This window comes from Cimex lectularius, unplaced genomic scaffold (genome assembly GCF_000648675.2).
Source record: "Cimex lectularius strain Harlan isolate CLEC.00 unplaced genomic scaffold, Clec_2.1 scaffold233, whole genome shotgun sequence".
Lineage (NCBI taxonomy): Eukaryota > Metazoa > Arthropoda > Insecta > Hemiptera > Cimicidae > Cimex > Cimex lectularius.
The window spans coordinates 49,318-626,033 of record NW_019392939.1 but is presented as its reverse complement, the minus strand read 5'-3'; the positions used below and the strand labels follow the sequence as shown (position 1 = coordinate 626,033).

The 576,716-nt window shown below is 34.7% G+C and overlaps 23 protein-coding genes, 1 long non-coding RNA gene and 1 other non-coding gene across 47 annotated transcripts; 14 read left to right on the top strand and 11 right to left on the bottom strand.

Moving 5' to 3' along the window:
- The first annotated feature begins 50,176 nt into the window (after nucleotides 1-50,176).
- On the top strand, nucleotides 50,177-50,249 carry Trnad-auc. The gene has a single exon. It is a non-coding gene; the product is annotated as a tRNA-Asp (tRNA).
- A 45,032-nt stretch (nucleotides 50,250-95,281) lies between these two features.
- Nucleotides 95,282-112,614, bottom strand: LOC106666000 (ATP-sensitive inward rectifier potassium channel 12-like). Of its 3 annotated transcripts, none has more exons than XM_014392875.2 (6): nucleotides 112,309-112,614; nucleotides 112,129-112,263; nucleotides 107,540-107,770; nucleotides 107,283-107,468; nucleotides 107,000-107,221; nucleotides 95,282-95,562 (listed from the first exon to the last, which is right to left on the bottom strand). In XM_014392875.2, exons 1-6 carry the CDS (start codon nucleotides 112,338-112,340, stop codon nucleotides 95,352-95,354), a joined length of 1,017 nt encoding a protein of 338 aa, XP_014248361.1. In that variant the 5' UTR covers nucleotides 112,341-112,614; the 3' UTR covers nucleotides 95,282-95,351. The 3 variants fall into 3 exon arrangements, with proteins under 3 accessions (XP_014248361.1, XP_014248353.1, XP_014248345.1); XM_014392867.2 differs by having other exon boundaries at nucleotides 112,006-112,248; nucleotides 112,309-112,612; XM_014392859.2 differs by having other exon boundaries at nucleotides 112,006-112,263; nucleotides 112,309-112,610.
- Nucleotides 112,615-123,809: 11,195 nt separating this feature from the next.
- On the bottom strand, nucleotides 123,810-133,841 carry LOC106663410 (ran GTPase-activating protein 1). The gene is made up of 10 exons (XM_014388233.2): nucleotides 133,542-133,841; nucleotides 129,834-130,024; nucleotides 129,591-129,770; nucleotides 129,392-129,526; nucleotides 129,073-129,336; nucleotides 128,832-129,013; nucleotides 128,511-128,769; nucleotides 126,808-126,885; nucleotides 126,534-126,743; nucleotides 123,810-126,432 (listed from the first exon to the last, which is right to left on the bottom strand). The coding sequence occupies exons 1-10, from the start codon at nucleotides 133,657-133,659 to the stop codon at nucleotides 126,286-126,288; spliced, it is 1,764 nt and encodes a 587-aa protein (XP_014243719.1). The 5' UTR covers nucleotides 133,660-133,841; the 3' UTR covers nucleotides 123,810-126,285.
- A 7,958-nt stretch (nucleotides 133,842-141,799) lies between these two features.
- LOC106663331 lies at nucleotides 141,800-145,992 on the top strand. Its single transcript, XM_014388136.2, has 5 exons — nucleotides 141,800-142,266; nucleotides 142,324-142,485; nucleotides 144,428-144,638; nucleotides 144,696-144,891; nucleotides 144,950-145,992. The coding sequence occupies exons 1-5, from the start codon at nucleotides 142,078-142,080 to the stop codon at nucleotides 145,125-145,127; spliced, it is 936 nt and encodes a 311-aa protein (XP_014243622.1). The 5' UTR covers nucleotides 141,800-142,077; the 3' UTR covers nucleotides 145,128-145,992.
- A 4,297-nt stretch (nucleotides 145,993-150,289) lies between these two features.
- On the top strand, nucleotides 150,290-154,287 carry LOC106665010 (1,4-alpha-glucan-branching enzyme). The gene is made up of 14 exons (XM_014391132.2): nucleotides 150,290-150,665; nucleotides 150,838-151,007; nucleotides 151,073-151,188; nucleotides 151,248-151,376; nucleotides 151,431-151,575; nucleotides 151,631-151,721; nucleotides 151,783-151,992; nucleotides 152,058-152,129; nucleotides 152,190-152,358; nucleotides 152,416-152,625; nucleotides 153,385-153,556; nucleotides 153,614-153,798; nucleotides 153,855-154,103; nucleotides 154,212-154,287. The coding sequence occupies exons 1-14, from the start codon at nucleotides 150,553-150,555 to the stop codon at nucleotides 154,254-154,256; spliced, it is 2,076 nt and encodes a 691-aa protein (XP_014246618.1). The 5' UTR covers nucleotides 150,290-150,552; the 3' UTR covers nucleotides 154,257-154,287.
- Nucleotides 154,288-157,835: 3,548 nt separating this feature from the next.
- On the top strand, nucleotides 157,836-194,846 carry LOC106663060 (catalase). 2 transcript variants are annotated; one of them, XM_024229426.1, is made up of 13 exons: nucleotides 157,836-157,987; nucleotides 163,941-164,112; nucleotides 170,793-170,934; nucleotides 173,204-173,354; nucleotides 173,416-173,595; nucleotides 173,699-173,890; nucleotides 173,946-174,098; nucleotides 174,175-174,410; nucleotides 174,473-174,605; nucleotides 174,666-174,763; nucleotides 192,968-193,028; nucleotides 193,407-193,589; nucleotides 193,706-194,846. In XM_024229426.1, exons 1-13 carry the CDS (start codon nucleotides 157,934-157,936, stop codon nucleotides 194,684-194,686), a joined length of 2,736 nt encoding a protein of 911 aa, XP_024085194.1. In that variant the 5' UTR covers nucleotides 157,836-157,933; the 3' UTR covers nucleotides 194,687-194,846. The 2 variants fall into 2 exon arrangements, with proteins under 2 accessions (XP_024085194.1, XP_014243087.1); XM_014387601.2 differs by lacking the exons at nucleotides 192,968-193,028; nucleotides 193,407-193,589; nucleotides 193,706-194,846 and adding an exon at nucleotides 175,154-175,385.
- Nucleotides 177,151-205,521, bottom strand: LOC106662403 (1-phosphatidylinositol 4,5-bisphosphate phosphodiesterase gamma-1). 3 transcript variants are annotated; one of them, XM_014386474.2, is made up of 24 exons: nucleotides 205,462-205,521; nucleotides 202,858-202,984; nucleotides 202,599-202,790; nucleotides 202,382-202,531; nucleotides 202,169-202,307; nucleotides 201,932-202,094; nucleotides 201,664-201,858; nucleotides 201,474-201,589; nucleotides 200,780-200,986; nucleotides 200,450-200,676; nucleotides 200,164-200,375; nucleotides 199,933-200,102; nucleotides 196,492-196,633; nucleotides 196,243-196,430; nucleotides 195,991-196,168; nucleotides 182,186-182,251; nucleotides 181,840-182,034; nucleotides 179,468-179,689; nucleotides 179,185-179,391; nucleotides 179,000-179,114; nucleotides 178,649-178,927; nucleotides 178,449-178,588; nucleotides 178,282-178,389; nucleotides 177,151-178,213 (listed from the first exon to the last, which is right to left on the bottom strand). In XM_014386474.2, exons 3-24 carry the CDS (start codon nucleotides 202,786-202,788, stop codon nucleotides 178,139-178,141), a joined length of 3,684 nt encoding a protein of 1,227 aa, XP_014241960.1. In that variant the 5' UTR covers nucleotides 202,789-202,790; nucleotides 202,858-202,984; nucleotides 205,462-205,521; the 3' UTR covers nucleotides 177,151-178,138. The 3 variants fall into 3 exon arrangements, with proteins under 3 accessions (XP_014241960.1, XP_014241965.1, XP_014241973.1); XM_014386479.2 differs by lacking the exon at nucleotides 205,462-205,521 and adding an exon at nucleotides 203,086-203,185; XM_014386487.2 differs by lacking the exons at nucleotides 181,840-182,034; nucleotides 182,186-182,251.
- On the top strand, nucleotides 197,095-198,018 carry LOC106662420 (proteasome assembly chaperone 2-like). Its single transcript, XM_014386498.2, has one exon. It carries the CDS (start codon nucleotides 197,205-197,207, stop codon nucleotides 197,940-197,942), a length of 738 nt encoding a protein of 245 aa, XP_014241984.1. The 5' UTR covers nucleotides 197,095-197,204; the 3' UTR covers nucleotides 197,943-198,018.
- Nucleotides 205,522-205,810: 289 nt separating the features above from the next.
- LOC106673781 (eukaryotic translation initiation factor 2 subunit 2) lies at nucleotides 205,811-210,637 on the top strand. Its single transcript, XM_014406043.2, has 7 exons — nucleotides 205,811-206,080; nucleotides 206,244-206,406; nucleotides 206,480-206,625; nucleotides 206,693-206,807; nucleotides 209,662-209,863; nucleotides 209,922-210,195; nucleotides 210,273-210,637. The coding sequence occupies exons 1-7, from the start codon at nucleotides 206,066-206,068 to the stop codon at nucleotides 210,315-210,317; spliced, it is 960 nt and encodes a 319-aa protein (XP_014261529.1). The 5' UTR covers nucleotides 205,811-206,065; the 3' UTR covers nucleotides 210,318-210,637.
- Nucleotides 210,638-210,804: 167 nt separating this feature from the next.
- On the bottom strand, nucleotides 210,805-307,049 carry LOC106673758 (uncharacterized aarF domain-containing protein kinase 5). 7 transcript variants are annotated; one of them, XM_024229427.1, is made up of 14 exons: nucleotides 306,883-307,049; nucleotides 301,149-301,186; nucleotides 275,626-275,695; nucleotides 246,895-247,033; nucleotides 217,991-218,228; nucleotides 217,546-217,771; nucleotides 217,335-217,469; nucleotides 215,601-215,759; nucleotides 215,340-215,471; nucleotides 215,109-215,274; nucleotides 214,887-215,054; nucleotides 212,355-212,592; nucleotides 211,487-211,657; nucleotides 210,805-210,962 (listed from the first exon to the last, which is right to left on the bottom strand). In XM_024229427.1, exons 5-14 carry the CDS (start codon nucleotides 218,221-218,223, stop codon nucleotides 210,866-210,868), a joined length of 1,725 nt encoding a protein of 574 aa, XP_024085195.1. In that variant the 5' UTR covers nucleotides 218,224-218,228; nucleotides 246,895-247,033; nucleotides 275,626-275,695; nucleotides 301,149-301,186; nucleotides 306,883-307,049; the 3' UTR covers nucleotides 210,805-210,865. The 7 variants fall into 7 exon arrangements, with proteins under 7 accessions (XP_024085195.1, XP_014261469.1, XP_014261479.1 ...); XM_014405983.2 differs by lacking the exon at nucleotides 246,895-247,033; XM_014405993.2 differs by lacking the exons at nucleotides 246,895-247,033; nucleotides 275,626-275,695; nucleotides 301,149-301,186; nucleotides 306,883-307,049 and adding exons at nucleotides 218,322-218,375; nucleotides 218,433-218,637.
- On the top strand, nucleotides 263,799-300,532 carry LOC106673788 (tumor protein p53-inducible nuclear protein 2). The gene is made up of 5 exons (XM_014406058.1): nucleotides 263,799-264,076; nucleotides 288,394-288,464; nucleotides 297,471-297,667; nucleotides 297,724-298,055; nucleotides 298,152-300,532. The coding sequence occupies exons 3-5, from the start codon at nucleotides 297,511-297,513 to the stop codon at nucleotides 298,302-298,304; spliced, it is 642 nt and encodes a 213-aa protein (XP_014261544.1). The 5' UTR covers nucleotides 263,799-264,076; nucleotides 288,394-288,464; nucleotides 297,471-297,510; the 3' UTR covers nucleotides 298,305-300,532.
- On the top strand, nucleotides 304,212-310,606 carry LOC106673794 (L-lactate dehydrogenase A chain). 2 transcript variants are annotated; one of them, XM_024229431.1, is made up of 9 exons: nucleotides 305,428-305,974; nucleotides 308,733-308,864; nucleotides 309,021-309,181; nucleotides 309,346-309,463; nucleotides 309,524-309,697; nucleotides 309,752-309,925; nucleotides 309,993-310,107; nucleotides 310,175-310,298; nucleotides 310,365-310,606. In XM_024229431.1, the coding sequence occupies exons 3-9, from the start codon at nucleotides 309,053-309,055 to the stop codon at nucleotides 310,527-310,529; spliced, it is 999 nt and encodes a 332-aa protein (XP_024085199.1). In that variant the 5' UTR covers nucleotides 305,428-305,974; nucleotides 308,733-308,864; nucleotides 309,021-309,052; the 3' UTR covers nucleotides 310,530-310,606. The 2 variants fall into 2 exon arrangements, with proteins under 2 accessions (XP_014261557.1, XP_024085199.1); XM_014406071.2 differs by lacking the exons at nucleotides 305,428-305,974; nucleotides 308,733-308,864 and adding an exon at nucleotides 304,212-304,456.
- Nucleotides 310,607-312,774: 2,168 nt separating this feature from the next.
- On the bottom strand, nucleotides 312,775-315,266 carry LOC106664489 (kinesin-like protein KIF3B). The gene has a single exon (XM_014390244.2). The coding sequence runs from the start codon at nucleotides 314,989-314,991 to the stop codon at nucleotides 312,796-312,798; it is 2,196 nt and encodes a 731-aa protein (XP_014245730.1). The 5' UTR covers nucleotides 314,992-315,266; the 3' UTR covers nucleotides 312,775-312,795.
- Nucleotides 315,267-317,446: 2,180 nt separating this feature from the next.
- Nucleotides 317,447-324,964, top strand: LOC106665963. Its single transcript, XM_014392797.2, has 9 exons — nucleotides 317,447-317,701; nucleotides 317,769-317,869; nucleotides 321,535-321,719; nucleotides 321,964-322,089; nucleotides 323,979-324,082; nucleotides 324,152-324,258; nucleotides 324,316-324,508; nucleotides 324,572-324,752; nucleotides 324,812-324,964. Exons 1-9 carry the CDS (start codon nucleotides 317,699-317,701, stop codon nucleotides 324,922-324,924), a joined length of 1,113 nt encoding a protein of 370 aa, XP_014248283.1. The 5' UTR covers nucleotides 317,447-317,698; the 3' UTR covers nucleotides 324,925-324,964.
- Nucleotides 324,965-328,219: 3,255 nt separating this feature from the next.
- LOC106662683 (putative mediator of RNA polymerase II transcription subunit 29) lies at nucleotides 328,220-350,796 on the bottom strand. 7 transcript variants are annotated; one of them, XM_024229421.1, is made up of 15 exons: nucleotides 350,707-350,729; nucleotides 339,774-339,851; nucleotides 334,525-334,686; nucleotides 334,274-334,458; nucleotides 334,160-334,210; nucleotides 333,986-334,033; nucleotides 333,855-333,926; nucleotides 333,537-333,623; nucleotides 331,874-331,931; nucleotides 331,709-331,757; nucleotides 331,585-331,647; nucleotides 328,987-329,052; nucleotides 328,794-328,924; nucleotides 328,406-328,525; nucleotides 328,220-328,346 (listed from the first exon to the last, which is right to left on the bottom strand). In XM_024229421.1, exons 2-15 carry the CDS (start codon nucleotides 339,846-339,848, stop codon nucleotides 328,263-328,265), a joined length of 1,251 nt encoding a protein of 416 aa, XP_024085189.1. In that variant the 5' UTR covers nucleotides 339,849-339,851; nucleotides 350,707-350,729; the 3' UTR covers nucleotides 328,220-328,262. The 7 variants fall into 7 exon arrangements, with proteins under 7 accessions (XP_024085189.1, XP_014242409.1, XP_014242416.1 ...); XM_014386923.2 differs by lacking the exon at nucleotides 350,707-350,729 and adding an exon at nucleotides 339,962-340,058; XM_014386930.2 differs by lacking the exon at nucleotides 350,707-350,729 and adding an exon at nucleotides 339,962-340,058 and having other exon boundaries at nucleotides 331,585-331,644.
- LOC106662678 (methyl farnesoate epoxidase-like) lies at nucleotides 331,452-354,424 on the top strand. Of its 3 annotated transcripts, none has more exons than XM_024229420.1 (8): nucleotides 331,452-331,469; nucleotides 346,951-347,202; nucleotides 352,556-352,707; nucleotides 352,776-353,030; nucleotides 353,090-353,370; nucleotides 353,427-353,544; nucleotides 353,601-353,742; nucleotides 353,801-354,424. In XM_024229420.1, the coding sequence occupies exons 2-8, from the start codon at nucleotides 347,049-347,051 to the stop codon at nucleotides 353,980-353,982; spliced, it is 1,284 nt and encodes a 427-aa protein (XP_024085188.1). In that variant the 5' UTR covers nucleotides 331,452-331,469; nucleotides 346,951-347,048; the 3' UTR covers nucleotides 353,983-354,424. The 3 variants fall into 3 exon arrangements, with proteins under 3 accessions (XP_024085188.1, XP_024085187.1, XP_014242400.1); XM_024229419.1 differs by lacking the exon at nucleotides 331,452-331,469 and adding an exon at nucleotides 346,352-346,479; XM_014386914.2 differs by lacking the exon at nucleotides 331,452-331,469 and adding an exon at nucleotides 346,559-346,852.
- Nucleotides 353,860-359,282, bottom strand: LOC106662677 (probable cytochrome P450 305a1). The gene is made up of 9 exons (XM_014386913.2): nucleotides 359,083-359,282; nucleotides 358,606-358,860; nucleotides 358,436-358,554; nucleotides 358,097-358,375; nucleotides 357,603-357,714; nucleotides 357,356-357,536; nucleotides 354,711-354,828; nucleotides 354,513-354,654; nucleotides 353,860-354,447 (listed from the first exon to the last, which is right to left on the bottom strand). Exons 1-9 carry the CDS (start codon nucleotides 359,174-359,176, stop codon nucleotides 354,269-354,271), a joined length of 1,479 nt encoding a protein of 492 aa, XP_014242399.1. The 5' UTR covers nucleotides 359,177-359,282; the 3' UTR covers nucleotides 353,860-354,268.
- A 120-nt stretch (nucleotides 359,283-359,402) lies between these two features.
- Nucleotides 359,403-384,090, bottom strand: LOC106662806 (small subunit processome component 20 homolog). Its single transcript, XM_014387164.2, has 35 exons — nucleotides 383,892-384,090; nucleotides 379,067-379,347; nucleotides 378,679-379,012; nucleotides 378,394-378,612; nucleotides 378,026-378,310; nucleotides 377,730-377,962; nucleotides 377,199-377,664; nucleotides 376,711-377,125; nucleotides 376,481-376,640; nucleotides 376,151-376,402; nucleotides 375,895-376,071; nucleotides 375,706-375,831; nucleotides 375,478-375,641; nucleotides 375,085-375,419; nucleotides 374,919-375,016; nucleotides 374,601-374,839; nucleotides 372,033-372,414; nucleotides 371,777-371,966; nucleotides 371,504-371,704; nucleotides 371,306-371,439; nucleotides 371,083-371,221; nucleotides 370,729-371,014; nucleotides 370,326-370,641; nucleotides 368,909-369,164; nucleotides 368,681-368,848; nucleotides 368,368-368,608; nucleotides 368,115-368,305; nucleotides 364,250-364,420; nucleotides 363,945-364,187; nucleotides 363,710-363,865; nucleotides 363,144-363,636; nucleotides 362,843-363,084; nucleotides 362,606-362,764; nucleotides 359,803-360,066; nucleotides 359,403-359,739 (listed from the first exon to the last, which is right to left on the bottom strand). Exons 1-35 carry the CDS (start codon nucleotides 383,940-383,942, stop codon nucleotides 359,593-359,595), a joined length of 8,214 nt encoding a protein of 2,737 aa, XP_014242650.1. The 5' UTR covers nucleotides 383,943-384,090; the 3' UTR covers nucleotides 359,403-359,592.
- A 261-nt stretch (nucleotides 384,091-384,351) lies between these two features.
- Nucleotides 384,352-390,410, top strand: LOC106664778 (endothelial differentiation-related factor 1 homolog). Its single transcript, XM_014390774.2, has 5 exons — nucleotides 384,352-384,764; nucleotides 387,088-387,139; nucleotides 387,376-387,536; nucleotides 387,612-387,705; nucleotides 389,958-390,410. Exons 1-5 carry the CDS (start codon nucleotides 384,696-384,698, stop codon nucleotides 390,029-390,031), a joined length of 450 nt encoding a protein of 149 aa, XP_014246260.1. The 5' UTR covers nucleotides 384,352-384,695; the 3' UTR covers nucleotides 390,032-390,410.
- A 2,861-nt stretch (nucleotides 390,411-393,271) lies between these two features.
- On the bottom strand, nucleotides 393,272-396,511 carry LOC106663079 (proteasome subunit beta type-1). The gene is made up of 4 exons (XM_014387678.1): nucleotides 396,381-396,511; nucleotides 396,115-396,304; nucleotides 393,606-393,842; nucleotides 393,272-393,527 (listed from the first exon to the last, which is right to left on the bottom strand). Exons 1-4 carry the CDS (start codon nucleotides 396,410-396,412, stop codon nucleotides 393,342-393,344), a joined length of 645 nt encoding a protein of 214 aa, XP_014243164.1. The 5' UTR covers nucleotides 396,413-396,511; the 3' UTR covers nucleotides 393,272-393,341.
- LOC106666033 (JNK-interacting protein 1) lies at nucleotides 396,480-402,751 on the top strand. Of its 2 annotated transcripts, none has more exons than XM_024229422.1 (8): nucleotides 396,480-396,552; nucleotides 398,972-399,121; nucleotides 399,645-399,766; nucleotides 399,837-400,040; nucleotides 400,097-400,273; nucleotides 400,329-400,600; nucleotides 400,670-400,848; nucleotides 400,909-402,751. In XM_024229422.1, the coding sequence occupies exons 1-8, from the start codon at nucleotides 396,545-396,547 to the stop codon at nucleotides 400,979-400,981; spliced, it is 1,185 nt and encodes a 394-aa protein (XP_024085190.1). In that variant the 5' UTR covers nucleotides 396,480-396,544; the 3' UTR covers nucleotides 400,982-402,751. The 2 variants fall into 2 exon arrangements, with proteins under 2 accessions (XP_024085190.1, XP_014248393.1); XM_014392907.2 differs by lacking the exon at nucleotides 396,480-396,552 and adding an exon at nucleotides 398,575-398,740.
- Nucleotides 402,752-407,259: 4,508 nt separating this feature from the next.
- Nucleotides 407,260-510,513, bottom strand: LOC112127883 (aryl hydrocarbon receptor nuclear translocator-like protein 1). 2 transcript variants are annotated; one of them, XM_024229424.1, is made up of 17 exons: nucleotides 510,259-510,513; nucleotides 488,171-488,261; nucleotides 450,122-450,288; nucleotides 448,437-448,507; nucleotides 439,606-439,695; nucleotides 431,894-432,002; nucleotides 425,830-426,006; nucleotides 413,587-413,740; nucleotides 413,418-413,524; nucleotides 410,227-410,377; nucleotides 410,028-410,136; nucleotides 409,759-409,971; nucleotides 409,526-409,689; nucleotides 408,881-409,152; nucleotides 408,790-408,818; nucleotides 408,531-408,713; nucleotides 407,260-408,180 (listed from the first exon to the last, which is right to left on the bottom strand). In XM_024229424.1, exons 2-17 carry the CDS (start codon nucleotides 488,254-488,256, stop codon nucleotides 408,067-408,069), a joined length of 2,196 nt encoding a protein of 731 aa, XP_024085192.1. In that variant the 5' UTR covers nucleotides 488,257-488,261; nucleotides 510,259-510,513; the 3' UTR covers nucleotides 407,260-408,066. The 2 variants fall into 2 exon arrangements, with proteins under 2 accessions (XP_024085192.1, XP_024085191.1); XM_024229423.1 differs by lacking the exons at nucleotides 488,171-488,261; nucleotides 510,259-510,513 and adding an exon at nucleotides 483,225-483,389.
- On the top strand, nucleotides 446,477-448,241 carry LOC112127884. Its single transcript, XM_024229425.1, has 3 exons — nucleotides 446,477-446,553; nucleotides 446,615-447,855; nucleotides 448,074-448,241. The coding sequence occupies exons 1-3, from the start codon at nucleotides 446,484-446,486 to the stop codon at nucleotides 448,086-448,088; spliced, it is 1,326 nt and encodes a 441-aa protein (XP_024085193.1). The 5' UTR covers nucleotides 446,477-446,483; the 3' UTR covers nucleotides 448,089-448,241.
- A 54-nt stretch (nucleotides 510,514-510,567) lies between the features above and the next one.
- On the top strand, nucleotides 510,568-565,392 carry LOC112127885. Its single transcript, XR_002910770.1, has 4 exons — nucleotides 510,568-510,611; nucleotides 562,246-562,297; nucleotides 562,413-563,420; nucleotides 563,492-565,392. It is a non-coding gene; the product is annotated as an uncharacterized LOC112127885 (long non-coding RNA).
- Nucleotides 523,010-528,455, bottom strand: LOC106665110 (protein SMG9). The gene is made up of 10 exons (XM_014391320.2): nucleotides 528,297-528,455; nucleotides 528,073-528,230; nucleotides 524,857-524,921; nucleotides 524,593-524,797; nucleotides 524,377-524,517; nucleotides 524,124-524,306; nucleotides 523,918-524,065; nucleotides 523,664-523,814; nucleotides 523,492-523,609; nucleotides 523,010-523,425 (listed from the first exon to the last, which is right to left on the bottom strand). The coding sequence occupies exons 1-10, from the start codon at nucleotides 528,348-528,350 to the stop codon at nucleotides 523,299-523,301; spliced, it is 1,350 nt and encodes a 449-aa protein (XP_014246806.1). The 5' UTR covers nucleotides 528,351-528,455; the 3' UTR covers nucleotides 523,010-523,298.
- Nucleotides 565,393-576,716: the final 11,324 nt, after the last annotated feature.

Here is a 576,716-nt window from a genome sequence, read left to right as displayed (position 1 = left end):
AATGATTTATTATTCTGATTCCTTTCACATAGGTTATTTTAAAATTCCAATTATCTCACGTAACGCTTTCGTATTCTGTACCGACGCGGAGGGTGTAACGGACATATTCTCAGGAGGAATCGTCTGTCTTCCGGCCAAATCTCTAAGAGTAAAATATGAACGAGAAAGAACAAGCGTTATAACATTAAAAAAAAACTTTACTCAAAAATAAACATATTTGTTAAGGAAGAATCGAATTTAATTATTTTTCTGTTATTTTAAACATTCAAATAATTATCAATCAAGAAAATAATTTCAACGACTAAATATTAGTCTAATCAGCTAGGATATCTATAAGTACTAAAATATAATAAAATTTAGGCAATTGTTTTTCAGATTCACCAATGGTATTTTCATAAAAAGTAAATTCATGGCGGTAATGGAAAACTTTCCAATTTGTTCTGTAGTTAAATTATTTCATTAGAATGCTGACACATTTTTTAATGGCTTGATGTGAGTACTGTAACAACAAATCATTTTTTATTTGTATTTAAGAAAATAGACAGTTTACGTGTCAGTATTGATCAGGTAAGGCTAGCAGGAAATCGGAGGGTTTATGCAGTACAGTTACTACCAAGGAGGAAAACGCATGCCCTAGTGTGGAAAAGGCACTAAATTTAGTTCAATTCTCCCCCAGATTAAATTACTGAACAATTTTCAGACCACGAAATGATTATTAACTTGCTTTAAATAATAGATAACTTAGAAAAATGACAAATATTTACTTTTTTGTAACAAAGAAACCAAAAATGTAAAGAAATTTCTTATACATAATTTGAAATTTCATTTGCTTGCCTTACAATTATTTGTATTAACTGTATTAACAATCCGCTTAATTATATAATTACCCAGGCGTTTTATTTCGTTAGGTTGAAGTGGCTAGGAGTAGCTACATTGGTAAATTTTCGTTGGTAGTACCTAGTTAAATGAGTAGGTTTCGATGATTAGGTGAGACTAAATTGGCTAATTTTTCTTGACAGGCGTTGTTAAATTAGTTTACTTTAATCATTGGCCGTAGCTAAATTGGTTCGTCTTGATTGATGGGCGTGGTTAAGTTAGTTGATTTTTCTCAATGGGCGTGGTTAAATCGGTCGATTTTGGCGTGGTTAAATTGGATCAGTTTGATCACTGGGTTTGGCTAAATTAACAGAGTTTGGGATCTGATCGTGTCAAAATTGGTTATTTGAATACAATAAGAACAAACAATCAATTTTAAAAAAAATTAATATAACAAAAAATTCGTAACAACCTCAAAGAAAATAACGTAAATGATGATTCCATTTATGTTTAATGGTCTATTTGACAATATTAATTATTTCAACAAATTTTTTTTTATAATGTAAGGTCTTGGTTTAGAACGTCTTAGCCGAAGTTCGTGGGTTCGAATCCCTTCGTGACACAAACTTTTTCATCTCAAAAAAAAAAAAAATACGATAGTTTTAAGTTTCGTTAGGATTTTCTTATTAACTAAGTTTCGTGTTTTAATTGTGTATAGAACTAAACTCACTATTAAGATTCAGTTGAAATAGAATCCTTTTAGGTTAAACGGCAAGAATTTAAATTCTATTTATTTATATTTTTTAGAAATCAACACTGTAAACTTAGTATAAAAAAATTACAAATTTATTGTGTCACGCCTGTCTTGTAGCAATCAAATTCGGTTTATTTTCACGTGCGCCTTGGGTTCATATTTTCTGCTCCTCGCCCTTGTTTATGGACCACTTTTGGTTTTGTAGTTTGTCTTCTTCGTGCGAGCGCGAACACTAAGGCGTAACGACCCCATCGGCGCGGCCTGTGAGGGACTTCGTGTTGCAGTCCGGCTAATTTGCGATGTATCCCAGTATTGATGCCTTCAGTACATTTTTTCAACAATCGGATCTTCCATCCGGAAGTCGTGTTATAAACTTTCCTGAATAGGGGGAATCTACATCTTTTGGTTTTTGGGGGTCAAAATCGATGTTAGTTGTGCTAGTGCAGCCTCCATTCCCTGTTACATGTCTTGTAAAATTGTTTTATTCTGCGTTACTATTTTTTCGTTCACGCGTTATTTAATTTCTTCGACTATATCTTCGACTTCTTCGTGTAGTAAAGGAAGGTCATTACAATCGTCGCATTTCCGTTTTTTACGTCTTCCTATTGGTCGTTTTACCCATTTTACCCTACTTTTTATGTCTGAGCATCCTAAATGGAATACGACGTGACAAAAGGAACATTCTGCCGCGTTCTGCCCTAACTGTGAGGTCTCCAGACAAGAACTGCACATTACCAGAAGAAGGATACAGCCAGCGCGAAGTCGCCAGGAGAAAGAGTGTAAATCCGTCTACAATTGGAAAGGTTCTTCGGCGCTTCAGATTAACAAGGCTTCAAACTAGAAGTCGAGGACAAGATCGACCTAGGTCTACGGACGAAAGAAACGATAGTTTCATCCATCAACAAGCTCTACAAAACCGAAGCATTACGGTAAATGAGATAATAAATCTGATAAAACAAGTCCGAAATGTTTCGATTTCCTTCAGCACTGTAAGTAGAAGCCCGGCTCTTGGCTCGTGTACCTCTTGTTACGAAAGCTCATAAAATGGCCAGGATTTAACTCGCATGGGAACGTGAAAATTGGACATTGGATGATTAAGAACAAGTTTTCTTTACAGTGAGGTGAAAGTTGGCCTCAAATCTTCAGATGTGCGTGCAATCTTATTGAGACGCTCAGGAGAAAAGTACGCCCCGTGGTGTAAGGTTCCTCAGGCATTCCACGGTGGGACATTAATTCTGTCCTGGCATTTCCTTGGACGTCAGCACCGAATTGGTTGTTGACCGAGGAAAATCTCTAACTTCACAGATAATGTTTACACTATTTGGTAACTGAATCCTGACGTGTATTATGGGCTTAATTTCCTGCCCAACCCCTTTCGATACGGCAACCCGAAACTTCAGTCTGCTCACATGATATTGCGTTAGCACATAAAGCTCAAGACCGTCAAACCGAATAACGTTCAAATTCTGTTTGACGTTTTTATAACAATAAATATGTCTTATGATTCTTCCTTCTTGAAGGTGGGATAATAGGTCTCTCAAAAAACCACAACCAGTTTTTATCCACAACGTTTCGGATTTATTTTAATCCTTCCTCAGGTGAGTTAACGCCTGTACACAGAACAATATTTTTTACATTTTTATATCAACATGGTCATCATTGTTTCTTCACTACTTACAATGGTTAAAAAATAAAATAAAATAAATATGTCTACAATTATATTTAGCCATGGATAAAAATATTAACATCAATAATTTTTATTTAATTAAAAAAACTTTTTATTAAATTAATTGAACAGAGTTTGTAACTAGGAAATTTTCTACTTGAGTTCTTTGGATCTGGAATTGGGGGTTTTAAAATAAAATTATCGCCTTCTAACGGCTTTGTTGTTGAACCAGATCACAATCCACTCGGTGGGATTGAAACAAAACTATCGAGAACAATTAGATCCGCCAATCATTAAAAAAAAAAAAAAATACAATCGGTGATTGCAAGAGAAAACCCGATGATCCATAAACAATACGCCCAAAAATGTATAGAACTGACAATAGATGAAAAACGAAAATGAAAACTGAACAATAGTTTTTTGTTAGATAACGCTTAAAAATAACAATAACTATATAAATAACTATATAATAAAAATAACAATATCACAGCTTTATATGATAAAAAGCAAACAACTAGGTTATCACTTCTAGCTTTTTGAATTTACCTCCCCAAACATTTTAAGCAAACATTTTAAGTTATATGGTTCTATATGTAGAGTGAAATTTATTTCCCAGGAAGGCTTTTCTTTGACTTTCTAACCCTTCGGAATTTTCCTGTGTATATTTAAATAATAATAATAAATTCACTAATTTCGTGGTCCGCTTGACCAATTAATACATTACAATTAATTAAGGTTTTTAGTTGAGATGAAAAAAAAGTTAATGGCACGAGAGGGATTCGAACCCACGATCTTCGGCCAGATACGCCGCTGCTCTACCACTTGAGCTATCGTGACCTCGCAAATGTCGTGTAATCGGATTGGATTCTCGACGACAAATGAAAAGTGGCAAAAAAGAGGGAAAATGGGATTGAGATAGGAAGTTGATATCCGAGTGGATCGAGGCTACGATAGCTCAAGTGGTAGAGCAGCGGCGTATCAAGCCGAAGATCGTGGGTTCGAATCCCGCTCGTGCCATTAACTTTTTTTCATCTCGACTAAAAACCTTAATTAATTGTAAATAATAATAAACAAGAAGTCATTTCTTGTGTTCTGGATTTGTGCCAAAATTCTAAATTCCTTGGACTCACGCTTTTCTCTAAAGGAATAACACATCAATACAAAGGTAGACAAATGAAACAAGTAAAGTGGTGTTTAATTATATACATACTACTTTTTAGATCCTGCTTTACAATGTTTTAGCGGAAATACGTCCCAGGCTTTTTTAATAATTCGATTTTATTTATCTTGTGTTTTGAAGCAATGTTTACTTAGTCATTTTTGTTTATATACTCTGAAAAGGGATTAGATTGAAAATAAATATTGAATTTTCACGTGGTGTTGTGTTAATGTAAAATAGAGTGAAAAATATATTTTTTTCTTTCCAAAAGGTAGATTGGGGATGAGGCCAGGAAGACAGAAACAACATTTATTTTCTTGTCGAGCTTTCGGCAGAATATATCGCCTTCATCAGGACTCTGTATTAACAAATTAACATAAGTAAATTTTCAAATATACAATTTTTAAAATTTTCCTTAATTACTAACTCGAAAAAATCGTTATACTATATGAACAGGTACATGGTGGATAACGGATAGTAATTAAGGAAAATTTTAAAAATTGTATATTTGAAAATTTACTTATGTGAATTTGTTAATACAGAGTCCTGATGAAGGCGATATATTCTGCTGAAAGCTCGACAAGAAAATAAATGTTGTTTCTGTCTTCCTGGCCTCATCCCCAATCTACCTTTTGGAAAGAAAAAAATATATTTAAACTGAGAAGGCTGATCAATCACCAAAGAGTGAAAAATGTCCATTATCATCGTTTAATGATTTTATTACCACAATGGGAAAACTCCTTAGGCTGAAAAATTGTGATATCTATGGTGATGATGCTTTAGGAGAAAGCGCGGTCCGTAAGTGGTTTGCTCCGTTGAGAAGCGGATATTTTGATTTTGAAGACAATCAATATGGTCGATTTTCAGCCGTTGATGATTACCAAATTCAACCTCTTGTCACAAATAACCTACCCTCAATAACACGGGACATCGTATAGACCCTATGTCAGAGTGATATTTGGGTTCCTCACTATTCCGTAATAAAACGAATAATTAATAAAAGAAAATAGAACAGTATGAAAATTAGGTCGTTTATAGCGCTGAAAGTCCTCCTGAATCTACCATCACCACATATCCTCATCCAGGGAGAAGCTAGAGCCACAAATCACAGCCTAATTCAGGGGCAGGTTACACTATCCTACTCGCATAAAAGTAATTGAATTCGGTAGGAACTTTAGTCCTCCATACAGGGGTCGGCGCTTGGACGACACGACATGGACGCGATGTGACAGCAACATCGGCGCGATTTATGCGTGTCTCCAGGTCCTAATCGCCGGTCTCCGAGCCTCGAGATACCAAGTCACTGTCGAAACGGTTCTCCGAGGATCTGGTGGGACTAGATTCCGCCAACGGCGAGGAGAGAATATTTGTCCTGGTGGCCTATGAAACCCCGGGCGCATTGGATCGAGTATCGGAACACAAGGCGTGGAAATACAGGTGTTGAGGTAATTGGTAATTGATAATAATTACGGCTTTCTTTCAAAGAGCGAGGGTGCATACTTGATCGGACTAAAATGATGATGGGGTGAAGTATTATGCTAGGCCTTCCACTGGAACCTTGAAGAAGCCTTCTCAAGAGACGACCAGCAGAGGTTCGAACAACAACCGGAGCCAACATTACCAGATGTATATCTTCGTGCTATGCAAGGTTGCTAAGAGCCAATCGAAATGGATGATATGGATATGTTTTTTTTCCCATCCACCTCCCCGCACCTAAGGGAGACACCATACCGGCGGACCACGGCCACTAAACCAATTCAAATGGGATGCAATTTAGGGGATCTTATTGTGCTTAACGTCTTCCTTCGACCTTGCCCTGAAAGGGAAGACCCAAGGAAGAAGGGAAATATTTTTCTTATTATTAATTTATCTAATCTAATAGGTCTCCCCCTTGCTGGTTAATCCTTTTGAATACACTTTCTAATAAATACAATATTTTAATAAATAAATAACAATTATGGGTACAAGGAGTAACCAGCCCGGAATTAAAAGTTCAGGGAAACGCTAAGATCCAACAAGTAACTTATCATAGGAAGAAAAAGAAGAAAAAAGAAAGAACGAAAAAACTAGTCAGGTACTTTATCCACTATAGCTCGGCTAACAGGCTTGAGGACCTCAAACGTCCTCTTTTCTTTAACCGGTTCGTTGAGGGTCGGTGGCCAAGTGTGGCGGAAGAGGAGCTTTAGTGGTTCCCTCACATTTTCAAGGCGGGGGCAGTTGAACAGTCTGTGTTGGACACTGTCATCAACTCCGCAGTCTGGACACAATGGACTGTTAGCTCTACGGAATCGCAGTAAGCGTTGAAATTTCCGTGACCTGTCATTATTTGTGTGATCCAGAAATCTGGTTGAAACCACTTTGCTCTTGCTCGGTCCTCAATACTGGGAAGAAACTCGTGGGTTAACCTTCCCTTGGTGCTTCTGTCCCATCTTTCCTGCCACAAGTTGTCTATCCAAACTGTAAGGATCTCCCGGATCTGCTTTCTAGGTGCAGTTCGTAGCCTTTCCCTATCTGACGCATCCAAATTTACCATTGTTATGTGTGATGGATAAGTTATTGTTATTGGGTCTACTGTATGAGGAGACGGAGGTCAAAAGAACGAAAATATTAGGTACATCGAGGTAATTCTTGTAAGAATCTTGTATATCCCACATGGGAGCGTTGTCTTGAACTACGCTAATTAATTTTTCGGTCTTCATGGTGACGTAAATGGGTCTAAGGGGGTTATTGTCTAAGAAATGGGTCAGGAGCTCGTATTTATGAAAATTAACCAAGAACTAAAAATTATATCAGCTTTGGGCAATGTACCACTTACTAAAGAACTACCTAATTGTTCCTAAAGTTCAGAACCGTTTGAAATTGCACGTTATTGTCAGATACTGAAGAGAAAATTAAGCTTGTTTGGGTTTTTAGGAATACAGGGCAGAGGGGTATCGAGGTATCTGACAAATTACCACAAACGTAGATTCATCAGATAATGAAGGAAGAAGTCTTCGGTTTAATGGAAATATATTTAAGCGCAGTGGTATGCAAAGTTGATCAAAGGGCTATCGCAAAAAGGGCAGAATTACTAATTCTAGGATGTGTAAGGAGTAGCACGACTCCTGGGAGAATAAAAGCCCAGGACTGAAAGATACTCACGGATGTCAGAGCTTTAGGAAAAGGCTAATGCTTAATTGATGAAGACTGGCCTTGTTGAGTATGAGGGTATAAATAGGCTGACGCTTTTTAACATTACCATAGCCTGTACAACAATGATCTGAGAGAAAAATCTTGAGGAAAGCTCGTCGACTCACGGTTTACAACTCAAAAAGCCAGATTACATTTAGATTGACCAGTCACTTATTTTTTAAATGTTTAAATATACAATGTTTTTGTCCTTATTTCAGAGAGTCTGGTACTGAGTTGGTTTTGAAGATGAATTTATATGTGAAAAAAAATTAAATGTATTTGTATTTATATTTATTTAGAAATCGTGAGATGCGGTCTGGTGTAATGTAGGATTCAGAAAAACATTTTCTTTATCGTGCCAACGTTTCGATCTTTATTGAGATCATCTTCAGGGNAAAGAAAATGTTTTTCTGAAACCTACATCACACCAGACCGCATCTCACGATTTCTAAATAAATATCGATTAACGGTCACTAATCACCACACATTTGTATTTATTTTCATTTTCCACTCGTCTGCCACCATTTATACTGAGTAAGTTTTGCAGTTTTCCATGAGGGAAGAAAGGATGAGAAGGTGTGATCACTTGACCGCCTTACCTCATCCTATTAGGTCGAAATATCTTTTGTAGCAGTGGGATTTTTGAATAAGGTTTGCAATATGCGGAGGATTAGACGCGTTCGAGCTTGAATCTATCGTGCCCATCTTTATCTAAAGCATGCGCTACCTCCTAGAATATTCCAGTACAGTAAACTTGAGAGTACAAAGTACTCTTGCAATACTGTGATATATTACGGATAAATTTTTTAATATAAAAATCGGCAGTACGGTCAGTTTGAAAGAAAACATAGTTCCTTTCGTTAAAATTTCGAGGAATATCTTTTCATTAGGACTTTGAAACTATTATTAATCAATTATTTAAGGTTTTTAGTTGAGATAAAAAAGTCAGGGTCACGATCGGGATTCGAACCCACGACCTTCGCCTAGATACGCAGCTGCTCTACCACTTGAGCTATCGTGACTTCGATCCACTCGGACACTAACTTCCCATCTCAACCGCATTTCTCGAATTTTCCATCCTTTTTGCCATTTTTCAAATGTTGTGTAATCTATTTGATTCTCCGCGACAAATGAAATTATAGATATACATATATAATTATATAAATGATATATTTTATATATAATTATATAATTGATATAAATTATATCGAGAAAAAGTAAATAAGTAAAGTAATTCCTGTCGAACAAGAGGTGTGTCGCGGACGAGAAGTCGAACCCCTTTAAAATATATTTTCATATAATAATCAATTTAAAAAACCATGATGATTTGCCAGGATTCGAACACAGAACAATAGGTGGCAAATAGGAGTCCAGGCACTCTGCGATTCCCTAACTGTAAATAAGTAATGCTAAATTATGTGGCTTATACTTGATTGTTTTTACTAAAAATTCTGCTGTGACTTTTCTAATCAACAAAGTATCTTAAGTATTAACCTATGTGGCTATTATTAAACGGCTTAAGATAAAGAAAATTGCTGATCTATCAAAAATCTCTCGTGACTTATAAGAAATGTGAATTATATGAAAATATTACTATGCACGATTTTTCTACATTTTTTGCTCTTTTACGTGCGCTCATTTCAGCGTTTTAATTTTCAACTTTATGTACTTATCTGATTATTTAATCAGGTCGATTCTTTTAACGGTATACCAGCCTAATAATATGATTTCAAAACCGACTTCTCGATATTAATATTGTTGATCCAATTTAGCGCGCTCACGGTTTCATTTCGGCACCAAAACTATTGATTTTATTTTATCAGACTGCTCTATGTTTGCCCAGCCATTGATCGTGAAATGACATTATTATCTAAAACAGAATTCCGTCTTTATAATATGTAATATTATAATTTATAATACTTCTTCTTATTGATTAACAAATGTTTTACCGGAACTAATAAACTTACTTGCGGACTATAATAATTTATAATTTACTAATCTATACAGAATATAAACTCTTTGTGCCCTGAAGATGATCTCAAATAAAGATTGAAACCTTGACACGATAAATAAAATGTTTTTCTAAAACCTACGTCACCAAATAATTACTAATTTACATTGATATGTGTAATATTTCAACTTTCTTTAATTAAACATTATAAAGTTTTACAAAATTGCTTTTAAACACAATACTCGAAAACCGCGTAAAACTGAGAATTATACATAAAACGAAACATAAGATGAAACGACAACGTTTCTGGTTGAGCTGAAAGAAAACTACATAATTTATTAACACATATCACAGTAATGCAATATCTATTATCAATATTAAAACAAATACATGATTCCGTATAAAATACAGACTAGTGTATTTTAACGGAACTCTATCTATATTCTTCTTCTTTTGGTCTCTTCTTTCACCTGTCTATATTTATTTTCCTTGCTTTTACTCACTTACTGGTTTTACTTCATTTTCTCTCTATCTTTTCACATCTCACTCTACTAATTACTCAATTTTAGTGTCACACTTTGTTCTCGTACACCCTTCTATGTCATCCTCTCTCTCTCTCTCTCTCTCTCTCTCTCTCTCTCTCTCTCTCTCTCTCTTTCTCTCTCTCCTTCTACTTCTCACTCACTATCATTCTCATTTCTCTCTTTTTTGTCTCTTTTCCTTTGAATCAATCAGCAATGCATTCATTCTTATCTTCTACAAAACATACACTCACTTTTTCTATATTTTTTTTTATCACTCTCACTCCCTACACCTCACCTCTCAAAAATTTCAGTGTTATGAGCGGGATTCGAACCCACGATCCTCGGCTAGATACGCCGCTACTCAACCACTTGAGTGACTTCGATCCACTCGGACACTAACTTCCCATCTCAAACCCACCTTTTGAATTTTCCCTCCTTTTTGCCATTTTTCAAGTGTCGTGTAAACTATTTGATTCTCGGCGACAAATGAAATGGCCACGGAGAGCTATAGTGAAGTATACTTCATTTTAAATCATTAAATTCACTAGTTTTCTTGGTCCGCTTAACCAATTAATATCTTTCAATTAATTAAGGTTTTTAGTTGAGATAAAAAAGTCAGTGCCACGAGCGGGATTCGAACCCACGACCTTCGGCTAGATACGCCGAAACTCTACCACTTGAGCTATCGTGACTTCGATCCACATGGACACTAACTTCTCATCTCAACCCCACCTTTTGAATTTTCCCTACTTTTTGACATTTTTCATATATAGTTCATTCTTTCATTCGATATATGAACACATTTACTTAATACAATATTTGTAATTGTAAATATCAAATAAATGTATACAAAAAATCTTTCAATTGTTTTAATATTGCTCTACACAAATCTCCCATTAACGCCAAGATTTAATGAAGTATACTTCATTTTGCTTATTACATTTTATTAGGTTTCCTGGTCCGCTTGACCAAATAAATTCTTTTCCATTAATTAAGGTTTTGTTTGGGATAAAAAAGTCAGTGTGACAAGCGGGATTCGAACGCACGAGTCACGATAGCTCAAGTGAAGATAGTGCAGCGGCGTATTTAGCCGAAGGTCGTGGGTTCGAAGGTGTTTTTCCTTTTTTTCTTAGGGGCTACTGTGGCCTAAGTCTCCGTTTTTCCACTGCGACTTAAAAGATCTATTGTGGATTAGACAAATCTTTATTTTCAAAATTCGAAAATGAACTGCGGTTAAGGCACTTTAGTAATTTCCGAAATTCCTCTTCTCTTATTAATTTAGGTACATATGAACCTGAACATGAAATATCTCGTTAAGACATCTGCGGTTTAAAGGATTGGTCGGACTTGGTTGCCCTACGGTATTTTCCCGGCCAGAAAGATTTAGAACAACAAATATTTGATTGTGTGCGGAATATTGAGGTCGAAAGCCAAACTGATGAACTGAGAGAAGGTTCTAGATTAATTTTTGCACCATTATCTTAATAAGAATATTTTCAGATAGTTTAGCCATTTGTCATAAAGTAGAAAATTGCTTTTTTAAGTAAGGTTTTGATTGAAATGAAAAAGTCAGTGTTACGAGCGGGATTCGAACTCACGACCTTTGGCTCGTTATTTAAAAGAAGTAATTTGGTCAATTGGCCACTAAATATAATGGTAGAAAATAGCTTCCATTCAGATCTAATTTACAAGGTTTCATCTACTTTCGAGTTTCTATATGGAAAAATTAATTGATATAAATATTCATAATTATTAATTTCATCTCACTTTATTTTACGCGAATTACATTATACATTACAATTATTACAAGAGCATTTCGGTGTAGAAAAGTCATTTGATGTTTTTATAAATATAACCGGGTATAATGAACCACCCCGTCCTGATACCCTCCATTATCCGAAACTTTTTAACTGTTACTGCAAATCGTTAAAGTCGGGGTGAAAGGAGAAATTAAAAAATATGAATTTTAGGCCGGTTTTTGTGCAACCTTTAGCCAAACTTTCTTTTTGAAATTAAGCAATTCTTTCTTTCTCACGTAGTTCCTTTATCTCTTTTTGTCCAAACTACACTAGCACATTATTCAAGCCTTATCTTTTTTTGTCTTTTAGTTTCAAAAATAACACGTCTGGATTTATTCAATTCACTGCTTTTAGCATAGATGTGATATTGTTGGTTTTAATACATAATATTTAAAAAAAAACAGAAGCCAACTAATTTTTTATAGTATCAGTAAATACTATTAACTGACAAAAAAAAATTTGTTGTCTTAAAAACCTTAAAACTTGTTTTGTTAGATAATAAACAGGTTCTTTTTTTTTGTCTCGTCTTCTATAAATTCAGTATTTTTTGTCTTTTAAATTCAAAAACCTAAGAAACCAAATCACCTTCCTAGCTCCTACCGACCCATCAGTCTTTTGCCCATTATTGGCAAAATTCTGGAAAAGCTCCTATTGAACCGCTTGACCAAGGAAATTCCTAAAAAAACGCAATTCCCCATCACCAATTCGGCTTTCGGAGTTGCCACTCAACTGTACAACAAGCAAATCGCATAATCGACGTTATTTCCACATCCCTTGAGCTAAAACAGTATTGTCCGGGTGTGTTCTTGGATATACACCAAGCCTTTGACCGAGTATGGCATTCTGGGCTGCTGTGGAAGCTCAAGAACATCCTACCAGCACCTATTACCTTATCCTAAAATCCTATCTTAACGATCGTTAATTCCAAGTATCCCACAAAAATTCATTGTCTCCTATCCATCCTATTCTTGCAGGTGTCCCACAGGGCAGCGTGCTCGCTCCTTTACTTTATTCAATTTATACCTCCGACCTACCTACGCAACCTAACACTATCACCTTCACCTTTGCTGACGATACCGCAATCCTTTCTCCTGATAAAGATCCTGTCACTGCTTCCCCTAATCTTCAAAATCACCTAAACACCCTAGAATGCTGGCTCCGTCGGAGGAGAATCAAGATCAACGAAACCAAATCAACGAACATAATATTTACTCTAAACAAGAAAACACTCCCACCAGTATACCTCAACATCGTTCCCATCCCAATTGCGAACCATGTACGATACCTCGGACTACCTCGACAAACGACTGACGTGGAACCCCCATACACGACTTAAGCGCACAGACTGTAATATACGATTTTTCATGCTTAAACGACTACTCGAAAGACGATCAAAACTCTCACTAATAAACAAAAGAAAACTTTACATTGCCCTCCTGGCCCCTATTTGGACATACGGTCTTGAACTTTACGGTACTGCTAAGCGTTCCAACCTCAATCGAATCCAATCCCTTCAATCTAAAATCCTCAGAACAATAGTACAAGCCCCTTTCTATGTATCCAATCACACCATCCATACCGACCTAAATGTCCCTTTTGTTACCGAGCTAGCCCAATCCCGCTACAAAACGTACCATTGCAAACTACTCCATCATCCGAACCCTTTCGTCCAAAACCTGTCATCCACCACATTACCTAATAATCCCAACAGAAGACTGAAGCGTCGGTGGCCCCGCGACAACCTTAACTATTGACATCGGTCTCCTACGATGGAGTACATCTCGCTCATCGTATTGATTAACTAACGGCTACCATCACTGGATGGTAATTGTTCAATCTTTCACGCTACCGTTAATAATTTTATATGTAAATACTATCCTTTTACTTGTTGCGTCGAAGAATGCAGTTGTAAAAAACAAATAAAAAGTTAAAAAAAAAAAATTCAAAAATAACACATCTGGATTTATTCAATTCACTGCTTTTAGCATGGATGTGATATTGTTTATCTTTAATACGTAATATTTAAAAGAAAATGGAAGCCAACTAATTTTTATAGTATCAGTAAATACTATTAATTGTACAGCGATGTCAGAATTGAATACTGTTTGATTATATATATATTTGATTAATGATTTGTCTACTGAGAAATTGGTAAAGTACAGAAATGCTTAAAATTCTTATAGACCAAAAAAGATTTGTTGTCTCAAAAGCCTTACAACTTCTTTGGTTATATAATAAACAGGTTAGGTGAAGGTGCATTTCTGTTAACCTTTAAAATTATTAATTGAAATTTGCTGTTTTGACGAAGGGGATTTATTTTTCAGACTACTCGAATGCTCGACGAAAGGGTCTGAGAATTTTCTTTTCAATTTAACTTACCTCTGATGAATTGAATCAATTGAGGGAGCTGTTGTATTTTGTGTTCAATAAATTTTCTGTTTTAAAAATGTCAGGTTTATTGTTTTTACGGTCTAACTCTATAAAAAGTAAGGGTAACGGTTTTTAGATAACGTGTCACGTCTTTATTAGATAAGTGGGTGTCATCCTAAATTCCTGATGGTAAAGTCTTGTGGGCCTACTCTTTCCGCAAGTCTTTTACATAATTGTACATAGTTCTGAACAATGTTTATACATTGATGGTGGTTTAGGAAATTCTATGAAGGAGAATCTTCTGTTTCGTTCTCATCGTTAATTTGAAGTATTAAGAAAAGGCTGGAAGAGCCTCGTAGTGTGATGAAACTAATATTGATTGTAATTTTCTTGATTTATTGTAGTTGTAATTTTTTAGCTTTCTGATACGCTTGCTTGTTCTTCAACAATAATGGATGCAATTTTTTAGGATTGCATTTGAGTTTTTTTTATTCCGAGTTGAAATTTTATCATCTCGCTTGATTTATTGGACATTTTTTATTTATTTATTTTTCGTTGGAAAGGAAGCGAGGTAGTAGATTTCGCTCGGGTGTGCCGATAACCTCATCCGACACCTAGTCGGGGTAAACTGATAAAGAAAAAAGGCTCACCTGGATCCTTTTGAATGATTTAAAATTCTATAAACACTCGTATTCAATCTTGGCGTCAATGGGAGATTCGTATAGAGCAATATTAAAACAATTAAAAGATTTTTTGTATACATTTATTTGATATTTACAATTACAAATATTGTATTAAGTAAATGTGTTCATATATCGAATGAAAGAATGAACTATATATGAAAAATGTCAAAAAGGAGGGAAAATTCAAAGGTGGGGTTGAGGTTAGTGTCCGAGTGGATCGAAGTCACGATAGCTCAAGTGGTAGAGCAGCGGCGTATCTTGCCGAAGGTCGTGGGTTCGAATCCCGCTAGTGATACTGACTTTTCTGTTTCAACCAATACTTTTCATAAATATTAATTAATTGATTAATGTACAAATTAAATCGCAGCCACGATTCCCCATATCCCAATTCCCTGGTCGGTCAGGTCAGTTCCACTACAATTCCAGATAATCTTCCCCTCTCTATTGTCGACTAAAAATGTTAAGCGCTGAAAAAAAAGTGCTGTTTATTTTATTAGACATTATTTAATTGTTCTTTTAGAGGCTCTCTACGGGATGATATCTTCTCGCAAGTTAATCAAGTTTAATTCACGAGTTTTCGTGTTCCGCTTGACCAATTAATATCTTTCAATAAATTAAGGTTTTTAGTTGAGATAAAAAAGTCAGTGTCGCGAGCGGGATTCGAACCCACGGCCTTCGGCTAGATAGCCGCTGCTCTACCACTTGAGCTGTCGCTTTTTATACTGTACTTTTAACAAATACAGTTCTCTATGTTGTGCTAATCCTGGTTATATATAAGTGCCTTCATGATGGTTTAGCTAATCGTTAGCCGTGTCGTGCACGAAATATATTACAGAGAAAAACTCTGTCCTGGTGACCTTTTCACTAAATTCACTAGTTTTCGTGGTCCCTTGACCAATTAATATATTTCAATTAATTAAGGTTTTTAGTTGAGATAAAAAAGTCAGTGTCACGAGCAGGATTCGAACCCACGACCTTCGGCTAGATACGCCGCTACTCTACCACTTGAGCTGTCGTGACTTCGATCCATTCGGCCACTACCTTCCCATCCCAACGCCACCTTTTGAATTTTCCCTCCTTTTTGCCATTTTTGAAATGTCGAATCATGGGTTCGAATCCCGCTCGTAACACTGACTTTTTTATCTCAACTAAAAACCTTAATTAATTGAAAAGAATTTAATTGGTCAAGCGGACACCGAAAACTAATGAATTTAATATGTGTTCACATATGTTGAATTTGTCATTTGTGTCAATTGCCCAGTGGCAACTCCTTCACGCTGAACCTTTTCAACCTTCACTCAATGAGACGTTCTCGGGGCCACTTTCGGTTCAATCATCCTGGAGGATTTTCGAGTAGGTTAGGAAGTACTAATAGCTTATTGCATGTTTCAGTGATTGATTTAGTAAAAAAAAGTGCAAACTTCTATCTCCCTCGCTTTCTTTTTTTTAAAACTTTTTTCTCTTTCTCACTACTATTTAATTCATTTTTTCTACCCTCCTTTCTTTCTCTTGCTCTCCCTTTCTATCAATCTATGTACCTTTATGTTTTTTTCTAACTCATTTTTTACACGTCCTATTTTTACGCTTTTCTTTCTTTTCTTTCACCTCTCAATCTTTGACCGCTATCAATTTTTCTCTCTCTATCTATTTGTCTATCTTTGCAACTATTTTTCTTTCCCTCTTTATGCTTATCTTTAAGTAAATGTATTTATTTTTCTTTTCATATTTCTTTTTCTTGCTTTCTCTCTCTCTGTCCCTTCTTCTCCTCTTCTTCTTTCATGTTAGTTGTCTATAACATACATTTACTTTTATCTCTCTTTATCTATCCATCTATCCCGTATTTTTCTCCCTCACTCTTTTTATTCTCTCTTTCTGTTCATCCATTTATTGTTTTCTTCTTAAATTTGTTTTATTGTTTTGAAGATTAAGATATAAAGTTCCTGAGCAAGTGTCTCCAAAAAATTATCTCACAAAAGTAGAAAAGTAATTCTGTGTGATAAACAAATGCAAGTGATACTAAAAACGAAAATCTTTATTACCAGGTAACCAGAAAAGTTTGTTCAGTTTTTAATTTTTTATTGTTTTAATAATGTTCACAGGACGATTGGGTCTAAGAAAATAAGAAAAGCTCTCTTGAACAGTTCACTGTAAATTATAAAATATTTTCTTCCTCTTGGCTTCAAAACACAAAAGTTGTGCGCGCATATCGCATGATTTTTTAGGCATCTTGTCAAAATTTACACTGCCTTGATTGCTTAAATAAGTACGCGCAATATTATAATTGAAGATGAACCGCGTCTAGTAGTCATTCTGCTTTGAAGAACGAAGAATTTAAAGTAGTTAGTGAACTTGATTCTTGTAAAATATGTTACCGTTCCAAGGAGTTCAACGTAAACGATGAAACCATTCGTTTTAGGTAACGCCGACTGGGGAAGACGTGGAAACTGAGCTAATGGGTTCCTCATAAATTGCCCCACGGTAACGAACTTCAGGCTCTTAACATTTGCCTTTCTTTGCTTTGAACGCACAAAGTACATGCTTTTGTATGTACATCACACGAAAAATGTCACCATTTAAATTATTTAATATGGGTGCACCTAGGATCGTTAATTAAGTTATGTTTTGAATACGTAATAAACACATTCGATACTATTACAATATGAAATCACTGCCAAAAGAAAATGTTTAGAAAATCTTTGAAAGAAACACTTTTAAGGGAGTTTCAACCGCAAACAGAATAAAGTAGGGACAAGCATTTTCGAGAGCAATTAGTACCAGGGAACTAATTAAAAACCCGAAAGGCCTTTACTGATTGGGAGGGCATGGCAAGTCGCCCCGATGCCCTGGTTTCTCGAACAATGCACCCTAATATAAAGCCGATATTTCCCCCATGGCAGAAACGACGTTCACCATTCAAATCCGAGTTAACGAGAATTCCTTCGGAATCAATGGATAATGATGAGCCATAAATTCCTACCTGAATTTCAGAGAAGCCAAACTATTTCTTTTATCGAGTAATGCCGCCAGATACTATTATCGTCCTGTAAATTCTCTCGGATTATCCCTTCTTTTATCAAAGCTTTTAAATATATTAATTAACTTACGAACGAATGATCTGATCAGTTTAAAAAAAAGTATTTATAAAGAAGGCAAAATGTTATAAGTGTAATCAAGATTGTTAAAAATATAATTGACCTTACTCTTGAATGTAAAATATATTGAAAATAAGCATAAAGGAAATCCTTGCGCGTATGTAAGGAAAAGGCTCAGGGTTATGTTCCTTTAACCCTTTATGCTTTTACAAACCCAGTAAGGGAAATTCATAGGAACGATAGAATTCGTTATATCAAAAAATGAGAACTCTTTGCACTCAAAACGTCAGTATTACGATTTCAAGTTCGTAAAAGACCTATACAAAGGACCTATTCATCCATAAACGTGTGTGATAATGAAAACAGAATTTTATGGGATACAAAACAATTGAGGGAATTGTGATTCGTTTGATCTCAAAAATTAAAAACGTCCTTGTTATTCAACGTACGAATTTTACAATGGCATTCTGCAATGTATAAACTGAGCACAATCGAGCCAAAAAAAATTTACAGACGTAAAAAAACTGCGTAAAATCGTTCAAATGTTGAATAACTAAATATTTAAACATGAGGAAAAAGATAAACATAATAAATCTAAAATCCTAGAATAAAGAAAAGAGAATTATTAGGTCATTTTTTTAAACTTGGATTAATATATCATATAAATCCATTAGAGTTCGGGGTCCGATTGACCAATTAACTTTTTTTCAATTAATTATTATTTATGAAAGGTATTGGTTGAGATAAAAAACTCAGTGTCACGAGCGGGATTCGAACCCACGACCTTCGGCTAGATACGCCGCTACTCGGCCACTTGAGCTATCTCAACCCCACCTTTTGAATTTTTCCTCCTTTTTTCCATTTTTCATGGAGATTGAAAGTTAGTGACCGAGAGGATCGAAGTCAAGATAGCTCAAGTGGTAGAGAAGCGACGTATCTAGCCGAAGGTCGTGGGTTCGAATCCCGCTCGTGACACTGACTTTTTTATCTCAATTAAAAACCTTTATCAAGTTGGTTTGTTTTGTCTTTACAGCTTTCTCACAAACACACTACAAACTAGAACAAATGTATATACGTTTAAATTTTGAAGTTCGTACGTTCAAAATATGACGCAAATAAAAGAAATTGCTGAGTGTAAAATCTTAGTAAGTTTGAGATCGAACCAATATTATTCATAAAGTAGATGAATAATTTACAAAAAAAAGATTATGAAATTCAAATTAACCTAATAAAAAATTGAAGCAATAGAAATTAATTAAAGGAAAATACAAATTAGCTTTATAATTGAAGATATCAGGCACTTTAAATTCAACAGGTCTAAGTGATTTTATTTTAAACGAAGAAGTTACACGAGGAGAAATTTAAGTGGAATACAATTAAAGAAAATATTTCTTGATCAATAAAAACATGATCAATGAAAAAATCGGAAAATACAGGAAATCACTTAAAAACAATTTTCTTATCGTTTTCGATATCGTGTCCTGATTAAATATTAATCTTTTCCCCTGTTCAACTTCAAAATTTCAAATACATTCAGACACATCCTTTTAAAGAATTTTTTACTCTGAAAATTATAGTGCAATCGGATTTAAATTGGTCAAAAAAGTACAAACTTATGGAAAAAGTTTGAACAAACGCATTTCGGTTGTTTTGTTTTTAAATCCAATAATAAGCTTCTTCACTATAGTAAACATCATTTCATGTTCGTACTGCCTGTCTTGCCTAAAGATGCAAAAGATTTGCTCTTTTTTACCCCTCTTCACGGGTGCTCAGAGCGATTGAGTGAGGGCAGAAAAATTGACAAGCATTTTCTATCTTTTTCCACAGTTCTTCAACTGAGTTGCTGGGTTATGATTTTTAGACACTGTTTTTTATTGGCTCCACAGGAAATAGTGAAATGGAGATAAATCGGGTGACCAAGGAGGCCAACAGAACAGGCCATGAGGTCATATCCACCTATCCCGGAAGTGACAAAAATTGTCGTACCTGTAAAGCATCCAATCAGGAAAACCATTCTTTTTCGTTGTTGACGAGGAACATCACCTAATAACGTTGGTAAAACGTCCATTAAAACATTGAGGAACTGAGCGATCATTTCAATTATATTCGTTTAATTTATGTCTACATCAAACGTTAATACTGTGAACCAATAGATGATGACAAGAGTACAAATTCTCGGATTTTCATCTCCTCACTTTCAAAAATTCCAAAGGTTCAGTATACCATAAAAGAAGAACTTGAATTCATCAGTCTATAAGATGCGTAAACGAACGTTTTCTTCAGCCTCTGAAATCGAAATTTGTGCAAGGAACGTTAGACGCCTGTCATAATCAGATGTCCCTGGACAAAATGAGAGCGATACAGCTTAAACTTGTTAAGCCCGGAGTACATTTCTAATTTTATTTTTCTTTTAAATTTAAAACCCTTCCAACATTTCGAAGAGGAATTCGGATTTTCGGGAGCATACAGTAAAATATAGAAATTACGCTGCCGGTTTCTCGGTGATGGAACTGCAACCGATCAGTACCTTCTCATATTGCGAGCAACAAGACTAAACGTTTTGTGGTTTACTCTGGGGCGATCAGGAAATTTCTGGGAGTACAACTCGCACAATACCACGACCATCAATAAACCAGTGGTACATATCAACTCGCTATTGATCGGGAAAATGTGTTCTTCGGTTCAATTTGAAAGGAATACTGAACGTAATGAATAGGTTCCATTGTAAAATTGATTTACTTCCAGGAATTAACATTTCCTCTCATAATGCGAGTTTGACAAACAGCGACAGAATGTAAACAATAAAGGCAATTAATGTTTACTTTGGTAAAGAAACAAATTATTGGAATTAAAACGAAACGAACGAAATGCGTTTTTTCAATTTTTTCCCCATAAATTTGTAATTTTTTGACAAATTTAAAATCCGATTGTACCTTTTTTTCAGAGTAAAAAATCCTTTAAAATGTGTCAGAATGTTGAATTTGAAATTTTTCAGTTGAACTGGGCCTGATATACTCCGTATTATTTTTCTCCAAAAAAGATAAAAATTTGAAACTAGAATAAAATTATTAAACATTTTTTATAGTGCCATTGATTCAAGAGAAATTCTGCCGGCCCATCTAAAAATGACACCCTGTACATGTCTTGGATATTTATCGAATGTTAATATGTAACTTATTGCTCACTTTATATCGAACACTTACATTGCCTTTACTTTCGAGTAACATTTCCTAATCTGGGTTTATGAATCAATTGTAGTTCCTTGTGTCAAGGATGGTATTTCATGCGTGGGTACCGTTCCCGATATACCGTTCCTCCATCGTCCTTTACACCTGTTATACAAGTAACCTAATTTAGGGTTGATGGGGTGCTTGATATTTCAGCAAGGACCTTTCGCACTACACATTGACGCTAGTACTCTCAACACAAACTAAGGTACAAAAGATTGATAAACGAAATCAATTTGATCTAGTGACAGGCCCAAGTGGCTAACTCGCAACTCTCGACTCAACCGAGGCTTCAGATTCGAAAAATAAAAAAAAAGATATTTTTTAGATTTTGATATTTCCTTAGTTTTTTAAAGGTTCCCTTAGTTTGAAAAATGGCAAAAAGGAGGGAAAATTCAAAAGGTGGGGTTGCAATGGGAAGTTGGTGACCGAGTGGAACGAGGTCACGATAGCTCAAGTGGTAGAGCAGCGGCGTATCTAGCCGAAGATAGGTTCGAATCCCGCTCGTGCCATTGACTTTTTTATCTCAACTAAAAAACCTTAATTAATTGTGATATACTAATTGGTCAAGAGGACCACGAAATTAGTGAATTTTGAAACACGAATAGGAACAAAGGACCCAGGGCTGCCGGGCTAAAGAACAATTCTCATATCTGGTGGCATTCCTATGATGATCATCATCAACATTTCACTACATGCCGAACAATACGCGGTCGTTGGCATATAAAGTTTTGTGAATCAACTTTGCACGGCCTATCGTTAAATATTTCTTATAAATCTCTTAAACAGTTTTGTCTGTATTTCAATTCGTTATATTAATGGTTTAATCTATGTGTAAGCGCGTCTCTTCTGTTTTGGGCCCAACCCTGTATTCGGAAAACCGAAAACAAGGTCCCAGAGGTTTTCTTATGATCAGACCTGACTACATTAATTTAATTTAATGATCAGGCACCTTTTTTTGATATAAAAATTCCAATATTCAATTCAAACCAAAATAAATACAAGACCAAAATATTAATTAAATTTAAATCTTTTATTACAATTTATTTTCAAAAAAGATTACAATTTGTTTTATTAATTATTATTTTTAATTTAAAGAATCTTTTATTCTATAATAAAACCTATTTCAGAATCTACAAACATTAATTTTAAAATCGACGTTAATTCTCGTTTTATAAAGAAAAGTTAAAGTAAAGGAAATTATTATTATTGTTATTATTATTAATTTTTGACCACCAATTAGAAAATACAATTAATATTTGAACATAACTTTTAAAATCAAATGTTATCTCTTTTAGTTTTCTTTATAAAAATATATTTTTTGTTACAACCTTTTTTTAAATTAAAATACAATTATTATTTCTAGTTTTTTGTCGTCAAAACATAAAATTTACTCACTTGAATTGTGTGCACACCAAATTTTCTTAATTATAAATAAACAGCTCTTAACCCATGGAGTACAGAAAAGGAATTGTTTTTTTTTTACTTAAAAAATCTCCCTTTCCTAGCCCCTACTCCTTTCACTGTCAGATTTGTGTGGAGGGGCCTGGCGGTACATTCAAATCGAAACGTGACATATGTATATAATTTAAAATTTTTCTTTGTAAATAGCAAATAAAGATTTATTGTTATTATTAATCTTAGGAGACCGCTTTGAAGTTAGGTCAACACTTCCGCAACACGCACAAGTCTTGCGGGTTTAGTATTCAGTGAGCCTCATTAAGACGTTAAACAGAATATATTTAAAATTACCAAGCAAAAGTTTTTCTTTTTTATGTTTAATTTATAAATAAGCTAATTTGGTGTCATGCAAATGCCCAATTGGTAATATTTTCTCGCATGATGGAAAAAGGTCTGTGTAGAATTCAGACCAATAGCGATCACGATGCCAAATTTTCCCCCATTAAACAAAGTCCGCTTAAGTCCTGAGAGTAGAATTAATCTTGAAAGCCTTAACTATGACTGATCAATATGTAAAATACCCCTAAGATTAAGCGCAAGCTGTCAAGAAGAAGCTGAAAATAGACAATTAAAATGCAGTCTTAAATGTCAAAATGGTCATTGTGTGATAATTTAATTTTTAATAATTACATTAATTACTAACATACATTATAAACAATAATTTTTGTTCTTTGTTTATTTTACAATAAGTATAGCTATATAAATTATTTGGGCCAGCAATTTAGAATGACAATGCTTTAAAATATTCAAAAACTAAATTCTAATATTACAATTAATTAAGGTTTTTTAGTTGAGTTCCCTCCTTTTTGCCATTTTTCACAACATCACATTTACATCAAATATCACAAAACATCAAAAGGTGGGGTTGAGATGGGAAGTTAGTGTCCGAGTGGATCGAGGTCACAATAAATCAAGTGGTAGAGCAGCGGTGTATCAAGCCGAAGATCGTGGGTTCGAATCCCGCTCGTGCCTTTGCTTTTTTTATCTCATCTAAAAAACCTTAATTAATTGTAATATATTAATTGGTCAAGCGGACCACGAAATTAGGGAATTAAATTCTAATATTAACTCTTGGCGATAGTGCCAGGCGTGGCGAGCATATTTGATTAAATTTTTGTAAACATTAAGCAGTAAGTCAATAACATGTGTCACATTCAATTTAGCAAAATTTAGATGCAGAAGCCGAATCTCCGATAGGATAATGCATTTTGCAATAAAATGCACTATGTCTTCTTTAACCTGGTCATTGCATAATGAACAAATTACATTTTCTCTAGCCCGAAAAGGTGCACCATTGAGATAAAGGAGGTCCCCTCTGATTTTGAATACCCACCTTAGCTCGACCAATGACAAACCTTTAGACCTGTCCTTAGATAGGTTAAACATATTAAAACCATCTTGGCAAAGTTCCTTGTAGAATAAAAAGCGCGAGGTTTTTTCACTTGTTCACGAAGTTCTTCACTGAAATTGACACTCAGTTTTGTTATANTATATATATATATAAAATGATCAATTTTTTTTTCTTTTGTACTTTTTTCTCTGTGTCGACCAAAAATTTAAGTCAAATGAAAATCGACCTCCGGCAGAGGAACCCTTCATGCCGTAATTTTACTTTACATTATATATTATGTAATGTTTATAACTTTTCTTTTTTGCAATAAATTATTATTATTATTGGTCATTGTCTGTGTAATGAAAAGTACAAAATTATTATTAGAAAAAAGGAAATCCTTTATTTACAGTCGTTCAAGTGTTTATCTTAGACTAATCTCAAAACCAAACACAATGTTTTATTAAAAAAAAAGCAAACATGAAAGTAGATCAAATATTTCACACACACATGGCTATTATAATATTGATTCAGTTTTTATTCTTTCACTTTGCTGATCGGTTGTGAGATTCAACTCGTTTTGTTTTCATTGTTTAACGAATTTGATCAATGTTTTTGCATTTTTGTTTAGTTTTAAATGGAAATGACAATTTCAAACACTTGCCCAAATACCATTCGTATTTCCATTTACCAATTACACTGTTGTAGATGGGGATGTAATGTATAATCCCAGGGTCCTTGTCAAAAGCTTTTGTTTCCCTTTCCTGAAATAACAATAGAGTTGTACAAACACTGAATCGAATATGGTTTTTTTCTAGTATATCTTTTTTATCCTGACTTCCATTCTGTCTTACGCATTAAATTTTTTGGGACAATATTTATTTATGTACAAGGAAATAACGATATTCTAAATATCGGCACTCTCAACACGACACGCAAGAATGGCACAATTACACAGAAGGCAAACACTTTGAGCCCTGAAGATGATCTCAATAAAGATCGAAACGTTGGCACGATAAAGAAAATGTTTTTCTGAAACGTACATCACACCAGACCGCATCTCACGATTTCTGAACAGATATTCTAAATAGTTTACTTTGTATGAAATTTCTGGTTGTTAAATTCACGGTTTGATTTTTTAAGAATTTTTCCAATACGTAAGGGGCTTTATTTCTTTCTATCTTACAGCTGTTCTGGAGTATAACAACATGTTAGTTTTTAAACAGAACTCATTGTTTTAAGTAACACTATACATCAACCATATACAAGAGAAAGGCTTCAGGAGAATATTGAAAAAGAAAATCTATTTTTTCTCTCATTTGTAGCTTGATGATGTTTTGAGCTGAAAACAAGGAGAAAAGTAACAAAGGACATTAATTTTGCTTGTTGGTTCAAAAATTGATACACTTTGTTACACAATTATGTTTATTTTTTTCAAAAATTATTAACGAACGCAGTATTGTTAACTGCTAGACTAGTTAGTTGGGATAATTCCAGGCGTATCTCGAAAAAATATTAGTTTTGTGGAATGAGAACTATTCAAGGAATTTAACACTCCTTCCTTTGAATTACGAATCGGCCCCAAATGGAGTAGGCGAATTGAGCTTAAAATAGTACACAAGGCGCAAGAATAGAAATGGACCTATTCACACTTGCAACCATCTTAAATTTCTTGACTGATAGCTTTTGATTTACGACACCCAATTTTCTTGCCCTGGACGTTAAAATAAATAGAACACATTTACTGGACATATTCATTCTGTTGTACTACTCATGGAAAGCAAATTTACCATCAATTATTATTATTATTAAAGAAAAACCTTCAAATGAAAAGTTGGTTGTGAAAAATCTATATCGTACTAAATCTAGGTCATGGCTCTTTTAAAATGCAACCCTTTTAAGTATAAGTGTGGAAATGATTCATAAAATCATAATGACCAAGAGAAAAGTATTCCCTCGGGGATTTTAAAGCATTACAGGAAATTCTATCTTGACCCTTTCACAAACAAAAAATTGTTCAAAAATATTAATAAATGCTGAATCTTTTAAACCCTTTAGACAGAAATAATTGACCCTTTTTAATCTGTAGTTAAGATGACTGAAAAATGAATATTTTTCTATGTTTAATTGCCAAGGGATAAATGTCACATTAAACTTAACCCTCCGACTTTTTCAAATAAGGCGACTCTTATGGATCTTAATTAATTATTGCAATTAAATGGATCCTTGGTAATTTATAATCAGCCGTATTTAAAAAAGGGTTGCCGTGATAAAGGATATTTCCAAGGGGGGAGGCACTTAATCCGATGTTTATTTTTAACAAGAAAATTGATCTCTGTGGCTTTCTTTTAATAATCTTGTGTTTAGTTGTTCCAAATTATGTCTTTAAAAAATTTAGGTTAATACTTTTTTTAAAAGACCCGAGTTGAGATGTGAAATGTAATAACTAAAATTCCACAGTTAATGGAATTCCTATTTAAGACAAGATAAAAACTTCTGTACGATTCTACCATAATTTTGTTTTCTTATTTCATTTCTGTATTATAATATCGTATCTCTTAATTGAAATATAATATTTCAATTTCATGAAAGGCTTTAGAATTACAGTATTTTATAGATTCAAACTGCTCTGAAGGATATCGAGTGCCAAAATGTGTGATCTTGAGGGCGATTAGTTTGGTAGAGTGAATTGGTATTTAAATCCGTCCCGAGGAATGTCGAGTACGCTGGGATGAGAGTGTGTTGTCTTGAGACTGAAAGTAATTTATGAGAGTTAATTGGGCCTTAAAACCCTTTCTAAGAATATCAAGTATTCGTGGTGAGAGTGTGATGTCTTGAGAGTAAAAGTATTTTATTAGCGTAAGTTGGGATTTAAATCCATCCCGAGGAATGTCGAGTAATCTGGTTTGGGAGTAAGGTGTCTTTAGACTTAAAGCAATTTATTAGCGTGAATTTGGGCTGGAGGGTAATGAACGTGCGGACGAGGCAGCAAAGGCCGGGACGTCCTACCGTCCAGACCGGACCATCGCGACCAGGCCCTCTGACGCCAAGCTAGCAGTAAAGACCATGATAAAGGAAAGATGGCAGGGTCAGTGGGTCGGGTCGTCCGAGAAGCTTTTGCGCATCAAGAGCACCCCGAGAACCTGAGCCGGAAACGAGGCATCATCCTTACGCGATTAAGAATAGGCCATACAAGATTGACACAAGGGCATCTGCTCTTGGGCCAAAGCGCGCGCAGGTGCCCCTTATGCAGAGAAAGGTTGCTCGATGTGTCCCACATACTGGAAACATGCCATGCCTTGGCTCCCTACAGGGAGCGTGTAGGCAAGCCATCCAATCTGAAGATGGTACTCGTGCACTGCAGCGAGTTTCAGGGTCCCCTGTTCCGCATTTTAGGGGAAATTGTTTTTTTTTATTGTATATAATATGTCTTATGTGTAGAAATGATAAATGATGGAGTGTGTGTGGTGTTCAATCCTTTTTAGAAAGATAGTTCCTACTCACAGTAAGTTGTTTTCCAACGATCCGGATTTCGAGCCTTTTAGCTCATCATCAGTTGAAAGACTTCCACAACCACGTCTCTCGACATGAATTGCGAAAGTGAACCCGCTGATACCTCCGCCAACACGACGTTCCAATTAGCAGCTGTTTTTTTTAATGGCGCTCAATTTGAACGTGCGAAACGCGGAAATTATAACACAAATAAATATTATACTAGTAAATACTTAATATTATTAAATTACTATAAAAGTAATAACAATTAAAATAATTAGTTTTTGGATGTTTGATATTATTTATGTACATATTTGAAATGGGAGGTAGATCAAAATCTGTTATATTATTAATGCATTTATCACCAAGTTCAATTTTACATTTTTTAATTTCAAATTTCTCAAACCAATCTAATTCTTTCCCTTTGTTGAAACTATGTAACACTCTTGTATTTAGATTTGAATTGAAATTATATTTTGTTATAATTTCCGCGTTTCTCACGTTCAAATTGAGCGCCATTAAAAAAATCAGCTGTTAACTGGAACGTCGCGTTGGCGGAGGTATCAGCGGGTTCACTTTGGTAATTCATGTCGAGAGACGTGGTTGTAGATGTCCTTCAACCTGATGATGACCTAAAAGGCTCGAAATCCGGATCGTTGCAAAACAACTTACTGTGAGTAGGAACTATCTTTTTAAAAAGGATTGTCTTATGTGTTGTGTGTCCATATGTTTTGTCTGAGAGCATGTATTTATTAGCGTGAATGGCGAGGGGTGAGGGGGAAATATAACATCATCATCGCCCCTCGAACGTCGAGTGCGAATGAGTGTGTGTGTTCTGGGTTGAAGGCGGAATATTTATAAAAGTACTCCACCGACCAAACGGAATGAGTGTACTGTATGGATGTATTTATGTGTATGAATGTATTTATTTGTATGAATGTAGTGTTTGAAAGTGTAAATAGAATACTGACACACTTGGGGGCTGAAATGAACAAGATGTAGGAAGCCCCAGTAAAAAAAGGCTTGAATTTCGCTTTAAACCCGCCTCAAAGAATATCAAGTACTCCGGGGTAGTGAATGATACCAAACATGCACGTGATAAAAAATACACTAAGTGAAAGAAAAACCACAAACACTATTTTCCGTTTTATGCGCAGTGGTCCACTATGGATCATTAGATGTTTGCCGATCCATAACTGATATATATCAAAAGTAATAAAGAATACTCCAGACGCTTAAATTTGTTTTAAAGCAAGATAATAATAAAATAAATTATTTTCAAGATTAAGGAGTCACAATATCGTCGAATTTATGTAAACAATGCAAAATTATGCCCTGAACCCATGTCGGTTTCTTAAATTATGTTTTGCAATTACTAAAGGTAGTCAACGTTTAATTAAGTCTTGCCTGAGCGGTTCATTTAATGAAATTGTAGTCCTGCCTTTACCGTTAAAGGGATGCCGGCCGTTGTTCCGGGAGAAAAAAAGAAACCAAATATAAAAGCATGCGGAAATGTTTGATATCTCAAATTTTTTCGTGTTTTAATAGAAAAACATCGATTTTTCAGCCCCAATTAAGGCGTATTCGCGTCGCCGGGCGATTTAATAATTCAAAAGCCTTTTAATTCACTAATATCTCGATTCGGATTGTAAAACAAATTGAAAGGACAAAGACGACCGTTAATTAAAGAATGCATTTTTAATGAGAAAATTATGAAATATAAACAAGGCGAATATAAATCAAATATTTTCATTAAATTATAATGAGGTGCGGACGTTTTAATTAGTATTCGCTATCCAGAATTGTCCCTGCACCGTTCTACAAACCACGTATTTAGGTAAAGTAAATTGCAAATATTTACTTACATTTTACATATGATGGATAAAAATATTAATATTTCAGTTCATTAAAATATTAATAGTTCAGTAAAACTTGCAAAAATAAATTTAAAAAAAGAAGCTCAATGGAACTAGTTAAATTTACTTTATTTAGGGAGAGAGAGAGAAAGAGAGAGAGAGAGAGAGAGAGTGAGAGAGGTGGGATAGGGGGAGAAGAGGTGAGAGGGAGAGAAATAGATAGATAGATATATTTAGAGAGAGAGTGTGTGAGGGAGAGAGAGAGAGAGAGGGAGAGGGAGTGAGAGAGAGAGAGAGTGAGAGAGAGAGAGAGAGAGAGAGAGAGAGAGGTGGGAGAGGGGAGAGAAGGGGTGAGAGGGAGAGAAATAGATAGATAGNGCGCGAAAGAGAGTGAGAAAGAGAGAGATAGAGGTGAGAGAGGAGTAGCGTGGGGGGAGAGAGGGAGAGAAATAGATAGATAGATAGAGATATTTAGAGAGAGAGGGAGAGAGAAGTGTGAGAGGGGGAGTGAGGGAGATAGAGGTAGAGAAATAGATAGATAGATAGAGATATTTAGAGAGAGAGAGAGAGGGAGAGAGAGAGAGAGGAGAGAGAGAGAGAGAGAGAAAGAAAGAGAGTGACTGGGCGGAGAGAGAGGAGGGAGTGATAGATAGAGAGGCAGCAGGCAGATGAAAACGAAATAGACACTTAAAAAGAGTAAAAAGGTAGTTAACGAGAAAAATAGAGAGATAGTGCGAGAAAGGGACAGAGAGCGAGAATGAAACAGAAAAAAAAGGGAAAGCGTCGAAATCATAGTGATAAAGGGACACAGCAGATTCGCATATAGAAAACGATTCAGACAAGAGAAAGAGGAGATATTTGTTGAAAAATTTACGGTAAAACAATGTTTAAATTGACGTTGTTTGTAGTTTTACGGCCCTGTATCGATTTTTAAAGTTAGTCGTTAAAAATACTTCAAATTTGACAAACTTTCCCAACGACGGATAAGTTTGGACTTTTCCATCGTCGAAAAAGTACTAACACAGAGAAATGAAATGTGACGGCTTGATGTGTGTCATTTAGACGACTTTTTTATCAAGTCAGATCACTATTGATCATTTGAAAATCGAGCCATCCTCATTGCTTGTTATAGTTAAATGTTTTGTGTTTTCATCACAGAACAAAGAATGTGGAGGTAATCTGTTCATAAATTTATAAAATTTTTCATGGGATATTTTAATTATTTAAAAAGAACAAGGGTCGAAAAATTTAGCAAAGGATTATTTTCCATATAAATATTTATCAAAAAATTATAATTGGGGAATATGGAGTTTCCTTGAGTGACAATTCAAATCTTTAGTCTTGAGAGTGAAAATAATTTATTAACGCAAGTTGGCGCTTTAAACCAATTTCAAAAGAAGCGAGTTTTGTTGGGTGAGAGTGAAAATATTTTAGCTTGAATGATTGCACATATATTTCAGCCTTGAATATAGTTGATAGTTAAAACCTGAGGTACATACGAGAGGGTATAATTTTCGTATATCGATTTATTATACATGTAAAAATTAAAGACAAATTTGACGCTCAATTAACTACAGTTTAAAAAACCTCAAAAGATTTTGATTTCAATGATAATTATATATACATTGGATATTAAGTTGTAATCCACATTAGAGTTAATAATAGATGAAAAAGTTTCATCTTTGCTAAATTCTTTAAAGATTGATTCAGTGAATGGAAATTAATTGATAAGAAGATTACCAGCAAATGATGAGAAAACCAAACAGCCTGAGTTTCTCTCATCCTTTTCAGCTTTTTTGAATAGCTTCTCTTCAGTCCTAATCCTCTAATCCTTTAGACACTCCCTTCAATCCCTTTCGCAGGTCCCTTAGGAAAAATATTCAATTATCAAAAACGGCGTAAAAAGGGGTGAAATAATTTCAACGCCACTTGGAATAAACTGTGGTCGGATTCTGCGGAGTTGCCCCCACCGCAGAAACCGCCCCGTGTCCGATGTGAGTCTGGTTTTAGTCGTTGACAAGAATCCAATAAGGGAACTAATTTCCCTTTTACAATGCCAATTGTGCAGAGTTGATTCGTGTTCGTTTCCATGCTTCCAAATTGATCCATCGACATTTAGAAAAATATAACATAAATATATAATATATTTGGAGTTTCAATCTTTATGGAGGTCATTAGACATGTGAAGAAAGAAGAATACTAATTGTTTGGTTCACCAAGCTTTCGGCAACTTATAGTGCCATCATCAGGTCCTATTTATTAAAAATTAAAAAATATAAAAATATAAAAATATATAAACAAAATAAATAATATACAATTAACAAAATAAAATAATGTGCATATTTTCCCAAGAGTGCAGAAAACGATTAACATGGTAAAACTATTGTAAAAATGTCTTAGGTTTAAGGTTATGTAATATCATTCAATTAATTAACGTTTTTCGTTGAGATAAAAAAAATCAGTGACACGAGTGGGATTCGAACCCATGACTTTCGGCTTGATACGCCTTGAAAATTAAAAAAAAGTGGGGTTAAGATGGGAAGTTAGTGCCCGAGTAGATCAAGGTCACGATATCTTAAGTGGTAGAGTAGCGGCGTATCAAGACAAAGGTCGTGGGTTCGAATCCCGCTCGTGACACTGACTTTTTTATCTCAACGACAAACCTTAATTAATTGAAACATATTAATTGGTCAAGTGGACCACGAAAAATAATGAATTTAAGTAATATAAAATATAATATAAATATGTAATTATATAATATAAATATATAATAATAAACAAATTATCGTTTACATATTTTGATAGCGTCGTACTCACTACATTTTAAACAACGGGTATCTCATAAAAGTGGAATAATCAAAGTAGAAATTATTATGAAAATGCCAATTTTGTTTGGTCAATCGAAGCGTATGATGGAGAGTTTCAGTACGTCCAGTGGCATTACAAGGATATTCATTTTCTCCAATATTATTTTCCTTTTTTAACGACTTAAAGGAATTCTTAGAAGTTAGTATAATCAAAAGATTTGAATATTAGATATTTGTCGAAATAGTGTACCTTGGTACAAATCTAATTAGTGGTAATTAGTGACCGTTAGTCAATGATTATTCAGAAATCCTGAGATGCGGTCTGGTGTGATGTAGGTTTCAGAAAAAACATTTTCTTTATCGTGCCAACGTTTCGATCTTTATTGAGATCATCTACAGGGCCAGGGATTTACAAACATTGTTTAAGTTTAACATGTATTTTTTAAACTTAAACAATGTTGGTAAATTATATTTATGTTTTAAAAAATTACAAAAGTATATTCTGTGTATAATAACTGCAGAACCATCTGTAATTTTTTGTAATATCTTTTTCTCAGGTTCTTTCTGTATATTTTGTCCCATATCTTTCTGCATACGAAACGATAATGCGGCATGAAATATTCCATCGTTTTTTCTTGTTGAAATTCAGAACGCATTTTTCTCGAAAGCTGTACATATTGGGTCGAATTGAGAATTTGATGGAATTGGCTCAGGAAACAGTTTCCAGTAGGATCTACGTCAATCCCAGTTCTCTGAGAAAATATACATAATATGATTATATTATTGCTTTTATGAATAATTTTTCACATCCTTTTAACAATCATGGCACACAATGTTTTATAAATGTGATGAAATATTCATTTTTTAAGTAGTTTTAAGCATTCAGAATACCAAATTACTTGGCATCAAAACTTTTACAAATTTGAAGTACTTCTCTTCTATTAAGTTTGATTTTTTTCGTTTTGTAAATACATGCCTTTAATTTCTCTAGGCCAATTATCACCAACGTAAACGTAAATTAACTTTTAATTCCTAAAAATTTTATTTTTTCGGTTATAATCGTTTAAGAAATAGTCATTAAAGTTTTGAAACTTCTATCAAATTAATGATAGTATTAAAAAAACAGACGTTTTAGTACACAAACATAAGAAAAAAAGATTCAAAAAATTAAAGTATATTTTCACGGTTGAAAAATTCCGGGTTTTCGATTTGGTTTAATACGATTTTTGTTCTTATGAAGTATTAAGGTATTAAAAATGGTCATTTATTTTCATCGCCCGTCATCAATTTGTCATCTTTTTATCATTAATCACAAACTTTCAAACGATTCATAAATATTAATCCGTCTGAAAAAAATGAATGCATTTTCTGGCTAACTCTAGCAACCCCTCATCAGCTATTTCTTTCAACATTTTCAACATCTTATGTTAAATTATGTACATTTGTGTTTGAATTAAAATTAATATTTTTACAAAATAAACAGTCTAACGATGTTTTGACATATACTTGGTTTTTTATACGTTTTATCTTTATTACCTATAAGTAATTTACACATCATTCCTGTCTTGCGTGGTTGACTTTTAAACATATTTTTTCTGTAACTATTTATTATCTTATATTTCGACNTTGACTGGCACTTTGTAGACATTACGTTTAATATAGTTTTTTAATGACTTTTCTCTTACGTCTAGTTTTATTTTCGTTATTTTAAAATTCTGTCCTTCCTTTACGCCGTCCTCTGAATTTATATTAAAACATAAAAATAAAATCGTAATGTCAGACGTTTTAAACTGAACCAACAAACAGTGAAAAAAAATTCAAGTATCATTACTTTTAATTAAAAGTGGCATAAACAAATAGAGCTTTTAAATTGATTGGCATAAAATGTTAAATATGGCTATATTTATTCATAAAATTAATTCAGGGTTTAGCAATAAATAATATGTATACTTTTTCGTTCCAAAAGACAAGTGGTTCCAATCTAGGTCGTGGTTGATTAAGCCCAATGGTGCACATAAAGAATTATTATTAATGACTCCGAAGGGTGGCAGGATTGGTTGTTTTTCCGTGGTGTTTTCATCTAATTTTTTCAGCTTTCAAAGAATCCCCTTGTGTTTTTAAAGCTTCTGAACTTTTGCTATTACGCTTGGGCCCGCAATTTTAATAAAACTTTTTTAAAACTATATATAAAATACAACTTTTTCTTAATTTACACTGACAGGGAAAAAATTCCACCCACTTGTAATATAACTTGATTTGTATATATTTCTATATAATAATGAAAGTTTCACGTTTTTTAACGTTTAATAATTGAGTCTTTGTCTAAAAAAATTTAAAAAAATGTAAATCGCTAAGGAAAAGGAAAAAAGAAAAAAGAAGACGGACTGATAAAATTAGTTTTAAGTCTTATTGCCTTAACTTTCTTTCGTATATTGCTTGGCATACTTTCTACCAGTCTGGAAGTGCCTTTTTGCTGGGGGTTAGCATATTCTTTACGAAGAGACCTTTCAAGATCGTGGAGTATATCAGGAAGTGATGGATGTGCTCTTATTCGTCTTTTGAGGTTATCCCATAAATGTTGGTTCGGGTTCAAGTTTGGAGAACGAGCTGGCCAGGCTAAGACCTGATGTTGTGCTGGTGAAGGTACGTTTGTACTATACGAGCCACATGTAGACGGGCTTCATCGTGCATTAGAATTGGATTGTCGCTGATTTAATCGAGGATGGGCAACGCCTGATGTTCCAAAATTTCATCCACAAAGAGACTCTGTGCCATTCACCATTGAAATTCCCGCCCACACCATCACTGAGCTACGTTGAAAAGCCGACACTCATCTGTAAAAAGTACAGAAGACCAATCGTCTAAGGACCAATGACTTGTTTTCGCTGTGCAAGTCTGTGTTCTGGTCATCTCTGGTCCTTTTGCGGGGCGAAAAGCCATCAGTCCATACGTATTTAATCTTCTTCGAGCTTTCAGAAATTTGGACACCTCAAACTTCCTGAGCTGATGAATCGCTTGAACAACAGTAAAGTCAGTGTCACGAACGGGATTCGAACCCACGACCTTCGGCTTGATACGCCGCTACTCAACCACTTGAGCTATCGTGACTTCCATCCACTCGGACACTAACTTCCCATCTCAACCCCACCTTTTTGAATTTTCCCTCCTTTTTGCCAATTTACAAATGTTGTGTAATTTGATTCTCGGCGACAAATGAAATGGCTACGGAGAGCTTTGGTGAAGTATACTTCATTTTAATTCATTAAATTCACTATTTTTTGTGGTCCGCTTGAGCAATTAATATCATTCAATTAATTAGGTTTTTCGTTGAGATAAAAAAGTCATTGTCACGAGCGGGATTCGAACCCACAACCGTCGGCTTGATAAGCCGCTACTCTACCTCTTGAGCTATCGTGCCTTCAGTGGTAGTCACGATAGCTCAAGTGGTAGAGTAGCGGCGTATTAAGCCGAAGGTCGTGGGTTCGAATCCCGCTCGCGACACTGACTTTTTTATCTCAACTAAAAACCTTAATTATTTGAATGATATTAATTGGTCAAACGGACCACGAAAAATAGTGAATCTGTGTTTTAGATTAAGGATTAAGTGTGTTTACCTCTAATTGATAGTCCCAATTTAAAACACAGTATAATCAAATATTTAATTGTAAAAACCATGAGACAAACAAAGGCCAAAATTTTCTTTTATCGAGAAAATTAAAAAAAAATTGGGTGCAATTTGTTGCCTGTCAGTGTATAAAAAATAGTTCAAAATAACACAACTTGATACATTTATTACAGGCTTTTGCTTGAAACTTAAATTGCCAGATTTTTATTCAAATCGAATCCACTTAATCAATCAACGTTTCAAACTAAATTTCTAAGTGTCTAATTGAATGAAAAAGTACTGAAATAAATTGTTATAAAATTATTTTGTTTTGAAAAGCACGACAGTTTATAAATCAGTTGTCACTTTTTATCTTCTATTTTATACCTTTTGAGTGAAATACAATTGAAGTAACCCTTGAAGAGGACGGGCGGTGACGGTAACAAAACGTCTGGAGAAGATTCACTATCACGAACCGGATGGGGCAATCAATCCTTCCAAACAACAGGCTGAATTCATGTCTGAAAGAAGGTCCTTTCGAAAATATTTATTCCTGTTCTTTTAAAAAAAAAAGATAGTTTCCTACAAAATATAAAAAGAAAGTGACACAAAGTAGGATTTTTAACATTTTTTGCTTATACCATGTATTAATTATAGATTAAATATTATAGCCTCTGGCAGCAATAATATTGATGCCGCTCGAGTTTGGATTAGATCAAAAGAAAAGTAGATGTAATCAAACCAGGAAACCTATAGCAAATATAATTAGTCCTGAACTACTAAACCTCAAAGCAACCGACTGTGCTTTATAATGATGGTCGACGAAGCTTATGAGGCCAAGTGGTGTTGTTGCAAATCGCAAACCTGTAAATAATAGTTTTACGCGGTAAAAATCAAGCTTTGTTTGTATTTTTANGGTTGAGATGGGAAGTTGGTGTCCGAGTGGATCGAAGTCACGATAGCTCAAGTGGTAGAGCAGCGGCGTATCAAGCCGAAGATCGTTGGTTCGAATCCCGCTCGTGCCATTGACTTTTTTATCTCAACTAAAAACTTTAATTAATTATAACATATTAATTGGTCAAGCGGACCACGAAATTAGTGAATTTAATACTTGATGATGTCAGAACAAATATAGATGAAAAAAGTCACCATTTTAGCTTAGTACTACACTGAAGACAATGAAATTTACCAAATACCTTGGTAGTAGCCTACAAAGAGTAAAAATATCAAATCGTCAATATTTGGATTGGAAATCCATCAACATAGGCATACAACATAGGGTCAACACTGTCAGCAATAATCTTTGGATTATACATTAATCAAATATATAATTCACAAAAATATTTCAAATATGGATTCTATGCTGATGATATGAATGTATAGATCAAATATCACCAACCTAATGAACCAAAAGATGAATTAAATTTAGGTCTGAATAATCTACAAACTTGGTGTACAGAACATGGTTTATGTTTAAATTTAAAAAAATGCAAATACCTGTTTTTAGAACACAAACAGCTACTAAATACTTTCAAACTATATCAAACTATCCGGTTAAAATAGGAAATTATACATTGCTTTATGAGACAAGTGCTGTTTGTCTAGGATTAAGAGTCGAATCCTTTTTTTTACCCTTTCCACCACCCCGTCGTACCTGAGGAAGACCGCATACCGTCGGACAAACGCTTTAGCTTAATCGAATTTGTATATCTAAGGGATTTCAAATAAAAGGGATAAAATTATCACCCAACGATCTTTCCTTCAGGCGAGACCGCTGGTCGGTTTGCGAAGGGACAATATTTTCATTTTGAAGCCTAAAACAAAAGGTCTTCCCTTGCTGGTTGCCCCTTGCACATTTACATTTTCTTGATATTATGTTCTATACATTTATATTATCTAAAATTTTCCTTCTAAGAAGAGCAAAACAGCCTGGAACCCTAAAACTAAACCTATGTTTAATTATGCAATAAATAAATAAATAACGCTTATAAAACTCTAACAATAACTATTCAGCAATCGAGAGATGCGGTCTGGTGTGATGTAGGTTTCAGAAAAACATTTTCTTTGTCGTGCCAACGTTTCTAGATTTATTGAGATCATCTTCAGGGCCTGGGATTTACAAACTTTGTTTACGTTTAACTACATTTAGGATGTGGAAAAGTGAATTTATACAATGCAAAATATTTTTTTTTTGTATTCAATCAAAGTATTTCTGAAGATGATGTCAATAAAGATCAAAACGTTGGCACGATAAAGAAAATGTTTTTCTGAAACCTGCATCACACCAGACCGCATCTCACGATTTCTGAATAATTATCGATTAACGGTCACTAATCACCACACATTTCTAACAATAACAGCAATATTTAGGACTTAGAAATCAGAATAAATAGGGACTTGTTCATTTAAGCGTAGTTGAGGCAAAGTCTTTTGGTGCTGCAAATGATTTGATATTACAGACTAGTTTATGGACATTAGGCGGCCATTCTGCTGAGGTGATGGACGTACAGCTGAAGAGTTTATGTTCGGCGTCTTCTTCGGTGCTGCAAACGGAACATAAAGGGCTTTCTCTTTTCGTATATTTATGAACATAGCTTCCGAAGTTTCCTTGCCCTGATAGCATTTGGGTGGTCTAGTAGTCGGGGTGTAGCTATTTTGCTTTTTGTCTCCTTTCAACTGAAAAAGTCTGTCCTGGGGAAAAATGTATGTCAGCCGACCTTTATTGCTGTTTGTCCATCTTTCTTGCTATGATGCCCTTGTCATTTTTCCCAAGTACTCTTTTGCCTCCTTTCCAGTTGTGCTTCGGAACTAGTCTATTTCTACCCGGCTTGCTGCTAAATCAATTGCCTCATTTTTCTTTTTTTGGTGGATGACCAACCTTTCTTTAAGGACTAGGTCTATTGGCGGTGCGTTGGCTATTATTTGTAAGGCGTGCGTTGAAATCGTCCTGTACCCTTTTGTGGTTCTTATAAGAGCTATTCGTTGGCTTTGCTTAGTAGGTAGTCATTTGGCCCATCCGGCTGAACCATAACTTGCTATTGGGAGGACGACACTTTTATAGATTGTGGAGAGCGCTTTTGTGCTAAGTCCATATTCCACTTTCGCTATTCCGTTCAGTCTATTATACACACTTCTTGTCGTTTCCCTTATTTTAATAGCGTGGAATACCGGGTTCAGGTTATCGCCTAATATTACTCCCAAGTACTTGACTTGATCGCTTGGCGTTACTCGTTTTCCCTCTATCCGGATGTATGGGGACACTTTTCAGGGGCTACCTATAGCTTTGCAAGGTCGAATCTAACTTAATTAACTTATTTAATACGCAAGTAAATTACATTATTAAAAAATATATATACTCTAGTATATAGATGCAACAAGTTGTTGAATTGTAAATTATTTAAAAAAAAAAAAAAAGATAGATCTGTCATTAATTATACCTCACATACTTTACAGCATTGTAGTTTTTACTGATTTATGAACTAAATTATGGATTAACAAAAAACATGAAGGTGTTTTAATGTGTGTATAAGATTCTTATTAAATTTAAAATATGATGATAATATATATGACAAATATAAACCATTAGGCATTCTTAAATTGAAAGGTGTATACATTTTAGCAATTGGTACCTTAATTTACCAAATATTAAGTATAAAACTCCACAATAATAATAATACATTTATTGGCAAAAAGTACAGTACTACAGTAAGACAAAACATAAACAGGGGAAAAAATTTATTTATTTTTACACAAAATTCACCAATTCTGACATTTTTATCGAAAATTCACAACTTCGGTTAGCCGTTCAGATTTTTCCTACATTATTTCATTCAGTAGGGTGTATCCATCAGAAAACAGTTCAAATTGAGAATTTTCGATAAAAATGTCAGAAATGGTGAATTTTGTATACCCCTTCACCTCCTAACTTCGAAAAATAGCCAAAAATGAAATTTTCGGCCGATCAGGCTGGTTTTAATCTCATTCGAAGCAGAAATTAATCCTCTACAGATGTTGTTTCGAGCTGTTTTACGGTCCGGCTAACGGTTTACTAACAATTTCACGAATAAGGTAAAAAAACGTGGTTTTTCATGGTTTTTTGCCTGTAGGTCGGAACTGAAGGGTTTGCGGACACAGGTTCATAGCTCCTTTTTTACTCAGCGTCCAATTTCATATAATATCTGGAAGTGTGGCTGAATCGATTGGGACCACCCTGTATACATCAATATGCGACATTCAAACCAGACATTAATTCCAAAACACAAAACAAAAACACTTGGCAACTCTTTTTTACTAAAAAGCATTAGGATTATAAACAATCCTAATTAACCATTAGAAAAAACAAATGTTTAAATTAAAATGTTAATTATGTTAAAAATGAAAAATTATTCGAAAAAAAATTAATTTGAAAATATGAATAATCATCTCCTTTGTCTATCAATCTACAACTACTATAAGTTTTATTTTATGTTGACATATAAATTTTACACTATATTTACAAAAATTTTTTAAGTTGTTATTTTTGTTTTTATTTTAAATAGATTACTTATTTTTCTCTCTACCAGATCTTGATGCATATACTTTCACTAATTCACTCGCTAAATAGTTATATAATTATATATTTTTCACTTTTTTAATATTTATATTTTCTTTTATGCATCTATTTCACGATTTTATGTTTATTCACATTTCCTTTTTATTTTCTGCAGTTATTGTAAGTGTCTACAATACAATATTAAGTTAGGTCAGATATATTGTAATTACACACTGCATGTTAGAGTAGTAAAACTGATTAACGTTACAAATATGTATGTTCCAAAGGTATTTTGTTTGTTTGTTGTGTATTTATTTATTTTTGTAAAACAGAACTCGTTGATTGTCAGAAAGTTCAATATGACCTAAATCTGGAGTAATATAAATAAAACGTTTCAATTCAATCCAAATCTCTCTCTCTCTCTCTCTCTCTCTCATAATAATAATGAATAAATATCAATAAGCAAGTTACTATAACTATAATAACTAGCCAATATATAACTAGCTGAATAAATATCAATCTGGGCGTAAAAGCAAACATATCATACTGAGAGCATTTGTTAACATACTTGATGATTATAATTAATTAAGGTTTTTAGTTGTGATAAAAAAAGTCAAAGGCCCGAGCGGGATTCGAACCCACGATCTTCGGCTTGATACGACGCTGCTCTCACACAAATTCACAAATTTGATTAGCCGTTCAGATTTTCCTACATTATTTCATTCAGTAGGGGGTACCCACCAGAAAACAGTTCAAGTTGAGAATTTTCGATAAAAATGTCAGAAATAGTGAATTTTGTGTACCCCTTCACCTCCTAACTTCGAAAAATCGCCAAAAATGAAATTTTCGGCCGATCAAGCTGGTTTTAATCTCTTTCGACGCAGAAATTAATCCTCTACAGATTTTGTTTCGAGCTGTTTTACGGTCCGGCTAACGGTTTACTAACAATTTCTGGAATAAGGTCCAAAAACGTGGTTTTTCATGGTCCTTTGCCTGTAGCTCGGAACTGAAGGGTTTGCGGACACAGGTTCATAGGTCCTTTTTTACTCAGCGTTCAATTTCTTATAATATCTGGAAGTGTGGCTAAATCGATTGGGACCACCCTGTATACATCAATATGCGACATTCAAACCAGACATTAATTCCAAAACACAAAACAAAAACACTTGGCAACTCTTTTTTACTAAAAAGCATTAGGATTATAAACAATCCTAATTAACCATTAGAAAAAACAAATGTTTAAATTAAAATGTTAATTATGTTAAAAATGAAAAATTATTCGAAAAAAAATTAATTTGAAAATATGAATAATCATCTCCTTTGTCTATCAATCTACAACTACTATAAGTTTTATTTTATGTTGACATATAAATTTTACACTATATTTACAAAAATTTTTTAAGTTGTTATTTTTGTTTTTATTTTAAATAGATTACTTATTTTTCTCTCTACCAGATCTTGATGCATATACTTTCACTAATTCACTCGCTAAATAGTTATATAATTATATATTTTTCACTTTTTTAATATTTATATTGTCTTTTATGTATCTATTTCACGATTTTATGTTTATTCACATTTCCTTTTTATTTTCTGCAGTTATTGTAAGTGTCTACAATACAATATTAAGTTAGGTCAGATATATTGTAATTACACACTGCATGTTAGAGTAGTAAAACTGATTAACGTTACAAATATGTATGTTCCAAAGGTATTTTGTTTGTTTGTTGTGTATTTATTTATTTTTGTAAAACAGAACTCGTTGATTGTCAGAAAGTTCAATATGACCTAAATCTGGAGTAATATAAATAAAACGTTTCAATTCAATCTAAATCTCTCTCTCTCTCTCTCTCTCTCTCTCTCTCTCTCTCTCTCTCTTTCTTTCTCTCTCTCCTTAAGATTTATAATGTATAAGACATGGTGGAATCAGGACAGTTGTTTTAGACTTTGTGAGAAGAAATAAAAAATAAACCACAGCAAAAAAAACACCATTTGTCTATTTTTTGAAATAAACAATACAGAATAAATTCCTTTTTTTTAAATTAAAAATACATAATACAAAATAAATACCTTTTCTATATTAAAAATGAATAATACCGATTAAAAGCTTTTTTTAAAAACTAAAAATAATAAACCAATACTTTTTCTTCAATTAAAATTAATGACCTTGAGCCGGCAATAATAAAGAAAATCAATTGACAGAAATAAAATAATGAAAATAAAAATGTTCTTGGGACAAGTGATTACCCTGCCAGTGTAGCTCGATGAAAGTCGAAGGTGAATAGCTGTCGAACTCAATCGAAGCCGGTTGCCAAGTCCGGTGTACCAGAAAGATTTCCTCTCCCAGAAAAAAGGCCGTTGCATCCAGAAATGTATATATATTTTGTCGTACCCGGGGAAAAAGGCGAGAGCGCAAAACCGCAAAGGAGAGAAGTAACTTGTCAGGACGCCACGCGTTCCTCGTCTGCCGGAGCCGCCGCGCATCAAGCGAATTCTGGTGCACTCGCGCTCCAATTTGAAAGTTGTTATAAATGATAAACGAATATGTATTATTCTCTTCCTCACTCACCATCTTCCACCCTATCAGTCTATCGATTTATCTAAATTTCTTTTCTTTTTAACAACTTGCTTCTTTTTCTGTCTGAATGTTCCCTGTTTCTCTCTCTCTCTCTCTCTCTCACTCTCTCTCTCCTCTTTCTCGCTATTTCACTTCCCCTCACTCATTCGACTCAAGTCTGTCTGTCACACTAGCTTACATGAATCATCTCGACTCTTTCTTTCTCTCAATCTTTATCCATGTGCGTATGTATCTTTCTTTGTTTCTATCCTTTCTTTCTCCCTCTATCCCATTTTGAATCCGTTTTTTCTTGTATTCTCACCTTTCTTTCTTATCTCGTTTTTTTATCAATCTATTTATCTATCTCATTTGATTTGTTCTTAAGTCCTGCTATGAACAAAATTGTACAATTTATAACAAATCCGTTTTAATAACTTTCCAGAGAAAAGTTCTCCTCCCGGCTAACCCTCAAAGTTATAACTGAGTTTCGGGTTTTGCACTTATTTTTCCACTTTGTGAAAATAGTTTGTGAACTCGCGATTCGAAACGATAAATGAGAACACACGTGGAAAATAACAACAAAAACACCGAAAAAGAATGACAACAAGGATATGACGCGTTTCCTTCTTCAAATTCTTCCACTCGGGTGATACACGGCTGAAATCAACGTCAAACATTTTATTCAGGGCGTTCACGCTTCGTCACACACGACCAACATTCCCTTTTCATCTGTGAGTGTCAATTTTCAAGAAAATAAGCACATCTGTCAAAAGCCATCATGCGTTATTTAACGAGCTGAAGATGCTTTATTGTTTATTTATACGTAGAAGTGTAAGTAGTCTTTTAAAATTTATAATATAACAATTTTGATTTGAGGAGAAATGTTTTCCAAACTTTCACAGATATTTGTATGGTATATTCTCACGCTATAGATTAAAATTCTATTTCTGATTGAGCTTAAGAGTTCTTATGGAGAGTTTTATTACTACTTACTACCTACCGTATTGAGAAGTAGTATTTTCTATGAAGATGTTAAAATTAAATTACTCAAAAAAAATAAAACATTTTAGTTTGTTCGTGGTCCGTTTGACCAATTAATATCTATCAATTAATTAAGGTTTTTATTTGAGATAAAAAGTCAGTGTCACGAGCGGGATTCGGAGGAATTGAAAAATGGCAAAAAGGAGGGAAAATTCAAAAGGTGGGGTTGAGATGGGAAGTTAGTGTCGAGTGGATCGAAGTCACGATAGTTCAAGTGACAGAGCAGCGGCGTATCAAGCCGAATGTCGCGGGTTCGAATCGCTCTTGTGATACTAACTTTTTTATTACACGACATTTGAAAAAATGTCAAAAAGGAGGGAAAATTCAAAAGGTGGGGTTGAGATGGGAAGATAGTGTCCGAGTGGATCGAATTCACGATAGCTCAAGTGGCAGAGTAGCGGCATATCAAGCCGAAGGTCGTGGATTCGAATCCCGCTTGTGACACTAACTTTTTTATTACACGGCATTTGAAAAAATGGCAAAAAGAANCTGACAATTTTAAACTTTCAGGCTTGTTATTTTCTCCCCTGAACCAGGAATACATAAATATAATCATGGTGTAGTTGAAATAATTTGCAACAGACCTCTCGCAACTGGCGGTATGAAGTAGTTTGGCATGCATTTAATTCCAGGTGAAAGTTACTTGGTGGTTGTCTTATAACAAAGAGCAGATTTCATCACTTCTCTATCTAGAGATTGCGAACTGATATAACTTTACTTCTAAACTCATGTTTACTTTTGAACTTTCTCAGTTTTTAAGCCAGCTCTTAACGGTTTGGTAGGACAATTTAAATATTCTCATTAAAATCGTCTCAATTTCGGATACGTTTATTTATTCTTGATTTATTGTTATTTGATCTCTATGTGACCTATGTAAGAAAATGCCCCTTGGGCAGAATTAAACAATTTATTTAAACAAATATTTTTAACCTAGAATTATTTTTGTTTGATTATTCAGAAAAAATAGAAATTTAAACTTTTTTCTTGATGATTTTCTCTGGGAAAACAACGTTAGAAAAAAAAAAGATAAATGGAGGAAAATCTCGTTGGATATTTTGTTCGGTTTGTCAAAGGTGATCTGTCATTGTCGTCAGATGACAATACCACACAGGGACACATTCTACAAAAAGAGCTTAAAATTTTTCTTGAATTTACTTTGAATGGTTGACCAACAATGAATAATAGATCATCGTGTGATAATTATTCTGCTAGTCAATACTTCTAAGTAAGTCAAGTCAACAAACCAATATTTCCATTAGAGAAGGAAATCCCCTTGTGCAAATATAATGTATGCTTCTTGATTTCTTGTCAAACTTCCCAAGAAATTTTAATGGTTTAGCTTGATCTTAGACTGTTGATTGAATTCAGCTGCAGACGTAAGTTGTTCTTTGTTGACGAGGTTTTCAATTACCGGATCTTTAGAATTGCGCAATAAAATCTCGTTTATTGCAATAAACATTTGGTGCATATTCGTCTTTATTTTACGCTCTGTTTTAACTTTATGAATAATAAACATTTTGGAGAATGGGTGAGGTTTATATTTTCCATTAAATTTATGCGTAGTGTATAATATGCCGAAACCACGCATGCGAGGATTATCTTCTCCACCGTTAAAAAGATTGCCGCCAGGTAAAACCAACTGTGTTGAATAAATTTATAATCCGGCTATGACAAAAACGTCTGAGTTACCATTTTATTTTAAGTTAAAATTACTAGTTTTCGTGGACCGCTTGACCAATTAATATATTTCAATTAATTAAGGTTTTTAGTTGAGATAAAAAAGTCAGTGTCACGAGCGAAAGTGTTCATCTAAGAAAAGTCAGTGTCATAGCTGTCCCTTCGGATATCAAGTTTCCATACAATCATAGGCTCATTAAGCATAGATTTATTCATCATTATGTNAAAAAGTTGTATTAAGAAAAGAAACTCTTGGTGTGTTCACCTAAGAAAAGTCAGTGTCATAGCCATCCCCTTGGATATCAAGTTTCCATATAATCCTAGGCATATAAAGCATATATTTATTCATCATCATATAGGATACAACTTGTCAGGCCGAACTAAAAAATTGTATTAGCAAAAGAAACTCTTGGTGTGTTCACCTAAGAAAAGTCAATGACACATTCATCCCCTTGGACATAAATAGATATTTATTGGAACGCAAAAATTGTGTGGTATTCTTTAGTAATATACTGTTAAAACTAAAATTTACCAAGTGATTTATTACATTTCATAATATACATACAATAAATTAATCCGATGAAATCTGGTTTTAATAAAAACTATATCATTTATAACGCAAGGCTTGATCCGCCCTTTAGCTGTGCTGAATTATATAAGAATTTAATCCAGAGTTTTGTACAATACCACTCGTGGATTATCAGACACAATTGGCTTTTCAAACACCAACATAAACAGACGTCTTATAAAAACCACCAGGATTATCCGGCCAAGATTATCCTTTATTTGTCAGAGGTTTGAGGGGGAAAAATATCATTCTACATAAAACGTAAAAAAAAGTTTGATTTCTGTCCTGAAATGATGAATTATGATTTATTTTTATTATACCATAATAAGGTATTTAAAACTAAATTTTTCTCGTTGCCGTCCAATTAAATTGCCATAAAAACGTAACCTTTCCTTTTGCTGTAAGTTCTTGTTCTTGGGATGTGTTTTACAGAAAATATACATAAAAGGCAAAAATCGTTAAAAGCGTAAGGCCAGTTGCAAGCCCTCCGAGGCAAAATACTTTTCTATACTTTCAAAAAATTATTAAAAGTACTTCTAAGGCTCAAAATCTCATGGGACGAGTTTCATTGTGTGCATAAAAGGTTGTAGTTGGTTGTAGTTTACTTTACAAAATCATTTTAAAGTTGGAAAATATTCGCAGCCTCCTTAAAAATTGTTAAAACCGATGTGACCGAGGGGTTAGGGCATTCGACTATAGTATTTGCCACGCTAGCGGTTCTGGGTTCAAAACCCGGTAGAGCCCTCGAATTTTTATTTTATATTAATTTGGAAAAGTATTGTCCGGGACACTTGAATGGTAGTTGGACGTTAAGCTCTCCTGTATAACAGTAATTACTGTTTTTCATCCTGGTAATAATAATAAAAATCTGAATTTGTTAATATTTTTGACTTCGAGATCATTTTTCTTTCTTTCACAGAGGGCTGTTGAACAAAATTGGGCATTGTTTAATTGAAAATAAAGGAAGGGAGAGAGAGACGGAAAAGGAAGGAGAATAATAAGATCCGCTCTACACCCTTTGACTGTTACAACTTCCATCTTCGTAATTATGATATGCAAATTGCGGGTTAACAACTCTGATAGTCGGACTGGATGAATTTCGACAAAAGAGGCGGAAGCCAATAAGGCATTGAGACCGTGGCAAGCCGGACTAGGCAATTATCCTGCTTCTTCTGACAGCTCTACCCACCTAATAACATTATCCCTTGAATTGAAAAGGACAATTTCAGAATACTGGATGAAGGGCTGAACGACGGTAATTATTTTGGACGTGTTAATAGGAATTTATAACTTAGCACAATGCGAACAATTATTTAAATAAATTTTAATGAAATGCATCGTACAGATCGTTTTCAAGATACCTAAACCGAATAGATTCCTTTACCATCAGCACAATGCGGACATCTGAGCTAATTAAAAAATAATACTTGTGAATATCCGGTTTGTTTAGCATTTTCCGGATGACAACTGATACGTGCAAGTAGACGTCACCGACACCAGAAAGTTCCGCTTGGCAGAGCGGTCAACCAACCAGGGTGAGATTCTGACACTGATGCATGCAAGGAAATGGCTGTTGGTAGCGCTAATGACAATCCCAACCCTGTCACAAACACTGCCATAATTTACATATATAAATCTCAAACACATCTATCGCCTGGCAATTCGAGGTATTAAGTGATGTGTGAGTTCAGCTCTAAAGGGAGAAAAGGATCCAGGAAGAGAGTGAAAACTATGTTTATTCGACATAAATGTATATGTCAAGAAAAACTCTTAAGAAATGTCAGAGCATTGCAGTATTAAAAAAACCTATCAGCTGAACATCTTTTCCCACCCAGGCGGAAAAACAATACCTTTGGGCTATTTGTTTAACTACTTTCAGCCAGCATGACCAATATTTAATATGTACGTAATTTCAATTAAGACAGATATCCGTTGAACCATTCTTTTCAAGTACCTCCAGAATCTATTTGGAAGATCTCCAACTATAATTAAACAATATCAATATTATTCTAATTTTTATTTAACACCACGCCATCCTACCCCGTTTTTCGTAAAATATGGTAGACACTATAGGACTATCTGGGGAAATAAAATCTATTATTAATCAGTTAATATTTATGAAAGGTATTGTTTGAGATAAAAATATTAATTAATGGAAAAATGTTAATTGGTCAAACGGACCACGAATTGTAATGGATTTAATAATTAAACTGAAGTATACCTTCACGAAAACTCTCAGTGGCCATTTCATTTGTCGCCGAGAATCAAATAGATTACCCGACATTTGAAAAAAATGGCAAAAAGAAGAGAAAATTCGAGAAGCTAGTTTGAGATGGGAAGTTTGTGTCCGAGCGGATCGAAGTCATGACAGCTCAAGTGGTAGAGTAGTGGCGTATTTAGCCGAAGGTCGTGGGTTCGAATCCGGCTCGTGACGCTGACTTTTTTATCTCAACTAAAAACCGTAATTAATTGAAAGATATTAATTGGTCAAGCGGCCAACGAAAACTAGTGCATTTAACCGCTTTTTATCTTTGAAATTACTACACCCACAAAAATTATTTAAAACTTATAAATATCTTTTCAGAACACGCTAGAATATTTATCAGAAGGAAAATCTTGAAAAGTCACTCATTTCTACTCTAATAACACATTGAACAAATGCGGCGAGTGAAACATTCAACCTTTTCCTTCACAATTTTCGGTTAACTTTGATCCACATTAAAGGAAAATTCGGGAGGTGAGGTTGAGATGGTGTCCGAGCGGATCGAAGTCACGATAGCTCAAGTGGTAGAGTAGCGGCGTATTTAAACGAAGGTCGTGGGTTCGAATCCAGCTCGTGCCGCTGACTTTTTTTATCTCAACCAATACCTTTCATAAATATTAATTAATTGAAAAATTGGTCAATCGGACCACGAACTGTAATGGATCTATTATTAATGTTAACGGTGGGACTACTTGTTCTTCCATAAAGACTATGCGTATACAATCATGTATGTATAACCCAAGAACTACATGAAAATTTAACCCACGGCTTATACAGTACCATTTTCGGATGATGGACGATTGGCTTTTCAAACACCACAATTAACAGCTGTTTTACTAAAACATAGATTACCCGGCCAATATTACCCGTGATTTGGTAGAGGTTCGAGCAACAACAAAAAGTGGAAAAATTAGGAAATACTGATGTAAATACAGCACGTCTCCCTACTTATAACCCGGACGTCGCGCCATTTTTTCCTTAAAGAAGTTTGATTTGTGACATGAACCGATGTATACATGGATTTCTACCTTAATAATCAACAGGTCAGTAGATTGTAAATTTCTAAATGAAAAAATTTAGCTCAAACCAAAATGAATCAATGTCGCCACATAACAATGACCATTTTGGCATTTGAGACGCAACAAACGGAAGAAAGAATAGGCGTTCTGCCTCTTTCTGCTTATACTCCTGATGCCACGCTGTTATTTTCCGGGCAGCCAAATTAAGGAAACTTTGTTCATTAAGATTTGTTGTCTCGATTAATAAGAAACAAATTTCAACAAAGGGGTAGCTACTGTTTTTCCGATGGGCAGCTGGTTTTCCCTCTTGCGAATTCAAAGCATATAGATTTATTAATTTTTGGCCAGAACCTAAAGTTGTGACGAAAAATTTACACCTTTTTTAAATAATATTAATAAAACGAATCGTAATTAATAAATTGAGCAAAGAATCGGTTCAATATGATGAAGAGTTCACTATTTTTCGTGGTCCGCTTGACCAATTAATATCATTCAAATAATTAAGCTTTTAAGTTGAGATAAAAAAGTCAGTGTCACAAGCGAGATTCGAACCCATGACCTTCGTCTCAAAACGCCGCTGTCTAACCGCTTGAGCTATCGAGACTCGCTCCCCTCGGGCACTAACTTCCCATCTCAACCGCACATTTTGAATTTTCCCTCCTTTTTGCCATTTTCAAATGTCGTGTAATCTATTTGATTCGACAGGAAAATTCAAAAGGTGCGGTAGATATGGGAAGTCACTGCCCGAGGGGATCGAAGTCACGATAGCTCAAGTGGTAGAGTAGCGGCGTATCAAGCCGAAGGTCGTGGGTTCGAATCCCACTCGTGACACTGCCTTTTTTATCTCAACTTAAAACCTTAATTAATTGAATGATGAAGAGTTTTAGAAAAATGTGTAAATAAAGGTAAAAAAACTTTTACGATGATACGAGTTTTCGGTCGAGCTCAGATTGTGACCTTTGTCGCCCAAATATCGCCGTAAAAACGTTACCGGCCTATGCAGTAAAAAGATGTTTTTAAAATTGTGAAAGTAATTTTTTACACAAAATATACATAAAACTGTCTCCAAACATCTTAAGGTTTGGCGAGTTGCGAGTTCACCACGTCTAAATTTAATAAAAATATTGGCATATAGGACTACTTCTCTAGCTCAGAACCTCATGGGACATTTTTATTCAGTGCATAAAATTTTGTAGTTGGCTGGAAAAATGCATTTTCAGGTTTATCCAACAGTTGAAGTTTCATGATGCTTAGGGGATAACCGCTATGAAAAATGTAAGATATATACTTGCCAGAATAATAGAATAAGAGTTGTCATATTTAGAATTATGATTGGTTAGGCGTCTAGAATCAAACTTTCCTTATTTTCACGTTCGTACAGGTCATAGACTTTAGTACTTGGTAAATATATTATCACAAGAAAAGAGATAAAAGCGAATGCTCTTTAATTTTTATAGAAAGTTTATCTCTGCTGGCAGCAAATGAGCTTTTTTCCCAGAAGGCTATAGGTTACTACACTTCAGCTAGATAATTAGTTTTCTAATTACACGGAGGAAGTAAAAAGTAGCCACTCCATGCTCACTTTTCGTTCCTAGACAATCTCACCGAGAGAGTTGCAATAATGCCTCAAGGGTTTTTATACGTTTGAAAACTTCATAAAATTGATGTCATGTCAAAAGCAAGGAGTGATCAACGCAAAATCATGAAATACTCATACTGAATGAACAATATGAGTTAACAATTCTTACTAATATAAATATCAATATAATAAAATAACGATGAGCTAGATTATCGACCTGCTGGAAACATGAAGTTTTTTTGGAGGATCTACGGAAGAGGTTACCGAAAGGAAGTTTTTCTCTATGTTCCGGTTTGGGTGAGAAAATTACCCTTATTTCCTTCCAGCATTTTGGTAAATGTCCCAATGCCAGACTACTCCTTAGGAGATCCCACACTGTTCTAGATAGACTATGTGTATCCTGTTGAAGGAGGGCAGGGAAAATTCCATCCACCCCGGCTCCCTTGTATTTCTTGAAGGAATGTGCTGCCCATTTGTAGGCCTCCCAAGAAATTACCTCATTAGCCTTATCCAAGTTTGGTGTTGGTAGTTCAACCTCGGCTGGAATAGTGGAAGAGTCTGACCTGGAGGAATGAATTCTAGCCATCGGGTTCAGGGTCTCTTTACAGGATGTGGTGTAACCCCATTATCTTCAAGTAATAAACCTAAAGGATCAATAAAATCCTTTTCCAGAAGTTTAAAAATACGAGAACTTTCCTTAATAGTTTCTGTTTCCAAACAATAGTTACTCCAGGCTTTACGCTTAGTTTTCTTTAACGATTTTTTATCATCTTTCTTCATGGAGAAATAATCCCTCCAGTACGGGTCAGAGTTCCACTGCAGGGCTTTTTTCTGTAGCGACATAGGTCATTGTAAATCAGCGCCGCACCAACCAGGTGCCCGACACCCGTCTTCGCCGATCCACCCCCAAAACTCTAACAACTTTAAATTTTCCTTTCCACCCCTGATGATGATGAGTTTTCTAGGAAGCAGGGGTTGTGCTGCGCTGCAGACTTCTGGCTTACTTTCCTAGTTCCCTAGTTCAGTGCAATTGACTCAATCCTTCTTCAAAAGTATTAGGTCATTGTTCAAAAATGTTAACTGGCCAATCGGACCTGTAATGGATTCTATTTAAAGCTTAATGCATAAGGTCAAAATTCCTAAACCGTTCACTATGTTCTAGATTTTTTCAAATCTCATCATTTTTACTAATAGGTTTGCCTATAATTCAAATCATCCATTTTTAGAACGAACAATCGTAAACCATAAACGATTAGGAAAAATCTGCCCATGGCTAGATGTGGGGACAGAAAGAGAGAAGGGAAAAAAATATATATAAAAACCTAATAATTTAATATAGATAAGTGCACATGTGATAAAATGATTACCATGGTGATGAAAATTCATTTAAAAATATTATTTGACATCGAAATATTGTGTCTACAATTGTACTCGTTGTAAATTGTATTTCACTAAACAATAAAAATATAAATATCGAGTGTATAAACAAATTATAACAATTATAGATATCTACAGGAATAAAAGAAATGTGGCAATTTTTGACTCTGTGTATTTTCTTTTTTTTCATCACATTTTCAAATCTATCGCACAGTCTGATCAAGCGAAAACAGAAATTGTTCAAATAGTGAACTAAAGCGTAAAATATACATTATTCTTGTCAGTTATTGTTCTCGGACGATGGCTTAGAACGAGAAAGGAGGGCGTAAATGCCACACATAACCGTACATCAACGTGGTCAGAAGTTATGAGTGATGAGTCGACGGTGCCTTATCGATTATGTTTTCTGGACTTTGCCTCCTCTCTATTGTCTCACCCAGTCCTCTTGTTGGCCATCCACAATAGTTGGAATCGTTAAAAAGGTTCGGAATGGAAGAAAATCGTCCTAACTGGAAAATGCACAGTATACAAAAGCTTATTCAAACGTTATTGTATGCCAATGGGAATTATTGGAGTGTTTTTCTTTTATCTTTTAGAAATACTAGACAAATATATTTAAAAAAGTTTATTCAAACTTTCATAGTATTAAATAAAAATCGTGCGTTGTACCGTTTTATTTTATAGCCACATTCGTTAATAACCCGTGAGAAATTATTCCGGATGGTTTCTCACTTCAAAGGTGTAAAAGATATTAAAAAGATCTGAAAGAAGGATGTTGATGCGTCTTAAATATACGATATACAGCTTTGACTTTGACAGACGAGCTTTTGCAACCTATGAGATTTCGGACGAACATTAAATCAAAAATTATTTGATATTTAAGATCAAGATCGAACATCAAAGGACGACAATAATAAAAACTTTTCACGATTTATATCGAGGGAATTTGTTTGACTCTTTACTTATCTTGAATCTTTACTTAAAACTTATTTATTATATTTGATTTTTAACAACTGTTTTACATAATAAATCTACTTTGGCTTACAATACATATAGATTCTAATAGGAAAAGCTTGTTTGCTTTTCAAAAATTTAAGAACTTCTTTTACCTAGTCAATCAAGAAAAATATATAACAAAACAATCCAAACAAACAGTAAAATGTTATAAAAATAAAACAGAATGTTAAAAGATTTCAAGGAAAGCATGTCACTGTAGCAAGATTGCGAATGGGGCTTGTTAGTATAACCTGTGACACGGGCCAGTCTCCAGAGTATCAGAAAAGAAGACGCATTGAAACATTAATTGGTTGTCGAATCTTCCGGCCTTTCAGACAAAGCTGGTCCTCTCGAGAGAAAATGTGAAATGGAGGCCAGTTTTTCCAGCTTGTTTCACAATTATTTTCCGCTTGATATAACATTATAAAACATACGTTGACACGTAATGGTTTTGATTGTAATAATTGAAAGGTTGATGGTTTTCTATTATACATTTGGATAAACTGTATAAACCATTCGTTTATGGCTATAAACTAAATTACACTCTTCTGGAACGTGGCATTTAAAAATTCAATTTTCAAAAATTTACTTGCAGAATTATCAAATTTTGTGTAGTATAAATCTGTTTACTTTTAGAAACGTAAAACGTAATTAATACCCCATAGAAGTTTGTTTACAAGGTAGTAACTTCTTTTCAAGCAGCTCTCTCTCACCCTCTCTCTCTCTCTCTCTCTCTCTCTCTCTCTCTCTCTCTCTCTCTCTCTCTCTCTCTCTCTCTCTCTCTCTCTCTCCATCACCATCTCCCTCCTTTCTACTCCTCNTATCTTTCTTTCTCTCTTTCTCGCTCTCTTTCTCTCCCTCTTTCTCTCTATCTTTCTTTCTCTCTTTCTCGCTCTCTTTCTCTCTCTCCCTCTCCCTCTCGCTAGCTCGCTCATTTGCTCGTTCCCTCCTTCGTTGGACTAAAACATTAGTTACTTACTTTACTTACTCAAAATGAAGGCTCATTTGTCATAACACAATTTAACCAAACGAATATTTTATTCTCTAAACACTAGCCACCTTTGAGGGGTGCTTCTCTCTTTCACTTTCCCTTTTTCTCTATCATTTCCTTTCCCCCCTTTCTTTCGCACAGTCTGGTAGGCTGCTTAGAATTACAAGAATCCGCAAATCCCGACGTGAAAAATACAACCCCCTCCCATCAATAATTCACGTTAACCGCTCCTCCAATCGGTGGAACTCCAATTCAATGGCTCATCGGAGTAATCGCTGTAATCCTCGAGAGAGGACCCTCACGGGCTGAACTTATCGATTCATTTAAAAGCGCGGGTTTCCTACTTTTATTAATATTGTCCCGTCCCACGTATTCCCAGAATAGAACGGAGACTAGGCGAAATTCGGCTCGCCGCGGATTGCCGAGGGGTGGGTTAAAGCCGGAGGTTAAGTACCCCTGTGCGTGACCATATAAGGGAAAATGCCTGGAATGTTTTTCATCATGCGAACGGCACCGCCTTGAAGTATCGGTAATTCGAATTGTGACAGAAATTCGTAGGTTATTACTATCTAAGAGCTGGCTCGTTTGACCATTCCGTGGAAAAATCACATTAGATTTGATGACTAGAGTAGAAAAGTTGGTTTATTGCGTTATTACATATAAAAAGCCACTCTGAGAGGTTGTTTTTTTTTTCTCTTTTACTTAGGCAAATCATGTATTTTTTCCTGTAAACCGAACATAAATATAATTTAAAGCACGAAAATTACCAACACCTACTTTCAAAGTTAATGCCCTAAACATTTTCAATGTTAAGTAAACATCTGAACTACACGTAAAATAAATATAATTTTTATCATGCTAATGAAATTTATTACACAGTTAATTAATATATCGAGATTTTGAAAGATGAAGTATGACAGTTAAGTTCCTATAAGCAACCGCTTGACCATAGTGTGAACTTATTCTTAAAAACAAATTCCAACTACACCGCTTATTAAAATATTTATATAATTGCTAATTCTTAATTTTTCATTCAGATGACGTCATGTGGATTATTTCGAAAGATGATAAACTGTGGGAAAGTCGTTTTGAGAAGCGGTGCCACTTTGCGTGAAAGAAACAGACGTTAAGTGATTCTTCAAACACACGCAACTGGATAAAACAATGCAAAAATATATTCCCACTATTTTATATGAAAAAATATATTTTTCAAATATTAATTACTTAAATCATGTCCTTGCAAATGTCATTTATGTTAGCTGAATTGTAATTAATTTTTTTGTAGATTTTTATAGTAGAAAAATTGAATAAAGGAATTTCAATGATTGGAAATAATCAACAATGGCATTTGTTTATAATTAGGCTGTTTTTAAAATGTATACCCTAGTAGTTTAAAATACAAATGGAAATACTTGGGCTGAAATCGTACTCCACTGAATATATTAAAAAAAAGTTGCCCTCAGTGTCGACCCGTTTTAAATGGGCGGAATGGAACTTCCAACTTTGATTTTACTCCAGACTTTAAACTTCTCTTTCTTGTATTAAATGAAGTTTTTATATTTGTTTCTGGTTAATTTTTAAAACTTTGGATATTTTTGTAAATTAATCATATCGCACTCTCTCTCTCTCTCTCTCTCTCTCTCTCTCTCTCTCTCTCTCTCTCTCTCTCTCTCTCTCNCGGGATTCGAACCCACGACTTTCGGCTCAATACGCCGCTGCTCTACCACTTGAGCTACCTTGACTTCGATCGCCCATGCCACAAACTTCTCATTTCGACTGCCCGATTTTATTCCTATCAGCTTCTATTAAATATATAAATACTCAATTAATTATACACAATTTTTTTTCTCGACATGAAAAATTTGTGTCACAGGCGGGATTCGAACCCACGACTTTCGGCCAATGAATAAAATCGGGTAGTCGAAATGAGAAGTTTGTGGCATGGGCGATGGAAGTCAAGGTAGCTCAAGTGGTAGAGCAGCGGCGCATTGAGTCGAAAGTCGTGAGTTCGAATCCCGCCTGTGACAAAAATTTTTCATTTCGAAAAAAAATTGTGTATAATTAATTGAATATTTATATATTACAATTAATTAAGGTTTTTAGTTGAGATAAAAAAATGGCAAAAAGGAGGGAAAATTCAAAAGGTGGGGTTGAGATGGGAAGTTAGTGTCCGAGTGGATCGAGGTCACGATAGCTCAAGTGGTAGAGCAGCGGCGTATCTAGCCGAAGATCGTGGGTTCGAATCCCGCTCGTGCCATTGACTTTTTTTTATCTCTACTAAAAAAAAACCTTAATTAATTGCAATATGTTAATTGATCAAGCGGACCACGAAATTAGTGAATTTAATGAAACTATGTACAAAGCGTTATTGCAACAATCAGTGCAAAAATCAAGGAGCTGAAATTTTTCAATGATTGTCCGTTATGCTGTACGCTGTACTTAGTTCTTAAGGTCTATTTAGCAATATGCATTCGGTCTATAGGGATCAGGAAGTAAAATTCACACAAACCTAATTCAAACAAAATTCGAAATCGCGTCTTAATAATCACACACTATGGTTGGAACGGTGTGATAATGAGGATGAGAAGGATACTAGAATGCGGGGAGTTGGTAGGCCTGAAGCCTGCAAAAAGATAGGTTTAGTTAAATTTCAGTTATGTCCAAATAAATTATACCAACCGGAAAATAATACTGCCGTTTAACTTGCAATTAGTATAAGTGTAATAGCTATTTCAAATATTTGCTTAAGCTAAGATGGTAAACATCAATTTTGTTATTTAATAATTTTTGAAGTCGTGAGGAGCGGTCAAGAATGAGGTAGAAAACACCTTTTTCATTTTTTTGCGTTTCGACGTTTCGACCTTAATATATTATATATATTATGCAGGGCGGGCGACCAAGACCCGAGGGGTTAAATGCCTGGGTAGACTCATCTCTAAAAGATCCGGGACTTGGTCGGCTCACGTGTCCTGCATAAATCTCTTGGACTTGTTCACGAACCCCAAGATTTTGGACCATTTAATCTCGATTTTGTGATGTCCGCTCCTTCAAAGATTTCAAATTTGGCCTAGCATACCTATCACACTCTGTGAAATAGTGCCTTGCTGTTTCTTCTTTTATTTCGCAAAAACGGCAAAAGGGATCTGGTAGAATACCCATTACGGAGAGGTGTCTTCTCAGTGGGCAATGGCCCGTCAGAATACCTATCAGCCTCCTAATTCCCTTCCTTAAGATAGAGAATAGCCATTTCGATTCTGCTGGTTTGATCACCTTAACGAACTCTTTCGATTGCCTGTGTCCAGGGGATAAATTCCACTCCCCCAGTTATTAATACTCTCTTTCGCTGTGCTCATAGAATGAGGTAATACCGGAGAAAAACAATAGCCATGGCTGTCTATGCGTCAGTCATCTTGTATGCATGCCCAATCTGGGCAAGTGCTGTAGCATCAGCCCAACGAAGAACGTTAGAAACAGCGCAGCGAAAAATATTACTAAAAATCACTAGAGCATACCGTACTGTTCCTATGGAAGCTCTCTGTGTAATTGCCGGAGTAATCCCAATTACATTAGAAGTTGAAAAACGGCGTAAAATCTATGAAGAAACGCAAGGAATAGAACCAGCGGAAAAGAAAGACATTATCAACAGAATTCATCTGGACACAATTATGCGATGGCTGAGACGATGGGATGAAACCGACAAAGGCCGTCGTACCTATCAGCTTATGCCTTCTATGTCGAGACAGACCATTATATGACCCAAATGTTCACGGGGCATGGTGATTTTGGGACGTATTTGTGTAAATTCGCCATGCGGAATACGGCGGAGTGCCCTCAGTGCTCTAACGGTTCTGAAGAAACACCAGACCACACTTTTTCGGAGTGCCCGGCTTATTCTGCTGCAAGAAGCAGATGGTTAAGGGAAACGTGCTCCATAGAGTGTGACGTCCGAGCCATATCCAGTGCGATAATGACAAAGGAAGGATTCGCGGCCACCAAACGCTTTGTGTATCAGGTGATGACAATAAAAGGATGGCCAACACCACCCAACAGTGACGAAGAAGTGTCAGTGTAAGTGTTAATCTAAGTATCAGTGAGTGATAAATTAGATTTAATTGTATACATAAACATATTGTAGTTTATTGTATATATAGTATTAGTATGTTCGAGGGGTGCCCACTCTCTTTCTCTCCTGGGCGGGGTTCAGTGTACGGGGAGATTGGGCACCCCTCATTAGCACGTAAGATATTTGTAAGGTGCGACCCTCACGTCATATCCCGACCAGGCACCTAACCGTGGTCCATCCTGGGAACGGCTGTAGCCGTGGCTAACTCCTGGTGACGTGAGGGTTGGGCCTTCAGGGGTATATGGCACGACCATCCTGTGTAAGTCCGGAAACGGACAAAGGAACAGGCAGCCTTTGAAGGTTGTGGCCCGACAAAGTATTAGAACCTTCTTTAGCCAGGCCATCCGCCTCTTCATTGCGATGGTGTCCTTTATATGCCGGTATCCAAATAAGGGTTTCTTTGTTCCCAAATCTGGAAAGGGATCCTATTGATAAGATCTACAGTTTCCTCCATCAGTCTTGAGGTTGACAAATCTTTTTGTAATGACCTAAGACTAGCCTGACTGTCAGAAAAAATTCTAACATCCTTTCCCTTTATTTTCCATATTTGTACAACACACATTAACGGCCCAGATTTCCGCCTGAAAAACGGAGGTGTTATTACCAAGAGAGGATTCCTAATTTAGGTATGTAAATTCCTGCACCACTCCCTCTTCGTTTGATGGGTGAACCATCTGTGTAGCAGTCTATGTTGCGATGGTCATCATCCAAACTGACGTTTCGACCTTACTCGGGTCATCTTTTTCTAAACCACCTCATTCTTGACCGCTCCTCACAATTTCAACAAATTATGAAACAACTGGTGACTAAGAAACACGCATCAATTTTGTTTTTAAATATCATAAAAATTGTTTGACTTTTTGAGAAATATTTTAATATTATTAAAGTATCTTTTGTCATTTTTCAATTTTGTTTTTGTTTGACTTCCATTATGAGTACAATTAAAGGAAAGTAATACTTGTCGTACCACTTAGAATAATTCCGTGGGCTATATCAGGATTTAAAGGATTAAAAGGATTAAAATTAAACAATAGGTACTGTATTTGCAGATATATTCAAAAATTCACTCACATGAGTTTTACCAATAATAACCTGATCTCAAAATAATCGGATTATAAAGCCGATCGTGTATATCCAAGTGTATATCTTGGAATAATAATTGAAAAATCCAGTGAGGGTAGACGGACCCGATAAAAAGATCAAGCTCATCTTGATCAAAAGTTGGTCGGTTCAACATATCGCATTCTGTCTAAGTTTATTTAGAAATCGTGAGATGCGGACTGGTGTGATGTAGGTTTGAGAAAAACATTTTCTTTTTCGTGCCAACGTTTCGATCTTTATTGAGATCATCTTCAGGGCTCAAAGTGTTTGTCTTCTGTGTAATTGTGTCATTCTTGCGTGTCGTGTCGAGAGTGCCCAACTTTGAGCCCTGAAGATGATCTCAATAAAGATCGAAACGTTGGCACGATAAAGAAAATGTTTTTCTGAAACCTACATCACACCAGACCGCATCTCACGATTTCTAAATAAATATCGATTAACGGTCACTAATCACGACACATTCTGTCTAAGTTTAGAATAATAAAACAAAAGAAGATAATCGATATCTAAGTTCCACGACGATCTCACCGTTTAAAAATTCCATTCTCTTTGTAAAATAAAAAAAATAGACGGACCACCCGGCCCAATGTCGCAATCCAGAGCTGAATAGAGAACATGGTCCGACAGGATCATCTACTTGCTGTAAATTGGCGGAATGCAAGTGTAAAGCTTTTTTTTTTTTTTTTTGACCAGTTGAAAAACATTTCCTGATCTGTATAGTACGTATATATTTCGAATACTTTTAATAAATATAAAAATTTAAGTTGTTTTTGGAGTGACACGTTGACGTGCCTTAAAGCTTTTTGGGCGATGATGTAAAAAATGACTTTTTGAAACTAAAGCACGTCACCGGTTGTAAAATTGGCGAAAAAAGTGACAGGCGTGCATCAGTTGTCAAAAAAAAAATTTTATATCAAAGGGCCATTTTCTCCCTTAGCAGAATCTATTCTTCGCTGAGGAATTAGTTTACACTGAACACTTTTGTACTCTTTTATCCGTTGAAGACAATAAAGATCAAATGTGTACATTTTATACCTGTATTTGGAGATATTGTTTGATCCCCGAGGTTATTGGATTTCCTGAAGATTGACGTCAATATGAATAATATATTAAAACAGTCGTCGACAGATACACGAGTTTAGAAAAAAGAGATACGGACTTTGTGACGTTGAAACATTTTTGTCGTAAACACACGGAAAGCTTTGTTGAGTTAATCTTTACACCTATTTTTACTTAATCTCTAATCAAATCTTTTAACAATTTTTCCAATTTTTAACAAGTTTTTTGTATTGCAGGAAAAGTTTAAGCGTTTTTAAATGATGAATTCAAAGGGGCCGTGTTAGACTAGTGGTTAGGTAGGGAGAATCGTGGACCCCAAGGAGGTGGGTTCAATTCCAACCGTCGCCCCTGGAATTTCTCTACCCCCAAAAAATTTCATTAAAATGGAAGCTTATGGAAAACATTAAAAAAAATTTAGAAATTGAATTCATTTGTTTCAGACATACATCGCCTGGAGATGGCGGTTCAAAACGCGTCTGACGGATTTATATTTTTTAAATAATAATAATTTATTTGTAGATGTTCACAATTATAAATGCATACTACAAATATGTCCGTTTATACTTTTTTCAGCGGGTCACAACACTGACAATTGGCCAGATGTTAACAAATACCTAGTTCTTGTGAATGGGAAATTGTGGAGAGGGCTTGGGCAGTAGGATTAGATTGGTGTGTAACGTTTGGCTAGATCGGATCAGTTCTTTGAAAAAAAAGAGGAAAACGTTAGCCGTGTAGGAAAGAAATTTGACAATTTGTCCGAATACTTTCGATTGAAAGGATTATATGACTGCTTGGTGGAACCCCACAGTTCTAGTCCTTATGTCCAATGTGGTATGCTGTACAGGATCAACTAGGCAGTATTCCTAGCTGTCCAAGTCTTCTGTTAAGTAGTCTCTTGAGTTTTGTATGGGGTTTCTATACCAGTCTGTCTAGAGAAATTCGGTTCTTGTTCTTGATGTTTACTGAAGAAGCCGATGCTGTATAGATGTTGGGAACTAGTGGAGAAGCCACAAGCAAGATCCTATACTAAGGAGCCACTGGCAAGGCTTACTAACAACCTGAAGCTGGGCAATGTGTTCTAAAAAATAGAGAAGCAAACAGATCTTCTAAGGTCGGGGTGAGGAAGTCCTTGTGGCCGCCTCCTTTATTACGTATATTTATGAATATTTTATGATTTTTTATAAAAGGGGACAAAAATAAAATAATATTTTTTTTTAACTTGAGTGTTCTCTATCTGCGTTAAACGGCATTAGAACGAGGTTTCTCTTTTTGCAATCGTCAAATCCAATTTTTATTAGTTATTCAGATATCGTGAGATGCGGTCGGGTGTGATGTAGGTTTCAGAAAAACATTTTCTCTATCGTGCCAACGTTTCGATCTTTTATTGAGATCATCTTCAGGGCCTGGGATTTACAAACAATGTTTACATTTAACAAATAGCTTTTTCTGAAACCTACATCACACCCGACCGCATCTCACGATATCTGAATAACTATCGATTAACGGTCACTAATCTCTACGAATTTTTATTCTTTTACAAAGTTGATATCAAAGACAGAATTTTTTTTAAGATCACAAACGTTGCGTGATGTGTATACAAGCAGGCGGTGTTTATTTCATTCATGCAAAGGGAAATTTGTAGCACAGCAGGGTTTAAACACCTCTAAATACAAACGCCTTGTAATTCAGCACGTTTAAGCTTGTTGAATGCGTTGTTAGTTAAACATTTATCTGGTTAACCAGGAAACAATCTTAAAAACAAATAATTAAGTATGACTCCGACTTAAATAAAATTATAAAGCTGGCTTTTAATTTATTTTCCATTTTGGTTGTCACACTTTTAAATTTTCATATTAATCCTCATTTTCTCTGTTTTCCTATAGCTTTTAAATTGTTATATCTTGAAACTGGCAGGTTCAAATTTATTTTTAGAAAAGCGTGTGCACACGTCCCAGTGTGGAAAAGCAACTACCATCGCCGAGGCGCCATGTTGTGACTATCTGGGTGAGTCGAATTATGAATAAGAATATTTTTGAAACCATCGTCAAAATCTGTTGTACTATGCTTTATTGCTATTGCTAGAAAGACAAACAGGAAACTTCCAAATTTTTTCGAGAAGTTCCTATGTGATTTATCCAAAATTTTCGAAAAACAATGTACAACTTTTGTAATTTGGTGTAAAACAATCGTGTATTTTTTTATAAAGTTTGATCATGGCCAGATCATAATTAATCTATAATAAAGTAGTCTTCAGTAAAATTTTAACAGGGAATAAAAATTTAGAAAATTAAAACTGAACATTTTAGGCGTGATTTATTATTTTTCCATATGGAAACAGTTTTTAAAAAACGTATTTAATCACTCAGAAATTCTTTGGATTTGCTCGGTAAATAATTAAATAAGGAAAATACCATCCAGGCTACCGCTTGAAAAAACATCAAAGCAGCCAAACCGGCCGCAATGTTCTACTACTCCAGGCTTATTAGCATTTTCGTTTTTATTTATTACTATTAATGATAACTATTTTTTTCATAATTAATTATATTGTAAATTCATCAGGTGATATTTCAAAAAAAAAAAAAACCTTAAGTCATTACGAACAGTTTCTGAAGCGTAAAAGCTAGCAGTTTTAAAATATTTACCAAAACACGAAATATCCAGACATTCGCGTATTGGATGGAGCTGAAGTGAAGTGGTTGTTGTCGGCGAGGTGAGCACGGGACGACTGAGGCTAACAAAAGGGTGTGTGCGCAAGTCCCCGCAATGCGCACCGTTCTTCAGCCTAGGTCTAATTTTATAAAATTCTCTTTTGGTCAAAGAATTGAACAGGGGGAGAAAAGGGGAAAAAATATCAGGGTAAGTGAAGGAAGGACACGAGGGTGCACCGTGTTGGGAAAAAAACAGAACTAATTAATTTTCGTTTAATGAACAATTGTACAATTGCATCCCAACGGGGTCATTTATATCAATTCAAAATCAAGACTTTTACCCTCTTGACATAAACCTTGATTTGCGTAATGATGTTTTCCCTTGACCTAAAAAAAAGCCACTTTTTACGACTGTTCCCTCTGCCGAATCTCGAAGAAAACTTCAGAATGTTTAATAATAAGCGCGTGTTTACTACTTGACTGTAATAAAACATGGCAAGGGTTTTTAAATAAAATTTCTCGTTTGCAAAACAACCGTTATCCGTTATCAAACTGTTTAGGTTATAAAACAAGAAGACACTTTTTTCTAAAATTGTATTGTTGTATTGTTGCATTCAATAATATGAAAATGAGACATTAATATTCAATAATATGAAAATGAGACATTAATATTCAATAATATGAAAATGATATAAAGGATGTCCTTTTAGTATGGCCTATGTACTATTGTAAAAAACACAAATTTTTTGAAAAAGAATACGCATACCTATCCATAGGGGGACTAGGAATGGGTAATCTAACTGAACCAAACTCTCAGAAGTATTACTACGTACTAAAAACAAATACTACTTACTATAGAGAAATAAGAAAAGAAAGCAATAAAAACCATAGCACGCAAAACGGCCACAGCACAAATACCATCAACAAAATAATAATTAACAACAATACTACAAAAACATACGGTAAATGGACTACATTCATATACATAGAAAAAGAAATGTACAAAGTAACGAATATATTTCAATTAATTAAGTTAGTTGAGATAAAAAAAGTCAGTGTCAAGAGCGGGATTCGAACTCACTATCTTCGGCAAGATACGCTGCTCCTGTACCACTTGAGCTATTGTGACCTCGATCCACTCGGACACTAACTTCCCATCTCAACCCCACCAATTTTCCCTCCTTTTTTGCCATTTTTCAAATGTCGTGTGATCTATTTGATAGATGATTAAAATGAAATATGCCTTCACTACAGCTCTCCGTGGCCATTTCATTTGTCGCCGAGAATCAAATAGATTACACGACATTTGAAGGAAATGGCAAAAAGGAGGGAAAATTCCAAATATGGGGTTGAGATGGGAAGTTAGTGTCCGAGTGAATCGAAATCACGATAGCTCAAGTGGTAGAGCAGCGCCGTATCTAGCCGAAGATCGTGGGTTCGAATCCCGCTCGTGACACTGACTTTTTTATCTCAACTAAAAACCTTAATTAATTGAAATATATTAATTTGTCAAGTGGACCACGAAAACTAGTGAATCTAACCAATATATTTATCAAATTAGCTATAAAAGTGTATCTAACGAATATATTTATCAAATTAGCTATAAAAGGACTAAAGGATACTAAGACAATCAGAAAACTGCAAAGACAAAACATTGAGAAAACACCATACCTGACAAAAATACGGATACAAACACATCGGATTGTCAGGAAGGAAAAAACAGATACAAATATAAGTAAATCATATATACATATATAATATAAATTGACTAGGGACAATTATAGAAAATCGAAAACTCCGACTCACCGCACAGAAACCATCACGTACCCTCAACAATATAGATCAAAATGAAACTACTTCAAAATGTTCAAAAAGGAGGTAAAACGAACGTACTTAGAAATATAAATTTACGCTAAAAAACACAACACTGTACTAATAAAAAAGAAAAAAGACGGGGTCGAACCTACTCCATTCTCTTTCGCAATAACGCACTTTTACTCTCCAGACGTCATGCACTCACCCCAGATTACTGGATATTCCTCAGGGCGGGGGTTAACATTATCTATCTTTCACGCTAATATATTAACATAAACATAACATAGACACAACACATACACTACACTATACACATTTTAAAAAATCTTTAGGCCTGAAGCCCCGGAAAAGCGATCTGTGCGTCAAGCACAGGTCCGACGATATATCAACATATTGCCTATAAAATAATAATACCTGACAAAAATACGGATACAAATGCATCGCACTGTCAGGAAGGAAAAAACAACCAACAACAAGATTGATTAGGGACAACTATGGAAAATCGAAAACTCCAACTCACCTCACAGAAACCATCACGTACCCTCAACAATATAGGCCAGAATCAAACTACTTCACAACGTGCAAAAAAGAGATAAAACAAACGTACTTAGAAATATAAATTAACGCTAAAAAACTCAACCATGTATTAACAAAAAAAGAAAAAGACCGACGATTAAAACGACAAACTGTAAGAATAAAAAAACCCAGACTTAATCGACCAAAAATAACACCGACCTTATTAAAAAGACTCGACTTTACAAAAATAACAAAGAAGAATAAAGAGGGTGGAATACCAATAGGCGTCTGAATAAGGCCAATATAGCAGAGCAAAATAATCGGTAAAGAACAAATTATAAATTCATTTCTATATTCCAATTCAAAACTTTTACCCCCGATTGAAGTGGGATGAATGAACTTAGAAGTAGTTAATTTATGCCAATTAAGCCCGTCAATAATTTGTTCTCCCGAGATTTATTTATATTGACGATTTGGAGGGGAAATCGTGGAAGGAAAATCCGTTCTTCTGAACTTCTTCCGATTACTAGCCTGATACCCTGATAACTATAATTGCCCCATATCAGGCAATCTCGGGTAGTTCTGGGTTCAAAAACCATGAATTATTTTCGATTCAATCTTTTATACGGTTTCCTGTACGGTGTATGATTTCCAAAAACGAAATTGGTACATTGCATGATGAAACTATTCTTATTTTTTAGTGAAATTCGAATATTTTTCTTCAAGGCTTACAAACTTTTCCTTCGTAATTTCACTTAAACGAACTTGATTTCGTTTTTCGTCAATCACCAAACTTCCTGTCATTTCACCTGTAAGTATTATAAATTATATATAATGTGTAAATGTAAGGGTTGATAAAGAGCGGAGGTAATCGCCGCCTCTCTGCGTTTTTCTACTTTTTTCAAACGTATTTTTCAACTGCTGCCATTTTAGAGTCGAAATCTGTTACGCTCTGCTTTGAAGTAAAACTAGGTCGATATTCTAAAATCCTCGCCTCTCATTCGTATCTCAGGTTGTAAACTGCAGAATACATACAAAACTACATCACACTATGCAAACATAGAAGTCTGGTTACGCCCATAATAACGAGGACAGCACAGAAAACTATCATTAGTATTATCAAAGAGAAACCTCCAACAGGAATAAAACAAAAAGGAAGAGATAGCAACAAAATAATGAAAGACAGCCGATACTCATGGCTCCAAGAGAGGACATGAACAGGATGTTTGAATTTAATCAAAACTCCCAAGTAAATCTAGGTACCAAAAAAGAATGGAAACGAGAGGGAAATACCTTCTTCAAGAATGGCACCAACCTTTGGTACACTAGGATAGGAACTAGGATCCAGAACACAGGGGCAGGAATATTCGGTCTTGGAACCAAATACTCAAAACCCATGGGAAAACACTCCAGTATCTTCCAAGCTGAGATTCACGCGATCGAGAGATGTACTCAACTCAACCTGAATAGAGGGTAGAAAATCAGTAACATAGCTATCATGTAAGATAGCCAAGCAGCTATCAAAGCACTAAGGTCAAATATCATTAGTTCAAGGATGGTGCTGAACTGCAAAACCAAATTAAACATATTAGGTACGCAGAACAAGGTCAGTCTGTGCCGGGTCGGTAGTAGAAGGCAACGAGAAAGCGGACAGCAAGGAGCTGCAACACCGCTGACAGGACCCGAACCCTTCTGTGGCATAGGAACCCACACTATTAATGACTATCTCAGACAGTAGGACAAAAAGAAAATAAAGGAACAATGGAATTCACTCATTGGACACAGGCATCCAAGAATCTCTTAACAAATTTCGGAAGAAAAGAAATTACAGGATGTGCCAAAGGAAGCAGGAATAAACTGTGAATCCTAATAGGAAGCTGCAAGCTAATTGGACACTAAAAGAACATTGGAATAATGCAAGACGGCACATGCAGATTCTGCAAAGAGGCAGAGGAGACATCAACACATCTACTAACAAACTGCGGTGCCACACTAGCCCGCAGGAGGAAGTGTTATGGGATGTACAATGTGACCGTAGAAGAGTTTGGATCCATTCTGCGATGGAGGATTCTATGTTTGTTTTTGTTATCCCAAGGATAGGTTCGGGGCCTATGTATGGTCTTGCAGATCCTCCTTTGGCCAGTTTGTCTGCTTCTTCGTTGCCCAGAATTCCCCTGTGCCCTGGCACTCAAAATATCATCAGGTTGTTGTGTTTTCCCAGGTTTTGGAGATTTTGGATACATTCATTGACTAGTTTTGATGTAATTCTTTTACATGCCAATGCTTTAATAGCTGCTTGGCTGTCTGATCTTATGAGGATTTTTTTGTCAGTGTAACCTCTTTTAAGATTTTCTAGGACACAAGCGTTGATGGCATGTATTTCCGCTTGAAAGACCCTAAGTATACTTCCCTAATGAGTTTGATTGCTCATGTCTTGGGCTTGTACAGAAAATGCCTGATCCGGTTCCTTCGTTTGTTTTGGAGCCATACGTATACCACATCATTGTATCTGGTGCTTTCTGTGTTCTTCCTCTCCTTTATAGTCTGATGAGACTTTATAGGAAGTTGTGAAGATTGTTTCCGGAATCATGTAGTCAGTCCCCATTTCTAATAATGGGTGTCTGATTTTATTGATTATGGTTGTATGCCCGAATTGTTTGGTTCCTTTCCAATTTAATTGTTTTTGGAGCCTAAATGAGCTTTTCCTAGCCTCTCCTTGTATGAATATTTCAAGTGGAGGTAGGTTTAGCAAGGTTTCTAATGCGTTTGTAGGGGTTGTTCTCATCGCCCCTGTGATACATAGGTTTGCTAATCTTTGTAAGCTGCCTAATGTTTGGGTAGCTACTTTTTGTTGAGCTTTGTTCCACCAGATTAGTGATCCGTAGGTTATTCTGGGTCTTATTACTGCCGTATATAGCCAATAGGCCATTTTCGGTTTTAGTCCCCAGGATTTGCCTAGGGTCCTTCTTGTGGTCATTAGCGATATTTTACTTTTTGCTACTGTATGTTGCAAGTGAGGATTCCAGGTTAGTTTCTTGTCAAAGATTATTCCTAGATATTTGACCTCATTTTTTAAAAGCAGCATTTCATTATAGAAGCGTAATCCTTGTATTTCTATATTTCTTTTCTTGGTGAAAGCAATTAAGGTTGTTTTTGAGGGGTTTACTTTAAGTCCCCGTTTTAAGCACCATTGTTTCACCAGGTTTAGTGCTCTTGGGGGATACAAGGGCTCTTAAAGTGCGCAGTATATTACACAATAGTTCATGTGTACATCGACTGCGGCTATTACATCTACATACACTTACCTTATTACTGGATATTCCTCAGAGCGCGGATTAACAATATCTAACGTTCACGCTAATAAATTAACATAAACATAACATAGACACAACGCATACACTATACACATTTTAAAAAATCTTTAGGTCTGAAGTCCCGGAAAAGCGATCTGTGCGTCAAGCACAGGTTCGACGATATATCAACGTATTGCCTATAAAATAATAATACCCAAAAATACGGATACAAATACATCGCGCTGTCAGGAAGGAAAAAACAGATACAAATATAAGTTATAAAAAAAAAAAACAGGAAAACCGGCGAACGAGATCAAATCATATAGACCAATATCGCTACTACCAACAGTGTCTAAACTCTTCAAAAAGTTATTATTAAAACGAATAAAACACATCNCCAGCACGAGAATGTGGAAGCAACTAAACTCTTACATTACCGAAACACGATCAGAAGATTAAAAAGAACAAAGCCATATGAACTTGTGTAGTTATAAGTGAATAGTGAATAGTGAAATGTAAATCTTATTGTACCAATGGGTTTATAAGAATGAAAACATTTATTTATTGTATAATATTATTGTAAAATTAATGGTTGGTCTAATAAGACCAGTTTTAATAAATAAATTTAATTTTAAAAAAATAATAATAAGTTTGATCAGGGACAATTATGGAAAATCGAAAACTCCGACTCACCTCACAGTACTTACGAGTACGACTCACTCATCAGGTACCCTCAACAATATAGGCCAAAATGAAACTACTTCACAATGTTCAAAAAGGAGGTAAAACGAACGTACTTAGAAATATAAATTAACGCTAAAAAAACTCAACAATGTACTAATAAAAAAGAGAAAAGACAGGTCGAACCAATCCATTCTCTTTCGCAATAACGCACTTTTACTGTCCAGACGTCATACACTCACCCCAGATTACTGGATATTCCTCAGGGCGGGGTTTAACAATATCTATCTTTCACGCTAATAAATTAACATAAACCTAACATAGGCACAACAGATATACTACACATATTTTAAAAAATCTTTAGACCTGAAGTCCCGGAAAAGCGATCTGTGCGTCAAGCACAGGTCCGACGATATATCAACATATTGCCTATAAACGTCAAGCGTTCTACAATTGAAAATTTGCTCGACCGTTATTTTATTCTTATACAGCGGCTATCTAGGCCCTTTTTGGGCCAGAACGTGCCCATGATTTCTTCTTGATATTATAAAATAAATTTAAATATAAAAAACATTATGGATCAAGCATAATTCGTTTTGCCTAATGTACTGGACTTTAGAAAACAACTGAAATGTACCAACAGATGCGACAGACGAATACTTCGGACCTTCTACACTGGATCAAGCATACATTAATCAAAAAAATATAGAAGCTAATTAACAGCTCAACAAAACTTAAGTTCTAAATTCCTTGACAATGTACATACGCTAAATTATATAGAACTGTTTAAATTTGAGAAAAATTGTAATCAATCATTCAAAATTTGTGGAATAACGGCAGGCTTCAGTAAAATTGTTTTTTTATCGACTTTACAAGAACCTCGTGACCCTTTGGGAATTGAGATATGTCGATAGGATTCACACGTCGGATTTATTTCCTCTACATTTTTTGCCGGTGAAAAGTTGTATAACGTTCAACTCGGAATGTAATACGATAAGGGTTGATTTATTCCATACGCTTTATTTTTATAAATGATGCCGCTTAAGAAAATTAACGGCTTGACCCTTTCAGCCGACTAATCACGAGCAGTGGTGGCGAAAGAGGGAGCCGAGCTGACGATGGGGTGAAACGAGAGGGTAGCCGTGGCCATTGAGTCTTCCTTGACATTTTCCTTAACTTTCAGAAGCACAGCGCGTTAGCTTTTAGAGATTAATGAGGGCAATCACTTAACAGAAGGAAGGAGGGTTAGTATAAATTGTATAAATAACAGAATTGTTGTAGACTGTGCTGTCTGTGGCTTTGCGAATCTTGATAAGGATGAGTGATGATGTGTAACAACCGTAGTTGGAAAAGTCTGAACGTCAAGAGATGTTAAATGTATTTATAAAGCAAACAAAGATCATTTTAACAACGATAAAATCCAGACTAGGCTTTTTACAGCCCCCTCTACAAATATTGGGATATCTAAAAATTAATAACACTTCTTAAGCATGGATTCCATTTTAATAAAGACTGTACCAACAATGAAGTCATTTCATTCTCCAAAGCACACTCTCACACAACGTACAATCATACAGACTGTGAATCATGCAAAAAATATACGAGGCGATTGATTACTCGTGCGATAAAGTTCGTCAGGTGCTTCCACATCTCAAATGCAACAAAAATTGTGTATGATCCATGGTCCGATTCTCAACCTTTTCGCGGATATTCAACATTTCTTTTTCAACTATCTGCGGTCTCTTAAACTATCCGTTTTTGAGGAAATTCAAAAATGGCGTTAAATTTCCTTTAAAAAACACCCTTCTAGAAATTTTAATTTAATTTTTGGTAAAAACTGAACCGCTAAATTTAAAATTTGTGAAAATAATAAATTATCAACCTACTACAGCTCAAATGCAACAAAGAAGTTCGTACGGTCATTTTATGCTTTTTTCAACTAAGTTTTCCGTCATAAATCTAATTGTAGCACTCCAACTATTCATTTTTGGGGATTCAAAAAAGCACTTTATTGGCAAATTTCGAGGGAGAGCTTGGGAAATTTCATTGTGTCATAGTGCTTTTTTATTGAGTTGAAGTTAGGAAATAAATTTTGCCCAGAAGAAAAAGTGAAAGACTTACGTGACTTTACAAGATTAACTTCACTCCCATTTTTCACACCGTCACCACTTTTTCCATTTAGCATAAAATTTCTGCATTTTGGTGTAATAAAAAAAAGCGCACACATGTAGCACTCGAACTTTCATTTTTAGGGAGATTCAAAAAAGAATTTTATTGATAAATTTCCTAATTTCTTTGTTTAATAAACTTTCTAGCGCTATACCCTTTTCTTTGAATGCATCAAACCAAAATGCAGAAATTTTACTTTAAATGGAAAAAGTGGTGACGGTGTGAAAAATGGTAGTGAGGTTAATCTAGTAACGTCACGTAAGTCTTCAACTTTTTCTTCTGGGTAAAATTTATTTCCTAAATTCACTAATTTCGTGGTCCGCTTGACTAATTTTCTTTCTTTTGAAAAATGGCAAAAAGGAGGGAAAATTCAAAAGGTGCGGTTGAGATGGGAAGTTGGTGTCCGAGTGGATCGAGGTCACGATATCTCAAGTGATAGAGCAGCGGCGTATCAAGCCGAAGATCGTGGGTTCGAATCCCGCTCGTGCCATTGACTATTTTATCTCAACTAAAAACCTTAATTAATTGTAATTTATTTCCTAACTTTAACTTAATAAAAAAAGCACTATGACACAATGAAATTTCCCAATAAAGTGCTTTTTTGAATCCCCCAAAAATGAATAGTTGGAGTGCTACGATTAGATTTATGACGAAAAACTTAGTAGAAAAAAGCATAAAATGACCATAGGACCTTTTTTGTTGCATTTGAGCGGTACGAGTAGTGAATTATTCTGCATACAATAAATAATTAATAGATACAATATATTTACAGATTAAATGAGCGGAAACGCACCCATCCACCTTAAAAATCAGAACAGAGGATTCAACAACTCACTCTAATCCCGAAGGACTGTTTTTATAACGGGTGCCATGCCTATTCGCTCTCTATAAGAAACTATTGAGTTGACAAGAAATTAATGACGTACTTTATGCATGTTATTAATTAGTTCTTTATTTACTGTGATTGATAGATTCATATGGAATGGGTTTAAGTAGCAGCAGTAATATTGCGCACTTAAAGAGCCATTTAGTACCAGTTCTCTATTTATTGTATACCAGCCCAATTTGAAGTTTTCAAATAACTGGTTGAATTAGAAAAAACTCTCTTTATTAATAGCTCAGGAGGATACGATAGGGTGTACCGGCAACTGTCTTGTCCAATTGGTTTAAAGGTAAATCGTGGAAATTAGTGGTCTGCACTTCATTTTGAAAACAACCGTCAATGCCAACTACATGTAATTAACTGTTATTGGAAACAATTAATTAAGGTTTTCAGTTGAGATAAAAAAGTCAGTGTCACGAGCGGGATTCGAACCCACGATCTTCGGCTTGATACGCCGCTGCTCTACCACTTGAGCTATCGTGACCTCGATCCACTCGGACACCAACCTCCCATCTCAACCACACCTTTTGAATTTTCCCTCATTTTTGCCTGAAAACCTTAATTAATTGTAAGATATGAATTGGTCAAGCGGACCACGAAACTAGTGAATTTAATAAGTTTAAAATGAAGTATATTTCACTAAAGCTCTCCGTGGCCATTTCATTTGTCGCCAAGAATCAAATTGATTACACGATATTTGAAAAATGGCAAAAAGGAGGGAAAATTCAAAAGGTGGGGTTGAGAAGGGAAGTTAGTGTCCGAGTGGACCGAGGTCACGATAGCTCAAGTGGGAGAGCAGCGGCGTATCAAGCCGAAGATCGTGGGTTCGAATCCCGCTCGTGCCATTGACTTTTTTATCTCAACTGAACAACTTAATTTATTGTAAGATATTAATTGGTCAAGCGGACCACGAAACTAGTGAATTTAATAATGTTATTGGAAAGTTTAATGCTCTCTGAAAGAAACACTGTCAAAATAATTCGAAATATTACATGATTTATATATAATGAATATCAATGGTTTCATTAAATTGATTACAAATAAATAACTTTTAATTTTTTGATAATGTATTCCAAAGTGGTAGTCGAATTCAAACCCAATCACCATATAAAACGTAGAAATCCTAATGCCCAATGTTTGCTATTGTGGAGAAAATGAAGACGGGAGGGTTTTAGGGATGGTTCAGCAATTAGAGGAAAAGGGAAGAGCCGATATCTTCGAAACATAAATTGAATACCGGCAACGCTTCCACTCTCGGCAGTAATCCCGCTTTCCAGATAGAATTACGGTCAATAAATATTAACTGTAGGCAAATTAATGACAGCCGGTCGAGAAATTCAATACAGAAATATTTAAAGGATCAGGCTTGATTATGTATTAATAACTAAATATTACTGTTATTAGGGGGTAGATAATTTTTATGCTGTAGCGTTTTTACTTTTCATTAGCGCAGCTAAATTATTGGGTGGTATGAAACCTAGGTTTTCCAGAATGGGAAAAGCGAGACTTTTGGGATACAAGGATAAGCAAGGATATGCTTTCTCCCTCATCAATTTCCTTAGAGGAGGCAGGTTGAGTTCTGCAGTTCTCAAAACCTAGGCAAGCCAAATTCTGCAAAAAACCTCCAAGCCATGGCCGAGGAACGTGTTAGAAATGTGGTGGAAGTAGTTAGCCCACTCTGTGTTGCCCATGTTCAGGAATTCCGACATATTGAATTCTTCATTCTTCCTAGTTATTATCCCTTCACTTCCAAACCCAAACATTGTCCATAGTCCATAGCCATATTCTGTTAATTCTAGATTCCTCTTCTATCGAAACTATACCTCCTAAAATTATTCAAGTATTATTTGACTGGGAATCATCCCGACAATTACTGGACCACAGCCTTAATTTAAGTACTTCAATAAAAACTGACGAATAACTAGACGAAGCAGTACAAATCCTAGAAAATATCGTACAGAAGTGTATATTAAAAGCATACTATTCAATATCCTCCTTCTGTAGTGCTCTAGTGCTTTGCTTGATGTGATTCAAGCCTTTGGTAGTGTCTGGCATCCTAGTGTGCTGTGGAAGCTCAGGAGGCTCCTTTTACCTACTTCCTCGTCTTCTGATCATACCTGACTATTCTTTTAGGTCCGCCAGGGAAAACCTCTGACTACTATCCTGTTATGTCTGAAGTCCTATACTTCATCCCATTCTGAATTCAACCGCTGATCAACCGTCTTAACACATTCATCTTTTTTTCAGATGTTACTGCTATGCCCCAATAAAGATCTCGTCTTCTAACATCCCTCCCTACAATAATGCCCCGACTATGCCTACATCGCCGCATATCCTTTTCCTGTAGTTAACCATGTCCGCTATCTTGGGATATATAATCGAAAAAAGAAGAACTTGGAATCCAGGCAAGAACATGGCAGGGATATGTGGATTAGCTTTAAAATTAACTTGGTTTATTTAATTTTCTAAATTTTTGTTTACCGTTGTTGCTGTAGTTCTTAAGTAAGTCTGGAAGTTGAAAGGCAAAATCGACTTTTTGACTGGAATATGAAGCATTAATTTATTTTTTCCAAGGACTTCGTTCATATTTTAAATTAGGCCCTTAAGCTGGTTCAGAAAATTTAATAATGAAACGAAAAAAGATGTCTTTTTCTTCCTACATATTTATATATTTTCGGTTTAATTTCTAAAATCATTTTTATTAATAATAAATACCGTTGTAGCTGTTTTTATTTAAACCTGTACTACGTTTTCCACCCAGAGGTTTAATTTTTAATAACATTCAGTCAAAGAAAAAAAATTATTTTGCCTATGCCAAAAAACCGAAACAGCTTATAATCTGCAGGCTGTTAAATTCATATTAAGGAAAATAGAAGGGATCAACTATGTGTGAAATAGTAGTTTTTAGGCGTCAACAGGTGGGGAGCAAAAACATTCCTTTCATGCAAATTGCCTCAAGATCTTCGGATAAAACCCGATGATAAATAATTTAGATGATAATTGTAATTATTTTTTCAAGTAATAAACTATTAGTTGTTAAATTTTTTACAAAACATTCACACATCTTAAACAAAATTAATAAAAAATACAAATTTTCTAACGGTTGTTCTAACATTAAATTTAGATAAAATGTAGAAAAGATTTATGAATTTATAAGTGGGAACACCAGGGTTCGGAGAAATACAAATGTCCCGGCGAATGCCGCCAAAAATGCCTATATTTTGCAATAAAAATGTGTGTTTAAAAACTTTAAAAGTTGATTAAATCGAATCCGAATTGAATTTTTTTAAATGTGTTTAGCCTACTTTACGGAAGCATTTTTTGATTTGTGTAACTTTTTTATATCTGATCTCACCTTTCTTATTATTTTTCTTTGGAGCATCAAGAATTTTTCTTTGGATTAGGGAATGATAAATGAGAGTTTGGATATTGAAATGTTTGGCTGAAGCCCGCACTTCCAGCTCGTAAGTCCATACAAGCTTATTTACAAAGTTGATTTTTGGCTTTTTTTTATGAGAGTTAAGTCAGAGCTTTTATCGAGAAGTCGTGAAAGAGCTTTGTATCGTGTCATAACTTTTTGACATTTTATTGGGGGGGGGTTCATATCTGAGCATTCGACGTCAAATGTTTTTCGATCTCCTGAGTACACACCTTGGCAGCAGTTGGGAATGGGATATTCATGAAGTAAACTGGAGGCATGATCTTTTTGCGTACAATGAAGAATTTTTCTGTTAAATTTTTTTCTTTTCTATTTACACCATGACTCTAGATTTGTGAGCTGTTGTCAAAGATTACAAGTAGAAACGAATGGATCAATCACTTATTCGTTGAGGATAGGATGAGATATCAGCTGTGTATATCTGGGACAGTGTGGGAGCCAGAACGTTACCCCGAAGGACACCAGTACGGATTCAATACGCGGAGATGAAATTGTCTTCAGTCCCTCGGAAAAGCTGGTCACTGAGGTAGCTGTGAAGTGTGAGATCAGGATAAGATGTCTGTGAAGATAAACATCAAGCCCGGGTGCCAAACTCGTTCAAAATCTTAACTTACATCAAGTAAATCCCCAAGACAGTACTGCCCCAACTCAATGGATGAAATCTACGAAACGATAATACTTTAGCCAGTTCGGTGGTAGGTGCGAAAACCAACTGGATGGAAATTTATTGGAGAATTAAGGATTGGAAGAAGTCTTTTCATAAATCTATAGATTTTTTTTTTACTTTAAAGACTTACACTTTTCACTTGACCCAAATTACGCATTTACTGCAAGAATGCACTTCCACATTTTTAATTTCAACCTAACCCTTTTTTAATTTCAAATGAAATCTTTTTAATTTAATCATTTTTAACTTTCCATTAACGCTTTTCCGCGCCAAATTAAAAAAAATTAAGAGATGGTATGAAATATAAGCATCTAAAGTAAAAATTCTGTATACTTGAGATTTTTTAATGAAATAAATGGGCTTTTTTTTAATGAAAATGAATTACAAAATAATATAATACAAAATAAAATTTATATGAAATAAAATATAAAAATAATGGATTATTTTATTTATTAATAATGTGATAAATGTATAAAAGTTTGGGTGCTACGAGCCCTCTGATATTAAGAAATAAATTCTCAAATATGCAAGAATTTGCTTTACATGCTTCTATTTCATACCAGCTTCTAAGATTTTTAATGTTTTAAAGAAAGGGTTAATTTGAAGTTAAAAAAATTAACTTTTAATTTGAAATTTATAAAGCTTAATTTGACTGGAAAAAGCTATAAAATAGCAGATAATTTTTATATAATATTTCGATGTAAAAGTTTTAAAGTTACAATAGTTACGGCCAAATTAATCATAAAACCATTTAAACCTATAAAAGTAAACTATTTGTATAGATAAAAAATTAAATAAATTATTTTGTATTTTTAACAGGAAAAACCGAAGTAGTATAAGTTATGTATCGGTTTTCTTTTCAATTAAATCGCCCTGGATGATCAGCAATTTGCTGAAATGCTTGCGACACGAAAGTTCAATCAAACAAGTTTGTAGTTTCACCACAAGCTGTTCACTTATGCTGCTTTTCCTGTAATTTGCATCTATCGTGACACATCCCAGGGGCCATATCAGGGCTAATTATAAAGATAATTAACTGAAAAAATTAATTTTAGTTCTAAATAGTGAAATGTCCCATGGGAAAAACATTTGCGAAACATCGAGAATAATCGAAATAAATGTGCGCACTACGTGATAATTAATGACAAAAATTATCATGCTTTAAATAATAATTACCATTTATTCCCGTTACTTTTGAAACTTTTTATTGATAAATTGCCGATGACGCGAAAATATATAATGATTAAAGTATTAAATCAACTGATGATTGTTCACAGTCGGACATTAATAAGCTGTATTCATGTTGTGAAAGAAATCTTTTTGAAAAAAACATTACTAAGTGTAAATCCATAATTTTTTACAAACAGTTATTCTGTATAGTTTATGATTATTAACGATGTGTCACTAGAAAGAACAAATACAATAAAAGAGGTAGAGTTATATTTTAACTCTAAATTGTCCTTTGATCAGCATATCAACTTTGTTAAAAGAAAATCGCTCGAGATGGTAGGACTTATGTTTAGAATTCCATGTGATTTTAATGATATGATTGTATTGAAAATGCTATATTGTGTTGTCTGGAGTCCTTTTTATAGCTCTCGAATTGATCAGATTGAATATTGTACAGAATAAATTTCTCCATTTTGTTTCTTATAAATTTAAGACATAGGGATGCTCATACCTACGGAACAATTCTAAGGGCACTGAGGTTGCATAGATTAGGCACTAGAAAACTGATATGTGACTTTAATTTTTTTTTTAGTGTAAGTTGTTAAAAAACAATAATAAATTCTTCCTACGCATTAAAATTGATCCATTTTGAAGTTCCTACTTTTCAAGGTCTAAGGAACTATTTCATGTAAAACGTGGTGATACAAATTATGTCATAAATCAGCCTGTGCTAAGAATATTAAGACATTCGAATGAATGTGAGAATATTGATTAGGTTAATACGTCTGTTCATAACCTGAGGAAAGATGTATTAAATTATATTCATTAATATTGAAATTTGTTCCATTTATAAAATAAATTTATGTTGTTATGTGTTTAGCCTATAGTATTCAACGTATATGCATAATATTATATTATTTATATAAATGTGTAGAGATTAGTGATCGTTAATTGATAGTTATTCAGATATCGTGAGATGCGGTCGGAATCTACATCACACCCGACCGCATCTCACGATATCTGAATAATTATTTATATAGTATTTCTTTAGTATATCTACCAGTGTATAGTATTTATCTGTATATAGCTTTTTTCAGTTAAATTGGTACTTTTTTCTTCCAATTTAATACTTTTTTCAACTAAATTAGTACCCTTTTCAAGTAAAGTAATAATTTTCCCAAGTAAATTAATACTTTTCCCGGGCAATTTAATAATAATGTGATGGGGTAAAGGGGGATATCAAACATAATCATACTGTCAAGAAACGAAATTTATTATTGAAAATAAGAAAATTAATATAATGAACATTTTATTTCAAAGGCAATGCAAGAGACATCCAGCAATCGCTGATGGTAATTTCAGTATCACATCGATGACAAAATTGGAGCAAACTGTAGAATTGATGGTAATGACACTGCAACTAATCACTTCTGCAATGTCGTGTTCTGCAGCTGTCCCACCTAAAACCCTCCTGGCTGATGCCTTTATTTTAGAAAAAGCATATTCAGCTGGGTTTAACATTGGAGAATATGGAGGCAAGTACTTGATGGTGTGAGAAAACGATTCTACAACATTGCGTTCTGTGAATGGCTGCATTATCCATTATCAGAATAGAGTTGTCCAGCTCCATTGCATGAAGTTTCTCGCAAAGATCCTGTAGGAAATCGCAAAATAAATTACTGTTACAGTTCGCACTACAGAATAATGTACTACCTGCTGATTATTTATAGCAAGAACGAGAGTCACGTTGCGACCACGAATTGTTGGTACGGTGACAACAGCTCTCGTGTTAACCCTTGAACGTGCACGTGTCCGCCACAAATGTAGATTAAATCCTGATTCATCTATAAAAATTAATTTGGCGCGATATTGGGGGACCCATATTTCAAAATCCACTGCAAACTGCCTTCGTTTTTGTACCGTTGACTCAGAATTCATGTGATCTATTTCAATGGAGCTTCAAAGTTATTTTTAATGACGTTAGCCCTCGGCGTATTGAAGAAATAGACAAATTTATGTTGCGTAATGCAAGCTGTTCTTTAATATCGTGTAATGATAGGCCCTCGTTTCCTTCCATAGCGGGTAGAACATCAGGGGTCAATTTGTGCAGCCGGGTCCATCTCTTTTTTTAATTACTAACGTACAGTTTTGAGACGTATAATTTCTGTATATTCTGTAGCCAGTTCGAGTTTTTAAATTTGGTTTTTGAGCTGCATCTTTGTCTGAATGATCCTCTTCAACTAATTTTATAAAAAGTTCTTCTTGATGCCTTGATGTAACTGCGTAGGTACCCCCGCTCGGTCTTGAACGTTGGACACCGGACGAAGATGAACCGCCTGCAGCACTAGGTGATGTTTCATCATTATGATCACTTATGTCACTCCAGTCACTTCCGTCACTCATTCTATATATAAAACTCACGCAATGCATACAATAAGACAAACAACTGAATATTTTAGGGGTAAAGAAACCAAGAACAGGGGAAGGAGAATTTCCTAGAAAGCCGTCTGGGAACGATAAGGTAGGATGGCGAACTCAATGAAATAAGTGAGACAAGTTCAAACGAAACCAGCTAATAAAGCAACACGCTATGCTCAACTTTTTTCGAATACCTTTTAAATAAGTATTAATTTGCTTGGGAAAAGTATTAACTTGCTTGAGAAAGGTACTAATTTGGTTGGGAAAAATATTAAATTGCTTGAGAAAAGTATTAAATCGCTTGGGAAAAGTACTAATTTGGTTGGAAAAAGTATTAAATTGGTAGAAAAAAGTACCAATTTGACTGAAAAAAGCTATATATACTACACTCTTTGTGGGCATTTGCTTGTTAAATAAATAAATAAAAATTGATATTAAAACAACTCAAAAAATATTAAAACTGAAAGTGGGACAACCACGATGCTTTATTTATTTTGCTGAAGTAGTTAAGTTCTTAGCTTTTAAACTTCCATTTTTTTACTAAAAAAAACGAGAATAGGTGGGCCAAAGCTGATGAGATAACTTTGATAAAAATAAGCAGAAAAAAAGGCTAAACTTCTAGAGCTTAAATAAACAATAAAGGATACGCCGGGAACAAAAACTGAAAGGACAACCATTCGAGAATGATTTCACAAAGAAAAACACTGTCCAGATTTAATCCGTTAATAAAACTATTAATAATTAAAACAAAATTTAATTATATTAATTCACGTATTTTTGTTTAAAGGGAAAATAAAGGCGGACGATATCTCAAAAAAGGAAATTGAATTTCCAGCTAATTACATAGGGTTGGCTGGTACTCCAGCACACGTAGAAAGTGAGTCACGTCCCGAAAGGAAAATATAAAAAATGGGGGTTGTAGGAAAAGAAGGGAGTAAGTGCTTCTTATTGAATGGGTGCTTATTGAGCTTTCGCCTTTTCATTCTTCCCCCGCCTTGGTTTCTACCTGCTAAACTAGCAGGGCCTGTTTCCAATGGGTAAAATACAAATACATGTTGATTAAGAATTTTTGTTAAAGGTTATACAATTTCACCAACCCCTTAAAGATGACCCGAATAAAGGTCGAAACGAATACAATTAAATGGAAAAGGTGTTTTTCCAATATCTTTTCTGACCGCTCCTCACTATTTCAACCACTTATTGAAATTAAATAAATGGTATACATTAACCCTTTTTATTATTATATATTAGCCACTTGGAGGAAAAAGATAAGAATAAAATTTAGTATAGAAAAAAATCTTCACTGTACGCAAAAAGATCCCACCTCCAGTTTACTTCAGAAATATCCCACTTCTAACTGTTGACAAGGTATGTCGATTTTAGAATAGAAATTATTAATTATTAATTTATTAATTAATAGAATTTAGAAGATCGGCAAACGTTTGACGTGGAATCATCACACGACTAAGACGTCAAAAGTTATGAACAGGGCTCTTTCCTGACTTTTTGATAAAAGCTTTGACTAAATTCTTACAAATAAAAGCAGGAATAAACTTGGTAAAGCGATTTGGACTTACGTGCTGGAAGTGTTGGCTCTGTCAAACATTTCAATATCCAAACATAATAAATGATAATATCATGTACGCCGGGTTCACAAAACCTTCCAACCACCGGAAATTCCTTCAAACCCTTCTCTCCGACTAAAGAGGTTATGGCCGAAGGATCTACTATCCTTTGTCAGTGACACTATCTTAATTAAATATATGTAGTATGTTTGAAGAGATGCCAATGGGTCATTTTTCCACTCTTTTTACATTGCTAGATTTATTGTTGTTTTTCACGAAGGATAGAAAAATAATAAGAAATAAATGAGATCAGATATAAATAAGTTACAAAAATCTAATCTCACACTTTACAGCTACCTCAGTGACCAGCTTTTCCGAGGCACTGAAGATAATTTCATCTCCGCGTAATGAATCCGTACTGGTGTCTCTCGGGGTAACGTTCTGGCTCCCACACTGTCCCAGATATACACAGCTGATATATCATCCTATCCTCAACGAATAAGTTATTGATCCATTAGTTTCTGCTTGAAATTTTTAACAACACTTCACCATCTAGAGTCTTGGTGTAAAAAGAAAAAAGTTTAACAAAGAAAAATTCTTCATTATACGCAAAAAGATCATGCCTCCAGTTTACTTCATGAACATCCCATTCACAAATCCTGGCAAGCTGGGTATTCCGGAGATCGACAAATGTTTGACGTCGAATCCTTACCCGAATAAAATTTCAAAAAGTTATGACACGATATAAAGCTCTTTCATGACTTGTCGATAAAAGCTCTGACTTAATTCTCACAAATAAAAGCCAAAAATAAACTTTGTAAATAAGCTTGTATGGACTTACGAGCTGGAAGTGCGGGCTTCAGTCAAACATTTCAATATCCAAACTATCATTTATCATTCCATAATCCAAAGAAAAATTCTTGCCCTATTTTATGGTGTACGACGAAACAACCCATATAGGCTTAAATACAAATTTTTCCAGGATGTCATCTGCTCCCATTACCGCCGGGTTCATAAAACCTTCCAACCACTGTAAATTCCCTCAAACCCTTCTCTCCGAATAAAGAAGCGATAGCCGAAGGATCTACTTTTTTTTGTTTTTTTGTGGATACCAGGGACTGGAGGAGTTCCCTCCTGAGCACTGCAGTTGAGCTGTACAGCTTATTGTACTTTATCCCTGGCTCCATATTTTGGGGGAGGGCTCGCAACACAAAGTGAACTTGAGCCCCCGTTGTACTCGTGTTCTTCCATCGAAGAAACTCATTTTTGAAGGGGGTTGGGACCAAATTCAGGGTCGCTGAGATCCGATCCTGCCCCTTCCATTGATGAGTGCCGTGTCAATTTCTTTCAATTGCGGCCACCGGTCCCTTAGGCGTCCGAAAAAGTCCAGAGGCGACAGTGGGGATCGAACCCACGACCGCGGGATCTACTAGCCGAGAGTCTAACGCCTTAACCACTCGGCTACCGCGGCCCCTTACAGTATCTTAATGATACATATGTAGTATCTTTGAAAAGATCCCAATGGATACTTTTTCCACTTTTTTTTAATTGCTAGATTTATTGTTGTTTTTCACGTAGGATAGAAAAATAACAAGAAAGGTGAGATCAGATATACAAAAGCTACAAAAATCAAAAGTTGCTTCCATTAAAGTAGGACAAAAACATTTTTGAAAAAAATACAAATCGGATTCGTTTTAATCACCCTTTAAAGTCTTTAAACACGAATTTTTATGGCAAAATATAGATTTTTTCGGCTACATTTGCCAGGACATTTGTATTTCTCCAAACCCTGGTGTTCCAATTTACACATCCAAAAATCTCTTCTAGAATTTTCATTCATTCATTCAAAAAGATCATGTGTCCAGTTTACTTCATGAATAACCCATTCTTAACCGACTATCCCGACTAAAATGTCATAACGTTATGACACGATACAGGGCTCTTTCATGACTTCTTGATAAAAGCTCTGACTAAATTCTCACAAATAAAAACCACAAATAAACTTTCTAAAGCGATTTGGACTTACGAGCTTCAAGTGTGGGCTTCAGTTAAACATTCCAACATCCAAACTGCCATTTGTCCTTCCACAATCCTAACCAAAAAGCTTTTTATGTGATTTTTATGTGTACGACGAAACAACCCATATGGCTTAAATACAAATTTTTCCAGGATGTAATCTGCTCCCGTTACCGCCGGGTTCATAAAACATTCCAACCACCGTAAATTCCTTCAAACCCTTCTCTCCGACCAAGGAGGCAATGGAGAAGGATCGGCTAGCCAGTGACAGTGACACTAGTGTTAATTAAATAGATGTTAATGAGTAGTTTTCCTCTCTTTTTTTAATTGATAGATTAATTGTTATTTTTAAAGTAGTATAGAAAAATAAAGAAAGGTTGTAGTGAATGAGATCAGATATAAAAAGTTACAAAAATGGTGCTTTCATCAAAATAGGCTAAAAACATTTTTAAAAATTTGGATTCAATTTAGGCACATTTTAAAGTCTTTAAACACGAATTTTTATGGCAATATATTTGTGGTCTACATTAGCCGGTTGATTTGTCTTTCCCAGATCCTTGATATTCCCACATAAAAATTCGCAAATCTTTTTTGCGTTTTATCTATATTTAACGTTAGATAGATAAATGTATACGTCGGAGTGGGTATTATACAGCGCCGTTTAAGAGCTATTGTATCCCCCATTGTATGCATAAAGCACACCGGAAAGTCCTAGTTCAACTTGATTAGTAGGTCCGGTTTCAGTGGTTGAATCTCTACGGTTACGTTGTATGTTCCTAAACACTCTGCTTCTTAAGAGAATCTACACGTGCCGTGTTGGGTTATGCCAATTTTATTTAAATGTCCATTTAGTTTGCAGTGTCCTGTTAAGTATCCTGTTCGGATTCACAGTTTTTTCCTTCTTTTTCCATCTTTAATACAATCTGTTACCTCTTTCCTTCCAAAGTTTTTTATGAGGTATTGTTATGGATTGTCCAATGACTGAATTACATTGTTCCTGCATTTTCTTCTTATTCTTCTGTCTAAGGTGAAAAAATATAACGTTATTTACTAGTTTTCGTGGTCCGCTTGACCAATTAATATCTTTCAATTAATTATGGTTTTTAGTTGAGATAAAAAAGTCAGTGTCACGAGCGGGATTCGAACCCACGATCTTCGGCTAGACACGCCGCTACTCTACCACTTGAGCTACTTCGATCCACTCGGACACTAACTTCCCATCTCAACCCCACCTTAAAAACCTTAATTAATTGAAAGATATTAATTGGTCAAGCGGACCACGACTGGTGAATTTAATAAGTTAAAATGAAGTATATCTTCACTAATACTCTCCGTGGTCATTTCAATTGTCGCTGAGAATCAAAAGATTACATTTGAAAAGTGGCAAAAAGGAGAGAAAATTCAAAAGGCCTATCTAGCCGAAGGTCTTTTTTTTTTTTTTTGGCCTTATGATCTTGCATATTAGCCATAGTACGAATTCTTGTGAGTTCAAATTGGGGGTTATCGGGAAAAAAGGAATCGAACCCACGACCGCGTCGTGAGAGTCTCTCATGCTAACCACTCTGCTACCGCGGTCCCCCAACTAAAAACCTTCATTAATTGAAAGTTATTACAATTGTTAAAACCTGGATTTTTTTATGAATTTTATGTCATTATAAGTGGGAAAAATAAGGATGAAACCAACAAAAACATTATATTTTGTCTCTCCAGGTCTAATTTATTTACGGAGGCCATACTTTTATCTCTTCATGTAGTTTAATTGTTCTAAGCCACAAAGTTTTCTATACCTCGGTCGAGTCATTTCAAAGCTATCATAATTTTTCGGATTTTTAAACAAATCGGGGACATCTGAGAGACAAAACATTTTTTTTTATGGAAAATTCGTTCTTTTAAGTTTTTTAGGATGCACAAAACCAACAGTTTGTTAGTAGGTATGTCAGTGTCTCCTCTGCTCTTTAAAAGAATCCAGAAAAAATAAAAAATTATTTTTTCCTAAAAAAAAAATTAATATTTTAACCAACTTTCCTATCCCGGTCGGTCAGTACGTAAAAAATTGTATTTGGCAGCAAGCCATAGTATAGGTGTCGTAGATATTGAAATACATAATTTATGACCTGTCACAAGAATATTGTATATGTATGGTGATTAGTGACCGTTAATCGATAATTATTCAGAAATCGTGAGATGCGGTCTGGTGTGATCTAGGTTTCAGAAAAACATTTTCTTTATCGTGCCAACGTTTCGATCTTTATTGAGATCATCTTCAGGGCTCAAAGTGTTTGTCTTCTGTGTAATTGTGCCATTCTTGCAAAAATTCCCAATTCCCTTAAAAAGCGGAACAGGGGAAACTGAACCTCGCTGCTGCGCAACCTTTTAAATCTGGCGGCATACCTACTCGCGCCATATAGGGGGCTAAGGCACGACACGCTTCGATTATATGGGACACATCGAGCAACCTTTCTCTGCATAAGCGACAACTGCGCGGGGATTGGCCAGCAAGTGCTCATGTATCAACCGCGTATGACCTATTCTTAATCTGGCAAGAACTAATCCTTCTTTACGGCTCAGATCCTCGAATGGCTATCTGCAGGTCGTGCTCTTAACACGAAGGAGCCTCTCGGATGACCCTGCCCACTGACACTGCCATTTATCCGTAATCATCTTTTTTACATCTCGTTTACTAAAATATTGTAAGTTCCATGTAATTTATACAGTATAGAAAGAAAATTTAAAAATTTTATATATGCATATTGATTTTATACGTTTGGATCGTCGTCCCTTACCCTGATGTCATTTGTGTCATTCTTGACAAATTTTCGTCGATGCATCCATTAATAAAAACGCATATCAGAAATAAAGTGAGCATTGAGAACAGCACTAAAACTAAATTGCATTCGATCAGAAAGATCTTTTGTCGACAATCCATTATTCCGATGCGTCCCGGGCAAAGGGGGACAAATTGTTACACATTTCAGTGCCATCAGCTTGGGTTAACAAATGGGCAACATTCTTTCCCTGGCTTCTCTTTTTTTAGTTGGCTATTGAACACCCAAACTACCCCATTTGTATATTTAAAAACGATTTTGTTGCACATTTAGGACATAAAAAAATATTGAAAAGGAAATAGTTAAACAAATTGTTATTGCTGTTGTCACTGGACGATGGAATGAAACTTAAAAAGTTTTTAAGTGAGGCTATTTTTTTAAGGGTGCTTAATAATGTCTATATTCATTAATTAGTATGCTTAACTTGAATAAAGAATTGTCCCCAACCACCTGAAGGAATGGAGTACTCTGGGGCAATATGAATGTAATTTATTAGCGTGATGGTGGGGCATATTCCCAACACCCCGAGGAATTTTGAGTACTATAGGGTAGTATGAACGAAGTCTAGAGTGCGAATGACATTTATCAGCGCGAATATAGGATTTATTACCACTTGTCCCGTGGAATATTTAATATTATGGGGTAGACGACATTTGAAAAATGGCAAAAAGGATGGAAAATTCAAAAGGTGCGGTTGAGATGGGAAGTTAGTGTCCGAGTGGATCGAAGTCACGATAGCTCAAGTGGCAGAGCAGTAGCGTATCTAGCCGAAGATCGTGGGTTCGAATGCCGCTCGTGACACTGACTTTTTTATCTCAACTAAAAACCTTAATTAATTGAAAAAATTATGGGGTAGATTGAATTTACCAGCCTATTATGTTATATCTTGTCTTTATGTATAAGTTTGTTTTTTGTGGTTGATCCACATCACAATCCACAATCTCCACCCTGCGGTACATAACGGCTAGCAGTAGGATATTTTAAAAAATCGATTAAAGGGCTCAGGTTTTGCCGCCAAAAGAAATGACAAGCTGCAGACGTCTCATCTTATTTTGTCTGCACATTCTTTCTGGTTAAAGCCCAGTGATAAACTATAAATTTGGTTATTTTCTTAGTTTTCGTTTATGAAAAAACGTGTGTAAGTTAAAAAAAACTAGTTTGGTTTAAACGTTTTGGTTTGATTGATCAAGCTTTGATAGCTAGCGTCGCAATTACTAAAGCTTGAAACCCGTACCACTTTGCAACTTCAGTTTTACCAGTTGTTCACTTTCAGTTTTACCAGGCAACTACAGTTTTTTATGTAAAAACATAAATTTGGTTATTTTTTTATTTTTCGTTTAAGAACAAACTCCTGTGAATTTTAAAAAAAACTAGGTTGGTTGTCTGACAGACTAAACCTGTCATTGATCAGGAAGAAAAAAAGTTCTTGACATTCAGAATAGTCCAACCACCCGTTGGTGTCGCGGTCGAGAGAGGCAGAAAAACTTGATTTTTTTTTTTTTCAAAATAATCTCAAATTATTATTCGGAAATCGTGAGATGCGGTCTGGTGTGACGTAGGTTTCAGAAAAACATTTTCCTTATCATGCCAACGTTTCCAAAAAAATATTTTTTGGAATTGTATAAATTCATTTTTTTCCATATATGTATTTGTTAAACCTAAACTATGTTTGTAAATCCCAGGCCCTGAAGATGATCTCAATAGAGATCGAAACGTTGGCGATAAAGAAAATGTTTTTCTGAAACCTACGTCACACAAGACCGCATCCCACGATTTCCGAATAATCATAGAATAACGGTCACTAATCACCACACATAATCTCAAATAAAAATCCAATATTCAACAGGATTCGAACCCAGAACCCGTACCGTGGCAAATACTTGAGTCGACGGTTTTGTCACTTTGTCACTTTGGTTTTACCAATCCTTAAGAAAGTTAAGAACTAAAAATACATCTTTTTAAGTAAACTACCTTTTTTTAGACAGAAGAAAACTGATTCCATGAGATTCTGATGTTTATAAATGCTAATAAGTTTTGAAAAGTTTAAAATTATTGGTTACATATGGCCTTGGTGCACCTTGAAACTGGCCAGCCTTTACGCTGCTTGAAGATTCTTCTCTTTTATGTACATTTTATGTTAAAAACTACCTTCCCAACTAGTAGAATGTCTCCCTAATGCAAGATGAATTGTTGTGTGACGGGATTAAATTGGACAGTCGCAAGAAAAATTAGAGAACGACCAGAAAATCGCTTCTGTTGAAAAGATCTATTTTTTTAACTTTTGTGCACGCTTTTCTTCTAAAATCTATCATATTAGAACGATTATTTCTTCATTTTGTAAAACAACAATAAGCAAACAATCTTAGTGAGCGATTTCTTAAAACAAAACACTTAAGACAGAAGAAATAAATTTTTAAATACAAAAACCTTCCCTTACTATATCCACAATGATACATCAATAAATTTATGGAAAAAATTAAAAAAAACTTTAATTGAACATGATTAATGTAATTTAATTTTAAAAGTTAATTTTTTTCCGGCTAGTGAACATAACTGATCGTAACGTGTAGGTATTGAACTGAATTTCGAGTTGTTATCGCCCAGCTTATCTTTTGCTGTAATTAATGGGAGTTAATCAAATATTTGGGCCGGAAATGAGGTTAGATTTGACACCATAATTAATCAGTCGAACAGCTAAATAATCCCACAGGTAAATGATGCATTTGCATAATAACAAAACGTTTTTTTCTTCGATAGATGTAATTTCTTAAATCAATGTTGTACTTTTTCTTAAATTTTATTATAAATAAATAAGTAAAAGTTATTAGTTTCTATGTTTGATTCCAGAAGCCTTTTAAAGTTTGTTTTGTTGTTTACAAAATTGGTTTGTTGTTTTCAAGACCAACATTGAAAACTTATAACAATAATTTTGATTTATTTATATTATTTATTTTCGAAGGGAAATCACCTTGGATCACTCGCCGGAACATCCGAGGCTCGAGAATTCCGTAATTCATCAAACCCGGATGGTCTTGTGAAAGGTGTGATGGAATGAAATGTTACCAGCCGTATCGACTGTCATCCCTACGAAGTGGAAGTTGTTCCAGCGCTGGAAGAAAGCTCGCAATTTATCAAACCAGTGAGAATTTCCCACTTTTTCTCACTCCGCCGTTTCTATTCCATTCTGTAGCGTTAAGGGAAAAATATGTCGTCAATTTGTTACATTTTCTTGTTTGATAAAAAAAACCATATTTCTAAATTACAAAATTAAGGAAATAGAAAAAAATATATATTAAGACTTGTTGTATATGAGGAAATTTCTATTTTAAAAAGGACAAGGGTTAGGATTAGGAGAAGTACAATATTTCGTCCCTAATTTACTTACCACCATTTATAGGTGTGTAATATAAACTATGAACTTTTGTTTGCAAAGATTGTATCTCATCAACAATAACGACCAATTAAAATATTATTTGATGTTTAGACTGTACAATGCCACTATGTTGTATAAATCTTCTTTTCCACCAAGTTTCGTCACTAAGTAAACATTGAAATTAAAATTTTCTGTACCGCCATTTATAGGTCTGTAAAGGAAAATCTATGAAAATTTTATTTGCAAAGGTTGTATCTCATCAACAATAACGACCAATTAAAATATTATTTGTTGTTTAGACTGTACAATGCCACAATGTTGTATAAATCTTCTTTTCCACCAAGTTTCGTCACTAAGTAAACATAGAAACTAAAATTTTCTATACCACCATTTATAGGTCTGTAAAGGAAAAACTATAACAAAGATATAACCTGTTTTGTTTCTTTTTTTTTAAAATAGAAAGGCCGAAAATTTGAGGAATGCTTTTTTTATTTTCCTCAAAAGTTTGAAGGAAGTTGTTTTAAGATTGTTTTTTAAAGTGCGAAACACCATTATCAACTTTTTTCTTGTTTTAAGAAATGTTAACTTTTTTCTACAACAAATCCATTTGAACGTCGAATCGTTTAATCCCGGACCATCAATTTGGATTCAGGCAATATCGAGTAGGCCAAAAAAAATTTGTTTTTAAGATATCAATTCTGACTAGTTGTTACATTTAGCTCTCTGACATACGATGTTTTATAGAAAAAAAATTTTAGGGTTGATAATCCGGGGCATGTTTTTTCTCCAATGTCAAATGTTCCACATAAAAGTTCATAACTCTGCTGATTTCTTCCAATGTTCACGGTATTATAATCGTTGGAAACTTAGAAATTTGATAGCCCTAATACGCATTTATTTACGGAAGGCGAAAGTTATTTCATTATGTCTAATTTGAAAGGTTAGAAATTTCTGTAAGGTTTCAAATGGATCGGTGGAATCGTTTCAAAGTTGTCACTATTTCGTGGACTTCGAAAAACTCAGAAGCATTTGGAAGGTCAACAATTTAAGAATTGTTTGTTTGGTTTCCCCCAAAATTTGTAATCGCGATTTTTGATCATTTTGACAAAGGGAGATAGTGACCGAGTAAATTTTTCCCCTAATTTTTTTTTTTTTTACGAGGGCTCGCAACAGCAGAGGTTATATCAACCCATGGGGTGCCGGTGTTTTTGAAAAAAATCCCATTTTATGTCGGGTTCGAATGTCGGCCGCTGGATTCGAACCCGGGACCTTTACCCTACGGTGATGAGCGCCGTGTCTACGCCTAAACCGTTGCGACAACCGACGCCGAAAATCTATGAACATTTTATTTGCAAAGGTTGTATCTGATCAACAATAACGACCAATTAAAATATTATTTGATGTTTATACTGTACAATGTCACTATTTTGTATAAATCTTCTTTTCCACCAAGTTTCATCCCTAAGTGAACATAGAAAACAAAACTTTTCTATACCACCATTTAAAGGTGTGTAAAAAAAATCTATGAACGTTTTATTTGAAAAGGTTGTATGTTATCAACAATAACGACCAATAAAAATATTATTTGATGTTTAGACTGTACAATGCCACTATGTTGTATAAATCTTCTTTTCCACCAAGTTTCGTCACTAAGTAAACATAGAAATTAAAATTTTCTATACCACCATTTATAGATCTGTAAAGGAAAAACTATGAACTTTTTATTTGAAAAGGTTGTAGCTCATCAACAATAACGACCAATTAAAATATTAATCGATTAGACTGTCTGTCCAATGCCACTATGTTGTATAAATCTTCTTTTCCACCCGAGTAAAGATCCAAATGTCTGGAAAATTTAAAATCCTCTCGTCCTAATGGATTAAAAAGAAAAGCGCACAGCTCGAGTCGATTTCGAAAGGGGTCTCTTACGTTATTGTTTACGAGATACGCCTTATCCAAGGGCGTTATTCATAGACAGTCGTTTCAAAAAGATAAGTTACAGACAGTTTGTTTTCCAAGGAGAAACTTGTGGTCGCCTTCCCGACGGAGCCGATCGATAAAAGCTCGACGGCTAGGCCTTTAGGAGCTCTTGGAGCCTTTCGGCTCAATCAGAAGATTTACCTTGAACCTCTGGCCCGCCCTCGGCCCTTATTTGTTACATCGATCCCAATATTTCTCATAGCCAGTCACACTTAAAGAGTCAAGAGTAAATGGACATTTCGTATTGTCTTTTATAAGAAGTAGGAGACTTCCAACAGCCATTTTTAACAGTCTCCTTGAAAATTCCGTACGCTTTCCAATATGTTAAAGTAATAGTTTAAAACAAATAGAAATACCATCGGTAAACCATTCTAATAATTATTATATCGATCGATTTTTGGTGTGTTTTTTTCACCTAGGATAAAAAAATAATAAGGGTTTCTAATTAAGTAGGCAAAAAAAGTTTTTTTTAAGAAAAAATATTTCGGATTCATTTTAAGCACCCTTTAAAGCCCTTAAATATGATTTTTTATAGTCTGCAAAAATATACATTTTTGAGCAGAACTGGAAGGCTTTTTTTTATCGTGTCCTTTGTTTCATTTAAAAATTCATTACCCCTCTGGATATTATCCACTTTTACATGATATTACAACTTGCTGCATATCTCCTCTTTGAACTTTTATCAACAATATTTGTTATGTATGCCATTAAAAGCGGTAAAAATAAAGGTAAAATTGACAAACACTCGTCAAACGTTTTAATTTATTTCACCGGTTTTAATGTATTTACGGAGGCCAGGTTTTTTTGCCATTATGTGTCATTTATTAGTTTCTAAAATACTGTAACGTTTTTTGTGGTTGGTTGAAATCCTAATAACCAATTACGACCGAAAGCTATAACCTGTTTTGTTTCTTTTTTTAAAAAATAGAAAGGCTGAAAATTTGAGGGAATGTTTTTTTCCTTTCCTCAAAAGTTTGTAAAAAGTTGTTTTAAGATTGTTTTTTAAAGTGCGAAACACCATTATCAACTTTTTTCTTGTTTTAAGAAATGTTAACTTTTTTCTACAACAAATCCCTTTGAACGTCGAATCGTTTAATCCCGGACCATCAATTTGGATTCAGGCAATATCGAGTAGGCCAAAAAAATTTGTTTTTAAGATATCAATTCGGATTAGTTGTTACATTTAGCTCTCCGACATACGATGTTTTATAGAAAAAAAATAGAATTTTTAGGCTGGATAATCCGGGGCATGGTTTTTCTCCAATGTCAAATGTTCCACATAAAAGTTCATAACTCTGCTGATTTCTTCTAATGTTCACAGTATTATAATCGTTGGAAACCTAGAAATTTGATAGGCCTAATACTAATTTATTTACGGAAAGGGAAAGTTATGTCATTATGTCTAATTGGAAAGAGAAGAAATTTCTGTAAGGTTGCAAATGGATCGGTGGAATCGTTCCAAAGTTGTCACTATTTTGTGGACTTCGAAAAACCACACCTTTTGAATTTTCCCTCCTTTTTGCCATTTTTCAAAAATGAATGAAAAATGAACGCTTGAAAAATGGCAAAAAGGAGCAAAAAGGAGGACAAATTCAAAAGGTGGGGTTGAGATGGGAAGTTAGTGTCCGAGTGGATCGAAGTCACGATAGCTCAAGTGGNTTAAACCTATTTCTGTCCTTTTTTTCTTCACGTGTTCTTTCAATCTCAGCTTGGCATCTAAGGTCATTCCCAGATATTTAGCTGTATTGCTGTATGGTATAGTAGTTCCATCGATTGTGAGCGACGGAACATGATCCACCTTTTTGTTTGTAAAGATTAGATGAACTGATTTATGTTGATTTAGCTTGATTTTCCATTTCTTTGCCCATTCGTTTATCTTATTACATGCATTTTGGAGGATTTTGGTTGAGTGGGTGATAGTCGGTCCTAGTGATATCACCGCTGTGTCATCTAAATAAATAAAAATATAAAAAAATAATAAAATAGAACCCTATTAACTACTCGTATTGGTATAGATTTGGCATTCTTTCATAAATTTTAACCGGAAATACATATATATACATCAAAACCAAAGTTTCTTGATACAAGCTCAAAGAAGACAAATTAACTTTTTTAACAGTCATATACATTGAATTTTTAATTGGAACACCGAACATTGCAGACACAAAAATGCTCCCCGCTAATCCAGCCCAAAATTTCGATTTTTTATTGATAGAACGATTCGTAATTAAAGGTTTTAAAGGGTTCTTAAAACGAATCCGAATTGTTTTTTATAGGACAGGTTGTCCAAAATGATTGGAAATTACCAAACTTCAGCTTTATCACCCCTCAGACTTAAAGGTGGAATCTCACAATCATATTTTTACCTTAAGTAGTACAGTATATATATTTTTTTAATTCTTCATCTGTTTTATGTATAAACTATTTATAGGAGTTTTCCTTTGTCAGCAACGTTTTATCCTTCATGAAAAATTTAAGGAATCTGGTTGAAAATGAAGAGATATCCAAAGAATTGGACTGAAGAGAAAGGTGTGTCAAACCTCAGAATCGAGATTGAACCAGTTCTATAACAAATAGAATATTAAGATCTTTGTGTATTTATTCAGACATCGTGAGATGCGGTCGGGTGTGATGTAGGTTTCAGAAAAACATTTTCTTCATCGTGCCAACGTTTCGACCTTTATTGAGATCATCTTCAGGGCCTGGGATTTACAAACAATGTTTACATTTAACAATTACATTTAGGATGTGAAAAAGTGAATCTATACAATACAAAATATATTTTATATTCAAACATATAAATTCACTTTTCCACATCCTAAATGTAAATTTTAAATGTAAACATTGTTTGTAAATCCCAGGCCCTGAAGATGATCTCAATAAAAGATCGAAACGTTGGCACGATAAAGAAAATGTTTTTCTGAAACCTACATCACACCCGACCGCATCTCACGATATCTGAATAACTATAGATTAACGGTAACTAATCTCTACACATCTTTGTGTATGTTTTATTTGGGGCATAGAAAAGACCTTTGATGATTATGATGAAAGGAAATTAGATTGTTTGTATTGTCCTAGAGTTCAAGTAGATTGTAGTAATTCAAGTCTGTAAGTCCAGATTGAATTATAGAAATGGTTTCGTCTGTAAGTTTATATATGTTATATAAAACAAAATATATAGGCAAAATGCTTTATTGTTAAGAGTCGATAGTAATACAAAATCTATATTTTCTGTAAATTTAGAAATTAAATGTCACTCGGGCACCAAAACCTGCATGTTTCATCGATCTCCTCTTTCGCTAGGCACTCCCCCGTGTCGGCTGTGTATAGATAGAGGCTCTCCGTCTCTAATTTTTTGGCCGGCATCGCCTCCAACTGACTCCCGCTGCAGGTCATCATGTCGACGCAGGTGGTCTTATCGAAGAGGGCGTAATCCACGTAGATACCCATTTCATTCCTGGAACGACAAAATTTATCTTTGTATTTGTTATAATTTTTCTTTTTCAAGTTTAACCGAGTAAATTTGAAACAAAGCCATTATTTCACGACGAGAAGCCAGCCTTTTTTAACCCGGGCTTCCTACGCGGGGCTAAACCTGTCAAAATGGTAATGCAGCCATTGAATATTTATAAGGAAGTAGTCCGATATCATTCTCACGAGCCATGACAAGCGCTTCCAACCTACCTCCATACGAAACCACTTAGGAAAGAATGCCATCACTTGGTCTGGAGGTAAATGTTATTACCCAAACCTGGTTTCGCACAGCTTCTTTTTTATCGCAAATTGGCCATATCATAATTTATCTGTTTCTAACCTGCCAAAAAAAGCAATCTACAGTATAAAATTTACATTCGAGAAAGATGATTCCATGATATCCTATCATAATTTCGTACACTTGGGTGACCCGTGAACGAGAGTTTGATCGAATGGGTTAAAAAAAGTAAGTTTTAAGTAATTTACATAATCTATTTAAAATAGAGTTTTCTTGTATTTGTTGTGCATATATTTCACAGTTATTATACATTATATATTAGTCGATTACATAAAACAAGATGGTAAGGATAAGATGGTAGTATGTAGAGTTAAGGTATATAATTAATTACAATTAATTAAGGTTTTTAGTTGAGATGAAAAAAAGTTAATGGCACGAGAGGGATTCGAACCCACGACCTTCGGCTAGATACGCCGCTGCTCTACCACCTGAGCTATCGTGACCTCGATCCGCTCGGACATCAACTCCCCACCTTGGTGTCACGGTCACGATAGCTCAGGTGGTAGAGCAGCGGCGTATCTAGCCGAAGGTCGTGGGTTCGAATCCCTCTCGTGCCATTAACTTTTTTTCATCTCAACTAAAAACCTTAATTAATTGTAATGACTCTATTTTAAATGGTCAAGCGGACCACGAAATTAGTGAATATATAATTAATATTATTTTTAAAAGCTTTTTACAGCATGGATGCTTATCCGTCTGCCGGAAGTTGGCTGTTCTTTTTCAGGCGAGTGAAAAATAAAAAATAAAATAAACTGTATAATAATGGTAATAATAGAAAACTATAAGTAACAACTAAATTATAAAAACTAGCTGATTTTAGATACAAGTTAAACCATTATGACTCGGTATTATAATCGTACCTATATTGCCAGACGTGCATATTGAGCTAGACCTTTCGACCTCTCCATATCCACGATATTTAACAGATCAAGCAGCTGAGACCTGGAAAGCGATTTATAGCCTAGATACAGGATACGGAGTTCAGACAGTATGGGACACTGGCCAACAAAATGAAAGATATCTTCCCTAACTCTTAGGTTACAGAGCGTGCACAAGAAATTTCCATCGTCTTCCATGGCACAGAATTGAGGAGCACTTGCTCGCATCTGAGTTTAAGAAGCGATCGAAGAGTCGGAAGTTTTATAGACCACTAGGTCATTTGAACATTTAGGTTATAGGTTTCCTTAGAGTGGTCTAGGGCCTTAAAGAGAAGATACCTGTTGGAGACCTGAGCCCGATGCTCACAACTCACACGATGTTGATCACGTAGTCTGCACAAAAGTTTCATGATATAATTGGGCCAACTCGAGAGTTTTCTAAACAAAAAGAAAAATCGCAGCCCTATTGAGAAGCTAAAGTATTCCATTGCCGATCCAAGAACCGTTAGATTTAATAACCTCGAGAGCAGTAATTTTGGAGATTCGGGCAACAGGGCCCTTAAGTACCCTTAAAACAAATGAAAAATGCATGGAAAGCGTAAAAAGGAAAATTTTATCCACTGCCGACTCCATATAAAGCATATAGTTTGGAGTAGAATTAGGCAGTGAGAAGATCTTCCTAATAAAAAAACGTTGCACTCTTTCTATCACTTCATAATCCTGGAACCCTCACACCTGGCCTGCATAATACAAAATAGAACGGCACACTGCATTAAATACCTTGTACTTAGATAAACCGGGATTAGATTATGGGCCAAAAAGTAACACCATGTTCTATTCAAAGCAACCTTCGCACTGAAGCTTTGGATTTTAGATGAGGGGTAAAAAGTTAGGACAACTCCAAGATATTTATATTGGTTAACCACATCTCACCCTGGAAAAACCTTGGCAGGCCTGCCTCCTCTTCTAAACACCATTATCTTTTATTTAGCCAGGTTGACAGTAAGATTCCATTGATCACAGTATGATTCCAGGAAACTAATATTTTTCTGCAACCCAGTAGTACTATCTGTTATCAAGACTACATCGTCAGCATACATTAAAATCTTAATAATTCACTAACACGGACTCCAAAATCCAAGCTAGACGGGAGATCATCCAAGAATAAGGAAAATAGTAAAGGGCTTAGGACACATCCTTGTCTCACACCATAAGATACCTCAAAAAATACGGAAATACCTCCTGACCCTCTGACCGCACTCTTAGTCTGTGAGAAAATTGCCTTCACGACCCTTATAAACTGACTAGATACTCCCAAATTACCGAGTTTCAGAAAGAGGGCTCTTCTATCAATCCAATCGAAAGCCGCCCTGAAATTGACAAAGAAACAGTAAAACTTCTTTAGTTTTGAAAATGACAAATTAACAAGATTATGAAGAATGAATAAATTGTCAGAAGTGGAGAAGCCCTTACGGAAGCCTACCTGAAATTCAGAGTTAAGGTATATAAAAACTTTCAAAAACGAAAACTGACGAGTTAGCCAAAAATATTTCTGAAAAACAATAATTATAATTCGTTTTAAATCTTTAAACCGTTTAAATACGAAATTTTACAGAAAAGAAAAAAATGAAAATATTTGAGTTAGATTAGCCACGTTTAATTTTTTTCTCCGGTTTCCGTGTTATCCACTTAAAATTCATAACACCTCTGCATTTTGCCCAAATCAATTTTATTAAACAGTTAAACATCAGGATTATTCTACATTCAGCTCATGTCAGAAACATTTAGTTATATGTCATAAATTAATTTATGAATGCCTAATTGAACCATAATCGAACCTTTAATAAATTTTCCATAGACAGAGAACTTAGATGTCTAAAATTTTATTTCCGGTTAAATTTTCCGTAATTATAGATTTCTCATAGCTTAAAAGCAATTGGAGTGTACTTTCCTGGATTGATGGAAACTCGTCTGATACACATAGCGAAAATAGGCGAACCGGAATATCGTTATTGATTGAAACTTCATCAAATTCTCAGTAGACATTAAAATCAAACGTCAACAATTTTATTGCCCGTTATTGTAGCCATCTCTTTGCTTAAAAACAAATGCAATGCATTTTTCCAAGAAAGAAAACCAATAGCGACACTGGGTGGAATATCGTTTAAAAAAGTAAAAGTTTAGACGTTTCATTTCAATGTCTATTGAAAATTTGATAATGTTTCGATCAATGTGCTATGAGTGTATCAGACGAGTTTCCTTCCATCCAGGAAATTACACTGCATTTGATTCAAGCAAAGAGACGTCTACAATAAAGACAAATTTAACCGGAAATGGAGTTTTTGCCCTTTGATTTTCCAGGCTATCGAGGAATTGACGATGGTTCGATCCCTAATAATATTCTGGTCCACCTGTTCTCTCTATATGTATCATATGAGTTGCTCTCAATCGAGGTAAATGCACTGTTTGTTCTTTAGCAAAGACATGTCTACACAAAAAATCAACCGGAAATGAAAGTTTTGCATTTGATTTTCCAGTCTAATTAGAATTTGATGTTTCGATCAACAATAATATTGACTGTGACAACTGTGACGAGTTTCCTCACATCCAGGTAAATAGATTGCATTTGTTTTTTTAGCAAAGTGATGTTTAAATTCAGGAAAGTTTAAGTAGAAGGAAAAGGTTTGATTTCAATTTCTTCTCTGAATCTGATGATGTTTCGATTAATAACAATATTCTGGTCCGTCTGTTCTGGCTACGTGTATCAAAGAGTTTTCTTCGTCCTGGAAAATGCACTACCGTTATTTTCAAGCAAAGAGATGCTTACAGTAACGTATAATTTAAACGTATGATTTCAATTTCTTTTGAAAATTCGCTGATGTTTCGATCAATAACAATATTGTTGTCCGCTTTTTCACCCTATGTGTATAAGACGTGTGTCCTTCCAACCGGGAAAATATTCATTTTAACATAATTGAAAATTCACTATTTTTCTGTTTTTAAGTTGAGATAAAAGTCACGAGATTACACGATATTTGAAAAATGGCAAAAAGGAGGGAAAATTCAAAAGGTGGGGTTGAGATGGGAAGTTAGTGCGAGGGGATCGAAGTCACGATAGCTCAAGTGGCAGAGTAGCGTATCAAGCCGAAGGTCGTGGGTTCGAATCCCGCTCGTGACACTGACTTTTTATCTCAACTTAAAAACCTTAAATAATTGAAAATTTTAATCAAAATAAAACTTGTGACGTACGGTTTATTATACTATTGGGAATTTGATTATTACTCAATCAGTAACGATATTCTGGACAGCTATTCCCGTTTTTTGGAGGTTTTTCCATTCCATCTATACTTTTAATAATCTCTGGTTATATTTCCAGATAGTGTAGTAAATTTTGAACAGACAATTAGACCAGACCTTCAGACATCCATGTGTATTCTATTAAATTTGTGAGGTGTTATTATGACGAAAACTGAGGAAAAAATGGTTTGATAGAAAATCTGTTAAGAATTTCAAATATTTAAGGTTTTTAGTTGAGATAAAAAAGTACGCCATTTCATTTGTCGCCGAGAATCAAATAGATTACACGACATTTGAAAAATGGCAAAAAGGAGGGAAAATTCAAAAGGTGAGGTTGAGATGGGAAGTTAGTGTCCTAGTGGATCGAGGTCACGATAGCTCAAGTGGTAGAGTAACGGAGTATCTAGCTGAAGGTCGAGGGTTCAAATCCCCCTTGTGACAATGACTTTTTTATCTCAACTAAAAACTTTATTTCAATCAGCTATTGCCCATAGTCATCACTAGGTGGCCTAATGACGATAATCAACAGGTTACCTGAAGAGCTTGAAGAACAGTAGTTTGGAAACATTAGAGAGAGAAACATATACATTTTTTAATCTATACAATCAACCATCAAATCTGATTTGTGCCAATAAACCACTTTTTGATATCACAATTTAATTTATTAAGGTTTTTAGATCAGATAAAAAAAGTCAGTCTCACGAGCGGGATTCGAACCCACGACCTTCGGCTAGATACGCCGCTACTCTACCACTTGAGGTATCGTGACCTCGATCCGCTCGGACACTAACTTCCCATCTCAACCCCATCTTTTGAATTTTCCCTCCTTTATTGCCATTTTTCAAAAACTGACTTTTTTATCTCAACTACAAACCTTAATTTAATCAATTGACATATATTAATTGGTCAAGCGGACCATGAAACTAGTGAATTTAATAAACTCCAATATTACTTGCATCCATTTGTAATTACAGTAGAAACTTTAATTTTTTACGTATTTTACCTAATAACCTGCAAAACATTACGAACTTTAATTATTGAACTCTTGACCTCTGACTAATTGTAATGAAATGGGGAGTGGCTGATGTCATGGGTTCGAATCCCGCTCGTGACACTGACTTTTTTCTCTCAACTAAAAACTTAATTATTTGAAAGATGTTAATTGTTCACGCGGAACACGAAACTAGTAAATTTAGTAAGTTTAAATAAAGTATACCTTCACTAAAGCTCTCCGTCGCCATTTCATTTGTCGCCGAGAATCAAATAAATTCCACGACATTTGAAAAATGGCAAAAAAGAAGGGAAAATTCAAAAGGTGGGGTTGAGATGGGAAGTTTGTGTCTGAGTGGATCAAGGTCACGATAGCTCAAGTGGTAGAGTAGCGGCGTATCTAGCTGATGGTCGTGGGTTCGAATACCCCTCGCGACACTGACTTTTTTTATCTCAACTTAAAACCTTAATTATTTGAAAAATGTTAATTCATCACGCGGACCACGAAACTAGTGAAACTATTAAGAATGCTTTAAAAATTCGATCGTTAACATCCTGGTCCACCTGTTTTCGCTGTTTTTTATTACCCTTAAACATCTTGATTTATTTAAACTATAGACATAATTTGTGGTGTTTAGTGACAGTTAGTTAATGATTATTGGAAATCGTGAGATGCGGTCTGGTGTGATGTAGGTTTCAGAAAAACATTTTCTTTATCGAGCCAACGTTTCGATCTTTATTGAGATCATCTTCAGGGCCTGGGATTTATAAACATTGTTTAAATTTTACAAATGTGAAAAAAAAAATAATTTATGCAATGCAATTCTTTTTCTTTTTCACATCCTACCTTCCTTCCGTGAAAAGCGTTGAAAAACTCGTTATTTGTAATGATTAAGGTTAAAATGATGAAAAATTGGATGAACTTAGACTGCGTGCCATGGCTGGTATAGATAATTAAAATACGAGGTTCTTAGTTCTCCAATTATACATACCACAGCTACTCCCACTCCCCGCGATATACAAAAATGTTTGAACTTCCCTTCCGTTCAAAGGATGTTTGAAACGTCGAAACCCGTTTTCAACGTTTTGAATACACCAACGTCAATTCAACTAAGGCGTCAGACAAGTTGGAAAAGTGTTCGCTTAATCCGCAGAGCCTAATTGGAAAATTACCCTGAAAAGATAGAGGAGGAAAAACACGCAAACTCGACTGTTGAATATATCATTAATTGTTCAATTTCATAAGTGTTTTAGAATTAATTTCAACCACAAAATAAAAAAGCCTTTGCGTCAAGATGGTATCTCTTTCCCTACTTCGGTCTGGATCAATGCACCTACTCTCTACTCTTAGGGTTAGATTGTTCACTTACAGAGGTCATAGATGTGTTTTTGACGCTTATTAAAAAAATCTAATCTGACTACAGATTTCATTTCAATTTCAATTTTTTCAATTAAAACGTCAAAATAAAGATAATTTTTATTTCAATTAATTAAGGTTTTTAGTTGAGATAAAAAAGTCAATGGCACGAGCGGGATTCGAACCAACGATCTTCGGCTAGATACGCCGCTACTCTACCACTTGAGCTATCGTGACTTCGATCCACTCAGACACCAACTTCCTATCTCAACCCGTAGACATTTCATTTGTCGCCGAGAATCCAATCCGATTACACATTTGAAAAATGGCAAAAAGGAGGGAAAATTCAAAAGGTGGGGTTGAGATGGAAAATTAGAGTTGTGAGACCTAAAGATTTTTCCTAGGTCAAAATTTGGGCGTTTGACTCCTGCCCCGCTCCATGTTTTATTTTAAATCCACATATATATATATAATAATTATACTTTATTGCAAAAAAGAAAAGTTATAAACATTACATAGTACATAATTTAAAGTAAAATTACGGCATGGAGGGTCCGTCTACCGGAGGTCGATTTTCATTTGACTTAAATTTTTGGTGGACACAGAGAAAAAAGTACAAAAGAAAAAAAATTGATCCTTAAATAAATGTTACAATTGATAATTTAATTTTTAATAATTACATTAATTACTAACATACATTGTAAACAATAATTTTTGTTCTTTTTTTATTTTACAATAATATAGATATATAAATTATTTGGGCCAGCAATTTAGAATGACAAGGCTTTAAAATATTCAAAAATTAAATTCTAATATTAACTCTTGGCGATAGTGTCAGGCGTGGCGAGCNTCAGCCCCCGTCGAAATCAGTCTCAATCCAAACCCACTCACTCTTAAAACCATTCTATCCTATTTACATGCCAATAGTCGCTCAGTTAAAGTTGTGGAATATTTGATATTCCTCCACCTTCCTTTACACCTATTATATAACTAACCTAATGGACGGTTGATACATTCTAGCAATACATTCAGTCTCAACACACACTAGGGTATATAAAAATATTAGCACGATATGCAATAATTCAAGAATCGGTACAAAGGATCCAGATACTCGCTGCCGCGCTCAAGAACAATTCTCATATCGGTTGGCATTCCTACGGGCTCTCTATAAGGAGCCAAAGAATTGCACTATTCAATTAGGTGAGACAACTTGATCAACCTTTCACATGTCGAACAAATACGCGGCCTTTGAAGTAAATAAAATTCCGTGTGCCAACTTCGCAAGTCCTATCCTTAAACATTTCCTGTAAACATTTTTGTCTGTATTGCATTTTTTATTTTGATAGTTTACTCTATTATACAATTTATAATTTTTTACGTAAATAGCAACGAAGCGCAAATATCTATAAAGTTTTATTTTTATTATTATTATTGTTATTAACCTTATGAGTTTGCCCTGACGTAAGGTCAACACTTCCGCAACACTCACAAGTCTTGCGGGCTTAGTATTCAGGGGTCTCGTTAAGATGTCCAAATATCACTTCACAAAAATAGAATATTTCTAAAATTATGAAGCAAAAGGTTTTTCTTTTTACGTTTAGTTTAGAAATAATTAATTTTGTTTCATGCAAATGCGCCAATAACCAAATACCCAATTGGTCATATTATCTGGGATGATGTAAAAAAAGTCTGTGTACAATTCAGACAAAAAACTATCATGGTGGAAGCCAAACAAACCTCCATTAAACTAAGTCCGCTTAAGTCCCGAGAATGGACTTAAGCCTTAACTATGACTGATCAATCTGTAAAATACAGTGTTTGGTTTGACTAAACTCAAGCTGCCAAGGAGAAGATCAAAATACACAATTAAAACGTAGTCTTAAATTTCAAAATTGTCATTTGTCTCTATAATGAAAAATACAAAATTAATATTAGAAAAGAGAAAACACATAATTTACTGTCGTTCTAGTGTTTATCTTGGACCAATCGAAAAAACAAACACAATTTTCCTTTGCAAGCAGTTCCCTTTCTATTAAAAAAAAAGGCAAACATGAAAGTAGATCAAATATTTTTATTTCCCACACACATAACTATTATAATATTAATATTTCAATTTTTATTCTTTAACTTTGCTGATCATTGATGAGATTCTACTCGTTTTGTTGTCATTGTCTATCAAATATGATCAATATTTTCCGATTTTATTAGTTTTAAATTAAAATTACCATTTCAAGCACATGCTTATATATCATTTGAATATCCATTAATCAAATATATTGTAGTAGATTTAGATGGGGATATATTATATGATGGATATATTCATCGATTAACCTTTACACCTACTATATAACTAATCTAATTGAAGCTCTGTAGGGAAATATTCAGCCCAATAGAAAACCTTCTCACACTATAAATTCACGCCAATAAATACATTCACTCGCAAAACACGCTAGGTACTTAACTATCATAGTTTTCAATAAAACAACCCTGTTGACTTCGAGAATCGGTATAGGTGACCGCAAATATTAGCTCCTACGCTCAAGCACAATTCTCATATCGGGTGACATTTAAACGCGCCCTCGGCAATTTTACCCTTGAATAAGATGGGACACATCGAACAACCTTTCTCTACATGCTGGACTACGCGGGCCCAAAAGTATGTGTCCGTGTGTCAACTTTGCATGGCCCTCTTTCATTAATTTTAGGGCTTTTATTCTTTCAAACATCTCTTTATTTGTATTTGAAAGGTCAAAATTTTCTTTTTAATTTCATTTTGTTAGGCAATGTTGTATTTCATTTTTTTTTTTTTTTGGATTTTACGATGGCTTACTTTTAGTCTGTCTTTATTTTATTTTGTCCTAAAAGTCTAGTCTATTTGTACTTTCGTGTGCTATCATGCATCAGTCGCAGCCCCAGTGTCATTTCTTAAATAGGACAAATGATGTTTTTATTCTTTGTGAAAGGTAGGACCACGGGCTCATAATCTGACACCTCCTTTGTACTAAACTGAGGGCAATTTGCATTTAAGATGAAACAATTTCATCATATCTGTCCGTTATTATAAAATATTACGTTGTACTTTATTATATAAAATTTGGTTACAACTGACCAGAAAAGTTTCAGAATTGGGCAAATAAACTTTACAAATTGATGCAATCAGCTAATACAGTTTAGTTTAGTTAGTCTTCACATACACAAAAAATAACATCCAAGAATATAAAACTTACAAAAAAACGTGTGGTGATTAGTGACCGTTAATCGATATTTATTTAGACATGAGATGCGGTCTGGGTGATGTAGGTTTCAGAAAAACATTTTCTTTATCGTGCCAACGTTTCGATCTCTATTGAGATCATCTTCAGGGCCTGGGATTTACAACCATTACCAACATATTTTTCCCCTCCACCGCCCCTTTCAACCCAAAAAAACCCAACCCCTAAAAAAAAAAGGCCTTTCCAGAACGAAAACCCTCCCCAACCCCTCAAAAACCAAACGAAAAAAAAAAAAAAAAACAAAAACCCAACGGCACTCTCGACACGACACGCAAGAAGACACAATTACAAAGAAGACAAACACTTTGAGTGAGTAGAAATTGATTGAATATATAAAAAAATATATTTTGCCTTTTATAAATTCACTTTTCCACAACCAAAATGTAATTGTTATATGTAAACAATGATTGTAAACCCCAGGCTCTGAAGATGATCTCAATAAAGATCGAAACGTTGGCACGATAAAGAAATGTTTTTCTGAAACCTACATCACACCAGACCGCATCACGATGTCTAAATAAATAAAAAATGACAAAGAAACTCTTACTCAACCAAAATTCATAGATTGAAATAATTAGAATAAAAGCTAAAACGTTTTCCTTTATTAAAACTTGATATCAATCGAAAAATTATTCTGATTGTTCCATGGCCTACTTTTGCAAATAATTGAATCAAAATTGGCTTCTTGTCAGCCTGTTCTCGCTTCTGCTCTGTAATCAGACGCTTTCATGTCAATGACTTGTATAATTGGCTGGCTGAGTCGAAGAAAACGCGAAATTACAGAAGAAGCCCTTGACGAATATCTTTGTAACAGATTTTTAATAAATATTCCTAATTTACAAAAATTTAATTGAGATGTAAAAAGATGTTAAAATAACAATGGAGATAGAAATGACTTTCATCGGTAGAAAACGATAGATTGAAGTGATAAGATTAAGTTAGAACGTCGCTGTGTACATAATTACAATGTACGTAATTACATCATCAATCTAAGTGCAAAACTGATCATTTGTAATGTTATGTCTTCCTGATAACCTCTTCTAGATATGACGATTTCTCTTTATGGTAGATCGTTATACTAAGTTCATCATGGTCCGGTTGGCAATGTGATGATATCTCCCATGAGATTATCATGTGGCAAATTAACCCGGGGTTATTTTGGATTTAGACGAGACCGGTTCGATATTCCCCTCGAAGGGATATGCGTGTTTCCACTAGCACACAATACATTCGGTGTCTGACGTGTGAGAGATAAGAACGAAAGCCTTATCGGCGAAAAGTAAACGAACGCTCGATTTTAAAAGAAAAAACGGTTAATAAGATCGTACCTGACGATTATGTTTTGAAATCTATGCCCCCATAGTATGTCGGGAGGGGTGTAGGAAGTCCTCACTTCTGTCGTCTGTCCGGTCGTCTCGACAGTGCAAACCAAAGAGACGACTATCTCAAATTGCGACCTTAACAATTCTCTGGCGTTGAGACGGTAAAACGGGCTCCTTTCGTCGATCTTGTGTACGACAGTCACCGGCCATAAGAGAAAAAAATCGCTTCTGAAAAATAACATTTAAAATTCCACTTTTGATCAACTTATATGTCGAGAAGATGACATACCCTCCGTCTTCCACTGAAATTTTCAACTTAGTCTGGTAATAAGGAAGAGCTTCGCCTTCTTTTGATATCCTGTGCTTCAAAATCCAAGCTCTGATCTTACAACCGACCAAGCAGGATTTCCTGACGTCGGCTACTCTAAACGTCAAACAGAATCGCCCGTCCCTAAGGCAAACTGTCGCTTTCTCGCTTAAAACAATCCTCATAAAATCGCCGTCGTACATTAAAACAAATGACTTTATAATGTTTTATTTTACTACCTGAAAAATATCGCTTGGGATCTGGCTTTGGGCCGGGCGAGTTTGGCGAACACCACCCCGACCATGACCGATTGCAGAAGCAATCCGAATATGCTCTGGACGCAAAGAAGGAATACAGCTTCTGGGCATTGAGGAGTTGGGGACCTCGTACCGTACCCCGTCGTGTACTGCGTCTCCAAAGAAAAAAGAAATGCCGATGTCATATCTTCCACTAATGTCACGCACGGCTCTCTGAAACCAAAAAAAAAATATCACGGATCAACAATTTACAAATTTTTAAATTATTCAGATATCGTGAGATGCAGTCTGGTGTGATGTAGGTTTCAGAAAAGCATTTTCTTTATCGTGCCAACGTTTCGATCTTTATTGAGGGCATCTTCAGGGCTCAAAGGCAGTTGGGCACTCTCAAAACGACACGCCAGAATGGCACAATTACACAGAAGACAAACACTTTGTAGTAAACATATATCATGTATTTTTTATTAATGATACTACATAAACATATAACGTTATGACAAAAAAATATTTCAAGCAATTTAAAAAAAGATTACACTTAATTATTCAGAAATCGTGAGATGCGGTCTGATTTGGTTTCAGAAAAACATTTTCTTTATCGTGCCAACGTTTCGATCTTTATTGAGAGCATCTTCAGGGCTCAAAGTGTTTGTCTTCTGTGTAATTGAGCCATTCTTGCGTGTCGTGTCGGGAGTGCCCGAGAGGGCACTTTAATTTAAACAATGTTTATAAATCCCAGGCCCTGAAGATGGTCTCAATAAAGGTCGAAACGTTGGCACGATAAAGAAAATATTTTTCTGAAACCTACATCACACCAGACTGCACTATATCTGAATAATTATCGATTAACGGTCACTAATCTCTACAAATTTTTAAATATTACCCTCAATCGCATTTTTTTCAGTTCCAAGTGATTCATATACCCTGTTATAGAACGACTACGGCGACTTTTTTATTCATGGAATCATTCAAACCGTATTGAATCACCATAACTGTGTTACATTTAAAGATTTTTCCTGAAAATCCCACTACGGCTTTAATTTAAATCGTCTGTATACCCCTAGATACATAACTGTTTCATATAAACTGATATCGACAGATCAGATTGATATAAATGGAAATAAAAATCGAATCAATTAAAATTTACTGCAAGTAGCAAATGCCAAATTGAATATACGATACAAAAGAAAATCGTCATTTAAGGCTTAAACTTTTATCTTCGCAGTTTCTGTTTGTTAGTAAATTCCAAATAATCTTCGTCTAAATATATTTGTCCACTTTTACTAGTTAATCCAGGTGTGTTTACACTGGCGACAATTGTAACAAACAAAGCTTGGTGTGAGGGAGATCGAACATTTAAAATACAACATCCTCAGAATATAACAATTTTAGAAAAAAAATTGTCTTCCATTTATGAAAATTGTTGAGTAGATTATCTGACAATGATCTCAGAAGACATTTAACATTTTGATCTCAGTATACATGGGGTATATTTATTTGTCAAGTGATAAGTAGTAAAAAATATAGAGGGGGAAAAAGGAATATATAAAGACCAAATAAGTCCCCAACCATCCTTAAGAACTCCATTGAAAGTGGTTTATTTTTTAATCCCTTTCTGTGTCATTTTGCTTTTTTGTTATATTTTGTTGAAAATAGATGGTTTATTTTCTGATGTAATTATATTGATTAAAAAATAAACATTGATCAAATTACAATCATTGTTGGTTGAGTTCTAAATAAATTTTCGTCCATTTATCCCTTCCATGGAAAAACGGGCTCATTGACGACCTTTCGGAAAGTTTTCCCTCAAAACATTCCCCCGACTAACCAGCCGAACCCACTTAAACATTCAACCCAATTTTGTGACTAAATGGCGAGCGATGGGAGTTGGAAAAGCTGGAAAAGCAACACAACCCCTTGTCCCAACAAACAGAGATATGAAGATTTGGAGAGAAGGTGGTTGGTTATTTTGGGAAGGAAAATGACGCTAATAGAAAGACAGACGGGCCAAGAGGCGCCTCACAAAGCTAATAAGTATTACGCAACATTTCCGATTTTGTTCCAGGTCATTTTACTACTCCGTTTTAAACTAATTTTTCATATTAATAAAATCTACATAAACAGGAAATTCGTTAAAATTCCCATTGTGTTTCGGGTTTTTTCCTCCATGGATTAAAGATAATCCGTTAATTACCGCTTGAATTGGATTGCAAGTTTGGCTATTGATTAGTATAATCTATGACGTCTTATCTATCGAGTTTGAATTATTAAGCAACATTAAACTTAATTACGAGGGTAACGGAAAATTTTTTTTTGAAATCAAATTAGAACCGGTTTGTAGGATAAATCAAAAAAATAATCCGTTTATAATTTGAAAACTCTAATCTAGAAAGAAAAATCTAGGAAAATAAAAACATTAACTTACGTGTTACTTATTTAAGTAAGTATTAAGTAAATACTTTTTAAAAGGATAGTTCCTACTCACAGTAAGTTGTTTTGCAACGATCCGGATTTCGAGCCTTTTAGCTCATCATCAGGTTGTAGAAGTCCTTCAACCTGATGATGAGCTAAAAGGCTCGAAATCCGGATCGTTGCAAAACAACTTACTGTGAGTAGGAACTATCCTTTTAAAAAGTATTGAACACCACACTCACTCCATCATTTATCATTTGTATTAAGTAAATGTTATAAAAATTCTTATTTTGTCTTAAAAAACTACATATATGTATAATACTGTTAAAAAAATTTATATAATAATATGTCCGTAACTTTGAAGAAAAATTATAAACGAGAAAACTATTGATAAAAAAAGCTATTTGTTATGCAAGAAATTAAAAAAAAAATAACAAATCTGTAGTAAAATAATTGTAAAGAAATAAAATTAAAATTCTCTCGTCACACTCTGACCCTATCTAGGAGTGAAAGCAGCCCGAGAACTTCGTTACAGACTATGCACTTGGTACAGCATTAAGTTAAATGAATTTTTTTTAAAAAACCATCACGTGCGTTCACACTCAGAAGACAATCCCTCCAGTGCACATAAACACCATCAAAGAATCCACTACTTGGGTTATACTGCTCAGCAGACTTACCCACCCATTAAACTTAAAGGGAAATTTCAAACGCCTACTTGTACCTAAAGCCGAGGTACGTTTATATAAACAAATTAACTACAAAGCACTAATCAGACCGATTTGAACGGAGTCGAGCTGTAAGGTTTAGTCAAACCTTCCAACTAAAGAATCCCAACCTTCTACATCATTAACCAAGTCATCCACAATGACCTAGACACGCCATTAGTAATCCTGATCCGAACACGATTCCTCTCTGCAATGTCCCACCCTAACAATCCCCCACGCCGACTAAGGAGACAGTCGCCTCGTGACCTACTGACATAACCCTAAACCAACCCTACAAATTTATTTAGAAATCGTGAGATGCGGTCTGGTGTGATGTAGGTTTCAGAAAAACATTTTCTTTACCTTCCCACGTTTCGATCTTTATTGAGATCATCTTCAGGGCCTGGGATTTACAAAAATTGTTTACATATAACAATTACATTTTGGTTGTGGAAAAGTGAATTTATAAAAGGCAAAATATATTTTTTTATATATTCAATCAATGTATTTCTACGTTGGCACGATAAAGAAAATGTTTTTCTGAAACCTACATCAGACCGCATCTCACGATTTCTGAATAATTAAGTTTAATCTTTTTTTTTCTTTTTTTTAAATTGCTTGAAATATTTTTTTTGTCATAATGTTATATGTTTATGTAGTATCATTAATAAAAAATACATGATATGTGTTTACTACAAAGTGTTTGTCTTCTGTGTAATTGTGTCATTCTTGCGTGTCGAGAGTGCCACTAATCACCACACATTTCAACCCTACAAAATTTTGAAAATTGGCTCCTTTTGTCCATCATCGTGACACAATAACGAGATTTTTTTTATTGTATAATAAAAAGTTTTCATCAGGGAACAGGGGAAAATTCAGAGATAAGGGCAACTGAAAAAAAAGAGCTAGTTTCTCCGCCGAGCTTTTCAGTCATTAATACTTTGAATGTATTAATAATAATTTATAAAAATTAACAAATGTGAACATTTATTTACATTATTCTGATCGGTGGTTTTAAATAAAGTGAAATTACGAGTTCAATTTACATGAGTGAAAGAGTTCAATCATGGTCTATTCTATGATATGCAGTATTGAAAATAAATTGTGTTTTCGTTTTTGTAAGCATGGAATTGATTGCTTCACTCGAATATTACATTTTTAACCAAAGAAAAATGGTAACCCTGATGGTAAAATATAACTGTGTATAAATGGTATACACAGATTTATAACGTTTTGAGCGTTGGTAATTTTTTATATATAGAATATTTAGGCATTAAACGTCAGTGTTTTAATAAATAGGTTTTATAATTAAAATATATAAAAGAAACTTACGGTTCTGAATTTTCATACGGAGACGTTTTGAGGTCACCGTGGGCGTAAGCTATAACCCACCAAAGCACTCCGAATATGAACCAAGTCGATATAAAACTCACGATGCAAATAAGTAAAATGTACCTCCATCTTAGATTGACTAGACTTGTGAAGAGATCTGTCGTATAATAGGTATATTTCCGTATCCTCCTTCTTTCTTTGATACCGCAAAATCCACTTTTGGTCACGGACCTTAGGTAGTTTCTAGAAAACTGAACGCTAATTAAACAATCATAGCTGAAGATTCCAAAGCCCAGAACTTACTTGGATTGGCCTTTGATCAGCAACGGTCCCATAGTAGCCGAAACCCCTTATCTAAGAGACTGGTACATGACAAACAATTATGAAAAATCCAACTGAGCCGAAAAGACCACAGGTTTCGAATTTCGAGTCGTCCTAGAAATGTTTGTTTAACTAGGGTCGTATAATGACGTTAGTCAAACATTTTCTATCTGTACAATGTAAATTTAGAGTTAAGTCGAGTGTCACGATAACGCTGCTTTTGCGGGCGATGTGAGATAATTTTAAATTGACACCATTTCTTCTTTTTTGTCCTCCTAAAACAGAATTAATTCGAACAAAACTCCTCGCCGACCGACCTACGCCGTTTTCCCGCTTGACACTTCTTTAAACATACCAGCACGTGGCCCTGGACTCAATTAACCAAAGGTTCAAAACAAAACCCTACATCGGCTCGGTCAATTAACATTATAGTGTAAATTCTATCGTAAATAAAGACCCACGAGAAACATGGACCTGGCCTGGACACGGTTGAACTGAATAAAGCTAAAAATTAATACCAATGTCGATACGGTTTTTTCAATTGCAAAAACAAATGAAATCACAACAATAACGATCTACTAATCAATTTAATTAAATGCACCAATTGTCTAAAAATAATAATAGTGCTCAAAATGTGTTCATTGATTCGTAAATTTAAATAGATGCACAAATATGCTCAGACACCCAAACACTGCTTTAAATTCCATCTTCTACTCAATGCTGATCTAGGAATGCCTAAGTACCTCCTTGGGAATTGTTATCAGGTAATTTTGATGTGGTTTCCAGCACATGTAAGTATGAAATACAATGAACTAGCTGACAAACCAGCAAAGTCAGAGGCAGCCCTCCCATAACCACAAATCTGCACACCCCGAAGCATGCTAAAAGAGAAAAAAATGGATGAAATAAGAAATGGTATGGTATGGTAAAAAGGATACCAGGAAGAGGGGTTTGCACGCCCCAGGCACTGCAGCCTTCTGTTTATTGTACCTTCCTAGTTAGTTCAGTGCAATCGACTTAATCCTTCTCCTTAGAAATATCAGATCATTGACTGTCGTTTCTGCAATTTGATTACCTATTTTTTTTCTGTACATTAAGTTAAACCTCCATTGAGCTGTTGCTTCGCATTCGAAGATGATAAGTGTGGCTGTTTCCTCCTCCTCATTACATAATCTGCAGATGGGATCATATACATCGCTGTATATACCCGTGTTGTGAGGATGTTTTCTCAGATACCAGTGACCGGTTAGTAGTCCCACCACTCCTCTGGGTTTTGCCCTCTTCAATTGCACCAATGCTTTTGCCGTCTTGGTGAGGGTTGTTTCACCATAAGTTTACTATGTCTAACACCGCTAGAGTTTGTTCACTACTTTTGTTTTGTTTGGATCCATTCTGCGATGGAGGATTCTATATTTGTTTTTGTTATCTCAAGAATAACAAGGGGCCTAGGGTCTTGCAAATCCTCCTCTGGCCAGTTTGTCTACTTCCTCGTTACCCAAAATTCCCCTGTGCCCTGGCACCCAAGATATCATCAGGTTGTTGTGTTTTCCCAGGTTTTGGAGATTTTGGATGCATTCACTGACTAGTTTTGATGTAATTCTTTTACATGCTAATGCTTTATTGCTGCTTGGCTGTCTATCTTATGAGGATTTTTTTGTCAGTGTAACCTCTTCTAAGATTTTCCAGGGCACAATCATTGATGGCATGTATTTCCGCTTGAAAGACCGAAGTATACTTCCCTAAGGAGTTTGATTGCTCATATTTTGGGCTTGTACAGAAAATGCCTGATCCGGCTCCTTCGTTTGTTTTGGAGCCATCTGTGTACCATAACATTGTATCTATGCTCTCCTGTGTTCTTCCTCTCCTTTATAGTCTGTTGAGACTTTATAGGAAGTTGTGAAGATTGTTTTCAGGACAAGATACTCTAAGGCGCAAGCATGTATTTCTGCTTGAAAGACCGAAGGGTACTTCCCTAATGAGTTTGATTGCTCATATCTTGGGGTTATACAGAATATACCGGGTCCAGTACGGGGCGAGTAGGTTTTGGAAACATTGTCAAAAGAAATGTTGATATTGGTATGGTATGGTATGGTGGAAAGGATACCAGGAAGCGGGGTTTGTATTCCCCAGGCACTGCAGCCTTCTGGCTTATTGTACCTTCCTAGTTCCTTAGTTCAGTCAATAGACTCAATCCTTCTTCTCAGAAGTATCAGATCATTGACTGTTGTTGCTGCAATTAGGGATGGTTAGGGATGGTTAGGGGATTATGGATTCCCTAAGTCTTTTCTGTACATTAGGTTAAATCTCCATTGAGCTGTTGCTTCGCATTCGAATATGATATAAGTGGCTGTTTCTTCCTCCTCATTACATAATCTGAAAATGGGATCATCGTTGTATATACCCATGTTGTGTAGATGTTTTCTCAGATGCCAGTGACCGGTTAGTAGTCCTACCACTCCTCTGAGTTTGGCCCTCTCCAATTGCACCAATGCTTTTGCCAGTCTTTGTGACGGTTGTTTCACCATAAGTTTACTATGTCTAGCACTGCTAGAGTCTATCCACTTCTCTTTTTGTTTTGTTTGGATCCATTCTGCGATGGAGGATTCTTTGTTTTTGTTATCCCTATATAAGTATAGGTTCAGGGCCTATGTATGGTCTTGCAGATCCTCCTCTGGCCAGACCGTCTGCTTTGTCGTTACCCAAAATTCCCCTGCGCCCTGGCACCCAAGATATCATCAGGTTGTTGTGTTTCCCCAGGTTTTGGAGATTTTGGATACATTCACTAAGATAACTAGACTAATAGGAAATACTTGGATGAATTCACCAGGTGCGAAACAATCAAAGAAATTTATCAAAATATCTCAGCTAGAAAGGCATCTACAGCAGAAAGCAGAAACATTGAAGCATATTAAATTCACTAGTTTTCGTGGTCCGCTTGACCAATTAATATTATTATATAATTGAAAGATATTAATTGGTCAAGCGACCACGAAAACTAGTGAATTTAATATGCTAAATAATAAATAAATGAAGTATATCTTCACTAAAGCTCTCCGTGACGATTTCATTTGTCGCCGAGAATTAAATAGATTACACGACATTTGAAAAATGGCAAAAAAGGAGGGAAAATTCAAAAGGTGGGGTTGAGATGGGAGGTTAGTGTCCGAGTGGATCGAAGTCACGAAAGCTCAAGTGGTAGAGTAGCGTATCAAGCCGAAGGTCATGGGTTCGAATCCCGCTCGTGACACTGACTTTTTTATCTCAACTGAAAATCTTAATTAATTGGAGCATATCTTATTTGACTACGAAGTGTTAGCCTGAATACGGAACAACCAATTTTGAAAGGCAACTCTAACACTTAGAAAAACAAGCAAGGGTCAATTCTACAATACATCTTTTAAGTCGCAATTGAAGAAAGGGAGAGTTAGAGACACTGTAAAATAGAGAGTCAGAGAAAGAGAAAGAAAAAAATCTCACAGATATAGGTAGATAGATTAGTAGGTATGTACTACGTTCCTAGGGGAAGGTTGGTAAGTTGATAAGTATGTATAGATAGGTAGGACAGTAAGGTAGATAGGCTGCTAAGTAGGTAAAAGAGAGGAACACAAAGTAGGGGAGGGAAAGCGAATATGAGAGAGAAAAGCAACAAGCTGACAGGAAGAAAGGCAGTCAGAAGTGAGTGGGCGTGTTAGAGAGACAGGCAGACAGAAAGAGAAAATAAATTGAGAGAAAGAAATTGAGAGAAAGAAAATGAATGAAAGGAGTTTTATATAGAGTCGCAGTTTGATTATATGATCACGGAAACATACTATGTAACACCCTTTAAAGTCTCAACACACTATAAAGAGAAGAAGAATTCAAGGAGCAAATCAGATACAATATGATAACAGGATGGCTCCAGAACAAATGAAGAAACAGGAACGGATCAACGCATATTCTGCTCAAGTTCAAAATATGAGCAATAAAACTGTACCACCGAAAATTTTAAAAGAGGTAATACTGACAAAAATGCATTCAAAATCTCCAAAATCTGGAAAAATGTAATATCTTGACGATATCATCGGTGCCAGAGTAATGAAAAAGCATGTCTGGCCGGAAGGCAAGACCAATTATTGGCCATAATAACCTATATTTGGGTTTACTTTTTTCCATTTCAAAATGAATCCACATAAAAAAACAAAAGGAGAATTAGACCAACTCTAGACCAATCAATTTATGACTAGTTCTCTAAACACCAAAACTGGCGAACACAGTGATACTGTTAGAGAGAGCAAAACTGTAGTGTTAGGGATATATACTGGTCGCTGGCATCTTAGAAAACACACATAATAAGTCGATGATGAACCCATTTGCAGGTTATGTAATGTGGAGGAGTGAAGCAACCGCTCAATGGACACATAACCTAGAATATCAAGAAAACCCGGGGAAAAGAATTGCAGCAATGACAGTCAACGATCTGACTTCTTAAGAGAAGAATCTATTCAATTGAACTGAACTAACAAGGAAAAGTACAATAAGCCAGAAGGCTGAAGAGGTTTGGAAATACAAAACCCTTCGTAGAATTCCATTATCATCATGGTTACGCCAAGTGGAAATTTTATTAAGCCACAGGCAAGCCAATTTAATCGCCTTTAAATTTCTCTAGTGATTTAGAAACCAACCTGTCTATTGGCACTTAACTATTATGGTGGCACTGCATGTTCATACCATGGATAGCACAGTCTTGTTTTAGAATTTGATTTACCTAGGTCAGCCTGTTCTTTCGATTCTTTTTGTAAGATGATGTAAGATCACTTACTTCTATTTCTTTAGTTTTTTTGTCTTTCCGAAGTGTCGTTACTGTACTTAAGATATCTAGACCACGGTAGCCGAGTGGAAGGGCGTCCTAATTGTATTTGTCATCCTGGCAGTTCTGGCTTCAAATACCAGCAGAGAGCCCATGGCTTTTTAATTGATAATAAATATAAGAAATGTATAAAAATATAAATTGTGGATACAACAGGTCTTAAAGTATAAAGTATAATACGCACCCCGTCTAGGATGAAAAACGTATTATAAAGTGGTTTGACCCTTCATACTCAACACCAGATGGTGGTTGGACAGCCTTCCTGATGCTTGATAGTTACTCACCTATCCTCGCTGAAAATGTTTTAAAGGTTGTGAAGCAAATAGAGAAGAGGTTATGGTGAGTGTACTACATAATTTGGATAATTTAATTTTGTCATTTTCTCTTAATGGCTCATACAGCCTGGATGTTATCGTACCCCCATTGCAGGAATTTTGCTCTTAATTCCTTGATCCAGGCATTGTCCTGTGGCAATGGAGTTCATTAGTGGCCGTTATACTTCGGGTAAATGAGCCGAAATGTAATTAGCCGCTTCGTTACACCGACAATTTGAAAATTCAACCGAACCCGGAGAAATCACTTTCTTATCTTACCAAAAGCCCAAGGTTGACGATCGGTGACGAAACCGTCCCCACAACAACGGACGGACGTTATCTTCAACGACCAACATTGCGTGATCCGACGTTAACCATTCTCCTCTACCTGCCCTGAAATAACTATGAAAGAGTCGCCTGATCTGATTAGTCAATTTTTTTTTTTTTTTTTATCAGGCTAAAAAACCTTTTAAAACAGCCTGCTAAGAAAAATCACAGAAAAGTACTGAAATAAGTAGCTTAGCCCATCATCTAACTTTTAATAAATCAGTTTTGAAAAAAATTAACTCTTCTAAAACTCAAATGCAATACAATGTCGAATGCTTAAAGTAAAATTAAAATCGGTATGGTCGCATAGTTTTCTAGAAACTTCTGGAGTTCCTCAAGGGTCGCACATAGGGCTTTTTAGAAATGATAAATGATGGAGTGAGTGTGGTGTTCAATCCTTTTTAAAAAGATAGTTCCTACAAATAAGTTTTTTGCAACGTCCGGATTTCGAGCCTTTTAGCTCATCATCAGGCTGAAGGACTTCTACAACCACGTCTCTCGACATGAATTGCCAAAGCCATTTTTAAAAACGATAGGGCTTTTTATGTTTAAAATCTATATAAACGATATCTCTGATTCTCTTCCATCCGTTATGACCTTACTTTTTGCAAATGATTTAAAAATGTGCCTAAAAATTCTGACTACTGGCAACATCAATACGCCTAAGTAAAATTTCAACTAATAATATTCTTTTAGACTCTGAAAAATCTTTCAATTAATCAAGGTTTTTAGTTGAGATAAAAAAGCCAGTGTCACGAGCGGGATTCGAACCCACGACCTTCGGCTAGATACGTTGCTACTCTACCACTTGAGCTATCGTGACTTCGACTAACTTTCAATCTCCATGAAAAATGGCAAAAAGGAGGGAAAATTCAAAAGGTGGGGTTGAGATGGGACTTAAAAGCCCTACGTAGCAAACCAGTGTGAGAAGGACCAGGGCAGTGAAGTTTTCCAGTTTGGTTCAAACTCAATTCGTACCTCTGGAAATGGGCGTAGCTTGAACATAGAAAAGTTCCATTATGTGTGGATCCAGTTTTCTCCTTATTCCTTACGCCCTAACCCTCCGTTCACAATTTCCAACCGTTTGTCTTCGATCATAAAATGTCATGGAAATCCTATATTTTCCATATTCCTAAAGCTAAATTTCCACCCTCCATTAGTTCCGTCGTGCGAGCTATTTCTGCTATTCTTACACAATGTCCATAGTCTACAGAGAATAGTCCAGAAGGTAGTTTAATACGTCGTAATAAGCCGCTACTCTACCACTTGATCTATCGTGACACTAGGACACTAACTTCCCACCTTTTGAATTTTCCCTCCTTTTTGCCATTTTTCAAGGTGTGAAGTTAGTGTCCGAGTGGATCGAAGTCACGACAGCTCAAGTGATATGGTAGCGGCTTATTGAGCCGAAGGTCGTTGGTTCGAATCCCGTTCGTGACACTGACTTTTTTCTCAACTAAAAACCTTTATTAATTGAAATATATAAATTACGTGGAAAAAGTATCTTGGGTGAGATCACAACGGAACGACAATTCTTTCGGTTTTTGCCGAGCTTTCGACGATTATATCGTCATCATCAAGGCCTGTTTATTATGGGAAAACAGCAGTAGAAATATTGTACAATTTAGATACGAAATTAAAAACAATTATATTATCTTACTCTAACTTATTCTATTATCTTTCTTTATTCGATACATACATATACATCGATTTAGAGTAAGATAATATAATTGTTTTTAATTTTGTTTCTAAATTGTACAATATTTCTTACTGCTGTGTTTTCTCATAATAAACAGGCCTTGATGATGACGACATGATCGTCGAAAGCTCGGCAAATACCAAAAGAATGGTCGTTCCGTTGTGATCTCACCCAAGAAATGTTTTCCATGTAATTTATATATTTCAATTAATGAAGGTTTTCAGTTGAGATAAAAAGTGTCACGAGGGGTATTCGAACCCACGACCATCAGCTAGATACGCCGCTACTCTACCACTTGAGCTATCTGACCTCGATCCACTAGGACACTAACTTCCCACCTCAACCCCAACTTTTTGAATTTTCCCTCCTTTTTGCCATTTTTCAAAGTGTGAAGTTAGTGTCCGAGTGGATCGAAGTCATGATAGCTCAAGTGGTAGAGTAGCGGCGTATTGAGCCGAAGGTCGTGGGTTCGAATCCCGCTCGGGACACTGGCTTTTTTATCTCAACTAAAAACCTTAATTAATTGAAAGATTTTTCAGAGTTCAAAAGAATATTATTAGTTGAAATTTTACTGAGGCATATTGAAGTTGTCAGTAGTCAGAATTTTTAGGCACATTTTTAAATCATTTGCAAAAAGTTAGGTTATAACGGACGTTCCGTTGTGACCTCAACTAAGATCCTTTTTCCACGTAGATTGGCAGCAGGTCGATCCATCATCTCATCTTTAAATAAATAAATTTGAAAATTTATATATTCATTAGTAGAAATTAATTGTATTTAATTCTTCTCCTAGCCCTACTGCAACAAGGGGCTTAGCATTATCATAAATTCACAGTCATGTAAATTCACTCGGGTCCGCTACTGCCTCTAGTAGATACACAGAATTTTTTTAGTGAATTTGTGCTTTTGGGACTGGCGGTGCCGGGAGACAATAAGCTTTTTATGCAAAATTACCCCGACCCCTGTAATTAAGGGTGAGAAATGACTATAAATGGCTGTGAGAAGAGGTCAAGTGCAATTCTATGTGGAACTAAATATGTATGATATATTAAACATTTCTCCGAGTTCCTGAGATGTTGTTTAGCCGTCAAATCGTCAAAAAAAACATCCATTACTCTTCCCAGACCAAAATTGGCCTTTTTACTAATATTTGCAGCAGGACTGAGTCGTGTGCATAAAATATCTCCTCTGAAATCCTTAAACTTACAGTTTTTAATGCGCTTTTTCTTTTGTTTCCTTTCTTTTCACTTTTTGTCGGTCCCTAGCATTTTTATTTTATTTTTATTATAAATTTAATTAAAATTTATTAGAAATTACTATGATTTTTACTGAAGGAAAATTTAATTAAGGGATTTTGAAAAATAACAAAATAAAAGGTTTTAATTCCATAATTTTGTTTATTAGGCTAATAATTTTTTTTAGACAATCAATACCGTGTATGAAAGACCTCTTGTTAGCTAAAACCTCTGTGCACCTGTTAGTCATACAGTTAATAAGATTGTCACTAATTTCATAAGGAATAAAAGAGATGTTGCAACGCTACACTCAGTTGTGGCGGTGATCGACAAGCCTTCTGTGCAACGCATCCTACATGTGCTCAATGGGAGGTCTGAAGACTATGGGGAAAGGGGCAGATGGGAAATTCCCAGGTTTTCTGATCACTGATGAACAACTATAGCTTCTAAGAGGTCGGACAGTGTCATCCCTGCCAATGGGATCCCAGGTTCGAGGGATGTATTCCACAATAATTTCTTGGATATAACGAACCGCGGTTGCCTTCAACAATATGGAGTCCAGTTGGTCCTCCAGTGTAAATCCCAGCCCAGAGTATTACACCGCCTCCTCCAAACTACGCTGAAGGTAGCACGAACTGGGACACGCATCCCTTGTTTAAGGTAAACTCTTCGGCACCTGCTATCACTATACAGACAGAAACGCGACTCATCAGGAAACATAACAGCATTCCAATTGGTGTTCTCTTCTAGGCGCTCGCTGCACTATATTCTGGGATGGTTAGGGTTCTTCCTTTACCGAAGGCAGGTTCCTCTGGGGGGAGGTTAGAAATTCCACTTTAAACGAAACCGCTGCCGGAGCGGATCCGGATGTTTCGACGCTGGCGAAGCCCTAACACTCTGGGAGGGACGCGCGGGACGGTTGAATACACAATGTTAACCCACCCCTTCGGACGGGGCAAGCGGTAGAAGTCAGCCCGTTTGATTAGGATCTGGTGGTTCTACACCGAACCACACTGGATTCACCCTACCTACTTTGAGCGGAGGTGAGTCACTCCTAAGTTGAGAAACTAAACGTGTGATAAGGCCTATGTGCCAGGTGCGCACGTTAAAGAACCTCATTGTCTAAAGACATTGCGACCCCCAATGGGAGACATACATGCACCATATTCTCCTTAGTTGCTGGTGGCGGATTGTTGCTGCAAGTCGTCTCATAGTGCAAATGATGTGAGGCCAACTGCCCTCAAACGATTGGTAATCGTTGATAAAGGCCTTGCCAAAACATCTTGTACTTCATTTAGGATCTGGTGGGCACTATGGAAAGGTTCCGTCTTGCAGCAATCACAATATTTCTTTCCTCCCTTAGTGTCATGATGCGCTGAGATCCACTACCAGGTTTTCTATTAGCACTCCCAGTCTCTCGGAACGGCCCTCGTACCACGGCACCCATTAGTTGACATTCCCGGTTCTGGGATAATCTCGCTCTCCATTCTGCAGCAAATCAGTGCAGAGCCAGTGCTTTTATAAGCAGGGGCACGGCCATATTGACTTCAGACTCGTCAGCACGACGAAGTCTCACTCATACCTCGAGACTCGTCAACCCGACCAGGTCGCACTCATACCTCGAGATTCGTCAACCCGACCAGGTCTCGATCATACCTCGAGACCTGTCAACCCGATCAGGTCTTACTCATACCTCGAAACTCGTCAACCCGACGAGGTCTCACTCATACCTCGAGACTACTCAACCAGACGAGGTCTCACTCATACCTCGGGACTCGTCAACCAGAAGAGGTCTCACTCATGCCTCGAGACCCGTCAACCCGACCAGGTTTCACTCATACCTCGAAACTCGTCAACCCGACGAGGTGTTACTCATATCTCGAGACTCGTCAGCCCGACCAGGTCGCACTCATACCTCGAGATTCGTCAACCCGACCAGGTCTTACTCATACCTCGGGACTCATCAACCAGACGAGGTCTCGCTCATACCTCGAGACTCGTCAACCTGACGAGGTCTCACTCATACCTCGAGACTTGTCAACCAGACGAGGTCTCACTCATACCTCGGGACTCGTCAACCAGACGAGGTCTCGCTCATACTCGGGACTCGTCAACCAGACGAGGTCTCGCTCACACCTCGGGACTCGTCAACCAGACGAGGTCTCGCTCATACTCGGGACTCGTCAACCAGACGAGGTCTCACTCATACCTCGAAACTCGTCAAGCTCTTATCAGTCACTAAAAGATAAACCGTGAAGTTGATCAATTTTAGAAACGGTTGCTGCCGTGTAAAAGAGTTGCATTTCTCCTTTAACATCGTTTCACTTGGGGAGACGTTAATCCTCGTTGGGACACGGACCGCGTACGTGTTAAAGAATAAAACGTCGAAAAAATAAATAAGGTATTTTGCTAAACTACCTCATTTTTGACCACTCCTCAAGACTTCAACAAATTTGTGTTTTTAGTTTGTATTTTCTATTTATTTTATCCAACACTAGAATATATCGGTTAATTGAATTGTTAATAGAATAAGAATAAATTATAAATATCCATTTTTGAGCAGTTTATTTATAGAAAATATCTCGTTTTTCGAAGCTGAGTATAAAATAGGAAAAAATACATGTGTTACATTTTGGATGTTTAATTGGCGAGGAAAAATTTGAAAATTGTTTGAAAATTCAGGTGTCGTTCTGGTGGCCGTGAGTGGAACTAGGGACTAGCTTTTGGCTCGCTCCGCATCTTTCAAACCAGGGAGGTTCTGAAGCTCGTACGCGGCCCGTATCCCAACGAGGATTAACGTCTCCCCAAGTGAAACGATGTTCAAGGAGAAATGCAACTCTTTTACACGGCAGCAACACCGTTCCTGAAATTGATCAACTTCACGGTTTATCTAGTCACATCCGTCTACCAGGTCTGTCATTACCTCGGATCGATCTTGTTCTACGGGATACGCTCCGTGGTCGAATTTTCGACAAACGCATTCTTCAGCCTTTTATTGGCGGTTCAGGTGCTCGTCGAAGACTTCGGCCATTTCCTCGCGGATCTCTACTACCTTTTGACTGATTTCTTAGACCTTTTGTCTTATTTAGCCGAGTGCTGTGTTTACTACACGACCCAGGTGCCGGCCCTGGTCACAGACGGTTGGGCTTTTCTAAGGAATGCTTTGATTGATGAGTCGTACGTCTACAGCACAATGCAGTCAGGCTTGGGCCAAGTAGGTAACCACGTACTCCTCGTGAAAGACGCCCTTCTTTTAATCGGCTACTGCGTCTGGAGCTTCTGCAACTTCATCGTCTCGATATTCCTCTACATCAACGAAGCACCCTACATCGCTGTAATATTCATTGCCAAATGGTTCGACGCTCTGTTTTACAAAGTTTACGAGCTGCCTTACGAGGCTCTCAGCGGCCTCGTCGTGCTCTCATCGGTGGTCTATTTTACATACAAGGCTAATCCGGACCTTCTCACAGATTGCAACCTCTTCTTCATAGCCGTCCTGAAAAAGACAAAATATTTCTGTATATTTTCAGTACTGCGCATCGCCCTGTTCATGCTAGTCACGATGGACAAGACGATGAGGTTCGTCAAGGACGTGTACCAGTATGGTAAGGCGTTCCTCGGTCTGACAGTCACCACTGTCATATTGAAGACTCCGACGAAAGCCGCTCTTAAAATAGAACTCGAAAGGGAAAAGGCCGAAAGGTTGTGCGTTGTGTGCTTAGACCGTAAAAGAAACACAATGCTACTCAATTGCAAACATTTGTGCATGTGTAGATCGTGCGCTTACATCATTGGGACTGAGACAGGCGAGTGCCCGATATGTCGTGCTGAAATTTCAGAGATCATCACAGTCTACACTTGAGAAGCTTGAGACTTAATAATATTAAACAAAAATACAATTTTTTTATTTTCTTTTATTATGTAATGAATTTGTACATTATTACACCATTCTTAGGATGTAGTCATTTTTCAATATCTGCATTATGTAAAATTTGCCTACTAAACACTTATAAACCTTTAATAAGATATATACATATCACAATATTTTTTTAGGTTTTAAAAAAAAAATCAAATGTACAACATTTCAACGCCATTTGGCAATAATTGGTTTATTTATTTAGCTTACAATACAAAAACAATTTTAATACAATTTAAAATATATTTTAAAAAACGGCAAATATAAAGCACAAAAGAAATACAGGGTGCTAAAATTTCAACAATTTCTTTAACCAGATGGACAAAAAAAAATTAAACATCCATAAGGGGAAAAAAAGAAGAGCAACAAAATTAATTAAACAAATATATTGTTTTAGTCTGTAAAAATGTAAGGATCGATCTCGTGACTTGTATAGAGTTTTAAGAACATACATATTTATATTAATGAGCGAAAAGTTTATTTTTAGTAGCTCCATGCAATGAAATGTTACCACACTTTTAACTGTATAAAATCTAAATGAATATTTTTTCAAAAATAACTATATGTATATGCAATTTTTATCTAATTAAAATTAATAGATTCTTTAAAGTGTTTCTTTTTTAACGCTTCACCTCTATAAATTTTTTTGGTGCAGTGACCACCAACTGAGGAACCTGAGAATATCTGCTGGGGCAAGTTTAATTTCTGCCCTCCCTTTATTTTTTGTCTAGTTTCTCCTGAGCCAAAAGTTTTGATCTAACTCCAATGTACGAGATACAAATTGGAGTTTAACTACTCCAAATGGCAAAATACTCATCAATGTACATTCTTTGAAAGGTTTTCTGACACTAGATTCAGTGGTTCAAATGTCTAATTTATAGCAACCATTCTCAAGTTATTTGGAAAAAAACCTATTTCCGGACAATGTTTTCAGAATAAATCCATCCGGTTTCTTCAACCAAGTACCAATTTATTTAACATTTAAATTTGTGGTATTATATTACAGTGCTACTGTCCAAAGCAGCTGCCATTTGTCCCATCCTTTTTTAAAAGATAGTTTTGCAACAACTGGTAAGTAGGAACTATCTTTTTAAAAAAGATTGAACACCGCACTCGCTCCATTCATCATTTCTATTTGAAAGTCCCTATCACTAACCCTACCTAACCTAAATTCTCCCTAACTCTAACCTAATTACTTGAAAATGACGAAGCAAAAAATGTATATATCCAGACAAAAAACTATTCTTGTGTCAAAACAATTGGCCTAACACAATAAATTTTACCCTATGTGCAGATTTCAAGTAACAAATATGATTTGTCCTGTAGGATGATTGATTAGTAAGGTAGATTTTTTATTTATTTTTTTAATTGCAAATATTTATTATACATTAAAAAACGTTTCAATTATCAATTTTTGTGGGGTTTGGATAGTGGCAAAGCATAAATTTTTATTTTACCGATATAAGCTTTTTTTAAAATTGTAAAATAGATCAGTGATGTTTACAATCGACTAATATACACACATCAGAGAAGTTAAACAATGTACAAATAGAATATATTGAGAATAAATTAAATTGATATTAAAACTAATATTTACAATCTTTTTTAATTGACAAAACAAATCATTTTGTTAATTCTTTCTGTTCAAATATGAAGTTTAATACATATTTCGTTGAAGCGTGGAAGAAATCTTTCCCCATGGCGCTTTTCAATAGTTTCAAACTAGAATCACAGTCGAAAAATTTCACCAGTGGCTTTTTGTCTTCAGTCTGAAACAATAACAAAGAAAATTTTAAGAAAAAAAAAAAGTTTATAGCAATAAATTAAAATTTGGACAATAAACATGAAAAATTAATATTCTAGTGCTCACCTTAATAATTCCAAAATAAGCTGGTAATAAGTTATTAATATTACTTATTTTGTTATATGCTTCGCCCAACAAGAATAATTCTTCATAAAATTTCATAGCATATTCTTCTATCGCTAGTTTCTTTTCTTCACTCGCAGATTTGTAATGGGTAGATATCAACATGATAATTCTTAACAAAGATTCTAACTGTTTATCACAATCAGCCTGGAACTATTGAAATTAAAATTAAAAATTTTTTAAGCATGTGATCTGAAGGGTACTGCATAATACAAACCCTAATTTTGTTGATTATTTCATCAAATTTATCAGGAGTAAGTATAGAATCCATCACTAACTCGTCTAAGTTCAACTCCTGGAACAGGATTACATAATTTTTTTTTAAATAGATTATAACTAAACTACCACAAATGAACACTTTATGGGCATTATTCTGGAAAAGTGCAATAGACCCTTCCTCATATACTGACGTCATTCTGAAACTCCCACTTTTTGGAGCTTAACCTTTAACGATCCCAGGTCAATTCTCTGTTTAGTTACTCGGTTCTAAAATTGTGGTAGCACTCTGATTCAGAGATAAATGCAGAAGAAAAAAATCCTTAGAGAAAATATCAAAAATGATCTTTCATGGTCAGAAGCAATACAGAGGCTGTCGTGGCAGTCTGCAATACGGGGCCATCACATAGAACGTTACACATTTGAAAAATACTAATTGCTTAATTTAATTACTTTTTAATTACTTGATGATACTGTTCTGTTTGATCGTTCATTTTAACAATGAAAAAACAAAATTTGTAATGCTAAAGAACAAAAACCGATCATGTGAAAAATCTGATTTTGTTTAAGGAGACCCGGAAAAAGGGTTGCGGGTAGTAATTTACCAGGTTGGAGGGAGGTGGAAGGTGTAAGTAATCTAAAAGCGACATTTTTTCAGTAACTTCTGAACTATTTTTGATGAAATTTGGTACACATTTCTCCATTATTACCCTCAAGTTCAACACGAGCTTTTTTGAAACTTTTCTAAGGAAAAAAATCTACAGCAAGAAAACTTTCAAACACATTTTTCTAATATTTAAGAATTTATTTTTCCAAATGAAATTGTTATTTTCTGAAAAGCTCACATAGAAGTGTTTAAAGACCTTTTATTTTACCACATAAAAATTTTGAAACACACATCTTAAACAGGTTGGCAGATTTTGTCCCTTTTGTATCAAAACCTTACTTTTCAGGGCAGCTGTGTTTCTGACGTAGTTCCCACAAAAGTGATGTTTTTTTCGATATTTCACATTTCCTATCTACTACAATAAACCTTTCTGAAACCTAATTGTTTTGGGTCTTTTCTTGGTATTTTCCCCATTTATTATGAAAATACACCATGGAAAGAGGTAGTGGCCGGTGTATATACAAATGGCGCTTGCTCCTGAAATAGGAATTCTTAATTCAAGAATTTTTTTAAATTAACTTATAGTGATCTAATTTTAAAAATTCTTGGACCACGTTATCGAGAAAAGTTTTTTAAGCCAATAACATTTTTTTGGCTAGATTGACCTGCAACACTTTGTCCGGGTCTCCTTAACCAGATCGCTGTCATTACAACAAAATGCCAGAAGCGATAAATCACATTCTGTCTGACACAGTTGATACAGCTAGATCGCCAGATCATAGCATGTAGCATCTCATATCTCTGTATCTCAGATCATATTCTGTCTGATGGGGTTGGTACAAAATAATATAATACAACTAGATCGCCAAATCTCTGTATCTCAGATCGCATTCTATCTTGTTGGATTTTAAACTTTTTTTTTTTTTTTTTTAAATCCTATCAACTCTAATAAGCGAACAATATCCTGAGTGGTATCTGCTTATGAGAAGTAAGAATATATTGTAGTATAGACAGGGTCGGTATTTGCTTTTATAACAATCAAACACATACACAAAAATTGTTTTAACTTGTTTCTTATATCTTATTTCATTTCTTACTTGCTGTTCGGTAAATAGCTTTCTTCTTAAAGGAGATGTGTAATCTTCTTTAACAGCGAAATTTTCTTCCTCGTAATTTTCATCGTAACTGCCATAATCTGCATTATAATTTTCATCTTCGCTTTCCTCTTCTTCTTCCTCTTCAGTTTCTTCGTAGTCTTCATCGCAATAATCAGCTTCATCGGTTTTACTATTATCTTCACCTTCGTCTTCATAATCGTTATCTTCATCTTCATCATCTTCATCTCCCGTATTGTCACTGTATTAAGATTATAATTTTTATCTTTTAAGAATGATGTAAAGCTTTTGGATGAACAATACCTTACGTCAACAACATCTTGTTTATTGTGTTTTCTAGCCTCTGCTTCGATCAACTTAACAACGTAATCTCCAATTTCGTTTTCGTTCAATTTGATAGACCTAATTTTAGGTTTTCCAATCAATGAATTGAAAATAGCCATTCCACCATCAGATTTTATTTCATTGCCAGATAGACAAACTTCCTGAAATCAAGTTTAATTTAGATATGGAATAATTTTAACTTTAACTTTCAGTAATTCACCTCGATTTGTTGATGATTGTTCTTAAAAGCAGCTGCTAATTTCAATGCACCGTCGTTTCTTAAAAGGCAGTCTCCAACATCTAAATGAACCAAGTTGGACAATTTAGACAGGAGTGAAGTAAGTGCTGGAATACATTTTCCCAGAGTATTGTCGTTCAAATTGAGATATCTTAGGTTCGGATTTGTGGATAGTGCTTCTAGCAATTCAGTCGCTGCATTTATACCGTTCTGAGGCATCTGTACTTCTTCAAGGGTTCCTATCACCTGAAAAAAAATCATAAATTATCTAGGAAGAAAAACGATTAATAATGCAAATTACCTTAAAAACGTTTGCTAAAGCTTTAGAACCTTCATTTTCTAATCGGTTCCGTCCAGCAATAAAGACTTTCAACGCTAGGGGTTTCCCGGCAGTAACACTTTTGTTGTAGCACTCCATTAAAGCTGAGGCAAGCATCTAAATAAGGAAACATCATTAATAGATGTAACGCACACAAAAATTGATAAGGTTAAAATTTCACCTTTCCACCTGTTGTCCCTAAACCCATGTTGTTCAACCTTAATTCCTTTAATGTAAAACAAGTAGGACTTGAAATTAGATGTTTAATGCCATCTACGCCAATTGGTCCAGAAGCATTATCAGAGAGTTCAAGGACTTCGAGTTCGGCTTTTGCTGTCATGAGCGCTTTGCTCAACGCATCCTTTAATTTTTTATAAAAACATTAAAATAGCCAACTTAGAAAAAAAATTAACGAGTATCTTACAAGGGCAACTGGGATTTCCTTTTTGCTCCTTCCAGTGAACATATCTCGCCATAACGCCTTTTTAATTTTACTGTGTTTTTTTAACTGTTCTGCCACGGCATTAGCACCCTCGATGCCAAGGGTGTTCCCTTCTAGATTAAGAAATTCCAGACAGTCCCCACAATTTTCCATAGCAGTGATGATTTCTTTCGCTGTTAAAAAAAGAATAATGAAAATCAAAGTAAGTCGGTGGTGTAGAATGACGAAAGTGGGTAAGATCATTGAAAATTATACATCAATTCTAACTTTTTTTAAGGCTAATCTGCGTTCTCAAGTGGATTAGTAAAACTTTTCAGAATTGCAATTTTAAAGTTTAAACCTTTGGTACAAGTAGCATTGTCAAAATAATTATTCAGAAATCGTGAGATGCGGTCTGGTTGGTTCTCACAATTTCTGAATAATTATCGATTAACGGTCACTAACCACCACACATTGTCAAAACGTTTCAAGGTTTTGCATTTAAAAGGAAGTGGTTTTGACTTATTCAATTATGCAGTCTGTCAGGCCTAAAGAGGCATATCCAGTTTTGCCCTGAGGGTGCAGAAAGGTTTAAAATGTCTTACTCATTGAAATACGAGAGGAATTGAATGATTGAAGGCTTAAGGTCATGAGGACTGAATCATTGAAATGTTACAAATCATTGAAAGCCAAAGCGTATATTAAATTTTGAAATACAGTTTGCTGTTGTTCAATATTCATTAGAAGTATTTTTCACTTCTTAAAACTCATCATGGTACAAAAATTGAAGGTCCCAGGACCCCGATCAGCATGGCAGAAAAATTAGGAATTTTATCTTCTATGAATACCAGGCCTGCAGGTTCAAGACGAATGTGAAATTAAAAGTATAATACAAAGAAACGGTGAGGCCATGGCCCACTGAGAATTTGGGGGAGTGAGATAAAACAAGATATAAATGTCCACTGCATGGGGATCTGGTAATAGTGAGACCTTCAAAAGAACACAACATACTAAATGTACCGAGAACAAGTGAGTTGGCTTTGGCCTGTCGGACGGGATTTCTATCTTTGAGCCAACCCGGACGAAAGATGGCGGACAAGGACGATTCGGAAAAGACGATCGTTGAAGATTTGGTCGTCACCAAGTATAAAATGGCAGGCGACATCGTCAACCGTGTATTGAAAAAGGTGATAGAGAAATGTGTTTCTGGAGCTTCAGTTTTACAAATTTGTGAATTTGGTGATAGCTTACTTACAGAAGAAACAAATAAGATTTTTAAGAAAGAAAAAGAACTCAGGAAAGGTAAAGGAATAGCATTTCCCACTTGTGTTTCTGTAAACAATTGCATTTGCCATTTCTCACCCCTATCGAGTGAACCAGACTTAATTTTAAAGGATGGTGATGTCGTCAAAGTAGACCTTGGCGCACATGTGGATGGCTTTATTGCTGTTGTTGCACATACTGTCGTTCTGGGAGCTACCTCGGAAAACAAAGTGACAGGCCGAAAGGCTGATGCAATGCTTGCAGCTCATTATGCAGCCGAAGTTGCACTTAGGTTGCTCAAACCAGGAAATCAGGAAATCAAACATACACCATAACTGATTCAGTACCGAGAACAACGCAAGGATAGGCAGACGAAGATGATGAGTAATAATAAAATCATACGTTAGGAGCAAGTGTTGGTGTGAATGTAGGCAGATCACTGTCAGAATATTGTGTACCTCGGTGTAACATAAGAGAATTTAGCATTAAAAGAGCAGGTCACAATGGCAGTATCCCAGGCAAATAAAGATTTTATATATTGGTATGGTATGATGAGGATACTAGAAAGCAGGGTTTGCGCTCCCCAGGCACAGCAGCCTTCTGGCTTATTGTACTTTGCTAGTTCCCTATCATCAGGTTGTCCCCAGGTTTTGGAAATTTTGGATGCATTCACTGACTAATTTTGATGTGATTTTTTTTACATGCTAATGCTTTAATAGCTGCTTGGCTAACAGATCTTATGAGAATTTTTCTGCCAGTGTAACCTCGTTTAAGATTTTCTAAGGCACATGCATTGATGGCATGTATTTCTGCTTTAAAGACTGAAGTGTACTTCCCTAATGAGTTTGATTGCTCGTCTTGGGCTTGTACAGAATATGCCCAATCCAGTTCATGAGCTTTTCATAGCCTCTCCTAGTTTGAATGTTGTAGGGACAAGTGCACTAGAAACTGCTAGATCTACCTCTACTGGAAACATTCAAAGAAGGAGAGGCTACGAAAAGCTCATAAACTGGACCGGGTATATTCTGTATAAGCCCAAGACATGAGCAATCAAACTCATTAGGGAAGTACCCTTCGGTCTTTCAAGCAGAAATACATGCTTGTACCTTAGAGTATCTTAACGGGTTGTTCTCATTCCCCTGTGAGGTTTGCTAACCTTTGTATGCTACGAAATGAGCAGCTACTTTTTGTTGAGCTTTGGTTTTTTAGTTTTAATCCCCAAGATTTGCCTAGGGTTCTTCTTGAGGCCATTAGCTTTTACTTTTTGCTGGAAGAAAAATATTCTTCCTTGTGAACTACCTCTCGCCACCGCTGCTTCTAATTTTTCATGGAACATGGAAGCCTGCACTTTTCTGCTTTTTACCATTGACGCTATCCATCTGCAGCAGGTTTCGTCAGTTCCTCGCTGTTTGAGAAACGTAACCATTGTTCCAGATTAGTTTATCAAAGATTATTCCTTGATAATTAACCTCATTTTTAGCATTTCATTATAGAAATGTAAGCTTTGTACTTCTATGTTTCTTTTCTCGGTGAAAGCAAATAGGGTTAGTTTTGAGGGGTTTGCTTTAAGTCCCCGTCGTGAACACCATTGTTCTATCATGTGCTCATGTGCTCTTTGGGTGAGCTCTTTTAATGTTGAACCGAATTTTCCTCTGTTTAGTAAGACAATGTCATCTACATAGTCTTGGGTATAGATTTTGTTTTCATTTAGTTTGTATATGAGGTCATCCACTACCACATTTCACAGCAGAGGCGAGAAAATTCTCCTGTACATGGAGGCCTGCACTTTTCTGCTTTTCAGCATTGATTCTATCCAATCGCAGCAGGTTTTGCGTTCCTCGCTGTTTGAATGATGTAACCATTGCATCAAAAGGAGTATTGTCTAATGCATCTTCAATGTCCAAGAATGTTCCTAATGCAATTTTTTGGTTGTTCAGTGAATCCTCTATTGGTGGTGCTGATTCACAGGATTTTCCTTTCTGAAATCTACATAAATCTTTGGTAGCCACCAAAATTACCATGAATCTGTAGATAGGAAGAGAAATTGTAAAAATGGAAAATAGTGCGTGTCAGAAACAAATAGACACCTTACACCCACACATGCAAGAAGATTTATGTTTAGTCAATAATAACCATCAATGCTAACCAGCAGGGGGTGATTGTTTTATCTCCTTAAGACTAGTCGTGGTGCAAAAAGGGCTGAATTTGATTTCTTTTGTAATAAACTGCCGTTATTCTGCATTAAAAAACAGAAAATAAAAACTTCGCAACAGGATGGAAAAAATATTGTAAGTTTTTTTGTTTTTAACAAAACAAGGGTCGTTAAGACACGTGTGTGTCAAACGTCGGAAGAGGGCGGAACGTCCACTTTTTCTGTTCTATATGATGATACCCATCCACCCCTCATCGTCATCAGTAAACAAATTAAAATTCTTGTTTTATACTAACCGTCATCTGCTGTGTTTATTTTCAGAGAGCGATTTGAAAAAGAGACTCCGCTCGGGGGAAGGTTAGTGCTGCCGAGGAGTTTTGTGATTTCGTCGATTCCTCCTTTATCGTTGGCCATCGCGGGTGTTTGATTTTGGACGAGATGCGTAAAATGCGTGACAAAATGCGATGATTAATTTAAATTGGTGTTAGCCGGTTGTACGCGAGTCGTCCCGAACGTCGGCTTCTCGTAACGTACTTGCGTCGAAATGGGTAACCGTTCAAACGTCAGGCCTCGGGCGGACTCCTCGCCCGCGCCGGATCGAAGGAAAGACCGTCAAATCGATCTTGATCAAAGTCAGCATTGCACATTTTCAAAAATGTACAATCGTATTAAATTCAACAATTTTCAATTTAATTTCCCCCCTCCACACAAAATTTTTTTTTTACTATTTCATAAAATATTACATTCAGCAAAGGATCAGTTGGTTAGCAATTTGGCACAATGGAAGGACAGTCCGCGCTCGCTATCCGTTTAAATTTTCAAATCCCTCCACTAGTTTATTTTTCAATTTGATTTTCAAAGGACTTTATATAAATCAACATAAAACAATAAATTTAAACATAAACATAATTAGAAACATAAATCTTTTACTCCACATCGGCAGATAGACGTTATTTTAGTAGATGGCTAACCTAAATGACATCTTAATACGATTTAAATAATAAATGAACAAACAAAAACTCATAAATAATTATAAAAAATAAATACAACCAAACTGGCGTAGGGGATACCTTCATGGCAAAACACAAAAAAAATTACTCCAATTAGTATACCATATTTGACAAGGCGTTAGAAAAGTCAATAAAAAAAATAAAATCTATCTGCCATGTGTGGTAAAAAATTTCTGTTTTTAATTATGCTTAAATTTATAATTTTATGATGATTTACATAAATAAAGTTCTTTGGATATCAAATTGAAAAATAAACTATTAAAGGGATTAGGAAATTCAAACGGATAACGACCGTCATGTCAAATTGCCAACCGACTGCTCATTTGCTGAATATAATATTTATGAAATATCAGTACAATTTTTTTTTTTTTTTTTTTGGGGGGGGGGGATTCAAAATGTTGAATTTAAGTCGGAATAGTTAGGAAACTCTTATTATTAGCATGGTTTTTGTATACGCTAAAGAGGCAAAAACCCTCGATTTCTTTTCCTTTTTTAATTTTTTTAGTAAATACTTGCAATCGTTATAATTTTTATTTTGTGTTGTTTACTGTTTATTTTTAAAGTAAAATATAACATATACCTAAATAAATTAAACTGAGTGAAACAATTTTAACAAAAATGTTGCTGTGGAAACAATAAAGAAAATGTGTAATATTTAGTGACAGTTAATTAATGATTTTTAGAGATCATGAGATGTGGTTTGGTGTGATGTAGGTTCAGAAAAGCATTTTCTTTATCATGCCAATGTTTCGATGTTTGTTGAGATCATTTTCAAAGCCTGGGACTTATAAATATTGTTTAAATTCACTAATTTTGTGGTCAGCTTGACCAATTAATATATTAAAAATAATTAAGGTTTTTAGTTGAGATAAAAAAGTCAATGGCACGAGCGGGATTTGAACCCACGATCTTCGGCTAGATATGCCGCTGCTCTACCATTTGAGCTATCGTGACCTCGGTCCTCGATCCACTCAGACACTAACTTCCCATCTCAACCCCACCTTTTGAATTTTCAATGAAATTTCATGAAAAATGGCAAAAAGGAGGGAAAAATTCAAAAGGTGGGGTTGAGATGGGAAGTTAGTGTCCGAGTGGATTGAGGTCACGATAGCTCAAGTGGTAGAGCAGCGGCGTATCAAGCCGAAGGTCATGGGTTCGAATCCCGCTCGTGCCATTGACTTTTTTATCTCAACTAAAAACCTTAATTAATTGAAATATTGTTTAAATTATACAAAGACAAGTAGATGTGAATATGAATTTATACAATGATGTACACAACATAGAAATTTTAGGTTTATTCAAAGTATTTGTACTCACTTAAAGTGTGTTTTCTGTGTAGATATGTCATTGTTGTGTCGTGTTGAGAGTTTAGTGAGATAGTAATGATTTTTGTTTGTAATAACACTCTCAATACGACACACAACACTGACACATCTACACAGAAAACACTTCAAGTGAGTATAAATACTTTGAATAAACCTAAAATTTCTATGTTGTGTACATCATTGTATAAATTCATATTCATATCTCTGTATTTGTATAATTTAAACAGTGTTTATAAATCCCAGGCCCTGGCGATGGTCTCAATAAAGATCAAAATGTTGGCACGATAAAATGTTTTTTTCTAAACCTACATCACACCAGATCGCCTCTCACGATCTGTAAATAATGAAGAAAATATTAAATTAAGTCCTCCTCTTGCGTCGATCACTTCTTGCATTCGATGCAGCCTCCATTTTGTGAGATTTTGAATATGCTGTGGAATATTTTCATACTCCTCCAAAACCGACATTCCTAATTCCTGCAAATTATCTGCCATTACTTGGCGACTTTTTACCCTCTTTGACAACTCGTCCCAAAGTTGTTCGTTTGGGTTTATGTCAGGATGAATGTCGGCCACTCCAAACATTGAATTGAAGCCCGTTCCAATACTCACCAATGATCCTAGCTGTGTGGGGCCTTGTCACACATAAAAATAAAACTGTCGTCAATTAGTGGCATATTAAGAACAATTTCCGATAACAAATCTTCAATGTAATGCTTTTGGAAACCCTCGATGAAGATCAAGTTTGTGCGATGTTTCAAAACCATATCACCACCACCTCCATAGCTTCTCCAGAGTGAAAATGTTGCAGGGATATATTGCCCCCCTTCTTCTCCAAACCATGTCTTGGCCGTCAGCTCAAACAAAACCTTGACTCAACTGAAAACAAGATCTTACTCAGACCATTTGATATGATTACTTGCAAAACTTAACCAAGCTGTTCTGTGCCTTGTCAAAAGTTCTGGACTAGTGACAGGCCTTGTCAACGTAATCCAGCTTCTGAATTTTTCCATCTTCCAACAATGCTACCATACTAGCTTAATCTATATCACTTAAAACCATCACAAAAAAATTTTGAAACTTACCACTGGAACATTAGAAAGAAACTTTAAAGAAAAACCGACAAAGAAGAGATTGACTATTCAAAAATTTATTTACAAAATCCAATCATAAACACAAATTCAAGAATTTATGATTTTGATTTACCCTAATAAGTCTTAAGTCTAACAAAATATTGTTGTAAGATAATCAATGGATAATTGTCTAAGAGATAATTAAAAATATTAAGGGTGGCCATTTTTTTTACCTCTCAGTATAGTCACAGGCCAATGTAAATTATGTTCAAGTATAACCTGAAGGACAGGGAAGTATGTATCACTTTTTAATGTTTAATCTTTAAACAAAAATAATAATAATAAAATAACAACAGACTAATGACCAAGAGTACGATCTGTCTTTTTTTCTCACTATTATACAATTATTATACACTACTAATATACAATTGTATTTGGGGGTTTTATGTGATAAAATTTTATTATTTATTATTTCTGTTTGTAAAGCAGTTTGATATCCAGGAACACAAAAATCATTGGACCATCGATAGAAAAGAATCTTTCCATTTTCAAATGGGAAATTCTTCAAAGATGGCAAAAAAAATCAAATAAGGAGAAGTTACAACCTGTACATAGAAGTGAAGGTTGTAAAGGTAATAAAGATATCAAGGCTAAGCTGGTCCTGTTGCAAAGACATAGGAGGGGAAAGTGACGGCAAAAATTGACTTAAAACTTGGCACGAGTAGAAAGGTTGGAAGGCTCAAGGTTGATGGTGTGAGCATTGATGCAAGATATCATAGACTCGCAATTGGAAGGCAGCTGGAAATGACAGGGACTTCTAGAATTCAATTTGAAGGCCTGGACCCGCAAAAGGGCAGGAAGGTAGATTTCACTTTTTAAAGTGTGTAAATAATGACTAATCGCAAATGGGATAAAACCCTATGTAAAAAAGGAAGAATCAAGTAGTGTGATGGGAGCCGCGGTAGTCGAGTGGTTATCGTGAGAGACTCTCAGCTCGTAGACCCTGCGGTCGTGGGTTCGATTCCCGCCGTCACCTCTGGCCTTTTTTACCCTCCCCCCCCTAAAAAAAAAAAAACAAATACACAATAACATTGTCATTGGCTAATATGAAAAAAAATAAAAAAATAGTGCGATGAAGTGAAATGACCCAATTGGGAAGGGAGCCAATAAAATAAAAGAAGTATTGTACTATGAACTATATTGTGTATGTAACTAAACGACAAGATCAATCTTTATCATAGATGTGGTTGACCATTCGATTCATTTCAACCGGCGATATGAAATACGATTCCATTAAAATGGCTTTTCTCTTGCCAAAGCTGTACACACTCTCTTTCCAAGGCATGAAACTGTATGCTTTGGTGGTGTCGCTGTTTGTGAAATACAAGTTGGTGTTCATCCAAGGGAGTAAGTGCTGATACACGGCTATGTATATACTCCTGTCCTTATTGGTGTATATCCTGTACGGGTACCTGTGAACGACGAAGCCCACCTGGCAAGCGATGGCCAACAAACCCGCGGAATAGCACAGGAATTCGGAAATACTGTTCATAAGGACCAATCCGTACATGTATATCGGGAATTCCTGGGGGCCCCAGAGTACGGAAGAGTACATCACGATAAACGGCAAGGAGACACCGGAAATAAGGGCGACCGTGTATGTCATTTTCACATACCAAAAGAGCGGAGCTCGGTAAATGATCGTGTAATCTTCAGGTATTTCATCAAACGTTTTGTACTTCTGTTCCATTCTTGTGTTGATTTTCCTTTCGTGAAAGTCATTTTTTTTAACTGTGAACACCGGCGATGACACAGGTCTTAGAAGAACTCTGGAAACTGGTTTTACAAATCCGCATAAACTTCGGCTATGGGGATTTTTGAAGCATAACTTCAAAACCACGCTTCTAAACATTTTTAGACTTAGTTAAATAACTGTTTATAAATAAATGATTTTCCATACATTCTACTATTGTTTAGGTTTCCCTGTTATCAGTAGTTCAGTACAGTACAGTTGGAATGGTTATCGCCATTGGCCTCATTCTGTCGGAATTAACACAAACCAAGAGGATAGACACAAAATTCAAGATTCGTCAAAAGTCCGCGGTTTGATCATGGTCCGTCTAGTCTCGCTTAATCTACTGCGTTACCATATTTCGCCAGTTTATTCCATTCAATTAAGCATCTTTGTTAATTCAACTTTGTACTTTCTGTGTTTTTTTTTTAGTGACCGGTTGTTTAATAATTTGTTGGATTCGTCAGGAGCGGTCAAGAAAAACACATTTTTTCATTTTTTTGCCGACGTTTCGAGCTTTATTCGAGTCATCTTTATGGCCTGTACGAATTACAAAACATATGTTGATTGGAAAAAATTCAACACAGATGTAAATATAAAGTTTGAACCAAACATACTCACGTGTGGTGTGTTTTGGTGTGTGAAATTGTTGTGAAACGTGAATTTGTATTCTGCTGTTTTTATATGAAATATAAAAATAAATTCTTTTACGTAAGGCCTTGGTTGAAATGAAAAAGTTGGTGTCACGAATGGGACTCGAACCCACGACCTTCGGCTGGAGGTGGGTTCGAATCCCGCTCGTGACACTAACTTTTTCATCTTAACCAAGACCTTACATAAAAATAATAATTAATTGAAAGGAGTAATTTGGTCGATTAGACCACTAAAACATAAATGAATTAATATAAAAATAAAATTTAATAGTTTATTTGAGTTTGCATGAATTTGTTCTGTAATTAATGCTGTGTGTGACTCTTTATGTGAATATGAAATACTTGGTTCAAAGCTTATATTGTATTTTTTCCAATCAACATATAATTTGAAATTCACCCAGACTCTGAAGATGACCGGAATAAAGTTCGAAACATCGGCAAAAAATAAAAAAAGTGTTTTTCTAAACTATCCCATTCTTGAACGCTCCTTACGAATCCAACCAATTTGTACCTTCTATATGTCATTTTCTACATATATATTGCTGCCATTATATGCAGAATATTAATATGGCTGGAAGGGAGCTTTACCCAAGAAACCTAAATCCGCCTTGTTAGTGACTACCGCCTTACTAGTATTCTTCCATCACTGTCTAAAGCTTTTGGGATTTTATTTAAACAAATATCCTTATTTATTGACTCCCATATCCCCTTTTCAATCTGGCTTCCGAAAATTTCATAGTTGTGAGACAGCCCTTCTCAAAATCTTAGATGATATTCGCCTAGGCATTGACGATAATAAGTGTACTTGTTCTACTTGATTTTTCCAATTCGATTATTTCGAAACCGATGCAGTTATTTTCGGTTTTTCTTCTATTGCTATCTCCTCCTATCTGTTTTACAGAACTCAGGGAGTTAAAGCTTCGATTCTTGAAGTCTGACGATGAAGAACGTATAGTTTGGTCGTTTCCGGTCATTTCGTTCTACTAGACCGTTTCGGCTTCTTCGGTGGTAGATTTGTGTGATTCATGTTTCCATTTTATAAGTGTGTCAAAGGTCAGTGTTATCTTTGTCGATGTATTTGAAAGTTTAAGTCTGTGTTTTTGTATTGTTCCGATATTTCCTTGTTATTGTTGGTTATTCTCTTTTTTGTCCCACACAAAATTGTAGATTTCTAAATTTTCAAGTATGTCAAGTCGGTTTCAAGTTTGTCCGAGTTTCAGGAAAATACAGAGACAAATAACTGCTCTAAAATGTTACTTAGTTAAATGCATAGTTAATAGGCTGACCGTCAACAAGATCGAAGAAAGATTCGCACAAAAATACTTGACGAAACGCTTCAAGTTTATTTAATAATTTCGGGTTAAGGATAATTTGAGCAAACTTAAACAACGAAAGTCCTACAATGTATTTGTAAATTATGCAATGTTTTGAAGAAAATATACATCAAATAACGCTTCAAGTCATAATGATTTTTCTTCAGCTTGATGTCTCGGATCCGCCTAGACACGCTCTCTGTCTGTCAGTTGCTTTCGAAAATTCGTAAACCAAAACTGCTTCGCCGCGTAAGGTCGATTCATATCTACCAGCACAGAGCATGTCCAGCACGTAGCGTGGCAGGCACGGCACGGAGACTAGTATTTATACTATGCGATAATCACAGCAACAGTCACATTCAAACCAACGAATAACCATGTTTCGAAATTTTTCGACTTCGACTGCTGCTGTAGCAATGTTATTAGAAGAAAAAGAGAATGAGGAATATGCAGAAGTGGAACCAAAGAAAAGGAGGTTTGCTGTTCATCCGTTGAACGTAAAACGAAAAAAGGAGGGAGAGTTCACGCACTTTTTAAGGAGTTTGAAGACGATGAAGGTTTACCGAGACTGGAATTGATTATAGGTAGGCAGCTAAGCTATTGGAATTGCACAAATCTTGTGTGTCGTCTATTGATACGAATCGTATTGAATCACACAGACAAAAAAACGTGGCGGCACAAGCAAAACCTTCACGGCGACAATGCTGCCCGGTGCTGATACGTGTCAGCACTGACACGCTCCGCTCACGTTCGCTAAATAAGAACGTACCTATATGTTTTGTATGTAATGATTTTTTTGTGTCTCCCACGCTACGTGCTGGACACGCTCTGTGCTGGTAGACATGAATCGACCTTAAACAATTTTTGTTTAACACCTGTAACAACAACCTTAATTTTGTCATTTTGGCATCATGTAGACAGATACTTTGTGCAATAGTTGTCGGTCGGTCATCACACTCTTTTTTCGATAACATAAGCTAAAGTTCACGCTAATAAATACATTTGCTCAAATTAAGGGGGTTGAGATGGGAAGTTAGTGGTCCGAGTGGATGGAGGTCACGATAGCTCAAGTGGTAGAGCAGCGGCGTATCTAGCCAGGATCGTGGGTTCGAATCCCGCTCGTGCCATTGACTTTTTTATCTCAACTAAAAACCTTAATTAATTGTTTTATTTATTTATTTTTTTTTTTTTTAATTTCAACTACGAGTTTAAATGAACCCTCGGGGTTATGAAAAAAGCTTATTTGTAAGTTTATCAGGGTTCCTAATGAGCGGTTTACCTTACAGTGATGAGCGTCGTGTCAATGCTTAAACCCTTGTGGACGCCCCCCGTGTCAGTCTAACTTTAAATCGAGATTCACTACGCTCCATCGATACGTGTTTATGAGAATTTAACATCGATCACCTCATGATGGTCCCTGTAGTATTTTTTACCAGTATTAGAAGGGTGGGTGGAAAGGGCGGTCGAGTGAGAAGGGTTGAAGGAGAGGTCGTGGACGACAGGCAGTAAGAATTGGCGGAAATGGACTTCTCCTGGCCCTCTTTCACCGAAGTTTGGAAGGACTCCAAGATGACGACCCAGGAGGTTCTGGCACTTCAGGCTCCAGCTAAATATCACCTCATACTCCGGAGATGTTGAAAAAAAATATCTGATTAATAACTGTAAAAATGGTCGTTAACGTATTGGACGAGTCGCATCTGGCGATAAGTGCGATTGTCACCGTGACGATGCAGGTGATCTTCTTTTGCATCGCTGCTTATTTCCAATTCGACAAACTTACTGATTTCGCCGGGGGCGTCAATTTTATAATAATAGCGTTGACAACTTTTTTCCTCGGGCAGCAGCAGTTTAGACCCGTAAGTTGTAATTTCGTATCGAGACGGATATAAGAAATAATATTGGTTTTTGTCTAGTCTTACGATAATAGACAATTGATGGTCACTGCCTTGGTATGCCTCTGGGGGGTGAGGCTCTCGGGCTACCTCCTCTACAGGATAATGCAAGTCGGGAGAGATGCTAGGTTCGAAAGCAGAAAAAGCAACGTTATAAGATTTGCAGTATTCTGGACATTCCAGGTAAACCCCATTCACCTTTTACAAAAATACTGTTTTATTAAAAAGTTATTGTTAATTATAATATTGTAATCATTTTTAAACGTTAGAAGGAAGAATGGATGCTAAACCATCATGACTCTTAAGTCGTGCAGGTTTAGCGTTCTTCTCCCTGATTAGTATTTCGGTGAAAATATTATAAAATAAATAATTACTGGGCTAGTGAAAAAGTAATGCAGATTTTGAAAAGTTAATCAAAACTATTTTTAATTTTTATAACATAAAGAAAATTTATTCGAAATATTTTACATCAAAATCTTTCCATGGACACATCTTTGTCAACTTGTTATAATAGCTTTTATTCTGCTGACAAAAATCTTTATTTTGACTCACAATAAAGTCTTGAAAGGCATTTTAGGCTTCACTGCATTCTATAAAAATGTTATCCTTCAAGAAGTGATCAAAATGGCTAAAAAAGTGGATGTCTGTAGGCAAGAGGTTGGTGAATATGGTGGGTGCGAGGTTTCATATCCTAAGTCCTTAAGTTTCTGCAGGGTTGACATTGCGACATGTGACCCGGTGTTATCACGAAGAACAATTGGCCCCTTACAGTTTACCAATACTGGACAAAGGAGTTGCATTTTCCCAGGCATTTTGTCAATTTCTTTCCAATATTTCTCTGCTGTTTCACCATAATTCAGGAAATTATGTGTGTTAGTCAATGAATTCGGAGATCGTGAGATGCTGTCTGATGTGACGTAGGTTTTAGGAAAACATTTTCTTTATCATGCCATCGTTTCAATCTTTATTGAGATAATCTTCAGGGCCTGGGATTTACAAACGTTGTTTAATTTAATGTAGGATGTGGAACAATATGAATTTATATCCAGTCAAAGTATTTGTACTCACTCAAAGTGTTTGTTTTCTGCGTAAATGTGTCATTCTTGTGTCTTGTGTTGAGAGTGCCAGTGACATATTGCTGTTTTATGTTTATATAAGTTGGATTTTGAAGGGGTGGAGAAGGAAATTATAGTGAATAACCCCAAACAATCACCGTTTTGGTTCCGGGAAGAGTTTTGGCACTTCATCCTTGTCCATATACTGACCTGTATCGTTCAGAATCCATTTCTCATCGCACATGATGATTTGATCGAGAAATGGATCGTTTGGGTCTTGCAACAGAAGAGACATGGAAATTTCAAAGTGTTGATTCCTTTGAGCTTCTGTTAGTTTGTGTGGTACCAACTTGTCAAGCTTCTTTACTTTACCAATTTTCTCCAGGTGGCAAACAACGGTTGAGTGGCCAACACCAAGCTCTTCCGCAATTCCCCATGTTGTCTTATGTGAATTTTCTTCAATCAACGTCGTCAACGTTCGTCATCCACAATGGAAGGCCTACCATGACCTTCCCTATCTTCAAAATGAAATCTCTGAAAGCATCGCTGCACTGTGCATTTGCTAATGCTTCTCTCCCTCTAAACTGTATTTATGTTATGCATAAATTGCTTTTTGTTGGATTTGTTGTTACTCTTTTTTCTTTTTATACATGGTTTTATTTTATAACCTGGAACCTTTACCTTACAATGATTGAGCACTAAGTCAACACCCCATTCACTTATTATCATAGTAATAACATTTAAACTTAGTTGATAAATAAAAAAAACATGGTTGTGGAAAAAGTTATGTAATTATTAGTTCAGCAAACATAATTAAAGTAATTCCTGGCATACAGAAGGGGTTAATAACGTCCTTGTCCATGTTGGGTGTTGTTGACAAGGGGTCAGAACCATTTTACAATACGCTTTTCTACTAAATATTAAAATTCCAAGGGCTATGCTGGGATTCGAATCCAGAGCTGCTAGTGTGGCAAATATCAGTTGGATAATCCCTCGGTTATTTTGGTCCCCTGAAACTACAATAATGTTGTCTAGTATAAACTTTATTCAAGCATAAAATTTAATTTCAGGCAGTTTGGGTGTTTGTTGTAAGTCTTCCAGTGATATTCATAAATGCACCTCATAATTCCATTTCGAGAGGGGCTCCAAGAACGATGGCCCCGTTGGACTCTGCAGGGACAATTATGTTTTTTGCCGGGTTACTCATTGAAACGTATGCCGACCTCCAAAAGTTTTCGTTTCACTCTGATCCTGCCAATAAAGGAAAATGGTGCAATGATGGTAAACAAAATATATCTTACTTTGTTCCTTGTTTTTAATCACTTTGTCACTTTTTAGGTTTATGGAGTCTATCGAGGCATCCGAATTATTTTGGAGAGATTGTCGTTTGGATTGGAATATTCGTAATATCGACTAACGTAATTGAAGGATTTGAATGGATATCTGTTGCTAGCCCTATATTCACAGCTTTTATTATTCTCTTTGTTTCTGGAATTCCTTTAGTAGAAAGAGCAGCTGACATGAAATACAGAAAGTAAATATAATAAATTGTCTGGACTAAAAAATAATCGACTAATGTTTTTCTATTGTAGCGACCCGCAATATAGGATATACAAAGCATCAACATCCCCTCTCATACCTCTTCCGTCAGCATTCTACAGTGAAGTACCTCGAGGTATGAAGTTTATACTTTGCTTTGAGTACCCAATGTATGATTCTCTGGACGAAAAGGAAAAGTTAGACCCCACAGGTGTATCCGCTGGTTCCTAGCAAAAACAAATCCCAAGCAGTGAAATCATTCGTCTTTCAACACCGTTGCTTTCTTGCACGAGTGTTTAGAACAAAAAAAAAATCACACTGCTTGGGCACATTTATTGCATTGCCACCCTTTAGTACTATAATCATTTTCACAATGATAGTGTTTTAAATATTAACTTTCAACAGCACTTACTAGCCCAGAGGTTTTTACCTAGTATGAATAGAAATTGTCTTAAAAAAAAAAATCATTCGTGCTAAATTTTGGGTGGTACTTGTTCACATTAGTCTAATGTCTAAAGTATAGTTCTGGAAATTACAGTAATTTCCAAGTGGCCTAAATAACTAATTTTTTTCATATAAATATCTAATTTTAGAATATTCTATTTATAGAAATAGCAGTAGACTCAAAATAATCAAATTAAAAACATATACAATTATGAGGTATTTAGAAAACTAGTATACTTACATCTTTTATTAAACCATGTTATTATACAAAATTTATATAATCTAACATGTCTTAAGTTTTTATAATGGACAACAAAAATCATTTTCTTATAGACTGAGATGGATATTTGAATTATTCTAATAAATGTTCTGTGTAACACGATCAGAATAAAAAATAAATAAATAAAACAAGAGTAATAAGTCATTATTATTCAGAAAAACTACCAAAGTAGATTAAAACAATGGCTGAAATCTAGTTGATAAATCACACAAGTCAAAACGAGGAAATATATTTTTGAGCCATTTTACTATTTTGGCTAAGTATTGACTTAACCAAGGAATAAATTTCAAAATTGTTTCATCCACTTCTTAAGTACAAAAAATTCAAGTATTTAAGTATAACAACCAGCTTTAATACTATGCCACGTCTAAATTCAAAACTGATGAAGAATAAAAACTTGTTTTTTATTTAGTTACACTTGGAGAAAAATAACCTTGCATAAGATCATCTTTTGTTTAAAATACACATGTACATATGAAATTGTGCATATTACATTATATGTGTGGTGAATAGTGACGTTAATCGATATTTATTTAGAAATCGTGAGATGCGGTCTGGTGTGACGTAGGTTTCAGAAAAACATTTTCTTTATCGTGCCAATGTTTCTATCTTTATTGAGATCATCTTCAGGGCTCAAAGTGTTTGTCTTTTGTGTAATTGTGCCATTCTTGCGTGTCGTGTTGAGAGTGTTGAGTCAATAAAGATCGAAACGTTGGCACGATAAAGAAAATGTTTTTCTGAAACCTACGTCACACCAGACCGCATCTCACGATTTCTAAATAAATTACATTATATTTTGTGCATATAAAAATAACAATAGTCGTATTGAGATTAGTTGAATTGATTGTACAGTTACAAGAAGGAAAGAAGCAAACCAGAAAATTATGGCAAATAAAACTATAAGTTCAACACCAATTTTGTTTACATTAAAAACCGAATGTTTTTAGTCAAGACGTATTTAAACAATGTTTTATACTTATTAAAATTTATGTCTAAATAATTTTTCCAGCAATAATTAATTACATATCTAGATTAATGTTAATATATCAAGGGAATTTTTGTGTTCGAAGTGAGAATATCAATCATTTAAAAGTTTTCAAAGTGAAATGCAAGACAGCTCAATAGCATTTCAATAAATACGTTTTCCAAAATCTTAACTATAGTTACGAAACATTTTTTTAACCTATTTAAAATCGTTTCTATGATACGAAAAGATATTACGAGGAGAAAATGGTTCCATTTGATCTCAGAATGTTAGCTGTAACAGTTTTCAAATTATTTTTACCGCTATTTTTTACAGCTTGTCCATGTAGCATATGACATAGTTATTTATAATAGAGTTCATATTTAAAAAAAAATTAAATGGTAATAAATACATAAAGAATTATTATTGTATAATATGATACATTATGGACAGTTTAAACCATAGAATGTGTCAATTTTATTACGTACGTATAATACACACACAAGCACATGCACAGTTGGGTAAAATCTAAATTATTTGTTAAATATGTATTTATTAATAGAGCTTGTAAAGCTATGATTTTAATTAGGACAAAATTTGTATTGTCCAAAAAATCATTTTTTTTATTTTCAAATTCCATACCTTGAAAAGAAAATTTATGAATGAAAAGGTATACAAAAAATGATTGTTCTTATTTTAAAAGACATTTTATGTCAATGAACGAAGTGCGAAGGAATCGTGTTATATTTTTGTAAACAGATTTTTAATTTTGTATAAAATTATTAACATTGTATTTTTAAAAAAATACTTTGTAAAACCCCTCATTTCATTAAAATGTCTTCCCCAATGGAGATAATTTTGAGTTCAACCGTAACTCATCGACAAGAGAAGGTTGTGCCAAAATAATTTGAATGATGAACGAAGAAGAATTATTATAAAAGTGATCATTACACTTAAACGTATCAAATTTTAGTTTATTTATGAGAAAAAATGTGTAGATGTTAAGTTTTTTTTAATACTTAAAGTTGCAAAATATTTATAAAAAATTAAATCTTAAACTATAAAACACTAGCCAATCAATGATAAGCATTTTGAGAAAAAAGCCATTTGGAGCGTGTATAAGGTACAATAAGCCAGAAGGCTGCAGTGCCTGGGGAATAAACGCCCCGCTTCCCAGCATCCCTTCCATGGAGCGTGTATAATGAATAATTTGTAGCAAAATTTTTTTTTGTCTAGTTAGGTTTGAAATACAAATGTTAAACAATTAAGACTTATAGAGTATAATATAAACAATCTTCCTTCCTCGTTCTAGCTCTAGATTTAACGTAAAAACAAGTGATTTGTGTGTTAACACTTCATTAAGAAAGTGTTGTAGATATGTTATTCTTATTAGAATAAATTAATTCAATCAGAGACCTGGTAAATTTCAAAACTTATATATAAGTTTTAATGGTGCTCATAAAGCTATAAATTAGCAATAAACCTTATATATTTAAATTGTAAAATTTTCTCCTGTGGTCTGCGGGGATTAAACTGCTATAGTATAGATGTAACCTGATCTGCCTGTGCTCGCTGATTTTGTTAATGGAACACATTTCGGCATTTCACAATCTTCAGTGTTAAGTTTGGGTAATTCTGTGGAATTAAGTTTTAGTTACTTAACACTGGAGATAGTGAAATGATGAAATGTGTCTGACTTATCTATTTAATTAATTTATTTTGTAATTTTAAAACACCATTAGAATAACATTGGCTGAACTATTTCATATTTTGTAGATTTCATCTTATATAAGAGAAAAATGCAAATTAGAATTTGTGTACTTAATAAAAATATTTATACAATTAAAATATACTAATATAAATAAACATCTAGATTATAAATAATAAATAGAATAAATACTTATGTCTAATTATTTCTTGTGCGTGTATTTATAATTTGTATAATTTTTTTCCTTCCGGCCAGCTAGCAGCTAGGGCTATTGCCAGCTCCTCGTGTTTTATTTATCTCGCTTTTTTTTTATTACCTCTATCTTTGATGTTTAACCCTTCCACATGTGATTAAAATGTTCTAGGTCAATTAAAATAAACATTCATATTATTCAATGATTATCTAACCTAAGTTTGGCGAATCTCAAGATCTCTTGATATACAGCTGAAACCCCATGCCTACAACTTCGTTAAAATTATGTACAACCTAAACCGACAGTATGAAGTCTAGCAATGCGATTTACCTTGACACTTCCATTCATTCATGCTAATAAATACATTCACACATAGTAAACATCATGTGTTCACTATCCTAAGACAACCTAATTAGTTCAACAGTGGGTACTCGATATTACGGTGTCCACACACACTGAACCACTTATGAAAATAAATACATTCACACAATCGGGTAGTCACCAGCGTTTTTGATGTCACACCTGTGAGCAGTATTTATTATGTAGTCACATGACTTACATCATATATATTTTGTACAGTGTATAGTACTATACAAATATATGTTTGTACAATGTAGTAATTATACGTATAAACATGCACATGCACATTTTTAAAAATGACCAGCAAAAAATTAGAAAATTTTTTTAATTTTGAAAAATCAAAATTTTACCTAAATCAATAGCAAATCGATAATATGCTCAGAGAAAAAAATTGAACACTTGTATTTTGTTGATTATTTCATACTATATTTTTGTCATGTTGTAATTACAACAAATTTATTTCAATGTAAACCAAATTGAACAAAATAATTTGTTTTAAAAAATATTTAATTATAACGAAAGAAAATTCACCAAAACACACAAAAAAAAAAATCATTTAGCTGTATAACAAATTGTTAGTTAAATTTTAATCTATGCGTATAAAATATAGTAATTATACATAGAAAATGCACTTGCATACTTTTAGAAATGACCAGTACATTCAAAATCTCAAAATGGTCTTGTATTTCAACTAAACCTCCAGCCCTGGGTTGTATAAAATTTGTTAATTTTGAACAAATGAAAGAATTGTTTTTCAATTTTAACCAAACCTACGGCAAATTGATAATACAAAAAAATTGGATAACGTTGGATAATCTTTAGTTGTTATTGTGTAAATAAAAATAGTCTATTCTTATATCATACATTTCATAGTTCATTATTGTATATTATGATTAATTTATGTATAATTACTGCTGTACTTATATTATCTTTTATTGATTTATGTTATTGACATGTAGTTAATTGAATGTAGTAAAAATTAAGGTATTATTCTTTAATTGTTAAATAGACAAGGCTAGTAGAACTTTGAAACTTCTAGGAGTTAAACAAAGGTTGTTTATCAGCCTTAATTACAGTTAATAGCTTTAGAATGTGTAATTAATTATTGCATTATTTACATAACTATTGTCTTTATAAACAGATAACTTTTTTACAATCTAATTCAGCAATAGATTTATTGTATTAATTAAAAAAAAATTGCACATAATTTTTAACGATGTTTATTTAAGGCACTGTGACATATGAATTGTTGATTCTAATAAAGTTTTTTTTAATATATTGTTTCTTTTATCTTTTAATGATTTAAACCTTAAAAAAACTCAATTTGCTCGATAACTGGTTAAATTCATACTTTCCCAAGTGCATCTGTAAAATTGTTGTAGATGTTGATAATTTTGGATAGATCACACCAAGTCACCAAGAGAGGGGAGTGACTGAGACTTAAGTCTTATCACATTGGAATGGTGATTCTCATCACAAAACAATATAAAATGAGCATAAATGGTATGCTAAGTAATAGCCGACTTCTTCGGCCGACCCCTTACACTGTATAGCAAGTTTAATGTAAGAAAGGTCAATAAGAGAAACACAGCCATGAATGCTTATCATAGCCTAAGAAGATAAGAGTTCTTTTTTTTTTATATTTTCAATACGATAGGAACGGGTATTTTTATAGGAAATATAAACCAGTTTGTCAAGAAATCCAACATGGGAGGAAGGCTTTCATCCGTAGATCCCATGGAAGTTCAAGTTCCTGAGCTTGAGAAGCTTTTGGAAAGGGATCCTTACTTAAAGTCTCACGAAAAGGAATTTAGAAAAAGGTCTGTTTTGAAATTTATATGTTGAAATTATTGTTTTTTTAATTTTTATTTTTTATTGTATATTTGAGTCGATGCGGTCCTCTGGGCTGAATTTTTTACCGAAAACCTGTTGCCTTGTTTGTTTCTGCCATCATTTGTTTTTGATTTAAGTGATTTAAATTTATGTTTTTAGATATGCTGTGATGGAAGATTGTGTGGAAAAAATTAAATCCGAGTGGGGAGGCCTAGAAGATTTTTGCCAAGCGTATAAAAAGTTCGGTATCCATGTCAATACTGACAATTCCGTCGATTGTATGGAGTGGGCGCCCGGTGCTTGTCAGTTGTACCTGTGTAGGCTTTTGAGTAAGGCAGGATTTTCAGTCGTTTCATTTTATATTCTTTGCATATTTTATATTAATATAATATAGATGACCGGGACAAAATGTTGCATCCATTTGAGAAAAAGGATTACGGGATTTGGACATTGCACTTAGACCCGAACAGCGATGGAAGTTGTAAAATACCTCATTTGAGTGAATTGAAGGTATTTTTCAAAATTCGTTGTCAGAGTGTGTTTGACTTTTTCTTTTGTTTTATTTTTAGATATGTGTCCAGACGAAAACTGGAAATTTAGAGAATAGATTAAGCCCTTGGGCAACGTATGTTGTAAAACCTCCTAAAGAGGAAGGTCTCACGTATAAACATCTATTTTGGAACCCTCCTGAAAATAAAGTATGCTTAATTACTTTTTGAAAACTTCCTATAATTAAAAAATTTATCCTTTAGAAATACAAATTTAAAAATACTCGGCCAAAGCCTTTGAGATCTCTTAAGATTTATGAGTGCCACGTCGGAATAGCTTCTCAGGAGGGTAGAGTGGGAACTTATAAAGAGTTTGCTGAGAATATTGTACCGCGCATTGTCAAATTAGGTAATTATTAACAATCAAATTGGAATATTTTCTGTTCAATTTTACAGTTTAATAGGGTACAATGCATTGCAAATCATGGCAATTATGGAACACGCTTATTACGGAAGCTTCGGTTATCAAGTTACAAGCTTTTTTGCCGCTTCAAGGTATCAAAAAGAGAAATATGTTACATCAGCATTTTAAAACTTTTATGAATTTACGTTCTAGTCGTTATGGAACTCCAGAAGAACTAAAAGAATTGATCGATGTGTGTCACAAAGAAGGTTTGTTTGTGTTATTGGATGTTGTCCATTCTCATGCTTCGAAAAATGCTTGGGATGGACTGAATCAGTTCGATGGCACTGAAGCTTGCTATTTCCATGACGGACAGCGCGGCATGCATCCATTTTGGGACAGCAGATTATTTGATTATTCACAGTAAGCGATTGGAAAATTTTTCCTGTAAAACCTTAAAAAATTACAATTTGATATAATTTTCACAGGCCTGAAGTTTTGCGTTTTCTTATATCAAATCTATGTTGGTATTACGAAGAGTATGGTTTTGACGGTTTTCGGTGAGTTTGGAACTTTATTAGAAAAACTATTTTTTCATTTTCTTTTTTTTTAATTAATAGTTTTGATGGTGTCACTTCAATGTTATACCATAATCATGGCATGCAAGGCTTCTCTGGTGACTACAACGAATATTTTGGCCTCAATGTTGATACAGATGCTTTAAACTATCTTATGGTAGCAAATAATATCTTGCATCTGCGATACCCTGATGTTATTACTGTAGCAGAAGTAAAACACATAAGATAATTTTTTTTGTTTTGTTTTTGTTAACACTTGTTTTCTTAGGATGTTTCTGGCATGCCAGCCCTGTGCAGACCAGTCAAAGAAGCTGGTGTAGGATTTGATTATAGACTCGGCATGGCGATTCCTGATAAATGGATCCAGCTGTTAAAGACGACGAAAGACGAAGACTGGAACATGGGAAATATCGTTCACACTTTGACCAACAGGAGGTGGATGGAAAAAACAATCGCTTACTGTGAATCTCATGATCAAGTAAGATTAAGATTAAGATTAGAGTAGGAGTCAGCATCTTTAAGGCCTGTGCTTCATGGCCAGTATTGGTCTATTGTACATCTCCATTTCTAGAGCTCTTTTTATCAAATCCCAAAGCTTTTTCAAGGACTCGTATCCTTCAGGCCTGGGCGTTTCCTCTCCCAGGAAAATCTCACCCTACATAAGCCTTCATAACAAAGGACATGCTCCCCTAACATATGCTCCTGGGGTCTGCAGTGTCCAGTTAGCAGACCAACTATTATTTTAGTCCTAACACATCCTAGATTTAGTAGTTCTACCGTTAGTTTTTGCAATGAACTTTTCTTTGAACTACACATATCTCTGTATGTGAACTGGGCTATATTCCCATTGATTTTGATTGGACTTTTTAATTCATTGTCTGATGGATCCTCGTTTTTAGTACTTTGGTATGTCACAAAAGGTTCAGGATCGATAAGTGTCTTTATCGAACTTTCCTTGGGCAATTTATCAGCCTCTTCATTCCTCCTCTGTACTGTGTGCCCTGGTACTTAGACAAGGATGATTTTGCTGTATTCCCTGATGTCAGACAGAGCCCTAATGCAATGACTGGACTTTACCGCACTAATTGTGCCTCCTGAATGTCTGAGTAGAAATGGCTAGTCTTCTATTAACAATACCTAGCTTCGTAATCCCTTGGCTTGTCAAAAATATTTTCTGTCATGAGTTGTTTAAATTAACAATTAATACCCAACTGTTTATTTTGTTATTGAATTTCAGGCACTAGTAGGCGACAAGACAATAGCATTTTGGCTGATGGATAAAGAAATGTATACAGGGATGTCGTTACTATATGGTAGTTCTATAATAATAGAAAGGGGAATTGCGCTTCATAAAGTTATTCGACTTCTTACTCATAGTCTTGGTGGAGAAGCTTATTTAAACTTCATCGGTACATTAAAATAAAAATTAATAAAATAAACACGTTATAAACTGCTATTGTTCATAGGTAATGAATTTGGGCATCCAGAGTGGCTCGATTTCCCAAGAGAAGGAAATAACGAATCATACCATTATGCACGGCGACAATGGAATCTCGTTGATGACTGCAGTTTGAGATACAAACAACTCAATGATTTTGACGCAGCTATGAACAATTTAGAATCCAAATACAATTGGCTATCGTCTGGCCCAGTAATTTAGCGACACTTATAAATTTAAAAAAGTCATTAATTTTTTTCCCCCACCAGGGCTATGTAACTTGGAAGCACGAAGATGATAAAATAATAGTCTTTGAAAGGGCAGGACTAGTGTTTGCTTTCAACCTGCATCCAACGAAAAGTTTTCCTGACTACAGGGTCGGCGTTAATGAGGAAGGCCATTATAAGATCGTATTGAGCAGTGATGATAAAGAATTTGGCGGGCATGAACGCCTTTTAAAAAATATTCTGTATATTACAGGATCACAAGAGTTCGCTGGAAGGAAACATTCTTTCCAGGTATTTTCTTTTTCTTTTTTACAATTTTTGTTTTATTTTATATTTATATTATTTATGTTAATTACATTGTAATAAAAATAACCTATAAACTACATATTTTTATTATAGATATACATTCCTTCAAGGGTGGCCATCGTATTCGCAAAATCCTGATCTATTTCAAAACAGTCAGAATTAAAAAAAATTTTTGCAATAAATGTAAGGTTTTTTAAAGATATGGTTATATAAGTAGAATATAAATAAAAAAATACAATGTTTTGTAATTAAAATGTTTATTTTTATGTCTGTAATAAAGCTGTTAATAAAATTATTGTTTAAATTTATTTCATAATAGATAAACAGGGGGCGTCGGTGGCCGCAAGGTTTAGTCTTTGACACGGCGCTCATCACTGTAAGGTAAAGGTCCCGGGTTCGAATCCAGCGGCCCTGCATTCGAACCCGACATACTTACAAATGGGCTTTTTTTCAAAAACACCGGCACCCCGAGGGTTTATATGACCTCTGCTGTTGCGAACCCTCGTAAAAAAAAAAAAAAAAAAAATAATAGATAAACTGACATACAAATATTATTATACTGTTATAACATATTGAAATATTCCTAGATTTTTAAACGAAATAGTTTGTTGTGCATAAATTAATACAAATTCATAATGTAATTTTTAAATTTAAGGGAGGGGACTGTGGTGGCCAAGTGGTTAGGGCGACTCGTATTTGCCACCCTAGTGGTTACGGGTTCAAATCCCAGCACAGTCCATGATTTTTTCAACGAATGGCTATGAATAGTTTGATAAAAATTGTAATGTGGTTTGACCCTTTGTCTGGGAGGGGTAACCGTTATGTATAGGTCTTTAAGCCCTCCTGAAGTCCTGAGTCCTGTTTGACAGGACTTTGTTTACTTAATTGTTTTTTAAATTATACATAAATGCGTTTTATGCATACAGTATTATCATTTTATAGGTTAAGGTTAAGATAAAAAATGGTCAACATATTTATGATAGATCTCCGGGCAGGATGATAGCTGTTCGGTGATTGAATGAAGAGTGACCAGGAGGGTTTTGTGGAATTTAGAGTATTTCCTTAGAGTTTTGCCATATGCACAGGGTATATTTAGGTCAATGGGTACGTAGAATGGTGCATTTAGTATTTTTGACTGGGAATTGAATGATGGAAAGTTTGTTCAAATTCAAAATTGTCTTAGCAGTTCTTGGATTTAAGTCAGGTATGGGGATCCCAGTTTAATCTCTTGTCTAGGTGCATCCCTACATGTCACACCTGGTTTGCAATAGGATGGATTTATTATTGAAGTAGATTGGAGGCGAGGTTTTTCCATGGAGGATGGTGATATTAATTTTTGCATTTCTTTACACGATTTCTTGATTAGGGAAAGATGTTGCTTCAGGAGGTAAGAAGAGTTTTAGGGTATGATGCCAGCTGTATATATCTAGTAAAGGAAAGGAGCTCGAAGGCTTGAGGAACTCAGCTTTTATGGGATTGTATGAGGAAAGGACATGAAAACATCGGTCAAGAGATAGCGTAGGATTAGACATATATAAGGTTAAGGTTAGGAGTTGGGCTTTTTACAACCTAACACACTACAATATTGGTCTATTGTGTAAGCTTCATTATTATCTAAAGCACTTTTATAAAGCCTTTTCTATCATATCTAAAGCTTTTTATCAGAGTAAGAATCAGCCTGTATAGGCCTTCACACCAACTTCTTTTTCTTCTTCCTGAAAATATTTGTACAGGTTGTTTCTGCTGCTTTTATTGCATATGCCTCAGGAGTATGTCGTGTCCAATTGGCAGTCCAACTATCATTCTAAGCCAAATACATCCTAGGTATAGTAGTTCTGCCGTTTTTGCAATGTTTCTTTTGGGAGCTTTTTGCCTGCCTCCTAGAATCCCATTTAACATGTTATGCTATTTCGTCTTCATCCTGGCAATACCTGTACAAGTTTTTTCTGATTCTCTGAGTTTAAGTATATTTTAAGTGTTAGAAGTATCGAACACTTTTTTAGTCACAATAATCTAGATCACGGTATGGTCTTGAGAAAACAATCAATCGTTATTGACAATCTGCATGCTTGCAGTAACAATTGAATTTGCTTTTTCATCAAGATCATACCATGATCCAGATTATTCGTTTATATATATGCCTCTGCAGTTTACAGGATCCAGTCCAAATATCATCCTAATCCTAACACATCCTAGCTTTAATAGTTCTGCTATTAGTTTTTGCAATTTGAGTTTGTTTGCATGTTTCTATCTTAGAATACATTTCCATTGAACAGAGGACTTATTCTTAATCCATTGAATGATGGATCTACTTCGGTATCCTACAAAAGAGTTTAGGGCTGATAGGTGCAAGGGCCATTGAAAGCCAAATATTAGAGTAGGAGTGGCCTCTTTATGACCCGCATACTGTGATCAGTATTAGTCTATTGTGCAGCTCTAGTGTTGTCTAAAGCTCCTCGTTAAGCTTGCTTTTTACCAGATCCCTAAGCTTTCTCAAGGACTCCCTTGTATATCCTTCAGGCCTGGGCTTTTCTTCTCCCAAGAGTAGGAATCTCATCCTAAATAAGCCTTCGCACCAACAAAGGACATGTTCCACTGTCTTCTTTCTGACAATACCTGCACAGGCTGTTTCCAAAAATCTACACATTATAACAGATAATTTTGGACCCCTTCACATGCCCTCAGCCCTGCTGGGAGAAAACTCGGTCTTGGGGTGTGAATAAAATTTTGATGTTCTTCTTGAGCTAAACTGCAGAATCTGACCTATATGCGATTTTTGATTAATTAACGTGGTTGGTCAATTGTTTTAAATTATGTTTCCTTTTTGCTTTTGAATTGTTCCTTGTAAGATTTCTTTATTGCTTTCTATTTGGTTTAATTGAGTTTGTAAGTGCCAAACCATCGTTAATTTTTTTTTTTTAAATAAACGACCAAGAGTACAAAGCTTTACATCTATTTTTTTATTTTGAACAATTAATTATGAACAGATGCTCCAGTTACAAAGTTGGTGATCTCTCATTTCAAAGAACGCAGTGTCCAGTTAGCATTCCAACTAATATTCCAGCCCTGACATGTCCTACGTTTAGTAGTTTACCCTTTCAGCAATGTCCTGGAATACAATCCCATTAAACCGAGGAACTTTTATTAATCAATTGTCTAATAAGTGGCAATTTGACCAGTCTTCATCAAACTTTCCTTGGTCAATTTATCGTTCCACTTGGTGTATGTCCTGTGTTTCCTGGTAACAAGGAAAATTTTTTTCCTGTCCCTAAATAATAGAACTGTGAATTTTTTTATATGACAAACAATAGAGTGAAATCCATCAGAAAAAGCATTTAATGACAAAGAAACTACTTTCAAAGAACATCACATTAAACAAGAAACTATATGTTCTTTCCTTCCATTAAAAAAGTATATATTTTATAAACTTTTTTCTATTGGTTTTTATATATTTTAGATACATTTATGTTCAAAGTTATGAAAAAGAAAACTATTTAAAGGGGACAACCAGGTTCATCCATAGAGCTCTACATTGTTCCACAGCTCGAAAAAAATAAAACAAAATACAAATTTATATATAAAATTAACATTTATTTAAGTAATAAAATAATAATTTAAAAAATTACATTCCCGCTGACCAGTGTTGTCATCTGTTGGCTCCGGTATCAAGCATCGGATCCCCTCGAGAAACCGGAGTGGGAGTATATTTAAACAGCTAGGAAGGCTATGCCTGTTGTCATTCTCCGGTTGTCGAGCCGAACTGTTCGTTGTCGTCGCCGTCGTTGTCATCCGCCCGTCTGTAACCAGTTGTCAAAATGTCGAGACTGCCATCCGCTCAACAGTTGACCGAACACAAAAACGCCACTAAAGTGAGTTTAAAGATTTTATCCAATTCATTGTTACAGATTTACGTATCACTTTATATGGTTTCTCCTGGTATTGTGTGCGCATGAAAGAGCCCGTGGTTTTTTTTCATATTTAAAGTCATGTGAAACAAGGCTCAAAAATTCTCACGTGGTTCAATTAGCACTGGGTTTCTTTTTTTAGCAGAAGACATCAAAAGTTAAATTTTTTATGCTAAAAATGTTTTTTGTTTATTCACACACACTCCCAAAATTCATTTTATAACTCACTCACTAATGCACTCATTTAATCACAGGGCACTCACACGCTCCTATTCATTCACTTCCACTTCCTAAATTGCGTATCATTTTTACATTAATCACGCACCAAAATTATTTCGCCAGAAGAAGTATCATAAAATCATAAATCTCAACACACACCATTTATTCATTCATGCTGAGGAGAGACGTTCAATCAATCGACCGACTCACACATGCATTAATTTACAAACGCTCTCTAACTCTCACAAGCATATCACATCACAAAATCACTAATTCACTCACATACCGCGTTCATCCACTCTTAATCATTACCTTACCTAATCAATCACTAGCTCATGATATACGATTTATTATTCACTAAACAATCAATTTTACCACTCACTAAGTTGCACAATCCATCATCACCTCAGTCTCAGACATACCATTTATTCGTTCATTCTGAAGAGAGGCACTTAATCAATCACTAACTCAATCAAACTACCTACATTCACGGAGCGCTATCTAGCCCAATCAATCAACTTACTTATTCACATGCACACGTATTAATTCACAAACGCACACTAACTTAACAAAAGAAAGTAACCATCTCGCTTACAAGCATACCGCATTCATTAACTCTCACTCACTAACTTACTGAATCATTCACTTCCACAAAATCACTTACTCAATCACTCAAAAACTCACTAACTTGCGCAATCCATCATCACCTCAAGACACACCATTTATTCGTTCATTCTGAGCAGATACAATTAAAGTCAATAACTCATTCACACCACATTCAATCACAATACACTATCTGGCTCAATCAATCAACTCACTCACATACCTATTAATTAACAAACGCTCACTAACTTAACAAAATAAATAACCATTTCAATTACAAGCTAACTGCATTAATTAATTAATTAATTTACTGAATCATTCACTAACTCTCACAAAATCGCTTACTCATTTACCCAAACACTCTCTAATTTGCACAGTCCATCACCAACTCAACACACACACCATGTATGGATTCATTCACTATCACTCAGCCAATCACTAGTCTCATTCACACTCACAGAGACACTTATTCATTCACAAACATCAATCACTAACTCTCATAAAATCATTACTCATTCACACAAACAATGTTTACGTAGTTAGTGATATACTAACTCAACACACACCACTTATTATTCGTTCATTCACTAACCACATTCATTCACTCACTAACTTCCTCAAATCTCAATCAATCACAGGATATCTATTTATTCACAAATGCTCACCAATGTACACAATCCATAAAATTTCACAGACTAATCATTATTTCTGAGGAGAGGTACTTAATCAATCTCCAACTCACTCACAGTCCTTGGCCAGTTGGGGCTGAGTCGGTCGTCTAAGAAATTTGAAACCATCTATTAAAAAGTTAATTATGTCAATTAGTAGACATATTTAAGATTGTTTTACCCTGTTGAAGGCCTTAAAATAGGTCGAAAACATTATAATAACAAAAATTGCTTTGTCATCCAGACCATACCAAGATCCAGATTATTCGTAATTCACATACTACATTCATGCACACCTATTCATTCCCAAATGTTCTCTCTCACACAATCACCTTCTCATTCACCCAAACACTCGATTTTATATTGAATTTAGTGATTTGAGATTATACAAAATTGCCCACGTCCAGAGCTAATTAATGTTCAATAATTGCCTATTTGGAACTGCATTCTTCTTATATTTCCAGTCAGTCTAAACAGTTTTGCTTTTAAAGATTATTTTTTTAAGTAAAGTTTTATGCTTAGGGGACAAATCAAGTTTCTGACTAGTTTCTACGTGACTGTAAATATGTCCAAAATTGTTTATGCATTTTTGAAAACGCCTTTCTTTTCAAATCTTATGAAGAAATTCATGGATTACTTGCATTCTTGTTTCGAACTTCTTATCTTATGTTCCTAACCCACAGAACGGTTCAAGGCATGCCATTTGACATCCTATTATTAATTTCCCTCTATTCCTAGCAAAAATAAGGCTGTACTAGGAATAGTATTTCCATTCTAGACAAAGAGGTCAGGAAAAACAATGTTAAAGTAAGATAGTTTCCATGGCACTAAAAAAATTTAAAAAAAATCGGAAACAAAAACAACTATTGAAATCATAAAACAATTAACAATAATCAGGTGCAAGAAAGTCTTTAAAAAACGCTTAACTGCACAATATAAATAATAAAAGGACCATGAAATATGTTTGATTTCAAAGGGATTTTTTTTCTTCAGACTTAAAGATGGGGCTTAAAGTTCATGGTTGAAACAGGTTTTGGATAATGCACAAGCCGCTAAGCGCAACAGTTCTTTCACCCGATCTCAACATTCTATTCAATAACCAAAATTCCCAGTGTTTCGTCGGTCATTTGAACAACGAATACTTTTTTGAGATTTGACCAACACCGCCTGACTTTTGCCCACTCCTCCGCCCATAAAGCAAGAAGGAAAATTGCCAAACTAAACAATCAACTTTTGCTGATGTACGAGTACGTTGAACCCAGATTAAAATAAGCCTTTCACACTCACAACTCTCACTATCTTTCTATCGGTTTGGATAACACAACGAAACATGCCAACACAAATTTTATACTCGCTCGCACGCAGTCACACACACGCAGGTCATCTTCAGTCATCAATTATTGACTCACTAATTACAATCGCAAAGTCACCATGTCGATCTGGCCTTCTCTCACACAGACATCAACCACACAGACACACCAAAATCATTTTCCTCAGCAGGAGAGTGAGGAAGAGACCATATCTTTCATTCTCTCAAACATTCAATAAATTACTCAATCCATCACCAATTCAACACACACCACATTCATACAATAAATTACACAATCCATCACCAATTCAACACACACCACATTCATACAAGGGTGAGATACTTAATCAATCACTAACTCATGCTCATACTGCATTCATTCAATCCCATACACTAACATGCTTAACCAATCTCTAGCTACACAGGCGCACATATGTTCGTATACAAACGCTCGCCTACTTACACTATCAACCACTAACATAACTCCCATTCATTCTGAAGAAAGAGTCAACAGGATCAATCAGTAACTCACTCACATATCATATTTATTCGCTCTAATAGCTCAATCATTCTAACTAATTCATGAATCCTCACCAACTTCAGAACTTACTTATTCATCCTAAGGAGATACCTAATCAATCACTAACTCGGTGACATTTCACATTCATTCGCTCTCACTCACTAACTACCTCAATCAATCATTCAAACGCACACGTATGCATTCATGAATCCTCACCAACTTCAGAACTTACTCATTCAACCTGAGGAGATACCTAATCAATCACTAACTCGGTCACATTTCCCATTCATTCGCTCTCACTCACTAACTACCTCAATCAATCATTCAAACGCACACGTATGCATTCATGAATCCTCACCAACTTCAAAACTTACTTATTCATCCTGAAGAGCTACCTAATCAATCACTAACTCGGTGACATTTCACATTCATTCGTTCTCACTCACTAACTAGCTCAATCAATCATTCAAACGCACACGTATGCATTCATGAACCCTCACTAACTTCAGAACTTACTCTTTCGTCATGAGGCGATACTTAATCAATCACTAACTCACATACCGCATTCATTCACAAACGTTCAGTAACTTACACAACAAAACAACTAATTCACTCACAAACCACATATTCGTTTTGTCACTCACTATCTCTCACATAATCACCTGCTCATTCACCCAAACACTCACTTTTATGCTACAGTTATTGATTTTGAATTTAACAAAATTGTCCATACCCAGATCCAATTCCTACCTCTTTAATGAGTTTAATAATTACCTACTTGGAACATTATTTCTTCCCGCATTTCCAGTCTCTCTCACTTTTATCCAACCAAAATTTATTTCAGTTAATTTGTTGAGATGATACAGTTAGTGTCACAAGCGGGATTCGAACTCACGACCTTCAGGCGCTGTTCAATTTAAATTTATTAATGAATTTCGTGCGAAGGCCAGCTACTTGCAAATTCACATTTGCGTTATTCTGTTACAAATCGGTCAGCGTGTTAATCAAGGATTTGTAAATGTAATAATATTTACTTAACGAAAATTGAGACGAAGTCTGATTAGTCCTATTGGTGGCTTAGGCGCCGCTAATAGCATCGCTACGATATCAACTGACATAAGAGCTGCGCTTTTGGCTGACATAAGAGCGGAATATTTTTCACCTACCTTCATAAAATACAAATGGGGGAAATGAAACACCTTGGCATCCTAAATTGTCTCGACATGCAGTTAACCATCCAGCCGGACTAGATCTGCTACCCCTACATCAGCCATATCTCGATGAGCAAACGATGGACTTACCTGGCGGTGATGCTTGCTCTGTTTGCCAATAAAGCAGTTGGAGGGAATATTTGTTTCTGATTGTCAAGACACCTCAATGACTTTGGTGCTAGAGCCCTTCGTGATCACATGTTGTGCATAGTCATTGTACAGTTGGAACTGTCAATAAGCCTTGTGGTATTAATATTTCAAGCAAGAGCGGACAGGACGACTGGGATAATCATATTTAATTCTCGGGCCACTATGCAGCCCAAAATATCAGTGATGATTTTGACGGCTTCTATTTTTACCTCACGTCTCCTCATGAACTTGTTAATGAAAATAACAAACTTGAAAAACGGGTTTTGTTTTCTAGGGAGGCACCATGTTGCCTTTCTCCTCGCCAATAAGATTTTACTGTATCGTATTCCTTTTAATTTTTTTCCTGACCTGATATGTTCTTGTTTATCTTGTGTACACATACAGATTTGGATGTAACCAGAATTAATATTTCATTATGACTTTTTTTCTTCTATTGTTAATATATACAGATGTATCTGACCATTTATCAATCAAACCTGTCAAGCTTGTATAAATATTACAAGCATCGATATTTGAACGTCAAAGAATTATTTTAATGTTGCTCACATATAAAAGTAAAAATCTCTCCTTTCACTCTTCACATTGAGAGGCTGGTTGCCCCGTTACCAGATCAAATTCCGACGGGATTTTATTCAAACGCCGTGTCAGCTTATTGAAAATCAAGCGGATAATCTTTTTAAGTGGTAAGAATTAAAAAAAAACGAAATGTTTAGATTCCAACTGTGGTGCTGAATTTGTGCTATGTCACTGTTGAAAATGGCCCAATGATACATCGTTTAATCAATCTAGTTATTTAGATATCTATACAAGATAAGGAAATAAACCTTATTTCTTGAAATTATTACGGCAATGCAAAACAAAATCCGCCGAGTGAATTGTTTTTTGTTTTTTTCGACGAGGCGGATTACTTTCAAAAGCTGGTCGGCGTGCCGTGGGCTTAACGCTGAAAAGTGAAAGCTTCCAGGCTAAGTTCCTTTCTAGATTTTTTCTCGGTTTGCCTCTTGAGTAAAAAGAGGAAAATTTCAACTTGTTGAAACCAAACAACATGTTAATTACCAATTTTCTCTTAATTAATGCTTACTTAATTGTCAACAGTTTCTTTGCACTTACTATTCAATGAATACATTTATAGGACCAAATTAACCTTTAATTGTCTTTAAAGGTTACAAAACTGATTTTCCTCACCAAACACATTCGATTTTAAGTAAATTATAAAAAAAATTATTTTCTTCCTCAGACTGCTCCAGTCCTTACGTCTGGCTCGGGAAATCCTCTTGATACCAAGACAGCATCCTTGACCGTCGGCCCAAAAGGCCCTGTACTTCTTCAGGATTTTGCTCTTCTCGATGAACTCGCTCATTTCGACCGGGAGAGGATTCCAGAACGTGTCGTCCATGCCAAAGGAGGAGGTTGATCTTTTTATTATATTAATTTATTGAATTAAAAGAAATGGTGACACCATTTTTCAAAAAACTAATTTCACTCTGGCCAAACAAATCCTATATTAAGGCTTATTTACAACAACTTATATAACTTTTATTAAGATACTGATTTTTTAGTTGTTTTTAAATAGCATTTATCTCATTTTTGTGCAACTTGTCTTAAGCAGCTTTTACTTGTTCTTTAGTCTTGAAATTTGATCAAGGAAAACGTGAGACGAGAATAACTCGTAAAGTGGAGGAACGAGGTAGGGGACGATTTAGATGTATTTCCGTTGACAAATCAAAGTTCAGAAGAGTATCTGATGGAACAGCTAGTATAGCGTCAATTTGCCAGGAGGAGTTCCAAATTTTATGCCAATTCATCCACAAACTAGAAGCAATTTCACCAACGCACATTTTTTTGGCATATCTCCTTTACCTTGTTGAAATAAACCTAGTTTGTACGATAAGTATCTATTCCAAAGGGGTTTTCAGAAGAATGACCTGTGTAGATAGCCCGTGAGGAATGGTTCTGCAGATCGTGGAATCCATTCCAAAAATAACGATTCACACGGGGTTTCAGAAGTACGACTAGCTTAGATTATAGTTAATTGGGAATGATTGTGCAGATCATGGAGTCCATCCCTAAAAGTAACGATTCACTAAAGGTATGTATTTCGAAGAGCCACTTCTTATTAGATAGCTAATGAGGAAGAACTGTTTAGATGATAGCTCATGGAATCCATTCCAAAAGTAACGCGTCACAAGCTGTTTTCAGAAGAGTGATATGCTTAGACGACAGTTCCTGAGGAATGATTCTGCAGCTGCTGGAATCCTTCCCAAAAAAATAATTCACAGGACCTGCTTAATTGGTCTGAGGAATGATTCAACAGCTCATGGGTTCCATTCCAAAACTAACGATTCCCAATGGGTTTTCAGAAGAGTGAACTGCTTAAACGGTATCTCGTGAGGAATAATTCTGCGGCTCATGCAAACCATTCCAAAAGTTCTTATTCAAAAGCTGTTCGAAGAAGAATGAACTGTTTTGATGATAATTCTTTAGGGATGACTCAGTTGCTGGAATCCAACCCAAAATTCACAGTGGGCTTTCACAATAGGGATCTGCTTAATTCATAGCTCATCAGCAATGATTGACTCATGGAGTTCACTACAAAAGTATCAGAAGAGTGAACTGCTTAAATGATAGCTTGTGAAGAATAATTCTGCAGCTCATGGAATCCATTCTGAAGTTTGAACTCTCTAGATGATAGCTCGGAAAGAATGATTCTGCAGCTCATGTAATCCATTCAAAAAGTAACGATTCACAAGCTGTTCGAAGGAGAGTGGACTGATGATAATTCGTTAGGAATGATTCTGCAGTTGCTGAAATCCAACCGAAAAGAGTGATTCACAGTGGGTTTTCACAATTGCTCATTGAGTTCACTCCAAAAGTGACGATCCTCAATGGGCTTTCAGAAGTGTGAAGTGCTTGTAATTCTGCAGCTCACGGAATCCAGTCGAAAAGTAACGATTCACAAGGGGTTGTCAGAAGAACATCGTCACGTTTTTCTTCACATATATCGCCTTTTGCGGCGCCTTTAATTTTTTAAATCTGCAAAATGTCGAGGCTTAGTCATTGTAATACTAAAGATGGATTGGGCAAAAATCAACAAAGGAAAAAACCCTCAATATTTGTTCCAACCCAGTAAGAAAATTATAAGCCAAGCTTGGAAAATTGGAGAAATAGTTTCAAAGCAGGATTAACGCAACTAAATGCCTGACCTAAAACTATCTCAAACCATAACTGTCATTGCTTATGCAACTAATCGGCATCAAAGGACAGATAATGTGACCATTAATCGCCTTTGTTTGATGGCGTGTTGCTGGGATAAACGAGTTACGCAATAGTTGAGAAAGAAAGCTTTGAAAGCGGTCAACAGAACTTAGCCGCTTCCTTCGCAGACCGGTAGAAAATGGCGAAACGAGACGAGCCATTTTTATAATAAAATTACCCTACGATTATTTGGGATAATTGATGAAAAAGGCACAATCCGAAGGGAGAAAACTCAAAATTTATATTCCTTGGAGCACCAAGGTAAAATCAGGTTACTAAAAGAAATTTTTGCGCAATCCGACCATTCAAGACGTAGATGAATTATTTTTTTAAATTGTCATTATTTTTTCAGAAATTACATCGGTATATTTCAGGCATCGTACCGGCCATTTTTTTAAGACAGTTCTATTCTTGCTTAACTAAGGCTTGAAACTTAAAATTCTTGATTTAATTTGTTATATTGTTATATTTTAACCATATTAGGCGAGGTTGTGTTTTACCGGGCTTATAACGATTTCTGTTCATTAATTCAAGTTCTATTTGATTCATTCAGTCCTTTTATACATGTTGTTAAACCTCTTATCGCTTATTTTTCAAAAAAGTAGATCTGTTTATCCGGTTCATTTAAAATTCAGGATTAAGAACAATCTCTTATAATTTTTATTTTAAAAACATCCTTGTTAAGAGTTTCACATCACCGTGTGAATATTTGGCATGGGCTTTCACCAAGTCCCTTTCACTGCCCGAGTTCAATTAGGACCACGAAATAAAAAACAGCTAAAGTTCGTTCAATATCGAAACAACTCTCGTCCAAAATGGCAGTTTACATTGCCAAAAATTTTCAAACCCTCTGAGAGTATGAAAATAAGTGTTGGTTTGAAGTCACTTTTCCGAAAAATCAGAAGCTCGGGGGGCTTATTTAACAAATCTGCTTCATGAAATCAAGTAGTAGATATGTATAAAGTCTCAAAACTCAAATTGAAAACAATACTTTTGAAAAATTATACGCAAGCTGATGTTCTTGTTATGTATTCATCGATAATGGTCAAAACGCTGACATGACCCAATTCCCAGGTCAACTCAGGAAAATTTCACAATACGAGACTTATAAAAAAATTTATTTTTTAAAAAGAAAATTCCCATAATATTTCCATTTTCTCTTAAAGGCGAAAGTGATTTGCAAACAATGAACGTTTATTAAGTTCGTGACAGTTGTAATCATTGTGCGTCATCTTCATAAACATCCTATAAACGTTTGAAAATTGGTCTTGGAAAGTACGAAAAGAAGAAAAAGGTTCAACAGTTGTTATCGACAAAAAGATAATTTTTTTGTCTGCGTGCTCTATTTATATTTCTGTAGTGGAAGATTAAAAACGTTTGATTTATTTTCCCCCCCTTTGTTTATCACCCAGAACGTTTTACATGCTTGAAACCGATTCTACTGGTCGAACAAGGCCATGACATTGCATTCTATACTATTTATCATTATGGCGACTGGCTGCGTCAATCTTTCTCGTATAAAGTTCAGTTTTTTACTATTTATTTATTATAGTTTATGCACGACAGTTATGTATCAAAATAATAAACATAATTGGTGTATGTGACAATAACAATATTAAATTTAGAACAATGAACGCTACTTTGAAAATAAACTTTAAAAAACGCACTTACAAATAAATCATACATACTTGGTAACCATTTTCTTATTTGAAGTTCTATTTATTGTGAACATTAATCTGAACATGTTGAAGTCGTGAGGAGCGGTCAAGAATGAGTTAGTTAAGACAAACACCTTCTTCATTTTTTTGCCGACGTTTCGACCTTTATTCCGGTCATCTTCAGTGCCTGGGTAAATTACCAAACATGTATTGATTGGAAAAAATACAATTTAAAATCTAAATGTATATTTTGAACCAAATATATGAAGTGTGGTGTCATATTGGTGGTGTGAAAGTGTGAATATGAATCATAAACAATTATAACCCAGCACTACACAAAATAACATCCTCCACAGTACACAACATCAACACAATCATACAAAGGCAAACCAATATACATGTCAATTCCATTCATCCACATATTGTCACACAAATTAAGTAAATTTCTCTTCTCAGAACACATTTTTAAAAGTGCACACCAAAGTCAAAGACCCAACACCAACAGCCTACAAATCAGATGTAATTTATAAAATTAATTGTACGAACTGACGAGCAACATACATGGAATTAAATCACAATATGTAGAAAAACGGAAAAAACACATCTATGATTGTAAAACACCAAAAACCAATCCTACAGCATTGGCCACACACCATTTTGAAAAAAGAAAAACACAACTTTGATTGCGAGAAAATACAAATACTAAACACTGAAAAAAACATACAAACGCAACTTTGTACAAATGGTTTACGTTAACACAAACACACAGCATCGATTACAGAACAGATACATGAAAACTCTCAGCCGTTGCTAAGCCAACATCATAAGTAAATAAACTAGTAAACCTTAATTTTTTTCAATTAATTAAGGCTTTGGTTGAGATAATTTTATATTTCCCTTTCCTTCGTTATTCTTAAATTGCTTTTCTTACCCCCTCCAATCAACATATGTTTTATAATTTATCCAGGCCCTGAAGATGGCCGGAATAAAGGTTGAAACGTCGGCAAAAAAATGAAAAAGGGGTTTTTTTAAACAACCCAATCCTGAACCGTTCCTCATGACTTCAACAAATTATGAAACAACAGGTCACTAAGAAACACACATTAATCTGAATAATGAATAAATGAACATACTTGAATTTATGGTTCTGTTCTTTTAAAAGATTTGTGTGTATCAGCATTTTTATGGAGAACAGACAGGAAAGTTATCGTTTGTTAAGAACCGCCTCAAGTGTGTTATTACTGTATTTATCCTCGATATTTTTGGAAAAACCTGCAGATCCGTCGTTTGAGATCGTGGATGCCTACTTTGGCTGGATTTGTTTTTCAGACACGTTTCGATATTTCACTATCTTCAGTCTGTTGACCCATCTACATTTAACAGACTGACAAAATAACACACGATCCAAACTAGTCAGGGTGTCGAACCTTAACAATAAATAGAATAATTTTGCTTTCAAAAGCTATAAATGAACACAAATTCGCAAATCCACGAATTTCTTAGATTTTCTCTCCTCGCATTGTGCAGTTATGACCATTTTAAAACTAGAACCTGCACAAGAAGCCATTAGGTTCTCTATTCTGTAACTGTTAGTCTTTTTGGCTCAAGCTTCTGTTCTGCTGAAAGATTTCTATAGGCATCAGAATTTTTAATAACTATAAAGGATTATCTGAAGGTCTAATACTATATTTATGGCGTAATTGTGGGGCAACACGCTAAGTTGTACCATGAAGTTGGAAAATCTGGTCCGTTGTTTCCGATCTTGGATCATAGCTGTCCAGGCTGGATTTGTTAATCAGCGTTTCGGTATGTCAATATCTTCAGTCTGTTGACCTCTCCAATTGCAAACTGCCAAACAGACCAAACTATCCAAGAAACTTAACAAAGGAAAAAAGTTTGCTTAGGACATATCCTCTAACTCCTTAAACAAGAAACTAAAAATTCCTCTAAATATTTCAATCGAATCCTTACAAGGATTGTTTTCGAATGCCTCATAAAGATGACAGATAAGGAATCCACAAATATTCGCATTTCTTAGACCTCTCCTTGGATTGTGCAGGTATGGCTTTTTTTTTAAAAAAAACCTTACAAAGTCCTCATTCACAAAGCCATTCACTTCCAGTCTATCGGGTTATCCCAGGCATCCCTCGAAACTTGTCTGCTTGCAGTTTCTCCCAAAGCTTTTGTTACTTGTTTTGCGAGTAAGCTATTGGAACATGTGTCTGCATTAGCCTATGAATTTTGGCTCTTGTCTTCTCTTCCTGAATGATGATATATAGTGGGATTCAGGAGGACTTTCAGGGCAACAGAGGAGATAGTTTTCATTGATCGGGCTTGTCTTTGAGCAGTACTGAGAAACCTGACCGCTCGGCTGTAACATCTTCGTCCACCAAACCACCGATCTATCATTGGTCCTACAACCGCTGTGTATATTCGGGGAAAGGAAAGCTGTTTTTTAGCAATGGCAAGCCAAGGTGCCAGACGCGATCGACGGCCTTGTCAACCTGGAGAAATACTAATTGTTTCATTTAAAGAGAAGAGATGACATTGTTGTTTTGTGGATGACGATGGATAACAAAATGGTGGCCGTGGATGATATTCTGATTATTTAAGATAGATAAGATACTTTTTGGGTCATACGGATAGGTCTTACGAAGTTAGATGAATTTTTATAAATAAGTGACGAAGTCCCATGTAATTAAAGTGCAAGATGCAAGATGGCGCGTAATAATGAGTTGATCCTCAGCACTCGGCGCATTGCCAAATATAAATAGAAAGCTTGACTGTAAATTTTCGTTCCCTTCCAAGACTAATTTTTAATTCATTTTTTAAATTATTTTTTTATTGTATCATTAGTACGTCAGCCTGAGCGTAATACATAATTTCAACTAAAAATCTTCCTGGTCCACCATGGCCTAACAAAGTGCAAGTATATCTTTGTATATAACACATTAAAAAGCTCTTTGTAAAATACTTCTTTTAATTTTGGTCAAAACTTTAACATTCTTATACATTCGTTATTAAAATGCTATGATTGATATCAAAATGCCATTAAACAAGAATGGTAGAGAAAACACGCCATTGTTCTTTGAATGACGCAGCTCATTCTTTATTAAATTCTTTCCCAATTAACCCCGGTGTCTTTCAATAATTAATCTTTCGCCTTTTTGTTACAGGAGCTTTCGGTTACTTCGAATGCACCAACGATGTGAGGAAATACACGAAGCTCTCCGTATTTTCAAAAGTCGGAAAAAAGACGCCGGTGGCGGTCCGATTTTCGACTGTCGGAGGGGAAAGCGGTTCTGCAGATACTGCAAGGTAAGCGGCGGTGACTGGAACCCTTTGATTTATTGTATTCAAATATAATCGTATTAATCTTTCAAAAATTCAACTATCAGGCCATTGTAATGAATGATTTACGAGCTGAATGAAAATCGATAGCTTGACAATATATACAGGGCCAAGGACGAAGATTTTTTTTTTAGTAGAAATAATAATGTACTTAGTTTACAAAGCCCAGACCTTGGACCGGGTCTTATTTCTCGCAAACAAGCAAATCCCCCTATTAAAACTTGCGAAACAGCTTAGCGTTGCATAAGTCCTCAATTGAAGGCTTGGCCCAATATGACAGTTGACTTTTATGTAATTAGGGATGGAAAAGACGATTGCTTAACGGTGTCGTTCAACTCGTATTTGAATTTAAACATTTAAGTTTTAAATAAAATTTTCTTTACTAAAGTCGTCTTGAATGAATGAAGTAAATAATCAATAAAAAAATAAAATAAAACACGCTCCTGAAGCACTGGCAATAGGTTTTGGGATTATTTCTATTTAAAGAGAAAATTAGGTAATCTTTTGCTATTGAAGGTGAGTCTAAATACTTTGAGTTCCGTTAAAATTGGACATACAGTCAAAAAAGCTTACTCTAGCCCATCTGAAGCATGTGCTTGGAACTGTTATTCCTTGGGTTAAAATTAAGGAAAAGCAACTCATATCTAACTTTTAAAAAAATGGACTAATTTTGAGTATTCTCAGATTTATGAGAGTAAGGCCTCTTTCAGACGAGGCGGTTTGGTTCATTCAACTAAGTTGCCAGGTTGACTCTCAACTAGTTTACTGCCGTGTGAAGACTTGGTTTCACACCGGGCAACTTGTGGAATCAACCTCTCTTCCCATCGGGAGGTCAGTACAATGTTAGAACCCGAGGAAGCAGGAGCATTTCTTGTGCTTGCTCTTCTGCAAAAAGAGAAGCAAAAAACGAGGAAACCCACTAAATAGAATTGTGGGTTTATCCTTTGTTATAAAATTAGAAAACGGGCGCTTTCTCTCAAATATTGTTGTGCTACTTCCCTCCAAGCTTTGCTTCTTTTAATTTTATCACGGTACTCCTTACACCTCAAGTCCTACATCACAGGACTAATACGAATATCTTCAATGAACTGCTCCACATTGAAACTTACCAATTGCAACACTTTCCATGGTGATCTCAGTTGACTCAACTAGGCGACTGGTGTGAAGGACGAATGGCGAGCAGTGTCTTTTGAGTTGAGTCATCCCAGTGGGGATGAGAACGGGAGTAGCACTTGTGCCTACTGACCGCCCACTTGGGTGGACAAGTTGACTGCGTGTGAAAGGATTGTTGCGATTCTCATGCATTTTGCTACACGTTACACTCCTTGACACCCGTTCAACTAGTCATCTTAAAGAGGCCTAAGAATCTGGAAGAATTTTGAACTTTTTTTTGGTAACTAAAAATAACAATTCACAAGGTGTTCTCAAAAGAGTGGACTGCTTAGATGATAAGTCATGAAGAATGATGCTGCAGATCATTGAATCCATCCCCAAAGTAACGATTCACTATGGGTTTTCTGAAGAGTGAACTGCTGAGATGATAGCTCATGAGGAATGATGCTGCAGATCATGTAATCCATCCTCAAAGTAACGATTCACTACGGGTTTTCTGAAGAGTGAACTGCTGAGATGATAGCTCATGAGGAATGATGCTGCAGATCATGTAATCCATCCTCAAAGTAACGATTCACTACGGGTTTTCTGAAGAGTGAACTGCTGAGATGATAGCTCATGAGGAATGATGCTGCAGATCATGGAATCCATCCTCAAAGTAACGATTCACTACGGGTTTTCTGAAGAGTGAATTGCTTAGATGATAAGTCATGAGGAATGATGTGGCAGATCATGGAATCCATCCTCAAAATAACAATTCACTACGGGTTTTCTGAAAAGTGAACTGCTTAGATGATAAGTCATGAGGAATGATGCGGCAGATCATGGAATTCATTCCCAAAGTAACGTAATGCTACCTGGGATGATGAGAGTATTAGGGATGAGTTTAGTAGAAGCATATTTTGCCGTGAGGATCTTGAGTTTGAGGGAAAATTTTGGGGTGAAAATTAAGCCTGAATAATTATATTCATTAAAAATTTCAAAGGTAGAATACTTGAAGGAACCATGGTTTTCTTGCAGTAAGCCTACTTTCAGATCATATTTTCAACTTACTAGATTGACGGAAATATTCCAGTTATCACAGTAAGGCATTATTATTATTATTTACTTCTTTTGTTTTCAGAGATCCACGTGGTTTCGCTGTAAAATTCTACGCCGAAGATGGAAACTGGGATGTTGTCGGAAACAACACGCCCATATTTTTCATTCGTGACCCGATTCTTTTTCCAAGTTTTATTCATACGCAGAAAAGAAACCCAGTGACACATCTCAAGGTAAAAATAAATAAATAAAATAAAGTATCATTAAGTATATCATAAAACATTCTGTTTTAAGGATGCTGATATGTTCTGGGACTTCATTTCTCTAAGGCCTGAGACTACTCATCAGGTCATGTTTTTGTTTTCCGACAGAGGAACACCAGACGGTTTCAGGCATATGAATGGATACGGATCTCATACATTTAAATTAGTTAATGATAAAAATGAAGCCGTTTACTGCAAATTTCATTACAAGGTATACAATATAGCTTACATTTTTTTTTTTTTTAATGCAAAAAGTATAAATATCATTTATTTTGATGATTCTCTGAGGTTGCTTTCTTTGTTTGTGCTTTTAGACTGATCAAGGGATCAAAAACTTGTCTTCAGAGAAAGCTGCAGAATTATCTGGATCTGATCCGGATTACAGCATCAGAGATCTGTATAACGCTATTGCAAACAAAGAGTACCCGTCATGGACCTGGTATCTCCAAGTAATGACTTTCGAACAGGCTGAAAAAGTTAAATTTAACCCTTTTGATTTAACCAAGGTAAGAATATTCTCTTAAAGCGTCTGGCAGAAGGGTTAAATTTGAATTTCTCCAGGTTTGGCCACATTCTGAATTTCCGTTGATCCCAGTTGGAAAAATGGTTTTAGATCGCAATCCCAAGAATTACTTCGCAGAGGTCGAGCAGATCGCATTTAGCCCTGCCCATATGCTGCCTGGTGTAGAACCAAGCCCAGACAAAATGTTACAAGTTAGTTATTTACATCTTTGAATAACATTTTGCTGTATTTGGTTTATTTATTTATTTATTTTTTTTTCAATCCCAGGGAAGATTGTTTTCATACAGTGACACCCATCGTCACAGACTCGGAGCAAACTATCTCCAACTCCCGGTCAATTGCCCTTACAGGGCCACAGTTGCGAATTCTCAGAGGGATGGCCCTGCAGCATATGGCGAGAACCAAGGCGGTGCACCGAACTATCACCCTAACAGTTTCTCAGGACCGTCGTCCAGTACTGTTCACGCAATTTCCAAATTCTTTATTTCTGGAGATGTCCAAAAGTATATTGTTTGTGCTAGTTGACGTTTTGTACAGTTTTATATTGTATTTTTTTACTTTAAAGGGTTGAAACAGGAGAAGAGGACAATTTCTCCCAAGCAGGCATATTCTGGCGTAGGACCCTTAGCAATGAAGAGCGTAAGAGGCTTGTAGCAAACATAGTTGGAAGTTTGAAGGATGCTGCTGACTTCATCCAGGTATAAATGCTATAACTTTTTTGAACTACTATAAATTATTTATGAGTTTGTCTTCTACAGGAAAGAACTGTTAAGAACTTCAGCCAAGTTAATCCTGAATTTGGAGAGATGCTTGCTGATGGCTTGCGCAAAGTCAACCGCTGCCCAAAACCACATATGTAATGAGTTAAATTGAATATTAATAACACATTGCTAATTTTAATTAGTTTTACTTTAAGTTTGGCAAAATAATCAAATACTTCAACTAACACCATTATGGAAAGTTTTTTTTTCTTTTTAATGTAATATGTCAAAAAAATTAGAGATTTATTTTTGTCAAGAGAATTATTTTTTATATATTTGATGTTGATAACATTTTAAATAAATTTCTGGTTTAAGCGAGATATAGTACTCGTTTCATATTCTTTAGGTGATGGTATTGTGTATTTAAAGTTCACCTTTTTTCCATGGCATTGATTCAATGTTATATTGATATTTTCTTAGTAAAAAAAGTCATTATATGATTTTTTTAAATTTTATTTTTTTACCTACAATCCATTTATTTTCAGTAAAAACTAATTGGACATTTAAACAAGTATAAACCAAGAAAGTAAAAGTGGTCCATTGATAAAAAACAATTGAACCAGATGTTAAGGAAAAAGATCAAAAAGCACTAACAAGTAAGGAAAGTATCCTTAAACGATAAGAACAGAAAGGAGGTGATACAAGAAAGAAAAAAATTGATTGACTCTATTGTTTTAAGTCATAATCAGATTAATAAATATTTTTATTTTTTTTAAATTTTATTCTTTTATTCTAATTTTTATCAAGCACGAAAATATTGATTTTATGAAATATAAGGTTTAAAACTTTTTAACTTGCACACTTTGAATTACTGCCTTAAAAACTTAGCATTAAAAAAAAAAAAAATTAGAAGCTTGGGTCCAGGACAACCCTGTTTACTGTTCTAAGGACCATGTGTGACTGTCCACAAATTGCCACACCCACAGCACCGTCACCTAACAGGCACCGTTTTCGACCGAATCCTCACAATCTCCGGACATCCGATTCTGTTACCAACATTTCCCTACACCATTCTATATTTTATTAATTATGTCAATTTGGTCGATAACCACTCACTCCCCATCTTTTGTGAACAGCTGGTATTAAAAATACACTCATCTATTCTTACCCACCAAGCAATTGTTAAAAAGTACCTGACAGCCCCTTCAAAGTGTCAATTATTCCAGCCTACTTTAAATGGGACAAACCTGATGAAGACAGAAGAAAACACAATGCGTTCATCTTGAATAAACATGAGTTGTAGGATGTTATTACAAAAATAGCAAAATCGCAACGAATAGTGGAAAAAATCCAGAGCCAAAAAAAGAAGAGTAATAAAGGAAGCCAAACAAAACTCTCTAAAATATTTAATTTCCAATTTAACACCACGTATGGAATCCTCAGATATATGGAGGAAGATCAGGGAAATTTCGGGCAAAAGAAAACCCCCAATTATGCCATACTTTGTGCAGAAGACGTCATAACAGAAGTTTCCAATTACTGAGCGTATAGCTCGACATTTTGAACTGTTTCTAATTCCAGCTGGTATTCGAAGCATTTCAGGCAGATAAAGAAGGAAGACACAATTTAAATTTTGCAACTGATGAAGAAGTTTGGAACCCTCCCCTCACTCGTAAATTTGTTCACAAGTATCCGACATTTTAATTGAATTTACCATCAAAAGACTTATTTTACAATCTGATATAATTATATTGTTTGGTCGGACATTCTAAATCAGGCGCTGGCAAACTGCAGCTCGTCATGTACATATGCGTGGCTCAGAAGTTAAAAATGTAAATGAAAATAAGCAAACTGGGCAACAGTTCAGAATTAAGCTAATCAATCGATTTGAGTTGTTCCAAACTTAATTTATAAAATAATTAAGCCCCTATGGACAGGGTATAGACAGAAAAAAAGAGTAGAGAATTAAATAAAACTGATGGGAGCCTCCTGCTATATGGATTTATCACAGAAGCAGCAATATACAAAAGAGAAAAAAAAAACTTACGTGTTCAGTACTCTGAATACTGCGATCAAATCCGTAATAATGCTGTGTATTGATGAATAAACATTTTTGAAGAGGAATAAAATAAAATAAAAATTTGTTTGAAATAAATACATTTTATTTTAAAATTTTAATTAAACATTATGAGAAAAATTGACTGGGTTTAAAGAGGAATTTTCTTTCTTTCTTAATGAAATACGTTCTCCTTCAAAAATAGAAATTTTCTTACAATGATTAACACAAAAGAATAAACTCGACATAATTATAAGATTAAAGCTTCTAAATTAGCACAAAGTGTATATGTATAATTTTATTGCTGTAGCGTTTTAATAACAGTAAACACTAAACAATTGATTTATCTAAAGTCTAGATGTTTTTTAAAAATAAAATAACCAACAACTATTAAGGCACTAGGGGACATCTACAATTTTCTCTTTAGTTAACAAATCTATAATCCAACTATATTTATTCAAAATTAAATATAATTTATTTTTTAAAAAAACTTATGTAATAACAATCTTTAGTTTAAAATGCTTAGAAAATTTCAGCAGACAAAGTAGAGATTTAGAAGTTTGCTAATATTCTTAAATTTACGTTAAAAAGAGTTGATTATTACTTGAAAATTCTTTAAAATTTGTATCACATTAGTTTTTTATAGAATTTTTATAGAAGAGGTAGAGAGTCAATTTGTCAATTAAGAAAATAGATCTTTGAATAAACGAATATATGAAAGAAGGAAATTGATTCTCTTGATATAAAATTAATAATCTTTTTAAATAATAGGTCAATTTATATTTTAAAAAAAATAAATGAAAAGATGGATGAACATGTTAAGTGATATCACTGAACCTGTACAGCAATCGTCAAAAGCACAATAAAAACCTGATGAAAGTCGTTTTCTACTTGGAGATTAAACTTTCAGGAAAAAATTATGCACCACAGTGCTGGAATGATAGACAAAACAGAAAAAAAGTATGAACATCCACAAATTTTTGCTCTCTCTCTATACAGTGAAATCATCACTTTTGTGTCTATTTGAGAAAAATCGCAACAAAATGCAATGATCTGACCGACTGCTGAAGAAATGAACCTCACAGGATTACTTCCTAGATTGTACATCATGCAGAAGAAGCAATTAAAAACGCAAGTATTTGTCTTTTTTCTTCTTTGAAAATGAATGAAGAAAATTTAGTCTGTAGTGAGGGTAAATGATAAGCCTAACTTGATGAGAAATAGGTTTCTCTTTATCTTATTATTCATTTTATTTCTGGAATTGGACAAAATAATCTAAAATAAAATATAAAGCTGTTTCTCAAATTGTTACTTAACATGTTCATCCAAGTTGTTCAAATATCTAAAGGAAGCCCTGGAGTATGACAAAGCAAGTATGAGGAACGTAAGTCAACAAAGCACGAATGTGATGGAAAGTGGCTAATGAGACTGTTTTACGAATTTTAACATGGAATCAGTCTTATTGAGGATACTTTTAACATTCTGTAGCCTCTGTTTCCACACTAGACTTTGATAAATGAGATGATGCACTACTGCTTGATGGAAGTGACTGAAAACAACATTGTTAGAAAATTCTTGATATAGTGTATAGATTCAGAGAGAGTTTGACAAACATACAGGTGGAAAATGCCATTTCATATGGACCAACAATGTGGATAATTCATGATCCTCGGAGTATCCATTTTTTAACGGTACACTCCTATAGCCAGTGCGCAAGCCACAAAACTTAAAAAAAAAATTATTACATTGTTTATAAATAAAAATTAAGGTATAAAAATACTCACTGGATAAGTGGCCTGCCCAATAAAATTTGGGTCACCAAACATGTCCTCGTCTTCGACACTAAATCTCAACATGGCTAGGCGAGGGTTTATTACTTCAAATTCGCACGATTCATTCCAAACAGGATTCAGTCCATTATCAGCTGAAAAACGTAATAAAATATGTTAAATACCATGAATCATTCTGGAATAAAAATACGTACAAATTATCCTAGTCGTGAGTTTTATACCCGTGTCGTAATCGGCACCTAGAACTTCGACTACGACGAACGGGCTTGCCATGCCTCGTCCAGCTCTAAGCAAGTGTCTTGCCGCTATAACAGTTAAAGTAACAACCAACCGAAACCCAGGACTCTTCAGTGCAGCCACTGATTGCTTGTTGTGAGGGTCAAACAAAGGATTGAACATAAAGTTGGGTTTCAACAAATAGCCGCAACCCCTGTTCTGACGGAATTTGGCTAGGTTCAATTGCATGGGTTTATCTGTAAAAATTCTTATTATTTTCTCACATATTTGGAAAGATTTCTATGCAAAATAAAGATCATAAAAAGTACCTGGTGTTTGATAATTGAGAGCTACCATCTGGCACCCAACATTCCAAAGCCCCATCGGATTATAATTAGATGAATCAATACGCTGACCTCTAGGGTAGACTCGACTAAATTGATGCTATAACATAAATAAAAATAAAACAGTTTTACTTAATAACAGACTATTTCTTTTTAATTAAAATATTTACCTGGTGGTATTTTAGAAAGAATTCCCATTCTTGCTGTACAATCAACTTTTCTGCTTTTGTTTCTGGAAAAGAAGACATTTCGGAGAAAACGAAACCTTTCTGTTTTATTTTGTCAATATTGAAGGCTACGCTTCTGCAATATACTATCAATGTTGATATCTCCTTAGCTATTCTCCAGCTTTTCTCCATTTCTTTGTGTTTAACATCCTTAAAAAGAGAAATAATAAATTTAAAAAAAAAAAATCACAATTCTTTTTGAAAATGAAAATTCAAGAAATTTTACTCTTAGACTGGCATCCTGGGCAGTGTCTTTAATCGCCTTCACCCACTCCAAAGCTTGATCGTGAGATTCTACTCCGGCTTCAAATACGGTGCACATATTGGGATTCTGAATCCTGAGGATGTTCACCAAACCCCTCGTATTGCCGGGAGCCAATTCGACGACTGCTCCCATTATGTCGAGACTTCCTTTTTGAAGGTTCCCGAGAAGCATGGAATCTGAAGACTAAAAAAACACATTTTTTAAAAATTAATACTTTAAAGGAAGAAATCAAATCAATCGATTTATCCCAAGATTAAAAACAACTTATTTTTGAAATGTCAAATTTTCTGATTACACAGAAAAAAAATCATAATTTCTTAGGACTATTATTTTCACTTATTCTTAGTAAAGCTTTTATCTTTTTAGTTAATTTATGCTATTTAATGTTTATTTAAAAGGAATTTAAATTTAATCTATAAAAAATGTTTTTAAAAATATTAATCTATGTACCATGTAATGAAATTGTGTTATGAATAGAGCTCAGATTCTTATGCTATTGTATATTCTTTTCGCTAACACTAATGATCATGGCGGTCAGATGCGTATCATACCTCTGTGGTATGGTGATTCAAATTTTATTTTGCATATTTGAAGAAATTTGAAATTTTTTTGATTACTTAAATAACTAAGACTTTAACAAACCATAGAATAGAATTCTCTTGAAATAATTGACATCTTATTTGAGGTCCCGTTTCCAAAACTTCTGCCAGTTTTTTGCCTTTCCTGAATAATTATTTATTTATTTTTGTAAATGGTCAGGGAAAGAGGACTTATTTGAAACACAAAAATAGTCAGTGTATTCCCTCTTTCATATTTTCAACCTAGTAAACATAAACAACTGCCAAAAGTGGGTACTTCAACTACTAAAATAGCAGACTGGATTTTTTTTTTTTTTAACACAGAAACTTACTTTGAAATGTATATTATTGTCAATTTTAAAATAGATCATGAACATAATTAAGCTTATCTATTTATTTTGTATTTTAAATTTAAGATTTTTTGTGTGAATGAAATTATTTCTGTTCTATTTCTTTCACAATGAATATATATTAGCCCAAAAAAGTTTATTAAAAAAAATGTGTAGAGACAGACCCAGTGAACACGTGCCTCCTACATTCATCCTGCGAATTTTAATATTTTAAAAGTAAATTATATGGAATATTTGAGGTGTTTTTTAGTGAATATTATAGGGCATATTTGAGGATTTTTATTACATGTAAATCTGCGATCTAGTTATAACAAAACTTATAATGAATGTGCAGCTTTATCATCTAATTTTTTGCATTTAATGGATACACACTTGAAAGCCAAAACCATCAAAAATTAGCGATGGTTATGCTCAAGCTGTAGATTCTTTACTTCAGAGACTTCACAATTGGGTCAAGGAAGACTAAATTATACCTACCTATAAACAATAACTACCAAATATACAAAAAAAAAATTATAAATATAAAACAAAACTGTTGTAAAATTCATTTCACCTCGTTAAAAAAAGGCAAAATCATAATCTAACTAAAGCCATTTTAATCTGGGGAGAATCCTCTTTTATCTATTGGTACGGTAAATCTACCTTTTCCTGCCATTTCAAGGCCACTTTATCCAACAGAAAGAAAAATATTTTTGAATGGGCTAATCATGCAAACATGACAATATATATCTAATTACATATCATGTATTTATGAGATAAAAATTTGTGGAAAGCTTAGATGTAAAAATGCACTTTTGTAATAAATAAAAAGACTAGTTATAAAGTACTTAAAAAGGTGCCAAAATATTAAATTGATCAGACAATATCAGCTTTTTTCAGCATTTTTCCTTCCAATTTTCTTTATTATTATATTTACTTGTAAACATATTTGCTGATGAAATCACAGAATCACAATAAAGTATACGAGAGGAAAAAATCGTCAAACTTATTCTGTCATTAATTCATTACAATGTAATTCATGACATGGAAAAGTTTGACACTGTTATAAAAATAATTTTTAAAAACTGATATTTCTAATCAGTTCAACATTTCTACTGTGTGACACTACTCAAAACATGAATTATGTGCGCTATGTATGTGATATGGTTCCGTACTTGGTTTATGTTTTAAGACAAAATGCTTGTAAATTATGTAGTGTTTACAGGAGTATATAATAAATTACATTAGACTTGAAGAATGAATTAGAATAAATTCATTAGAAACTTTCATTGACAATGGATGAAGCACAAAAGATGAAAAATCTTCTATAATCCTCCTAAGTAAATAAAGAAATTGAAATTAATTTTTTTTAAATAAAAAAAAGCCATACATTTCTAATGTTACGATAATTTTTTGTTTAACTTACACTATCGTCTCTATCCTGCTGTGGTTCAATTTCTTCAACGTGGTTTGAAGGGAACCAATGCTGTTTTTTCCCACCGTAATCACCCTTCCACCATCCGACTTCTTGTTTAGTCACATTTGTTATAATAGCATGCTTACAGAACGATAGTTCATCGTTCAGTCTGGCTTGGTAGTCATACAAAGCCTTCACCGTGACCTAATTAACATCCAAATTAATGTAAATATCTTAATTTTTAAAAACATATTACAACATGAAGAAGAGAAACAATTTAAACTGAAAAAAATTATTAACGAATTGGATACAACACATTAAAGAGTTAGTTTTGGGTTAATTGATTTGAACGTACCTTTGAAGTAAAACTGCTCGGATCCATGTAGCCAGGGGTACCTAATATTGATCCATCATCCATATCCTTTAAAGACAACGTGATTTAATAATTATAGGATCATATAACAGTTTTATTTATAGCCTGATGTTTATGAGAAGACATGAAATATCAATATTTCACATATTTTACACAATGATGGGAAATTTTTCTTGTACCTTGATTGTTTTCAGCCATCCTGGTCTATCTACGGATTGATGGCCACTACAGGAATTTATAACATTCCTACCAAATATTTTTAATTTTTGTTGTGTTCGGTTATCATTAAATAAAATCTTCAGGGAATATGAGGCAAAATGCTGAATCTCATCTGACGCGAACAGTGAGGAGAGGCAGTCCTCGGTGAACATGGAAGATTTATAACCAGGTGTTCAACATTGACCTACTAATTTAAACATCAATTCTAACGAGGGTCCTGAGCAAAACAAAATACCGAAAAAACTCTCCATTTTTATCCACCGTTAAAGAACGTACAAAAAAAGTAGGTAGTTTTCCAGACCCTCGAAACAAGAACAACTCAAATTAGTTGTTATAACTGTACTTTCAAGATTGTAATTTCAAGAGATCCTTCTTTTCCAGATCACAACACCATGAAAACTTAATTTTTGTTGATTTTTTTCTTATATTATAGTAAGCTCAAAATTCTCCTTTTATATGACAAAAAAATATCGAGAAAAAGATCAATTTTCTTGAGAATATAATAAAAAATGAGCGCAATAATTTCTTCCGTATTCTTGTACTTAAAATATTAAAAGTTGGCTAATTCCACTTCTGAACGAGAAGAATGCCATCTGTATCCTGAAAGCCAGGGAGGACTTTTCCATTTTATAGCAGTTTGCCCTATTTTTTCTGGATATAGAAGATTATTCTTTGGGTGCAGTGTACTTACAAGAAAGGAATTTTTAAGTTTGTTGGATGGATCTAATTGGGCTGCATTGGTGGAATATACCAAGGCAGCCTGGATTTATAGGAAAGATTGTATTGACGAATAACATTGTTTTTACTCTATCTATTATTCAAAGTTATTATTTTGTATTTTTATGTGTAAACTTATTTCCCTTATTACTTTTATTCTTGTTTATCCTTATTTTGTTTACTTAATCTATTTTTTCTAGGGTTTATGGCATTTAACTAATTCATGATATTAGTTTTTATTTAATTATTTATGTTATTTCAGGAAATTTGTACTTTTGTAATTTACAATAATTTATAATCAGAGAGGTTTATATTATTTTGCAGTGTATAAAATTAGTTATTTATATATTTTATTATCTTAGGGTAGCTATCCTTTCTGAGTGCTATAAAGCTCTGACTCCAAACATTAACTCATAAACTAATTTATCCTATTGCCATCCAAAGCTTTAATTTATCCTTTTAAAATTCTTAATTTGGAACGCCAAATGTATGCAAAAATCCCATTTTAAATTACATATAAAATTTATTCCTGTTTTTTTATTAGAATTTTGAATTTTTGTTCCATAATTTAAACATTTCCCATAGGTTTTAAGTTGAGATAAAAAAGTCAGTGTCACGAGCGGGATTCGAACCCACGACCTTCAGCTTTATACGCCTACCACTGGAGCTATCGTGACTTCAATCCCCTCGGGCACTAACTTCCCATCTCAACCCCACCTTTTTGAATTTTCTCTCCTTTTTGCCATTTTTCAAAATTCAAAAAGGTGGTGTTGAGATGGGAAGTTAGTGCCCGAGGGGATCGAAGTCATGATAGCTCAAGTGGTAGAGTAGCGACATATCAGGCCGAAGGTCGTGAGTACGAATCCCGCTCATGACACTGACTTTTTTATCTCAACTTAAAACCTTAATTAATTGAATGTTATTAATTGGTCAAGCGGACCACGAAAAATAGTGAATTTCCCATAGGGTTGTGTGGCTAGTAATAATAATAATAATGGAATCAGACTAGCAACAGTTTCAGCATGAGTATAGGCTCATCCTTATTCTTTTATTCTTCCATTCAAATATGATAGATAAACTAATGCTACATAGCTATCATAAGAAACAAAATCATAATAACACTTTTTTTTAGCTAACTTTCTTATTTAAATTGCGAATATTGGGCATTGCAGTTTATTACCCCGCAATTTGTATTTTCTTCTATTTCATTTTTCCGCTCCAGCAGCCTCAAAAATTTCTGAAAAAAGAAAGAAATCTTGCATGCACAACTCTCATTCAAACATTAGCAGGCAAACATTCAATGGTATAACAATTTGGGAAAAGGCCTAAATCTCGTTATAAATTCCAATAAATTTGAGAAAGCTGAAAAGTGCTCTTTGAAAGGAACAATGGGGACCCAGTAACTCCTGTACATCACTCGAAAGGTTGAGCCTTTGCCTAAAGGGTTGCAAATTTTGGCAGTCGACCAAAATATGTTTTACTGTCAGAATGATACATTCTACACTTCCCATACATCGAGGAAAAGTTGGAAGGTTGTTGCCTATTAAAAGCCTATTATGGATTTGGCTGATGATTTGCAATCAAGAGACAATCACAAGTTTTTTTCTCTCAAGTGCCTCAGTTGGCCATTTATGTACAACTGGCTTAATTTCTTTCATACTAAAGAGAAAAACTAAATAAATAAATCTTGCCCAACCCTGAAACCAGGTTTCTAGAGAGATTCAGGCCCCACACTTCCCAACACTTCCCAATAGGGAATGCGAGCTACAAACTAGCACCCAGCAGACTTGTCTAATCGTCAAAAAACTTATCCAGTTGAACTCACCTCACCAAAAAACACTTCAAAAAACGCTGGGCTGACAAAGGGACGTCCTAGCTTCCACAACACACCACTGTCATACACTTATTAAACCAATATACCTCAAAACTTCAGTTTTTTCCCGGAGCGGAAATTCTTGTTTGTTACACGTTTTATAGTCAGGTGATCTCCTATCTACTATTATTATTATGATTATCATTATTACTATTATTATTATGTTCTCACCACCTACCGGCAGACGGAGAATCCATGCCCTACTGTTTATTTTTTATTGAGTATATTTATGTTCACTTTATTATAATATTGCTTACAAATTTAATAAACTATTATTATTATATTATTAATAAGATTGTAAGCACAATAATTTCTTCTTCTTATTCTAAATTCTTGTACTTAAAATATTAAAAGGTGGATAATTCCACTTTTTCAGAAGTTCAGAGCAAGAAAAACTCATATTAATTGATATTATTGTCCTTAAGATAGTTACCTCAAGACCATTATGAAAAAACCATATTCTTCCAAAGAAAATGTTGTTTTCAAACTTATTTGCCTTAATAACTAAGCATAAAGATTAATATTTGACTTAAAACATGAACATAACATTGATAACTTGTTTATTTTTATATAGTCTTACTAACCCTTCAATCTTTAGATTAAAAATAAAGAAAATCATTTCAATCTCATCCTTCCTAGTGCCAACGTCAAGTGAATTAAATGGTTTTTCAATTTGATTTCTTTGATTAAACAAATTTTTTTAAAATTTTTTCATAAAAGCATGGGTTTAAGTTGAGAAGATTTTGTCTGGGAATGCTTTGGCCAACGATGAATTTAGCATCTGTTACATAGCCCAAGTCCTGGGTGTGCTTTACTATTCACGTTTGATAGGGCCACCAGAGATATCAATCGAAGAGAAGGTAATGGTCGACTGCGATGTACAACTAGAGATGATCTTTTATTGCTCTTACTGCACTATCAAACTATCATTTAACTGCTTCCTTGATAAATAGTTAATTCCAAACAGTCCATAATGTAAGGATGAGCTTTAAAACAGTCATCATAACTCTTCAACAATGGGGGGGGGGTGTTCTCTTCACAGATCAGTATCCGTTTGGTTTGTGGATGGTGTGTGGAGGATGCTTTGCTTCATCTGACATGTGCAAGTCACAGCCTTTTTAGACAGTAGGTGGAGTGGAATGAACACCCATGCTCATACCGAACTGATTATCACACAGAATGGATCTTTGACTCCTGACAGGGCACTGCTACTTAAGGAGGCACATGCACCAGATAGGAGTACATACATACAGACAAAAGAAAAACTGTGCAGATACTGCCCAGCAAGAGGAGAAGACTGCAGAACACATTCTATGATTCTGTGAAGGTCTATGTAAGTGCAGGTTCTTGCAACTAGGACAAGAAAAACCACAAGCAAGATCCTGCACACTAAGGAGCCATAGCAAAGCTGGGGAGGCTGATTAATAACATGAAGCTGGCCAGTGAGTTATAAATAACAGGAGAGCACAATAGATCGAGGTCGAGGTGCAGTAGGCATTGTGGCCGCCTCTTTTATCCCTATCCCTATCCACATCCTATTTTTCACCTCACTCTGCCATGTAATATCACCACAAATACCAAATAAAAGAACGGATTGTTTTTTCGTAAAATTAAATTTTACTTTGTTTTCATACTATTCCGAGTGCTCGTCGTAATGTTGAATTTTTTCAGCGTACAATTACCATAAGTGTTTCGACGTGTCTTTGGTTTTAAATTTCACCCCATGGGCTGAAAATGCAAATCGGTTTTCCATTCCCGCACGTCCTGTCTGAGGTGTCCGGTGTCCCGGGTTTCGAACTTCCCTTGGTATTTTCGACCTAAGCCCCGGGACATAGTCAGGTAGCCTCCCTCGCCCTATAGGTATTTATCGGAGTGCGTACAAAAAAATGCTCCCAAGGGCGTCCTGTTATTTAAAAGGGTCTTTTACAAAGGGTCGCACCGTGCACCGAGCCGGGGAGAACAAAACGGTCGGTAAAAAAATGAACAATGAGTCAAGACGTCAAGAACTCCAATCGCCGTATTAATCCATGAATAAAAGAATTTCGTCTGGTCGAAGAAGTTTTAGAAGTTATGGGAAATTGAAGAATTCTTAGCTTAATTCCGTTATTTTTCCATCTCACAGGGATGATGTTAGATTTATTATAATTAAGATAGAGTTATTATAATTCTTCAACAATGTTTATTGGAGCATACAAACTCTTGTAACATGTACAATAATCGGTGGACATTGTCGATACTTTATTGAAGATTTTATTATTGAAGATGATATTTTTTTTAAATTCCAATGAACCCCCTTCAGCTGACGAGGTTTCAGCTTACATTTACCAAGAAAAAGGGTTAAAAGTTGGTGGTTGTTGGTCCGCAAATCAGCATCATTTTAAATTTATTGACATTTGATTTCTCTACTAGGTCTGTTTAATGTTGCAGGCTTAGATTTCATTCACACGTTTCACGCCAGCTTCAGTAATGAACTATCACTTTCCTGTCTTTAGAATCTGGAAAATATAGTAATTCTCGAGCTTACCATCTTACAAACGGTATAAAATTAAATTTTCGGGTCTTGAGGATATGGAAACCTTGCAAATAATAAGAAAGAATATCACGATCTGTAAACCAATAAGAGTCAGACTTTTCGTGGAATGAGGATATGGAAAAGGAAGTATGCTGCCTACAACATAAGGAAACGAATATCACGAAGGAATTTTCATAAAGTTTGATTTCCAACAAGCTTGAAGATTTCTCTAATGTGCAAAACAACAAAAGCTCGGTTTCGGGCCTTCAATATGTGTAAAAGTAAAAATTTCGAAGCCTACCAGTTTATAAGTAAAGGAATATCAACCATTATCGCTGCGAGTCGGTCAGATCGTGTCAAATTGATCGAAACTTGATCTCTTTAGTGGATCTGTTTAATGTTGCAGGCTTAGATTTCATTTAAACGTTTCACGCCATCTTCAGTAATGAACTATGAGGACTATCAATGTTTCCTGTCTTTAGAATCTGGAAAAGGAGGAATTCCTGTGCTTACAATCGTATAGCAACAAGAATATCGCACATATTCGTACATGTACAACACTGATGTCATGAAGATCTGGAAACGGTGGGATTCTGCTCATGTCTTAAGAGGAAACGCAGGAAATCAAGAAAAAATAAAGTTGGTGGTCGTTGTTGACCTGCGAGTCTGTGAAAGAATGGATAAACTTTTGACATTTGACCTCTCTGGTCAGTGAAATTTACTCCCATTGAGATTTCAAGCGGGTTCCAGGCCATCTTCAGTGAGGAACTATGAGGAATTTCTCTGTTTCCTGTCTTTACAATCTGGCAGGAGGAATTCTCGAGCTTACGAGTTACGATATTGTAATCACTAGAATATCAACTAGTATATTTTCAGGTTTTGAGGATATGGAAAAAATGGGAATACTACCCTTGGAAATATCAAAGAAAGAATATCACGATGTATTTTCAGCACATACCAGTCTTTTTGTGGCGGATATTGAAACAGTGGAATTCTGCTTACAACTTCCAATAAAACGAATATCACGAAGAATTTCCACAACTTTTGAATCAACTCGCTTGCATGTTTCTCGAATGTACTTTTTTTTTAACGAGTCGATGTTAAAATGACAACAAATCTTACTTTTTCCGTCTTTAGCATGTGGAAAGATAGGAATTTCGAAGCCTAAATTTTATTTTTTATAAGTACAAGAACCTCAACCAAAATAACTTTTTTTTATTCGTCTTTTAATCTGAGAAAGGGGAAATTCAGGGCTTATAATTGTGAATTTTGGAGCCTACAATTATATTAGTAAAAGAATATCAATCAACATAACTTTTTCATGTCTTCAGCACAAAGAATATAGGAATTTTATGCTTACAATCTCTTAAGTACAAGAATATAAAAATTAGTAATTTTTATGCCACGATGATCTGGAAAAGGAGAAATTCATAAGTTTCTTCTTTCTTATAGGTCCAAGAATATCGACCAATATGACTTTTTCTCGTCATAGCAACGTGAAAAAGTACAATCTTTGACTAGAATTTAATACATATAGTACAAGAATCATTGAAGTAACGAATAACATGGTTTATTTACCTTTCTTTCTTTTTATTTACCAATGTGGTAAGTCAATTAAAAATTAAAAAAGATGAAAATCAGTAAGTAGAAAGCTTTTAAAGCAATTCTTGAAAAGGAGAAATTATTGAGCTTACAATTTTTTAAGTAGTACAATATCAACAAAGTTCATTGTGTGACGAACTGAAAAACGGGCAGAATTCTGACGCTTATAATTAATTATTTAAATACAAGAACTTACAAACAAGAACAATAAAATTTGGTTTTCATGATGTGATGACCGGAAAAATGTGGGATTCTTGAGCTAACAATCTCATAAGTACAAGAAGTGAAACAAATTGCACTGTTTCCTGTCTTTATTATCTGGTAAATTTGGAACTTTTGAGCTAACAACAACAAAATCTCTATGATCCTTTGATGACGGTGGGTCTCTTCTTACAACTTAAAATAAAACGGGTGAGATTAGTGACCGTTTGTCGATGATTATTTAGAAATCGTGAGATGCGGTCTGGTGTGATGTAGGTTTCAGAAAAACATTTTCTTTATCGTGCCAACGTTTCGATCTTTATTGAGANAATAAGTCAGACTTTTCGTGGAATGAGGATATGGAAAAGGAAGTATGCTGCCTACAACATAAGGAAACGAATATCACGAAGGAATTTTCATAAAGTTTGATTTCCAACAAGCTTGAAGATTTCTCTAATGTGCAAAACAACAAAAGCTCGGTTTCGGGCCTTCAATATGTGTAAAAGTAAAAATTTCGAAGCCTACCAGTTTATAAGTAAAGGAATATCAACCATTATCGCTGCGAGTCGGTCAGATCGTGTCAAATTGATCGAAACTTGATCTCTTTAGTGGATCTGTTTAATGTTGCAGGCTTAGATTTCATTTAAACGTTTCACGCCATCTTCAGTAATGAACTATGAGGACTATCAATGTTTCCTGTCTTTAGAATCTGGAAAAGGAGGAATTCCTGTGCTTACAATCGTATAGCAACAAGAATATCGCACATATTCGTACATGTACAACACTGATGTCATGAAGATCTGGAAACGGTGGGATTCTGCTCATGTCTTAAGAGGAAACGCAGGAAATCAAGAAAAAATAAAGTTGGTGGTCGTTGTTGACCTGCGAGTCTGTGAAAGAATGGATAAACTTTTGACATTTGACCTCTCTGGTCAGTGAAATTTACTCCCATTGAGATTTCAAGCGGGTTCCAGGCCATCTTCAGTGAGGAACTATGAGGAATTTCTCTGTTTCCTGTCTTTACAATCTGGCAGGAGGAATTCTCGAGCTTACGAGTTACGATATTGTAATCACTAGAATATCAACTAGTATATTTTCAGGTTTTGAGGATATGGAAAAAATGGGAATACTACCCTTGGAAATATCAAAGAAAGAATATCACGATGTATTTTCAGCACATACCAGTCTTTTTGTGGCGGATATTGAAACAGTGGAATTCTGCTTACAACTTCCAATAAAACGAATATCACGAAGAATTTCCACAACTTTTGAATCAACTCGCTTGCATGTTTCTCGAATGTACTTTTTTTTTAACGAGGGTTCGCAACCAGAGATTATATCAACCCTCGGGGTGCCAATGTTTTTGAAAAAAACAAAACAAAAAACGCCCATTTGGAAGTATGTCGGGTTCCAATGCAGGGCCGCTGGATTCGAACCCGGGACCTTTACCTTACAGTGATGAGCGCCGTGTCACCGCCTAAACCGTTGAGGCCACCGACGCCCCTGAAAACGACTTCATCAATATTTTATCTAACTGTCCTTAAATTTTATTCAGGATTCATCGAATTCCGTAAAAGTTTCCTAACCGAATTTGTTGTATTATATTTGCTCCAGTAGAGCTTCCTGTTGAATACTTGGAGAATACTAGCCCAAGCCATCAGAATAAAATATATCAGTTTTTGATTTATCACGCCAAATTTTTTACACTCGCCGTTGTAATCTGTATATACATTTTTTATTGTATAAAATTCCAAGACTGTGGTGTTTGGATTATCTTTGTCTTAAGACGATTTCTGCATCAATATTAATTCCAATTAATTATTCTTTTTATCTAAGGTTTTTCATCTCAACCAAAAAATCTTAGATAAAAAGAATAATTAACTGGAATAATAATTGATATGGTCAATGACCACTAAGCAAATATGGATTAAATTAATTTTCAAATATGTAATATAATAAAATTCTTGAAGTATGTGTTGTATTTTAGCGTACCTAAGGCATCACGGCCAATAGCTTCTTAAATATATTTTTATTTATTTTTTCCTTTGCAAAATTTTGTTTAGTGTCGTACTGGTTTATTTAAAGACTAGACCTCATACTTTTTAATTTTTGTTTTATTTTAGCTTGCAATGTTAAAAATTATATTCTGCAAAAAAACCGAATCGGGCTTCATACTTGGATCTTTTTCTAACGAGACAAAATCCATCTATTTCTATCGAAAATTTACGTTAAGCCAAGGTGTCATGGATGCTAAATATTCAAAATGTTGACAGTACACCGTTTCAGATGAACTTGTTTTAGTTTGGGTCCTCCTATTCTCGCTGTTAATCCGACATACATCTCGATGACATCTTCAGTTGAAACCTGATCGCCGACAAACTTGACACGGGCAATTTCAAATTGGTGGCCTACTGATGGACGAAATATTTACAATCTGTTTGCCCACAGTCTTGCCTGGTCCGCGAAGTCTCGCTATTATTCCAAAGCACTACGTCTGTTAAGGACGGGTTGGGTTAGTTAGGGTTAGGTTTTCGCGATGGATTGATGAACATAATAGGGAGTGGGCCAAGTACTACAGCCTTTTGGATTATTTATTTTTTTACCAGAGTTCGCAACAGCAGAGGTCATATCAACCCTCGGGGGAGTCGGTGTTTTTGAAAAAAAAACCAAAAAAACATTTGTATGTCGGGTATGAATGCAGGACCACTGGATTCGAACCCGGGACCTTTACTTTACAATGATGAGCGCCGTGACAACGTCTTAACCGTCGCGGCCACCGACGCCCCTTTTTTGGCTTATTGTACCTATTGATATTTGCCCAATGATGATGATGATACGTTTACTATTCCCCAAGCACTACAGCTTTTTAGTTTATTGTACTTTTCCTAATAACTCAGTTCAATTAACCCAATCCTTCTTTTAAGAAGTAGTAGGTCAATGGCTGTCATTACTGCAATTATTTTTCCCGGGTCATCTTGGTACCGTAGACTATGTCTCTATTGAGTTTCTTCTTCTTCCTCATTGCATAACTTGGGGTTATCATCGAGTATACCCATGTTAGGTGTTTTCTCAAACATCAGTGACCAGTATATATATCTATCCCTAATTCTCCCCTGATTTTTACCTAACTATAGTAATATGTTTGCCAGTTTTGGTAAGGGTTCTTTAATCATGAGCTTACTATGTCTAGCGCCTCTGCAGTTTGTTTCATTTCTCGTTTTGTTGTTTGTAGACCCATTCTTAGATGGAGATTATTATGACAATTATAGGTTGTGGGCCTCTGGTCTTACAGATCCTCCTCTGGCCAGTTTGTATGCTTGTTACCCAGAATTTTCCTATGCCATCACACTCAAGATTTAGTTTAAGTTTTCCCAGATTTTGGAGATTTTCAATACATTCACCAACTTTTTTGGATGTGAATTTTTTACACACTAATGTTTTCAGGGCTGCTTGATTTTTGAAGATTATTTTTGTCAGTGTAACCTCTTTTATGATTTTCTATGGTGCAAGCATTGATAGCATGTATTTCTGCTTGAAAGGCCAAGTTGTACTTTGCTATTGAGTTTGATTGCTCATATTTTGAGCTATATTGCATATTGTGCTATAATTATCATGTTATAATTTTATTTTATGTCAATAGGATGTTGGTGTGTTGGGCAATACTGTTCCTGCAGTTGTCGAGGGCTTTTGCTAATAATAATGTAAGTTACAGCTAATAAATACTCCACAGTTTTAAAAAGACAAGCGATAAAAAATAAACAATTGTAATATTATTTCTGATTTTTATTCAGTATAACAACTGTGTTTTTAATGATTATTCGGAAATCGTGAGATGTTGTCTGGTGTGACGTAGGTTTCAGAAAAATATTTTCTTTATCGTGCCAACGTTTCGATCTTTATTGAGATCATCTTCAGGGCTCAAAGTGTTTGTTTTCTGTGTAATTGTGCCATTCTTGTATGTTGTGTTATGTTTTTAATAAAAAATTTTTTTTTGCAAATTTTTGAAAGAATATTATATTTAATTTTTAATGGCATATAAAGACCCAAATAAATCACATTGACAATTTGTCTTTATGTAGAACCCTGGATATCAGTACAGCTATTATGTGAGAGACGTTAACACAGGAGATTATAAAACTCAGGAAGAGTCTCGTATCGGTGATACAGTCAGAGGAAGTTACACAGTTGGAGAACCAAATGGTGACTTACGAGTAGTGACATATCATGCAGACAAGAATACAGGCTTCAATGCCCATGTTCAGGTTCAGTCAAATTTATTTTTTTCTAATTTTATATAAACACATTTATATATTAAAACAGTGAAATAAAAAACTTGCAAATCGGCTGATACTATTTATTGATACTGTTTATTTTTTAGGTACAACCTGGTGGTGTTCAGATGTTAAGCAGTGATTACAACCCACAACCCTATCCAGAATTAATGAGGAGTATACCGAGATATCAAAAAAGGACGGGATTCCCGCAGCTTGAAATAAAAGTTGTCCCACCCCTAAGTCAATTATTTCCAACAAAGCCAACAGTATTGCCGTCTTATAAAAATATCGAAGAAACTAGACATATCGACAGCGAAAAAACTTTAGAAGTCGTTAATGCTGAAATTTTACAGACGACTACTGAACAGACAGTTGGCAGTGAGGAAACAACCAAAGACGTGGCATTTAACGAAGTAGCGACGACAATGAATGTAGCAGATGTTAATGAAACTGTCCTTACTGATGAAACGAACCATGAAGATTTAAAATTAAGCAAAGAATCGAATGATTATAAAGAACACCTCTGTGAAGTTATTTGTAAGCAAAAACCAGATGAGGAAGGAAGAGCGCATCTAAAACCAGATGAAGACAAAGTCCAGGTTGAAATGGAACAAGTTATAAGGGCAGAAATGCCAGAATCTACTGCTATCAACATGGGAGTACCTTACGAACGTTATCAACACAACAATCCGCAAAGCCATAAACAATATTTTTCCCAAGGAAATCCTGTAAGATACAAACCACAAGAACAATCTCACGCATTAACTGCATATCCTACTAAAAACATACTTCAACAAATATTGCCACCATCTTATTACCAAAGTAAACTGTTTCTACTTCCTTTCAATATGAATATGAACAGTCATGATTATGCCACATTGAAAAATCCATCGGTCCAACAGCGACCACATCAGTTGAAAAAGGAAGATGAGAATGAAAAAAAATTTTCCCAAGCGAAACAACATACGCAAAGTATACAAAACTACCCCTCACAAGCAACAAACCAACAACAAACAAACATAGCTCATATTTATCCAGTATACACAACTGGACTCGCATTCCTTGTAATGCCGAGAATGCAGTGAATATTGTTATATCTGGCCTAATGGCTGCTTTTTAAAGAAACACTGGGAGTTTTGCTTGATTTGAATTTTCTTAAACAATTTGTTTAACATTGCTCAATTTTTGTACTGAGGTTTTCAATCGAAATATAAAATAAAATATAATTTCATGTCTCACAAGAAATTTAATTATATACACATTATTTTTGCAACCTACAGGATTGTATCAGTCATAAATGAAAATTAAATCACAAAATGTCTATACTGTAATTGTTGAAAAGGATAGTTCTACTCACAAACTGTTTTTGGCAGTTTCTAGATTTCAAGAATTTAAATGGTCATTGTCAGATTGGAAAGAGATCTATGTCTATGTTTTCAGGTTTCATGTCATCACTGTCATGCTATCACCGTTGTTGCACATGTAGATTTCTTAAATCACCATTTTTTAGAATTTGGTCTCCAAGAAAAAACAGAAGAAGCATCAGTGGGTCTACTACTTCAAATTTAAAACATAACTGATTGTATTTTTAATAATGCACATGACACGAACATTGCCAGGGCTTTTAACTCAACAAGTTATTGCATTTTTTTTGCACTTGGAAAAATGATAAAGAAAATGACATCTTTCCTTTCCTAGTTTATAATCCTCTGACAATGCACCATGGATATTTGAAGGACACCTCTCTGACAAATTATAAGAATGACTTGTAATGTCACGAATTTGATGAGATGAAATTGCGGCCTATTTTTGTATTAGTTAAATTCAAATGTTTGAATGATTTTTTAACAAAAATGTTTTTATTAACAAGTAATTCAGGATATTAGTAGTGACTGCAGTGGCCAAGTCAGTAGGTCATCTGACTCTCATATTTGCTATGCTAGCAGTTCTGGGTTCGAATCCTGTCAAAGCCAAGAGAATTTGCACTGAGAATAATTTTAAAAAGTGGCTTAATCCCTTGTCCACAACACACAATGGCTAGTTGGAAATTAAGCTCGTTTATGTGACAGAAATTACTTTACGTTTTTACTTTAATCAAGTTTAGTTTGATGTTTATGTTAGATGTGTAGTTGTCATTGTGAATACAATTGAATAATATAGATTCAATGGCCAAAACCTCCTGGCCAATCTTCAGGTTTGTTTCAACAGCTGCTTGGAAGTGACCTCTGCACAGAAGTGGCAAGAGGCTGGTTTCAGCAGTTTCTCAGAAGTGACTTCCATATGCACAGTAGTGAAAAAGGTTTGTTTCACCAGGTGTTCTTGAGTTCACATGTGATATATGTGGACATCACTTACAGACGAATCATTTGTATATCAAAGAAACACTCACCAATGGTAACCTATGGCCACTATCCTCCCCAACTGGGCATCTTAATTTGATTTTCCCATATAATAGATGTTTTTCGTAATAAGAGACGAGTTCAACTAAACTTTCAAACTGATATGTCCCTATGGTGTACAGCCTGCCTTCCATCATTATTTTACAGTGTTTTATGTTTTTATCTGTCCTGTAGAAACAAAAAATATTATTAATTAATCAAATGGCACATGGAACATTTTATATTTTAACATAACAACGTACCTGAATGAAAGTACGTAGGCAGTTGGATTTGGAACTTTCTCCAAAGGTCTTATAAGAAAAGCGCCTTCATACGGCACTCGTTTAAGAAGATTTTCTGCATCGAGTCTGGAAATGTTGGGGTGGTACCATTCTTTACCTTCGTGCTTATTCGGCTGCGGCACAGGCTCAGTGAGAGTTATAACAAATTCCTGTTAAAAAAGATACATTATTGTTTAAACATCATAAACAAACAAGATGAAAGATCATTACCTGGCTTTTTAATGGGTGTGAACGGTAATGCGTTATAAGACTGTACAAACTGTCGAAACATGCGTTGTCGATTAGCATGTACTTCGTCTGCCCAAGTTCCTGCTTCGACCTTATCCTACAATGGTTGACTTTACATTTCCACCTGGAAAAAACAAACCAAAAATAATATTTCAAGATTTCAACCAATTATTCGTTTTATGTAAGGTCTTGGTTGAGTTGAAAACGTTAGTGTCACGAAAAAAATTCAAACCCAGCTGAAGGTTGTGGGTTCGAATCCTGCTCATGATACTAACTTTTTCATCTCAACCAAGACCTTACATAAAAATAATACTTAATTGAAATAAGTAATTTGGTCAATTGGGCCACTAAACATAAATGAACATTTCAAGAGTTTAGTCGTAGTTGAAAACAGAGGAAAAAGGAATTTTAAGAATTTTATTAATTTAATAATTCCAAATTTAATCATTATTTTAATAATAACTGTTTTATTTTCAAAATAAAACGATTTTTTGAAAAATATTTTATAATTTACCATTACATAAATTGCTTGACATATCCACAAGGTGTCAGGCAAGTCTGGCACACCAAAGCATCTCGTAGGTTATAATATAAGTACAGTAACCTTCAGGTTATTCTGTGAGACGATGATTATGAGTTTTTAATAAATCTCTTAACACTTGGACTTCGTTTATTTCTCAAAGGGAAAAAAGAAAATGTTTAAACACTTCGAAAGGACCGATTTTGAGGGATTTACCGCCGTAATAGCCAGTCCTTCTGTCGGTAATGTTGGTCAGTTGTCTTTGGATCTTATTATTTCCAGCTTAAAAGCCGAGTACGTCGGAATGATATGGCATAAAGGAGTACTGCCGTTTGTCGGGGCGGATCCGTACAACGAATCATCGCACAAACTCTGCTCGTCAAATGACGTCTACCTCTGCAAGAAAAACAAGCTTTTGTTGATGCAGCTTAGATCGCCACTGCACAGAAGCCAGTTTGTCGATTACTGCACGCAGATCGTCGACTCTCTCAAAGCTTTCAAAGTTGATCGGGTCGTCTTACTGTCAGGGATGTATGCGCATCAGCGGGATGACTCGGAGCTTCGTGTCGGCACTTTCAGATACCTTAGTAACGTCAAGGGGGCGGAGAGTTTCAATTTGGGCCGACTCGAGTGGACGAGGATAAAAGGAAGCGAAATGGGCCAAGACTACTCCTGCCCGAGGTTGCCCGGAGCCGGCTTTACAAGAACTTTTTACAACATATGTACACAATCAGGATTGCCGTGTGTGGCACTGCTTTATTTCTGTTCTGAAGGGGATAACATTCAGGACAGCCTTACTCTCACAATTCACACTGATGAATGCCTCAACGTTTTGCCCGATAGAAAAAATATTGTTCAACCACCTTCTTGGAAATATCTTTTCGGCAATTCAGTACCTCAAGAAATATATTAAAATGTCCCATAAAATAAGACTTGCTGTTTTATATTACTTTGTATAATAAATAAGTTTACAATGATTGTTACACTTATATTTTTGTACTGAAACCCTTTAACGCTTTGGTAGCAATTTAATAAAAGAGCTTGTAATTTTTAAGTTTATGCATCTAGGCCCTAATTCCTATTCAACAGGATGGCTTAACATCCGGCCACACAGTGGGTGTCATGGACGAGAGGTCAAACCATTTTTCAATACTATTTTCAATTAAAAAGACTATGCCAGGATTCAAACACAGAACCGCAGATGCATTAATTACTCGGCCACCATGGTGTGAAATCAGATTGTGAGGTTTTTCATCTTTAATCTGAGGGTATTGGCACCAAATTCAAAAGCTGGGTCCCTGTTAAGATTCTACGGAACCTTGCAAGTTTTAAAAATTTTCCTATTTCAAATGCAAAAAAAATTTAATTGAATTTTCCTAATTATGATAATTTGTAAAAATAAATACAGTAATCCTTCATCTGCTTGTTTATTATATTGAAAATAAAAAAATCCATTTTTTCTATATTTGTGGAAAATAACAAAAATAAAAATGAGTTCTTGAGAAGTTTAATAAAAAAAAGAAGAAATATGGCTAATAAAAGAATTGATAGATGAAATAAAGCCAAGTATTTTCAAGCTTGTTGGAAAAAAATAATGACGTTTCAGTTTCAGGTCCAAACTTTTGGAAGTTGCAATTTCTTTAAAAAAAATATATATATGTATAAATTATACATATGTATGTATATCCATAGTTTATGTTATACACAGGCCATGTAGGAATTTAACCCCGTGGATAATGAGGGCTTACTGTACAGTAATTTGTTCAGTTTTCCTTTACATCTGAAAAAAATGTCACTCGTATTTGGGTGAAATTTACTTATACATTGCAAGGGATAAAATATGAATAAATTTTAAAAAATAAATAAACCCCCCAAAAATGCAATAAATTAAAAAATATCGTTATGAACTTTTTTGTGTTAGGAGGAGCATCCAATACTGACTATGGACTTTGAGGTACTGCCAAAAAAAAATTTGGTTACTATTTGTAAACAAAGGACCATCTACTTACATTTATTTTTTAATAAATGTTGATGCTTTTACACATAGACAGAAAAACAAAATCATGTTTATTTTTTCATTTGTTAACATTTTAGCCAACCTTACTAATTTGTGCCCCAATTTTTCTGGAGTTTCACCTGGCTAGCTAGTGGGGATGTAAATCTGTCTCTACTGAGTTTTCTTGTACATTAAGACTGCTTTTGGTTTTCAATTAGCTTTCATTTTATCTCTGTGATTTTTCCCCTTTTTTCAATATTTGTTTTAAATACCAAACATTCTATAATATTTAGTTTATTCTAGTGTTGTTTAGTTTTTTATAGTTTAGCATTATAAATATGTATAGTAATCAAATATGTTTAGGGGTCATAATTGACCATAATAATTATTTCAATAAATTATTCTTTTTATCTAAGGTCTTGGTTGAGGTGAAAAGGCTAGTGTCACGAGCGGGAGTTGAACCCATGACCATAAGCTTAATATGCAGCTGTTCTAACCACTTGAGTGACTTCGTGGGTTCGAATCCCGCTTGTGACATTAGCTTTTTCATCTCGACCAAGATTAGATAAAAAGAATAATTAATTGAAATATGTATAATTTTCAAAAGACAATTTATAGTTTAGTTTTTAATTTTTTCGTGTCTTTTTGTATTTTTTGTTTAAATTATCTATTGATTTACTTTTAAAAAATGAAACAACCTGGGCAACAAAAAAGTTAGAAGAGGAAGAAAAATTATATGTCCTTTTGCATGTTGATGATCAAAAACGTGGTGTAGTAGTTGGACTAAAAAATTAGACTGTACACATATGCCCATGACCACAATGGTGAACCACTTGGATGCACATATACATCTTAGGCACTGAAAGTATTAAATAAATATTTCTGTATAAAATTAGAATTAACTTACCAAAATGACAAAGAATAATCCCCAATAAAAGTTTCACTTTCCCTGACTAGAAAAGTACCATCTCCAAGATGCTTGTAAGATTTGAGCAAGCTTTCGGCCTCAGCCCTACCACCGGAGAGCTTGCCATGAAACCACGTCTCCCCGAAATGAAGTTCATAATGAGGTATGCCCTTAAAAATGAATTTTTTTTTTAAATAAAAATTTCAAAAGGCGAAGCTTGTCTATATTCACCTCTCTGAGTTTCAAGGGTCCGACAGGACTAGCATTTCCTTCAGCTTCGCCTTCATCGTCTCCATCTTCACCAACATTGCTGTGAAACGTATCTGTGTAAAACAGCTTGTTCTGAGTAAGAACGAAAAAATGCGGATTCCAAACTTTGTCGACAGGGTCTTCTAGGTAAAGCACACCGTTTTTCACCGTGTTTCTCAAATCCATATCTCGTACTAATGTACACATGGAAAAATATTAAAAATGAGTTTATATTTATATTTTTTAAATCCAAAGTAAACATCATTACCATCTTCAACTGTAAATAAAATAGAATCATCCTCAACACCCTCAGGTAACTTTTTATGTTTGAGCAATATTTTCCTCTTGAGTTGTTCGGGTGAAGGTAAAACAGTTTCATTCTTCTCTACAGGATGGGTCAACAATAAGCTTCCAAATATTTCCTGCATTGCTATGGCCATGTTACGTTGTTGTGGTAATGAGCAATTATCTTCAATTGACAGAATCACAGGATAACTGAAAATAAATATTTAAACTTAATTTTGTCTTTAACAATTATCATGATCATTTTATAAATCAGGCAGGGACAAATAATAAAATTAAATATTAATGTACTTACTCAGAAACAACAAAAGCATGCTCTTTGATTGTTTTAATTACATCAATAAATTTTATTCTAGTGGTAAGAGTGTGGCCATGATATACAATAGGCATCCCATCTGGTCCATCCCAGCAGTCAAGCTCAATGCATCTGCATCCCATTCTTAAACATCTGATATATGCATCACAGGAAGACTCACTGGAGAACTGGTCTCCTGTTAAATAGCTAAAGCATAAATAAAAAATTGAAGGATTTCTTTGTGTAGTCTACAGCGTCCAAACCTGAAGTTTGGTTGTTTCTAATCATTTGGGCCTACCTATCCTCACTGTTTTGGTCTGACAGATCAAAACAGCAAGGATAGACATACCAAAATGATAAGAAACAACTAAACTACAAGTTTAAAAATTAAGGCAAATAAAGGGGAGGAGGCAGTTTCAAAAGTTAAATTTTTGTTAAATATAGTTAATTGCCAAAGAGCAAGTAGCTCAATTTCATGGTGATATCTCTTGAAATTTTTTGCCTGAAAATAGTCTATCACTCAGTTTTACATTTTCCAATGTATGAAAATATTTAAACAAAAGAGAGAGCATATTGCTCAGAAGAGGTAACAGCAAGGCAGGTCTTGCTGACTGTTAAGTTATTGAGGTAAAAGGTCTTGGGAAAATATTATTAATTTTCTGACCCCTTTACACCCCTAAATACAAGTACTTACGTATTATGAGAAGAAGCAATCCAATAATGTGACAATGGTCTCGTCATGTCATCAGAAACTTCGTTCAGGTGATAATTCCAAAGATCATTCTGTTTTGAAAATAAAAAATCTAAAAACTATAAACAGTTGATCAGTTTTAAAACTCATAGACATTTACTCGACAGGGTTTTAAATAATATAGCATTAATACCTCAACTTGAGTGAAATATGGTTCGTGAACATTTCTCAGAGTGTCTTGCAGATACTCCCTCATGTGTTTTGATACTTCTTTCCCGTCGACACTGTCACCCTGTTCTGTCACGAGAAACCTAGTTAAGTCTTTAACAGTCACAATCTTTTCCTCATTGACAACCGAAGAATACTGTTCTAAAATATCTTTAAAAGTCTGAAATACAAATATAAATTAATTTTCTTTGCGAGATTTTGATTCAAGTACTAAACGGAATTTTAACACTTACAGTTTCATCAAACATGATTTTATGATAGAGCTTAGCAAAGTCATCGAAAGTAAGCTCTTCACGTTTTCTGATGTCTACATCTTGAAATATTTCTCTTAGTTTATTTGTACCTATTTTACAATTTACTCTTGGAAGAAACGCTTTTATATCTTTTAATGTTACTCTAAAAATACATTTCAAAATTAAATTTGGCTTAAATAAAGTTTAATTTATTGTTAATAAAACAATACTACTGACGTTTCTCTTATATTTTCCATTGCGTAAAATTCTTTTCTTAGCCATCTTTCTACCTGGAGTGGATATGGTGCTGCAATTGTATCATCTACTAAACATTTTAAACCACGAACCCAAATTTCACATTCTTTTTCAGAAAAAGCTATAATAAAGTTAAAAACAAATTTAAATTTTGTTCTTTGTATTTACAATGTAATACTCTTATTTATTAACTACCTGCTATGGAAAGGGTTTTTAATTTAAATTCAGATCCATAACTAACAACAAAACATCTTTGGTGGTCCATTCTTTTAGCATCTTCAGGCCACCTATCAAAGTCTTTGGAACATTTTCCTATTCTGATTAGTTTTACTTCTCTCATTTCAACTAGAAAAAAAATTAATAAAAAATTAAGACATACAATTGAATGAAAATTTAAAAACATAGTTAGTACTTGTTCCATCATAGGCTTTTGTTGTGGAGTTTCTGGCCCAGGCGATTTGCCTGGTTTCTCTTCTGATCATGAGCATCTTTTTCTCGGGTCTTTTCCTTGGAAAAAATCTTGTTACTATTGTGCCACGCTCAAGCTGGCTGATGATCTGCTCGATTTCCGGTGCGAAGCTTCCCATTGTGCCGTTTGCCATACCTGTGTGATAAAAATTGGTTCAGTAGCTCAAAGAAAAAATATGAATACTACAAGTGGAAATACTTACAAATAACCTTTTAAACACAATTGACCACTTTGTATTTTACTATTGCGAGGATTGGCATTTAGTTATATATTACGTGTACATCCATGAAAGCCACTTTTTGGTATTGAAATAAAAAATTTCCCTTTAGCTACAAAAAAAGAAGTCAAATCTCAATTCAAACATCCAACTGACGTGACATAAAAATTCCAATATCTTAGACATCAAATACTCAGTTGATTATATTCTTACTTTTAAGGTTATTATTTTTTTTTATAATCAACTATTTCCTTCAGTGATACTACTGTATCATACTATTTATCTTCTCCTTTTCATACATGCAATTTGTAGACTCAAATAAATAAACGATTAGAATATTGAGATTTGTATATCTAATACAAATATTATTTGTATTAGATATACAACTGTGTAATACAATTTGTGCAATTATATTAGCAAGAACCAAATGAATATACTTCACGCATCATGAAATTCTTAGCTTACATTTTTCACAGGCAATACATTGAATATAATATTTATGATATATTAAATTGAGAGTTAAAATTTGTAAATGTATTATGTATAATGACTAATTTGTGCACATTGTGAGTTGATAAAAAAATCAGCTTTGATAGGAAGCTTCTGGTTTCAGCCCGGACCGAAAGAAAGTTCAAGGGAACCGGGAAGTTTTATATTTAAAAATAAACACTGAACAAAGAAAACAACTAGTGCTAATATTTGAACTAGTGACATAAGGTTTTGATTTTTTTTTTATTAGTGTATACTATTTATCCTCTTCCCACCTGTCAATACAATCTAGTTTATTAGCTAAATAAATAAAAGATTTGAGCATGATTACAACTTGATTAGACTGAACCTGATTCAAATAAATACACTGCATGGACATTTTAAAATATAAACTTTTTTAAATTATAAATTCATAAACATTAAGAAAAAGGAAATTCAAACAAAATTATAATCAACTCAATAAAATTTTAAAAATAATTAATACCTAAAAATACTATATAAGTGACATTTAATTACTTTAAATTTTTAATTAATTAGAATTGTATAATTCTCTTTATGTTGATTTAGTTTAATTAATATATGAGGGAATGTTTTTAAGAGCGACTGTTTTTTTGCCTTTCGACAAAATATTCGAGCCTATTTATAGCCAGATTAAAAATAATTTGATTTCAACTTTACACAACATTGCAAACCTATTCAACTATGAAAAAATAGGTTGTGCATTAATGTTCAAAGTTAAAAATTTCAAGTTTATTAAATGACAATAGGTAATTTTGATGAGAACAAAATAATGGTTTTTTTTGGTATGTTTGTTATAAATAATGTTACGTTTTTTCAAAAATAAATTGTTAAAATTGCGTTATTGGTTGGTTGAAACTGAATAAACATGTTAATTAACATGTTTCCCATGTTTTGTGTTTTTCAGTAGGAAAGTATACAATGTTACATTTTCAAGAAAGTTTAAACAAACAGATATTTTATGTTTTAGAAAAATCATAGTTTTTTAAATTTAATTTTAAACTAAATGAGTGGTGCGTTAAATTTGTCCATCAGTGTAGTTATTATTATAGTTTTAAATATATCGTTTATATCCATCTTTATCCGTAAAGTTGCTAAGATGACGAAAATGGTTACTTTGATGCATAGAACCTGCATCTGTTCAGTTTGACTTTCTTGGAAAACATATGTTCATAAGCTTTATAGGATAAATACTTGCAATGAATCATTCATTTGTCAATCCTGAAGTTTATAAACAATACTTTTTTTTTTAAATAAACGTCAATACTGTGTATATCTTTATAAAGTTGTTACAGAAGAATCTAAATTTGAGTTATTTTGTTTGACATACTTATAAAATATTAAGTTTTATATTATTCAGTTGGAAAGAACTTCATGCTGAATTTCTTTGTATATTGTCAGTATATATGTATTGTATAATTCTTTGTATAATCTTTGTATAATCTTTGTATATAATGGTAAGCTACACTTTACTGTTTATATCCATCATTATATGTAAAGTCATTATCATGAACAAAATATATATTTTAAGGCGAAGTATGGTGAGTTTGACTTTCTTGGAAAACATATGTTACTAAGTTTCATATTATTTAGTCGTGAGAGCACTTCATAAAATACTGTGCAATGATTTAAGTTGAAGAATCTTCCTTATCTTGGATAAATATACATTTCTGGGTATAGAGCAGTTTTGTCTGACTCACTTTTAGTTTGATTGTCTTTTAAAAAATAAACAACATTTTAAAATACTCTGATATCAACGACTTACATAATCTTATTGTTACTAGTGGTCGAGTATAAACTAATAAATGTACAAGAGGCCTGGATTGTTTGATTTGTTTTTGACATCCAGACAGATCAGTTTTACACTGAACTTTCCCCAGAGGTGGATTTAATATAATTTAATAATAACTATTAATATAAACTGTTAAAATCGCCTAAACAATACCATATACCTTTTTTTTCACTAAAGCATAAATTGAAAGAAAAAATACTTTTTATTTTCTATATTTCCATTTCCTGTGTTTTTCGATTGAGTTTCTTAATTTAAAAAGTTTTAATATTGTAAAATATTATGAAAAATACCTTGGTGTTTTCGGCAAAATATTTAAATAAAACATTTTTGTGTGTGTGTAAATAAAACAAAACATAAATGGGAAATTAGGATGATAACCTCCACTGATGGGACCGTAATCAGGTGGTTCCCAGGTTTCAAAACGGATCCCCCTCCAAATATTCCAAATTGTTATATTTTTATATTTTATATTTTTTATATTATGATTGATAAGTACTAAACAAAAGTTGCTCATTTAAAATAAAGTGAAAATACTGTTTTATTCTGTTTTTGTTTATAATGTTTTGCTAAAACATAGTTGCAAATGGTTTTGACGACTGATCAGTTTAAAATAGTTAATTTTTATTTACTTTTTTCTTTGTTTTTTTCGTTTGAATTTAAAAAATACGGATTTCATTTTATAAACGAGTCGTTTGTTTTTGAGTTTTTTTTTTTAGTCAGCTTTCCTTTCTCGCAAAAGGGTCAACACTGAAAATTCCTAGGTTGGTTATTCGGCTGATGCAATATTCCTGGTACCGTTTTGGCGATTGATAGGTTTTCGTGTTCGAAAGTGTTTATTTAATGTTTATAAATCGTTTATATTGATTTATAAGAGAGTGAAATACAAGTTTTGTGATGGCGGAAGACGAGGTGAGTGGGCCGAGATGATTTTTTTTTAAAGACCACTTCAAAGAAGCCACATGGGTTGAGTTAAGAAGGTTTGGGATTTGACATGTGGGTCAAAAGGAGTGTTAGCAGATTGGACATGGGATTCGGGCCAGACGAGCGAACTGAGTGCAGTTTTATGTTTTAGATTTTCGATCCCAACTTGAAGAAGAAAAAGAAGAAGAAGAAGGCCTTCGACAACTCCGTCCTGACGGACGGCGCCCCGGCCGAGTCGGGGGAGAAGAATGAGACCGCCCCGGATAAGGAGAATCAGGAGCCCTCTCGCCCTGAAAACGAAGTCGAGCAGGATGGTAATACCAGAAAACATTACTTTTTTCTTATTTTCTTTTAAACAGAAACTCTAACAAATAATTTTCCGAGCAGAGAGTTTAGACTTGGAATCTTTTGGAACGAAGAAGAAAAAGAAGAAGAAGGCGACTTTTAACCTAACAGATCTTGAACATGCTCTTCCTGATGGGACTAACAACAAATCTTCAGCTCCCAATGAGACCACTGAAGAAAACATTGAGGTAATAATTTAAAATAAAATATATATAACTTTCTGCGCATCAATTCAAAACATCAAAATATTTTCAGGAATTTGACTTAGACATGGACTTTTCTTTAGCAAAGAAAAAGAAGAAGAAGAAAAAGGATTTAGAAGAGCTAGTTGCCGAAGAAGAAAAAATCCGAATAGATGACAAAGAAGCAGGTACAAATAATTACAAAATCTATTTAAGCTTTCTCATTGCTACATACAACGCAATAAGTCATGAAAAAAAATACTAGTACACTATATGCCAATTAACCTGATTATCTTGATCCTTGATAACATTCAAGTTGATGTGCACAATAAGTCATCGAAGGTATTAAAATTACAAATTGATCGCTTAATTCACAAGTGGTGCAATTAAAAAAATGGTTGTTATTAATTGTTCAACCATAAACACAGCGGGTGATTTTAACTTCCGTTCCCCTGTATATTTTTTATTGATGCCTTTTTTGTGATAACCCCAAGACATTTTTTTTGGTAGGAATTTAATTATTTCAAATGGCAAGGTACTTACAAATGTATATTTTTCTAAAGGTTTTTTTTCCCCACCAACTCAAAGGTGTAAATGTTTTTAATTTGGAACAACCATTCTCAAATGATTTTCAAAAAATGCTTGTATTAACAAAATCTCTGACATCAATTAAATTAAAGTGGTACAGAAAAAAAAAGAAAAAAAACACCGAACAATAACAGTAAACAGGAGGCTATGTATGTAGCTCATTAGGGTATGTTTCTTCCTGGTGCAAAAATCTGTCCACATATACAAACTTAAAGAAAATTCATGTTTGACAAAATTGATTTGTTGACCTTTTGGGGCATTTTAATAATCCCCAATGTTGAAATGTTTTTATATATAGTTAACACTTGTCTGAAATACTATCACAGCTGTTGTCGGTGGCCACAACAGTTTAGATGTTGACATGGTGGTCATCGCTGTAAGGTAGTATTCCAGTTCGAATCTTTGGGTTGATACAACCTTGTTACAAAAAAATTGTACCTCACATTACACACTGCAGAAGTGAAACTTCCTGTTGAAAAGTCCACATTTAAAAACATATTTGGTTTGGAATCAATATTTAAATTTTAATTTATAATCATTGATGATTCCTCATATTTTAGAAAAGAGACTATTGGCTTATGATAACTATAATATGATATGAATGTACTTGGTTCTAATTTCTTAAGGTATCTACATTTTATTTTAAATTAAATTTTAGATCGAAAAAAGCAATTAAAGATTGTTCTTCCTCAGGAGCAAAATTAACATTGAAATCGCCACTGAAAATAATTGGCAATTTAGATAACTCTTTATCAATACACATTCATTAAATAGCACATCATTGGAGTAGAATAAAGTTTGTTATCTAAATTTAATTATATTGGAAATAATTTGGTTAGGAGATACATTCGACAACTATTAAAATAGTTCTATTAATCATCCAAAATGCACTGAGCAGCACAAATCTGACTGGCCATGCACTATTTACAGGGAGTATGAATTAATTTCTATTTGAAGTGCAAAAGAATGCTCTTCTTGGAATTTTTAGAAATAGAAACTCCTCCAGCTACCACCAAAGTAGGTTTGAATTGAATGATGCAGTCACAATTAGGGATACAATTCTTTTATCCAGCCATATTTCCGAAAGGATTAAGAAATATGATTTTAGCAAAACTCCATCTGATAAATCCTGTGCGTGTGCTCTTGACAATTAACTAAAAAAAAAAAAAATGAAAAACATTTTTTGTTATTGATGAAATTCTTCAATGACAACCCAATGTTTGATAGTTGATTGAGAGCAAACCTACCTAATTTCTCTTGTAAATTAACCATCGATTGTGCTTTGCTTTGACCATGGTAAAGTGTTTTGACATCATTTGGTGTAACTCTATGAAAGGCATTTATGCTTTTTTACACATTATAAAGCAGCATATAAAATTTGTTGTTAGTCATACTCATAAACAATTTCACCATTAGACATAATGAACAGACATTCAATTAAGAAGACTAATTTGTTTTCTTCCAATTCTTCACCATTGCCAATTTTCATCAACAATGGAGAAAATATGACATCTGTTTGGCGCGTGACTAGATTTAATTTGCAAAATTTGAGTTTTCGCCATAAAGTAGGCCCTGCTATTTTTAACCATCATAAACCATACCAAGTGTTAGGAAGTTCCACTTCAAACATTAGTTTTTACTTTCTTCAACTTACTGTGCAAATGTAAAATTTTTTTACACAAGAATAAATGAAGAGGATTCTGTTGATGAGAAAAATGGACCATAAAATTTGTAATAGGCAGAAACACACTTTGATCAGCTACAACCAGAGGGTCCTATTGCTTGGTGTTATTTGAGGAAGTAGTTTCAAAATTTTTCTTTCAGTACCATCAGGAAGTAATTTAGCATCATTTAAAATTATAAATAAATAAATTGGTATTGGTAGAAGAAGATGGTAATCTTCATCACTAGGAGCAATTTGGGCCTTTTGTGGACTATTTTTCGACAATTGTTCTTAGGCAATGAAAAACATTTTCCTTTATTGAGCATAATATGTTTAAATCTTGCAATTTGAACTTCAATTAATAACTGATTTCAATGCTAAATAAAATTTAGAATAATTGATATTAAAAGCTGGTGTAGTAAGTCAGGGGGAAATGTTAATAACCATAACAGTATACATGCCTTTATCAATTTCAGTAGGCTGTCATAATAAAATGTATAATTATTTATAAAATAATAATTAAAAGGATAAAGGAAAAATGAACATAATAATTACTACAAATTCTCTTTAAACGGTTAATTGAGCACTTTATGATATGCATATTTTTGATAATGAAAGTGACTAGTGCAACAGCCATTTTCAAAAAATTTGTTTTTACATGCTCTACCGATCATGAGAGGAAGCCAGAGCCTGGTAAGGCAAAAATTACAAAATCTCTTTTTTCCCTTCATTTACAGTTTACTTTTAGTGTCAAAATGTTATACCTTCATGTATTTTTTCTTTCCTTTCAGAAAATGAGAGTCAAAAGTGGGTGGGCACCGACCGTGATTATACATACGACGAATTGCTAACAAGAGTTTTTGATATAATGAGAGATAAAAATCCTGAAATGATAGCCGGAAAGAAAGCGAAGTTTGTCATGAGACCCCCGCAGGTTGTAAGGATAGGAACAAAGAAGACGTCTTTTGCCAACTTTACTGAAATTTGCAAAACGTAAGTTTTAAGTTATGTTAAATTTGAGATATCATATCACTGGCTTGTTGCTTTACAGATTGCATAGAACTCCGAAACATTTACTCGATTTTCTCTTGTCTGAGCTCGGAACCAGCGGTTCAGTCGACGGTAACAGTCAACTGATTATTAAAGGTAGATTTCAACAGAAGCAAATAGAAAATGTGTTAAGGCGATATATTAAAGAATATGTGACATGTCATACATGTCGCTCACCCGACACTATCCTTCAAAAAGACACTAGACTGTTTTTCCTTCAGTGTGAATCATGTGGTTCGAGATGCTCCGTAGCAAGTATTAAGTCTGGTTTCCAGGTAAGATTATATTTTATACGCCTGTTTTTAAATTGTAATATTTTATTTTGATTCCTGTTTTTATTTTTTATTTGCAGGCTGTAACGGGTAAACGTGCGGCAATAAGAGCAAAAACAACATAGATATTTTTTATTTTGTTTGTGAAAGTAAAGGTATCTGTTTTAATTTTTTTTTAAATTATGTCATGTCCCTTTGCATACAATTATACAAATGATATATGAATTACACTTTGATTTGGCCATTTCAGTTAGCAAACTAATAACCCAAGTTTAAAAAAAAAACGTGTATTTACAATTATTTCAAAACTGGTTGTGTACATTTGTTATATATTAATATAATTACCTATAATAATTAGCTTAAATTTTTACAATGAATAGTTTTATATTAAAACAATGCAATTTATATGAGTCTTGTCAAAATAAAGCTCATTTTACGAGAGAAACAGTTTCTGTTGTTGCACAATCACCGTTATTATAAAACCTTACATTTTCATAATTATCTTGCATCAGTTTTTCATTATTATATTGCGTTGTCGATTGTTTCATTGAATAAAATAAGCATTAAAGGAAAGAGAGAGGGAAAAAACCAGTTACAAGTAAAATAAATGTATTTGTTTTGTGAGCTGTACAAGTATATTATATAATTTATTATTACAGTCTAATATAAAACATTAACTAACATTCAACTTGGCACCTTGTCCATCTGAAATTCCCAACGTCAGTATCTTTATCATTATTCCAAATACCCAATTCTTTACACCACCCCACCTAAAAATAAAAATTATTTACAACAAAGATGTACAAATCATGTAGATTAATTTTAATTGTATAACCAATTCAGGATTTTGAGTGTGGTATGATCATGCTTTCTCCCAGTGAGTTGGAAAGCGTGGCATCATATCATGCTCACCCCCACCTCTACTCACCTACTGCGAGTGAGATGTCCCGCTCTAGTCTTTTCACTTTTAGACTGAAATTCAAAGTAGTATTGGTAGTGCTAAAAATAATTACTTAAACAGCATACTACTCTGAATTTGAATCTAAAAGTAAAGATAATAGAATGATGTATCATGCTCTCAGCTGCATACAGGTAGGGATGAGCGTGATATGCTATCAGTACCTCACCTGGGAATGATGTCATGCTTAACTGAATGGGCTAATGTAACTTTTTAAAAAATTATTGATTCTAAAATGAATACAACTTTAACATTAGAAAAACACAAACTGATTAAGAGAGGTCACCTTAACAATTAAATACAAGTAGAAATATTTCAAATTAAAAAATTTCTCACCACAATTTAAATTCAAAATCTGTTCTTTCTTTCCAATATTGGAAGTAAGCTATTGGCCCAGAACCACTTCTCTTCTCGAAAGTGCCGTAAGAAGCACATCTCGCCATCTCTTTGTATCTGTTAATCGGGTCGCCGTGATCTCTTGCGATGGACCTTATCGTGTTAATATTTCTAAGAAAGAACAAAATAATGTACTCGTATTTTCTATTATTAAAAAAAAAAAGTAGGAAATAAAACAATGGCTTATCAAGGAAGACAATCTATATGTTTCTATTTACATACCGTATAACTAACAGTATGTTTGACGGCAATTTCCTAAGTACTCCCATAATTTTGTCAAATTGTTTTTGAGCCCTTTTCGTAAGGTGGTCTAAATCTTGCAGTGTAAGTGATTGCACAAGCTTTATGTCCAACCCTTGTTGGGGCACTTGAGTCAGAATCTCAACAAATATTTTATATTCTGAAAATAAAACGATTCAATGCACTCACAAATAATAATAGCAGAATTAAAAACATTGATGACAGTTATAAAAAAACAAAATGTGCACACACCAATGTGTTTGTGATTAATGATTGTGATTTGTTATTAAAAAATTCAATGTAGAGAATTTTTCAAAAATAAAAGACCTCAGGTTGGCAAGGCTAATCGTTTTTTAACTAACTACAGATTACAGATTACAATTCCACCTTCAATCCAAAATAAGCATATATATCTAACTACAAACATTTATCATTCTACATTCAATATGCAATAAAATGCCGACAGATTTCTTCCTTGATCAGCCCCAGAATAGGTTAAATTTATTATATAAATTAAAAACCTAGCTTTTAAAAAGAAAATACATATTACTTGATCGTCTTTATGTACCTAGTGACGAGCATAAGTTTATGTGGCATATCTTTAAAAATTCGAAAGCTTCTACTCCTCAGGGCAGTTACTTCTCGTTCCAATTGCATTTTTTCTTCCTTAGTCATTTTTAACATTTTCTTTTTGATTTGCTGAGGGGAAAAGAGGCTGCGGACTATGTCTGAATCGCCTGAGGTCGTGTTTGCAGCAGGGATATAACGTTGACCAAGAGCAATGCAGAATATGCGGTAATCGGCTTCTAAAAGGAAATATGTTTGTATGCTATTAAGTTATGTTATTTTAGATAAATTTGGATGGTAATTTATGGGCCGTAGATAGAAATTTAATTTAAAAAATTTCATAATTTTGCATAATATAAAAAATACATTAATTCTTAAAATATTAGGATGTAAAAGTGTTTTCTATGTTTTTATTTATGTGGCTTATCAAAATAATGCCTGAGTAGTTATAAAAATTAAGATTGTTGATTTCAATCATCTGAAATATTTGTGCCAGTAAGACCCAATTCACAAGGAGGCGATCAGTATGTGACAGGTATCAAGGCGACGGAGTTAACATACCAACAGGCCCTTACGTTCAGACAGGGAGACAGGATGCCAACCAGGACGGGATACCTATTTTTAGGTAATTGGGATTTTCGGTCGTTTGATACTCTTTCGGAATAAATACGCCTGGCAGGATGATATGCAGCATGGTTTCATTCACTCTGTTCTTCTTCTACTTGTTTTTGCCTAATCAAATACCAAAGAGCTACAGCTTCTAACCCTTCCAATACAAAAATATGGCATTATCAAACAACTGGATCTTTAAAGTTTAAACTAGTTGGGAGAGGGTCAGGAAGAGATGGAAGGGAGATGACTGATAGTCGCCAGAATACTATTTGTACCTCATATCGATATTATATTAAGAGTGAATTAGCAGCAAGTTTGATGATACTTCTATGCTGTCTAAACTTAGCAAAAAATAGTGTAGCCTGATATTTCCGTATTTTTACTCCTATTCTGGTTATCATAGGTTGAAAATTTTTCATACTCTACTTAGGGTTAGGTAGATGGTAGTCTACTACATATGAGTGTTTCTTAGTGACTTGTTTCATATTTTGTGGAAGTGAGGAGCAGCCAAGAATGAGATAGTTTAGAAAAGCACCTCCCCTCAGAGCACATTAGTAGTAGAGTAGTAGTACAAAAAATGTTTACAAAACAAAACCTAGCCTTAACATAAAATAACGGCATGGATAAAAACCGTCTGCCGAGCACATTTTACCTTTTACCTTAATATACCTTTTAAAAACCACACAACAGTACACACACTTTTTTCCAAAGACCCAACACCAACAGCCTGCAAATCCGATGTAATTTATAAAATTAATTGTATGAACTGTCTACCAACCTGCATTGGAACTACATCGCAATATCTAGAAAAACGGGAAAAACACATCTACGACTGTAAAACACCAAAAACCAATCCCACAGCATTGGCCACACACCACTTTGAAAAACAGCACAACTTTAATTTTGACACAAAATACATTTTGACACAAGTACTAAACACGGAAAAAAACAAATACAAATGCAACTTTCTAGAAATGATTATTTGGAGATCTTGAGGTGCAGTCTGGTGTGACGTAGGCTTTAGAAAAAAATTTTCTGTATCATGCCAACGTTTTGATCTTTATTGAGATCATCTTGAGGGCTCAAAGTGTTTGTCTTCTGTGTAATTCAGGGTCTGGGTTTTAGAAACATTGTTTAAATTTTACAAATACATGTAGGATGTGAAAAAAATGAATTTATACAATGCTAGAAAATTTTATATTTAAAAAAAAGAATGAATTTATGCGATGCTTGAAAATTTTAGATTCAAAGTATTTGAACTCACACAAAAGTGTTTGTTTTCCATGTAGATGTGTCATTCTTGTGTGTCGTGTTGAGAGTGCCAGTGAGATAGTGTACAATGGATTTTGAAGGGGTGGGGAAGGAAGTTGGGACAGAAAGACATTTTTATATGAGTCGACTTCATTGAGGCGAAAGGAGCCAACATGGGGGAAAATCATGGCAATGGTTCAGGCTGATTATCATTTCAGGATTATATAGACTATATATAATTAGGGACAGGGGACTATATATAATTAGGGAAAGGAAAGCCAAATTGTTGAAGAATTAGACTATGTAGAAATGTGTGACGATTGTTTTATATGTTACGTTATATGTTTTGTGTGATGTGATGATATGTATGTTATCGATATTGAATTTGATTAATGATATTAGAGTAGCTGCGACTGAGTTTTTGTTTGACTGAGTGTTTTTCTAAACTACCTCATTCTTGACCGCCCCTCACGATTTCAACAAACTACTACATATGTTTGACATGTCAGATGTGTCCTTAGAACGTTCTTTTAATAATGTCACTTGTACTCAATTTGTTATTATCAAAAAGAAATCTAATTAAAGCAGTATTGAATTGAGCATAACCAACATTAAAAAAATATAAAAAAAATAATTACAAAATTTAATAGATTAAAAAGTGTTTCCTTACCTTTAATTCCCAGCTCCATGGCATATTTTTTCATATCTGGATGGTTGTTTAGCACCATTGCTTTCCAAAGATTTCTTAAAGATTCACTTATTTCTGGAGGCACATCTTCATAAAGGCCATGATCGAGTATGACAAGTTGTGCTCCTTCTGTACCTTTTCTAACTAAAACTGAACAAATCAATTAGAAAACACGAAATAGTGGGTGATTAAATTAAAACTTACTATTGCCAGAATGTGGGTCTGCATGAACAAAACCAGTATAAAAAATTTGTTCAGAAAATGTTTTAAATAATTTTCTATCTATATCAGCCAATGATAATCCTCTTTTCTTTAGGCCCTTTTTGTTGCTGATTTTCTCCCCATCAATCATTTCAGTGGTTAAAACCCTCTGAAATTAAACAATACACACACAAAAATAAATAAGTAAATAAATTATAAAATTAAATTACTCACCGATGAGCTATAGTCCCAATAGACTTTAGGTATGTAGACAAAAGGTAAATGGCTCAAATCTTTGGCGCATTTTTCAGCATTTTTTGCTTCATTTAAAAAATTCAGTTCTTTTGATAACGTACCTTTCAACTCCTAAAATTGAATAAAAAATAAAAACTATTAAACCAATCCCTTATAAAGGAAAAACAAAATAGTCAAAATCGTCTTTTAAATTCCCAGTACTCATAAATATAGCTTACAAATATTTTCAAGTGTTCTCACATTGAGCACCCAGCCAAAGTCAAAGTCTGGGTAAATTTTAGCAGCCATTGCTAATAAGATCTTAAGCGTCATCATATCGCCGATGAATCTGTCTTGCAAGTCGATATACTGGGTTTTAACAGCAACTTCTTCACCAGTCTTCAATTTAGCTTTGAACACCTGTAATAATCATGATTTAAAAAGTATGATGTGGAATAATAAAATCAAATAGATAGATGAAAATTTATGATAAGCATTTTTCCATACCATTTTACATATGGAACAATGAAAGTAATTAAAAATTCAGCAAACCTTTGCTCGGCATTTGGTCAATCCCACATGTCTGGAGCCACCTTTGTATTTATCAAATCTAATGTACCAAATTCCTTATTATACATCCCGTCTATACCCACTTTTAAAACTCTTTTGGTCACTACAAGTCTATTCGTGTTCCCCAGGGAATTTGCTCATGCTTTTTTACTCCAAATTCAAATGTAAGAAATTTCGTCCTCAACTCCTTCATCTCAACGACACAAATTAATATTCCCAAAAATGTAACAATTAAAACCCTTTGAGTTATATAATATTTTGCGTAGATATAACATAAAAAGATTGTAATCAATCTTTTGGCATAATGAATGTAAACAGAACTCCTAGCCTTTTTTATTGATTTATTTGTGTCTGCAATTTTTTAGAATATTTATAAGATTAGATAGAATCAATTTATATTAATTTATTTGTATGTTCTTGTTTACGTTAGTATAAATGGTTATGTTTATTTTCCCTTAATTATAAGTGGTTATGCAAATTGTTTTCTTTCTTAACTTTTCCTCTTTATTATTTTGGATTGGTTTGTTGTTTGAAACCAGTGTACAATTGCGAAGGGACACTTTTTTTTGGTCCCATTTTAATGGAGTTATCTCTAATGTGCATTGAGCAATCTTGTATGTTGTTTTAGTTTGAATTTCTTTCAGCATGTCTATGATGACGTGAATGAATGTGGTGAATAAAATTGCTTATTATGCTGCATGGGCGCTTTCTGCACTGTTTGTTGTGTTTGTAGTAAGCAAGGCTGCATACATTAAATTGGTAAAGGCATACACTTTTTTGGTGAGAGAAAAGGCAACACATAAAACATCTTTGCCCACAATACATCTCTTTTTATAATGTAGTGCCTCTTTAAAGTTTTGTTCCTGTCGTTCCAAATATGCAATGTGATGATAAGAATGCAGTTTTTGTTTATTTACCCAAACACATTGTGCTCATTGTACCCAAGCCCTCTTGCTTTCATTCAAAAATAGTTTGGAAGATATTGTCCATTGCAAATAACATGTATAAAACCATTCTAATTCACATTATATAAAAAATAATTATAATCATGGCGAATAAGACTAGAATGAAAACTTTTGAAATGCATTTTCACAAAAATTTCACTCTTATTCTCAACATTTTTTAATATACTGTGACAAAACATATTTTATATTTTGTATAATTTTTTTTTTTTTTTTTTTTTTTAAAGTTGATGTAAATTGAATCTTTAACCCACTTCAATCACCCACTACATTATCAATGTATAAAAACGATACAAAGAAATTCAGGTCACTTAGTTCCACAACCACAACAATTTAAATTTTTGATGGAAAAACTAAAATTCTACACTAACAGCATATTTGCAAGCCACAATTATAATTCATTAGAAATGAATTATCTTATTTGTAATATTTAAACTGTACCAAAAGATGGAAATCAACCAACCTGAGCTAAGCTGGCAGCAGCGATCGGCTCTTTGTTGAATTCGGTAAACAATTCGCTTACATCCTTACCAAAATCTTCCTTGAACAACTGTTCAACCTCGGAAAAATTTCGGACTAGGCATTTATCTTGTAAAGGCTGCAATTATGATTTATTTTCTTAAATATAAATATTTTTTATATCACAATCTTAAGAGAAAAAAAAATTTACTTACAATAAGCCCCTGGATGTATTCTTTTGGCAGCAAATGATCCATAATGATGAGCCCCTGACCGAGTTTAATATAAAGACCGCCATTTTTCAAACAGCCGTTTAAAATCCGTTCGGCAGATCTTTTATGGATTTCTGATAAAATTTTATAATAGGATTCAGAATCCTCTGGAACTCTAAACAGCGTCCAATAATAATCTACTGCTATCTGTGTGGCAATAAATGAAGATCTGCAACAAATTTAACGAACTTGAGTTCTGTGAAGTGATATGTGGGCCTGATTATCTCCAATCATCCTTGGTTTTCTAGGCAGTGGTTGGTAAACTATTAAAGCCAATATTGTATATCTTACAAGCCAGCGAGAGTCAAGCAAGCCACAGATTAATAATATTGTTTTCAATATTTCTGTAAAGAAAATGTTCTCCTTTGTAAATATAAGTATAGATTACCTGAAAAATCTTGTTATGCCGCCAAACGTAACTTTAATTGCCCTTTTTTCCTTATCGGTTTTAAGCATGTAGTATCCACAGCCAACCGCCGTAGCTCCGGCCAAAATTTTCAGGCTGAGCGGAGAGAGTCTCGGAAGAACTCTGAACCTTTTCTTCTCGACACATCTGGTTTTATATGTACACCTTTGAATCTTCAAAAAACCCAATGTGTGCCTATTGAGCATGTTGGTCATTTAGCCTGTAGAGAGAAAGTAAAATGAAAGTAGGCCCAATGTAACTTTCACTTAATAATAAACAATTCATCACAAGTGCTCCTACTGACGAAACATACCGATTCGATGTCAATCAAGGAAGAAACTTGGGACACACTTTACTTATTTTTAATCTAAACAATTATATTATTAATATTGGAATTTTTTTTATAAGACATGATTTCTCTTACGGGAAAATTCATTTCTCACTTAAAACATAAGACAAGCACAAAAGAACAAATAGAAGATAGCATCAGGTCTTGTGAAATATTATTTAATATTTAACCAAAAAAAAAAGCAGAAACGGTGCGGAAACCTGACAATAAACTTCGCGAACTCGCGAGAGAACCATACGTGTTCTTATCAAATGGCAGAAACGAACTGATAGCACTAATACTCCATTTAAGTATTTTCACACACACAAGTTCTAAATTATTCATAAAATTTATAGCTTAATTAAATAATAAAGCGATAAAAACATATTTTGCGTTTTAACAATACAACCTAATTACGATTATTTTTAGAAAGAAAATCTACCATGAGTCATTGGTCTGTTTCATAAACCTACTGAGTAAAGCTTTATCAGTTTATCATAACTTTATGTACCTATGTCCTATGTATAAAGGCAATTAAAATAACGAAATAATTGATAATTTACATTAAAAAAACTTTATTCCACGGTTAAAAAATGTTACTACCAGATGCAAGAATTACAGATTATTATTATTTTTTTTTTTTAGCCAAGGTTGTATTAAAATTACACCAAGCCCAGTAATATTGGAGAGATTTATGAATTTCAAGTCAGACTTATAGTTTCATTGCATTTCCATACGGCAAATTTTGTTCTTTATGTACCAGTTAGTGGCGAACTCTTCAGAACATTTGATCAACTTTCTCAAAGAGTTTTATATAGCACAAAATTACATCTCACCTTAAGGAATTAAAACACCAATATTAAATAATAGTTCAATTCCAAAATCTATTTTAATTTTACCCTAGAGTTTCCCAAAAAATCAACCCATTCCATTTAACTTAAACAAATAATAATTCGTTAATAATTAAAACTGATGTATAAAAAATAGTCTTTGATTTTTCATTTTTAATTCACTTAAATTTCAAATAGTCATCCCTTCCAAATTAATCTGTTGTATCTGTAGACTATTTTAGATCCATCAGTTTTAATTATTATTTCTACCTAGTATTTAAAGATATATTTGTTTAAGTTCATACAAATTGGTTGAGGTTTTGGTAAAATTAAAAATGATTTTATGAAAGCCTACGGGTAATTTGGAATTTTATCAATCAAATTTATACTTACAAAAAAAAAATATATGATCAAATTGTTAGTAAAAAACAAAACAAATGTTTTTTCTCATCGTATTAATTAGTGTGTAGTAGTAACTGTGAAATACATTGTAAACACCAAAGGAGCATAAACCAGAATAAATGTATAATGTCAACCTGCAGACCGTAGTGCCCTAGAGGCGTAAGTAATAATGAATAAAAAAACCATCTCTCTCCCTTACTCACTCCTTACCTATCTCTCTCACTCTATCTATCTCTTTATCTACCTCTCTCTCTATCTACCTATCTCCCCCTCCCTCTCTCTCTTTATCTCTCTCTATCTATCTATCACTATCTCTTTCTATACCTATCACTCTCTCTATCTCTCTAATATGTAATGTCAACCTGCAGACCGTAGTGTAAATAATTATGAATAAAAAAAACCATCTCTCTCTCTCTCTGACTCACTCCTTACCTATCTCTCTCTATCTATCTATCCACGTATCTCTCTCCCTCCCTCTCTTTCTACCTATCTATCCCTCCCTTCTACCTATCGCTCTCTCTATCTACCTACCTATCTCTCTCTATTTATCTATCTCTCTCTCTCTCCCTTCTACATATATATCTCTCTCTACCTATCTCTCTTCTCTCTCTCTCTCTCTCTATCTTTCTCTCTATCTATCTATCTAACTACGTATCTCACTCCATCTCTCTCTTTATCTATCTATGTATCTTTATCTCCTCACTCATAAGCACTCCCACAATTAATAGTTTTCCACATTAGATAAGGGTTTACTATTGTTGATCCGTTCTTTGCACGAAAAAAATAAAAGCACGTACTTTAAAAGTGAATAAATAAGCTAATGCCTGTTATAAAACAAACTATAAACGGAATAGGAAATGTTTTAAAAACCAAATAAAATTTACAAATGTTGCATATTGTTGTTAACTAGTTTAATATGTTAACAAGTTACTGAATAGTAAGTCCTAAGTAATAATGAATTGATATATGCCAAATTTTTCGTTTGTTAAAAGGTCTTTTTCGTCCAAAGATCATACCTGAATTAGTTAGTACCGGATGTAATAAAAGGGAGTTTATGGATTTTTCTCTAAGTCCTTTTATGAATCTTTTTCAGAATCTTAACTGTTCCCGTTTAAAAATCCTCCTTTAATAGTGGAATCATCTTAGGTATTTGGTCTTTCGAAGGAAAAGACCGCTGGAACAACGCGGCACAGAGAACATTTTCATGTTATAATGAATAGGAAACTTTTCAATTTCAGTATTTAAAGAACCGTTTAAGGCCATTTTCTAAGTCTTCATGAGGTACATTGAAAATACAGGTAAGACCTTTTTGGGTCAAATGACCCACTTTTATTCCTATAAGCCGAGTTAAGATCAATAGTTTTGGTCGAAACAATTCAACGGTACAATCGGCCGATTTCCACCGACCTTTCATTTTCTCAGTCTAAAAATAAATTTTGAGCTTTGTTTTGAAGGTGGAGAACGTCTTAACTTTCCCCCGTTCAATTTGTGCCTGGTAATAACTGAGGATTGACCCAGTGAAGCGGTTGTTACTAGCTGTGCCAAAGGCCTTGGCCTTTTCTTCAGCTGCTCCGGCTCACTGTTTCAGTTCTGGTAGTGCAAACCAGCTGTTTGGCCCCTTTTGGCAGTCAATAACATTCTACGTGACCAGCTGAACTGAAACGAGCCAAGACTCAAGAGCAATGAACTATGCAACCGTCATCAGTCCTCCCTTATAATTATTACAATATTATTATTACAATTGTTATCAATTTAATTATTTACTTACGTAATTCTACTGAGAAAAATATAAATACATTTTATTTAGAAATGACCCAAAAAGCAGAATAACTCTTTAAAACCGGAAATATTATTAACATTCGTAAATTTTATTTGGTTTTTAAAATAACATTTCCTATTCCGTTTATAATTCGTTTTATAACAAGCACTAGCGTATTTATTCAATTTTAAAGTACGTGCTTTTATTTTTTCATGCAAAGAACGGATAAATAATTGTACACCCTTATCTTATGTGGAAAATTATTAATTGTGGGCGTGCTTATGAGTGGAGAGATATAAAGATAAAGATAGATGGATGGATGGATAGAGAGAGAGAGGGGGGTGAGAGAGGGAGAGAGAGAGAGAGAAAGAGAGAGAGAGATAGGTAGATAGACAGATAGTGAGGTAGATAGATAGATAGATAGAGAGAGAGAGATAGTGAGGTAGATAGATAGTGATAGTTAGGTAGAGAGAGAAGTAGATATATAGTTAGGTAGATAGATAGAGATAGGTAAAGAGATATATAGAAAGATAGATAGATAGAGGGAGGGAGAGATAGGTAGGTAGATATATAGATAGGTACGTCGGTAGGTAGGTAGGTAGATAGATAGATAGAGAGATAGAGTGAGAGGTAGATAGATAGAGATAGGTACGTAGGGAGATAGAGAGATAGATAGATAGGTAGGTAGGTAGATAGAGGGATAAGTAGACAGATAGAGAGATAGGTAGATAGATAGATAGAGGTAGGTGGATAGGTACAGAGATAGTACGTAAATAAATAGAGAGAGACAACATTCTAATAAATTTTTTTGGAAATGTAAAATTGTAGGACATAGGGTATAAGTATCAATAAAACAAAAAGTGAGATAAAAACAAAAAATGTAGGTTGATAGGTATTTATATAGGTCAATCTTTATCTGTAAAAATTGCAATGTAGGACAATTGTATAACTAATATAATAGAACTTATTATTATCTTAATTAAAAATACTTTTCTTAGTAATAATAAAACAAAAACAAAACATTTGAGAGATAGAGTGAGAGAGATAGATAGATAGAGAGAGAGAGAGAGAGANTATATATATATATTGTAATAGCAGATAATGCCTAATCATTATTTTTAATTAGTTGTTTAAGAAACAATAAAGTTGTTTTCTGTGTTTCCAAAACGGTATTTGTACACTTTTGTAGACTGAGAAAACATCATGAAACTCCTCGGCTTTTCCTTTCTGGCGTTCTTTCGGCAAAGCCAATCGATGGAAACCTCAAATAGCCCAATTGACTAATTCAGGAAGTAAAAATGCTTGGTCTGATGAGATTCATCGCTGATTAAAATTAGGGGGCGAATAGAGGCATTCTTTTAAGAATATTCAGCATGTACTTATGAGCAAAGTTTAGATACGGGGCAGCAAGTTACTATTCAGCGCGAATATCAGCTTTAATCCAGCTATATAGGATTTATTACCAAGGTATCAGGATTGTAACAGAGACCCATTATACACGCCCTTTATAAGTCTCTACAATGATGCCTGTGTCCTTCCTTCGGATCTTTTTAGATTGGAGGCAATTTTGTTGCTATGCTTTGGTCTAGGCTTCATCTTCTATTTCCTTCAGTTTTTCATAACCCTCATCAAGATATGTATATTTTTCTAAGAACAAGAACGAGACCTTTGGGAATCCGCGGTATTAGGTGGGGATACCTTGCCAGCGAATGAAGGTTTTAAATCGCTAGATATTCTATCGTGGTCATTACCTACTTTATCGAAGATCTGGCCTTATTAAACAAAAGGGAAACACCTCTGATAATCAGGGCAGAATTCTTGCGAATTTTTAAATAGCTTTCCCAATTATAAAGTTTTTTATACCGACAGGTCAAAAAATGAAATTGGTGTAGGGTGTGGGCAGGTGGTCTCTATCGAATGAGGCTAGCGTATACACAGCTGAACTTCATGCAATCAGATCATTGAGCTTTACAAAGGAATCGAAAGGAATTTGTAATGCCATTACTTGTTCTGATTGTAAGAATGGTCTCGAAGCCATCAAAAATAAATCCTCGGTTGAACTACACATCTTAGAAATTCACAAATACCCTATGAAATCAACTTAACAAACATGTGGTATTCGTTTAGGTTCCTAGTCATTCGGCATTTCTGGAAATGAAAGAGCGATCAAAGGGAAGAAAGGCTGCAAACCATCGACAAATCACTTTCCTCTCCGTCTAGATGATATAGACGTTTATGTTAAAAACATTATCAAACGAAAGGGCGCGGCAAGGTGGAATGTCTGTAGAGACAGTATGAAAGAAATTAAGCCAATTGTACATAAATGGCCAACTGAGCAACTTGAAAGAAAAGAACTTGTGATTCTCTCTAGATTGAGAATAGGAGTTGCTGTTGTATTATTACCATATTGGTATGTGTCGATAGAATGGAAAATAGAGATAGATAGATAGAGCGAGAGATAGATAGATAGATAGAGCGAGCGCGAGAGAGGAGAGAGAGAGTGAGAGTGAGGGAGAGAGAGAGGGTGAGGGAGAGAGAGTGAGAGAGAGAGAAAGAGAGAAGGGGAGAGAGAGAGAGGGTGAGNGAAGAAAAGAGAGCGAGGGTGTATTGTATGTCTGTCTTTTTAAAAGGATTTTTTACGTCTATCTCCTTCCTGCCTTCCTTGATCTGGTTTTGTGGAATTTAACCTGGAGAAACAGAAATTAAAAACGAAGGCCTACCGTAGTTTAGAGGCTGTTTGAACAAGACCGGCCAATTGGCAGCCAGTTGCACAAGTCTCAATATAGTTTTAAAAAAAGAAGCGTTGGTGTTTGCAAGGCCGGCCAAATCTTTCGAATGTGGCAAGAAGTGTTTATTAATACAACCTAAGGACCGGTGAGGTCAAGGGGACCAGAGCTATACTCGAACATCATGAAATACATTAATAATCCTTCGTGCCAATGGGACAAAACCCTTCCCCTTTCCTACCACGTTCAATAAATTGTAAAAAAATATATTACGTCAATGAATAATATAACAAAAATTAAGTCCGCCCTACTTTAAAATTATTTTCAGTCACATTTTTTATTTATAGCTTAAAAATAATAAACGTCCTCACATAAGTTTCAAATCAAGAGCATATTATTGTGTAATTTTTTCTTTTTAAAAAAGTAGAAAAAATAATATAAAACAAAAAAAAAATTAAATTAAACAAATATTACGTAATAAACAACAGAAAATAAAGCGTGGACATTACAGCTGTGATTAAATAACGTTGCCAATTGAATTTAACCCAAGAATTTCAATCCAATGTTGGCCTAAAGTACTGGCAAAAAAATAATAAATAAACACCGTACAATTTTAACAAAGGCATCAACATCAACGTAACGCAACATGCATGTTTAACACAATCTTTGGAAAAAATTTAATAAACCGTACCTGGTATATTTTGTTCTATTGCTCCTGAAAAAATATTTTTACTGCCTAATAAGTTATATAAATATACGTTCCCTATTCATCAGGGTTAAAAAAAAATATGTCTCATCCTCGTAATTAACACTTACTAAAGATTGACTGTACTATTAAATTTATTATATCACCTTGACTCAATCGATACCCACTTGATATACTTTCATGTTATTGAACTGACGTGCCCTGCCGTTGATATGAATTATTAAAATTGATATTCATTTTTCCTGACAACTCGTCAAACAAGTATACATAAAAGATGTTTGGTTACTGTATTATTGGGTAACTTTTATTCGTTTGGAACTTTTTGTCGTAGTCAATATAAAGTTTATATTTTAGTTGGATTATGATAACAGGCTGAATACTAAAAATAATAATTTTAACTCCCAAGAAACCCTGAGCCGGAAAGAAGGGATCGTCCTTACCCTATTAAGAATAGATAATACGCGGTTGATACACGGGCACCTAATCTTGGGCCAAAGACCTCGCAGGTGCCCATCATGCAGAGTTGCTCGATGTCCGACATAATAGAAGCTTGTCAGCCTTGGCTCCTTACAAAGAGCGTGTAGAAATGTCGCCCAATTTAAGATTGGATCTCGCACAGTAGCATGCTTCTGGGTCCCTGTGCCGAGCTTTGGAGAAGTGTTTTTTTATTATATAGATCTGTTTAATGTGTGTACTTACTAGTGTGAATGGTGAAGGTATGATGGTGAAATTCAGGGTCAACATCCCCCCTCCAGTAGTGTGTGTATTGAGGGGCGATGGTGGAATATTTATAAAACCTATATATAAAATCGACCCTAATTTCGATGTGACTATTATTGTCGATGGAAGAATATCGAGATGAATCGGAATGAGTGCAATGTACGTAAGTGTGAGTGCATTTATTTGTGAGACTGTATTATAGAAGTTAGTTAGTTTTAGGTAAGATATTTTGCATGCATTGGGGGCTGAAATGAACTAGCTGTCGAAAGCCGCCGCCCTAACCCTGGTTGGAAAGCGACAATCTCCTGTCCGTCACATAACGGGGTGGGTGAACTAAGGTACAGACCATAGAGTCAGCAGGAGAACTTCGCTCACCGGTTTGCGCTGATCCTTTCCGACTCGGTCGGCCTGCCGGCCGGAGACGAGCTGGCTTTCCGATGAATATCGTGGTGGAGATAGCCGATGGTCTGATCACCCACCTTTCCTGATGGTCCTTTAGAAGGAACAGCATTGACTGACACTGGTAATAAGTTTGTTAGCAAGCAGTACCTCTATTTTTCTTGGATGCTATGCTAACGCGTTGGTAGGCAAATATACTGGCGGCAGGGTTAGTTTTTTTCGGGTTATACCGATTATTAGTGACAAACCTTTGGGCTGAAGATTCAAATAATTTTAACTGAATATCACAAACGTTGTTGTGTTTTTCTCAAAGTAAATTTATCTGTAATGTAATTTTTACTTTTCCATTGTATAAATAGTTTTTCTACTTTATTTTTTATTAAACATATTCTTAAGTCGTTTGGTATATGTGCTTTTGGACAAGGTAGCAGGTTTGAGCAAAACCTTAACAACTTTATCCACTCTAGTGACGAATTTGCGGTGTTGTGTCTTGCCTTGGGCAAAAACTACGCCGTTCTATTCACCAAACGCTTTTTCTTCTTCCCAGATTAAATATTTAATTTTTTCCGGATCGTAGTTACGTTTTATAATGGATTGTGTTCAGGATCAAAACAAAGTACCGAAGATTCCGTAAATAAGCGCTGTCTTTCGCACTTGAACACACTTTGGATTATTTTATTATTTATTTTTATTCTTAGGTAGAGAAAAAACATCCCCTTCTCTCCGAGCTTGGCAAACAACCTCTGGCACACCCGACAAACAGCGTCTTCACCATATAGGACCCAGGTTTTTCTTTGCGAGCTTAAGAAACAAAAATAGACCGTATTTCTGTTCCAACCAGAGAATTTATCGTAGCTCACGAACATTGCGTTGAAACAGTTGGCAAATGTATTTATTCAATGTTACCGTTTATTTCGAACAAACGAGATGGCATTCAAATAGACAAAGACTACTAAATTAAGAATTAGATAATCATTAAATCTTTGGGTCTAAAACCAAAAATATTGGAGATATACGGTTGTAATATGGCATAAGATATCCTATGGCTTATTGACCTGGTAGACTAAAGCTCTATAAAAACAGGCTACCGACAAAATAAGGCCAATTCGTGCATAACAGTGCGATGACCATCACCAATGTTAGATCAACCTTCTTGGCCTAATTATAGCAAAAACTGACAAACTCCAGTTGGACCATACAGAAAAATCAACCATACTGAAACCACCCGAAGAGATACAAAACAGCCGTACTCAAATGCATGACGAACAAAAGAAAGTATCACTAACGAATTAAAAATAAAATCTAGAAGTACAAACAATAAACCATAACACCCCTCACATTTATTGATACGCAATGAGGGGGAAGAAACAGCCACCCATACTATCTTCGAATGCAAAGGAACTGCTCATTCATTTCATAACCTAGGGTACCTAGAAAACCCCGGAAAAAGCAATATCAGCAGTCAATGACCTACTAATTCTTAAAAGAAAGATCGAATCAAGTGAACTGAAAAAGTATGAAGAACAAAAGTATGTACGTACAACATTCCAAAAGGAGAATAACAAATCCCCGATTCGTATCCTTGTCATCACCAAGTTTTTCTTGGTTTATTATTATTATTTTTAAGCGTTCCTATTCATCCATGGACATTTAGTCATCATTTAGTCTAGTATTTAATTAAAAAACTCAGCATTTTTTCTCTTTATTAAAATGAATGCATTTCGGGCTAATTCAGATAACTTCTCTTCAGCAATCACCGCTGGATCAAGTTTTTCCTTATACGTGTTTCTTAGTGACCTGTTGTTTCATAATTTGTTGAAGCTGCGAGGTTTAGAAAAACACCTTTTTTATTTATTTTTTTTATTTATTTTTTTACCGACGTTTCTACCTTTATTCCGGTCATCTTCAGGACCTGGGTAAATTACAAAACATATGTGGATTGGAAAAAATACAATTTAAGATGTAAATGCAAATTAAAATTGAATTGTTTGGTTCAAAATTTATATTTACATCTTATGTTTTGTAATTTACCCATGCTTTGAAGATGACCCGAATAAAGGTCGAAACGTCGGCAAAAAAAAATGCAAAAGGTGTTTTTCTAACCTACCTCATTCTTGACCGATCCTCACGACAAATTTTTTCTTTATAGAAAAATAAATAAGTTTTATTTTCTTACAAATATAAAAAATATATAAATAAAGTGAGTACTTACTTTTACACGAGTGAATCATTTCTGAACAAAGAGAACGTGGACTATGTCGTCTCATACTGTTTAAAAAGCGAACAAAATTGATAAGAATCGTGTAGGAGGACGTCGACCTTTACCCTACATCTCTTTTTGCATAATTTCTCATTTCAAAAACAAAAGGTATTTATTGTAAAGTTGACCCTTGTTGCTAATTAATTTAATATATACGAAAGCGTCCTCATTAGTAAAAATCCATTTACCTCAAAGCGATAAATTGAAATAAAACGCTAGAAGAGTGATTTTCCAGTTTGTTTTATTGGCGTGAAACTTTAATTGCGGGCTAAATTTTAATGATTGAACCGATGCCAATTTCCCCAATTGAAGAATTTTCTGGCGTCATTCGTTGTGTATTTTACACGCGTTCTTTGCCTAGTGCTAACCGACCGAAATAATCTTGGATTCTCTCTGAAACCATGTGGAACGTGGCCAAGCGTTTTTCAATAACAAATTTCAAGCCGCGTCTGCAAAAAAGACCTTTTGTTGTTTCTTTCGGCTGAAGACGTTGCTCTTTCGAAGGGAAAAAAAGGGCCTCTTTTATTATTTTACGCCCGATATAAACCTTCAATCCCCTTGTGGCTGTTGACAATCAATTGGGAGAACTAGGTGCTGACAAAATCAAATAAGCTTGAATAATATTTTTTTTTAAATCCAACCGCTTTCCAAAAGTTAATGATATACCCAAAGGAAAGTCTACTTTAGGCTTGTGAAAAACAAGAGCGAAACAATATTTCAACAACAAAAATTTTTTTAGGGGGCGTCGGTGGCCGCAAGGTTTAGTCTTCAGTTACAGGAAAGGAAACAGTAATCCGACACTGCTGACACTATGTCTACTGATAACTAATCTAAAACCCCTTCCCTTCCTACAAGTTTATTATTGTAATTTTAATCACTCTCTGCTGTAAGCCCCGTCTGAACAGTTGTAGCTCTTACAATAAAATTCTTTTTTAAAAAGTAATTTTTATTTGGAGTCCATTTAATTTTCGACACGGCGCTCATTACTGTAAGGTAAGGTCCCGGGTTCGAATCCAGCAGCCCTGCATTCGAACCCGACACATTTCATCCATATTAGGATGATATATTGCATTCCAGCAAATGAGCTTTTTTCAAAAACACCGGCACTCTGAGAGTTTATATTTATGACCTCTGCTGTTGCGAACCCTCGTAAAAAAAAGAAATGATTGCTATACAATTTCACAATCTTCACAACTTTTGTTGGACGCTCAAGGGACCGTTCTTGCGCGAAATAATTGCAAAAAGAGCTGGGGTTGAGGCCTAAAAAGATTCAGGGAGCATTCGAAATCTCCAACTTTTCATTTTTGACCTAATATAAGTAAATGGCCATGATTTAGTTCCTTTATTGAAAAACTAATTTAGAAGGGAGAGATAAGTGTTTCAGACTTTCAGACTTTTTTCCAAGTTCAAGTTCAGGTATTAGACATGGGTGTGTATTAAGCCCTCTTCTTTTTTCCAACATTTTGAACGATCTACCTAATGCTATGGAATGCGAAAGCCAAGTCAGTTGAGTAATGTACGCCGATGACGTCGTTATAATGGAAGATAACCACCATGCCCTTCAATTAAATTTGAAAAATTCCGTTAACTTGGGGAAAAAACCTGGTGTTTCCAGGAGGAGGCAGCCAGTACTCAAAGTAGAGATGGTGCTAAGGAAGATCTCAAATTGAGATAGTATAAGTATTTGGGTGTTGTCCTCACTCCTCGCCTCTGTTTTCTATCATAAATTAAAGAGAAAATCTCTTCTGCGAGGATGGCCCTCAATACAATTTGTTCTTTCCACTCAGTGGCTACACCTATTGCCGGGCTATACAAATTTGAGAATCCACAAATTTTAGAAAATTTTTAAGATTTTTCATAAAGAAGTTATTTGCTTTACTAACGATCACTCCCAATTTTATGTTATTACTAGAAACTAATGTAGACCTGCTGGAGATTTTTGCATTAAAATTGTTTTTTTAAGTGCTGCTTCAAAGTTCTAAATTTACCATCATTTCGACTTCCAAGAAAATTAGAAATTGATTTAATCAATAGAACATCATGGTTCAAAACCCGGATCAGTCGTGCCGCATTGTGTGCGAATTCGATCCGGACTTTTCAGATTCGCATCTTTGGAAGGGGAAACTCTCCATATTATTAATTAAAATCGGCGAGAATCATAGGCTGAGACTAGTGCCATATCGTCGACCAGGTTCTTGTTTTATAAGAAACTTAACATTCAATCAAGGTTGTTTTCTGAGAATAATGAATCGCCAAGTAGTTGGTTTCTTAGTCAAAATGGCTTTCAAATTGAGAGAACTTTTATATCTTAATTACACCCCGTGGATGACGCGAGAAATTACCTTGTGCTCTCTCTGTAACCCAAATGCGAGAGAGCACGTATTCCATTATTTGGCAAATTTGTATTTTTGGGTAATTATGTGTGACGTTGTAATTTTCTCTCTCTCTCTCTCTCTCTCTCTCTCTCTCTCACTCCTTTGCTTTCTATATCTTTTATATGTAAAAGGTCCTCAAATGCTAACGATGGAGGGGTGAGTGTGCGATTGATTTATCCAATTTAAATAGTATTAGGCTAGATTATAGTTTGCTTGCTGTCGATAGCCCCCGTCGGGCCTAACCCCATTGGATCGGGAGATCTCCTGGGCGTTTGGCTTAAGGGAGAAAACTAGCGACCCAGCTACACAACCGGGTGGGTGAACTCCCCTGAGGTATAGACCCTCGGGCCAGGACATCGGGTAGTGACAACCTTTCGGGGTGAAAGACCGATAAAGGAATGAGGGGGAAGAAAAGAATAAATATTGTCAGGTCAACCTCCTGTTGACAGAATGGAATAATTCCAAGCTGTTAATACTGTGACAAAAATAGATGTAAAAATATAACATCATGATCAGTCAGGTTTCTGTCTTGTCGGACCCAACGATCGTCGACGAGTTTCGCCCTTGAATTCTATTTTAAAGATACCTCATACGTTAGAGAAATATATAATGTGATATCACAACTCTGTAAACCAAGATTCTTATGTAATTAGTGGTTCAATATAATACGGTCGACTGTGCTGAGTTTACGTCTAGAACATATACCTGCGTTTGAATTAAAAACTTCCAAAATTGTGTTTAAATGTTTAATCTTTTATCCAAAATCGAGCTGTTTGATTGAGATACTTTGAAGGCCTCGTTGAAAACACCATTGTTGTAGCATGTGCTCTTTGGATGATCTGTTTTAATGTTGTCACAAACCTTCCCTGGCTGGGGTGTCTTAGTCATTAGGACAATTTCGAATTATGCCAAAGCTTATTGAGGATGAAAAATGTCGATGAGATAGAATTAGAAAGTCGATTTTGTTGTCCTTTTTTTAGTAAATCATAGCGAAACTACATCCATGACAGATTCCTTGATACGTGTAAAGCATTTTCGATCCACATTAGCCTGTTTTTTTCTTTTTTCAAAAAGTGACGGTTTGAAACTCCGGTCACGCTCTTCGGTTTGCCGCAGCATCACTCTGGCTTGTTCATATGCAAATCGAAATCGGCTATCGTTAACCGTTCGCACTCACGGCCAGTTTGTCGTCAGGGGGAACTCGCTTCGCCCATCCATCTCTTATCATCGGGGTCATCGTCGTATTGTTAGGAGATAACTCGGCCGACGAACAGAAACGGAGAAAAAGAAAGAAAGAGAGAAAAAAGAATATATGAGAGAGAATAGATGCTTTGTAATGTTACATACAGCTACAAATTCTAAGGATTAAAAAAAATACTGGGTTGTTTCGTGATTATTAATTATTATGTTAATATATTCCATAGCAATATATTAATTCAATTAACTGATATTAGTTCTTTTTACGTAAGGTCTCGGTTGAAATGAAAAAGGTTAGTGTCACGGCGGGATTCGAACCCAAGACCTTCGCTCAATATGCCGCTGCTCAAACCACTTGAGCTATCGTGACTCGTGAGCTATGTGAGAGTGGGGGAGAGAAAAAAGATAATGAAAGAAAACAGCGAGAGAAAAACGACGAAGGCTGAAATGTAGATGCTGTGAAAAGGTAAGTGAGAGAAGATGAAACAGATACTATGAGAAAGGGTTAGCTATTGACGGGGAGACAAAAAAGATAGACAGATAGATACATGTACATTACAAAGAGTCAAAAGGCAATTTTAGAGTTAGAGGGGAAAATAGAGAGAGAGAGAGAGAGAGAGAGAGAGAGAGAGAGAGAGAGAGAGAGAGAGAGAGAGAATATTAGGCAAAGCCCTAAAAAGTCCAAAGAACCTATACTTGTGATAAAAAAAAATACAGAATCCGCCATCACAGAATGAATCTAAATCATACAAAAGGAGAAATGGATAAACTTTAGCGGCGCATGACACAGTAAACTTATGCTAAAACAAACCTCATCAAGACTGGCAAACTCGCTAATGCACAATTGGAGAGGGCAGACTCAGAGGAGTTAAGCTATTAACCGGTCCCTGGCACCTGGGAAAACAACATAACAGGGGCAAATACAATGATGATCCCATTTGTAGATTATGTAATGAGAATGATGAGACATGATGACACAGCTACTCATATCATCTTCGAATGCGAAGCAACTCCTCAATAGAGACATAACCCAGCATACAGAAAAAAACCTAGGGAGAGAAATAGTAGCAGCAACAGTCATGACCTAATACTTCTGAGAAGAAAGATTGAGTCGAAAGCACTGAACTAGGGTACTAGGAAGGTACAATAAGCCAGAAGACTGCACTGCCTAGGGAGCACAACCCTGCATACTCATCATCATCAGACAAGTCCTTGAAAGAAAGGTCAATGCTGAAGAAGGGAGTTGAGAGAGGGAGATGAAGAGAAAGTCAAAGAAGGTCGATGAGTAATAAGAGAGAACGATTAGGGATAAGAGACTAAGAGATAGACAGGTGAGATAGCTTTATAGATACGGGAGAAAAGTAAATAGTACCTAGGATGACATTATAATATATATATATATATATATATATATATATATATATATAGCGGTTTAAAATACTATGTACCCATATATAAAAAAATTTATAAGGAGCACAAAAAACAATAATGCAAAACAACTTTATCGAAAATTACAATCAACAATATGATTTAAAAAACCCAAGATGATAAATATTCATTACGTGATATCCCTTATCTAAATTAATTATTAGAAAACAGTCATTGTAATAATGAAGAAGATAACGTGCAGTAATGTAAACAGTATATATTATTTTTTATTTGCAGTATATTACGATTACCTATTCTTTACAAAATAACACTGAGAAAGGAAATATATGTTCAAACAATTAAAAACAAGAGAGGAGAAACTACACATTGTCACTGTCATTATTATCGTTGTCACTGAACATCACCTCTGGAATAGAAATTGTGAATGATAGAGTGAGTGCGGTGTTCAATCTTTTTTTCAAAAAAGATAGTTCCTACTTACAGTAAGTTGTTTTCCAAATATCCGGATTTCGAGCCCCTTAGCTCATCATCAGATTGTAGAAATCCTTCAACCTGATGATGAGCTAAGTGGCTCGAAATCCGTATCGTTGGACAAAAACTTACTGTGAGTAGGAACTATCTTTTTTAAAAAAAAAAGGATCGATCGCCTCTTAGTCCTGGGAGGACGGTTTTCGGGAATCCTTCTGGTTGAAAGTTTCTGGGTTTGACGCCAGTAAAACGCGTTTACGTTAAGAAGATTATCTCTTCGAATAAGGACATTTAGGTATGTATGAGCAGTTTCGTCGTACACTTAAAACGGAGCATCATGGATTTTTCATTGGCAGTTTGGATGTGGTGGATGTTAGAATATCTGGTTGAACCCCGTACGTCCAGTCTGTGAAGCCAAATCGGCTTCACTACGGTAAGGAGACTGTGGAATGCCGTTTATTGGTTATGCAGCGAGTGAAGGTTATGTGGGTGAATGTTTCCATTTTCTTTTCACACCAAGACTAGTAGTGTGAGGTGTTGTTGAAGGTGGAAATCAGTTTGCTTGAGAAGATCACTACATCGTCACAAGGGTCAGTGTGGTGGTTTAAACACAGAGTGGAATGTCAAATGTGTACACCTGCTGATAAAATGTAATGGCTAGAATACTACCTACATCAATAGTATAATATATGGAAAGGTTCTTCAATGACTCAAGTATTTCAATCAAGTAGTGAAGTATGACTAGAGGTAGAGGGACCCTTGAGCATGACTTACACCAAGAAAGATCTCAGAACAATGTACCCTAACTCAATCTAGGAGGAGAGAATTTCTAAGCAAAATACAAAAGTAGCACTCCACATAGTACTGAACCATGTAGGTCAATAATTCTTCATTAAATGATTGTTCAAGCTCTTTTAGCACCCAAAGAAATGTCACCCCTACATACTTGCATGCACTGAAGCACCTCTACCACTTCGGTAAGCCCTAAACTATAAAACAGTACTGCCCTGCGTTCATGCGGACAAGTGCTGGTGTTCGTTCTGGTAAGCTAATGATAGATTTCTGGGGTGTAAATCCATTTCGGCAAGTCTCTTCCCATTACCACTGGGCCAAGCACGTTCGAAGTCTCTGAGCTACTTCAGAACCAGTAGGGTACCAGTTTCTCTAAGAGTATGGAAGTAAATAATTTTTTTATTACCTTGTCTTCGAGTACACCTTGTGTTTAAATAATTGTCGTTTCATGTAAATGTAAATATCTTTCAAATGGTCTTTATAATTAAAATTTATTAAAATTGTCGATGTTTTTGGCAAATAATCGTTCGTTTAGCTATGAAGTTTTGTTTGACTCTCTTATCAAAACGGATCTTACCTCGCTTGGTTTTGATCCAAATGTATTTCGGCCAAATTTCAACTGATGACAAGAAAAGTCACGTGTGTATAATTTTGAGGTCTGTCAGATCAGCCAGCAATCACAAAACATTGACGATTTCGATACGTTGTAATTGTGTTTAGTTCTAATTCTTTCTATGGAAAAACGTTTGTCGAAGGTCATGAACTAATAAAAAATAAGATAATTAACTGCATGAATATTGAAATGACGGGAGAGAACAAACGTTGCAAAACCGCGTATTCACACCAGAATATTCATAGGCCTTTTCTACGCGTCGGGATCGTCGATTGACAACCGTACCTAACTTGGAATATCAATGTCTTGTTAATATGTCATCGGCAACTTCATTTCCGTTCCGTCGTGTCAACAGGCCTCTTTTGAACTCTTATTCAGAAGGATTATAGATGTGGACCTCTAATGGGTCAATCCCTTTGATTTTTTCTTCTTTGAATGGTACCGTTTCTTGATATAGAAACCATTTAAAAAATAACATGGCTGACAATATTCAAAATTGTTAAACGTTTGATGATTGAGAAAATTTTTGAAGTTAACAGAGTGACAAGTCACGCTGTGGTTAAAAAAAGACCAACAGTCAAAATTATAAATACATACTTGGATTCAGAAAGCTAGAAAGGCATAGAAATGATATATTATAAATTATAAAGGTCTTTCTAGCCAAAAAGGTTGGCTGGAAAGACCTCTAATTTATTTTTATTTTATCGGTTGCTAGCCGCCTGAACGTCTGCTAATTTCCACATGTCAAGGTCCTTACATCATTCCTATAAATGTTTTGAATCGGGCGGTGCGCATGTTTCTGGCACTTTAAACACGCTTACAAACACACATTAAAATTCACAATTTAATTTCAATTTTGAAAAAATCATTTTTCATCAGCATATCATTTTTTGAAAGGTTTTAAATTCCCTCACACAATTTTACCCGAGGATTTTAAAATATGCTGGACTTTTTTTTAAAATTTGGTATTTACCTCTTGTCCGGCCTATCTTTCCTGATTTCCGTCAGTATGACGAGGAAAGGTAGGTTAAGACGACAGTAGACTATATAGGTTTACCACCCCGCAAACCACAGGACGTCTCACTTTTTTTTTTTAAATTTGATAATGAACTTCATTTTTAAATGAGACTAATTTAAATAGATTTAAAAAATAAATAAAAAAATGATTCCAAGAGCAGTAGATAGATTGTGTATTTTGAGAAATACCTCTATTCAAAGGTCTATTTTCAATGTTTTCAAGGTTTTTAGTGGAATTTCATCTGTCAAATCATCACCATTGAATTAAAACAATTTGGATGTTGATGATGATGATGATTAGGGAAGTTTGGTATTCCCGAAACATTTACTTATTGTCCGCCTTCGGAATCCAAATATATTTATAATTTTGGTTATTATTTGTCTCTTTTTAACATAGCATGAGTTGTCAAGATGTAACACACTGTTAGTTCTAAGTTGCCGTCTGATTTTAATTGTTTTCAAGGTTTTTAGTGGCTTTTCATCTGTCAAATCATCATCATTGAATTAAACCAATTTGATGATGATAATGAGGCACCTGCCTTAGGCCCTTAGCTAAAGCTCAATTCACTCCAACTTTTTTTTAAGAAGTGGTACGTCATTGAAAGTCATAGCTGCGATGCTTTTTTTTCCCGTGCCTTATTGGCACCAATTAAGAAGAAATATAAGGAGACAATGGCTTGCCTCTCCCTGCTTAGATCCCTAACATCAAAGAACGTAAATATTGTCAAATTGAATAATTAAATTGTAAATTTCTGTCATCTACCTCTAGCCTTTTTGTAAGTCCTTATTTCACCAGTGGATATCATCAAAATCCAATTAATGCTACAATATTTCTGACATTTGTCGAGGTTTTATGGTTTTCTTGGTGCTCGCCAAATTTAAGACTGTTATTATTACGGTGTATGCTTATATATTTTTTGTATGTGTTCAAATGAAGGAATGTCTTTTGGAGTTATAGTATGTGAGGTGTCTAATGTCCAATCGATTGTGTTTCTTTGCTTCTTGCAAAAGGCAAATTTTGACTATAAGTACATTTTTTGAAGTGTCAATATTATTTCATTTTTTGAAAAGGTGGCATCACAGATGAAATGAAAAGAGACAGACTTCCTTTCCCTGCTTATGTCCTTAACATCGTACTATCTGACTATAGTCTTTTCAGCCTTTAGGAGTTTTAATTTTTTTTTAATACAGCCTTTTTTGTGTACAAGTACTTCGCTCAGCGTACAAACGATGTCAATAATTTATTTAGAAATCGTGAGATGCGGTCTGGTGTGATGTAGGTTTCAGAAAAACATTTTCTTTATCGTGCCAACGTTTCGATCTTTATTGAGATCATCTTCAGGGCCTGGGATTTACAAACATTGTTTACATATAACAATGTTTGTAAATCCCAGGCCCTGAAGATGATCTCAATAAAGATCGAAACTTTGGCACGATAAAGAAAATGTTTTTCTGAAACCTACATCACACCAGACCGCATCTCACGATTTCTAAATAAATATCGATTAACGGTCACTAATCACCACAAATGTCAATAATCTTCTTTACTCCTTTAATTACCTAACTGACTGTCCGTTTACAGTCAAATAAGAAGATCAAAATTAAAAATAGTAAGTGCCACAAGATAGCACATTAGGTACAGTTCTTTATTTATTATACACCAGTGATTTTCCGAAAATAAATGGAGTAAAATTGCAAAGTTTGCAGAAGACACGGCGGTGATATCAGTAGGACGGACGGTTGGCCATGTAAGACCAGTTGTAATAAATAAATTAAATTTTTTTTAAAATCTATTACGTTGACTACTTTAATATTAATTTTTTTGTTACTTTATTAGTTGGAAAATAACTTTTCGATAGTTTTCATTACGTTTCTTTTTACGCGCCAACGGAAAAGTGAAAACACAAACATTATTTTCTCCACTTTTTTTAATTATTATTATTAGTATTGTAAATGGGAACATTGTGTTTACAATTCGGTTACACCTTAGATAAATTATAACGTCAGCCTACGAGGCATAAACAAAACCGCAAGATCCTCTGAGCTTTCTTTTCCTTTTCGGATCACCTATCCCGAGGTGTTCGGTCTTGGATTTTTTTCTTCCAAGCCTACCCAACATTTTCAAAGGATTAAAGCATATGAAGTGGGAGAAAATCCTACACACCTGGGATTAGGTTTCAGTAAATTAATCTGTGTGAAATAATAAAAAAACTCATTATTTGTAGGTTGAAGAATTTTAGTACGAGGCTTGAAAATTTCGTTTCTTTAATTTTCAACCGATTTTAAGCATTCATGAGGAAAAGTTTTTTGTGATTAACCCGCAATATGCGATCAAAATTGTCGAACAAAGAAACCGGAGAAGAGAATGGAAATGTTCCCTGGGTGGATATTTATTCTAATGACGGACGTTCCAAGAATAAGAAAACCGCAAAGCTGAGAGAAACAATGACCCGCAAACCTTAGCAGTTTGATATGAAAATTTTTGTAAGATTTATATGTAAACTAAAAATTATTTATACATCGATGGTGAATAGATCTAATAATACGTCAATCGAACTATCCATAGACTGAATACGAGTGGGTACATATTTGGGCTGTTTTAAATTAGCTGAATTGGGGATAAAAAATATGACACGAAATTGGAAGGAATCGGCCCGGAACATTATGGTCCTCTGGGCCGGATGACCAGGAAGGTGGTAAATAACTTCCGAATACATTCCTCCGTTATTTTAATTTTGCTTTTTGTTTTCCCCATGTTTTCTTTGTTTATTTTATCAACGACAGTCGAAGTAACGTTGTGGTCCTCCGGGCCGGATGAACAGGAAAATGATATGTAACTTACGAATACATTCCTCCTTTATTTCATTTTACGTTTCATTTCTTTTGTATAATTTACGACGCAAAATATGCAATTTTATCTCTCTACCGTCGCTCAGTTCAAAACAAAACATTACATTTGTACGACCGGGTGACAGTTTGCAAGAAATAAATTAATCTTCCTAAATAAGGCTTGATGTACATTACGGCCGGTATCATCAAAAATAAAAGAGCGAGGCTTCGAATTGCTCCCAATTAATTTCAATTCATTCAAAGACAAAAAGGAGGAAAAATTATTCCGTACGGACTGTGACCATGTAATGACAGATGAAGCGAAATTATCAGCGGGGAGTGTTCGACGTTAACAAAAGGAAAACAACGTTCGTCGTTGAAAGAGGATTGCCTTGATATCGAACAAGGACGCTAAATATTTATGAACTAAACGCAATGTAAATTAAAATTATGCTTGAACAAAATTTTAATACAATTTTTTTTTCACCTTCTTTTCCACAACCATCACGGACTGTATGACATGATTGTCATACAATAAACAGAAGGCAAATAAGGCAAACGGTTCAGATACCAGCAGAAGCTGATCATGTTTCAAACCTTGCGAGACGTCATCATGGAAAGTAAAAGCCTTGATCAATATGTCCCGCAGCAACTAGCCGACGCCTACAAACAGATAATGTAAATCTCATTATCCCTTTTTGTTAAAAACCATACTTTATGAAATCGATATTTTTAAACAATCACGACTATGAATGTTGAGGACCAACCACAAAAATTAGACCGATTCTTTGGTGGTGGATGAAGGGAATTAGTCATTGCTGCTACAGACAATCAGACGTTTTTTTACCTAAAAGTACGTTGTCAGGATCTAGCATGGATAAATCGAAAAGGCCACATCTTCCTTCACGACAATGCAACATGTCAAATCACAAACGAAATATAGAAGCTACAATAGCTTAGAAATAAAGTCCTCTCTCATCCAATTACTCACCTGAACCATCTTAATTTTCATTTTCTTTTCATTTCAAGTGTTTTATTAGTTTAATCATATTTAAATATTTTTGACTCCGGTTCCATTATTATTTTTCTCTCTCAAAAAGGTGTAAATTCGTTTGCACGATTTAGTATCAGACTCAGACCAGTCGACAACAACGTGTTTAGCAGAGCGATAAGTAGAACCTGTATCGTTTTGTCTTATCTATTTTTTTCTGTCATAACAATAAATTTCATTGCACCTCTGAGAGTAATAACAATTCTGGCATTATCGGGATTGTTCTTATGGCAGGAAATGGAAGAATTCCTCCAGACAAAACGCCGCATAATTTAAAAATGACGAGTTTTGAGATCCCTCAACTTTAGAATTGGGTAGACAACAAAAAATACTTCGCAATTAAAAATAGGAATTGTGAATGAAACTAACAAAGAGCTATACCGTGCTAGCGAGTTCGGTCTGCAGAATAAAGCAGGGATGGCAAGGTTGCATCCTATGTCAATAGATAAACTAATTGTTATGACTCAAAACTGAAAGGCAAAATAGTCAAAATTGACAAAGTCAATAAATTAATGGTAAGACTAGTTAAAAACATGCAAAAATGCACCATGATGCATGTTTATGGCACAACGTCCAGGCTTGTGAAAGCCATCGCTGAAGAGGGGACAAGGCGTCCCGAAATATATACGATGTACAAAAACTAAATAGTTGTTATTGTTTCTTTGTTTTTACCTAGTCTGATCACCAATTGAATGAAGAACTTGAGGAAGAAAATGCAGATACAAACAACTACAATGCCCATGAAGTTAAAGTAACTTTAGCGGATTTCTCAAGTGCTACAACTCTGGCAAAAAGGATTCCGGACATTTATGCCGATACAACTCTGACATACTCATGTAAAAGCTGAAGGATGAACAGATAGTGCGGCGTTAGGGTTATAAGCTGGGAGAGGTAAGGCCGCAGCCTCTTACATTTCTATTGATGGTGGGAAAGATGTTGTCACGTCAGAAAAACGTACGGTTAGTCTTAATTAGGATTGTGTAATTTTTTTTTTTGCCTTATGATCTATGCTTATTAACCATGGTGACGAATTCTTGTATGTGTGTTCATATGGGGGGGGGGTTTATCGTGAAAAAAGGGCCAGAGGCGACGGTGGGAATCGAACCCACGACCGCGGCGTCTATGAGCCGAGAGTCTCTCACGCTAAGTGTAATAGTCTTAAGAAGAAACTATGAAACAAATATTTAACCCCCTACCACAGATATTTATTACTTCTCTCAAAACAGATTTGCTAACATCTATGACTTCTTCATTTTTGTGGAAAATGTATTGTTATTTCATTTAAGAACATTATCACAGCTCCAAAGCCTTCTTTTTAAAACCAGCCCTAACCCAATAAAAGGGGGTATCGTAGTGATAATGCGATGTCGAGGATGAAGGGTGAGGCAAGACGCTGAAGTGTCAATTACCGAGTCGAAAACCTGTTTTGTACCAGCATACATTTTGTTATGTTGAACAAAGTTGTGCTTGTTAAATCTTTGCGTATCCTGTAGAAATGTTTAGCATATAACTAAAAAAACCTGTCCTACCATTTTCAACAAACTGAACGCACCTAACCTAACCTAACCCGTCTCTAAGTTTACCCAGCATAATACAACACGTCCCAAACCCTACCTAACACCCTCCCTAACGCTAACTCTACCCCCATAAATCGTCCCTAACACTATCCCTATAATCAACCATTGCGCATCACTCCCCGCGAAAAAGGTAAACAAAAATTTTAAAGTATTTTTTTCTTTTTTTTTTTTTTTACGAGGGTTCGCAACAGCAGAGGTCATATAAACCCTCAAGGTGCCGGTGTTTTTGAAAAAAAGACCATTTGTAAGTATGTCGGGTTCGAATGCAGGGCCGCTGGATTCGAACCCGGGACCTTTACCTTACAGTGATGAGCGCCGTGTCAAAGACTAAACCTTGCGGCCACCGACGCCCCCTTTAAAAATATTACTTACTTGTATTGATGTAAGCTTTGGTCTCTAATCAGGATTCTCAGTGTTTTGGACTTTTGTGGTCAGACTCATTTCAAAAATCATTTAGAATGGTTCGAGTTTTGCTGCAATCGCCTAGTAAAGCCCAAACACTAATGTTTTGATTGGAAATCATAACAATTTCATTTTAAATAAATAATTGTATTACCTCTTTGAATGAGAGTCGGACGAATGAGGAAAATAGAAGTTAATGAGCTTAGTCGTAAATAACTCGATTAGTCTAACCGAGTAGGTGAGTGGGTCCTGCCCATCTTTAGAAAAAGTAGTACACATTGGTCTGTCTTGCTTTGTCGAACCCACTAATAAACTTATCACCATGTAAATCGAATCAGGTCTTCAGATTTGAATATAACTTTCAAGTTGTAGCTCTTGAAATCTCGAAAGTCTCGGCAAAAGGCGAAACGATACAGCCCATTGTCTAGACAGTTGCCCAACGGCAAGCTGGTCACGGTAATTGCAGTAATTTCTATTCAAGAGCGGATGTCCGGCTTCCTACAGTCCCCTATGAGTTTTTTTTTTTTTTAACACAGCTGGCATTTTTGTGTATATTTCTATACTGAATTCGCAAATCAAAAATCGTTGGTTTTTGAAGGGATGCCTTCTTATACATCAAATTGTTGACATTTTTACGAATCAGTTTGGGTGAAAAGAACCTTTTATAATCCTTACATATTGAAAGGGTTCGGAATGATGTCAATCTAACGATACAACATATTTTAATAGTCTAACTATAAATCTATCAAAAGAGGGCGTGATTTCCTTAAATACGTAAGTATAATTTCCTTCACTACAGAGAAATAATGCTAGAATAGTGGATGTTTTTCTACAAGTCCATATAAGATCTTTTATTGTTTAAAGAAATGATAGTTTGTATCAGACGATTGTTTAAAGGAACTGACAAAAATAGGGTTTTTTTTCACTCGAGATAAGGACGTTGATAATTATGTTTTTCAGATTTAAAACGTCTCCTTATCTCAATGTTTCTAGATGTCTCGTGCAAATCGAGAAGTTCGATTGAAATACGATATTACAATCATATAAAATAAAAGTAACAAGCATTTTTAAATTTTGTCAACAGGATTTTGAAAATACATCTTCCTTAACTGTCAGTGTTTCTCACCTAAGAATTTCATAGCTTATATTGATTGCAGAATGAAATTTTAACGGAAGCCACTGTGGGATCGTACAAATCCAGTGGAAATCTGCTATCCAGTTCATCAAACCAAGGATATTTAAAACATGCCAGCTTTGGGGAAAAGCTTTTAACGATTTCGTGACTAAACAACCACGCGTTAATTGGTTTTTATCTTTTCTTCCGCACACATTACGCATTCTCCCTGATAAATCAATCGCTACTCTCTCTCTCTCTCTCTCTAATAATAATGATTAAGGCTAAAATACAAACAATCCAACTCATCAGGACGCACACCTCGGCCTTTCAAGCAAAAAAAATGCTATCAATGCTGGTGCCAGAAAATCATAAGGTTTCACTGACAAAAGATTATCATAAGATCCGACAGACTTGCAAAAATCTGACGATATCCTCGGTGCCAGGGTAAAAGCAATTCTGGGTAATGAAGAAGCGACAACCGGCCAAAGGACGATTTGTAAGCAAGGCCATAGGCCCAGAACCTATAACTTGAGTAACATAGATCTGAGTTAGATTCCTGTATCTCAGACTAGGTTCACACAGAAGAAAAGGATAAAGCGATGATATCTACAGGTACCAGATATACTAAGCATACAATTAAAGAACCCTCATGTAAAGTGGTAAATATAAAACTTGTAGAACAGTTAAACAGGGCGAAACTCAGAAGAGTAATCTGAAAAACAGCTACACTACAGGTATATTCAATGATGACTCCAAATTTGGGCTATACATTGAGGAGGAAAACTGTCATCTTTCGAAAGCCTAGAAAATACATAAAAGTTACGCTGATGAATCAGATAGCTAAGCGGCCCTAAATATAATTAGCAAACAATGACCTATGACTTCCAAAATAATTGGCAATATGTTGGGTGCCAGGATTCAAAGGAATTTTGGATAAAGAACGAACAAACAAACTGGCAAGAGGAAGATCTCCAAGAACAACTGTACTCTCACAGCATATAATTAGGATAACAAGGTCAAACATAAACATCTCCATCTTATGTCTCTATCTTATATCTTTTGAAAAGGTAGACTTCTCTATACTGGTCCACCAAAGGTGAAATGGACGAAGTGTCAAACACATCTCATGGTTTAAGAACCGTCTTAAAACTGGCAAACGCTTGCTACTGTTAGGCAGGGTAAAATTGGAAGAGTGTGGTATAGCTATATAACGGTCACTTACATCTCAGAAAACACCTACATCATATGGGTATATTCAACCATGACCTCATTTATGTTATGCAATGAGAGGAAGAAACAGCTACCCAAATAATCTTCGACTGCGAACCAGTAGTTAACATAGCAGTATAACCTAGGGTACCAAGACGACTTAGGAAAAATAAGTACTGCAATGATTTTATTTCCCATTTGGGGTCGCAATGTCATCAGAAGGATAATGAGGTTCTTTATCGTGCGCACCTGGCACGGCCTTATAACAGGTTATTCTCAAGATAGGAGTTACACATCTCCGCTCATAAGTGGTGCATGTTAATCCTGTGAGGTTTGGTGTAGAAGCCACTCATACAGATACTAAGGTGACTTCTCCCGATGGCCCCTTCCGAGGGGGTCGCCATCTATGCACCCGATCATATGCCGCATAGCCATTGGAAAGCCGCTCACTTGGTACTGAAATGCATCAGTTGACTAACCTGCTATACCATCTAGATAGAGAAGGTAACTGTATCTCTCAGAGTGTTGGGGCCTCACTAGCTTCGGAACCGTCGGATCCGCTCCGGTTGCAGTTTTGTTAATAGTGGAATTTCTAACCACCCCTTAGAACACTGCCTTCGGTAAAGTAAACCCGATGAGTGCACCACCAAACAACAGACTCTACTCTGTCTCAGTGGGCCATGTAGCGCGCTACCGGGCTTGGAACTTGTTAATCTGCGCAACCCGATGCACCCTCCCCGTCTTTGCAGACAGGATCTGGCACCATAACCTATCTGTGCTACTGGTCGAGCACCCGCCGTCTGTCTGCTGGCGCATTGCATATTTATGTGCTATAATGACAGTCAATGACTTCTTACTCTTAGGAGCTAGTCAATTGAACTATACTAAGGGGCTAGAGAAATATACAATAAGCCAAAGGCTGCAGCGCTTGAGGACTACTATCCCTCCTTCCTAGTTCCTTTTCATCATCACCAACTTGATTATCTTCAACTATTATTTTGTTTCTTTCAAACTTTTGTATGAGTATTGTGCACGTCTAAATACCTCTTGGATGTCATAACTTCTATACAATACTTTTTCTAAATGATTCTCAAATCAAATTCCAGGGGGTATGATTGGATTCGAACTCAGAACCGCTGGCGTGGCAAATAAAAAGTCACCCTACCACTCGACCCCCGCGGTCTGTTTGTATTTGTTCCATTTTTCTATTTATTTCCCGACATCTCCCTATCAGCATCAAATCAATTAGTAAAGACAGTTTATTCTTATATTCTTCGGAATAATTAAGCAATTGAATATAATTAAACATTAAGTACTGTCAAGTAGATATTAATTATTGCTAAGATCCATGTCTTTAACGTCATGAAAATTTTTGATAAATGTTTGAGGAACAAACTCCCACCGGGAGTGGTTTCTAGTTTTCCTGAATCATAAAAATGTGCCCGTTATGCCGAATCATTTCCGACTAGATGGACTCGGATTCGAGGGATCACTCAGGGTCAATATCCAAATAAAACGTTCTTTGTATTCCTTGTAAAGTAGGACCGCTATTCGTCCTTTGTTTGTGCAATAAACCTCGGGCCTGTCTGAAAAGGTACACCCTCTGGAATTTCTCCATCTGCCATTTGCCAGATGGCTTTTCCGGGGTTTCTTGTTAAACTTTTTTACCCCCTTAGCGTTTGGTTTCATCGGCGAGAAGCCAAACAGACCGGATTCGACGTTTCAATCGGGTTTCAGGTCGGTTGAAACGTAAAAATACCAATAAATCTCAAGGACCTTATCGCTTGTCTGGATGGTTAAATTAAATCATTATAGTGATAGGTACAATAATTCTGTTATCAATTATTCAGTATTTTTTTAGAAAAACAACAGTACAGTGTCGAATGCATGCACATTTCCAAATATAAATAGCTTTCAATTTCAATCACGTAAGTACTGATATATTTTAAGTTATGATAAGATATTTTACTGCTTTCTAAAGTTTTCTTTATTATATAAAGTCTACAATTCAAATACTTGTACTTAATCTTTATAGTTTAGTCAATAAACAAAAAAGCGTTAATGAGTTGTTTCTTCAAATGTTTAAAGGTAACAGTTCCTATTTTACTTTTTTTTTTATTAATAGAAAATGCGATAGATAATAGAGAGAGGATGAAAGAGAAACTAAGAGAAAGAGATAGAAAAAGGGTGAACGAAAAGATGGGTGTTCTATCGGCTTCTGTAGATCTTACAACCTTTTTCGTTCTCTTTTCTTCATTTTCTTATCCCATCCCTCTCCCTTTCCTTTTACTCCTGTCCTCCACATTCTTTAAGCTCTCTCTTTCTTTCACTCTCACTGTCCCTTTCCCGCTCATGCATTATCTCTCTATCACCATCCCTCTCATTTACCTTTACTCTTTCTTCTTTCACATTTACTCATTACCTCTCGCTATAAGCTATTTAATTTTACTCAGTTCCTCCTTTTGTCTTTCTTTTTCCCTCTCTCTCACTGACGCGTAATCTCTATCACCTATAATTTCTCACACATTTTTTTTCTCTCTCTCTATCTCTCTATCGATCCATCCATCTCTGTTCTTTTTTACTGTATGTCTCGTTATCTTTCTCCCATTATCTACTCTTTCTCATCTGTTTACTCATTAAAATATTGATATTAATTTAATTGTATCCTTTTTGGGAGGATATCTGCTAATGAGGAACGATAAACGATAAATTTATATTACCAGTAGTTTTTTGATGTTATTCTACGTTGTTTTTGGATGATGGCCTTCTACAAGAAACACGAACACAATTGTCACGATTCAAAACTTCACTTTCGATTTGAGGATCGTAATCGCTGTTGTACAATTTTTTGATGTTAAGCTAAAAAAAAATGATTACAATTGGTTAAAAATAAATATTGAAACCCTTGGATAAATTCTACTGTTTTGTGATATTGCAAAATTGCCTATATTTTTCATCCTACAAGACAACAGTGGAAAAAAAAACCTCTGTAAAGATTTGGTGATAATTACTTATTATGGTTCCCTATCATGTTACGGGGGTCAAGAAACTCCTGTTGATTCTAAAACGATAACTTTTATTCTTACACGAGGCCCTTTGAAAAAGAGAAAAGATAAGAACAAAAAATAAGATAGAATTTCTTGAAAATGATTACCAAACCATTTTTATATTTTTATTTAAGGAAAGAGTTGTTTATGGCATTTTTTTCTTCTTAATTTTGATACAAGATTGTCTTGACTGCGATTGATAACGGAAATTGTTTTCTCGTTTTAAGCCAAAAATTATTTTCTGTTTTAACTAATCAAGTTTTACCCTTAAGAAAAATTCAGCTGAGTTTACAAGATAACAGCTGAACAGGCAAGGGGTATTCTTTCCAGAAAGTCAATCAACTGACTCAATCCTTTTAAAGTACAGGTCAGCCTTAATTTACAATCCCTTTAGACGAGTTTATTTACAATTATATCGTAATAATTTTCCCAAAGAAGCAATACAACAATGAGCAATGATGAACAAATTAAAAATTATGTCATAAGGTTTTACGGCAGAGGACGAGGCCTATTCCTTAATTAAGGACAACTCACAAGGGGAGGCTGACCTGAAATAACCACTGAATACAATTTTTAGACAAATCCATAAACTTTTTATTCCACTTTTGGCAACTTTGAAAAGACATAGACAGCCCTAGACAAATAGAAAAATCCTAGTATTTTTCGCCTTCAAAATGCCTCCGACCATTCTCCGAAAATCACTAAAATGGTGATAACTTTGAAAAGACGCTACTGATAACTGGGAATTTGAAATTATTTTAGACTGCTATAAACTACAGGAAAAAGCCTTCGTTAATAAATCAGAACCGGAGATATAAAATAAAACGTAAAATTTTTTATTTCATCCTTATATCTGTCACCAACGGTTTTAATAACACTGAATTTGGATAAAATTTAAAAGAATTATGAATTTTTAGGTGGAAACACAGGAAATTAGCAAAAACATTGCCCTGGCGAATCCAGTTAAAAAATGTAATTTTTTTTATTGCAATGAAAACGTGTGTAATTTAAGGGTTTTATAGGTGCCTAAAACGAATCCCAATTGTTTTCAAAAGCAGCAAAATTTAGTAAATCGATGGATGAAATTTCATACAGCTGTATTCTCTGCCTCGGATTGATATCATATGTGTAACATGCAACCCAAGGCCAATGAAAAAAAAGAAAAAAAAAACATTTATTTCTGGTGTCTGTGTGGCAATTAGCTAATGTGCCGACCATAGCGAAGTTCCAAACGTTCCGGGAATCCGCCGAAGATTACAGAAATGGCAAATGGAATTATACCGTTTCACTCGTTTTGTTGCGAAGTTGGCGTGACTCAAGGATTTTCAGATAAGGATTATCTATGCTCTCAAAACCCTTTATGCTGCAAAAACTACACACGTGGACTGCTTTTCAACAAAACATTATTATAAATTTTAAAATATATATATGTACACCCACACACAGGCAAAAAATTCCACCCACTTGTAATATAATTATTTGAAGATCGTGAGACGCGGTCTGGTGTGGTGGTGTGTACAACTTGAATTGTATATATTTTTATATACTAATCAAAGTTAACATTTTTTAACGTTTCGAGTCTAAAATAGCAAAAAATAAATAAATTGCTAAGGAAAATGAAAAAATAAGATGGACATTTCAGTATCGCGCATTTCCTCCTCTTGCCTTGATTACATCTCGAAGACGCCCCGGCATACTTTCTACCAGTCAGGAAATGGCTCTTTGCTGGAAGTTAGCCCGATCTTCACGAATAGTTCTTTCAAGATCGTGGAGCGTATCAGGAAGCGATGGACGTGCTCTTATTCGTCTGTTGAGGTTATCCCATAAATGATGGATGGGGTTCAAGTCTGGAGAACGGGCTGGCCAGGTTAAGACCTTGATGTTTGGACTATGCTAGCCACATGAATAGGATTGTCGCTGCTTTCATTGAGGAAAGATGTTCCACACGATGCACGATGTTCCAAAATTTCATCCACAAAACGATTGGCCGTCAAAAGCCCTTCACAACTGAGCCAACTCCTTGTGACTCTCCATTGAGATTCCCGCCCACACCATCATTGAGCTATAACCAAGATTGGCTCCGAGAAAAATTACAAGCTTCGTATCTTTCATTTCGCCATCTCCACTGTCTTTCACGCCCATCGTAGAGCAAATCACACTCATATGTAAAAAGTACAGACCAATCGTCCGAAGATCGATGGCTGTGTTCTCGAGCAAATGCGAGCCGTGCAACTCTGTGTGTTTTGGTCATCTTTGGTCCTCTTACGGGACAAAAAGCAATCAGTCCATGATTTAATCTTCTGCGAGCAGTGCGTTCAGAAATTTGGACACCTCCAACTTCCTGGAGCTGATGAATCGCTTGAGCACCAGTAAGGTGCCGGTTTCGCAAAGTCAAAAAATGGTCATGGCTTACTCTACGGCGTCCAGAACTGGGCCTTCTATGGTAGGACCCAATTGCTGGAAAACGTCTAACAGCACTTTGAGTGTTTCATAGGGAACTCCTATAGCAATAGCCGCATACCTGATGGAACGTCCATCATCAATAATAAGTGCCACACCACGCGCAACATCCCCAGTATTAAGTGGCATTTTTCAGTTTAAAAATTTAAAAGAAGAAAACCAAACAGTTTATTGCTTCAGTTTTCAAATGAGACTGAAAAACATTTTAAATTCTGTAAAAAGTAAACATGGAAAAATCCTTTACACGTTTTGGACAAAGAATTAAGGGTATTTACCTCTAATAGATATTCCACATTTAAAACATAGCATAAACAAATAATTTTTAGTGAAAATAATGAGACAAATTAAGGGCAGAATTTTCATCGAGAAAACGATAAACAATCAATTGGGGGGAATTTTTTGCCTGTCAGGGTCTTTATTTTAAAAAAATCTGCTGGTTTGCTACCGGATTGTTGTATAGGTGTAATCCACTTTCACATTATACAATATAGCGAGAAAAAAAACTGAAAATATGTTTTTGATCCTTTTTTATATAAACGTTAGTAGGAAGTTGATTTTGATAACTGCAATTTCTTATTGGAAACACTAGTAGCATTGATTTGGGTTCACGATTCTTTTGCAGGGCTGATCAACAAACAATTTTTTCTCATAGGAGTGGCAAGATATTAAAAGACGAACTTCCCATGATCAGAATATTTAATTTTGAACTGACTTCTTTAATTATATCTAAATGATTTCTTTTCCGATCTTTACGGTTTGTTGTTCCTGTTCTTCCATTGCATTTTCAATTTGCAGTAAAGTGATTCTGCAAAGAAAGGATTTTACCCATTTAATAGATACCAACTGATAAAATAAATTTTTCAACTATCAAGACAGTTCCGGACGTGGGCGAAAGGTCAAAGTACGCTCTTGGCAAAATGCACACACACGTAGAAGTTACGCTTCCCTCACTTATGAATATTAATTTTTTTATCCGTAGAATCATAAATTATTATATTGCATGTAAAAATAGGCAAGTGGGGATCGCAGTAAGTGATAAGGACGCCAGACTCGTATTTACCACGCTAGCGGTTCTGGGTTCGAATTACGGCCTAGCCCAAGGAATTTCAATCAAAACTAAACAAACTTAACTAATCAAAAGACCCAACAACAATTACACAGGAAAACCATACATTAAATTGACAACGTTTACATACAGAGAGAAAGAAGTTTACAAAATTATCAATGTATTGAATAAATTGGGCACAAAAACCTCACTAAAAACTTTTCAAGATGAAATACATGCTTGTGACATAGCAAATCATAAAAGAGGTTACACTAACAAAAAAAGTTCATAAAATCAGCCAACCAAGAAGTCCTGAATGCATTCGGTACGGAAAAAGTTCACATCCAAGAAACTGCTCAAAAATGAATAGGGATATTTGTAATTTATTCTTGTTCTATTGATTTTAATTAAATTAACCAATATATTCTTGTGAGTTGGATAAAACAAATAGAAAATACAACCAAAAACAAACTAATGTTAATTCTCTTACAAATGTCCTGTAAATTAATGGATTTACTTAAGAATAGTAAACATGAAGAATACTTATTTTATAAACAAACACCTTTTTCGTCTTTTCACCATTTTAATCCAGTTGTATTCTCTTTAACCATGGAAAGACATCATCTTGAACGAGAAGTTCGCAATATTATTTTGAGAATGAGTCATCAAGGTTGCTTAAAATTTATTAGCAATTATGTTTTTTAGCAAAAGGAAAATTTAATAAACGGATTGTGAAAAATAACAAAATAAAAGGGTTTAATTCAACAATTTTTCCATTTTTCCATCAAGCAACAACAACGCAGTCCGTTATATTCAATGGCAAGTGGATATCACAGAGGAGTTGGCGTTTCTCAGAGGGTGGTCTCCCTGCTTTTAACGAGAGACTGGAAGTGCCAACAGGAGGCCTGGTAGTGGATCTCAGCGTATTATGACACTGGGAGGTCAGGATTATTGTCATTGCTGCAAGACGGTGCAATTTCCACAGGCCCGCCAGGTCCTAAATGAAGTACAAGATGTTTTGGCAAGGCCTTTATCAAGTTGGCCTCACATCGCCTTTGAGACGATTTGCGGCAACAACCCACCATCAGCAACTCTGGAGAATATGGTTCAGCGAGCGCCTAGAAGAGAACCAACTGGAACGCTGCTATATGCTGTTTACTCTGAGTGCGTTTCTGTATAGAGATAGCAAACGCTGAAGAGTCTACCGGATGCATACAATGCAGTTCGTGCTCCCTTCATTGCAGTTTGGAGGAGGCGGTGTAACGATCTGGCACTGGAGGACGAACTGGAAGGCAACGTCAACGCAGTCCGTTATATTCAAGAAATTCCTCAAATCTCTCTCATTGGCAGGAATTTTCGATTTCTGGATGACAATGCCAAAACTGACAAGAGGCAGACTTGATCATCAGTGTTTAGTAAACCTGGGAATTTCTCAATCTGCCCCTTCCTACACTGTCTCCAGACCTCAATCCCATTGAGCACGTGTGAGATGCGTTGCAGGGAAGGCTTTTCGATCACCATTCGCAGCCAGTTGACCTGCAACAAATGAGTGAGATTCAGCTTTGCAACAAATGAGTGAGATTCAGCTTTGCAACATCTACGGAGTGAAATTCCTTATGAAATTAGTGACAACCTTATTAACAGCATGCCTAACAGGTGCACAAAAGTTATAGCTAACAGAGGACATTACACACGGTATTAATTGTTTAAAAAAATTGTGTCCAATAAATAAAATTATGGAATTAAACTCTTTTATTTTGTTATTTTTCACAATCCGTTTATTAAATTTTCCTTTACTAAAAAACATAATTGCTAATCAATTTTAATGCAATTTATAATAAAAATAAAATCAAAATGCTAGGGAAAGTAAATACTATAAAATTAGCAATATACTTATTCATTTTTGAGCTGTTTTGTTGGTGAATGCATCGAAAATCAAAACCGTGCAACTTGGAGTGAAGTGGCCTTCCGTTAATGTTTCTCAAAGAATTTATAAGCTTTTTTAAATCATATTTCATAATGATATCCATAATAAAAATAATTTGCTCTTTCATCGGTGTTCAACTGTGAAACGCTTTTGACAGTTAGAATTTGTTGGACCTGCATGATCAACCAGTGCGTCACCCCGCAGACACTTGCATAGTTTTACATTTCAGTACTCGCTTATAGAGAATAATATTCTTAATGTTTTATACACTTTTGAAATATTTCAGGCATAACTAAAAAAATGCTTTTTTTCTTATTAAAATTATGTAAGGAAGGTATGATTTTTAAAGACAAAAGAGCCATATTGTTCAATTTGCCTTTCTCTATTTTTATATGTATTCTAAAAGTTATTAATGTGCCGGCATATACATTTTTCAATATGTATAAGTACAAGAAGATGATCTGTTTAAAATTGAATTAATCAAAATGATGTATACGTTAAATCATTCATCTAGGCAAGCTCGCGAGTCGGTTCTGCTCCATGGCAGCAGGATTCTGATGTAAAATGTAAATAAACGGGAAATGAGAAGAAGACCCGACCCAATTGTCGAAATAGCGTGAAAATCTCGAAGCGAAAAGGAAGGCATTTTCATTTGCCAATCCCTTCCGTTTGTGAATCACAACAGGCCTCCTGAGATCAGCCGATTGTGGACAATGCATCTTCACCGCAACTGGTAAATATATTAGGGGTCAGTTTTTTATCTCAATCATCCTTTGCGATAACCCTATTGTGCAACGACAGGTCATACAGTACATCACACAGTATCAAATCATTTCATCAATCTGAAAGACGGCCGATATGCAGTCACGGCCTGGATTTTTTTCGCGATTAGGACAGATTTCTGTTTTGTTCTGTATTCAGTATGATGAAATAGCGGTAAATGTATTTAAGTCGAAACGCCGGCCTTGGCCCCGGACTGATTAACCCAAAGGAAAATACGTCGTCCAGGTTTTTGTTTAATGTAAGAGGAAGTACATTGAGTGCACATAAACCCTGGAGGATGTTAATAATCCAACCAATAAGTTGATTACACACATAAAGTGAACGAGAAAAAACTACATATAAGTTCAAAAAGTCTTGTGTTTGGACAAATTTTAACCAACAACAAAAATCGAATTCTAATTTTTAACAAAAGTCCATTCGCTTGTTACCCAATCGATGGTATCATCATTGGTTAGGGATGGATCCCTAACCATCCCTAATCATTTACTGAACTTTGGTCTGGAAAGGGTGTGAGACAGATGGAAAGTCCAACTTATAACATAAGAGATGATGATGATGATGTAAGAGATATGATAAGAGAAAGGAAGCGAAGAGAAGAGTGGAAGAGAAAGAGCGAGGGATAATAAGAAAGATAGAGGGGAAAAAAGGACAGAGAGGAAGTACGGGATTGTTTTTTTTGCCTTATGGACTCGGATATTAGCCAAGTAGTTGAGTACTAGATAGTTTCAATGTAGTTGGGGGAAGGGTATCGTGACAAAAGGGCTAGGGGTGACGATGGGAACCGAACCCACGACCGTTGAGACTATGGGCCGAGAGAGTCTACTCCGTTTCCGAGGGGAGAATGGGAGAGTGAAATTTAAAGGAAACGAGATGTTGAACTGCTCTTTCGAACAACCAGAAAGATAGATAGATAGAGAGATAAAGAAGAAAAAAGAGAAGACAACTGATCAAACAGACAGACACAATGAGTGACAGTTATCGAGACAAATAGATCAAGATAGATGGATAGAGAGAGAAAGAGGAGAGAGAAAGAGGAGAGAGAAAGAGGAGAGAGAGAGAGAGAAAAGAGAGAGAGAGAGAGAGAGAGAGAGAAAAATAGAGAAAGGGAAAAAGGGAGAGAAAAATAGGGTAAGAGAAAAAGGGAGAGAGGATGCGGGATAGATAGATAGAAAAATAGATGGTATATGAATAAGATAGATACACAGATTGAGTAGAGAAAAAAGAAAGAGAGTAAGAGAGGTAAATGAAGGAAAGGAAGAGAGTTACTGCTCTTCCTGACTTGATGGACATAGTGGAAAGAGACAAAGTAAAGAGAGAGAAAGATATGTAGATAGATAAAGATAGGGGAAAAGGCGGGGGAAAGAGAGAGCATGAGAGAGAGAGAGAGAGAGAAAAATAGGGAAAGGGAAAATGGGAGCGGGATAGATAGAAAAATAGATGGTAAATAAATATGATAAAAACATTGAGTAGAGGAAAAGGAAAAGAAAGAGATTGAGAGAGGTATTTGAAGGAAAGGAAGAGAGTTAAACTGCTCTTCCTAACNAAGAGGTATTTGAAAGAAAGGAAGAGAGTTAAACTCCTTTTGTTGACTTGAGGGACATAGTGGTAAGAGGCAGAGAATAGAGAGAAACGTAGATAGATAAATAGAGAAAGAAAAAAGGAGAGCGAGACAGATAGATGATTAAAAGATAGATACATATAAAAAGAGTGGAATATTAGTGGCAGTGGGTATGCCAAAAAAACACGTATAAAACGTGTTTCATATTTACTTCCTATGGTTGACAGAAAGTATTTTATGAACATCCACTGACATAAGACAGGAAGGACATTCTCTGACATTAACCAATGTACAGCGAAATTTAGTAATTTTTTTAAGCAAAATTAAAATCACTAACAATAGGATACTGGCATGTTAACCCTTTCGCAGATCAACCGGTGCAATCTTTCGACAAACTTTTATTTGTTTAATTTCGAGTTGTAATGGAATCATCAGAAGACCCCGGTTTTGTTCCTGCCCAGTTATATGACTGATAGCTTATCTGAAAAAAATACAAGACCGCTTGATAATTATTGTTTCGCTAACTTTACTGCGATAACTGTTATCTTATATCACATGGATATTTCCTGACTTTCGTAGTCAGCTAAGACTGTTAGCTTAGTTCTATTAAAATTTGCCACTCTGTTATTTAACATCACTCCGATGACTCGTATGACGACAAGTCGGTAATCCAGTTAAAATGTAGTTTCGTGTTCCGGTCAAGCCTTTGGACCCGTGCACGTGTCCGTTCCAAATTTCACGGTGGCTTCTATCAAACAGAGTACCGTTATGACTCGCACAACACGTTGATCCCGACGGAAATTAAACAGTAAATACACGGGCCGAATTCGAAATGGGCTAAAAACAAGCCATAATAATTCCCAACGACAACCGCCGGCTTTGAAATTTTGAAATCGACTCCCTCTTCAAAACGCATTGATGATGAAATCTACTAATAGAATTAAATAATAGAGCGAAATCTGAAGTAGCGTTACAAAGATATAAATGGGATAAAGAGTACTTTACTACAAAAAATAGTCTAAATCACAATTAGTAATCTGAATGATCGACACCATAAGTAGCATAATTTTATTTTAAACCTGATCTATGTCTGTTTCAATAACTATAATCTGTTCGTTAACAAAACGTATGAAAATAATTTAAAAAATATATACACAAACTAACCAGGTTTCTTATGTCAGATAATAGACTAAGGTAAAGTTTGAGCAATCAAAACCTCTCCATCCTGAATCGTTTTACAATGTTTCAAAAATTTCACAACTTGGTGTACACCACTATAGCTACTATAAAAAGATAAGATTATTAGGACATAAGAAAGTTTTATCGTTTTCCGTTACAAAATAATTAAATCTTGTATGCCTAGGCAGAATGAAATATTTAAAAAAGTCACGATTAGTAGCAAAATATATAAGGATAAAGAATATAACAAGGAAAAAGAAAGAATGCTTGCATATACGGATTAGACTGATTTTCTTTTTAAATCATTAATGTTAAAACGATATTTTCCTATGGATTATGTTTAGCCAACAACCTCATAATTTGAAATAAAATAAACCTTCCCATAGTTTCTGCTTTATCTTTTCTCACTCCTTATTTCTCAGCATCCAACTTTATGCCTCCGTCTTTGTTTTTGCCTCCCTATTCACTTTCTCTCTCACTACCTCTCTTTCTCTCTTCCCGTATTTTTTATTGAACAATCATACACATTGATCATATACTTTTTATTTAATGACTTTTCTTTTGTTCTATTGCTCTCTGTTTTCTTTACCTCTCACTCATTCTCTTTCCCTCTTTCTCCCGTTCTTTTTTCTTTTCATTTTTATTCAAAAATCGATATATCTTTTTTTTAAATAATAATTTACTCCTGTCTTTTCTCTTTTCCTATTGCTCTTTTTTTACCTCTTGCTCACATACTATCTCTCCCCATATTTTTTCTTGTGTCTTTCTCTCTTTCTGCTCTTCTGTGGTACACCTCAGTCTTCGTACCATTTAATTTTTTTTCTTGTTCATTGTTCATCATGTCCCCTTTATCTCTGTTTTCTTTCTTATATAATCTTACCACCCTCTCTCTCACTCACTCTAAATTACTATACCTTACTATCACTCTGTCTCAACTTTTTCTCTGTTACTTCATCCGTATCTATCTTTATTATTTCTTAGATTCATTTTTCGATTCACTTCCTTTTCAAAAAGACATCTTCGTGAAATTAGCAGTCTTGGTCAAATCAAGTGATTATTTTTCTTAGTGTGTTGTTGTATTTTGCTTTAGAAAACTACCTATTGTTCCTCCGAGCAATTTTTTCTTGGCTGTATTAAAAAATCAAGTGTTTTTCAACTAATTTTCTTCATCGGATTTCCCCCTTTCTTCTCCTTTTTTATCCCCCCAAGCGATGTTAACAGTCTCGGTCACGATTCCGTGCTCTTATCAAATGACCAGTCCCCCTTCAGTGGGAGAGCTTCGGAACAGTTTTGACGAACAAAAGAAAACGCTTTTTACGGCGCGGTGAACACACCACAGCGATGTTGAGGCTAAAATCAAACCTTGGGTCCATGAGCCACAAACTTAAGACCTAATGCTTACAAACTAGTTTATTTTAAGTGGCCTGCATATTATTATTATACATGCCATGAGAAGGTCAAGGTTTAGGCTGTAGTTTAAACGTTGTTAAATCATAAACTAATGGCCTATTTATGCAGAATTGATATAGAAACCTGAGATGTTCGGCTGAAAGGTTGATAGGTCAGTATAAGTAAGTAGGTAAGTTGGTTTTAGATGCATTGGGGCGAGTTACTCCTCAACAAATCTTCAGAAGTTTTAAAAAAGTTCATTGCCGATTAGCGAATACACGATGATAAGTCTTCAGCTTGCAAATTTGTTAAAAGCTCATAAAAAAGTTTTGTCACCGATGCAGATAATCTACACGTTACCATCGACATAAACGTATATTTCACAAATTAGTTTTAATAGAACTTAATAGGCTTGAAGTTCAGCGAACCCTAAAAATTAGCTCAATTCTCATGTTACAAAATAACATAATACATGAACTCTTTTTTGTTTAAAGAAAAGGAACTAACTTTTTAAACGCTGTCTTTATATATAATTGTGAAGCCCAAAACGCCGATCAAAATTGTGGCCGAACCGCCCACGGATTTTCGTTCTTGATGTCACAAAACAAAAGCCCTGACCTCAAATTGATTCGGAAAAATAACAAGGGTGAAATTCCATCATATAGTCAATTATATTTATAGTTTCTTCAAAGCTTTGCATGTGCATTCGGGACGTCCAGAAAATACAAAATCAAACCGCACAGTTTCGACAGTCATTGATGTTATTTTCGCTAAAAATCTCTGAATAATAAAAAACAATGCAAGAACCAAGTTTTAAGTTAAACTTCCGTTTTGTTGATAGTGTACCGATAGACGTGCGAAGATTTGACAAGCCTATAGCAGAAGAAATAGCTGGAGTTTTCTGTCCTGCAAAAGGAGAACAACCAGGTCATCTACACATCACTGTGCACTATCGTCAAAGCGGTCCAAAATTAATTTGTTTTAAGCCCTCATTGTGATCTCATGTTGTACCGACTGATCTATCCCTGTGGTGAACCAAGCTGGGGCACAAAAGTGGCCTATAACGGCATGACAAAACAACGTCGTGAACTACTAACAATGTTATAGTTTGCTTGCTATCGACGTATTTACAATCAGTTTTCTCACGTTTTCTCACTACAAGATTATCTTTTACTCATACTTTATTCTCATTCTTATTACCTCTTTACATATCCATCTTTCTTTCTCAGCCCATCAACCGTTAATCCTTTTTCATAGTAAATGTTTCATCTTCTTTCATCATCTTTTTTTTCCTTTCTTGATCTATTTGTCTCTACCACTGTCACTCATTGTTTCTGTCTGCTCGATCAGTTTTCTTCTCTTTTTCCTTTCTTTCTCTTTATCTCTCTCCCCCTCCCTACCACTCTATTTAGCTGTCTTGATCTATTTAACTCTATCACTGTCACTCATTATGTCTGTCTGCTCGATCAATTTTCATCTCTTTATCTTTCCTTCCTTCTCTCTCACTCTCTCTCTCTCTCTCTCGCTCTTTCTCTATCTTGCTAATACTTTCTCCCTCATTTCTTAGTTTCTCTTTCACCCTCTCTCCCATTCCCCTATATTTCTGCTTTTTTTTCTTGTATCGTTGTTAAATTGATATCTACAAAATTCCAGGATTTTTTCATGTTACCTTCATTCAGAATGTTTGTATTTGCCCCACCACCAAAAAAATCCTTGCATTATTTTTTTTTCTCCTAACACGCACATAAAAGTCCGTAATTGTCTATATAATTGGCGTTTACTGGAATGAAGTGCAAGCTGCAATAGCTTTGTCCTAGAAATATGTAAATATATAATAGCGGTGAAGGCATCACGAAGGCGAATTGCAACAATTTTACGAACGAAAACGGCCTTGAGAAGCCCAACTTCCACCTCGTCCATTCGCTCTTTCAGTCCTATTTTCTTAGATGTCCATTACTTGGTCAAGATGTGAAAATTATCTGACTGAATCTTACGTTCTGAGAAAAACAGTTCGTTGTACGTGATTCCTCCCATGATGATGTCAGCCATTTAAAGTTTATTCAGTCAGTCTGTCAAGTTTTTCTTTTAAGGAGAATTGTCGGCTTTCTACAGCTACAGCTTATAAATGACTTCGATTCACATATCAAACTGGCGTTCGGATTATATTTTTGCCAATATAGGCATAAATAAATTTTGCCTCGTTGAAATGTAAATCGTTGTTAGCAAACAGGAAGGTGAGTTGGCTTTTCTTAGATGCCCCAGTTTCAAAATCCACGTGTGCCGTTTGTTTCCTTTCTCGGTCCTAATCTTTATGCTGTGCAAATTTAATGATGAATTTTGCATGGGATTGTTACAAGTTATCCACGCGATGACCTCCTTAGCCCCTCGACAAGATTGTAAAATTTAAAACATATTTATTAACTAAATTCATATTAGAATTTGTTTAATAACAATTCTTTATACACGGTTACAAAAGTCTTTGAGCATTAGTTAATTGGTGATTTACCAAGTTTCCATTTTAATCCTTATTCTATTCTGATGTAAACCGTGCATACATCATTGTTTACTTTGACTAATTCTTTATTCTGACTCTGCCTTGCACTCCATTTTATAAATATCACCAAAAAATGTCAGAAACCATTGTCATTCGTGGTCTACTAAGGCACTACTGGAAAAAAGGACTAACCGGCGACACACTAGACGGAATGCAACGGAAATTTCCGCTGCACAAACTTACATTCAAAACACACAGCTAGCGAAAGACTGAGCGTAAATTTCCGTCGAAATGTCTCCGTCGAGGTCCGTTGGTATACCATCGTCCATCAATGTTCCCCTGGGTTCCGTCTAAACAGATCAAAACAGTTCAAAGTAAAGGGGGTGCGCCACACTGACGGCGGACAAGCACGGAAGAGGCAGGCAACAGGACAGGCAAACTACAAGTGAAGCTCATCTAGAATGGACGTGGACCAACTTATCGTGGAAGTTCAGAACAGGCCCTGTCTGTGGAATTTTAAAGACGCTCGTCAAATCAAGCTACTGTCATCCCATAGTATTGGAAGACCTTGACAGGATAGCGTCGAAGTTCCCCATGCAGACAGTAGAATTGACCAAGTGCTACCCTTTTCATGTTCACTGGATGAATCCAATGTTCTCTCTTTCTCTTCTGCTTCTCCATTGCATTGTAAATACACAAAACGAAAAGTGGTTTCATTGTACTGTACACGATCAACTGAGTCATGCTATTAACTAAATATCCATACGCTCCTGCTCATCGTTCACGTTGCCAAAGAAAAATGTTCAAAAATGAAGCAAGTTCTCTTGCCCAACCCTCCTTACATCCACTAGTTTTCGTGGTCCGCTTGACCATTAATATCTTTCAATTAATTAAGGTTTTTAGTTGAGATAAAAACGTCAGTGTCACAACGGGATTCGAACCCACGACCTTCGGCTAGATACGCTACTCTACCACTTGACCTATCGTGACTTCGATCCACTCGGACACTAACTTCCCATCTCAACCCTTTTTTTAATTTTCCTTCCTTTTTGCCATTTTTCAAATGTCATGTAATCTATTTGATTCTCGGCGACAAATGAAATGGCCACGGAGAGTTTTAGTGAAGATATACTTCATTTTAACTTATTAACTTCACTAGTTTTCGTGGTCCGCTTGACCAATTAATATCTTTCAATTAATTACGATTTTTAGTTGAGATAAAAAAGTCCTTACATCCCTGACGTCGCACCGTCTGACTATCGTCTTTTCCAGTCAATGGCGTATTTATTAAAAGGCCGGAACTTCGAAAACTACGAGGATGTCATATTAGGATGTTCTTTTTCCTCGAAAACAAATAACTGTTATCACCACCAAATTCAACTTCTGGCAGAAAAATGGGTTAAAGTAGTTGATAACGTTGGCCTATATTTTGAGGAATAATGTTCATGTTTACATTTTATACTGAAATAAAAATAAAAATTTATGCACAAAAACTTTTGTAACGACCTAGTTAAGTTATTGCTCGTTTGTCAGAATGTCTGCTTATTACAAACTAACTCCGATAACCATGAAATGCTGTTCCTCACTCAATGCACCTAGAATCAAGGAAAAGGTGGCATGCACGAATGAATTAGAATGGAATTGTTTTCCTCAATGACAACGCAAGGTCTCTTGTTTGGTCAGTGATGCGGTGAATATCGCTGCACTTGAGCTGGGAGTGAATCTTACCAGCCAATTTAATGATCTATTAAGTTCTGTAGTGTGATAAATCAATATTTGTTAAATTATTTCTTGACCTATCCAATAATAATTTGTACATTAAGATATATTATTGTGTATATTATTTTTTAATGCTTTGAATATGTAGCTGTTCGTACACTAACAATAGAAAAATTTTCTGTTTCTTCTCTTTCACACCCTCACACATTTTCTCTCTAATTTTCTCTTTCTATCTCTCGCGCGTGTGCCCAGTCTCCTCCACTCGTTTTCCATCTCGCAATATCCCACTCATTTGTCCTCTGTTATTCTCAATTTGCCTTTTACATATGCAATCCTTCTACCCCCTCTCTATCTATCTATATTCTGGAAACATTTCGTATTCTTATTCATAAACTCACAAACTTCTTAATTTGATGTCCTTTAACAGACCCACCAGCCTTCTGCGATGTACAAAATCCTCGAAAGATTCATTTTAAAACGTTTAATACCCATCTTAGATTCGCAAAAACATTCCTTCTCATGCAACTTGGTGTGGCAAGACATCAGACTGATACAAGGCGACCCACAAGGGAGCATTCCTGGCCCCACCTTGTTTATCATTTGTACTGATATTTTTCCTACACATCCCAATGCCGTCGATACAACCTCGATGATGGTTGTGGAATCCTCACAATTAAGAGACAATTTATCAGAAGTCTTGAACAACTACAAAACTTTTAGCACTGAATTATGACCGTCAAAACTGAACTAACACTATACGAAACATAACTGACTACTTTTGATAAAACGAGTTAAACTATGGGGTTTCACCAAGACATCTTATATCCAACGTAACTTCCAGCGATCTTCCAATCAAAAGTTCCTAAAACAAATTGTCAAAGCTTCATACTACGCCACTACACTCATTCACAAAATCTTTCAACGTTTTTTCCGTTGAACTTATTCCGCTTCCAACAGCCCTCGATTCATCATAACCACTGCCCAAGCCTCTTCTACACTTTCCCATCCCGACAACCCACCACGTATGGCATGGCATGGAATGTAAGACTTGTAGGAAAGATTGTACGACTTGTAGGAAGGAGGACAAGACATACGTAGAGGAACTCTGTGCTTCCACCAAGCCATGAGATATCCATCACACAGAATCCTTCCAATCATTCCTCAGAACAATTGTCAAAGCTTATTACTACGTGATTTAGACTCCTTATCCTCAACCATTTTTTCCTCTTGTCAATCAACTGATCCGATCATGTTTCCTAAAGTATAAAACCAAACTTTCGACCTACTCTAATTATTCTGCTTATAAACCGGATCCAAACTACCAATCCTTAATCCGAAGAAAAATCCATGATACTCCATTTTATGTGTCCGACGAAAGTGCCCAAATAAATGGTGCCTAAATATTACTTATGGTCAAGCTTTATCTACACTTTTCTATCCTGGCACTCGCCACATCGCCTTAAACGATAGACTCGAGACCTCGCTCGTTAACCCTGATATTGAGAACCTGGTTTTTATTAATCTGTGGTCCCCGGGTGCAGTGAATCTACGCACGAATCCAATTATTTTATGTGTAACCTCAAGATTATATTGTTATGTTACCTTAGGTTTTTAATAACCCGTTGTTTACATAGTTTCTTTAGCAGCGATGTCCCATTTTCTTGCGTACTGATTATTTCCTTTAATATTTATGTTTTTTGATAATTCCTGATGTTTGATTGGGATTGTCGTTGTTTTATTTGGTTTTTGGAAAGCTGACAAGTCGCGGACTTAAACGTCAATAAACTACAGCTTTCTGTGACACATTATAGATCAAAATTGACGTTCGGTGAGGTCAGATAGTGAGGATAGAGTTCGAATCGATCTCCCACACCCTACTAATTCTCTCGCAACGTTCGCAAGGGGGCATGAGCACGACCAGGGCGCATGTTTATGTTTTCCCACCTATGTTTCATCCCAGCCCCACCATTTTCACCATTTCCTTGGCCCCCACCCAAACCAGTCAGCTGATCTCAGTCGCCAGTCCCCAGCTCACCAAGCCAATTCTGTTCAGTAAACAAAGAAGCTCTTGACGGTTCACTTCGTGTTATTAACTAATTGTATAAATATAAAATATTTTATATATATTGTTAATTATTATAACATAGGACGTATATTTAAATTCAATTGTGCTGTGGTGTTTTATAAGTGAGCTAAAGACTGAAATTTTAATTAACACGAGAGAAACGAGAAGCAAGAAAACACGATTTTTACATAACTAAAAAAAGCCAAAAAATATATACATACTAAGGAAGGCTTAAGGTAAATATTTTGCTTTATTTTATTTTTTCAATAAATAATAACAAGTTTAAACGATCCCTTCGGATTTTTCGAGGTTCCTTTGCCTAAACCCGAAACAAAAAGCCCAACATCATCAATAATGAAACAATAACATTTTACACCCTAACTTTTTCCAATTTATTTATATTGAATTATTTTCCATCTCATTGAAAATTCAACTCGTCAAAAAAAAAGTTATACATTTAATAGAAATTGAGATGTTGTGTTTCAACCGGTTGTATGGAGTGTATAAAAGCATACTCCGACAGAAGGGCCTTGCTGAATATTGATCTTCCTACCCCTGTTTTCCGTTATTTTCATGTTGAGGAACTGTAGATCGATGCTGTAAGTTCGAACTTTCAGCACATCGAGGGGCCAAAAATCGATTTCCTGTTTTTAAAGGCCCAGGTGTATTTTCGAAACGGTTTTTGTTTTGCACCTGGGTCGCCAAGAGGCATAAACGTCATCGTGGCAGTAGGGGGTGTCCCGAAAAAAACCCTTGTTACTTTTTAATTTTAAAACATTTTTTTCCAAATTATATACCAACTTTACAAATTTAAAAAAAAAATCAGCCAAAGTTACACCTTTTTGACATCTGCCTACTGAAGATGGCGTAAAACCTAAGTGTGTCCGACCAAGGACAAACAACGAGAATAGTCAAAGGCCATCACTAATGATCATTACTTTTGTTTATAAAATTCATGAAACATCACGGTTGTCTTATTTCTAATTTTAAAATTTTAAAACGGTTTAAAACCTGTATTCGAAGCTCTTGATATCAAGTATGCCATGGTGATGTCACAGTTCATTTCTATGTATGTCGGTCTTATAGAAAATTTTTCCCTGACGAATTTTTTTCCTGCCTCCAAAACAAAACAAGACGTTTAACAGAGAAAGTGAATGTATTAAAAAATATTAAAATGGAATAATTTTAAACTGGGCACTGTCCAAAGCAGTAAATATTCTATTATTCGGCAAATTTCTAATACAGGGTTAAATTTATTTACTACTAAATCTATCTAGTTTTTTCAAATCGAACTTAGTTTTGATGTTGAATGTTGAGTGGCTTTTCTCGATACTTTTTCTAGTGGTCTGGCTTTTTTTGATCCTGCACCACATTAAGATAAGTTACTGTTGTATCAACCTGTTGGTGACTGATGGTAACTAAACGATATGCTGGGGAATAGTTGGAAAATTGTACTCGCATGTAAGAAATCATGTCCTACGAGTATGATTTTTACGCCAGAAGTGTCATAGCAAATCGGACGAACGTCCCTATGCGCCTGCCTGGGAGGGAGCTGCCCTTGGAAGGCAGATTGTCATGAAAACATGTCCAAGCTGAGCTGGAAACCTTCGTGTCATACCTCTCTCTTTCTGCAGGGAGGGGATGCACGCAGGGGAGCAGTGCCCTTCGTGTCAAGGTTCAATAACCCTCTCAGCGCCCTTTAGATTTCAACCCTTGGCCACGATCGAATTTAGAACGTTACATTAATCGAGTGGGCTTCGGGGATCTGATTGATTGGAATTCTGAAAAAAAGAAAATTAATAAAACTCGTAAATTTGTGTTCCAATTCTACGAATCAAAATATATCCACCACTGCGGGATATAGCTTATCTTTTCAAGCCTGACTAACCTGGAAGACGACTTATCTTTTGTTTGCGCATGCAAACTATAGGAAATATCACCAAAAACAGGTCTTTTGTAACTTTCTGACCTCTTCTAAAGTATAGCCCCTTATTTATGTACAATCCTTTCGGTTTGAGATCAAAGGCGCGCTGGATAAATAGAAAACGCAGTGCTTACATTTCCAGATTTAAAAGTTGATCAAACTCAGTTTACCCCAACGATATTCCTACCCCATGACTAACCTCGTACACAAACTTAGAGTTATATGACATGGAGACACACGAAGGTCAACAGATGTAAAGTAACATTACAAAACGAAAAAATACAGCACTGTTTGCACTATGTTGTCCTAAAGGCTAAACTTTTCCAGGAAAAAATGAACAACCTATATTGCATACAGTCCTCGGTCAATGAATGGAACCAACATCCACCTACAAAACAACCCTTACGTCCTAGAACTTCAAGACATACTTTTTTTTTTCTTTTTAACACATTTTTTTGTTGTATATTTGATATATATTTGAAAATATATTTTTCTAATGTAGAGAACCAAGGAGAACCTCGTATTTCAGACCAGCGTACAAATTATCAGAGGGATTATTCCGAACAAAAACACCAGAACACAAAAACAGGCGTAAACAAGAGTATTTTTTGTTTATCACATTTCAGTTAAAAGGTAGAAAAATATCCAGAAATTCGAAAACAATAGCTTTTACGATACACTGTACGTATGGAAAATTTCAAAACTTGGCCAAACATAACACTTATGTTTTTAAACCTTCAGATTACCATAGGTCCTCTATCTCATTTATTTTAATCTTAGAGATAATTCTATCGTTGTTCTACCCTGCGGACCTGCTACGACAATTTTACCGTTTTGCATAAATTGACTTAAGCCCGATATAAAACATGGATAACAAAGAAAACATATTATTAGGGAGTGCGAGGCTCTCGAGGGGGGGACCGTTTTATAAAAGTGATTTGCGGTTTAATGCGCGCTTTGCCCGAGGAAACGAGAGGTGGGTGACCCGCGTAACAGTAGTGCAGTGATGGGTTGTCCATAACGTTTAATTCTCGGTTCATAGCACTCTGCGTCGAGTCTTTTTCTTTGTTCGACCTGTGAGGCTGTGGTCCGTTTCGCGTTTTATATTCCGTCTCGTGTACCCTGACTTGGGGTAAACAACACGAATTCCCTTCTAACCACCCAGTATGGCCTCATTCGCACTTCTTTCTTAACTGGCAGAACTATCACGGTGATGAAAGAAACTCGTCCCTTCCAGCCATTGTTTCAAGCTTATTGTAATTTCTGCAAAGACGCTTTCACAACAAACCTTTGAACTCTTGAAAACAATACAATAGGTGTCGATTTCTCTGCTACCAATTAATTGCACTTCAGTAATAAAACCATAAACAATAGACAACGGACTGAGTAGAAAACGAGATTAACATGTTCCGTCTGATTTATTATAAAACAATAGATAAGGCTCAAAAGCAGGCCTATCAGTATAACATTCTCACTGTATAATCGCGTGATATTTTATTAGCTATCACGAACCGTTTTTCTTTTGTTGTAAGTTCTGTACAGACATGAGCAAGGGATTACGTCTTTGTCCGTAGCGGTGACTGTCTCATAAGAGTTTTTTTTATGTGTTATGCTCTGCGGTCATTGTGCCAGTAGAAACATGGTCGAATTCAACATATAGGAAAACCGAATAGAAATTACATGGAGTACCATTCAATACAGCACAGTAACAATATAAGTTGATGGGTGGGTTGTATTAATACATAAACCGGATTCTTTTACAAGAATGACCCGAGCTGAGCTTTCATAATACTAAATATAACCAAACAAGGAAAACTTTTGCCCCTCGTCATGACCACAGAACATTTTTCCTATTTGGATTCAGTGAGATTTTGAAGGTAACCCTTTGTAAAAATAAATTAATTAAAAAAAAAACTACAACAGCCTGGTATCCAAACTACCTAACACCACATACAATCATCATTAACCGTCAATAATACAAATTACTCTATAATATGTATCTGGACAAACATGATCTCAGGCTAGTACATCAAAATTAACCAAATCCTTAAAAAAATGACAATTCATATACATCATTCAATAAAATAAAAAAATCACGGCGCTTCAAACGAAAAGGAACGGACGTAATAACTGGCCTGTTCGAACACATGGGCTCTTATGTGAGGCCATAAGAGGATCACTCTTACAAAGAAACCGCTTTAGAAGTGATCCGGGATCTGATTCTACAATTTAAATTAAAAGGGACATTTGAACTAAGTTAATTAATAAAAATCACGCATCAAAAACACAACAAGCCAAAAGCCAACACCGATATAAAAAAATCTTTCCAAAGGACAGCTGGTGATTATTACTGATTATCCGATGACATATATTTTTATAAACCTTTTTCTACCTCATTTGCTTAATATCCGTAAGAACACCATTTCTAAAAATGATTTAGTCTTTTATTTTTGGTTCACCAGTTGGATTTTGTTTGCGGTTCGACCCTGTTTGCCAAATGGCGAAATGTTATCGGCAAATAGAGCGAGATGAATATATAGATCGATGTACGGACGTCAGAAAAGTAAACTCTGAATCACTTAGTCTGACGCAACTATGCAATATTTTCTAGGAAGTCAATGTCAATATCGATTTTTCTATTCGTCAGAAAACCGCAAGGCTAGACAAATCCGTGACTACATGCAAAGCGAGAACAGACGGACCATGATCGATATACGGACGTCAGAAAAGTAGACTAAATCTCTTAGTGTGACGCACTATGCAATATTTTCTAGGAAGTTAATGTCAATATCGATTTTTCTATTCGTCAGAAAACCGCAAGGCTAGGCAATCCGTGACTATACAGCGAGAACAGGCGGACCTGAGCTGTTAGTTTTTACCTGATTTAACAATGAAACTTCAGACTTAATCATAAAAAATAAGCTGATTCCATGCACCGAAATATCAAATGGGCTTGAATCTGAGTTGGCATCAAAGGTTGAAATAAGCAAGTAAGAAGCCTCCTGACTTCAAACGTAAGTTGCGAATGCGGTATGGGAAAAGAGGTTGACGCAAGAAACAATCATATTGATTTTACACAAGGACGAATTTCATAAACGAAGGATTTCAGTGTTAGGATGTACCAGTATCAAGATGGAAAAAAAATTCACGTCGAATATGAAAAACCGTATTATTTATGCCATATACTTTATACATGCCACATTGATTATTTAAACTTTGATCGTTTCCGATCATAATATTCTACCTGTTTTTTATTGCTACGATTTTGAATTTTTGCTTTCCCTGCTTATAACCCATTGACAACAATGTTCACCAACAACAATGCTTTATGAAGAACGTAGGGCTAAAGGAGTGTTTCAGTGGTCAAAGTTCAAGTCTTAAAAAACGGACAAGGGAGTCTCAAATGAGAACTTAATTTTACTGGTTCATAACATTTTTGTTATGACGCACGGACTTTAAGAGCCGTTTAACTGAACTCCTTAAAATGCGTAGCTGGCCCCAAAGTGGCATCTTATGTTCCAAACAACGAAGCATGTCGCCAGGACGATCGATCATCAATTGTTCAAACGAGAGGTTCTTTTTCAGTGTTGAATCAACGTGATAGTCACTCCTGAAAAAAAATGATGACCTGGGAGAAATTGCGTTTTTCGCTTATCCAATAAGAATATTGGTTTTGCGCTATATTGTGAAAGATTAGTTGTTTTGTGTATAAGCTTTCAAGGCCGAAGAGAAGAAAATAAAACGCTCCCGGTGGAGATAATGGCCTGGAGGATTCTGGATCTTTGTCCTGCATGGGCAAGGAAGACGTTTGACCTCGGCACGGGTAAAGAAAAAACGCAAACGGGTTTATAAATCACCAACCCCTCTTATCTCCCAGTCTGCTTGTCACTGGGCCAATTTAGTTTAACTATTTTCCACCCAATACACAATTTGCAAAAAGTCAGTCGTGTTACAACGAAGTTTTTGATGGTAACAAATCATTTAGACCATAAATATATTTTAAAAAATCGACGATTAAAACTGTCTAATTCCCATAGATGGAGAAGGCGAGTGTAGGTGGACGAGGATCTGGGATTAACAAACTGCGGCTAATTTAGCAATAATGAACCGTAGGAAAACAAAACAAGGAAAAAACAGGTCGAAATGAGAATGCAACTGTAAACCAAGGTTGTTGATAAAAGAAATCGCAATTCCATAACACACGATTATTATTCAATGTTCTGGAAACATCTATACCGGTCGAAATGATCAAAACCCTGCGCATTTTTTTATTTATTGTCCTACATTCGGTACCAAGCACCTTTGGGTAGAGGGTTATTGATAAACCCCTATCACGTTATTTCACGATTAAACGTACAAACATGAAATAATGGCAGTCGGGATCAAATTGCGACTCTAAGTAACGAAACTATGGAACCGTTAAAAAAAAAAAAATTATCTGTTGTTCTCTTTCGAGGACAAGTTCCGATGATCAACTGCGTCTTTTCATCATTTGTTTACTAAACGCGTTTGTTTTAAAATTTCAATCTTTTATCCTCGGGAAACACCTGCTTTTTATGTGCGTTTTAACTATATCAACAAGTATGTTTGCTGTTGAACAAGTGTTCCATTATAATTAATATTTTATAAAAACTTAAACTAACCAATGAAATCATAAACTAATTTATTTACGTATTTCGCTTAACATACTTTTGGCGTGATATTAATTTAAACCGGAATAATAACGTTATGCCAAACAACATAATGAGCAACTTAGAAGCCGATCTGCCATTTTCAGTATGATTTAGCTTATTGTAAATAAATGGCTTTTTCCCTCCAAATCACAATACTGTGACTGAACACGGAAGACATATGTTAAGAGAAATCAGACTACGTGGCACACAACATTTCCAAATTAAGGGTGAGTTGGAATCGAGTCGTTTAAGGCAATATTGTAGGGATAGGATAATTAATGCTTGGGCAGTAGGCTTAGGATGGAGAGATTGGTGTGGAACTTTTAGAAGCGAGATCGGATCACTTAGGAAAGTTGAGGTAGTTGTGGATAGTGAGGTTAGTAATGTAGTAAGGACCTTTGACAATTTGTCCGAGAACTTTTGACTGCTAAGTTCTGAATCAGAAGGGAAGTCGTTTATTTACTTGTTGATTTAAAGGAAGGTAAGACTCCTTTTTAATGTAAATTTACCCTGTACACGTTTCCCTCACTCTGTCTTGTCACTTTTTGCACGTCTTTTATAATCTGAAGCATGTTGGAGGGTGCTTGAATAGGATTCGCAAGAGCAATGATGTTATTGGGATACAGGAGTCAGCATTATAAATAATATGGGGCCAAAAATGTTCCCTTGTGGGACCCCTTGTATAATATCTGAATCGACTCCGAAACAGCGTTCAGTTAGAGTAGAATTAACCCTTGTGGTGCCGGTGTTTTTGAAAAAAAAGCCTATTTGTATGTCGGGTTTCAGTTCAGGGCCTCTGGATTCGAACCCGGGACCTTTAACTCACAGTGATGAACGCCGTGTCAATGCCAAAACCGTAGCGGCCATCAAGGGTCCCCCAGTGGGTAGGAATCGTGCAAGTTTATAGCCTGGGTGTGTCATACTAAAGTTCGTAATCTGCTATTTTCAATATATTTTTGGAAAAAAAAATTAGCTTTAGTAGTATTAGTTCAATCTAGTTCTTTTCAATTCCCAAAAATCTTTTTGTTTTGACATTGGACAATAAAGGAAAATCACAACAAGGCAACAACGTGGTAAATAACACGTAGGATTTTTTTTATTATTATTAGGAGCCGATAAATTTTTAATGTCATGCGAAAACAAACAAGCCTCTTAACAAAACGTGACGAAGAAACGTTTCCTTTTGTAAACATGCGGATAATGCGTAAAATTAATTTTCATCGTTTTCGGCTTTCTGATAATTACTTCTTTTTTTTTACAAAATTGAACCACTCGGCAGAAAGACCCACACAAAAAAAATTCCCAACTTAATTTACAATGTTTACAGATGGGATTGAACGATACGGAAATGCATAGGAATAAAGAGATCTTTTACCCGGTTATTCTCAATTTTCGCGCAAAACAGTGATATCGCAATGGCGTAAAGCGATATTTGACATTTTTAAAAGAGGCGTGAAAGAATTTCACGCGAAAATCTTCTATAAACACGTCTTATCGATTGATCTGGAAGAGGATGGGGAAATAATCGTTGATGACTGTATTGAGAAATTAAACTTGCGCAACGAATAAATTAAAATATCCACCTGATTCCATTTTAACAAATGCAACTCTCGTCGAAAATGACTATGGAGCGCATATTGCCTATTTAAATACATAAATAAAGCAATCATGCAACATTGCAATACCATGGAATAGCAAACGAAGTTTTTAGCATAAAATTGATGATGAAATTGAATTTCATATCGTGGAATTTCACGTACCAGTATGTCGACGGCTCTTATGGAAGTATGTCATCTTATGTTTATAGTAGAGGAAGAGTGGGGGTGCATTAATGTATGTAAATAGGCAAGTGGAAACGACAATAGGATTGAAGGATTCGCCCATGTATAATTTGTAATGACACATAATAAACGGTGACTCGTAAAAATGTTGAGATGATTTTACTTTTGAAAGGCCAAAAATCGAAGAGCACCATCTGTTAACAGTTCCACTGAAAAACATTGTACAATGTGCAATACGTGCGTATATCAAAAGGTTGTACACTCGATATGGCTTATTCTACATATTTAACTTTAAAAAAACCCTACAACCAGATCTTTTAGATGAAAACATAAATAAGTAAGTAAATCGTTTAATTAACACAGTAGAAAACACGGTATGAGAAATTCCTAATTTAAAAGTGAGATGGGATTTAATTCAAAAGAGTAGAAAGGTATCTTTTAATTCACACAGAATAAATTTAATTCGTGTAAATATTAAAAGTAAAACCGAAGCAAAAGCGTTGTACATGATAAAAATCAATTTAAAATAATTCATGGTATACAAGATAAATTAATAGTATTTAAACTAAGATAATAGAAATGCGAATAAATGGGATAAATATGCGAAGTAAAAGTGAAGTAAGCCTTAATTACCACTTCAATCTATAAAATGCACAGAAATTCGTGTCAATATTAAAATAATTCGTTTAATAACTAGTTATGGGAAAATCTTGATATCAAATAGAACTAAGAAAAATTCAATAATAAAAAAAAATTAAAGAATGAAGTAAAAATATTCGTAAATCAAAGGAAATTCTTGGAAAAAGTCACGATTATAGGGTAAAATAAATTCAAAATTAAATCTAGGCAAAAGTGAAATAGGCTTTAATGACCACTTCAATCTATAAAATGCAACAGAAATTCGTGTCAATATTAAAGTAATTCGTTTGGACTAGTTATGGGGAAATCATTACACCAAATAGAAAAGCAAGAGAAATTCCCTATTTAAAAAAAAATTAAAGAATAAAATAAAAATATTAGTATAATAAGGGAAATTCGTGGAAAAACCAAGATTATAGGGTAAAATAAATTCAAAATTAAATCGAGGCTGAGTGAAATAGGCCTTAATGATTAATTTTAGTACTTTTGGGAAATCCTTGTAAATATAATATAAAGATATAAAAACCAAGGGGAAAAATTAAAAAACAAAGGGAAACAATTTTTAAAAAATATATCCGTAAAGCAATAGAACTTTTTGGTAAAACTAAGGTGGTAGGGTAAGAGGATTTAAAAATAAAATCTATAATAGAGTGACATAATACATATGACTTAATGATTACTTTAGTTTGTACAATGTAAGGAAAATTCCATAGTAAATAAAACGATAGGAGAAAAAGAAATGAGCTGGCTTAGATAAATTCATGCTAGTATTTTGAAAATAGGAAAAGTAAAATAGGAAAGAACTGAAATACACAAGCAAAGAAAAACATATATTAGTAGATCAAGTGAAATATTTTGTAGAATTACGCTAGGGTAAGAAAAATTCATAATTAAATCTAAGCTGAAGTGAAATATGCGTTAATGATTACTTGAATCTCAATGTAAGGTAAATCGGGGTAAAAAAATCGAAGTAAGTGAAATCCACTAGGTATAAATTCATTCTAGCACTTTTGGAAAATTCGCCAAGATTAAAGTAATTCAGATAATAACTGCAGATTATGAAAAATTTATGATAAAATTGTAAAGCAAGATAAATTACCGATTAAAAACCAGCTGGAAATACGGGAAAAATTTAAAAGAAAACATTCGTACTTCAATGGAAATTTTTGGAAAAATTAATAAACAAGCGTAAGAAAAATGCAATATAAATCGAGGCAGATATTAGTATGTGACTGATTACTTCATATAAAGTAGATGAGGGAAAATCATATTTATCACTTCAAAGCTATCAAACCATAAAGTCAACAGGAAATTGAGAAAAATTCTAAAAAATTAACCCAGTAGGGTAAAAGAAATTATTTTTGGCTTAGGCAGACAAACAAAACATTTTCAAATAGAAATGTAAACATACACATAAATACAATTCAACCCTTGCGAATTTATCGGGGATAAGAAAATTTAAGATTCGGTTAAGCATACAAAAATACTAATAAGTTATGATTGAATTTAACTAAGATATAATTTTAGTATATCTTACAAGTGGAGAACGAAAATTTCACTATTTTTTAGCTATAAGATGTACACGATCGTGGATATCACAAATTTAAAACTGCCTGGGTACCTAATAAAGTATAGCAAGGAAAATTCTATTCATTTCCTTTTTTCGTAACTAATATTTTTTTTTATTGTAAAACTTCTGTAATATCAAGAGAACTTGCTGTTAAATTAATAATGCATTGATTCTGATTAGTAAAATCGACAAATAATCAGCATTGTTGCTTATGATTCTGGCTTTTGAAAAGGTCTTGTAATAAATGTATTAAAATGAGAGAAAAAAAACATTATTTCATGTCTCGCTACGGTACGTTGCAGTTGCCGTAATTGTGTGAACGACCCACTTTCTTGATACTTTTCTCCCAAGCATTGACAAACGTCAAGCCAAATAGGGCCGGGAGAACTGAGCTTTTTTTAAACTTTCCACAAAGAAATGTTCTGTAGTTAATGCTCTAGGTCTAGGGCAAAGAGGAGGCGAGCCGAGACACGAACAATGATATTGAAATGATCACGAGCTAATAGCATGGTGTACAACCAACAAGCCTTGTCCAGTATAAAGAACGATAAATATATTTTTTCAAGTTCTTATCAATATAGATAGTAAGTCTGTTTGATTAATTAACGTCGTTTAATATCGATTATTGTCAAATGGAGCCAATGACCAATTCTTTAACTACTTGGAAAAAAGATATGGTGAGTTTAGCCAACAAATAAACCAAAAAACTCAAATAACAATAAAAAAAATCCTATTCCCCAAGTGATAATTTTATACTGGGTACCGTTGCTCGTTACCTTTCTGATATGTACAAAGGATGGTAATGTTGCCAAGGTTGGTCCTTCAAGGTGACTCGATCTCACCCCTCAAGTCTATTTGTCTTGGCTACAAGAGTGTGGGCCATGGCCATTAATTATTGCATAATGAATCATAATTGGGGCAATTGTCAGAAGATAGATTCATACACGCACAATTGGACCAAAAATTATCATTGTTTTCATTGCAAATTTGTTCCTTGGCATGCAAACAACCCGGTACCATTACTCTGTCGTTTTTACAGCCTTTCAAATTTAATCGCGTGATTTAATTTTGTAAGCAGATTTGAATTTAATTTTGGCTTTTAGGAGGAAATCGTCCGATTTATTTTACTTTGTTTTCATGAAAGACGAACCGTAGCCAGTAATTGTCTGCAAGGTGTTCACAATTATTCGGTTCTTACCTTTAAAAGTGTAGGTTGGAAGAAAAAAAAATCCCTTTCCTTATCTCCTCCCCGGTTAATACAGCTCTTCCTGAAACATAAAAAATTAACATTTTATTTCGGATCAGTTAACACGGAAAAAAGGATGAAAGGAAATGCAGGGAACTCATCGCGAGGAGAGAAGGTTTAGGGTCAAGAACTTTAATCAGAACCAATTTTCTCCCGGCGCAAGGACCAACCGGTAGACCTTGGTGTGTTCTTAGAAACATGAACAGGGGAGTCCTATTAGTACGTTTTGCCGATCATAATGATACTATAGAGAATCACGAAACTTTAATTAGTTAGGATAAAGGAAGAAAAACCAAATCATTTTCAAAGTACATTTGTGAAATCTAAACTGACTATCTTAGAATGCTGTTTACAACAAAAAAATACAGTTTTCTTTATCTAAAATGTATAAGACCAAAGAACAAAAAAAAGCGACATTTTGCCAATTTATCATACTTGGTGTGATCGTAGAAAACTGAACAGGGGAGTCCTATTGGAACGTTTTACAGATCATAATAATACTAAAGAGATATGTACAAAAACTTAATTATTTAGAATAAAGGAGGAAAAAAATCATTTTCAAAGAACATTTGTGAAATCTAAAACTGACAATTCTAGAAAGCTGTTTACAACAAAAAAATACAGTTTTCTTTATCTAAAATGTACAAGTCAAAAGAACAAACTGTGGAGAGACATTTTGCCAATTTATCATACTTGGTGTGATCGTAGAAACATGAACAGCGTAGTCCTATAAGAACGTTTTACAGATCATAATGATACTAAAGAGATATGAACGAAAACTTAATTATTTAGAATATCAGGATAAAAGGAAGAAAAAACAAGACAAAAGAACAAAAAAAGGAGAGACATTTTGCCAATTTATCATACTTGGTGTCTTCATAGAAACATGACTGTTCATGTTTCTATGAAGACACCAAGTATGATAAATTGGCAAAATGTCTCTCCTATTTTCGTTTTTTTTGTCCCTGTGGGAGTCCTATTAGAACGTTTTACAGATCATAATGATACATACCAAACTTTAATCAGTTAAGATAAAGGAGGAAAACAAAATAATTTTCAAAGAAATACGTTGTGAAATCTAAAACTGACAATCCTAGAAAGCTGTTTACAACAAAAAATATAATTTTCTTTATCTAAAGTGTAAGACAAAAGAAAAAAAAATGGGCGACATTTTGCCAATTTATCATACGAAACGAGAACGTTCGTGACCAAAAATCGCTGTAAGTTTGATCAGCGGAAGCTATAAATGACTCAGTTGGCCTGGTTCCCTCACCGATTGTACAGTACAATCGTACATTCGAGTTTCTCTTTTAGAAAAGGAGAATCCATTGGAAATTCAGTTCGGACACCTTACTAGATACACACGTTCGTTTTCAAACGGGGGAGTGTTAACGGGAACCTAGCACGTGTCGATAAAAACAAAAACCGTTATTATTCTTTATCTTACAGGAACATGAGCTTTTTTTAATATTTGTTTAAACACTCCTTTTGGTTACGATATGGCACGATTTTCCTATTTTTATCACCACAGAGATGTCATCAGATTCACTTTACAGCAATGGTGGTGGCTATAAAAGCCTAACAACCATTTTTCATGTCACATTAAATATTGTATATTACTTTTAGGCCTGAGACATGTACACTTTTACATATGATTTGTAGTATATCGTACGATGGATTTAATCTTTGCTATTCACTTGTAAACTAATATGTATAAACGAAGAAGTGGATGAGGTATGTAGAGGCCATATGTCCCCGGATACATGGGAGATGCATTTCTTTGTTTACTGTTCTGCTCCGGCCAGTTTGAGCCTTCCTGGCCATCATCGAGGAATTATCTTGGAAGAAAAATATGAACGGTAATAATAAAAAGCCAACAAAAGATGAATAGAAACAGAATCCCTTAAAAATCATTTTGAGTTCAAATGGAGAAAGACGTTACGACAATTTCTCCCCAAGAACGGACTTCAATCATTTATTCCTACAAATTGAGGGACCACGATATCTACCATCACTAGTACAGTCTATTAATATGATTTTTCTAGTTAGTATCATGACTACATTTTTTATCTCAAATCGGGCTCGAGGGAGGAATTTGGTTTCCGAAATGGCATAGGTACTGTAGATATGCTGGCCAACCTTATAAAATGTATAAATTTGGAAAAAATCAACAAGTACAAATTATGACCAACCAGTATTTTACTGGCTTATAGAGTAAGGGGTTAGCCCTTGACTTAGGTAAAAATTTCATATCGAATAGATACCAGTGTGTTAAATGGGAAAATCTAATATGACTAGAACTATAAGTAGAAAGCATTCTATGCCTCAAGGCTCACAATTAGGCCCGCTCCTATTTATAATATACCTAAATGATCTAAAGAAATGCATTTCTCCTAATATAGAAAATAATTAAATTCACTGATTTCGTGGTCCGCTTGACCAATTATATCTCAACTCAAAACCTTAATTAATTGTAATAGAAAATAATGTCACTCTCTATCAGATCGCAGACGATTCACCTGTGGTGATAACTGCAGATTACATTGATAATCTTGGTTGGGTAAACAGCGTGCTTAAAAAGCATGACAAAATGGTTTAAAAATAAGTATTTGCCAATGAATGAACTCAAAACGAAAGAAATGATGATTCTTTAATTATAAATGAAATTCAATGTTGTTTTCTATGTGTAGAGATTAGTGACCGTTAATCGATAGTTATTCAGATATCGTGAGATGCGGTCGGGTGTGATGTAGGTTTCAGAAAAACATTTTCTTTATCGTGCCAACGTTTCGATCTTTTATTGAGATCATCTTCAGGGCTCAAAGTGTTTGTCTTCTGTGTAATTGTGCCATCCTTGCGTGCCGTGTTGAGAGTGCCCTATTTCTATATTTAATTGCTACCAGTTTGCCTGAATACAATTTAAAAGAATGATTTGACTAAACTTTAGTTTGCTTAACCGCGCTTATACTTACTTCTCGCCGTATTCAGTGGTTTGACTCTTCCTCTTGAGGTCTGCGTAGTGATGAACCATTGGCAGACCAAAAAAAAAACAACCAGTATAGTTAATGACTAAGTTCATTACCCTCCAGACCCCAAGAGGAAATCAGAAAAACCTGTTATGCCATATTTCAAGTTTTTCGCCTAGTTTATTTTTTTCCATCAATTAGGCTAGTTTTCCCTGTTAGAAAGTTTTATAAACGACAAGAACTGAACGTTTGCCGTTTGATAGCCGCTTTACTCTGGAGTAAAATAAAATGAAATGCAGTGCACAAAAATAGACCAGGGATTAGTTGGATATCTGGTACAGATTCACAGTTGTCTGTACTTTTTTTACAATAAACGAATTATTTTTCAATGCGGTAATCGGGAAATACTACACTTTTGGCAGCTCGGAAAGGTTGTGAATTTTTCTTTTAATGATCAGACTTGATTCACTCGGAATCGCTCACTGCTCGGCGGAAGATCTACTATCCTCCTGGAGTTTTGCGATGATTAACTTTTTTAACTAATGTAGGCAAAAGTTGACAAAAGCTCACTTGAACGGTTTAACATACCATTTTTGCTTTACATCTCTTTCCTTAAGACCGACTTCATGTATGATATTCCGAATATTCATTTAGTTGTTTAGTGGAAAATCTCTCTCATGCCACGGGTCTCGGCGATTAAGGTTTCGCACTTTTTTGACTTGTAATTTATAAGAAGGTGTTTAAATTTTAGCTTAGTTAGCTTAGACGAGTTAATGAATTTAAGTTATGAAACCCCGTACATCAACAACAAAGAAATACCAGTTTCCACCCAAGTCATATACCTCGGACTATAGGCTGACGTGAAATACCCACATAACACTTAAAAAAAATTAACACAAGACTTGCACTACTACGAAGATTTCCATGACTGAATTCGAGTTTGATAACTAAGACAAAGCACTTACAAGACTTTACTAAGCCCAATAGGAACTAGGGAGTACTGCCAAGTCATCCAATATCCAGCGCATCCAGTCCTTCCAACGAAATCCTTAAACAGATTGCCAAAGCACCTAATTATGTCTCTAACCTCACTATCCACAAAGACCTGAACATTCCTTTTGTCAACGAACTGATCCGGCCCTGATTCCGAACCTTCCACACCAACCTTTCGAACCATCCTAGCCATACTGCTCGAGCGCTCTCCACTCATTCCCATCCTGACAACCTCCACGTCGTCTCAACCGGCGGTGGCCTCGGGATATCTCCTTGACAACTAATCATACACATTGAGTGCCAGCAATCGCTGGCTCCTCAAAGTATGTGTTCTACCGGTGCAGTGCTGGCATTACTCCTGTGTGATACGTATAAACGTATATACGATCGCGTATAGGTAAATAAATTTCAATTTTAAAAAAGTTATGCAATGTTACAAGTTTTAAGCCGATTAAAGTTTTAGTGAAAATACACGCTTCAATTTTTGCACGCTGGAAAAGCGTGTTTTTAATCAGTCATTAGTCTCGCAACAAGCTGAAACGATTAGTGACCCAAAGGGGAAAAACGAGCGTTCGAGGTCGAACTGGTTTGTCCAGTTTAATCGATCGAATCAACTAGTTTCTTTTCTAATTGGTCTTTTTGCAAATTACACTTCCGCAACAATCATCTCAAAAGCCAATCAGTATCGGTTATTCAGTCGGTTTGAAAAGGTAATCAAGATGCAATGAAGTAATGAACTAAAATGAAGGAAGACCTATTTCACCGGTCCTCGTGACAACAAGAACGCATTGTGCAAGTTTCTCGAATCCCTGACATCTTAATTTTAAAAATTTATGTTAGCATATCAACAATAGTAGTCTAGTAATTGTGACAACGTTTGATTTATGTTGAACAGTGAGGAACAAATGGACTGTACCAACTCCTAATACGTCTTCTAGTACTCTCTTTTAGCTTCTTTCACGACGCCAAAACTCAAGGGTTTGGATATTTCATCTTCCCTTTTGGGTTTACTGTCCTGAAAGCTTCCCTAAGTTTTATAACGGTTTGCGTCACCCTGCTTTAGTTAAACAATGACCGCCAGCCGGCAATGTATTCAAGAGGAACACCACTACTACAAGAAAACAAACAAAATTGAATGAATAAAAGTTAAGTAGAAAATCCTTTCCTAAACACTAAACCAAGTTGATGGATGTAATTAGCGAAATTAAGCGGACCACGTTAATAAATTTTGTCCTGTTTTGTTTAACAATTACTGTAGCAAATCAGTTCTCCTTTGGTACATAATTTCGTTTTATTAATAGCGAAAATAAAACGACCCAGTGATCCTATAGTGGGGCATTTTCAAACCAATATCTATTTTACACAGCTTTTGTGAGCAAGTTACGAAACAAACTTTAATAATAGGATAATTGAAACAGATAATAAAAGTTGCCTCAAACAGCTTGTATAAAAAAGCGAAAATAAGCGGACCCAGTGAATGGATGATTTTCCCATATTTATCAGGATACTTTTTCGAAAAGTAAACACCGACTTATGTGGATGGAAAATTTTTACTAAACACAGTGGAACGCCAATGATTTTTGTCATCTAGCAAAACTACTAAATTAGAAACGTAGTGCGCATCAACTCCCCCAAGGTACTCCAATATTCTTAAAACAACAAACCTACTAATAATAATTTTTAAAAACGTTTCCACGAAATAAATTTACCCCGACTAGATTTTAATAAATATTCTATATATTAAAAACTCGTTTGTACGAATAAATGTCAAATATTAAGCTGGAGGGAGATAGAGGTGATTAATAAGGGTAGATTCATTTTACACCGTGTTGTTCTTTAATAATTTCCTTAAACGACTCCAGTTGATCCCCCTGAATTAAAAAAAACAACAACAATCATTTGGCCCAATTCCAGAAACCCTCTAGGGAAGGTTCATTTATAGCCGGTGATGGCAGGCATGGAAATCCAGGCTTCGCCAAAAAGTCTCTTACTACCTGTTACAAAATTCCGGCCCCCTTTTTACAATTGGTAAACAGCGAGGCTTTACGAACACACGAGTGGATCTTTAAATATCTGTGACGGAGAATCTGGTCCCCTATCGGTCGAGGGATCTTTTAGCGCGTCAGTGTCTAGGCTTGTCCCCCTTTGGAAAAACAAGTCAAGACGCAGATTCCCCGTCAATCGTGACTGCTTTTAGAAAAGATAGTAAACACTAAAACATCCCAAATTTAAAATCTTTAAAGTAGAGCTTTATAAACAGTATTGGGAAAAGAAATAATCTTAATTAAATCAAAATATGAAAGAAAGTTGCCTAAATAGGCAAAATTAATCCTAATTTGGGTTTGTCGTTTATTTTCACTAAAACGAAACCATTCACACTTTCAAGCCAACAGAATTAGAGACGTAGAAAAAATTGCCCAACGCAATGCACTGTTCGAATTTAGTAACCTTCAATAAGCGATAAAAAAATACCTGTTTCTACAAATCCAAACACAATTTTATAGATTATTGTTTTATTAATTTAATAATAATTAAGGATGGTTTTAAAAAAAAAACTATAACTGCCTTCGAGTGAATATGGTATTCGGGTTGCTCTGGAAGTTTAAGATAGACCTCCTTACCTACTACCTGATCCTAAAACTCTACCTAACGGACTGACACTTGTAAATCATCAGTGATCTCCTCTCTACCAGCCGTCTATCGGCAGATAGACAGATCCATTGTTTTTCTCGTGCCGAAGCTGTTGAAAAGATCTATCTATTTTTGTGCCCTCTTCTGTTTTTAGTCAGTTATAGTATTTGTCAAATAAAAAAATAAAAAAATTCAAAGTTGTAGGTTGAGAGTATCGAGTTAAGGGTATCGAAGAACGATAAGCTCAAGTGGTTAGAGCAGCGACGTGTTAAGTCGTAGGTCGCGGGTTCGAATCCCGCTCGTGACGCTAACTTTTTCATCTCAACCAAGACCTTAGATATAAAAAAAAAATAATTGAAATAAATTGTTTTGTTTAATTATTACATTTATTAGAAAATTTACTCTGTTAAATTGGTTTTGAGAGAATTTGAGGCGAATTCAACAGTATACATCCTACCCTTTCTGAAACAACTCTTAAATGAGGAAGATACCGCCATCCTTTGCTATCAAAAAGATCCCGTCATGTCAGCTAGAAACGTTCAAAAATATGTCACACCCCTTGAGCTGTGATTTAAGCTGTAGAAAGTAAAAATACAGAAATTTAAAAACGAAAACGACTTTACTGCTCCCATTCAGCTGTCGGCTGCATTGTGTATTGTGTGTATAAAAAACAAAAATCACGGAATCCACACAAAACACAACTAAACAGATGTTCAGACTTTTTAAAAGACTGACTGAAAAACTTTCAAAACTGACTGCAAAACATACGGCATCGAATTTTGTGGATAAACCAGATGTTCCAATAATCAACCTCTTTACAATCCAAAATCCTCCGAACCACCTTCCTTCTAAGACGCTTTTTAGGCATCCAAGATTCACAAACGATTACCCTACACAAAACCTTTCAGAGCTCACCATGTATTAAATTTATTAAAGCACAGCAATTGTCGCAAGTGAACTAAAATTAATTTAAAAACAGGTCTGAGCCCCATTGTTTATTCTCCTCCCAAGGTATTACGTAAAATATTTCACTTATAAGGGTTTTCTGAAGTTAATATGAATTTAAGGCAGTATTGCAAGAAAGTAAAAGTCTTTTCAGCATGGCATCGTGTTAATCACTTTTTTTAAATTATGCAACAATGCAAATCGACTGGGACATACGTTATAAACAAAGGCTATTATATAATTCCCTTTTGGCGATTATTACACATTTAGAAATTATTAAACCATCGTTTTTAAGTTTTCGCCAACAGATTTATTGTGATTCTGAAACTCGTGCAAAACCTTGTTTGGGATCGTTTTTCGTTTCGCCAAGGCCGGACTGATTAAACTGGTTGAAAGACCTTTCTGAATTGTTTAGATGTAATGCTGATCATGGTGCGTTGAACTGTAAGAGCTGTTTTTTTTTATCTTATAAGTATAAAATCAACATAGGAAATGAATGATTTCCCTGGGATTTGTTGATTATTTTAATATCTAAAAAGATAAAGTTCATAAAGATAAACTGTCTGATTAATCAGAACTCATACATTTTCAGAATTACATTCGTAATAAGCAAACTAGACTATTATAACGGAAATACTAATAAGACAAGTAGATACAGGCGAGTGATGGGTTCCCGTTTGGGTCGACCCATAAACAGACCCGATGTTTACTATTAAAATTTATTCCGAAAATACTTAAAAGCTTTCGGTTTATTTTCAACCCTGAATATGGCATTTTATTATTACCTTGACTTAAATGAAACTGATCAAACAATTAACGATTATCGACCTTTTAGCGCCTTTAATTAATCCCCACGATATTTTTCTGTCTGTAACTTTATACACGTCTTCATCACTTCGGAATCAATTATAACGTTAAAACAATTTCAAATTCCGTGAAACGAAAACACCAAAAGTTCAACGTCCGCATTAAGGTCACGCTACCAAACATGATGTAATCAATTTCTTTCGCGCTGCCCCTCCCTCTAAGTCCATGTTAAGTCCCTTGGACGCTTTATTGATTTGTGCATTTGGAATAACATCCGATTTCTAACTGTTGATAGGCGTGATATAAACATTAAAAAAATAAAACTACTTTCTTACTTCGTTATTTATGCGTTGCTTTTTTGCAATATTGATGTTTTATCCAGCAAGTTCATGGAATAAACAAAGATTTAAAAGCTGAGCTTGATAAGGAAATATCCTCTATCTATAAGGAAATAGACTCTTAATGGATTCTGTGAAATCTAATCAAAGCTAAAAATGGGAAAAAATAGATTTCCCCCCAAATATTATTGTTTTTGCAACGAGGGTTATCTTATTTCGGTACCACGATTTATCAGAGTTAAAAAATAGCATGGATATTTTAAAAAATGTAAATAAAACCTCCAAAAATCATGTTTTTTAGAAATTTTATTATATATAAAAGTATTTTTTTAAACCAGCCTAGGTACTGCCATCAAACTTACCTACCATATACTCCCATAATCATATGGCCAAATGATAATATGAATTTACAGAGAATAATTTGGAAAATCTCTTGTACAATAAAGAAAACGGAAACTTTTAAAATATTGGGTTAGTTTACTGTCCGTAAATTTATGTTTGGCACCCAACAAACTTTAGGCTTATGATCGCTGCAGATATTCAAACTTAAGTTACATCATTTTCCAAATTGAGAAATACAAAATGAGTATTTCATCATTCTTTTGAGGCTCGTGACAACTCGTCGAATTCTCCATTTGGCTTTTAGCAGATTAGACCCGAGTATCGATAAGTCCACGAGAAGGTACTTCAAATTTTCATATCTTTTCACTCAGACGATTGTTGAGATAAGCGGTGTAAACGAGTAAACAGACAAAACTATATTACACACAAAAAAAGTATTTTTTTATGTTCTATGTCACTCCTGGCAAAACGAACTTGTGCTGCATTACTTCAAGTACAAAATTTTGATGGAAACAATCAACGATTGATGCTTTCCAACATTTGAGATTATTAATAGTCATTTGTATTGATTTTAGGAATTTGGCAGTTTATCAAATGCGTATTTGACTGTTTAAATTAAAATAGATTTTTCTTTTATTAATATTGACACAAGAATGCTAGGCAACATTATCATATCATTGAGCTTTTCAAGCCTACTACAGGATAAATTGATTTAAGAATTTTTAGTTTTCCCTACTCATTTTATGAAACATCGAAGATATAGATTTTCCAGTCTAGTTCAGGTGGTTGAACTGCTCGTTGCGTGTAGGCGTTTCGAGAAAAATTGAACGTGAAGAAATACATGAAAAAAAATTAAATTTCCTTAAAGTCTTCCCCAAGGCACGGCCTTGAACAGGTTAATCGGAACATCGCTGTAAAGTTTGCAACACATTAGCAAACAAATGGCAACATCCTAAGTCCTTGGCTTAATACACAGTCCACTGGATAACAAGTAAAAATGAAGAAGATAAATGCAACCTACACGTCCTCGTAACCGTTTGCGGTAAAACTGAAAAATAATTTTGACTCGGAACTGCTACTCGGCTTTTAATAGACACGTATATTTGTGAATATTTTTGGATCTATATCTTGTGAGTTCGGGTACGTGGGAGCCTATGTACACATACGAGTACCATGCCTAAACATTAATTGTCGTGGAAATAGTTACATACAATCTCACTCTTTTCCTCACTCCCTCTGAAGGTATAATTGTTATGTGCACAAAAGAGATAAAGGAAATAAAATAATAGAATAAAACACACATAAAATACATACGTCCCGGGGTCGAAACCAATGGTCCTGCATCGAACCCGACATATTTTTACGTAAATTGTAAACAAGCGGGTTGATATGACCTCTTCTATTGAGGAACCTCGGAAATAAACTATGCAACAAAATAAATTGCTCAAAATTGGAGATGTTCCCACTGAATGTGCACAAGCACAATAATCAATTCTATAATTAAAATAGTCGTAGAAGTAATAAACCTTTTAATCTAAAACCTGGATAAACAACCGCATAAAAATGGCCTTAAATGTCAATGTTAACGTGTGATTTATTTTTTAAAATTTTGCCATCATCATGAGAGCGGGAGAATGGGCGGGCGATGGAATGAGCCTGTTAGATTTATCCTTGGACTTGTACCGGCCTTGGCTGACCGAAATGTAAAAATGCTCCCTTCTACATCTTCCAATTATTTTTTTCGCAATGAGAACTCGTTGGCCAATAATTAATAGACCAGATAAAAAGAACAACAGACCCATCGGCCAAAAACACTGGTCAAAATTCTGACAAAAAAAACCAGGGTGCGCAAGAGAAACCCTTCCATCCCAAGATTGCAAATTTCTATTATTTTATACCTAATATATTACTGTCAAAGCCATATCAGGTTTTTTAAATTTCTGAGGCCCATTTCATAACGCTACCAATAGTGTAAGTTAAAATATCCAAATATACACAGTACATTCACTAATACTTTCTCTTTCATAATGGATAAGGCCTCGTTTATATACAAGTGATCTTATACTAACAAAAAACTACAAAGTACATGTCGCCTGGTTAGAGAGTAACCTGAATCAAACATTTATTTCAAGCAAAGCTTGGTGAATCAAACATGTTGCAATTGTTGCTTATTGCTGTTAACTACAAATTAAAAATTAGCAAATGGGCTCATTTTTAAGCCTGGATCAGTGATCTATCTATTATTCCATACACGTGAGGAAAATGAGCCGTATTGGAAAACACATAATTGTGGTGACGTTTTCTGGGCATGCAACATTTGTGTGAAATGACCGAGTATTGATTGCATTTTGAGCACCTACAATATTGGTATCACGACACCATGCATGCGACCAACTGTGTGGAACCGGCTACCACATCCCAGCCAATGCAATGTAGAGTTTGTTTTGCTTAAAGTGCCCCCTATTTATGTTAGTGGTCCTATCAGCGATTCAGATGCAGAAATGACCACTTAAGACAAAATTAATGTAGATTTTCTACGTCTAGTAACATTTTGTCGATCCACGCAATCAGTAATTTGTTCGTCCAGTAAATCTAAAGAGAAAAAAGCATATCTAAATAACTGCAGGAGAAAAGTAATCTAACCTTTGGAAGTTTACACTAATATTTTGATAATATAGGCGATCTGTGTCTTGTATTAATAGTAAAAATAAAGACATGTCTTACAAATATTTGTATTATTTTTTAAATATTTAAATTATTATTAATAATTTGTATTATTGTTTATGAAATGCAATACCTTGTGTATTTTTTTCTTGATTTTTTTTTCTTGAACTTTCGACTTTGCAACATGTACTCTTTTATTATGAAACGAAATTGTATAAATTACAAGCTACAACACTAATAGTATTAGTTTGTATTTCATTATGGAACATGGCCCTGAGGTACCTTTTGCATTACAGAAAAAAGGAAGTTACATCATCAGTTTGAAAAATTAACATAAGTTACTTCAGGAAAAAGACCTATTTATTTATATATTTATTTTTTTCGTATTTTATTTCATTTTGTTAATTTTATTATATTTATTTATAAATTCTGGAACACCTCCCTACGCTCTAGTCTCGTTTTCTTTGTATCTATTCAAAAATTATCACTGTACTAATCCAAATAAAATACAAAAAGTAAAACCAATAACAACAACCACGAAATAAAAGAGGACGATATTGAAATATTAAGGTTTCACGATGAAGACAAAAAGGTAAATCCTGCTATCATCCTCAAAGTGATAAATTCAGTAAACAAATTTCTTCAATAAACAGACATTCCAGTTTTATTAGCCAGGAAATTTCAATTAGCGAAGTTTTATTTGTCAATCTTCAATTTTAATCGGTACGAAATAACTCTCAATGTTTTTTCCTCTCTACAAATATTTTCAAGTGTTATTAAACTTCTAGTCAACACTTGTTAGTACGAATGGTCATCAAATTATCTATTGAATTATAATAATAAAGAGCTGCCGGCATAGCCCCCAGAAATTACTGTAGTTTTACTTTTAACAGGCTGAATAGAAAATAGCAATATTGTAGTACTTTGTCTATTTTTGTAATTTTCCATAACCAAATTTGTTTGAGTGAAAATATTGTGAGTGTTTATAAAATATCTATCATAAAAGCTTTTAACATGATTTTTATTTGTTTCAGATATAAATAAAACAAGAGCTCTTTGAAGATTTAAAAAAAGGAAAAACTCGCAAGGACAAAAATTCTAAAGGGTAATCTTCATTTTTACTCCCCCCGCCAGGTTTATAGATTTAAAAGAAACTAACATAATCAAAGGATATTTTTATAAAGATATTTGCGTAATGCGGCCTTGACAGTCTCACCACGTGTCACTTAACAGATGCGGACAAGCAGAAAATTTTATGCGTCAATTGGCATCACTTTACCATAATGGGTTCCATTCACACGCGAATCACAATACCATTTATTCTTTTAAAAAACCACTGGCGTTTAGTTTCCCCGTCTTAGATATGGTAAATATTGATTTTATTGAAATTCTGACGATGTCCCATTTCCAAGGCGAGATTTACACCAAACCTTTGTGTTCAAGTGAAAAAGCAGAAAAGTGGCAATGATTGGAACATTCACATTAATGGGCGAATATACAACATTAGAGTAGAGGACACCTGTTGGCTTTGACACAATGAACCAGTTCCATAATTTCACCTTCCATACTGCAAGAACAATATTTTTAAAAAATGTAAACGTTTATAGGTTATTCAAAGTTTCTTACAAGACGATGGCAGTTATTAAAACTACTTCAAAGGATGATTGTTCTTCAAAATAATGAATTTTTGAAATAGTACATTTTAAACCATCACAGGTTCCCCCTCTTAGTATAATTTTGGAATTTCACTTGTATTCATAATAAAATACTATAAAAATCGATTTATAATTATCTTATTATTTGGGTGTACCGTGGTTGACAAGTGGTTAGGCGTACGAATCATATTTACCAAACTAGCTGTTCTGAGTTCGAATATATATATTCGTACATGTTACAAATGAGATTACAAAACCTTTTTTGACACGCTAGCGCAGTACTCGGAGGACACATGCAATAAAAAGCTAGCAAATGCTGCCACTCGGAGTGAGGGATTAAGGGGCAAGGAGGTCTCTAGGTCATCGTGGATTAAGGCCTGGGTTCTCGGGATGGAATGTGTAGAGAGGGCTTCAGCAGTAGTGTTAGGATGGTGTGAAAATTTTGGAAACTGGAACGGATGAGTTCGATGACAAAAGGAATATTGAGGTCGTCGTGGATAGTGAGGTTATTAGAGATGTACTAAGGAGCTTTGACGATTTTTCTGAGGACTTTTGATTGGAAGGATAGACTGCGCTGAACGTTGGATGGCTTGGCACAACCCTCAGAGTTCCGTATGCCCTAAGTAGTCGCAGTACAGTATTTTATAAGGTTGGTTTAGGTCAAGTCAGATTTAGGTCCTAGAAGTCTTCGTACTTGTCCAAGTCTTCTGTTGAGTTGTCTCTTGTCTTGTATGGGGATTGCATGTCAATCTGCTGTCTAGGTATAGTATCGCCGGCATCTCTTTGTTGTTGATGTACAGGAGACTGTTTTTTCAATAGAACGTACACTGAGTACATGCTGCCTTACAGAATTCGAGTTAGAGGGCAAAATTGCGGTACCGTTCGCGAAGGTTGTAATGATGGAATTATTAAGGTAGACCAGAAGTACAAGTCATATAAAGATTAAACCTTTTTAATTGAGATTATTAAAAACTTATTAAAGTGGTTTGACCCCTCGCCACCCAACGAATAGCGCACAAATCTGTATGGCACAAATTACTTAGCTTTTAGAATACAATTGGATTCATGTTGAAAAATATTTCTGGACGATAGCTCACAAATACACTAGCAATGCCAGATGAAAAAGGTAGAAGGGATCAATTTTCATCATAGATGGTATATTTTTTCAAATTAAGCTTTAATTAATGGTTTTGTGATTGTTTGACATGGGCTTTTGTGGTATAGTTTACGTTTTTGTTTGATCTCTACTTTTGTACAGTGGAAATGATGAACAGTGTGTGTTAATGATATTTCTGTTGTAGAACAGTTTTTAGTTCTAATTTTTTCTAATCATTTGGTATATCGTATCAGGTTTTGCATGAAATTCAACACAAGCCAACTTTTAAATCGACCGAAAATGTGGCAAATCATTGGGTTCTTTACATCAACCAAATGAACTGAGAAAAAAATTAAATTTTGATTGGAATTTAACGAATCGAAATTTAATCGAACGTTTGAGAGAATTTTCTTGTTTTAAATCATCTCAATACTTTATTACCTTTGGGATAATATTTTAAAATGTTGGGAATGTGAGGATAATATAGGTTTTTGCTATAATTTCAACAGGGTAGCAAGCGATATTCGACTGGCGGTAAGGGAGATAAAGGAAATAAATTATCAATATAAGCCCGATAAGAAAAATCGTTTAACATTTACATTTTTTAAACAAGCAAAAATGTTCTTCTTGATTTTTGACGTTGTTATTACAAATTAGCATACCTTTCCGTTACCATAACCGATTCAGTTTTATCGTTTTATTTTCAAAAGTATGATAATTCAGTTTATAAGGATATAAAATTTATCATAATGCCTCTCCCTAGTAATTATAGGAAACTTATTTCCCTGTTTGCACGATGGTTTTTATATAATTATTTATTTTCTGAAAGAAGAGATATCCTTCCCAGGGACAAGAATCAAAAGGCAAGGTTCGTCCTATGAAACAAAATCAACCGTACCTTTCACCGTTGCCAAGGTTACGGAAAATGTAATTTGTATTTCCTACAGATGCCCTCTGGACTTGGTTGCAATTGGCATTGGCTGGATATTGTTGCGTGTATTGTTTGCTAAACCGGCGAGTAGGAAGTCAAGTCGGCCGGTGCTTTTTCAATTTTGCACCGACGGATGAATTAAAACAGTCTTCACAATCAGCCTTTTCAGGGTGATTTCAATATTGAAGAGGAAAAAAAAATGCGGAAGCTGGCAACTTCATAATGTCGCGATTACGACATCGAGATCAAGATCAGACAAGTTATCACGACTAACCACACGGACTTGATTTTTCCCCTCCACTTGTAAGAAAGGATTCGCAGAAATTTCTTATTCGATCAATTGAAATGCAGAAAAGGTCATGGCAAAGAGAAAAACTCAGTTAACAAATAATTTCGTCACGCTTGTTCATACTAATAAAAACAGTATGTAGCTAGCTCAAAGACTCAAACTGGTCTCAATAGTCAGTCACCAGCCTATGCGGCTTGACCTCCTGAGCAATCTTCTCATGACCTCGTGGTGACAGCGAAATAAGGTATGATCTCATATCTGCGGATTCCGCTGAGGACACGAGCATAAAGGGTTCATCTCTTATCTTAAATATATAGAGGTAATCGTTATTTAGTAAGTGTCCACTAAGAATTATTGTCGTTTTGTGAGTTACTTTACAGATAGTTTCAAGTCTATTATGTATTATTGGGCAAAACTTATTTGTATGAGATATTTTTGTCGTTTCTTGTCAATGTTCTTCCCAAAGAAATTGACTCTTCCTGGCCGATATAAATAATACTTAGCTCCTTAGTGCTACTATAAGTTCGACATCTAAAGGTGTCTAGCTACTTTAGCTGCACTAACTGCTGCTTCGTTTCTTATGCCGATTGTGAATCTTTTCTTTTAAGGAAAATAATTTTTTGCGGATGTGATGTAATGTTGTTATTTTTTGGGTTGCTCGATGGCTACCCTGCTATCAGTACTTATTAATGCCGATATTAAAGTACCACCTTCATCGGTCCACCGATTTAGCCAGTCTAGTGCTTTCAGTATGGCCCAAAGCATTGGCATGTAAAAGAATTACATCAAAACTAGTCAGTGAATGTATCCAAAATCTCCAAAACCTGGGAAAACACAACAACCTGATATCTTGGGTGCCAGGGTAGAGGGGAATTCTGGGAAGAAGTAGACCAACTGGCCAGAGGAGGATCTGCAAGACCATACATAAGCCCCGAACCTATCCTTGGGAAAACAAAAACAAACATAGAATCCTCCATCGTAGAATGGATCCAAATAAAACAAAGAGAGAAGTGGATAAACTCTAGCAGTGCTAGACATAGTAAACTTATGATGAAACAACCCTCACCAAAATTGGCAAAAACACTGCTGCAATTGGAGAGGGCAAAACTCAGAGGAGTGGTGGGACTACTAACCGGTCACTGGTATCTGAGAAAACATCTACACAACATGGGTATATACAATGATGATCCCCATGATTATGTAATGAAGAGGAGGAGACAGCCATTCATATCATCTTCGAATGCGAAACAACAGCTCAATGGAGGTTTAACCTAACGTACGAAAAAGACTCAGGGAACCAAATTGCAGAAATAACAGTTTATGACCTGATACTTCTAAGAAGAAGGATTGAGACTATTGACTGAACTATAATAAGCCTGAAAATAAGCCAGAAGGCTGCAGTGCCTGGGGAATACAAACCCCGCTTCCCAGTATCCTTTCCACCATACCATGGCCCAAAGCTCGGTTTGATTATTTGAGCAACAGTTGTCTAACTTAAAAATTAAAGATATGTTAATCAGTGATCGTAAACTGCCTTTTCTTCGCCTTCTTTTATGTCTATTGTTGATGTATGATGCCATTGATTTAGAGTAACGGAGATTCTACTGGCAGGGGTAGAAAGCATGATTGAGGTTTCCTTTTATTGGCATAGAATCTATCTGTTGAATTTTAATATGTTTGGGGACTATAGCAGCCAGGACATAAGGTGCTTAAAAGAAAATTGTTTTATAGCCTTTAATGATTCGCAGTGCGATCCTCCGTTGAACTTTTCATTTATCTTTGATTTTATTTCTTTTTAAGGGCTTCGCTCCATACTGGAGCTGCTTTGCGAGGATGGGCAAGATGGCACCAGTGCAAATACATATACAATACAATAATACTTCAAAGCCCAATCCTCAATATACTTTAGCAGATCGAAGTGCTGATCGATTGTGAAGCTTTAGTACATATAGCATCTTTGTTTCACCATTTTTGAACATGAAACTTGATTGTCCTATTTAGTTAATAAATTTTTTACTACTTTCAAACATTTAAAAAGTTTATTTTTTAATGTCTAAAATGGCATTTTAATTAATTCATTTCATGGTTTTTATATAAGGTGAATGTGTAACACTTCAAGCTTAATTGACTTTAGTGAATACGAAGGATGTGGACAATTATGTATTTAATTATTCAAGGGCCATTATTATTTGCATTTTTAAACAGTGCATCGATTGTTGAAAAAAAATTTACACGTCGCCTCACGAAAAAGCATCAAAAAGCCCAGTTATTTGTTTTCTATTTCTGCAAAGAAACCCGAGGGTAAGTTGTCGACGGGCACTCATCTAAAGCCAAGCTTAATCGATAAACCGGTCCCAGGGGCTAGGGGCTTTTTATTCTCTAAAACTAAACAAATAAAAATATTAAAAAATCCCATTGTCGCGTATTCAAAACAGAAAATTTTTTATGCATCTCCCTTGGGATGTTCATCTTTACGACAAAGTAGTTGAGCAGGTCCAAATTGTGAAAATATTGATCCCGAGTTCCCCCAACAGTATACAACGGGTAACTGAATCTTGATTCCATGGATCAACTGTTTCCTTCTTGGTGCTAGGACTTTTATATTGATTTTATAGCGATTTTTTCTATCTTATCAAAGATAGCAAGTTCCACCAGTAAAACCACGAATAAAATCGAAAAAGTGCCATACTTTTCTCTCTCATTCGTTCCAATTATAGATAAGCATAAATTAGATGAGCAAAATTACTATTTAAAAAATATATATATAAATTGTAAACCTATATATATAAGAACGTTTATAGAAGAACAATCATAAATAAAATTAACATTCTTTTCAAGAAGAAATAAACTTGCAAAACTGGTGCAGAAGGAAAAAAAACAGATAAGAAACTGCCGATAAAAGTCACACAATGGTGTAATAAATAAATGAATCTCGTTTCCTGCGTACACGAAGCATGACCGTCCGGTTGTCTTTGCAACATGAAACACTTTTCACTTTATGTTGATGGGGTAAAACAAAACAAAAAAAACTTTCAAAAAAATTAACAGCTAAGATAATATATAAAATATTCATCAGGGGGTGCCGTTAGGGACATTTTCTACCATGAGACACCTTTTACTTTATAAACGGTTTTCCTCATCAGGATCGTTAGGTGTTACACCCGTCGACCACTAGGAGTTGCTGGCCTCCAAGAAAAACGAGAAATTACCGTTCAAGGTTCAAATATTCAGACATATATTCCTCGGTTGTCTCATAAAGAAGAAATAAAAGGGTGGGAAGGCAGTCGCCCTTGTTCATCTCCATCCTTTTCCCCCCTACCAGAGTCAAGTCCCACCTCTGATCGCAGAAGAGAAGGTTGGATGAAAACCGTGTCACAAAGGAACATGAGAAGCTTCAAGAAAAAACAAAGTTTGTCGTCCATCCCCAACAATAAACACACTACAGAAATATACCTACCCTTGATTTCTTGGTTGGACTATATTTAAAATTGCGCCAACTCTTATTAATAAATTAAGGATGCAAGCCAAATCAGATTGCCATATGACTTCTTTGGTAGCCAGTATACATTTTATATAGAGGCTTCTTGTCCTTTCTGAAACCCTTGTTCGAATTAAACAATATATTTCTCAACATCTTACATTGATTAACTACCTCATACTACTAAATATACAGGGTGTATCAACTTTATAATCCACCAATTTAATTAGGAAAAGATTAACTTTAGCAAAAAATGGTTTGTACAAACACAAGTTAATTTTGGCTAGAAATCGGAAGAAGGTAACAGATTTAATATAACTTTCTCATTTAACTGGGAAATGTCACTATTGTTTTAAATGAAAACCCCATATTTTTATTGTACAATTCGATCCACTTTTACTGAAAGGAAAATTTTGATAGGATCTATCATTTTGAGTTATGCCCGACGGAAGATTGTTTTTTGTATCAAGATGGCCCTCTCCGTTTATTTTGAAAACGATTAGAATTAGCAAGTTAATGTTGGATAGTAATCGTCTCAGAATAGGGTAGGGTTATCCTAACAAAATTTTCCTTTCAATAAAAGTGGTATAAAATAAGCTCTAGAATCGAACTGTACAATAAAAATATGGGATTCTCATTTAAATAACAATGTTACTGTCATTTCCCAGCTAGATGAGAAAGTTAAGTTAATCTGTTACCACCGCACGATTCCTAGCCAAAATTAACTTGGGTTTATATAAGACCATTTTTTGCTATGTTAATCTTTTCCTAATTAAATTGGTGGACCATAAAGTTGATGCACCCTGTATGACGTGACAATTAGGATAAGATGAATTAATTATTTATTAACAACCAAATGTTTTCCATGTTAAAAAATGGACAATTTCTTTATGTTTTGTGGGTGTGAGACTAAGTAATTGAGAAAAAGAAGGAGAAAGTGGGAGAAAGAAAGAAAAAAGAAAGAGAGAGAAAGAAAGGGAGAGAGAGAAAGAAAATGAGAGAGAAAAATCTAAAACAAGGGAGAAAGGGAAAGAAAGGGGAAAGAATATGAAGTGCAGGAATAAGTATAAATAAAGAAAGAGTTCAAAATAACAAAGAAGAAATAAAGAGAATTAGAGAGAAAAGGGGAGAGTGAATAGATAATAAATGTTCCGTTTATTTCAGGTGATTAATTATAATGAGAAAATATCTGTATAACGGTAAAAACTGCAATCTCTGAGAAAATGTACAATAAGAAAAAGTTACCGGAAAAAGTTTATTAACATTATTTCTCTATTCTACGGTATCGAAATAAACCCTATCACAAATATTTATCAAAATCCTTGCCGTTTAAAAACAAAATTAATTCAGCCAGTACAAACTTCTAAAAGCCCTTGAAAAGTTATTTTATAATGAAGTGAAAAACAACTCCCCAGGGGGTTTAGTACGATTTTTTTTAACAGGGGTCAATAAAATTATCAAGAAATCAAATATATTATATAGGGTCGTTTCTTTTTAATGCTTAAAGGGGTCAAAGTGAATAAAAAAACCAAATTGTATAATTTTGTATTGTTCCCGGCTTAGAAATAGTTGCCTTTGAAACGAGACTCACGAGAATCAACATATCTTATTGCCTGGCCGATTTAACACAAAAATGACACAAGACCGATTTTCAATCTCCCCTGGCAAATCCCATATTGAAAGAAGAAAAAATATGAATTTCAACACACTTTGAACTCAAAATCCACCGAAAATGTTGCTGTTTTGTAAATAAAGCTAAAATAAATCCTCACTATTTTTTCGCATTTATTTTGTCTAAATTCTAAAAAGTACATTATTGTTATTGTAAGGATAGGTGATATTAAGGAAGAACGGAAAATATCTTGGAAAATAATACTACGGGAGTTAACATCTTATCAAATTTACGTACAAAACGTTATAATGAAGATAAAGAAAGTGGAAGATGGCAAAAATTCGTGTTCCATCTGCTTAAGTCCGGGGTAAACAAACAATTTAATGGTAGGGGGTAATTTATGCTTCAATGTTGCCTCTCCTGAACATCAGGCATACGAAGGGACCTTTTTTTCCCCAAACTTTCTGGTTCATAGACCAACAAAGGGGAGGCAAATGCACATCTACAAGGCTTTATGAAACCTATCTTCGATTTCTTCGATTCAAAATGAGGTACTGTTCTGTTTATAGGAAGGATTTAAAATTTCTTACTTGGGACAGTGCATATTTTATATTTATTACATGACTTCAATAGTTAAATGGATTGAAAATTCATGCCAAGACCTCTTGGAATGCATTATCACCCCTTTGAACTTGTCTTGAGGATTTGAATTTACAATCCTGTTTTGCAAATCACTTTTAATTAAAACAAGCACAGGGTGTTGACAATTAATTAAAACAGAATCGGGTTTTAAGCAAATTGCAACATTACCCTTTACATCAAAGAGTGGGTTAATTATGACAAAGCGTCAACATCAACAAGAATATAGATTTCTTCAGTTTTCCCTCAATAATTCAAAGAATCATTTCCCATTTAAAATGCGTTAATAAAAAAAAATTTCATAATAGATAAATCCATGTAATATAGCACAGCTATATATTTTATTAATTATTATTACACAGCATTTTGAAGACATGCTAACATTGGTTCTTTTCTAAATTTTATTTTCAGATCTCAAAAAAACCTTTTTGATAGAACAGAAACAGAAAAAATGTTGACCAACTTGGCGAGTTACCTTCTGGGGTATGGGGACTCTGCACCGGCTCCTCAGGAGCCACAATCATCTTCGCCTGAGTCGAAAGATGATGACATAAGACTGAAGGTCAGCGAGACTGAGGAGGACGAATGGTTAATGGTGGACACCTTGGGTAAGCGATTACTAATGGGTTTTTTAACACTTATTTTAATTATAAAATATTTTCAGAGGGTGCAAGAAGTAGGCGGTCTTCAACTGCCTCTCTCCCTTGCTTCCCCATGGAGGAGTCATGGTTTGTGACTCCTCCGCCTTGTTTTACTTCGACGGGTCCTGTGATGGTGGAGACCTCACCACTTGAAAACTTGCTCATAGAACATCCTAGTATGAGCGTATACCACCATAGGAGTTTAGCTCAGCCACAGAGAGAGGCATTGGCGGTTAGGCCTAGAAGTCTCTCCCCTGTCCAACGAGTCTCTCCGGCAGTAACGCAAAGGCAAAGAGCGCCCTTCCAGTTGAAGCAGATGGTGAACATGCAAGTTCAGGCCTTCACAGCTCAAAAGGTATTTAAAATCAGATTCCTATATTGAAACAAAATTCATGTTAGAAAACTTATAAAAATTGTCATTTCATTTCAATCAATTGTGCTTTGCCTACAGAAGGAGAAATTCAAGGAAAGCCTTGCATTGAAAGCAAAGCAATTGGAGAGAAATAATAAAGTGAGAGACGGAAACAAGAAAAACAAGAGGCACAGGAGAACCGATCTCCAAAGGAACCACTCTGGGGTCAACAACAACAGGAAGTGCTGCTAATTATTTTGCAAAAACAAAAAATTAACACACAAAAAAATTGCAAAAATAATTGCACCCCCAAAAAAATAAATAAATACAAGTCAAGGGAGATAATATAAAGCATACCTCCAAGCTTTCTCACATGATGTTCATTTTATGCTATCATCCAAGGCTTCCTTGTGCACTAGAAGTTTACAATTTTTTTTAAATGAATGTTTTTTAAAGTTTATTTAAATGTATTATTATTAATTATAGTTATACATATAAAATTATTTATAGCAAGTTAATGACAGAGAAATGAATTTTAATAACCTACGATATATTTACTAGCACTCTGTCATGTTTTATAAACTCATTTGAAATTACATCCTCTATTTACTGGGGCATTTGATATTTGATTATAATAATCAATATGTACATAAATTGTATTAAAGGTAACATAAGTACCGCATATCTTTATGAGAACCAATAATTCTATCAAACAAATTTGTAATGATCTTTATGATAATCCACAGTCTTTCATTTGTTTCAAATTGTCTAGGGATTTCTAGTGTGATAAAAAGATCACTATAAAAAAATTAAAATAAAATAATGCAAAAACCATTATTTGTAAATTACTACTACAACTTATTATTATTTAATGTACCATTTATTTGTTTGTAAGTAAAAACAAATTACCGTACCTTGTATTTAAATTGACAAAAAAAAAATTATATATAAATATATGTAAATATGTTAACTTCTTTAATCCATTAATTATTTCTTTTTAAAAAATGTAACTTTTATTAGTTATGAGTTGGAAATATATATAAAAGTATACGTTTATTTAATCTGTTTAATGGATATAGATAGAAATATAAATAACTATTATTTGAAACTTATATTTAACATGATAGGAAGTTATATTTGGTTGGGTTTTATTAGACCAAATGAAATTTTCTAAATGAATATAACAGTCTACCTATTTGTAATATCTCTTCAATTACGCCAAAAGAATATTGTTGTATAACTTATTACAGTCAATGAATTTTCACAAAAGTGCCTTTCAAGAGGCTACATTACGTAAACTCATTTTATCTGTCCTTTTTAGAATGTTGTGCATTATGTTATGTATGTATTTTTTCAAAGTTCAAAATAATGTGTTTGCTTGCCTAACAATCGTGTGTAAATTAGTGTTGTGAAGAAAAAAAAAGCCTAATTTTATTATTTAGCACCAAAAACACCATACATATTGTTGAATGCATTACAATTTAAAACCATGAGTGTTCAAAGTCTATATATTTCTACAATCAATTTATAAAATTAATTTATTTTCTTATTATTGAACTGTGACAAATTAATGTTTGTTTGGAATAGATTGTGGTAAATAAGTTGAATGGTAGAAACTGAAAATGGAAGTTTTCATGATTGTAAAAATACAGCCAAATAAAACAATAAAAAAAGGCCTGAGACTAAATGGTGTGTTTATTTTAACAATCTTAAAAATCTTAAATGTTTATACTTTATTTAAAAAAAAAGCATTTCATGTTTTGGCTGTTAAAATCTTATATAGTCAGCAAGCAATGTATGATAATGTTTCTAGCAATCTCTTTAAAAATTACAAAAATAATTAAAAAAAGAAATAAAATATTAGCTGTGAGGTCATAAATTGACTTAGGAATGTAAAAAATGAAAGTGTATTCAATATTATCGTAATGAAATAGTGTTGTATGTTTGTTAGATTCGAATGATTGTATTTATGTATGATGTGAATCGTTTTTCTTTTAGATAAATGTGTGTTTTAATGTACCAAGACAATGCAGTAGAATTGATCTCATAATTATGCAGTAAGCCATGTATTATTACTATTGAATGTTTAAAAAAACACCATGAATACAAAACTCAAAATTCTTCAAATCATATTACCAATAATTGTGCTGAGTCATAAATATTTTACTGTGAGCTAAAGTATGAAGAATTAGTAAAGTTGAGTCGATGTTAAAAAAAGAAAAAAAAAAAAAAGAGTCCTGCCAGTTCAAATGATGAAATGTGTATTAATTGTAATAAATACCAGTCAGCTAATTTTCTTTAACAAACTCTTTAACCATACAAATAAAAAATGAAGTTCTATTTTGTTACAATTCAAACGTTATGTAGGGTACAAAAATGGGTTATAAAAACACTGCCCTTACAATTGCTTTTGTAAAGGCAAAAATGTACCAATAACTCGTCAAAAAAATTGTTAAATTAAAAAAAGTGTTGACACACAAGTTACTTTATTGTCTAAATAAACCCACATCTATCACATATTTGCATAATTTGTACAAAAGATTTATCTGTATTTAATAGGTCTGCGGTTGAAATTTAACATCAATCTGCTGGAGCAGGGGTTGGCACAACTCATTGGGCATGGGGAATAAAAGACAACTTTCCATTTATAAAATTTTTAAAAATACATACACTAACATCGTCTCTATTCTTCACACAGCTATGATTTTGATAAATAAACTATCAAATATTACTTTCATTAATAAAAATGTAATACACACTATCAACACGACACACAATAATGACACATCTACACGGAAAACAAACACTATAAGCCCTGAAGATGAACTCAATAAAGATCGAAATGTTGGCACGATAAAGAAAATGTTTATTAAACCTACGTCACACCAGACCGCATCTCACGATCTCCAAATAATAATAAATATATATTTATGGCACTTAAATTTTATTTTTGTTTGAAATTTTGCTGACTCCTGTGTTGGGGGTTAAAACAGTCTTCTTGTGAAGAGAAATTAATAACACTTAATAATAACATTATATATAACACCTAATTGACAATAATTATTATCATTTAATTTTATAAAACCCATTTCTTACCTTATTCATTTTCAGTTCAATAATCCCTTGTGATGCACCTAAAACAGAAAAATTAACATTATAATGTACATTAAAATTTATTTGTCTTACAAATAGTTCTAGGTTATATAAATTCATGTTCAACACTGAGGTAAAATTATTATTAAATATTGATTGTTTCTAGGTTTGTTAAGTAGGTTGCACGTTTCTTAATATGCGGACACCGCCATCATTCCTGCCCTTAACAAACATATGATCATTTGAATTTATATGCTAGAAAAAGTACAGTAAAAAGTAAAAAAAAGGCTTTTATTTTACAATACAATTATCTATCATATGAATATCATCCTGATATGCCGATGTTTGAAAAGATCGTTTCGCCTATAGGCATGTTTTGGCATTTCACCAGATCCACCACTGAAGATAACAGACCAAACAAAAGAAGATTGGATGGCTGGCCAAGATGAAAAAGCACATTTTTTTTTTATCATGCCTGATATCCACCAATCTTCATTCTTGGCTAGCGGCCTTTAATGCTTTTAATCGAAATTATCACAACAAAATGGGTCAAACTATTATAATTTTTTATTTTTCATGTTACTCGAAATTATAAATCAGTCAGACTCCCTATCACCGAGCCCTTGTGTCATCAAGGGAACAAATTTTGTTTACAAACAACTGAGGCTCCTCAGAAAATACACTCAGTATATGGTGATGATTAGGAACCAGATTTATATGTGAAATAAAATATGTACATGTTTTAACAAATATACAAGGACAAAAGAAATATATTTAAAATAAAACACACTTAATTATGCATGTTTGAAAAGAATTTTATAATTTATACATATTAATTGAATAATGTATAAAAAGGAAGAACATAAGTTAATAAAATAGACAATAAATCTTTAATTTCAAATTTATTTGAAATAACGTCCATTTTTAAATTTCATAAATAAAAATATAACTTTCTAGTATTAAAAAATTCTATAAAATAAAAACTATTTTTTTAACGATTAAGGAATTATATAAACATAATTGCATTATGTATTTGAAAAATGTGAAGAGATCAAACAAAAATTTAAAACTAATCTACAAAATTATTTGAAATTCTGAAAACCCTCTTACGTTTTTTCCTTAACTTTTTTTTTAATTGTATAATAATTTTGTTGTTTGTTTCATTAATTATGAACCAAAGTATGTAAATTAAGTGAAATCCTACAAATATTCACAAATATGTAAAATAAAATACGGTTTATTTGCTTCTAAATAGCTCGAAACATGAATTAAAAGTGTGTGGTGTTTAGTGACTGTTAGTTAATGATTATTTGGAGATCGTGAGATGCTATCTGGTGTGATGTAGATTTTAGAAAAACCTTTTCTTTATCGTGCCAACGTTTCGCTCGAACACTTTGAGCCCTGAAGATGATCTCAATAAAGATTGGCACGATAAAGAAAATGTTTTTCTAAAACGTACATCACACCAGACCGCATGCCTCCAAATAATCATGAATTAAAAGGTTCAAATGCATTGTACAAGGCTCAGAAAATATATGAATGCATATAAATCCAGTCCCTATTAATGATGAACTCTCTGTCTGGAAGGTGCATTTTCAGTTTTTGAAATTTCATTATGGATTTTGTTAAAGAATTATAAATTATTTTGGATAGAATTATCACTTGCAATGAAAACTAGGTCCTGTACATATCAACGGCTTTCATGTGATGAAAAAACTAGGAAATTTGTAGTCATTATTTCATGTATGCTACAAGCTTTTGATTCCAGGGCATCACAGGAGTTAAAAAATGATGGAGTGAGTACATCAATTCAATAGATGAAAATCACAATTCTACTTACTAACTGATTTTGCAGTGATCCAGATTTCGAGAAAATGTTCATCATTAGACTAATGCTAGTTAACTACCATTATCTATAGTCTGTTGAACATTTAATACCCGAAATCCAGATCACTGCAAAACCAATTTGTGAATAAAACCATCCTTTTCAACTATTACAGGACATACCGATGTGCCATTCTAGATTAGTGTCATTCAAAACTAATAACTTTAATCCAGGTTTAAGATTCCAGGTTAAGCCACCGGCACATGGAAAAAAATTCAACGGAAAAATTAATGGTCAAAACTTTGCCACATTATCTAGGTCTATCACCAATATATCAAATCAAAAGCATATAAAATTTTTGAAAACCAATGTCTTGAATCGGAGTTGACTCTTTTCTAGACAATTCAAAAATTATGGTTTGCAAAAGAAGGGAATGCAGAACCACCAAAAATGGAAAGTAGTTCTTTAATTGGCAGTTAATTGAAACAGTAAAAATATAAATATTTGGGGGTTCTTTAATGTTCTCTTTGAGATTGGATACCCATTTAAAAGAAAAATTAGCTTTTGGACAAATTTAATATAAATAGTGTTTGGCAGAATCTAATGTCTAACTCTTAAGTGCTTTGAATCTAAATACAGTGTTTTATTCTAAATCCCAATTAATGTGTTCTACAAATCAAGTTTGAGGCTTTAGGAAGAGGAAAAATTTACAAAGGTTTTTTCCGTTAAGAAACTGTTTGGTCTTCCTTACATCAGTCCAAATTATATTGTAAATTTAAAACTGAGCAAAAGTTGATGTTTGTTTAATTACCCTTAATCATTTAACATTAAGTACATTTAACCTTAACTTTGCATTTAAAATGTATTTTAAGTTTTAAAATGCCTGCAAGTAGACTAAAATTATGTAATAGCTAAAACAATGGAGAAAAATATTTCTTGGTGTGCTAAATAACATGTGTAACAAGTTTAATACTTAATACAATAAAATAATATAATAAAAAAATATAATTCACGTCAAGAGACGTACTTATAAATTCTTTGAACCTGATGAGATTTATGCTTGAAATCCGGATAGTTGTAAGCAATAAATTTTTGAGTCCACATAAAGTGGGATCTGATACGTAAATATTTTAAAGCCTTACTATATTATAGAAAATTAATAACGGAAGAGTTTGATTTTTGTTTTTGTCATTTTAAGTTTTGTTCCCATAAGTTTATAAATAATATTAATTTTCTACTGCATCTCCATTGACAGGTAATCAAAGCAGATAATTTATATATTTTTTGTAATTATTTTGTGAATAACCATTGTTACTGCTACTGCTATACTATTAATTTACTGGACTTTCTGCCAGTCCCACAACATTTTAGTCCATAGAAATGAAAGGGCTCCTCACATCACCACTACCTGCTAAAAGTGCTTTGTCAGAATAGTCAGTCCACCATTAAATTCCATTGTGTATGTTGCTGCTCTTCCAGAATAAAGGTAAGAGATTTCTTTTTATAAATGAGTCAAAGTGAACCTTTAGTAACACAACTAAATTTCTAGAGTATATCTGAATCCTCGTTAGAAACAATTGTTTTGTGTTTTTAATAAGTACATAGTTTTATTTTTTACAGTTCTCATTTTTCCTTGGTCCTTTATTTGGTTGACTTTTTGAGATAAAGTGAAACCAAAAGTCATTGAAGATAGATATATTAGACCGAAACGTATCTGACTTAATAAATGCCTTTGTGGAAAAGACAATTTATTTCCTACCTGGGCACTCTCAACACGACACGTCTACACAGAAAACAAACACTTTGAGCCCTGAAGATGATCTCAATAAAGATCGTAACGTTGGCACGATAAAGAAAATGTTTTTCTAAAACCTACGTCACACCAGACCGCATCTCACGATCTTCAAATAATCATTAACTAACAATCAGTAAACACCACACATTATTTCCTACCCTTCATCTTATTAAGAAGTTCCACAAAATCAGGATGGGCTCCATCAAAAAATTAGCTATGTTTAGTATTTTTTTAGCGTACAATTTCCCATTGCTATTTTAATTTTTTAACATTCTCACAGATGACAAAATGATCTGTGAAATCCAATGGAGTCTATACTCAATGGCAAAACATTACAACAAAATGTGAACTAATAGAATTTAAAAACAAGCAAAATTTTAAAAGTGCTATAACTTGAATTAGAGCTCAATGATGTGATGTCATTTATGAAACATGCAAATCAATAATTTATAAATATGTACTTCCTGTTTTTATTTAAGTTCTGTTGTTATTAACTAAAAATGAAAGATGACGCTTTTATGCAAAATGTCTGTAAAAAGTTTTTTTGCCTCTAAATAAAGCTTTTTAATTTGATGGTTGTTGAAGACGTGTAAATAATTAAATGTGTAAATAATAATTTGAAATTTTAATTAATTCATGAGTAAATGGTGGTTTAGTAAAACGTAGTAAAAGCTACGTGTATTACATTGAAAAATTAATAGCAAATTAAGTTAACTGAAAATCATAATTTGTTATCAAATTTTTTTTTGAAGTGTAAGGCTAGAGGAAATGAACTGCAAACTTTTTGAAAGTATTATGTATACAACTATGTGTATTAACTAAAAGGCTTTTTATCTCAACTTAAAAACCTTAATTAATTGAATGTTATTAATTGGTCAATTGCGGACCACGAAATTAGTGAAATTAACTAAAAGTTTCAAATGCATTTGTACAAGGCTCGGAAAAATATATGAAAGCATATAAATCCAATCCCTATTTATGATCAACTCTCTATCTGGAAGGTGCATTTTCAATTTTTGAAATTTCATGATGGATTTTGTTAAAGAGTTATAAATCCTTTTGGATAGAATAATCACTTGCAATAACAAGTAGGTCCTGCACATACCATCGGTTTTCATGTGAAACCTAGAAAATTTGTAATCATTATTTTACGACTACAAATTGTTGTACACTATGAGCTTTTGATTCCAGGGCAAACCATCACAGGAGGTAAAAAAAATTTTATTTGGCTATGTTTAGTATATTTTTTATCGTACCATTGCTATTTTAATTTTTTAACAACTCACGGATGATTATCCAATAGCAAAACTTTCCAACAAAATGTGTGAACTAATTGAATTAAAAAACAAGCAGAATTTTAAAAGGTACCATAACTTGAACTAGAGCTCAATGATATTTCATTTATGAATCATGTAAATCAAGAATTTATAAGTACTGTGTATATAATAATGTATATTAACTAAAAATGAAAGATGGCACTTTTATGCGAAATGTATGTAAAAAGTTTTTTGCCACTAAAAAAAGCTTTTTAATTTGATGGTTGTTGAATATTTGTAAATTATATAACAAAATAGTTTAAAATATTAATTAATTCATGAGTAAATGGTGGTTTAGATACAAGCTACGTATATTACATTGAAAATTAAGTTAATCAAAAATCATAATTTTTATCAATTTTTTTTAAGTGGACAGAGGAAAGGAACACAAAAAAAATTTTAAATTTGCAAATTTAATTTTGATACTATTTAATTTAGAAATGACAGTCGATCGCTTTATTATATTTTTATTTGTGAAGTTGTGATCCTTCAAGCAATTACGCTTGGATTGAATGTTATCATTAAATAAGAACTTGACGAGAGTTGAGTTGGTGCACGTGGCGCCAAGCACGTCCCGTCAAACGTAACCAGCAGCACGTGGTGTCCCAAATTTTAGTTCCATTTATTTTAATTCTGTCTCATCCCCAAAAATGAATTCTTTTCGGAAAAACCGCCCGTATTGGGATTCTAAAAGGGAAAAATACATAAATCCCACGTGCAGGCCACACATCGTGCCGCCTGCTGTTAACACGTCCTACCATAAAAAGGATCATGATAATTTCGAGTTTTTATTACACTTACCGGGTGACGTTAAGACCCGGGGGAAGTTCTACACGTTAATTTCCTCAACTTCTTATACGTAGATCCGTCATTTACGTAATTTTGACACGAGGTTAACCGTAAGAAGCACATACGGAGCCAAAAGGGCAGAGCTGGGCTGATAGATTGGACATGAATGGGCGGGAGTGAGGGGCGTGGCCCTATCACGGTCACGTGGTTCGCCCCTACAAAGCATCTATAAATAAATTATAATACCCTAATAACAAATAATATTAAACTTTTCAGTCAATTTTTAACCTTTCTTTATAAAATAGTAATTATTTTTACAAAGAAATTTATAGAAAAAAATATGAAATTCTATACAAAGAAACATAACCATTAATCACACACTAATTAATATTTTAAAAAATTTATAAACAAGTTCTTAAAAACTATGATTTATTTAAACCAAATCTTCAAAGTAATATCCTTCTCAAAATATTACTTACAAATGCAAAAATAATCGTTCGATTTCGCGGGGAATATTTTATTTGCAAAAACATGTCTTAAACAAAATGGCTAACCTATTTCCAAAATTGCTTGATGCTGCTTTAGTTGCAAATCGCTTTAAATATTGCCACTTTAAGACTACAAAATTATTGGTAGTCCTAAAATCGATAATAAAACAAAAGAGATAATGGGATAAAACTAGCAAAAAGCTGCACTCGAACCTCTTCTTGGTGGTGACGGTCCAAATGGTTGAAAAGAAGCTGCTATACATAAAAAAAGTAAAAGTTAAAAAAAGTTAGCAACTCTCGCTTGTTCTAGTGAATAGGCATTGGGATTTCTATTAATTTACTTTATTCGTACTTTTTTTAAAATATTAATAAACCAACCAAATTCAGCATTTGTTTTGGTTTGGAAAAAAAATTCCCTTTTACAAAACTGATCCCCTTAATTTTTCAGCAGCAAAGTTAAGGCTATTGAGGCTTCAATAAATAATCAATCTTGGCTTAGAAATACATTTATAATATTTCTTTAGTTATAAAAAGAATGAAATATTAATAATAATAATAACTAACATAAATAATTTTAATAAGTATATACTAATGTAAATGAGTTACTTAATATAAATACTAAGATAACTAATTAAATAAGAAATAAGATGTGAACAAATATTGATTTTTTTATATCTAAATTTTAACATATTTAAATTAAATTAATTATTTAAAAATAATTTTATAGATTGTTTTGAAATAAATACAGTTGTATATTGTTAATCTTTGTTGTTACTGTGGCACGTATTATTGTATCAATTTTGTTTATCTGCTACTTAAATTGTTTGTAACCTCATGTTTTATTCTTTGTAAAGGGTGTTTGATCAGTATGTACAATTTCTTACAATTTTAAAAATTTTAGCTTCTATCATAACAAAATTATGAGTTTAGCCAAGTTGAGTGGACAAGTACCAACCATTGTACACCTTTAAAATAATAATTACAGTTTTAAAATTACGTACTAGTAATGTATGGTATATAAACACTGATTTTTGTGAATTAAATAATTTTGAAATACACTAATCTGTATTAAAAGTTATGACCCATCACTATTTTAATTAATAAATAATTCTTTATCATAGACAAAACTTTTATCTAATCAGGCAATAACTACTTGTAGTCTAATAGTTATTTGAGGGCAAAGAAATGAGGTAATTTAAAATTGTCGCGGAGCTCTTTATACCACCCTGGGCAACATTCGCTTTCAATTGAACAGTTGAGGTAATTGTAAATTTAAAAAAAAATTGAATAATAGATTTATTTGCTATTTTTACGCCCATTGTTAGAAAACAATTATATTATTGTCACATTTTTTGATTAATTGTGTTCGATTAGATTTATTGATGGAAACTACAACAAAAGAACCCCTCCACTAAGGCAACGCCTACAGCACCATAAAAGCATAGAAAGTTCCAGTAATTTACTGACAATCATTTAAACTACACCTTTTTCCAAAATAATATAAAGGTATTAAGAAAGAAACCAAATTTTTGTGTTAAACATTAAGAAGAATATAGTAATAAGTAATAGTTTATCAATCAGTATTATAATTTGTCAATAACCAATTAAAAATTTCATTTTGTTCATTATTCAGGAAATAATTTTTCATAAATTCTTTTGTAGGCATTCCCTCTTAATAAGAATTTTTTTAAAAAATGGCTGAAATGTTAATGATGAGCAAAGTTTCAAGTGACGAAGAAACATCATCAGTTGTGTCAAATAAAGTTACCATTGTTGGATGTGGTCAAGTTGGAATGGCATGCGCCTTCTCTTTATTATCCATGGCATGTATATACATTAAATTATTTGGCCAGATATATTACATTAAGTTTCTACTTTTTTCACCTAGTTGATTAATTACTCTTTTAAAAATGTAAAATTTAACTATTAACCATTTCCTGTAGAACTGTATTTCTTTTGAATAAATTTTAATATTATTATGTTTTAGAATGTTACTGGCAATGTTGTCTTGACAGACATAGATGCCAAAAAATTGAAAGGTGAAGTTATGGACCTTCAGCAAGGAAGTGCTTATATCCCAGGGTGTAAAATAAATGGAGGATCAGGTTTTATACTAGATGGATTTTTCAGAAAGTAGATTTGACAATAAAAAAACATTTATTTAGATTATGAAATAACAAAGGACTCAACGATTTGCGTAATTACTGCCGGTGCCAGGCAGAAGGAGGGACAAACTCGGATAGATCTTGTCAATCAGAATGTAGGACTTTTAAAGCATATCATTCCCAACTTGCTCAAGTACAGCCCAAATGCAATAATTTTATTGGTGACAAATCCAGGTGATAGATCGAGCAATTTTTACAAACCTTTATATAAATATTTTAATTTTTCAGTCGACGTTTTAACTTATGTTGCATGGAAGATCAGCGGCAGACCTTTAGGTACTGTAATAGGTTCAGGGACAAGTCTTGATACAGCCAGATTGAAGTATTTAATTTCTGAAAAGGTCGGCATTAATACTCAAGCCATTCATGTTTGGATTATTGGAGAACATGGGGATAGTAGTGGTATTTAATATTTTTATATCCAACTATTATAATAAAAAGTGAATTAAATTCACCAATAATACACTAGTTCCAACTTGGTCGAATCTTCAAGTTGCTGGGGTAAACTTGAAAGATCTCAGCGATACTTCAGGCCTGAAAAACACCGAGAAACTTAATGAACTGCATTTTAATGTAGTTAACAGGTAAATTATGGAAAACAGACAAGTTTTTTCCTCCACAAATAATCAATTGTGATTTTTTTCCTTCCAGTGCGTACGAAATTATAAATCTTAAAGGATACACTTCCTGGGCAATCGGACTGAACATAGCCGACATCTGTAAATCAATATTGCACGACACTAAAAACGTTCATGCTGTGTCTACACTAGTAAAAGTATGATTTTTTTTTCCAATTCAGCCACCTGTTTGTTTTTGAAGTTTAAAAGGAAAAGTTTTCCAGGGTTTTCACGGTGTCAACGAGGAGGTTTTCATGTCTTTGCCATGCGTTCTTGGAAAGGGAGGAATTTCACATATAATCCCGTTAAATATCAGCGACAATGAAGAAGATGCTTTCGTCAAAGCAGCGATGAAGTTGTGTGAAGTCCAAGAAAGTGTCGCACTTTAAAAAAAAATCTTAATATATTTTAGAATATACTGTTACATTAACCTGCAGAGGGTGTATTTATGAAAATAACAAAATTTGACGTGACTCAGTTCCACATTTCATTTTTTTTTTTTTTTTTTTTTTTTTTTTTTAATTATGGCAAAGAGCAAAATATAAATTTACCTTTATTGCAACATTTTATTGATAATAATATACCACCATAAAAACAATTCTAATCTAATGAAAAATATAAGCATAAATATTTATAATATAAAAGACTTGAAATTAAGAGCATCAAATACTTATTAAAGTAACATAACAAAATAAAATAAAAACAATTCTTGTCATACAGTTGTTGAGGAATGTTGAATCCATTTGGTATCGCAGACAAAGATCAAACCACTTTTAAAATACTTTCTCCATATTATTCGCAATTAAAAATCCAACAGCTGTGCCCGGATTCAAACCCAGAACCACTAGCATGGCAAATATAAGGCAGACACACTAGCCACCCGGCCACTGCAGTCTCTTACAATATTTATTTAAACAAATTACATTTTTTTTTTCAAGATATTTTAAAAACACTTTGATTGATTATTTTTAACTTTCCACTCTTCTTCCATGAAGTTTTCCTAATTAACAAGACCGTTATCAAATAGAGTTATTTACGTACTTTGCATAATTATGTGAGCATGTTATGATCGTTTTGTTAATTTTTTAACTTCCACATTTTTGACCCAATAGTACAATTTTGAGTTGGTCCTCCATTTTTGGAATCTAAACGATATCTGGAAGGAAACAAAGATATCTTTAAGAAGATTTTTTAATTTTATTTATTTATTTTTTAATTGGCTCTTTCCTATAACTGATTATTCAACAAATTATTTAAAAATTCTCTTCTTGTGTTGTTTTTTTGAATGGTTATCACTTTTTCAAATAACAATATAATAAACATTGATATAGGGGGCGTCGGTGGCCGCAACAGTTTAGGCATTGACATGGTGCTCATCACTGTAAGGTAAAGGTCCCGGGTTCGAATCCAGTGGCCCTGCATTCAACCCCGACATATTTACAAATGGGTTTTTTTTTAAAAACACCGGCACCCGAGAGTTGATATGACCTCGGCCTCGTTTAAAAAAATAAATAAATAATAAATAAATAAGCATTGATACGAGCAATGAGATGAAAAATGTACAATCTATATGCATGTCTTTATTGACATCTTGTATTATTTCTTCTGCTCCATTGTCATCTGTAAAACCTAAGAAATTATCATCAGATCCATCCATGAGTTGTTAGAGGACCTCCAAGATTTTTTTTTACAAAAATCAAATAAAACAAATCTATAACAAAAAAAAAGATTAAAATATGATCACCTAACATTAAATTATAAAGATGATTATACTTGAGGCTTGAATGGTATGCAGTTCCAAAATCAAGAGTTTTCTCTTTAATGGCTCTGCCGCGGCTGAGATAAAAAAAAGTAAAGTAATTCATGTCATAAAGGAGAGCTTGCAATCTTAATTACAATTCCATGGACTATGCTGGGATTGAACCCAGGATCCCCATGGCAAATACAAGTTGGATGCCCCTACCACTTGACTGAGATAAAAAAATTACATGTCATTCCCCATTCTTGAAAACTTAGATAACAAATACTAATTACTTTCAGCACAATTGGAACAAATATTCAAACTAAAAATACAATAAAAATGAAATTGCGGTGCACAGTACCACCATGCACCTGCTGCAGTTTGTAAGAGTATAGTATTAGCTAAAAAGCTGTTATTTTAAATTTAATTTGTTTTAATATATGTAAATCATAGTAATCATTGTCAATACATGATCATACTTTCATCTTAAGTTTTAATCCATAGAGAATCCCTGTGTAAATTAATAGAAATAATTTCATATGAGCAAGGTGACAAACAATCACGCAACTCAGGAAAAACAAGTGATTTATTAATATATAAACGAGAACATAATAAACAAAAATTAACAAAAATAACAATCATTTTCAAGCGTGTAGATTGCACTTGCTTTGACTATACACAGTAATAAGTTATACTGACAATACTTTATTACGGATTTATGGCAATAATGACTAGACAAAGCATTCTTTTACAACATAAAGAATCTTAAATTAAAAATTACTGCCTATGAAGTAGTCTTCCAAAATAATTAAGATGGATTAAGGAATGCATTTATTAATACTGCATGCAAAAAATACTATTGCGGTAAAAAAAAAAAAATGAGATCAAAAAAATTGACTAAAATATTTATATATTTATTTTGGCACAAGACCACGAGTTTTTGGATACATAGGTTTACTTGAAGGTGGCCTTGAAGATGTAAAAGGAGTTTTAGGGCGTTTTGAGTTTTTCAGAGAGGCAGCTGATGCATCTACATCTATGTCCTCTTCCCCTTTTAAGGCAGCCTCTAGAGCAGAAAGGACGGAAGGAGCAACAGCTGGCCCACGGTAGTCTTTTGTCGTTCTGTGAGGTTGATCCAACTCGAGTTCGACTATGTTTTCACCTTTGTACCTGTAATTCAGCCCGATGGCTCTAGCAGTCCTGGCATACTCTGAAAATGGCCTTCTCTCGGATCCGTTAGCAACAAGGCGGGTCAAAATTTTGGTCGGCTCCGACTCTGGCATCAGTCTCCAAGCATCCTCTTCATCGTCGTAAAACAGCCTCGAAGATATGCGCTTCTTTTCTTCAGGGGGGATGAAGTTGTCGATAATCAATAGTCTCAATTTATAGTCTCGCAACAGTTCATTGTGATGACTTTCAAGTTCTCGCCTGTCGAAATTGAACTGTTCATTTATATCATTGATCTCCTGCCTTGTACTCTGAAGCTTTTGATAAAGTTTACGGACTTTATTATTTTTTGCCTCCACTTCCTGTTGCAGACTAGCGTAAGTTTCTCGAATCCCTTCCATTGACTCTTCTTTCATTTCCAACATCTGTTTCATCTGAACTTCCCTGCGTTTCCTTTCGTTTATTTCGATATTCCTCTGCTCTAATGCTTTTTGCTGTTCATTTGTGTGATCTATGATGTTCTTTCCACCTCGAAGCAGTTTGCTCTCCATAGCATTGATCTTATTGTTCAGCTCTTCAGCGTATCTCTTTTCCTCGAGGATCTGCGCTTTTCTCTTTTCGATGTCATGAAGAAGCTCTTTCCTTTCATTTTCGGGCATCTCGTTCTCGTAGCTCAAAAGTTTCTTTTCTTTCTTTTTCAGGCTCTCTTCCTCTTCGATCAACCTCTCTTCGTGCGTCTTCTCTTCGCTCTCCCCTTCCTTCTTCCTCTTTTTCTTTTTAGAAATTATACTTGTCGAATCGCTGGATTGTTTCAGTAACTGTTTGAGACGTGTTATTTCCTCTTGGTACTGTCGGAGTAATGCGTCTTTAGGATCTTCATTTATTCTTGGTTTGTTTTTGATATTTTTAGCACGATTGGCATATCTCAAGGTAGTAAGGCTCTCTTCGTAATTGTAACTCGCCGGGCCAATGTTGGCCACCATTAGAGTTTTTGAGTTTCCACCAAGCGAGTCTTGCAGCAGACGGGTCAGCTTCGAGTCCCTGTAAGGGATGTGCTGCCCCTTCCCATCAACCAGTGCGGAAATGACGTTCCCCAGGGCTGAAAGCGAAAGGTTTATTTTGCTAGCCTCTTTCAACCTGGTACCGGAGGATCCAGTCTTCGTCTGACGTTCGCTTCCGGCCAAATCGACCAGGTTCAGCTTTCCAACCCGCACTTGGTTTTTTATTTCAGAACCAGTATCGCTCATTTCAATGGTGACCATAAATATCGCATGCGACCTCGAGCTGTGTTCATTCATGTTTGTGGCTCCTATCGTTCTGTTTTGATTGCCTAACGTCATGACCCGCTCGATCTCAAAAACGTTCTTACACACGAAAGACTGCAAATCCTTGACGTAGACCCCCGTATCGAGACTTTCCCTCAGCTCGTATCTCTTCTTCGGATTCGAGTCGAGAAGGTCCCTTATCTCCTCTTGGTATATCTCCAGATAGGAGGCGCGCACCAGGTACTGCATGTTGTCCGTTCTGGAGATGTGGGTGAAAATCTGTTCGAACGACCTCGGTATAATGCCTTTGTTGCCGTTTTCGTCCATCTTGCACCCTTCCATCGTGTACGTCTTGCCGGTCCCCGTCTGGCCGTACGCGAATATCGTACCGTTGAAGCCTTCGAGGACGGAACTGACGAGCGGGTAGACGGATTCGTCGTAGATGTCTTGCTGCGTCGCGGACTGGTCGTAGACGGCGTCGTACGTGAACATCTTCCCGTTCGACCTGTCGTCCTCTTTCGGGTTGAAGATCTCGACGACACCCCTCGTCGGATACACGTCGACGACGTTCTCGTGACCGTGCATCAGCTCTTTTTCGTTCATCGGACGACATCGCACCACAACCTGGACGCACTCGTTCCTCGACGCGGACTTGCTCCTTTCCGAAGACGAGCTCATCTCGAATACAAAAACTGTCAACTCAATCCGCAATCGCCCGCACAACTATCAAACGTCGAGCACCGCGTTCCCATTCATCTTCTCACGACCATCACCGCTCTATTCCTCGATATTTTCCTTTTTTGTTCAAGTAATTTACTTTCTGATTTGAGTTTCGAAGGAACTAAGACTGGGGTGGGGAGAGGAGAAGAAAATTAGATAGGTAACACTGGATATTGGAAACAAAAGAAGACCAAAGTGATTTGTTAACGGGTAACAATAACGAAACCTTCTTATCAACTATTGCAAAACTTATGACAAACTTTTTTTTACATAATTTTATTCACTTTTTAATAACTGTCAAAATAAACCATTTCTATTTTATTTCTAAAAAAAAGAACTTTCTTTCTCTAACAAACCAATACATAACCGTGATCTCGCTTGACAAAATGTACTGTATAATTGTGTATGTTTTGATGTCCAAGTTTAAACAAAGATTTAACGTGCTCTATTTATTTAACATTTTCATCACTGCTAATTCCTCTTTTTCACTGATTTTTAAGCTATAGGAACTTATCAAGGCAGTTAGGTATTCACTGGACAAAATAAATTTTCGAAAATTCTTATTAGGCTGGTCTTGGTCTTTCGTACGCCATCAAACCTCTCTCACTCTCACTCACTCACTCTCCACTCACCCTCTCTCCACTCACCCTCTCTCCACTCACCCTCTCTCCACTCACCCTCTCTCCACTCACCCTCTCTCCTCTCACCCTCTCTCCTCTCACCCTCTCTCCTCTCACCTCACTCTCCCTCCTCTCACCTCACTCTCTCTCCTCTCACCACACTCTCTCCTCTCACCTCACCCTCTCTCCTCTCACCTCACTCTCCCTCCTCTCACCTCACTCTCTCTCCTCTCACCACACTCTCTCCTCTCACCTCACTCTCTCTCCTCTCACCTCANCTCTCTCTCTCTCTCTCTCTCTCTCTCTCTCTCTCTCTCTCTCTCTCTCTAACCCTCTCTCCCTCTCACTCCCGCTCCCTCTCTCTTCCTCCCTTTCACTCCCTCTACCTTCCTCTCACCCTCCCAGTGTATATGTATTATAAAAAGGAGTACGCGTTCTGAGTTGGTTGAAGTGCACTATAAGAATCTGAAAATATAATTATTTTTGGTGACTGATAGAGGGCTCATCTAAAGCATTTAAAATGGCAAATATTCTGTGTTGTATGAACTGAAAAGTGAGAGTAAACGAAATAAAGTTTCCAAAGATTGACAAGTCATTTTCAGCACTAGTCATTCAACATTATACAAACAAAATTAAAATGTAAAAATAAATTTAGTTTTCTATGCACAAAAGGAGATAATATTCATCTTATTGTACTCAATCATTTTATATTTTTCGTAATGAGCTGTGGTATAAGTTTTGGTAGAGACCTTTTAACAAAAATTTTACATTGAATAACATTCTACTTAAAACAAGCCCAGATGCATATGGGATGTCCATTAATGTCCTGAAATATGTTAAAGAGTCAATATGTGAACCTCTATGCCATTCAAAATAAATTTATCTTTTAATGAAGTACTTTAATGAAATTAAAGTAACTCATATTTTCAAAAAAAGACAAAAAGGAGTGCTATTTATAACACAATCACCCCAGCTACAGGTGAAGTTAAAACTTTGGTAACAGATGACGAAGCGGATTCCAAGCTTATACGCTTTATATTTACTGTTACAATTCATGTGGAGAGACGTGGTTATAAATTCCTTCAACAAGATGATGAGTTATAAGCTTGAAATCCGGATTGTTGAAAACAACTATGAGTAGGAATTAGCTTTTAAAAAGACTGAACAACATATTCACTCTACAATTTATCATTTTTATTAATTTGTTAATCAAAGAATTAATGGTTATAATGCAATCAATCAGACGATTATCAGTTGAACTAATGTTATTATTTTTTATCCAGCCCAAGCTAAGCAAAGAGCAACCAGGTTTTACTTTTTCTTAAGTCTTACAAGTTGACGAGGGATGCTTTTCACAGACACAATCCAACTGGTTTTTCTTCTGCTTGTTTTACGATCAAAGTACCAGCTGCAGTAAATTTCACTGTTGACATCAATTACTCTTGATTTAACTTGCAGCACTTCCTTATCGACATTTTGACGTAAATTTTCAACTTGTTTTTGATCAACTACTCTCAGCCTCTTAGGAGAGATGTTTTTGCTGACCCTGACCAAAACTATCAATATTATATACAATAAAACAGCACTGTTTCATTATTATTTTGTACATTTTATTATTTATTATATTATTTTTATTATCTTTATAAAACTAGATTTATTATTATGTGTACATGAAAGATGCTTAAAAACCTATTTATAATTTAGTATAATAATGAAAAACAGTGTTATTTAAATTTTATTTTACCATGTTATCCTCCTTTTTTTCTATTGTTAATTTTATGAAACAACAAAATGGTCAGATTGAAAGTTCGAAGTTTATTCGGAGAAGAAAGTAAAATTTTGAAAATCTTGTTCTGTGTAAAGTTTATGGCGGTTGAAATTTGTACCGATGCACTGTAGAGGTCACTGAGCTTGACTTTTCGCTTTACAGTTACACACAACTCACAGCAAGGAGGTTGCAAACTTTCAAAAACAATCACGATTTGTCAAATAAGATTTCGATGACAGTTCTGTAAGAAATAATAGACTTTCTGTACTACTCAAAAATGGTAAAAAGCTGGAATTGTAACAAAGGTCTTCATTTCTCATCTGAATCCTTTGTGTTTTCTTTTTCAGTCAGACATTGGATCTAACATTATCAACGAGTATTTAATTTTAAAAAGGATCTTTTCTCATCTTCTACCCAAAGATTTACTCTCAGCTTCTTTGGTCTGCAAGTAAGAATCGAAATATATATATTTTTTTTAAATTTAAAAAAGGTGTATTTTAATGAATTTAGTGATGACATGGGTCAATAGACATTCTCTAGGTAATACATTTTTGGAGAGATTGACCCATAGGTGTACAGATGACAAAGAGAAAACAATGAGGGTCATTGATCTACTCAGTCTACAGACAGTTTGTGAAAGAATTTTTCTAAAATGTTTTAATGCATAGTTAACACGTCTTAAAAAATGTTGAAACAGTTTTGCTTTCTTCTTTTATTTGCAATACATAAATATATAATGTTATACATTAACAAAAAATATGAAATCATGAGGCCTCAGGGTACTGTTATAGGTCCTACTCTTTTTAATATACACTCCCTAATAAAATCACCCCCCATATTTTTACAATAATAATTATAGTGAACCAGACTTTATATCATTAATTTTGTTTGTTTAAAATGTACAATAAAGAACAACAATCAATTTGTAGTAATAAATTGCATTTAGTAAAGAACAAAGTATGAAAAAAAAAAAATCCAGCATGAGAGGCTGTTTTCTTACAATTTCCTCACTATTTAAATCATTTACTGTAATTGGTTGGTCCATCTGTCCGTCTCCAAACTTCCACTAATCTTTTTGGAATAGATTTTTAAAAATTTTGTTATACTTTTGTCTGATGTTGTCCCACTTTTCTAAGATCAGCTCCTCTATGGAGTTTGACCGTTTACCATTTGCCAAACAGCACAATTAAGCCATTGCCAACAGTTTTCAATTAAGTTAAGATGAGAGGTGTTCTCATCTGGCCAGCGTAAAATGCATTTTTTCTTTTCAAGGACCTAATTTTTGAATTTTCCACCAGGCTGAATCACGCTTTATTGAGCTACATTAGTGCTTCCTAAACTGTGTGCCATGGCTGTGCTACAAGGGCGCCGGGAAAATTTTCTTTAAAATATATTATTTTTATATTTATAAAAAACCTAAAAACTAAAAGATTCTTGTGGCCTTTCAATATAATATGGATGTTATAAGAAAGCTGCAATTGTGTATTTTATATTATTGCCCCCACAAAAAAAAAAAAGTGCATAATCACTTTTAAAAGGCAAGTTTTTCAATTTCACAAGAAAGTCAGGAGTGTTTATTATTTATTAAAGAAAATTGCAGACAAAATAAGAGGATCAGATATCAATGCTTTTCTGAATTGTAAATAAATTATTACTATTTTAAAGTTCACGCTGAGATAGACCATTGTTTTGACTTGGGACACCATGGAAAAATTCTAATTTATTAAGGGCGCCATAAACAGAAAAAAATTGGGAACCACTGAGCTACTTCCAGACCATCTTGAGTCCAGTGTTATTTGAGTGGAACTGTTGCAAAGTTTTGAAACATGAAACAAATTATTTACTATATAAATAAATATAAGTAATTAATTGAAGAAGTTGGAGATTTTGTTTATCTGAAAGACAATTTTCAAAAAATAGTGTTTTTGCAGTTAACATGAGAATGGTGTTACAAAAAAAAAAAAAAAACTTTTTACACTATTGACTTCAGCGTCAAAAAACCTTTAAAAAATTTACATTAATCAGGACCTTGCCATTTGCAATTGTTAACCTTCTATTTGTATCCTGCTATCCTGTATAGTTAGATAAAAACTGTTTGGCTCATGAGAAACTATACAAAAAATAAATCTGTAGTGTCTCCTGGTTTTTCCCAAAAACTCCCTTGAAAAATAATATGGGGGAACAGAAGTTAAACTTGCCTTGTATTACACAAGATCCTGCCATTTAAATCCAGTGAAACCAAAGACAAAACCTTTTAAATAGCTACAGAGCTACTGGAAGCGATTCAATAGTGAACATGCTTCATGGAGAAAGAAGAGAAGAAAATAATTTCTTAGTTTTGAAAAAGTGATTTAATTTGGATGGTTCTGATGGATTTTATTTTTTCATGGTCTAATATCTATTAAAGGAAACATTAAACCATTAAACATTAAATCTGTTAAAAAATTATGGGGCTTTTGTAATTACAATGAATCATACTTGTCTTGAAAAAAAAGTCATGATTTATTATTTAACTCTTTAATCTCCAAAACATAATTTAATTTTTAATATTTTTTAATTTTTAATTAATTTTAATTTTAATATAACATAATGAATACCGAACACGATAAATTTATATCAGATTCACTTGTAACACCTATACCCCTAGATTTGCCACCTAAACCAATAACTCCAAAACAAGTATCACAAGAAATACGACAGCTTCCTACAAAAAAAATCACCTAGTCATGATTTGATAACAGCTGAAGTTCTTCAAGAACTTCCCAAAAAAGCAGTCGTCTTTCTCACTTCTTTATTTAACGCAATTTTGAGGACTACACATTTCCCCATACAATGGAAACTTTCTTACATTAAAATGATCCCAAAGCCCCATAAAAATTTAAGCTCCCCATCATCTTATCATCCTATTAGTTTGTTACCCGTTCCTTCTAAATTATTCGAAAAATTAATTTACAAAAGAATTATCTCTATTGCTACTTCGAACAACATCTTACCAGACCATCAATTTGGCTTTTGAACCCATCATTCCACCACTCATCAACTTCACAGAGTGACTGATTTCATTACTTCGTGTCTCGAGCAGAAACTGTTCGCGACTGGAGTGTTTCTAGATGTTTCTCAGGCCTTCGACAAAGTATGGCATGAGGGATTATTATACAAATTAAAATTATTTTTACCCCAGGCCTATTATCTGATTATATAATCATACCTTAAAGAGAGATTTTTCGCAGTAAACCAGGATACGGAGACTTCTGGGATGGAAGAAGTGCTTGCAGGTGCGCCACAAGGGTCAATACTCGCTCTGCTGTTATACACAATTTTTACTTCTGATATGCCCACAAATGAGAATACGCTCACCGCCACATACACAGATGACACCGCCATATTAACAAGCCATCTCTCTTCTACACAAGCTTCACTCATGTTACAAAACCACATATCAACAATTGAAAAATGGAGCAATCTTTGGAAAATAAAGTTTAATCCCTCAAAGTCACAGCATATCACCTTTACACTTCGTCGTGAGACTTGTCCTAGCATATACTTATACAATGAACCTATTCCTCAATCTAACAAAGTTAACTATTTAGGACTTACATTTGATAGAAGACTAACTTGGAATCCACACACACAATTAAAAAAACAGGCACTGAACAAACGATTTAAAATTCTTTATTACCTTCTCAACTGACAATCAAAATTACCTTTAAAATCAAAACTTTTGATATACACATACCTACTCAAACCTATTTGGATGTACGGGTGCCAAGTATATGGATCGGCAAAGTATTCCAATATTCAAAGATTACAAAGTTTTCAATCCAAAATTTTAAGACTAATTGTTTCTGCCCCTTTTTATGTAAACAATAATACACTTCACAGAGATCTTCAAATCCCAACAGTTTTTTCATCCATCAAAACATATTACAGACGTTTTCATAGTAAATTACAAAATCATACCAACACACAAATACGATTACTCAGTGGATGTTGGAATTGTGTATCATAAAAGTCGCACAGTAATGAAGATCAATAATGATGAAACTGCTAACGACTGTTCAAAAACTCGCTGGACATTTAATTAACCCAAAACTTTTTTTTTTACTTTTTAAGGGATTGGCATACAGTTGCCAAACGAGTCCTACAAGAATTTGGAGGCCCATTGGGTTACGTATGGGACCCGAAAGAAAACTGGCCCAATTTCAACAGGCAGATCCTTCCAAAAGTCATTTTGCATTTTGACATTTTCAATGAGGGTAAAATAAATGAAAATACTGAACTCATCACATTGGAAACAGGTAACTAAATTCTGAAAAGTGTTGTATTTATGTTATTTTATTTTTTAAATAAAATTTTTGACTAAACTGTTTAAAAATATTTCTAATCAAGATGGTTTATAAGTTAAAAAAATTAATAGGTTTAAATTATCACTGAGTGTTGTATTTTCTTACTGTGTTAATAAGATTGCTATTGCTTTCTTTATATATTTATTTTGTATGCGTTAATTAACTATTACAGTTTTATTTTTATTTTCCTTTTTAGAAAAGATCATATTTAAACTTAAAGAAAATTACCCCCTTTACTACAAGTTCTACACAACAAGCAATCGATGTTTTATCGGAAGCAATTTCAGCAATAAGACACACAATAAAATAGACACAAAAACAGGTTTGTTAATTAATATTATGTTAATGGTACAAATGTTACAATTACAGTTTATTTTTATACTTAAGTATAATCATTTGCTCATTTTTGGCCAATGTATGTCATCTTACCCTCAGAAAACTATCAAATTAAATCTAAAAATAATCTTCTACAGTAACAACTTCGGTAGTTGGAGAGGAAAATAAACCTCCAATCTGCAGTCAAGAATGAATTCTTTTAATAACCAAATGCAGTAAATTGGACAGTTAAAATGACATTATTTTAAAATAAAATACAGACAAATTTTAATTACATAACCAAGTCGACAAAACATTTATTGGAGAACAAATTCTCCAACAATAAATCATCTTTAAGTATGTACTTAAACAAATAGTTGATTTAAAAACAATTTTGTTATGATGATGTCTGAGATTATGACAAAAAAAACGGAAAAAAAACTCGATGTAAATTTTCATTTACATTTGCAGCAGTTTTAATATTATTGTACAAACGGATTCTTAAGCCCATTCGTCCCAGATCACTTTATATGCTGTCTCTCCAAAAACTTGAAATATATATTTTAATAAAGAATTTCTAGAATAAAAACTAACATATGTCTACACGTACCAACTACCAAAAATGGCAGAATGCTGAAACAAGTCTGATTGACGAACCAGCAATAATAGGCAAGATTGTAATGATCAGAAAAGGATTGACCTACAGATTTCTTCCCTTAGGAACCCCACCATAAATTTTCAAAAAATTTACCACCTATTTAACTTGAATGGAAACACCCTGTATTTTATGAATTTAATAAATATAAAATACGTACATAAGTTTTTATCCAATTTTTGAAGTTTATTTTTCTAATGTATGTGTTAACTATTGCTTGACTCTTGGGAATTCACAATTGGCTGACACTCCCTGCATCCTCCTCCCAACCATATTCGTTTGGAACGATCTTGCAGTTCTAGCCAGATCATGGTCATCTCCACTGCACCTCTACTGATTTGCATTCCTAGAAATCAAATAGGGGCTCCATGGTTTTTGTCTCGTTTTATAGTCGGGTTTAAGACTGGTAAAGGTGTGGCCTGCCACTCAGCCATCTGCTCTCGTGGCCTTGCTGCTTGTACACGGCTGAATCCTACGTGATCTGGCAAGGGCTCTGGGTGATTCAAGACGAAGGTGGTTCTGCTTATCTTGTCTGTACAGACTCTCTGAGCGTGGTTTCAGCTATCTGTAACATTCTGGTCTCTTGCTAGAGATGAGCTGTTGTACCTCGAAAAAACAGTGTTGTTTGGTTACCCGGGCCCGTTGGGCTGATAGGCAATGAACATCCAGATAATGCGGCAAAAGCTGGAACGTCTCGCCCTCCAGACCGAATCACCAAGATCCAACCCTAAGTAGTAAATATTGCAATAAAAGAATGTTGGTAGCATCAATGAGCCAGTTCATCTAAGAAGCTCCTTCTCCTCAAAAAAACGACTGAACGATCCTTCTCCCCAGGGTGACTCATGAACTCCTGATTTTGGTACAAACCTTGCACAGCTGTCCTGCTTGTAGAGAAAAGTGTTCACACTTAGACAAGGAATACAGGTCTCGGCCCTTACAGGGAGCGAGTAGGCATGGCACCCAATATAAAAACACTCCTTGGTCATAAGATCGTTGGGTCCCCTGTTCCGATTTTTAAAGAAAATTGGAAGGGCGATTTCCCCATAGTTAATCTATGTAATAATATTTATTATATATTTTTTGTGTGAATGTAAAGTTGTATGTGGTTTTGTTTGAGTGAATGAGTAAGTAAACGGTAAAGTACTATTGCTTTTGATAGTTTATCTTTTCTCAATGCTTAATGTTATTTGTGCAAAGGGAATTGTTAATGTATATATTTTAATTTAATTTTATGGTTTTAGGTTCAGAGCTCAATGCTCTACAATCAGTCTTATTGTTAAATGACAGTCCTGGTTGTACTATTAAAACATTTGAAATAACTTCAAAAAGTGACCTGAAGAAAGAGGTTAGTATTTTTTAATACACGTAAAAGCAAAGTATGTGCAACTGCAATTTTATTTGTTTTGTTTTGTAGGTTATAAACAAATTCCAATCAAGAGATATCAAAGGGATTATCTTGATTGGCAACTTCATACCCAATTTTCAAAATTCGATGAAAACACTTTTCAAAGGGCTAGAAAGGTAATGAATGTAGTTAAGAATTGATTAAATGTTTATATTGATTGTGAATGATCAAAGGCTCAACGCTCCATTGGCAGGAGGCAGATGCTATTCTTTATTTCGGGTCGATGATGTATCTAGAATTGACAATAAGGAAACAAATGAACTAACTAATATTGAAATATTGGGGATTACGTTCGAAGGGGAAAATGTTACAACCAATTCAGCCGTACATAAACTCAAAATGGACCACGATAAGTTTTTAAAAGAGGTATTTATTCGATTGTATTAATATTAAAATGCATATTTAAATATACATTAAATATATTTTTAGTTTTCTGAAGAGGTAGGACCGAGACCGGACAATAGTACAAGGATAGCATTTTTATTTGTTTGTGTAGACAGGATTGATATATTTTCTGAAGAATACGAGTGGAAATTGTTGAAAAAATACTTTCCTAATGTACCAGTTTATGGCTTTTTTTGCTATGGTGAATATTTCTTGAAAGGAAAAGGTATAATGTATATTTTGTTCAATATGTACGATGATAAATAACAAGAATCAATTTTATAGAAAATCAGACCAGCCCTTTACCCAAGAAAAGGAAAGTATACAATCAGAATCCAGATGCCTTCTATTATCAGAGTACTTCATATCTTATCGTAACTATAAAAAATCATTTGTAAATAATTTTTAATTTTTTTTAACAATCTTCTGTATATATATTGTAAATAAAATATTTGTTCAAAAATTGGAAATTTCTGTGTAGACAAACATTTCCTGTCCATGAATATTTTGAAGACATAAGACATAGCAGTGATGGCAACAAAAATTTGATTAGATATCTGAAGTGTATAAATGCAAATAATCGCATTTAAAGGCTTTCCACTTTTTCCTATCTAGAATGAATGTATTTATTAGCATGAGTGGTCGAGCGAATGAGTGGGTTTGTTGCACAGTATAGAGTACCCCACAGACCCACCAAACTAGGTTAGTTATTTTGTCATACTGAATGAATGTATTTATTAGTGTGATTGGTTGTGTGTGGGGGGGGGGTGCCTATGGCAGAATGTACTTTATCCCAAGGACCCACCAACCTAGGTTATATGTATATTTTTTAATTTAAAAATTTTTTTTTTTTTAGTACGGGCGAGACCAATATAAACCGAGACACCAGTGCCTCTCAAAATTTTAATTTTACATATATGAAAGTTCGCCATCCCTATGGTGAGACCTCAGCGGAATATCCAGCTCCACAAGATCTGCCACTGGGTTGGTCACAATATATGTATGTGTGTACAGGTTATAGAAGTTGGGAAGGGCTGATTACAGATTATAATATTGTCCCGAAGTTCCATAAAATCGTCAGGTACTCGTACTGGAGAGCCAAATTTGGCCAATTAAAAAAACACGAAGTGGAGAGAATGCAAGGTTTCAGCAATAACTTGGCAAGTAGCTGGCTGGGAGAGAGAGAAAAAAAATTATAAATAAAAATTGCGTGTAAATTTGCCATTCAGCACTCACCACAGAAAAGAACATCTCCAATCTAGACTATTCTTATAAAATTTAAACAATGTCAAGACAAAGGCGTTAAAACATTATTAAAATGGATTCCTGGTGTAGTTGAGAATGAAAAGGCAAACAGAACGTCAAGAGGTCACCTAAACAATGGTTTCCCTGAGTTGCCCTATAACTTAGGCAGCTCATCTGGGAAGCCTCAAGGCGTGAATGGGCTGCGCCCAAAGAAACAAGCTCCTTGTACTTAAAAAATTGTAATCCTCCAGACCTTCTCAAAAGGAAGAAACCCTTCTAACCCAGCTTCAAATCATCTACTTCTAGCTTATTTATAATTTCCTATTCAAAAGAGCCTTTAAACCCATATGTCCAATTAACAATCAGAATTAATTGCACATATGCTAGAACCCACCACCTAATCCCCAAAGGCCTCACTCCTTACAAAAACATTAAATGTCATTAAACAAAATTTTTAACACATTCACTATGGGAGCCTTGGTTCCAATCCAAAAACAAAACCTCCAGTATTATTGATTCTAATACTACCAAAAATACTGTAAATTAATTCACTACTTTCGTGGTCCGCTTGACCAATTAATACATGACAATTAATTAAGGTTTTTAGTTGAGATGAAAAAAAGTTAATGGCACGAGAGGGATTCGAACTCACGACCTTCGGCTAGATACGCCGCTGCTCTACCACCTGAGCTATCATAACCTCGACATTTGAAAAATGGCAAAAGGAGGGAAAACTCATAAGGTGGGGTTGAGATGGGGAGTTGATGTCCGAGTGAGTCGAGGTCATGATAGCTCAGGTGGTAGAGCAGCGGCGTATCTAGCCGAAGGTCGCGGGTTCGAATCCCTCTCGTGCCATTGACTTTTTTTCATCTCAACTAAAAACCTTAATTAATACTGTAAATGTTGAAAGTTTTGCCAATTTACTAATATCAAATGATATTGAACAAGCCATGGAAGCTGAGGTGAAAAGGCATTCTGAAGAAACATCCCTTAGTACTACCAATGTTTTTATAATTGTAGGATGACCCAGATACCCGAGATTTGACAAGAAAATGGATCTGTGTTTGTTGTGGTCAATGCACTTAACAGACATCCAACTAATAGATAAAATTTAATATCATATTCTTTATTACTATTATTTCTTGTACCCTCTACTGTAGTTCTATGTTGGCAGTGTGACACCTATTCAATGCCTGTGGTGTTAGTCGATGTTGGGCTGGGTACCGTTCTTTCCCTACCTGAGGCTGTTACTGCCCTATGATCTGTTTATCCAGAACAAAAACATCCATGTTAACATTAAACTTCTCTAAATCAATTCAGTGGCAAAATTAAAATTAATGTGCATATTTTAATTCAGAAAAAAAATTAGTTGGGTAGAATGTTCTACAAGTATGGTGTCTTTTTAAGACGTTTACTCTGATTCTTGACTACATGTCAACATCATCTTGTCTAGTGCAAGTTATTTTAAACCATTAAATCAATTTAGCTTAGGGTATCAATATAATAGAGGCGGACAGTCAGCTTGTTAATACACCTTACAAATATCATACTCTTAAAAATTTTTAATATTCAGAAAGATTCCAATCTAAAGGACTAATTATTGTTATAAGCAGATTAGATTAGAGTGGGTCGGCTTCTTTACAACTTGCACTCAGCGAACATGTGCATCTCCATTGATCCTCATTGGTCATTTAAGGCTTTTTACCAGATTCCAAAGCTTTATCAAAGACAAGTATCCTTCAGGCTCGGGTTTTATTCCCTCCAGGAGTGGGAATTTCAGTCTACATAACCCTTCGCATCAACGCATGTTCTGCTGTCTCTTCTTTCTAGCAATACCTGCACAGGCTTGTTTCTACCACTCCGAGTCTATAAATATGCCCCTGGGGTCTTAGTGTACATTTATCAGTGTATTTATTATTCTAGTCCTAACATTATCGAGATTTAGTAGTCATGCCATGAACTTTTTTGTTGCCTTTTTCCTGCGCTACATTCCCATTGGACAGATGACTTATTTTTAATCCATCCTTATTTAATAGACCCATGTTTTTCGAAGTTTGACATGCCATACAAGGGTTCAGGGCCGATAAGTGCCTTCATTGAACTTTCCTCAGCCAATTTATCGGTTTTTTCGTTACCCCTCTGCCCTTTGAACCTTGGTACTGTTGTTTTCCCCAATGTCTGACAGGGCCAACAAGTAGAGTAAAAAAATTAATAAAATATTCAACAGTTTATTAAAATATATTCAAAACTAGAACAGTTTACTAAATAAAACGTGCTTACTGACAATTATCTGAATTAAAATTATCTGTAAAAATAAAAACACAATCTTTTTTCAATTAAGCAACATTATTAGCCTGAAGCAATTTTCAGTGTAAAACTTTTTTACAGCATTATTATTTGTTATTAAAATAATCAATAAACAGGAAAGGTTATGTAAAAATTACACAGTTTAATAAAAAATTAATTAAATTTTGATGTTTCACATTGAAGTTCACATTGAAAAATCCAAGTCTTCCTCTGACATATTAGACTTCACCCTCTTTCTAGCTTTTAAGATTGAATCTTCTTTTTCATCCTGCAAAGAAAACAAAAGGCGTTAATGGTTTAATACGAAATAATAATAGGTATAATTACATTGCTATTTTGTATCAAGCCATCCGAAGCCATTGTCTGATTGGTCACACCGTCTGTACAAGCAAGTTTAAATGCATGTGCTAATTCAGCTTTGTTCGCCACTTCGATTCCCGTCAATTCCTTCAATTAAGCATACGGTATTAATAATGATGAATTTACATATTAAACTTGATTGTAAAACAGTTTCAGAGCTTGTTTCACATTATAAATTAAGTCTGTTCAATTGCATGTATTACGGCAATATTGATGTTCAAGAATTGACTTGTAAAATGTAGTTGTAATTTAACGCTTTATAACAAGGGTTAGCTAACAAACTACAATAGAAATCAATTTTGTCCATCAGTTTTTATGCCGTAAAACAAAAGTAGTAAATAAAATTAAAACCTACTTTTAGCACTTTATGAAGAGCTTTTAGATGATAATTCGTTTTTATGTGATTCAATGCGTCAAATTCTGAAAGGCTTAAAATGTTGCAAGCATAGCAGCGGTACACCAGTGTTTTCAATATGGCCTGATTCTCTGTCAAAATTACACAAACAATTAAAATTAGAAACATGTAATAAAAATGAACATAATTATACTCAGATCATTATGAAGGTCAAATTCATTAAATCCACTACTGGGCCCATCCTTTTCGACTTTTATTTCTAAAACAATGATTTTATTCATATTATAATAGTTGTTGAAAGACAAATTAAATAAATAATAATAAAAATAAAATAAAAAAACGGGCACTTGTCTTTTGTTGTTATCTCAAATTATTTATTTTTATCTTTATATTAAATACACCGCACTTATTTTAATGTAAACCAAATTAAACGAGACCAGAAATTCATCAAAACACTGAAGGGTGCAATTCCTTGGCTCCATACAGAAAGGGCCGGAATGCCACCCGATTTAAAAATTGTGCTTGAGTATGGCAGTGAGTATTTGGGTCTCCTGTTCCGATTCTCGGAGGATACGGGGTTGGTCTATTGTAATACTAGTTTGCAATAATAGTTGTGTATACCTAGTAATGTGTGAATGTATTTATTAGCTGAATGTGTGATGTGAGGATTATTGGTGGAATATCGAGTACCCCATCAACCCTCAATTAGGTTAATTGTATATGTGTAAAGAGTGATGGACGAATGTCAAGTACTACATCACCGTAATTGAATGAGTGGTATGTAAATAGGAGTGAATTTTTTTAAGAATGAACTGAGTTATGAATGGGTTTGGATCTGCTTAACCTGGTTGTTGACAACACCCCCCTGGGCCCAATCTCAGTGGCTGGACGGATAAGACTGAGGTTTGCCCCTGGACTGCCAACATCCGAGGTGGGTGATTTTCTAGTCTGCCGGCAATTTACTGTAAATAGCAAAAGCTGGAATTGCCGGTGGACTATGAGAAGCCAGTAGGTTCAACTTGACACATTTGTATGTGTGGATTTGAACCTATACAAATCCAAATCCTAAAACAATTTATTACCATTAATATAATTATTACCTACTCCACCCTTTCAGAGGGTTTAAGTCTCCTAGGCATTAAGTAAATAAGTGATTGAATTTTGTCTTGTGAAACAGATTCCAATTTTTAAGTTATGAAGCTGTTTAACGCTTGTTGGAGGCAGTGGACGATGTCTAACCCATCTTTTTATGTTTCATAAGTGTTCTATAGGATTCATTTCAGGAATGTGCTCACAAATACATTCTCCAATTAATGGTTTAACGATTCGAGCTATATGCTTTCAAGCATTATTATGTATTATTAAGTTGTCCCCAAATAAATGGAGCAATGGGCCCACAGCTTCTAGAAGGTTTATTCTTCAATGTACCTTTGTGCAGATTCCTTCTCATGACAATCAGTTTGGTACGGGCCTGAACGTGGATTCCACCCCATACCATAATGACTGTCTTTATTGGCTATAACTAGCGACGCACAGTCCCGGTCATCTGATTGCTACAATCACGGCGTTGTGAAGAGAACAGCCCTCGATTGTTAAAGGGTCCAAGTGAAATGCTGATTTGCGAAGTCTCCTTTTTACTCGATACCTCTCCAGTAATAGAGAGCCTAGTGCTGGAGTCAATAGAATAGGCGACTAAGCTCTCACAAAGCCTTCTGATGACTGGTTTTAAAGCTCACCCTTACATTACGGATCATTCAAAATTGATCAAGGAAGTTGTTAAATGACTAAATGACGATACTGTTTTTCCACCATGCCAGTGTGGTAAGGGTAATAAAATTATTGTCTCTAGCCATAATAATTTCAGTCAACTACTATCTTCTCTTTGATCGAAGGCGGCCTAAATTGCTGTAGACCATTGTGGATGTTAAGCGCAGCACACTCAGGACTTGATCTATGCAATAATGCTATGTTCTGTCAGCTAAAGCATCTGCCCGGTTGAAATTTTCTCGACTGAAAAACTTGCCTTTAAGAAAAAAAAATGTTTACTCAAATTTATTAACCAAAGATTAAATTAATTAATTTCGTGGTCCGCTTGACCAATTAATATATTATAATTAATTAAGGTTTTTGGTTGAGAAAAAAAGCTAATGGCACGAGCGGGATTCGAACCCACGATCTTCGGCTTGATACTATCGTGACCTCGATCCACTCTCCAAATCTCAATTTGAATTTTCCCTCTTTTTGCCATTTTTCAAAAAGGAGGGAAAATTCAAATTGAGATTTGTAGAGTGATTGACTTTTTTTTTCTCAACTAAAAACCTTAATTAATTATAATATATTGGTCATATAATATAATTGGTCAATTTAATGATTGAAACTGAAGTATACTTCACTAAAGCTCTCTTTGGCCATTTCATTTGTCGTCGAGAATCCAATCCGATTACATGACATTTGAAAAATGGCAAAAAGGAGGGAAAATTCAAAAGGTGCGGTTGAGATGGGATGTTGGTGTCCAAGTGGATCGAGGTTATGATAGCTCAAGTGGTAGAGCAGCGACGTATCAAGCCGAAGATTGTGGGTTCGAATCCCGCTCGTGCCATTGACTTTTTTATCTCTACTAAAAACCTTAATTAATTAATCAAAGAGTGTAAAAAGGATAATTAACACTCTTCAAAGGTAAACAACAAGTTATTAATGTTGTTTTTATGTTTTAAGTCAATTATTAATCTTAATAAGTGTCCGGTTTTTTGTCTTTGATTGCATATGTGTTATATACATGTAAAAATATTACTCCTTTCTTTGTTTTCTTCTGGCATCTCTTGATCTTCTTCTGAGGACACACAAGGCTCTTCTACTAAATTAATTTTATTAAAAATATTAACTAAATAATAAGCAGTTAATAAGTTAATCTGTACCATTCTGTGCACCAATCTTTTCTTCGTTGTACTCATCATCTTCATCATCCTGTCAATGTTAAGAAAAATTAGAAAACTAAAGAAGAAAGACTGGTTATGTAACTAAAAAAAGTTATTTATGATATAAAACGATAAATCAATAATAATAAAATTGAAAATAGTTACCCAGAACGCATCATCGTCAACTTCAGGAATTATAGGCTTTTTAGGCAACAGATTTGCTCTGTAAATAAAACAATAATAATGATGAGATACAAAAAATTATTACAAAAATTGCAGATGATAAATAATTAATTATAGGACAAAATCAACTTTGGGTCCTGTTGATATAAGTGAGATTGTGTGTGTGGTGTTTAGTGATCGTTAACGATTATTTGAAGATCGTGAATGAGGTCTGGTGTGATGTAGGTTTTAGATTAATTAAATTATATGTGTGATTAATTAAAACTTAAACTTTAATGATTTAACATGTCAACTGTGAAATGTCAAATACCAAATTTTTTCTCTGACCTTGGAATTAGGGAGGAAGACTTTGAAATGCAAAGGAATTTGTTTTCCAGTGAATTCAACGTTAACACAATAACAAATATAAAAATAAGAAGTATTCATTATGGCTTTATAATAAATTTTAAAACACTGTAAAATTATTTTAAATTTGCACTTGTGATTTACTTTCACACCATTAAAATGACACTAGCGTACCTTTTTTTTTTTTTTTTTTTTTTTTTTTTTGTAGGGGGGATTACTTGGAGTCAGAGTTGGAACCTGGAAATCCATGGGCACAACCTAAACTATTTTTTTTCTTTTTTACGAGGGTTCGCAACAGCAGAGGTCATATAAACCCTCAGGGCGCCGGTGTTTTTGAAAACATTAAACCATTCTTATTGTACCAAATTTAAAATGGGTCAAGCACAAATTCAGTGAGATTCGAACTCACTCAAGGCCTTATGTTGAGTGCCATGTCAACTTTTTTCTTTCCGTTGTGGCCATTGTTCTCCTTATGGGTCAAAAAATTCAGAAGCGAAGGTGGGAATTGAACCTACAACTGCAGGATCTACTATCTTAGAATCTGACGCCTTAACCACACTGCTAGTGCAATCCACAGTACTGTCACTCCCTGGGTATGCTCACAGGTTTAGATGTACCTCAAACATGTTCCAGCTTTGCATCATCTTCACTTAGTAACCGAGTTTCAAAAGTTCCTTACTGAAAATGGCTCAGTGCTGCAACACATTTACACGACATCAAAACAGACCCAGTTGCCAGTTCAAACATGTTTTCCTGACTGCATACCACCAACATCCAACAATTAATACAGTACATTCACTTTCACACTGACAATCTACATAGTAAACCTTTTTACTGGTAAATTTAAAAGTTACAAAGCAAAGTAAATAATTCAGAGTCTAGCCAAACTGCAATCTTCAAGAGTATTGTATCCTCCATTCTGCAATGTCTGTATAAATTAATTTTTAGATTTCATTCAATGAAAGCTGACAAGAGGACTGATAAAAAGTAATGTCAAAAAGGTGGAAAAGCATATATTATAAATGAAGAAATAAGGATTATTAATTTTTTTTTAATGACCTTATCTTACAATATTAGCTAGAGAATAATTCAGAGAATGTGGTGAAAAATAGAGCCAAGGGCGAAGTGAGAATCAAATCCATGACCGCAGGGTTTACGAGCCTAGAGTTATCACTTTGAACACTCAGCTACTGCCATCACTTGCATGGTGACATGCATTAATGTTATTTCTATAAAGTATTTATTCTACAATTTTAAATCTCTACGCTTGAGAGTTCACACTTGCTAATTAGATAAATACCTGTAAGCAGTTTTCTTGTTAGTTGGTTTTATTTTAGACTGTCCTAAAATTTCTGGGACTGATCTATTCAGCATTTTGGGAGGGACACTGTAAAAAAATATAATTTATTTTTCTGACACTAAAATTATGACAGATTTCCTGGTAACAAAATGCAGTATTTAGATTATTGAACGTATTTTTATGGTAACAAACCTTTAGCTGGAGAGCTACAATAATTTTTATTTTTTAATTATCCAGTCTCCTTTTACCAAAATTATCACTAATAATTTTATTTAACATAGTTTTTAGCTAAAAATGTATGTAATTAGTTAAAGTTACCTGAAATCCCTTGTGCTCTGAGGTGGCGAAGACCGTTGGATTACATCTGCTCTTTTCGATAAATGAGATGTACTAAAAATATCACAATAATTATCTTAATGCAAATATTCAAGTTACTATACTGAGCTCACCTTTCAGATCTCTGGAGATTACTTCGGGTAAAGCCTCCATTCATCAAACTAGTTTAATAAAGTGAAAATACAATAAAGCATTATGAAATAGTTACATATATATAATTACTATTATGTATTATTTAACAAAAATGGATTTGCTCAAATCAAGTATACTACAAGAAAAGAACTTACTAATTATCTCTTCTCACTTCATCCCAAGGTTTCGACATTGAGTAGTCATTTCTAAAGAAATATATAAATAAAATTTCAGAAAAAGAAAAATGCGTGTTAGTTAAAAATGTGTACCCATTGGACCAACTGGACGTTTCTCTTGGTGGAAGCGATCCTGCTCTACGCATTCTATTCGGATTTTCATCGAGGAATTGAACTCGCGGTCTTCTGTTCCCTGAACTGTTACCACCACCGCTGTTCCCGCCTCCTCCGTTCATCATGAATTCATCATAATTTCTACCGCTTCTTTGAGAATTCATCTAAAAAGGTTAAAATACAGCTTTAATTTATCTGTCAAAGATTGAGACAAACAGTTTCATTTTTACATTGTATTGCATCCTGTTTCCTGTTCGTCGTGACCAATCAATTTTACTGTTCGAATTGCTGGGAAATCGAGAGAAGCAATTGTTATTGCGATAATTTCCATGCATGTTGTTGTTGCTTCTTCCTGACTGCTTGTTAAAAGTGCAGTTCTGATGTCTTCTCCACTAGAAAAATTAACAAAACAATAAAATCTATATCAGAAACAACTGTACACTTTTCTTCTTAACATAATGTATCATAAATGTTATTACTTTTGTAGATTATTTCATGATTTTTTTCTACATAAACAACTATTTTTGCACAATTAAGATCAACATGACCAACTCTTGGATATAAGCAAACATCAAAACCAAGGCCAATGTTAATTTATTCTTGATATTTTCGTTTTACTAGTGCGAAATTCTAACTATGACGAACAAATAGACCAGAGAACTTATGAACAAAGTTTAGAGTGATTCTGATCCTGATAATTGTAAATTAATTTAAAAAAGTAAAGTAATTCCTGTCTTACAGAGGGCTAAACATTTTTGTCATGTCCGGGGATGTAATTAGTCCACTCAATTAGAATAATTTATTTTAGAGTTTTATTTTATTTTTAGCCATCTTCCTATATGATCCCACAAGATCTGCCTAGGTGACATTATATACGAGCTATTCTTGAATTTTGAATCATGTGTCTGTGGTTGTTGTCTTGCTGGAAATGGAAAGTCCTCCCTACACCCAATTAGAAAGTGTTTTCCTTTATTCTGTATATGTTTTTTTTTTTTTTTTTTTTACAATGGATACCAGGAACTGGAGGAGTTCCCTCCTGAGCAATGCAGCTGTACAGCTTATTGTACTTTATCCCTGGCTCCATATTTTTGGGGGCTCGCAACATATTTTTTGTGTTGAAGAACTGTTGTGAATTGAAGAAACTCATTTTTTGAAGGAGGTTGGGACCAAATTCAGGATCGCTAACATCTGATCCCGTTCCTTCCATTGATGAGAGCCGTGTCAATTTTTTTCAATCGCCTTAGGCATCAGAAAAAGTCCAGAGGCGACGGTGGGAATCGAACCCACGACTGCGGATCTACTAGCTGAGAATCTGAAGCCTTATCCACTCGGCTACCTCGGCCCCCCAACCCATCTGTACTTATTTTATTCTTCAATTCCTCTGACTTTCACTACATTTTTAATAGTTAATACTGTTTGGACTTAATTGATTATAATCTGATATAGAATATCTGTAAATTGGGGGGACTTGTTGGTAGATAGATTTTATAGGAGCTGGCCTCCTTACGACCTGTGCACTGCGACCAGTATTGGTCTATTGTGCTTTTTTTTTTAAACTAGAGCTGCTCGTTAAGCTTGAGGCTTTTCACCAGACACCAAAGCTTTTTCAAGGGCTCCCATGAGTATCCCTTAGGCCCTGGCACCAACATAGAACAAGTTCCGCTGTTTCTTCTTCTTCTTGACAATATCTGTACAGGCTTGTTTCTGTCACCCCGAGTCTATACATATGATATAGTCTGCAGTGTCCAGTTAGCAGTCCAACTATTATTCTAGTCCTAGCACATCTGGATTTAGTAGTTCTGCGGTTAGTTTGTGCGATGGTCCTTCGATAATCTTTTTCTTATGCCTTTCGAGAGAAGGGTTATATTCCCATTGAGCGGATGGCTGCCATTGTCTAATGGATCTGAGTTTTTGGCAGTTTGGTAAGCCATGAAAGGGTGTCCTCATTGAACTTTCCTTGGCCAATTTATCGGCCTCTTCGTTGCCCCTCTGCCCAGTATGCACTCATTAGTAGTCACTTGAAAACGGCACAATTTTGAATAGTGTGCTGGACTAAATGCAGTCCTTTTTTTCTGCATTACACCATTCCAAAGCTCCTCTATCAGATGATGTAAAGAATTGTCAAGGTTCGCTTATTAAGTGATTATTCTTACTTCATGAAATGATTTTCCTTCATTTTGCAATATAACAATTACTTCCAAAGGGGACTGTGGCATTGGCAAGTTAAACGCTATTAATTTCAAGTGGTAGAGCTGCGGCGTATCTAGCCGAAGGTCGTGGGTTCGAATCCTACTCATGTCATTGACTTTTTTATCTCAACTAAAACCCTTAATTAATTAAAGGCTATTATCAAACTAAGCAAAACATCAATCTGTGACAAAGCGTTTAATACAAATAATGTAAAATTATAATGGAAATTTGCTTTCTATTATCAGTTAAAAATAGATCTTTAGCCCATAGAAATAAATACAACCATTTAGTGGATAAAACTAGATGTGTAGATTAATGGATGGAAGATAGAAGAATGTAAAATTTAATTAGGGCTGAACCAACTAACAGCCTTGGCAATGTTTGGACTGAGTCGGTCTTCAAAGAAATTTGAAATGTGAAAAACTTAATTGAGACAATTTGTAGACATAGTTAAAATTGTTTTGCCCGTAAAATGACCATAAATAGGTCCAAAGCTTTACTACAGTAACTATTGAATTTGTTTTTTCATCAAGACCATAGTGTGTTCCAGAGTATTCGCAAAACCAGTAGGTTTTCAGATTTTACTGCTGTGTGCCGGCACCTTTTAATGGTCTATGACCAAAAATTTGTCTTTATGTAATAATTAAAATAGAGTAAATAAGTCCAAATACATAGACTTATAAAAAAAGTAAAACTAAGAAGGTAAACTAGTCTTTATTGGGATTATTGGAATTAGGCTTCTCACAGCAAGCTGTCAGAATGATCTGGCTGGAATTGGAACCTGTCTGTTTAAGTCTGGTCATGGTACTACTCCTTAAACACAAAATGTACCACTAATTGAGGGTCAAAAAGTCTTTCAATAGTACAACATATTTGTTTTTATTCCGAGTCATGAAGAGAGAGGAGCAGATTGATTCTAAAATGTATCGGCATCCATAATAAAAAATTGTCTGAATAAGTTCACCACTTATTAGTCCATAATTGATCGCCAAAGAAAAAGACAATCAAAGAAAAAAGCAAGAGTAGCAAAAAGCAATTTACAAGACATTTTATTCAAATATTAATCCATTGTCCGAAGCCACGATAGCTCAAGTGGTAGAGCAGCGGCATATTTAGCCGAAGGTCTTGGGTTCGAATCCTGCTTGTGACACTGACTTTTTTTTTATCTCAATCAAAACCTTACATAAAAAGATTAATTAAGTGAATTTGATTCAAACATGGATTATTAACCTATTGGTAAAAGTAATTTATTTCCAAAATTGTGCAGAAATTCAAACGCGGTCCTTATTATTCAGGCATTACTACTAGCTTTCTATAAGGAGTCAAGAACATGAAAAACCTGATCAGATCGGACGCTAGTTCTTTATTCAATTTTGTTCTTACCCTAATAAACATGATATTGACCCCATTAATAATAAAAAATTGGTTGAAAAAATTCACTACTTATTTGTCCGTAATGGATATAGAAGAAAAAAAACCATCAACCAAACAAGCAAGAGTAAATTTACAAAACATTTATTCAAACATGGATTATCGACCTATACGTAGAAGTCATTTATTTACCTAGTCATGCCATAAGTTCTGTTACAAGAAAAAGGGTCATTAGGGAATAGAGAAACTTGATAATTTGAAAAAGAAATTTATTTAAAAAAATCCAATATTTTTTAAGATTGAAATAAAATAATATTACTTGAAATGACCACCTTTTGCCTTCACACAAGCTTTTAGTCTACGGGGCCAATCATCTATGGCAGTACGCAACATGTCTTGAGGAAATTTCTCAACTGCTTTTAGCAGAGCGGACTTGAGGCTCTCTAAATTGGCGTGTTTCCTGTGGCAAGCCGTAAGCTCAAGATGGGACCACACCTTGTAGTCCAGAGGATTCCAATCTGGGCTTCCCGAGGGCCAATCTGAAGCCTTAATGAATTCCGGAACATTCTCCAGCCACTGCTGAGTTGTTCGGGCCTTGTGGGCAGGAGCTGAGTCCTGTTGGAAGACCCAATGAGTTCCGGAAAAAAGAGTAGTACTTAAGGGCTTTACTACTTTCTCAAGGATGTCTTCTTGGTAATTTTTCGCCCTTGTTTTGACTCCTTGCTCACAAAAATGGAGTTTTGTGGTGCCATCATAGCAAACTCCCCACCACACCATTACGGAAGCAGGATGACGGCCTCTTTCTACCCTTCCGATTTTTTCCTGAGCTTCTAGAGAACTTCTAGCATAAACCTTGTCATTTTGACGGTTAAATTTTTCCTCGATGGTAAAATTTTTTTCATCGGTAAACAAGGTGTTTCGATGAACTCCATCAGCGTACCGGGTCAACAATGCCTTGGCTCTTTCGACTCTAATTTTTTTTAAAGATACTGTAAGCCTTTGTCCTGTCATTCTACGGTAAGCACTCATCGAAAGATCGTCTTTTATGATGCGCGACATTGATCGGGAAGAAATCCCCATTTCTCTGGACAATATTTTTTGTCTTCGTAGCGGATTTCTTTGAATTCGGTTTTCAACAGCTTTGATAGCATTTTTCATCCTCACAGAGCGAGGACGGCCGGACCTTGGTTTGTCTTTAATAGATAGAGTATCTTTGCAGTGATTTATTTCGATTTATTCCTAACAATTTCAGCGTCTTGAAAATTTCTGATTTTGATTTACCTGCCTTGTGCAGTGCGATGATGGCATGACGGTTTTGTTCAAGGGTGCGTTCCATCTTGACGTTATTAATTCTCAATAACAACTGAGTAAAAGAATTTAGCATTATATCAAAGGTAAACAATAGGCAAGAGAGCAAGGCTCGCCAGGCGTTTGTTTGGGATTATTTTCAAGGTGAATGATTGTAACAGAACAGGCAGGACTAGGTACAAAAATTGGGCAAAAATTCAAACGTGGTACAGTAGTAACAGTGGTATTAACAGGCATTACTACTAGCTCACTATAAGGAGTCAAGTACATGAAAAACCCGTTCATTAGTACGGACGCTAGTTCTTTATTCAATTTTGTTGTTACCCTAATAAACATGGTGTACTGGTGGATCTCTGAATTAAAATTAAAAAACAGGACAGTGCATTTGAAACATTAAAAACTAATAATTAATTAAACATAAAAATTGTATTTTTTTTAATACGCCAAGATAAATGTGAATGGAATAGTAAAAAAAAATGGAGATCAGCGCCGCCAGGACATCTTTTTTTATTCTTTTTTTTTTAACCAAGTCTAGTGTGCGGCCTTTTAAACGGAGCTTTAAATGGTTTTTAAAATACATAAAAAAACGTCTTTAGAAATGGATACTCACTCTGCCCTCATTTTGGGTATAGCGATCCCAATAATCGTCGCACATGTCTGTATCAAACTGATCGCAATACGGCATTATCTGTAGGACGGTGGTAAAACGTCGTTAATCTCATCAAATAAGCAAAATTCTTATGTATTTGAACAAAAAATAATAATAGTAATAATAATAAATATACGCTGAAGGTTTACCGGGAGAATTCCTTACAAGGCCTGCGTTCAATAGGATAACCAAATTCAAAATTATAACAATAAAAAAAAAAAAATATTGTGGAAGATATGTATTTGTTGTTTTTTCTTTTGCCGGGCTAATCCAATTTTGAAAACAAGTTCAGCATGCTTTACACGAAGGCGTCACAATCGATACCTTAAATACCTTAAAATTACGCCACAAGGTAAAATGGTTAATAAATGCATTAAATCTATTCTAATTTGCAAAATGACGGAGAATGCGCGTTGTTTATCCGTCAAAAAATTAGGAATGATAGAGAAAAAAAGACCATTTTATTTTTATTAAGAAATAAGCTTGAGCCTGTTTCGCGTTAATATTTCAAAAACGTAAAATTTACGTTATTTTGGTTACGTTTCATAAATTCACTATTCCATAATAATAGCACATAATTAAAACTATATGAAATAACTATATTTTCAATCAGAAATAGTTTCGGACTTATTTAACAAAATAGTTTCTATAATTATATTGTTGCCTGAGGCTTTTTGGCAAATAATTCATAAATTCCTTGTCCCATAATTGCGAAACTTCTTTCTATGGTTTTTGTTTCTTTAAAGTTAAAATAATGTAACGATGTTTGTTCTCCAACTCACAATTCTATTTATTTAGAAAGAAACGTAAAATCCTGATTTTTAGCGAAAAAAAGCCCAGAACACAAATATTGTAAAGTTAATTTTTTAAATGCAACATTCTCTGTAAAGTTGTTTTCTTCGGATTTTAGGCTTTCTTTATGGAATAATAATAATAATGAATAATATTTCATTATGTACCAATGTGTAATTCTATTTATTTCAAAACCTAGACGTTTACTTCTTTCATTTTTAGGCTTTCTTTAGGGTTAAAAAATAACCAAAATAATGTAAAGTTTCTTTCTCAAATGACACATCCTCTGTTAAAGTTTTTTTTTTAGATTTCTAGGCTTTCTTTAGTGTTAATCACGTAACATTTCATTATCCACCAATCTGTACATCTATTTATTTAAAATTAAACGAAAAAACTAAATTTTTTGTTAGGAAAAGCTATGGACGAAAAAAATGTAGTTATTTTCTCAAATGCCACTTCTTCTGTTAAGTTGTTTTCGTAGATTTTTAGGCTTTCTTGAGTGTTAATCACATAACATTTCATTATCCACCAATCTGTAAATCGATTTATTTAAAATTGAACTGAAAAATAATTTTTTTGTTAGGAAAAGCTATGGACCAAAAAATGTAAAGTTTCTTTCTCAAATGCCACTTCCTCTGTAAAGTTGTTTTCTTACATTTTTATGCTTTCTTTAGTGTTAATAAAATAACATTTCTTTATACACCAATCTATAAATCTATTTATTTAAAATTGCACGGAAAAACTAAATTTTTTGTTAGGAAAAGCTATGGACCAAAAAAATGTAAAGTTATTTTCTCAAATGCCACTTCTTCTGTTAAGTTGTTTTTTTAAAATAGATTTTTAGGCTTTCTTTAGTGTTAATCACGTAACATTTCATTATCCACCAATCCGTAAATCTATTTATTTAAAATTGAAAGGAAAAACTAAATTTTTTGTTAGGAAAAGCTTTGAACCAAAATAATGTAAAGTTATTTTCTCAAATGCCACATCCTCTGTAAAGTTTTTTTTATTTAGAATTTTAGGCTTTCTTTACTGTTAATCACGTAACATTTCATTATCCACCAATCTGTAAATCTTTTTATTTAACATTGAAAGGAAAAACTAAATTTTTTGTTAGGAAAAGCTATGGACCAAAATAATGTAAAGTTTCTTTCTCAAATGCCACTTCATCTGTAAAGTTGTTTTCTTAGATTTTTATGCTTTCTTTAGTGTTAATCAAATAACATTTTATTATGCACCAATCTATAAATCTATTTATTTAAAATTGCACGGAAAAACTAAATTTTTTGTTAGGAAAAGCTATGGACCAAAATAATGTAAAGTTACTTTCTCATATGCCACTTCCTCTGTAAAGTTGTTTTCTCCGGTTTTTAGGTTTTCTTTAGGTTTAATCATTTAACATTTGATTATCCCCCAATCTGTAAATCTAATTATTTAAAATTAATCTGAAAAATTAGATTATTAGTGAGATAAACCGTTGAATCAAAACATGACGTAAATGTACTTTCTCAAATGCAACTCAAATCCTCCGTCACGCTAGTTCAAGTGGTTAGACCAGCGGCGTATTGAGCCGAAGGTCGTGGGTTCGAATCCCGCTCGTGACACTAACTTTTTCATTTCAACCAATACCTTACATAAAAAGAGTTGAGGAGTTGAAAGAAGTTATTTGGTCAATCGGACTACGAAATATAATGGATCCTCCGTAAAGTTTTTTTTACTTCGGTTTTAGGCTTTCTTTAGGGTTAATCACATAATATTTCATTGTTCACAAATGAGGAATTCTATTTATTTAAAACGAAAAGTAATTCTAAGTTTTTAGTAAGAAACATTTTTGAACCAAAATAATATAAAACTGCTTTCTCAAATGTAAAATCTGCAACGTTGTTTTCTTCGGTTTTTAGGCTTGTCTCCAACTACGAATTATACGTAGATACCGTCCTTTTACAATTTCAAGGTAAAAGCACGTACAAAGGAACAAGTGAAATGTTAAAACATCCATTGAAAATTTTAAATAGAAAGGTCTGGCTTAAGAAGTTGACCACTGTCCAGCCTTTAAACTGACCTCCTACAACAAAAGTCAGTTTAAGGAGTTGAATATGTAAATTGAGATAACGAAGACCATTCTTCTGTAATAAATATTCTAAAAAAGAAAAAAAACATATATAGAGGTCGCCGACCCGCGTCTGTTTCAGAATAAGGGGCCATAACAAATATTTATTAATTTATTCATTGAGCCTCTCTTCAGGACTGACCTACCTCCATATAAGTAATCTTGATGAAGAACCTACTGGGAGAAAGCTTTGACTTTTTAATTCCAAGGCAATTGGGCTTGAGAAAGGCTACATGTCAATAAGATTTTCCCGGCTCATGAAGAAAAAACTATATAGTGAGAAAGTATGTTGGAAAGAGTTAAAAGACGTCTGGTTTTTATCTATGAAAATGCACGCATTAAATGTATTATTAAATTTTTTTACCGCCTTAGAAGTAAAAGTGGTTTTTCCGCCCTTTACAAAGAATAATATAAACTTAACATAAAGACGATAAACTTAAGACTTTCACTACATAATTTTGACATTTTACATCTCATCAGAGCGTAACTTTCTCATATTTAATTGGCTTTTTTATCCTCTTTCTATGTACCCCTGATTTTAGATTTTGTTTTCATTTTTTTAAATTAACATTTAACTTAAGGTATGCAATAGAAAAATGAAAGCAATATTATTTTTGAAAATGTAGCAATCATTATTATTATATGTTATAAAACTTTACAACCTTGGATAAACGAGATGTAATCTTTAGTTTTGTTAGGAAGTTTGCTTGAGAAAGGCTACATGTCAATAAGATTTTCCCGGCTCATGAAGAAAAAACTATATAGTGAGAAAGTATGTTGGAAAGAGTTAAAAGACGTCTGGTTTTTATCTATGAAAATGCACGCATTAAATGTATTATTAAATTTTTTTACCGCCTTAGAAGTAAAAGTGGTTTTTCCGCCCTTTACAAAGAATAATATAAACTTAACATAAAGACGATAAACTTAAGACTTTCACTACATAATTTTGACATTTTACATCTCATCAGAGCGTAACTTTCTCATATTTAATTGGCTTTTTTATCCTCTTTCTATGTACCCCTGATTTTAGATTTTGTTTTCATTTTTTTAAATTAATATTTAACTTAAGGTATGCAATAGAAAAATGAAAGCAATATTATTTTTGAAAATGTAGCAATCATTATTATTATATGTTATAAAACTTTACAACCTTGGATAAACGAGATGTAATCTTTAGTTTTGTTAGGAAGTTTCCGGAGAGAAAAGCATAAAAATCTAAGAAAGCAACTTTATACAGGATGTTGTATTTGAGAAAGTATTTTTATGATATTTTGTTTCAGGGGTTTTTCTCCCGAAAAATCTAGCATTTCCATTTCATTTTAAATAAATATAATTACATATTGTTGAATAATGAAATATTATGTGATTAACCCAATATAAAACCTAAAAACCGAACTAAACAACTTTACAGAGGATTCAATTAATTAAGGTTTTAAGTTGAGATAAAAAATCAGTGTCACGAGCGGGATTCGAACCCACTTCGCGCTACTCTACCACTTGAGTTATCTTGACTTCGAGTGGAGTGCCCGAGGGGATCGAAGTCAAGATAGCTCAAGTGGTAGAGTAGCGGCGTATCAAGCCGAAGGTCGTGGGTNTGTTATAAAACTTTACAACCTTGGATAAACGAGATGTAATCTTTAGTTTTGTTAGGAAGTTTCCGGAGAGAAAAGCATAAAAATCTAAGAAAGCAACTTTATACAGGATGTTGTATTTGAGAAAGTATTTTTATGATATTTTGGTTCAGCGGTTTTTCTCACGAAAAATCTAGCATTTCCATTTCATTTTAAATAAATATAATTACACATTGTTGAATAATGAAATATTATGTAATTAACCCAATATAAAACCTAAAAACCGAACTAAACAACTTTACAGAGGATTCAAATAATTAAGGTTTTAAGTCGAGATAAAAAAGTCAGTGTCACGAGCGGGATTCGAACCCACGACCTTCGGCTCGATACCCCGCTACTCTACCACTTGAGCTATGTTGACTTCGATCCCCTCGGGCACTCCACTCGAACTGAAGATAGATCAGGTGGTAGAGTAGCGGCGTATCAAGCCGAAGGTCGTGGGTTCGAATCCCGCTCGTGACTGACTTTTTTATCTCAACTTAAAACCTTAATTAATTTAATGTTATTAATTAGTCAAGCGGACCACGAACAATAGTGAATTTACAGAGGATGTTGCATTTGAGAAAGTAGTTTTATATTATTTTGGTCCATAGCTTTTCCTAACAAAAAATTTAGTTTTTCAGTTCAATTTTAAATAAATAGATTTACAGATTGGTGAATAATGAAATGTTATTTGAATAACACTAAAGCATAAAAATGTAAGAAAACAACTTTACAGAGGAAGTGGCATTTGAGAAAGAAACTTTACATTATTTTGGTCCATAGCTTTTCCTAACAAAAAATTTAGTTTTTCCTTTCAATTTTAAATAAATAGATTTACAGATTGGTGAATAATGAAATGTTATTTGTTTAACACTAAAGAAAGCATAAAAATGTAAGAAACCAATTTTACAGAGGAAATGGCATTTGAGAAAGTAACTTTACATTATTTTGGTCCATAGCTTTTCCTAACAAAAAATTTAGTTTTTCCGTGCAATTTTAAATAAATAGATTTTCAGATTGGTGAATAATGAAATGTTATTTGATTAACACTAAAGAAAGCATAAAAATGTAAGAAAACCACTTTACAGAGGATGTGGCATTTGAGAAAATAACTTTATATTATTTTGGTCCATAGCTTTTCCTAACAAAAAATTTAGTTTTTCCGTTTAATTTTAAATAAATAGATTTACAGATTGGTGGATAATGAAATGTGAAAGGTTGAATGTAAAATAGTGTTTCGGTTTACTGGTTGCTGTATAATTTAATAATACATTGAGATGAACCAAAGGAAGCCTAAAAACCGAAGAAAACTTTCCAGAAATCGTAAAGAAATTTTATATAAAACATTAGGGATAAGGCCAATAAAGCCAATTTCCTTCGTCAAACTTTGAGGAAATTTAGCACGGCTTTGGAACTATTATTAAAACTTTATAAGATTAGCCTATATCTACTTGACATGTAATGAACTTTATGGTTTCAAGCATAATTAAAGTTAATAACCGAATTTTCCGAGCTCTCTGTATAGAGATCTTCCATTCTAATTTCGCCCATTGTAAATTTGATTATTAGTTTCATTAAAAAGTTCATACAACGCAGATAATTTATTTGATTGACGTGTAATCAATTTTATAAACGTTGTTAATTTTCAATTCAATAAAAACGAAAATTGCTTTAAACAATTATCAAAGATTGAAAATTTTAGTTTTTAGCCTCAGGGAGAGTAGGTTATAGTTACTGCAAATTAAACAATCGTTTTTAAGAGTTGAAGATGACCTCTCTTTTCAAGCACATCCGGGTCTGACTTATTTTGGTCCAGTTTAATTTAAAATATGATTAGCATATTAAAATACAGAGAGGTGAAAGTGATGCTTCTGATCGTATTCAGTTTTCCTTTTTGGGTTGTCGTCGCGTTCAGCCCTTTATGGTGGAAAAGAATATGGGTCAAAGTTGACCGTAAAAATAGAAGATAATCAGTAGGACTAGTCCTTTTTTTTCGACTAGGACTATTTAAAAAGGAGGACCGAGAGGAGCTCGTATTCATGCTCGGGCTTAAGCGTAGTCAACATGTGGCAGATATTTCTCTTTCTTACAGTCATCCTTTTCATCCTGTACCTTATATTGGATACGAAGAAACCACACAATTATCCTCCAGGTGTGTTGTTTTTGAATTACTATTTATATTCGCAGTTATTCAAATGTCCTTATTTTATATTTAACTAAAGATGGTACAAGTATAAATTGTTTAATATGAGACCTTACAGGGCACAACTCAGGAATGTATAGTCTAAGTAGAGTAGGGCCTTGAACAGATCCTTGAGCTACCTCTCGGCTTTTATTTCTCGTTTTGGCAACCTGACGTTCATCACTTGTACAAAGGATCCTTCACAATTAGAAAACATTTAAGCTACATTTATAATTGCCCTTCAGCGTTGTTACTTGTTGAATTGAAATTATTCGATTTAAACTTTGTTAAGTCTGTTTCTGGTCAATTTCGTCTGTACATTCTGGCTGTTTATGTCTGTCAGGTGCGTTTCGTCTTTTCACATCCCTAAACTTCGCTTTATATAATTGAACTGTCCATGGCATGCGAATTGCTCAGTGCTCAAGGTTTTCTTATTTTCAGGACCAAATTGGCTCCCCGTAATCGGCAGTTACCACGTCTTCTACAAACTGTACAAAGAGCTCGAGTTCACCCACCTGGTATGGGCGAGACTGGCCAAAATGTACGGCCCGATCACGGGCATCAGGCTTGGCCGAGATCGACTTGTCATAGCGACGGACAACAAAACGGTGAGGGAGATTTTAACGAGGGACGAATTCGACGCACGACCCGACGGATTCTTCTTCAGAATGAGATCTTTTGGACAAAGATTTGGTGAGTGTTTCCTACATTTTTTAAATAAATATCTACCCTAGTCGTTTAAACAACCTGTCTTCGAAATTTGAAAACATTTTAACAACAGAAATGGATGATTAAGATTTCCATTTTGAAGTCAGTAGGAACACAAAACAAGGTATCTACCAAATATTGAATGCAATAAAACAGCCCTGTTTCTCCAAATGAATATATATTCAACAATGAAATAAAATTTAAATTNTATATATATATATATATATATACCCTTTCTCTCACCCGCTCTCTATCTCTTTCTCACTCTCCCTCTTTTCACTCTGTTCCTCAAGTTAGGAAGAGCAATTTAACTCTCTCTTTCTTTCCTTCAAATCTCTCTCTCTCTCTCCCTCTTCACTACATTCCTCAAGTTAGGAAAAGCAGTTTAATTTTCTTCCCCTTCAAATTCCTCTCACTCACCCTCTCTCGCTCACTCTCTCCCTCTTCGTCTACTATATGACTAATCTAATTTAGGTCGATGGAGTATTCAATATTCCATAATCGGCCCTCTCGAATAAACGGTAAATGCAATTTGTCTCATTTATGTATATTTATTATGTTTCAATACTAGTAACATAATGATGTATTGAACAATGTGAGATGTTGACGTTAAAACAGCTGCCGACTTCAGGTGATACTTCAAAAATTCGAGATCAAAAATGGTATAGACTGTGACGAATTCCGAGCCGCAGTTTTTGCTGAAGCAGCGCAATCCGATGGCGAACCCTTTACACTCTAAAGGCCCTCCGTAACTTGTACAAAGACGTTTGTTAGTTTTCGACATGTTCTTCGAGCAGAGGTGCGGATCTTCTGCTCGGAAAGAGCAGAATGCGCGGCCGGGGCAGATGTAATCGTGGCATGCATTTGAGTTGAGCAGGTCGAGAAAAGTTTCACGAAACGTCTTGAACTCGTCGTCGTAAGTCCATTCCCTACAGTTATAATAGCGCGGGTTCTTCAGGATCTTCGCAATTATCCCATTGTTCGGTATCCAAGCTGCACCTTTCGAAAATTTAACCGCGGTGCGCATTACGATGAGATCGTTCTTCCAAAACATCCCCTGAGTTAAACCGGCCTTGAAGTGTTTCTGCCAACTTTCGACGCCGCCGGTCGAAGAGTTGACACCTTCCATCTCCACCAGTACTTCCCAGGGCTTGTAGATTTCAAAGCAGCTTGCACAGGAAATGACGACGTTTGTGGATATTAAAACACCCGTGCAGATGTGCTCGTCGGTCTCCTTGTTTCGGATGTTGACGATGTCGGGAAGGACGGAACTCGGACGTCCTCCTTCAGACCCGCCAAGTAAAGAAATAAAATATAAAAATACAAAAATAATCATCGCTGTTTACGATTATTTTAATACTACTAATAATAGAACATGTGTTCCTAGCGTAAGTTGTATTGCAACTGACACATACCAAGAAAAACAAAAGCGAATGAACCATCTACTTAATCAATAAACTATATCTTTGGCAACTTTTTTGAACAAGTGGTAAAATTACATATATAAACATACACAAACAAACACGCGGTGGAAAAAACACCCGCAAAATATAAACTTATAACACATTTACAGATCTTGAAACGTCTTTTTACTTGAGTTTTGACCTTAAAATGTCATCACCAGTCCTCTGCGAGTTTTCCTTCTGCTTTATTATGTATACTAGTATACTACGTAGATATACTAAAATTCAAGCCTCTCGTTTGTACCTCATGTTATCAACGACAGAATAGACAAGGCAAAGCATACAATGCATACACGTAAATCACCGCAAACAGAAATTTGATCACATTCACTCCTCCATAGTAGTCGACATTCCTCGGGGCGGAATTAAACAACCGCTTTTTTCACGCTAATAAATAACATTTATTCTAATAATAATAATCACACACACACGATATATACATAGAAATTTGGCCACTTTCACACCCCCAAGTACTCGATATTCGTCAGTGCGGTGTTAAGCAACCTCTTCTTTTCACGCTAATAAATTATATTCATTCCAATAAATTAACATGAACACAACACACGATATAAACATAGAAATTTGGTCATTTTCACACCCCCAGAGTACTCGATATTCCTTAGGGTGGGGTTAAACAACCTCTTCTTTTCACGCTAATAAATTACATTTATTCCAATAGATTACCATGAACACAACACGTGATATAAACATAGAAATNTTGTTACATTTATTTAATTTTTTTACTTTACCAGAAAAAAGGAGATTGTTACATTTATTTAATTTTTTTTACTTTGCCAGAAAAAAATACTCTTAAACCTTAATTAAATTAATTTGTGAAGAATTTTTTTTTTAATTTTTACATTGTGTTTGAATGTTTTAACAATATTGGTTTTGTTTATTTTCCTTCCAACCTACTAAAACTAATTTATAACGAATGGTGCATCGAAAAGTGACTCGCCTAATTTTTGGTACGAGACTATCAAAATAAAATGTGCCGAGTCATAATTAGATGCACCAATGTTGATTTTCCTACGGTGCACCGAAAATTGACTTACTTCTTTTTTTAATGTTAAAATCAAAAGAAATAGGCCTTGAGTCAGATTTAAACGCACCCATGTTGATTTTCCAATGGTGCATCAAAAAATGACTCACCCTGTGTATATATATAGGTTCCCATTATTAAGAGTAGAATAGAATAATGGTCAACCACCTTTTCAATAGTAGAAGGCTTGACATATTATTTTGGCAATAGCAGAACTGTGCTTGTCTTGGATAAAATTTTGTATTATATATATTTTTATATTGAATCCAATAAATTAACACAAACACAGCACACGATATAAACTCCCAAGACAAGAACAGTTCTGATATTTCCAAAATATTATGTCAAGCCTTCTACTATTGAAAAGGTGGTTGACCATTATTCTACTCTATTCTTTATAATGGGCACCTATGTGGTAGCTTACTGGCCAGAGGGTGCCCAGGAGTTATTCTTGTATAACCTATGTGTAGTCGTGTCAGTATGGCCTTTTCCTCTTTTGACCGTTCTCTGTGGTCCAGGGACTGATGTCCTTCTTCACCTACTACTGTAATGTATGTTTTTACAATCCCAGGGGTTTTCCATTGTAATTTTACTAAGACTACTTTTTATTAACCAAAAAGCATCGTGGGGTCTTGCGGAGGCTTTATTTGGCTGCCCTGTATGCTTCTTTGTTCCTGGCTATTGAACGTTGAAGAATTATACTTTTTGTAATGAAAACAACTGAAAACATATTTCAAAATTCAAAAAAGTCCTTGTACCTCGTTATGATTTATTATTTAAGTTGGAAAATTTAGTATGAACACCTTTCAAATGTTTCATTTATGGTTCCGATTTTTCAAGTTTCCAATGCAAAAATACTTATTTGATTGTTTTTAAAATGTCGAAATCAAAACAGTACAGTTTGTAAATTTGTTGTTTTCCCCAGAATACAATTATACAAACTATCTATTAATTCTTGAGATTGGTGTAAATAAAATTACATACCTGTTTATTTGGTTTTTACAGCGGAAGTACTAACACTTAAGAATTAGACCTGTTTACAATGGGATTGAATTTTCCAACACAATTATTATTATTTTGCTAAACTTTGTACATAACATACTGTCTTAGGATTAAGGAGAAAAACAAAAGAGGCCTTTGTTTTATGATTAATTTGACACACATACAAACATACCAAAATCCTGCTCTTGTACTGAGATGTTAAAATTAATGAAAATCTATTAATAAAAATCAATTTTCGACATCGGTTCCTCGTTGAAAAGTCATCAATTTCACAATTTGGAGGACTGAACAGGCTGAATTAAAAAAATATAATGAAATGTTGTGAAAGAATATTTGATTCTTAACATACTACTTAAACTAATAAAAAGTCTACTTGACAACAGATCAAAACTTTCACTGTAAAACAAACACATCTGCACATCATTATTACAACCTAGGACTTACTGAATCGAACTGTGGGGCTCAAACAAATCCAACGAATCCATTCTCTCCTATTTCTCGAGTCATTGCCCAATTTACCTAATTTGTATCCAACCTTTCTATCCCTGAAATACCATTTGTTCTCGAAACTGCAAATAGCTGAAAGACACCTCATTAAAATGCTGGTTCCTCATACCAGCCCCGTACACAACACCTTTCATCCTTTTCAAACAACCCTCTAAAATGCTTAAAGCACCAATTTCCAGTCTTATAAAGTTATAAAACAAAATTCATAAAGACAGCAAAGTTGTAACAATAATTAAAAAAAAAAGTTAAAGAAAACAAATTAATATGATAAAAAATATTGAAATAAAAGTGAGATATCCGAAGAGACTCTTGGCTTTGATTTTAATTGAAGGCCAGGGATGGGGTGTGTGATTGACTATTCCAAGGATGTCTTATATCACCCACACTATTTATAAAATGTACACTTTTGTCACTATGAAGTAACAAAACAAGAAATATGTTTCAATGGACAGTAAAACTTTTTATCAACTATTTACTGATTAATATGAAGCGTTTCAAGAAAAACAATTTAATTACAAAATTTAGATAGATAACATAAGGACTAAGAAGACCTGCATAGAGATATGAATGGTAAAGAGTGCAATAAAATTAAATCCACTTCTGGGAAAAAATAATAAATAAAACAATTGGAAAGAAAATAGAGATGAAAAAAGACCTTCTGCTGTAGATAAGAATACACCAGGGGTACTAAGGTTGGTAATATAAAGGAAGGAAAAGGAAACATAACAGTGGTTTTTGAGGGCCATAATCCATAGACAAAACCCAGAATAAAGTGATAGAATGTCAAGAGGTCATTTGGTTTAAAGGAGGCAATGACGCTTATACCAAGCCAGTGCCGACCATCAAAGGGCTCGACGGTGCAAAATTTGCCCCAGACCTTTGGTTTAGGAGGTGCTGGAATGTCAGAAGAGATGTAAACCAGCCTCATACTGTTTAAAGTTAAATACAAAATTTTTGGTATTTTTTTTTTAAAGATAGGCTCATACAAGAAAAGTGGATAGATAGTTATTTTTAAAATTTGAAACCCTCAACTGGTATGAAAGGACACTGGAACAAGACAAAGGATCGTGTGAAAGACATGAAAACAATTCCGATCAAAAAACTCTTCAGTATTAATGTATACCTTAAATTTAAAAAAATGTTTATAATTTTTTTAACTAAACATCATGCTTATTATATTTCTTGTTGAAGTCTGTCGGGAGTACCTGAATCTGTAGTTAGGTTTTTCCGATTATCTGGTGTACCCCTCACATCTTTCATCAGTCTAGGATGATTCAAATGAATAAAAAGCCTATTGTTAAAAATTTGTTCTCTTATGTTTCAGGAATAGTTTTTGTGGATGGACCTTTTTTCAATGAACAGAAAAAGTTCTGTATGAAACACTTAAAATCGTTTGGATTAAACCGGAGCATTATGGAAGACAGAATAACAGTTGAAACAACTGAATTAATCGCCGCTATAAAAAGCAGTAGCAATGTATGTTTCATTTATTGCACACTTTAATATATAGAAATATAAATACTATAATTACATTTATTTTTCAGCGGCCGATCACAGTTCCAAATATACTTGGAGTAAGCGTTGTTAACAGTTTGTGGTCGATGGTCGCTGGAGAGAGGTTCAAAGTAGGAGATTCGAGGCCACTCGAGCTTTTAAATTTTATAAGTTTGGGATTTAGATTGCAAGACATGTCCGGAGGCTTGCTGAATCAAATGCCCTTCCTGAGGTTCATCGCACCCGAACTTAGTTCTTTCAACAAAGTCCGTTTGGTCTTAAATACCCTTACTAAGTTTTTACAGGTACTTTACTTTTTCATGATTATACGATGAAAAATAATTTTTTTCTTCTTTTAATTCAGAATTTGATAAATGAACACAGAAAAACAGTATCTTCATATGAAAATCGTGACTTGATTGATGCTTACCTAAATGAAATTGACAAGAATAGAGATGGTTTCACCGAACAACAATTGGTCGTTCTTCTTTTAGATTTGTTCTTGGCTGGTGCGGAGACGACACAAAGCACTCTCGGCTATGCAATTTTAATGCTTTTACACTTCCCACAGATACAAAAAATTCTACAAGATGAAATAGATACGGTTTGTGGGTCGAATGTTCCCGAGGTCCAGCACAGATCTAAGTATGTACCTGAAACACGCTTATTGTTAATGATTGCATAAATGTTGTGAATTTTAGACTGACTTACTTTGAAGCGTTCTTTATGGAACTGCAGAGATATACGAATGTAACACCTACAACAGTTTCTCACAGGGCGACAAAGGATACTGATGTATTAGGATATTCAATCCCTCAGGTATTATTAAAATAAATAAATTAATAAGTAGATCTTTATAATATTTTATTTCACAGGATACAGTAATTTTGGCTAATCTATATAGCTTGCATATGGACAAAGAGCATTGGGGAGATCCTGAAATATTCAGGCCAGAAAGATTTCTCGACGAAAAGAAGTGTATCATTAACGACGAGTGGTTTCTCCCATTTGGAATAGGTAAATTTTAAAAATTGTAAATCAATTTAAGGTTATATAATAGATGTTTGACTTTAAGGAAAACGAAGGTGCCTTGGGGAGATTTATGCAAAAATGAGCCTGTTCCTCTTTCTGTCGTCAATTCTGTACCATTTCACCGTGACTCCTGTCCCGGGCGAGCCAGTGCCGACCATCAAAGGGCTCGATGGTGCAACAATCTGTCCCAGACCTTTTCAATGCATGTTTGTGTCTAGACGTTGAAACTATTTTTTTATTTTTATAAATATTGTGATACAATTGTGTTTATATTGATTTATATATTTGTTGTAATGTTAATACAATAAAGTGTTTTAATTTTTTTTTGTTTTGTTGTATATATTGTTATATAAATATAAATCCTATTCATTTCTAGGCAAGGCAAGGACTTCTTTAATTATAATTTGATAAATGAAATAAATTCAAACTATAATTTAATGATTAAAAATAAATAATTGAATATAAAAGGGATTTAATTTTCTTATACTAAATTTATTATTTTTATTTGTGTTCATCTTTTGATGATTTTCATTTCATAAGGAAGGGGAGATAGCGTAAGACCTGGGATGTAATCGAGTGTCGGTGGATTGGATTTGTCAACACACTCGATTTTGTATTGCTTGAGAAAATTTGTGAAAAACATAAAGATAAAACTCTTTGCCAAAGGCTCACCAGGGCATCTTCTTTTGCCTGAAAGAAAATTGCAATTTGTTAATAATTAACATAACACACAATACAGGCAATTTACTGGCCACCTTTTCCAAAAGCGTACGTGAACTTGTCATGGATCACTTGATTATCATCATTCAAAAATCTCTCCGGGGTGAAATTATTCGGGTCTTTCCAATTTTTTGGGTCTTTCAACATCGGAACCAAATTAAGTAATATAGTAGTGTCCTATAAAAGTTGATTTTGTTTTGTTTAAAATTGTACCTTTTTCTTCAAATCTTTACCTTTGGAATGCTGTATCCACCAAGAGTTGTTGTGGACAATACACGTCTTGGGCCAATAATAGGTATGATGTGAGAGAACCTTTGAGATTCCAAAAGAACCGCTTCAACATATGGTAATCTACCATAAAACAAAAACACATTAATATTTTTGTATTATTATTTCACTTGTTTTCTTCTTACTAGTGGAGTATCCAGCTCTGGGTGATTAAATAATCTGTCTGCTATACTTCTTTTTTATTAATTTCACGTTTCAAAAATTCTTCCTTCATCCTCAGATTTGTGTAAAGCTAGCAAATGCACTTTAACTTTTGTTTGCATTTCCTCTTATTCTTCTTTTGCTTCCCCATTAGTAACTTTATTATTTTTACGCTTGCTGTCTTAAAAATACGTACACATGTTGCATACTTATGGCATATCCTTGGGCATCAAGGCCCGACAATGGAAGAGACTCTCGTTCTTTTCTGTACCAGGGTTGGAGATTTTTTAGATCCTTGATCAACTTGTGCTAAACTTTCTAATATAGAAAATCTCTTTGGTTTCTTTTGTAAATGACAGTGAGCTTTTTTATTTTTAATTACATTTTGGAGTTTTTTATTTATTTTTTAAATAAAATGTTTTGTATAAGCCAAAGTGTATTGGAAAGGTCCATTATAATTTGTTTCCACTTTCCATTTTTTCTTTGATCAATTTGAGGCTTTTCCTATTCGGTCCAAGCTTTCTGTTGAGCCATACCCCTGGTTCAGTTAGTTTTTTTATGAAATCTGAGGCAGTAGTTACAAGTAGAAAGATGCTTGTTTTAACACCGAGAACACTGCTGGATACACCACATGTAAGAAGAAAACCAATTAAATACAAGCACCAGCAACCTAATATTATCATTTTGGACCTTGGTAGCTGACACATTTGGCTCACATTTGCCACACTAGTGGTTCTATAAAAGTGTCTCAAGGAAAATGATATTTAGCCATGCGAAACATACCCACACTTAAAAAACCACACCTTATGAAAATTCTGTAAAAGCTACATTTAATAATTTAAACTACATTTAATTTTTTAATAATAATCTTTATGTAAGGTATTGATACCCAGAAACAATCTTCACAACTTCCTATAAAGTCTCAATGGACTATAAAGGAGAGGAAGAACACAGGAGAGCATCAGACACAATGATATGGTACAAACAAGATGGCTCTAAAACAAAACAAGGAACTGGATCAGGCGTTTTCTGTACAAGCCCAAAACATGAGCAATCAAACTATTAGGGAAGTATACTTCAGTCTTTCAAGCGGAAATACATGCCATCAATGCTTGTGCCCGGGAAAATCTTAAGAGAGGTTACTGACAAAAAATCCTCATAAGATCAGATAGCCAAGCAGCCATTAAAGCATTAGCATGTAAAAGAATCACATCAAAATTAGTCAGTGAATGCATGCAAAATCTCCAAAACCTGGGGAAACACAACAACCTGATGATATCTTGGGTGCCAGGGCACAGGGTAATTTTGGGTAACGAGAAAGCAGACGGACTGGCCAGAGGAGGATCTGCAAGACCATACATAGGCCCCAAATCTATTCTTGGGATAACAAAAACAAATATAGAATCCTCCATCGTAGAATGGATCCAAGAAAAACAAAAGGAGAAGTAGATAAACTCTAGCAGTGCTAGACATAGTAAACTTATGATGAAACAACACTCACCGAGACTGGAAAAAACACTGCTGTAATTGGAGAGGGCCAAACTCAGAGGAGTCGTAGGACTACTAACCGGTCACTGGCATCTGAGAAAACATCTACACAACACGGGTATATACAGCGATGTATATGATCCCATCTGCAGATTATGTAATGAGGAGGAAGAAACAGCTACTCATATCATCTTCGAATACAAAGCAACAGCTCAATGGAGGTTTAACCTAATGTACGGAAAAAACTTAGGGAATCAAATTGCAACAGCGACAGTCAATGACCTGATACTTCTAAGGAGAAGGATTGAGTCTATTGACTGAACTAAGGAATTAGGAAGGTACAATAAGCCAGAAGGCTGCAGTGCCTGGGGAGTACAAACCCCGTTTCCTAGTATCCTTTTCTATCATACCATACCATTAGTTGAGATAAAAAAGGCGTCACGAGCGGGAATCGAACCCACGACCTTTGGCTAACTACGCCGCTGCTCTACAACTTGAACTATCATGACTTTGATCCACTCAGACACCAACTTCCCATCTCAACCTACAACCTCTTGAATTTTCTCTTCCCCCTCTTTTTTTGCCATTTGCACTTTATTTTTGGAAAATACAAAATTGAAGTACATAAATTAAGAAAGGTGGATTTTAGCATGATGTCAAACCAGCGCAAAAAAAATTTACAATTCATATATTAAATGAAGCTGATAATTGGGATGTTGGCTAAGTGGTTAAGGCATCCGACACATTTTCCACACTAGCAGTTCTGGGTTCGAATCCCAGCAGAGCCCATGGCTTTTTAATTGATAATAGTAGAAAAATGTATTGTAAACTGGTTTGACCCTTGGTTGGCAAAACCCAATGGATAGTTGGAAGTTAATCCCTCCTGTATGACAAGAATTACTTTACTTTATTACAAAGATATTGTAAATTTATTAATGATAATCGGTAATTTAGTTATTACTTTGATTTATCGCTGAATAAAACAGGATTCCTTTTTTCTAATACGAGGTCAATCTCATCGTGAACTTTCTGCTGTATGTGAGGAAATACAATCATCTGCAATAGTGCAAAATCCAGTGTCGAGCTCGTCGTTTGAGAACCGGCAATGAAAAAATCCAAACATACCATTATTAGTTGGTCGTCTGAAAAAAGAAACTTACCAATTTTAGGATATCTGGTTAAAACAAGGTGAAAATCGAGTAGCTCACCTGTGAATGATGTGTCGGTGTTCTCATTATTGTACATTTCATGAAGAAAAGCGTCAATAAAGTCACGAGTGACTTCTTTATCGTAAGTCCTTTTATGCTTATCGATTATATCCTAATAATACACAAACAATGTTTTTATGGGAATATTCTGTTCACTGCATAGTAGAACAAAAGAACTTTTAAGAAAATTATTTTTTAAACTTTAAAAGCCTCAAGTTATTCAAGCTTGATGGATAAATAGAGATTAGGAGGAGGGAATATATTTTTTCTTTCTCAAATTTACTTGCAATAGTACTTTATGCCAATTATTACTTTCTACAATAAATATAAACCACTCAGGGAAAAACAGTACTTTTTATACAAGAAATATTATAATATTTATTCAATAAATAATCTAATTAGGAGTAGCGTTCTAGCCACTTGAAGAAATTGGTTTCTACTATTTGTACAAGTTAGAATAGGTACAAGGCGCTTAAAATATAAAATCTACTTACTAAAATCATTGTTTTGAACTGTTTATTGAGCTTTTTTATCAAGTTGTATCCAGACCATTCAGGTGCGATGTATCGGATCCATGGGAACTGACAAAGCACCCCGCCAGCCATGTCGAAAGCTTTTGCCCTTTGACCCATGAACGAAATGAGAGATTCCAAAGTGTCTTCGTTTAAAAATCTTGAACCGGTCACCATCGCCCAAAGTACGTTCAGCACACATTTCGATATACAATTTTTCAAGTTTACATTCAAACCATTTTTTAAAAAGCTAAAAAGTATCTTGAACAATATATAATTAATTAATTATTTCTTTTTGAAAGCACAATGATGGATAGAAACCTGCATTTCTTCATTAATGAGAAATTCCATTTGTGATTTGCCAAGACCTAAATTGTGCATGTGTCTCACAGCAAAAGCTCTTTGCTCACACCATAATGCTCCGTCAGTCATTGTTATCCCTTAAATAACCAAATTTTTAATTTTTTTAAATTTTGTAAAACATTTCTCACCTTTTCTCGTTCCCATAGACCTAAGACGAATAAAAAACGTATCAGGACGAGCTTGAAACTGTTCCCTTGAGAAGACTTCTTCTATCAGGCTCTCGCTCTGTACGACCACTACGTAATCCTTCCCAAGTTTAAGTCCAAGAATATCTGTGTTGTACATTTCGCACATTTTATGAAATGCGTTATGCAAGCCGCCATAAGTGTGGCTGTATTTTTTGACCAAGGCGCCATTTCCTAATATTGGCAATTTAATCGGGCCTACAACATTCCAATCTATACTAAATAATGTTTACAGATAAATTCTTTATTTATTTAAGAGATTTTGTCATTGAGAATTAAAGAAAAATCTTGTATCACAGGTACACAAGAGAAAGAACAATTTCTACCAATAACAATAAAAAAAAAAAAAGACGTTAAATAACAAAATATTAACTTTTTTAATTAAATAACTAACTTTTACTTAACTTAAAGGTAACATACCAGGAGGAAATTTCTTCTTCTTGGAACCGATTCCCTGCCAAATCAAAATAATGGCAAAACTGATCAACATAACACATAGAATTACCGGAATCATTGTCAAACAATGCTATTAAATTTAAATTAAACAGCCTTGAAGGAGATGGATTAAAAGGCTGAGACAGTTATGTAATAAAACAACTTTATAAATGAAAGGCTCAATTATAACTCTTGATTGGTAAAACCGATTATAATAAGGGGCTTTGATAAGTTGGTTATCTCAAATAAGATAACAAATGACATTTTAGGGTTTAATTAATATAAAACCTAGACAACTTCAAATATAATGTTGAAATTTTATTATGGTAATGATCAAACATGCTTAGATAATACAATTAACAAAAGACTTGTAAAAATAAATGTTTACTTTTAAAAATGTATTTATATATCTACAACATGTTATATAATTACTGTAACATATATACAATAAAAAATTTACAAATATTATGATTTTCTTAAAAAATATTTAAAATATCACAACGTTTCTAGATTGACCTCTTTTTTGGGTTTCTTTTTGTAATTATGCTTTTTAATGGAGTCCATCTTTCTCTTTTTGGCCTCTTTCTTCTTCAGCTGTTTGCGTATTTTTCTTTTAGCCGCTTTTTCGGGGTTTGTGACCATCTGAAACATACAATAATAAATTGAAAACCGATGAATATAATCTCTAATATATGTCGCGCTTACCAGTTGAGATCTTTCTTTCTTCTTCACTGCCCTCTTCGCCTCGATTCTGGTCGTTAATGTCGCCACGATGCTATTGTATTTGTCGGATCCAATCTTGCTCTTGACACAGTTCGCCGCTTCTTTGGAGATCCTTTTCAAAGAGGGGTTATCGTCGATGCTCATCTCCCTGAGCATCGGGTACAAGACGAGCCGAGCTACTGGTTCGAGTTCTTCTTTACTCAATTTAACCGCTAGAGCTGATAACCAATTAAATGCCATAGTTCGCTGAAATAAAAGAACAATCTACTTAACATTAATTATAATAAAAATGGAATAAGTGCATCTTTTTGTTGAGAGATGATACAACAGTCATAAGTGCTTGCTTTTGTACTGTTTAACGTTGTGCACCTAAGTAGCAAAAATGGGTTTCAATGTTAAATTAATAAAGCTTTTTAATAATTTCAAATTTTTACCACATGGACCCTATAATCCTCCAAGAAATGGCCCAACTTAAGGGAAAAGCATTTTATTACATTAAAAAAAAAAAGTACAAGGATTTAAAAAAAATTAAAAACCAAGGAGTGGCTCAAGGAAACTGAGCAGCTGCCCTCCATATGTTAATCATTAACTATGATGTCCTATATTTCCAAAATAAAACATTGTTCAGATACAAGATTTTAAAAGTAAGAAACGTACAGCATTGTATTATATTGTCGAAATCTCTTAGACTTGAAATATTAATCAAAACATCTTCCATTGTCCTGCACCCAATCTCACCTGTATTTCCAACTACATCTTCACACAGTAGCGAGAATACTCAAAATTTCAGAAAGCACTTTGTTATATGTGTCTTTTCCTTGCTTTATGAACTTGACATTTCAGTACCTCCTCTTCAAAAGATAAATGTCTCCCCTGGCAACTACCTAAACCTAGAATTTCTCTTTGGCTAAGTTTCTAAAAGAAAGCACCCCGGCCTGAGATACACAAACAGAAATTCCTTAAACTGTGCTTGTCCACCATAAAGGTGATCTTCGTTTATATCGACGTCTCCAAGAATTCAATCGGTGTGGGAGCTGCCTTTTTAAGCGATTCCAGAAGTTATAAGTTTGCTCTTCCTGCATCCTCTTCACCGCAGAGCCCTTCACACAATGACTGGTTGTGTGTAAGGATTCTCTAGTTGTGCTGCTGGCTATACAGAATCAATCCCCTCAATCTCTTAATTCAGGAAATACTCTTAACCCTGAGGGATTGTCCGAAAAATGCCATTGTGAATTCTGGGTCATTGTGACAATCGTGGCAATGCTCTTGCTGACGCGGCGGTCACAGAAGGGATCTGGATAAATCAAGTATCCGGAGAATACTTTCTTACTCATATCAAGAGAACTATTTGATAAAAGTAGCAAAATGAATGGCTTAAAGTGCCCCTTAACAAGCTTAGAGAAAGTAAGATGTAACATAATGGTCCACTGCCACTTGAACCTCCCGTACAGAAAAACAGTCCTCGCTTGCCTCAGAATAGGTCATTGCAGACTCATACATGGTTTTCCTATGGCAAGAGAACCTCCATCAATATGTCAAGAACCGTTAGCAGTGAAACTTTAACTCTTATTATCTTCTGCAAAGATCTTTCTTATTGAAATTATTTCATTCTTCAAATTATTATATTAAAAAATATTGTAATTTATTTAGTATAAATTTATTGTGTGTGGTGATTAGTGACCATTAATCGATATTTATTTAGAAATCGTGCGATGCGGTCTGGTGTGATGTAGGTTTCAGAAAAACATTTTCTTTATCGTGCCAATGTTTCGATCTTTATTGAGATCATCTTCAGGGCTCAAAGTGTTTGTTTTCTGTGTAATTGTACGGGCACAATAAAACGAACACTGAGCCCTGAAGACGATCTCAATAAAGATCAAAACATTGACACGATAAAGAAAATGTTTTTCTGAAAGCTACATCACACCAGACCGCATCTCACAATTTCTGAATAATTATCGACTGACGGTCACTAATCGCCACACATTTTTCTGAAAGCTACATCACACCAGACCGCATCTCACAATTTCTGAATAATTATAAATTTACTGTTGTAAAATGGTTCTATGCCATAAATATTTATTATTATTGTTCTTTTTCTTCATAAGGTCTCTTCCTCCTACATATGTTTCACTTTTTGTGGAAGAATTGTTCAAGCATTTGACTGGGTCCTTTTGTATTTTATTTACCTGGAAACTACTTTGTCTCCATTTATTCATTTCTTCTTCCAAAGCTCCTCTTTTCACAGAGGAACCAAATATTCTTTCCCCTCTGCTCTAACATGGTTGACTGATTTTTAGATATTAGGATTCTCACCCTCGACCCTATTTAATTGGTCTGGAATTGACCACAAGTTATTCTAGCTCTCAACTGTATTCTGTGCCACTAAGCTTCAGTTGATTTATGTAAAATTAAAAGAGCTTGGATTTTTTTAAATTTTAAACATCTATGTATTTATTTATGTGACACATTGAAAACTATAAAATATTATATATTACGTACAGCACAAAATTTATCTTCATTTTTTTAAATTTGTATTTTAAACCCTTCTGAACGGGGAACTGTCAATTACAGACAAAAACACTTTTTCCTTGGGTATTTGGATGTATTATTTGTATTTTCTGTTTCCCTTTGTGCACAATTTCAGTTTACTTGTAACTTTATTTCAATAATAAGAAGATATAGACTCCCAAGGCGACCTTTAGCTCTGGACTTGTCTTTTTATGTTTTTGACTTATTTTATTTATTTTGTGTAAAAAGAATATATTATTATTAATATACTTACCACTATTGTTGATGTTGGATGTTGAGAAATTTCAATGTTCATGGATCTTCTGACTCGCCATATTAACCAACTTAATGATAGGTTTTCTTCATTACGACTTTCATCGCTCTTTTTAATTTCTTTAACAACACAGGCTAAATACACTAATAGTTTCATACACTGAAAAATAAACAAAAAATAAAAATATAAAATTGTGTCAAAGAAACAAAAACTTAAGACGATGACAAAAAGACAAACCTGAAGCAAATATTTTTCGTTTGAAGCTTCATTAGGAACGATTTGAGCTATTAGGTCTAAAATCAAACTTTTCACTTTGGATTTTGTGTTGCTAAGTAGAAATCCTTCTTTTTCCATTGAAGGATCATTTGCAGCGTTTGCAACCGTAGATGGTGGTACCATTCGGACAATTATATTCAAGAGCTGCACGGCCAACTCTCTAACCCATTCATGTGGATACGCTAGCAACCCAACTGTGTTTTCTGAAACAAAATTGTATATATTAACAGAAACATAGGAAATGTTATTTTAATTGACAAACCTGCAATAATTTCAAGATGACTGGTGTATTTAGGGTCTTTAAGGAACTTTGAGCAAGTCGTGCTGATTTTGACTAGCATGGATAAGACTTGAAACAAAAGGTGATCTTTCATCCTTTCGTCTTCGCTAAGATCAGTCTCATTTTCTTCTTTCTTGAGAAGTACAAACTTTCCAGGCTTAGTTACCTCGAAGCCCTGCAGAAATTGGCTGCTGACCAACGGAAGAAAATCATCCAGCCGCTTGTGAAATTGGTCATTTTCACATTTTACAAAAACGCCAATGAGTTGAGCTGCCAATCGTCTGAGGGTGATCTTCTTGTTGACAAACCAGAGTTTAGTAACATCAAAAAGTTTTTCCTTGGTATTGTTATCGACTTTGCTCAAAAGGAGTTCAAGAGTGGAAGCTGCTTTTTCTCTGCAGGCTGGGACAGGGTCATTTACCAGCATGGTGGACATATTTATAAAAATAACTCCGCTATTTTCCTTAATAAATTCCTAAAACAAGAAATAAATATATAAAAAAAAGTGCATACAAATAAAGGTCATAAGTTAAGAGCATATGACATACTATAGGATAATGATTAATAATACTCGTAATCATGTCTACAGCACTTTTTCTTCCAGATTCAAATGCATAGGACAATTGGGAAAAATAAAATGATAAGATATCTATAACTTCATCCTTTATGGTAGTCCTGTATTCTTTAAGGTAATAAAGCATCACCTAGAAATTAAAAAAAAAAAATATATATTTTAAGGAACTTCGGATAGAAAAACTAACGTTGTGTTCCAAATTTTCTTACCGATAAAGCCTGATGGCGTACTGAGTCTATACCCGAAGTTATGCTCAAAATTGCCACTTTTTTAAGAACGTCTTTCAGCTCGGGCGATTCCAACTTTCTTGACAGTATAGCATGAATCAGTGAAAACGCTGTCGCCTGCCTGTTATGGTCGTCGAGGTCTTGCTCGCAATATAGCAACAACGCTCTTTTGTGATCGTTCTGAAGATGATGATACTTGACATCCCTTACTATCACAGCGACAGCCTGATACAAAAAGATAAAAATTGAACATCATTTAAAAAAGCTACATGCTGAACTGAACTTACCTTAAATGTCGCCATGACGAGATCAAAATTATCTCCCTTCGATAAACCAGCTGAAGCATATTTGTGCAATATTTCGAACAAATTTTCAGTAACAGTTGATATGTTTTTTTCAAGGGATGGCAATTCCATTTTTAAACACCATATCATACATTTTACCGCCAATGTGGTTATCTGAAAAACAAATTTGTTTATAAATCTAGTAATTTATTATTAATTATTAATAACCTAAGAAAACCCATTAAAACAAAATTAAAGATATAAGGGGATCGTCGTTGGTGATCGTGAGTACCAGGGAAACTATCAAATTGTCCAAACTCGGTAATGATTTTAAACATTTTCACATTGTTTGAAATTTTTTTTGGTAATTTGAATATATCGGGTTATAAATAAGACTGTGGCATTTTTTGATGGTAAATTCTATGAAAAATTCCGGTACATGATACGTGATTCATTTTTTCCACTACCTTTTGCCATCTGCCATGAAATTTTATAATTTCGTTTTTTATAGATGATCTGATCCAGATGAGTTTTATGCAGTCCACAAGTAAAATAAGTTTTCCCATTTACATAGTTTTTTAGAGCCTGGAGTAAGTGCAAATCTGAAAGGGGCAATGCCAGATTTCTGGCATGCGAGGAAGAAGAAGACAATAAATTTTTTTCTGGGGCTTTAGGCCAATTTTTGAATAACAAAAAAAGTTCAAAAATTGGCACAATTTGTGTCAAAATGAATATATAAGTAATTATTTAAAGTAATGGCAAAAAACAATAAATAAGTCATACTAAATTAAATAAAAAAAGGGGGGATTAAGAAAAAATTAACTATCCTCAGTGTTAAATTGTAGCAACAGGAAGTAGTAAAAAAGACAAGATTTAAAGGTGGAAAAGGTTGAGGCACAGCAAATCGAGTTAGGTAGGGAATTCCGGAGATTGTAGGAATGGGTAAGGAAGGAGTGACCAAACGTGGTGGATTTGTAAGAGTGAGTGGAGAACAGAAGTGTTGCAAGGGTTTATAGTTGAGTTAAATGTTAACCAATTATAAATATAGGAAGGAACCAAGAAAATATAGCCTTCAATAGGAGGGGCACAGCCATTTCAATTCATGATACATATCAGACGCATGATATCTCTTTGGTTAGCTAAATATGAACCTAAGAAAGCAGTTCATGATTTTTTTTTATTCTGTTAACAAGCTCACAGGTGAGCCTGCCATAGACCAAACAGCCATAATCAAAATGGGGAAGCAGAATGGAAGAGACCAGGAGTTTGCGGATGCTGACTGGGAAGTGTTAGCTCGCATGACAGAACTGATGGAGGATAAGTGTTATCCTGGCGTAAAACAATTCCTTTGAGATTAGCAAATGTCAGTCGTTTTTGGCTAACTGCTGACTTTAATCATTCCAATTATGCACAATATTGCTAGAATTAAACAACTAGAATTAACAGTTTGGTTGGGCTTTAGAAGCTCATAATAAAGCATCCTAACCTTCTCTAACCATCCTCTTCTTCCAATCCCACCAAATGACTTTTTTAAAATGAAAATCTGGCTTTTGGAGTTGTGTTTCCCCCACAATTTTCCTTTCTAAATATTGTTGTAAAGCACCACTTTTCATCCCTAGTTATCAATATTTTTAAAAATGCAATTGTATTTTAAAAGGGATTTATAGATGAAGATGCTGTCCAATAAATTTGTGTTAGTCAACAAATGAATCCATATATCGTTCTGATAAGTATATTCAGTTGCTCTCTCTCTCAGGCATGTTGAAAAGCAAATGAGAAATGAGTCTCTGTGATGTCTCATATCATTTAGTGTTGATATGTGACAAAATTTTGAACTTCGTCATCGTCAACGATTGTTGTTACAAATTTTCCTAGCAGCGTAGGCGGTGTTTTACTTTTGTGGTAATAGGTAACCATTAATCCTTAGAGTGCAGCTGGTCTCATTTGTGACCATAGGCCATTTTTTGGACACACCTATTTCTAATGGCTATTATTTTCCCAACCTCTATGGATACTATGAAGCAGTTTTTAAATTGAGTGAAATCAGCTTTCAAATGTTATTAATTGTTCCAGTGTAGCTCCATTGACACCGAGAAAACTGGCTGTGAAGTTTTTTCTTCAACTTTTTGCTTTTTAAAGGTAAAATTTGCTTATTTTTACATTAAATATGATTACAGAATTGATGGATAGACTGTTAATTGCTAAAATATTTTGTGGCTCAGGGTTTTGAAAAGAAAAAACACCAAACGTTTAAAAATTTGATGTTCTCTTTAGGTATTATTTTAATTTAATTTTAAATAAATTAGGTTATTACATATAAAAATGTATTTCTATTTTTCAGGGCTTTCTAAATTTTTAAATTAGTTTTTGTTTGTTTGAAAATGAAATCTTCAATGAAGAAGGTAAAAATTGTTATATAGAGCATGTTGCTGTTGCTGATTGGTACAAAACGTTAGCCTTTCACCTCATCCAGACACTACTCATGAAAAGCTTCTTCCTGTTTAATAATTATTCCCATTTGGACAAGAAGAAGCTAAACGACTTCCGACTGCACAAGATAGTCTCTGGTCTGAATATCCTAAGCATCCCATCCAATGAGTTCTTCGTCTATTGGCCATTTTCCTACAGGATAATAGGGGTCAAAAAGGACAAACCATTTGCGTAAATTGCAGCAAAGAGTTGAAGGGTGAGGTACTACTATGATTAAATTGAAGGCAGTTCATACATCGTCAGATTGGAGGTACGTAGGGATCAATGGGGTATCTCATTCCGTAAATATTTGTGTACTTTGGTAGTTTTTGTGAATCAAAATTGATGGTTTGGTTTTTTACCAAACCGATTTAGTTTGGTATTTGGACCCGTTCTTGACATGTGATGTGGCAAAGGCTTTTAATTTTTATGGCAGATTGGATTTGGTAGATTGGATTGCTTTATAGTTTTCTTTGTCAGTAAAGATTAAAGATCTTCGTCAGTAAAATCGACATTTTTAATAACACCATTTCTATGAATAAGAAAAGATTTAATATAAACCAGGAAGAAATCATGAAGTATTTTTTAGTCCTGGAATCCTAAATTCTATTTTTATTCTAATAGTGTCTACTACTTTCATATTTGTTATTAATTGTTTATTAGTACATGCAGATTTTTAAATGTATTTTCCAATTGTCGAGATGAAGACTTTTGTCTTTAGCCAATCAGGAGTCGGTATTTTTAAATCGATTGGGTGGAAGATACTGCTTTTTTCTTTGTGAGCTGACGAATATCGTTTGGTTGTCATTAATTTTTGAACTTTTATGAAAAGTATTATTGCCGTCTAGTTTATGTTTATTGCTGATAACAGTTTCATTTGGAACTTTTGTACCAATAATAGTTTCCATTTGCTCCAGCAAAATATCTGTATGTTCATTGCTGGACACAATCATTTTTGATATTTGAACCGTCTGAGACAACAAAATGTAACTGAAATTTGATTTACCTTTGGATATGAAATATCTTGTAATACAAACAAAGGTATTGGGTTGAACGGAGAAAGGGTTAGCCATCCGCTCGCATTGGAGTTTAAGGAGGACAATAACTCTTATTTTAAATTAGCAAAACACCTTGGAAAAATACAAAAATAATAACAATGCCTAAATAAAGAGGGATAAAATCAAATTATTGAAAAACACTGGACTTATTTTACAAGCCAAGCCAATAGATAATTATGAGAAAAAATTAAATGCACAATATTAAGAGCCTCTTATACACAAAATTTCGAGAATAAGATACAGGCGGATTTTATATCTGAAGTGGGATATACTAAAAACAGGAAAAATGAAATAGAAAGGAATCTAAGCTCAAGTTGAAATTATAATTTAGTCCAACTCACCTTCACATGCTGCGATTTAAAACAGGTTATCAATAAATTAACAAAAGGATCGATTTGTGGCTTATAAAGTTCTCCTTTGACTTTGCTCCGTTTCAAAAGTAATAGGAACAACTTCAAACCAAATTCAACCAAGATGTGTGCATTTGTTCTTGAGCATACTTTTGATTGGGAGGCTTTTTTCATTTTTGGTTCTGGAAAAAAATAAAAAATAAAATAAAAACTGTTGGTACAATAAAAACAATTATCCGTATACCTTCTGGTATTATGTAAATATCTGGCTGCCTTCTCGATTCAAACTCAAGACTTTTTTGGTCAACCGGTGCATCCTTCAAGTCTGCTGTTAATATGGGTATGCTTTCTGAAGCTGAGCCGTAAGCAAGTTGTAAAAGCGAGAGCGGCTCTATATAGTCATTTTCTGTCAAACCGTGTATTATATTTTGTAAACAATTTTCGATCTTTGTTAAATTTTTATGTGACAATGTTGCTGACAGTTCCTAAAATACAATTTTATAATATTAGTAGGGTATAATTTTAAAATAAGATATTATCGAAAAGTTGTAATTTACCTCTTTTAATGGTATGATCAAATCTAACAAGTAACGATCGGTAACATACGTAGCCAAAATGTGCAGTATATCGAAACTTTTTGTTGATCTTGCTTCCAACACTTTTCCGACAATCTGGTGGACTTCTTTTTCCTCCGAAGCGCCACCGAATAGATCTGATTTGCACACCTAAAATAAAAACGGTGTAAATATATCGGTTGACGGCGATAAACATATGAAGATAATTACTTTCAGCAATAAATGTGCAGATTCGTCTAAATCACCTCTTTTAAAGCTTGGCTTTAAAGAGACAAGAACAGAATGCACAGTATACGCTAAAACGTGCACATGGAACCCCTTGATAAGGATCCCTGACATTTCCCTTATGAGAGTATTCAAGTACTCCGGTCCGAGCGATGCCATGATGGTTTGTAATGTTTCTCTTGTTACTTTTCTAACACTTTCCAAACGTGATTTAAGCAGTGTGCACATTTTCATTACAATCCTGTAAAAAATGTATAAATATTGTTAATATATATAAATCTCGAATGACTGTACTTGATTTAAGTACACCTCTTTTTTTTATCATTGTTTTCTGATTAAATTATTTTTTAATTTATTGAAAATGCACAACTGCTGTCTTTGACTAGTCGGCAATGAGTTCAAGAACTCTCACAAATTGCCTTATTCTTAAATTATAAATGTCGGTCAGAGAAGAGAATCAAGGCAGATGTTCCTCAAGGGCGCATCCTCAGTGCATTTCTTTTTTTCACCGCCTTTCTTTCTACTGCCAAACCTTTCCTAACCAGACTAATTATCCAAATTCATCTTACTATACTGTATTAATATCATTCTAGTAAACTTTAATTTTGCAGAAAGATACTTCTAAATAGGTGTAAATCTTTGTACAAAATACTGTCTTAACCTGGGCGCACACTAGGTCGGTGGGGTGGCGTGGAATTGTGAAGGTGCGCACATTATGTAGGAACTGCTCTCGGCCGTGTTGGTCGAATTTTCCCCCTCCATCTGACTAGCACTGCGGTTTAGTGTTGATTTTGCATTTCCAGGAGTCTCCACGTCCACAATTGTTGGCTTCGTCTTTACAAATATGGCGTCTGAGGGCAGCCGAATATACCTGAACTCAAAGATTTCCGACTGCCCCGGCGGACACTAGGCTGGTAGCATGGCATGGAGCCGGGTTCGAGAAGTCTGGCAACTTTCTCCGGCTCTGAGCCGAACCGCGCCACGTCACCCTACCATTTAGAAGGTTACATTCATTTCAATCTATCCTTCTTGGGGGACAGTTCCGTGCCGCGCCACCGACCTAGTGTGCACCCAGCTTTATACTTTCATAAGCAAGAAACAAGAATGAAAAGAACAAGTAAAAAAAAGTAACAAACCGAAGTTACAAACTATTAAAAATGATAATTTACAAAATAATAAAAAGACAAAAACGGCAGTTTGGCGCTCCAGGTTTAAGCCAAAATTTTCTACAAAATTCTTAATAATATAATACGCAATGGCATTTGGTTATTATATTATGACATCCTGCCAGTCCATGACACAATCAAATTCATCAAAATTGAAATTAAGGAAAAACGTCGATAATAATGAGAAAAAGTCTGGAGTTTATTAAATTAAAGAAATAATTAATATAACAAATTACCCGATTAAATTCCGATCGAGAAACTTTTTAGAGGGTAGTTTCTGTAAAAGTTTGATGATTGCGACTGACAATGGTATTCTCAGAACAATTTCTTCGTCTAAATTGCAATCGCCCGATTTTGCAGATAGCTTATGAAGTGACTCTGAATGCATCTTCTCAGCCAGAATCGAATGTAACCGAGGAAGAAGCACGACGATTATATTATTTATGACTTTGTTTGCATGAGGTTTTGATAAAAGAGCCATCTTGTCAATCGAAGCTATCTGTTTTGTCTCGTCGATTTTTTCTTCTTCGTTCTCAACAGGAACTGAAGTTTCTAAAATATAATAAAAAAGTATATTTTTATTTGATATATGAAAATTCTATATCAGTAATAGTTTTGCTGATTAAAAAAAAATCTTACTTAGGGCTGAAGGTTCATATTCATTTGTACAAGCAGGGATTTCTTCTGAATCATTTCCCAAGTCTTCAGTAGTGCTTTCTTCTGTTTTATCGGTTATTCCTTTTTCGATATTGAAGAGATCTAAATCAGCTTGGCTTAGATCGAAATGGAATGCATTGAGTATCTCGACCAATATTCTCACGATTTGCTTCTGGAAATCTGGCTCAGTCTGAAGTTTTCCCAAATAGTAGAGAAGAACATTTTGGTATTGGTGCCAAGGCAAAAGTCTACAAGCGGTCCCAACGGCCTAAAAAAATGCAATGTTGATGCAAATTTTTCAAAAGTACATTCAAGCTTAATAAATTTCCATGTTACCCCTATTGCAGAATCCAGGATTGTGTTTTTATTTGAAAATTTCTTCGATAGCAAATAATATGAAACTATAGGAAGAATAAATTGCGTTATTGTTCGTGTTGTGAACGGTTTTTCCAATTTTTCAGCAACATTTGAAAACCTGCCAAGAAAAACGTAAATCTTTAAGTAAATATTTTTATTTTAATACAGTTAAAAAAATTTGTTAACAATTATCAAAACTAACTTTAGCATAGCACGAACTCTTCTGTGAAGCTGTAAATGTTTAATATTTTCAAAGAAATCCACTTCTGGATCCTCCTTGTTTGAAAGGTGCGACAGATCTTTTAATACTGGATGATAATCTCCACATTCTCGAGCCTGAAAAAATAAATATATTTAGTATTTTATAATTAAATATTTAATTTAAATTACAAAATAGTACCATATGTCCCAAAAATGTTAAACAATCGTCACGAACAGCTTCAGTTTGTTTTTCTGAAAATCCGCTACGTATCTGATTTAAAATGGCGTCATTCAAAATTAAATCTTTGAGGTTTGCGTCGTCTTTTACAGACTCGCAAAGAAGTGGGGAAATTAGTTCTAATGTGTGTTTGGCATTGTCTCTCAGAGAAATATCCTTTTCCTTTAAATTAAAAATGTAAACAATTAAAATGTTTATTAAACGTTTCAAGTCACATTTTTAATGTTAACTTACTGTTTTGATAAAATGAAAACATGTATAAATAACGACCACTCCCAAATTAACCGAAATATTTTTTTCTCCGGCCATTTCCTCTAATTTCTTGAAAGCATTCAGCCTCCGTTGAAAATCAGGCTGATCGACCCATTTGGGATCCCAAGCATTCATTTCATCCAACAACGCTCCATCCAATCCACTTTCCGATCTTGAATAAAGAAGATAAATTAATAAAAAGAAATTTAATAAAACTAACTATTTAATAAAATGTTACCCTTTTTTGTTTGATAGTGTTACGACGATAGAAAAAAGAAGTTTTCTCGCCATTGGACCATCGACTGATCCAAACAAAGGAGCAAGTTTTAGAACATATCTCCCGGGATCTTCGACATTCTTTATAAGGTTGTAAACGGTTGTTAAAAGCGGCATTATGATTTCTTCTCCAGCACCTGCTTTTTTTATAAGACTGGGGAAAAGTAAAGAGAGAAGTTTATCGGACGATTCTGAATCGTTAACGAGTTCGGTGATTCTTGACATGACTTCAGAATCCTTTTTTGTAAGTGGCAATTTGGATTGCAGCTTCCGGTCGAGCCGTTCCAAAATGGCAGAGACGTGAGGCATGAGCAGTTTGCTTCCATAGTTTAATTCATCTGCAACTATATTTTGAAAATACTTATTATTACAAAATAAATGTGACAGCATAAGAAAATAAAATTAAATAAAACAAATTGAAGTTAAATTAAATACAGTTTATATGTTTAATTAGTAAATAGGTCATCACTAAAGACCAAATTCCCGTGCAATCACATCTTTTTATTGCTAATTCCAAATTCAACAAAACCAAGATAGAAATTTGAATCACAGAAAAGACTCTTTTTCTGACACTATTTTTATTTTGTGTCTTGTGCCAAAAATTAGGTTTTTACAGTTTATATAGTATAGTATTTTTATATTAGTATTTTTTTTATTTTCCATGAAATTGTTTTATGTTCGCCATATGCCAGTTCACTATGTTCCATCACTTGTGTATTTCTCACTTTCCATTTCTCAGTCTTTCTGTGGTTTAAGGAGCGATGCAACGGCTACCCGGAACCAAAGGTAAGAGTAAAAAATTTTTGTTTTTTTAAAGAAAAGAGTGGGACTTTTTTCTTTTGTAACACATTCTGGATGAAAGTAAGGGAGAAAATGTATAACTAAGAGAAAAAAAGCTTAGCCATGAATGTGGTGGTGAATTATAATGAAGAAAAAAAAAATTCACTGTATTTTATTGGATAATAAAATAAACTATTTTTATGCTTAAGACAATAATTAATTTATTAGGTAAAATTTTTTACTGTGTTAAATGGGAGTTTTTACCTTTATAACACTTTTTACATTCTTTTGATATTTTTTTTTTTGACGTTTTGAAGGTAACTGATGATTTTTCCTTTCTTGAAGGTGGGACAATAGGTCCTCCCAAAAAAACCATTTTAACCATTATTTTAATCCCTACTCAGGTGAGTTAACGCAATGGTTAAAACAGTGGTCGTCAGACATTAATATTTTATAACAGTTTAAGTGGTACACATTTAAGTCTTTCAGACTCCGAACAAACGATTCAATATTTTGAACCAGGTTTTAATGTTAAAACGTTTGTTTGGAGTCTGAAAGACTTAAATATGTACCACACTGGGTCTTTTTTTAAAATAAACTGTTATAAAATATTAATGACTGACGACCACTGTTTTAACCATTGCGTTAACTCACCTGAGTAAGGATTAAAATAAATCCGAAATGCTGTGGATAAAAACTGGTTGTGGTTTTTTTGAGATGACCTATTATCCCACCTTCAAGAAAGGAAAAACCATAAGTTAAACTTTGAGGTCGAATAATAAAACAACGTTTTGAAGGTATTTACTGCACAAAAACCTGTTACAGGCTGGGCAGGGCAGAGAACCAAACAGGTGGAGTGAGTCTGTGTTATGACACTTTTTTTAAATTACTTTAGCAAACTTAGGATGCTGCATGTACGTACATGTGCATATACGTGCCATCATCCATGTCTAGGATCTCATTCAATTTGAGAGCAAATCTGCTCTACTCATCACACTGGGCTCTCAATTGCCAATCAAGAGGACAGCTGATCAATTACCTGTGCGATACCACTCTTTGGATTTTGATTTAGAAAATCTGGTACGTTATCTTCCAATATATAAAATGTTTTTCTCTAAAAAAGCATTGCACAGAGTATGTTGTCTGAAGGAGCAAGGTCAAGGTTGTTGGCAACGAGTGCTGAAGAAATTAGATTCTATTTATTTATTCTATTCGATTTTTGTAAGTTTTTGCTTTGTTGTTGAGAAGAAGGAATTGTTGAATCAAAACTATCTATCAAAGACCTTGTAATCAACATTGTACAACGTCTTCTGAAAAGAACTCAAAACTAACAGAATGCCTTTTGGAACCAATTCATACTATTTCAAAATTCAAAAAAATCAGAATGAACTATTTCAAATCAGCCTCGCAACCAGAAAATCCACAATTCGTCATGTTTACAAGGTTTCCTGATTTTTTTTTTTAATGTAGCCTGTATGTCTCTTTTCTACATGCACTTTTCATTTTCCCAGACTGCTTATCTTAACCTTTAAAATTTGATGAACGAATGGCATTTTCTTTAAAGGAAGGTCGAACAAGCGCTGACCATAAAATGGGGATATGTTTTCAAAATTATACAAATAAAAACAATATAATGTGGACACAAATTCAAGAAATGCTTAGTACAGTTGTAAACAGTCTTTTTTTCTCTTTTAAGTCACTCCAATAAGGAATATTTCCCTTTAATATTCTAATAGTCTATTGACAGTACCTTTCAATTTCTCTTCGTCTATAACAGCCATACAGTTTATTATTAAAGGTTCGACAACTTGTTCATCCATAGTCTCGAACTTTTCAAAATCTTGAAGAGTCAAAAGGGATTCGACCAATTCCATTATCATATTGCACACAGAGCCATGAGCTTTATGGGCAAGCCACAGTGCCATGATAGAAGTCAAAGGGGTCATCTCGTTATCTTCAGAATTAAATTTACCAAGAAGAGGGAAAAATCTGAAAAAAAAAGTATAATAAAAAAAAATATATCTAATTTGACAAATAAAATAAGTAAGAGGAAATTTTAAAAAAGTACCTGGGGTTTTTACTCCAAACAAAAAATAATTTAAGAAGCTGAGAAGGGCTGCTGATGCTATCGACTTGCAAAGTTGGAATATAAGGCCAAATGAAAACCTTACAAAAGAAAATTAATTAAATTTTTAATTTAGTAATTTTATCATTTAAAACTAATTAATAATTACCAAAAACATGGCATCAATTTCTTCAGGTGTCCATGGATAATTATCAAAATTTGAAAAAAATTTGTTTAACCCTTCAAAACAGATATTTTTGATGCTCCTGAAATTTTTGGCATGCCCTGGATGAACGTTTTCCTTTTGTTTTAAAACACCTGTGACATTTGATCCCAAGGCGATCAAAACGCGTATGAGGTATGAAAGCTGCTCATAGGCAAGAAGTCCACCACAGTACGTCAAAAGCGTATTCAGGAGATAAATCGCTGACTGAAGCCTCTTGGGAGGCAGTACTTTTTCCAGGTCGACATTTTCCATTATATTATTGGCCATTTCAATGACGCCTGACAAAATAAATTATTTCCTTGTGAAACAATAAAAACGGGAATTTAAATAATTTACCTTTTTCGCTGTCGACGCTTTCTTTAAAAAGGGCGAAGGACATTTTGAAAAAATCACTAAGCTCGGAGTTGGAACAACCAGCCAGGAATCGAATTACTGTAGCTTTCCTTGCATGCTTCGTTATACCTTTTGTGCCACTTTGGTACATTTTACTATAAGCTATCCTAAAAATAAAAATAAACTAATTTTAAACTGAGCAAATTTCATCTATATCTAATTTTTTTTTACCTCAATACAATAGGAATTAGACCAGGCCGGTGTTCAGATTTTATAATATCGCTTTGTGTATCCACTCTGAACAATGCTATTTCATTTTTGAAAGTGTTATCGTCGATTAAGCCAAATAAGTTCTCTCTAAAAGTTACAATTGTTAAAAAAAATATCAATTTATACATGTGTTTATTCATTAAGACTTACTTATAAGGAGTCAGAAACTTATGCTTATACGTCATGATGCATTTTAAAGCAGCTTTTTGAACATCTGGCAATTTATGTGATAGAAAATCATAATAAATTTTAGACAACTCGGGTTCCCTGTGCATATTCTTCGGAGATCTCATTTTGCCGAGTACTTCCATATGTGCTAAGAGGCTCCTTGAAAAGGAAGACAAATTGTTATTAAAAAATTTCTATCTAAACTTGGCAATTTACTATTTTTAAAGCATTAACTTACTTAGTAATGGATCTGAATTTTTTATCTGTGTTGTCATTTTCTTCAGCAAAAGATTCTTCTTTTGCAGGCTGGTTATCAGGCGTTTTTTCCGTTTCATTTAAATCAACAAGAGTTTCTTCTTTTTCAATGTCCACATCCATTTCTTCTTCACCAAGCTGAGTTATTTCTACATCAACTGCAGACGATTCAGCAGTTTTCTTCTTCACATCGCAAGAGAACGCGGCTTCATTATTTCTTTTCAAATACTCTTCTCTAAACAATTATAAAAACATATTTACTTAAAAAAGTAATGACCGGTTGGTACGATATAATAGGACGTTATAAACTTACTCCATAAAAAGTAGAAACTGAGTTGAAATATCTTTATTCTTCGCTTCACACACAGGAATGCAGCTTTGTAGAATGTTCCATAGTAAAATTCTATGTTGAATATGATCGGGTTTTTCATCCAAGCTGTTTAACGATAAATACATTTCCGTCAAAAATTCACCTAAAATACTCACATTAAACTTAGCATTTTTTCTTTAATGGAAGCGCGCAGATGGAAAAAATTGACTCACAATTGTATGGCGACACAACAGGTTGTTCGTCGATATTGTCTCTGATAAGTTTTCCAACATTGTCCAGCTCTTTGCCAAACACCGACCAAAACTGATTCGGTTTCAAAGTATCAGCATATGTGATTATCAAATTTGAAACAGGTTCCCAGATTAATTTGAAGTTGATATAAAGCACGCCGATCAGGTATTTCAAGATGACTTCATAGTCAAGTTGGTTTTTCGCTATCCCTGTAGAAACAGATTCGTTCGTGCAGCTCAGTTTTTGAAGTTCTTTCATTTTATCACGGTATTCTGCAATGGAAGCGGGTATTTGTTCAGCTTTCCAACAGACCTCTAACAAAAACACCATCTGTTTGTTGGGTTCAGCCAAAGACTTTTCTATACTATATAATATATGTGTAGTGTATTCTCGTACCTAAAATTATGAAATACTCTGGTTAATTTTAAAAATTCACAAAAGATGCAAATTATTTGATGAAATAACTTACTTTTTGATAAGGCGAAAGAAGATTCTCGATGAGGGAAGATTTAATTTTATTGTAAAACAATGAAATTAGATTTACCTCGTCCATGCAAATATAAAAATCTAAAATTCTCAATATCTCCAAGTTTTGCTTACTAGCAAATGGTAATAGTACATCGAGGATGATTTCCGGTGGGCATATTTTCAATATATTTTCAGACGGCTTCAAATGAATGAGTGTTTCCAGTCCAACAGATACAATTGAAATCAGTTTATCTGATTCACTGTTGATTTCATCACGAAGAACTTCACAACATGACATAACAACAATGCTTATGAAGGTAATTGCTTCGACTTTCTTTATAGGAAGGATGTGCGGAAGTACCTTCAGCACGGAAACAGTCGTGTCAATATCATTGACCAAGTCAGGAAGTGTTTTGGACGAGATGTAGTTTAAATACTCATCACATAATTTTAACGAGTACATGTTTCTAGAAAGTAAAATACACAATAAATAATGTTACAATAAAAAACACTCCTAGAATGAATTACTTACTTTATTGGTGTAAAATCTAAAGTATACGGGGTCCAGCACAATAATTCTTCTGTATTCTTTGCAGTATTTGATTTTTTCAAAATAAGTCGTACTAATAAAGGCAACGCTTTGAAAGGTGTTGTTGCTGAACAGAAGCTAATCAATCTGGGAAGTACTAACCCTTCAAATCCAGGATAGTCAAAAATGTTTGTTATAAAATCAATCAAATCATTTTCTTTCAAATAATCCATTGTCTAGAAGAAAAGTTATAAATTATAATATTTTTTAACATTGAGACTTATTTTTCAATTGCTTACCGAAACAACAATTTTACTACTTAACTCCTGTGAGAGCTTGATGTTCTGGGACAACAAAACAATGCCAAGAGAACGGCCGATTTGTCTAGTTATTTCTGAGTTTATAAGGTTCTGAGGTTCAAGAAGCTTAATCAAAACCTCGACAACAGTTTCATGATCGGTAACAAAAGTACATTTTCTAAATTCAATCATTTCCTGATACATGTCCAAAACTAATTTGACATTTTGTGCATTCTTTTCAGTGCCAGACTCTTTCCACTGAGAGTGAAAACGCAAAAGTTCCTCCTAAAATTGTTCGTGCTTATATATTTGTACAAAACAGTCTGTAAGTAAAATGAATCACAAACAATTAAAATTGTATACAATACCTTCAGAATATTCCATAACAAGGAAATATGTTTTACATTAATGTTTGATAAAGAATGTGTTACTGTGCTTCTTAAAAGCTGGCACATTGGTAAATGCGGCACTGATTCATTTTCCAAAGAGGAAAAACAGGCTTTTAACGTCTCCTCTGCGCAACTGTGGAACTGACCTGGGACTCCTCTGATAACTTCAAATAGTAGCCTTCCACATCCGTCCAAACACTTCGGATAGAAACAAAAATATTAATTTTTAACATCAGAATATCGTTTAAATTGAATAAAACTCACATCAGGAGATTTCTTTAAAGAGCGAAGAATCATTTTGATCATTTTGTCATTGTCTTTCACTTTTCTTGCAACAAAAGCAAAACTTTGAGCGGCAAAATTGTTGATATAGTATGGCTTAGATGAGCTCAAAAGAGGCAATAATGACTCAAATATCGTTGAAAAATTGTTAACTAGATATCTCCAGAGAAATTTAAAAAGATAGGCAAGACACTGGAACGTCCATTCAAGCTGGTCTATATTTTTTGTTGATAATAAATTAACCAAAAGCTCATAAACTGAATCAAAATAGGGACAAAAATCTTGTCTTAAATCTTTCGCTAAAGCTACAACCAACCTGCAAGAAAAAACACAATCAGAAAAAGAAATACCACAATATAGAATAACTTACTCTAAAACAGCTTGAATATTTAAAATGTTTTTCATGGCCAAATGTTTTTTCAAAATGTCCACAAGGCGGTCCTTTTGTGCGACAACCTGTGGCAGGATTAAAACGTCATTTCCAATATCTTCGCGTAATTCGACAAAGCTTCCAGAACAATTGAGAAGTATCCACTTTTCGAGAGTCTGGTGAAAAAATGTCGTTTCTTCCTCTTCCTCTTCATATTTATGCTTAACGTTGTGAAATATGTCAACTCTGATATTGTTAATCCGCTCTGAGAATGGTTGAAACTGTAAATAAAATTTAAAAAAATTAATACTACTTTTTATTAACGAACATTATCTTAAATATGCGCTTTATAAAAAAAATATGTTTAGTTATTTAAATAAGTTATTAAATTTAGACATTTTTTAATTCTGGGATTTTTCCATCAAACTAGAAATGCAAAATGCAGAAATTCAAAATCAACTAACCCAGCGAGGATAGGCAGGCCAAATTTGTTTTTATGTTTAGATTATTAATATTCTTACACTTTTACAAGTCATTATATGCAGTCATAGCTATTAACTGAACAAAATCATAAATATTCGTAATTCAACTGTACTGAAATGAATTAAGTAAGAAAGGCCAAACTTCAAGTTCATCACCTCACAGATCTCAAGTAGAAATCTAACAGGGTACAATTGGTTGATTGGTAGTTGCTGATTATTTTCTTCTCTCTAATCTTGCTGTTTTATTAGTTAGTTGGTCTGTTTTGTTAATTGTGTCCTTTGTAAATGTTTGAAATGAAAAAACCAGAGTTCGTAAAACTTTTTTTTGCTTTTTATTTGAAATTGTTATGTGATTGTGTACTTATAAACATCACTGAAGGTTGTAAAATGTTGATGCACAGAAGTGAGGGGACTAGGATGATTTGAAAAAACAAACTTCACAGATCTCAAGTAGAAATCGCACAAGGTATAATCTGTAATTTGGTCATTTCTGGTAATTTTGGCCTACTTATCTTTTTTTAAAATCATTGGTTAGTCAGTGAGCTGTATTGAATTTGAGCCCATTTTAAACATTTGCAAGGTGTCCTGCGGATTGTAGTGGTTGTAGATTTGTATATTGTTCAGATTTGCTTGACGAATCAAAATATCCACAAACCGAAGCAACCGAATTCGGATTACTGTAGCTGTGAGAAGCTGGATTTTATAGCAGCTTGTCCTCCTCATTTATCTCCAGTTGCTGAAATTTTCTTTTCATTTTTTAAAGTAAATATTCGGAAGAGAGGCTTCTCGTTTCAGATGCAACATATTTCCCAAAAACATCATATTGATTCGAATTTTTGTAGAATGAAACCTGCCGATTTTGAAAAGCATGCTTGTAAAATTGGTCCTCTTAAATCATAGCAAGATACCAAATTCAGAAAAGCTATTAGTGTAACAGAATGACTTGCTGTAACTTTGCGATTTTTAACATCTGGTAAGTAGGTACCTACTATTAAATAAAAATTGTAATTGTAATTTTTTTTAGATTTAAATTTTATATTCAAACCACTCTTGTTTGTCACTCATGTTTACATGACACTTATTGCAATGGAAGAAAAGTAAACGAATGGCCAACTTTTGTGACTAGTGTCAACAGAAATTGCAAGTGGTTGAAATATACATTTGATATATTGCTTTAATATAAGAGGACCAATTTTACAAGCAAAATTTTCAAAATCAGCAGGTTTCATCCTTCAAAAATTCGAAAACTGAACTGGATCCTACATACTGAGCTTGGGAATTAATTGTTTGTAGGCACCGACTTTTTCGTGTCTCAAAACCCATTCTTGAACTCATACAGGACTTTTTTCTTCCATTTCATCTTTAGAATAATTACACAGACCACAATTTTGCATTTTGAGGCTTTCATCATGTCTAGATAAAATCAAATGGGTGCAGAATTGAGAGTTATATGAGTGTATACAGGATACAGGATACAAGTGTAAAAAACCTATTTGTACATAAACGGGTCGTATATTAATTCCAAGTTTCACATTTTTTATTTTGTTTTTTACAGGTCAAAAACCCATTTATTCAAAAAAAGTATACAAAAGTAAGGAGAAAAAATATATACAATAAAAATGGTTATAAATACCTCAACATTAATAAAGAATGAAACCCTATACTACACATCAATGAAAAAGATAATAAAATTCTTATAAATAAAACAACAATTTAATTAAACACCTTGTCATATTTATAATGATTAGGAATTATAAAAAAAAAAAAAAATTTTTTTTTAAACTAAATAAAATTATGCTTTAAATGGGGAAACAGAAGTATTAAACAAATCAACAGTACTGCATATGTTGTTACATTCTATGATGCATCAGGGACAAAATTTGTACCTTTATATTCAAATAAAAATATTTTGTGATTTCTGAGGCGGCAAGGAGGTACATAAAATTGGAGTTTACCAGGATTTCTGGGGAATCTATACAATTATTAATTAATTTGGAAAAAAAAGGTTATTTAGAGATCGTGATATGCGGTCTGGTGTGATGCGGATTTAGAAAAACATTTTCTTTATCGTCCCAATGTTTCGATCTTTATTGAAGATCATCTTCAGGGCATGGATTATAAATATTGTTTAAATTATGCAAATACATATAAGATGCGAAAAACTGAATTTGTACAAACAGAAATTTTAAATTCAATCTAAGTATTTGTACTCACTCAGTGTGTTTTCTGTGTAGATGTGTCATTGTTATGTGTCATGCTGAGAGTGTTAGTGAGGTGTTAATGTTTTTTGTTTATATATGATTTGGGTTTTGCAAAAGTAGGGAAGAAAGTAGAGATAGAAATCCAATTTTTCTAATGAGGAGTAGTCTTCTTTGAGGTGAGAGGTGCCAACAAGGGGAAGAAATGGGTAATGGTTTGTCGTTCAGGCCTGGACAGCCTATCAGGATTATTAAAGAACGGGATTATTAGGGAATGTAGATAAATTGTTGAATTAGACTATGTAGAATTGTTAGATGCGTGGAGTGTTTTATATGTTATATTGTTTTGTGTGTTATATGTATGTTATTGATATTGAATTTGATTAATGATATTAGCATAGCTGCAACTGAGTTTACATGTGTTCTAAACACACTAAACACCACACAAAATAAAAATAATCTCAAAATACTTTCTTCTGCAGCCAAGATCAGAAGTAGTGAAGAAAGATTTAACAAGAGCATGAGAGGATTTATCATTGTGACAATTTAATTTGAAATATAATGCATGAAGGGATTTATTCTGAACGTTGAAGGCATTTTATATCAGCGTTGTAGTGCAGATTCCAGATGATTGAGGCATATACAAGAATAGGCCAAACAAATGAATTATATAGATTTTTTTTTTTTGATACCAGGGACTGGAGGAGTTCCCTCCTGAGCACTGCAGCTGAGCTGTACAGCTTATTGTACTTTATCCCTGGCTCCATATTTTGGGGGAGGGCTCGCAACACAAATGTGAACTTGAGCCACCATTGTACCGGTGTTCTTTCATCGAAGAAACTCATTTTTGAAGAGGGTTGGGACCAAATTCAGGGTCGCTGAGATCCGATCCCACCTCTTCTATTGATGAGTGCCATGTCAATTTCTTTCAATTGCAACCACCGGTCCCCTTAGGCATCAGAAAAAGTCCAGAGGCGATGGTGGAGATCGAACCCAAGGCCACGGGATCTACTAGCCGAGAGTCTGACGCCTTATCCACTCGGCTACCTCGGCCCCCCTGAATTATATAGATGGACATACCAAGAAGGATTATTGAACTGAACTTCGGATAATGAAGCCAAGCATTTTAAAGTAGCGATTTTTGATTTCTTGTAAATATAGGTTAAAGGTAAGCTAATAGCTTTTACCCACGCCTACAATTTACACATGAAATCAAAAACAAAAAAATACCATTTTAGATACACTCGTAATAAAAGAACCAGATGGCACATTAATCACAGATTGGTATCAAAAACCAAGAAACACAGATCGCTACCTCAACTTTACATCTCACCATCCCCTTCATACAATAATAAACACGGCCAAAGGGTTACTTCACAGAATGATTACTTAAGCCATGAATCCTTCCACCACAAAAACATAACGATATACAAACAGATCCTCCATAACAATCTCTANATATTTTGCATTGTATAAATTCACTTTTCCACATCTAAAATGTAATTGTTATATGTAAACAATGTTTGTAAATCCCAGGCCCTGAAGATGATCTCAATAAAGACCGAAATGTTGGCACGATAAAGAAAATGTTTTTCTGAAACCTATATCACACCAGACCGCATCTCACGATTTCTAAATAAATATCGATTAACGGTCACTAATCACCACACATTCTCTTAAAGGTAAGATCAAAGATGACGCCAAATCTCTAATACAAGCTTTGATTAATGGTACAGGAATGGAAAATAGGAGATTTTATGTAAGAAAAAGTGATAATAAACATTTAGAATTATTTAAGGATAGTTTCTTATTTTGAGAACTATCGTATACATATATATCTATGACATGAATTTCTAGTAATTTCAAAAAAATCAGTAAACGGTCAAAGCGATTTTCTGATGAGACTTGACATATATTTCCGGACAAAAGTGTCATTTATACACGTGCCTTAAGACTGTAAGCGTTTATTTATTCTATATATATCATTGGACAATCACTGGTTGGTCTAATAAGAACAATAAAAAAAAGTTTTAGCAATGTTTTTCTAGTAGTGGACCATTCAAGTTTGAAGAACAACAATGTTTGACATCTTAATACGAACATTTTATAAAAAAAAATATATACTTCCTAGTGTTAATCTCATACCTTAAACGTATTTTTCTCCTTGTGACGCAATGGTTTGTTTTTCCTGCTCATTTTTGCCGATTTTTATTGTGTCACAAGAGTTTTTAAGATGAAAATCGACTGAAAATGCACGAATTCATAACAAACGACACAAATTCATAGCATACCACGTGTTGACTACGAGTCGAGCTCGAGGGTCTGCGAATAACCTTCCTCGTTGGTGATAAACGTACCTGTTTGGACCGGGTCGACCGTCTTCACCGGTCAAAAGTATACAACTACCAGCGACTTATTTGCATAATATATATTTTTTAAAATGAATTCTGTATTTATTAATTTATTTATGGCGGTCAATTCCGCTGTGTAAGACGGTAATCGAGGGTGAAAATCTGTTTATATTAAACGGCTTTAAATGAAGAATTAATAACGATCGATACTAAGAGGAAATCGTCGGGCAATTTTATCCCGCGAAACTCTCTCAATCGCCGGTCAAGGAAGGTGAAACAGACAAATTAACTTAAAAAATAAAAATAAAAAATAAAAGAACTTTGCTTGTGAAAATAGTGGAAATCAGCTGAAAACTTTTGCCCGTAAGATCTAGGCCGGTAGACGTAGATGTGTTTTTGCTGAGTCGAGATACAGTCACTCGGTTTCTGTACGGTTCTAATTTTTTAGTTCGTAATTCGCAGCCCAAGCGTCGAAAGTCGAAACTCGACACTCCAAAAACTGAAAGCACTTTATTTTTTTTTTTTTGCGGAATTACCACAGCGATAAATTTAAAGATCGCCTTGTCTTTAAACTTGAGAGTCAACAAAAGGGTCAACGATGTCCGATTGGGAGACGGTGACTACGGACAGGCGAAGGCAAAAAGCTCCGGCTATTAAGAAAACACAGGTATTTTTTTTACCAAGTCGTTTTTTTTTAAATCTTTATTTTCTCACACAACTAAACAGGAATTGAAATTTTTAAATTCATAGATTGGTTCACGAAAAGTTCTTAAGACCATTTTGTCAAGAACGAACATGCAATTTGTACAAGGAAAACCTCATGTTTTTCCATTTACTTCTAATATTTTTACAATAACATATGGCTGTAATGCCTTATTAAAAATTCACCGACACGTTTTAACATAAACGTTTTGTAAGTGTAAAAAATTGTAACCCCTTACACTGTTTTTCTAACTGAACACATGCTTCATATTATGCTTGTATTATATTTTAATATATATACTTATTTGTAGTCTATACAAATTTGTATATAGTATAAATGTGATCACTGCAGGTTTTTCTTGTTGCACGTTCACAGCTTTGATACTAATGCCAGTGTTGCACCTGGAGGACACATGCAATAAGAAGCCAGCAAATGCTGGCACTCAGAATAAGGGATTAAGGGGCAAGGAGGTTTCTAGGCCAACGTCGATTAAGGCAATGCCGTGGGTTCTCGGGATGGAAAGTGTAGAGAGGGCTCTTGCAGTAGGATTAGGTTGGGTCTAGAGGTTGATGTGAAACTTTTGGAATCAGGAAAGGATCAGTTCCTTGATAAAAAGGAATTTTGAATTCGTTGTGGATAGTGAGGTTACTAATGTAGTAATGAGCATTGACGATTCATCTGATGACTTTTGATTGGATGTGCTGGATGTAGATGCCTTGCCAGAACCCCACAGTTGCTCTCAGTATGACCAAAGTGGTCACAGTAATTTTGTGTTTGTCTTTTAAGTCTTGTATGGGGATTCCACGTCAGTTTGCTGTCTGCGCTTAGTCATAGCTTTGTCTTGATGAAAGGCTAATTATTAACTTGGTATTCTCTATGAGATCCTTCTTAATTGATTATTATCAATTATCCTTCTTAATTCTTTATTTAGCAATTTAGCAGTTGTTTCTGGTTATTTTCCTCCTTGTTTGTGTGGTACTGTTTGTAACCCTCTATATGTTTTTTTATGTTGGTTGAGTGCTCGTTTTTCTCTGCTGCTTAAGACAGATGGCTTAAGTAGTATTTTTTTTTCTGTTGTAGTCTGGATTATTTAAAAAGATAGAAATAACTTTCCTCCTCCTACTGTATCTCTATAAATTTCTGAAATTGATTGTGATCGATTTTTAATAATTATTATTATTGCGCGTTCGGAAAATGTCATCAAATAATTGGCTCAAACCAACCAAACGTTTGCATCGATAATAACTACATGCTGTGTTTCATAACTTGGTCACAAGGATTTAGGCATTATTTTTGTTTACAAACAACAGATTATTTACAGGAATTTACAGGATGTTTTACTTCAAAAATTTAACTGAAAAAGTCATTTATGTTAAAAAAAAAAAAAATGAAAACACAATTGTAATGTATACACAAAATACAAGGGTGAGCTATTTTTCCCCTGGCCTTTTATTTTATGCTTAGGTCAGTATGAAAAATTAGTGTTACGAGCGAGTCTTGGAACTTCCAGATAGATACTCGGGTGGTTTACCTTTGAGCTATTGTAACGTTCAGACCCATGATTATTGGCCTTCATCTTTTACAGATTAGGATAAAGATTTTGGACTTTATAGATTAAGTTATTATTTATTATGTCCGATGAAGAAACTGTATTAAATTGAAAGAGGTTTTGCTGATGATAGAAAGGTGACTTTTGGTCGTCTCTGATCAACCTTGATACTTTTGCTTATAGTTTATTAAGTGCATTTCCACAGTTCACCAACTTTACATATTTATATTGATCAATATTAACATTCTACTTGGTATAAATGTTATCAGATATTTTTCCCCATACAGACCTAATAATTCTGTATAGTGATATATAGTTGGTTTTGTTGTGACATATGAAGGTATCGCAAATAAATGGCTGATTTTGCACGTTTAGTAATTTTAATGATGGATTAGGAACATTGTGGCACTGGTTTTGAAGTGTCAGTCAGCTTTATATCTATACACAGATCCGACAAACTAGATTGCGTTTCGCTAAAATTTGTCTGACTGGCAATTGCAAGAATATATAAAAAGATAAAATACATAATTAATAACTAATTTAAAAAATACATTATTTGAAGTGTAGGTTATAGAACCATTCTGTACACAGTCCAAGAGCTTACACTTCAAATTGGACATAAAATAGTGACTCATTTGGAAAAGAAATTTATTCGACCCGATCATATTTCTTTATTTTCTTTTTGCATTAATTGACACGCCAACAAATGAATTTTATTCTTGACATTTTTTTTCTTAGGTTGTTAATAATGCAAGAAGGGAAGGAGTACCAATCACTACTCAACAAAAATGTAAGTCATGTAAAAAGATGATAATGTATTTGTTTCAACATTGCTTGAATATTTATAAGGTTGTAAGTTGTACTGAATAGATATATTCCAAAATTCAGAAATAAAATTTGAGTGTGATGTACGATGCTGATAAATTACTTATTATAATTTTTTTTAAACATATATACATTTAGACTTCCAGGTGTTTACATATTAGCAAAGGCTCAATTTATAACTAAGCATGATTTCTCTTTCAGGGGGCGGTGGACAAAACAAGCAGCATTTCCCGGTTAAAAATACCGCCAAGCTGGATCAAGAGACTGAAGAATTGAAACACAAAACTATTCCGCTGAGTCTTGGAAAGCTTATACAAAAGGAGAGAATGGCAAAGGGTTGGTCTCAGAAAGAATTCGCCACTGTAAGTTCTATAATTACACGCTTACTTGTACTCCCCCCCCCAGATATTTTATAATTGACTGTTTCTCTTTGATAGAAATGTAACGAGAAACCACAAGTTGTTAACGATTACGAGGCTGGGCGTGGGATCCCGAATCAGGCCATTATTGGAAAAATGGAACGAGTTCTTGGTAAGATGTGATTAAGTATATATTTTTCAAACTTTAAGGATTTAAAACTTAAATAATCATCAATCTAATAATGTAAAAAATTAATTATATTTTTCTTTCCTAAACATCCTTCCTGACATGATAAAAAAATATATACATTTCTTATCACTCAAACTAATGACAGTCTCGAGTTATGAATCTAAATCATGGTTGGTAGTATCTTCAGCAGGGCTGAAAGGTTCAAAAGTGTCTAACAGTTAGTAATATTTGTTTGCCTTTTTTTTTGAATTTCTGATCATCTCGTTTTTTTTAAATAGAAATAGTCTGACTTCAATGTTTGATAGTTTTAAAATGAACCTGACAATTTATTTAAAACGAATTATCAACCATCGGTCCACTATCTTTTAAGAAAAATGAAGTTAAGCTTGCAGTAGGAGGAATGTCACTCAGGCAGAAGGATGTCGAAATTATCAGTCAAAAAATTATAGTAAAAGTATCCAACAGTGAAAAAATATTAATTTGGAATTCTTGCCAGGGAAGAAAATTCACGGAATGAACCATACATTTTCATTTACATATCTTCTAATTAATCTTTTCTTAAGATTCTTTTATTTATACTTATAACTGTATCAAACATTAAAATCGGACTTTTAGGTTAATTTTTGACAAATTTGCTATTTTGGGTATTTTCTTATAGAAATGGTTTATATATTTCAGTGGTACATACACCATTAAAAAGCTGCGTTCCTCTTCTTTTCAAATTTTCTGTTTGACATTAAATCCATTTAGCTATTTTTGAATTATAACCGTTTCAATAATGACTTGCTAAAAATTGTAAACATCTTAGGGGTCAAAAATTGATAAATTTAAATTCAAACAAAAATTGATGTTAAGGGTTTTTAGAGATGCTAAAACAAAATGTCATATTAGTTAAAAAAAAGTGACCTACTTTACTTGAAAAATATTTGGGTTTTAGACATTTTTTGGTTATTGATAAAACTTTGATAGCTTTTACTATATTTTTATGGCAAGCTACATAAAAAATGCTACAAATAATTTTTTTTATGAAACTATGGCCTTTGGCTACAAAAAAAGTGGTGTATATTTTGATACGTGTCTGATATTTTGTAGTGTAGAATCATCAAAATCATTTGATCCAAATCTGTGACCCACCAACTGGTCATCCCCTTTTAAGATTTTTTTTTATTGTTTCTTAAAATTATACATTTGTAGATGTTTTTATTGACCTGCAGTCCTTGATTTCTTGTAGAATGTATCCCTTTGGAGGTCAGGAAACAAAAACAAATTTTTCTGGGCTGTGCCAAGCTTTTGTTAATTATATCATCAGGGCCTAAACACAATTTTTTTTACAAAATTACACTTTTATAAATAGTGGTTACAAATTAATCTAAACATTTACAAATTACTGGACCTCGTATCAAATTTACTATATAGAGCATTAACTTGTTAAAACTTTTAAGGTATGTGTGGTGTTTAGCGACTGTTAGTTAATGATTATTTGATTTTAGAAAAATATTTTCTTTATCGTGCCAACGTTTCGATCTCAATAAAGATCTCAAGAAAATTCTAAAACCTACTTCACATCAGACCGCCTCACGATCTCTAAATAATCGTATATATTAAACTCTTTTTTCACAGACCGCTTTTTTAAATAATAAAATAAATTTATGATGTACTTTGAACTGAGGTTCACATGCATTGCGATGCCACCATTCACCACCCTTGCTATTTTTAAAATTTTCCCTCCCTTTATGAACATTCAAAACACCAGCATATACAGATAGAGCCCAACATATGTTTGTAAATTGCATGTATGGGGAGTGGTATGTTCTCCCTCAGTAATCGCTATTCAATATTCTTTCCACTTCCAAGAATCTCTAGGGAGTCCAAATTAAAATAATGATTTTCCAGTATGTAATGTGCCAAAAATCTCTTCGGGCACAAAAAAAGGTAAAATAAAAGCAACAATTGAAAAAAGGAAGGTTGTAATATTGTAAAACAAAGTACTTACATTTTTTTGGAACCTATAACCTAGGAGCTTGGTTGATATGACCTCTCTTGTTGCAACCCCCTTAATTATAATAAAATAAATTAATACATGAACAAGCAGATTAACCATCGAAGATGGAAAAATACTGAAATCTGACAGATGAAACAAATTTGGCCTGAGAGACATGACAAATAAAATTTATCCTCTATTCTCATCATAAACTTTCAAGATTTTTCAAATGGTTTTTATTTTTCTGTTACAGGAATTAAGCTCCGAGGGAAAAAAGGAAGCACAGGCCAGTCCATCAACCCTCAAGTGCCCCCAGGGAAAAAGTGATAATCCCCGGGGGCAGATTTGCTCTCCTCCTTCCCTTTACACCTCTCTAACCATCCTTATTTTGACATACGAGTAAAGCCGTTATACAAACCACATAATAATTGGTTCAATAAGCAAATAAAATTTGTGTAAGATTGCATTGCAAAACTAACCCATGCATAAGGGGGTGCTTTCCTTTAATTTTTTTTTTAAATTGTTAAGTTTAATTGAGTTTTTAAAACAAGTAATAATTAAATACTGTGTTAAAAACCATAAATAATTTCTTAGTTTGTTTACTTCTAGTATTGAGAGTCATTCACCTTACATATGTGCATAAGAAAAATGTTAAAACTGAAAATGATTTTTACTATGTTAGGAAATAAAAAAAACATAAAAATAATTAATTGTTTTTATTTTAAATTCCTTTTGTGCTTTGACAATCAATCTTACTTGTCACAAAAGTAGGTTTATAATTAAACGCTTATGTGAAAGGAATTAATTTTTTTCAGCCTTTAAAAATATATTATCACTGTTAATAAATGAACGATTACGATCTTTATTAAAACAAGGGGATAAATTGCCAATGATTTTTATTTTTTGAATAATCGCTTACATATTTAAAGCTAAACATGCGGAATTTGGCGAACTACGGGATGTGTCACTTGTGAACGTTATTACTTGCCCTTTCTGTTTTGCACCACAAAAGCCAATCTTGATTAATCAGATCAAATATTCCGCACCCGTCCTCACCATGAGCAGTGTTTGCCCCTGACTGAACACCCATGAACAACAGTATGTCCAAGAGACTTAATAATTACATATTTGTTCTAGTCTAGCCATAATACTTACAGGCTTTGATCATTAATATTTTATCATGTAATAAGGGTCAGTTTGTTAATAGAATTAAAAAAAAAAATAGTACAGTGATATAAGTTCCTTTTTACTCCATAGGCGATGTAATATTTTTTTTGTTAATGATAATTTTTATTTTAATTCTGTGAAAATTAAACAAAAAATAAAATTAGTATTTAGTAAAATAATGTTCTTTTTTTTTTTGTATTTGGTTTAGTTTCTCCTCTATGATCTTTTTTTATTTATATGAGAAAATAAGTCAAGGACTTATATGAGACAAGTAAGTGAATAGAAAGGGCTCATCCTTATATCCTTAATGCTTTTTATTATAAAAGCAAAGCGTTTGTCGGTTTAGATTCTTTGACAAGATGGAAACAATGTTGGCTCCTGGGACACTTAACAAGAGATTTGCACAAATAATTTTCCATTTACAATTAAATAAGTTCATTAAGTTTCTATCCCGCTAATGATGCGATAACCACTGAAAGAACAGTAATAAATCATTTGCGTCTGATATTTGAAACCCTTTATGCACTGTCTGGTGGCCAATATTGATTTATTGTTCAACCTTCATTATTATCTAGAGCTCTTCATTGCTTTAGGGTTATTTATCAGATCCCAAAGGTTTGATAAGGGGAAGGGGTGTTGGTGGTGACAAGTTAAGCATTTACACAAAACTCATAACTAAAATAAAGGACTCGGGTTCAAATGCAGGGCCACTGTATTCGAACCCGTCATACAAATGGGCTTTTTTTCAAAAATGCCAGCACACTGAGGATTCATATAACATTGTAGTTGAAATACCCTCATAAAAAAAATTCCTGGCAATTTTGCTGCTGTTCTGAGTTATACATATTTCACATGCTTCTGGAGTCTGCAGTCGTACTAAAGAAGTTTGCAGTGCCCAGTCAGAGGCCGTACTAGAGAAGTACAGTGTGCAGCCAGCATACGTACTAGAGAAGTTTGCAGTATCCAGACAGCAGTTGTACTAGAAGGATATAGTGTCCAGTCAGCAGTTGTACTAGAGAAGTCTGCAGTGGCTAGTCAGAAGCTGTTCTAAAAGAAGTAGTGTCCAGTCAGCAGTTGTACTAGAGAAATCTGCAGTGGCTAGTCAGCAGTTGTTCTAAAAGAAGTGCAGTGTCTAGTCAGCAGTTGTACTAGAGAAATCTGCAGTGGCTAGTTAGCAGCTGTTCTAAAAGAAGTGCAGTGTCTAGTCAGCAGTTGTACTAGAGAAATCTGCAGTGGCTAGTTAGCAGCTGTTCTAAAAGAAGTGCAGTGTCTAGTCAGCAGTTGTACTAGAGAAATCTGCAGTGGCTAGTTAGCAGCTGTTCTAAAAGAAGTGCAGTGTCTAGTCAGCAGTTGCACTAGAGAAATCTGCAGTGGCTAGTTAGCAGTTGTTCTAAAAGAAGTGCAGTGGCTAGTTAGCAGTTGCACTAGAGAAATCTGCAGTGGCTAATTAGCAGTTGTTCTAAAAGAAGTGCAGTGTCCAGTCAGCAGTTGTACTGGAGGTGTGCAGGGTTCAATCAGCAGGCATACTAGAGAAGTCTTTAGAGTGCAGTCAGCAGTCATAATAGAAAAGTTTGCAATATACAGTCGGCAGGTGTACTAGAATAGTGTAGGGTCCAATCAGCAGTTGTTCTAAAGAAGTGCAGTGTCCAGTCAGCAGTCGTACTAGGGGTGTGCAGGACCCAGTCAGCAGTCGTACTAGAGAAGTCTGTAGTGTCCAGTAAGCAGTCGTACGGGGGAATACAGGGCCCAGTCGACAGTCGTACCAAAAAGGTCTGCAGTGTGCACTCAGCAGTTATACTAGAGAAGTCTTACGGATCCAATCAGTGGTTGTACCAGAGAAGTCTGTAGTGTCCAGTCAGCAGTCGTACTAGGGGTGTGCAGGGCCCAGTCGGCAGTCGTACTAGAGAGGTCTGTAGTGTCCAGTAAGCAGTTGTGCAATCATTCTAGTCCTACATTTAATAGGTTTGCATTATTTCTGTTATGGTCCTTGTAAGGACTTTTCTGCTTGCATGGAATTACAATCCTATTCTTAAACAGATAATTCATTGTCTGATGGCAATCTTTAAGTTTTTAGCAATTTGGTATGCTGCCAAAGAGTTAGGGCCGATAGGTGATTCATCAAACTTTCCTTAACCAAACGAGGGTAATTTTATTGTCGCCTCTGTCAAATGTCAATGCCCTCAGCTTTTTACTTCACTACTGATGTCGGAGTGCATGCCACCCGGTTGTGTGAGTAGATAGCTATGTATTATTTTGTCAGGAACAGTGAGAACAGATCATTCCATCAGCAGTATCATTCTATACCCGAATCCCATATTTACATATTTCTGTAAACTATAAACTTTCAACCATCTATTTAATCAATCTTAGAGAGAGCTAAAAGCTGCAGGAATCATTAAATATAGGAAACAATTAGATTTGTATTTATTAAAAGTAATACAGAAAAGTGATTTTACAAAAATGATAATTATTAGTCTTTTCTGAGCTGAAATGTATCTTCTTGTAGGCCATCCTTGGTCATAATAACGATTGAGATGCTATCACCAGTAAAAATATCTCTTTCAGCGGCAGAAATAAAAACATCTTTCACAATTGCCAAAGCTTTTTCTAAAGTGTACGATTTGTCTTTAGCGTTTTCTTGATTCTTCATGCCCAACTGGAATTTATTAAAAATTTACACAAGACTTATACATAAATGCAGAATGATAAAGCGATACGGAATAAATTTGATAACCTGGTTGTCAAGAAGGGGCTGAAGAAGAGCACCAGCTGTACCTCCAGCACGGAATTTGGAACTTTCAAAATGCCCAATAGGGTCGTAACTATACACGACACCTTTTCCCTCTGCATCCAATCCGGCCAATATGTTTGAGACATAATAAGGGAAAAATCTCTTATAATAAAGGATAATGGACAACATCTGGGCCACAGCCGGTGTAGTCATGCTTTTGTTATGCTCATAAAGGTACATCTGAAAAGCAAAAAATTTTATGATCAAGTGTATGTTACCACAATGCAAGTATGAATGAATAAATGATGTTTATTTCCATATACAAACAATCCATATACAATCATAATTTAAATATATAAAAAAAGAAAATTACACTATAAAATCGTACTTTTTTTTTCTTAACATCTAATGCATGGTCATCTATCTACCAGAGTCTACAAATATTAAATATTAACTACTTTTTGATTACATGAGCTAAAATTATGACTCCTGCATGAACTAGTTTCGTCAACATTTTGTATACACGAAACCAGAACCACCAGGATGCCTACCTCAATCTAGTTCACTAGCAACTATGATGACACGGCTGGTTTACTAATTAACAAACACACACCAGCGAGTAGCAAGTAAAGTAACTCATCTTTCAACTTTCAGATTGTTTACAATCTGCTAGTTAGCTAGTGGACATGATTACACTGCAAGTTCATTAGCAGCTGGTAGTTCGAAAAACTATTTCTTTATAAAAAATTTACTCAGACTACCAATATATTAACCAAACTATGCATATGGTTTACTTAGAAACAGGGAGTGAAACAATTTTTTTCTTACACTCTGAAATTTCCATTTTCTTATATTGTAAATATATTACTAAATCTCAGCTAGGAAATATTAATGCATGTAGTAGCAAGGAAACAATTATAAAAAATTTTGGTTTAAAAATTGACTGCGTCTGGTAGGAAGATACAATGGACGCATGCTCCAGTTTATATTGATAAAGGCAAACTTACGAATTACTTGAATAAGGCATTAAGGGGCTCGCAACAAATGCAAACTTTCATAAATAAAAATTGCACATCAATTAGACTCCCTTGTCTGGGTTTTTGGCAGTTTGGTAAGCCGAAGCCAAAGGGTTCGGGGCCAATAGTTATCCTCATCAAACTTTCCTTGGCTAATTTATCAACCTCATCATTGCCCCTCTGCCCTGGCACCCGGAAAGGGTAACTTTATTTTCCCCAATGTCAGACAGCCAAGGCACAAATGCAGTCCCAAACGATTCTGGACTTTATCGCTAATGTGACAATTGCCTTCAGTGCCACCTGGCAGATGGCTATTCTTCTACAATACCCAGCCTTTTTTTAAAATCTCCCTGGCACATTATTCAATAGCCACAGTTTCCGCTTGAAAGACAGTGGCATATTTTTCAAGGCTTTATGTATTCTAGTCCTTAGTTTATTTCCATAAATGCCAGCTTCTGACCAATATTTGGTTTTGGAGCCATCTATAAACCAGATACAGTCGTCATTAACCAGGATCCCTTTCTCCCAGTATGCTCTACAAGATATTTTGATTGTAAATTTTTTGTCAAAACTGAATTTAGGGGGTATGGCATCAGCAGGCATCCTCAAAGTTCTGTCTAGCTGAAGCTCCACTCGAAGCTTTAGTTGCACATTGTTATATGAGTAGGCTATTGGATCCTGACCCTGCATTAGCTGTTTTGAAGATAATGGAGGCTTGAGTAGACCTCTTTAAATAATAGACTCACATGGTCATGCCATGTAAGCTTGGAGGTAAAAATAACCGAGATTTTTAACTTTAGGACAAAACTAGGGGAGGCATTGCCACATTCTCCTCGTCCCTTTGTTACAAGACGGTTGAAAAGGAGGTGCGGTACACTAAAATAAAGGATTAAGGAATAAAGTTAAATTATTAAAATAAAAAGTATTTCTATACTGTTAAAAAAATATAAATAAATGCTGAGAAAGTTATATCCAAAGGATGCCTTTTTTTTGTTTATTTAATTACCCTGCACTAAACTGGAGGTCTCCTCCGCAGCAGGTCTATCCCTGACAACCTCCTTAGCGCACCTGGTGCTAAAGGGCCTATCGCTGGAGGAGTCTCCTTCCTGAAAAAGGGTGACCACGCCCCCACTTCCAGTCCACGTATCGCACGATCTCATGAGTCAGGACAGCGTTGATATGGTGAGGGGTAGGCAATTTGTACTAATAGGTTTATTGTTAATTAATAAGGACTGGTATTTGTTAAAGTTGTCAAAAAGTTTTGTCATATTTGACCATTGTTAGCCTGTAAAGATTATGACATGGCCTTATTGAAATATATTTGGATCGTGTTGAACAAACCGCTGAGAGATTTCATGTTTGCAACTTAAACTGAGTAAAGTTTCTAAGTGGTGGCTATCCAGATTTTGTGAAAAGGCAAATATATACTGTCTGACAGGAGTAAAAGTTGTGTAAATGAATAATGATTAGAGGTTTAAGGCAGATGGAATCCTCACCTTCATCCTCGTCTGGACCAGCCTGGTCAAAGAGAGTACATCGCACCAACAGCCCGAACTTCCGAGTATCGTTTTATCACCTAATTTGAACAATTTCGACTGTTCCCTCGTGTAAATTTGGAAACCCGTGCTCAAACGTGTGTCCGAGGCTATAATGGCATAGTCATCACCGGCCACGGCGACGATGCTCCTGGAAAATAACAAAAAGAACAAATGTAACGGGTAAAAATAAAAAAGGGATCGAGTGTGGAAACTGTTGTCCTTACCCTCCGTTATCCGAATAAGGGGAAAAAGACATATTTCTTGACTGAGAATCCCGACGAAGTGAATAAACGAGAGCAAAGTGGGACCTGCAGATGACCAAACAAGTTTATTTGAAACCAAACCTTCCCTAAAGGTTACCTCCCCAAAAGAGCAAGTCGTAACAAAAATGATGACGTAAGTTGGTCAAAAAAGAACGAATAATTAAATTTAACATAAATAATTAATTTAATTAAATAAAACAATAAAAATATATTACAATTTTATTATTCATTATTTCTACTATTTTTTTCTCTCGAAAGATGATTAAATTTGGTCAATCTTAGGTTTCATTTCACAAAAGATGCAAATTATTATGAAAAAGTAAAAAATATATAATTTGATATTTTTTTAAAGTTTTATTATTATTAATAATTTTTAAGGGAATTTTAACAGCTAAGGTGATTTCACATATTTAAAATTTAATTAAGATGATGGGTAGAAAATAAAATTCCTTTTAAACAATAGGCATTTATTACATGAGACGCATTTTGGAAAAAATATACGTTAAAAAGATTCCAATTAATAAACTGTTTATATAATTTATCATTTAAAATGTAATTTAATTTTATTAAGATGATGGGCAGGAAATAAATTGCCTTTTAAACAATAGGCATTTGTTACATGAGACGCATTTCGGAAAAAATAGATGTTAAAAAGATTCCAATTGATTAACTGTTTGTATCATTAATCAATTTTTTTAATTTTTTTAAAGAATGTTTTATTTGAAATTCTGCAGGATAATGAGATAGAAATTTGGTCATTATTAGGTATTATTTATTATTTTGGTCTTAATAAGTATTAATTAAATTCCATACTCATCACTGAAGATGGTGAGATGTCAAAATGCATCTGAAAGATCAACTCAGTAAGGATAGGCAGACCAAAACGATCAGTACCAACCAAATTACAAATCTTTTGAACGATAAAAAAAAAAAAATAATAATAATAGATATTTGTAAATATTACAGCGTTAAGACAAAATTATCAATTTTAATACTTAAATACTTGCAAAGAGTTGGGACCGCGGTGGCTGAATATTTACGGTATCTGACTCATATTTGCCATACTGGTGTTCTGGGTTTTAGTCCCATTATAGCCCATGGCTTTTTAATTGATTGTCATATTAAAAAAGTATTGTAAAGTGGTTTGATCCCTCATTCACAATACCAATGGGTTTGACATTAAGCCAGTATGACAAGAATTACTTTACTTCTGACAGTTGATAAATTGCCATTCTTGGAGAAAGATTGAAGATTAGAAACAATTTTTTCAAGGAAAAAAATTGTTAATCTTATTTGTCAATAACAAATTCAGTGTTTTTTTCTTGATGGTTATTTATGAAGATGGTGGGACATATTTATCTTAAAAAAATTACAATATTAAAAAAAAAATTTACGAATGTTGGGATTTTTGGTGAACGAATATTGCTAGGCCTTTCATTAAATGCATTTTTGAAGCTTAATTCTTCTCTTCAGGATATCTGGAATCCTTCATAATTACACATTTTAGTGTTTGGATACTTTTTAAAGTTAAAAAAGTTAATGATCAATCTTGAAGGAAGAGTTTGATATTTAATTCATAGCTAAATGTAAAACAAAGTATTTATATGAAACCACCACCCATGGCCAATGAGTGGGGGGTGGATCAATAATGGAATTGTTTTCGTTGAATTATTCCATATAAACAGGTATTAAATAAGAACATAAATATAATATTTAGCTCTGTGGATGAAAATAATATGTAATTTATTGTTGAAATGGACAAAGTAGTTGAATACAACTTCATCCCTCCGAGTATGTGGTGCACATGCTCATTCCGGGCTTCTGAGAGAACTAGATATAGGCAAATGTGTAAAAATTATTTGTAATTAGTTTATTTAGGATATAATTTGTAAACAGACTCCTTCAAACAGATAATACTACACTGTATGTTAAAGAATTTTTATTTTAAAATTGCTGTAATAAAATACATTTTGATTTCAGCTTTTTTTTCAGCTAAAAAATTACAATTATAAAAAAATGTGATGTAATTTAAACTCTTAAGTTATTTGGTCACAATTTGTCTAAATGCTTTAAATTTTGTGAGTTTGTATGTAGCCTGCTCTTTAAATTTATGTGTCCGGGGGTGGTATGAGGGTGAGGAGGGGTTGAAGGGGTTTGAATCAATATGAGCAACCCCCTGTGTTATTAAAGATTACTATTTCCCCCTTTTTCCAATTTAGTCTCATGTAGACAAATATAATGGCAGACACAGAATTTGAGGAGTTGAGGAGTTATTTTGAGACCGTACCCCATCACATAAAAGCATCGGTACATTCTTATACGTAAGTACGCTCATGTAATTTCCCCTGCCCCCAATTGGCATTGAAAATAGGGCGGTTATTGTCAGTTAAATTGCCACCCACCGACAATAATCATGTCACAGTTATTAAACATTTTTTTATACTATTCGCGATTTTGCAAATCGTCAATTTGATAAACTCGCTTTTTATGAAGTTCATGGGGTACGGTTTATTGACATATTGTGAATTCCTGTCTTTCGCTGACCTTTATAGGCTTGTTCCTGACATTTTACTCGATGAGGATTCACCCACTTCGACATCCTCGAAAAGCAGCGATTGTATCCTTGGAAATGAAGCGCAAACTAGTGTGGCTGAATTGAGAAATCCCATCACTGAAACTGAACATTTTACATATCAAGACAAGTAATTAATTAATAAATAATCATATCAAATCTGTATATATTTGTCTTATGCTTGATACAAGGTAGAATTATAAAGACAGATTGTAATAGTATAATGAAATGATATAAAAAATATTTATGAAAGTTTATTAATAATTTAATTAATAATGAATCTATAGGTTTTTTTTTATCTTACAGATAGTAAAACAATGTTTTAAATAGTATTAATGATTAAATTGGCAAAACATACTCTATTTTTTTCTTGACCTAGTTTTAGGTTCCATTTAAAAATTTTTTTTTTCAAGATTACTTATATGAATATGGTTTAAAACAATCTTGTGTAAGATAGACAATGTTTAAATTTTCCCTAATACAGTTTTTTTTTCGATATTATATTTACTCATAATAAAATTATAAATACTTAATAGTAATTTTATTGTATTTAACTTTATACTTTCTACATTGTATCATGCAAGTTTGTAGAAGTTAAACTTTATTTAAAACAAAATGCCTACCTTGAACATAAATATAATTTGCATTAACAGAGAAACTAAGGGAAGCAGTGAAGACAGCCCGGAAAGTAATGACAGTGATCAAAACTGGCCACCAAGGCCTCCTGGCGGAAGACGCAGAAGAAAGTTACCAGAGATTCCCAAACATAAAAAACGTATTATAAATTAAATTATTTATAGATTTCATTATAAATACAGTTATTAATACGAATTTAATTTTTTTAGCTTATGTTTTGTCTCTGGCGGATGAATTGGGAGACGCCTTGTCTCTTCAGCTTGATTACACGACTAGAAACAGCCCAAGGAATTTATTGATGCTGAAGTACCTAAGGGATGAAGATTTGTACGGATATGATGTTGATTCAGGAAATTCGACGGCTCATTCCCCTGATGGGCTTAAGTCTTCATCACCCATTCCTGTCAATACGGGTATTTTAAATAATTTAAAAAAAACAAAACAGTTATTTATTTGTTATTTTTTTCAGGTTCTACTACACCGGCTTCAACTGAAAGCTGTAGTATCCCTTGTGCACAGCTAGAACTGCTAGAAGCCACACATAGGGGTTTATATAAATTTATTCCGAGGCATAGAGATGAGCTTGATGTTGAAATCGGTGATCCGATTTATGTACAAAAGGAAGCCGATGATCTGTGGTGTGAAGGTAAATTTTTTTGTTTGTTTAAAATTATAGAAATACATATGAAATTTTTATGTAGGTGTAAATCTACGCACGGGAAGACAAGGTGTTTTTCCATCTGCGTATGTAGTTGATATGGATTATAACGATTTTGATCCGACGACGCCGAAAGTAAAAAGGGAACGATTTCTTCTCGGATATCTCGGCTCTGTGGAAACAATGTGGCATAAAGGGACTAATGTATTGTGCCAAGCGGTCAAAAAAATAATCGCGACGAAACACAAGCCGCATCAGTGTATACTTGAAATTTCGGATCAAGGGCTTCGCATGGTCGACAAGACAAGGAGAAAGGTAAGTTTTTTATTCTGTGTTTTTTTGCCGGTAAAGAATTTCTGATATGAGCAATATTGTAATTTTTAGACACAGAGCACACCATGTCAAGATTATTTTTACTCTCTGAAGAACGTATCTTTTTGTGCTTTCCACCCGTCGGATCACAGGTATATGGGTTTCATCACAAAACACCCAACCCTTCAGAGGTTCGCATGCCATGTCTTCCTGGGCAGTGAGAGCACTCGACCTGTAGCTGAAGCAGTTGGGTACGTTGTCAAAGTTTATTGATAATAAAAAAAAAAAAAATAACGATACACTATTTTCAGGCGAGCTTTCCAAAGGTTTTATATAAAATTCATTGAGACTGCATACCCGATTGAAGATATCTACATTGAATAATTTATCAATGCATTTTTTTTCATAAAAAGGAAAAAAAAAGAATTTTGTGCCATAAAGGCTCTGCAGCACTATATAAATTCCCCTTTAGTAAATCCAAATTATAGAAAAACCCTATTGAAAATTTAAAACAATACTTTAACTTTGAAGGGAAGTGTCCTAAAGATAATTTTAGGCTCTAAAATTTTAGAATAGACTATTATTACAAAGAAAGATGTTGATTCAAAAATAATCAAAAGGTTTGTTAAAAGAAAATTGGTTATTTACAAATGGAAGGAAGGTGTGTTGCAAAGTCTAGTATTTAATTTTTAACTTATACTGGTAAGTCATTCAAATATCTCCTTTCTTAACATCTTTACATAAGGGCAGGACAAAAGAAAATGCCCAGAACTTATAATAAAATTAAATCTAGTCAAATGAACTGATTTGAAATTTTTCAAATATTTTATTTAAATTTTCAAGTGCATGTCCAGTGTGGGCGGTGCATTTTGTCTGCTGGCGGTTGAAATTGGTATTTGAACCGGTCTGATTGAAAGGGAGGACATGTGAATGACCGATATGGTATAATAAGTTCAAAAATAGGCACAATAATCAAGTTAAAGACTGTTCTTATTGTTTTGGAACGATTCTTTTATACAGTGGTTCAATGCTCATTTCACGTATACACAAACTGTTATCCACAATTTTCAAATTATCATAGTAATTCATTGTTTTTGTTTTAAATAAAAAATTAACTAATGGGCTGTGATAAAGAAGAAGAGATTATAATTTTATTTTATTTTTTGTGTTGTTTTGTTGAAAGTCACTGATGGCTAAATTTTACATAAAAACCCAATAATATTTGGCCAAATTTAACGATAAAATAAACTTAAAAAAAAATTGAGGGATTAAAAAAAGGTGTAAGCTTTTTCTGTGTTAGTATCAAGTTCTATTTGTAATGGGAAAAAAGCATTTAAATAGTTTTATACTTGCTATGTTCTACCGATGCTACAATAGATTTATTTGCACTCAAACTGGAAAAGAAAAAAATTTTACTATTGCGTTATTAATTTTTAAGCGGAATTCTTAAAAAATAGGCTGTATTTAAACTTATAGATAAAGTCTCAGGGGTATAAACTTTTTTAATATTTAAATTTTAGGCTTTATGGGAGATTAATAACACTGTCGATGATAATAAGCCACACTTTTAGATGTTTGAGTTTTTAAAAAATATAATGAGATTAATATAACAAGATTTAAGTTGAAACCATTACTGTTTTTACAATTAATTACACTCAGTACAGAACTTTGGTTGGCATCTCAGATAAACTTTCAGTTTTTTATGGATTTTTTAAATATTAAATATATAGTTGTCGTGAAACTTGATTTTTCCTGATCATCCTGGTCTGGCAGACAAACCATGTTTATAATGATCAGAGATGATCAACGTAGAATCTCACATTTTGCAATTAAATTATCAGGCTACAGTTCCTTTTCAACAAATAAAACCGATAATTGCTTTGAAGTATTTAGTAATATTATGATCACATTTTGTAAAGTTCACCAACTAGTACCATACTACCTCGCCTTGCTCCAGATTCCCGTTTTGACAAATTTATTGGTGGTATTATCAGCAGCTACAGTGCTAGGACCATTCGACTAGGATTAAGGATATTGAGCTACAGTAGCACACAAAAGTATTTTTATGAAATTCATCTTCTTAATAGTACATTCTTATACAGTCATGTTAATGAAAGAAAAGCTTACAAGTTCTAGTTTTTTTTTTTTTTTTTTTTTTTTTTTTACTCTAAACTAAATCTTTCTTAATATTTTGAAACTGCTTTGTCTAGAAGGCACTTATAATTTTTACAAAGAGAGGTGCAATAATTTTTTTATATATAATATAGTAAACAGTTGAAATTTAAAAAAATAAAGCTTTTGTAGATTCTCACAAAACTAAAATGCTAAAACTATCTGTAAATACATATATGTTAGTGCTGAGAGAAATTGTAAATTTTTATTTTTACTACAAGAATTACGCTTTTCCCAAATCCATCTGTCATACCATTAATATTTTCTAACCTGTTAATTGCAGAAATGTTCAATGAATGTGAATAAAAATAATGTACAGTATCATGGAGGAAAGAGAAAACAATAAAATTGTATGAGCAAATAAGAACTTTTTTATATATTTATTTATTAAATACATACTATTCTATCCTTGTTTTTCCTGGGGGTCACTGGTGTCCATAGTCTTACTTTCTCCCACAGTGACCTCTTTCTTTTTCTGACCACAAAATAGATCTATTTTGGAATTGACCCTCTTTTTTAATTTCTTGAATTTCTTTATTTCCATACTCCAGAAAATACATTACTCTTAAGGTAGATGGACTTTCTGGGCTTCCTTGTTACTTAATTCCCTGAAGTGTTCTCAGGCTATAGGACAGGATGTTCTGATGTCTCTGCTGTTTCATGTTAGAGTCGGCATGTTTCTATCTCAGTTTTCCTATTTTTTAATTAAATAGGCAATGGCTGGTATAAAGGTATCTATTTTCCAGTCTCCTGAGAGAGGAGGTAGATGTATACTTTACTGGTTGAGATGTTGAGAAAATTCCTTGATTGTTTTATGCTTTGGGATGTACTGATTTGTGATTCTGGTCCAAGGGGCGTGAAGGCAGATCCTGTTTTTGATAGATGCCAGCCTATTGCCTTCAATCCCCTAGGATCCTGACACCCTGACAAGAATTGGTTGTCTCTTCCCAGGATTTGGATATATTAAACAGACCATCTATCAGCTCAAGGTATATTCTAAAGCATGCTATTTGGCTGTCTGAGAATACGTATATATGCACATTTTTTAATATTTCTTGTACACAAAGTTCTATTGTATGGCTCTCAGCTTGGAAAATTGATGGCTTCACTGAGTCAAAATTTGGGCCTTTAACTCTTGCTCCCATTTTAGATCCATCTGTTTACTTTTGTAATGCCACTCTATTTCTTTCACTATTCTTCCAACAATGTCTTATTTTTGTTTGGAAAGTACGTTTTCTTTTTGAAGACATGCCATTTATTTCATCCTTTTTAATATTTTATTATGGCTTTTTCTTAAGTCAGATTAATTAATTTTGTCCAGAATTGTGTGGTGATTAGTGACCGTTAATCAATATTTATTTAGAAATCGTTAGATGCGGTCTGGTGTGATGTAGGTTTCAGAAAAACATTTTCTTTATCGTGCCAACGTTTCGATTTTTATTGAGATCATCTTCAAGGCCTGGGATTTACAAACATTGTTTACATATTACAATTACATTTTGGATGTGGAAAAGTGAATTTATACAATGCAAAATATATTTTATATATTCAAAGTATTTCTACTCACTCAAAGTATTTGTCTTCTGTGTAATTGTACCATTCTTGCATGTCGTGCCGAGAGTGCCAGTGAGATTTTGCTATTTTGTGTTTATATACGTTGGATTTTGAAGGGAAAGAAAATGTTTTTCTGACCTACATCACACCAGACCACATCTCACAATTTCTAAATAAATTTGTCCAGAATCTCTTTGCACTTTCATACTCCATTCTCTGAACTTTGGCGACCACAGTGCAATTTCCATTGCTGAAATTGGGCAATTAAGCACTGCCTCTGAGGTGTTAAGACATGCCATGCTTTCTATGTTCTAAAAATTGGTTTTGTATCTCTTATTTTCTAAAGTTTTTGGCCACTATACTAGGACTCCAGAAGGCTATTTTCGGATTTACACCCATATTTTATCAAAAAAATTTAAGAAAGAGGAGATTAATGTAATGTGATGACACTGTTGGACCATTGAGTGGCAATTGCAAAACCAAAATTAATGGTCAGGGATTATATTGTAAGCTGGTCCCAGTGTAAGTTGTAATTGTTAAAATAATAAAAAAAACTTAGTTTAAAGGACCACCCAAAAAAAAGGCTGTAAATTTGAAAGGTGTCGCAGACAGGGGTCACCAGAAGGGTCTGCACAAACCTGGGGAACACAAAGTCGCAATAAGTGGACCGATCAAATAACTAACGTCGAGTTACTTAAGGCTGAGAGGTTGTCACTAGTGACGTGGGACCTCGTAAATCAGGGTTGTGTCAACCAGGTGCGAGACCCCTATCTTCACCGGCCCACTCACGGCTTGAGAGCTCCCCCGACTTTTGATTTTTCCTTTCCACTCCTACTCCGTTAGAGAATCTGGTATAAAAAGAGATGATTTGGAAATCATGGAAGCCAAAGTAGAGCAGTCTAGTCTAGTCCAGTCCAAGGGCTCAAACCGACTGCAGCCACACTGTATCTCGGACTCAGCCAGCAAGAGTCAGGAAGGACCAGCCATTGCGACAAGTCCAATCGTCAACTGCCGAGGACCCAGGAAGAAGATCCTGGAGGACGAAGGGATGATTTGGAAGCTGGTATTAGCAAGCATCGTTTGGGGTAAGTCCTTTTGCAACTAAGCTCAGCCCAGATTTAGAATTGTGGCTGACTTGGTAGATTGATTATGATTTTGTTGGGGTCGCATTTCACAAACGGAAGTGTGTTGAAATAAATATTGATGAATGTTCTCTCTGTTTTTCTTAAATTCTTGAACATCACCTTCCCCTACACAAGAATAAGTGCTTATGCCGACTACTCCCTTATTGCTTAGAAGAAAACAAATGAATAGAGAGAGATTATCCGATCGTAGCTCGGTGGTCACTCGTGTGCTTGCTCGATTATAAAACTATTAGGAACGATTATAAAATTATTAGGAATTTTTCACTATGCAATAACAAGAATTGCATAGGACAAAACAAAAACAACAATTGCACCAATGTTACACATTTATTATTATTTAGTTTAATTTTATACATGACACCTAAACAATTTACAATTAGTTTTTTTTTCAGTCTTACCATAGTTGTAAATAATATACAAATGAGCACAAATCACAAGAACTGAAACTGCTGTAACATCAACAAAATAAAATCTTTTAACAGACAGTTAACCAGCGTGAATTGCACGTACACGATAAACTTTCAACATAATAAAAGTGGATCAAGCACACTTACATAATAAAATGAAATTAAGAATATAAATTATACAAATATACAATAACAATATAATATATTGCTAAATATATAACCATCAAAAAATCAAGTCTTACTTTTGCACAGCTTAAAAGTCTACAATTTTATTTTTAGGGGTTTTCTTTTGACAAACCCATTTAATTATAAACAATAGAAGTATTTTCTTCATTAAATTGAATGTTATTTTTACTTTTTCTTTGCTTTTATTAAATAAAATACTAAAAAAAGATATAAAAAGCTCTTTTTAAAAAATGAAATAAACAAAATTTTAGTTTGTAAAGTTTAAAGAGTTTAAACAAAACCACATAAATATAAACTGAAGTTTATTGTTGCTAAAATTTGTTGTAGTCAAAAGTGTCAAAACTACTTTTTTTTATACACATAGTTAAAAGCAAACCTTATATAGTTTAGTATTATTATTACTAAATATAATCAGAGATGGTAAACTATACATCGAAGACTACATCAAGAATTGAACGGTGAAACGTTTAGCAATGTTTTATTAATTAAATAATAATTTAAAAAAATACAAAATTGGTATTCACATAAGTTATGAATTTGGTAACTATACAAACAGCTTTATTGCAAATTTTTAAAACTTAAATAATAATTTTAAAACAAAGAAACACTAATTTTGCAGTATTTTAATTACAATTTTTTCTAGTTATTTTTATATTGTCGATTAAACATTAAAAATTTGGCTTTTTTTTGTTTGAGAAAAATGTATAAATATTAACTTATATAATTTAGTATTATTGGAAACTACTAAGTTGAAATCATGAAGGCTCAACAAAAACTAAAAAAAAAAGAAAATTTTTGTAATGAAATCTTATTCTAATCACTCAAAGCTTAATTCTATTCATTATTTAAAGAATACCTTCTTATAAATGTTATACGAAATTGACACTAATATGCTAAATAAAAAAAAAAAAAAATTGGTATCTTACAAAACAAATTATTAAGATTATGTATACAGTTAATCAAATAGAAGTAAAAATGTCCTATCACATTTTATTTAAAGTTTGTTGCTGGAAAAGTAATAAAAGAAAAACAAATATCGACGGAACAAGAGTAATATCTTTATATGAGCATGTACTTTTATGTGTGCGCATATTTTCTAACAATGCCAATTTCATTTAACAATTGTTTTTAAAACAGTTCTAACAGAATTTGCATTATAATAAATGTTAATAGGCAAGCGATATCATAGTACGTTCACTTTTTTTTTTTAAATCACAAAAAAGGTTTTTTTCTTGTAGCGTTATTGTCCGGTTGATACAAATTACTGGATGCAAAATATTGAAAGTTTTCCTTAAAATTCAGCCTTTTTCGAATGACACTTAGAATAAAATTTCTAGAGCTATGGCAGTATTTTGTTGTCGAAATATGCAAATTTAATGGACTCATCCGACGGACGAGAAAGAGCCCAAAAAATATACTTTAAGAAGTCATTGACTCATTCTGACTCGTTCCCTTGTTCAATTCAGGCCAATAGCCTCAATCTACTTTTTTCTTTTTTTTTTAATAAATGCAATGCAGTGTCAAGTGCAAAAATACACTATTAAAATTTTCCAGCTTGACTGGAAATATACATTTTAAACTTTTTTCAAGTAATAAAAAAAGTATGAATTCTAAAACTGTATATAATACAAAATATGTATACAAATGTGTATAATTTCAGCTAAAAACACTAATATATATTTATATAAATAGTTTTTTTGACATCTTTTCTTTTAACTAAATCTTTACTAAATGCCTGAACTATTTCTGTATCAAATTGGCTAAATCGGAAGATTAATTATGCAATATACCTTTACACTTAGTTTTTTATTTTTTAAATTTATATAAGCCCATAATAAAATTGTACATAAATAAATAAATATACATATTTACTTATTTATTATATTTATTTATTCTTTGATAGTTTTTTCTCATAAAACCTACTGGGAAATAAATCAGGACAATACAAGAAAAAAAAATTGACTGATTTAATTCAGAAAAATTACGAGAGCAAATCAAGATTTTATTAAACATTTATGTCTTGAGCACCACAAATTGGAACCTGTTCCTTGCAATTTTGAATATTCTGATGGTCTTGTTGAAGTGTCTTTAATAGCTTATGTTGCTTCTCATATTCCGCCTTAAATAAATACATAATATTAGCAATTATAATAAATATGTGTATGTGTGGGTGTGGGTGGGGATATGTATGTTACCAGATATGCTGGTTGATTGTTGTTGTGTATAATAAATTAATCTTATTTATAATTGTTTTCATTTACTAGTGAAATCCCAAATATTATTTTTGTATTAAAATATTGGTATCTAAAGTATACTGCATGTTATTATTTTTCTTATTTTATTACTGTCAATGTATATTTCATTGTTTTTCATGTTTTCAATGTTCGTAGTCTTTTTGTAATTAGTGTAATAAAATGGGCTATTGTTCATAAATAAATAAAAAAAATTAAAAAAAAAAAATCAACTAACCTTCAGTTGAGACAAAGTTGAAAATCTCATTTGTCCGCCGCTTTCGAATTGTACTGACGTCAAATCTTCCTCAATTGCTTGGATTTGCGTACCCTGGTACTGAATGCGGTCTTCTAAGTGACTCTGTCCTCGTGAAACACCCTCTTCCAACGTGCTTATATCACTTTCCCATAGAGCTACCGTCTAGAGCGAATATAAACCAGAAAGTCAGTTAAGTATAAGGTATTCATCAATTAGTAAATTTACCATCAATACTTACCGGGACCTGCAGTGTCTCATCAAGTTCTCCTAAAAATATAAAAAAATTAAAAAAAAATTCAATCAATTAAGATCGAAATTATTGTAAATACCTGATATATTTATGAACGTCTCTCTGTCTTCAATGTTTAACAGATCGTTTGAAAACAAAATCTCCGAAGGCTGAGTGGGTATTACTAGTCTGTTGTCAGGGGATAGCTCATACGAAGCGCCTTGAAGAGGTAATGAGGATTCTTGGGGTGAAGCGATGTAAACGGGTTGCGGAGGAGAGTTTGGTTCTGCGACTGGGATGAAAGAAGTCTCTCTTAATATCGAACTGCCTGGATCCCCTTCAACATACTCTTCTCGAGCACGAATGACAGATCTAAAAATTACCATAAAATTTTAAAAAAAAGTGTGCTGATTAGTGACCATTAATCGATATTTATTTAGAAATCGTGAGATGCAGTCTGGTGTGATGTACGTTTCAGAAAAACATTTTCTTTATCGTGCCAATGTTTTGATCTTTATTGAGATCATCTTCAGGGCCTGGGATTTACAAACATTGTTTACATATTACAATTACATTTTGGATGTTGAAAAGTGAATTTATACAATGCAAAATATATATTTTTTTTATATAGTCAATCAAAGTATTTCTACTCACTCAAAGTGTTTGTCTTCTGTGTAATTGTGCCATTCTTGCGTGTCGTGTCGAGAGTGTNTCGAAGAAAAAAAATATATAAAAGGAGAAATACCTGCTAGTATCAGCCATAGTAATTACACTTGTTTCAAGTCGATGACGCTTAACAACAGTTGAATCATCTTCAGTAATAACTCTTTTTTCTTTAGCCCTAGTTATGACTGAAGGTCTTGTGTACCTTGGGCCTTTCTTGATCATAGGCATCCTCTGTACTCCCATCTTTTTTTTTTAATAAAAAAAAATAAATAAATTAAAAAATGTCAAATAGTCAACCTTATAATGTTCAACCTTGCTAGTATGGACCGTGACTGGAGGCATAGTCCTTGAAACCATTGCAGCTTTTGCAAATTGATAATCGGGTGCAGGGTCATTGGACGAAGGGTGAATTTGGTCGGAAGGAAGGTTGGACAACAGTTGCTCGATCGCTGTTTTCAATTCGGTCGGATTGTCCACCATGAGAGGCTGCAATAACGAGCTTCCGTTTCCGCTGTCCTGTACATTCTAGAAGACGGCTGAAATTAGCTCAGACTCAGATTTGAAGACGGATAAAAATGTACCTTTAAATATCTCGGATCGGCAATTCCGGAGACGAGGTTATCTCCCTGTGTCACCAAAGGTGTATAAAGCGATTTCATCGCTGCTATCTGTGCTTCACCTTCTTCTTGGCTAAGATTGCAATATTTTTTTTAAAATGGTTTTAATAAAGTAATTGTAATTAATTAAAGAATTGACTTTTCAATTTAAATGAATACTCACGAAACAAGTGTATTGATACAAATGAAGGACTGTACTGAATTGGTGTCTTCATTGAGCTCTAAATAACCATGCGTTCTGATGTAAATAAATTCTCCATTTTTACTCATTAGCCGATAACAACTTGATCCATAACTCTCTCCTCGATAGTACACTGAAAATTCATATAATAGTTAATTTTGTGCCCTGAAACTTTTTTTTATGTTATAGCAAAATGTTTTTTCAAAGGGTCACAGCACTAACACTAAGGCCAGTGTTGCACCTGGAGGGCACAAGCTATAAGAAACCGTCGAGAGAATTAAGGGAAGAGTAGGCGTGAGGCCGATTAAGGTGACATGGCAGGTCCTTAGGATGGGAATGTGTAGAGGGCTCGAGCAAGGGTTGGTGTGAAACTTTTTGAATTGCGAAGGGATCCGTTTGTTGATGAAAGGTTGTTACATCTTCCTTACTAGCGGTAGCTCAGTGGAGAAGGGGGGGGAACGGTTGAAGGGAGATACAAGTGATGGTCGGTGAGGAGGTGAAAGTTTATTTATAGGTGTTACGTTGAGCGCCACAGTATTTTTGGGGAAGGATAAATACCGAAACCAGGGGATAAAAAGGAAAAGAAGAGTAGAACAATAGGAAGAAAGGGAAAACGAAGGGTAGCGATGTAGCGCTTCTGGCTCTCTTCTTTCTGATGGCGCTTCCAACCAGGGTTATGATGGGAGCTAAATGATGAAGTTCTTCCTGCTTCTATCCGAGTTAATTCGTTAACACAAGCAAGATATCCTAAGGTATTATCTTACTTAGGGTTTAAAACTACGATTGAAAAAAAGAAAAAAGAAAACTAATCACAATTATTCTATTTACAAGTACATAGACAAATCCTTTTAAATTAAAAGCTAACAAAAGGCCGAAACTTATAGCTAATGTCTCTAGGCCAGAATTATCAGGCCTGATAAGAAATTGTAAATGTACCAACTCACGGGATCACTCCTCACTTGCTGGGATCAGCCCCTTTCTCTTCGTAGGAACTCTCCGATCAGTACGACTAGGATCACAAGCCACACAAACACATACAATTTTTTAAAGAATATTTTCTTTCCTCGCGGAGACCACCTCTTCCTCAGAACGTCTATATCCTACTGACCCTCCTTGCTTTTTCTTCTTTGTTTTTCAATCTCGGAGCCAGTGCCCTCCCGATCAGAATCTTGCAGGCCGCGAATTGCTTCCTGCTTCTCGCGCTTCTCTTCTCGGTTTGTCCCGCCACTATTTAAGCTTTATTAATTTTTTTTTCTCCCGAGAAGAAGGAAAAAAAATGTAATAAGGTATGTTGAGGTCGTGTAGATGGTGAGGTTAGTGCATAATGGAGGAGAGCTTTGACATTTTGTTTGAATACTTTTAAATGGAAGAACTGGACGCGCTGGATAGCACGGCTTGGCAGAACCCCTTCAGTCCAAAGCAGTTGCAGTCTTGTGAAAGGCTCATTTAGTTTTGACAGTCACAGAAGATTTCATTCCTAGATGTCTTCATAGTGTCCCAATCTTCTGTTATGGTGATGTCTCTTAAACTTTGTTCTACAACGTACGGGTCAAAATGACCCAAAATTTTTAAAAACGTGCGTGTGTCAGAGGGTAGTGATCGGAAGGGGTTGAGGCTTTGAGTAGCTTTCCTTCTAGTATTCCTGTAGATGTGGACACCACTGGAATCCTTTTCACAGGTAAGTGACCTTGTAATATTGGAATAAAGTAAGAAAAATCATGGTACGGGTCAATATGACCCCACGTTGTATGACATGTTCTTTCAGTTTTAGTTCAAATTTAATTTCTTTTCTATAAATTTAATTAGTTTTCTCGATTCTTTTCTTTGTAATCTTTCTGGATTGTTTCAGCCATGACAAATAGTTCACATTTTGTAACTGACGAAGAAATTCGACGTGAAATAGGAAGATCAGTGATAATGAAAACGAGGAATACTTTTCTGAAGAACTTACAGTGAAGATGAAAATGATTTGTTACCAAACGACAATGATAAACCTGTTGCTTTCGACGTTCTTCCTGAAGTCGATGCGCTCTCAGAGGACCACTTTAGCCCAGAAAATTTTTCATATTTAGGTTCTGAAGATATTGAATAAAGCAGAAACTTTGTGTTGGGCAAAGATGGCTGCACAAGAAACTATCTGGACTGATACCAATCTTTTACCGTCCAGAAACGTCAGATTAGCTTCAAAGAATATGATTACCCATTTGCCTGGTGCCAAAGGAAATGCTCGGAACTTTGTAGATAAGGACTAATTGTAATCCTTATTCATCAACCAAGACATGATTGATGTCATTGTAAAATATACCAATGAAGAGATTGATAAATAAAAACTCAATACAGTCCTGACCAGCGCTATATTGGACCCACAGATGTTCTTGAAGTTAAAAAAGAAGACAAATATGACTCATTGCACTTAAAAACAGAGTTGGGTCAAAATGACCTGACGTAGTAGTACACATCCGGGCGTTTCACGTTGTTGACCGAAGGTTAAGTATTGTGTGTCAATTCCGTCTGCTGTCTACGTGCAGTCCTAAGTATTTGACTTGAGAATCAGTATCTCTTTGTTGATGTTCAGACTGTTTTTNATCAGCGGGTTCAAGGGAAAGATCTTTCATCAAACTGATGTGAGTATTACGGCTTCTGTTCAGGAGCCACTTCTTACACTATTTCCTCTTCAGTTTTTTGCTTTTAATATATAAACAAACAGCAGCGTAGCACAAGAGATCGTCATCCATTCTGAGAAGGTAATTCACTAGATGATGTAAGGAGCAACTGGCTGTGGAGTGGTCATGAATGCCCCCTCAAATTTCAGGCACTCCAAATGGAGCTGGACGGCTTGGCGCGGTTCCATTTGGAGAGATCGTGAATGGCCACCATAAGAGTTCAGGATAAGATAATAAGGAGTGGGTAGGAAGCGTCAAAGTTTGTCAAGAATCCCCGTGTGCCAGATCCTACCAAAAGCCCATGCTACATCTAGGAATGCACCCAAGCAATACTCTTTGTTCTCAGAGATGATGTCGACAACTCTGAAACTGTATTAGACCAATGATGAACACTGAAGCCGAATTGAGAACGAATAATTTTATGAGTATCTAGGATTTTAAAAGGAATATTTCAAGGATTTTGGACATTGCAGGAACAAAACTAATCAAATTTAAATCAAAGTTACTCACTTTGCCTCAAAGCAATCATGACCCATCTGACATCATCTTGATGCATGTACCTGAATCCATGTATTCCTGTCACTTCATCTGACATGTAGCCAGATACGACTGATATACTAAGTAGAGAAAAAACCCATTAGAATTATTATTGATAGAAAACAATTTAAAAAAATATTACCGATGATCAGAGAACACAATGGTTCCATCGATAAGATGCCTGCTGACCCATTCTTCTCGTGTTGCCTCTATCAGAGAGTTCTCGGTGACACGTTTTTCTTTGAAGGGCTTCATCATGGCGACGAGTATAGCTTCATTTGATATATGAGTATCGGCTGAAAAAAACAACAAAAAACTTTTGAAAAAAACAAATCATACAAAATTTGAGTTTGTTTTACTTATAACATACATTGTTATAAACAAAGAAAAACATATTGTCTCTTTCATACAATGGCACACTGCTTGATATAATAAGTTTAACTTGCATATTGTCAAGATCGGCGCATAGTAGATCACTGCCCTCCGATCCCACAGCATAAAAAAATCGATGAAAGTTTATTTCACATGAATCGACTTTTTATTTTGTTTTATTTAATCTTTAAAAAATACAAATTTTGTTTTAAAGGAAATCAAATCAAGAGCAGAAATGATGTGCTTTAAATTTTTGAGTCTGAGACAAAGTTTATTTAAATGGTAAAGTTGACTTAAATCGTCCAATATTTCCACATTAAATTTCCTTATGTCCTTTGTTTTCTTTAAAAAAAAAAAAAAAAATAAAAAAATAAATTTAAAAATATTACTATATGGAACAAGATGTAGAAGAATTTTTGTTTTTTCTTCGCCTAAATTTATCTTTAGATGGATAACATACTTTTTTTTTTTAAATCTATCTTTCTGTTATTTTACCTAAAGTACAATAATTTATCGTATTATTTTTTATTGCATCGGTCTTTTTGGTGATGTTTTCCTCATTTCTTTAATGAAGATTTCTTAATTTTCCCAAGGAACTCCCTTTAAAATTATAATTAATAATTGGGCAGTCGTGGTCGGTGTCTTTCTCTGCTGTATTACCCGTAAAACTCTTCTGGGAATATTAAATCCTCAGTAATTTGATTTAAGTGGGTAATATATGATATTGGAGTAAGAAAGGACATTAATGTAAGTGCTTTCTAGCAGTACTAGAGCCAAACTCCCCGGGGTCTTATTGGCATCGCCAATTCTCATTGATATTCTGCATTAATAATTACAAAGTTAATTAATTCTACCCGAATAGGTAATTATATTTTACAAGTTTTATAACCACTTTTCATCAAAATATTTTGGATTTTCTTTGGTTTAATGGTTGTCAAATGATTCTGGTTATAATATGAGAGTTAGTCCTATTTTAATTTGATTAAAAAATCATTTTTGTTGCAAAATCTCAGCTATTCTAAAATTAGACACTTGAGACACTCATTTAATTCTGAGATGATAATTTTGAAACTAATCAGCAAAGATAGATATTTTTTTGTTTCGCCAAGTGTTTAAAGGAAAGAAAATGCAAAATGAATAATAGGAAGTATGAAGAAAACATGCTTTCAGTGGGTGTAATTTCAGTACACGCGGACTTTTATTGATGAAGGCAATTTAGTCTAATTCCAGGTTTTCCTTCTTATTCAACCGTCCTCCCTATTTAAAGTCCAATAGTAGGGATTTATTATTTTCGTATATGTATATATTTTTAGACGTCATTAGAAAAAAAATTAAGAACACGTGGACGTTGAGAAAAGGTCGTCAGACTCAAGACCGTTCAGATGTAAACAATCCACTTAGCTTCAAAAATTGTTAACAAACTACAGAAAAATCTGATACTGACCAAATGGATTTATTGAAAACAAAAAAAATTGTAAAATTCATTACAATTACAAATGACAAAGAAATATTGCCTGTTTCGTGAAAATGATTATAAAACTTATAAAATCCCTTCATACATGAGTAAATTTAATTTAATTGTGTAATTATTAATATGGAATATCGACGAGAATTAGCTCTGCCAATAAGGAGTTTGGCTAAAGTTCTGGTAGAAAGCACTTACATTAATGTCCTTTCTTACTCTAACATTATATATTACCCTTTAAAATCAAATTACTGAGGATTTAATATTCTCTGAAGAGTTTAATGAGGAATACAGCAGAGAAAGATACACCAACTACGACTCTCCAATTAGGAACTGTAATTTTATAGGGTTTTCCTTGGGAAAATTAAGAAATCTGCCTTGAAGAAATGTGAAAAACGTCACCAACAAGACTAATACAACAATATGATAAATTATTGTACTTTCAGTAGAACAGCAGAAAGGTAAATTTAAAACAAAAAGGTATAAAAAGTCTATCTAAAACGTAAGCCAAGAAAAAACAAAAATCCTTCTACTTGTTCCATGTGGTAAGATGCTCAGTTCCTAAGGTTGTAAAATTTTTTTAGAAAACAAAGTACGATGTGGAAGTTTAACGAAATGTCGGACGATCTAAATCAAGTATGCACTTTACCGTTTAAATTTTGGATGTGGTCCAATGAACAGTTTGAATTGTTGATTAGACCACATCCCTAATTCACATTTATAATTAACAATGGCTGGTAAATAACTACATTCTTACGGTTTACCATCTAAAGAATCTCATTTGCCTCCACGGGGCATATTAGGGTGGAGATATGGAGATGTTGACCAAAAAAAAGAGGAAATATGAATTTTCCAGGCTGCACACCCTATTGTGGCTTAGCGCTTTGCCACAAATACATCCAAAAATGAGTCCAAAACCTGGTGGAAAAATACAATTCTATAAGGGTCATCCACAAGACTTTCAAAGGAATAACTAGAAGGTAACCGCAGCCAGGATTTTGGTTGGTTTCAGCCTGAAGGTACATGCACAGGAGTGCAGTCAGAAGAAACACTGTGCAGATACTGCTTGCTGAAAGTGTCTACTTTCTTAAACTTTTATTCACAGTATTAGAGAAATAAGCTGGGTGAGAAATTTACGGCGAAAATTCCCATCGCAAGCTATTATCAAATTGAAAAGTTAACCATAATTAAGAAAATTATCCAAGTAGTCGAGCCATTACTGGATTTACTGCGGTATGTTTTATCCTCGTAAAACTAAGTAAAATATGTAAAATGAAATGCTATAAATGCACTTTATAATTTTATGGGTGAAGATAAGTCCTCTTATCAAACCAGTAAACCGAGTTGGAAAAGTTCGAGCAAAAGAAAGCTCTTGTAAAAGACGCAAGAGCAAAATTACATACCATAGTGAATTTTACAAAGTTCACAAATAAAATATTCCAATACAATTTTACATACTCTTATTAAATTTAAAGTTAGTTGCATGTTTATGAAATAGTTTGTTGCCATTGATTAATAAATATCATGCCATTTTGCAATTAAAGTTTACAAACAAAAATTCCATAAATAACATCACATAAAATTGTAATGAAAGTATTATAGTGTGATTATAGTACTAGACCAAAGTCAGAGTTATAACTGAACAATTTTAATTTGAAGATTCATTAACTTTGTCCACTTTTATTGATGCATAGATTGTTTATTAATTAAAAAAAACCAACACAAATCGACCCACAAGAATCCAATACGCCTGTATGGTTTTGGTTGTAAGTTTGCACATTAATCAATCGGAATCTTTTGTTTTTCGCTATGAATAAATCCAATCCTAACGAGCAATTAAGACTACAAATGACGATATGTTATCTCCAGAAGAATTATTCTGGAAGCTACCTCAGTTTTGAACACTTAATGGCCCAGATAGCGTGTTATCATCTTGTGACTTTCCTCCTGTTCATTATGGAAAAAAGTAAATCGAGATTGATTTATCGCGATAATTAACTGCAGTGCAATCTAAAATTAATACGGCAATATCTTATTTACAATGTTTTATACATTTTTTTACCATTCGATGAGGTTAGATAAGTCGAATATTAATCCTTTTGGGTTAATAAATGACCAGAGCTGTTTTGCGCATTGTTGAAACAACTAGAAAGATTTAATAAATAGTTCAAAAATTTCAACTCAAGGTAGTTGGATTGTAGGTGATTCTGAATTCAGCGGTTTTACCGAGATGAAGTTAATTTCCTGACTGCAACTGCATTGATGGGCAACACGCACTTTGAAAGTTTGAAACGTATTCTTCAAGGGGAACAAAGAAGCTATATAAAAGTGGTGATAGACTGAGGGAGAAATGTCCGGTTTATTGTATAGGCCGAGGTGAATTTCGGCTTCATTTCAAGTAATGTACAAAAACCCTCAAAACTTTATTGAAATAAATTAATACTTTGAAGGATTGATCATACGCGATCTACTCTTACAAAAACAAGCGCGCACCCAACAAACCAGGGTCGGTATGCTTCCATTCGCGGAAGTCGGCCGGAAAATGACAAGACATGAAGCCTTTTTAAGAAAATCTCTCTCGAATTATCTCGTCTAAGATTAGATTCTAACAGTTTGTCAGATGCCAAACCCAAACAGAGAGTCGGATTCTATAAACAAATAAGCTCACAAATCCAAAATATTTCGGAAAAGATCAAGTTCAAGGTTCAAGCGATTCAACCGAAAGTTTCGGAAAAACGTTTTAAGTTCATTGAGTTTTAAAAGTAAAATATTCTGATTATATCGAACGATTTATAAAAGCCATGTTGCAACAAGACTTCAGAATTGATATAGACAAAATTGTTGTGACAAAAAGTTTTGTATGTATGTAAATCGTGTAAATCACTGAAAGATATCCAATGGTATGGGTCATGCATCATACTAAAATAATAATTAAATCGACAGATACGCCAGTGCCTTCTCTATATCAGCCGGCTATTAGGTGAATATCCCAAGGCGATAGCTTAGGACCCATCCTAGAGACCGCCACCTTTTGCTCACATAAAATAAAGTACCTAACACACCCTTACGAAGAGTAACCAATCATTCTCAATAGTATTCTTCTAACTCCAGCTAATGTAGTTCAGTACATCGAAATTGACAAAAGGTTACACGGAACCCACACTAGCGACTAAAAAACAAGAACTAAACAGAGTGCTGAACGATCAAAACCGACTTTGAAAAACAAATGCCTCTTTTATAGCACCATTTTGAGACCCGTTTGGGCATTGAACTTAGGGTTCAACCAAACGTTTCAATCTTTACAATTCAAAATACTCCGAATCGTAGAGTCAATGAAAGACAACTTTTATGATTTTACTACGCTTCGGCGATGTATTTCGCTTTCTTCAGGACCATGGTAACCAAACCTATTGCATATCAAAATAGAATGTTGATAATCAGTAAGGATCGACCAGCAAATAAGAGAGGAATCATAGTTTTGCCTCGCCCTGCTTATAACCCTGATGCACCTTTGAAGGGGTTGCCTAAAAAACCTGATAAAATTGAAACGCAGGTGTAAAAGTGGAATATGGATTTACGTTTGGAGGAGTAAAATACAGGTAAATTTTCTAAACAAAATTTTGAATAAAACTTTTTCTATACCTGAGGAATTCCATACTTCTTATTATACTATTCTTTAGTTTTATCTATATTTTCTCTTTTTTTATTAATCATCCCTAATGAAAGAATATATACAAGGAATATTTAATTTGCATACTTTTAAGATAGTTCGTAGTAGATCCATTTTCTGGATTGTGTGATTTCTTGTTGAGCTTTTGGTCCGATCATCCTGATTGACTACTTCTTCCGGATGTTACGGAAAGGCAAAGAGTATACAATATAAGTTTAAATAAATTAGGAAATAATCCAGTGTTACGAGAAAACACGCCTGAACATTTTACACGGGTAGATGTCGAAGAAATTGAACGGGACGCCACTCCCTGCTTATATCCCCGTTTTCTCTGAAATGGCACTGAAACGACGAAGGTGTAAAAACAATAACGGAATTTTTTTTACTAATTTCGAATTCTTTCTGTAGAAATGGTAGAAAATACAGTGTAAATCAAGCCGTCGAAATCCTATTAAAAATTAAATTTCTGAAAGCGAGGAAACGTTTCGTTTCGACGTACATATGAACACAGTTAATTATTCAGTCGAATTTGTAATTTCCTTATCTTTTCTTCCTAGTTGTGGTCTAATAAAACATTTAAGATTGAGTTTAAATAGTTGATTGGCGAAAATTAAGCAAAGCTCTCGAAATATATTTAGAAGCACTGAGAACTGGAGCAGACGTTTCCAAGCAACTGGGCACTTTAAAATCATTATCTTACAAACTAAGTTTTGTTCCCCGGCTTTATAATTCCGACCTTGTACTGTAGAAACGGTTTATCAATGATAACGATATCATTTTTAAAAATTAAAAAAAAAATCTCTGAGAAAAGTGGAACGGTTTGTTAATATAAGATTTATTTATAATGTAATTTGATTTACTGTCTAGATTGTAGCAATGTAATTATTATTGAGGGATTAAAAAATAGATAAATAAAACGTACAATGTTGTAGTCTTCTACACAAATATCGTTGTCGCATTGTAAAATAAAAATTCAGTAAACAACGATGCAGCAATTTAAAAAACCAGAATGTAAGAACAGCCAAGTTTTACTTTTCTTTTTGTGTTTGCAGAATAAATTCAAGGCTGAACATTCGTTTCGAGGTGCAACAATGTAACAGGCGAGGGAAAACACATTCAAGTGTTACCGATCATTACAGAGGAGAGTGAGATAATTGTAAGTGGGTAAAATGCATATACAGGAACTGATTTCTCTCTCACTCTCTCTCTCCCTCCCCTGATAAAATTGTTTACCCAACTGATAAACTGTGACAATGTTTCAATTGTTCACATTATTCCGCATATAAAAACAACCAAGATTAAATACTCGTTATCAGTTTGAAGACGGGAGAAAAAAAAGCGCATCTTTTTCGAAAAAACGCATCGAACAAGGCTAAAATAAAATTTAATTTATTCGAAAGATATTTATTTAAAAAACAAACAGATAGTACTAATTAAATATTATTTTATGCTTAATTGATTTTGTATTTATACGGATGGATAAGATTGGGTCAGGTTGTAGAGAAACGCATTTAAAACTGGTTATAATGACGTAAAATTTTTCACTATTGAAATTCAAATAAGCCTTGCAATGTTATTCCAACATTGTGCGCGGTTGATAGCCTATTAAACATGGAACACGTAATTAAAAAAACAAATCACTGATTGAGTCTTTCTGATTTTCAAGGATTAATTATTTTCTAAAATATTAAAGCAAGGGGAAAAAAACCCGTAATAAAAGTTCAATTCTGGTTAAGTGTATTGGTACTACGACATTCAGGGTCTTAAAATGGTACTTCCTATATTTGAAGTCGGGATCTCAAGAGTTTAATGGTTATTCCATTAAAGTAAAGGCGCAGAAAGCCTTGTGATTTTTCTTTTAATTAAACGACCAATGATCAGTATGACACTTTCATGACGATACTTGTGTACACTTGAAATGCAACTTGTCCAGTGACGCTCTTGACCTTGCAAGCAAGTGAGTTTTTTTAAGAAATTTATTCTTGCTTCCATTTTTAATTTATTTTTAATACCCAGTAATTTGAATAAAACCATACTCGCCGATTTATTACTGCAACGTGGAAGGTATATTTCTTGGAAGAATTTAAGTTAAATTAAAATTCACTATTGACTCTCTATGTTTACTAAATATTTCAGCAGTTTCTTATGCAGCCTTTTTTGTGCATGTAATTAATTCAAGGTTATTACGTATCAGTCGATTTTTTTAAAACCTAGAATAAGAAAATAATCTGTAGGATGTAATAATCTAAGTAGGATCTCACTGCATGAGCTTTGATATATAGAAAAATCGAATGACGCTTTTAATAAAGTAGGCTTAAGAAATTTGTTAAAAAAAGAAAGGAAAAAAAGACCCCGAGGAATATCCAGTAACTTAGAGTAGTGTGAATGTAATTCATTAGCGCGAATGGAGGGGCTTATCCCAAATTAACCCGAGGAATATCGAGTACTCTGGCGGAGTGTGAAGGAAGTCTGGTATGTGAATGTAATTTATTTGCGTGAATGGAAGGGCATATACCCAATTACTACGAGGAATATCGAGTACTCTGGCGTAGCGTGAAGGAAGTAGTATGTGAATAATTTATTTGCGCGAATGGAGAGGCAAATCCCCAATTACCACGAGGAATAACGAGTACTCTGGCGTAGCGTGAAGGAAGACTGGTGTAGGAATGTAATTTATTTGCGTAAATGGAACGGCATATACCCAATTACCCTGACGAATATAGAGTACTCTGGGGTAGTGTGAATGCTAACCTACCATGCTTTTTATCTTGTTTCGATGTATTTGTGCTATTTTATCCGCAACTGACGAGGCCATGAGGTATAGAGAGGCAAGCAATAGGATAAAGAAAAGATAAAATTGGTTACCGTTATATCATAAAACATCATAACTTGGCTGTAGAACCTGTGTAAGAAATTAGTAGGTGTAAGACGAGAGAAAGATAATAAAATTAATGTAAAGCTAAGGCGGGCGATGATCACTGTAGTTTAGATTGGTTTCGTTTTAAGCACCACATTACTTAAAAACGAATTTTCATATAAACCAAGACTTTTTTGGGTTGGATCAGCATGGGGCATTTTTTCTCGCAGGTCAGCTGTTCCATTTAAATACTATTCTGGGGTTTTATCCATTGCCCACGGAGTTACAACCGTGTGAAAGCTGATTTTATCTACGTTCAGCCTATACAAAGAAAATTTTGGTTTCATTATAAGTGAGAAAAATAAAGATGTAATCAACAAAAAACGAATATGGAGTATGGAGTATGGTAGTATGGAGACCTTTTATATCTGAATTTCTAATTCATTACAGCCCGGATTTATGGCATTACGTTTTGTTTATAGGGTTGTTAAAGTTTCCTGTAGATCAGTGGAGTCTCGTTTCAAAGTTGTCAACATTTTAGGTGATTTTTGAAAAACACCCTAGGCAATCAGAAAGCGAAATTATTTTTTGATTTCCCCAAACATTTGTATTTATATTATCAGGATTTTTTGGGATTGTAGAAAACGAATACAAATTTTGTTTTTTGCTAATTGTTTTAAAAACTTACTTTGGTCTTACAATACACTGGTTATTTTTAATTTACTCTTCCTGGATTTGTAACTATTTCGGTCTAAACGGTAGTAAAAATAGATGATTTATCGTATAAAATTATTTGTGTGGCTACTTTAAAAAGCTAATTTACGCAAGTTTTGACTTCAACAGCCATCAGGGCTTTGCATGTTTAGCCAATTTATCTAAGAGTTTACTTTGTAAAATGTTCCAAGGATGTTTTGTGCTAAGATACAAAAGGCTTTCATAGCGTTGTAGCAATAAATGCAGTTTTTGTTGCAATCTTATTAATGTTCCGTGCACAGGCCAGTAATGCGATAATTTAGTTAGTTACCCTTGAACTTTCAAGTGACAATTTCATCTGCGTTTCCAGTTGCAACAGTCGTGGCGTGGCCTCGAGGAGATGAGCAGAAACGTAGCTAATATTTTATCTCCTTGTTGTCGAGTGTACTCATTTCTGTACACGTTCATTAAACAAACAAAAACACATTGTAACGATCCTAAGTGTCGTGATATTCAACGAAATTAAAACTGTTCGGACATGATACCAATACAGTAAATACGGAACAGGTCAATGGTAAAATTGATAATTTTATTTATGAAGGTCCTAAATGGATTCGGTTGCATTTTCTCTTGTAATGTTCTATTTCAAAAAATAAATTTGGAATGCGCCTTCATACCGACTAATTGTGTTGAGGACGAACCCAATTACTTTGGTTACTTACTTTAAACGAAGCAAAATAATAAAATAAGAAAAACGTGTGTACATAAAACGCATCGCACTCTCTCCGCCTAGCCCGGCAGTGAAACTGTAAATCCTGCCCAAAAACTATACTTTCTTATTATGAAAAGTGAGATATTTCTAATATTCCTTGATAAAAAGGTTCACAATGTAGGGCGCTCTATTTCGACCCCCCCCCCAAAAAAAAATAGACTGTCTTGTAGAAATCGAAAAATCAGTGGATCCAAGTTTCAAAATCATTTCGGGCAAGTGAACAGTTTTAATAACCAGGATGGTGGTTTTTAAAAACGTTCATTCGAAAGAAGTCTGGGTTGGAATTCAGGACCCGAGACCAACAGCACACTTGAACCAAAAAAACTGCTCTACTCAAGTAAAGTTTTTGGGAGATTCCGGTGGTTTTGAAAAAAGTCCGTTCGAAAGAAGTCTGGGTTGGAATTCAGGACCGATGAGGTCCTACATGGAACAAACAGCACACTTGTACTACAAAAACCTCTCTAATCAATTGACTTTTTTGAGGTTTCCAGTGGTTTAGAAAAAAAAGCCCATTCGAATGAAGTCTGGGTTGAAATTCAAGACCGGTGAGGTTCGAACCCGAGACAAACAGCTCACTTGAACCAAAAAAACTTCTCTACTCAAGTCACTTTTTTGGGAGATTCCGGTGGTTTTGAAAAAAGTCCATTCGAAAGAAGTCTAGGTTGGAATTCAGGACCGATGAGGTTTGAACGCGAGACAAACAGCACACTTTTAGGACAAAAAATTCTCAACTAAAACAACCCAGTTTGCGTGAATAGTCGTATTTTAATTTTAGGTTATAAACTAACGTTTTTTTTAAATTTACAATAATAGATTTTACATTAATAGGAAAAGGTTGAATTGCATTTCGAGCTACATGCAAAATTGAAGATGATCTTTGAAATTATCGCAGAGTTTTTCTTCTCCAGTATATTATTTGCTTTTGGACGTTTTTATGAGAAAACACTTTAATAAGAAATACCATATTTTATTATTTGTCTTATTTTATACAGAGTGTCAACTTACTAGTGTTACCCCTAGTTTCATCACAAACTACTCAACCTAGAAAAACATTAATTAATTGAAAGAAATAATTTAGTCACCAGATCAGTACATATAATGGATTTAACTAGAAAAAAATTTAAATAGGGCTTTTTTAGCATAAGCTTTACTACTTTTCTACAGTGTTGTTTTTCGATTTCGCGCCCGGGGCCCAATCTCGGTGGTTGGACGGATAAGACCCCAGACAGATAAGCTCAACTCTGTAGATGCACGTTTCAGTTTCTACAAATTTAAATCCAAAATAAACAGGTATAAAAGGTTCAATTCGAGTAGGGTTTTCTCTTGTTTCTTAACGAACATTTTGAGCTTTTTTCAGTAAAACTCTTAAGATATATACTTTGTTCCTTTAAGCCATTAAAAAAATAGAAATCGGAAAGAAATGAAGTAGAAACGTTCTGTTGTATTATCTATTTATACCTCTGGATACATTTAATCTTCCTGGGCAAAAGGAGTAGCATATACAACACCAATTCTAAATCATATCAATTATAAAGTTAGCCCAATGACAAATGCTTCTCTCCGCCAAATACACATTTCAGTTTTATTAATATAAAATTACTGCCGATATTTTGTCTTTTCTCTTGCATCATGAAGAGTTGCATGCGACATCAAAATTTATCATCACCGTATTTTTTCAGGGACATTAAGAAAATTTGTGGTTTTATTCAGAAAGTGATAATATTTACAGAACAAAATAAAGTCTGAAATCATCAACATTTGTTTGTGCTTACAGTCTTACTTTTTTTTTTTTATCGTTATTACTAACGGAGATTTACAATTGGTATTCGGAAGAAAATAAAAGACGATATGTTACACAATTTTATCATTAATGAAAGGTTCCAATGTTATCTGTTTTCAGAATTTATTTGCTGTAGTCTGCTGTAGCCTATCGTAATACAAAATAATGTATTTTCACATAGCAAAAAATCTGACAATAATAAATCTGAAATATAAAAAAAAATATGCTGAGCTATTGTAATTTGTTCAATTTACTAGTTTTCATGATCCGCTTGACCAATTAATTAAGGTTTTTAGTTGAGATAAAAAAGTCAATGTCACGAGCGGGATTCGAACCCATGACCTTCGGCCAGATACGCCTCTAATCTACCACCTGAGCTATCGTGACTTCAGCCAGCTGCGGCCTATACTCATCTTGAAAAAATAGAATTTACATTTTTTTAAGTAAATCAATTTTGACCTATATTTGATTGTACAGAAGGAGCAACAATACATTATCAGTAGAAAATAGAAGATAAATGGAACATTGCATTGGAAACCACTGGGTTTTGAAATAAATACTAAAGCCAACTGAAGATTGCAATCTTTCCGAAATACGTTATACTGAATAGCATTTGGTGTTTATAAATCTACCCACCATCTACCCGAAGAGGCGAGATGCAAAATGTTGATCGTTGCGATACTATTTTTAAAATGCATCTAAAGCCTTTCCCTTGCATAACCAACTAACATCTGCGCGCACAAGCTCTTATTTTAGCATCAACAAAATGATCTTACTTCGGTTTTTCTTTGTTTGGCTGGATGGCGGAGGGACACGTAAATGACCCATAACATGAACAAGTTCAAACTGCGGTTGATCGCTCTTCGATACGGATTTCTGCCGAAGCCGGAGGTAAAACGATCGCCTCTCAGGCTGCCTTTTCGTTTCTGTGACCAGGGACGAAGAAGCTGCGTCTGAAACATAAAACATAAAAAATAAACACAACGGTTAAAAATATTTACAAAACAACCAGAGTAAGATTAATAATCGACTAAATCACACGTTTGGCAAATGGTGGAAAAAAAAGCAAGGTGGATTTGTTTAAAAAACTGCATGCAAGATAGGTGGTGTTGATAACAAAATGTTTAAATATCTTATTAACCCGGTTGGAATTTTTTTCCCCTGATAATACCTTCTGAGAATCCAATTAAACTTCTTTAATCGATCTCTCGTTAAATGACAAAGGTAATTTGCAATAATTAATTAATCTGAGCGGAAATGCTACTTTTGACGTAGAGGTATGGATTTATATTGAAGCAAATTAAATTTGAGTTTAATTTAAAAAAAAGTTTTACTTAGCAGGCGAACATTTAATTAATGCAGATACATGGCAGGTTTGAGAGTGGTAATGTTTACCGATTTATGGTATTTATAGTACCACGAAGGCAATTAATCTTTCAAATGCCAGTTATAAATACTTTATTACTCTTATAACTTTTTACATAGGAAGGGTAATTTATTATAAACAAATAGTTTATTATCTTGATTATGATTGATTGTTCGGAATCGAATATTTTTAAAACACCCACCTATTTTTTTTTCTTGAGCAACGTTCTTTTCCGAACCGCGCTCACTCGTTGCCGATTTGATTTGATCATAGGTTAGCCTGGACAACGATGATTCAAACTGATAAAACCACCGAGTGAGGAAATACTAACCGAGGCCCCTTTGATGTGATGTGAGAAAGCGAAAACTGAATAAAACATAACCGCCTACTGAATAGAACATTGAGTCTACATATGTATAGGTCACTAAATTGACACTGTTTGACTCCTCGATTCTCTGTACATTAGAAAACGAAATGTACAATCTGTGTACACGTGGTACAAACCGAGTAGGGTCTGCAAGAATATAATGGGTAGGAAATAAATTGTCTTTTCCACCACAGGCATTTAACGCGTTTCGGTCTAATAAATTCCATCATCAGTGACATATTTATGTGTGTGTAGTGGCTGACGTTTTTTTTACGTTCTTATAAGTTTAGAAGTCTGGACGACTACGGACTTGGAGAGTAGTCTGTCAAGAATGAATTTTGTTCTTATTGTTATTTTGTCGTAGGTGTCTTTAACCACAGATGGACTGCGTCTGTAACATGCATAACGAGTTGTGCCATGAGATATGGTGTCGCGCCATTGACGTTAAATATTTAGGCCATGCTTTGGGTTTATTGCCAAACCTTCATCAACCAAATGTTCCTTCACATTTCATCTAATTTAATTATTACGTGTGTAAATATGTGGTGTTTAGTAACCGTTAACTAATGATTATTTGGATGTCGTGAGGTGCGGTCTGGTATGACGTAGGTTTTAGAAAAACATTTTCTTTATCGTGCCAACGTTTCGATCTTTATTGAGATCATTTTCAGGGCTCAAAGTGTTTGTTTTCTGTGTACATGTGTCATTATTGGCTGTCGTGTGGAGCCCTGATGATGATTTCAATAAAGATCGAAACGTCGGCACGATAAAGAAAATGTTTTTCTAAAACCTACGTCACACCAGACCGCATCTCACGATCTCCAAATAATCAATCATTTAATTATTACTTTTAATTTTAAATTTAAAAAAATCAGATAAAGAGAAGGGATTTTAAAGAAAATCGTTATTGTAAGAATTTGCATAAAAGCAATTTCCATTTATGGTAATCGTATAAACTATAACTGTTCATTGTCCTGGTGAATTTTATGGTTTGCGTAAATAATTAGGTTTATTACATTCCGTGGAATAAGAGAGGGCACTGTGATTAATCAATTTCAGAATGTTTCAAACAACGAGTAAAAAATCTCATTAAGTATGGTACAATCTCTGACAACACGCTATTTTTCGAAAGTGCCCAGTCAATTAATTCATCGTAGGTTGACTTGACTCCAAAGACTTACACGAAGTGCTCTCGCAAGAGTTAAGCACTTGCTTTAGCTTTGGCCGAATTTGAACTTCACTCCGTACTATTGACCTCCCAAAGCGTACACAAATCTAATTTATCGATTTTTCCTCCATTATCATTACGTTAATTACTTTTTTTGACCGAAAATCAAATCAACATTCCACCCCCAGCCGGTTAAATGACAAACTTATAAACCTATACCAAGACAAATGACCTTAATGAATCTTTCTTAAATGTTTTATATATGTATAATTTATTTGTATGTATTCAATGTAAATGCACAATGGGCACATTTTCTTCATTGTCTTTTGTACAAGTATACTACATGTTCGAGGTTTTCTTGGATGTTGGAGGTATTGGGGTGTACAGGAAAGGCAAACGTATTAATGGTATATAGAACAGTAGTCAAATTGTAAATTAATTTCATTGTTTTGCTAAATTCAAAACTCATCTTTGGAAAAATACACATTTCATTCTAACGTGTAGTTTGAAAGCGTCAGATGTTTCCTTGACCATCGTCAGGGACCAATAAACTTTTCAGAACCTGTTGGCTACTATGTTACTTCAATGGCACATCAATTACATTGCTGAAATGTCCGAACTCATACATTTTGCGATAAAATAAAGTCTACTGCTTTTTTTATTTGATACAAATATTTGACCCCGCATGAAGTTAAAGTTAATCAGAATTTTTAGAGTTGGCATATGCTAACAAAATAACAAGAAATATATGCTGAAGAATATGCATGCCAGGATCAAACTATTTTTTGTATAATTAGTCATTTAATTACTAATCAATTGTTTTAAACTATTAGAGTGAGGGCGTGTAAAAGTCTAGTTTGAAGCTCAAGTATCATCCCAAAGTTAAGATCAGGAAGGGCAAAACTGTGGGGCCAGAAGGTAGCAGCTGCCATGGGGGAAGATAGTAGTCCTCAGATTTGCAACAAGCGATTGTTATCGTTACATATTTCTTTTTAAGGAACGAATGAGCTTTGGAAGAGGGAGTCTATTTGAGGATTTTTAACCCGATTTTAAGGATCTCGATTACCTTTTTCCATTGCCACAATGACGGATTTGGAAGATGGGCAAATTCCAGACGAGCGACTGGTGGACTATCCGATTCTCCTCGTAATGTCTTTGTGTGAAGATTAAAAGGTCTTTTAGATGTAAATGTAGTAGTAGGGGTGCAATCTCCTGCGGGCAAGTGTGATATCACAGTTTTTAGTAGATGTGTTCGTGTCTCCTCTGCCTCTTTGTAGAATCTGCATGTACCGTCTTGGATTGTACCAATTTAGGGATGGTTAGGGTCCTCCTGGATGTCTTGGCTCCTCGTGGCTGAGCTGCCTCTACACCAATGCTGCGGCAATAACACCATTCTGTCGTATGTGGAGGTGCGTCAGCTCTCATCTTGAGAATCAAAACGTCCGATAAGGTCGATAGACTAGGTGCGGACGTTAAAGAGTCTCGTTGCTCTTTTTAGGACGTCAGATGCTTCAATTTGGAAAGACGTGGATTTCAAGGAGCCGAAGGCTGCAATCGACCGAGAGTCCAATTTGTCGTGTGACTGCGGCTTGACTAGAAACCACATGGGGGAGATGTTAATGTGTCGATGTTTTTTGACCATCGATGGTGGGCTGTTGATGTTTTATAAACTTTTCAGTTTTTCTTAATTTCCACTTTTGTGAATAGGGAATGACCCATATTCTTCTAATATGAAAATGACCCATCAGAATTTGTCAGGAGTTGTTCAATTTGTTGCCTTAGTGGCACATCTGTTCCCTCTGAACGATTATTTTCCAAAGCTGGACAGATTATTTCGAAAACCAGAAATCGCTTAGAGGATAAATTGGCTTTAAAGCTACGTTTTTTCAATTGCGTTCCGGAGAAGATGTGGTAGTCTTTCATCGTAAAATTTGGATACATTACTTCTAATAAATTAAGGTTATGGTTGATTTTAGTTCCGTACTTGTTAAACCTTTACCTATTTTTGAGCAAGAGAAAGGAATTGGGCTTGGGTGGATTATGAATGTTTTCCAAAGTATCGAAGAAAAACAGGTAGGCATTTTGAATAAAATTCACAGGCACAAAATATTTTAACAATAGACGTATTTTATTTAAAAGGGACCGAGAGATCTATATATAACTATAAATGAAACCAAATGCAAAAATAATTCCTAATAAATGTTATTAAAAAAACAACATAATTTTTATTAATCAAGTCCTAACAAAGGTTCAGAACTGGCGAAGTTTGAGTACTCAAAAAACCATCTATGTGAAGACTATAGTTCGGCCTACCATTTAATTTGGTTTTGCAGTCTGCTTGGCTCTCTGACATGATAGCTATGTTCTTGTTTTTTTACACTTTAGTCAAATTGAATTGAGTACATCTCTCGATTGCTCAATGCTCAACCACAGCTTGGAAGATACTGGTGTATCTACCCATGGGTACTGAGCATTTGGTTCCAGGATCGAATACTCCTGCCCGTGTACCTTCTTGCGTTCTAGATCCATCTGTGTACTAAACGTTGGTGCCGTTCTTAAAGGTATTTTCTTCTTGTTCCCATTCTTTTTAGGTACCTAGGTTTAATCGGAAGTTGTGATTGAATTCAAACATCCTGTTCATGTCGTCCCTTGGGGCATGAGTATCGGAAGGTCTTTCATTATTTTGTTGCTATCTTTCTTCAGTTTTATTCCTGTTGGAGGTTTCTCTTTAGTAATACTAGTAATAGTTTTCTGAGTTGCCCTCACTACCATGTGGTGTAGGGGGACACAAAGATTATGCTACAAGTCTCACGGCAGAGTAGTCAAAGCGATATATTGTACTTTTGAGTAGTTAAAGTTTACTCTCCAAAGATTGCTCCATTTTTCAATTGTTGATTGTGGGAATATCAGTAAGTAGTATTGGTACCAAGTAAAAATTGTAGCGTAGCGAGTATTGGCCCTTGTGGCACACCTGCAAACATCTTTTCCATCTCACGTCTCTGTACCCTGGTGCACTGCGAAAAATCTCTCCTTAATTGTATAATTAGACAATAGGCCTGGGGTAAAAATAATTTTACTTTGTGTAATAATCCCTCATGCCATACTTTGTCGAAGGCATGAGAAACATCTGGAGATACTCCAGTCGCGTACAGGTTCTGCTCGAGATATGAAATAATTAAATATGTAACTGTGAAGTTGATGAGTAGTGGAATGATGGGTTCCAAATCCAACTTCTATTTTCTTTCTCAAAATTGCTTTAAATAAAGAAGTCAGAAAGACAACTCTTGAAGAACTTCAGCTGTTATCAAATCATGACTGAGGTGATTTTTTTTAGGAAGCTGTATATAAATAAAACTAAAATAAAATGCAATTTTTGGGAAATTAACAGTAAATTTAAAACCGAAAGTCTCAGGTAAATTCCTCTTTAAGATATTTTTTTGGGGGAAAACATTCTGATTATGCAAATCCTACTTGTTTGCGTTGTACAACCCCTATATTATATGTAACATAGAATACTAAAAATAGATATTTTTTATTTATTTAAATGTTTTGTAAACCAATTAGTGTGAATTCAATGAGGCTAGGGGATAATAAATTGGAGTATTATAGGAATGAGATGTCAAATAAATTTTGGTATGCCATTGGCGGATAAACGTATTACAGTGGGTTTAACCTTAAAGACTTACAGTTTTACCGGTACGATCGGATTAACACGAACATAATTAGGCCAAACGCCACAATATCTGTCCATCAATGAAGATAAAGCAACAAAGTGCATGCACAATCGTCAGATAACAGGCACATTTTTGACTCTTAATTTATACTTCACACTCACCATCAAGAGTTTACGCTTTCATTTCGGCAAACGTCATAATATTTATCTACTATTGAAGGATGAGATAAAAGTATTTATTTCAATAAAAAACAAAAAAAAATTACCCAACGTTGAAGGCAAATTGGATTCAGCATCTGACTTCAAAGCTCTTTTTAGCTCCTCGTGATCTTCGAGCGATGTGATGTTGTAGAGAGATTGGCCCAAAAGATCAGTCTGGAACATAGAAACAGTGGATGTGTTGATTATTTGTCTAATACGAACAAGTCAAGAAAACAATCTGTCCTGTTTTATGTTGTTCCATGAACAAAGCGAAACGATCGTGGAAACAAATGGTAGATTGATGTCGTCGAGGGACTACAATTTGGAGGGAATTCTACAAAAATAGGCGCCGTCACCCGCTGCGCGTCTTCTCCAAGTGGCTAACGAGGATCTTTTGTTCGGGTGTGCCACGAGGTACCACATGACATTTCCCCTGGCTGTAGAAACGTGGCGTATTAAGGGAAATGTGCAATTTTCCCAAATTGTACCCCTTCAGTTTATATCGATTCCGACAAAGCTGATATTGTTAAAAAAAATGAAAAGTGCGTTCTTATTGAAAATTGTGTCCGGGCTATTCGAAAACTCAAGATATGGGAGTAAATAACTTTGAATCCTCTATTTAAAAAAAAAAGAAGGAAAATCTCTTAAAAAAAAAACAAATTTTAGATAATTAAATTCTTGGTAAAATATTCAGTTTTTATTTTTTTAAAATATAATTTATATCATACTCTCCACTGACTATTGAACAATGCGCCAGAGACATAAAAAGGCTAGGAATACATTCCCGGAAGATAGCCATTTTCTCTGATAGTCAGGCAGCATGTAGCCTTACCTGATGCGAGGCGAAGGCAAAGTGTGTTTGGAACTGCATGGATGCCCTGATGGAAGTCAGCGACACTAATGACCTGACCCTGGCATGGATCCCTGGCCACTGAAAAATGTTGACATGTTGGTGAAAAAGGGGGCCAACATGGACTTCTGGGTCCTGAACGCTACAGTGGCATCCTGCCACAAAACAGGATTCATATTAAAATGTATCCTTAATGAGTCTAAAACCTTGTGGAATATTACCACAGGTATGAGGCACGCAAAAAAATCATAGAAGGACCATCTGCAAAACTTACAATACAATTATTGGAAGGCAACCCCAACCGAATCAGGATTCTGGTTGGACTCCTAACAGGGCATGAGGTTCCCGCATACTCGGTCATCCTAAAAAGGACTCTGAGGATTTTTAACGTCCGCACCTAGCCTATTCGGCCTTATCGGACGTTTTGATTCTCAAGATGAGGGCTGACGCACCTCCGCATACGACGGAATGGTGTTACCGCCGCAGCATTGGTGTAGAGGCAGCTCAGCCCCGAAGGGCCAAAACAACCTCGCTCCCCGCGTGCCTATTCCAAGTGGCCGGGTCTGCATTGACCTTCAGACCGTATGCTACGCGCAAAGGGCTCTACCTAAGCCGAAATACATCAGCTCGGACTCCCGCACGCCCTAGATAGCGAAGGCGACTCTATCTCCCAGAGTCTTGGGCTCCTCTAGCGTCGAAACTTCCAGATCCGCTCCGGCCGCGGTTTAGTTTAAAGTAGAATTTCTAACCACCCCCTAGAGGAGTACCGCCTGTGTTAAAAGCCTCCACTCGAGCTCAGCCTACTCCTACGTGCAAAGCATACTCGAGGAGGAGCAACCGATTCACTACTCGTTCCCATCCGCTACCCATTCGAGGGACTTTCCAGCACAATCATCGCGTCTCAACGCCTATACTGCCGTCCGATCCGCCGTATCCCGTGAGGCCGGGAGTATGACGTGGTCATACGCAAGTCTCGGGCGAAGGTCACAGGTAGATGACAGTCCCCGTCACTACAAGCAACTACGAATCCATTTCCAGTGTAACAGAAGCTGGATTTTGGAAAATGTCTGTTACCGCGTGGATCAGATGGTTATGCACCCTCCCTCGTCTGTGCAAACAGGATCTGGTACCCTAACCCTCGAATGCCTCTGATAAGGCACCCGCTGCCCATGTCGACCCGAGGCCGACACGAGTACAGCATGTGCTTTAGAGAGGTTGCCACGCCCTATGGGCTACACCGTTACACCCCCCCCCCCTTGTAACCAAGGATTAGGAGGGGGTCACAGGATAGAATGAAAGAACCTACTCCTAATAGGGCACCGCCACTTAAGAAGGCACGGAAGGAGTACAGACACATTCTATGTTTCTGTGAAGGGTTTTGCAACTAGGGCAAAAAAAAACCACAAGCAAGATCTTACACTAAGGAGCCTGATGGGGCTGAGCAAAGCTATGGAGGCTGATTAATAAACTGAAGCTGGCCAGTGAGTTATAAAAATAGGGGAGCACAATAGACCTATTGTCAAGGTCAAGGTATAGCCACAATATAGGTCAATTTATGAGCAATTTATATGTATATTATATTTATATTTCCCCTGACTATAGTAAAACAGATTATAATCAAGCTGAAAAAATAATGATTACAGGCTATAAAACATTACAATATTGCCAATAAATTAGCATTACACTTTAAAATGAATACATTTATGCATAGATAATAAGGCCATGGTTTACAGTTCAGATCAAATATGTTGACTAAACTAGCCTTCTTTCTTGCAAAATAGGTCCCGATGATGTGGGTCCATGTCTGTGGGCTTGGATCTCTTTCACCCTCTCTTTATCTAGCTCTCTTTTCGTCCGCTGTCCTTTCACATAAGGTAATGGACACATTGGATTGTAAATACGATTGGGACGGCCTAACGAATAGACCGATAACCATAAAATACTCGCACAACGAAAAAATGTCCTCATACGATCCAGCCCAAAAATATCTATTTTTGTTTGTCATATTCTGAACTGTTATTTCGAAAAGAACATTTCTCCATGGGCTCTTGGGGCCCATGACAAAAGAACGTACGGATTTAAGTGTGACACTCCTCCACTATGAGTCTCAACCGTCTAATTAATAGATGTTAAAAATTCCTAGCAGTTTGAAAAAGATTGAAATGGGAATGAAGTAAATGACGAAATTTGTGTAATCAAAGGAATTGTACTCGTAATACAGTTGTACAATTCTGGGAACAGAGCCTTGATTGGGACATGCTTCAGTGGTCCCTGAATGCAGGTTTATTTGTGTAAGCCTTTTTGAATCCTGTAGTACAGATACCAACGGCTACTGTAAGCTGGCGTCTTGCAGAAAACTCGGCGACAAGACTAAACATTATGTACAGATCTGCTAAGAAACGCAAGAGACTCGAATTCAATACCGTGTCTTAAAACATGAAGCAATTTGGTCTAAAGTCTAAAAAGTTGTTTTGTCGGATAATAATTATAAACGATTAAAAGAGGATAATTATGATAAACACAAAATGCTTTAGTAAAAAGAACATGTTTTCACTTATAAGAAGTTTTTTTTGTCGTTATTGCACTTTCCACTCATTCCAGATGGCATAAGTGCTGATTCTCAGCTTAATATTATTGAAAAAACCAATAGGTAAATAAAAATCCAACCTTGATTCAAGACAATCCTCATCTTGAATACACTATTTGACAAAGGCTAAATTGTCGTTAAAGTCACCCTGCTTATATCCTTAACTTTCGTGGCGCCTACTACACAGATTACCTTTGGAAACGGTTTATTTAAAACGTGATATTCTTCCCTTCTATGAAAAGAGGAGCTACTTTTGTAAATGGGAAATTTATAAGGGAGATAGGACGGTTTGCCACATTAAACCTAGATGAGGATAACAACCTTGTTTATATCCAATTCGCTAGTTTTCGTGGTCCGCTTGACCAATTAATATCTTTCAATTAATTAAGGTTTTAGTTGAGATAAAAAGGAGGAAAAATTCAAAAGGTGGGGTTGAGATGTGAAGTTAGTGTCGAGTGGATAGAACTCACGATAGCTCAAGTGGTAGAGCAGCGGCGTATCTAGCCGAAGGTCGTGGGTTCGAATCCCGCTCGTGGGTTCGAATCCCGCTCGTGACACTGACTTTTTTATCTCAACCAAAAAACTTGTTTATATCCTTAACTATATGTATTTCTTTTGAACTTTAATATAATTTTCAGTAGTTCGTAATGGCAGGATATGGTAGCTTTCTACGCTTGATATGTCACTGTAAGCAGCTATCTTAAAAAAACGTGATGTCTAGTTGTAAGAATAGATCTTTTCCAAAGGCCTAAGACCTTACATTGAGCCTTTGACTGCAAAAATTCGGTCAGACAAAGTTTATATGTCGATGAACAATTGATGAATTATTGGATATCCCCAGTGGCTCAGCAGAATGTTTACCAAGACTGATTTTTCTATCAACGGGATTAAGCAATACCACAACAAGACCACTCCGTTATTAAGTTTGCAACACGCAATGGGACCCAATTCCAAAAATGAAAATAATATAAATGGATGAATAGTGTCTCGACTCTCCCTGCTTATATCCCTGGCGTCACGCTATTTGGATATAGTATCTTCCGGCTAATATCTCAATTTTTAACGGGACGTCAGTAAATACAACAAGGATGTGAAATTATGATGAATGGTGAAAATTAAAGGCTATTGATCGTACAGCCTTACGATCCCTATATTTTCGCGATAGGTTAAAATTTCCAATCTGACAAGTTAATTAACGACAAATGATTAAGCCTGTAAGGGCAGATTTTTTTATATGAGTGATTAATCTCTAAGCTAGTCACGGATCCGGTGTTAAAGTCAATAACGAAACTGCGTCAGCGTCGTATTGCATTAAACAAGAACCATAGGAGACGGGCTTGAATGGTTTAGCTAACTTTTGTGGCACCTATTGCTCAGATTCCCTTTGGAAACGGTTTGTTTAAAACGACGACGAAGAAACTCGATCCTTCCCTTTAATGAAAATAGGAGCTTGTTAAATTTTTGTAAATGGGAAATTTATAAGGGAGACGTAGATAACAACTGCTAGTTGATCACTACTTCCTTACTGATTCCACATTTATGTAAAACAAAGCGAAACGGGGTCGACATAACTACAAGTTTCCTAAACAAGTAAGTTCAGAAATACAATCCTCTCGGAGAAACAAGGAGAGACTCCACTACTCTACTGAACTAAAAAAACCGATAGTCAAACAAGACCTACCGCAAGAGTAAAGGTTAACAAAGGTAAACAAGCAAGCTGATGCCACGTAGCGAACAAATGTTTTAAATTAGTAGGTTACAAAAATAAAATTCCTAAGTGTAGACGACATATTGCATGAAGACTTTATGTGACACTAGGTCTTCTGTACAAACTTCGAAATAGCCACTGCTTCATATTCCACTTAGAGTCAGGTGCTCCGACTATTCACACGTCTAGACATTGTGTTCCCGAGTACTCATCGTCAACAAGACAAGAGGATCTTTATCGTCCGCACCTAGCCTATTCGGCCTTATCGGACGTTTTGATTCTCAAGATGAGAGCTGACGCACTTCTGCATACGACGACGTGCCGCAGCATTGGTGTAGAGGTTTCCCAGCCCCTAAGGGCCAGTACAACCACGCTCTCCGCTTGTCCACTCCAAATGGTCGGGCCCGCATTGTGCATCGGGTCGTATGCCGCACGCGAGGGGCTAACAGGCCGAAATACATCCCCCCCCGCGTACTCCCTAGATAGAGAAGGCCACTCTATCTCTCTGAGTATAGAGGCTCCCCCAGCATAGAAACTTTCGGGAACGCCCCGGCAGCGGTTTAGTTTAAAGTGGAATTGCTAACCACCCCCTAGATGAGCACCGCCTACGGTAAAGTATCTTATCGAGCTCAGCCTACACCTGCTACGCGCATTCGAGGGACGCCATAGGCTCAGCTAGGTGGTCCGATCCTTCGCTTCTCCAAGGGTACCATGCCGGTCATACGCACAACAATGCAAAACATACTCGAGTCTAAGAGCCGACTCACTACCCGCTTCCATTCGCTTATTTACGCATTCGAGGGACTATAGCATGATCATTACGTACTCAACGCTTACATGCTGTCGTCCGGTCGCAACTTCTCCCGTGAGGCCGGGGGTTTTTACGTTGGCCATACGCAAGCTTCACGAAGGTCACAAATAGAAGACAGCCTCTGTCTAAGTTCCCGCCAGGGGTGTCACAACGCACCACCACGAAACCATTCTCAGTGTAACAAGGGCTGATTTGAAATTTTACAGTTACCTCGTGGTACAGATGGCCATACACCCTCTCCCGTCTTTGCAGACAGGATCTAGTTCACTGGCCCTCGTGTGACTCTGCTAAGGCACCCGCCGCCCATGCCGACCCTTAAGCCGACATGAGTACAGCTTGTGCTTTAGAGAGGTTGCCACGCCCTCTGGGCTGCACCTTTATTTTGTGCCCGGATACCCCCCTTGTAACCAAGGGTTAGGAGGGGTCACAGGATAGAATGAAGGAGCTCGGATTGAGAAAAAGGGCCGTTGATGAGAACACGAGGTGAGCCGTTTCGGGGTCTCGAGTCTTGAACCACACTATACCACCCGTTGTCGCCGTAGTTCCACATAAAATGGGCCAGGACTCCCAAGGTGGGTGAGACGAAATGGCCATTCAAGAGCCGAACTAGTCGGCCGTATCCCAGCCAGTCGTCTCGGGGGGATGAATCCGAGTCTGCGGAAAATAAATGCGAAATATGAAAATAAAGCACTCACTCTTCACAATCAGTGCGCTCGTGGTGGGCGACCGGTTCCTCAGGCTTTCGCAGTTTCCGTTTAGGCTCCCTGAAACTCCCCGAAGGCCGAATGTCGCTCGCACCTGGGCTTGAGAGACTCTTCCTCAGCGATTCGAACCCTTGAATCGCACATAGAGGCAAGGAGGAGGTGTTCAAGTCTCCCCCAGCGTCAGAAAAGGGAACAGCCGAACAGTCGAGCCCAGATAACGTGGGCTACGTCTTTCGCTGCCTCTCGTGAGACCCAGAGCAGTCAGATAGCCGAACCGAGCGCGGGGCACCCATCGATACTACCCGCCGTCATAGACTCCCTTTCTTCGCATTAGCCCTTCATGGGTTCGGAACCCCAACACGTCTAGACAGTGCTATAGGGCAGAGTGCTTGGACACGCAGTACTATCCGCTGATTCTGATTGGTTCGGATGTGCAGATACATATCTAATGTAGAGCAGACTGGTGTAAACATTGGAAAATGAAGATCAATGAAATCAAGTGCAGTCTCTGTCAGATTCTGAACCAATTCGCCTCTCACGATCTACTAAAATAATACCATCTCCAAATCTGACTACATTCGTTACCTAAGGTTCGACCAACTCTTTCAATCTAAAGTTAGATCAATTGCCAAGGCTCTGTATTATTATCCAGCACTGTACTCCACAACGGCCTTGAAATTCCTCAAAGATTTACCAAGTTCACGGTAAAATCTCCGATCACCTCAATAGCCTTGCCCAAGCATTGTCCAACAGATCCCATTTCTATAATCCCACAAGACATCTTATGCGGGAACTGCCCCGGACCATCTTTCAGAGGAAAAGTGACTAGAGAAGAGAAATGCAATGGGAAAATAACATTGATTACTAGCTCCTCTTCCCTGATGTATGTAAATGTTATCCTCAAATTACATGGCGTAATTAGAAATTGAAGATGGCGAACAAGTTGAGTAGTAATAACTTATTACTACTTAAGATAGTAGACTATAATTCCAAAAAATAATTTTTAGGCATTGGCTAGTAGTTTAAAACGCACAGATTTATCTTATATGTATATTAGTTTTTCTGTAATTATTAGAAATCAGGTATATATTTAAAGTTTAGTACATGGATTGCTCACCTGAGGATGGCCAAGGATGGTCTCAACGTTGTGAGTGACGAACACAATTTTCCCTGACGCTGTGACGACGAGCAAAATACCGTCCATTCCCTGAAAAAGAAAGTATAAAAAATTTAAAAAAAATTGCAAGGAACCATAAACTGGGAATGGAATGAAAATCATATAGAAAGGACACTAGTTCCATCTTTAGCCCAAACGGACCGAAATTTCTTTTCTTTCTAATTTGCAGTAGTTGGAGAAGGAAACTTGATCGAGATCCCTCAGCAGCATCAAGTCCCTTGTCCGGTCCATTATAAAAATGGGGAATGAATAAGTATAGAAAATATAAACGACAAACTAAAAAAACATAGATGTACCCTTGCTATGTAAAATAGGTACACGGTTTTTGTGTGATCTATGATTGCGACTAACAATTAAAACTACCTAATTTTTTAAATAAAAAATGTGATAACAAAAATTATTGAACAAGCGCCTTATGGAAGTGTCAAAAAAAATGTATACGGTATAGATTTTATTTAACCAATTTTCTCTCTCTCTCTCTCTCTCTCTCATCTCTATTAACATACATATAAGTTTTATATTGTGTCTAGATATAAATTTTGCATTATATTTCCATAAATCTTAGTTTATTACATGTTGTTTTGGTTTCTCGTTAAATTTCATTTTTTTCTCTACCAAATATTTATTGTCGTATATTGTTTCATTTAACCCATTTCTCTCATTCTCTCTCTCTCTCTCTCTCTCTCTCTCTGCTCGTTATCTCATTTTGAAGACGAAAGCTGGAAATCACCCTTCTTGTCATTTGTCGTTCAATTATAAGCAAATGAAGCTCATTAAAACAACAAATTTCGAGTTGTAAACATTTTTAACAATCGCTAATTAATTTATCAGAACAATACCAATAGGATAAAAACTTCGGCCAAACAATGTACGCATTTAGAGATAAGGAAGATACGTTAACTACAAGTTTACAAAAGGAGACTAAAACAAATGGGAGATAATCGGAACTTTAAAAGAAGAATAATGTATTCAAAGGAAAATAATATTTGTTTAAAAGTAATATTTAGTTCAATTAATTATTCTTTTTATCTAAGGTTTTGGTTGAGATGAAAAAGTTAGTGTCACCAGCGGGTTTCGAACTCACGACCACTTGAGCTATCGTGAGCGTGTCAGAGCAGCGGCGTATTGAGCCGAAGGTCGTGGGTTCGAATCCCGCTCGTGACACTAACTTTTTCATCTCAACCAAAACCTTAAGATTTACATTTACGCTCAAACTACAAACCTGTCCACCAGTGCACATTTACAACAAAATAATACCACCATCGAACCAAGTCCGCTACCTTGGGCTTTACTTAGATAGTTAGACTTACTCGGAACCCACATACACGATTAAAACGGCAAGAACTTAATAAAAGATATGGACTATTCCGACACCTTCTTGGACCAAAATCAAAACTAAGCGTACGTAACAAACTAACCGCCTACAAAACACTCATCAGACCTATTTGGACCTACAGAAATCGAGCTGTGGGGCTCGGCCAAATCATCCAATATCCAACGAATTCAGTCTTTTCAATCTAAAGTTCTCCGCCGTATCCTCAATGCTCCCTTCTATGTTACAAATCAAACGATCCATAAAGATCTTAAAATCCCTTTCGTCAAAGATCTTATCCAAACACGTTTCTTCACTTTTCACTCTAAACTCCCTCCTCCCTAACTCACTAGCCCTAACTCTTTCCTCAACATCTCACTCTTACAATCCTCCACGCCGTTTAAAACGACGATGGCCTCGTGACCTTCTATCTAACCCACCGAATTAACTTTAACTCCCCCCCCCCAATTAAATAAAAGTCAGGTCTGTCAGATTTGTTTATAACTAACTATTTGCTCAATGTATATTATGTACAGATAGCAATAAATAAAATAAACATCTTTAAAAAAAATATATGTTATCTCTCATCTAGTTCGCTATTTTGTTAAGATCACTTTCGGCTTTATTTGCAACTTCCGACCAAAGAAATTGTGCTGTTCAGATCAAGTTTATATATATATGTTACGCAGGGTGGGCGACCAAGACCCGAGAGGTTAAATGCCTGGGTAGACTCGTACCACATCCCTAAAAGGTCCGGGACTTGGTCGGCTCATGTCCTGCATAATCTCTTGGAATTGTTCACAAACCCCAAGATTTTGGACCATTTTATCTCGAGGAGTGATTTGGTGATGTTCACTCCTTGAAAGATTAAAAACGGCAAAACGGATCTGGTAGAATACCCATTACGGAGAGGTGTGCCCCGCCAGGATACCTATCAGCCTCCTATTTTATTTATTTACCTCCCCTTCTATCAGCCTCCTAAAGATTTACTAAGTTTTACTAAGTCGTTGATGTAAATTAAAAATAATATTGGACCTAGAGCCGTTCCTTGGCTGATTCCGTAGTCTTTAATTTCAGCTATTTGGCTGTGTATGTCATCTATATATATATATTACACAGGGCGGGCGACCAGTACCCGAGGGGTTAAAGGCCCGTACCCCATCCCTAAAAGGTCCGGGACCTGGTCGGCTCACGAGTCCTGCATAAACCTTTTGGTCCTATTCACAAACCCCAGGATTGTGGACCATTTTATCCTGGGGAGTGTTTTGGTTATGTCCTCTCCTTCGAAAGTATTAAATCTTTCCCTAGCATACCTATCGCATTCTGCGAGGTAGTGTCGAGCCGTTTCTTCTTTTGTTTCGCAGAAGCGGCAGAAGGGGTCTGGTAGAGTACCCATTATGAAGAGGTGTCTTCTCAAGGGGCAATGGCCCGTTAGGATACCTATCAGCCTCCTTATTCCCCTCCTAGAGTTAGAGAGTAACCATTTCGCTTCTTTAGGTTTGATTTCCTTCAGAAACTCCTTCGATTGCCTGCATCCGGGGGACATATTCCATTCCTTAAGGAATTGTTTCATGCCCCAGCTACTTATACTCTCTTTCGCTGTGCCTAAAGAGTGGGATAATACCGGTTGTGGCCCGACAAACGCAGTATTTGATCCTTCCTTGGCCTGCCACCTATATGAACCATTTGCTTAATAACCGAGACTTAATGTAAGATTTAAACCATTCTAAAACTTTCCCTCTAATTCCAATTATTTCCAATTTTTTATTAGTTTATATCTACTGATGGAATCGAATGCTTTCGTGACGTTCAGAAATGTTCAAATAATCTATTTACTTTCATCAATTTCATTATATATAGTTTTAGTAAAATTGTAAATGGCTTCATCTACCCCTATACCTGTGCGAATGCCAATTGTAGAGGATAGATTATTTTATTTTTTTCTAGAAATTGATACGCTTGATTATTAAATTTTTTATCAATATATTTAACTAAAATAAGTAAGTAATTTATTGGGCAATAATAAGATTTATTTTGTGGATTACAATTTTCAGGAAGTTGCGGATGTAATAATGACTCTTTGGAGGACCAAAACCACATATTTTTATCTTGCCCTCCAACCACAAAATATAGAGATCAATTGTATTCTGCGATTTTACAGTGCGGCTTGCTCTTACCTACTAAAAACAGTATAATTTTGAGCAACATAAACCACCCCCTCATCAGAAATGGTATATACAATTTCATTGTGGCTAATGGATTAGTTATTTAATCACGGAGATTGGAGGGTAGTATGTCTCTCCCACACTATTCACTATCGATATGGCAGATGAGCAAACACAAGGACAAAAAAGAAAAAAAAATTCAGGAAGGGCGATGATGGATTTTTTCCCAATTATTTGGATAGACACAATTCTTGATTCATTGAATACTTGTGCTAATATGTGATTTATATATTCAATAATTAATTTTATAAAAGTTGCTGAAATTTTATCAGGACCATTACTTTTAGAATTAATTGAGGGCACAGCTTCTTCCACTTCAGATAATGAAATGGTTTTCAGGTTAAATTCTAGTGATTTGGTGTAATAGAAGGAGAAAGGGAAAGAGCTGTTTTGTTGTTCTTGATTCGTGTGAGCATATGTATTAGCGCGAATCGTGTGACAGGACCAATGGTGCAATACTGAATACTTCATACATATAGATATACAGATTGATGGAGAAATGGTCTAGTGATAAACCTATTGATTTATACGAAAATAAATTTTTAAACATATTACGTCAGTTTGGTTGTATTGTAATTAATTTAACTGAATTAATAAATTACGTCGTTGAAAATTATCCGTATAACGGACCAAAATGATGACACGAGGAGGAACAAGAGGAACATAAAATGGGGGAGCAACCCTACAGCATAAACAAAATAATTTCCTTGCTCATTGACGTTACTTCTTTTATAAGAGTAGCAGTAGGATAATAACAATTTGATGAGTTTCAAATTGGCAACGATATAAAAAAATTGTAAACAATAACAAAAAATAAAATTGCATCAACTTGCCATACTATTTGTTTGTCGCTTTGAACAGATCAATCGAAAATTAGCAAAATGTTTAAATTACGTTTTAAAGTGCCACCCTAAGAGAAAATCGACTTTTAATTGGAATTTTATTTACAGACATTAACGGAAACCCTACTGGATTTTATTTACACTCGAAATTACTCAAGGATTCTAAGCAGTGTTGAATATTTTTTGTTTTAAAAATTGTAGTTAAAAATAATGAAATGTAATACTATCAATAAAGCTTATAAAACCTTAGCTATTAATGTTCAGCGAATGTAGAAAAATAATTAATTGGCCGCCATTCGATCCTCGCCGTCTCTAGGCAGCTATTTCTTACTTTTACACGTACTCTCTTGTCCAAGTTTGAACATTTTTTGCAAAAAGTGTATACGCTGTACAGGGTGATTCACAACTTATACGACAAAGTTCGTCACGTGCTTGCTGCTACACTTCCAGTAGAACAAAAAAGTTCGTATGAACTGGGGTCCGATCATCAGCACTTTCCCAGATATTCAAAATTATTTTGTCTGCTGTTTTCGTCGTACATTTACTTGTACCTCTTGTACTATTCATTTTTGGAAAAAAATTGAAAAAAAGCGTTAACTTTCCTTTAAGAAGGTACCCTTCTAGTTGCAATTTAATTTTTGGTAAAAAAGCACCAAACCTTTCAAAAACCGCTATATTTAAAATTAGTAAAAAAAACTAAATTTGCAACCTCGTCGGAAAAGCTTCACGGAAGGGTTTGACAAATTTCAAATTGCTAAATGGGGAAAAAAAGGGTGACCTGTAAAATTCAACTTGAAACTTCAACCTGAATTTTATTTCGTGTAGATTTTTAAAACTTGTTTTTTGCAGTGGTCGATTACGAGGTACTAGTATTATACTGTACCTGATACCATTACCAACTCTGTACTTTACTTTAGGCATGTTTACGTTTAATGTGTTCGATGTATCAACCACTTTTTTACTGACAAATAGACGAAGAAGTTGTTATGCATTTTGCCAACCAATATAGTGACCTTTTCCAACCAGACTGCAGTTTCATTTTTATAAATTTTAAATTCAGCAGTTTTTGAAAGATTCAGTGGTTTTGTTAATAGTTCAAGAGCTGCGAGTAGATATATGACGACAAACGTAGATAGTTGTAAGTTTTTTTTAAATATCTGCGAAATGGTTGACAATCGGACCATGGTACACAGGAACGTTGGGTTTGTTGTGTAGAAGCACCTGACGAACTTGGTCATATGAGAAGCGAATCACCCCGCATATGCCGAAATTACGAAACACATCTAAACAAACAAGCGAGAATAGACTGTCCATGACAATCTGGGATGACCGAGCAGTGAAAAATGAATCAAGAAAAAAATATTTCAAACATGGTCAAACGGAGTTTACAATTCAATCTTTGTTTCTTTTCCCGAGGAAACGCCAGAAAAAGAATGGACTAAATAGGACTTCGATTAATGTTATTATTTACGGCACGTAATTAAAGCCTTAGAATTGTCCAATGGATGGCTTTATTCTAAATTTCGTCTTATTTTATCTCGCATTTTCAGTATTTTCCTAACTCAACTTTGGCATTCAATGTATTCAGAATGGTGTAGACTATATAATATACATTATTCTATATTTTTAAGTTGATGCTTAGAAATAAAGGCTACATGATGACAAATTAAGACAACCGGACTACCTTTTAAGCTGTAAACAGTAGACGGAATCATAGCAGAGGTTGATAAAACTAAAACCGTAAAAAAATACTTTTTTATGCACTAACTTAGTCAGCAAACCTTTCGCCACCAAGTTCTAAAAACGTTCCACATTGGTATGAATATTTTTACGTTTGGGTCATTGTTGTTACTCTTATCGACAGCGGGAGGAGTGGTCTATTCTGTTAGAAGACAATGAGAACCTCTCGGCATAGAATTGATAAAAAAACAAATTCGAAACGCAAACCGGATGTTGACCCTAATTAAGCACACATATTTTGAAAAAGACCGATTCTTAATGTTAATTATCTTAACCTGGTCAAGTCGTATCGCAATATTTTACATGATAATTGGACATTTTTTCATATATATATCGCGGTTTATTGGGAGAAGAGTCAGTCTTTCATCAGTGGCTTGTAGAAAAAGGTAAGTTGCCTAAGTATTCTTTGCAAGTTATAAACTTGTGTGTACTTGGCACATATACATTTTTGTTCCAAAACAATACATTTATGGTCAGATTGATATATACTGTATACTACACATAACATCAATTACAGTGCAATTGAATTTATTTTGACAAAGTAGCGATACATACAGGTAGTTATAATTTTCTTTGGTATTGTTAAAAAGTAAGTTTTTATTATTTAGTTAGCTTGAATAACGTATATTGATTAAATAAATAATGAAATATGTTTCAATATAGGGAAATAATAATTTCGTATTTATAGCTTCAGCGAAAATGAAAAATAACATGCACCCCCTGCTAAAGATCATTCTTTTCAATTTTGTTCTATGGCACACCGTTGAAGGTATAAAGTGCGCTAATATATGAAGTTCGACAAAGACCAAATAACTCATGGAATTTTGCAGGTGCACCAGCGCAAACCAAATGGGGAGGATCTGAGGGAGAACACGGAGGATCTGAAGAATTGAAAAAATGTTTCACCACTTTGAAAGAAATGTTCAGCAAAGGAGAGACCGCGAATCCTTCGTCCAAATGGGAAGGTGGATCAGAAGGCGGTCACGAAGTTACTGAAGAGGTGAAAAAATGTTTCACCCTTATGACAGCAACGTTCAGCAAAGATAAGAACACGGAATCTTTGTCAAAAAGGGAAGCTGAATCAGAAGGCGGCCACGTAGAAGCTGAAGAATTTAAAAAATGTTTCACCACTTTGACAGAAATGTTCAGCAAAGGAAAGGTCGGGAATTATTTCTCCAAAAGGGAAGCCGGATTAGAAGGCGGTCAAGGAGCTTCTGAAGAGGTGAAAAAATGTTTCACTGTTATAACAGCAATGTTCAGCAAAGACAAGAACAAGGAATCTTTGTCTAAAAGGGAAGCTGAATCAGAAGGCGAAGCTAGATCTATCAAAGTAATGTTAGAATTGCTTAACAAGTTGGGAGGAGGGAGCAGCCAAAGCGGGGGCTCCAGGTCTCTGTGCAAAAAGAAAGGTGAATCTGAAGGCGGCCACGTAGAAGCGGAGGAATTGAAAAAATGTTTCACCACTTTGACAGAAATGTTCAACCAAGGAAAGTTCGGGAATTATTTCTCCAAAAGGGAAGCTGGATCAGAAGGCGGTCAAGGAGTTACAGAAGAGATGAAAAAATGTTTCACCCTTATGACAGCAACGTTCAGCAAAGATAAGAACACGGAATCTTTGTTCAAAAGGGAAGCGGAATCGAAAGACAGTGACGCGAAAGTTGACTCATTTAAAGATTTGTACACCAGGGTGAATAGGTTTTTCAGGAAAGAACAGAGCGCGAATCCTGTGTCCAAAAGAGAAGCTGAATCAGAAGGCGGTCATGGACAAACCGAAGAATTCAAAAAATGTTTCACCACTGTCACAGAAATGTTCAGCAAAGGAAAGGTTGGGAATTATTTGTCAAAAAGGGAAGCTGAATCAGAAGGCGGTCACGGAGAAACCGAAGAATTGAAAAAGTGTTTTACTATATTCACTGAAATGTTCAGCAAAAGTCCGAAAGGGTTGTCTTTATCTAAAAGAGACGCTCAATCCGACAAAGAAAAAACCCCCAACCACTCTTCGCAAATATTGTCTGCAGTGTCGGAAGTATTCGACGAATACGGAAAGCAACAACTAGATGACGATTCGCAGGTCAGTAAGCCTAAGACCCTGTCTTTAACAAACAAATCATACTCCTCTTATAAAAAAAATCGAGGCTAACATAAATATTCAGGCATTTTGGATCTTTTTACCTATTGCCTGCTTTTACTTTTTGAGAACATATGTAACATAAGGATTATTTAAATTGGAGCAGGTCAACCGAACTAGCACGTTTTATAAAAATCCATTTTTGCTTTTTCTATTTTAAGGTTTTCGCCAGATGAACTCAACGTTGAAATTCCACTAAATACCCACAACTGGAAAAATCGTGTCGAAAAGGTGAATAATCCATCATGCAAGGGGATAGCAACTGATTACAACACAATTGAACAATTATTGAAACATGTATCAAAGGCACAATATAATTTTGAATTCATGGATGATATTTCAATTAATTACCAATTCCACTTTTTTAAAGTTTAATCTGTTAAAATTTTAAGTTAAGAGTAAAGTATGTAAAATTTTCAGAAAGGCGAATTCATTTTCGAAATTTGTTTAAAAAAATGATAAAACATTGAATATTAAATTATAATATAAATAATAATCGAAGTTAATAATGTAAACAGACTTGCCTCGAGAAGCGACTGACACCATTCAATAGGTAAACGGAGCTGCTCCGTGCTTGTATCTCTTTTCAGCAAAACTGAAATTAAAAACAGAAACAAATAATTGTTTGAACAGTACTTTAATAATGAGCCATGCATCTCTACATTTCAGTATAAGATTTAAATCAAAATATAAAATTGTATTAATAAATCAGATCTCTCGCATGATAATGTAAACACCTACCATTTTGATGGTAAACTAGGATTATTCTGTATATTTAAGCTTCCACTGGAGTTCGTCAAATGCAGAGAGTCAAATGCAGTTTTATCAAAGCATACATTGAACAGACGATCAAAATAACATTTTGAAATTACGCGCAACATTCAAACACTATTTTCCACAAAAGAAAACAGCAGTTGAGCACGGAGACCTTACCTTGTTCGATGCCTGGCGAGGGTGGTTTTATTTGAGAGAGTACACCTCGTTCAGAGATGTTTTTATTCTGAATAAACTTAATCCTTTAATCGGACAAAGTTCGACGTAACCGGCTCGCTGGATCTCGGGGGATTTTGATCATGTATAACGTATAATTTCGGCGGATGCAATTGGCAAAAGTACATAACAAGTCAAGGACTTCAACCGAAGGGGTGACCGATCTAACATGGATATGTTTTTCTCTGCATGAAATCATAAATTATTGGGTTGGGTTTGAATATCCACTTGTTGCATTTGACCGTTCCGTATCACATTTCACGTAGTATATGCAGCCTACATTGGTTTACTTAGGCAAAGTTGTATTCATTTCCCAAGGGGTAGCCGGCCGAAGAGTGCAAAAGAATGGAATATTTATTGGCAGTTCTTCAGAGAGCAAAAACAAAGTTCAACAAGAACAAAGATGAAGATGTATCCCTGATGGAGTGAAAACTCTGATTCCGGCGTATTGGTAGAACCTATCCCTTAGAGGAGCAGATTCATGTTAGAGGCTTGGGTGTCCTGCAAAGATGAGCTTCGGCGTGTTCTATCTCTCAACTCCAACCAGCTCCTTTCATCAACGTTCCACCCTTAAATAGTTATAATCCTCTAAAACACGTGATATTCTATCCTGATCCTAGTACAAACTAAATAATAGAGTTTCGGGACATTCTGGCTCCTCTACCAACCGCTTCGTGGTCTGACAGATCTGCCAGATTTGTACATACTCTTCATGTACTATTTGACCAATGTACTGAATATTGTGGCAGATAGCAAAAAGTAAAACAAATAAATAAACTTAAGTATAATCAGTAAATTATTTTTCCACAAAGAATTGAATAAAACATCTAGCGAAAAACGACCAAACTTTATAAATTAGATAAGTAATCAGAAAGTTTATCAAAAACGTGTGTATATTCAAAATAATATGAAATAGTATTATAGTATATATAGAATAATGTATGTTTGAAACGAACCTAAATAATAATTTAAGAAAATTCAAACGTACATACAAGGAGTACAATACAATGTCAGGAATACAAATGAAAAATCTTTATTTACACTCTTTAATACTATTAATAAAATAAACAAGAGAGACAAACTGCACCGTATTCTAGGAAGAAAAGAAAATCCTCCCTCCTCAAGGCTGAATCAAACTAATGCTATTATAATTCTAGTTTTTCCAATTTCATTTTTTATCCCACTTAACGAAAAGATCAAAATAATTTAATAAATTCACCTTGGTGCATTCGTAAGAAAGTCGCCGAGAGTCGTAGTATGCTTGTCTTGTCCAGACGTTTAGCTGAAGAAGAGACCATCGGAACCAGCATGGCGAGCTCATTGATGAACTGGTTCAGTTTGTCCCTTCGCTGTTTTTCAGCCTTGTTTCTTATCTCTCTGGTCGAGCTGAAACAGAAAATCAATCGATAAATCAAACACTTTAATACACTCTCATAGAAACAATGTGCACAAGTTGAAACACCTTGTGATAACAATAATAATAAGAATTGGGATGGAGTCCACCAGGTCTTCTACTTGATCCATTCAGCAGTTAATCCTTTTTTTATGTCAATTTGAAATTTTACAGCCGAAATCCAGTTATTTTTATTAATTTAACTACTTATTATTAATAAGTTAGGGAGTCATTTGGAGCCATGATTCGGATGATCCCAAGCTCATGAAGACCCACATTTTCTACCAACCAATCTTTGAATTTGTCAAATTTACTGTATTGTACATTTCTGTACTCAGCTTTTTTAAAATTATAAATGCACTTGTAGAAAAACCAAATATTGTATTAAATAGATATTATGGAATAAATAAGGGGAAGAGCAATGGGGATCTACAATTATTCAAAGTACCAGGTCGGTGCTTCTTGGAACGACAGATAGGCCCAAATCCAAATTGTCACATAAACTACAGCCACTTTAAAACAGAACTGGAAGCTTGGATAACTAAAGGTCAACAAATACTGCGAACCGAATCACCACTTTAAAGAAAGTGTGAAATTACAGACAACTGAACATATAACAATAGCTATGAAAAGGTTATGGTACCTGGGAAAACGGTTCTTGAGCTAAGTGGACCTTGATACCATTTCCCCCGAGAAGAATTCTTTACTTCATAAAAGAAACAAAATTAATCCAAGAAATTCAATAGCAGAAAATTTAAGTACTAAAGAGAGAAATCTCTACGACTCCATATGAGAAGGGAAAAAGGGATGAGAAGATACCCTTTTTGAACGCCGACATCTTGTACTATGAGCGGTTAAGAGATTAGCAACAATGACTGTTGGTTTGATAAAGAGTATCAGAGGATAACACTATATTGCTCAAGATACTGCCAATATGATCGGGCCGAACGAAAGTTGAAACCATTCAAATTCCTCGATGCGCCCTCGTGTCGACAGTATGGACCCAATGACCCACATTTCATTCCAGAAAGCTGGTTCGGCATAAGTGGTCCGGTCGCCTGGGCGTTGATCCCCGGACGTACCACCGATGGATTGGCTTCTATGAGGTCACTTCGACTAAACTCGTTTATGAAACCTCACTGAAAAGCTTCTTAACACCAGAACCGTTCGGAAACCATTAAAACATTTTATTATAGCTTAAACGTGATGAACCGGTACGTTATCAGATTGCTTGGCTCTTTCCGAACGTTTTGAGGAAAAAAGTCGCAACATCGCATAATATTTATCTATCTGCTGCGATATGTTTTTTTGCCTAAACTGCCAACTTCGTTTCTCTGGAAAAAAAAACCCATGGATGATTGCAATGTACCACAGAGAGACAAATGGTCAAAAAAGCCGAGGGAATCCGACTAGGCTTTAAGACAGGGGCGGGTCTTTAACTGGCCAAGAGGTTTGACTAAAAATGGATAGTTGGCCGCGCTGAGGAAGTTATTACAGGAGTACGCCAGTCCGCATGTTGCCAGGGCAGTCACTCACCACTTAGAGCAATGAACTGCCGGCCGGTTCGTCTCTTAAAGCACTTTTGGTATATTTACCATAGGGATTTATTACAACCGGCTGTCAAAAGATTTGTACTATACTTGGAATTATTTACTCTCTTTACTGGGTCAGAGAGCCAAAACGAGACCTAGTTAATACCAAGAATCGAAAAGCGCAATTGGATGAATGCCATTTTGTTTTCTAAAGGATCGACCCTTTTGATTCCTGCAATATTTCAACGTTTGCGAAAATTCCACCAGGAAGTCAGCTGCGTTTCGACTTCTGGCGAAAGATGGATCTCTCTTATTTATGTGTTTAGTCCTGTCGTCTAATTCGCTAAATATACACTGCTCTTACTGGCAGACTTCAAACAGGCTAGTGATAAATCTTGCTCCTTGGCCAAATACTAACATTGTTGCACCTCTCAAATTAATATAAAACGTAAGAGGTTTCTATTCTGAGCTTACAATACCATCCGTATTATATTTCTTATTTGAATCCTTCCTAAAATTTAATAAAAAAACAATTTAAAGCTTAAAAAATGTAAACATTAAAATAGAAAAATTTGCGAGACATTTTTAATTTCGACTGGCACAGCGTTCCACGTTTCATAACAATGCAAGGTATGTTTATAATTTGACTATGAGAATTTACGTCTACGGAGTCCCAATCAAAGCAGGAAACCATTACCTGGAGTTTGATAAGCTAACTGGATCGTTTAATAGGGGCGGTCAACGTATGGCCAATGAACTATTTGTCAAATCCAATTTTAAACCATGCCCCTGCTAAAAATTATTAAGGCAATGCCCCGCCGTTCACCTTTTGTAAGCAGAAGTCTAGAACTATTATTAATAGAATTAATTAAAACGGATTGGAATTTTAATGACATTGCTTTTTTTTCTAATATTCTAAGCGTTTCAACAATAAACAATAAGATAGGAAAAAAGCACGATTGCACATTCATAGAACCTGTATGATTCTCAACTTATAAAGTATATATTAATGTGTGGTGATTAGTGACCGTTAATCGATATTTATTTGTAAATCGTGAGATGCGGTCTGGTGTGATGTAGGTTTCAGAAAAACATTTTCTTTATCGTGCCAACGTTTCGATCTTTATTGAGCCCTGAAGATGATCTCAATAAAGATCGAAACGTTGGCACAATAAAGAAAATGTTTTTCTGAAACTTACATCACACCAGACCGCATCTCACGATTTCCAAATAAGTATATATTAATATAACTAAATAGTGTAATACATAATGTAAAAAAAAACACTTTTGTAAATATTATTAACGACAGGAGGGAGTGAAAAATGCAAAGATGTAAAGAAAATTGTTGTTTTTTAAACTTTCGGACGTGACAACACTTCTTGAGACCTATTAAAATGAAAATCAATTACCTTATTTGACAAAGCGCTTGGCTTTTGTAACAGCAGACTCACATGATTTAAAAACAAACAACAGAACAGTATGCATTTTTTCTTCTGGAGGAGGCTCTCTTTCTTTTTCTACGACCTAAACTCTCCATCGTCGAATTGGCCTTTCTTTATATTCATACTCCAGAAAGAAACACGAAAATTTTGCGTTTTTTCCCTCGGGGCTGCACCGTTTCCAGACTAATGCTTTACGGTCACACGAGTTATTTCCCGATGCCTCAGCTTTTCATGGCAGAGTCGGCAGGTGCTTCAGGTTTTTCCCATTTTTTGGCAGTTAATGGGTAGTAGCCAGGACAAAGCCCTATTAGTTTCCTTAATTCTTCTTCTTAGTTAAGAAGTTGAGAAACTTTGATTTTGGTGTGTTCATTCAGTGTTTAACCTTTTCATTGACACTCAACGGTATTTAATCTTTTCATTCTCTTACCATTTGTTCGGTTCAGCTTTTTGCAAACTTTGGAGTGGGTCGATTTGAGGGTCTAGACAAAGGTGTTATGGCTGATCCGGTTTTTCATAGTTTGCCAGGCTGTTTACTGCCTTCAACCCCTTCCTGACCTGGTACCCAAGGCCTAGTTGCCTACCAGATATCTTAGGCATTCTCAAACCAGATAGGATATGGAATCTAAAGCCTTCAGGACTGTTTTTTGGAGTATTTTTTATGCACAGAGATTTATTCCATTGGAAAATTGATAGTGGAGACCTAGAAGTTTCACTAGGTCAAAATTTGACCTTTAACCCTGCTCCTACTCTAAGATATGACCTTTCTGTTAGTTTCGATGTTTTTGTTCCTTCAAACATCCATTGTTATTCTTTTTAGTTGGAAATGTCTGTCTAAATTGGCTTTTATTTGATTCTGTCAGATGTAGTTATAACCACTTCATTTACTTTTAGCTTTTTTAGGGTATCATGGATGTTCTTTTAGATGAGGCTTTATTTATTTCTCCTTAGAGCCTATTTGTACTTTTTTAAGATATCTTCTGGATGATGGCCATCCCAGTGATACTTCATACTCTTATATTAGCTGATGTTTGACATGTGTGCATTGCCCCTATAACTACATGCTAATCACAGCAATTGATTTTGCGCTTTCTTTTCTAAGGTTTTGGGCCTCCTAAGCTTTCCTAGTGGGTTGTTTACAGCCAGAAGGCAATTTTTGGATTGCCATGCCATGTTTTTACAACCAAATCTTAAGTCTATACTTGCTATATGGCCAAATGCAAGGTGTCAACTTTCTAGAGTTGGCTTTCTCAAAAACTCTTCCACTTAGAGAAGGAAATTTAAACACTATTGGAGTCTGTTTGCATGGATATCAACTTGGAAACTTAATGGTGTAGGGCAAGGTGAAAATGTATTTACGTTACTGCCCCAGTTTTATACCCCATGTTTTACTGTAAAAACCTATGGCCCTTCGCTTTTTGTATAGTTTAGTCTGTATATCCCTTCGAGGTGAGATTTTGATCTAGCGTTAAATTTAGATACTTCGTCTCCCTGGGGATAGCTTTATTCTTATTTTTCAATAAGTGCTTTTAGATTAAGTTTCCATTTATAAAACAATGTGCACAGTAAACGTTTTTAAAACGATTGTGTTTAAGATTTAGATTTACGAACAAGCGGTTTGTTGACCGACTTAATGATTAAGTATTATAATTTGCTCATTAGAAGATCTGATAAACTTTAATACAGAAATTAATTGCACCTCATTTTCATATTCGTGGCCGTTTTGATTAGTCAGAGAGGAAAATAACTCTTACGATCCGTGAATGTCGAATAACGTTATGTTAAAACGGTTGGAAATTTTGTAGGATCTTATAAAGATAAAGATAGAGTTGAAGCTGGTTTTCTGAGAGTCGGTGAACTCATGCTGAACCGGCATTCGGTAACTTACTGGGTCCGTCTTCACTCGCGGGTTTGTTGAACTACTCAAACGATTTTCGGCATTGTTCAGTGGGGTGAGACCTCACTGAAGTTGGCGCGATGTCTAAAAGCGTTTGGGTGGTTCAACAAACCCGCGAGTCAAAACGGACCCAATATATAACACTAAATCAGCATAGATATAGATACATTAAAAATTAAAAAAAAAGAGGCATATATTAAAGATTGATGAGTTTACTTATTTCTATTAATACAATGTCAGTTCACGTAATTAGCCTGATATCAGCTTGTCAAATTTTCTTGGTATTATAAATTTTCCAAAATCGTGAACTACTTCCCGCCATAAATATGGTAACAACAGACAAGACTGGATGTTTTCTCCACGAGGAAGTCATCAAGACGGGGGCAAATTATAAAGGAAATGCATATTCATTAGTCAACTTCCTAATTTTACAACAGTGTACAATTTAACTGTGACCGTAGACGACCAAGTCCGTGTTGTAACGAGTGTTTAATGGAGGTGTAATTTAACTCGAGACCCATTGGAATTGACAGTAGTTTGAATTATTTTTTATTTCGAATATCTGTTTTCTTTTCCGTGTGAGGAGTTTAAGAAGTCTAGTTCTTTCGTTTTTTCTAAACCTGCATGGGAAACATGTGGGTACAATTTGATTTGGATTTCCGTCCTCCCTTTTTTCTACGTTCACACATATTGTTAATTACTTTGAAGAACTAGAGAATAAATAGAATAAAAGGAAGTTTATGATTTACAAACCATAAATAGAGTGGTTATAGTTAATGAGGGGAGTCAGTGGCCGCAACGGTTTAGGCGTTGACACGGCGCTCTTTTTCAAAAACACCGGCACCCCGAGGGTTGATATAACCTCTGCTGTTGTGAACCCTCGTAAAAAAGAAAAAAATATTGTTGACGTGAACATATTTAAATCTGATTATTATGGCTATATTGCTTAAGGACAATTTGGTGGGCTTTAGCGATTTCTCAGCTTAAGTGGTACAATCTTGGTTCATATACCTTTCCCTGTCAGCTGCATTTATTTAGATGTCATGCAGTACACACAATTCGACAGTAATTGACCGTTTCTTTCTCAGAAAATAGTTCAAAATAAAACTGTCCTATTCTACATTTTTTTTAATGAAAACTCTATATTTAGAAGTGCCAATGCAGTTCAACTAGATTTTCCAAAGTTATCCCATTACAAAAAACCTCGTCACTAAACTTTCAACAACGTACATGAAGTAAATCGCTAACTGAAGTTCTGCGGATTAACAAGGGTGGCACTGACAGGACGAGGCCGACATGCCGAAGTTTCTGTAAATTGGAAACTCAAATTGCAATTTATACTGTCTCTACTCTCCGCTAATTCTCCCGCTGTTTTTTCTCTTCCAGCGAAAAGTTTCACTCTCGTAAAACGACCTCTGGCAAACCGGATCACCAAAAAGAGCTCACTTGGCTTGAATTTTACCTTTTCCGAAAATAAAACAACACTAATACGCTAAAATAGAATTTATTTTGTTCCATCTTGGCAACAGCAGGGTCGGATTGAATGGATTTACCATTTAACACAATTAGTGAAATTATTAGTAAAAATTAAAAATCTTCGACCCAAGGAAACAATCGACTATATTTTTTGTAAATTCATATTTACAAACATGAACGATTATATCATTGATGCATTATAAAGTCATCCAAGAGGCTAAAAGGTAAAACTTGCTATTCATAATATATTATTTTGATAAATGAATAAATATATTATTTAAATTATATATATATGTATATGAGAATGAATGAAATAATGTGTCTTCGAGAGAAAAAGAGAGTTAGAGTGAGAGGGTGAGGGTGTGGGTGAGGGTGTGGGTGAGGGTGAGGGAGAGAGAGGTGAGAGAGAGAGAAAGAGAAAGAGAGAGCTAGGGAGGAAGATAGATAGAGAGAAATTGAATGAGTAAGTGAGAGAGAGAGTGAAAGCGAGACTCTAACCACTTGAGCTATCGTGTAACCACCAGAGCAGCGGCGTATTGAGCCGAAGGTCGTGGGTTCGAATCCCGTGTGATACTAACCTTTTCATCTCAACCAAGACCTTACATAAAAAGAATAATTAAGTGAAATAATTAATATGGTAAATTATGAAGTACTTAAAGTAAGTAAGTATACTCATATTTAGCGTAATTATGACGATTATAAATATATGTACTTCTACAAATTTTTCTTTTCTTCTTTTTGGAGAGAGAGAGAGNGAGAGAGAAAGAAAGAGAGAGAGAGAGAGAGAGAGAGACAAAGAAAGAGAGAGAGGGAGAGAGAGAGGGAGAGAGGAAGAGAGAGAGAGAGAGAGAGAGAGAGAGAGAGAAAGAAAGAAAGAAAGAGAGAGAGAGAGAGAGAGAGAGAGAGAGAAAGAAAGAGAGAGAGGGAGAGAGTGCGAAGTTAGAGAGAGAGTGAATGAGAAGAGGCATCGATCCGATTTAATTAATATACATAAAAACCAAATTAATAATATGTATAATGTATATTAATATTCGTTAAAATGCAGTGTTCAAAAATCCAACAACCAATGACCAATTTCTATTTGGTACAATTAAATGAAGGTTTTTTTATTCCGTCCTTCTTGCTCTTTAGATCTAAATTAAAATTCGAAAAGGAGAATAAAATATTGGACAGCAGGTAGGACTGGCAATGCACTACGAATAATTGGCTCCATGTTGAATCGCCATGTTGCACCAGATCCATTCGATGATGTGTCTCATGGTAAAAACATTACCGATGGAAAAGCACAGACAGAATCGATTTGTTACGAAACTGAACTGGATTCATTCGAAATCGTATCAATGAAACAGCCTGAACGTGTGCGGAACAGTAATTCTGTATTTTATTAATCATTAATATCATCACAGACCAAGGAGTAAAGCGCAATTAACATTATCCAATTGTAAAAGGAACGTTTCTGTTTTTTTATTCGACCTTCGTTGACCTTGTGGAGAAATTGTACCCGTCTCGTCTCGTATAGCATACGGCTAGACGGCTCCAAGGACGGCTTTGAATTTAAGAAGGTCTTAACTCTTCTGTGCCTTTTCGACTTCGTAAACATTTATTGAATTTAACTAATAACACTTATTCAGTATGTAAGGAGAAGTCGTTTAGAGCTAGTTACTCTCAAACCTTCAGACGACACTAAATAGCATTCGGTTCATACCATTTTTCTCAGGTCGTAACAGAACTTTATCAAATATATATATTTTTTTTAAAGGAAGGCTTAATTACTACTGGTTTAATATTTAATGACAAAATAGCTATTGTTAATTGGTAGAAAATCCAAAGCGGGGAGTACTTCGATCAATCAATAAGGTGAAACTGATTATTATTATTGAATCTTACAAGGGGACGACCAGGTTGGTGTGTCACGAATTTGGACAAAACCTTTTTTGGTGATTATACACTCCAAACTATTGGACACTTATTCGCCCCTTCTTGCGAATAGCCCTGGGTTTCGCCAAAAATTATTTTGGAAGTTGAATTTTTTTAATATTTTTATTTCATCGTTGTACTTGCTCAAATCAACTAAGTGAAAATATTATTTTACAGAACGTTTTATGTAGATTGCATGTAGATTGATATGATTTTATATAAAATTTATATTTAGGGGATCTAGAGGTGCTAAATCGAAATTACATATTAGTTTTAAGAAAAAAAATTCTATGGCTTAGTTTACATGAAAAATATATGGTTTTTTGAAATTGATAAACTTTGAAAGCTTTTACTACATTTTTATTGCAATCTACATAAAAAATGCTCTAAAATTCAAAATTCACATAGTTGATTTAAGCAAATAGAACGGCGAAATAAAATTATTGAAAAACGGTAAATTTCAAGTTAGAAAAAAAATTGCAGAAACCATGGCCAATTCATAAGAAGCGGCGGATATTTTCGATATTTTGGAGTGCAGAATCACCAAAAAAAGTTTGGTCCGAATCCCGTGATACACCAAACTGGTCGTCCCCTTTTAAGTCTGATATATTATTAATTTCTTTTATTAAAACCAACAAAACTCATTAATAATATAATTAATTATTATTATTAATACTAAAACTGTTTAACTCTGATAAAAAAAATTGCATCCATTATTCAGAAATTTTTCTTCAATTCTTGTTTCTTCTCCAAAAATCAATGATTGTAATAATTTGCCAATCTTCTAATTTAAAAAAATCAAAGCTTTAATATAATAATATCGATATATTCAAATTTTGAAGGATGTCTAATGGAGTGACAAACAGGCTCAACTTTTCAAAAGACACACCTACGCGAGCATAAAAAAAGCCCACGTCGGCTATTATGGAAATTAAATGGCGGACATCCTAGCAAAGGAGGCAGCAGATGAAAATTCTATATACAAAAGTACCTTAGACACAAGTCAAATAATGGGCGAGAGACTAAAGCATGAAAATCTGGGATAGGGAATGGAAGGAAATGCCGAATGCCTATATTGAAAACTACCTTCTTACAGTTCATCTATGACTCTAACAAACCAAGGACCGAATCGGTCTTACCTGGCGCTTTTTTCATATTACAGAAGAGCCAATGTGCCCAGTATGATTTGAGTCTACAGACATGGACTCACATAATCCTCCAATGCGACCACTTTGCAAGAGAGAAGGGTAGGTTTTTCCTCCGAAATGAAAACCTGGGCTTATTATCGATTAATAAATTTATTTTAAAATGTAATGCTAATTTAAAGGCAATACTATAATGTTCAATAGCCTGTAATCATTATGTTTTCAAGTTGAAAATAATCAGTCCATGGGGCTACTAAGGTCAGGGGAAACATATACAATATAATATATTAATTTATATTAAAAAAAATAATGAACACCCAAACAGGGTGGCACAGAAGACAAGTCGTTAGGGCGACTCGTATACTTCAGACATGGGATAACTTTCCTGTACCCGCCTGTGCAAAATTTGAGAGCCAAGTTTATTGCTGCGTAGAACTATTGAACTCTTCTTTTTTTCCCAAAACGTGAATTTAGTGTAAAAAATAAATGTTTGAAAACTTAATTATTCTTTTTATGTAAGGTCTTGGTTGAGATGAAAAATCTAGTATCACGAATGGGATTCGAACCCATGACCTTCGGCTCGATACGCCTCTGCTCTATCCCGCTCGTGACACTGGATTTTTCATCTCAACCAAGACCTTACGTAAAAAGAATAGTTAATTGAATTAAGTTACTGGGTCAATTAGACCACTGAACATAAATGGGTTAATGTATGGGTGATTCTGTGATTAATGTGTGAAAAGTTTTATAGCAAATGTAGTGTAATATCTAAACAGTAAAAATTAAAGACCTTAAACAAACGAATGATCCAAATTACCTTGTTGAACCGGCACACGGTCACTACTTGGTCTGTCTTCACTCGCGGGGTTTTTGTTTGAGTTTTTTGAGTTATTCAAACGCGTTTCGGCATTACGCCATCTTCAGTGAAAACTCTTTTTTTCAGTTTTTCACTGAAGATGACGTAATGCCGAAACGCGTTTGAATAACTCAAACAAAAAACCCGCGAGTGAAGACAGACCCAGTAGTGCCCGTGTGCCGGTTCAGCATGAGTTCGCCAACTCGCAGACCAAACCCCATCATCTACCAAATTACCTTATTTATAAACAATAAACTTATAAATAAATTATTACAAATTATAAATTGTTTTAATGAAGGTGTGTAAGGACATGAAGGTATGTTTTGAGGGAGCCATATAAAAACGGATTATTAGAGATCACAATGTATGCCTTATTTAACATACTGCTAGTATTTCAACGAGACAACCATCTTTTTATTAAATTTGGTGGTGATGACTTTATATTAGTTCAATATAAATATTTCAAAAATTTCGATTGGTGAACTTAGAATTATCAACCTTAAGGTAAAATGTACCCTCTGTGATACGTCAATCCGCAGTCACGTGGCATACCAGAGTGGTCCAAATTTATTTTCCCTCTCATTTCTATACATCCCCAATGTTTTTTGTTTTTTGAACGGATTTATAATTCCTGACACGATAGAATATACGCTAAAAAAGTTTACAAAATTGTTTATTCTAATTAAGTTTAATATATTTAACTTCTCGTGAATAACGAATATTCACTGGGTCGTCTCTGGAATATGAATTATAGGAATAAATCTGTTCAGGGATTCTCTGACAACTTCCTCAAGACAATTAGCCATTTTTAAATTATATACACCGTCGATGTAATTAACTTTTTTAATTGAACAGTGCAAAAGTGGACGTAGTTGGTAAACACACCTAATTGGCTCTTCAACAAGCACGACATACTTAACATTTTATTCCCTAAGGGTGAATATGGGCACTTTATAGTAATTGGCCAGCAGGTGCATTCTTCCATTAATTAAAACTTGCCCGTAATAATTAGACTCTGGGAACAATAACACTGCGCTCGAATGGTTAAGGTAGTTACGCTCTTCCCAATGTTGGACGTTGCAATTGCTGATTTTAGTAGTAATCAAAATTTTTTGTACAAAATTGAAGACAATTTTACTTGGAGGATAATGCTTTTGGTTCACGCATGTGTCATGGATGTGAGGAAGGTCAACCTCACGCGGATTCCTGTTTTATCTCCGACTCGCTTCGACTTGACTGACTGGCCACCTGAGCCCTTAGCGGAAATAATAGGCTCTGTCATCTTTTGGACTTAATTATTTATGTTTAGTTATTTTGAAGCGTTCCACACGAAGATAATTTGATTGTAATCCGTTATTTATCATAAATTAAAAAAGAAAAAGGGAAGGGAGTATTTACGATCGAAAAAATTCTATATTTAATAATACCCTAACTTTGATGTAAATTTAACGTATGCAATTAATTCTAATGCATCACTTAACAGTTTAAATCTCCATAAAAGTCATCGACTTCTTAATTCATTTACATCGAAGCTTTTACTATATTTAATTTTAATATTTTTTGAAACAGTGAATTCTCAAGATTTCTTCCAAAACCAATCAGAAAGGGTATAACATGTTAAAGACATTCAAACTATTATATAGTAGATTGAGAAAAAATATCGCCTTAGAGGTAATGAAAAAAGTGGTTTGGCATCAGAAAAGGGTTCACGGTAAGACATAAATTTATCGTTAAGATTGGCTTTTTTAACATCAATTATGTGACGTTCCTAACGCTTATAACCATTCCTCAGTTTCTTTGAAGGCCAACTCAGCCCCAACAATTACCAAAAGGTTGGGTTGAAGTCATCAGGGCGATGTTAGGATCGAGTTGGTCCTCAAGGTAATTGGAAACTATCTATTAAAAAACTTAATTATACCAATTTGTAGACATCTTTAAGATTGTTCTTCCTTGATGACCTTAAAATATGGGCTCCAACATAGGAAATGAAAATCAGTAGGTTGTGGCAGGGCCACCGATGCTTCAGTCTCCAGCGAGGATTATCAGGAATATATAATAGGTTTTTAGAATTTTGATAAATCGCTTAAAAGGAAAGAAAACATTTAGAACTTTCTTCTTAAAGAAAGATTAAAAAAAAGGCTCAGTGTGGAAGTCAAAAATCAACGTCCTCCATTACCCAATGTCGAAGTGGATGTGGTAATGGGATCAGCATGAGAGGCATTGTACAGCTTTTGATGCTGTCACAATAGTATTTTGAAGAATAAATACGCAAGGAGCAGTGGCAATGGCTGAATGCGGCATAAACTGAGTGAAGCATGGGAGCGAGGACGCCCCCATGTGAGCCACCTCCTAGAATAAGATAGACGGGTTATACTGAAGTTATGTTGGGGTAGAAGTAACGTTCGGTAAAAAAGGATCTCAAGATAAGCCAGTAAATGCAAAGCTAGAGCTTCCTTAAAGGTCCCGAGTGCCATACCCTGTCAAAGAATCTATCTATTAAAAAACTTAATTATGCCAATTTGTAGACATATTTAAGATTTTTCTGCCTTGATAACCTTAAAATATGGGGATATCCAAGAACACATGAAGAGGAATCATATGTGATTGATATGTTCGTGATTAATATACAGGGTGACTTGCTACTCGTGCTACAAACTTCACCAGTAGATTCTTNGAAGGGTTTATTGCTTACAAACATTCTTCGAATCTGTACAGACGCAACATCATATGTCGCTGAACTAAGGGTTTTGTGCAGGCGTAACTTATATATATATATAAAATCATTAAATAACTCCTAGTATTAACTAAATTATCTAATAATAACAATAGAATCAATATATTTGTAACAATGTTTGTTACATAACTCATAATATTAACTAAATTATCTAATAAGTTCAATAGTATCAATATATTTGTAACAAGGATTGTAGGATACTGATGATATACTGTGCAACCGGAAAAAAAATGATAGCTACAGTTAAGCGATAAAAAAAGCATTTGGAGTAATTATTGGTCCCTACATTTTTTAAATATAATCACAATAATTCTTTCCACCTAATGATAAGTTTAAGTGTAAACTTTGGAGTCTTTAACACCTTGACAGTAATCACGTTAGAATTTTTTGCGTTATTTTCATAAGGTCTTTGTGATAAAGTAGACTTTTTGAGGTTCACCAAATCGGCAATTTATATCGCCATCCTCAGATCCTAAATAAATACGGGAAAATAATTAGGAAACTGAGGTCGTTGCTTACCGCAATTTACCATGCACTCCAAAGATAATATCAGCAGCCCTTTTAGACTTCATTAATATAGAGCATTTAATTAAGATCCCTTATGGAGGGATGGCAAAGGTCGTTGTTTCAGAAGGTGAAATAGGTATAAAGAACGCTTTCAACTTTAGTTTAAAAAAGAAATAGATAAACCAGCTCTCTCAGAAAATCTAAAGATATAATTAATTATTCTTTCCATTTCTTGAATCTTAAGTCCAATTTAAAATATATCACGGGTTTATACTATTCCGAGACCGTTTTACAGTGTACGTTTTGGTTTGACCCCATAATAAAACTGTACTCCAGCGGAAAGAATGATGACCACGCTATGGTCAGCATTGTGCTGATGTATTCAGGAAAGTCTAAACAATGGCTCCCTATCATGAGGGGAAATATCTTTGTAATACTTCCAACGGGAGGAAAACGAATAGGAGGAATTGTTATAGGTTTTTCGTTTAAAATTAATTCAGTGAACGGAATATGAACGAAAGATCCGCAATGAAACTAAAATTGGCCGATTTTTATTGTAGACCTGCTTGACAACAAAACAAATGAGTGGTGGTGGGTTTGCAGGCAAGAAAAAAATATATTTTGGAAATAAAAACGCAATAAAATTGAGTAAATCATTGGTTACAATGCTAGACAAGTACTTTGAAATAACAAACACTTAAGAATTTGGATGAAAATCGTGTAAATGACTAATTAATTATATTCTAAAACATTTCACTATAAATAAAAATAGAAGCATAAGCCAACCAAAAAGGTAAATTAATTTTTTTAAAAATATTATGTTGCAACTCTACAGCGATACCAGCAACTGTGGGCTTTATTGAATTTTATATGACAAGAATGGAGTAGTAATCTATTAGGTACCATAGCACTAGTTATTTTCCTAACTAGCGAGGACATCACAAGGTCGTTGGCGTTTTTAGCGGCACAAGAGGGTGTCTGGAAGGATTCGAGGTGAAAGGTGTTGGACTATTGTGAGGGTCCAGGGTTTTATGGATAAGTTTGGATCGACTAATTGCGGTTTCGAGTACAAATTGGATTTGAAGGCATATGTGAATAGTAAAGGTGGAAGCTTGGGCAATGATTCGAAGAATTTTGTGATGGAGTGATTGTTTTGTGTGGATGTGATTGGATTCTTCGGTTGGGAAGTTTGGTTGTAGTAGTAACGCGTAAATGAGGCGTTTGTTTTGTACTGAGCGTTTCGATCTGTTGTCAAGTAGTCTATACTTTTGGGTCGAGCCTGGAGGTTCCAAGTAAGTCTTTGTCAATGTAAAGCCCCAAATAGCGGACGGTATTGGTTGCTGGGAGAGGAACAAAAGTTGTGGATTGGAGGAGAGGTGGTACGGAAGAAGGGTGAACATTATTTGCTTGGATTTGGTTTAGTTCAGTCTGAACTTGCATTTCTTGAACCATTCTTCCAAAACGAAGAGACGGTCCTGGAGATTTCCGCAGTATCTAAGTTTCCTGAAAGAATTGCGTTATCGTCTTCGTACGTGAATTTATGCAGTGTATACTCACAAGAGAATGGGACCAAGGATGCTTCCTTGGGAAACACCCGTTTCGGCACAGTGGCATTCGTACAAGAAAATAACTACCGGATAGGATTTTAGGATGTAACGAAATGGAAATATGCCCTTGAATTTACGGAGGAAGCCCGTGTGCCATACTTGATCGAAGGCTTGCCTCACGCCAAGAAAGCACCAAAGCCGCATTTATTCTCCAATGAAGTTTCATTCATTTTGAATCGAGTGTGGGGGTTCCAAGTAAATCTTTTGCCAATGTAAATTCCCAAACGGGACGGTATAGGTTACCGGGAGAAATTTTATTATAATTTCTATAAATATGATACATAATATAAATATGATGATAAATGATAAAAATATCGAAAAAACAACACTTAGTTAATCTTTGAAGTAAAAGATAATGTGACTGCTGTACAGAATACTGAATTAAATTATTGGCCTCATTAAATATAGAGACAAATAAAAGAAGGAATAACTATTAGTTAAGTCATTTCTCCTTTGCATAGTTGCATTATAACAACATATATGACAAATTATTCAGCACTGATAGAAAAAGGTAAAATCCCGCAGCGTTTTACGGCAAAATGCCCTTTCTAATTACAAATTATCTTCACTACACGACACAAAATTAAACGTAAGACATTTTACACGACTGATTTTAGACGTCCGTGATCCATAGCTCTAAATCCCTGAACGCTAGTGAGGATTTACTATTAGACAGATCACGATGAAATCCAGGATTAAGCAGTTTATACGAATAATTCTTAATTCAAGATATAAGACGAAAACAGTCAAGTTCAAGTAAGCCAAGTTCACCTCCCAATAGTTCAAGTAACGCGTCTGCTTGTTATTTATCTGGAGGGGCAACATCATGTAAATTGGTAAGGGATGTAGGGGATGAAAGAAGGGACGACATGGAATAAACGAGTAAACAAGGTCTCACTTTTCATCCCATATATTCGAAGCCTTAAGAAATCCAGCGTTTTTATACCCCATTATTGAATTTCTTTCAGTCATTTTTAGATAATATTTTCGACAATACACACGACTAAAACTCGGCTCGAGAAAAAAGTGAAAATATCCAATTCCTTTCCATCAATTAGAGGGCGAATCGTTTTTTAAAGTGGAAAGAAATAAGTTTGACAAATATAATAGATATTTACTAAAGGTTGCTGAACAGAATGTATAAAAAGGGCTCTCTTTCCTCCTCGACGCACAAAGCGAAGAAACTCCTGTAATTGCTTAGGGATGACAAAGATATTTTGCCCTTGACACCATCATTATGTTTCGCTATCAATAACAAGACGGCAATGAATTACATGGAATACACCAGTTGACTTTATTTTTCAAAATTCTGAAACTCAGAAAAGATCAGGACTTGAAAATGCAAGAAAGATAACATCGAGTGAGAGGGGCGACTAGAGTCTGATTTCGACGAAAATGATATAAAATTACCTGAATACACTTTCTCATGTTTTAATGAATTCGAAAATATAAATGCAAAAAATCAATTCCGGCACTTAAGGTCACGTCAAGAAATTTGGTCCAAATTTATAAATGCCAGCGAAAAAACCAGAAAATCGAGCTTTCACTCACCAACACGGGCTGAACACTACAATCTTAATCTTCTCTTAGGCCGATTGCCATTTTAACCAGGTCCACTCGTGAAAAGGCAATTATTGCAATAAAGATTCTATGCCATTCAGAGAACGGGCAAAAATAATAAGAAGGCGGAAACGGATAAATAAGACTAATAATCTGTTATATTCACAAGGATACATACCAAACGTGTCAACAGTACTTAAAAAAGGCCGTTTACGTAAGTAAAGTATAATCGCCTTTTCTATTTAAAATTTATGAAGGCAACAGACATTTTCAATTGTTGTACGGTTTTTTCGTAAAGACACAGGTAATTAGATTCAATTTATATAATTATTTAGATTAAACACTCTTCGAAAAATCATAGCATTATACTGATTTACATTTTTAAAAAAATTCTTCAAAAAATCCCTTGTTAAGCATGAATTTTCATCGCCATGAAGAATAAGACATTTTTTGGCTGGGTAAATTTCTCGCCAATGACAGTTTATAATACCGTTGTATTTTATCCCAATCCAATTTATTTGAACCAACTTAATTTGACAGATGAATTTCTCTTCTTTCAGGCTTTGTCTCCCAATTGGAGGGGGGGGGTTTAGACACTTGGAAAATTCATTTTGGATTTCGACTAATCCAGGGGTTTTACTTAATTTCAAAAATTTGAAACGATTCTTAACCAAAATACTTTGAGTTACTGAGTGCGGCCAACCTATGTAAAATATTTTTATACTAACATATTTTGCTTGTTTTATTTAATTGGGTATATTACGTGTGTTTGTGTATCTATTAATTAAACCATCTTTGGAAATTCTAAGGGGGTATAAATAAGCATGTGAAGTCCAATTAGCCAAACGTGCAATGTAACATAAACGATTTCCTTACAAAATAATGGTTTAATTCATTATCTGGATATTTTTTTATTTTCCCTTTTTTAGAAATGTGTGGTCAGTAGTGACCGTTAGTCGATAATTATTCAGAAATCGTGAGATGCGGTCTGGTGTGATGTAGGTTTCAGAAAAACATTTTCTTTATCGTGCCAACGTTTCTATCTTAATTGAGATCACCTTCAGGGCTCAAATTGTTTGACTTTTGTGTAATTGTGCCATTCTTGCGTGTTGTGTTGAGAGTGCCCTTCTTGTGGCAGGACGCAAGAATGGCGCAATTACACAGAAGACAAATACTTTGAGCCCTGAAGATGATCTCAATAAAGATCGAAACGTTGGCACGATAAAGAAAATGTTTTTCTGAAACCTACATCACACCAGACCGCATCTCACGATTTCTGAATAATTTTTCCTTTTTTGGATCTTTGCATTTTTCGACCATGGGGAACAAGAAGTATGTTTTTGTGTCGGCGAACATTTAACTTTACTTAAGCCACTGTTAAAATTTTCATACCTGTTTAAAGACTCAAAATATTAATTAATTTTTATAATATCCCACGTTATGACAGCCACATCTTTACGTTACACTTTAGTAGAAAAGGCAGTGGGAAATTGAATTATAAACAGCCTATTAAGTAATATGAAGTGTCCAAGTATTAGCAAAGTACAAGTACAGAGTAAGACGAGATGAATTAGTCCACAGATCTATTACAGTCTTACCTTTTTTTGAAACAAAGGTATCACCTGTAAGGTCAGACTTAGTTCGGCCGTTGCCATAACATAAAGCTCATTTCCTTCATTAACGTTATTAATAATTTCCAGTAATTATTCGTTTTATGTTAGGTCTTGGTTGAGATGAAGAAGTAGTGTCACGAGCAGGATTCGAACCCACGACCTTCGGCTCAATGCGCCGCTGCTCTTGTCACGATATCACAAGTGGTTAGAGCAGCAGCGTCCTGAGCCCGAAGGTCGTGGGTTCGAATCCCGCTCGTGACACTAAATTTTTCATCTCGATCAAGACGTTACATAAAAATAATAATTAATTGAAATATGTACTTTGGTCAATTAGACCACTAAACATGGGTTATTAATAATATGCCTCATCTATTAATCAAAACATCTTTGAAAATTCTAAGGGGGTATAAATAAGTATGTAAAGTCCAATTAGTCAAACGTGCAATGTGAACTGTTATACATGTAAATTCATTAATTCAATCTATTTATTATCGATTATCAACGACGGGTTCCAAAATAGACAGAATACGATTTTTGAACCTTCTGATCTCAGCGGAAAATAATCAACAACTATTATCTCAATAATGTGATACGTGTCAGGGCGTACAGGAAACACGTGTTGTAAATTAAATAAGATAACAGCTTCTTTTGTGAATGAATGAGTGATCGAACTTACAATTGCAAATTGTATATCCGCGCTATTTTGAAAGAATAACGGGCCGGCCGACAACTCGCGAAATGTTAACCTAGTGCAAGGTCAAGGAAGGTTGTTGTCCGATTCTTCTATGTTCGACCTGTCAAGCTGATACGTGGGTTTAAAATATATAACATGGGTTGTAATTAGGGAGACTGCATTACCTGGACGTTAAGATTAAAAAAAAATAGGAAGATGAATAACTATACAACCCACATCATTTTCGCATACAAAAAACATGGATACAAGAAAACAAATTTTTTTACAAACTGTGATTATTTAAAGTGAGCAATTTTATAAACAAAGAACAACTAATGGACGAACAAACGCAGACCCCAGCAAATTTTCCTGTGAATAATTGTATTCTCAATTTTTAAAATTTATTTCTATTTTTTGGTCCAAACATACAAATACATAAATGCAGATAAACGTAAGTCAAGTTAACCAGTATAAACCCAAATTATGAAGATCAAACCAATACGCCTTTGTTGTTCAAGCTGAAGTTCATGTTATTAATTATTCTGCCACAGACAGTCTTAAAACAGAACTGACAAAATATTATTATATCAGGCGGCCCAAAAAGCATTAGTGGGTGCCAGGTTAGAAAGCAATTTTAGATAATGAACAACCAAACGGCCCAGGGGAGTATCTGAAAGGTACTACATATAGACCCAGAACCTATATTTGGGATAAGAAAACAAATAGAAACAAACAAAATCTAGAAGTGCCCTAGGTATTAGTCGAGGTACGTATTGTACTGCGCCCTTTANGCAATGTGAACTGTTATACATGTAAATTCATTAATTCAATCTATTTATTATCGATTATCAACGACGGGTTCCAAAATAGACAGAATACGATTTTTGAACCTTCTGATCTCAGCGGAAAATAATCAACAACTATTATCTCAATAATGTGATACGCGTCAGGGCGTACAGGAAACACGTGTTGTAAATTAAATAAGATAACAGCTTCTTTTGTGAATGAATGAGTGATCGAACTTACAATTGCAAATTGTATATCCGCGCTATTTTGAAAGAATAACGGGCCGGCCGACAACTCGCGAAATGTTAACCTAGTGCAAGGTCAAGGAAGGTTGTTGTCCGATTCTTCTATGTTCGACCTGTCAAGCTGATACGTGGGTTTAAAATATATAACATGGGTTGTAATTAGGGAGACCGCATTACCTGGACGTTAAGATTAAAAAAAAATAGGAAGATGAATAACTATACAACCCACATCATTTTCGCATACAAAAAACATGGATACAAGAAAACAAATTTTTTTACAAACTGTGATTATTTAAAGTGAGCAATTTTATAAACAAAGAACAACTAATGGACGAACAAACGCAGACCCCAGCAAATTTTCCTGTGAATAATTGTATTCTCAATTTTTAAAATTTATTTCTATTTTTTGGTCCAAACATACAAATACATAAATGCAGATAAACGTAAGTCAAGTTAACCAGTATAAACCCAAATTATTAAGATCAAACCAATACGCCTTTGTTGTTCAAGCTGAAGTTCATGTTATTAATTATTCTGCCACAGACAGTCTTAAAACAGAACTGACAAAATATTATTATATCAGGCGGCCCGAAAAGCATTAGTGGGTGCCAGGTTAGAAAGCAATTTTAGATAATGAACAACCAAACGGCCCAGGGGAGTATCTGAAAGGTACTACATATAGACCCAGAACCTATATTTGGGATAAGAAAACAAATAGAAACGAACAAAATCTAGAAGTGCCCTAGGTATTAGTCGAGGTACGTATTGTACTGCGCCCTTTATGAGCTATCGAATTCTCCGTTCTGCGCATAAAGCACACTGTTAAGTCCTAGTACAAAAAGGAACTTGATTAGTAGGCCCGGTTACAGTGGTTGAATCTCTTCTCCCTCGGGCAAATTAGCACCACAGTTTGTTAGTAAGTGTGTTGGTGTCTCCTCTAGAGGTGCTTTACAAGACTGAGAACATAGCTACACACTCTCTTCAGTCAGTTAGCAATTGTTCTCTCACCCACTCGCTCACTCCCCCTCTCTTCATTTCTCTCTATCTACAAGCTATCTATCTCACTCCCTCACTCTCTTTCTTTCTCTCTCTCTCTCTCCTTCTCCCTATTTATCTTTCTATCCCTATCTTCATGTCTATCTATCTACTCTCTCTCTCCTTCTCCCTATTTATCTTTCTATCCCTATCTTCATATCTACCTATCTACTCTCTCTCTCCTTCTCCCTATTTATCTTTCTATCCCTATCTTCATGTCTATCTACTCTCTCTCTCTCTCTCTCTCTCTCTCTCTCTCTCTCTCTCTCCCCTTCTCCCTATTTATCTTTCTATCCCTATCTTCATGCCTATCTATCTACTCTCTCTCTCTTCATCTCCCTATTTATCTTTCTATCCCTATCTTCATGTCTATCTATCTACACAGTCTCTCTCTCTTTCTATTTATCTAATCTACATGCTATCTATTGCACTCTCACTCCTTCTCTCTCCCTCTCTCTTTCATATATATTCATTAACTCTTTGTCTTTCTCTCTCTTTCCGTCTGTATCAGTACACTTAGTTAACTAAACTTTAGAATTGTCAGGTAACACAAAAACTATTGGAGATGGTATTAAATATTCTTTATGTTTAACATCATGGTTTATTGTCGGCTTCACTGTTTAATTCCGGCAATCATGAATTTTTGCATGCACGTGAAAGTATGTTACATGTTTTGAATTGATATTTTTCTCTAATTAAACATGATTATTCAGTTAACAAAATATTAAAACAGACAGACATTGTTTCACTTTAGCTGAATTTTGCGATTATAATTGTCTATAAAATTATCTCTGTAATGATGGTGGACACGGAACCAGGGAATCTAGCAAATAATCGCGAAGCATGTAACGAAGAAATATTTTAGTTATATCAACAACACTCGGTTAATTTTAGAACAGTAAGCCTGGATTACTTCAGCCACAAATCAAAGAGAGTTTATGAAGAAAATGCGTCTCACGGACATGTTTCCGTAAAATATATCAGACAATATATTCAGATGTGGAACGGGCGACACGGGGTGTAATGCAGGATGCTTCGAAAAACCACTCTGTTAACGACAAAGACTCCGTTATTCAAAACGGATATGCTGTAGATTTTAGACCTTTTTCACGGTTACTTTGCTAAATGGTTTTATAACATGTTATTCATGCGGTGCCAAATTCTTGCACACTGCGATGATTATTTTACCATTATTGGCCGAACTTGTCTAATCAATATGAATGTCGACCGAATTCAACCATGATTGTCCATTAATATTAAAGATTTTCTCAGTGATAAACTGTCCTGGAAGAAAAAAGAGAAGCTGAGTTTGTTAATAATACGGAGTAATGATAATGACCTTCTCGGGTCAGACTATCGCCTCAGAAAGATCAGCGTAAAGGAAGAGCGTCGTGATTATATTGCGACCGTTCTACAAATCTCCAATAGATTGGAATATCAACATCAACTGCATTCTTGACGTCAAAATAATATGCGAGCCTGATTAACAATTGTTACACCGCCAGCTTTGACATTAAATTAATTAATTATAAAATTAACGCGGAAATTGTCGGTGTTACAGTGTTGGCACAGTTCGGGGTTGGGTAGATTTCAAGCAAACATGGGCCCGTTTTCCATGGAAAACAATGTTCATAACACACAGATGGGCCAAACAGACGTAGGTACCCAACTGGAAGCGTCAAAAGAGAAAATGCAATTTTCAACCTGGAAACGGCTCACGCCGGCAAATTGAAAGCGAACTTCCTACAAAGAATACGCGAAAATGGCTTTTGTGCAGATAATAGAAACGTGAATTCTCCAAATGATTTGAAAAACTTGATATAATCACGTTTAACTGGCAGAATTAAAAACTATAAATTCCATAAAATTTCGAATGTTTCTTTCATATTCTCTTTTTCTGTATTTCTTAGGACAAAATTTTCTTTTTGCAACGTACTAACAACCAAGTTTTTTATTTGAATTTCAATAATAATACAACATTAATTTCTATCTAGATGAGAAAGTCTGTGAGAAAAGGAACATAAGAAAATCTTATAATGCAAAATACCCATCGAATCGACAATTCTTATAGTTCATTCACCTAACACATTATTTATATTTCTTTCGAAAAAGGTATTCTCTAAGGAAAAAAGTATGCATTTATTTTCCGAGATTTTTAAAATATCTTAAATCTTCTTATTTCGTGCTTGTTTTTCTTCAATATAATTGAGTTAGTAATATTATTTTTCCAATTATTATTAATCAATAAAAGAAAAACTTATCGCGCGGATTCTAAGCAACTGCAATAAGACTGAACGAAATTATCCGGGTTTTGCATTCAACAAAACAGTATATACTGTCAATTTTTCAATTAGCTCCTAGGTTTTCAATTAGGTTTTAGACCGATTTTTGAAATTGGCATTTTTATCTTGTTATAAATAATTATTCAGAAATCGTGAGTTGCGGTCTGGTGTGATGTAGGTTTCAGAAAAACATTTTCTTTATCGTGCCAACGTTTCGATCTTTATTCTTCGATCTCACGATTTATGAATAATTATCGATTAACGGTCACTAATCACCACACGTTATAAATAATATTGAAACAAATACAATTAATATATAATAATGTTTAATTATACAATTGTGGGGTTTTCTCTCACAACTGATGTCGTTTCAACATTTCTAAAAATAGAATTTTACATCTCAACTGCAATTCTCTTTACTGATTAAACAACTGCATTTTTATATAAGTAATAATTTATTCGTTATTGTTTATATTTATACATTATGAGAAACCTCGCTCGCATTCGATATTAGGGATAAGATGTCGTTTGTTTCTAGATCGAAACAAAGGGCTGGACTTTTATAAGTGGGAACGGATAAGTCGTCAAATATTTATGGCGTTGTTGATAGTGAAATTAATGACGTAGTAAAGAAGTTTCTGAACTTTTGAATGGAAGGATTGGATGCACTGGATATTGGATGGCTTAGCAGAACCTCACAGTTTCACTCTGTCCAAATTGATCTCTCAGATTAAGTTGAGTTTAAGTCAAAACAGATTTCTGTCTTACAATTCTTCGTATTTGTCCGATTATTCTGTTAAGTGTATATTACATCTTGTGTAGGGATCCACGTCAATCTAACCTGACTTGAGTGGATGTCAGACGTTCTTTTTGTTGATGTGCAGTGGAGGGCAAGACTGCAGTTTTAATGACAATTTACACTGTGTACATTTCCCTCGTTAACCTTGTCCCACCTTTGTGAGCTCGAGTTGTTGTTGGATGTTCAATGTCGCTTATGTTGATAATGATAGTATTGGGGTGTATAGAAAAGCCAGCAGCGTAAATGTCAAAAAGAGTAGGACCTAGAATGTTCCCTTGTGGGGCACTGGCCTGTCTCCCCCACTCTGAGGTAGAGGTCAGTTAAACAAAACCTTTATTACGACTGTCCAGCTTTTTAGAAGAGAACATCTTCCAGGATTTTATTGTAAATAAATTTTAATGCATTGATCTAATTTGAGTTATGACGATGAATAATTTTAATACTATATGCTAAATAATCTCTTGCAAGAAAAATCATTGGTGCTGTGTTAACATCTATGCGTTCTTATTTGGGTTTGAATAAACTTATTTCGTTTTTCCAAATGTTTTACGATTTTTTAAAATTATTGTTATTTATTTTATTAATTTAATAAATTTATCTAGAGTTTAACAGGTAAGATTTCTTCGCTTCTGCATATTTCAGTACAAATGGATAAAATTTGTGTTCACAAATGGTTTTTAATTTGGGAAAATAAGCACGAAATCAGACGGGCTTGACGTTTAAGTACGCAGCTTATAAATGCTATTTTTCAAGTAACTTCTCCGCAGCGCCAATTTCATAAGGTTATTCAATTGTACAATTTATTTAGCATAATAGAAATAATCAATGTGCTGTAGAAAATAGACGTAGAAACATAATTGAAGGACAGAAGAGGAGAAGAGATAAAGAGAAAGATAAGGATGGATTGTGCTTTGTAATATAATAAAGAAATGTATGTACACGCTGTGTGTGATAGTGTGGAGAGAGAGAGAGAGAGAGAGAGAGAGAGAGAGAGAGAGAGAGAGAATGTTTTTCTCGATTTCGTATGGCATCTTTAAGAATTTGCTCACTTCCACTTTTATAATCGCTTATATAATATACAAATATATTTTCATAAATCGACTATATAAAAATAAATGTATGCGTGTGTGTATGTGTAAAGAAAAAAGAAAGAGTACGGATCCAGAGAACGAATTTCCCTACATATGCATATAACCTGTTTTTATACAACAAAACCATACATTTCGAGGGGGATAGAACTATGGCATATAACTTATGCTCTGATCCAAGTATATTCTTCGTGATATTTATGCCAGTTAATGTAAAATAGTTTAAAAAGCAAAACGTACCCAATTAATGGTTTGACGGAAAACATTGAATCATGTATATGTAACCTAATCCGTCTTTAACTCTAAGACTAACCTCACCTAACTTAATCCTCCTAACCTAACGCATACATTCGCACTCCCCAGTAACGTTTAATCCCATAAAAACATCTAAGTTAATATACCGTTGTAACTTTTTCCTCAAGATTCAGATATCGTGAGATGCGGTCTGGTGTGATGTAGGTTTCAGGAAAACATTTTCTTTATCGTGCCAACGTTTCGATCTTTATTGAGCCCTGAAGATGATCTCAATAAAGATCGAAACGTTGGCACGATAAAGACAATGTTTTTCTGAAACCTACATCACACCAGACCGCATCTCACGATTTCTGAATAATCATCGACTAATGGTCACTAATCACCACACATTTTTCCTCAAGGTTTCTCGATGTGATATGTAGAATGATAAACCTGTAATTTGGTCGTTACCGATTATTTTGGTCTGCCTATCGTCGTTGGTTTAGTCTGTTAAGAAACGGCTTTTGGACATCTTCAGTGTTGGATTTGACAGACCATAAAAAAATATTTAGATTTTCGAGTAATATTCGTGCTAATACTTTGTACTTAATACGTTTGCACATAACCCAGCTGCTGGAGGCAGATGAAATTATTAGATCAAAATACAAGATATGGAATGAACAACCTTTACGTGAAGCTGGCTAATAAATATTGGTTTTTAACACATTTGGTCATAATCTTAAATAAACACACGAGCTTAAAGAAGTTCAGGCAACTGATAAAAATATTACTTTGATTTTGGAGGAGAATTTTCCCTCTAAAGAGATTTACCATCATAGGATCTCTGGCCAATGGTCTTCTTATCGTAAACTTTTACCCATAAGCTCTAAAAAAAAATCTCTAAAAGGTTTGCGGATATTTTTTGTGTGTGTCCTTTCTACTTGACGAATGCTTTCTCCCACGATCTCCTTTTCTATATTCGAATTTCGACAGAAGCACCGGATGAATGTTCCCATCTGAGAACTTCTTTTTGCCAATTATCCAGTTAAACAAGAGTATAAATTTTCTAACGGTTCAAAACCAGTTTCGAAATTTTTGCGAAATTTCAACATTTTAATACATAAAACATTCGTACTGATTGCGAATCCTGTCTTGACATAAATTTGATTTACTTCAAACTTTAAAAATATCTTATTTCTGCAAGTGATCAAATAGCATAAAACCACAAAATTTGTTAATCTAAACGACCAATGGCAATTAGAAAATATGGTGAAATATATTTAAACATTCTACATAGAAAGTTCATGTATATATGTACATAAACTACTTAGAAGGAAGATTTATAAATTATAATATAATATTAAATGTACTTAAATTTTTTAATATAATTTTTTTGATATGAAATGTTTTAAAAGTTCAAATAAAACATCAAGCAACTTGAAATTATAATTCCTAACTTCTTCCGCTAATAATGTGATATATGCAAATATTTTAATTATTTTATATCATGTTTGATGATCTGAAAATTTGTGTACATCTTAACTACCTGTTTTACGTTAGAAATAAACGGTTCAATTTGAGTTGAAGATTTTGAAATTTTGCAAACAGGAGATTTATTACAAGAGAAAAAAATACTTCTAACTGCAATTTTGTTTACGTTCACAACCACTGATAGCTTTTATGAGGATTAAACTTCCTGGAAATAATAAATAATAATATTTATACAAAGAAGTGATGGAATGACGGACGGCACAAACTCTAAACGTGCACCTTTTATGGCTAATGAGTTGATATCATGGCACAATTAATCATTACCAGATTAAATTGCAATGTTAAGTGATCCGATAAAAACCTGTTTATCCAGAACCGGCTTGTCCATAAGGAATGACATGTGTGACACGATCAAAGCAATTACTGATTTTTTTTTATACCAATGGACGATTTCTCGATAAAATTTACATAATTTGAAAATGATGAAATGCTGACTGAGATTAACTCGTGTTGATTTCATGCTATTCGATAAAATATTACAGTTATGGATATGAAGAGGAAGGTAATTGCAAAGATTTTTAGTTATTGCGAATTTCTAAGTGTATAAAAAGTTTTCCTTAGTCGTCCACTTAGCAGTTTAAATTGATACTTTATAAATGTTGAATAAAATTTAACTATACTTCCGCGAATTAGAGTTTAATAATGATACACATCATTAAAACGTTTGTAATCTGAAAATGGAGCAAGTAGAAATAAATTTCGTCCATTTAGGGATAACATTGTTACGAACTTTTTCAATTATGACTACTAAATACATAAATGGATTGTTAGGAACATTCAACTGTACATAACTCTGTACAAACATGCGCATTTTAATTGTAGTATATGTATTTATATACGATATTTATTTAATTTTTTACGTCCCAAAACGGAATATCTTTACGACTATTTAATCTGTATAAATTCACAAGGTTTTTTTATTGTGAACACTTTGTTATTATAAATATTTGAGGTTTTTAAGGTTTAAACCTTTTACCGTATACTTTATACATTTTAATATACACTGCCCACAAATAAAACCGAACTCACAGATTTGTGCCAGAAAATTTTACGCTGAAAAAATGGCTTTTTTAAAATGACTTCCTTGCGTCAGTCATTCATCAGTAATTCAAGAATTCAGGAACATGACTATTTTTGCACTTTTTACGAAAATTTACTGAAGTCGCGAGGAGCGGTCAAGAATAAGGTATGTAGTTTAGAAAACACCTTTTTCATTTTTTTTTGCCAAGGTTTCGACCTTTATTCGGGACATCTTCAGGGCATGGGTAAATTACAAAACGTATGTTGATTGGAAAAAATACAATTTAAGGTGTAAATATAAATTTTGAACCAAATATTTCATGCTCACATAAAGTGTGGTACTATTCTTGTGATGTCATATTGGTGTTGTGTGAAAGTGTGAAACGTGAATTTGTGTTCTGCTGCTTTTATATGAGTGTGTCAGGGTGGGGGACGCGGTAGGTAATAAAGGTAAAATAAAGGTCGAAACACCTTAAATTGTATTTTTCCCAATCAACAAACGTTTTGTATTTTACCCAGGCCCTGAAGATGACCCGAATAAAGGTCGAAACGTTGGCAAAAAATGAAAACGGTGTATTTCTAAACTACGTCATTCTTGACCGCTCCTCAGGACTTCAACAAATCATGAAACAACAGTCACTGAGAAACACACATTTTTACGAAAACTTCAAATTGAGCTGTGCAGCCAGGAAATCGTCCTGGGGCGACGCCCTTCAGCAGTGGATAGGAAATTTTAAGCTCTCGTTCGGTCACCGTTGCCAGATTTCTCAACCCTTTTTCGAGTTATTCGCGATTTCTGTGAAAAAAGAGTGCTTTTTTACTTGCTCATGGAATAACACCGATCACTCTTTCTCCACATTTTTAAGAAGGCATAAATTTTGAACCGTCATGTTTTCGCAAATTTTACGCCCTTCAACTTTTGTTCCGAGGACGTTTCAAAAAAGTGAACAGAGAAGCGGCAATTCTTACTTTACCTTTTGGGATGAATGCTTCTCCTGACGATAACCAGGAGGTTTACCTCATCAGGGATATTCAACATTCCCTTCCCATTTAACAGGTTTTGTAGCAGTTTGCTTTAGAAAATGCCCAAAAATCCCGAATGACTCGAAAACGGTTGAGAAATCGAGCAAAGTGGAAAATGACCAATTGAAAAGCTTATTAAAATTTCCTATCGACTGCTAAAGGGCGTCGATTCAGGACGATTTCCTGGTTCCACAGCTCAATTTGAAGTTTTCGTAAAAAGTGCAAAATGTTCCAGAATTATAGAATTTACTGATGAATGACTGAAGCTAAGAAAACAATTAAAAAGCCATCTTGTACAGCGTAAATGAGACCTAGCGTAGGTCTGTGATTTCAAAGGCTAAGAAAATATGCATTTCCAAAGTTGGCCATTTTTTCGTTCAAAACCCAGGTGGAATTTTTTTAAAAATGGACAGTGTATATTAAGTTTCTTGAATAAGATGGAAAATACAAATACAATCTGAAAAATTGGGCAAGCAGAAACATATAATTCCTTCACTGGTAGATTCAATATGTATTGTGGCGACATCAACAATTTTTCATCTTGTCCTTTTAAAAATATATTAAATTTATATGAATAAAATGTTCTGAAGAACGAAATAAGATTTTTTTTACTACAATTCGAAGACAAAAAAAGTCAATCATAGTTCGCTGCCTTTTTAATATGCGGTTCAACTCCATTCGTTTAGTATACATTTTCATTATTAATTAGCTGATGTAATTACTCAATTCTTACTGGATTTAACTGAAGATTATAAATTTTTATCTAGAAGCAGAATTGTCCAACAGGAAGAATATAATGTATGTTCCAAGGAATGTCAACATTTATAATACAGGCCGACTTATTTTAACTTTAAGATAAAAACGTAAGGTGTCTTCGTGGGCTAGGCGAGGTGTTGAACCTGTAATTTGGTTGACACAGTTCTCGTTTCGTACGACAGGATCACTGAAGTTGACAAAATACTGAACTGACAATCCAGTTCAGGTAGACTGACCAAAATGTTCGATAACGATCCAAATATTCGAAAATAGCTTATATTCTGTCATAAGAATAATAAATAATAAAATCTATAAAGTTTGGAATAAGATGGCCGGAGCAACTATCACACATAATACTGTTCTTTTATGTATCTAGCTGGTATGGAAGAGCTTTTAAATTTTTATCAGGATTTATACAATAATAAATATGTGAAATCTGTACATACTGTAAAATTAATACGCATTGAATTTCAAGCGATTACAAAAATACATTCTCTCTTCTATGTATCTGTCTAGTCTCGAAGAGGTTCGAAATTTTCAATTTTTATCAGGATTGATATATTCATAAATATGGGATACGTATTGCAAAATTAATACGCTGTGACTTTCATTACAAAAGTTAGAAACACGATGGTAGGTGCAGCGATTTAAAAAAAGTAAAGTCTACAATTTTTGTTTTGAAAAAATCAGAATTATTGTTTCAATTGGTTGTAGATTAATCGGATAGGTTGTCGGTACTTTTTGTTTGTTGTTATAAAAATCTTAAATCTGTGCTCATTATACAGTTAATATTCTGATATTTTCATAACAATACCCAGGAATTTAATCGGTCGTAGGTGACTGTCACAACAAATACTGATTTTATAAAGTGTAGTAAAGTTATAGTTTATTTATTTTTTATGTTTCGCCATTAGCTTAATAGCAAATACTGCAAAGATTATTTCGCAGAATTTTTAATTAGAAACTTTTTACTTGTTAAAAGCCTTGTAATTCACGGTCTTAATTGAAGTTGGGCGATATTTCGAAAAAAATGTCCAATCTAACAAATTAATACTCGATTCCTTTCATGGCGACATTGAGGAATGAGGTGAAAAAATACTTATTTTATTTTCAAGCAAGGGAATTGAATTTAAATTAAAATGTACTCTAGTATTAAGGAGTTCCCAGGCAATTAAAAACTTGCATCGTTTGATTTGAAAACATGGCTGTAGATAGTTTTTAAACCCTTCAATCAAAGGGGTAATATTAAACTATTTTCATTGCTGATATTATCAAAATTGAGGAATATGCACTCAGGTACAACGACCACAAAAAATGCAGAATTTTTGGTTTAATCTGTTATAGATAAGGCTTACGGTGTCTTTTCAATTTTTTTATGCAATAATGATTGTTATAAATATGTTAAATCTATGCATATTGTAAAATAGATATTCAGAGACATTGATTGCAATTGTGAAGAATATAACGACCAGTGCAGCGATTACGAAAAATGCAGATTTTTGTTTTAATCTGTGGTATGTTTAAAAAATTTTTTGGATAGCTTTTCAATTTTATATGGTAAAATAGATACTCAGTAACTTTCATTGCATTAGCGAGGAATGGTCGGTGGAGAGATTACGAAAAAATGCAGGATTTTGTTTTCCTCTGTTATAGATTAAACAAATTTCGTATAGCTTTTCAATCTTTTGGAGGAATCAAGATTGTTAAAAATGTGTAAAATCTATACATATTGTAAAATAGATACTCAGTGACTTTCATTGCAAAAGTGAGGAATATAATGACCAGTGCAGCGATGACGAAAAATGCTGAATTTTTGTTTCAATCTGTGGTATATTAAAAAAAATTTGGATAGATGTTCAATTTTTTACAAGTATCATTGTTATAAATGTGTTAAATCTATGCATATTGTAAAATAGATATTCTGTGACATTGATTGCAATAGTGAAGAATATAACGACCAGTGCAGCGATTACGAAAAATGCTGAATTTTTGTTTTAATCTGTTGTATATTAAAAATTTTTTGGATAGCTTTTTAATCTTTTGAAGAAATACGATTGTTATAAATGTATTAAATCTATATATATTGTAAAATAGATACTCAGTAACTTTCCATGCCAAAATGAGGAATATACCAGTGCAGCGATTACAAAAAATGCAGAAGTTTTGCTTTAATCTCTCGTATAAAAGAAAAATTTCGGATAGATTGTAGAATAGAATTTAGAATCAAGAGTTTATAAAGTGTTAAATCTACACATATTGTAAAATGGATACTCAATAACTTTCATTGCAATAGTGAAGAATGGTCGGTGCAGAGGTACGAAAAAATGCAAAATTTTTGTTTTAATCTGTCGTGGATTAAACAAATTTCGAATAGTTTTTCAGGGTTTTGGAGGAATCAATATTATAAATGTATTAAATCTAAACATATTGTGAATTAGATACTCAGTGCCTTTCATTGCAATAGTGAGGAATATTACCACTGCAGCCATTACGAAAAATGCTGAATTTTTGTTTTAATCCGTTGTATATTACAAAAATTTTTGATAGTTTTTTAATTTTTCGAAGAAATACGATTGTTATAAATGTGTTAAATCTATACATACTGTAAAATAGATTTGACTGCAATAGTGAGGAATATAACGGCCATAGCAATGACTGCAAAAAATGCAGAATTTTTGTTTTAATCTGTAGTAGATTAAACAAATTTCTGATAGTTTTCAATTTTTGGCAAATCTATACACATTAACGTTTAAATTACTAACGACTAAATTGCAAGTTCATCACCACATAGCCAACATAAAAAAATTTCGTATTTAATATTCAGTTATAAAATTGAGGAATATAATTACCGGTGCAACGATTTCAAATATTTGGGGCCAGAATTGTCATAAATAATTAAATTATTATAAAGAAATACAAGTTTCGATGTAAATTGCTCTAGATAGAATATTGAGTAAGGTTAGGGATATTTGAAAAATTTCTGAGGACAAGCTGAACTGAATGATTGACGAATATCGGCCTAAATCGTGGATGCAGTTTCTCACCGATGTGGAGGAGAGGCGTGCATAATTCGCAAGGAATAGAAGTGCAACAGTATGCACAAGAAAGTGCATTCGACGAGAATAGACCCAAGGCGTCACGCCGTAATCGTTACCTTGCAGTGTAATTGTCCTGATAGTATCCGATACGGTGATAATAGTCGAGATGGGTCGGCGGAGTCATCCATGGTATGTGGTACGTGTTTGTGTTAAACCGGCATTCGCACATGACACACGTGTTGAAGGTATCGTGTCCCGGCATATACTGAAGCCGAGTGGGGCGGTCAGGATTCAAGGAGGGGAGGGACGAGAGGACGTGGGACAACATCCCGGTCCCAAACCCAGGTCAGGGCGTCACCCCCTACCTACCATCCACCGCCCCACGTCTCCTCTGCCAACGCCATGGCTGTTCAATCAGAAACCCACCCTTAAGAAAGATTTGACACGATTGATTGATTATGCGCTGAAACTTACCGCACAAGGAAATGCGACAATTAAAAAGAAATTGATATCATAACACTATCTGCCATAATTTGTCATGAGGAACGTCAAGAGAGAGGTACCTTTTTCATTTTTTTCCCGCGTTTCGGCCTTTATTCAGGACATCTTCAGTGCATGTGGTGTTATATTGGTTTTCAATCCATTCAGCCCGATTAAAACCTTTCAATTAACTAGTTCTGTAATTGTAAAATAATTAATCACATATTGAATTTAAATTTGGCATTCAGAGGGTCACTGAAGTGTTTTCCAGCTCTTTGGCTAACAGCAATTTTCAACCCCCAACGCATGCGGTTTTTAACATAAACATACCTTCAACTCAACTTCTCCCTTATACGTAAATATTTTCTTTCCCGTGTACAAACTATTCACCCAAGGAAGACGATCGAGTATTCGATAATCCTCCCTCACCTATTACATAAAGAGGCGGAGAAAGAATCGATCTCTACTTGTATTGCTTGTACTTTTCTACTCATCCTTTAGTATTGGCTTTATCGAAAACAATCTTTTACGTCCCATCGCACGCAGCAAAAATAACGGCCTTAGAAATTATCTACTCCATATTTCCTGGTTACTCTGTGGCGCGTCATAAATGTAACATGGAATGTTTTATTATATTACAGTTGATAATTTTTCATACTGGTATGGGTACCGGAAAACTCTCAATGAAAATATAATCTAAAGTCACGGTTAAACCCTGTCCACCTTCTGTACACCTAAATTTCTTTTACTTAGGATCAAAGCTAGTAGATAGTTTGACTAATGGCAAAGCACGCGTTTAGGGCTATCAGTCGGTATGCGTGTCAGGCCTGGATAGATAAAGAATTCTGCAGGAATTTAATTTCTAATAACCTTAAAAAAAACAACTCTCCAAAATGCTCAAGGTCCAAATTAAATATTATTTCTTCAGGTTTTTAATTATTTAAGTTATGCATTTTACTTCATTGCTATGTTTTGTTATTATTTGTCTTTTTTCGACAATCTCTGGCAGAGAAACTTTGCCTATGCCATGCTGAAAACAATAATATATGATTGGAAATAAAGTAGATTATTATTATTATATTATTAAACCAAACAATTAAACAGGGTTAATGCGCATATGAGATTTGGAATGCAGTGAAACCTCTTGGTAAGGGAGAATCATAGTGTCCTTTTTCTTTCGGGACTTTTGTCCTTTAAAAAGAGATATTCATCATCTGTGGGTGTAGTTTTAAATGTAAATTGTCAATGACTTGACAATCATTTAAAACTTTCTCTCCTAGCGTTTTGCTAAACTTTTTTTTAAAATTAGCTAATGGTCTTACAATAGATCTCTCAAAATTTTCTTAGGATTCAAACACTTCTTTTTTTCTTTTTAAATGAACCTTTGCCAGTCGGAGCCATGTTAGAATTTTGAACTTGAAAAAATTGTTAAATTGAAATCATAAAATGCAAATATCGTACAGAAAATATGATCGAATGGGGTTTTAACAGGGATATCTAAGGAAAAGGGAAAAATCTGGTTTACCCCCTACTCACAGGTTTTCTTTACTGTACCCGACTATAAGACGACACGACAGTACAAATGAATCCTCCATGCTGGTGCATCTAATGTTACCGCCAAGATAACGGTAGTCCACATTATTGGAGGTTTTACTGTACTTTGCAGAAGTCAAAGAACGTCGACCCCAGCTTGTCTTAGGGTCACTACAAAAATTTTGCACCTGCTGAAAAGAAATGGATAACGAGTCCATTCTCTCTCCTTAACTCCGTGCCGACCTAACTGACCACTAAAAACTGTGTCCCCATTTATTTTTATGTCGCGAATGTATGACCATTTCCCTGGACGGAAAAAGCAGATACTTTAATGTTCAGCGGGAGGCAAAGCTGGAGACCCGATTTCATCCCGCCTTTTTATTGTGTAAGTGTTACAAAATATATGGAATATTCGTACATGGAAAAAACTTACACACCTTTCATTAGCAGATAATACAAATTACATCACAGCTGAAACCCTGCAAAAATGATTTAACGGAAGAAGAGAAAAAGCAGGACTGAAGCGAGAAAAAGGAAAACACTCCTAATGACAAATGGAAAAAAAGGAAACATTACTTTACTCGTAAAAACATTTGAATGAGTGGACAAAACAACATAGGCCAAATTTATAATCTTTGACAGCCGATTGGACCCCTTTAAATTTTGGGAATATAATAAAAATACATTTTCAGATATGAAGGAAATAACATTTGTTAAATAAAGTAATTCCTGTCAAAGGAAGGTTAAACGCTCAATAACTCGTCGAATTAACTGGCCGGAGTGAGATGATGCGACGTCAGGGATAAAAGCAGGGAAATGCACAAGAAGCTGAATCTTAATATGAATGTACTTGTGCCGACTGAAAATCGATGAGGAAGCATATTTTAAAACATGGTTACATATAATAGATGGTATTTCAGTTACTATACGTCTCTCCTCCTTACATCATCCAATCCCTCCAATTGAACTCCTCACATCACACTCGTAAGACCCGCTCATCCCCAATCGACCTTGTCCTTCCGCAACATACAACCCATACCTTCGAAAGATCCTTTCTGATCCGACCCCCTAAACTCTGGTACTCCCTTCCCCTTTCTATTCGTCACGCTGCCTCCTTTTCCTCCTTTAAATCCCATCTTTATAATCACCTCCTCTCCCTCCAAGCAGAGACCTCACGATAACATTTATTATTTTTGTTTAATATTCTCGTAATTTTCTCTTCTGGCCTGCCTTACTGGCATACATTGTGCAAAGATTTCTATCTTTTTTTTTAAATTTGTAACTTCATAGAAGGTACTTCCTTTATTTTATCTCATGTAAATTATTCTTAGGAGACACCAGTCCCAGAATAAAGTTATTTTTCTTCTTTCTTCTTCTCTACATAATCAAGACAATACCTCATCCTTGAATTATATTCAAATGGTTAGAGTGGCTTTACGTCAGGGTATAAGCAGGGAGAGGCAAGACATAAAAAATATTGAGCTTTAGCTCGTCTTGATGCATTACTTTATTCCAGGCGCTAGTTAAAACGTTATATTTTCAAACTTAGAGTAAAAAATATTAAGTTATGTCTGCCGTACCGAAGGGCTTAACGTCTAACTATCCATTGGGAGTCAAAGACGCGGTGTCTGATTTTTTTAAAACACTATTTTCAATTAAAAAGCCACAGGCTATGCCGGGATTCGGCCACTTCGGCCTCCTGGTATAATTTACCTTCAATTTAAAATAGAGCTTATGCTAAAAAAAATTTAGTTTTTTTTAGGTTGAATAGTTTTTGAGACTACCATGGGGGAACACTAGTAGTTAGCAACTTGTATATGTACATGAAATAATTTTTCTCAATCCTTGGGTTTTAAAAAACATTTATTTTGGTTTTATATTCTGACGTATACACTAAGAGGTAGACAAATGAATAATTTAACACCGAAAAAACAGCAATTTAATTTGATGAATGCACTTTGTTGCACGTTACATTGTTAGATAATGGATGCACAAGGTTGACTGAAATTTAAATACGATTATATGTCAGCTTGTTGGCCTTTTTTGATTTATAATAATGCCATTTCATCCTTTATCATTATTTTATAAATCGTAGGGACGGATATGGAAACGGCTAAAAAAATCTTGTAGATTGTAACTATTTTCCATTTTATGTTTCAACTATTTAGAAAGCAGTAGGAAGATTAACTCTGACTCTTCCGCTCGGTCATTCAGACGAGTACTTCACCAGCTTCTGTGTTTCTCGCCAAAAGGCTGATCAAGGTCAATCAAATGTTCAACTAGTAAACAAATATTCAAAATCTTCCAGGGTGTTAGTAAAAAAAGGGAATAATCGACTAAAGGGCCAGGAACGATAATCCATTCAAATAAATAATAAATGTTAGAAATTAATATAGAGATAAACAGCTAAAGTATATCTTTCTAAGCTCCATGGATAACAATATGTCTGAGTAACGATTATTTTTAACTGATACAACAAATTTGCAATCTTGCTCCAATATCGGAGCAAACAATCCATCATCATCTTCAAATATGTCTTGTGAATAGCTAGAGAAAAGCAGAAATAAAAGAAGCTATGGCTAGAATAGAGAATTAACTTCCTGTTGATTTAATACGCCGAATATTGACTTAGTTAATCAAATGTTTTATCTCTATTTTTACTTTTTTACATCAAATGTGGGAGTAATTTTTATATTCTGATTGAAAAATTCAAAGGATTACATAAACTGTAGAAACTGTAATAGTTTCTAAAGATACTTGTTAATTTCAAGAAAAACAAACAAGGCGGAAGCAATTAAAATATCTTCCACCTTGAATTCACAGCAACACTCAATAATTTTAAACCTTTAAAAGTATGACAATATATATTTTTCAGGCCGTCTCAGCTTTATTATAAATGCATCGTTATCCTCATCGTCAAGTACATTTACCATTCCATGAGATTAACCCCGCCCATAAAAACAATTGACAACGTAATTAAAAACAGATTTCGGCCAGTGGAAACGTTTTGAACAAGGTTATAAAAAGACAAAAGATGTTGATTATTTACCTTGGAAGTGATGGGGCGGATTCCGGTTGGGAATCGTCCTGTTCGTCACCCGGCTCATCTTCACTCCGAGAAGCCTCATCCATCATAACACCTGAAACAAAAATTTCACGTTTTACAATTAATGAACGTAGAAACACGATGATGCAATATTTATGTACATGCATGTGTATTATGTATAAAGCGTCTAAAACCGTAAGTTATTAAACCGCACGTAGTATACCGGCCAAGGACTAACATCAAATATTTCAACAAGGTTTAATTACACTTCCATGTAAGTTAGTACAGACCAAGTGAAAGCGTGTATATTAAAATCAGATTCCTCTTAAAAGTATTAATAACAATAATACTTTATTTGACAATTATTATAATTAATAAAACACACCCTTTTAAAAACGTAATTAAGTAAGTTCAAAATCAGGGATGCGGTCATCAAAAACAAGTAAATTTTGTAACTAATGCCAAACTTTCTTGACCCTTTATTGAGGTCTTCATCAGTAATAACAACATTTATAATATTAATAAATAATAGGTAACGCAATAATTCTCAGACAACAATGGGTAATTTAATCGTTACAATATTAAAAGTAAAAAAAAAGGAAAGTATTATAATGATAGCGGTTAAAAACACACACACAAAGTTGTTTTTAACCACTATCTTATAATATTTTACTTATAAGTATATATACATACGTATGTGGAATGATGACGTGGAGTGCGATTGGGGGTGGGGACGTGTTGTGACGGGGGAGAAGGAGTGGAAGGAAGGTTACAGAGAGTCGTGAAGAGAAAAGATCTGAAAAGACGTGTGAAGTTTAAAGTTATTTAAAATTGTTTCTTTGAGATACTAAATTGTAGTACATTTGTTTACTTTTTAATAAAGTAAAGTTTAAATTGAACAAGTCGTTTGTCTAGCCCCGACATTGTGTGTATATATATATATATATATATATATATATATATATATATATATATATGTGTGTGTGTGTGTGTGTTTTTTTTTAACCAAATGAGAGGTAACCATAATTACAGCCCAAGTTAGAATGTATGTATTAAAATCAGATTCCTCTTAAAAGTGATAATAATACTTTATTTGACACTTATTATAAATAACAAAACATTATTAGTATTATTAATAATACAATTATTATTAGTAATTGGTATTATTAACTGAAATGAGCATTTACAGCAATGAAATATCCATCTGCTTGGAGTCGAGATTACTGATAAAATATTGCGAAAAGATAATAAAATATAATAATATTCTGTGTGTTTTATAACATAATTAGAAAGAAAAATTTAAAAAATAATAATCTGGTTGGTGAACAGGGAACAAGTTAGATTTATATACCAATAATTAAGTAAAAATTTCTTCTAATAAATCAAAATTTGAATTCTTGTACCAGTTCCAGCGGTAAAACCGGGCGTGACGAGCGATTTTTATTAGCTGCAGGCTTGGCTCATTTAAAAATTTGACTAGGCTATCTTCGGAGAGCACAGCACTACCCAAATGTGAAGCACGCATCTCGGACAGAATGGTACATTTAGCCAAAAAGTGCTATGGTTTCTTTTTCCCTTGTATTACACATTTCTGTATCCTTCTGGCAGCCTATCAAGGGGGTAGAATTAAGGAAAAGAAGTTCAGTCTTAAAAGTATTGTCAATATAACAAAAATCGTAATTAAATTTTATTAATAAAAGCTTTTATCCGCGCACTCATCTGGGGTTGCCATATGGAACATAAAACATGCATAGAAATCGCTACACCTTACAATAAGAACTAGTCATCATCAGTGAAATACTCAAAACAGTGCGACAATTCGTTCTTATGATTCAACAACGCTTTAGACTTCGAAATCGGTACAGAGTGTTGTGATTCGATGTCGTAGATAGGTCATACCTGTTGATGGATGTACATATCGTTTTTCTCAAATAAACTTTATGCATTACAATGTTAGCGTATGTTTATCTTATTGAAAAACCCTGAAATACCTGTACATATGTTCATACATAACGTTGACGATACAAAGTACGATATTTCCTTAATATCGTGTGTAAATATACACACGCGACACAAAAAGTGACCGACTGGCATGCAGATAGAAGAATAACTTGGAAGCAAGAAATTCGTGAGTATTATCCGCGGTCATACTTGGTACTTATCACCTGGGTATAACGAGAGTCTGCAGTATAATTATTAGTTTGTACGTCGTAATTGTTCCTTAGTTAATCTATTATTCATACCTTACAACCTCTACATTCAAAATGTTATATTCGAACTCAATTTTAAACAATTTCCCCGTTGCTTTTCAAAAAGGGATTACTTTCAATGAAGTGTGCATTCATTAGGTAATTATATACTGTGAACAGGTGATTTTCTATATTGGATTTTCTTTATAATTATGACATCATTGTCACTCTCCTGGCAGACAACGAAAACATCAAGAAGGTCGGGGATTCTTTCGGAAAAAATTAAATGACCACGGGAAAATACATTTCACCATTTGTACCCAGTCAATTGTGTTTGTTGGTCAGCGAGCCAGTGAACACATGTTGAACTGATCGACACTGTCTATATATAGACAGACTAAGTAAAGTGATCAACATCGATCAGTTCCATGAACGACTAAAAGAGTTGTAAATTTATGTCTTACAGTTTATTTCAAAGGAAAAACAACTACATCTTATAAAATACCAGTCTTGATACATCGCAAAATGCTTCGTTTAAGAGTGATTAAATTGAATTAATTAATTATGTAGAATTAAATATATAGACTTTTACATCTTAGAGAGCAAAGAGGAAGGCGAAGAGGAGAGAAAGAAATAATAATAATAAGAAGAAGAGAAATAGAGTGAGAGTAGTGAGGGAGACAGTGAGATAAAAATGAATTGTTAAAAAAATAGTGTATAGTGTACGATCTGTAACCGGCCAAATGCTAAGTCGCAAACGGTTAGCAGAGAGAAAATGAATATAAGTAATATTTGAAGTGTAAATCTTTCATTTATGTTCTGTCAGTTGTAATAGCAATAAAAAGTTGTTTAACTAACTGCAAGTAAACTGAATAAAAATGAATGTAGGTATTTGTAATTTAGTCTTATTCTATCAACTTTAATTTAATTAACTAAGTTAGTTGGATATAACAAAATAGAAAATACAAACCAAAATCAAACGAATGTTAATCCTCATTTTTAATAACAGATTTACTTAGAATAGTAAATATGAAGATTACTCAATTTGTAAACAAACTACATGTCTCGTCTTTTATCCAGTTTAATCCAGTTGTATTCTCTCTAACCATGGAAAGACATCATCTTGAACCAGAAGTTCGCAATATTATTGTGAGAATGAGACATGGAGATCACTGGCAAGTGGATATCGCAGAACCTGGTCTCCCAAGCTTTTCCCAATTCCAAGAGACTGGCAGTGCCACACAAACTGCCCGATAATGGATCTCAGCGCATTACAACGCTAAGGGAGGACAGAAATATTGTCAGTGTTGCAAGACAAAACCCTTCCATAGTGCCCGCCTAGATCCTAACTGAAGTACAAAGATGTTTTGGCAAGGCCTTTATCAAAAGTTGGCTTCACGTCGTATGCCCGTCCCTTTGAGACTAACTGCAGCAACAGCCCGCCACCAACTCAGGAGAATATGGTGCAGCGAGCGCCTAGAAGAGAACAACAATTGTAATGCTGTTAGGTTTATTGCCAATGCCCCAGTTCGTGCTCCTTTCAGTGCAGTTTGGAGGAGGCGGTGTAATGTCCCATTGTCTCCAGACTTTAATACCATTGAGCACATGTGGGATGCGTCGCAGAGAAGGCTTTTGGACCACCTTTCGCATACACTTAACCTGCAATAATTGAGTTCAGCGTTGCAACATGTATGGAGTGAAATTCCTTATGAAATTAGTGGCAACCTTATCAACGGTATGATTAACAGGTGCAAAGAGATTTTAGCTAACAGAGGACGTTATACACACATATTAGACACTGCATTAATTCTGTCAAAACATTATTGAGTCCATTAAACAAAATTATGGAATTAAAACCTTTTATTTCGTTATTTTTAAAAATCCCTTAATTAAATTTTCCTTCGGTAAAAACCTTATAAATTCTAATAAATTTTAATGCAATTTATAATAAAAATAAAATAAAAATGCTAGGGAAAGTAAATACTACAAAATTGGCAATAGCCTCTATTCATTTTTGAGAAGTTCAATTTAAATTAGATTAAGTGATTAGATGTAATGTTGCTTTTATACTGTTTTAACTAGATAAACATAAAAACTTCCAAATCAAATTTTTATAATTAATTCATATTAAAAGCAAATTTCAATGTAAACATTTTTCATTAATCTAGTCTGTACTGCCCTGAATGCTGGTAATTTAATTACCGCAAGCTCGACAAGACGTTTAGCTGTTTTAGTTTTTTTATCTTACAGCCCCATTTCATGCCCTTTGTACTGACTTTTATGCGCTATGGTTGTTTTCAAGCAGTGTCAAATGCATCGGTAAACGCATGGATTTTATCTGTTTTGAAGGTTCTAAAATAATTCAAAAACCCTCATTTGTGAAAATTTAAACATTATTCTAACAAGAAATTAGAAAATTATCGAACCACGTCGGAAAATTCTCAAATAGTACCACCTCTAATCAAACACCCCGCCATCAGCGAAAAAGTACAAATCATCCACACCCCTTAAAACTAGCAAAAATACCAACATTTTACTCAACTCATCTTGTCTCATGCCTAAAACGTGCACGTTCTTCCAAGAAATCATAATTAGAAAGAAATCATGATTAAGGAATATATTGTTTATCATTATTATAAAATTTAACTAGAACTAAAAAAACAAGAATTTATTTCATCATACCTACCTCCACATGTTGTTTCATGTTGTCCACCCAATTCTTCTAATGTACATTCATACAAACATACATAACTCACTTGCACACAAATGACGTAGAAAAAACGTTCTAAGTTTCACTAGCTATTTCACGCCTACATTTTTTCATTTTAACGATTTTATGTACAAGTAAGAGCGCGTATAATTAAAACTAAAAAATATCAACTAATATTTTTTTCAGTTTTTTTTGATAATTGTTATTTTTATTATTCAGTACTTTTAATGAAATTAGAGCAATTGATCAAGGGAAATACTAAAGCAATTGAAATCCAAATCCAGTTTTTTTTCTGCAGTACTCCTTTTCCTTCTATAATTGTAGCATGTTGACAATGTAACTTTCCAGATGAAGGTATTCTGCAGATTAGGCCGGTTCGAAAATGAACCAATGTTTTTATATACCGTCTTGATAAACTCTAATTCTAGCTAGGTATCAATAAATCAAAAGTAAAAATGGAATTCTATCTATCCTCTATAAACAGTTCACCTTTATTGGTCAAACGGCAAATATAAATAAAGAAAGAAGATGTGCCATTGCGCTTGTGCAACTACCATCAGCCGAAGGGATGCGTTTACATTGGATTAGTCAATACACGAGTAGCAAACTCAGGATTTAATTTGAACGAGGAGATAGGTTCACAATGCTATGTGCAATCACGATTCCTCAATAATTGAATTTGTTTAAAAAACCTTCCTTACAACTGGAAAGAATTGTAAGGCAATTTACAAACTCGGCAAGCTGTTTAAATAAGATGTGGATTGAAAATTGGAATTCAGATTCAAAGAAATAAATTTAGTTAGGATTTAATTGCTCAATTTTGCAATACGGTTTCTCCTAGTGGTTGAACACGTAGGGAAAAGGTTGCTGAATCTGGGTGAACTGGATTTCAACGGACGTGCTCGTTAAAAAAAAAAAAAAAAAAAAGATAAAAGAGCAGCGGTCAGTAAAACTGTAATTTTAATCAGTTCCTCCTTGCTTCAGCTTGACAAATGGCGAAATTCGGGATACCCGACCTTGTAGACGAGATCATCGCGGTCAGGTCAGTAGTGCTGACGTTACCGTTCACAAATGCTGACTTGACTGAGTTGAGATAAACGAAAAAACAAATAATTATTTATTTGACCACCCTCGCCCGGTTTGTATAACGCATTGTTGTATGCGCGCGCGTTTCTATTTAACAAAAACAGAAAATGAAAAACGAGAAGAAACAAATTAGGAAAGAACAGAATCAAGCGGTAGGTTCAATTTTAGTACAGTCCTTATAAACTGCTGATCTTTCCAGCTAATCTCGCTGTATCATCTTAAGTAAAATCAAGAAATCATTTGTCATCAGCAGTTTGTGATGTGAATATAAAAACACATAATAAATGTTCTTGTGTAAAATTTTCATTGAAATATTTTAGGACCGTCAAATTTATTTAATAATATCACTTAATTTTTTGTTCACCATATTATTTCTTTTTGATTGGAGTGCCTTCTTCCCCAATAACTCCGAGGAATATAGAGTACTCTGGGCAGTTTGAGAGAAATAAGTAGGAATGTAATTTATTAGTTAAACTTTATGAAAGATATTGGTTAAGATAAAAAAGTCAGTGTCACNAGAGAGAGAGAGAGAGAGAGAGAGAGAGAGAGAGAGAGAGAGAGAGAGAGAGAGAGAGAGAGAGATTAATGGTTTTATTTAATCCATTAGATTTCGTGGTCCGATTGACCAGATAACATCTTTCAATTTATTAATCTTTATGTAAGTGGATCGAAGTCACGATAGCTCAAGTGGTAAAGCAGCGGCGTATTTAACCGAAGGTCGTGGGGTCGAATCCCGATCCGTGACAATGACTTTTTTATCTCAACCAATACCTTTTATAAAGATTAATTAATTGAAAAAAGTTAATTGGTCACTCGGACCACGAACTCTAATGGATTTAGTAATTTATTAGCGTGGATTGTGGCTTAACAAGAGGACAGAGAAATGAGAGAGTTGGTGAATGTAAATTGGCTGCGGCGTCAGAAAAATCAAGAAAGAATACAATGAAAAACAGAAAAAGAAAAACAACAACCATTGTAGTTTACCAGTCTATTCGAAATACAATAGTTATTAGTTATGGTTAGAAAGACTCGTTTTAAAACGATTAATCCCCATCCTAGATACTCATAAAATAATTCCCTCTCACCAATTCGGTTTCCGCGTGCATTATTCTACGACCAAGTTTGTAGAGTTCTCGACACTATCTGCTCTGTTCATGAGAACAAATAGTATTGTTTGGGTGGGTGGGTACCTAGATGTAGTACAAGCAAAGGTCTGGAGTCCGGCATGCTTTATAAATTTAAACTCTTCCTACCCACTCCTTATTATTTTATCCTGAAATCCTACATGACAGACCGCTGCATCAAAGTGAGGTGGGGGGGAACGAGTTTCCGGAAATCAGACGAATACAAGCCGGTATCCCACAAGGGAGCATTCTTGGTCCCATACTTTATATCATTTATACTGCTGACCTAACTGCACATCCCAATACCATCATCACAACCTATGCGGACGATACCGTAATTCTGTACTCTATGTAATCCTACCCAAACTACCTCCAATATCCACGAAAACCTTGCGATTATCGAAGACTGGTGTAAAATGTACGCAGTGTATGTTCACATTGAAAAAACAGTCTTGCCTTTCACTGTGTACATCAACAACAAAGAGATAACTGTGGAATACCCACAGAACAACTTAACAGAAGACTTAGACAACTATGACGACTTCTAGGACTGAAATCCGTCTTCACCGTGAAGATTCCACTAACCTTATACAAAAATTTACTGCGACCACTTTGGATATACGGAGTGGAACTGTACGGTTGTGCCAAGCCATCCAACATCAGCGCATCCAATCAAAAGTCCCTGAGACGAATCGTCAAAGCTCATTACTATATCACTAACCTCACTATCCACGACAACCTCAACATTCCTTTTTTCAATGAACTGAAACCTTCCCGATTCCAAAAGTTTCACACCCAACTCTCGATCCATCCTCCAGCCTGCTCCAACCCTCTCCTCATATTCCCATTCAGAGAACCTGCCCATCGCGTTAATCGACGATGGCCGAGAGACCTCCTTGCCTATTAATCCCTCACACTGTGTGCCGGCACTGCTTCTCATAGCATGTGCCCTCCGGGTGGAACGCTGGTATTATTGTTAGTGCTGTGACAGTGTGAAAAAAAAGTACCGTGAACACATTTGTAATACGTATAAATCTGTATAGGCTACAAATAAAAAATAAATAAACATTATTTATGGGCCGACAAACATTTTGTGGTCACCGGCGCATTCAACGGAAAATACCCGTGTGTATTTATAGTATATTATCGCAGGTCTATGTAAATAATGAGATGAAGTAAGTTTTAAATTTGTCTACAATGGATTATAACAATCCCAAATGTAACAGATAATTATTTTCTTTCCATTTTGTTATTAAAAAAACGTATTTTAAAATGATTTCAAACAACTTTTCATCAGTGAAACGTCATGCTCTGAACACGTTTTATGCTCCATGGCATAGGTAAAATAGCGTTACTAAATTAACATAATAGAAACACGTTATGAGAAAAATCAAATAAATAAATCATAATGGTAAAGATGTTTCTGTGTTAAAACTTATTTATTTCCCTTTCCGCATTAAAAAAAAAAATTATTAACAACATACGTTAAAGATTGACAATATTTTTGGACGATTTGTTTTCGATAATTTGACTAGTCAAATAATGGATTCAAAAAATAAAAGCCTACCGTGCAATTGGCAGAAAGATCCAATGGATTGCTGCTCAGAGCTAAATTGATCCAGGTCCAATACTGCCCTTTTAGAAATGTTTAATCATTCCATGTACGGTTTTTTTCGAAAACTTTTTTTTTAATTTCGAGATTCAATACAAAATTACGCACTTCCCAATTAGGCGATTTCTCACCCGTTAACTTGAAATTCTGAACGCCTGGAATAAAATGAAAAGGCAGTTTTCGCCCCTTCCAGCCATTAAACGGGAAAACTCGTCCTTGAGCCTCGGGCCCTTTTAAACCAAATAGAAAGGCATTTTCCCCATAAAATGACGAGTCAATAATAAATGTATAACGTCGTAGAAAAACACCAATTAAATGAATTCGCAGTTGATACAGAATAATGATAAACGTAGATGATGGATTAAGCAGCTGACATCAACAACACGGCAGCGAATATTTGGGCCCCCTGAACTAATTCTTGGAGGAAATTGGGTTGTTCTATTGTATATAGTAATAATAGCTTGTACACCTTGCTTGTGTTGAGAGCGAACCTATTTACTAGCGCGAATGGGTGATGGTCGACCTTGAATCAGGTTAGTTGTTTATCTTTAATACGTGTAAAGAGTAATGGGGGAATGTCGAATTCTCCACCACCCTCACTGAATGAATGGTATGTAAAAAGTATATAATATTTAATATTAAGTATATAATATTAAGAATCAAAGTGAGGACGAATGGGTTTGGAACTGCATGCGTTGGGGGCATGCTGAAACATGCTGTTGACAACCCCCTCCCGCGGAGACCAGCCACGGTGGATGGACGGATTAGACTGAGTTAGTTCCTAGTGTCGTAATCCGTGTTGATCTTATTAACTTCACCTGAAGGTGTGAAATTGAAAAGATATTGGGTGGTCTGCATGGAAGAACGTTCGACAGCAGTCCTGATATGATCAACTAGTGTCGCAACGTGTGCTAGTCTTGACACTTTAAACTAGACATATGAAATGGTGTTGATTTGTTGAAAGTTCAGTAAGAAAAAAAAAGAAGTTTGCCAGCAGTCCTTACACGCACTGCCTGAATGCGCGTTGATTTCATAAATTAACCTGCCTGAGTTTAATTATGAAGTTTTATTGGGAATTCTGTAGTTCTGTAAAATTAGGTTTGATACAGGTACCTACATGCTGGTCTGGCTATAACAACTGTTTCAACCAACAAAGATACCAAAATGACGAATTTCATTTGTATATGAATCAGTCACGATCACGCACTGAGAAATCTACCGATTAAAATACATTGGCTGATGGAAATTTCCCTTTTGTCATACAAATATTGATATAACGCCATTAAGATAGGAGCGATATTGAATTTCATTTTGAATGATTTTTCTGACATGAAAAATACTCTATTTTTAGAGAACGCAAGTATGACCAAAGTTTGGCTGTCTCAGAGTAGTAATAACGGTTATTTTTCAAAAGAAATCCATGCCGATAGCCAGCTGATAGGAATTGATGAATTACTCCGAGTATCGATGGATTTGGAGAAATTGGCATGTGACATTGCGAAGCGGCGCGTTGTGACCTATTACCACATCTGCCATTGTTTTGACGAATCCTGCGAAGACTGAGTATTGCCAATGTAAGTCGTAAATGTCAGGTTCGTTTCGGCTCTATAACTTACTTATTGGTTTGGTAGATTGGACTATAACTTTCTAAACTAAAAAAATCTGCCCAAAAGAGAAAAATGAAAGAATTATGGTCAGACAATACGCTGTCACAAAAATCACACTTTGCCAATCAATGTAAGCATTTGATATGATTTATTTTTACTGTTCTTTAAACAAAAGATATAAAATATGAGCCAAAGGGATCAATAATTTTTTTTATTGTTTTATTATTTCTACTATAGAAAAACCAAAATGCATTAAAGATTTTTGTCTGCAATCTTTTGCCCATTGTAATTCCAAGCGAAGGACGCTTCCTCCAGTAAATAAAGTCTAAGCGGACTCTATAAAGGAGAGGAAGAACACAGGAGAGCATCAGATATGGTATACAGATGGCTTCAAAACAAACGAAGGAACCGGATCGGGCATTTTCTGTGCAAGCCCAAAACAATCAAACTCATTAGGGAAGTACACTTCGGTCTTTCAAGCAGAAATACATGATATCAATGCTTGTGCCCTGGAAAATCTTAAAAGGGGTTACACTGGCAAAAAATCCTCATAAGATCTGATGGCCAAGGAGCCATTAACGTGTTAGCATGCAAAAAAATCACATCAGAATTAGTCAGTGAATGCATCCAAAATCTCCAAAACCTGGGGAAACCCAACAACCTGATGATATCTTGGGTGCCAGGGCACGGAGGAATTTTGGGTAACAAGAAAGCAAACAGACTGGCCAGAGGAGGATCTTCAAGACCCCGAACCTATACTTGGGATAACAAAAACAAATATAGAATCCTCCATCGCAGAATGGAGTCAAACAAAACAAAAGGAAAAGGGTATAAACTCTAGCGGCGCTAGACTCAGTAAACGTATGATGAAACAACCCTCACCATGACTGGCAAAATCACAGCTGCAATTGGAGAGGGTGGTACTCAGAGGAGTGGTAACTACTAACCGGTCATTGGCATATGAGAAAACATCTATACAACAGGCATATATAACGATAATCCCATCTGCAGATTATGTCATGAGGAGGAAACAGCGACCCACATTATCTTCGAATGCGAAGCAACAGCTTTAAGAGATTTAACCTAATATACGAAAAAATATCTAGGTAATGAAATTATAGCAGCTACAGTCAATGACCTGATACTTCTGAGAAGAATTATATATATATTGCACTGAAATAAGAAACTAGAAAGGTACAATAAGCCAGAAGGCTGCAGTGCTTGGGGAGTACACACCCCTCTTTCTAGTATCCTCATTACCATACCATATGCCTCTTCCAAAGGACAGTGAAATAGACTAAGGTAAGCTGTTTTCCATTGGGAATAAAGGGTTCTACGTTTTTTAAAATATTTGAAAGATTTGCCACTATTCACCCCGATGAATATCGAGCCTAGGGGAGTGACCCGACTTTATGTTTGTACAGGGTGTTGTGTTTATGTTATTGGAATGAATGTAATGTATTGGCTTAAAAGGAAGGGATTGTTGAACCTCACCCCGATGAACATAGAGTACATATGTAACATAGGGTGAGTGTATCGTATGGACAGTAAAAATAAGTTATTAGCGAGAATGGAGTAGGTTCGACCACGTTCCGACAGAACAGTACTCTGGAGGAGTGAATATGACCAGACTTTTATGTTCGAATAGGGTGATGATTGTATATATGCATTGTACGTTCTGTATCTATTCTATACTTGACAGCCTGAAGTAGAAACGAGAGTCCAGCATTTTAGGATATCGACATAGATATAAAAGTAGGGAATCAGTAACCATATCGAGATGCAACATCACTGCAGTTTAAAATAAAATTCTTGTGGAAGACCAGAAAAAAGAAAAACACGCAGAGGGCCGGTGATTATCTCAGCTGTTTGTTCTCCAACATTACATATATTTCCAGTGTGGATATGTTTCAGATTCGGTTAAATTTAAGCTGTATTTGAAATAAATAAGAGGTTTTGGAAAGGGAATACCCGACTTCAGTAAGTTGCAAGGATGTTATTGTGCTACATCACGAATAAGTAAGCATATTTCTTGAAGTAGAAAGCAATAATTTTACCAATGGATGGAGTCGAACTCCTACCGCAATCAACCTAATCCTGACCTTGCTCCCTCAAACTACCTCTTCCATTTCGGCCACATCCTTCATAGACTTTCACCAATTGATAGACGTAAAAACTGGTACAGCTAAATTGAAAATATGTTAACGCCTGGGCAATTACAATTTGCCTTCTGTAGTAACTATCAATGTTGAAAATAATTTGTTGCAAATATAAAATTAATTGAATTAAAGCGTACTATGTCAAAACATATCGATGTAAATAAACATTAATATAGATTTTTGTTCAACCCACCCATCAGTTAATTAGTATTCAGCATAGCGGTGCAACAAACCGGAATAAAAATTAATAGACCGTCTATTTGCATACAGAAGTGGGTCAATCAAAGGTCATTTCCTTCCGAGTATGAACACAACAAAACGGTTTGGAAAAATAGCTGTGAACTCACCGTCTTCTAATGGCAAATTACAATACGAAAAAGGTTTCGTGGATAATTTGACCGGGTAGATACCTCGTAATCCCAGATGGAACGAACGGATAACAACTTACGAAAGTTTCATAACACGAATCTTTTCATCTTCGTTTCGTACAGAACCGAGAATTATATTATCCAAAAATGCACAATCAGTGGAATAGACCATAGATATAAATATATTAACTTTCTAGTATAGTAACATTATTTTCTTTCGGGGAAAATGTGTTTAACAAAACACATAACAAAACTATGTACGCAGATGAACTTAAAAACAAATATTTTTTCAATACACCAACTGTTGGAACATTAGTTTTGTTTAATTGAAAAAAGTTATTACTATAATTATACGATTATTTTTAAGTTGGTACGTTAACGTAACCGATTATCATACTGTAATTAACCCTAATTTACTAATGGAGGAAGGGTTCTCAAAGGTCATTAAAAATCACTGCACGCTTTGAAAAATATTAAAACTCTCACATGCATATTAGGCTTAATGTTTTGTCAAAAAGATAAATAAAGAAACAATAAAATAAAACAATTACTAAAAATAGAATAAATAAAATAATTAATAAAAATAAAATAAAACAACATTATTATGGCATTCTTCTTTACGTCAAGTCTCCAAATTGCTTCTGCGAACCGGAATATATTCGAAAAAATTAACGAAGGCAATAAACGTTTAAAAATATGTTATAAAATTAGCTTTGGCTGCTTTTTCCATTGAAAAGAAATCAAGGATTTTTTAAAGCAAAACTACTAAAAAAATAAATAAATATAATAATTTTTTTTACATAGTTAAGAGCTTTGGGATGCCATTCTGCTTGGAAAAACTAAATTTATATTTATAGTTTCGTGTGAAAAAAGTCTCGACTTCATGTAAAAATTTCGTTGTTTATATATTTGTTTGTTGTTATATATATAAAATGTTTTCAGTAATATTCTGACACATATTTAAAGACGTCCAGATAACCCCCCCCCCCCCCCCCCCCCCGAGTGTCTAAATCGTGCTATTTAGGATCATCGTAACTCGACTCAGACTAGGCCATACGCCGTTGACATTTTACAACATTTTACGCTGAAAACAATGGTGCAATTTCATTTTCAATGGGTCAAAAATTTGGTCATTTCGTTTGCTATTAATTAATGACATTTCAAGTTGGAACTACCTACCTTCCGTAAAGATGCAAAGATTTGGTATTTTTAACCACTCTTCACCGGAGCTCAGAGCGATTGAGTAGGGGTCATTTTTTAAAAGTTTTACGCTGATAACTATGGTGCAAACGGATTTCAAAATGGTAAAAAAATGACAAAGTTATGGCAAAAGTTTGAAAAAATGCATTTCGTTTGTTTCGTTGTTAATTCCAATAATTTCCTTATTCACTTAAGTAAAGATTAATTGCATCTATTGTTTACATTCTGTCATTGTTTGTCAAACCTGCATTATAAGAGCAAATCGCAATTCCTGGAAGTAAATAAATTTTACAATAATACCTATTCGTTACATTCAGTATTCCATTCAAAATGAGCCTAAGAGCATATTTTTCCGTTCAACAGCGAGTTGATATGTACGACTGCTTCATTATTGATAGTGGTGGTATTGCGCATCGTGCAGTCGAGGTATACTTCCAGAAATTCCCTCATCGCCCCAGAGTAAACCACAAAACGTTTATTCGTATTGCTAGCAATACGATGAGAAACGGATCAGTTGTTGTTCCATCACCAACAAACCGGCAGTGTAATTTCAACGAGGAGCTGAATATTTTACTGCATGTTACCGTATAGCTCTCATCTTGTCCAGGGACTTCAGGACTCTGATTATGACAGGCGTATAACGTTCTTTGCGCAAATGTCGATTTTGGAGGCTGAAGAAAACGTTCTTCCATACATCATTTGGGCTGATTTGGCCCAAGTTCACATCTAATGGCATACTAAACTATCGTTGGAATTTTCGAACGCAGCCAGAGGAATATCCTAGAATTTCGTACTCTTGTCATCATCAGATGGTTCACAGTATCAACGTTCAGTGTGGAATTTTTCGGAAATAAATTAATTGGTCCTTATTTCTACGGAAATAATTTAAATGGTGCTCAGTTCCTCAATTTTTTGAGGGAGGTTTTAACAACACTATTAGATGATGTTCCTCTGCAACAACGACAATCAAAGATTCTCGAGCATCATAAGCACACAATGCTTTGCAGAGACGTTTTTTGAATCATCACTTCCTCCGGTGAAGGGTGGTTAAAACGAGCAAATCTTTGCGTCTTTACGCAGGCAGTTAGAACTTGAAATGTGACTAATAAATAGCAAACCAAATTTTTTTTTTAACTTTTTGCTGTGGCTTTGTCATTTAAAATCCGATTGCACCATTGTTTTCGGCGTAAAAAATCCTTTGAAATGATGTATCAGGATGTACAGAGTCGTATTTGAAATTTTGAAGTTCTAAACTAAAAAATATTAAACGCTTTCTTTTTGATAGCGCCATTGGTTCAACAGAAATTCAGCAGGGCCATCTAAAAAGGACACCCTGTATTTAAGAAGGAGTTAAGAAGTGATTAAATGTATTACAGTTAAAAATAAACGTGTTGGGGGCTGAATGACCTTAGATAGCCACGGAGCTTAATTTCTGCGGTGGTACACACCGATAACACCGAGGAGGGACCTCGCACCATCAAACCGCCGTAGTAGGTGACCAAAGATTGGTCCTAGAAATCATAGGGTCAATCGAGACTACATCAATCAATTAAAAAAACACCAAACATGCAGTTAATTTTAAAATAACTTATAATTATATGCGTATGAAATTAATTTCGTTAAACTATGCGTATATGTTGATGTCATTCTAATCATGTTCGTTTATTATTGTTCCTAATAAGTAATAAGAATATGTCTAAAAACGAGCTCTGATACTATTAGGCCTTGAGAGACCATAAACATAAATTCGGTTCAATTATTCATAAAAAAATACTGTCAGATAAGCAAAATCTGTGGCATTTTTACAATTCTATTTTGACTTCAACTTTAATCTGTCTATTGTGCAGAAATGTATGGTCTTTTATTATTTATCATTAACCAGAAATAACCGACAAAGTTATATTCCCTTTGTTTTCTTTTTCTGTATTGTTAATTTACTGTTCAGGTGTCATTTAAATCAGTCCGTTTATTACCTGTCCCGAATAGTATTTTTATTATTACTGACCGTAAAGTAATAATCCTAATACAGTAATAATAAGTCCGGGAGTTCATTAAATTAGTCTAAAAATTACCATGACAAAAGAACCTCTCAAATTTCGTTAACCATTTTTTATTACTAACGACTTTATATATTTATTACATTATTCATTAAACTGAATGTTCAGAAACCAGTTAAATTATTGTCATTATGTACAACAAACATTTAGTAAATTTCTGTAACACCATGAAGGCGATTATTAACAAAAAGTACTTGTGATTTTAATGGTACTGATAGTCTATCCGCCTTTAATAAATAATATTAACCCTTAGTAAGTGTTATGTTGGACTAGTTTAAGTTTATAATTTTCTTAAATCGAAGTAGTTTTTTATGTTAATATTGCGCCATCTTAAATACAAAGACATTTATTAATTTTTCATCGGCAAAGAACTTTCATTAGTAGTAGTAAATTATAATTAATCATTGATTAATTATTGTACTCGTTGGTAGGTGTTAGGCTGGACCAAAATTTTCTTTCCGGAGTAGATCGTATGCCTCCGATTAGGTTTCTAAAATCGTCAGCTTGAGCCTACCAAGAGCCACTGTGATTTTAGAAACCTTTCCGAGGCATACGATCTGCTCCCCAAAGAACATATTGATATCAAAACAAACATGTATATAATTTATTGCGGCTTTGTTACTACAGGCGCTCCCACTACCTGGTCTACACTACAACTGTAATATATTAAACAATTTACAATTAATTAAGGTTTTTAGTTGAGATGAAAAAAAGCTAATGACACGAGAGCGATTCGAACCCACGACCTTCGGCTAGATACGCCGCTGCTCTACCACCTGAGCTATCGTGACCTCGATCCAGTCGGACATCAACTCCCCATCTCAACCCCACCTTATGAGTTTTCCCTCCTTTTGCCATTTTTCAAACTCTTGGTCTCATAAAACTCATAAGGTGGGGTTGAGATAGAGAGTTGATGTCCGACTGGATCGAGGTCACGATAGCTCAGGTGGTAGAGCAGCGGCGTATCTAGCCGAAGGTCGTGGGTTCGAATCCCTCTCGTGCCATTAGCTTTTTTTTATCTCAACTAAAAACCTTAATTAATTGTAAGGTATTGGTCAAGCGAACCACGAAATTAGTGAATATTAAACAATGTTGACTGACAAAACCTTTTCTAAGAAGTAATCCAAACAAGAACTATAACAATTAATGATTAATTATAATTTACTACATTAATGGAAGGTGGTCTCTCTCCGGTCACTAGATTGGCAACTTCGGTCTTTGCTGAGTAGCAGAAAAATTTGTTGTCTTGTCTTTAAGATGGCGCAACTATTTATTAAAAAGACTAGTTTGTTTTTCTAAAAATAGAAATCTTAAACTAGTCCAACGTAACCTTTCCTATCTCTTATTAAGCGTTGTTAACATTATTTATTACAGGTGGATAGACATTCAAATGCCATTAAAATCACAAGTACTTTTTATTAATAATAGCCTTCATACATGTTTTAGACGTCTACTAATTGTTTTTTGTATATAGTGACAATGATTTAGACGGTTTCTGAACATTCAGTTTAACGAACAATTTAATAATATATAGTCATCAGTAGTAAAAAAAAAAAAAAATGTTATGGAAATAAAACAGTTGTTTTTTGTAATGGTAATTTTTAGACTAATTTAATGGTGTCTCGGACTTACAGGTATGGTTATTAATTTACGTTAATTTTCCTTAATTTACGACCGGAATCAGTAATAATAAAACGGGACACGTAATGAACGGTCTTGATTTAAATGACATTAAAAAATACATACAGAAAAAAAAGCAAAAGAAAGGGAATATAAGTTTGGCGGCTATTTCTGGTTAATGAAAATAATAAAATACCATTCACTTCGATACAATAAACTGATTAAAGCCGTGATTGAGCCGAAGATCGTGGGTTCGAATCCCGCTCGTGACACTAATTTTCATTTCAACCGACCATACATAAAAATATTTATTAATTGAAAGAAGTAATTTGGTCAATCAGACCAATAAATATAATGGATTTAAACTGATTAAAGATGAATTCAAAAAATTATTAGTATATAATTGTAAAAAATTCCATAGATTTTGCTTTTATGACAATAGTTGTTTTAATGATTAATTGAACTGAATTTATGATCATTGGTTCTCAAGGCCAAATAACATCACAACTCGTTTTGGGATGTATTGTTATTACTTATTAGGAACAACAACTGATGCCCAAAATATGGGGGAGACCCTCGGAAGGAAGGAATCACCTTCTTATGTCGGTTGTACACTCTGACATGCTCATCGCATGAGATATGGGCTTAAGCTCTGAAAAGAGATAAATACGGTAAGCATACAGCAGTTGTTTTGAGGAAGGGTGTCTTGAATCACAACAGGAACGGTTTCTGTGGTCGGGGGTGTAATTGATCTAACGGCGGCCCTAGAGAGAAAGTGGAAGTGCGATCACCTTTCATAAATATGCCTTATGAGAGGTGATTTTCCAAATCACGCGGAGGACAGACCCAAAAGTTGGTGCAAGATCCGGCTTATTAATGGATCCTCAGGAGAAAAGGAAAGATCGACTATTTTGATACTAGTCCTAACTGGGCATAGGTATAATCGCTTTTATTTTAGCGGGAAGGAAAAAAAGGAAGACGCGGAGTGCATTGTTGGCGATTTCTAACGTGATGACGTATAATATATTCTTTGAATATGAGCGGTGAGCACTAGAATGGTTTTAGCTACAAGGATGGCGCCTTCGAAAAGAAGGTCCTGCTGGAAAGAAGTTATGGTCGACAACTCGCCAAATTGGTTAAAACGTCCTAACAGGCGGCCCCAGGACCGTGGAGCAACCTTTCTCTTAATGCCGGACATTTTAGTGTGTGTGTCTGTTAACTGCTTCGTTGATTCTGAGTTGGGTTTGGGTGAACCTCCTTCTGCGATCACGGACGCTGTCATCTTTTCTTCTTAACCATATTCTTTAATGCTCGTTTAGGGTCATCGGGTCGGATCAAGACAGTAAAGACAAAGAATTGGTCGCCCAGGCTTTCGCTACCTTGTCCTCAAGTCTCTTTCGAACAAACTCACGACAATGAATATAAGAATGAAATATGCAATACCAACATTTCCATGTTGTAAAGGTATTTTGATTGCAGCAACCGTAATTGTTTATTGTTTTTTTTTTAATTTTTTTATCCATAAGCCAACATTTAAGATGATGATTGACACTTTTAAATTATTTCTATAACATAGCGTTTCCAGGACTATTCCAATTGATTTATCATCGAAATCAACATACATTGGCGAATAATTAAATATAAATATCATATCAATGGAACAAAAGATTGTACAATTTTAACGGTTTTTTCTGTGTAATAGAAAATTGTTCGGAGTTTTAATCTACAACTGTAATATTTTATAGATTTAGTAAACTCTTCAACTGAACGGATGAAAGATTAATGTTTTACATTATTTGCACGCTAATTAAATCTAATTTATCGTTGGAGGGTGGGAATACTCCCATTGGAGAAAATAAACTCACGGTTTTTCATTGTCTTATCAATATATTATTATATAATATGATAATTTTGTACCAAAGTAAAGTAAAAATAAAACTTAAAAAAATTATGGACCACGGAAGGCTTACAAATTATTTTAACCTAGGACTAATTTTAAACTGATTCAATTAAACCCAACCCTAAACTTTTATATTATTTCAAAATAATATTATTTTACGTTAATTGCCCCTAATTTATTAATGGAGGATGCCGCGAGAGGAACGTTAAACGCCAACATTAAAAAGAAATTAAAATTAAAATTTATTTTAAGCCGGATTCCAATTATTTATCTATTAGAGAAAATATACTAACAAGTTTTGAATTGCCTTTGAGCAATTTCTGTAATAAACACAGCTTCTTATCCAACTTATTATGTATTATTATTTTACGTTAAGTTACTCTAATTAATTAATGGAGGATGGTCACGCTGGAGACATTTGAAAAAACGTGATCTAAAACATGCTTTAAGCAAGAATCCAATTATAAATTGGAGAAAACAAACACGATTCGAAATGCTTATAAGCGTAATTAATAATTTATTAAAACAACGAGGTGAAAAATTAATGAACATTCATGTACTACTTTCCTGTCAATTTGTGCAAAACGGGGAAAAACACAGATTTTTTAATAACAAATAAATAATAGCATTTTAATGTTGTATTTGGTGAACATTGGTTTGAGAAGTTTTGTTATTTGACAAGGACTTTAATAATTATTGCACTTTTTCAAGGAATTTCTTTTTGGTCTTGCGTTTTAAAATGGAGGAAAATCCTGAACCATTTGAACATCGTACCTAACATGATTTTATATCTTTGTTAATTGTTTTAATTAGTTTTTTATTTTGATTGACGGATTCGGGAATTCGTTGTTCTAAATCATAGCATTTTAATGATGTATTGATAAACTGTTTCGGGACTTTTTATTATTAGACAAAGACTTTATAGATAAATGGTTCTCTTTTCCAAGGAATCATTTTCTGCTCTTGTGTTTTAAAATTGAGGCAATTCATGAATCTTTACAATGCCATGAATGGCACTAAATATAGTATTTTATTTAATGTTTTAATTTGTTTTTATTGTTAATGACGCTTGGAGAAGATTTAACGTTCTTGATGTTGGTGTTGTACACAAAGATGTTATTGTTCTTGTGCTGTTACAATGTAAAACAGTAAATCCTAACTTTTAATGTTGTACTGAAATTGTTTCGGAACTTTTTATTACAAGACAAAGAAACAATCCGCTTTTCCAAGGAATTGTTTTGTGATCCTGTGATTTAAAATAGAGGAAAATCATGAGTCTTTACAATGCTATGCATGGCCGTACCAAACTTAATTTTATATTTTAATTAATTGTTTTAATTATTTTTTAAATTTTAATAACGTATTGGTGAAGATTTATCGTTTTTGATGTTGGTGTTAAACACATAAAGGCTATTTTTATTATTGTTCTTGTGTTGTTGCATTGTAAATGATGTAAATCATAACATTTTAATGTTGTATTAGTGAATTTTATCGAGACTTTGTTCTCCACAAGGATTTTATAAAGAATTATTACACTTTTTCATGGAATCACTTTGTGGAATTGTGTTGAGGTCTGAAATACAGGGAAATCAAGAATCTTTACACTGTCATACATAGTGACCATGATAATTTTAGTTTGTGGGAGAAGGGCAATACCAAACTTAACTTTACATTTTCCTTAATTTTTTAATTAGTTTTTATTATTAATGACGCATTGGTGAAGATTTATCGTATTTGATGTTGGTGCTGTACACAAGGAAGCTATTTTTACAATTGTTCTTGTATTGTTACAATGTAGGAAATTTAAATCATAACATTAAAATGTTTGTGTGAACTGTTTTGACACTTTTTGATACTTGACAAGGACTTTTTAAATAATTATTCTACTTTTTCAAGGAATTACTTTGTGGGCTTGTGTTTTAAAATAGAGAAAAATCATGAATATTTACAATGCCATACATAGCAAACTTGATCATTTATTTCTAGGGTGGGGGGGCGCAACAAACTTTTGTTAAATATTATCTTTAATTGTTTTAATTAGTTTTTTATTGCCGATTGACGTATTAGGGAAGAATTATCTCAGTTGTTGCCGATGATTTAAAAAAGCCGTTTTGACTATTTATGTGCTGTTACATTGCAAACATTTTATGTTGTATTGGTTGAATTGTTTTGAGACCTTTTGTCACTGATCGGATGCGAGCGAAACAAACGAGAATGCCATGGCTAATAAAAAATCTTTAGATTTAAACGAGATAAACACATAAATTGATGAATAACGAGGGACAAAGATGAATCTAGGGCACTCCCAACAGAGGAGGCGAGCACTATGAGCACAATGAGCATGAGCCCTTCCTCTGATATTCCAACGCGGCCTCGCCCACATTTCCGAATACGGCGAGCATATAAAAACTCACAGAAACGTGTTTATTCAATTTGAAAAATGTCGATTTTGAACTCACCTGAAGTCAGTCTTTGCTATCGTCAACGTCTTCAGTCTTGTTAAGCAGTCTTCTCGTATGGCACATGAGGCCTGGGGATCCGCGTACGGAAAACGCGAACTAACAACAATTATCTCATGACGGAAACTTAGAATAAACGGTGATCGTCTTCCCGATGAAGAAACCGTTCACTAACAAAACATTACATATTTTGATTTGGGCTCAACCAGAGGAAACAAAACATAATCGGCCATTTTAGTTTACGTTGTGCCCTGGCGCGGCACCGCGCCGATTTTCAGAACTACGCCTAATCAAACTTATTAGGGCGCTATCAGGGTCGTTACGCTTCGGACGACGTTCTCCATGAATTCCAGGTAAGAAATCGACTATTTCTTCTACATAAACCAAGAGATCTAGTTTAAATGCCATATTTTGACTTAAAGGGAAAATAATAACAAAAACAATAAATGTCCGCTGAAAGATTATAATTTTTTTCCCAAAACGCAACTTTAACGCGGTGGATATTTTTTTTATTATTTGTTGAATCGTACCATTATCTGGTCATTTTTAGTCAAAATAGACATATTTTTTTAATGATATAAATCAACGTAGCGTTTACAATAGTACAATTAAATTTTAATAAATTAAGTGGACAATAAATGGCTGTTTAGAATAAGAATGGCAAGAAGAAAATACGTAAAAAAAATCGTATGGCGGCCCAATCACACCATGATTCCAGATTTGTTTCTCCCAGATTTGTAAAATAAACTGTTCAAAAATGAATATATTGGGAATTTTGTAGTATTTACTTTCCGTAGTATTGTTATTTTCTTTTTATTATAAATTTCATTAAAATTGGAAATAGTTGTGTTTTACTGAAAAAAAACAACAACAAAATAATAGGTTTTAATTGCATAATTTTCTTTATTGAACACATTTTTTTTAAACAATTAATACCGTGTGTTATGTCCTCTGTTAGCTAAAACGTCTGTGCACCTGTTAGACATAGTGTTAATAAAGTTGTCACTAATTTCATAAGGAATTTCACTCCAAACATGTTGCAAAGCTGCACTCAGTTGTTGAAGGTCGACTGGATGTGGATGGTGATCGAAAAGTCTTCTCTGCAACCCATCAACATGAGCTCAATGGGATTGAGGTCTGGAAGCAAGGGGGAAGAGGCAAATGGAAAATTCCTAGGTTTTCTAAATATTGATGAACAACTCTGCCTCTATGAGGTCTGTCATTGTCATACAGATATCGAAAATCCCTGCCAATGAGATCCCTGGTTTGAGGGATGTATTCCTCGATAATTTCTTAGAAATAACGGACTGCGGTGTGGTTGTCTTTAACAATATGCAGTCCAGGTCCTCCACTTCTAGTGTAAATCCCAGTCCAGACCGTTACACTACCAACTCCAAACTGCACTGAAGGAAGCACAAACTGAGGCATTGTATGCATCTCTGTTCTCGGTAGACACGTCGGCGCCTGCTATCATTGTACAGAAGCGCACTCATCAGTGAACAGCTTTCCAGTTGATGTTCTCTTCTAGGCTCTCGCTGTACCATATTCTCCTTCGTTGCTGGTGGCGGCCTGTTGCAGGAGAGGTGTGAGGCCAACTTGATAAAGGTCTTGCCAAAACATATCGTACTTCGTTTAGAATCTCGCTGGCACTATGGACAGGGTTCCGTCTTGCAGCGACAACAATATTTCTCACCTACCTTAGCGTCGTAATGCGCTGAGATCCACTACCAGACCTGGCACTTTCAGTCTCTCAGAATCGGGCTAAGGCCCAGGGGACGACACTGTAAAACCGCCCTTGCGATATCCACTATCCAGTGACCTCGATGACTCATTCTCACAATAATATTGAGAACTTCTGGTTCACGATGATGTCTTTCCATGGTTAAAGAGAATACAACTGGATTAAAACGGAGAAAAGTCAAGAAAAGGTGTTTGTTTACAAAATGAGTAATCGCCATGTTTACTATTCTTATCCTTTATTATCTATCGTAAATCCTTTATTAATAATGAGGATTAACGCTTGTTTGTTTTTGTCGTTTCCTTGAGGGATAAATTTTTTATAGAACTCGGTGAAGTCAACGCCTTCCAAGACATTATTCTGAGTCGAAATAAAGATTTTTATTCAGCGGAATAAAAGCATTTATTACACGTTGGCTGTAGAGATTGTGATGGAAAATATTTCGTATTTCTATATTTATTTATTTACGGATCGAAATCCACTATAAAAAAGACATTTTACAATAACAAAAAATATAAATAATATATGTAAAAATACAAATAATATTTATAAAAAGAATAAGGATGTATATCCATGGTAATAATATAAATGGTAAATATAAATGATAAATATAAAAATACAATTAAAGAGTAAAAACTGAACAACAAAAATGAACGACATAATTACTAACCAAATAAGGCAGAGAAAACAAAATAAATCTGAAAGCCAATTGAAACTACAATAATTAGGTACATATTTAATGAAAATAATGCTCTTTATAAATATATAATAAGACTAGAGTACAAGAATTAGTTGAACCAGTAAATGAAATAAATTGTAATAATTTTGTATAGTATAAAATATAAAAGCATTCAACTAAGGTTGTAGGATAAGGTTTTTCATAGATTGCACAGAACTATTGAAGAAGTCAATGCTATTGCAGATGTTGTTACTCTTGATCATCATTCCGTGTAGAGGAGAAGAGAGCATGTAGTTAGAGCTTTGGAATTCAATATAAAATAATTTATAGGTTTTAAGAGAGTACGAAGGGACATGTAGCTGTAGTTGAGAGAGGAGATAAGGACTATCAATGAGATTGTTTAATAATTTAAATACAAAAACAATATCAAAGTAATCCCTTCTTAGTGCCAGTTCGAAAAGTTTAAATTCAGAGCGGATTCCGGGTTGGCAGAATTCGGAGGAAGATTGAATTTGTAGGAAAGTTTTTTTAAAAATTTGTTTTGTACAGATTGAAGAATTTTTTGATAATTTAGATAGAATGGGTTCCAAACAGGTGTAGCATATTCTAGTATGGGTTGTACAAAAGCTTTATAAAGATAGACAAAACATAAAGGATTTTTAAATTCATAGGTGTTCCGGATGATGAAACCTAGCATCTTCATAGATCTATTTTTTATTGAAAAGATATGTTCTTTAAACTTGAGCTTTTGATCAAAAAGTACACCAAGATCCTTTACGACCTCAACTCGCGTTAAAAGAGCATCATGGATGCATATTATAGCATATTTCTTTGGTAGTAGCTACTAAAGTTTTCTTCTTCAAGATACCTTGATCCAGAGTATTCGTAAGTGAAAAAGTGGTATTTTCTTCCAATCTTAAAGTTTCCGCAGGGTTGGTATTACATGTGGCCTGGCGATATAGTCAAGAAGAATCGGCTCCTTACGGTTTACCAATGTTGGAACGAATTTGCAGTTTCCCGCGCATTAGTTCCACCTTAATTCAAGAAATTATAGCGAACGACCCCAACATCACACCTCCAAACAGTCACCATAGCTTTTTTTAGGGTGCAAATTTGGTTTCGGAAGTGTTTTGGTGCTTCATCCTTGTCCACCCACTGATCTGTACACCTTTTGTTGCACGTAAGTCACTTGGACAACTATAACCAAAAAGCTAATCAGCTGGACAAAGGTAGTGCAAGTCACTTGGACATTTATTTTAAAAACGTACTTTACTACAGAACAACTTAAAAACTTTATACATTTAGCAGTTCAAACACCACTCATTATTTTCCCGCCTTTCCCCTCTAACCGAATTTTCTGTCCCTTTTTTTATGCTTCTTATTTCGATGTAATTTGACAAGACGTAATAACCGAAAGAATAACCCTCTTTAGGAGCCTTCTCCATGAGAGTTGTAAAGGCGTTGTACACGGTACTGTGAGGCAAATATGAAAGTCGAAAGAAGAGCTTAATCCACAAACCAATCTCTATTTTACGAAGGTAATGCTTATTAAGGGACTTGTCTTGACGTTTTTTTCTCAACCATACTTGGTGCAAATGAAATTTTCGTTCCATTATATTTTGGGAAAATATGAGGAAGTGCTGTGATGGCAGCTTGTTCGAAGTCCACGAACACGGTAGTAAGGTCCAAGTTCTTTAAAGTTAGGCATAATTTTTAATTGCCTTCCAGAAACGTACATAGGTCTCTAGATTTAGGAAGTCGGCAAATATTACAGGCACATAAAAACCACTCGTGCTAATGTTAATTGCATACAGTTGGGAGTAAAATTTAGGGGTAAATGCGAAGGTCCCATCAGCCACGACTTTCTCTGCCCGACATAGCTCAAGGAACTTGTCCAAACACAACGCGAACCCTGAACGTTGTCCAACGGCTGTCAAACTCGTCACTTTGTGCTCCTGTTATCGTACAGAATCCATTTCTCATCGCACATGATGATTCCATCAAGAAATGGATCATTTTGGTGGCTCAACAGAAGAGACGTGCATATTTCAAACCATCGATTTCTTTGGGCTTCGGTTAGTCGAACTTCTTTACTTTACCAATTTGCTCCAGTTGGCGAACAAGGTTGAGTGGTCAACACCAAGCTCTTCCGCAATTAAGCTCCCCGTGTCGCCTTACGTGAATTTGCTTCAATGAACATTTTGAGTTGGTCGTCGTCCACTACAGAACTACAGAAGTCCTACCGCGACCTTCCATGACTTCGAGATTGAAATATCCAAGACGAAATCTCAGAAACCATCGCAGCACCGAGCATTCGCTAATGCTTCCCTCCCCCCGCCAAATGCGCGCGGTTTGGGCCGCACTTCGCTCAAGTTTAAATCCTTACAAATAATTTTGACGAAAAGCTAGTTTGGACATATTTAATTTTGCGATCCTCACTCCTCACTCTTATAAAATTCAATATAAACTAAAAAAATGTATAAAAAATAACAGTTTAAAATATTTATTATAATCCATAAATTAGGTTTGAGGATTTAGCTTTGTTTACATGACACTTACCTGCGAAAATAAAAGAAATTTTCAAAACCTGCATTAATTTTGGACCAACCCAATAGAAAGAAAAAGGGTTTTCTTCATCTAGTATGTTCTGACGTTTATGCAAATATCTCTTAAGTAACAATGTCTATCTGGCTACAAAAAATACAAAAATTACACAATTACACAAAAAGTACATCCATAATAGCAATTACTTCCGGGTAGATTTTTTTTTTTTTATAGAGGTTTATTTTCGGTTTTTTGGGTCGATGACCTTATCTTAAGCCCCCTCGCTTTCTTTGAGGGGACCTTCTTTTCAATCACTCCCTATGGCCCATGAGCAGGTTGTCTTCCTAAATAAAGGGGAGACTCCCTTCTGTTCAATATTTCAAGTTTCCCATGGAACTGCGCTAACCTGGGAAAAAACGATCATTACGTTTCGTGTAGCACGCCAGTTATGTATACTGCTCCACAAAAAAAGTGGCGCACTTTGAAATTTTGATATTTTTTATGTACTTGTCTTTTCAGTAATATTAACATCGATTTAATTCAGGTATTTATTATAAGATTTGATTAGTGGGAAAATAAATTTCTCTCTCTCTCTCAATCTCTCTCTCTCAAAAAAAAAAAAAAAAAAAAAAAAATCACGTTTGTGTATGAACATAAAACATTATAAAACAAACTTAACAATCTTTAATTGGGTGTATTACCCCCTTTTGCTCTTATTACACACTCTAAACTTCTCAGCATGCTTATAATGCTTATAAGTGCTCAAGCTGTCAGAGCTCGTCTCAAAAGTGCTCAATGGGGTTCAAATCATGTATACGGGAATATAAGGTAAAAGTTGACATGTCAAAGGTACTGCATATCACACTAGTGGCGACAGTTAGTCGTGCATTATCTTGGATAAACAAAAATTGTTCGCCATAAACGGAGCAAATGAGACAGTATATTCCTCAACAATTTCTATCACGTAGATTTCGGCATTAAACCTCCTATTAAAAATATATAAACTACGTTTTTCCCTATAAAGAAATTCTACTCTATACCATAACTGAACCACCTCCGAACGACCCACTTCCGGCAATGTTGCAGTGGCTGTAGAACTCTACAGCTGCTCGATAAACTCGAAGACGTCCATCTGGTGAATGGAGAGAAAACGGAGTCTCGTCTGTAAACATGACATTCTTTCATTACTGTTTCCACCCGATGTCAATGTTCCTTGGAAACAAACGGTCCCGACGATGGTCTCTGGTAAGCAGTGGACCCCATTACCGACCCTATAGGAGGTAGATTCACTTCTTCAATTCTCCTTCTGACTGTTTCAGCACTAACGGACACATCCCGCACGGTTCGACGTTTCAGAAGCGATGTCTCAGAGTGTGAAATCTGATAAATCGGTCTTCAGCTGGTCCCTTGGCTCTTTGGCGTTCCCAGTACACCTTGCAATCTCCTGGTACCACAGAATGTCCGACACCAATCGTTTGCACCTCTTACAGCGTAACCCTGATTTCTTCCATCCTCAACGAGTGCAATGGCACGACAACTTGCTCGCTAATTATGGGCATTTTTGCAATCGTTTTGCTTTGTGCCACCAACACAAAAAGTGGACAAAGATATTTTTAAAGGTTTAAATGCCCTTGTTGATGATTTACATTGTGAAGATTTTAAATCTTATGACATAAGGTCGCCTCAACATCGGCGACAAAAACATATACTTTCCGTCTAGTTATCATTATTAAAGTATTAAAACAAAAAGTATGGCCCAAACATTGTCAAATTAAAAAAAAAAACAAAAATTTGATACTAAGCCACTATTTTTGTGAAGCAGTATATATGAACGTTTAACAATAGACACTTTTGCAGTGATGAACGATGAACAACTCAAAACTGCGTGGTATGGCAAGTTGCAATTTATTTGTTCAAAAGATTTAATGAATTAGGAAAATAATACCTTTCCCATGGGTTTGGCACTGGTCAAATTAGCTTAAAAAACGAATCAAGCTTTTTCGCCTCGCCCTGCTTATAGGCTTGTAGAATGAAGAATGTACTGTTTTAAAAGGATTTTTTTTTAAAACCAGTATCTGTTGTCCCCAAAGTCAAGTGATTCTACTAGAAGTATTGCATAGTACTAGAAATATGCACTTAGTAGAAGTGACCCAACCAAAATTAAACGATATATCATCAAATTGTAAAAAAAAAAGTCAGTACATTGTCTCACCCTGCTTCTTGCGATCTCTTCATTAAGAAATAATTAAAGGATAAAAATATGGTAAAATATTTAGCTTAATTAAACTCTTCTCTCTTCCAAAATTCTACCAAAATTATTTTTAGGTTGTTGTTATAGAGGACCCCATGAATTCATTTCCCCAAAATATCTGATTCTGAGTATCTTGAAGTTTTTCATTGGTTAGAATTTAGCCGTCCGCTTGATGATGATGAAGATGGACACTTGGATGTGGGGGTTTTTGTCCCCCACAACCTTGGCTTATTGTACTTTTCCGAGTTTCTAAGTTCAATTGACTCGATCTCCTAGGAAGTATTAACTTCGTATTCCAGGAGCGTTTTCTTCACATTCGAAGATATTGTTGGTGGCTTTCTTCCTCCTTATTGTAGTTTCTGTTTAAAATGAGTAATTTTTGTAGTTTTGGTATCCAGAAAGACAATGTTACTTAAGAAACTTACTTGTATAAGCGTCAACTCATACTAGATGAAGAAAACGGAACAAAATAATAAATTAAATTTTCACGAGTTGCCATTAAATTTTTTTGTTAAATTTATTCATACTCTAATCAAATTTAAGTTTCTACAAAAAATCTTTCCTTCGGCAGTAATTCATTCCATTCGGTATTTTATAATTATTTACCCAGATGAATTCGTATCTAAGCTTGCCTCGAAAATAAATCAAGCAGCCTGTCCTTAGGATAAAGAAAGAAGGAGCCACCGGAAACAAGCCCACTAAAGAAATAGAACAACCGAAGTGTAACTCATTGAAGGAGTGTCCCTGGGAGCAGCTGGTTTATTTGTGGTAGAAAACAGGAAAACCTGGTTGTATTTACTTTTTTTACTAGGAAAAAGCCGTTTTGTGAAGGTCCCTATAGAAAAAATTACTTTTTTTAATTTTAAAAATTTAGAGATGTTTTATATTTTTGTAAACTACGCAAAAATGAATAGGGATATTGTCAATTTTTTAGTTTTTACTTTCCCTATCATTTTAATTTATTTTGATTATAAATTGCATTAAAATTTATTAGATTTTTTTTACTGAAGGAAAATGTAATTAACGGATTTTAAAAAATAACAAAATAATAGGTTTTCATTGCATAATTTTCTTTATTGGACACATTTTTTAAACAATTAATACCGTGTGTTATGTCCTCTGTTAGTTAAAATTTCTGTGCACCCGTTAGGCATAGTGCTAATTGCTAATGAAGTTGTCACTAATTTCATAAAGAACTTCACTCCATAGATGTTGCAAAGTAAAGTGTTGTAGGTCAACTAGATGGTGATCGAAAAGCCTTCGCTGCAACGCATCCCAGATGTGCTAAATGGGATTGAGATCTGGAAGCAAGGGGGAAGAGGCAAATGGAAAATTCCAAGGTTTTCTAATCATTGATGAACAACTCTTCCTCTATTAGGTCTGGCATTGTCATCGAGAAATCGAAAAATCCCTGCCAATGACATCCCTGATTTGAGGGATGTATTCCTCGATAATTTCTTGGAAATAAGGACTGCGGTGTGGTTGCCTTCAACAATATGCAGTTCAGGTCCTCCAGTGTAAATCCCAGTCCAGGCCGTTACACCGCCTCCAACAAACTGCACTGAAGGGAGCACTAACTGAGGCATTGTATGCATCCCCTTTTCTCAGGAGACTATTTGGTGCCTGCTATCACTGTACAGACAGAAATTTTTGCTTTTAAAGGCCTTGCCAAAACATCTTGTACTTCAGTTAGGTTGCCTTGCAACAATGAAAATATTTCTGTCCTCCTTTAGCGTCGTAATGCGCTGCGATCCACTATCACGCAGTTTGTGTGGCACTGCCAGTCTCTCGGAATTGAGAAAAGCTTGAGAGACCAGGCTCTGCGAGACGCAACTGCGATATCCACTTGCCAGTAATCACCCTGTTTCATTCTCACAATAATATTGCGTACTTCTGGTACATGGGTAAAAGATGAGAAAAGGCGTTTGTTTACAAAATGATTAATCTTCATGTTTACTATTCTTAAATAAATCCGTTTTTAAAAATGAGGATCAACATTTGCTTTTTTTTGGTTTCTAGCTAGGTAAAGAAATCAAATGCTTCGAGGTTGTCGTCCCCCCATCCTCAGAGGGTTATCCTTTCTAGGATTTATTCTCATTTTCTTTGTTTTTTGGCATTTATGTTAAAGCTTCTTTGACTGTAAAGTTTATGGCCGTTATTTTGGTTAGCAGGCCGTTTATCTTTGGCGCCAAGAGAGACAAGGTTTTCCAATTTTAATGCATTCCCCATTGAATGTTTCTTTTCCTTCGTTCCAGGATGCGCGCATACAGCACCATGATGAAGAGGGTGGGTGGGAGGATGCATCCTTGCTTAACTCCTGTGTCCACGTTGAACTGTTCCGAAAGCTTCCCTTTATGGGTCAATTGACAGTTGTTTCTTTGTTACATACATTTAACTAGGTAATGATTTTAATAGGAATGTCATCTCTTTCCTGAATGAGTCATATTTGTCCACGATCGATGTAGGAGGCCTGAAGGCTAGATATCCCGGGCTCGCCACACTGCTAATGAATGCTCCATTTTTTCAAAATCCCTTTTGCTCTTTCCTCAGTCGCTTTTTGACAGCTGCTTTAATTCTTTTAGATGATGCTAGCAAGAACATTGCTGGCTACTGTCATTCTGCCAGATTCGACTTAATTGTTTGTATACTTTTCGGATGGTCAATCAGCTTTTAGCCCTTCGAGTGATGTACGATCCATTCCTGCCTTCTTCCCGTTTGTTCAGTTCCATTTCGGCTTCTTCTATCTCCTCTAGTGTAAGTGCTTCGGTGTTAATGTGTAGCTGTTCCCTTGAGCGGTTGTTCTGAAATCAGGGGCGACGGATCTTTTGCATTCTCTGTTGACGACTTGGCATAGAGGATTATAGAAATTGAATGACTTAATTGATCACATCGCGTTTCTGCCGCTTATGCGCGAGATGTTTCCTGTATCGCTGTTTACTCGTGTCTTCGAATTATCGGATAGTTTGCGTGCTGCCAAGCAGTTGAATGTGATTAGCTCGCTTCCTGAACTATACACGGTAAAAATCGAACAGGGAAATGTATCACTAGTTTCGGCCATTTATCGGGAAAAACATGATGCTACAATAAACACTACTATAAAGATACGTCAAATAAAAATGTGAACTAAACGTAAACATAAATATTACAAATTATTTAATAGAACAAAGCATAAACTATTCCAAGACAGGGATTTCCTTATAATCTTTATAATTAATGTGTTATTCGTAGTTCTTTAAGAGATATTTATGTATATGTCCCTTTCAAGAAGCACACTGAAACCTAAGTTCATCTATTAATTTTCTTATAATTATAATGAGTGATTCTAGTTTAGAAACGTTTACCTTACAAACGAGCTTCGTAGTTATCAGTAAATAGGGCAGAATTTGTTTCTTCTGCAGAAATTACACACTTTATTCATTTCAATTTTCTTCAGATACACATTGAATCTGCAGTATCCTGCCCAGAAACTTATAATTCTGCCAATTTCTTAGTTCTTTTATTGTTATCTTCTTCTCATGAGGATTAACTATTTTGCATTTCCAACTTGTTCAGTTTGGTTTTGAAATTCATTAATTTAACGATGATGTTTCAATCCTCCTGGCCATCTGACACGATAGCCTACACCCTTATTTTTATATCCACTTTTCTGAATCGTGAAATACGTTCTAGATCCGTCAGTGAACCGACAGATTGTACATTCTGGAAGTTTTACCCCATTTCCATTTATTTTTCCAGTCTAGAATCACAAAGTTTTGTTTGAACTCGAATATCGTGTGATTTGGAGCTTTTGAATATAATTATCTCAACCCTTCAATGGACGATTACTACACATTCACGCCAATAAATACATTCACTCTTAACACACACAAAACATTCAGTACTATATACATTAAAACAAACAATAAGAATCGGAACAGGAGACCGGAATGCTTGTTGTCATCAAGAGGCATTCCCATGTTCTCTGGAGCAAAGGAATTGTTACTTTCAATTATGTGGGCATAAAAGTAAGTGTCTGTGTACCAACCTTACACGGCCTATTCAACAGGGCTCTTGATTCGAGAGCTGCTTTGCTTATCCGGTTGAGACACAGTGTCGCTGTCTGTTAATCATGTCTTTATTGATTTGTAGTTATAGGGCCGGATTGCAGTGGTTAAGGCCAAGGGGTCCTCATCAAACCAGGGTTTGGGGGCCAAGGACCATATGGAATCGCCAACCCTTTTGATGTTACCGACAAAAGTCTGAACCTCGACCAAGGCCAACCATTTTGCTAGCTCTAATTCACCTCCCATTCACACTAAGCAAAACATGGTGAACAAAGTGGTTGGTTGTCTTTTGTTGGGCAAGATTTGCTCAGTGTGTGCGCCTTAACCTGCACTGCCTTTTCATTACCCTTCACCAACGGGTACCCAGACAACCAAATCACATACAATTCTGCCGTGTAAAAACATGGGAGGCTGTGTTAATTTGTGCTATTTATTGAAAGAACAAATACAAATTCCTTCTCTGATATGCACAGAAGCATTTTTTTGACCAGTGAAGTGGCTATATAATTCTACACTTTCCTTTATGTAGTATTTAAATAAAACCTAATTATGGGAACATTAAAGATTTATGCACATAAATATGATACATGTGAGCAGCTAGGTAATGTCAGTTCCAATTATTTTTGGGATTGAAACGTCAATGAAAGTTGTAAACTGAAAGTGAATAAAACTCAGTACTTCCAAGGATTTTGGTTGAATGGTTGATGGTCCTACTGATATCACCACTGTCATCTACAAATGTGGCAATTTTTAACCATCCCTAACCCTCTATATTCGGAAAATCACTAGTGTATAACAAGTAAAGCAGTGGACCTAATATGCTACCTTGTATAACTCCTGCATTTATTATTGTTTTTAATTTTGAATATTAATCTTGTTTGTCTCTAGAATGTCAGCTAGGTAGGAGCTGACAATATTTACAGACTGCTTTGGTAGCATCCATTTTAGTTTATTGATGAGTCCTTCGGACATCAAGGAAGATAGCAGAACAAATTTGTTTTTATACAAGATTTTCTATTACATCCATTATTCGACAAATTTGGTCTATTGTTGAATGTCTTGTTCAGAATCCAAGTTGGTGGTTGAGGTTGATTTTCTTTTTTTCTGCAATGGCTTATATTTATTTTTAGTAATAACTCTTCAAAAAGCTTAGGTGGTCACTAGTAGCGATATTGGTCTTTATGGTTTGACCTTATTCGCTGGTTTTCCCAGTTTTTTTTAATCATAATGACTTCTGCAAATTTCCTGTTGCTGGGAACATATTTCAGTCTGAGTGTAACATTAAATAGGTTTGTTAATTTAAATGTACTATTCCTTTTTTGGAATTTTTTAAAAATATTTCTACAGTGGTAGGTCATATCCTTGAGTCTTTGTAATATGTAATTTTTAATTGTTGATTCAATTTATCTTATTTGGTCCAATCTTACCTACAAAATCTTCAGAATCATTATTTTAAGCATATAAAAATGATGTTAGTCATAGGAAAATGGGGTTTAATACGTTTTTATGGATAATTATGTTTTAATTTGTACAAATGTTTCTTATATTATCTTCATAGTATGGTGTACCATTCCATCATTATCGGATAACCAAAATCACAATCTCTTTTAAAAAATGTAGACTTATTGTTTTAATTGTTAGTGTTTTTCTTCTGATAGAAATTAAACCAGATCCTTTAGAAAATCATCAATAAATATTGTACTGTACAAACATTTTTAAAAAATAAATTATAAAAAGAAATAACAAAATAAAAACTCCATTTCTTTCCTTTCCCCCATTTTGCCCTCACGAAACGGGACAATCGATGGCAAGATCTGTTTCTAATGATGCTGGAGTTTTTAAAAGTCGTCCGTACTCTGGAAACAGTGAGCTCTTCTTAACATTCTCCCAGATTTTACTAGCGTAATAATACCTGGAAAATACACCAATTAATTTATTATATAAATTTAAAAAAACAAACAAAAAACATTAATTGTACCAGTTTTTTTCCGATAGGACTGTATTCGTCAGTGATGCAGGTGACAGTCCATTGATCTGGTATCGTAAACTTTTAATTAGTTCAGTATACGATGTCAATTCGTAGGATTTGGCATCACCTGAAATACATTGTGTTATGAATTTATGAAAGCTAAGAGACGATTGAAAGTTACCTTTTCGTTTAAACGATGGCAGGAAAAAGACATTGACTGGTTCACAGTCACACAATTCAGGGGTTAACGATTTTAAAACACTACCATTTGCAATTCCAATTCCGCTTTTAATAACTAACTGAGACTGAGCGTACATTTTCTTGTACATTTCCTAAGAAAAGAAAATTTGCCATTTGAAAATGGATTTATATTGTAGTTATTAGTGTCAAGGTGAAAATATTGACACTTCTAAATTAGATTTAATAGCATATTACCTGAATTTCTTTCAACCTTTGGCTTGTAAAATAATGTGGTTTAACTTTTGAATGTATAAAAATGGTATGGGGGAAATATTCAACAATGGGCTCTTCTCCCGAAGTAATCCCAGTTGAAGGTTTTAACATTTCAGCAATTTGAAGAAACCTAAAATATTTATTGATATAGAAATTCATGTAACACACTCGTTGATTTTTTTTGATACCTTGACATTTCTGGGTCATGAATATTATCTTGTATAAGAAGGACCACATGGCAAACGGACAACAAAAATGCGGCATATTGTAGAGATAAAAGTTCCATATCGTTTTCGATACACGGATAATCGGGATCATCCCTTGAACAACTTCTGGCAGCTAAGCTAGGACTTCCTTCATTTGATAAATATCTAAATGATTAAAAAAAAAAAAAAAGTATATTTCTGAAGGAGTTTACTGCAAAAAGCTTTATATTCTTACTTGGACATAACAGAGAGTGAAAAAACAGGTTGTGTATCTAACAAAATGACTCTTTCTTGAGTGACATAAATATCAATCCCCTGAGTGCAATGAGTAGCTGAATCGATGTTACTTTTGGTTTGTACTTTAAACAGTTCAGACCTGAAAGAAGGATGACAGAATTATAAACATTCGACAAAAGAAAATTAAATAGGGATAAAGTAATATTGACCTTACGTGTTAGGAACGCTTAATGGGGGTGAGACGAGGTGGGACATCACTGTTGACTTTCCGACCCCTTGCAGCCCTAAACATCCGACGACTAGGAAATCCGTCGTGTCCGTCAGAAATTCCAACACGTTGTCTTGTATCTGGAGGCAGTTATCTTCTAAAAACTTTGTCGACTCTTTCATAATCGGAGGTGCAGTTAAGGGGTTTTCAGCTGTAAACCGATTTATGATTAATAAAGGTGCAAAAGTTGAATTTTTCTTGTTTATTTACGCTCAGCTTGTGTTGACCGGGACGTGATTTGATATGATGGTGTCACTTCTGAATCTTTGCATAGTCTGAAATTTAAACAAAAAATATTGAAAACATTTCAATACAAAGACAAAAGACATGTTACACAAAATATTAATGTAAAAAACCATAAAGAATAGGATGCACATATTTTCCCCCAAAAAATCATGGACATAAAGATGCTCTGCTTTGCTCAAGTAAAATCGTCCGATCCAGTGGCATTCCTACTCATTATTTATATGGAGTTAATGCTATGATATCCTCACATTATTTGGGTCACTCTATAAGCAAATTTTGATAAGAAAGTGGCTCTCACATGGTACATGGAGCAAAGCATTTTTCATCCATGGTCCCAGTCATATGATTGTCACAAACCAAACTGGAACTCATCTGTGAAGAGAACAGCCCCACATTTTCAAGAGATGCTGATTTGCAAATAGTCGCCTTTCTCTATGTCTCTCCAGAAATAGAGAATCTGGTGCAGTAAACTAGGCTTCTAAGCTCTCACAGTGTTTACCCTTAGATTACAGACCGTTTCGAGTTGACTACCTATCAAGGAAGCCATGACGGTTCCAAAGTGCAATAAGAGCAAGAAAATGATCATCTCTAGATGCCTTACATAGTAGTCAATCACTACCTTATCTTTAATTGATACTTCTGGTGGCCCTAAACTGCTGTAAACCATCATGGATGGTAATGCATGGCACACCCATGACTTGGGCCATGTAATGGACACTATGTCCATTGTTGATCAAAACATCTGCCTGGGCATATCTTCTTGACATAAAACTACGCTTTTAAGGAAATAAAATTAATATTTCATTTTTTATTCAAATTTATTGTTAAAAAACAATTAAAACACCAAACTTACTACTCTTACACAAGTTGGCTCTGGACAGGATGAAAATTGAACGGATTTTCTTGATTTTTAATCTAAAGAGGGTAAAAGGATTAGATACACTAGGCAGATAAATAAGTTATTATGGCAAATAAACAAATAAAGACCAATTACCATTATTTTCTTGTCTTTAAGTGTATATTAGTGTATACCTTCACCCATCTATACATCCAACTGTCCATTTATGAATATATTTATATAATTATCCATTTAAATAAACATCCGTTTATCTAAACTTCTCAAAATAGGGATTTTTGTAATTTATTCGTTTTCTATTAATGTTAATTAAATTAATCAATATATTCTTGTTACTTGGATAAAACAAAAATGTTAATCCTCATTTTTAATAACAGATTTACTTAAGAATAGTAAACATGAAGATTACTCATTTAAATAAAAGTGTGAACAAACACCTTTTCTCGTCTTCTATCCATTTTAATCCAGTTGTATTCTCTTTAACCACGGAAAGACATCATGTTGAACAGAACTTCACAATATTATTGGGGGTATGAGTAATTAAGGTCTCCTCGTCTTTAGCCTGATTCTGAGAGACCAATAGGAGGCCTGGTAGTGGATCTTAGTGCATTAATGCTAAGAGAGGTCAAAAATATTGTCATTGCTGCAGGACAGAACCCGTGCCATAGTGCCCGCCACATCCTAAATGATGCACAAGATGTTTTGGCAAGGCTTTTACCAACACGTAAGTTTTGTAATTGTTTGTGGGAAGTTGGCCTCATAACCGATGCCAATTTGAGTCGACCACAGCAACAGCCCGCCACCAGCAACTCAGAAGAATATGGTGCGACAAGCTTCTAAAAGAAAACACCAAATGGAATGCTGTTTTGTTTACTGATGAGTGTGTTTCTGCATGCAATGCCTTAGTTTGTGCACCCTTTAGTGCAGTTTGAAGGAGGCGGTGTAACGGTCTGGACTGGGATTTACACTGGAGGACTAAGTGGACTGCATATTATTGAAGGCAATCTCATCGGAGTCTGTTATGTATAAGATATAATCGAGGAATTCGTCCCTCAAATTAGGGATCTCATTGGAAGGGATTTTTCTTTATGACAATGCCGGACTGCATACAGGATGAGTTGTGCATCAATGTTTATATAACTTGGGAATTTCCTATCTGCCCTTTACCCCAATATCTCCAGACCTCAATCCTATTGAGCAAATGTTGGATGCATTGTAGGGTATGGTACAATGAGCGTCTAAAAGAGAACACCAAATGGAATGCTGTTATGTTTAATGATGTGTTTCTGTACAGTGATAGCAGAGCCGAAGAGTCTACTGAGAACAGCGGATGTATACTATGCCCCAGTTCATGCTCCCTTCAGTGCAGTTTGGAAGTCGTGGTGTAATGGTATAGACTGGGATTTACACTGGAGAACAAACTGGACTCCTTATTGTTGAAGGCGACATCACTACAGTCCATTACATCCAAGAAATTATCGATGAATACATCTCTCAAATTAGCAGGTATTTTTGATTTCTGGATGACAATGCCAGACTTCAAAGAAGCAGAGTTGTTCAACAATATTTAGAAAACCTGGGAATTTCCCATCTGCCCCTTCCCCCATTGTCTCCACACTTCAATTCCATTGAGCACATGTGGGTTGCATAACAGAGAAGGCTTTTCGATCACCATCCACATTCAGTCGACTTGCAACAACGACTGCAGCGTTGCAATATCTATGGAGTGAAATTCCTTATGAAATTAGTGAAATACTTATTAACAGTATGCCTAACAGGTGCACAGGGATTTTAGCTAACAGAGTACAATTATACATAGTATTAATTGTTTAAAAAATTATTGTGCCCGATAAACAAAATTATGGAATTAAAACCTTTTATTTTTCAAAATCCCTTAATTGAATTTCCTTCAGTAAAAAACATAATTTCTAATAAATTTTAATCCAATTTATAACAAAAAATAAAATAAAAATGCTAGGAAAAGAAAATACTACAAAATTGGCAATATCCCTCGCTCATTTTTGATCAGTTGATTATCCTTCTGCTCTGCCCTTTAATCTTCCTCATTGCTCAACTTCACAGTATACATGCTTGCATAATTTTAACCGATAAAAAACTCAAAAGTTGGTAGTTACGAAGCAATGGAGTACGTCACAGTGGTGTTTTGAGGGACGACAAATCCCTTTCGATTCAACAACTTGCAGTTCTTCTACTCAACTACACTTGGATGCCATTGTACAATTGGAATTTATGTGATTTTTAATGAGCTTTCTTGTGTTTTGAGTGGCAAAACAGACACACACTTGATCATGTTTTTAAATTACTTTGAACTTGAAGCTTGAGGAGAGGCAGCTCTGTTTTCTCCATCCCTCGTTTTGAGAAGAATTGTCTGCGGTGCGATTTCTTCCGATTTCTGAGCAGTCTTGTCCGGGTCTTTGGACTTCATGAGAATGATCGGCCTCTTCATCGGCTTTTCTTCTTTCTATTAAAAAAAGTCAATTTTTTTCGTCTTTAACTTGGCCAACGGGGCTGATCAAACAGCGCATACCTTGTACGGAGGGTACTTTTTCCTCCTGAAGTCTCTACCTCTGTCCTGGTCCATTTGTGTTGGTGTTGTACTATCATAAAATGGATAAGCTGGATTGTTTACCGGATGGAAACTGACGACCAAGCCTTCCTCGGCTGGTTACAGTCGTTGGCAGCCGATCGGTGCTGCGCCTTTGAGGGGACCAGCGAATCTCTGCGAAATTCTTTGGCACCCGGTTTAATTCAAAAGGATCGATTCCTTTCCTCAATTTCCTATACTTTATAAAAAATTTATTTCAAAATATAAAGGCAGTATTGGACAAACATTTAATGAATTCATATATTTCCAAGTAGTTTGATCATCCCTGGTCCAATATTTTTTCCTTTTCAAAATGGAGTCGTTTTCTTATTTGTTCCTTTAGCACTTAAACAGTTGTCTATTGTGACGATTTCCTAATAGATTTCCTGGACTAAGTTTATTTTTTGATGTTAAGAATTCTTCTCAGGGGTATTACATTAATATTAATATTTATCATTAAATTCACTAATTTCGTGGTCCGCTTGACCAATTAATATATTACAATTAATTAAGGTTTTTAGTTGAGATAAAAAAGTCAATGGCACGAGNTTCAAGACGATTCACTTATTTCCGAGTAACGTAATGTTCGAGATCTTGCAAGGTTGAATTCAACATATAAAGCGAGAATTGTCAGATGTACGAACTGGATTTAGGAAAGGCAGAGGATCTAGAGACCAAATTGGCATTAACCGCTGGATAATAGAGAAAAGATGGCGTTTCGGAAAAACATATTTCTGTTCTATTGGCTATTCTTAGCCTTTGATTGTGCGGCTCAATAAATTTTGGCAAGTGCTTGATTGTATGGGGATACCAAGTTGTCTTGTCTGCCTTATGAGGAATCGATATAATGACCAAACAGTCACGGTAAGAGCAAGGCACGGAACAAAAGACTACTTTAAGAGTGGGAAAGGAGTACGGCATGGTCGAATAATCTCACCCTTCCTATTCAACCTGTACAACAACACATCATGCGACGTGCCTTCAGGAATCAAAATGGCTGGGGTTAAAATCGCTGGAAGAAATATTCACAATCTGAGATATGCATATGATAACACTTTGATGGCCGAAAGCGAGGACGAGATGAGGAGCCTTATGACGAAGGCGAAAGAAGAAACTGCCAAATCTAAGTTGTTGTTAAATCTCAAAAAGCAAGATTATGGCAACCGTGATTGATAACTGGCAAGTAGAGGGAGAAAAAGTGCAGGCATTGACAGACTTTGTATTTCTCGCAATTACTGCAGACGCTGATTGATCTTGATAAGTTCGCAGTTCAAGCAAAGTATTTCCAGTAGTAACCTATGGCTGCGAGAGGTTGGACTATGAGGAAGGCTGAGCGATAAAGATTTTATACACATATCAAAAACGTGTTTGCGATTTAGGACAGTAAATCGAAACACGCCTCACGTGCATCCCTATAATAGACTTAAACGAAACTAAACAGATGATACAAACTTCTATCTCCTCTCTTAGACATAAGATCCAAACTATCCATTAACTATAAAAACTAAAGTAACACACTGCTCAAACTGACATTATCATACTGCATAGAATGCACAGCCAAAGCATTCAGATGACCTCAACTTCCCTTACACTTCACACGCCATTAAATCGAGATAGAACGAATTCCACGTCTCACTCATCGACCATCCCAATTCCTTAGTAACCTAGCTTTCTTGAGCCATTCTTCCTGATAATCCTCGACACCGATGGCTCCGTGATCACATCCTAGTGTGGCTAGGCTAGGCTAAGTGAGTGGCTAGGTATACTGATGTGACCACAGAGTGACTTCTCCGCTCAAGAGTATAAAAGTAATCTATATTTCTCTATTGACCTTATATTTGCTTTTAGATAATTCTACGGGTGTAAATTAAAAAAAAAATCCCTCTTGTGTTTTGAAGCGATAATTACTTAATCATTATTGTTTTCACATTTTGAAAAGGGTTTAGTTATGATGTTTCTATTCGTCAGTTGCGTTCGAGATCTTATTTTTACAAGGTGGTTTGCTAATAAAAAATGTAGGAAATTTGTTTAATAAAAAACATAAATAAATAGCAAAACGAAAAACGGCTCGAAAGAAACGTTGTGATGTGCATAACTTCGAATTCATCCCAAAGAGTCATTCAATGACTCTTTGGCCGAAAGCCAGATCGTTAGTGGATTGGTTGTGCCAGAAGCCGTTATTTTGAGTTGGAGGACAAAAGTGCTCTGGTCGTCTTTATACCATCGATGCTGACCAAATTCATACTTTTTTCATAAATACTCTAAATGACACGAGTCATCCCAGAGCCTTTACAACAATGATCAGATAGGAAAATCCTGAAAAAAACGCAGCGACTCACCGTTAACGACTCCAAAAGCCGGTATACATCCAAGAAGCTAATGTGCATTTTATGGAATTGAAAAATGGTATCTCATGAGCTTCGCTCAGGAAAAGCGTCAATTCTACTGTATTCTGCAGACAATTAGATTTGAAATGAAATTCAACAAATGATCCGAAACGACCAGCATTGGTGATTGTTTCCACCGGGGTTACGCTAGTCTCACATCTCTTTAAAGATAAAAATTGTTGGAAGTTGGCTGGGATGTGCTGCCCAAACTACCCTATTCAACGACCTTTAGATTTTCATTTATTACAGCTCTGCAAAACTTTATTATTGGAGAAAACTTTACTTCAGTTAAAGATCGCGGAAAACAAATGAAAAAGTTCATCAAACAAAGACCTGAGAAATTTTGAGAGGACGAAATTTAAAAAAGATATCTCATGGAAGATGGCAACAGGAAGTGGAACAAAATGGTTCATATATTATTAATTAAATTTGTTTACGTATATTTGAAATTTTCATTGAATGAATCAACTAAAGGTACAAACTTATTTTTCGACCCGATGCATATGTATGTTAACGTGTTGTGCAGTTGTTCCGATGAACTACAAATTGCTGGGTATTAGTTAGGAATTTTGGAACGTTTTGTTCCAAATTCAGCAAAAAAAAAAAAAATAATAGAACGTGCTACGCACGCCATTGTAACTAACAACTTTGAATTTTTGCTTGGTTGAAATTATGCAAGTATAGAAATTATTATGAAGTTGAGCTAGGATAATTATACAGGATGAGTTTGACTTTGTCCCCCCCCGTTATTTTTTAATTAGGAAATCCGAAACGAATAAACTTTTATTTTTGTGTATTTTCTCACGAGCTACAGTTTTGATTTAACTTTCTAGGAAAGGGGGATACGAATAGGGGCTTAACTATCTCAAAATAGCAAGATACTCATCAATATACATTTTCTGAACGATTTTTCGGAAAAACGAAATATTCTCCAACCGAAACTTCTTCAAGCGAAAAATAATTTATCGTTTTAATTGATAGTAAATTAATTGTTTAACATTTTTCAAAACTTCGCAACAGTTTCCATAAATAACATCGACTAACAGGATCTTCTGGATGAAGGTCATTAAAGCGCGATTTAGTCCCTTGTCCGTGAGACCCAACGGCTAGTTGGAAGTTTACTCCTGCAAGACTGGAATTCATTAAATAAATAAGTAAATAAATACAGGGTGTTCAGCTATTCGTGTAACAAACTTTGCCAGTAGATTCCACATTTAAAATGGAACCAACAAGTCCTAATTAACTATGGTCCGAATCTCAACAGTTTCGGAGTAATTTCCCTTTTTCTGAGTTTTTAAGATTTCACTACCTTACTTCAAACTTATCCGTTGATACCATTGAAAACTACGTTAAATTTAACTACGTTAACGAGAACATTGAAATTTTTTTTCAAATAATTAAGATTTTTAATTGACATAAAAAATTAATTAATTGAAAGATATTAATTGGTCAAGCGGACCATGAAAACTAGTGAATTTTTTTTCAAAGTTGAAAAACCTACTACGGTGGTTCTAAACAACTAATTCCACACCTAGAAAGCAGCAAATTTCAGAAATTCTGGTCCATATAATATCCTTTTTAGTATTGTAATTGCTTTTTTAATTTCTTTTTGCGAAGATGAAGAAATTGATGAAGGAAAGGAAAAAAACCGCGGTTGACGAATTGGTAAGGTGGAAAATTAAAAAAAAGGTAAAAACTTAAGGAAATTTTGAATGAATTTATTAATTTTTTTAAATTTGGGTTAGAAACGAAATAGTGCAATTATTTACTTATTTACCAACACGACTGCAACTTTGATTAAAGGATTATTATATTATTATTTCTCGGAATAAAAGAGTTTTAAGATTCAAAACGGTTTTAGTGCATTCATTCAAAATTTCCTTACGTTTTTTATTTTTTAAAATTATTATTGATCTTTCCACCTTACCAATCCGGCAGCCGCGGTTTTTTTCCTTTCTTTCATCAATTTCTTCATCTTTGAAAAAATTAATCGAAAAGCAATTACACCACTAAAAAGGATATTAAATGGAATACTTTTTCTGAAATTTTCTGTTCTCTAGGTTTGGACATACTAATTTAGAATCATTTAGTAAGTGCTTCAATTTTGAAAAAAAAAAAAATTTTTTTCGAAGTTCTGGCTATTAAAATACTTTCTTCACCATCGTTTACAAGTTTAGTATCGATCACATCTTATTGGAAATTTAACGTAGTTTTCAATGGTATGAACAGATTTGACCAACACCTTTTAGTTTTGGAGTTATCATTGTTTATTTGAAGCAAGGTCGTGAAATAAAAATAAAAAAAAAAAACAGAAAAAGGGAAATAACTCCGAAACTGTTGAAATTCGGACCATAGTTAATTAGGACTTTTTGATACCATTTTGAATGTAGAATCTACTGGTAAATTTTACAATACGAGTAGCCGAACACCCTGTATATCTGGAATCTTAATTGAGAAATTATTGTAAAGTTTTTCTAACACCGCGTCCACGACAGCGAACGGTCTTCTTCTTGTACGACAGGAATTATATAACTTTAATAACAGATACATCTATAAAAAAACAGGTAAATAGAAAGATTTATAGACTGATGGGTTGTCTTGGTAGACTATAGATGTCTGTAGTCTGTAGATGTATATGATAATGGACAGATAAGGGCAAAAGAAGAAAAGACCACATAAGCTGCTAATATGGATGGCTAGTTAGATATATTGATATGTCTTTGCGTAAATAAAAGACAGTTATTTAAAGAAAAATGGATAGACTGTTAATAGACACTTGTATACATGGAGTCACTTAACATTTTATTTTGCTTAAGAACCTAGGATTTTTTCGTTTTGTTTCGTTTGCTCCTGCTTAGTTATCAGGGCAAAGTAATATAAATATAAATAATAATAGAAAACATAGATACATTCAACTTTCAACCTTTCATCCATATCAATTTGCGAGATATTTTTTTATAAATCTGTCATCCGAAGAACTACACGCGACAAGTAAACAAGAAAAGTATGAATCGGTTTCCGTTACGGGTGATCGATTTTGTCCCAGTTGGTGTGATTCACTTGGAGGAAAATTAGAAATTTGTATTCAACTAGTAAGAGGCGTCTATAAAAAACGGTGACGGCGTTTAAAGGCTGACAGGAAAAGCCCCTCAATTTTCCTCATCGAACCGTTCCATTTGAGCTGACATGGTTTAACCGTACGACTGAGAATGGAAAAAAATACGGAAAAGATATATCCTTGCAATAAATTCTAAATATTTGTTTTGATTATGATTTAAACATTTTTTTCAAAAACTAGTATTAGTGTTTGAAGGTTTGGATTAATAAACAGCCTTGATTTATTAAGATCTATACGCTTGTTTTATCATGGAATCGTGACCATCTTAGGGCTTTACCCGTCAGAAATTTACAGGAAAAGCAATCATCTTGAAAAAATAATTAATTACGGATAATTCCGAACTATTTATTTTCCGTTTTTTTTTCAACTGCGGACTTCAGAGTACAGGAAGGCGTTTTGGATTCAACACATGAGTCATGTGGATGACCTCTAAACTCAGGGAATCCCTCGACAACATGACAATTGACTTCGGTAACTTTTCACTTTTCTAATAATTTTTTAAAATCTGTACAACATACAATGTTGGCGTTTTTTTCTTGTTTTTAATTAATCTTGAGCATTGTTTTATTCTCGATGGGGAATGCGTTTTTATAATCTTATCTCCCATAAATTTTCCATTGACCATAAAGCATAAACAGAAAAGTTAACATGGTTTTCGTCCATTTATGTCAACAACCATTAATTCGATGCTCTTTCAGGAAGAAAGAAATCTTTGCCACCCTATGTAGTGTTTTTCGATTTTTTAAGGCTTTTGTCTCAACAATCATGCTATACTTATTAGTAAACTATAATATTTTAGAAATCCAAAGCTCTTTCCTGAAATTATTTCGTTCTTAACGGACTGGCAGAAGCCAAGGAATTAAATTATAAAATTATTCTTCCCCCTCCCTGGAGGTCCTCAAGGCTCACTTTTTAGCCCTGTTTTGTTTAAACTCTTTATAAACAATGGTATAACAATGGTAATAAAATGGCAAAAGGAGGAAAAACTCATAAGGTGGGGTTAAGATGGGGAGTTGATGTCCGATTGGATCGAGGTCACGATAGCTCAGGTGGTAGAGCAGCGGCGTATCAAGCCGAAGGTCGTGGGTTCGAATCCCTCTCGTGTTTTTTTCATCTCAACTAAAAACCTTAATTAATTTATAAACAATATTTTCAACTTGAAAAAACTTATTGTGTACTCTTATCCACAATATTTTCAGGTTGTGTTTGCACAGGTTTTGGAGATTTTGAATTCAATGCCAATAAACTCAAATTCCACAAATTCTGCACGGTGAATAGATTTTTTAACTGTTTTTAAAGGATGCAATCTAGTCTGGGAGCTTTCCCAATTTTTTTTTATTTTGAATAGCTATAGTCAATTAACTAAAACGATTTGTTTTTGTAACTAGTCATCACGGCTTTCTCCATGTTTTTCTCACCTTTTCTAAAGCCTTTGATCTTGTCAATCATTCTGTATTGATTAATTAATTTTCATGTGTCAGAAATCCATAGCCTCTCTTCTGAAATTATGTTATTTTTATCTACCAAGCAGAAGCGAAGGAATTAAATTAGAAAATTGTTCTTCCCCATCCCTGGAGTTCCTCAAGGCTCACTTTTTGGTTCTGTCATGTTTACACTCTTTATAAACAATATTTCAACTTGACAAAATTTCTTGTGTCCTCTTATTAAAGATATTGTCAGGCAGTTGGGTTTGCCCAGGTTTTGGAGATTTTGAATGCAATGCCAAATAAACTCAAATTCCATAAATTCTGGACGATGAATAGATTTTTGAACTATTTTTAAAGGATGCAATCTAGTCCGGAAGCTTTACCAATTTTTTGATTTTAAATAACTAAAATCAATTAATTAAAACTATTTTTTTTATAACTAGTCAACACGATTTTCTCCGTGTTTTTCTCAACTTTTCTAAAACCTTTGATCTTGTCATTCATTCTATACTGATTAGTTAACTCTCATGTTTCAGAAATCCAAAGCTCTCTTCTGAAATTATTTCATTCTTATGTACCTGGTAGAACCTGCTAAATTATTATAAATATAAGTTATCCTAGAAATCAAATTAATTTTAATACCCTTTTAACTTATCACATTTTTTTGCTGGGGGGAATGTTTGCTAGCTGTTTTAATTTTTTATCATACTGATAACTTTTCGTTGGCTCTTTTAATCCAGCTTAATTAACCGGACCGAATATACGAATGTTCCTGCATTTTCAGAAATTAAAGGATATCGCAGATCAAAGCGTATGCAACAAATCCGATGATCATACATTTTTCTCTAAAGGAATGAAAGTGCTATTGTCGAAAAGGAATTATAGTAGTGCTCGGAAGTCAATATACTAGATGTCCGCTGCCAATCGGAAGCAATTAAAAAGCAAATAAAAGACGACCGTGGATAGTGGATTATCAAACTTCATAATCCAGAAGATGAAGAAATTCTATTTTGTCCTTAGTTCACAACATTCACATAGTCTTCTTCTAATAGCTTACTTGATAAAATAGCTGGTATGCGGTATGCAACTCGGGCGGACTTGAGGGACGTGGAGGGTTCTTAAATGGTAGATAGTGAAGAACGATCTGTAGGGATAGAAAGATTGGACTGAAACTTGAGATTAGAAGATGTAGTCAGTAGCTTGGAGAATTCTTCCTAAGATTTTATATGTTAGATGACATGGTGGTGTCTCCCAGCTATCTTTATGTCCAAATATGTCGAATGTTTTGTATAGTGTTGGTTAGTTATTTACAGTCTGATTTATGTCTTGGAAGTCTTGCTTGTCGTCTGTTTATTTCTTGTCGTTTGAATTTTATGGGTGGGAGTTTTGTAGAAAAAACTAATTCAGTACATAGTTGTGAAGTCCTATTTTCAAAATGGCCACAGTAATGTCTTGTAGAGAGAGTTAGTTTAATTTTGAAGATCAAATCAGAACTAGGTCCTAAAAGTCTTCGTAGTTGGCCACGTCTTCTGTCTGTTAAGTCTTGTGTTGTGATTCCACGTCAATCTATTGTCTATTAAACTTGAGTAGACGGTTACTGTTAACGTAAACACGTGGTAAGACAGTTTTTTAAATATTTTCTTAAAATTACAATCTGTAATTATTATTTACAATATGTAATTTGCGGATGCATGAACTTATATACAACTATTTACATTGAGGGGAGCAACTAATCAATGTTATCCTCCCTCTTCACTTTGTTTATGTTGTTTTACTGTTTTCTCGAAAGGAAGTCGCGGGGCCATTTCCTCTTGAGACGCCTTATGGAGTTGTAGGGATGGGTTCTATTGGACAGAGCTTGGGCAAGACCGTTTGGATGGTGGGAGAGTTTTTTGTGGAACTTGGTAAATGTTTGGGGAATGAATTTTTGGATATAAGGAATTTGAAGGTCGTTGTGGAGTGTAGCATTTGAGACATAATAAGGAGCATTTACAATGGATCTGAGGACTTTAGATTGAAAGGATTGGAGACGTTGGATATTGGAAGGTTTAGCGGTTCCCCACAGTTCTATTCTGTACGTCCAAATCGGTTGTAGTAGTGTTTTGTAAATTGTAAGTTTGGTTTTTGTCGATAGTTTAGACTGTCGTCCTATAAGTCTGTGCAGTAGACCATACCGTCTGTTCAGGTTTTGTCGTGTATGTTGATTCCACGTTAGTCGTGAGTCTAGGTGGAACCCAAGGTAGCGAACGCAGTCGGATTTGGGGATAGGAACATTGCTGTAGTATATCGTGAGAGGAGGTTTGCTTCGGAATGTAAAAATGACATGAACGCCCTTGCTTTCGTTTATCTTCATTTTCCATTGTCTACACCAATCTGCTATGCACGAGATATGTTCCTGCAGATCTTCCGAAGCAACCGCAGGATCGGAATTGGAGGATAGTACAGCCGTGTCATCGGCGAAGGATGCAAGTAGGATGGTAGGTTTAGTGGGAATATCTGCAGTATAAAGGATGTAGAGTATTGGTCCGAGTACACTGCCCTGCAGTACTCCCGCGGCCAGAGCAGTATTCGGAGTAATCTGATCTTTGTCGGACCCGAAAGAACCGCTCTATTAGGTAAGAGCGGAGGATTAAGTAAAGAGTATTTGGAAGGACACGCTTTAATTTGTACAAGGGAGTTTATTTAACGTAAACGTAATTTGGCTGGATATTGGTAGGATTTGAGTTAGGAAAAAAAATGCGGTACGCATAGGTGACTGTATTGGCATGTATATGTAGTATAAATATGGTATAGGGAAGGACAGGAAATAATTCCTTATACAGCGCCGGCTTGGATCGGTTTTGCTCAGAGAACTCATTGTAGCACGTTACTTTTAAGCAACAACCTGTTGGATACAATTTTAAAATGAGATAGAGGCTAGGGACTGCTTTAGTTTGGAGAGAATTCCAGGGTGCCAGACTCTGTCAAAAGCTTGGGACAGAAGAACATTTGAGTAGAAAGAATGGTTTCATGTAAATCTAGAAATAGTCTTAGGCATTTTAAGTGCAGTCTTTCGAGAAGTTTCGGCATTGCTGAGAGACATAGGCCTGGGGAGGTTAAGAGGTTGGAGTAAAAAGTAATTCCTAAACCAAACAACCCGCTTCATCCTACATCATTTCGTCTTGTCAGTTTATTATCTGTTCCTGTCAAAATCCTTAACAAACTTCTCCTCAAACGCCTAGAATCCTAGTCCATAATCCTTACCCATCATTTGGGCTTCGAGATAGGCACTTCACTGCACATCTGACATCGTGTTGTAGACTTAAAAGTAGTCTTTTAAGGGTTTTGGACATTACTGGGAGAAGGATGATAGTTGGAAGTAGTTCTAAACGCCAGGGAGGTCTCGAGGTCCTCCATTAGTTAACTGGAGGGTCCTACAAGGATATATCCTAGGTCCTATCACTTACTTAATATACTCTCATCCTTACGTCAACAGTTATATCTACTACTACTACCATTCTGATCCTGTCACCCCATAGAAACCTAACTGTAACCCACGTTTCTATGCCAGGGCGGAGGTCTCGAGGTCAACGTCGTTCCGTTATTTAATCTTCAAATATTATTTTACCAACAGATATTCTTTTGTTTGAGAAGGTGCACTATCGAACATCTTATCAGTTCACTCGAGAGTCCTACGAGGTAACATCCTAGGTCCTGTCCTTTACTCGATGTACACTAAATCCCTACATCTGCTACAATTCTGATCCACAGAAACCGAACTGTAACTCCCATTTCTACGCTTGAAGACTGATAAAAAAGTAGATCAAATGTAAATATTTTACTTTTACATTTCGACGAATCACACAACCTACTCGTACTTTGCCTTTCTGGGCAGGCGACATGGAACTCTCACGCTAGGCTAAAAAGTTTGGAAGTAAAACTTTTGCTTAAGTTCAACTAAGAAAAAAATAATTATATATCTGAATATAAAAACCATTTAAAATTTTTATTTGTACACTCAAATATGGTCTGACGATTTCCGGACACATCAATTAATAAACTGTTACTATTACTGCTATTTAGTAGTATTTCATGTTCCCCGTTTAGAAAGTGATAATAATCGTAATGTAATACTAGTTCGTTCGTATAAAATAAATTGAAATTTATAAAACGCGACGTCATTCTTTTGAATATGCAGCATTTAGTTGACATAACAAAAGCCAATATACACAATTGTACAGTAATTTTGTCAAATCCGTAAATGTTATTTTACATTTTCTACCCCAGTTGTTACGTATTTAACGGAGTTAACTGGACAATGAAAAAAAGTAAAATTAATTTTATATATAGAAGAAAATTACTGGCCTTGGTTCACTTGTTGCTTCTGAACTGACAGGTTAGGCTTGATGTATTGCACGAGGATATAGGCAAACCTTGTCGTCTCGTCCAGGACATCAGTCATATCCAACAACTACTACATCATCCATCTAGACTTCCTTTACTTTATTCCTGGCCCTCTCTATACTCCGGCGATTTGACGAATGAAATATCAAAAGCCAAATTAGGCCAATTTAATTTAGATCGTAAAAAACCCTATGAGATTTATAATTTTTAAGTTATTTTCCAAAAGGCATGATGAACAATTGTTAAATTGAAATTTTTCGGGAGTAGTGCATAGTAGAAGTACTATAAGTGGTATTGGACTGACAAAAGGACTGAAGGTACCCAGCAATTGTTTGTTATTTATTTTCCACGTTCGTCGGCAATAATAATTGAGTGAAAAATAAAAGGAAATGCGGCTGAGAAAACGCCCAAGGACTGGCCTACGTGAGATGCTATGTTGTTGCAATGTCGCCCGGAGCCTTGTCTAAATACAGGTCAGATTAACAAACCAAACGGATTAGTACCAAGGGCTTGGAATGTTTAGTTGTGAGGCACAAAATTGAATGTACCCCAGGTGGCTTTTTTACATGAGAAATTAATTGGTGGAATGCAGTTCACTGAAAATGCAATATTTAAAAATAATTTTTATATTCCTTAAATAATAAATTATTTTAAAAAATTGCTATTCTGAAGGACCAAAACGTCTTCAGGAATAAGTGCAAGTGGACGCTTTTCAAGACTCAACCAAGGCCTCAAGTTTTAATATAAAAGTTCGCACCTTAGCCTGAATAACCAAAGCACTGTAAAGTTTAAGTCACGCAAACACCGTCACCTGCCCTTGATATCATTAATTAATACAATGGACACAAGAAAATTATGAGAAATCACAGATGGATAAATAGAAAATCATTAACTTTAATAAAGCTTGCTCAAAAGTCTCTCAGACTATCAAGAAATAAGAGTGTTTAAACAAAAAAGATTTTTTTGCCATCTACTTATTTAATAAGTAGTCGATAGAAAGGATGGTCAGTTTGGATGTTTATGACAGTAATGACGTGCAAATGAACTGAGGACAATTTAGTGCTGAAGTTTACGGTGGTCTATGAGTCGGGGAAGATATTTTTCGATGTCATTGAGGAATTTCTGTCCATCATCGGAGTTGATCGAAAAATCAGCGTAAACTGCAAGTGTAGACGGACTCAGTGTTGTGCCAGTTCAACAATTTAGTGTTGTTTCTGTGGACAGCATTTTCATAATGTTCAGTTTTTTTTTGTACGTGATACCGTTTATGCTACTTAAAAAATGTACGTTGTTTAGAATTGTCAGAGGCGCTTCGGCTTCTCATCTTCAGGTTCCTTCTTCAGTGGTTAGTTGGAAGACCTAAATGAGAATCGATCAAAATACAGGTCCATCACACCGTAGATCGTACTTAAATTATCAGGCGTTGGAGAAAGAGTAGATGTTTAATCTCCTGTGGGACGCGTTTCGGCTTCTCGCCATCTTCAGTAGTTAATCTGTCTGTTATTTTGTCACTTTTATATATGTTTTTTATATGTCTTATCTTTTTATATGCTCGTACGATGTGAAACTTCCAAAATAAAGGTCCATTACACCGCAAACCATATTTAAATCATCAGACGTTGTAGAAATGAGAAATTTCATTTCCTGCGGAACGTGTTACGGCTTCTCACCATCTTCATTGTTCAATCTGTAGGAATTTTTTCCAAGCCGTACGTTTCACATATTTGTACGATGACAAACGAACAAATTTGGGACCATCACACCGCAGATCATATCTAAATTCTCAGACATACTAGAAATAAGCAGAAGTTCAATCTCCTCTGGGACGCGTTTCGGCTTCTCGCCATCCTCAGTGGCTAATGTGTGCATTATTTTGTCAGAATGTCTTTTCCACATATTATGATGAGAAACGGCCAAAACACAGTTCCAGCACATTGCTAATCGTAGTTAAATCATTAGACCTTGCAGAAATGAGCAGAACTTTAATCTCCTGCGGAACGCGTTTCGGCTTCTCGCCATCTTCAGTGTTTAATCTGTAGGCATTTTTTTCAGGCTGTTCTTTTCAGACGTTTGTACGATGAGAAATGATCGAAACACATGTCCAGCACATTGCAGATCGTAGTTAAATCATTAGAAGTTGTAGAAATTAGTAGAACTTTAATCTCCTGTAGGAAGACCTTCGGTTTCTCGCCACCTTCAGTGAATAATCTGCGCGTTATTTTTTCAGGCTGCCCTTTTTGTATTTGAAAATTTGAAGGAATGAAAAAAATGCTAAGAAAGGTTTTAGTGTGTAAATGTATGATGCCATGCATCGGATGGGCAGACCAAAATATAAGAAACGTCAATTCACGCCCATCAGACAGCAGTTAAATCTTCTAGAAATTAGCAGAAGTTTAATATTTATGCTATACAAACTTTACCCTTTTACTTGTAATATTAAAAATAGGATTCTATAAAAATCATACTAGGAATTTTATATCCCCGTATAAAATTTTGAAATGTTGGAACTAGCTGCAATTTTAAGTTTTAAATGGCAAACGCACGTTTAGGTTGAAAGAAAGTAAAGAACTAGGTTGTATTTTATAATTATGAGCGACATCGAGAAACAATCTAGAAAGATATGTAAATGACTTTTTGCAACCTTGGACGCGCCTGAGCCACGGCTTGGCCGCATGGCCAACTATTGTAATAGCCCATCAATTAATCAAGCTCCAAGAGGTAATATCCGTTAAGTTGACATTAAACAGTTAGGGAGACTTAATTATTTTAAAATGGCTCACTCACGAAGAAACGCATTTTCGACCGGTCGATATTTCACTTTCGGGTTTTCCGTGTGAAAAATTGCAACATGTTATACATATTCTTTAAATTCACTTATTTCGTGGTCCGCTTGACCAATTAATATATTACAATTTATTTGAAAAATAGCAAAAAGGAGGGAAAATTCAAAAGGTGCGGTTGAGATGGGAAGTTGGTGTCCGAGTGGATCGAGGTCACGATAGCTCAAGTGGTAGAGCAGCGGCGTATCTAGCCGAACATCGTGGGTTCGAATCCCGCTCGTGCCATTAACTTTTTTCATCTCAACTAAAAACCTTAATTAATTGTTAAGTACAGTTTTGGTCATGTATGAATTCTTGAGAAAAGACTTCGGCTGCTTTAACGTGCCGAAAACCGGAAAAGGTGGACATTTCATTAGTTAATAAGGAACGATCTAACTAACACACTAATTCCTTTATTTTAAATATTTACAACGTAGTAAAGTTCTCTATCATCTACAATTTAAACTCCACCTGCTTATTATGGTCAATTCGCTCCCAATGGAGAGAATTATTGCGAATAATTTCCTATAATTCGGCTGATTTTGATTTATTTTTGTTTGTTCAGCCCTGTAGCACGCCTAATAGTCAAAATATGATAAAACATTTGTTCATTGATGTTTTAAAGAGAGGCAATGGATAAAACAAATTTAAAAATTTATCACTACCAAGCTCAGTTTAAACCTATTATGTTACAAGGTAATCACTTTTTCCCCATTCACTGATAAATTGTCTATCATGAAATCTCGTTATTAGAAAAGTAATTTTAACAGAATGTTAATTGAAAAGTAATAATTTTTTTAAATTAATCGTGGGAAAAGTAAACAGTAACCTTGCAAAAATTCTGACCCTGGTGAGTAATGAGTAATGAACACTGGTCACGTCAGTTTTATTAAAATATTGTAACAGTTTTCTTTAACTGTTCTTTAATTAACTAACCTATTAAATTACGCGGATTGGACAAATTTAATTGTTAATTTTTACTCTTGACAATCTGTTTAACTTGAATTGTCTGTAAATAAAATTTCCCTTGAACCAATTATTAAATGCCCAGTTGAACTAATTCGACCCACACACCCTGACACATCATTTTAAAGGATTTTTTACGCTCGAAACAATGGCACAATTGGATTTTAAATGGATCATGAAATGACAAAGTTATGGCAAAAAGTTGGAAAAAAAAAACATTTCGTTGTTAATTCCAATAATTTGCTTCTTCACTAAAGTAAACCAATTGACTTTATTGTTTATATCCTATCATTGTTTGTCAAACTCGCATTATGAAAGCAAATCTTAATTCTTACCAGTAAATAAATTTTTTTCATAGTACCTATTCATTACATTCAGTATTCCATTGAAAATTAACGACGATATTACCGGACCTTGCCCCTTCGGACTACTCTTTCGCGCTTCACATCATCCTCGTTCCAAATTTAATTCGATACTTCGTTTATCTTGAAGTATTTCAAGTTATTTCTATTGTAAAAAAAAGTTAGGAACTGACAGGTTAAACAAAATTATAAGATTACCGTTCCTTGCGTCTTCATACAGTTTTTGTTCATTATATTGCCAAATTTAAATTAAAATAGCTAGTCTTGAAATACATTCAGTTATATACGTGTTTAAAGAACAGAGTTAGGGACTGACAGGTTCGACCATATTACCGGTCCAGGCCCCTTCGGACTAAGCTTTCGCACTTTCCATCATAATTTTGCCAAATTTAATTAAATAGTTTGCTAGTATTGAATTATTTCAAGTTATTTATATTTAATAAAATGTTAGAGACTGACAGATTAAAAAATAAATTATAAGATCACCGGTCCTTGCCTCTTCAGACTAAGTTTTCTTTCATCATATTGCCAAATTTAAATTAAAATTAGCTAGTCTTGAAGTATTTTAAGTTATTTATTTTTGGAAACAAATGTTAGGACCGCGTGGATCGATAAGATTATAAAACGTTTTCGTTCGATCATCTTGCCAACTTTAATTCAATAATTAGCCTGTCTTGAAGTACTTTCAGTTATATATTTTTCAAGAAGAGTTAGGGCTGACAGGTACGACAATATTACCGGACCTTGACCCTTCAGACTACAGTTTCGCGCTTTCCATCATCTTGCCTAATTTAATTCAATAGTTTGCTCATCTTGAAGTATTTCAAAAAGTATTAAAGTATTAAAAAAAGTTTAGAGACTGACAGGTTAAACAAAATTATAAGATTACAGGTCCTTCCCTTTTCAGTCGTATTGTTTTCTAATTTTCTATCTCAATATTTATTTCTAAAAATAAATAACTTATTATACTTTAAAGCTGGCTAATTATTGAATAAAATTTGACAAGATGATGAACGAAAATGTAGTACGAAGGGGACAGGACCGGTAATCTTTGTCATATTTGCCCTTGCCCGCTCGGACTACTTGTCGATAATGTATGTGTCTGATGTATTTCTAAAAAAAAGAAATAAATTTATTAAAATACTTCAAGACGGACTAATTATAGAAATGTGTGGTGATTAATGACCGTTAGTCGATGATTATTCAGAAATCGTTGCGGTCTGGTGTGATGTAGGTTTCAGAAAAACATTTTCTTTATCGTGCCAACGTTTCGATCTTTATTGAGATCATCTTCAGAGCCAGGGATTTATAAACATTATTTAAATTTAACAAATACATGCAGGATGTGGAAAAAAGTGAATTTGTACAATGCACAAAATATATTTTTTATATTCAATTCCAGGCACTGAAGATGATCTCAATAAAGATCGAAACGTTGGCACGATAAAGAAAATGTTTTTCTGAAACCTACATCACACCAGACCGAATCTCACGATTTCTGAATACTAATTATAGAATTAAATTTAGCTATTAATGTATCGCGTAGTTCTTTTTTTTAATTTCTTTTTTTTGTTCATTTATTGGTAATGATTTTCATAGAAAATTTGTATTTTAGAATAAAATATAACGTGCAAATACAAACTCTTAAAGATCGAAGATTTATTACATTAACCTTCGAACGTTCATACCGTGACCGTTTTTGGGATAATTCCATCCTTTTTGTCGCTTTCTTCGGGAAAAAGCCGAGATTTGCAATCTACACTTTGTTTAATACAAGAAAAATTAAAAATGGCCGTGGGGGGAAAAGTCCCTTTTGTACGCAAAAAGCAGGGATTTTCCATAGCCCCACTCCATTTCTAAGGCCATCAAAATAGAAAACCAACGGCAAAACATTAATAATAGGAACCATGGAGAAAAAATTATAACGATATTACAATCCGAGCTTTGTAATAACGTCCTTGATGCCTGCGTATTGTGTTTTAAAACGATTCTTCAGATCAGGAAGAATTCGTTCTTATCTTAATTTTATTTTAGGCCATGGAAGTAATTACCATTATCCAATGGAAAGAAAATGTTGCAAATTTATATTCTGACATTAGATTGAATTATTAACAAAATTGTTGGGACGTACGTGCGAATATGTCTGCCTTTGTGGGTGTGGTGTTTCCAGCGGAATTATGAAATTAATCCAATAATCAGTTTCTGATCCAACACTCAAATCGTCATTTTACCAACCTTGAACCCTCTACTGCTTCACAACTTCTTCTTTTTCTTGTTTTAAGTTGTAAAATAACTGAAGTTAGTAATATCGGGTTACGGGAGTGGAATTGCAGCACAATTGCATAATCGGAGTGTGTAAGGAGAGCCGGTTGAAGTAAATAAGAAAAACAACATCTAAGAATGTACATTAAAATAAAAATTCGAATGAAATTTATTCACTGCTTTATATGCCTCAATTTATTACATTTTTGCTTCAAACAGATTTGTGAGTAGGGGATAGACCAATAAGTAGATTCATCATCTTGCCAAATCAATTCAATTTCGCAAGATGATGAATCTAGCCTGAAAGGGCGAGGACCGATACGAAAACATTACCGGACCTTGCCCCTTCAGACTACGCTTTCGATCATCATCTTGCCAAATTCAATTCAATAGTTCACTTATCTCGAAGTATTTCAAGTTATTTCTATTTTAAAAAAAGGTTAAGGCTGACAGGTTAAACAAAATTATAAGATTACCGTTCCTTGCGTCGTCACAATAAGTTTTTGTTCATCATGTTTCCAAATTTAAATTAAAATTAGCTAGTCTTGAAATACTTTCAGTTAGATATGTTTTTAAAGAACAGAGTTAGGGATTGACAGGTTCGACCATATTACCAGTCCTGGCCCCTTCGGACTAATCTTTCGCGCTTTCCATCATAATCTCGCCAAATTTGATTCAGTAGTTTCTTGTATTGAATTATCTCGAAGTATTTTAAGTTATTTCAAATATTTCAAAAAACAAAGTTTAGGGACTGACAGGTTAAACAAGATTATAAGATTACTGGTCCTTTAGACGTTATGTTTTCTAATTCTACTTCTCAACATTATTTAGAAAAAGAAATAACTTAAAATACTCTAAGGCTGGCTAATTATTGAATTAAATTTGGCAGATGATAAACAATAACCCAGTCTGAAGGGTACAGGACCGGCAATCCGGGTCGTATCGGTCCTTGCCCGTTCGGACTAAATTTCAAATTTTGTCGATCCTATGTTTCTAAAAATTTCTAAAAAAAATTAAATTCATTTCTTAAAATACTTTGCAACAGTATTCGGGAATTAAATGTTTATAAGGAAATATTTAAAAACAGGATGTTTAATGTTACGCTACGGTACATTAATGGCCAAATCGGCGATTTCTTTCGTCCCATAAATTCGTCAAAAATTGAGACTTCTGCATCTGCTTTTAATGAATCGAGTTCGTTTTACAATTAAACGAATCAGTGTAGTTGGCAGTGAATTTTGAAAAAAAATATTCCTGACGAAAGAAATTATATGGAGGATAAATTATTTCTAGAAACGACGATATTGTTATTATGGCCAGTTTTTGTCCTAATAAATAAATATATAAAAATATATAAATTTATTGTCATGCACGGTTATAAAACAGCTTCTCCGTCGGGAAGAGATTAAGCTGCGCTTAATACGTGAAATTTTCCTTTCTAATAATTTAAATCAAAATCCTTCGTAAAATTGAAATGAACCTTTAGCATTTTTAATTTCTTTCGCCAACAAAGGTTGTCAATGTAGTAAGAGAATATATTTGATTAAAAAAAGGCCTTATTTTCGTAATTTTTAAATAGGCTAATCAAAATGTGCGATCAAATTATTCGATTGATACTTTGAAATTACTGTTTCTTCTGTCAGTTCTGTAAGTTAAATATATATTAAAATATAATCTTATTTAAAAAAATATAATACTTAATCTTATTGAACATAATATAAACATAAAATAAATATTAATAGAAAATGTTTACTAAAAATAGATCACAAAACAAAAATACCAATTTGTTATTACAATCTAATTCTATGCAAATTAACAAGATAATTCATAAATAAACGATTACAACCCGTAAAAAACACCAAAAGCATGGATCGATAAACAATGTTGTAAATTGAATTAAAGAAAAAAAATTAAATTTTTTTTGCTATATTCAGGGATCTGACCTCGTATTGGTTTTATCACACCTCCTCGGCATTGAACTAACAATATATCGGTCTGGTTATTTCCAAATCGTTTTCAAAATGGAATCAGCCTTGAAGATGAGTAAGTCATCAAGTAAAGCATCTTTTCAATTATTAAGCCTAATTTATCTACACTTTTGAGAGGGTAGATTAAATTTTGGTACATCCAAGGTGACGGTTTCATTCTGACAATGTTGTGCCAGAAGTGGAAGGCTTCCTGGAAAGTCGACGATCCTAAGATGAAATATATCCAAAAATATCTGTGATCAAACTTCCCAACTATAAAATCTACAGTGTGCCTGTTTCGTGAAAAAAAAAAACAGTTCAAATTATATTTTATTGCATTTGTTATTTACAAGTATTGTATAAAGAAAATATTTCCTATACTCTGAATTTCTCGTTTGAGTCACTTGTAGAAGTTACCCAGTGGCAACAATCCTTCACACTGAAACCTCGTCATACGTCACTCACTGGTCTCAGGGCCAGGTTTCGCTTCATTAGACTTGGAGGATTTTCTGCTAGGGTTAGAAGTGATAACCGTTATATCAGTAGATTATTGTGGACGCTCAAACTTTTTTATAGCGGGTTTTAATGAGTTCGTGTACAAACGAGATATGCACGTCGTTATGAATAAGCTTGAAACATAAAAATTTATGATATGACGGAGAATTTTAAATTGAATTGATTGGAGACGTTAGGAATTGGAATCCTTGATCCAGGTCCAAACTTTACAGCTGAGCACCCCGAGAGGTTTTACCATTGTCTTGTATATCAAAAGTTTCTTTTCAATGTTCAATTTTGATCGTGAATCGTATTTTTAATAATAAAACATCGGTTTCTTTCTTGTCCTTTCCAAGACAGTCCATGAAAAGTCGCACAAGGTCTGTGGTAGGCAATGGAGTTCCATTTATACTCACTGATAAAAAATATATGTAAAATAAATGCAAGCTTTTTGTTAGCTTTATTTCATTCTCTACTTTGTGAGCATTAATAATAATAATTCATTCAAGTGTGGTTGTAAGTGATGAATGTTTATGAAAGGGTGCGACCGATATCACGTGTAGGAATATATCCTTAGTGTATACTGAAAATAAAAATAGGCCAAGTATGCTTCCCTGGGGAACATCCGCCCTAATGCTTTATATCAGGTGAAAATTCAGATAAAAGGAAAAAAAATATTAGAAGAATCATTTTCAGATGATGAGCAATAATACAATCCTCTTTATACGCCCAAATATAAACATACGAATCAAGGAAAATAAGGAAAAAAGACAGAAAATAGGTTTATTCGGTGACTACATTAAAATTTTATCGATCGAATTAAGTATTAAATGAAAAACATGACGTTGTAAATATATTCTTTTTCACACAGAATATAACTTTTCTCATGATATTACGAGCTTTACATACGCTTCAAATAATTTTTTGGAAAATTGCGAATCAAGTTATGTCATCTCTCGCCTCGATCAACTTTGAACTCGCCATACTTACGCAGTTTGAAGGCTGTTATCTTTTACGTACATTTCCTTTAAAAAAAACTAGCTTCAATAATAAAGAAACAACATCGTCTATCAACTTCCTACTTAGAGAAGAATCGGTACGTAGCCTTTCTACGATTAAATTGGGCAACAACGGGAAAAAAATCTGAGTTTTATCTTGAACATTTTTTCAACTTTTGATTCAGTGTGTGGTGGTTAGTGACCGTTAATCGATAATTATTCAGAAATCGTAAGATGTGCCAACGTTTCGATCTTTATTGAAACCATCTTCACTTCGGCACTCTCAACACGACACGCAAGAATGGCACAATTACACAGAAGACAAACACTTTGAGCCCTGAAGATGATCTCATTAAATATCGAAACGTTGGTACGACAAAGAAAATGTTTTTCTGAAACCTACATCACACCAGACCGCATCTCACGATTTCTGAATAATTTTTGATTCAGTTTTCTCCAAAACTGACATACTTTTTGTATTATAATGTACTATTTAAAAAAATTGTGTAAAATTTTATTGCCAAAAATTAACGATTTACTATTTTCTGAAAAAACATTATCTCTGATCTGACAGTGTACAATAAACCAAAAATGATTTGTTGTAATAGAACCAAATAGATTTTAAGAAAATGTCGAAAAAATGCAAACTTTTGACCTCTCTTTGGAAAAAAGTCCTTGACAAATCGCTAAAAATAGGGTAAAATTTTAGAGTCCGATGGGAAAAAAGAAACTAACCACATACAAATTTTAACCCACATCACCGCAGATCAGGAACACCCCCTTAACCGCAATGCCCCTAGCGACAACCGAAGGACCCAACGGTGTATAAGTTACAACGACAGAAAATGGTGCAAAGTCTGTAGTATAAAAGTATACAGTATAGAACCAAGAATGCTCCCTTGTGTCACGCCAGCTTGGTGTCAAAAGCTCCGAGGATTCCTTGTCGCATTTCTAAGACAGCAATCAGTTAGGTAAGATTTTATGATAAGATAATAAGAAGCGGGTAGGAAGTGAGTATATCACATCGAATGCCAAGAAAACACCTAAGAAATAGTCATTTTCTGAGGCAGAGAAAACGTACGTCACCAAAAACCAATGATGCGGACTTAACCCAAATGAAGCGAATCTATTTATTAAACGTTTTCCAGGATTTTAGACATCGTGAACGGAGGCAGGACAGGTTTTGGGAGATGATATGGCTAGGAGGTTTGTGTAACAAATTCCTAAACTAAACAAAACCTTTCACGTACATATAATCTTACTTCCAGCTGTTCATTATCTGCCCCTGGAGAATTCCTTGAGAAACTCTTCCTCAAACACCTTGATCCGATGAGTGAATCCCAGTCGATAATCCCCAACCACCAATTTGGGTTTTAATCACGATACTCAACTGTACAGCAGTTGTATTCATCATTATTCACAAATTCTCTCTTTCCAATTACAATTTTGTTGTGTTAGGAGGTGTGTGTGGTTTTAGTATGAGAATGACGACAAAATCGTTCCAAAGGATACAAGTACACAGTCGTAAATTGAAGGAGCTAACGTCCCTCCCCGAGGGTCTTCGGACTGATGACCTATTTGTTTATATGTCTATACCTTGCAAACTAAAAAGATCTAAAAAGTTATAATGCAGGTAGTATCGACAGTAAATTCTAGTGGTGAATTAAAGAATCGTACATTTTCCGTGGTAAATTTTTATCAGAGCGTTTTATGATTCCTATGTAAAAATTTATGAAACGACCTAATAAATATCACTTTTTTCCCTACTCTTTGTCACCGAATGAAAACGTCTGAAAGATTTAACGTCAAACAGGTCGTGAATTACTTAAGAGGCAGATTCAATGAAACACTTTATCAACCTTTATTGTAAGCGCGGCGGATTACAAAGCAATTCAAGGTAATGTATGAACCAATATAACACAAGGCTTGTACAGCTTCTAGATTGGCACTGGATGTTAATAGGGAAATCTGGCTTTACCTAGAATATTGTCATTTCCACAACAAATACAAACGGACAATCGCTAGTACCTTTGATCACGGAATTATGAAATATAGAAATTATAAATGATGGGGTGAGTGTGGAGTTCAATCCTTTTTAAAAAAGATGGTTCCTACTCATATTAAGTTGTTTCGCAACAATCCGGATTTCAAGCCCTTTAGCTCATCGTCAGGTTGAAGGGTTTCCACAAACACGTCTCTCGACATGAATTGCAGAAGTGAACCCGCTGATACCCCCGCCAACGCGACGTTCCAATGAGGAGCTGGGTTTTTAATGGCGCTCAATTTGAACGTGCGAAAAGCGGGAATTATAACACAAATAACAATTGTAATAGTAAATACATTAATTATTAAAAATAATTAAAGAAATTATTAATGTATTTATCACCATGTTCAATTTTACATTTTTTAATTTCAAATTTCTCAAACCAATCTAGTTCTCTCCCTTTGTTGAAACTATGTAAGACTGTTGTATTTAAATTTGAATTGAAATTATGTTTTGTTTTAAATTATGTTCATTTGCCTAAGTCGAACAAATTTTCGGAATTCAAGGACCATCTAAAAGAAACAAAACATAATTTCAATTCAAATTTAAATACAACAGAGTTACATATTTTCAACAAAGGGAAAGAATTAGATTGATTTGAGAAATTTGAAATTAAAAAATGTAAAATTGAACATGGTGATAAATGCATTAATAATATAACAGATTTTGATCTACCTCCCATTTTAAATATGTATATATTATTTATTTTTATTTATTTATTTTATTTTTTTTATTTTTTTATCTTTNGATTGGTGCTACCTGAAAGAACGTTAAATTTGCTATAAGGAAACCTATTTACATTGCAGAATTGATGAAAAAATTCTGCACGAAAAATTCAGAAAAAACAAAAATGTTGAAATTTGGAATTTTTTTAAAATGTTGGATCGCTAATTGTTAATAACTACAAACTCCTGGAGGTTTGGAAATTTTCTATAAAGTTCTCCATTCAATTAGCTTCCAGCGTTATACCCATCTTTTTGGATTGCGCTTCCTTCTGGAAGGACCAAAAATTTTGCATTTTGCCACACCAGACCGCATCTCACGATTTCAGAATAATCATTTTCCTGCTGTCGATGAAGGGTTCAATTTTTCCAGGAAATCCGTCTGGCTCTTGAGTTTCCTGTCAGTTCTATAATGTTCAATTCAATCAGTTTGCTTTATGTTATCAGCTGACAACTTCCTCAGGTAGGTGATTTAAATTATATTTTATTATTATATTAATTATATTATTATATTAATTTAAATTGATATGCATTTCATTTACGGTTACTGTAACAGTAATGCTGCTGCATAGTGCTACCAAGCTCGTTTTCCACATTGAGACGTTCCAGCAGATCGCACCTTCCAACGACTTCATCAGAGGCTGAGGGAAACCGGTTCCTTCACTCTTTTACGATGGAGCAAAGTTTTGCCTAAGTCGAAAATTTAAAAAACACCCAAAACCTGAAATTACTTCTTTACCGTTGAGATTTGAACAGGGGATTATAGGAAGTTTTTTGTTGCATTTGCATATATATATGGGCAGACGAGGGTTAACGTTTAAATAATTACTATAATAATAAATAAATTCCTTTGATAAATACACACGTGATCTTAATTCTGACACAATGGACTAACAAAGTTCAATATTGCTCTAAGATCAACAATAACCTTAAAAATATAATTTCAAGCCTATTCTTATGATTTTTTTTATTGTTTAGTATAAATCAGTCCTAGTTCCATCACAGCTATAGATTCGTTGAGATATAATTAAACACACATCGATATTCCCATGGTTTTCTTAAATAGTAATTTACATAAACTAGACGATTTAAACCACCTTTTTCCATATTGCTCAGAGAAGGGTAATTGTACAGGTTGTTTTGAGCACGATAGAAAATTCCAGGGGCGACGATGGGAATCGACCCATTGACCGCGGGAGCTAGAAGCCTATCACGGTAGCGACTCGGCTTCCACGGTCCCCTCAACGACAAAGCACTACGAAAACTCTCTTTTCACGTTCATCGGTGAGTCCCCTCCACGGAAATCTTTAGTTAAAAGCGAAAGACCAGAATTTAAAAGGCAAACAACAGCATCAAACACTTTAGGACACTAAACTGAAAACCAGTTGCTTTTGACAAGGTTGACTTCTAATCACGATTCTTAAGGAAAGATAAAAAACACAAACTTCATTAATATATTAATTATATCAGGCGTTTTTCCTTAAAACCCAAGAATACAAAAAATCAATAATTAAGCAAATAATATGAATTATATTACATAGGAAAAATTTTTCTATATGGCTGCTTTTGTCATTCCCTCCCAATTATTCTAATCTAGCCTGAACTAACCAAATGCAAGATTGATAGAAGTTTACTTTTCAATTCTATAACTTTACAACCATTATAATCAGTGGATATACTTTAGAAGATTAGAAAAAAAGTTTAAGAGGGTAGTGACCAACCCACAACAAGCTGAGTTTTTCTATTTTATTTCTTTTATACACTTCTACTTAATGAATTTTAATTTTGATATTATTTCGCTTTCGAGAAAGTCTATAATTTCGGGGCTTTACAATTTTACCAAATTTCAGCCATTTTTCAATAGCATAGTTGTTCAAAGAGTGGCCATTTTTGGGTACCATTTAGAGAAAATCTCTTTGGAAATTACAAGGGAAAAAGGGAAAATTTTTTCAGTTTAAAAAAAAATATTTAGTATATATTTCTATGATATCTCTTCCAACATCTCAGTTTCAATAGCCTTATTTTCAGATGATACAGTAGTATTTAGCCAATACGATAACGTTCTAAAAGCACAAAAATCTGATAAAGAGAGCCTGCTACTATTATTCGAATATTTTGATTCAAATTCAAGTGCAATAAAATTTAATACTCACTCTAAAAGACCTAGTGAACCAATCAAACTAGAAAAAACTGGAACTGAAAGATGAAGTGTTAAATTTTCTGGGTTTTTCACATAAATATAACATTAACGGTAGCACAAGCCAGACTTAATATGCTCCTAGTATCAGCAGAAAGTCAAAATTATTTAAAATTTAAAAACCAAATTTACAATATTCCTGTGCAGAGCCATTTTCAGACCGTTATTCACTTCTGGTAGTTAAGTAAAGTGCGTCATCTTAAACTCAAAAGAATTTCAAATTATGAAGAATGGAGGTAAACGTACAATCGTTCATTTTGGAACGGCCAACTACACAGGGACATAGAAGTACCAACTATCCTGGAATTCATCTACAAAAAACTACCTCAAGCTGGGGCTGTTAAATTTAAAATTGGACAAACTTACAATTAATTAAGGTTTTACTTGAGATAAAAAAGTCAATGGCACGAGCGGGATTCGAACCCACGATCTTCGGCTAGATACGCCGCTGCTCTACCACTTGAGATATCGTGACCTCTCAAATGGTAGAGCAGAGGCGTATCTAGCCGAAGATCGTGGGTTCGAATCCCACTCGTGCCATTGACTTTTTTATCTCAACTAAAAACCTTAATTAATTGTAATATATTAATTAGCGGACCACGAAATTAGTGAATTTAATTGGACAAACTTCTTAAGTTCTCAAGACATGTTATGTTGTATTCGAGCTGAATGAGTTCATGCTACTATCTACATAGACAATTATAAATTAAGAAATACTACGTATAACAGGTATATTCTGGTAATTTGATAGATTAAAAAAGTTAAAATAATGTTGGACTTTATACTATTTTACTACCTTGTCAGTTGAGCTTTGGCTTGATTCATATCCTTTTCACCCCTTCAAAATTGATAAACGTTCATAAAAGACTTGGATGGCAAAATAACACACAGACCAACTAGTGAAAACAGGAAAAAATTACAAAACCAGAGTATGTAGTTTGATTAGGGAAAATTATGCAACAAGTCAACATTTTTTAGTCGTGAAAAAATCTCACTACTACTAAAATTGCTAAATTTTAATATAAGGAAAAACTTTTGATAAAATGCATTTTTAAATAATGTCAATCAATAATGTCGTTTTTGAAGGAACTCATTTCATAAATTGTAAGGATAAGTAACAAATATGATCACTTATCTTATTTATTTCAATAAATATAAATTTCCTTCTTTGTCTTTTCATCGTTTTTCTTGTTTTCTAATTCCTTTCGTGTTTATTGGTTTTGTAAATAAATTAATTTGCGCAGTAATACATTTTTGTGTCCTACTCTTCTTCCGGGCTCTTCATCTGACTTTGCTAATAATATCTTGTCGGTTTTAAAATAAGTCCGTAGCTTATTTTGATGGTAAATTCAATGAAAATTTCCGTGCTTTAATGCATTTGTTTCAAACTTTTTTTTTCAATTTTAACACTTTCGTTATCTGTTGCCAAATTTCATACAAGTTTGTGATTCCGCCCTCCCAGAAATCAGATTTTTGAACAATGAAGCCGCTCCTTTCTGCAGTCCTCAAGAGAAGTAAAGTTCTTCCCATTAATAGAGCTAATAGGTGCAAAAATCTAACCCCATAGAGCAAGGGTTAAGTTGTTGAAAACATGTTTTTTTTAACTTCCTAGATTAAAAAAAAAAGCATAGACTGTGAAGCGTTTTATCTGACATTGCTTAGCTGTCCTTGTATTTTTAGCAAGTGTGAGTTTTTATAAAACAAATTGTATTTTATTTTTACGATGGCTATTTTATTCTGAGCTAGGCCCAAAAAGGGTTTTTCTTGTCACGTAGAATTTGCTGGTGCGATTAGAAATTTATTAAGTTGGCACGCTAAGTCCTCCTAGAGATTGACTATGCATAATTTTGACAAATTTTGAGCCTTCCATTTACAAAAAATAATAATATATACCAGAAACTCACAAATTCATATGAAATTTTTATTATCAGTTCGTTTAGAATGGAAAGGTCATTCAAATTTTGTGGAAGAAAATCATCACAAAAAATCATCTAACTTGAATTTTTTTTATTAAAGAATATTTTTGAGAATAAATTTTTTCCTCAGATAGTGAATGTCTTGCCATTCCTAAAAAACACGACCCCAGAAATTCACAAATTCATCGATTTGTTCTGGAGCATATTGTCATTTTCATATGACATTTTTATTATCACTTCTTTTAGCATGGAAGGGGCTTTCACATTTTGTGGAAAAAATCATCACAAAAAATCAACTAACTTGAAATTTTCTATTAAAGGATTTTTGAGAATAAATTTTTTCCACAGATAGTGAATGTCTTGCCATTCCTAAAAAACACGACCCCAGAAATTCACAAATTCATCGATTTGTTCTGGAGATATTGTCATTTTCATATAAAATTTTTATTATCACTTCTTTTAGAATGGAAAAGGTCTTTCAACATTTGTTGAAAAAATCATCGCAAAAAATCATCTGACTAGAATTTTTCTATTAAAGAATATTTTTGAGAATAAATTTTTCCCTCAGATAGTGAATGTCTTGCCATTTCTAAAAACATGATCCCAGAAACTCAAATATCGATTTTTTCTCGGGGATTTGAAGTTTTCCTTCAGAACTTGATAATTTCAGTTCATCGTGTCACCGTTTTTGTTGTTTAAAGTTAGATTAGAAATCGACGTTTAATTGTTTATGTTTTATTCAATTAATTCTTTTCAATTTTATCCTTCTTTCAATCAGTTATACGATAAATTGAAATTATATATTTTTGAACAAAAATGATAATATCTCCTGAAAAAAATCAATGGATTCCTTCTGGGGACCTGAAGTTTTCCTTCAGAACTTGATAATTTCAATTCATCGTGTAACTATTTATTATTGGTTAATGTTATGTTTCAAATCAATATTTAAATCAAAACAAATTAAATTTTTGAATTTTATTCAATTATAAATTTCAATTTTCTTATTTTTCCACTCAATTACACGATAAATAGAAATGATAGATTTTTGAACGAAAATGTCAAATTTCTCCAGAACAAACAGATGAATTATTGAGTTTCTGGTTTTTTATAATGGAAAAGGCTCCAGGTTGTCTTACCGCGCCAACTTATTAAAATTCTAACAGCACCGGCAGATTCTGCGTGAAAAACTACTTTTGAGGGGCGATTGTTATTTTTACAATAAAATAAGCAGCGTAAAAATAAAAGGCAACCCTTCTTGCAAAAGCTCCCACGGTGTAATAAACCAAAATATTTGGGAAAAATTAATGACTGATCATGCAGCATATTACAAAGGCTACAAAAAATGCATCGAGTATTTATTACAATTTCTTAAAAATATTACAGTTTAGTATAAAATAAAACTGTATTTAAAAGTCCTTTAAGATTCTCAGTTTTATAGTACATAGTTTGACATTTCCAACTTGTGTTGAATTTTTCCAACCATACTTCAGAAAATAAATCCTCAGTAACTGCTAATACTGCTTTCTACATTCTAATACTGTCATAATTCGATTGTGAAAATTAATTCATTTGGGTCTTATGTAAATTAAGTAAATTAGTCATATTTTTGCTTGTTAGATAACACGAAGTTGCCATAAATTCCGTCCAATTTCCGCGTCTGTTCAAATAGGAGGATTTAAAGAGACCCCTCGACCTACAAAAACAAACAAACAAAACAAAGAAAGATAACTGTCACATGTGTAAGGTGAAAATGTGAATTCCCGCTTTTCAAGGCTGGAACCGGGTCGGATGAATGCCCCGGCCATCTGTGAATAAACTAAGCCCCATCTTCCGCGCTGGGAATCCCAAAGCGGTACTTGCCGATCAAGTATGAAAGCAGACGGTGACCAAATAGGACGGGTTATTAGTCATCGCGTTTGTTTACATTTTAACAGGGGGAAAACTATTTCCAGTCGTACAAAGTTTTCTGTTAGGACGTCATGCAATTGAGGAAACGGTGTTCACTTCAACCAATTTACTCGAAAGGTTATCGGTATCAAAGGAGGAAAGAAACGGTTTAAAAAGGCCATGAACAACTAAATTGTTACTAGCCAGAACAGAAAAGACTTTTTTTCAAGATTGTTCATGGTACCTCCTTTATTTGTGCTTTTCGGAAGAGTTTGGTTGTCTTTCCTCGCTGGTTTGGTCTGCCTCATCTTTAGTGTTAGTCCTGGATCTGACAGACCGATTGCGAGGATAGGCAGACCAAAATGATCGGATGCCAAACTAAAATTACCTGATTGCTGATTTATACAGGCTAAAATCTGCACAGGCATGTACCGATTTGAGCTATCATTTCATGCAGACCACCGGCAATTTACGATAAATTACAGGCAGGCCTCGATAATCACCCACCCGGGCGATGGCAGTCCGGCGTCAAACCTTGGTCTTATCCGTCCAGTCATCGAGCTAGGCTTCAGGGGCTATCAACAGGTCATTTCAGCCTCAAACGTTGTGTCGTTCATTTTAAAATAAATTCTTTCCTATTGACATGCCATTCCCTCAGGGTGGTGGACTCAATATTCGTCCATCGCCCATACAGTTCTTAGGCTGCTCGTCCATTGGAACCAAACTACGACGGCCGTTCAACAGCCGAACTATTTCACCAAACGGACGACCGGCAATATAGCCGAACGCCGTCGTCCACTGTAACCGATTTGCGTCAGTTCACGACACAGCCCAAATGGATGTAGAAGATTTGTTGCTGCTCGAAATTTCTTAATTTACATACAAATGGAATGAAAGAAATAAACAAAAATATTGGAAGTTCCATTTCTAAAGCTATCCTTGACCACAGCTTACGCTGGACATCTCTCCGATGATGGAGTGGATCACGCATGTCCCAAGAGCCTGCTCCTCAACCGCACTTATCAATTTTTCGCATCGAATGAAAACGAAACGAAAAGGTAAGCCAAAAGCAAAGAACGGCGTTAAACAATGGTGAGCGTTTGATGTCACGTGGTTGACAGTTGAATTTGAAGTAACCATTCGGCCGAATAGGACTGGAAAAATCCAACTTTATTTGGATCGGAAAATGCTTCGGCCGTACACGGCCCAACACGACCGAACGAATTGGTTCTAATGGACGCTTGCTCATTCGTTTCTTCGCTTTTAGATCATCCGGCCCTCTTCGGCCGTGCAACTCCGATAGGATGATGGATACTCGTCATTCCTTTATGACGTTTTATATCTATTATTTAACTAACGTAATTGAGGGTGGAAGAGGCTCTAAATATTCCGCCATCGGTCCCCACGAACTACACTTACACACCAATCAACGCTACGGTCACAAATCTATCAGTACTACACATAATAAAATAATCCAAATACTCGCTGCCATGCTCAAGTATTATCATATCGGGCGGCATTCCTACTTGCTTCATATATGGAGCCAAGGAATTGCTTCATTTAGATGGGACACAACCTGCAATCTTTCTCTACATGCCACACACGTATGCGGCCATTGGTCCAAAAATGTCCTTGTGATTTAAAATAGGACCTTGCATGGCATATTTTAATTCTAATGAAGATGACACTTTTTACATGGGCCAAGTCCTCTGAGGGCAAAAATGCCATGTATCGACAGTGTTCTTGATACACGAGAGCTTCTCAGTCGACCACGCCTACAAAATATGTAGTTACTATCATCTCAATGTGATTTCTCTTATTCTTTTTATGTGAGGTCTTGGCCGAGATGAAAAAGTTAGTGTCACGAGCGGGGTTCGAACCCACGACCTTCCGCTCAATACTCGATTATACTCAATAACCACTTGAGCTATCGCGACTTCGTTATTTCTATTGCATATATCTATTAAATTTGAACTGTTTCACATCTGCACGATGGAATCTAAATGTGTGGTGATAAGTGACCGTTAATCGATATTTATTTAGAAATCGTGAGATGCGGTCTGGTGTGATGTATGTTTCAGAAAACCATTTTTTTTATCGTGCCAACGTTTCGATCATTATTGAGATCATCTTCAGGGCTCAAGTGTTTGTCTTCTGTGTAATTGTGCCATTCTTGCATGTCGTGTCGAGAGTGCCAGTGAGATTTTGCTATTTTGTGTTTATATAAACATTAGTATTAAACACAAATTAATTATATAACATTATTATAAAGAACACTTTGAGCCCTGAAGATGATCTCAATAAAGATCGTAACGTTGGCACGATAAAGAAAATGTTTTTCTGAAACCTACATCACACCAGACCGCATCTCACGATTTCTAAATAAAAATGGAATCTATGTAGCGTTAATGAGGACTCTCACTGAAAAGCACTCACCTCTAAGGTTTAAAATCTTTAAAATAGTAAAAATCATAACCTATCGCTTCCAATGCAATATTTAATTGTACTCATTTTTGTTTTTAACAATTTAAGGAACTTGTCCAAACCTTTTACTTCTACGTTTTAGGATCTCCTAATTGGCCATCTAGGGTTAGGGCTAGGATTCTTAGCCATCCTGAAACGCTTTTTTAACGCTTTTCCATTCAACTTCTTCCCTGATGAAGTTATTAGCTGTCTTAAGTCAGGTGAAACAGGTCTTTCAAAAACTTTAATTTTGAAGTAGACGAGTAAACTACAAAATTATCAACTGTATTGGAACAAATTTGATGTTTTCTAAAATATATAAGCGTTTTTGGTTCCTGAGCATAATCAGTCCGAAATGGATATAATCGAGCCTACCTTACCCCAGGCTACAGTCCTGACCTTGCTACTTCAGACTGCCATCTCTTCCGAGCAATGGCCTAATTCCTTGTGTACCCAAAGTTCCTTACACTGTGCTTTATTTTCACATTCAAATAAAAAAAAGAAACACACTTGAAAAGAATAACATTTGAGAACTATAATCTACAAAGTGATCAGAAATTCAGGACATCTTAAAATGATGTCCTTTTAGAATGATGTATCATGAAAAGTTTCCACAAAGGGACAACATGCAGTTTTATCTGCATCATGTACTTGCGTGATCACTCTATTCAAAGTTTTACGCACTGAAGTTAGGCAAAATTGTACTAAGACTTAGCATGAAACATTAAATAAATGAAATTCCGCACCATTTAACATCAAGATCATGAAATTTATTTGATCGTTTTATTCGTCTGTATTATCTTCAGCCTATGACCAATTATATAATTCTTTCATTACATGAAAATCCTACATCCTTGGAAGGTTTTGTATTTTTAAAAAAATGTATCTCCCTATTCGTACAATCCGGATTAGGGAAATATATTTAAAACAAAGACACTAGGGCCAATTATTATTTAATGTTTCCTGTTCTGTTTCCTTCAACCATAGCCCTGGATGTAGTAATAGTCCACATTTTCGAAGGATGTTTAAATAAAACGGGTGAGGTTGTCGAACGAACAAGGTTAGTCGGAACAAGCTACCCGCCTTCCCATTATCGAGCTGGTAATTTGCCTATATTGGCCATTATCAAGGATGGGCCCCTTCACCGTACTTGGAATCGGCGGGCTTACTTCCTTTAACGAATTGGCACAATAGTGGTAATATGATGCACTTTTGGATCCCAAGGACGGTTTTTTAAGTAAACGACAAAAGAGGAAATAAAGCTATTTTTATTTTCGATTGGGTTATAAATAATTTGATCTAAATCGTCTATATTCATTGTGACAGATGAAACGCTTATGTGAAATTTATTGTCACATATAAGAATATAAAATATTGTATCACATTTAATCTTTCAGGTTTGGTTCTGATGATTATATAACAAACTTTATTACTTTGAAGGATATCTCTGCATACTAATCCATATCGTGAATGTTTTAGTTTGATAGGTTCGAGTCGGATGGGGCGACGTCAGGGTTATAAGCAGGGAGAGGTAACTATATTTTATCACATTTCATCTTTCAGGTTTGGTTCTGATGATTATATAACAAACTTTATTACTTTTGAAGGATATCACTGCATACTAATCCACATCGTGAATGTTTTAGTTTGATTGGTTCGAGTCGGATGGGGCGACGTCAGGGTATAAGCAGGGAGAGGCAACTATATTTTATCACATTTCATCTTTCAGCTTTGATTCTGGTGATGATATAACAAGTTTATTATTTTTCAAGGAATCCCTGCATACTACTAATCAACATAGTGAATGTTTTAATTTGATTGGTTCGAGTCGGACGGGGCGACGTCAAGGTTTATAAGCAGGGAGAGGCAACTATATTTTATCAAATTTCATCTTTCTGTTTTGGTTCTGATGATTATATAACAAATTTTATTACTTTTGAAGGATATCCCTGGATACTAGTCCACATCGTGAATGTTTTACTTTGATTGGTTCGAGTCGGTTGGGGCGACGTCAGGGTTATAAGCAGGGAGAGGCAACTATATTTAATCACTTTTCTCCTTTCAACTTTGAATCTTTGGATGATATAATAAATCAATTGGTTTTGAGAGGAAAGGTTTCATTTAACTGGCTGGAGTCAGATAGTGCGATATCAAGATTATAAGCGGGGAGAGGCAACTATATTTTTATTATGTTTCTTCGTTCAGCTTTGAATCTTTGAATGAAATAATTATTAGTTTTGAGGCAAAATACTCCTTGCATCCTAATCGATATCTAAATCCTAATCGTCGAAGTCTGGTATAAGCAGGGAGAGGAAAGACGCTGAAGGCTTATGCTCTGAATTTTGCTTGAGCAGTTGGAAACCGATGAATAATCATATTTTACGACAGTATAATAACTATTAGTTTTAAGTTACAAAAAACCTTTCCTGCCTAATTTCATACGTTTGAGTTTTTTATCCGAACGGTGAGTGCGGCGCTACGTCAGGGTATAAGCAGGGAGAGGCAAGACGCTGAAACTTCTTCTTTAAAAAGGACTGAATCTTCCTGTTGGGAATTTTGCTTGTGTCAATTGGAAAGCGACGATTAATCACATATTAAAATAAGCATAGAATTTATATGAAGTTTCAGTTAAAAAACAACCCTCCATAATCAAGGTATTAGATAATATACTTTATTCGCATTTATTTAAGATGTAAGCCATATTCTATCACTTTTTTCCTTTCAGGTATCCAAATAGGGCAGCGTCAGGGTTATAAGCAGGGAGTGGAAATACCTTGAATGATAACGCTGTGAATTTGCTCTGTGCCAAGGGGAAACGGTGAACATTGGCGTTGTCGGGATTGATGCTGATTGATTTGTCACATGGCATAATGCAGGGAAATAAGCAGGGAGAGGCATGAGCCAAAGCCAACAATGAGAAAGAGTGCTTTCTTGTTGCATCAGTTTCTATTTCAATTGATGAAAGCAAATAATTTTATTATTAGTACTTCATAGAAGTAACGCGAGGAACTAGAACAAAGTGCGGAGTGTATTACAACTTAAATAAACACAAAAAAACGCGGATTGCGAGGCGTCAGGGTTATAAGATAGGTGAGACAAGACACTACCTCTTTCCATTTTGCAAATTTGGTCTGTATCAAGCGAGTGGTTTGAAGTGACTTTGGTCTCCTGGCTAGAGCTCAGGGTATAAGCAGGGCGAGGCAAAACTTTTCCTATAATTCTGAGGCCGCGGTGACCGAGTGGTTAGGACCGTCTCGTATATGCCAGCGGTTCTGAGTTCGAATCCGGGCATAGCCCGTGGCTTTTCAATTTAAAATAATATGAAAAAAGTATTGCAAAATGGTTAACTGTGGTAGTTGGGTGATAAACCTCCCCGCAGGAATTCATTTACGTTTTGCGTATAATTTTATACGAACGGTGTTTCCATTTAAATAAATCACGAATTGTGATCGATAATCTTCGAGGAGTAGCTTACATTCTCACGTAATTCAGCATTAGTCACCAATACTAAAGTTCTTAAAAGCTGGAATTTTTCTTTTAAAACTGAAACGTATGATACACTTCAGGATTGAACCTAAAAAAGCACTATATTGTTAAAAACAATTAACAAAATTTTATTTAGCGAATTCCGTAAAAAAAGCCTCCAATATCAAAAATATATTTGGCATTTTTCGAACTAATGAATGGAGGACACCTGGTTATCATTCAAGTGTCACTTTGTATACAGATTAGCTTTAAAATTTCTCAAAATCAATTCTTTAAATTTTTTTTCTTAAACGTCAGATCAGTCCGGAAAAATTGTAACGGTTGCGAACTTGGACGTGTAAGGAAACTGGAACACCTTCGGGATTGTCATTAAAGTCACTCGGACATTCCAGTGTTACACAAATTGTTCAACGGTCTTCTGAGTTTTATTTATAAATTTGAACTAATTCAAGGCGTTGCTTTTCGAAATGGAATCTCACTTTTATTTTTCTTTACTTTCAGCCAACCGCATGCTGACAAAAGGAATTTGTCCAAAACGCAACAAAACTTGTTATCGTTAATTAAATTGAGAATGATCAACAGCCAGCTCCTTGCTGTCTCCTGGATTTCAAGGTCTGCACCAATCTCCACAATGCTCAGTCCACACTCCAAGGATAATCGGGGCAAGTCTTTTATTTTTTACAAGGATTTAAGGAGGATTTTTTTTTTTTGAAACGGTAGTTTCGTTCAAATTTTTTCACGGCGCTTAGAACTTCTCATTTTACCATTGAATACCAGTGAGATTATTTGCTACATTAAATTGTCATCATGACATATAAAAGGCCATTGGTGAAATAGTTGTAGAAAGGTTGTGAAGAAAATATGTAACAAGTAGAGATTTTTAAAAAATGAAATAAAATGAAAGGTCTTCATCAGGGTAGCGTCCTAGGATCAATTTTGTATCTATTTTTTACCAGTGTTCTGTCCCCACCAAAAATCACCCTTTTAGCAATATTCACTGACAGACACGACAGCTTTTTTTGAAAAATAGTATTAACTATGATATGGTTGAAAACAGTGATTTCCAAGGTGGTTTGGATGTAATTTTAAATCATTAAATTCACCAATTTCGTGGTCCGCTTGACCAATTAATATATTAAAATTAATGAAGGTTTTTAGTTGAAATAAAAAAGTCAATGGCACGAGCGGGATTCGAACCCACGATCTTCGGCTTGATACGCCGCTGCTCTACCACTTGAGCTATCGTGACCTCGATCCACTCGGACCACAAGCTCTCCGTGGCCATTTCATTTGTCGTCGAGAATCCAATCCGATTTCACGACATTTGAAAAATGGCAAAAAGGAGGGAAAATTCAAAAGGTGCGGTTGAGATGGGAAGTTGGTGTCCGAGTGGATCGAAGTCACGATAGCTCAAGTGGTAGAGCAGCGGCGTATCAAGCCGAAGATCGTGGGTTCGAATCCCGCTCGTGCCATTGACTTTTTTATCTCAACTAAAAACCTTAATTAATTGTAGTAATTTTAAATATTGAAACGTACTAATATAAATGATAAATTATGGCTTTTGGGAAGAAACTCTTATTTGTCGAACCTGAAACAATTCTCATTTATAACAATGATCCTTAAACCTTGGTCAATCGCATATCCAGTACGGACTGGTCTGCTGAGGAGGTGCATGTGCCATGTGAAAGATTAGTCAAACCACAAAAGAGAATAGACCTTTGTCTCACAAGGGGAGAATTGAACACTCGCTTCCAATTAAAAAAAAAATACAATATTTGACCGCTACATTACCTTTACGTATGCAGAGTTTTACGAATCTGTTTTAATCTGAGGGATAAAACAGATAAATGTACGAATTTTAAATTCTAATTTGAGGAACCCAATGCAGTATGCATTGTCTCAACCTAAAACCTCTCTAGAGCTGAAGTCTCTTGTAAGCAGGCCCTAAATGGGCTAATTATCTTCCTGAAGGTTTATAAAAGTGCTTTAAATTTAAGAAAACTTCAAACAACCAAAGCCTCATATCGAATAATACAATTAGGCATTTATTTAATTTAACTAAGCTCTATTGATTACCCCAGTCTTGTTGTACGTCCATTCTATCATAAAATTGAGGCGGTAGCCATAAAATAGGAATTCCTCTGAGTACTGTAGCACCAAATTTTATTCTATTGTAGTTGATATAAGAAAATTATATTTTACAATTTAATTTTTAGTTTAAACATGTTATCAATTTCATCTCGATGTATTGTACAAATTATCTGTTTGTCTACTGTGTAAAATAAATAAAGTGACAAAAAAAATTTGCATTTATAACAACGTTCCTTAAAACGATCTTGATCACTAACATACAATTATGAAGCTGCGCCAAAAAAGTAACGTAAGTAAAAAAAAAGCAGTTTTACAAAGCTTCCAAAAATATTAAAGAGTTAAAGTTTGGTTGTGTTTGTGTTGAGTTGTTAATTGAGAGATTACTGAAGAAGACCAAGCCCGACGGACTGCTTCCTTGACTTCAGTTTGAACTTTAATAAACTACTAAGGACACCTGACATTAACTCAAAAAATTACTGCAAAGTAAAATATTCTTGTTTAATCAGTCTTCGAAGTTTTACAGTTTTTATTACTTTTTATGTCTATGTTACGTGTGTATCGAATAAATACGTAGTCGGATTTTGTCTTGAGAAAAAGAATCCCGTTCTTCAACAAGTTGTACAAAGCTTGTTGGAGGGGATGAACGCCTTTAACCGGTCTTTTTATCATGTACCATAAGAGTTTTTTTTTGGCTTTTTAATAGAACGTCCTTGACAAATGTGGTAATCCCTTCATCCTCTAAGTAATGGGTGACAACTCGAGCTACATGCATTCGAACGTTATCAAGCATTAACATGAAGTTGTCCGAATAAATGGAGCGAATGGGACCACAGCTTCCGGAAGAAACTACTCGATGTACCTTAGCGCAGTTAAAGGCCCATTCGGTATGATAATCAGTTCGGTACGGGCATGGACGTTGATTCCAACATCTTTGGAACGGTTGGGATTCTTACATGGCACATGAAGTATTCTCCATGTCTTCTTCACACACGGTCAAGGTCATCTGATCGCCATAAACCAAACCGGCACTCATTCGCGAAGAGAAGCCCCCCATTGTTCATGTGACTAAGCGAGATGCTGATTTGTGAATAGTAGCCTTTCTACTCGACGCCTCTTCATTATTAGAGAACCTGATGCGGGACGTCTAAAGACTAGGCTATTCTCACGAAGCCATCTGATAAGAAGACGCTCATTCCATCATGACCGTTTGGAGTTGACTACCCAATCAAGAAGCCCTTAAATGACGGTGCTGTGTTCGCAATAAAACGTTTGTCTCTTCGCGACTACTACCATCTCTTCGATCGAGACTTCCGGGGGCCTAAACCGCTGTAGACCATCGTGCATCTTAGAGAGCTGAACACCCAGGACTTGCGCTTATACATCTGCCCGGGTGAGATCTCAACTCAAAACCATGCTTTAAAAAATTAATTTGTTAATCGGAGTTTCACTGGGCAACCTCTCCTACAAGACACTCAAATGACAAATTCGACATATATAAACATATTTGTTTAATACAATATTTGTAGTTGTAAATATCACATACATGTAATAAAAAAATTTAATCGGAGTTATTGTTTACAAAAAAGAAAACAATTAAAAATACCATTAATTCACCCGAAAAGTTGGGTCTGGAAAAGATGAAATTGTTCTAATTTTTTTTTAAATTTAGAGTGTAAAAGGATTATTAACAGCCTAATTAAAAACAAGTTATTAAGGTTGTGTGCACGTTTTAAGTCAACTATTTCTTTATACCTAGTCATTATGAAAAATAAACAAATACTAGTGGCCAGTTTTTTTTTTTTTAATTGAGTGTATAAAGATATATATTCATCATTAAGTACATGGGCGTTGCTAGGAAATGATCGAAAACAACAATGACCTTATGATAGAACACTGAAGAACCCCCAGCTTATTTATTTTTATTTTATTATTCTGACATGTAAACCATAGTAAGTTCCATGGTTTAATGGTAAAAATCAAATATTGAAAAAAAAATTGTAAATATTGTAAATTTTCGTTGAGGTTGGTTTATTTCATTACCCTATTGTCTTAAGAGGGTGAATATGTCTAATTAAAAATATATCTTTTTTTAATACTTTGTTTGTTTACAAATCAGTGTAAACATTTCGTGTTCAACTTGACCCATTTGCCACCTCGGCGATCCGAAGGGCGTCCTCTGTGGTTTCCTGTGATTAAAGGTTTCATTAATAGAAATAGTATTTTTACCAGTTATAATAAACACTGCAAAACGTATCTGACGAAATATGCCGACCGGGGTTTTGAGTGAGGCCGGTGACGGTGGAAATTAAGAGTTGGTCAATATTTAAATGGCCCAAATTGACAATAATTCCAGACAAGGGCCTTCATCGACTTGAACAATTATTTTACGCCTTAAAAGAATTTCTATTATAAGACGGTATAACAAAGAAAGTAGTTATTCGGAAATCGTGAGATGCTGTCTGGTGTGATGCAGGTTTCAGAAAAACATTTTCTTTATCGTGCCAACGTTTCGATCTTTATTGAGATCATCTTCAGGGCTCAAAGTGTTTCCTTCTGTGTAATTGTGCCATTCTTGCGTGTCGCGTTGAGAGTGCCACAACACGCAAGAATGGCACAATTACACAGAAGACAAACACTTTGAGCCCTGAAGATGATCTCAATAAAGATCGAAACGTTGGCAAAATTAAGAAAATGTTTTTCTGTTACACCAGACCGCATCTCACGATTTCTAAATAATTATCGACTAACGGTCACTAATCACCACACAAAAATGAAAGTAGTTTTATCTCTGCTATTACATTTATAGAAATATTTGATGGAGATGGCATAGTAGAAGAGACAGTGTGGATTCCAAAAGAAGGAAATGCATATAAACTGTTCTTAATGGTATTTCTTTAATTCTTGTTAATTTATTATTGTTTAATTAAAATTTTTCATTCACATCAGAAAGAGGAAGAGAAAAAAGAGATATATACACGGTGTCCTAGAAATTGTGGGAAAAAAATTTTGGTCACACCCTATTTGCAACAACTTCTAATGACTAGTCCCTATAACTATCTTCAGTCCTTGTTACGATTTTTTTGTTAGTTTCTGCATTGAAACGTTACTTTACTTGAGCAAAACACAAATATCTATCCACAGTTTTGATACCATACCAAAGTTTTGGATTCAGAATTAAATTTCCTTTATACTATTTTCATCAGTAGTAATTTTCAATTAAGAACCTTAATAAATGCTAAAATTTGAAAAATACCACCAGTCTTTCTCTTTCTTTATATACAGGGTGTATCAACTTCTATAGACCTCCAATTTAATTCGGAAAGGATTAATTTTAGCAACAAATGGTATTATATATTCTCGAGATAATTTTGGCTAGGAATCGGGTGGTGGTAAAGTTGCACTCCCTTTGAGAGTTTTCAATGCATATCGAAATCTGATTAACCCATTAGTTTTATCTCTCGTGTTTTTAACTTGATTTATTGCGAAAGCAAATTGCATCGACACGTCGCCAGGATTGAAAACAATGATCGACCTCACTTATGTTATTTTTAGCCGCGGAACGGTACTGGTTTCGAAAGATGAGTGACCCGTCGGTCAATGCCGGGCTCTTCCATTGTCGATTTGGACAACCATCAATCTTCAAAGTCCGCGACCTTAAAATTTATCCGAAACTTATCGACCTTCTAAGCGAGAATATTATACTGGGCGTGTTTCCTAGATTTTTTCTAGTTGTTATTCAAGCATTTTCCTACATTTAGATCGATAGCAAACTAGTTTAGATGGAAAAAAATGGAGGACGAATCAATAAAAATTAAAAAATTAAACCAATTTAAAAAATTCTTTTTCCCCATTCCTCTATGATAAGGAAACATTTTATGATAGTTGAAAAAAGGATTGAACATAATAAGTAATATTTTTTTCCTTGACTCAACCGCGTAACGCTTCCTATGGGTACTTCAGGGTTCTATCATAAGACCAATGTTATTTTCGATCATTTCCTAGCAACGCCCATGTACGTAATAATGAATATTCGATATTCGAACAGTGTCAGAGAGAGCAAACAAGGAACCCTTAGCAATTAAAAACTAAAAAAATTTTTAAAAAAGTACATAAAAAAGAATGTATAAACGTGACCTTTCGTTCCTAACCTCCTTATTCATTTCTTTGGATATATTTAAAACGAAACTATTTTGAATATGAACTACATTAACTCACCTGTCCAGCGGTAAAATGCTAGATGCAATAAAAGTTATATAAAGGCTGGAACACACCCACTCGTTCTGGTTGCTATATGCAGTCAAGCCCCCGTTCACTAAGGTGAACAAGTCTTTTACTATCACACGCCCGATACATTTTCTTCTTCGATTTCTTCTTTTTTTTTCATTCCAGTTCTTACTATAAAAATAAGTCTAAACTGGTTGTAAAGGAGCTGTTAGTGGAACAATCCGACCAAGGTCGCACTTCCTACAAAAAAGTCGCCCATTTAAGCCCGATATATGTTAGAATAGGAAACTTTATAGAAATCTGCAGATAACAAAAATTGACTCACTGTACTGGAAAGTTTTTTTCTAAACTTGTTCGCCCTTCAAATGCCTAGACCCCTATCGTCTACACACATTGGCCTCCGTAACTAAATCAGAACCGCAGAAATAAATTAAACCGTTGGGTAAGTATTTTTGATTTCGTCCTATTTCTCACTTATAGCCCTTAAAAAACCAAAGATAGTTGATATAAACTCAAAGAGTAGAAATATAGCTTTCCAACGGTTGTTGTGTCATGGATGTTGAACAAAATCCAGAAGAGTTATGAATTGGTAAATAGAACACCGGATATCGGACTAAAAAAAATGCCACAGGTTGGTCCAGCCCGAAAATTATCAAATTTAAGGCAGTTTTTTTGCCTATTTTTTTTTTTTTTTGAAAATCACAAAATGAAGGTGACTGAAACGATTTCTCCGGTCCAGAGGAAACTTTACTAGGTTTCACACCCTAAAAACCTACACTTAATGACACAAATCTGGCCTCCATAAATAAATGACAACGCAGATATAAAATAAAACGGAAGATTTTGTACATTTAATCCTGTTTTTACATTTATAATGATGGCATTATAGAAGGGGAAAAAATTGAGAAAAATTTCAGTAAAACAGGAAAAAATGAACAAAATACAAGTAGTATTTATTTTAAATTTAAATCTAAAAAGCTTGAGTATCAATTTTTCAACACACAAAACTACGGCTGGCTCATTATTTTTTAGCTTCTCGGAGTTAATTTTGTGTGATGTTCTTGGCACATCAACTGCTGGTAAGCTCTATTTCATTTCTTTGGGCCTTTATCATCAATATTTGGCCTTTATGGAAAAAAGAAATATAATGAGTTATGCATTTTTAAGTAGACCACTGAACGGATAAGAAAAATTGCATCCAATTTTGCCAAATTGTCTTGGGACATTGGGGTATGCGAGCATAATGTATCTTTTTGCTACCAACATTTAATGGAAGGGTTTTAAAGGATGCTTGAAACCAAACCAAAAACAATTGCTTAGAATTAATTTATTGAAGGCTTCTTTTACGAACATGTAACTTTTTATGTATCTACTCTCATTTAATACACTCTCGCATAATATTTTCTGATCTTAGATAACAAAACCTCAAATCATCTGATATAATAACCTCGAAATACATGCACAACAAAAGCAGTACGGCCGAAAGTACGCGTATGTAGAGAAAGGTTGCTCCAACTTTATTGAATGCATTGGGTATTTTAGGCTCTGTATAGAGAGCGTGTAGGAATGCCACTCGATATAAGAATCGAGATTGGGCATGGCAGCATGTATCTATCCCCTGTGCCGATTTTTAGAAGAATTATTATATACCGAACCTGGAGTGAATGTATTTATTAGCGTGAATGTATAGTCTATGAGCGGAATATTGAGTACCCATCGACTCAATGAAATTAGTTATATAATTGGTATAAAGGGTGATAGAAGAATCTAGAGTACTTCACCACGCTGAGTGCATACGTATGTAAGTAGGAAAAATGTGTTTAAGAATGGATGAGAGTGTGAATGGATTTGGATTTAGGAAATGATTGCGTTAGGGGCTGAAATGTTGACAGCCTCGGAGTCCAACCTCGGTGGCTGGACTGATACGAGGTCTGACCTCGGATTACCAACACCCGGGGTGAGTAATACCCGAGGTTCGCCAGTAATTTATTGCGAATTGCCAAAGCTGAAGACTGCGAGAAGTGTTCAACTCTGTACATGTGCGTAATGCGTACATACTTGTGCAGATTTGAGCTTATATAAATCCAATACAAAGGCAAGAAAATATATTTTAAAAATTGACGTAAAATATTTTGTTCTCGGCTCTTCGGGACTATTGGCAATAACGCTCGGACCCGTCTCTAATATTTTTCGACCTAGTATCAGGCAAAACGTTTCATAAAATGATCTAAGGTCCGTAGCTTCCCCTTGTAAACGCTAAAAATGGATATCCATGTTTTCAAGATCTTCTTAAATAGGAGAGCAAGTTAATGGGCGACGACCGAGAATATAAGGGGCAAGGATTTTCTTCCGATAGGATCTCCTTGGGACAATGCACTCGTGGCCTAAAAGAACATTGCGACACCGATGGATATTAAAGTAACCTTCTACAAATAGTTTAACTATTTATTTTATACTCGACAATCAGCAGAACATTCACGATTTCAGCTCGCAATAAATCCGGATTGTAAATAATAAGTGGTCAAATCTACGGTGAGATTAATATACGTTAAATCTCGCAGTGTCCAAAAGAGAATGTAAGGTTTAATTTATAATTTGTAATTTCAATCATGGCTACGCCCACGGTTAATTGTCCCGCTTTTATTGGGTGGAAAAATGGAACCTTGAAAGTACAAGATTATGTAAATCTCATACAACAGTGCAAATGTGCAAACCAGTAATGTTCACCTTATGCTACTGAAAGGCTAAATAACAATACATCAATCTTGCAAAAATAATTGTTCTTAAGTATTAACATACTTTTTGACTTTAAGTCTAAATTGATTGAGTAAAAACAAAGCAATTGACTACCAGATTTAGGCAATTGACTATAGACTATTATCATTTATATAATATTTAATTCAATTTAATAATTAAAATCACAATTTTTCTTTTGATTGGGCAGAAAGAATATTTTATGATGGGTTTCTCATCAGAAGAATCTGTTAATAAACCTTACTTCTTAGAAAGTTAGAATTCCCAACGGTCTACTAATGCCTCGTATGATGTCTGGGTTTCCCCGACAAATAGATTGCTCTTTGCTAACTGGACACGGTCTCGTAATTTAAAAAGGTGAACATTTCTTGTTGATATAATTTATTCACGGTTAGGATAGGATACTAGGAAGCGGGGTTTGTGCTTCCCAGGCACAGCAGCCTTCTGTCTTTTGTACCTTCGAAGATGTAGGAGAATTACCTTAAAATTAAATTTTACACTGAAGTAGATCGAACAGAATAAACTATCACGTAATTTTTAATTTTTCTTCATGTCGGCATTTCTGGCAATGAAAAAGCTGATCAACAGGCAAGAAACGCTGCAAACCATCCACAAAGAACAGATCAATTTCCTCTCCGTCCAGATGATATAGTCGTTTATGTTACAAACATTATCAAACGAAAGTGGGCGGCAAGATGGAATGTCAGTAGAGATAGTATGAAAGAAATTAAGCCAGTTGTACATAAATGGCCAACTGAGGAACTTGAGAGAAAAGAACTTGTGATTCTCTCTAGATTGCGAATAGGTCATATCAGGCTAATCCATAATAGGCTTTTAATAGGCAAGAACCTTCCAACTTGTCCTCGATGTACGCGAAGTGGAGAACGCACCATTTTGACAGTAAAACATATTTTGGTCGATTGTCCCACTTTACAACCCTTTAAGCAAAGGCTCAACCTTTCGAGTGATTTACAGGAGTTACTGGGTCCCCAGTGTTTCTTTCGAAGAGCACTTTTCAGCTTTCTCAGATTTATTGGAATTTATAATGAGATTTGGGCCTTTTCCCAAATTGTTATACCATTGAATGCCTGCTAATGTTTGAATAAAAGTTGTGCGTGCAAGATTTCTTTTTTCAGAGGTTTTTGAGGCTGCCGGAGCGGAAAAATGAAATGGAAGAAAATACAAATTGCGGGGGAATAAACTGCAATGCCCAAAATCGCAATTTAAATAAGAAAAATAGCTCCCTCCAAAAAAAAAGAAGATAAAGAAATGTTGTGTTTTGTTTCTTATTATTGTTATGTCGAATTAGTTTATGTATCATATTTGAATGGAAGAATAAAAGGATAAGGATGAGCCAATACTCATGCTGAGACTGTTGCTAGTAATAATAATAATAATAATATAGAAACTTCATATTTATAAATCTTTTTTAAAGCAGACATTCTAAAGCTAGAGGGACCGCGGTAGCCGAGTGGTTAGCGTGAGAGACTCTCGGCTCATAGACGCCGCAGTCGTGGGTTCGAATCCCACCGTCGCCTCTGGCCCTTTTTTCACGATAACCCCCCCCCAAATATGAACACACATACAAGAATTCGTCACCATGGTTAATATGCATAGATCATAAGGCAAAAAGAAAAAAAAATTCTAAAACGGCCTTAAATATATTCATCTTAAGGGGGTACTGTTAGTTTTTGGACGAAAAATGTTTTAACGATACTTAGCGATACTTGTTTAAGGGCTTGGTTTGATAGGTCTTGCTCTTGAGTGGATGGAAGTTACGATAAAGCCGAAAGTCGTGGGTTCGAGTAGGTCGTGAGACTAATTTAATCATCTCAGCCAAAATTTATATAAAAATTATAAATCAATTTAAATAATTACTTCAATTAATTAATCTTTTTAAGTAAGGTATTGATTGAAATGATAAAGCTAGTGTCACGAGCAGGATTCGAACCCAGGACCTCGGCTCAATACGACGCTACTCAAACCACTTGAACTATTTATTTAGAAATCGTGAGATGCGGTCTGGTGTGATGTAGGTTTCAGAAAAACATTTTCTTTATCGTGCCAATGTTTCGATCTTTATTGAGATCATCTTCAGGGCCTGGGATTTACAAACATTGTATTGTATAAATGTAAAATGTATTGTAACATTGCATAAATTCACTTTTCCACATCCAAAATGTAATTGTTATATGTAAAAAATGTTTGTAAATCCCAGGCCCTGAAGATGATCTCAATAAAGATCGAAACGTTGGCACGATAAATAAAATGTTTTTCTGAAACCTATATCACACCAGACCGCATCTCACGATTTCTAAATAAATATCGATTAACGGTCACTAATCACCACACACTTGAACCTTGACTCAAGTGGTTAGAGCAGCGTCTATTGAGCCGAAGGCCGGGGGTTCGAATCCCGCTCGTGACACTAGCTTTTTTGTTTCAACCAATACCTTACATCAAAAGATTAATTAATTGAAAGAAGTTATTTGGACAATCGGACCACGAAATATAAGGGATTAAATAATTACTTTGATTAAATAGGACCAACTAAAATATTAGGTCGTTACAAAAGTCTTGGTGTATAAATTATGTTTTATACAAATTTCAGTATAAAATATAAAAATGAAAATTATTTCTCAAAATATAGGCCATAAATTTCGACTACTTTAACCCATCTTTCTGCTTTCAAGTTGAATTATGATACCAGTTCTTGGTTTTCGAAGCGAAAAATCCTCACATCTTAATTTGACATCCTCATAGATTTCGAAGTTCCGACCTTCCGGAAAAGACCGTAGTCAGACGGTGCGACGTCAGGACTGTAAGGAGGGTGGGGTAAGATGTTAACTCCCTTCATTTTTGAAAATTTTCATTTGGCTGAACGTGAACGATGGGCAGGAGCGTTGTCTTGCTGAAATATCGCTATACCCCGATTGAGCAAAGCAAGGTAACTTCCATTTTAAAACCCCATATACTCTTTAGAGTTGTTCACAGTAAAGCTCTGCGTAAATAACCCTGCCAGAACCAGCTCAAAGTGCAAAACACACTTATAATTCCACCAAACACGAAGCGTAATCTTTTTTCCAAATCGATGTTGGCGAACCTCTGCTTTAACCTCTTGGCCTTGCGGTACCCACTGTTATCGATTTTTTTCCATTTTTCATCGCTCGTTACAATTCTCTTCCCAAATCTATCATCTTTTGAATTTTGAAGTAAACATTTACAGATATCAACTCGTTGTTGAGCTTGGGCGGCTGACAAGTCTTGAGGTTCTGGGTCGTATATTTCGGACCTTAAGCTTCTTTAAATGGCGGCTTACCGTTGCATTTGAAACCGCCGTTTCGGACAACAATCCTCGTAAAAGTCGCATATGGATCCTTATTGACTGACTTGAG

Bases quoted from the DNA above. Each gene is read 5' to 3' on its own strand.
- LOC106662683 (XM_024229421.1), bottom strand. From the start codon at position 339,848: ATGCCGTATTGCGATCAGTTTGATACAGACATGTGCGACGATTATTGG. The intron at 328,925-328,986 runs GTATAATTATGT...TAATTTTGACAG, and splicing joins TGACCTTCATAATGATCTGA to AGAATCAGGCCATATTGAAA. The intron at 328,347-328,405 runs GTAATTATACCT...TTTTCTTTGCAG, and splicing joins GCTTGATACAAAATAGCAAT to GATGAAAAAGAAGATTCAAT.
- LOC112127883 (XM_024229423.1), bottom strand. From the start codon at position 483,370: ATGCCGGGACACGATACCTTCAACACGTGTGTCATGTGCGAATGCCGG. The intron at 413,741-425,829 runs GTAAGATCATTT...TGTTTTTTTCAG, and splicing joins CCAAACAAAGAAAAACCGAA to CCGATACTCATATATCAAAT. The intron at 408,181-408,530 runs GTTAGTTGATTT...TATTTATTTAAG, and splicing joins CAACTTTGTCTCAACTGAAG to GCGGAATATGAGAAGCAACA.
- LOC106663410 (XM_014388233.2), bottom strand. From the start codon at position 133,659: ATGGCCAACGATAAAGGAGGAATCGACGAAATCACAAAACTCCTCGGC. The intron at 129,014-129,072 runs GTGAATTACTGA...ACTTGATTTCAG, and splicing joins ACAATCATCAACAAATCGAG to GAAGTTTGTCTATCTGGCAA. The intron at 128,770-128,831 runs GTATTGTTCATC...ATCTTAATACAG, and splicing joins CAAGATGTTGTTGACGTAAG to TGACAATACGGGAGATGAAG.
- LOC106665010 (XM_014391132.2), top strand. From the start codon at position 150,553: ATGGGAGGAAGGCTTTCATCCGTAGATCCCATGGAAGTTCAAGTTCCT. The intron at 152,626-153,384 runs GTAAGATTAAGA...ATTGAATTTCAG, and splicing joins ACTGTGAATCTCATGATCAA to GCACTAGTAGGCGACAAGAC. The intron at 153,557-153,613 runs GTACATTAAAAT...TATTGTTCATAG, and splicing joins AGCTTATTTAAACTTCATCG to GTAATGAATTTGGGCATCCA.
- LOC106673758 (XM_024229427.1), bottom strand. From the start codon at position 218,223: ATGACCAACATGCTCAATAGGCACACATTGGGTTTTTTGAAGATTCAA. The intron at 217,772-217,990 runs GTAATCTATACT...AATTTGTTGCAG, and splicing joins GGCATAACAAGATTTTTCAG to ATCTTCATTTATTGCCACAC. The intron at 215,472-215,600 runs GTGAGAACACTT...ATTCAATTTTAG, and splicing joins ACTTTGGCTGGGTGCTCAAT to GAGTTGAAAGGTACGTTATC.
- LOC106663331 (XM_014388136.2), top strand. From the start codon at position 142,078: ATGGTCGTTAACGTATTGGACGAGTCGCATCTGGCGATAAGTGCGATT. The intron at 142,267-142,323 runs GTAAGTTGTAAT...GTTTTTGTCTAG, and splicing joins GGCAGCAGCAGTTTAGACCC to TCTTACGATAATAGACAATT. The intron at 144,639-144,695 runs GTAAACAAAATA...GTCACTTTTTAG, and splicing joins AGGAAAATGGTGCAATGATG to GTTTATGGAGTCTATCGAGG.
- LOC106664489 (XM_014390244.2), bottom strand. From the start codon at position 314,991: ATGAGCTCGTCTTCGGAAAGGAGCAAGTCCGCGTCGAGGAACGAGTGC.
- LOC106664778 (XM_014390774.2), top strand. From the start codon at position 384,696: ATGTCCGATTGGGAGACGGTGACTACGGACAGGCGAAGGCAAAAAGCT. The intron at 384,765-387,087 runs GTATTTTTTTTA...TTTTTTTCTTAG, and splicing joins CGGCTATTAAGAAAACACAG to GTTGTTAATAATGCAAGAAG. The intron at 387,706-389,957 runs GTAAGATGTGAT...TTTCTGTTACAG, and splicing joins AAAAATGGAACGAGTTCTTG to GAATTAAGCTCCGAGGGAAA.
- LOC106662677 (XM_014386913.2), bottom strand. From the start codon at position 359,176: ATGATTCCGGTAATTCTATGTGTTATGTTGATCAGTTTTGCCATTATT. The intron at 358,376-358,435 runs GTTTCTATCCAT...ATATTGTTCAAG, and splicing joins TCATTAATGAAGAAATGCAG to ATACTTTTTAGCTTTTTAAA. The intron at 354,448-354,512 runs GTGGCCAGTAAA...ATTTTCTTTCAG, and splicing joins CACGTACGCTTTTGGAAAAG to GCAAAAGAAGATGCCCTGGT.
- LOC106662806 (XM_014387164.2), bottom strand. From the start codon at position 383,942: ATGAGCAGGAAAAACAAACCATTGCGTCACAAGGAGAAAAATACGTTT. The intron at 379,348-383,891 runs GTATGAGATTAA...TTTTATTTACAG, and splicing joins AGGAGAAAAATACGTTTAAG to TTTCAACCATTCTCAGAGCG. The intron at 364,188-364,249 runs GTAAGTTCAGTT...TTTTTGTATCAG, and splicing joins TCGTCATGGCGACATTTAAG to GCTGTCGCTGTGATAGTAAG.
- LOC112127884 (XM_024229425.1), top strand. From the start codon at position 446,484: ATGAAAAATAACATGCACCCCCTGCTAAAGATCATTCTTTTCAATTTT. The intron at 446,554-446,614 runs GTATAAAGTGCG...GGAATTTTGCAG, and splicing joins TCTATGGCACACCGTTGAAG to GTGCACCAGCGCAAACCAAA.
- LOC106673794 (XM_014406071.2), top strand. From the start codon at position 309,053: ATGGCTGAAATGTTAATGATGAGCAAAGTTTCAAGTGACGAAGAAACA. The intron at 309,182-309,345 runs GCATGTATATAC...ATTATGTTTTAG, and splicing joins CCTTCTCTTTATTATCCATG to AATGTTACTGGCAATGTTGT. The intron at 310,299-310,364 runs GTATGATTTTTT...AAAGTTTTCCAG, and splicing joins CTGTGTCTACACTAGTAAAA to GGTTTTCACGGTGTCAACGA.
- LOC106662678 (XM_024229419.1), top strand. From the start codon at position 346,392: ATGTGGCAGATATTTCTCTTTCTTACAGTCATCCTTTTCATCCTGTAC. The intron at 346,480-346,950 runs GTGTGTTGTTTT...TCTTATTTTCAG, and splicing joins ACCACACAATTATCCTCCAG to GACCAAATTGGCTCCCCGTA. The intron at 353,031-353,089 runs GTACTTTACTTT...CTTTTAATTCAG, and splicing joins CCCTTACTAAGTTTTTACAG to AATTTGATAAATGAACACAG.
- LOC106662420 (XM_014386498.2), top strand. From the start codon at position 197,205: ATGTTTAAACACTTCGAAAGGACCGATTTTGAGGGATTTACCGCCGTA.
- LOC106662403 (XM_014386474.2), bottom strand. From the start codon at position 202,788: ATGGCAAACGGCACAATGGGAAGCTTCGCACCGGAAATCGAGCAGATC. The intron at 179,392-179,467 runs GTAAAATTTCTT...TCTCTTTTTAAG, and splicing joins CCCAGGATGCCAGTCTAAGA to GATGTTAAACACAAAGAAAT. The intron at 179,115-179,184 runs GTAAATATTTTA...TTTATGTTATAG, and splicing joins TCTTTCTAAAATACCACCAG to CATCAATTTAGTCGAGTCTA.
- LOC106665110 (XM_014391320.2), bottom strand. From the start codon at position 528,350: ATGGACCAGGACAGAGGTAGAGACTTCAGGAGGAAAAAGTACCCTCCG. The intron at 524,307-524,376 runs GTAAGAATATAA...TTAATCATTTAG, and splicing joins TCACTCTCTGTTATGTCCAA to ATATTTATCAAATGAAGGAA. The intron at 523,815-523,917 runs GTAATATGCTAT...TTCTTTTCTTAG, and splicing joins AAAGGTTGAAAGAAATTCAG to GAAATGTACAAGAAAATGTA.
- LOC106663079 (XM_014387678.1), bottom strand. From the start codon at position 396,412: ATGTCTTTTTCCCCTTATTCGGATAACGGAGG. The intron at 393,843-396,114 runs GTGAGGATTCCA...TTTGCTTTTCAG, and splicing joins TGGTCCAGACGAGGATGAAG to ATGTACCTTTATGAGCATAA. The intron at 393,528-393,605 runs GTTATCAAATTT...AATAAATTCCAG, and splicing joins AGCCCCTTCTTGACAACCAG to TTGGGCATGAAGAATCAAGA.
- LOC106673781 (XM_014406043.2), top strand. The intron at 206,407-206,479 runs GTAATACCAGAA...TTTTCCGAGCAG, and splicing joins AAACGAAGTCGAGCAGGATG to AGAGTTTAGACTTGGAATCT. The intron at 206,626-206,692 runs GTAATAATTTAA...AAATATTTTCAG, and splicing joins CCACTGAAGAAAACATTGAG to GAATTTGACTTAGACATGGA.
- LOC106666000 (XM_014392859.2), bottom strand. From the start codon at position 112,340: ATGGGACCGTTGCTGATCAAAGGCCAATCCAA. The intron at 107,222-107,282 runs GTATGTCATCTT...GTTATTTTTCAG, and splicing joins ATTTCAGTGGAAGACGGAGG to AAGCGATTTTTTTCTCTTAT. The intron at 95,563-106,999 runs GTACGATCTTAT...TTGTCGTTCCAG, and splicing joins TTTCAAAACATAATCGTCAG to GAATGAAATGGGTATCTACG.
- LOC106666033 (XM_014392907.2), top strand. From the start codon at position 398,658: ATGGCAGACACAGAATTTGAGGAGTTGAGGAGTTATTTTGAGACCGTA. The intron at 400,601-400,669 runs GTAAGTTTTTTA...TGTAATTTTTAG, and splicing joins TCGACAAGACAAGGAGAAAG to ACACAGAGCACACCATGTCA. The intron at 400,849-400,908 runs GTACGTTGTCAA...CACTATTTTCAG, and splicing joins CCTGTAGCTGAAGCAGTTGG to GCGAGCTTTCCAAAGGTTTT.
- LOC106673788 (XM_014406058.1), top strand. From the start codon at position 297,511: ATGTTGACCAACTTGGCGAGTTACCTTCTGGGGTATGGGGACTCTGCA. The intron at 297,668-297,723 runs GTAAGCGATTAC...AAATATTTTCAG, and splicing joins GTTAATGGTGGACACCTTGG to AGGGTGCAAGAAGTAGGCGG. The intron at 298,056-298,151 runs GTATTTAAAATC...CTTTGCCTACAG, and splicing joins AGGCCTTCACAGCTCAAAAG to AAGGAGAAATTCAAGGAAAG.
- LOC106663060 (XM_024229426.1), top strand. From the start codon at position 157,934: ATGTCGAGACTGCCATCCGCTCAACAGTTGACCGAACACAAAAACGCC. The intron at 170,935-173,203 runs GTAAGCGGCGGT...TTTTGTTTTCAG, and splicing joins GGTTCTGCAGATACTGCAAG to AGATCCACGTGGTTTCGCTG. The intron at 174,606-174,665 runs GTATAAATGCTA...TGTCTTCTACAG, and splicing joins ATGCTGCTGACTTCATCCAG to GAAAGAACTGTTAAGAACTT.
- LOC106665963 (XM_014392797.2), top strand. The intron at 317,870-321,534 runs GTAAGAATCGAA...TTACTTTTTAAG, and splicing joins TCAGCTTCTTTGGTCTGCAA to GGATTGGCATACAGTTGCCA. The intron at 321,720-321,963 runs GTAACTAAATTC...TTTCCTTTTTAG, and splicing joins ACTCATCACATTGGAAACAG to AAAAGATCATATTTAAACTT.